The sequence below is a fragment of the Falco biarmicus genome, chromosome 13 (genome assembly GCF_023638135.1).
Source record: "Falco biarmicus isolate bFalBia1 chromosome 13, bFalBia1.pri, whole genome shotgun sequence".
In the NCBI taxonomy this organism is placed as follows: Eukaryota; Metazoa; Chordata; class Aves; order Falconiformes; family Falconidae; genus Falco; species Falco biarmicus.
Genome location: NC_079300.1, coordinates 11388327 through 11944829, shown reverse-complemented (window position 1 = coordinate 11944829; position 556503 = coordinate 11388327). Strand labels below are relative to the sequence as shown.

The 556503-nt window shown below is 49.9% G+C and overlaps 17 protein-coding genes and 3 non-coding genes across 38 annotated transcripts; 11 read left to right on the top strand and 9 right to left on the bottom strand.

The window, feature by feature from the left end:
* The first annotated feature begins 8943 nt into the window (after window positions 1–8943).
* Window positions 8944–76529, top strand: ARMC9 (armadillo repeat containing 9). Of its 8 annotated transcripts, none has more exons than XM_056358705.1 (26): window positions 8944–9028; window positions 9448–9535; window positions 11953–12078; window positions 12647–12817; window positions 13784–13939; window positions 16184–16276; window positions 17406–17430; window positions 23853–24010; window positions 25961–26059; window positions 33748–33783; window positions 39704–39738; window positions 40931–41042; window positions 41932–42024; window positions 43288–43378; window positions 44269–44392; window positions 46291–46430; window positions 47233–47309; window positions 49302–49376; window positions 50340–50430; window positions 51683–51741; window positions 58458–58559; window positions 59314–59429; window positions 63552–63676; window positions 67138–67267; window positions 71882–72054; window positions 75483–76529. In XM_056358705.1, exons 2-26 carry the CDS (start codon window positions 9485–9487, stop codon window positions 75503–75505), a joined length of 2481 nt encoding a protein of 826 aa, XP_056214680.1. In that variant the 5' UTR covers window positions 8944–9028; window positions 9448–9484; the 3' UTR covers window positions 75506–76529. The 8 variants fall into 8 exon arrangements, with proteins under 8 accessions (XP_056214680.1, XP_056214678.1, XP_056214681.1 ...); XM_056358703.1 differs by having other exon boundaries at window positions 67135–67267; XM_056358704.1 differs by lacking the exon at window positions 8944–9028 and adding an exon at window positions 9037–9268 and having other exon boundaries at window positions 67135–67267.
* Window positions 76530–92022: 15493 nt separating this feature from the next.
* B3GNT7 (UDP-GlcNAc:betaGal beta-1,3-N-acetylglucosaminyltransferase 7) lies at window positions 92023–104400 on the top strand. 2 transcript variants are annotated; one of them, XM_056359076.1, is made up of 3 exons: window positions 92023–92236; window positions 94809–94971; window positions 102986–104400. In XM_056359076.1, exon 3 carries the CDS (start codon window positions 103059–103061, stop codon window positions 104184–104186), a length of 1128 nt encoding a protein of 375 aa, XP_056215051.1. In that variant the 5' UTR covers window positions 92023–92236; window positions 94809–94971; window positions 102986–103058; the 3' UTR covers window positions 104187–104400. The 2 variants fall into 2 exon arrangements, with proteins under 2 accessions (XP_056215051.1, XP_056215050.1); XM_056359075.1 differs by lacking the exons at window positions 92023–92236; window positions 94809–94971 and adding an exon at window positions 98073–98179.
* A 4388-nt stretch (window positions 104401–108788) lies between these two features.
* On the bottom strand, window positions 108789–116436 carry NCL (nucleolin). The gene is made up of 15 exons (XM_056358816.1): window positions 116219–116436; window positions 115536–115643; window positions 114711–114996; window positions 114209–114361; window positions 113703–113888; window positions 113404–113487; window positions 112995–113130; window positions 112477–112613; window positions 111895–112021; window positions 111543–111676; window positions 111061–111196; window positions 110822–110973; window positions 110154–110280; window positions 109480–109709; window positions 108789–109272 (listed from the first exon to the last, which is right to left on the bottom strand). The coding sequence occupies exons 1-15, from the start codon at window positions 116234–116236 to the stop codon at window positions 109193–109195; spliced, it is 2094 nt and encodes a 697-aa protein (XP_056214791.1). The 5' UTR covers window positions 116237–116436; the 3' UTR covers window positions 108789–109192.
* LOC130158515 (small nucleolar RNA SNORA75) lies at window positions 109836–109974 on the bottom strand. The gene has a single exon (XR_008825354.1). It is a non-coding gene; the product is annotated as a small nucleolar RNA SNORA75 (small nucleolar RNA).
* LOC130158519 (small nucleolar RNA SNORD20) lies at window positions 110593–110669 on the bottom strand. Its single transcript, XR_008825358.1, has one exon. It is a non-coding gene; the product is annotated as a small nucleolar RNA SNORD20 (small nucleolar RNA).
* Window positions 113221–113290, bottom strand: LOC130158518 (small nucleolar RNA SNORD82). Its single transcript, XR_008825357.1, has one exon. It is a non-coding gene; the product is annotated as a small nucleolar RNA SNORD82 (small nucleolar RNA).
* A 16773-nt stretch (window positions 116437–133209) lies between the features above and the next one.
* On the bottom strand, window positions 133210–137405 carry NMUR1 (neuromedin U receptor 1). 2 transcript variants are annotated; one of them, XM_056358723.1, is made up of 3 exons: window positions 137103–137405; window positions 135579–136475; window positions 133210–134288 (listed from the first exon to the last, which is right to left on the bottom strand). In XM_056358723.1, the coding sequence occupies exons 2-3, from the start codon at window positions 136471–136473 to the stop codon at window positions 133885–133887; spliced, it is 1299 nt and encodes a 432-aa protein (XP_056214698.1). In that variant the 5' UTR covers window positions 136474–136475; window positions 137103–137405; the 3' UTR covers window positions 133210–133884. The 2 variants fall into 2 exon arrangements, with proteins under 2 accessions (XP_056214698.1, XP_056214699.1); XM_056358724.1 differs by lacking the exon at window positions 137103–137405 and adding an exon at window positions 136842–136953.
* Window positions 137406–206381: 68976 nt separating this feature from the next.
* PTMA (prothymosin alpha) lies at window positions 206382–215734 on the top strand. Of its 4 annotated transcripts, none has more exons than XM_056358768.1 (5): window positions 206382–206538; window positions 210926–210997; window positions 211682–211769; window positions 214336–214409; window positions 214847–215734. In XM_056358768.1, the coding sequence occupies exons 1-5, from the start codon at window positions 206494–206496 to the stop codon at window positions 214892–214894; spliced, it is 327 nt and encodes a 108-aa protein (XP_056214743.1). In that variant the 5' UTR covers window positions 206382–206493; the 3' UTR covers window positions 214895–215734. The 4 variants fall into 4 exon arrangements, with proteins under 4 accessions (XP_056214743.1, XP_056214741.1, XP_056214742.1 ...); XM_056358766.1 differs by having other exon boundaries at window positions 211682–211775; XM_056358767.1 differs by having other exon boundaries at window positions 211679–211769.
* A 9223-nt stretch (window positions 215735–224957) lies between these two features.
* Window positions 224958–263096, bottom strand: PDE6D (phosphodiesterase 6D). Of its 2 annotated transcripts, none has more exons than XM_056359159.1 (5): window positions 262929–263096; window positions 234310–234398; window positions 228956–229081; window positions 227996–228101; window positions 224958–225587 (listed from the first exon to the last, which is right to left on the bottom strand). In XM_056359159.1, the coding sequence occupies exons 1-5, from the start codon at window positions 262976–262978 to the stop codon at window positions 225506–225508; spliced, it is 453 nt and encodes a 150-aa protein (XP_056215134.1). In that variant the 5' UTR covers window positions 262979–263096; the 3' UTR covers window positions 224958–225505. The 2 variants fall into 2 exon arrangements, with proteins under 2 accessions (XP_056215134.1, XP_056215135.1); XM_056359160.1 differs by lacking the exon at window positions 262929–263096 and adding an exon at window positions 262252–262617.
* LOC130158263 (basic proline-rich protein-like) lies at window positions 262793–265752 on the top strand. The gene is made up of 2 exons (XM_056358860.1): window positions 262793–263393; window positions 264966–265752. Exons 1-2 carry the CDS (start codon window positions 262793–262795, stop codon window positions 265364–265366), a joined length of 1002 nt encoding a protein of 333 aa, XP_056214835.1. The 3' UTR covers window positions 265367–265752.
* Window positions 265753–267927: 2175 nt separating this feature from the next.
* Window positions 267928–286916, top strand: COPS7B (COP9 signalosome subunit 7B). 2 transcript variants are annotated; one of them, XM_056359158.1, is made up of 7 exons: window positions 267928–268125; window positions 270213–270388; window positions 271604–271679; window positions 273233–273321; window positions 273887–274089; window positions 275302–275407; window positions 282503–286916. In XM_056359158.1, the coding sequence occupies exons 2-7, from the start codon at window positions 270227–270229 to the stop codon at window positions 282545–282547; spliced, it is 681 nt and encodes a 226-aa protein (XP_056215133.1). In that variant the 5' UTR covers window positions 267928–268125; window positions 270213–270226; the 3' UTR covers window positions 282548–286916. The 2 variants fall into 2 exon arrangements, with proteins under 2 accessions (XP_056215133.1, XP_056215132.1); XM_056359157.1 differs by lacking the exon at window positions 282503–286916 and adding an exon at window positions 276839–278203 and having other exon boundaries at window positions 267949–268125.
* Window positions 286917–287000: 84 nt separating this feature from the next.
* On the bottom strand, window positions 287001–290769 carry NPPC (natriuretic peptide C). Its single transcript, XM_056359163.1, has 3 exons — window positions 290369–290769; window positions 288503–288812; window positions 287001–287359 (listed from the first exon to the last, which is right to left on the bottom strand). Exons 1-2 carry the CDS (start codon window positions 290459–290461, stop codon window positions 288516–288518), a joined length of 390 nt encoding a protein of 129 aa, XP_056215138.1. The 5' UTR covers window positions 290462–290769; the 3' UTR covers window positions 287001–287359; window positions 288503–288515.
* Window positions 290770–301589: 10820 nt separating this feature from the next.
* DIS3L2 (DIS3 like 3'-5' exoribonuclease 2) lies at window positions 301590–497579 on the top strand. 2 transcript variants are annotated; one of them, XM_056358435.1, is made up of 22 exons: window positions 301590–302035; window positions 304605–305324; window positions 320752–320910; window positions 321213–321355; window positions 327086–327139; window positions 331295–331396; window positions 360751–360985; window positions 375226–375332; window positions 376508–376755; window positions 383104–383277; window positions 399042–399121; window positions 416881–416993; window positions 423630–423737; window positions 427631–427864; window positions 453969–454048; window positions 486594–486777; window positions 487981–488067; window positions 492618–492765; window positions 493026–493156; window positions 493393–493497; window positions 494172–494273; window positions 497043–497579. In XM_056358435.1, the coding sequence occupies exons 2-22, from the start codon at window positions 304625–304627 to the stop codon at window positions 497136–497138; spliced, it is 3390 nt and encodes a 1129-aa protein (XP_056214410.1). In that variant the 5' UTR covers window positions 301590–302035; window positions 304605–304624; the 3' UTR covers window positions 497139–497579. The 2 variants fall into 2 exon arrangements, with proteins under 2 accessions (XP_056214410.1, XP_056214411.1); XM_056358436.1 differs by lacking the exon at window positions 304605–305324 and having other exon boundaries at window positions 301965–302035.
* Window positions 497580–499043: 1464 nt separating this feature from the next.
* On the top strand, window positions 499044–502110 carry LOC130158367 (intestinal-type alkaline phosphatase-like). The gene is made up of 10 exons (XM_056359061.1): window positions 499044–499626; window positions 499809–499924; window positions 499997–500171; window positions 500271–500443; window positions 500517–500651; window positions 500731–500800; window positions 500916–501054; window positions 501148–501356; window positions 501499–501615; window positions 501821–502110. Exons 1-10 carry the CDS (start codon window positions 499482–499484, stop codon window positions 502105–502107), a joined length of 1566 nt encoding a protein of 521 aa, XP_056215036.1. The 5' UTR covers window positions 499044–499481; the 3' UTR covers window positions 502108–502110.
* A 732-nt stretch (window positions 502111–502842) lies between these two features.
* On the top strand, window positions 502843–506389 carry LOC130158366 (intestinal-type alkaline phosphatase-like). Its single transcript, XM_056359060.1, has 11 exons — window positions 502843–502973; window positions 503533–503649; window positions 503757–503872; window positions 504119–504293; window positions 504447–504619; window positions 504708–504842; window positions 504932–505004; window positions 505090–505233; window positions 505343–505534; window positions 505673–505783; window positions 505872–506389. Exons 1-11 carry the CDS (start codon window positions 502901–502903, stop codon window positions 506132–506134), a joined length of 1572 nt encoding a protein of 523 aa, XP_056215035.1. The 5' UTR covers window positions 502843–502900; the 3' UTR covers window positions 506135–506389.
* Window positions 506390–506506: 117 nt separating this feature from the next.
* On the bottom strand, window positions 506507–515087 carry ECEL1 (endothelin converting enzyme like 1). Of its 2 annotated transcripts, none has more exons than XM_056359058.1 (17): window positions 514225–515087; window positions 512430–512498; window positions 512160–512270; window positions 511591–511683; window positions 511217–511341; window positions 510599–510821; window positions 510350–510448; window positions 510179–510253; window positions 509587–509690; window positions 509305–509363; window positions 509094–509145; window positions 508838–508905; window positions 508625–508749; window positions 508289–508354; window positions 507964–508059; window positions 507350–507426; window positions 506507–507136 (listed from the first exon to the last, which is right to left on the bottom strand). In XM_056359058.1, the coding sequence occupies exons 1-17, from the start codon at window positions 514966–514968 to the stop codon at window positions 507037–507039; spliced, it is 2286 nt and encodes a 761-aa protein (XP_056215033.1). In that variant the 5' UTR covers window positions 514969–515087; the 3' UTR covers window positions 506507–507036. The 2 variants fall into 2 exon arrangements, with proteins under 2 accessions (XP_056215033.1, XP_056215034.1); XM_056359059.1 differs by having other exon boundaries at window positions 509593–509690.
* Window positions 515088–521425: 6338 nt separating this feature from the next.
* On the bottom strand, window positions 521426–532003 carry SLC12A9 (solute carrier family 12 member 9). The gene is made up of 13 exons (XM_056358890.1): window positions 531761–532003; window positions 529430–529564; window positions 529134–529271; window positions 528625–528924; window positions 528294–528401; window positions 528101–528212; window positions 527864–528021; window positions 527517–527599; window positions 527039–527163; window positions 525493–525685; window positions 525147–525321; window positions 524153–524299; window positions 521426–523705 (listed from the first exon to the last, which is right to left on the bottom strand). The coding sequence occupies exons 1-13, from the start codon at window positions 531939–531941 to the stop codon at window positions 522861–522863; spliced, it is 2700 nt and encodes an 899-aa protein (XP_056214865.1). The 5' UTR covers window positions 531942–532003; the 3' UTR covers window positions 521426–522860.
* A 2410-nt stretch (window positions 532004–534413) lies between these two features.
* On the top strand, window positions 534414–541706 carry PRSS56 (serine protease 56). 3 transcript variants are annotated; one of them, XM_056359132.1, is made up of 17 exons: window positions 534414–534678; window positions 535501–535662; window positions 536293–536490; window positions 537034–537087; window positions 537439–537628; window positions 537732–537840; window positions 537920–538079; window positions 538238–538380; window positions 538527–538686; window positions 538803–538991; window positions 539100–539261; window positions 539402–539465; window positions 539733–539895; window positions 540299–540443; window positions 540574–540669; window positions 540955–541061; window positions 541189–541706. In XM_056359132.1, exons 1-17 carry the CDS (start codon window positions 534537–534539, stop codon window positions 541360–541362), a joined length of 2418 nt encoding a protein of 805 aa, XP_056215107.1. In that variant the 5' UTR covers window positions 534414–534536; the 3' UTR covers window positions 541363–541706. The 3 variants fall into 3 exon arrangements, with proteins under 3 accessions (XP_056215107.1, XP_056215106.1, XP_056215109.1); XM_056359131.1 differs by having other exon boundaries at window positions 540296–540443; window positions 541189–541705; XM_056359134.1 differs by lacking the exons at window positions 535501–535662; window positions 536293–536490 and having other exon boundaries at window positions 540296–540443; window positions 541189–541704.
* A 171-nt stretch (window positions 541707–541877) lies between these two features.
* CHRND (cholinergic receptor nicotinic delta subunit) lies at window positions 541878–546723 on the top strand. Its single transcript, XM_056359135.1, has 12 exons — window positions 541878–542491; window positions 543166–543311; window positions 543503–543547; window positions 543654–543763; window positions 543869–544024; window positions 544261–544376; window positions 544603–544803; window positions 545151–545262; window positions 545385–545499; window positions 545717–545918; window positions 546021–546139; window positions 546222–546723. The coding sequence occupies exons 1-12, from the start codon at window positions 542440–542442 to the stop codon at window positions 546402–546404; spliced, it is 1557 nt and encodes a 518-aa protein (XP_056215110.1). The 5' UTR covers window positions 541878–542439; the 3' UTR covers window positions 546405–546723.
* On the top strand, window positions 546551–552759 carry CHRNG (cholinergic receptor nicotinic gamma subunit). Its single transcript, XM_056358859.1, is given in 14 exon segments — window positions 546551–546554; window positions 547226–547455; window positions 547457–547514; window positions 547939–548078; window positions 548191–548235; window positions 548444–548553; window positions 548648–548803; window positions 549086–549183; window positions 549977–550180; window positions 550474–550588; window positions 550857–550971; window positions 551316–551520; window positions 551623–551756; window positions 551840–552759. Coding segments are annotated over 14 exon segments (1782 nt in total). The 3' UTR covers window positions 552008–552759.
* The last annotated feature ends 3744 nt before the right edge of the window (window positions 552760–556503 follow it).

Below are 556503 nucleotides of genomic sequence, written 5' to 3'. Positions count from 1 at the left end.
GGGGAAGACATGCCGCCTCTCCAGGCAGAGCAACCATGAGCGTTTTCTAGCAAGTGCAAATCGAACTTTTGCTGGAGGGCTGGTGACAGAGAAGTGGCTCCTCTCTTGGCTGGTGTACACGTGGCGAGTAGCTTCCAGGGGGTTCAGCCTGTTCGCAGCTCTCGCCAGAGAGAAGGCTGTGCATGCAGTGAGTGCCTTGTTGGTTGTTCATGCATTTGGTGTTGGTAGGTGGGATTTCCCTTTTGGGGACTTTCCCAGCTGAGCTCTGCAATCGGAGCCTGCTCTGCTGTGGAGTGCCCAGGTCCTTCTCAGCTTCGTGTGCTCAGGCCCTGTAACTTCATGCAGGATGAAACCTCTTCCACCCACACCACAGCTTGGGAGGCTGCTGGTCCTGTGCCTCTGCGAGACACGCATCTAGCTCAGGCTGGTTTTGCTCAAGGGACACTGCTTGAAAGACTCCAGAGAACACAAGGACAAGAGGTCCTTCTGTGGGGTGTTTTTGAGAGTTCGTGGTACAAATCAATGTGTCCTGACTATAGAATGATCCCATACACGTGACGGGTTTTTTCCTCCTAATCTCTACATATTTCTTCAGTTCACTAATCGGGCTTCTGAGGATGCTGCTCTGTGACCACCTGAGGTGGTGCACAGCACTTGGTTGAGGTGCTGAGCTCTGCTCAATTGCCAAGGTGCCACTTAGGAAATTTGGAAATGGCCAGCCTGTGACTGTAAAAAAAAAAAAAAAAAAAAAAAAAAAAAAAGAAAAAAAAAAAGAAAAAATGCAAAGAGGCTGTAACAGCCCCAGGAGAGTCCAAGTAAACCTCTAGGAAGAATCTAGAAATGTTCTGGAGATACAGAAGAAAACCTCTACAAAAACTAGAAAAAATGCCAAGGAATGGCCAGGAAACCTCCAGAAATCTGGAAAGGTGATGTAGAAAACCTTCCAAGACTCTGGAAAGGCTTCTGGGCTGGATCCTGCCCCCATGCCAAGGCGTTGAACCAGTTTCCCTGGGGACAGATGGGGCTGGTAACTGTGGGACTGTCTCAGTGCTCAGCGGGGCACAAGAGGCCACCGCTGACTTTCTGATCTCCGGTTTGGAGAAGGGAGGGAGCCTGGAAAGCTTCACTGCTGCTTTAAATAATGTTATTTAGCCGCAGTGACTCATTAACACTGATTTCTTAGGAAGTGCTGCTCTTCTGGCCCTGTCTGGGATGCTGTGGAGGGACCCACCCCTGGGTTGTTTGCCAGGGGCTAATTGGACCTAATGGTCCTGGGTTTGCCCGAGGGAGAAGCCGGGGTGGCAGGAAGCATGCTTCTGTCCCTCCTGACTCTCCCTTAACCCTGGTGAGAAATAAATCACTTCCAAACCATGCTGCTTCTGACAGATCCCAGAGTCCCTGCTGGAGGCCTTGGACATGTCCTCAGTCTCCCCTTCCCACACATTAACTCAGGTGCAAGCCCCCTACTTGGCATCGCAATGGGGATTGAAGCAGGGATGAAGATGTTGGAGGTAAAGCTCCCACAGTGAGGAGTCTTCAAGGAGGGGGCCGACAGCCCCCCGGCACTGCTCCTCTGCCCTGGCAGGCACTCAGTAGGTCTGGTCCTCCCACCTCACCCCATCACAGCAGTGCCGCCCTCCCTATCTCTCCCTTTCCTTCCAGGTCCAGGCAAAGTTCTTCCTCTTCACCATTCAAGTTAAGGTTGGGCACTGCTGATAATGATGATGGTGCTGGCTGTTTATCTCCCTGCATCCTGGAGGCTGGAGAGACCCCACCCTCACCCCTGCCAGACCCCAGCCTGCCCCAAGCTCTTTCCTTGCCTGCTGCTCTCGGCGCTGGTGATGGGTTGGGTTTTCAGCCCAGATCTGGGCCCACCTTAACCCGGCAGCGGTGGCAGGATGGAGAAGGTGGGGAGCACAGACACTGCAAGACAATGCAAGGCTTGTAGTGTTTGCTTGCAACTTCTAATAAGACCAGTGGGCCCTGAAGGCCTTCACCCAAGGGTGCTGATCTTTCCCCAGGGTGGCTTCACGTGGGAGCAAGGGTCTTTGCTCCCTCAGTGAAGACAACAGATTTTGGCAGACCTGGTTCAATGTGTTTCTCCAGCACTGGTGGGATTGGGCTGGCCCATGCTCAGTGCCTTAGGGAGGAGAAGCTGCTCCAGCCCCTGCTGCTGGGGTCCAGCTCGGGACTGGCTTGACTTGGCCTCTGAAATCCTGCTCTGTGTGGGCAAATGGTCCAGCTGGCAGCAGCCCAGCTCTGGAGCTTTGTTTTGAGGTCGGTAGTCCAGTTCCTGGCATTGGCTGCAGAACTAAAATTCTGCTTTTTTGCTCAGAAGTACTGTGAAGGTACTCGGGTGAGAGCCATCGGTGTCTCTCCCAGCACATGGGGGAATCAGCGTTACCCACATGTTGCAGAGAGGTGACTCGAGGCAAATCCTGTTTCTGCCCAAGTCCTATGGAGATCAGCTAATCGGAGGTCCTGGAGACCATAACCCCAGACGTCCTGACCTGCTGCCTGACATCAGTGTACATGTGTGTTTAAGCAACAGGTATGTCTGTAGGGGTTTTTTGTGTTTGTAAAGCACGTGCAGAAGATGGGCAGTGGAGGGTCTACACTGCAAAGGTCCAGGAGAAGCAGGTCCTGGCAAGCAGGGCAGGGTGCATGGGGGAACACCCTGGGACTTGCTGCCTGCTGCCTTGGGGAAGGGCTGGCCAAGGGGAAGGGCAGTCGTTCGGTGGCAACGGCATCCCTGGCCAAGGGTATAAATAGCTGCTCCGGTGACCCAGGGAAGAATTGCTGCACAGACAAGGTTAATTGTCAGCACAAATTATGGGGACATTGTTCCTCCAGAGATAACCTGCAAGGGATGAAGCATGGAGCAACTTTTTCCCCTTCAGTGTGAAGGAAAAAGACCTGAAATATTGGTGCAGTGCCTTTGTTCTCAGATTTAGGCTGGCTCTCCCATTTAATTGTTTTTCTCTATTCCATGTCAATGAGAACCAAGATAGATTAACTTTTTGTTTCTCCACCATGTCCTCCCAGAGGAGAAGCTGAGAGATAGCTCTTGTAGGGCTGGGCAAATTCTGTTTACTTCAGACAGAGATCTTTTCTGGTTTTAGCTTAAGCATGAAATCTGGGGTTCAGGCATGAACAAGAAACAGATGAAAATAATTTGCTGGACACACATGCATGGGATAGCAGAGTTCATGGGCTCATTCATAGATGAAACCTGCTGCTTGCTCCTCTTGCAGGTCTGGAGGTTTTGCAATTTGTCCCCAAGTGATTGAGCAGGTAACCATCAGTGTGTGTTAGTCACACAGGACAGAGCCACCATCGATCTGTGTTGGTGGCAGCATCGAAGCTGCGCCCATGTGATGAGGCTCCCTGAGGCTCTCGCTGGAACTGGAGATGTTTCTCCTGATGATGAAGCGGACTGTCCTGCTGTTTCCGTGCACCCTGTTCCAAGACTACTTTTTCCATGTTATTTTTTTTTAACAGGGTATCTCTTGCTCTTTGTTCTTCCCAGCCCCCTGCCGTTTTTGGCCGGAAAGCCTTGCTGTTGCTGCAAGTCAGGCCCCCTCACACACTGGTGTTCACCATGGTTGGGGGCCCAATGACACATGTCTTAGATGAGCACATGCCAGAAAGCTCAGCTGGGGCCCCTTTGGGCCTGGGGCACTGAGCTGCCACCATCCCCTGAGGCACCCCCAGCCCCACACAGGCAGGCAGTTTCCCCTGGTTGTCATTTTGTCCCTGCAGGGATCCCTGGAGAGTGATCTCTGCCACAGCTGGAAAGGTACCAACTGCTAATCTGTTAGGATAGTGGAGCAGAGAAAGTGCTGGAAGGTTCCCTTCTTTCTCCAGCCTGGGCTGGGCTTTGGCCAGCCTGTACCAGAGTGATGGCAGCAGCAAGAAGGTTTTGCAGATGTTGGAGAAAGCAGTGTCTGCCCTCCAGGTGGGCATTTGAGGGACATGGGGGACTGACATTGCAAGGCAATAGGTCGAGCCTTGGATGCTTCTGTCCTCATCTGCAAAGTCCTGCTGGAAGAAGAAAGCTCTGCCTCCTTTGAAGCTGGGCTGCAAGGTGCCTGGGACCCTCCTTTGCCATTTTGCAATGGAGCTGAAAGGAGCTTTTTGGGGACCCACCAGCGAGTCTCCCCTCCCTGCGTAGCCTGATGCTGGGGAGAGCAGAGAAGTATCGCAGTTCCATTGCCTTGGTTTTCCTCGCTGAGGGCCCTGGGGAAGCATTGCTGTGTAATTCGGTATGTGAGCAGCACCTGAACTGCTGGGCAAGTGCCCTGCCCAAGTGCAGTATGTTGGTCCAAGCAAACCCTTGTGCCCCCAAGTCTGTCCCAGTAGGGGCCAGTCCATGCTTCAACCCAACCAACAATAATCTGTCACCAACTAAAAACTCAAATGAGTTTTTATTTATGTATCGCCTAAATGGTCCTTCAACATATTCCTTGAAAATCCAAACCAAAATCTTTTTTGGCAACTCAAAGCTGAAGTCTGACTTGGAAAATAACAGGATAATTTAAGCTTTGAAAAATGTTCCTCTCTTGCCTGCTTGCTTTTATTTTTAATGGAACCACTTGGAAAGGCTACTCCAAGAAGACATTTCCTGCAAAATTTTCCACTCGGGCACAGAGAATAGCCCTCTTTTTTTTTTTTTTTTTTTTTTTTTTTTTTTTTTTTTTAGTCAAGGAACATGTTGATCCAGTCTGGGACCTGCAGCTGGCAGTCAATGGCCCAGCCACAGAAATGCTCAACCCCCCAGGAGAGGTGGTGGTGACACCTGCCCCAAGGAAAACCTAAACCATGGAGCTGGGTTCATGCCCCAAGCAATGATGAATGTCCTTCCTTAGACACACAGGGCAGTGGAGTCCTGCATTTCAGGTTTGAGGCACAAGCTTTGCGTCTTCCTGACCTTACCCCAGGTGCTGGCCAGCAGGTTGGTGTTCACCCCTGGGCAGCACCTCCCTGCAAAGGTGTCTCTGCCCGAGTGCCCTAGGAGCAACACCTGTGCAAGGCAGTGTGTGCACAGCAGCCTTGCCTGCCTGCTGGAAGGGGACTTCTGCAGGGGTAGGAGGAGAAAAAGAAAAAGTATGATTGAGCAAAGCCCAGATGCCACACAGCCCTTCTCACCATCCTGGCCAGGGCATGATGTCAGTCTTGTTTGGCACTCAGAGGAGAAGGCCAGCTGGATGCTGGCTTTTTTCCCATCATCCTGAAGATGGGAAAAGGAGAAAATCAGCATAAATCCCTCTTTCCCCATGGACAGTGCTTGATCATCACCAAGGCAAAGTAGCAGAGAGGGAACACAGAGGACAGTGCAGCTGCCTTTACAGAGAAGGAGGGCAGCTGCAGCTGGTCTGCTTCAAACCCATGGGACCACTATCTAAGAGAGTCTTAAAAAAATTAGAGGGACAGGTGACAAACAGGAGGAGTTCACAGCCCCATCTCCTTCCTTCAGCTGGAGCAAGAAGAAGGCCAGAAGGCTGCCCACACAGCAGCAGCAAAGAGGCTACCAACGGCCGAGGAACTCAATCCTTCCCCCACCAGGGATGGACTACATGCCTGATAAGCTCTGGCATGGTAAAACTTGACACTAAGATCTGAGGTTTGCTACTGTGAGATCTCTGTAGAAGTGTATGCAACAGAAAGAGGAAACATATGTAGACATACTCTACAAATACTAGGTATACACTGCAGATAGATATCTAGGTATCTATATATAGATCAAGTGAAGAAGTTTCATGTACATAAATGTTATGCCTGTTTATATACATAAAACTTTGGTATTTAGTACACAATTGTCAAATCCAGAATTCCAATTGCCAGCTCAATCATGTACCTACCTGACCACTTAACAGCACATGCAGTAACTACAGAGTTAATTTGAATGCGAATTGTCACACTCATGGTGAGCAATAAAAGCAGAACTGAATGCTTAAAATGGGAATTTCCTGTCACTTCCTAGGAATTCCCGGGTGCTCTCTAAAAATGTTTATTGGCTTTCTAGAAATCTCAGTGTACTTTCTGTGGGTTTTCAATGTGCTTTCTAGGAATCTTCCACAACTTTCTAGGAATTCAGACTGGGCTCTAGGAATTTTGCCTTACTTTCTGGGAATTTCTTCGTGCTTTCCAGGAATATCTTTGTTCTTCCTAGGAACTGCAGAGAACTTTGTAGGGATTATGGGCTGGAATTCCAGCGTGCTTTCTGAAAGGAGTTTGATGTGCTTCCTAGCAATTCCAGCTGGCTTTCACATGCTTTTCTTCCAGTGCTTGCTAGGCCTTTCCTGCTGTTTTCTAGGAATCTTCAGGTCCTCTCTAGAAATGATAAAGCCATTTTTATAAATAGCCAAGTGTTTTCCAGGGACTGCACAGCACTTCCTGAAAATTTCCCAATACTTTCTAGCAATTTTCCATTGCTTTCCAGAAATTGAAGGCTGCTTTCCAGGCACTGCTGAGTGCTTTCTAAGACTTATAGTGTGTTTCCTAGGAATATCTTTGAACCAAACTCCAGGCTGTCAACAGCCTCCAAGAAGCCACAAGGCTACAGAAATTCGTCTGCAGCACACAGCATCTATTTTTTAAAATAAATAAAGGAGGCACACCTATTTTTATCTTTGAACAGTGATGCAGTGGCAAACCCTGGAAGCATAGCGGTCCTTTGAGCTGCTGTGGTTTTGCCACGGTTCAGATGTTTTTGCACCATCTGGAATTCTCAGCACAAATAAATCCAGCGATATAGCAAAGCAGGGAGTATCTAGAGCATTTGATCAAGAAAGGATGCCCCTGTGCATGAGGCCGAGGTTTGATAGCAATGCATCTGCTCAAGGGAAGGTGGCAAAGGCAAGCATTGCACAAAGTGTTGGGTGGTCAGCTTCTCTTCCAGAACAAATGCTGCCCATGGTCCTGACCAATTCCTTCATCACAAAACCTCAAGCCTGAATTTAATACTCTTTGTTCATCCAGCATGTTCCCTTTCTGCTTGCAACAACCCTGGACAAGCAGCCAACCTCCTCTACGTAGGTCCTTCTGGTTTGCAGCAGGACACACTGACAGGTGTGACAGGACAACTCTGTCCTGGGCTTGTGTGGTCTTCAAACAACACATGGCAGGGCACCATGATGCAAACCACAGTGCCCTTGCAATGCGCAGAGAGTGGCAGGATCATCACTGGGGTTTCAGGAATGTTTTTCTGTCCTTTTGCCCTCACCTGTTGTGATGTTCTTACTGGCAGTGCTGGGGAAGGAGGGAGCCTGAACAAAACTGGTGAGGTTTCTTCTGATTTCATGGAGAAACTCCTTCCCTAGCAGGATTTCTTTAACTGAGAATGTCTCCCAAGCACATTGAGCTTGGAATGAGATGTTTTCAAGGGCACAGACAGAGGTGATGGATTAAGTGACCTGTTCCTGGTACCTTTTCACCCATGACATGAAATGCAGGTAAGTAAAAACCAGGTGGTTTGGCACAACACTGGCTCAAACCATTGCTCTGTCCCTTACTGTGAACAACCATAATTTGAAGAAACAAGACATGGGAGGGGGCATGGGTTTGTCAGGGCTGCTTCTGCCCTTCATAAGATATTTAACATCTTCCTTTCCTTTCCCCAAGAGCAGAAGTCTGCTGCTATTTTATTCACATTTACCAACTGAGCACTGGCTGGCCACGGAGCAGTGGTGAAATAACTCCCATGGGTTATGGACAGAGCGTGCCTGCTCACTACTGCTGTAACTCTGCTTCCCGTCACCCCACTCTTTCCAAACATTTAACCTATCAAGCTGATAGTGTTAGATCTGGCAAAAATATTCAAGGGTGATGTTTTTTTCCCTATTGCTTAATTATTTTTTCTTTTTATTTCATAAGGAGTATACCCTTAGGTCACAAGCCAAGGGAAGGTTGTACCTCGAACTGTATTCACCTGTGCTGGTGTTGGAAGGTTAATGTTTGGCTGGGAAATGGTCTCAGTGAAAAGCAGTGCCTCAGAGCTGGCTGGTGAGATGAGCTTCTGGGTTTTGTGAGGTTCTTAAAGGTAGAATGGGGGGGGGGGGGGGGGGCTGATGCAAATCTCTGCATTCATTTCCAGCTGCCTGCTTCAGCAGCCTTTCAAAGGAAGAAAGATGGTGCTTTGTGCCTGCTTGTGGGACATGCAGAGAACACGGGTCATCTTAGGTGTCCGTGGTGGAACACAAGGCTGCATGGGGTGAGCCTGAAACCCCAGGCAGGACACCACTGGTGACACAGTGTTGTTTTGCTGTGTCTAGCCAATGCTTGCTAGAAACTTGGTGTTAATGGCAAGAGGTTTATTAACACCACCGTTAATTAAAATGGGACAAAGTCTCAATAAGGGGCTTGGCCCATCTTCCTGTGTTTTGGTCATGCTCCACCAGCCATGTGCGCACAACCTGGCGTCGCTCCCCTCAGCTGTGCCGGGGCTGGACTGGGGCCTGCCTGGGCGAGGGGCGCCTGTGTCAAACACCCCCTCCAGGCTGGGAGGTAACGGAGCAGGCAGCCTCGGCCACGGCCTGTTTTAATCGGGGCAGGCATCACTCCCAGCGTTTCCATCCCCTCAGAGAGCGCAGCACTTGGTGGCGGGGCAGATACTGCCGGGCAGTAAAGGCTGTGATGAAGAAATAGTGTAATTGTGCAGCTGGAAGCAATGGGCCTACGGACAGGCACGCAGCATGGCGTGCTTTGGGAAGACTTTTGGCTTGCCCCGGATGGCAAGGGGGTTCAAAACAATGTGGTAAGACAGTAGATAAGTTTGTAAAAAATGAACTCTTCAAGTTAAGAGTGGGAACGGGCACAACGCGACGCCTCAGCACCACCAGCGGGCAGCTGCAGCGGCCAAGCCCGCCCTCCAGGGGGCGCTGCCCCCGGTACGGTTCGGCACCCCCGTCACGTGACGCGCGTCCCGGTCTGGGATTGGCTGAGGCAGATCACGTGCGGCGGGACGCGGGGCGGCGTGCGGGACGAGAGCCGCGGTTGCTGTGGCGACAGGGCTGGTGCCGCGGGGCAGGTAGGCCGCGGCGCGGCGGTACCGCGGTGCTCGGGGTGCGCTCGCTGCCCACCGACCGGCTCTGGCGCTGGCGGGGCTGCTCCGTCGCGGCCCTAAGCGGGGCTGGCGGCAGCACCCCGATCCGGGCTGGGGGCGGTGTGCCGCCCCCGCGGGCTGCTGTGAGGACCCGGTGGGACCGCTCCGCGGCCTGGCGAGCGCAGCCGTGCGGGTCTGCAGGGACCGGCTCCGGGGCCTTTGGAGGTACCGCACGGGGGGTGGGGTGTGTGTGTGTGTGTGTGTGGCGTGTTTCTGGCTTCTGCGGCTTGTGTGGCGCTGGGGTGGCCGGTGGGCTGCTGTGGGGCTGCGCGAACCGCTGTGCTGCCTGCCGACACCCCCTGCGCCCACCCCCTGCCAACACCCCCTGCTTTACAACTTTCTAGGTTTGCCAGCGATCCGCCGCAGCGGTAGCGCAGGGCGATGGGTGACGTGCTGGCTTACGAAGCTGAGTTACTTGGACTAGTGAGAGAGGTTGGTTTTCTCCTTTTCCTTTTTTTGGTTGAAATGAGAAAGGCAAAATTTCATGCTTGTATTCAGAGCCGGGCGTTGTAACTGCGGTCTGAATTCTGGAGTTACTTACCTGGCCAAGTGTTAGCTGCTCCCCGAAATCGCACTGACTCCTGCCGTGTTGTCTCACAAGCAGAGTGCATCACCCCAGTGCACATCCCCGGTTTGCACACCAAGCCGACGTATTTGTTTATCACATGTCTGTGTAGAAGTGGGTGGTAGATGGCAAATCCACAATGCTAGCTGCATTTTTTAATGCAATGAAACACTTTATACACTTTGAACGATTGTTTACAATTACATTTAGTCACACTTCATTCTCATTGGTTCTTAGAATATTTTTTTTCACTGCACATGTTCTGTGGGGAGGGGACTTTCTTTTAGTATGGTAACCAAGGGTAGTTCACACATAGTTCAAGTAATTTTCTGTTTGGTCTTATTAACCACCTGGTTCTTTTGAGCTTATCTTGTTATGCCCCGACTTGACATTATTTATGGTGTCTATCCCTTCTCCCAGAGCCATGTTCTGCCAGCTGTGTGTAGCATCCCATTTTTCACTCTCTTCTGTTTGTCACTATAGGTATTCACATATTTTGTTTAAATTTCAAGTTAAATATTTGACTGGCCGCCTCTTAATTACGTATCTGCAAGCTGGTCAACTATAGTCATGCTCTGTAAATTCAAAGGGCTCAACGTTCATTAAATGCCGGCAAATGTCAAATCAGTCTAGAATTAACTATCGTTCATTGCAAATGAGGCTTTCATTAAGGGAACAGTTGGGTTGATTAAATCTGTAGACAGCTTTGGAGCTCAGGTCTAGTGTGTGATAATCGTGAGATCTTTAAAACACTGCTTAGCTGTCACCTCATTCCGTATGTGTATAAAATAAGAAACGTATAAAAACCCTAGAGCTGACAACGCCCAGGCTGAAGTCCTGAGGCTACTATCTCTCCATGGTTTAACACCTAAGCAGGATTTTCTAGGTAGGCCATTTACCCATATTGCCCATAAAAGGAAATCAGGTTATATTCTAAAGTGTGAAACGGTCCTGTGAAGAAGGCAGCAAGAGACAGACTTTCAAGGGCAGATGCCTCTATGGTAGTCTGCGCTGCAGCCTTCTGGATAAATTGGCTAAAATGGGATATTTATGATTTGGAACAAGAGCACAAACTGTGATCTCTGCTGCTTGTTAACTGCCTCATTCCTTTGATCATGACTGTGTTGGTAGCTTGGTTTAGGGCTCTAAGTGAACGCTGAACCAACAACTGAATCCCCCTGCCTTGTGTGCTTGTGTGACCCAACCTACTGCAGAGTTCCGCTGGTGCTGGTGCTGTGGAGGGGTGATCAGGAGCAGCAGTCACCTGTCACTATGCCCAGCTTTCACCAGGTGGGCTGTTGACAGTCTGTTACTGCTTGCCTAAAGAGTCTACCAAATGGCAAAATCATACACAACGTAAATCTTTTTGTGAATCTCAGAAGACAAATCTAAAAAGGTGTTTAAGTACTTAAGCATTGCTACACCACTGTTTATGTTAATAGTGAAGGAGCTAAGCAATTTTTGTTCTCTGTGGCAGTGTTGGGAATCTAGATCAAGTTTGCAAAATGAAATGTGATGTCTTGCCCCAGTAACCAATAACTAGGAGTCCTGACATGGGGAGAGGAGGGGAAAGTTGTGTGTAATATGCTGGCTGTACATTGTGGGATGAAGAGGCAGGGCTGTTTGTTTCTCTCAGAAGAACAGCGCTTGACTAGTTGGTCATTAATTTGGTTTGCACAGCTTCAGATGAGTGACCTGGCTTAGAATTCAAGCTGTCTGACTGCTGCTGCAGAGATGAGAATCACACTTAAGAATTCTGCCCTCTGAAAACATTATTTGCAAGGAAGTTTTTTACTTGTTTCTTTCAACGAAGGTATAGCATTAATGGATTTTAGTTCTTTTCCTTCTTTGGTTGAGTGAAGTTACTGACTAAATCAAGTGGCATCATTCTTTCAGAGCGGTCCAGGGAACTGGTTGAGTCACCATCCCTGGAAGCGTTCAAAAGATGGTGTGGATGTGGCATTGAGGGACATGGTTTAGTGGTGGACTTGGCAGTGCTAGGTTAACAATTGGACTCAATGATCTTAAAGGTCTTTTTCAACCTAAATGATGTTTTGATTCTATAATGTGCTCGGTTGTCAGTACTATTCTCTAGGATGCGGGGGGAAATTTATTTGAGAAACAGTATTTTCCTACCATGAGGTACCAGCTCTTGGTTTGTACTGTCTTTGGCATTTATGGACCTTGCAACAGGGGAAAGAATTTTGTCAATTCATGGGTCACACATTGAAGCATTAATAATAATAATAATAAAATATTGTTCTTATGCGCTTTTGTCTTGTAGTATTTGGATTTTGCTGAATTTGAAGAAACAGTGAAAGTATTTACAAAGGAATGTAAAATAAAAGGGAAGCCACTACCTAAACCAGGAAGTGTTTCCTCACGAGATTCAAATGCTTTGCCTGTTCAGGTAATGCATCATTTTTAGTCTTACTCGAAGTAAGTGTAAACAATTAAAGGCCACTAACCACAGTGTGAACTACTACAGCATTGTGATTATCTGAACTATCTGAACAGATTCTTGATTATTTGAAGAAGTCTGCTAGCAGTCTTCTTCCAGTCCAGGAACCTTCAAGTTTGGTCTTTTATTTTTCTCAGAACTCCAGTCCTTTTGAGCCTGAGACAGTAGTTTTGGTTCACGCTATTTTAGGTTCTGAGCTTGCCATGCTTTGGCAAGACTGATTTTCACACACTGTAGGCATTTATTTTTCCCTTATGGTAAAGGTGGGTCCACAGACTGACATGCTTGAGAATTTGGGCCTCACTTCTTTTATTGATGGTTGATTCAGGCTCTCAGAGATATTGGACAGGTGGAGAAGGAATATTTAGACGGTGAATGAATTATGAGAGATTTTAGATAAAACTTTGAATTCAAAGTGTTAAGATGACTCTTGAATTCTTCATTCGCTAACCTACTGTCGGAAAAAATGTAGCTCTTCTGTGTTTCGTTTTTCACTGAATGCTTTTCCCCTTTGCAGAAAGATCTGCTTACAGCATTTGAAAATGGTGAGCAGGAAGTTTTCTTCCAGCTCTGGGAGGACCATATTTCATCTTCAGTCCGAGACAATGAACCAGTTGCTCAGAAGCTGGAGTTCTATCTTCACGTATACTTTGCCGTCTATCTCTTCAAACACACTACGGGAAAACCTGTAAGTTTAATTCACAATTCACTCTTCAAATTATTTTTGTTTTACTTCATTTATTTTCTTTAATGTGGGTGAGAATGGGATATTTAGTAAGAAGAATTTGCAGAATGTGTATCCAGTTGTTGGGCCACAGTCTGCATTTTAGTTGAACCCAGACCCTTTGCATTGTGAAGAACAGAGATGGAAGTTGGTGTCCTTATCTTGGAGCTCCTGGGAAAATACCAGCATGCTGATACTTTGACACCTGTAATTGTAGTCCATAGGAGATTCTTAAAACACTTATTTTGCTTCCAGTTTGGACTCAAGCTGTGTGTTGAAATGCAAACGTTTCTGATAAAATGGGAAAACTGAATCTTTAATTATATTGAAAACTATAATTCCAAGCTGTCATAAAATAAAATCTCTGTTACATGGGACTCTTATGATGGAGAGACATTTAAGTAGCCTGGAGTCAGCCAGATCAGCCAGGGCTTACTAGCTCTTGCCTTACACTTGTCAGCTGCTACAGGAGTATTTGGAGTGTGTTTTTAAGCCCCTAAGGAGCTTTTGTTCTGTTATGTGTGCCAGCTCCCCTTCCTGGTGCTGTGTGAATGGATTTTATGGTTCTGCACTTAGCACTGAAATAAGGCATGTCTAAAGTAGGTGTTTTCTCTCTGGCCTGAGTGTGGAAATGGCACTTTGCTTTAGAAGTCCAGCCTGAAGTGCGCAGCAATAATTTACATTCAAAAAGTAATTGTTCCTCTCTTTGTTGGACCTGATGACAGAAACAACATTGGTTTAAATAATCTTTTTTTTTTGAGTGTTGAAAACAAGATATAATGCACTCTAGTTAAATAAATGTTGCTTGTTAAATAAAAAATATTCTGGGATTTAAAATTTTATATTGATGTATTTAGGTCTCTGCTTGTATTTGCCAGCTTTACAGTGCATTCAGAGTTTTCTAAATTAATACACGGCTTTATTTCCTAGAACAAAGCTGAACTTGAGGAAAGGTTTTCTCCTTTCAAGACTTACCTGGAAACAAAAGCAGCTGCACTGAGCCAGAACACAGAGTTTCTGCCCTTCTATGCTTTGCCTTTTGTTATGAACCCCATGGTACATCCTTCATTTAAAGAACTTTTCCAGGTAAGTATCTGTTTTGCAGAGATGGTATTTATGATGATTTTCTTCATGAGTAATAGATATTGAATGATGTTTAATTTGGTAATTGCTTTTATTGTTTTCTTTGAGACATTACTATCATAAAAGAACATATATTTGATGGAGGAACTGTTGTGAGAATGCTGTCAATAACAGAGTACCATCTTAAATATATGTTTTTTATTTGCTTGAGGCCTAAATGGTATGCCAGTTTTCTGTCCATAAATAAGAATTGCTGCCTGTCCTTCCTTTCCACACAGCCCTGCATGCTTCTGGGAATTGCTATAGAGTAGTTCAAGTCTTTCCCAACCTCTCTATCTGTGTATGTATAGTTGGATTTAAAACATGATAGCTAGGCATAAGGAGACTGAAGCAGTTTTGTTTAATGTGGAAAAGAGAAAGAGTTTATAAGTAATCCGTGTGTAACAGAAAATGACTCAAGGTTGTCTGTGTTCTGAGACTCTTCCCCTACACCACCCCACCACCCCCCCCCAAAAAAGTGGAAACAGCTGGTTGTGTGGTTGCACTTGAACTGGATCAAGCAACTCATCTGCTTTGTTTCCCATGAATGTGTGTGTACACACGTTCCCATGTACACACACACGTGTACACAATTGGTTTGTAAAACACGTATGATATTTTGCAGGGTTATATGCTTGAAGTGCTTCACCATCCTACCACAGGGACAGTTGTCCTGGCTTATCTAAGCAGCTACAGGCAGTTGTTGTAGTGGGAGGAGATATCTTCAGCCTGCGTTGCTGCCACACGCTTTTTGATATCAAACCAAAGCTTAAGTTATACTTGTCCTAGGGCTGACTTGAGATGTACCAGCTGATGAGGAGCTCCAGTTGAACACCAAAAAAAGGCATAAACTGCCATTTTCCTTTGGGACTAGCTATAAATAATGAGATGTACTGGTTGACCTCGGAGGTGGGTTATGACTGCTCTTTGAAAAGTATTCTTAGCAGCTTTTTTTTTTTTTTTTGCCTTATCTAAGACGAGATCTTTGAGTTTATTCATAGTAACTCAGTGTCCAAGCTCTTAGTCCACAGTCACTCATATTTTCTTGTGGGAATTGTACGGCTCATTCCATGTTAGTTTTGAAACACAGATTGTTTTACGTTTGAGAAAGAACAGCAGTGAGTCACTAGTCTACTAAGCAGTGTTCTTAAGGCATATATTTTTTTCCTCAGGCGTCTGGTGTTTTATATAGCTGGAGTTCCTGTCTGTTTGTGTAATACATCTTGAAAAATAATACACGCTCCTCTCTGTAGGAGACATGTTTCCTTTGGTAATCTACAGCATACTGTGGTGCAGCGCTGTCTGGGTACAGAATTGGTAAATGCAGCAAGTAAATTCTGCATGCTCTCCAGCATGGTAAAATAAGGGCAAATCCTGAGCTGTGAGAACGGGTTGCAGCATATACAGCAGTAAATTTAGGAAGCTCCTGCTACTTCTTGGAAGATTCTGCTTTTTAATTTGCTGGCTAGCTTTTTATCAAGCAGAAACTAGCTTAACTGAAGGTTTGAAAAAGAAGAAATAAGCATTCAGTGAATTTTTAGATAGAGTTTGGCTTTTTTCCTTGACTATTATTTTCTTGTGCTAATGAGACCTTATGTCAGGCAGAAGACAGCATTCCAGTTAGAGGCTGATACGTTTGTCTATTTTTTGTGTGCGAGTTGTTTTCCTCCAAATCCTTATTTTAGAAATTTAGTACCCTGATCGGTGATGTCATGTCATAGTTATTGACAAAATTTACAGTTCCCATATCTTGTTAGGAGTGAAAGATGACTACAGTGATTACTTTCTGAAAACCGAGCAATGGAAAATTACTTATTTTGTACTCTATTTAATAAATTTAAAATTAATATTAATATTTTTATCTTTTTCTCAAGTTGCTTATATATTAAAGGTACTTCTAAATTAAGAGGCAGTCGTTGCATGTGCGTACAAGGCACCAACACTGTATGATAGTTTTGTACTTGAAATAAAGCTACATTGTGTTTTTAGAACTCTTGTCTAGGAATAATGCTGAACTATTCTAGCTTCTGTACACTTTTATGGGTAGCTAGCAAACACATTCGCTTCAGTTAACAGTGAAGGGAAGATCTTTCAATACAGTGCTGGCTACCTTGTTTACTAGTGGCAGATTGCTGGGATCCGAACGGTACTTTCAGGACAGTGTACATATTTGGTGATCAACTGTCATAATTTGTTTTTCTTTTCGAGGATTCTTGGACATTGGATTTAAGGACAAGATTGGAAAAGTTCCTGTGTCTGACTCTCAAAGCCAGACAGACGCCTCGGCTTCTCACTCTATTTGTATCCTTTTGAGAAAACACTTTGAAGATGATTAGAAGTACTGTGAAGAGGCCGTATAATTTATTGGAAGAGCGCACTGCTAGGATTTATTGCAGAATTGCAGTAATATTGCCGTTAGTGTTTTTATGATAGGAAACACTGTTTATATTCCACATTCAAAAAAGCCTTTTAAAAAAGTTATGTAAAGACAATGTATAGATGTATATGAACCTGCATATTTATTATATGACCATTCTTAGCTTCCATGTATAAAGTACAGGATACCTGTTGGCACTGACCTGACCTGACTTCTTTCTTGGCTTTTGTAAAGCTGTTGGTCTTTTCAATTAGCCATTTCAAGGACTAGCTGAAAGTTTTCCAGGGCTTTTAAGGGTTCCAGAAATTATTCTTTTACTAAATGGCTTGTTTCAGACTGTTATTTTTTTTCTAATAATATTGTTTAAGCTATGTTGTCAGGCCTGATTTGCAAACTGTCTAGCTATATGACAAATTTTCTTCTCCATTTGTGGTTAGTACAGTTGAAGGCAAGGTAGAGAGCACTGAACTGGAGTCTTAGTTTCTGTCTTTTTTTTTTTTTTTTCCTTCTTTTTTTTTGTTTTTAAACAGAAATTGAAAGTCCTTTTCCTGCTGTATCTATCTCTTCTCTCTGCTTATTCCTCATTAGGGAGTAGTGGACTGGATCCTAACTGAGCCTTGAATATTTCTTAGGTATAAAGAAGTCACTTCAGGTATAAAGTGTGTCACTTGTCTTAAAATACTTGCATATTTGTATGTTGTTTCTATGTAAAATTAGCGGTTTGACTTCTGGAGTTAGTAACTCCACTCTAAACATATTGTATCTTACACTTCAGGGCTGGATCTAGTATTTTTAAAGGTTAGCAAAAAGTTTGATGTTTCCATGCAACATTGTACATGGTGCACTTAGGAAATTTTTATGTATTTTCTATTGATTAATTTATCCTTGCTCTCCTGTGAAGCATCAGGCATTGGCTGTTGCCTGGGACAGTAGGAATATTTGGCTTGGCTGGGTTTGTCAGTTGGTTGAATTTCTCATTCTGTGTCTCTGGAGCAAACACGTACTGAAAGGATGCACGTTTTTCCTAAACTACTGCTACTTTTACAACAACAGAAGGAGAATGGACAGTGCAACAAAGGTAAATGCTGAGATGTGGTAAGGATATTCCGTAAGCTTATACTGGGCTGTAATAGTAGTGGAAAGTTTGCCATGCATCACTAGTTTCCCCATCATTGCATGTGTAGTCCTTTGAAATCCAGACTCCTGTTTTAGTGATAGCTGTTGCTAGGCTGCTTGAGGTCAGTAGGGTTGAGCATAGGCATGTACTAGAAATGGGAGAGGGCCTAATAGTAGAATGTGTATTTCAGGACAGAATAGGCTTAAAATGTGGTGAAAACAAGTGGAGAACTCTGTACAAAGCGCATACCAGTTTTCCGTTTTTAGTTATGATGAAACTTGTTTCCTCAGATTCCTTTCCCATACCTGCTTCTGCCTATCTGCATCTTCCGGATTTGAAATCTCACTTAATTATTCTGATGACTGTTTGATGATCTTAGACAAAGTTGATTTTTGTTTCTATTCACTCATCCTGTTTAAAGTCCTAAAATATTACATATTGCTGTCTCCTGAATAAGAATGTTTTAAGCATGACTCTCTGAAGTGTTACATTTCTACGTAAGCTGTCCATACACACTTAAGTGTGCAAATTACTTGGGACTCTTCAAAAAAGTAATAATTTCAGCACTGAATACCATTAGATTTCAAGCGCTGATGGCACTTGAAATATGTTCCTTTTAAAAATCAGTTCGATAAATAGAACTTGGGTTCCCAGCTACCTTGCATTCATTTTTTTCACTTCACTTTGTGTTCACTTTATTGGTAGGGATTTTTATGAGCCCAGCTGGGTTCCTAAAATGACTTTTCATCTTGAATTACTTAAATCTGTAGTTCTACACTGAAGATTTTTTATTTGTAGATTAAATTAAGGAGAAAGTTAGGCTCATCTCCCGTTGTGAGTTCCAGGTATTTTCTTTGTTATTTTGTGCTTTATGTTGTGTTAGACTTTCACTGAATAATAGAAAGATTTTCCGGAAGTTAATCTCTTTTTTTTTTTTCTTTTTTTTCCATTTGGTAGACTTTCCTGAAGGCAATAATTCCATACTCTGAGGAAAAAGAAATAGTTACATGGTTGGTCCTAGGTTATTTTGGGCCTAATTATTTTTTATTTAGGTAGCTTCTGTGCTTTGCCCAAGTATGAGGACTGTCATGGTATTGAATCTTTGCAGGTCAGCCTTAATTTGTAGATCTGTTCTGTGCCTTGGAGGTTTGGATTTTTTATAAAGGTTACTTCAGGCCTGTTTTGTATGAAAGTTTTGGATCAGAGATGTTATTTTTGCAGCATGCTGCTCAGATCACATGGGATCCATGGTACATACTGCTGGAGAATGTTTACTTTATCAGTGAAGGAGAAACGCAAAGAGAATTAACAGGCAATGCATGAATGAAGAGCAGTATGGCAAAGGGTCCTGAAAACAGCCTTTTGTAAATAGTTGTCAGCCGTTAGTCTGACATACTGAAGCACTTCAGGTTTGGGTGGGGTGGTGTACATGCTCTTCAGGGTGTCCTGGAGAGTTTAGTGTGTTTACCTTACCTGTTACAGTCTGCCTTTTTACCCATTTGCCAAAAAACTTCAATACCTGTATGATTTTCAAAGCTGTCTGTGTGGCAGCTGAGCTTAATTTGCAACTCTCCCGTATGTTCTCAGTTTGGCTGGAAAGAGAATTGCAGAATGGTTGGCATCTTGCAGAGAGCTTCAGACCTTCTGTGTGTCCTCTGTGCTAACAGGAACAAAGGGAATTAAGTATTTAGAAGTGTGTTCAGCTACTGTCCCTTTCACTGCCTCATTACAAATCAGTGGATGAGTTCACAGCCACTCTTCCACTACTTTGGGGAAGGGGAGAGTGGGGGAAGTGTGTCACATTGCCACATGAGAAGGTGAAGTGTGACCTACCTGTCTGTCAAGATTTGCTGTGGTCTGAATGACTATTAATGTGGAAAGATGGCAGTTTAGAATATGGATAATAACTTTTATGGAAACAAGATAAGCAAGGAGACAAGGCAACTACTGCCTCTTCTAAGAGCAAGGTTTTAGTGCCTTCTAAGGAGCCCTGGTGTTTTGACAGCAGCTCTTGGGACTTGCAGGTCCTCTGCTGAGAGCTCTGGTACATTGTATGCAGGAACTCAGCCTGGCCAGAGTCAGTGCTTCTAGCCAACTGTGTGAGGGTGGGCTGAGATTAGGGAGACAGAGAAAGCAAGCACAAGGTCAGGAAGCACGTTTGAGGTAAGTTGTTGTAAAGGATTAACAACCAATCTCTCACTTAGAGAGAAAAGCTTATTGTGGAATTACCTCTGTGTGTGTGTAACTCCTTGGATGCTTATAGGAACTGAAGTCAACACACTAAAAAAGCTTGACAGTTACATACACAAGAGAGCAGGCATGAAGACTGGTAGAAACATGCAGTAGTTCAGATGATGCCTAATGCCAGTGTCTTCAGTTGGCAGAGTCACAAGCTTTACTGTATGCTGTATCTTCCTAAACCAGGAGGTTAGTCTTCTGTCCTTTATTTTCTCCTCTTTTCCTCTATGTATGAATAATGATTCTGGTAGGTATTAGGTCCAGAGCTCTCCCCCCACACCCTGTATAAGCTTATCATATGTAGAAAGCATAGATCCGTGTTGGAGGTTGTGTCTGGGAGAGGGAAAGGGAGAAGCTAAGTGTTTTGTGTCACACTGATTCCTGTTATGGGTGCAGTTTGATCCCTGCTGCAAGGTGACATAAATGTGAACTGCCTCTGAAAGGCACTCTTTCTTTTTGCCCAATCCTGACTGAAACGGCAATGATTTAACATGTTAAGCAACAAAATATTAATTTTTATGTGGAGTGGTAGCTCCCTGGTCTGTCGGCGTGAATGTTGTTATTGGTTATGGGGATGTGGCAGGAATGCAAGGGGGTAATGGGGCAGCACAGGACCAGCTCTTCCAACAGCCGTCTGTACTTGGGTCAGCCACACGTCAGTGATGAAAGCTTCCTGCTGCTCTTTCAGTAAGAGAATTTTTCATGAAATACTTTTACTTTTTTAATAAAATTACTTATGTGTGAGAAGATAGTGATATAAAAAATGCATGATATGACAAGACTTTGAGGTTCCCCTCTTTGACTCCCTCTTCTTGGTAAAGACCAGTGTTTATAATCCCTGAATGTAACAGGCAAGGGGTAAATTCGACCCTGTTTCTTAATTGCCAATACTAGCATTCATCAGCTGCATTGAGTTTTGGTTATGTAGTTTTTCCTGCTGACTGTAGCTGGAAGATGGATTTTCATCACTGGGAATTTTCCTCCCTGAGCTATGAAAAGCAAAGCAAATTGAATGCTTCTTGACTCGGTGCTTCCAACTTTCCTCTGAGTGAAAGTCGTGCTCTAAATACGTCCACTGGAAATTTCTGAATCCAATGTGTTGTCACAGTTAAATAGAAATGTATTCCAATTTGTTCATCTAGGCAAAGAAATAAAGTGCTGAAGAGTGGCTAGTTTTGTGCAATGGTTGCTCTCAGAATCTTTATTGGTTTAGAAAAATAATCTTGTTTTGGAGATGTATCATATTAAAGCTATGGTAGCAGTTTAGCAGTGATGGCCGTGGAAAAAAAATAAAATAAAAAATGAATTATTATTATTAAAGAAGAATAATTTGTGATGTCTTTGGAAGATATCTTAACTCTTCTGATTTTTAAGTCGATGAATATTGATTGCAGTTGAGATGGTTTTAACAGCTTAAAGAATTGTAAAAAAGTTTGACACTCAGCAAGATTAATGTTACTGGGAGCTCTTCTAATCTTTTGGGTTTTAAGTGCATTTTGCTGGATTTGAACAGGATTTGTGGCTTGTCACAGCTTCTATTGTTACTTCACACCGTCTTTGGCTCCCTCCTTAGAAACTAAGAAAAATATCATTAGGTTAGCTTGATTTCAGTTTGATACCAGGTATCAGTCACAAATCCTGCAGGTGCAGAATGTTGCCGTTCATTAATGGCTCTCAGAAAGCAGCCATTCTTAGAGGGGAGGAGGCTGTAAGAGTAAAATAACTTCTTTATTTTTTTAAACTATTATTATTATCAACACGTAGATTTTGAGAAAATACAGATTAGAAGAAAAGGTACCTTCTTTGTATTCCATGCTTGCTTTTAGGATTGTCAATTATTTATAGCTAAAGTCTATTAATGCACATTTTCTCTAAAAGATCCCATTAAAAAGATAATTTTGCTAAATCTTCTGAAAGTAAAAATAAACTTCTGTCATCTACTGCTCTTAATATAAACGGGATAAAAGCAGCCTGTTTCAGAAACCCTGAAATCCATAAGATGTGACAAGTTTTAAAAGCGATTTCCAACTTCTGAATTCATAGAACTAACGACTTTGATAATTTGTAATGAAAGATTTACAAACAGTTTTATTTGAATAGTATTTTTTCTGGCAGTTTTGCGTCTCATGTCCATATGTTTATAGCTTTTTGAAGCTGTTTGTTGGATACTTGTGCATGATTAGTACATCTCTACCTGCAATATAACTAGATTGCCATTGTAGAAGATGATTTGTGAAGGCTCTACCAGGTAAGCCGTAGTGCTAACGCAGGACTTCCACTCCATATTTTTCCCTGTCCTGAAGATTACTCCACTATGCCAACTTCCATGGGTCAGCAGACGTTTGTGCCTGAGTTCAGAGAGCAAATGGCAAGGGACAGTGTTTGTATAACTACACCTAAATTCTCCAGAGCTTGCTTATCATAGCTGCAAGGTATTATATGCTGAGGATTTTTTTTAAACAGAGCATAACTGTGTGGTGAAACTTTGTACTGCTTAAGATTCTCCAAATTAAGATCCCGAAGATATCTTATATCCGTGATGTTTCCCAGTGCTTCTATGTTACAGGAACATATGATCTACATCTTCATGAAAAGACGTAATGAATCATGAAAAAAGATAATAGTTTCCTCAGAGATCATGGGCAAAGTCTGTTCAAAGGCAGGAATAGGAACTAGTTTTTCTAGTTTCCAATTTTGCATCTTAGGTACTTTCTTTGTTTTTCTTCCCTTTGGGTCTCAGCTGAGTCATATTGGGCTCTTTGGAATGCTCTACTCTAACCCCAGAAAATTTTGAATCTCTGAAAATGAGTCCTGCTTCTGCCTGAAACTCTGCAGTCAGGCTGATTCCTGCCCATTTAACAGAAAGTCTTATGGTAAATACCCAGTCTCTGCAGATGGCGTGATGCCATTTTCACAACACTAGAGCAATACTAGCTTCCCAGCAAACTAATTCAAAACATAATGTTCTAGCAAATTACGTAAACATCAGCAGTAACAATAGGATTATTGTACCTCCCCTTCACAGTTTTTTCTAGTCATGAAGATGTGCGCTGCAGTACACAGCCTCAGATTCCATGTAGAACACTAATTTGGCTTGGTCTGGGACTGGAGTGGAGGATGCAGATTGGTGCTTAGTTTGCTGCTTTTGTCTCTTAAAGTAATTGAACCTGAAGGAAAAAAAAATGGATCAGGAATGTAACTCTTTTAAAATTCAGACAGAAATAAAAGAAAAATTTGAGTTATTTTCAGAAACTGAAAGTACTAAAAGTAACTAATACAGCTTGCTATCAAGCAGTAAACAATAGAAACACCTGGAAATTTTTGTGTGGAAGTAGAGAATGAAGTAGAGAATTCCCAGTAACTTCAAAGAATCCAGTAAGTGTTTCAATAGCAGATGAAGAACTGGATAACTTGAATGTTGTTTGGTTGTGGGTTTTTTGAGAGTTCTACCATTTCCCTTAAAAGACAGAAGACTTTGTATTTACTTTAAAATAAGCAAAGCACTACATAAGCTAAATATCAGTGGTCTATCTCTGTAAATTAACTGGAGAAAACACCCAGCCTTGCAGTGTAATCTAACAAACACTGGCATGAATCCCTGGGTGCTGTCATTCTCCCCTTTTTGTTATCTTTGAAGTGGCTGCTTGACCTTCCCAGTTGCTCCATGTGATGTTTTTTGCCTACTTTGGTGAACGTAGAAGATACTGTGTCAATCTCATCTGCAGATAGCAAGTTCCATTAACCAAGTCTCAGCTGCATTTTGTCATATATTCTTCTGATTTGATGCCCACAGTCTCATTTTGTCTCTAACATGGAACATCTTGTATCAACAGATCTTTAAAACAGTATCTTCTTCACAAATATAGTCAGTGATGTTTATTGTTGTTGTATTGCTGCTGTAACTGTGAAACAATTGTTTCTTTGGGCAATTAAGGCAAAACAAATACTTGTAGCTGTTGTGATGAAATGAAATCATATTAGTAGTGTGGAATTAACTCTTGCAGTGAAATTCTACCTCTTAGATAAAAGTAATTCCACAACAGCAGTTGAAGCTGTCCCTTCAGAGCAGTAAAAATACTTGTGGATTTTTTTGTGATTTAGGTTGAAAAGGTGATGTTACTTCTTTTTCATTATTCTCACGACAGAAATGTTGCAACATCTTCATCAACAGTTAGTGGAATCTGAGCACAGGACCATGACCTACCTGAAACGATTTAACAAAATGCAGGCGGACTACCGTAATCTCATTGGAGTCACTGCAGAGCTGGTGGATTCCTTGGAGGCCACAGTCAATGGCAAGATGGTAAGAGATGACTCAGATGTGTACTTGCTTCTCCCCCACAAGAAAATATATAGAGAGAGTGGATGCTAGAATGTGAATTAAGCTTTGTAGTTATGATCATTTCTGTAAGTACCATCTCTACTAATGAAACACAGCACTTTGAAAGAGGTGAGGGATTGTTCCATTGTCCCTGAGTACTAGCATAAAGGTAGTGCAGAAGATGGGTTGAATTGTGCTGGCTCAAATCTTGAAGAAACTATCACCATCTCACAAGACATCTTGGATCTCTTGTGAGAGCTCCCTTTTGAGCTTTGGCATCAGCAGTGATTAGCGGGCATTTCTGAGATTACTGACTGCAATCAAGCCTATCACAGGTGGTTGTATATTTAAAACTGCTGCCAGGTCTGGTTTAAGTTACACTGTGGTGGAAGCAATCTCTTCATCCAAAATTTTGGTGAGGGAAAAGCTTTACTCCCTGTTCTGGTAAGCTGAATTTACTGATTTAATTAGTAAAGGAAACTGGGGTAGGACTGCATGAATTGTTCGCTGTGAGAAACGGGCTACACGTATGTGACCGAAGAAGGTACAATGTTCTTAGGGATATTTTTTATACAAAGATGATGTAATGTTTCGTCTTTTGTGCCGTCTTCTCTGGAAGCATGCCTCTGTACTATAACTTCTGTATAACCAGAAAATTATTCTTATGGCAGATGTTAGTGGCCTCTAGATGCTTTTAAAGGAGCTGTGAATTGTTCTCAGGGAGAATGACCTAGGAGTTCCTGTGCTGCCTGCTGAAAAGTCAGCATGTACCTTCCTGCCGTCATCAGCGTGAACATCTTGTAGTTTGTTACTCTGCACCTGGGATCACTGTCTGCTCACATCATTACTGCAGGGGAAAGTTTGCCTGTGGGTGTGTGTTTTGCTTTACAGAAGATTAGGAAAGGTACCTGCTCACATGAGCTTCGGTAACAACAAGAAGCACATAGTAATTCATTTGCTGCCTCTCATTTCACACTTCGGTGCTCTCCAAGGTGATATCCTCTTACCTGCTGAGGTGGAGGAACCAGGCACTGGTTATCTTTTGTTGCGGATGCTTGTTTAATTTCCTTTGTAAGCCTTGTGCTGAGCAGTCTTGTGATCCTTCCCAAGCGTGTCCAGTTGAGGGTGCTCTTTCGTTATGAATCTTGTTTGTGTCGTTTCTGAATCCAAAGTGGAGTTGGGTATTGAGTGCAATCATGTTGAAGTTAACAACGTTCTGAATTTGAAGGGGTTTGTTGTATTGCTATAGGTCAGAATATCAGAAGTGTCCCTGTTTGTGTTTCTGTAACCTCGGTTCTCTCACGTCTGTTCTGGGGAAGCTGAGAATTGTTTTGAAATTAAGCAGTTTTATTGTGGTGTAGATTTCCTCAAATAGAAAAAACTAAACCTGCTGAGATATTTTGCATTGAAACACAAAATGCTGTACTGTGTAATTCATATTTGTTCTCTCTGCTTTACAAGACAGTTGCATAAGTTCTGCCCTTTAGCTAGACAGCACATCATCGTATCATTGTCTTAAGTCTAAAGCACAAAACTGTTTCATACTTACTATTGGACAAGTTACCTCTTGATTGAGGAAAATCCGTTTGCAAACGTAGGTGGGACAAACTCTCGTTTTCTTCTAGACTCCCTGAAAGTGTTTAGCGTTAGTCTTGTGAATAGTGTAACTATTCCCAGATGAAGAGAGTCTACAGTTTTCTTAATTTCTGAACAGAACTGTAGCTGCAATATATACCTTGTTCTTGCATCTATGAGTGTCAGGTGTGTGATTTCTTGCCCTTTTAAAAAAAGAAAAAAACCCACCAACAACAAAAAACCAAACCCAAACAAAACAAAAAAAACCAAACCAACCTTTAGTATAGAAACATATGTCTGGCAGAAAGTGTAAGTTTTATATAATCTTGTTGTCTATTTATGTTTCTTAATTTTTAGATCACACCAGAGTACCTTCAAAGTGTTTGTGTTCGCTTGTTTAGCAATCAGATGAGGCAAAGTGTAGCACATAGTATTGACTTCACAAGGCCCGGAACTGTAAGTATTAACGTTTGGGATTTTTACAGTAAATGTCTCAGAAGACAGTACCATTTAAGCTGTATATTGAACAATGAATGTGAAATAGTAAAGCAAAAACATTGTGTCTAAGCTTATGTCTAAGAAAATATGGCAATGCATAAGGTTCTATTGATCTCAAGTGCTGGTGAATGATACAGTTACACAGTCATAGCTACATAAGTATGATTAATTCTGTGTTATGGTAACACGCAGCTGTGTACCTGTAAAATGCTAACTGAATGTTTAAAAAACCAAAAAACAACCCCAAACCCCCTAAAACTAATGTGCTGAGTACAGTTTGGTGGCACATCTTGGCCAATTTAATTTAGCTTAAAAAAAAAAGGGGGTGGGAGGGGTGTTGCTCAGCTCTGGGTACATGCTCTGTTGCATTTCTGCTGTCAATGATGCTCCTATAACCCTGGAGTGAATTGGCTTAGCCAGCTAAAGCAGAAGCATCAGTCAGGATCATGAGAATAAATGGGGGGAAAAGAGGAGGAAGAGAGGACCTCCCTTTTTTTGTAAGAGCTAGTTGTTAGATGGGCGGTTAGATGATACACCTAAACCACCTTGTTAATATATATGATGGGCTTTCACCCCCTATCTAAGGGTTTTTGATCTTATTGATAAGCAGCTCAGGATCCCTAGGGTTATTTTCTTCCCTCTTCACCAGTTGCTTTTTCCTCTTCAGATGGCTGCAGTGTACTGAGCTGCTTGTGCCCATTAATGTTCTGCTCAGTCTGCTCTGCCTAAATGGAGAGGGAGGTGTTTTTCCAGCAGCAGAACCAGCTTAGGATAGTTTCTAGTGTCTGTGAAACTGTGCCCCTGGGGGTGTGAAATTTAAATGATAGTGTAAGAGCTGTTCAGTGGTACAACCTTTTTAATACCTATCTTGTTCAAGATTTTCAAATAAACATTGACATTAAAACTGCTTTAAAACATTTTAGTACAAAATGTTGTGTGCTGCTGCTTTACAAAGACAAGCCAAAGTCACAAACTGTGCTTATTGTTTTTGCCATGCCAGACATTCGTGTATACTTAACTTTTTAGTAGGAGAGCTTTGTAAAGTGTCAAAGGAAAAGCAGAAGAAAGTAAGATTCTTGCTCCTTATTTTAGCCAAGGTTTGTAATAACAATGACGCTATGAGGAACGTTTTGTTCCTCTTGAAAATATGTTACAGAAAGATGAGAAGATAATAAAAATGTTCCCTTTTCTATGTGCTAATATTTTCAGAGATAAATATTATTCGTCATTGCTCTTCAAGCCAGTTTAAATGCCCTCGCTTCCATGTTAATGGTCAGAACTCCGTTCTCTGACTTGCATGTCATGGCTGCCATGCAGCTTTTGCAGGCTGCGTATCCCAGGGTTTCAGGAAGGAACCAGGATCTCTGTTTGTCAGCTACTTCAGCATTAGGGGCTGTCTGTCACTTCTTTCTCCTCCGGTTTACACCATGTCCGTGGTGCATGGTTATGTCATCTCCCACCCCATAATGTGCACCCCCCTCATCTTTCTTCTAACCAGCAATTTTCAGGGGTCTTCCCTCTTTCCCTGCTGATGGCTTTCCAAGATAATCCTTTATGTATCCCAGTAGTCTTCGGCATTTTTGCCTTCTGATGTTGGGGTTGTATGTATCTCCCAGCTCCCCTTCCATGTACTGAAATTATCCATTCTGTACAGCCGTGTACCATTTTCTGTCTGTTCCTGCTGTCTGCTTGCATCAAGGCTTCTCTTTTTCTGCTCTTCTTTCAAGGTGCTCCATTTGTCCGGGGTTTCACTCTTATTATTTCTTTTCTTTCTGTCATAAGTTGATCCTCTGATCTCTTGAACTCTTTTGGGAAGTCGGTAGAGAGAAGAGTGTCATCTTTACGCAAGGTGCTGATTTGTTTCTTTGTCTACTCTGCAGAGAGTGCAGAAGTGGCTGAAGCTGTGTCTTCACTGATAAAAGCTGGGTGGATTACTGCTAGACTGCATAGGTCTTTCCGTACCCCATCACATGCTGTGTTAGCATAAACATCTGTCCTCGTACAGTTTAGCCTGTAGGTATAGGCATCTGTTTCCTTCTCTGTGGAGAAAAAAGACTTCTAAAATTTTTAAGAACAATAACTGGTCATTGAAGAAGTGGGTAAGCAGCAGTGCATAAGCACAGTATTTCAGCCAGAATGTCTGTCACTGGAGGTTTTTGAGATCAAGGTAGACAAACAGTTACCATTTACAAGGAATGGTTGATGCTTGGCTGATCCTTCAGGACAGATTAGGTGATCATTCAAAATCTTTTGCAACTGTATTTCCTCTGTTTCCTACTAAAAGATGTTCAACTGTGAAATGACTCTTTATCTTATGCATCATATTTATTTATTCCTGCTTCTCTAAATGTGTCTCCAAAAGCATTTCTGCTCCAGAAGCACCTTTGCCACTATACTTAACCCACTGTGGCCCCTTCAGCACAGTCCCCAGCTATGCAGATAGGTCAGAGAAAGAGGATTTGGTGGTGGTGGATTTTTTTCCTTCCTGGAAGTAAATTTTTGCCTCCCTTCTGTCCCAAATTAGGCAGGTTAAGTTGAGTAAAGCTGTGTTCTTCTGGCACGGTTTATCTATTTTTATACTAGGCTTTACTAGTGTAACTATTTCTGTGTGACTTCATGGCTTCTTTACCCACACTATTTGAGGTAGTTGCTGTGCCAGCAAAGTCTCTAGTGAAGGACCAGGACAGCTATAGCACTGAGACTGTTTAAATTAAGGGTTTCTCGACTGGTTTAGGTCACTCCTTGACAATGAGGTTGTAGTAGCTACTGTGGTTGAAATCTAATGTTTCTATAAAGAGACCCACACACTCAGGCTGTCTGAGGCATTAGCCAAGTTTTGGAGGGCTAATCACAGTCTTTGCTTGTAGACCTTAACTGCATAATAACCAGGTTTCCTCATCATATCCTCTTGTCCACACTTGATAGATCATATTTTCTTGTTTATTTCCAATGTGGAGTTCTGGTTTTATATATGAATAGCAAACATGCAGAAACATAAATAAGTGTAAGAAGAAAAAATAAATATAGCCCATCTTCTGAGATGAAAAATGAGACTTCTTCCTCATCATCCTAAAATACTTCTAACCACTCCCTGACTCTGTGGATCCAGGAAGCCAGATGAGATGGACTAAAAACCAAGTTCTGACTGTTTGCCACTAGGCCACTATAGCATCCCGTTACTTTTTCTTCAAGGATTCCAAATACCTCATTGTTATACACTTAAATGTTATTTAAAAGTTCTATCCTTAAGTGGTTTCAGGTTTTTGTGTAAGTTTTGGAATAAAGCTGGAGGCATTGTGACCTAGGCTAAGCAGTAGCATGAGTTTGCAGCATCTGTGCTGGATTTGTGTTGGAAAGTCCCTTCCCTTTTTGCTCGTGGCTAGTCAGAGACACTAGAGTGTGGTCTTTCCAGCTACTCCATTTCACAAAACTCCTGCTCTAAGGGGCAGTCACCTGTATAATTGCAGATGGAAGAGACTAGCAGAAGGGCAGCTCCTTTGCTCATCCATACCATTTAGGTGACTGTGTAGGCAAGATAAGTGAGAGGTTTTAAAAAAAGAGAGATGTCAGTGTCTAAAGAGTTTTGGCAGGCATTAAATATGGTGGTTTGGGTGGGTTTTTCCCATTTTGCCTTGAGTATTCAGGGTTTGTCCCTATCTCACTGACATCACTGATATTGGGACCAAACCCTGAAATAAATTGGTTTTGGCAGTTAATTATCTCTAAACAGGGGAGCAGAAAAGAAAATCATTAGCAAGGAAATTACTTTTTTGTTGTACTACTGCATGCTTAAATTTCTACCACTTTTACTTATGGGATGAGTGGATATGCATCCCATAGTTTGGAAAAAGGAAGTACTTGGTTTCAGTCAAGATATACTGGTGCAACTCAGGGGACAATTCAGGTTTGGGAGCAGGTTCTGAGAGCAGAAAATGCTAAAGCTGCATCATTCTCTGAGATGTGTACTTGAGCTGTACAGTATATTCTGTTACATCAGCTGCAGTACACTGGTAGTTTTAAGTTATACTGGGAAGGAAGATCGTACCACTGCTGTAAGCAAAATGAGGTATTGCCCAAGGAAATTAAAGAGTATACCTTGGATTACATCCTTGGTAGCATTACTTGTATGCAAACTTGATTTTGTTCCCAGTGCTTTGTATGCTGTGTTCAATTTTTAACATCAGGAAAGTAGTGTTGTATAATATAGAGCCCTGAGCTCTCAGGCTTTGAAATTATAATAAAGGTAGCGTGTATCACTTGGTAATGTGTGCTGTTATTGTGCAAACATCAGCTTCCTGGTTTGGCCCCCCTCCCCACCATGGCTGAAGGCCTGTCCTTTCATACTGGAAGAAACATTTATCGGGAAGACAAATCCCAGAACAAGTCTTTCTCACCAAACTGGCTTTAAGACCTGAGGCAATGACATCTCTTAATGAAAAGACTTTCCCAGTGTAATCGTACCCACAAAATCTTATTTAGCAAGAGCTTCTGGTGTTGACTGTTGCTTTGTGCTCTCTGGTAAACTGGCTTGGATGTCATTCTTTCGCAGAGCAACTTCATGCCTCTTGCCAGCTCTGTGACCTCCTGGGTCAGCTGTGAGCCTGCTCTACAATCCATTAACAGGATGCATCTGCTGCAGGTAGTGAGAGAGAGGCCACACTACTGTATTACAGTCAGGAGATGTTTCCAAGGCTTCTCTAAAGCCCTGTTTTGCCATAAGGCTTTTTTCCTACCTGCTGTTGAATGTTATTCTCATCTTCCGTCATGTCATTTGACATGTGTGGTCCTGTATTGGAAGATAAGAAACCTGGGAGAACTGTCAGAGCAAAAGGTCTGGCTCTAAGAATAGGAGGTCAGAGTACCAGGTCTGACAAGCTGAGGAAACATTCATTTGAATATTTAATCAGATTCCTGACATTCTAATATCTGTTTGGATAGAGAACTGATGTGGGTAATGGTAAATTTGAAAATAATAGTTTTAAATACAGTGATGTATCATAGTCCCTTATATCTTTAATACTCCTGAGATAAGTTTTACTTTTTTACTTTTTTTTTTCTTTCTAACAATAATTTGCCTGATGAGGAAGAAGCATGGGTTGTAGTTTTCTGATACCTACAATTTTCTATTTAATACACATCATGAAGCCAAGAGGCATCTGGCTTTTTCTCACTGAAGCACCATACATTGGTTCCCCATCAAAACTAGGATAGGTTCAGTCTTAACCCACAAGCAGTTTTTCTGATTCAAGTAGCATGTATGTGTTCCTGGAATTTCTTGGGTTAGAGATAATGGAATAAGATTCTCTAAACTTCAGATTAAAGGGAAAACAGGAACTGCTGCTTCAGATGTGCAGTTTCTGTCAGTAGTCAAAATGTGAGTTAATTGCTGGAGCATTTTTCTGTGACTAGAAAGCTGTATAGTTGTTTGCATATATTGCTTCTGTGTCGTGGAATAGAATGAATGCCCATTACGTTTTTACTGCTATTAATTCTAAGTATATTTACCTATCCCTACAATTAGGTGAATGAAATAATGTCCCTTGAAAGTTTTAGGTCTCTTTTGGCACAACTCTTAAAGCTGTGGAAAACTTTTTATTTTATTTTTTTAATAGGTTTTTAGAGAAAAGCACTAGCTCTTCTGTAAAGTTAAGGTGTCATTTACAGACTGTAATCAAGGAGGAATTTTTTAAATTTTCTGGAGTAGCTGTAAAAGCTGGCATGGGCTCCTTTTTTTCCTGTGCTCTGTGCTGGTTTTTTCCTCAATACTTTTTACTGCAAATGTGAACATGCCATCAAGCTGTAATCGTTGGTGGCAGGTATTCTGTTTCTTAATTGTGAAAGAATTTTCTTCACCAGCAGACCACATGAAACCTAGGAGACAGGGTAACAGAAGTTCGGGGGTTTTTTTTATTACTCTGAACCATTTAGAGTGGATTCACCAAGCACCATGTGGATGTAAGCTCTTTCATTTAAAAATAACGCGCACACTACAGCAAACAGCATCTACCTTAAGCAAGCTTTTCTTAGGGTGAAATATACCAGCCTTCTCCATGCCTCTCCATGGTCTGATTCTTATATGTTACTCTTATATACGGTAAAGAAGAAACAAACGTACCTCTTTATGTAAGCAAAGAGAAGGTCCTGTTTTCTGCTGATAGAGTATATGATGCCTTTTTCACAACTTGCTGCAGGTGATACAACTACCTGTAGCAACCTGGGCAGGTTTTTTTGTTTGCATAAACTCCTAATCACTAAAGGTAAGGTGTTACCATCAGTAAGGGTTTCCATAAACTTTTCCTGTTGTTGTCCTCAAATCACGGAATAGCCCAGGTTGGAAAGGACCTTGAAAAGTCATCTGATCCAACCTTTTGTGGTTTCCTTTAATGTTGAAACTTTCCTTTAATGTCATCTTTGTCTTGATGCCTACGTACATTTTCACTGGCTGAGGTCATGCGTGTGTTGAAATGTCCTCTCATCATGACATACGTTATTTTCTGGTTTCTTTTTCCTGCATATTAGTCTCTATTGTTGTCCTTTGTCTTAAATTTAATTTTTAATTTCTTCACTCAGAACTGTCTGTATGTGTGTGTAACACCATAAAAGTTAAAATACTCATTCACATCAGGGAATTCTGAGTGTGATGGTAATACGAAGAATAATGTCAGATTTTAAAAATCAGTTAAAGAATAGAAGGAACTTTATTTTCTGCTCACAGTGAAGAGTGGCAAGCTTCTTATACTGTCTGTGTAAGGCTGTATATGTCTGTTAAAGAGGAACCTGCTAATAAATACAGTGTTGATGTGCTTATTTATCTGCACAAATATATCCTCTAAAGTAAATATTGGCCAGTTCATACAGGACTAGAAGCAGAATGCTTAATGTTGGTCTTATTTCATTGTGTTGAACTGTGTACTTTTGTTTTGAATTAAGACTGTTATTTTGAGATATAAAACTGTTCTAAGTTAAATATTTTAGTCTAATTAAAGAGGGAATGGCATATTTTGTGCTAAACTACTGAAACCATGAATTATCACCACTTTTATTTTAGTAACTAAATCTTAGGTTTCCTTCCAGAGACTTTTTCTTAATTTATCCTTGGAGCCTTTTGGGTTGAGGAATTAATTGATAATGCTGCTGAAACCTTAAATTGTGTCTCTCGGCTTTCATTATGTGCTGCTTAGAAACTCTAGTCAAAGCAAGTATGGAGAATACCTGCTGCTGCTTTCTCAGAAGCTGAGGTCTTCTGATTGACGTCATGTTCGTTGGTATCTCTCTCCTAGTTGCTTCAGTGTAGTGAACAACAGAAGTCGTATGTTCACATAGATGTGTCAGTGCTTGCTATGTAGTTATTCTAACTGACAGTTATAATGGAATATTGTGCAGACAGGAATATGCTTGCCAGGTGTTGAAAGGAGAACTTGTAAATACATCACAAGAGAGACACACTAATACAGTCCTAAAACACACAAGTATGTGGATTGGGAGAAGGTGCTTATACTTTTATTTTCAAAGCTAGTAGTCTGTTAATTTTTAGCTAATTTTTATTTGTTGGTTTCTTAGAACTGTGCATTTCTCTGTGATTTATTTCTGTTAACTTAGTTTTTTTAATCTTCTTCATTTTAATGTGTGCCTGTTTGCCCATAAAGGGATATTACTCTATGAGCCCTTGTGATGACGGATATGTAAGTGTCTATATCTTTATATCCTTTAACGTTGCCTGCTCAATCTGCCACACTCTGTATTTCTCTTCATTTCACAATGTGTAACAATTTTCTGTGCATTTTAACTTGTCATGGCATTAACTGTATGGTTTATGAAGAGCCAAAAAATGTGCAAGGCTTGGAATTTCTGCATGGAGAATGGAACAGAAGATCTGAGTAACCTTATGGCTTTGTAATACATGTAACACAGCATGTCAACATAAGAGCAGCTTTGTCCACAACTCTGTTACATGAATGAGTTCCTTATAGCATGCAGAAAGCAATTTTCTTCCACATGAACATCAGTGTATATAGTGTACAATGTCTGAAGTGTGCCAACACCAACTGATCTCACAACACCTTTGACAAAGCAAGTAACTATTATTAAGACAATACAGCAAATTGAGTTGTACTCTTAAGAGGTGCATCATATTTTACGTATTTTTATTTTTAATTTCTAAAGTGAAGCGCACTTTCTCTGGTAAAGATTATAAAATTCTTTCATGCAATTAAAATGGAACCTCTTTCACTGAAAACTGAAAAAGCAAAACAGTGTTCTGCGAACTGCCTGTGACTTCTGTAACCCAGATGGAAGTTTGTATTCTGGCAGTATTACAAGTACACCATAAGTATCTAATTTTGCCCATAGTCAGTGCATTCTTTGCAAAGAGAGGAAATGAGTTTACTTCTAACTAACTTGGTATGTAATCAATTTATAGAAGTGATTGACACCAATTCTGAAAAATGTCAGTCAGTATTCTGCTTTAAAATAATCCATATTTTTGTTTTGATCACTTTGGGTAAAACAAGATTTCACCCTTTGAGAAAACCTACTTTTTTTCCAAATGTATTCATCACCTGGAATTACAGTAACCCCTGTGGGCACTCAACTTCCTGCTTAACATTTTGTTTTGAGAAATAGTCATGGCATTATTGAATGCAGCGGACTATTCCTTATGTTCTGTGCTTCTTTTTACCTTGATAAAGAGAATACAATCCACATTAACCTGTGTTAAAAGATCACCAGTGTCAATCGATCTGTTCCTGTTGATGATGTGAATGATCATAAGGGATACCTCTTGCTTGATGTTTAACATTTTCTTCCCTCATAATGGTCTATTTTGAGATTGAGAAAAGTTGATTACAAATGAGCAATTATGAATTAAATGTCCTTTGCTAATGAAAAGTTTTGCCCTTATACAAGTAACTTCATACAATTGTAGATTGTAGTAACTTTAAATGCAGAGTTCTTCATAAAATTTTTTAAAGCTATCTGATGCTAATTCTGAGATATTTCTTGAATACACAGATAGCTTCCAGCTTCCCCTCACTGTTTATATAATTTTATACTTTTTTTCTGACATTATGTCTTGTCGTTACATTATCACATAGTATTATAGTGTGACTTTTATGTATGCTTGAGATGTCTTAGAACCTGTTTTGTATGGTAAGTGGGAAGTTTTCATAACAGCATATCTCTAGTATAAGTAAGACAAAAAATAATTAAAAACATTCACAGATCATCTTACGAAATGAATTTGCATAGCCCCAGTAGACCTGCCAGGTTACACAAGCTCAGAATCTAATCCATCATAGGCTGCATGTAGCAGTGTTGTTGTAATTAGCATGTAACAAATAAGCTCAACATAAATTTGTGAGTGCTAATGATATATACGAATTTGCTCAGACTTTTGTTTTACTCCTCACAGTATTCATTACGTAACTTTGGTTATTCTGAACCTGCACTGATTTTACACTGAATTCTTATAGTACTTTTTCAGAGTACATTTTCTTATAGTACAGAGTGGTAACTGATGACAGAATCTGGCTTTCAGCTTTAGCCTTTAGCGTATTATGAATATATACATCAAATAGCAAAGTCGCATTGGTTTGAATACGGGGCTACAGTATTTGATAAAATCAATTGTGGTTTTGGCTTGCACTTGAAATACATCTGTTTTCTTTTATAATTTTTTCCCCCTTTGAACTTCTTTGTTTCATTCCATGCTGTTTGCATTCATGCCTCACTTCGTTCAAAAATGAAGGGCTGCCATCTGTGGCTAATCTGCATTGTGACAGAATTACTTGACTTAATATGGCACCTGGTTTGGCTTTGGCAAGAACCAACACAAATATAAGTCATACCCCATGATCCTACCAGAATGATCTATGCTTGGGCTGTTGTTTCCTTGTGTTTGTTTCTTTTCATTTCCTTAGGACACCTAGTTTTTGCATGTGTTTCAACTATGACAAATTATTCTGTCTCAAGATAGGTTTTGCACGAAAAGTATTTTGTTCAAGATTAAGTCTGTGAATGCTGAGAGTCATGTATTGCAAATGAGTCATGTACGCCCCATGTTCTTCATACTCTTTCACTCACTGGCAATTTAAGGAATACTGGTACTCAAAAGTTGAATTAATGTTTAACCTGTTCCAGGAAAGGTAAGATTGGGAAAGGGGCTTGGGAGAAAATACTGAGGAATTAAGTGCTTTTTAATCTAAGAAAACTGATTATGAAGAGGAACTCTGTAACCTTGGCTGATTGAGGCGTCATCTGGTGGTTGACAGGATGAGTGTGTAATGAGGTTATCTGTCAGCAGTGCCTTTCACTCTGTCTGCCTTTCAGTCTGTGGCCTTGGATTCATCACCTGGAGATGAAGATGTTTCTGCTAACCTGCTGATGTTTCTACTACTAACCTTACAAGAATATTAAGAATTTACTTTCCATAGAGTGCTTTGAGGGCTTTGAGTGCGCAGTGCTGATGGGTTTACTTTCCAATTATTTAAAAGCAGCTGTTACAAATAAGTCCCAACTTTCCAGCATCCACATGCACACTCTATCAAAACCACAGTACAGTTGGAGTTTTTTTCATTATTGCCACAGAAATGACAAGATATCAGACTTCAGTGTTTACATTTGAGAACGAATACCAGGAAACTGAAGAGCAGATCTGTGAGGATCAAAAAAACAAAAGGCTGTTATGGGCTCTGTCCTACCTACTTCCAGACTTCAGTACTAACCTTTCCCTCAGTTAAATGTATTCCTTTGTTCCTAAAAATAATTTTTAAAGGCTTCATATTTTTAGACATATCTACAACATAGAAGTCCATTTTTAAAAGCATATGTAAAAGTTCTGCAAAGACATTTTTGCAAAGAGTTTTGTTATTCATTCGGTGGTAGGGCAGGTTTTTGTTCCTGAGACCCTCTCGCTTTTGCTTCACACAGTAGCGATGTGTTGGGAGGGGTGAAGGCTGATTCAGCTGGCACCCCCACCAGAAGTAATGCATGTGGAAGCTTGGCTTTGGATCTGTTGTGTACAAGATCATGGTGAAGATGATGACTTTGTTCCACTGGCTAGATTATATATCTTAAATGAGGCAAGCATGCTGATGTAAGTCAGCCCAAGAGCCGATCTGTTGGGCTGTATTTGAGGTGTGGTTTTCCTTTTGTTAAAGCTAACGTGCAAATCAAGAACTAGAGCTTAATACAGCTTTTTGGGATTAGGTTGCGTAAAGATATTTAACTTGGTAAATATCCTGAGATTGGGACATTTCAGATCCCTAGCAAAGAGGAGAAATGTAAACAAACAAATACTACCTAGTGATATGCAAAAGGAAGTGCTGAGGCCCAAGTGTATTTGCTTTGGTGGGCGAAGAGAAATTATTTTTTTTTGGTGGACAAGAGAAATCTCTTCCTGTAACGTGGTTGTATGATTTCTGTTTATCAGTGGTGCTGACCATAGTCCAGTTCTGACATAAAGTGCATAAAGGACAAACTAGCCCTGGAAAACTTTTCCTGTTTCTCTTTTGCCTCATTGAACCTGATGTAATATGAACTGTATCCTTTTTACTTTTCCAGAAACACCAAAAGCCTCAGAGAGCTTTCTTCTTCCTGTGCAGGTTCTAGACTGATAAACTTTGGTCTGATCAGAAAAGTGAGTGCTGGACAGGAAAGTTCTCCATCCCAGTGGCGCTGCCCTCAGACCTCCAGTGCAGGGCCTGCCTCACTGCCTGGTGCCTTTTTGGCATGGGCAGACTGCAGAGCCGAAGCGTACTAAATGCTTTGCTGTGCTCCATCTACTGGCTCAAAAAGTAATTTGGGAATTCATAGGACTTTGTGCTGCTTGATCTAATTGATTTTTAAAAACCTGAATGTCTTTCCAGTTGGAAGTTTCTGTAATTTGAAGCTTATAAAAGCTTGCAAAATCTTACACTTGCCAAAAAATGTTATAGGTGTGGAAGGAGGGTGCACGTGTCTTTACCAGTTATATATTCTTTGGTTAGGTTTTGGTTGGAGCACATGTTTTTGTTTCTAAGGCAGCAAAACAGTGCTGGGTAAAAAACTTTGCTGAGAAGCAGAAAGCTTTTATATCAGTCTCTTTACTTTTAGTGGCCTGCTGTATTTCTTTTCTCAATACTGTTCTTTGTCTCATCTTCTCATCTTCAAGGGCTCTGTCATTTATTTTGCTTTAATGTACTATTTTTCCCCATTTCCTTTAATGGAGAAGAGTGCTGAGGAAGGCAACAAAAACTGTTTGTGATTTCATTGCACACTGAAGTACAAGATGATAGGTTTTGACTGGGAAAACAGTTTTGTTTAAACAGAAGTTAACTACTTATATTTATAAAAAAATGCTAAGGAAAATACAAGTAAATGAAAATAAAACAGTTTAGGTAATCTGATACTTTGGAATACTTTTGTATTGTGTAAAATAAAGTATGATTTGAGAACTCCTTTCAAGACAGGTTAATTTTGAAGTGTATGACCTGTTAATTGTCTATTGTGTACAAGTCATTCATTGACTTAAAAATAATATAAAATGCTTTCCAATGCGTGTATAAGCTTATTTTCCATGTAAGAGAGCAGTTCCTTGTATTACGAAGGATACCCATGAGGTAGCATGTTCAAGAATATGTCAGCTAGTGTAATTCAATATTCTCTATGGTATTTCATGCTTTTTGTCTCCTAAATACCGCAGTTTTAAATCTGACAATAGACATCGATTATATAGCTCCCAATGAAAGAGGCTAGGTTAGAAGAAAAGACCGGTTTTAAAGTCATAAGTGGTAATGAGAGATTTTTTAGAAAGTGAGTAGGGAGATCAACACAAAGAGATGACACTGAATATTCTGTGAATATGGCATGTAGTTGACATCAGAATGGATGATATGAAGCAGTCCTATGCCAGAATCGCTGCTTCTTGGCTCACCTACAATTAGCTCTAGCAAAAAATGTTTGCTGAAGCAGACAGCTTTTATGTGGAACTTTTATATAGCGGTGATGTTTTTAAGTTTTAACTTGTTCAGCAATGGTGCCTGCATATGCTTTGTGTCACACTGCATCAAAGGAAATATCCAGGCTTAAACTGAATTTATTCTAGGCAGAACCACTGAGAAATGGCATACTATAATAAATGGTCTTTTCTTTACATATTAATAGTTATATATAGGGGTATATATTAGTAGCAACAGGCACTCTGATAACATTAGTGTTCTATGTTAGCAGCAAAATTTTTGAAGTCAATAAATGCGTTTAGCAAGTTCTTCATCTTCTTCAGTGGGCTTCAGATGGTAGTTTCTACTCACTTTTTTTCCTTTTACTTGTCTTCTTTTTTAAATGCTTCAAGTGTAGGTCATTTTTGGAATATGATGGTAAAGATAACATAGCCAGATCATAACAGAAGAGGTTTTTACCTGTGGAACACTTTTAAGGGAAGAGAAAGATAAACACTGAAGTCCTCTTTCTTTAGCTGTGTTTCTATTTTGCAACATAGGTTTTATAGGAAAAGAACTGCAGAACCCCAGTGAAAGAATTCACTGTGGACTTCATTGGTAACACTGTTGGTGTGAAGTTTGGACTAATCTGTTGTGATTTCTATTTTTCTTTTTTTTTCTGATCCAGGCTTCCACAATGTTAAGAGCGTCTTTAGCCTCTGTGTAAGTATTTATTGCTGAGCTTCATTTATATCTGTAGAGAAGAGGAGGAGATGTTTGTAAACTGATGCGTACTGTCAGTTGTCTGCAAATGGGAATCATCCTTTGTGTGCTTCCTCTGATCTCAGTGAACATTGTATGCAAATATGGTGTGATCTCTATTCTTCTGTTGAGCAGGTTCAGTAACATCCTAATTTCTGGAGGATGTTGCTAATTGGGTAAATCTGCCACTCCACACCTGTGAGTTGGTTGCTGTATTTTCTTCACTGTTTCCGCACAGTACAGTCCTGTTATTGTAACTGGTTTGCTTCTCACAAATCCAGGAAAAGGGGGAATCAGTAACGTAGATTTTTAGGTGCTTCAAGTTTAATTTTTTTGTGACTGACTTAATAAATTTTGGCTTATAAGATTGAATAGAGATGGTGTATCTGAGGTGAAAGTTTTATTTAATTTTTAAGACACTGATTTGATCCTTCTCTTGTTTACAAGATACTAAATGGAGCAATTATATGTATAACGTAAAATTTGTTTTGAAAAGTAGGATAGGAAGATAAGAGTAAAAAACATTTAATGGAATATATTTAAATATTAAAGCATTGACTGGAAATAATTTTGTTGAGGGAACCTTCTATTGCGTTATTAAAACTCAAAATAGCAAGATAGTACTGGTTCACGGAAAGTGGTCCTATATTAAGCCTTATGTTAAGCCAGGATAGTCCAGCCTGTAAAAATTCATTCAGCCTACCACCTTTACCTTGGAGAAGTCATTTCTGTGTGGATGAGGGTTTAGAGGTGAAGTTGGAGCTGCAGCTTGTTACTGTGTCTGTTTATAACTGTGTGCTAAAAGCCACAAGCTGCTGCTCTTGTTTGCCCTTGTCCACACAAGGCAAAAAAGGGGATTGCTGGACTGTTTGTGCCACTAAAAAGCTGAGATCATCACCTGGCTAGCTGTCAGTTTAGTGTCTGCAAGTTGTGATGGTCAACGAGCTGCATGAATGGCGAACAAATAAGCGCAAGTTTACAAAGTCTGTTGTTCTGACATGGTAATGGTAATAAAAGTAACAAAGGTGTAAAAATGTGGAAGCTCTTTTCCTGAAGCAGGCTTCCTGTTTTGGCTCTTCTCGCCTCAGTAACATCAGCTGCACTGAATAAGGAGGGAGATTTTTGATGAATGTCTTTCCCGTTTGCATTGTAGGAAGTTGCAGGATGTGCCATTGTTGCCCTCTTTGGATTATGAGAAGCTGAAGAAGGATTTGATTGCAGGGAATGATCGTCTCAAGGCCTTCTTACTGCAGGCTCTGCGCTGGGTAAGAGAGAGTGCCTCAGCAGAAATAAATACGTCCTTTCTGGAGAGATCCAGAACTAAAATCTGTTTTGCGAGCATTATAGACAAGTTCTCTCTTTGTCAGTGAAGCTTGCTAAGGCTCTTGAGATGATGAAGAAAGCCCAGGCAGTAGATACCTATTTGTAGCAATGTCCCCCTCATCTGAGGGAAGCCAGATAGGAATTCCTGGGATCTTCACTGGAAGTAACTTCTGGTATGTTTTCAAAGAAATTGCTGTTGTTGTTCTAGGCAGTACCTTTTTCCATGTATTGCCCTGTTTTAGATTATATAAATATTGCTGTATCCAGGAAATACCTGGCTCTAATCACCAGTTTTCCTTTATAATCAAGGTATTCTACGAGACCCTACCTTTTGGTTGACTCAGATCATGTAATATTTCAGGAGAATTAAAGGTGACAACAGGAAGTTACATTTTCCTGCTGAAAAGGAAGCTGGTGTGTTCACAGTGACAGACGTGAAAGATGATAATAGTGGAATTCTGATCAAGCTTCAATGTCCATTTTCACATTAAAAAAACATCCGCTGGGGCTGACCAGTGGTTCTTCTAACGCAGTACTCTGTCTCGGATGTAGTAAAGCACCACATCTGTAGCTACTAGAGGGGCTTTTAAACTTTATGGGAAGTAATGCTGTATCCTTCCTGTATGGAAGTGGTAAGTGATGACAGCTCCCAAGCAGCAGTTTTGTAATGGATCGCTGAGCTGAGGTCAGGCCAGTTCATCTCTTTCCCTTAGATCACTGAGGTTGAATTCCTTCTCCCTGTGAGAAGAGATTTCTCATCTATTTAAAATCTTTAGTGGTCATCAATTCACATTTATTTGACTGGTTTATTTATATCGTTATTTATTTTAGCGCTTGACAACATCATATCCTGGAGAACAGAGAGACACTGTGCTGCAAGCCTACATCAGTAATGACCTCCTAGACTGCCACAGCAACTGTCAGGTCAGCTGGAAAGGTTTTTCTTCCAACATCGATGTGATATCGCTCATTTGATTCTATAAAGTTCTGATCAGAAAATTTTATCGCTCTTTGGAAGCGGGGGGAAAGTAGTAGTGCCAAAACCATGTAATACGTTTAACTTCTGCATCCCAGTCTTTACATGTTGATGGGTAAAGCTTTGCATTACAAGGGCTCTCACTGTAAATACAGTTCTTGTAGACAAGTGGAAGTTTGTCACCTCTCCTGGTGCTTAATGCCTGTGAGTTGAGCAGAAGCTGAGTCCCTTGCTTAGGAGTTCGCTCTTGCTTACCAGATGCTATGTCTCTTTTTGAGTGATAATGTACTCCTAGATAATACTCAATCCATTTCACTGATCTAGGATAAGAACTAAATTAGGACTTCAGTCTCAGTATCTCTATGGAATATCTGATTTCCATGAATTTGGAAAGGATTGTTACCTTTCTTTGGAAAGGGGATTTGCTGGTGCGTTGATTTTGAAAGGTTAAGTCACTGATAATCCAATGCTATTGCTAACAAAAGTGCAACCTTTTTAGTTTGTAATAGCGAATTTTGTGCATAGTTGAGTTCCCCCGTTGTTTGAAGCAGTGGACTGACTTGTTATGTTATGGCTCCCATTGTCATTGCAACAGTAACTTGTATCACTAGGAAAGTTAAAGGATTATTAAATCAATGGTCTGGTTTTCTCCCTGTAAATTTCTGTAAGAGGGAAGTAATGCCTGAATAAAATTTATAAGTAATGTATAAGTAATGCCTGAAGTAAAACACATTAGAAATAGTTTGCAATGCGGTGTTCTTGGTAAGTTACTGAGCTGCTTTCTCACAGTCTTAGTTGTCAAACAGAAGCATTCCTATTCAGGTAACATTACTGCATTTAAGTTCATCAACAAAACTAAGACTTTTTTTATCGCTGACTAAATATTAATTTTAGATACCAGTTTTAACTGATAACTGTATTAGTTCGTTGTAATTCACACCCTACATTGTGGAGCTTAATGGTGTTTTAACAAATTGAACCAAGGAGCTGTAATGTGCTTATTTGTTAATTTTTCCATTTCTCCCTCATACCCCTGCCAATAAAAATGAAACTGGAGATTTAAAATCATATTGACATTATTTAAGATATCAATATGCATTCAAATTTTGTTTGCTGTGGAAAATTTAATGAAGCTTTTAAAACATTATAGAAGACTAACTTTGTTTTTTCCTCCTCTGGTGAGTGTTATTAATGTTTGCTTTCTTTTGCAGAAAACTGTCCTCATATTACTACATTCTAAGAGTGAGGTAGTCAGACAGTATATGGCAAGGCTCATCAATGCTTTTGCTTCAATGGCAGAAGGTAAACGATTCATGGATAAAAAAGATAACATTTTCATATAATGCTGGCTTATAGGCACTTCACAATTGCATGTCACTGCATATGGAAATTTAGAGCTTTATTTGCACCCTTTTTCTATAGGGACTCACTGTCTTCTGCTACATGCATTCGAAATAGGTTCTCGGTGTCTGGAAAGTCTTCATTTTGACACTGCATATTCAACATTTTTGACTTTTGATGATCTGTAGTTTATGTGGGAGCTTACCAAGATGCAGCCTTTAATACTCTTCAGTCTCTTCATGACAGCTAAAAAAAAAAAAAGGGAAGAAAAGTCCCTGTTAATTAATGGTCCTGTAGGCAGACCGGCTACTGGGCTGTGCAACGGTAGTGAGTACAGCTGCTTTTGTATCTTCCTGGTCCTCACCTGAATAAACCTTTGTGCATCACTGCTAACTGGTTGCATATATGTGCAGCTTTGTATCTGTGCCTGTCCCAAATTACCCCTTGGTTTGGTGCTACTAGAGGAGCTAATTATTGCTAGGAATTGAAAACCCATTTAAGGTTAATAGCAGTGGGGCACCTAACTTTCCCAAGCTCTTTGCACATGTCTCTCCTTTTCTTAGAGTGTACAAAACTGTGATAGATCAGAAAGCATGTACTGAAAGAAGAACAGTGGATTCTGTGTGGTACTGACTTGGCAAGTGTGGGCCTCTAATGCCCCAAGTGGCTGGATTGAATGCAACTGTTCTGCTAGACAACTCATTTGTACAGGTTCATTTGGGTCTTGGCACAAGATTGTGGCTTGTCAAGAAGAAATTGAGGTCAATCCTCCTTACTTTTCCAAGGAGAGGGAGCTTTTCTGTCATAAGCTGATATCTCATCATCTGTTCTTTCATCACTTTTTGCACCAGGTCGTGTCTACCTTTCTCAGAACCCAACGTTGCTGCAAATGCTGGAGGAGAGACTGAAAGCTGAAGACAAGGATTCCCTTACATGGGAGAATGTTCTGGGGGCTTTGCAGAAATTCAGCCTCAGGTGATGAAAGTGCAGCACACAGTGGTGACAGCAGGACAGGAAGTACAGGCTAGTTAGGCTCTGTTCAGGGAGGAAAGAAGAGTGCTTGATTTTCCCCTAACAATCATCAGAACCTCTGATGACTGATGAAAGCAGTGTCATTTATTATGGAGGAGAACTCAGTTTTACTGACTGAATTAACCTGACTACCTACCAACTGTCAAGGCTCAAGTAAATGTACATCTCCTGCCATAGCCTTGTATGTTTTATACGTATTCCTTAACTGAACAAAGTAAAAACCTTAATGTAGAAAGTTCTGAAGATCCTACATAGAAAATAGTTGCATTACATTCCAAAGCGTAAGGTTTTCATTACCCTTTCTGCAAACATTTTTCAGGGATTTCATCCTTATCCTGTTGATCCTCTTTCCTGGAGCTGTCTATGCATGGGCTGTCTTGTTTCTTATATTAGCAATCTGATTCAAATACCCACCACAAAAGAAATATCATGCAAAAGCAGTAAAGGGTGTGATGTTGCTGTCATTTATCAAACAAATATGATCTAGGAACTCTGTTTTCACAGTACTCAGGAGGAATATTCAGCCCTGAATAATTAACTGAATGGAAGGAGGTAGATGGATGTATTTACTCTTGTTATTTTCATTCATGTTTCTTCTAAATTAAGACCGCAAGTGTTGGGGGTTGTGGTTTTTGTTTGTGAGGGCTTGTTGAAGAGTGAGGGCTGCTTTTGGATTTGCCTCATTTAGAACTTGTCTGGATGAAGCACATGTAAATGTGCTTTGGGTAAAATTCTGTACTGCTTCCTGACATGATACCTTATACATATTTGAGATGAAAGAGAATAAATCTTCATAGCCTACTGCTTGAAATCCTAAACTAGTCTTAGAGGAAAGGATTTTTCTATTATAGCAGTTATAAGTAGTACAAATTAGTTTGAATTTTGGGGCATAGGCACTAAACTACTGAAAATTTGAAAGTGTTTTACTTTCTAAAATATAACAGTTTATCTTATAGAAAGTTAATTGCAGATACTTGACATGAGGGACTTCTTTTAAAAAACGTGTGATTGGATGCTCCCCTGTTTTGCTCAGTCCAAGCCACAGACCTGCTGCAAGATCCAGGACTGAGAAAGCATCCGAGCTTTCAGGAGTAATCCAAATCCCAAGTACTAAGACCAGGAAAATAGCTGCTTTGATCTTTTTAATTTAGACTTAACTGCCTATTGAAAATAATGTGATTAAAAATTATGTTCTGCAGTAAAGACTTTTCTACCACTATATACTACTTTTTTGTATTGTAAAGCAAGGAATTTCTGTTGTAGGAGATCATGGTTGACCACCTGGCACTTTATTTAGTATACTTTTCAAGGGCAACTACAGGTTGAATTAAAAGAATACGTGATTGAAGAATCTCTAGAGAAAAGAGCAATTAGATTTAGGCAAAAAATCCCATCTGTCAAATCAACAGTACAAAAGTGCTATGGCTACCTATGGCAGAAGTAGTAACGAATTTGTTTTATGGGTCTGTTGTGTGTAGCTGGGTTTTCTTACCAATTTTAAGACAATTGAAAATGCATTTTAAGGTGGAGTTAAGAGCCTTAAAAAACAGTGAAGAAACTTACAAACAAAACCCAAAACAAAACAACAAAACACAACCCACCCAGAAAAACTACTCCTCTAACCCTATAGGAATATGCATCTTCCATTTCTTCAGGCTTTGTTAATTCCTTAGTTTAATTGATTGTGCCAAAATGGGTGGTTTGGGGTTTTTTATTGGCAGGCTAGTGTGTAGCAGGTAGATGAAGTATGGTTTTAATGTGCTTATATTGGCTATAAATGTATTTGAAAGCTCTTTATGTTGTGGTCTGATTTTTGTGGGCTTTTTGTTTTTCAATCTTAGGCGTGCACTGCAGTCGACAATGATCAAAGATGGGCTCATTTACTGGCTGGTTGATATTCTAACAGATACAGATTGCCTGTCTGATTACACACTGGAGTATTCTGTTGCCTTGCTCATGAATCTCTGTCTGCGGCGTGCAGGTGTCTTGCATTTTGAATTACAACCTTATTCCAAGAAATGGATAGGGAAGACTGTGAATCTTTTTTTTCTGATATACCTGAATTCTTTCAAGTGACTATAATTAGCAGGGACTCATATGACCAGAGACATTTGAGTGTTACAATCAGTGCTTTTGAGCAGATCTCTTTCCCAAGAATCCCAAACTATGAAGAGTTAGCTTCACCAAAATCTAAAGAATTAAGAAAGCAGTTAATCAACTGAACCCTCTAAGATTTTATTCTTTTTTTCATATCCATATGTGAGGACTGGCATTCTTGCATTCCAGGCCACTTTTCAAAGGACCCTTTATACCTGAGCAAGAGATTTGTTCGTATAAAAGAAAGTCAGAACTGAGTTGAGTAATGGCAAGGAGCTTAATCTTCACCTCGTGGAGTGAAACGCTTGCATGCTTCACTTCTACTATGTAGAGAGTCTGCCCAAGAAAATAAGGTCCTGTCTATGACCAAGAGACTTAAAAGGGGCTTAAAGTATGTTTCCCTTTAAAAAGGAAAGTAAGGTAAGGGTGAAAAATCAACTGCTTGCCATAAGCAAAATAATGCCTTCTTAAAATCCCTTTGTGTTACGTCCTGTCCCAGATTACAGCTGTATAAATCCAGAGTAACTCCACTGATTTCAGCTCAGTTACGCTGAGCAGTATTTGGCAGGAACAAGGAGTAATAGTGCTGTATTGTAAATTATATTTAGTACTGGTTTTAAGGACTAAGAATCTTGCTCTGTTCTGATGTATTTTTTCAAGCATATTTAGGTTTTCTACTTTTGCAGGGAAGAAAATGTGTGCGAGGATCGCAAACCATGTGCTCAAAGTTCTCTCTGATCTCCTCGGCCACGAGAATCATGAGGTATTTGTACAGCAAACTTTGGGTTAATGAAAAGGTAGAAAGAAAAATTAAAGATTAAAAAAAGCAACAAAGTAAGAATTTCAAAAAAGTAAATTGGCTTTGTTTCCGTATTAGACCCTCATTTAATTAAGCAGCGTGACATTTTCCTAAAATTCACAATTATGTAAATTTTACTCAATTGGGCACTGGTCTTTCTAGACATAGTTATGTCTTTAACATATGTTGACAGCTAAGAATGAAACTCTTTTAGTTGCATAGTTATAATGCAATCCATGTGCTGCCTAATTGCAGTTTCTGATGCTGTTGAGATGTCATCTCACACCAAATCATCTCAAACTTAACTAGTTCATGAGATGAACAGTGTGTGGTGCAAACACATTATGCAAAACCTCAGGTGCAAAGAAGAAAATTTGCTTGTAGTTTTAAGGAATATTATAAGAAAGCAGTACAGTTGTGACAATCAAGCCCCAGTATCTTTTTATCTGCCACTTCATTTAACCTGCCACTTAACCATTTTGTGGTTCGTTTCTTGTCTGTCTCCAGACAAACTTGCATCTTAGATGCTAAATTAAACTACATCAGAGGAAAATGTAAAAACTATTAGTTATTTCTACCTAATACTTTTCAGCACATCACTGGTTTCCACTGTGTGCTGTACAAAGTGTTGCTTCAGCTGTCTCTGCAGAGGATGACTTCTTTAAACTTGCAGTGAAATTCAAGGCGGAAGAAAATACAGGCAAATCGGGGAGAGGCAGAATTTTTACTAGGGTAGGGTGATTCGTGATGATTGCACAAGGTGTTAGGTGACTTCTAGTAAAAATGAAATATAAACTCTGGTTTCTTACGTTTACATACAATGATTGTATCATCAAGGGGGGGTGTTTATAATTTAAACTGAAAATAGAGAAGAAATTTCAATGAAGTGTTTAGTCCACATTTTATGAATTCATTAGAAGATGTAGATCGGTTCTTTACTAGCACTATTTTGGTTAAGATGAAACTTGGTATACTTTATTGGACTCTTTCACTAGCTTTGTTTTTATGAATGATGAAAGTTTAATACAATAAATAGTAATACAAAATAACATCCTGGTCCCTAGACTGGAGTACTTAGAAAATGCTATCATATTGTTGAAGTCTGTGCTCTAGAATGACCTTGAAATTTCCCTGAGGATGCATTCTTACAACCTAGTTTGCACCAGTGCAGCTGACAGAAGTTTTGTTATCAAAGTTGAAGGTAGAAGGCCGTGCTGTTGGGTGCCAGAAGAGCTTTCTGAGAAGCTGTGGAATCCTTGTGCAAATCCCAGTCCCTTATCTTTCCTTGCTTCCCTGGCTCCCAGCCTAGCTCATTGTTCATTTTTCCAAGGGTATAGACATATAACTTGCCAATACAAAGGGTCACGTAAGTGCTGATAAAACCTGTTGGGCAGAGGTTGCTTTCAGTAGTCATAATACAGAGCCTTAATGCTTGGCTGGTTTTTTGCCTCTGCTGAGGAGAGTAACAGGCAGCAGAGTGAGAGGATGTTTGAAGCTGCTACAGCTTTTATCATCCTGCCTAAAGCTAAAACGCTTAAAGCCTGTCTTGAGTTTATGCTGACGCAGTCTTGTCCCTGTTCTTTGTCCTCGTTTTTGTACTGCCAGTAGTGTTTGTCAGAAACTAACCTTTTTCTGCTTCTCTCTTTCTTCTTCTTCTTCTTCTTCTTCTTTTTTTTTTTTTTTTTAGGGCTCAGTCACTTTGCAAGTATGCATCTTCAAAAGGGGTGAGGGGGAAGTTGGCAAGCAGCAGTACTGATTTAGATCAACCATATCACAGTATATTTGCATCCTAAAACTTCACTGCTTCCCGAGTGGGAATTTTTGCAAGTGCAGGCTAGCCTGATTAAACTCTCTGAAAATAGTTGTTCTGCACCTTCACCCTTAAATTTGGGTTATAGTCAGCTGGAGTGAATGTAAGAGTGTTTCTTATGTGGTATGATTATTTCTTCCTCTTAGATACAACCATACGTGAACGGAGCACTGTACAGCATTCTTGACATCCCTTCTATCCGAGAAGAAGCTAGAGCAATGGTAATAAAGTACTGCTTTGCATAGCACAAAGGTTAATGCATATGCCAAAGATGGCATGCACACAGGTTGAGGGGTTGTGAGGTAGGAGCCATGGCGTTCTGAGAAGGGAATCCACAAGACGCCCCCCACCTTTTGATATTCAGGCAGGTGTGAATGCATGTCTCAACCACTTTTGCCATATTTGGCCTTTTCCCAGAAGTGGAGCCCCAGCAGTGTGAAGGATTCTGTCTAAATTGTAGATTAAATGTGTTATTTTAGAACAGTTGTCAATCTAGCATTTTGTAAACTGGATGTGGCCCGTGAGATGCTTTAATCTGACCTGCTACTTCTTCCCCTTATTTAACTCATTCTGCACAGTTAATAGCCCCTAAGAGGATGAGTTCCTCTTGCTGCCTTTGTTTCTGCCTGGTACAGACATAGTTAGCTGGGGAAGGCAGCAAGAGGTAGGTTTTAGCAGAACTAGGAATTGATATCCTGTGAAAGGAGACATAATTGTTATCAGATGTTTTACCGCACAGAGAGTTGGAAGTCATCTTAAATGGTTAAAGACACAACATCAAGCCCATAAGGGGCCACAAAGAGAGAAACTGGGTTTAGGAGAAGGTCAGAGTTGGTCCTGCTTTTTGCTTTCCTTCTGTGAACCTTGCACCGTTGTCTCTGTGAATGCAAATTTGCCTTTTCTGTGTCCTACTGTGGGCTGAGTTCATCAGGCAGAAGCAGCAGATCTATGGTAAAAATTTGCCGTTCATTTTGAATACTTCTGTATTTAAACCTAGAAGCCTCTAGACAGCATATATCCATCTTTATCATATGGATAAAATAGAGTGCTTAGAGCTGGGCACGGTGGTTTGTTTCACACCGCCTCTGTTTTTCCTTACCAAAAAAATAACATTTTAGCTAACAAAACTCTGTCACTTTGGTCACATGAAATACTGATATAGCAATGTTTTCCACTACATCCAGGGAATGGAAGAAATTCTGCGCTGCTTTATCAAGGAAAGAAACGCAGAGATGATCCGGCAGATTGAATTTATTATCAAGCAGCTCAATTCAGGTCAGAAGAACAGATGCAGCTATCTGAGCTGTAAATCTTTCACAAAAGCCGTAAGAAAGCTCATGTTTTAACTTGGCATTGAGCCTCTCAACAAATAACAATAGTGTGATGGTCTGAGAGGGGGTGAATAGTGAATGTCAGGATTTGAATGTCAGATTTATTTTAAAATTTCATTTGGTGTTACCATTATAAAGAAGAAATAAAAGGCTGAGTAGGTCTCAGTTCCAAAGTTTTGGGATTGTAAATAGAATGACCTTGACTGGTTTCCTTCATGCCAGTAGCCTCATAGTAATGAGAGACTGCTGTCAACTGCAAAAATAAACAGATGATACAATTTGTGAAGTAGGATTTAGGGACTAGGTCTGTCTCTGCTCCTCTCTTGCTCTGTTGAGGAGTGTAGCTTTGTTATCTGAAATGGCTTATCTTGAATAGGGGGCAGAGACCATCCTTTCTGGAGAGTATGTTGACGGGTCCCAGGAGTTGTAGATGCTGTGTTAATACCGACAAGTATGAGGAGGTGGAATACTTACTGTGGCTGAAGGGAGGGCTGGAGAAAGAGAAAGCAAATAATGAAAAGGAGGTGAATTCTGATTATTTTTTTCTGTACAGTAAAAATACAAGTTTGACTGCTTGCTTTGGCTTTTGGAAAGAGCAGAAGACAGCATTTTCTTATGGTTCTGGCTTGTAAAAAGAACAAATAAAGTATTTAAGTCCTATTGCCACTATGCAGTAGCTGTTAACCAAGGTTATAGAATTGCTCCTCTTCTACCTGTGGATGGTATTTTCTAAATGTTTTGCCTGATCGGTGGGTAAAAGTTGACCATACAGACTTCCAGCATAAGCCTGACTGCTTTTTTTCTAAGGAAATTAGTTACAATAAACATTCTATGTATAAAAGAGTATAATCTTGAAGTGTTTATAGGGAGAAGTAGAGTCTTTTATTAAAAATTAGTTGAAAAATAGACAAACTTGCAAGTGAACAAACTTAGTTCAAGTCTTGTCAGTGAATACAGAGAGACATCATAGTGGAATTTATGAGAAAAGAACTATTCCAGAGTGTTTCTGTTTCTGCCATTTTCCCAAATATGAATTGATTTCAGTGACTTCTAGAATGCTTTATGGGAACAAATAATTCCAATAGGTGTCTTGAACAATGGGATGTCTGTGTGACAAGCAAGCTAAATCTTACTTTTCAAAAGAGGGGCAATAACTAGATATTCTGTTAACTTGTACAATACTCCATTCTTTCTAGAAGAGCCATTAAATGATAGTATTATATCTGACGATGAAGAGGAAGAGGAGGATGTGGACGTAAGTATAAAGGCCTTCTGGCACCTTTTGGAAAAATCCTTAACCTTCTAGACAGAAAGTACTTGTGTCAATAAACCAGACTTTGTTTTTTGGCAGGTTTTGGTTTTGGTTTTTACTTTTATTTAATTATTCTTGCATTAACAAGAAAATTGGATCTGTTTCAATTACCTTTTCTTCATTTGAAGTCCTACTCTTTTATTCTGGCAAGTCACCACCTCTGTGATAACTAAGGGATTATGGCTTGAAATAAGTAAAGAGATTAGGAGATTCTGCAACAGTAGAAATCTTGCTTTCAAGCAGACCCATTTCAGCAATTAAAAATAAAGGAAGCAAATTAACGCATATATTACTAGAATAGTTTATAAACAGGTTGTCACTTTTTCTTAAGGTATTTTCTGTTCAGGGTGTGACTTCTTTTGCTGTTTAGAAACTTTGAAACATATTTAATACATTGTATGTAATGAAGGAAAACAGTAATTACAAATTAAAAAGAAAGAAAAGAGAGAAAGTAAGCATGAGAAACTATATCATAGTAAATATAAACTTGTTAGCTGTGTATTTACAGCTCTGCTAATAAATGCATTTTATACCAATACTTCAGCATCTTTTAAGAAGCTGTCTTCATAGAGTAATGGGATCCCAGGTGTAGACAGCACAGTATATTCGGTCACCTAAATTAACAAGCAAAGCAAGGTGTAAATTACGTGAGGGAAATGTTCAACCCAGTCTACACTGGTCATGTTGTCATTGCTACGCCACCATAAGTGCATGCAAAGGGTTTGAAAATACACTTTGTAGGGAATAACATGGGAGTTTTATCTGAAAAATCTACCACATAGCGTTTTTCTTTTATTGAGAAGTCTTTTGTGAGAAATTTAAAAGAACAGCTACAGTAGATGTCTTTGGAACAGTGTTTGAACATACTTAAGTGGATGTGTATGTACACCTACATTTATGTAATGTATTTTTCCTGAAGAAGTCAGTGACTTGGAGAGCTAATGATCTCTGCAAAATGTTCAACGTTCTTGTATTAGAAATATTACTGGAGAACATATTTACCAAAACCCAAGATTTTAGACAAAACATAAGTTTTGGTCCTGAACCAACAAAGAATAAGACACAAAACTTACCAAGTCAGTTGCATCCATGATCTACTAGGTTGTTGCACATTAATGCTAGTGAACAGTGATAACCAAGCTACAGTCTAAAACTTGCCTTGTTACTGCAGGGTGACTTAATGCATTTTCAAGTGCTCATTGAGCCTTTTATGTTTTGAAAGCAGAGAAAAATGTAAATATCCCAGTTGTAACAGGTGTAGTGCTCGCTCAGCTGCTGTCGGGTGCAGCATTTGCAGGATCCACCCTTTGCCTGGCAGCATCCAGGGTAGTTTTGCACCAGTTGCATTATTTAGCTTGTTTCTGTGTTGTGGCACAATAGGTGGTGAACATGTGAACTAATTACCCTTGTGACTGCCTAAATTTAGGGCTATGTGGAAACTAAGTTTAGAGCTACAAGGAAGTTTAATTTAACAATTGGCTCTCCCCCTTTTGTTGCAAGGGAGTAAACTGTTTTTTTTCTAATAGGATTAAGATTATTGTAATTGTTTCACCTCCTGCAGCCCTGAAGTGAGTTTTCAGTAATCTTTCCACTGCTCCCATCTGAAATCAACGCTTTGGTGTGCAAGATATGCTTTCTGCGTTATATTATAATATCATTATAATAATCATTATAACTTCCCTTTATTATGCTGCTTAACACCCTTAAACTGGTGTTCCAAGGGTTTGGGTGTCCTAGGTGTATCGTGAGAATCCAAGGTGGTGATACTTTCGCTTGAACTCTAGAATACTTTTTTGAAGGATACTGTGTTCTGTTGGGAAAGCACAGAGATAAGGAGCTCCTTCGTGAAAGGTGTGGCATTGAATTGCATGATAGTGTTGAGCACTTCTGTTACTTTACCTGCTCTTGGGAATGAAAGGAAGGTGAATTCTCCTATTCAGTCATACCCCCTAGACAAGTTGTTGCTGCTCACAATCCCAGCCAAGGCTTTAGGTCAAATAATTTTGAAAGGCATTTTTACCACTGAACCATCATGTGGTTAAAACAGACTTCTGTCGCTTCTTCCGTGAATCAAAAATAACTAGTGTTTTGAAACGGAGAAGTGTCCAATTTGTTTTTCGTTAGCTTTGCCGTTGCATTAAAAAGACAAAGTCTCATTAAGCCAATTGTAAAACTCTTTCTAGTGTAACATTAATTGTGGCATGTTCTAAATCTTTATTGCTGGTGGCAACTATAATTCTGTCCTGCTTCAAGGATGCCTGGTTTCTTAGTCTCTTGGTTTAGAATAGTTTGCAAACAGCATGGCAGCAAAATGCTACACGAAATGCATGATGTTATGTTGTTAAATAAGCAAAGATCTGTTGACTCACTGCCTCAGTGCTTGGAGCCCTCTTGTATTTTGGAAATGCAGTGAGTTATTGTTCTTTGGGGTTCTGTGATAACATCTGATGTTGTGATCTGGCAACAAAGTTTTGGAAAACTTTATCAGAATCTTGCCTTTATGTAACTTTTAAACTACTACGAACTGAATGTATTTCAGAATATGTTCATATATTGCCAATTTAGTGGCATGCATTCAGGCTGCTTACTGATATTATAGTGTTGCTGATCCACTCAATACCAGTATTTATACCTGCACAACTTAAGAAACAACAAAATTACTCTTATACAGACTTAGTTTGCAGGTTTTGCCTCAGCTTTTACTGTTTCGAAAAGTTTGTGTGCAAAGGTTCCCATGCTGTTACTATTACCTTTCATGTTTTTTTGCTTTTATCTGCATTTAATTTAGAGTTGTTGAATTCTCTCTTGGCTTTGAGCAGATCTTATGGTAATGACTTTCTCCTAAACACCACTGCCAAGATGTAGTTGAGCCTGCTGGAGGGTAGTTCTGAGACTTCTAAGGGCATCATACACTCAGAAGTTTTGTAATGTGTGACAGTGGAGCATATAAACTGAATAAAAATGTCTGTGTGCATACTGTTGTTCAGAAATAAATGGACTTTCAGGTGTACCTGAGCTTTTAATTGACTAGTGTAGAGTTCAGGATGCCCTGGCTTCTGCAGTACTTATCCACCTTTATGTTAGCCATCTGGGGTGTGTTGACAGCCACAGTTACAGTGCATATTTTCTGGTGCTTAATATTCTCTTGACTGTTCTGTTAAATACTAACTTAATTTATCTTCAGTATTTGATCTTTACATCTGCTTTTTATTTGACTTGGACCATCTTTAAAAGCTGCTTATAAAAGTAAATACATGATATCGTCACTCTAATTCAAAAGTTTAGTTACAAATTGGAGCTATGTTAGATAACTGTATGGTGACGATTTATCAGACGCCCTCTGATGCCCTGCCACTCAGCACCTGGAATAAAATCAGTAAACTGCAGTGTGAAAATACACTTCAGCTAGAGAGTACATCAAAACAAAGACAGCTTAATCACAGACCTAATTGCAGGACTTCAAGCCATTACATTAAAGGACTTAGCTGCCAATGTCTGCTGCAGCCTTAGAGTAACAGGTGAACAGGGCACCAGTTGTGTTATTTCAGTGATGGAGTGACAGTACATCTGTCAAAGCTCTTTTTCTGTACAAGGAGGCAGAGGAGGAACTCGTTCAGGCTCAGTTACCTGGTATGTTAAATAATGTCGGAGAGCGAGGTTGGCAGGGAGAGGTACTTCCCAGAAACGATAAGCTGGCATCCTCTGTCCAGCAAAACGTGTCAGCCAGAATAATGGAAGAGGTGGAACCTGGGGAAAGCAAGGCGATCTGTGAGAAGTTAAATACATCATGCATGCAGAGGGCTGGATGAAAGATCAGGGTGATGTTCTGACTGTAACATGTAAGAGAGACAGAGCAGGCAGTCTTCTGTAAAGCATCCTTGAAGAAAACTGTTAGCTCTTGATGCTGCATTAATGTACCATATTAAAAAATATATATCCACCAGACTATTTATAAAGCATATCTGCAAATATTTTTTTTTTTCAAAGTACAGTATATTGTGGCATTTGGAGTGTGGGGTTTTTGCTTTGATATAGGTGATTGTTGCTTAGCCTACTAGTGTTTATCTGTGTGTTTTCCATTATCTGGGTTATTTTTCACACCTACCCAGCTTCCCAGGTAGTTAGGAGTTGATTGTAACTTACCTTGCTTTGGAGAGAAAGGCAAATTGAATATCGTCCTGAGATCCTACACAGCCTTATCTCCTATGGCTAGGCATCTAGAGAATGCATCTTTAGGAGGAGGAAGAGGATTAACAATTTGGTATCTTCAAAGCACTTACAGAAAAACTAGGGCTTTTATTAAATCCCCATATGTGAACAAATACATTATGGAAAAGTTTTCCTCTAAACCTTAGAACACTGTGGCTTATTGGTAGTATTGCTGTAGCTGCTTCAGTTAGATTTCACACAGAAGCATCTAATGTCTCTTAAGTTTAACTACAGCATCAGAAGCACTGGCACAAGGCTGTCAGATGTGACTTGGGACCTGTGGGAGGCTTGCACCCTTTCAGAGCCACAGTGGAACACCAGGCGGGATATTTCAAAGTAGCATTGGATGGTACTGTGGGCTACTGAACTGAGCCCTTTGTGTCCGTACTTTTTATCTCTGCTTGACACCTGTGAATGAGGAGGTGATGAGCAATGAGAATAACTACATCAAAACAAAAAATTGGGGTTTTTTAAAGCTATTTGGTACAGGGTCGTTGAACTTGAAAAAAGGCAAGCCTGTAGAGCTCTGGGGAAGCCAACACCTACTTGGTCTGAGCGATGGTAGCCTTGTTATTTGCACAAGACAAAGACTGGAATCAGTCAACCATTTCCATTGTAGGAAATACCTTCCCTGTACACACTTCCATTGTTGTTTTTTTTTCCTCATGCTGTTTTTGTAGAGTACTGTCCAAGCGTCCATATTATCAGCTAATCTTTGTGGTAGAAAGTATTTCTTACTTTGGATATTTAAAACTATTTGAGTCTAAATCTCACTAAAGTGGAAATGGTTTTTATTTTCTTTGTGCTCCAGGGCTCATCAAAGTTTCGTGGCTGTTGTTTTTAATTGAGTTTATGCCAGGCTGTCCGCATTGCTGTTACAATATACCTTACTGGAATGATTCATTTATGTCACAACCTGTTTCAAAAGCAAAGCATATTTTCTTCATCTGGGGTGGGTCATATTTAGGGTATCTTATGCAGCACAGAAGAGACAAACAAAAATACAATCTTGTTTTTGAATTACTACTTTTGGTTTGCTGGAGGCGTCCCTCAAATTTTAAAATTTCCTGGCTTGTACATCTGTAGAAGCTGTAGAACTTCTATGAAAGATGAATCACTCATACAAGAAACAGGCACAGGAGAGTGATTTCTTGGTACTTTTCACTTGAGAAGTTGATTACATTTGGTTTTTGTGGAATAAAGTCAACAGAGGATTGTTGCCGTCTTGTAAGATATTTGTATCCTAAAGTACTGGTTCCAAGAATTTTGTACCAGCCCCATATTGTCAGCTTTAAAGCTTCCTTGCAAACCCGAGTAGCTGCTGCTACCACTTCACACTGCTCTAAAACCAGCTACTGTCAGACACCCATGGTCTCACCGTTCAGGAACCACTGCCTGAGGAGGGCTTTTGAATGCCCAGCAATAAGGATTTTTGTCTTGAGTGATTAAAAATCATGCCTCTGTTTCTTGGAAATGAATAATAAAATGTTAGGAGGAGGTCCCTGCTGGGGAATAAACAGCAATAAATCACTTCAGTGTTTTTGTCAAGATAGAGGGACATACCCCGAAGTGCTGAATATGCGTATGGGCATTTTCGGTCTCATGGAATGCTACCATTATGTTCAGGAAAGACTATGAACTGTATTAAGATGTGCTTACTTTATTTTTACCGCTGGTTGTTATAATCTAACTTAAATTTATGCTTTTATTAGTGTCAGATGATACTGAAACGTAATAAGATCCAGGCAGGTTTTGTAACAAGTTTCTTACCATCATCTTTGCTTGAATGTTAACTTTCTTGTGCCCTTTTTTTTTTTTTTTTTTTTTTTTTTAAGAATTTACTTACCATAAGTTTTAATTGGTTTTTTTTCTTTAAGGCAGGGGTAGCCTTTTTTCTCAACCTCCAGTGAGGCTGAGAAATGCCATCAGGTTGGTCTTTTTCAGTCTGTACTGTATGACTAGATTGACTTGGACAGATCTGCAAAAATTAAAACTCCAAACTTCATACCAGCTGCTTGTTAAGGATGGAGCATTGCATCTCTCCAGACTAGCGTGCCATGTTCTACAGAGATACTAATGACTGAGATTTTTCCTGAACTTTTATTAGGTCAAACAAGAAATACTTATTTGGGATTGGAAATTTAAAGAACAACTTTTGAAATGCATGCTGTATTTTTTTGGTGTAGCATTTGTGGAAAAAAGGGGTGGGTTGTTGGGTTTTTTCCTCAGGATTCTTTAGTTTCTGGTTATATCAAAAGGTTAGTTGAATTTGTCTTCAGATGTCTGCATTTTTGGAGGAAAATGCTTGTACATTACCATTTATGTGTGCAGTACTGACAGTCACTTATATGGACAGTGTGTGTCATCCAAGTGACTGCTGAAAAGAACTAAATTTGAAATTAAAACTTTTTGGAGCCTGGGCTCAAATAACTTGCATGTTGCTGTTGCAGGACCATGACATCATGGAGGCTGATCTGAATAGAGGTGAGGTTTTGCAGCCTCAACTGGGAGAGCTTGCAGGAGAGAAGCTGCTAACAACTGAATACTTGGGAGTGAGTACCACTCATTAGGATCTTGAAATAAATTGATTTGCTGGATTAAGTGTCTAACTTCAGTAGCTAATTACTTTCTAAAATCTTTTCTTCAGTTTGTTGCTTGAAGAGCTGGGTTCTACCCACAAAATGCTGTGACTCTTTCACAGTCTATTTTATTAGCTGCTGTTCAGAGGAAATAAAATAAGCTTGAGAAAGGTAGCTACCCTGTCCTAGATGGTGGTCAGGCTGTGGCTTAATAATAAGCTAAAGGTAGCCTTAGGGTTCTAGTGCTATGTTAGTGCCTGTGGGCACACAAAGCAAAGTGCTGAGCAAGTTAATACTGGAACACTCTGCTGGTCTGAACTTATTGGGGGGGGGGGGGGGGGGGGGGAAGTTGAAAAGTTAACTGCTCCTGCAGGTGTTATGCCAGATCAAGTACTGTATATCTTACCTCTAGCAACAAAACCCCATCAGGTAAAAAAGCGTAAAATTTGCATGAATGCCGTTTAGTGTGCTGTGACTAATTCAAGATAAATGCCTTCTGGATCCTGGAGTCCATAGGTCTACCGGTGCTGATGCTGGAAGCATGACCTGACATAAGATGTCATGGAACAGCCTACAGTGACTCCAGGGAATTTTATCTAGTTACACCAGAACGCACTTTAGTTTCTGATGCAATATTCTATAGAATTTTCTCTGTGGCTCCAGTTACCTGTCTTTCCACTGCATTCTTTCTTCCCCTCCCCGCCCCCATTTATTTCTTGTGTATCAGATAATGACTCATACTCCAAAAACCAAGAAGAAGCTGTTTTGTGGTGTCCATCAGAGTATAGATGAGCCTCTCCAGAGACCTGTGACGCCAGGTTATCACAGAACTGTGTACCTGATGTAAGTCCAAACAAATGAGACTATATTTTATTTTTTTAAGCTCCTTTAAAAAAGCAACAAAAAACCACCAACAGTGACTCATAAATAAACCTTCCCTACCCTAAGAGCACATTGCCATTGTAATTCCTTAAAGATCATCTCTAAAGAAAGGAGAATATTGTAGGTGGGGAAAGGTCTATTGGCTGACATCACATACCTGGAATTGCCGAGTAAACATTTACTGATCGGTTTGATTTAGATTTGCGTTATATCCTGCGTGTTTGTAGTCCTTTCATCTCCTCATAATATGTTCTATTGCTGAGTTGCATGGAGTGTCTAAAATGCTGGGGATCTTCCACTTTATAAGCAAAAAAGTATATTGCTCTGGGGAGATTTGCTGCCCACCCATAAGAGGACAGATTAAAAAGAAAATGGGAAAGACAACAATTTGTTATGTTGGATTTCCTGCTTTGGAAGAAAGATATTTTCTAGCAGGAGGGTCTGTGACACCTTGCTTTTGGCATGGTTGGGATCAGAGGTAGAAGGCTGCATTGTAAATGGAATAAAGAAATCTTACGCTACAGAGCTCCTTGAATATGCTCTGCCTCCTGTTAGAACAAGTGTATCTTAATATTTTAATATCTGAAACGGGACTTCTTTTCACTGTCATGACTGAGGAAGCAAAATCCCAATGAGATCTCAGATTTAAATGATTTTTTACTTGCAGTTGCATACAGTTTTGGATTTGACCAAATCCAGGTAGCTACAATACAGGCAGCAGTTTATCATGAGGATTTAATGTTTTCATTTCTGCAGATACTTAAGCTGAGAGTCTACAAGTCACTTTAACAAAGTATAGATAGTAGTACTCAAAAGTCACAGAATTGGTATAGCCAAGTACATTAAAATGTGTGGGTAACTTCAAGTACAACAGTGTAATGAAAGTAGGACGTAGAGGTGGTTCTTAGAAGAACGTGTAAGTCTTGAAGACTGTCCTGTGTTATCCTCCCTGCCACTCTTTACTTTCATGTTCATAATTTCTATTTCTTCAAATACTTTTCTTCCTTATTTTAGTGTGGAAGATCCATACAGAAAACAGTGAGGACTGATTTAGGCTGTAGTTACACAGGTGTAGTTGAATCTAATCAAAGCCTACAGTTTAGGATAGGGAGTGGTCACAGCTTTATCTTGCCCATGTTTGCTTATTCCCCCCCCCTCCTTCCCTGTCTTCTGCTGGCATTAGCATGCATACAAGCAGGTGATCTGACTGGGAACCCTCCTGAGTCATCCAAATACATCTTTTTGGCAGCTGTGCCATTCATAGGGGATTAAATTGATTATGTTACCAGGGCCTTAGAATGGACAAGTGTAACATACCAGATCTGGGCATGGAAAAAACCCAGGAAGGCATTTCTTTTTTAAAAAAGCAAGATGAATGAAGTGCACAGTTCCAAAGCAGAAAAAGAACCTTTGGCTATCCCAGGGCAGAATTTGGCTTGAATAGTCTTGATTCTTCTTCTGAGGACTAGCCTGGAAACAATGTCGTGTGTTTGAGCATGACACCTACTTCTACCTGGTATAGCCTGAATGCAGATTTGGAGTTTTTACTTTGTGTCCTTTCTCACAGTGGTCAGCTCATGCAGCAGCATCATGGCCATAGCTTTTGCAAGCCCTCTCCCTGTACGTTAAATGTGTACGTGTGTGTTTGTGTATAAGAAGAAAACAGGAAATAATACAAACTCCTATTATTAGCATAGTGACTATCTAATCATTTTCCTGCAGTCCTGCAAAAGAACTGCAGGCCTTAAAAATCTAAACTGGCTAATACACAGCTAATATACACAGTAAAGTGCCACTTTACTGTGGGGTCAGTGTTACTGAGTTCAGGGTCCCACTTCCCCTGCAATGTCTTGCCCATGGTGAGCTAGGAGACCTGGACTGATTCTGTGGAATCAGTTAGGGTAATTTACAAAGGGTTTTTTCAGGAGTAAATTTTAGTTACCATTAGGAGTGTCTAAGCATTACATTCCTACTTTGTGTGAAAAACAAGCTTGTGAAAACAAAGTGACTTTCCTAGGAAAGTCAGAAGAACGTTGGCAAACCTTGGGGAGTGTCTTTTATTTCCTGGTGCCATGTAGAGCACTGCAGTTTAAGCATCAGAAATAATCTCTAGGAGTGATTGTGTGTGTCTCTACCACCATCTACCCAGGCAGTACTTTTACTTAACAGTATCTTGGGATACCAGAGTGACGCTAGTTATGTATTTTGTCAAAACTGAATCTCCTTATCAACAGCTGTGTAGCTCTTACTCCTTCAAGACAGCTTCAGGTCACTGCTGGGTGCATATTAAGATCCCTTTTCTACTGTACTGGTTCTGGTAGCTTTGGGTGTGAGAAGTGTTAGTTTAATGGTGTAAAGCAGTCTTTACAGGTTGCCTCATTGTGCATACTAGGGAGGAAAAATGTAAACAGCAGAAATCTAACATGGTGAAAATGTGAAATGAATTTCCCTCCTGCTCTGGCCATATGGTAGAAATATGAGTGTTTGGTGCTCCCATGTTTTAGCAGGGAGCATGAGATACCACCCTGAATTAGAATTTTGTGCTTTACATCTAACCAATTTGTGTGCAAGAAAACTACTAGATTTTACAACAGGAAAGGACAAGCTTTTGATAGCTTTTGAGTTGTTCCAATTTTAGTACAAATTAATTTACTAAAATGAGAAAATACTCCTTTAGGAAGCCTTGCAAAAGCAAGGCAATAAACGTGACCAAATCTTAACTGCCTTAGTTTGAAAACAATATCTAACTGTATTTCATATTTAAAATAATTTAAGTGTATCAGATCAAATGGCGTGAAAAATGTCAATTTTTTGCTTGTATGCAGCTTATCTACCCAGGGACAACCAGGATAGTTGATCTGAATTATCTGAAGTTTTGGATTCAGCAGGGAGTTAAACTACATTAAAAAATTGTGTAAATACTTGCATTCAGAATTGAAGTGAATATAACTTGTTTGAAGCTCTTCATGTGAGACTCGATGTAACGCAGTCCGTTTAAAAAACATTGTGAAAGCGGAAGCGGTTGATGGAGATACTACAACGTATCTCTTTGAGTTGTTGGTTGATACCTCCAAAAAGGGAGGAGGGGGGATTTCTAGTGCTGAATAGAAGTATTCACACAGAAAATTAATGCAGAATAGCCACTGCACATGTAGCAGCTATTCCATGCTAATTTTTCTATGACTTCCCAGTGCAGACAAGGCTCTAGTTACTTCAGATGAATTGTCATGGGATCCCTGTATGGACAAGCTCTTGCTGTATGGAGCTGAGGGAGCCAGGAAATACTGGAAAGCTGCCTTTTTTTCCCTTCCTCTTTAAATAGTCACTGGCTGAGATCACTCAAGGGGAACTGAACTACTTAATATTCTGCTAGCTGTTTCCTTAGAAACTGATTTAGTTGTAAAATCATAAACTGCCTCCTTGGACTTGCATCCTTTCTAACTAGAAATGTAGTCTGGTTACTTCAACTTGATATTGGGCAGGGAAATTTTCTGTGTCTGCCAACTTCTTTTCGCAAGCTTTTCACACTTCTCTTGCTTCTGCTGTGTTTTATTGCTTATTACTAAGCCATCTTGTCCCTGTTCTGCCCTTCAGCTACTCCAGTTTCTCATTGATCCACCTCACTTGGGAAACCAACAGGTTCTACTGATCTACTTTGCTTTAAGTCTGCATGCATATTGCTCTGTCAAGTGAAATTCTTGTAATATTCAGGAGCAAATCTTAAATCCTTGAAAAAGCTAAGTATTGAAGACCTCTCAGGCCCAATGCTATGGTCTTTTTCTTTAAGTGTCCCGCTGGTATTTTGGGTTTTCAGACTGCAAGGAGTTACGGTTTCCTTTCCTTGGCTCCTTTATTGCAGTAGGAAAAAGTGTTAATTTCAAATATGTCTAACATCAGCTGGTTTGGGGGAGCTACAGTCATGCATTTAAATTATGTCATTAGCACTAGTTTGCAATATGAAATATAAAATAATTTCAATTTCTTCTGTATCATTTCAGGTAATTAGAAGAAATTAGAATTTACTGTCATACAACTTTTTATACTGCAAAGATTCATCACCCTGCATTCTCCTTTCTTCTCCAGGCCAGAAAACGATACCAGTTCTTGTCATGATAGGGATGAGAAGCTGCAGTCTCTGCTGGATGATCATCCTTCCGTTTGTGGTGGGAGCAGGTCCAGCATCTCTGACGTCTGCATTTCCCCTTCATGTAAGATGCTTTGTGAATGCTGTTGATAACTTTTGCTGTCTTTCTTGACTGGGGCAGGCGTCTGGGGCCTGGCTTGTGCGTTGTAGATAGGTTTTCTTTTTTAAATGTAGCCTTGGAACTGGCTCTCCATTTATAGACCTTGAGACACGCAGTCGGATTTTGGCTTGAGCTGAATGAATGGCTACAGAAGGTAATGTGTGGTCAGCTGAGACCAACGGGTCTTACTTGCCTCGCTCCATCTTGCTTCCTGTGGAAGCACCAAGGATCATACCCAAGGCTTCCGATGTGCAAAGTATACTGTATTTCACTCCACGATGTCCTCTGCCTAGGGAAGGAGCTGCAGCCCAGAGACAAGTGCACTCCCCGACAGGCAAAGCCCCTTATTTAATCAAATATACCCTTGTTTGGATCTAAATGAATCACTGTCTGCTGGCACCTGCAGGCTCTGTTGGCTAGACCTCTGTATTAAAGTTGAAGGCAGCTGCAGTTATCTGCTTAGATTTGCAACTACATTCAAACCATAAAAGGTTGTGGAGGATGGGAAGCCCTGTGCTGTATAGCTACATTGTGGATGCTGCTGCTAAACATTCTGTCCTTATAACTTAAACTGAAATGAATGCGAACTCAGCTGGACCTGAGAGCTCAGAAACATGTGATGGAATTTAAAAGGTTATAGGCTTCTGACATACTCTATATCTGAACTTTTGATATCCAGAGGATCATGGAACTTTGGATGTGGGAGTTTCAGCCTTCTTGCAAGGATTCATTAACATTTCCAATTAGGGATTTAAGGCAAAATGTTCTGCAGTCTTAGATAAAGGATCTTGCAGCATATCCGGTACAGAATTACTAATAAGTTCAGACAAAGAATGCCTTTACTTTCCTGAAAAATATGCTTTGAAGCAGTAAAGGAATAGCATACTTTTTACTCTCTCTTCTATTTTTTTAAATTTCCTAGAGGAAATGAAAAGGATTCTGAGAAAAGTAACCAAGGTCTTGCAGACAGGAATTTGCTTGTGTAATGCCTAGAGCTGGTAAATACAACATGCTGAATGAAAGCTGTATGATAGAAGCAGGTGAAGCTCCTGTTCAAGATGGGCACTTGGGTTCTCACTGTTGTATAGGCGTGACAGGGGCTGTCCTCAAGCCTCGCTTTGCACAGTAGCACCTTGAGTACAGCTGAGCCCGTTCCACAGGGAGGTTAGCTGCCCAGGGGCAGCAGCTCAGAACAGCAGAGATTGTAAACGGATCACAAGCATACTGACTTGACAGGTTTCCTATAAAGAAGAAAAAGATGGAGTTTTACGTACTCATGCTTCATAAAGGCAATTAAGCCAAGCAGGTATCAAATGTGTTCCTATTTGCTGTTTTATAGTGTAATTGGATGCAATTTCTAAGGCCTTATGCAGCTGCCAAGAGCCCAGCATACCTTCTAAACCACATTTTGATAATATCTTGCCAGTGTAATTCATTAACTCAACCTCTGTCACTTTTTCTGTGCTGCTGATGCTGTCTGGCAGTTTGTAGAGATTTGTGGGGAGGTTTAAACAGGGAGCTTGAATGAGTCAACAAAGTAAATGTTCATTTTTGATGGAGAGTATTTGATACGAAGCCTTCACGCTGAAGAAACTCCTGCCAGCTTTAATGTTTCATATTGTCAGAACTTTGCTAGTATCCTCTGTCTAAAACAGTTTGTTAGCTGTTTGCAGTCAAGATTACGTGGAGGTAGGTACTAATGAGACTGCTAGATTAAACTCTTTTCTTGTATTCGGAATCTTGGAGGTCAGACTATACAGCATATTGCAAGTTTATATGCATTATACATGTAATAAGACAAATAATTTTTGCGTGTGGCAGAGACAATTCTGCCTAGCACTAATCCAGGCTATAAACCAACACTGAGCTACTTGAAGGATTGCCAGAGGTTTGTTTCAGGTTTTTGCAAGTAGCCAGTAAAATACATGCTTGTCTTTCTTACCTTTTGGGATTTAGAAAGGAGGAGTAGGAGAGAAGAAAAGAAAGACTGCACTGCTGGATCCCCGGGTTGTTCATGTCAGTAACAGAACTTCCATTCTGTGTAATGATAATTGGTCTGGGTCTTTGGACATCCTCAGTTTTCCAAAAGGTAGTGGGTTTTGTAATTTTTAAATTGGACAATCTTTAATTTAAGACAGTGGAAAATAAGCCCTTTCTCTTTGAGTACCTTCTAAGATAAGGCAGGGAACAGTATGTAACAGAAAGGTGTAAAAATAATTGTACTGCTTCCAGAGACTCTTATCATGCCCTGCCAAACATCTTTGCTGTGAAGGAAATACACAGTTTATTGACTTCTGATCTTGGTCTGATGGTCATTATGCAGTACCAGAAACCTACTCACTTCAGAATATGTGTTTTTCAGCATCACGTGAATACTTTGGGATTCAGAATTTCATGCAGTCAAGTCATGAAATGAATAGCAAGAGACCAAAAGCGAAAAAATTATTAGAATAAAAGCTTTATGTGAACAGTTAGCATCATCGAGATCATGTCTCAAGGGAACTTAAGTTTAGCCTCAAGAAACCTTGATCCTGTCTTGTTTTCTAAAAATGAAACCAGTTCTTAATATTCTCCATGCCTGGATATATTCAGCTGTTCTTGAGTCAGTCTGATTTTTGCCTGGGTCCATTCTCCCTTTTTATCACTTTGGTGAAGAATCAATATTTCTGGCTCTCTTTTCCTGTTTGTCTCCTGTGAGCAGAAAACTTGTGGACTAAAGGTGAACCCTGATCATCTTACTACACTTACGCTGAATGTCAGACAGAACATAGGCTGGGCAGCCAAACGCTTGTCTGAAAATGACCTGACCTGCATCCATATCAGCATGTGAGAGCAAATCAGAATGGCAACCTGTCCTGAGCACGGGAGGAATGGAGCTAGGAATTTTTGCTAAACTCTTACTGAACTTGCACATCTTGGTAGCCTTGCGTCTCAGCAAACTGACTGCCCATCCCTTCTCCATTAGTGCAAGGCATAAAGTGAGGTATATTCAACAAATGCAATAGGCCTGAAGTCTGACAGAAATGTAGAACACTTTTTTTTACAGCAGTTGTTGCCTGTTATTATGGATACGTACAGATAACTGCAAGTGTTTGTATTCCTGTGGCTTTTAATGAGATAATGGTCAATAGTTCATATATGTTGACTGATGGTCTGCATGCTCCTAGCCCATTGCAAATGCAGAGTGTAGCTGCTTTGAAAATAATCCAACCATGTTTTACTTTCCGCCTGCAAAGGGCTGGAAGTATGCATACTTGCCGTTGGCTTGGCTCAGCTGATAAACCATAATGCACTCTGCCACGATCTGTAGCCTGCTATTATCTCAAGGTTTCCTTCATACAGGAGGAACTGGTGACTTCACTGTGTTTCTAGTAGAACTGTAGAGACAACTCCTCACTGAAATGTGCTTCTTTTTTAAATAGCAGTTGAAATGAAGTCATCTGAAGTATTCTCATCAGGCCATAGAAGGGACCGAAGCATCCCAGCTGGTGACAGTATCTTGTCTTCCCGATCTACTGACTTCACCCAGGACAAAGTAAATGGGCAATCACATAGGTATGATTTATCCAGAAGAGTATCTAAAAGTGCAAGAGGAGTCTGAGAGGACTTACCAGCTAATTCCATGCTGCTGTAAAGACAATCTGTGAAGTCATTTGATGTATGATGTAGTCTGGTCTGAGACAGCTGTGGTGGTACTTGCCAAACAAAATACCCTTAGCTGTGCCAGAGGCAGCTGTTCAGTTTTCTAAGCATCTGGTCCAGAATGGGAGAAATCTCAAGCAAGACATTATTAATGAACTTCACATGTATACACAACAGTCTTCTGCAAATAAAACTTCCTGATTGCTTCCTTAGATCACTCTAGCCCATGAAAAATCGTTTACTAGTAAAGAAATAGGTAGGACTGTGGGAACAGGGCAGGAATTAACTTGCAGAAGGAAAAAAAAAATTAAGCATTTAAGTGGATTCAGAGTGTTTAAACATGCTGAGTTGCTAGCACTGCTGACCAGAGTCCCTGACTTATTGGCTAGACAGGTATAACAAGGGAGGCAATATGATGAGTTCTCCCAGCAATGTTTTTCAACTCTTCCTTGAAACAGTTTCTGTCAAAAGAAAGAATTTTGCGCTCCTTCTCCTGTTCATACCTTGAGCTTTCTGTGAAGCCTTTGTCATGTGTAGGACTGTGATGTTATATCTTGGATGAGAACTAGGAATTCATTAGCAATTGGACCATGGTTTACCAAAGTTTTTCAGGGCCCGCATGTGTCCTTCAGACATTAACAGCTTTTTCCTATAGCTAATTTGATTGGGCCAAGTTTTAAACAGTGAGGGTAGAGAAATTCTAAAAGCAAGTACATTCCAGAAGTAAAACACAGAATGGGTGGAGGTGTGTTAAAGGAGGGGTTTTACCAACTTCTTATGGATCTGATTTTTCAGAAGTGCTTAGTTATTTGTCAGTTAAAGCTCTAGTGCTTCTGAAAACTGGGCTGTCTGCTTAAGGGTGGCCTACAGATGCCTCTGTGTGTTTCGGAGGTTTGGTGTGGTTTTGAGTCCTTGAGTTGGAGGTTTTTTTCCCCAGTTGTGCTGTTTCCATGGTGACATCTCAGAAATTTTATAGTGTCAACAAGTTATCACTGGTTAGCAGCTGAAGTGCTTGGTAGTCATACCCCTATCCCAGCATTACTGCTTTTATTTCTGTTGCCTGTCCTAACAGTAGCTAAACCCATCCTACAAATACAAGTAGACTATGAGAATTTTGTGGCCAAATACTGCTTGTTTTGTGACAGAGACAGATTATTTTTCAGGCTCTGGCTTGCAAAAAGCAAGCCATATTGGAAGCATCTTGCCCCCCACCTTGGTGAGAGGCTTTGCTTCTCTGCAGTCATAAGCTATTATTAAAAAGACATGTCCCAAGTAATCTTTACTTTTTCTTCATAAATGTATGTCTAAATCTCAGTAGTAGATGGATCTCTAACTGAAGGCACAGGTGCAGTATCCTGCAGAAGAAGATACTGTCTTTTCATTGCGTGCTTCCTTAGCATACATACAGTAATTTTTATTTTCAAATGCAGCCTCGAGTTACGGATGTGGGAATATAGCTGTTCACAATCCAAATGAACACAGGGTATCCTGTTAATATTTGTTAATATGTTGGTGTTGCAATAGCTAGACCTGCCTTTTCATTCTTTCATTCTTGGAAGCATACTTTAATTAGTTTGCAAAACAAACAGAGTGAATAAATCGATGCTTCAGTGATAGTTTTGACCACTGCAAGAGATGTAGCCTTCCTACTAGGCAAATATCAAGACCTTCATAGAAGAGGTACGTATGAGAAAAGGAGGGCTGAGTTGTGGTGATGAAGCAGTCACTGCTATTTCCCCTCTTCCTTAGCAGTATAAATTGGGAATTGAACCACACAGGGATAAGAAAGCTTAAACAGTTTGAGAGAAGAATGAGACCCTAGTAGTGACATGTCTATTGCAGTTGTTTATTTCTGCAGGAGTAAGTGATTGTTCTAGCTGATGTATGTCAGACTGCTGCTCCTGCTTGCTATTCCTTACTGCATTTTGATCATGTAAGGATATAGATCTGTTGTGCTTTTTAGCTAATGAAGGATAAATTTGTAATAGACTTAAGCTTACAATTGTGGCTGGCTGAAAAAAGCCCTTTTATTGTGACTATGTCCAGAATCATCATAATAAAGATCTTAAACTTTGCAGGGTTGTCTTAGGTTTCTAATGGTCTTTTTTTTTCTGGTAAGCTGTTAAAAATGGCCAAAAGTCCCGAGTGTATTTCTCTTGCAGAAAATGATCTAACTCATCTTTGTGTGTTTAACTCCTGTCGTGTCTCTTGGTTGATTATTCTGATCCCAGTGTCAGTCTGTTGTGCACTTTTTTTATAACCAATTCTTTCCATTGTTTCCAAATAAACAGTTTTCTTCTTTTTCAGTGCAAATGTAGGCTTCTGTGTAAGTTTGTTATGGGTTTGTTTGCTTGTGGGTTGTGGTGGGTTTTTTTGTTCCAGCACTTGCTCTCAAATTACCACACCTTGTCATAAATGACTCCTTTACCAAATACTACAGAACATTTTCCCACAGCAGATTTTTCTGCTTCTTTCTTCATCTCACCAAGTTCTAAAGGATGCCAAATAGCAGTTTTCTGTGTTATTCTGAGGCTTAATTGTTTTCTGTTGATCTTGGCCTGTTTATTGATGTTGTAAAAGATGAGGTGGTTCTGTGACACCCGGGCACGAAGAGACCAAGATCTGCTCTGCATCCTGTAAGAAAAACAGCAGGGGTTTTTTTCAGTGTTTGCTACCAGTTTATGTCATATAATCCTTCCCTGAAGAGTTTGCAAAGGTGTGAGCCATCCTGTGTGAACATTGTGTGTATCTTTTTTTTTTTGGTAAAATATAGTTACTCTGGTTGCAGTACTTTGCTTTGTCTCCAAAGTGCTTACAGCCTTACCTAGCTGCCCACGTTACTGCGGTGGAACTCTTGTAAAAATTGTTGATGGCTGTAAAAACGCTTCTCAGTATATGGGAATACAGGTCCAGGTTTTTGTTATCGATTGCTGAGTAAGGGGGAAAAAAGCTCATTTATAGCTTATAAACTGCTGTGAGGCTGTTGGATCTCCCTTTTTTATCCACATTAACATACCGTAGTACACATGAGGTTACCGTGGAGAGCACTAGAGAATTGAAAACCCGGCTCACCCAGCTTTGGTTCAAGACCAAAATGAATGAAATGACAAAAAAGCAGTAACAATGAGACTGTACTATGGAGAGAGATATTTAAACATGTCAGTGGTCCGTGCCTTGGGGTTTTATATAGCCAATCTTACTTTCTTGGATCTGTTTTGCTGGTGTGTTTCTGCTGCCATCTGCCACCTCCTCCTTTGAAATGAGACAAGTGTAACACTTCTAATAGAGATAGGTAGAGGGCTGCAGAGATGGCTCTTAGCAGGCCAGTTAGCAATGCCTCTGTCCTTAATGGTTAGCATATACATATGCAAAATATAGACAATTAATGCTATTTAAAATACAAAAGAAACACTAGCTCACATCTCCCTGTAAGGTGAAGCACGGGTATGGATGGGCTAATCAGCACTGACTCAGCAGCATTCCCAGGGGAGGAGGGGAGATTACATGTCTCGAAAATCCTCCTAATCACCCTTTCTGATGGTCACAAAGGGTTCTTTTCATGGAGCTAATAACACCGGGACTTTCCATTTTAATCACCTGTCTTTGGATAGTGACTTTTTCGCTCTCCTGCCTTTCGTTCTGCTTTTATGTCCTTTTTTAATATGATGAGCTTTTTCATGTAGCTGCTCCTTCAGTTTAACTTTTTCTCCTTTTAAGATAAAATTGACTTACTAAAGCAAACATGACTATAGATTAGAACTATTTTAGAGACTTGGTGTTTCCTGGTAGCCTCCATTTTTGTACCTGGGAAAGAATATGTTGGTGCTCGGGGGAGGGAAGGGCAGTGTATCCTCACGCAGTCATGGACTAAATTTTAAAGAACAGTATTCTTGCAACACAAGCAGACTGCAAGATAGCAGCAGCTGGTTTATGTTCTTAGTGTGAACAAGAAACCTGTGTGCTTAGGGAATTTATTTCATAGATGCCATCACAGCTCTTTGCTCTTTTGACCAAGCCTTCAGGGAGTGCTACAAATGTGGTCACAGCCAGGAGCCAGGGAGGCTGCCTCTGTCTGCCAAGACTGTGACCTATACCTGGGAGAAATAATAGTGTCTGTGCCCTAAAACCATGTATTCCTGTGCTGTAGCGCATATATATATATATTATATATATATATGGTTTTTGCACCTCAGATTAAGTCTGTGTGATAAATACAACAGAAAACAAGCTAAAGATCTATTACTTGTTTGGAGGGGACCTAACTAAACCTGTTCAATCCTGTTGTCCAAAAAACCAGGTTTGAGTGGGATAGACAGGTCCATAGAGCCAGATTTAGAGGCTGTGTGGTGAGTACATGCCCCAGAACAGTACCTGTGGTGTCATGTTCCTTTCCATGTGCAGTTTCCCTGAATTTTGAGCAGTCAGTCATGCTGTCACAGCACGTACTGCAGGTTTCACTTGGTTGCAGACGTACTATGCATACATACTTCTCCATGCATTGCTAACCCTTTCCATCTCCTCCTACAGTGAGTTTCCCTCAGCCTTCACCAGCAAACCTAAGATTCCTCGCACTCCTGAAGTGCAGAGTGCCAGCCCTAGAAAGGGAAAGGTCCCAGGCATTGCCCCACAGTTCTCTCAGTCTGGACCCCAACAAACCAGCCGTCCCAGCTCCTCAGGATCATCCACAAGGAGCCAACAGAGTAAGTGGGGAAGAGTCATCTGTTTGTCAGTCCTTGGGGTGGGAAAGGAGGGAGCACTGTAGTAGCTCTCCAGGAATGAAGTCGTATGCTACAAATGTGCCAGGAGTATATGACATTGTACTTGTCGTCTGCAGGTTGTACAACCACGTAATTATATCCTGCCAAACACTGCTCCTATTTCCAGGCTGTCATGTGAACGGTTAGGAGACATGCTTTTTCCTGTCTCTGGGTGGAGAAAAGTGGCCCAAATTCTCAGAAGTCTGGGGGGGAAGCTTCTAGGCTCAGACTTTGTCTAATGTCATTAGACTTTTTCCTTTTCTTTAGACACTTGTTCACTCCACTGTGTAAACTGTTTAATGTTCTTGAATTTGGATCCCTGGGTGTGTCTGCACTGTCTACAGTGTGTCTACTGAATGTAGACCAGATGTCAGGCAGTTCAGAAGATAGGCTCAGGGCAGCCTCGTAAGCAGGCAGCCACACATGTTGGGCTGCTTGTGGCAGTCACCATTCTGCTGGAGACTTGTATTTAAGAGCCATATGGATGTGTCGTTGCCTGAAGAAGTTTAAGCAGTACTAGTTTGTGGTGGGCTTGGAAGAGAGGTGGCTGTGACTTAAGGTTGGAGGGAAAGTATGGAGGACGCTTGCTTTAAGCAGCCAACGCAAGCCCATTAAGTGGAAACGTTGATCTCAGATGCTCACCCAACAGTAAAACAGGTGTATAGTGTGTAAGTTGTGGGGAGTTAGGTTTTTGGGTTTTTTTTTGTGGGGGGAGGGGCAGGGGGGCAGGGAAGAAAGATTCATTCTTCAGTAATGCTTTTTCCCTGCAGCGTGGATAGAACTAGCTAAATTCAAATACACCTAATACACCTCTGGGCCCATCATCAATGAAAATGGTAGGAGCCATGTGCTGTGTATTTAAATTTCAAATGTGGTGTAAGTTTAGTGATGACTATTTGATCACAGTGTAACATTAGCTCTGTTCTTCAGCTGTAACTGTTATCTTTAAATATTTCACGAAAACATGGTAACTCGTAGTACCCTGCAAACCTTCCCAAGAAATCTGAAGTGTGTGTATTTTGTTAGTTCCTCATTACAGGTAGGGAAAACGGAGCACAGAGAATTGAAATAACCTAGTAAATCAGCAACATAACTGGAAAGAGCTTCCTAAGTCTTCTGTGTTGCTCACTCACTGTCATTCCACACAGTTGCGTGTGCAGGGAGGTGGCATGGTTTCATTCAGGGAGTACAGATGACGCAGTGGAAGGGAATGTCCTTGGTGGTTAAGGGAGGTTTTGACCTAAAGAGGACTTGTTTGAACGGTCCTGTGCTTAGGTAATACTGCCAGCTCTTTCAGCTTTACTTTTGCTGCATATGTCCTGTGTTTTACCTCTGACATCAGTGCTTTCTGTTTCCTGTGACAGGAGCACTGTTCTGCCCTGACTGAATGTGCTGTTAACACCTGGGAGTCTGTCCCTGGTTCCTGTCTCAGTTCATTTACAAAAGCGCTGGCTCATTGAAAAGGAGCTCTGCTGAAGAAGGGAAAAGCATAGTGTGTATGTGTGCACACAAAACTCCTCTGCACGTTCTAGTTTCTCCAGGGTGTCTTTACACTCCGGGTGCATGTCCTATGAAAAATGCAACATACTTAGGTTGCTCTTGTAGGGCTCTGGAGTAAGTTCCTTTTCCAGTGTCACAGTGTATAATTATTTTATTTTGAAATTGCATTAAAGCAGAGCGTAATCAGAGTTCTACATCGCTTGGGTTTCCTTGTTGATTCAGTATAAGTAATTTTAAAGACCAGACTCTTGGATTCTTCTAATTTTTATTGGATAGGATTTGTCTTACAATATAGCTCCTATCTTTGCTGTGTCTGCGCATCCTAAAGCTGAATTTGTAGCAGGCATCACATCTTAGCTATGTGTCCATTTTCCTTTTCTCCCAAGTTTTTGTTTTCTATCTGTCCACCTGTGTCATGAGACAGAGTTGGTGTCAGCAACTGAATATTAAACTCTTATCTTTCCGCTAAAATAGCGAAGAAATTATTTTGCAAACAAGTAGTTTTCCATTCACTCTGCTTATATGTATCCTGCATTGTTGTCTGCTGTCACAGGGCACCTATTAGTTATTGTTCATCTTGCAGGGGCTTTCACACAGGTGTTTATAATTGGGAAAAGTGAGAGGAAGGTGATAAGGACCAGATTTTTAAAGGACTAAAAAGGGCTTTAAGCACCTATGTCCAAAGTTAAGGCTCTCAAAGGTAATTCCCAACCATTACTTAAAGGTGCAGGGAAGGCATCTGAAGCCAGTAAGCCCCTAATGTTTCCCTAGTAAAGCTCTGTGCTACTGTTTGTTTAATTTTCTAGCTGAATCATCTGTAAGTCAAAAATTATATCAGATGCACAGATATCAGCAATCAGTAGATTTCAGCAGTTGTTGTCTCCCTTTGGCTGACTACGTAGGCATGTCAGCTTGTAAGAGGCTCTGTCTCAGTGGCAGACTGTCTTTAGTTTGTGGGTTTCTTGGTATTTCTGGAGAAATACACGGGTTTGTAGCTGACAGGCATGATGAGAAAAACATGAGTTTCTGATTGTACTTACTCTATGTGCTCACTTATTTTAGAGACACGTTTTTAGCTTGCTTTTAAATATTTATTAGAGGTCTATTTTCTGGAAATAAGTTGCTTTTACATGAGCCTAGCTGGACTAGCTGAACTGCTCCTCTTGGAGCATGGAGTGTGTGGAATGCCTGAGGAATGCAGAGGAAGCACAGGTACTTAGTGCAGCTGCAGGCCTGGGACCAGATTCCTGCCTGAGATGTAGCCCACTGCTGTTAGCTGAGCTCTAAAGCTGTACCTTTAAGCAAAACCAAGCTCCTCCAGATAAAACCAGCTATTCTGGGATTTTCTGTGGATTCCACTTCCTAGCTGGTACAGGGGTAAGTAACACTGGCAGCATGGCTAGAACAGGGGGTAGACCTCCAAGTTTAGACTTTCAGCTGTGCTTATGCACTCATGTGGACATGGCTGAATGTTTAAGCTACTCTGTTACGCTGCATCTGCTCCAAGCAACTCTGCTTGGGCATGCTCAAGCTGTTTGCAGTGTAGAGAGTCCTGTCTAGGGCACAGCGGAGCTAGGGTAGTACAGAAATCTTTACCAGAAGAAAAGAAATTATTACTGTCGGGAATGCAACTGGGCCCTGGTGACTCCCTGCTCCTCCACAAGTTCTTTCAGTGTCCCCTGACAAGTGGCTGCCATCAGTACATTCTGCATTTTTAAGCTGAAACATCAGTGGTTAAGGTGCCTTTGTGCGTGTTCTTTGTGGTGTTTGTGTCACTGTACAGGTTGAACAAGTGTTGCCCTCAGGCAGCTCCTGTCTTGTAATAAATACTGCTTTCAGCTGACAGACCCTTTCTTGCCATTTTTCTGCAGGCAGCCAGTCCTACAGGAAGTGAGAACAGCTCCTTTCCTCGAGACTCGCCTGTCACATTGTTGAAGGACAGAGCCAGCTTCCTGTAATGAGCTTTACTGGCAACCTGCAGAGAAGAGGGTGAGGTTGCTCACTGGCATTGCACAGTGATTCAGGCATTATCTGATGGAATGCACCTGTTGTCTCTAAAACTAGCCAAGACAAGAGCCTTGTTACTACAATTCAAGGTCGCAGCAGCAGCCCAGGACTGATACGGGAGATGAATATAGTCCCAGTGTCTCCAATAGTTTACTCTATATTGACGTTGCCACCTTGAGAAGAAACTTTTGCTCTATGCCTTCTGTGTCCCAGGGTAAAGGGCCTTTGGAGACAGTATGTAGGGCTCAGCACATGAGTCTGACCAATTAACTGTCTTTTTTACATATTGCTTGCTGAACTAGCCTGCCACTTGCTTTTTTTAAATTACACCTTTGTAATGAGTTGGAAGGTATCTGTTCAAAGGTTCTGCACTAGGAGGGAAAATGTGCACCATATGTGCAGAGCCTCACTGCCTGGAGCTGTCTTGTGTGGAGCGAGATCTGTGTTTGGCCACCAGAGACTGGAGAGAAAGTATTTCATTAACTTGTGATGGACCTGTGGCAGTTGAAAAACACCGTGCCAGTGCCCAAGGCAGCATCCATGCTCACCTCTTGATCTGATCAGCAGCTTTATCTGCAGCAATTACTCCTATTCCTTCTTCCTACGTTTTTTTCTTAATTCTAGTTTAACATTTGTGGAATGAATAATCCATTTTTTCTGCTGGAAGGACGGACTTCATTCATAGAAGAAACCATAAGAACATGAACAGATCAGAAGTAACTTTCTCTTTACATGTGGCTGTGGACAATCTTTGGTCTTTGTTGCTTTTTTATATGTATCGGTTCTGAGCAATGGTCTGGTTATGTCTTACGGATTTTGTGCTGGTCTTCAGTGAATCTGAAGTGCTGGCTGGGCAAGAGAGGTCAGGAAGCCCTCCAACTAAATAAAAACCCCAGCAGTTAGTTCTGCCAGTGAGTTACAAAGGTAGTGCTCTTTGTTGTTGTTTCTCTCAAAAGTAACAGGGACCGGGAAACACTAAAGTCTTCACTGAGGGTTGGCTTTACAGTAACACCCCCTCATGTGACAGAGCTGTTAGAGCAACAGCAACTAATGCAGTTTATCTTTGAATTTGGCTGCTGCCTCAGCAGCAGTGCACAAAAAGCAGGCAGCATATTTGCCACAGGTGGACTTCAAAAGCAAATGCTTTAACAGGTACAAAAAGGGAAAAGGTAAGGCTTTTGTTCTGGCATTTCCATTTGGAGTTTGAGAAACAAACAAGTGGAACACAGTGTGAAAGGTAAAAAGCTCTGATAGTGACACTGCCTTCCCCTAGAGCAGAGAGTTGTAAAGCCACCAGTCATTTCCTTAGAACCAGAAGAAAGCTTTACACCTCTGCGGAGGCCTTGAGTTGTGCCAGCAACTGAGGAGTCAAGGCCATTTCCTGGTGTGATGCAGTTCCCATGGAACCTGCCAATATCAGTGATGCTGTGTCAGGTGTTTGCAGGAAGAGCTCCCACACACAACTTCAGGTAACCCCTTTGGATAATAGATTTTAAATTGGAATCGGGTTGTTTTATAGGAGGAGGCACCCCTGGTTTATTATCTAGCATATTTGTGCGGAAGTTATAGTTTACTGCTCGGTAACTTCAGGGTATCTAAAGGTCTAACATAAAGCGGGCAAAGTATGGGTGTTGCTTTAATTCCCAAACTAAATAGAACATAAAGTGATTATAAACACTTGATAGCCTGTGTGGCATAGATCTCCGTGCTAGACAAAGAAATCACAACAGATCTCTGACTTGTGCTTAGATTCATCCAACTCCTCTCAGAGTTAATAAACACAATTAGTGGAAAAATGTCCTCTGGTTCACAAAGGGCTAATGGAAAACAGCCGTAAAAACTCACCTAGTGGTTTTCCAGGGTAGGCGGCTTTTCTTCTTCCTTTGAAATGCTGTTTTTTCCAGCATGTAAAACCAATGGCCAAGTTGTTAACACTGAAGTGCTAAGCGCATGCATTTGCATACGTGGATAACACAGAAGGGTAACACAATGCTCCAGCAGTTGAGTTTTATTTATTTTATAGCAGTGCTGAGTTTCGTATTGGAACAGATCTGATTCTCAGATGCAGAGCAGCTTTTGAACAGTGTTGAGTGTAGACTATTTTGGGGCAGGGGGAGCAACCACCCCAAAAACCTCACTGGCTTTACCATTAGGAGGTCAAAACTGTATCACTCCTTACAGGTCAGCTGAAGGTGGTTGGTAGGTACAGCTACAACTGCTCCACGATACCAAGATTCGTGAAAAATGAAATGCATCTTGCGGAACGGTACTGCAGTCAACAAGCTGAAGCGTATGTACTTGAGCGTTCATTTCTTATTCTGGCCTGTTGCAATGCAGAACTCTATAGGCATGTTTTTCCATGTTCAATTCTTAGATGTTTTGAAGTGTGAGTGTAGAGTTTGAAAAGTGAGACCAGTTTTTATGTTAGTGCCTGAGAAACTTCATTTTCCAAATACTTCAGAGAAACTATGGATATGCTTAGAAATTAATTATCTGCTGAGCAGTAAGTTGAGGGGCCAATGCAGTAAAGTGTCCTCCTTTCCTGTGTTGTTCACAAAAAGCCCCAAAAAGCCCCTGTGATGCCATTCGGAAGGTTTTGAAGCTAATGAAAGAAAAATGTTGATTCTGCCTTTGTTGGTAGTGCTCCACCATTCAGGGTTGAAAGGTCCCTGGGTAGAGGTCAATAACACATACATAGCAAATTCTGCACCTCCCTCTTAAAAGTTGTTAGGTATTTTTTCTATATGCCATGTAGAGGCTTTTGCTAGATATACCGCCACCCTGGTAAGTTCATAATGGGAGCAGTGGAAATGGCCTGCCTGAATAAGAGGGGTGTGTTTGTACTTGAAGTGGCTGCAATTTTGTTTACAATAAGCAAATACAGCTATTGCATAAGACACACAGATCTGCAAGGGAACTTCTTCTGGGACCAAAGTGCTGTGTGGTGCTAGCATGTCTTTTAGATGTAATTTCTCTATATTCAGCATGATTTTGTTTATGGACAGTGTTGTATGTGAGATGTAAACTGGTAAGTCTATTTAAATTTGCATGGAGGGCTTGTTCTGTACAAGTGCTTTAAAATTATCTGGCAGTGACTGGGTAAAAATGCTTCTAAAGGGTTTCTTTTTCTTTGTCTTTTTGATAGGTTTGTTTGGGGTTTGATGAACTTTTAGGGTGTGCATTTGTTTACGTTTCACTCTCTTTTATTACCAACAAAGTCTGTCCCCAACAGTTTTGTCTCCACATGAGTTGAAAGCACAGGTTCTATTCAGCCTGGCCTGCCTCTGCAGAGATAGCGTTGTTTGCTCAGAAGTGTTGCAAAGCAGGCACAAGCCATTCATTGTTCATGGTCTCTCATGGAGAGAGCCTTGGCATGTGGGATGCCACCAGTGACATTGGTTTGGTGTCAGAAGGGTTGTTCGTTGGAGAGTTTAAGTGTGTAGGAGAAGGCAACCAAGGAAGTTACCTGGAGGAGAAATACTGCTGTGATGGGGAGTGACAGTGGTTGCTTGGTTTGACTTTGTTTCCTTTAAACAAAATTCCACTAGTCTTTATAAATGGCGGTGGTGGAGGTTACAGTGAGAGATAAAAAGCAGTGTGTTGCATTCATGCATGTCTTTGAGTGGTGGCAGCAGAAAAGCAAGCAAGCTACCTTCCCCCCAGCTATTGAAGCACATCCAGACTTACCTTGTAGCTTGGGGCTTGAATTCATCCTTGAGCCAGACCTTCCTGCCAGTTTGGACCATCCTCACACTTGCCCGCAGTCTGGCTCAGTGTGGGAGGAAGCCCTTGCCCGGGAGAGGCAAGGCTGGGAGGCGCACCTTGCTCGGTGTTGTGAGCTAACGGAGTCTGTGAGGCCCCTCGGACACACCTGGCTGCGCCGTGTGGCCCAGGGAGCTTGAGATGTGTGGGCATGGCTAGCAAGGAGGGTATCGATGTAGCCATGCAAACCTCCACTGACCCTGGTGGGAGCTACGTGTCAGAATACCTCTGTGACTAAGCCGTGTGGGCTTCTCCAGGCAATGCTGCGCTTTCCTAACCACTGCTATTTGTATAAACTGTAAAAGGAGTGGGACTCTTGAGAATTTATTGATGGGTGAGAAGCAGCAAGATGTTTCAAGACAAACAAAACAGACTTTAAAACCAGACTGTTCTGGCCAAGCTGTATGGGAATCTGCTGCTAACAGATTTTAAAAAGAAGCCAACTTCTGGTTACAGAACATACAACATTGTCCTACTGCGTTATCAGACCAGTAAGTCTTCTAGCCTGGCGTCTTGTCAGTGGTTGGGATCTGATATTTCAAAGCAAGTTTCTTCCCAGCTCCAGACTGCTTTCTACCCTGCAGTGGAAGGGCATTGTATTCCGTTAAAGGATTGTGATCCAACTTTCTGCTCTTTAAGGATCTGATGCTCTCCAAACAACAGGCTGAGTCGCACACCCTAGGACATCTAATAAGTTTCTGGAACGTGTCCTCCTTTTATTACAAGTTCTCTCAGCAGTCCTTGGCGTATGGTCCAAGTTTCCAAGAAACTAGGGCAGTAATTTATTGCAGTGAAAGTGAAAATGCTTCACACAAACAGTAAGAAATCCAGGTGCCAGCTTTAAATGTTTGGTTTCTTCTTCTTCAAATATGGGGAATGCTGTTCTGACGTGATTTTAAGTCCACAGATTTGGGGAGCATCAGTTACTTTGTTCGCTCTGAGTGTGAGTGACCTAGCACTGTATTTAATTTAAAAAATGGTTTCCAGTATGCCTTGCTGGTTTTCATCTTAAAAGTCTAATTTAAAGTATTCATTTTGTTTGTTTTTCTTTTAATGATGCTGAGAGCTAATTCTGCTAATTAAAAGAATAAAAAGGGCAAGTAAAAATGAGTGGATACCTGAAACAGTAAGGTTTATCCTGCAGGTGTTTAAAGTGTTTTATATATTAAGCTGTAGCTGACAGCTATGAATGCTGAGGCTATCTGAAAACCAGACCACCTACTAAGGGATTTTATGAGGCGAGGACACCTCCACCTACTGATCTCAAGGAAAAATTCTGGCCTTTGTGGGTCCAGACTTCATTAGATGCACAGTCCTCTTCCTCTGAAGAGTGAAAAAGTTGAGCTAACATGAGGATGGGATGTAAGTGCTGGAAATAGCAGCTCCGTGCCAAGTGATACAGTTCCTCATTTGGTCTGCCATGTGCCGGTCTGACTGCCCTAGCCGTTGTCTGGATCCGGTTGACTGTTGGCAGAGGTTGAATGCTTCCTGAGAACAAATCACTTTATTGTTCATGTCTGCTCATGCACTGCCTTTTGGGAGTGTGGTTCATGTTGGTAGCAAGAAGCAGGGCCATTAGCACCAAATGAATTCTTTGTCAAGCAGCATGTCTCACTGAAATTTTTACCCTTTTCTCTAACTGCTTTTCCCCTGGATCGAATTTGCAGTATCCTAATGGACTGGCTCCTATTAAGCAGATGACTTGCCGTTTTTTTCCCTCTTTTTTTTTCTTTTTTTTGTTTTTATGTTAACTCAGCAGATCATGGCCTACCATGATTTTCCACAAAACTGGCTCCTGTCTTCTTCCTTCTTTTCCAAGTGAGCAGCGTGGCAGCTCTGGGACTTGAGGAAAACAGTTCTGTTTCACTTAAGCCCCCTCCATCCTCAGGCCCTGTGGAAACGGGGCTGTTTGAAACAGCCAGCATTTCCATCCTAACTGCACCAAAAGCTCAATGCCATGGAGCTCCTAGTCATGAACCACCACCTCAGGGAGTGATCCACTGGCAAAGTACAGTAGCAGTTCTTGAGGATCCCATCACTCCATGCCCCAGCAATACTGGTAACAGCTGCCATTGCTATTCTGTTTCAGCCCAGACCCAGGGATTGGGACTGTCTGGAGCGGCTGAGCCAGTGTAGCCACACTGCAACTGGGGCAAGTCATGGCTTATGAACCAGCACAACTGGTCCCATGGTTCATTGACAACCTTAGTGCTTACACGATATGAGGACACAAGCAGCTTAGCCAGTAACTAAGGCTTTTAGGCCCTGCCACAATACACAGTAACAGCAAGAAAAATTTGGTGTGCTTCTCCCAAAACTTAAAAATTGGCTTGGTTGAGTTTTTCAGTCTTATGTATGTGGAGCTAGTTTGAACTTAGTGTCATCTCATTCAAATTCAGGACCTGACCATCGCAGAGAATGGTTCCCCATTCGTGCAGAATGGGAGAGAAATAATTTACTTTTGATTCAGTTTCCACATAGATGAAAATCTTGAGTAGCTAAATGGCTGTGTCCTGTACTGTAGCTTAAAACCTCAATGTGCTTTGGGGAGGGGCAAGGAGAGAGCATCATAAGTCTCTGTTTCTCTCTAACCCTTGTTATCTTTATGCCTCTGAGGATGCAGGTGATGAGGATGCAGGTTTCACAAAGTCGTGCTGGGCGTTGCAGGAAGGTGAGTCTAAGCAACTGTGAACTTCCACAAGTCTTGCTGGGGCTTCCCAGTTTCTCTGACCACATGTTTACAGCAACTGAAGCAGAAGCCAGTGTCAGCAATTGTATGTGACCTCCCAAGTCGCCCAGAAATGGCAGCAATGAGAACCAGTTTCATCTTGAGTCCTAGCAGGGTGTCTTGGCTTCTGGGTCATGTTTATCTGCAGGGCAGAGACCAAGAATTTTTAACCAAAACCAAACTAAGTGATCTTACACCTTTCTGATGACAATAATGCATTTGTGTCTGTAGAGTCCAATCTGAAAAAGAGGTATCCTTGCTTTACATCTCATTATTTTCATTACTTGACAGTATTTTCATTACTTGTCACTGGTGAGACAGAAATATGTCCTGTATTTCAACCTAGTCCAGCTTCCCCCAGGCAGCTGTGAGGACGAAGGTAGTTTTCTACAAGCACTTTTTCCTCGCTGGCAGCAGGGGATGGTTTGAGCCTTCGTGGAAAGCTGATAGTTTTGTTCAGGTGCCTGAAATGAGTTTCAGAAGGAACCTCAGTATGTGCGTAAAAGTCTGATCCTTTATCCTGCAGCAGTGGCCTCTCTAAGAGTGTCCTTGTAGTTTCCTGGCTCTGCTTCCTTCCCCCCCTCTTTGTTTTGTTTAGGGGGTGGGGGGTGCCTTATTTTTTCCTGCAATAGGAGTTATTCCATAGGGCTGAATGGTGTTTGTGCATTGCAGTGGCAAAGGAGGTTTTGAAAGGTGCTTGGCTCAGGCTGGAGCTCTCAAAAAACTGGCTGGATGTCTGTCTTGTGAGTGCTGGCTGTAGCCTTTTCACCTGTACCACAGCCTCTTCCTGCAGAGCAGAGCTGATCCCAAAAGAGAGCTTTTCAGTCTCTGGTATTATGCAGGAATCTCCTTCCTTTTGTGCTGGGGCTGATTAAAATCTCTCATTAGGTTTGTCTACTGACTTCTGACGCCAGTACGTCATGCAAAACCATCTCGTAAATGATAACAGTTTTGGGCAAGTCAGCCACTGAAGTGTTCTCACCTTGCCAACAGTGAGACCTCTGAGCTTCGTTAGATGCCTCTTAAACCATTCCTGGGGAATGGGACAGGACAGTGCATTGCTGGCGAAATATCTTGCTTCTTTCTACCAGCACCAGCTGTTGTGCTGGGCAAAGCACCTGCACTCGCCTGGGCAAAGTTGCAGGCAGCCTTACCTTCTGTGAAGCTGACTGGTCCTGCTGCTTGGCATGGTTACTGGCGTTGCCCACGTGTTTCTTTGAATGACCTTCCTCTGGGCTGTGAGTATGGTTTGTACTGGGAATACCCTGTCCTTGCTAGAAAATCAGCTCCTGGGGAAATATGTCCTTGGTTAGGCACGCTGGAGATTATGGGGGAGGTGTTACTGCCACGACCTTAGGGATATATTGTGGGTTAACCCAGGTGGGCAGCTCAGCCCCGCACAGCTGCTGGCTCACTCACCCCCCAGTGGGATGGGGAGAGAAGCAGAAGGATGAAAGTGAGAAAACTTGTGGACTGAGATAAAGACGGTTTGATAGGTAAAGCAAAAACTGTGTACACCAGCAAAGCAAAATAAGGAATTCAATCACTGCTTCCCACGGCAGGCAGGTGTTTAGCCATTTCCAGGAAGCAGGAACAGTTACTTCATCATACGTAATTTACGTGGGAAGACAGACACCATAATAAGTCCTTCGTTCTCCCAGTTTTTATTGCTGAGCATGATGGCACGTGGTCTGGGATATCCCTTTGGTCACTTGGGGTCAGCTGTCCCCGCTCTGTCCCCTCCCAATTTCTTGTGCACCCCCAGCCCGCTCGCTGGTGGGATGGTGTGAGAAACAGAGATGTCCTTCAAAGCCGTGTGAGCAATAGCTGAAACATCCCTGCCTTATCAGCACTATTTTGGTCCCAAATCCAAAACATAGCACCATACCAGCTACTGTGGAGGAAACTAACTCTGTCCCAGCCGCAGCCAGGGCAGGGTGTGTGTCTGTGTTGTGCTTTGCCTGGAATTGGCCATAACATGCTACGAGTAGAAGCACAGTAAGACTCAGGAGAGGCAGCAGTTCGTCTGAGCCCAGCTCTGCACCAGAGGAACTGGGTGAATGGCAGCAGGGGCTCTTGTAGGGCTGACACCCAGTTACTGGACACAGACCAGTTATAGAGAGAGTAGAAATGGGGATTTCCTGAACACTTGTGGGGGAATCTGAGAGAATGTGGCATACAGCCCTGAAAGGAGTGAGGGCTGGTGGTTGTCTCTATCTCCAGGGAGTTCCCAGCAGGCACCTTCAAACCCCCAGTTTGGAGAGGAGGCAAGGCAACCCAAAAGCCCTGTAGAACTGGGTACTGAAAATGGGGGGTGCATGGGTGGTGTCTTTGTGCTTCCAGCTGTGAGGAACTCTGGGGAAGGCTTTTCCCTCCACATCTCTGCCCTGTCGGTGGTTCCCTTGTGCACTGGGGCTGGATCAAAGAGAGCAAAACTGCTCTGGGAGGTGATGCTCCCTTTTTCATCCATTCGGCAAAGGTCCCTGCTACTGCAGCAGCTCTTCCAGGTCAGACTGTCACTGCCTGACTGTGCCTGAGCTGTTGCAGGCTGCTTTTCAGCCCTAAGGAGCAGGAGATCAGTTTTTTAATCACTAAGAGCTTTTCTTCTGCATCTTGTCACACACTGATGTGGTATAGAGCTGCAACTGCCCCAAATGTGCTGCTGCTATGCCTGGCTTTCTGTGCAGACTTGTGCTCTGAAACAAAATGAAGGAGAAAGCCAAGAAGCTAAAAGTTCTGGTTTGTTAATTTAACACCAGATGTACAAGAAAGGCGCGTTTCAGCCTGGTTTATTACCCAGTGCCATTTGTACCCACAAATTGTTTTACAGCAGCTCAAATCTGGAGTTTGCACACCTTTACGCTATATGCACCAATTAGTTTCTCTTAGGCTCTTAACCGTGCAGAAAGGTCGTATGATAGTCTAGGTGCCATAATCGATATGGAATTGAGGTTGTTCCGGACAACGTAAGAATCAGGAATAGAAACTTTGCCACCACACCCACTTTCAGACCTCCTTGAACATCAGAAGTTGAGAAATACCTTTGTGGCTCCAGTGCTGGTGGTTGTCTCAAATGCAAATATAGTAGCTTAAAAGTGTCTCCTTATTTTAACTCTTCCCAGCCTGAGAGAGCTTTGCACCTGCCTCAGGGTAGATAGGGTGATTTCAAGAGACAGAACAGGGGAGATGTGGGGCAGCCTCTGAACCTCGCTGCAAAAATGTATAGAGTTTTAGGAATAGTCCTGCTTTACTCCTCATTATTTGATCTGAGGTTCCCGTTTGTTGTTGGTAGGAGTGACTCTTGTGATCCCTTAGTGTTGTCATGTGTTCTTGCAGCAGGGCAAAATGGTTTGTGCAGGGTGAAAACGCAAATGTTGCTTTGCACATAGGGATGGTGCAGCTGGGGCAGCCAGAGCTGCTGTGCTGGGAGACCTGCAGTGTTGTGCTTAAGGGGCTGCAGCTGGAGATTGCCTGGAAACTTGAATGTTAACATGACCGGTACTAGCTTATGCTTATTTTCTTTATCAGGCATAGTTTGTGACTGTAGTATTTGTGACCCTGAGGGCTAGAAATGGATTTTGTTTGTCAGGACAGCTGCTTGTCTCCCCCACTCACGTGGTTCAGGGGGAAGCAGGGGGGTTAGCTCCTACATCCTATTAGTTTCACAGTGAAACTGCAAAACTCTTGATCCTGCATCTTCATGAGCTTGGCCCATGCTGTACCTGTATCAGCTAAGAGCTGTTACAGGGGATCTGACTTATTCTCCACGTCTACTGAACATGCAACGCGTGCCAAAGATAGAGGCTGCATAAACCCAGCCCAAGTTTTCCTTTATTATACCCCCCACAGATAACAGGGTGTGAAGTAATAGTGAGTGTAACACAGCTGCTTCTTGCTTGGACTAATGTACCTCCCTTTTACTCGCAGCCTGAATTTTACCTTTTCCTGCCACGTTGTTTTATGCGGGTAGCATCTGGTCAGGTTTCTGTTGCTTCAGTGTGTTTGCTGGGTATTACGCAGACAAATTATTCCAGCACAAAGGAGGGAGTGGGTTAGAGCAGGTTAGAGCTGTCTGGCCTGGCTGTGCAGGAACCAGTGACAAATAAAAGCTCCATAAATACAGTGTACATTCTTCTGCCTCTCCCCTTCCTCCACACGTATATCAGTTACTTTTCCAGATTATTGAGAAAAGTATCTCTGTATTTCCTGGGTGTGAAATTAATTGGCTCTCCCTTTGCAAGCAGTTAAGATAATTTTGCCAGCAGCACTGCAGTTTGACTTGAGGCTCTGCTGCTGGATGGCTGATCCCAAAGCCAACAGGAACAGCAGAGATACTGGCCTCAACCCTGTGAGGGATGGTGGGTGCCTCTGGATTGCTCCAGCCGACTAGGAGCCACCTGGGATGCAGGACCAGCCCAGGATGGAGCTGTCTGTGGGGACAGGGCTCCCCTGTTCCCTGCACACCCCAGCATCCAGTGCCCTGCAGGACTGGGGCATGGGAAATGTACACCAGCCCCTTCCCCACTTCTGCAGCACTGAACCTGGGAACTGGGGTCACCCTGGGCTCTAGGACTCCCAGGGGTCTGTATAGTTAAGCCTTAACCATCAGCTGTTTCCCTGTGGCTGTCAGCACCCCTGTTTGACGCTGTAACATCTGGCACAGCTGCCATTGCCCCCAGTGGTGGGTCTCATCCTCCCTCTGCCCTCCCTGGGCTGTGTTAAGGGGCTGATAGGATCCATCCACCTGCTCCTTAACGAAGCCAGGCATTTGTGGAAGGACAACGGGGAGGGAGAGAGTGGAAAAAAGTTTTGCCAGGCATCGTTTCCACAGCAGTCCAGTGCAGCAGTGCTTGCCCTCTGCTCTGAAGCAGCTTGGCAACATGCAGGGAGCTGGTGGCGAGCCGTGTCCTTCCCCTGCACTAGGGCTGTGGGACCATTGCCACCAGTCACAGGGTGCTCTGGCTGCTGCTGTTGGCAGTGGTGTCCCCACACCGGTGGCTTGATCTCACGGCCAGGAGCGTGGCAAATGCGGCTTCTGGGTGGCCTTTTCTAGGTTAAGCACAGCTTGCAAAACCCTCACACCTCTCTCTCTGGGCTTATAAAACTCAACTTCTTTGGTTGTGGCCTTTCACTGGAGAAAGGGAGCTGAAGGTGGACTTCACCCCTACTGAAACCTGGCAAAAACCCTGAGGGCAGGGTGCTGCAATGCACATCTCAGCCCTTCAGATACCGCATTCCTCCCACCAAGATTTTGAGATTTCACCTCTCTGGCCCTACTTCTGGAAGAGAACAAACAAGCCTGACCCCAGGGCAGCATCCTTCTGCTGTCCCCTCTAAGGAGAAATGCCTGGGTGAGAGCAGAGGCTTGTCAGAGATTCAGTAGCAAACCCCAGCCGGGGATTCCCCTCCAGTCTGGCCGCCTGCCTCTTGCGGTTTTTCACAGTCAGGGTTGTAGGTTTTTTCCCCTTTTTCTTAATCCTGTTCCCTAGCCCAGAGCTGGGCTTGCTGCAGGCCCACACGCTGCTCCGCAGGTGTAAATCGGTGCAGCTTCAGCAACATGGGTGACACTGCCCAGGGTGTAGGGGTCACCCCCTTCCTCTGGTCTATGCTGAGCTGTGGTAATGATGACACCCCCCCCTTCCCCGGACGGATGGATGGAGACACACGCACACACATTTCTGCTTCTGCTGTAGGGGATTTTGTGACTGTTTTTTCAGGTAGTTTGGGTATTTTGGCAAACTGAACAGAAAATCACAGGCAAAAAAGGCAGCAAGAGACAGGAAGGAAACGGAGGCAGGAGGTGCTTGCGCAGCCCTCGGCGCAGAGGTTTCCCCTGGGTTTGTGTGTATTTCTGCTGTGTCGCCCGCAGTCACAAGAGTTCACTTTTCTCTTTGTGTCCCTTGGGGTGTGCACACCTCGCTGGAGAGGCTGTGACAGCCAAAAAGCCCTGGTGTTAGGCTGTGGCAGGTGGGTAAGGCTTGTTTTGGGGTACACCCAAACCCTCCCCTCCCCTGCAACACCACGCACAGACTTTCCCAGGCTCCAGCACTTCACCCCAGGCCATAAGACACAAACCCTTGCGGAGGGTGGCAACCCCCCTTGTACAAGCTGGACCTGATGCAGCGTGGGGGATGGTGCTGTCCCACAGGCAGCGTACTTCCAGCCGGCTCTCTAGGCAGCTCTGGCCCCCAGAAACTCTCGGAAACAGATTTTTCTAGTGGCTCCTGTGACGGGGGATTTTGCAACGTTCCCAGGTGAAGGGGTGGTTTGTATGGCAGCGCCCACCCCCTGCCAGCCAGGGGCTGGGGAACAGAAGAGCCTCTTCTCTGCCCCCCCATCCCCAGGCAGCAGACAGAGCCCTGCTGTTGGGCTGAGGAAGTTTGGTAAAGGCAGAAGGGAGGAAAAGGCTCCTGGCAGGTTTCATCTGTCAGAGCCAAGAACAGTCCTGTTAGGAGCTTGTGATCTTTTTTTTTTTTTTTTTTTTTTTTTCTTCTCTTTTCAAATACATCTATTTATTTCTTTTTGAACTGTTGGCCATTGCTCAAAGGGACCCGGGCTGCAAGTCCATCCCAGCCGGTCGACCGCTTGCTTGCACCTCATCCTGGCCCAGATGATGGTCTTCAGCTTCTCGCCGGTGAAAGCCGCTCTCTTAGCAAGGGTGTGGATGTCTCCCCTTTGCCAGGAGCCTGTGCCGGCAGCAGTGCTGCGGGGGGGCTCGGCACGCTGGCACTGGGAAGACTGGGGCAGTGTTCGGGCTGAGGGCTGCTGAAAGGGCTCAGTGTGTGCGAGCGTGAGTCACCGGGGCTGGAGGGCAGCTGGGAGCCGCGGAGAGCAGCCGAGAGCTGCTACAGGGGGGCCAGCGCCCCAGGAGAAGGTGGTGAAATGAATATCATTAGTGTGGAGTGGAGGCAGAAGAGCCTGAGGAATAGACGGAGGCTGGGAGGTAGGAGGCTGGGAGGTAGCGTTTCCAGGTGCAGAGGGATTTGAGGGACAGTTGTGGCACACTTGAGTGTGTGCATGGGGTCTGGGATGGGAAGCGGGGGGGGGGCGCCAGGGGAGGCTGGGTCTGTCTGCACCCCGGGTACATCACTTAACCTTTACATGGCTTGGTGTCAAACAAACGAAGCCTGGGGAAGGGCTGGGAGAGTCCTGGCAAGCTTTGTGGGGCCCTCAAGACAGGGAGCTGCCTTGTGTCACCCTTCGGTGCCCCGAGCGCTGGCTCACGGAGCTGCTGCTCCATCCCGGCTGGTGCAAAACAGCCCTGAGGCCGCTGGTTTTCTTTGGCTGTAGCCCTGGCTCAGTTTGGCTGCACGCTTCCCGCTCTGGCTGGTACACGTCCAGGTGGCTGCCAGGCTGTGCCAGCCCCTTACGCATCCTGAGCATCATCTCTTGTCCCCAGAGGCATCACCTGCCGTGACAGACCTGGAAGGGCTTGTTCCCTCTTGGAGCAGGGGACATTGCTGGTGGCTCAGTGCCAGCCCCTGAAGAGAGCATGGGTTCTTGGTGACTTCCCAGCTAGGACCTCTGTGTCTGGCTGCATGTGAGATGAGAAGCAGGGAGGGGTTTTTCTGGTTTAGATTAAACACGAGCATGCGCAGGAGGGTCTGGGTCCATCTCGAAATCAAACAGCCTTGTGTGTGGGGGTGCCAGCACCTAGAGGTCCCCCATGATGTGTCTGAGGGTTAGCCGTGTCCTCCTGTCTTCCAGAGGCATCATGTGCTCATGCAAGACACCAGCATGCGTGCAAGAGAAGAGTAGAGGCCCCTTGGGGTTCAGCTTGCCCTCATCCTTGAGCCCACAGCTACTAGGGACAGCAGAAAACCACTCCAGAGGCTGTGAATAATCTTGGCTTACTGGCTGCCAGCCCAGGGCCAGTGCCTTCACCACACTCTGGTCTGTTGGTCTGTGGTGCCCCATAGAGAAACTCCACAGCCATGTGCCTGGTGTTGGCACCACGAGCTGCTGGTGCCAGAGAGTGACCCTGTCACCTCACTCCAAGGACCAATGGACTTTCCATCCTGCTCTTTCCATGCTGTCCAGCTTTCCATCCTTCCCCACCTCTCCCTGACGTTGGGCAGATCTTCAAGGCTTTGGCCCTACAGGAGTGAGCTCTTAGGGTGGGGCTTTGCCCTGTTGTCACCAGTGGCAGCAGTAGGGTGAAGGGAAAGTAGAACATTATGGGGAGCACTGTGATGACACAAATGGGCTGGAAGGACCCATGAGAGCCATCAGTTTGTCCCTCCACCCTGTGGCAGGAGCTGATTTCCCACAATGAGGCAGGGATCAACCCAGCAGCCGTGTCTGGAGCCTCCCCAGACCAAGATTCTAGAAATGCTGGAGCTGCAGCAGCACGGCAGAACCGTCAGCCTGACAGATGGCACAGGGCTGTAGCTGTGCTTGCTGTGAATCAGGGAAGGAGCTGGATCCATGCATTAACTCACTGGCCATCTCAGCCCACAGCATGACTTCACTGTCGGGTGAACATCCCACCATGGAAACCAAACCTCAGGAATGTAGCTGGGTGTGCCGGCTCTCTTCTCCTCTCCTGAGGGCTCTCAAATGGCTAAAATCCTCCCAGGCTAGCAAATTGCTGTTGCCGCTTCTCCCACCAGCTCCCCGGGCTGGGCTGGGCAGCGATGCCCATGCAAGGGTCATCCCCTGCGCCGGGTGGGTGCCTGCCTGGGTGGCCCCATGGGTGCTGGGTGCTGCCCTCCTTGTACGTGCAGAAGTGGGGGGGCTTTGCCATGGCTGTAGTTGTGTAGCCCCAGCCAAAGAGGGGAAAATCTGTACTCCGCATGCCCTCTTTCTCCCACTCTCCATCTCTTACTGGAGACAGACCCACCAGTGGCTGCAGCAGAGCCCAGGTTTTGGCAGAGGCAATGAGCAGCAGCGGAGCAATGATTAATGATGAGCAGAGCTGCAGGGCCAGGGATGTCTGAGTCGCCTCTACCTCACTCCTCAACCGATTTGGCCAAAAAAGGCTAATGTGAGCATTTCTGCGTCTGCTGGCCCAGGAGGGGGCCCGGCCAGCGCTCGGGGTCTCGGCAGGCATGCGCTGCACCGGGGCTGTATGTTTTTCCACTTGGGCTGGAGAGGGGCCGCGGGCAGGCAGCCGCCGGGCTCAGGTGATTCCTAAGCCACCCTTTCCATCTGACTCATGAGCGACGTCGCGAGCGCTCTCCTGCCCAGCGGAAAACACGTCGCCTTGCAGCTCGTGGCTCCCGAATCCGTGCCAGCCCCCCCGGCAGCAGGGCTTCCCGGGGCTGTGTGCGCAGCGTGCCAGCACCCTGAGCTCAGCCCAGCCCTGCCCGGGCTGCAGCTGGGACAGCCGTTTCTGTGATGCCCAGCCAGGGCTTCACCTTCAGCCTGCACCCGCAGCCAGCTCTGCAGGACGGTCAGGGCAGCAAGGCTGAGCAGGACAGGCCTGTGGTCCCTGCGACAGGCAGGAGCATCTCTGCAGGCAGGGCTGCCAGGTTCAGCACTGGCATAACGTTGCTTTCCCAGTCCTCCAACCTTAGAACTTCTCTCTCCTGGTTCCCTGTCCTCTACCTTTGCTCTTTGGGAGGGTCTGGGATGTGAGTGATGCCCTTCAGCAGCAGGACAGGTCCTCCCTTTCCCTTTCCCTTTCCCTTTCCCTTTCCCTTTCCCTTTCCCTTTCCCTTTCCCTTTCCCTTTCCCTTTCCCTTTCCCTTTCCCTTTCCCTTTCCCTTTCCCTTTCCCTTTCCCTTTCCCTTTCCCTTTCCCTTTCCCTTTCCCTTTCCCTTTCCCTTCCCCTTTCCCTCTTTCCCTCTTTCCCTCTTTCCCTCTTTCCCTCTTTCCCTCTTTCCCTCTTTCCCTCTTTCCCTCTTTCCCTCTTTCCCTCTTTCCCTTTCCCTCCCAAGGCCGAGCACACCAACATCCTCCTCCTCCCTCCTTTGTGGGCCTGGGCAGCACAAACATGTCTCCCTTCTCAACCTCATGTTCCCATCCATCTAGGCTTTCTCCATCCCATATGCTCATGGGCTTGTTTTCTTCAGTGCCGGGATGCCATCTTGCCACAGGCTCGCAGGACGAAGAACCCAGACCTTGGGGCTTTCTGCGTGAGGTTGAATTGAGAAAGCAGAGAGGGGGAAACTGAGGCACACTGGGGTAAGTACTTCTCGCAGGGGGACGCTGGGCTGCGAGAGACAACCAGGGCTTCTGGCTCACTGTGTCCAACCACAGGGCTGTTCACATCATGCTGCAGAGGCACCACAAGCTGTCTGCTCGCCCCGTGCCTGCTGCCGGAGCCACAGCATCAGGCTCCCCCTTCTCCTTTGGGAAGGGAAATGTTTTCCCTTTCCCCTCCCTTCCCTGCTCGCCAGCGTGAGTCCGGTTTCCCCTGTGCGCTGCCGCCAACTGCCTCTGGAACCACTGGAAAATGCATAAAAGGCCTGGGCAAGGCTGCGGTGAGGGTTACTCGCAGTTACAGCTGGATCCAGCTGCTGATTTAAAGCAACAACAGCACAGTCACACAGTCTCCCCAGGAGACCCAGGCATCCCAGGGGCACAAATCCCCCAGGGAGAGGAGGTAGCAGCCCTGCTGGGCAGCAGCCCCAAACCTAGAGGGGAGCTTTTTCCCTGGGGAAACTGAGGAAGGGGCATCCCAAGGAGGCAAATCCTTGGATGGATCCAGCCCCGGGGGTTTGCTCACCCAGGTTTGCTGACTGCTTCCCCCTGTGCTGCTCCTGCAGCTCCTGGCACAGAGGCCAGGGCACTGCTTCCCTGGCAGCCCCGGCTCGTGTCCCGCCTGGGGATGGGGCTGCAACAGCCTTGTCTCCTCCAGCACTGTGCCACCATCCTGTCCCCTGCCTTTCCCTGAACCTGTGGCACTGGAGTGTCACCCCATCCTCCTATTCCCCCACACTGCGGCTGTGGGGTTCGTGTCCCCCCTGAGCACCATGCTCTCATGGGGTGGCCCAGAGGCAGGTTGGGGCTGCAGAGGGCAACAGTGGCTTGGGGACCCCCCAGCAGGGCAGGGCTGGCCCAGCCATCACCCTGCAAAGCAACTTCTCCTCCTCCCCCATTTTTGGAAGAAATTGTGCAGTTTCCCCCGGGGTTTGATTCCAAGCAGGGCAGCGGGCATTGCTTTTGGCTGTGGCTCAAGGTGTTTCAGGGTGAGCTGCCAAGGCCAGTGGATCAGGAGGGAGACCCTGGCTTTGGGAAGGTAGAAACGCTTCTCCCACCTCCGCCTGGGAGCCCATGTGGTCCAGCTCTGGCAGAGGCACTGGGATGGAAACGGCCGCGGGGCCCTGGGGTTAATGTGTAAATAACCAGTGCCGTGCTCGGGATCTGGATTATGGTCCTGTTAATGATGGGCAAGCGGAGGGAGCTTTCTGTGGGGGTGGCCGGCTTCCCTGCCATCCCACGTCACACCTGGACGGTACATGACGTCTGCCCCAGCTTCCAAGCTGGAGGTGTTCATTCAGCAATAAACCAGGGTAATAATTAATCCTAACTGCCTGTGGGGTTTTCTCTGAGCGAGGGCTGGGACAGAGGCAGTGCCAGTCCCTGGTCATAGCCCCTGGGATCCCACGTGGGAGCAGAGGTGATGGTGGAGCCTCCCAGGATTACTCTCTACCTGCCCACGCAGCACAAACAGCATCACGAAAGGTGCTTAGAAAACAAATGTGCAAGCACAAAGGGACATTCCCTGTCCTATTGCAGCCAGGATGTTTGTCCAGGAGTGCGTGCAAAGTCCTTACGTGGTGTGAGTCTGGCTCAGCTAAACAAATAGTAGCCTCGGCCTCCTTCCCCACCCTGGGGTATGGCGCAGGTGAATGGTTTAAGGAACACCTAAAATGTGTGACCACCCCATGCTGCTGGTGTCAGGTCAGGCTGAGCCCTTGGTCCAGCTCCAGGCACTCAGAGGTTTGGGGAGGAGAAGGCTGATTTGGGTGTCCCTGCAGGTCACAGGGCGACAGGACCTTGGCTGGTGTGGGAAATCCAGCCTGGGGACCACAGCACTGGCACAAGTGGCCAGGAGGTGTGAGAGTCACTGGGAGAAGAGATGAGACTTTTTTCTGTGTACATATAATTTGCTGGAATGGAAAGAAATCAGAAAACACCACCAAAAAAAAAACCATAGCAAAAAAAACAGGGCAGCTTTTCCCAGTGAAACAAACCCAAACCATCAGTGGGAAAAACATCAGCTGGGTCAACCTGCCACTAGCCAGCCCCCTGGGATCACATAAACTTCATTAAAAAAAGCCTCTTCCTTTGTACTTACTTTTTTTATAACACATTTTAGTTCAGGCCCGCTTTGAAATGAAAAGAGGCTTCTTGAAACAAAAAAAGCATTGCGGTTTGCTTTGAGAACATCCAAATGAGCCACTTTGGCATCGCCCCAGTCCTCACCCAAATGATTTTTGTTCACCATCCTTTACCCAAATGATGCCCTGTAGCCCTGTTAGGTGCCAGCTCCAAAGCCTCATGTCCCCACAGGTCGTTTGCCCCCATCTCCAGTGGTGACACCGGGTGGGATGCTTAGGTGGGAGGTAAGTGTGTGGCACTGGTACTGGCTGTCTCCAAATGGGTCCCAGGAGCCGGCAGCTGCAGAGGTGGCTGCTGTTGGCAGGAGCTGATGTCACCCCAGCTGTGACTTGGGTGTCACTTAGGAGGGTCTGTGCATTACCTTCCCTTCTGCATCCCCATCCAATGCAATGAGTGTTATTTCTTGCAGGTCCCGTGCCAGCTCTCACAGGACCACAGTGGCTCACCGCACCCCAGAATGTCTCCAGCATTGCGTTAGGCAAACGAGCTGAGCTTCTCCATGCCTGAGCAAGAGCCTGCCATCCAAGAGCCTTTCTCCAGACACCTGCAGCTCCGCCAACAGTGCCAAAAAGGTACCTGGTGCCTCTGAATTTCAGCCTCGTGACTTAGACCTAAGAAATAAGGGTGCTGGGTGCTGCAGCAAAGGAGGGACAATGGATTCATCCACTTTGCTGAAGACAGGGACAGGCAGGAATGGCAGGGATCTGCTGGTGCCTGTGTCTGCTCATAATAAAGTGATGCTGCCCCTGGCTTCAGTTTTGGGTGAACAAAAAAATTCAGGTGTCTCTTTCTAGACTTTGCTCTCAGCAGAGGGGTTGTGGCTGCTCGGGTAAAACTTGTTCTTGCCAGACACTAGAAAGAGGCAAGGAGAAGGTGTGTGGAGGAGGATTATATTTTTTTTAAGAAAATGGTTTCATTTGGTTTTAACCTTCCTGCTGCCTTTCTGCTTTCCCAGGGTGAATATGGAGAGCCTGAAAACTTGGGTTTGTCCTAAACTTTCCTATGTAATGATGAAACATATGTAAAAAATGCTGCTTCATCTTAAGACTCAGCCTTGAAACAGGAGCTGGTGATGCCAGAGTTGCCTTGGACAGCGCTTATCTCTGTCGTTAGTAGCCCCAGACCTGACACTATTTAAGTCTTTAACGAATAGAGAAGTAAAGCTTTGCACAGCCATCACGCCCCAGGTCTGCAGCGCTCTCACGCAGCAGGACATGCATCTGTCCTGCACAGGAGGAGGCAGGCGCAGGGTCTGCCTGCACAGGGGGGGATTATTGGAGCTGAAACTGCGTAGCAGCACAGAAGCATCCGGGAAGTCCCTGTGCTCGTGGCCCTGCTGCTTTCCTGCACGGAAGCAGGCAGCAGAGAGGCGGCAGGCAGGGAGCATAGCTGGCAGAGCTCCCTGCCGAGGCTGCCAGGAGCCCTCCTCGCCCCGCAGCAGTGCCGCTTCCATGCCCGAGCAGCTCAGCCCTCGGGCACGCTGCATCCAGCTGGCCCTGGGCTTGCCGGCTGGCCATGCTGTGCTGGGGGATCCGGAGAGCCCTGGGAGCCTGTCGCACACCCACAGCACCTGGGCATCTCCTGCAGGCTACAGCAGCTGCCCCAGGGGTGTGTTTTGGGGTTTATTCCAGCTCCCCACGGCCAGGATGCTGCCACCCCTGTCCCCTTGTGGTCCCAGGGCATGTTGCAAGGAGGAGATGGTGGCTGTGCTGGTGGGGCTTTGCTGTTCACACCCCTTTGTGCCTGTTTGTGAAGGGGGAGTTCTCCAACGGGGTCACCCTCCACTGTGAGCCCCTCTTTGCAGAGTGGAGTGAGCTCCCAGCCATGGGCCCTACCATCTACAGGTGCTACAGGGATGAGATGAGTCCTCCTCACATCCCACTCCGGGGTGATACTCAGTGTAGCTCTTCATCATACCCAGTACTCTTTCTCTGTGCACTTCCCAGCCATGATTTTCTTGGGGCTATGAATTCAGCAGATACAGACTTTCCTATCGGCAGTGGGAACAGACCAAAAAGGAATCAGGGAAGGTGTGTAGGTACTTTCGGTGGTGATAAGGTTGTGGGGTGCTGCAGAGCTGGTGCAGCCAGTTTGGGCAACGCTTCCTGGGGAGCTTTCACAGTCCCCAGGACATGGAGCTGCAGGGCATCTGGGAAAGCAATAAACTGAGATGAGGAAAGAGAATGAGGCTGGGAGAAAGCAATGCAACTTTCTTTCCCGAACTGAGCTGGACTTGGGGTTTTCTTGGAGCAGGGCCAAGTGTTGCTTGAGTAACAGAGGTTGTGTGGGTCCCACCACATGTCCAGCCTTGGCACAGAAGAGCCTTTCCCATGACAAGCACAGTGTGTCTGGGGGGGGGGGGGGGGTATGACAGCTGTGGGAGACCCCGACCCTCAGCACTCATGCAAAATGCAGAGAGGCTGTGGGGAAAGGGACTGGGATATCTCTGCTGGGCAGGAAAGGAAATATCCCAAAGGATTTCCTGCAGGCTTCATGGTTGACATGAGCAGCTGGTGGGGATGGAAGCATGACAAAAAGGGAGACATCAGAAATGATGGGGACTGATTTTCATGGCTGAAAAAGACCCTCAACTGAAATGCTACATTTAAGAGGAAAAGAAGGTCTTTAAATCTGCATCTCAATGGGCAATGGGATGTCCCCTGCTGGTATGGCTGCAGCAGGGACTCTGGTGGAACATTACTCTGAACCAGGGCTGAAGGAAGAGTTTGGAAGGACACCTCACCTGCCCCCGGTGCTGGTGGAAATCTGATCCATGAGGCAGGTCCTGGCATGCTGTAGGCACCCTTCTGCTGCAGCAACCCTTCCTCTGGACTCCCTGCACCCCACGTGAGGTGTGGGTCCCAGGAGATGTGTGGGTCCTGGACAGTGTGTGTGTCTGGTGAGGTGGGAGCCCTGGGCAGTGTTGGTCTCCAACAAGGTGTGGATCCTGAGTGAGATGTGGTCCTGGGTAAAGTGTGGGTCCCAGGAAAGCTGTGGCTCCGTTGCTTCAGGGATCCCAAACTATGCTGTGCACAGAGGCAAAGCTGGGATCTCAGTGTTGCCGTGAGAAACCGGAGCTGGGCCCCAGCTTCCTTTTGGGATTCATCCCAACCTGACCTGACTGTGTTGAGGGGCGAGGGCAGAAAAGACCCACATTCCTTTTCCAAAGATCAAATCCCAGCTGCCAAAAGCACCTCTCCTGGTGAGCTCTGGGATCCCCTTCCCACAGCTGGGACCCTTTGCAATTACCAGCGATGGGGCAGGGCTGATGCACCCAGAGGGCACTGTGAGGGCTGCAGAAGACCCTACGGGGTGCCAGGGTGGGGGATGTTTGGGTGGGTGGGGCCGGGGGGGGTGGGGCAGGACAGGACACACCCGCCCCCACCCCTCCGCGAGCTCCCAGCTCCCGGTGAGTTTCCCATCAGCAGCGCGGAGGGTCCCCGGGGGAAGCGCGGTGTGTCACCCGTAACCCCGTCCCCGGCATCGCTGGGGAGCTCCGTGCCGGCGGGGGGGCGGGGTGTGTGTGTGGGGGGGGGGGGGGCTGAGGGGCAGGGCAAGAGTTAACCTACCTGCTTTGCCATCCCTCTTGGCTCCACCTCGGAGAGCGAGGGGAGGGAAAAGGGAAAAAGTAAGGGGGGGGGGGGGGGGGGAGGTTTGGGGTTGGGAAAAAGAAGAGGAGGAGGAGGAAGAGGAAGAGGGCAGAAAGCAGCGCCCGGACCGCGGGCAGCCCCGGCCAGCAGCGGAGCGGCCGCCCCGTCCCACTCCCAGCATGTTCCAGTGGTGAGTGAGCGCAGGGAGCGGGGGCCGCGCCTGCTCCTGCCCCGTTACCCCCCGCTGCCCCCCGTTACCTCCGCTCCCGCCGCCGCGTCCTGCCCGCAGCCTGGGGGGCTCCCCGGTCCCCATCCCGCCGGGTCCCTCCCGAGGGGCTCCCCGGTCCCCATCCCGCCGGTCCCTCCCGAGGGGCTCCCCGGTCCCCATCCCGCCGGGTCCCTCCCGAGGGGCTCCCCGGTCCCCATCCCGCCGGTCCCTCCCGAGGGGCTCCCCGGTCCCCATCCCGCCGGGTCCCTCCCGAGGGGCTCCCCGGTCCCCATCCCGCCGGGTCCCTCCCGAGGGGCTCCCCGGTCCCCATCCCACCGGGTCCCTCCCGAGGGGCTCCCCGGGAGCGGATAGCTGGGCACGGGCAACTTTGGTGAGGAGAGTGCGCATGGGGAAGGGACAAAAGACGGCGTCTGTCCCCTGTCTGTCTGTCCCCATCCCAGGAGTGACGTTCCTTTCGGCCGCGGGTCCCCCTCCCCCCGCAACCCCCGGGCCGGGGTACCCCGGGCCAGGCTCTCCGGGGTGTCGGCTCCCAGCGCAAACCTCGCCCCATCTCGGGACGGGGCCACCGGGCAGGGCTGGCGGTCGGTTCCCCCCCCGCCTTTCCCTGGGGATGCCTTCCCCAGCCCTTCCCTGCAAAGGGCCGGTTTGGGAAGGGGAGGGGGGCGGCGTGGCCGGGAGAGCGGCGCCTGGGGGCAGCCAGACCTGCTCCTGGGGTCCCTGTCCCACGGCAGCGCCAGCCTGGGGGACGGTGCCCATGGAGAGGGGGGGGGGACATCCAGGGCTCCTGCTCTTGCCTCTCCCCCAGCCCTGTGTTTTTACCACCTTGTATTTAAGCCAGAGGTCTTTTATAAGAAGTGGACGTGTGTCCCCAGACACCCTGGGAGGACACCCACCGTGAGCTGGGGCCCTGCTGGGCGCTTGCACACAGGCTGCTTTTGGAGACATTTGGGTGCCCAGCATCTGCTCCTAGATAAGATCCCCTCTCCCAAGCCCTTGGCACCGCCAACAGAAAGGGCTCTATGCTGGCAGTGCCTCCACCGGCTCCGTGACTGGATCTAATTGAGGGGCCAGAAAAATCCAAATAAATAGATAGCCCTGACTGATCAAAGAGGTTTTCATGTGGATCAAAAGTGGCTGTGTGCCTCCGGGGACCAGGGACGGAGAGCCCCAGTCCCCCAGGGCCTTGCCTGCCCTACAGCATCACCACCTGAAAGGGGAACGGCCGCCTCTAATTTGGGGATTTATATTTAACCATCCGGGCACAGCCGGTGGTGGCGTGGCCATCTCACAGGGAGGCTTTTGAGCTTTTCCTGGTGGAGAAAAGGGAAGAGGAGGGGAGTGGGTTGGGACCCTTTCAAAGCTGTCTCAGTGGCACTGACACTGGTGGTTGGGCCAGCCAGCCCCAGCTGGCGCCGGTGAGAGCCCAGCCGGCATGGACACGGGTTGCTGCTGTCCTTGGGCCCTTCGGTGCCGGCTCTTGGGGACACTGCCAGGGTCTGGCTGGGGGTTGTGCCCCAGAACAGGGCACTGGGACTCAGCAGGGTGATTTCTCTGTGATGGTAGCAAAGCCAACACAGCTCCCTCGCCTCCTGCAAAGCAGTGGTTCTTGGAGTCTCCAGGGAGCAGGACCCGGTTCCTCCCCCCTGAAGTACTTCCCAGCTGAGGAGACCACAGAGCAGAAAGACTCAAGATCAGAGAAGATACACGCGATTGCCACTCTTCTGACCCCCAGAATCTTTGGTTTGATGTGGGAATTGCCTGTGGCTATGGCTCAGGTTCCCCCAGTCCCTGTTGCTTTTCTGCCAGTGCAGGGACAGGATTTCTGTGGGGCAGGAGGTGGCCGTGGGGCTGCTGGCTCCTGCTGAAGCCGGTGGTGCCCCTGCGGGTTGCCGAGTCCGACTTATAGGAAAAATCCCAAATAATTTTTTGTAACAAATCAAAAATCGCTCGTTGCACTGGTGGGAGCTGGGGGAGCAGTGTCTGGTGGAGGAAGGAGGGAGGAATAAGTTTCTGTGCTGTTGTGCAATACCTCACTGATACACCTACATGTACCCAGGCTATCCAACCTCCTCCACCTCTTACTAAAAGCAGGAGCTCCATCTCCCCTCAGCCCCAGGGCAGTCTTCTGCCTGGGCTGAAATAAAAAGCAGTGATCCAAGGAGGGTAATGGGGGTGAGCGACTCCACAGAGCTCCTGTCTCTTGTCAGGCAGAGCCTGCCAAAGGTGGAACCCACTCGTGCCAGTTAGTGACAGCCCCACCAATGCAAATTTTTTTTTTTTTTTAATATTAAATCAGTAATTCCTTGCCCATGGCTTCTGGGGAACCCTTGGCCATCTTTCAGGCTGGGTATTTTATCATGTGTTGTCCTTGGGGTGTGGGGAGTGCAAGGATGGGATGGGATGGGGTGGGAGCAAGGCTGAGTGTCCGGATGGGATCGGTGCAATTGGGGTTACTATACAAGGGTGACTAGGGTTATTTCTGCTGCAGTGCCAGGTATTGATGAGAGGTTTTAAAAATTGCTTGGCTGTGCAGGGGTTAAAGTTTTATCGGACCACAGGGGTTCTAAGGATAAGCTTAGAGCTGTGTGGCCAGGGCTGGAGAGGGTTAAGGGAATGGTGAGATCTAATCAGAACTGCTCCCTCATCAGTCTCAGATGAGTGGCCACATATAAAACCAGATGAGGAATATCTATCAATTTACCAGTAATTACTTATTTCCACGCTGGCTCTCACAGTCCACACTAGCGATCACAGTTTTCCCACGTAAATGTGGGGCTGAAAAGTTCTTTGTGCTTGAGGGCAAAGCTGGAGACAGGAGTTCCTGAAAGCTCCTGGTTCCCCTGCTTCCCTTCGGGGCTGCTGCATTTCAGTGTGGCTGGAGTCCCCAAGAGCAATGCAGTCCCCTGCCCTGGGGAGCCCAAGGGAATATGGGGTGTCCCACCAAGCAGGTGCTTTGGTGCAGCCTGTGCCCCAAAACCCCAGCAGCTTCCTGGCAGTGCTGATCATAATCCAGCCTTCAGGGCCAGGAGAGTTTCAAGGTTCCTTTTTTTTTTTTTTTTGGCGGGGGGGGGGGGGGAGCTATCTGGAAAACACTTGGGTTGTATGTTTCAGATTTCAGCCCCAAGCTCCTTCTCTGGACTACTCCAAAGTGAAGGTGCCATCTGCCTGGGTAGAGACTATCTTGGTTCTGGCTCTGACGGGGAGTGGGAGGCTGAGGGCTGTCCCTGGTGGGTGGCACCCAGGCTGGAACGTGCTTCTGTCACCAAGAGGGCAGGTGCAGGGGATCTATGAGACTGGTGCCACGTCTGTCTCCTTTGGCTCCCCAGCCGAGGTCCCTTTCACTCCCCGGCAGGGAAAAGGGGCTCCAGGGACTGCTGAGCACCTCGCGTGTCCCCTCCATGTGTCCCCTCCATGTGGAGATGGTGCTGCCCTTGGGAAGCTGTCAGGACCCCCGGTGGGCACGTGGATCCCAGCTGCCACCCCCCAATGCCCGGTGTGCTTTTGCACAGGGAGATGGGCCAAGGCAGCTGGAGCAAGCAGGACTGCAACATCAGGAAAGTGGAGCAGATGTGCCAGCTGTGGAGCAGAGCCAGGTACTTGGGGACAACATAGTGTAGATGGGCAGGGCCAGCAGTTCCTCTCCTCTGTGGCAGCAGGGCAAGAAAGCCCCCTTTAACTGTGTGGAAAAGCAGGTTGGGGTGGTATTCGGGGTGGCATTCGGTGCATCAGTTGTCTCTGAGTGCAGCCCTCCTGCTGTCCCAAGGACGGCACGAGGATCCTGCTCAAGCCCCTGGTGAGCACCAGGGTTTGTACCATGAGCCAGCAACTTCCCCTGGTGATGGGTCTGCAGCAGGGGAGGGCAGCGTTTGATCTACCACCCCCAGCCCTCCACACACCCTGGATGTGCAGGTATCTGGTTTGCTGCAGGCTGGGAACATCTGCCCCCAAATCTGCAGTGCATCTACTGCTCCTTATCACCACAAAGTGAAGCAACAGGTCCTGAGAACTGGCCAAACACCCAGCAGTGCCCCCAGAAATGCTGATTCCCAAGGTGGCTGCAGGGCTAAGGACATCTCTTCCCCACTGAACCCTGAAGTTCGCCTTAAGTGGTGATTTTTTTTGGTCCTGATCTGCCATTTTGAAATGAAACAGCAATGACTGTTTCATTTTGACTCCTGTGGTCTTCCCAGCTCTGGTTTCTCAGTGTTGCGTGACCTGTGATGCCAGTCTAGGGCCATAGGATGCCAGTCTACAGCCATAGGCAGTATGCCTGTATTTTGGAATTAACATTTCCATGGAAAAGATAATTCCCTTCTGCTCTTGTCCTAAACTGCAATTTTCAGATGTCTGAAACAGAGCTTTCTTCAGGACTTCTCTCCAAAACAGCTCTTCACGGGAGCTCTCATCCTGACTTCATATCTCTCTCTCCCCTTGCGTCCCTCCCCCCTGCCTTATCTTCTTCCCGGTGAACCCTTCCCAGCTCTTTGCACAGATATGGGGTTGCCAGATGATACCGCAGCCACTTGCTATATGCCTTGTGCCTGTCCCTGTGGTTAAGCGTGGCCCCCGAGCTGCCCTGCAAGCAAGCAGGATGCAGGTGGGAAGAGCGTGTGTGGTGTCCCACAGCTCTTCCCACAAGGCTGCTGCCCATCAGGTGATGGGACACAGATTATGAGCATTCCATGACCTCTCCAGGAGGTGCTTTTGCAGGCAAGCTTCTTGCAGCCTGCAGTTTCCTCTCCTTAACTCCCTGTCTTATCCCTTTAGGAAGAAGACCATCTACAAAACTGTTTGCCTCTCCTTCTTGCTGGTGATCACAGTGACGGTGCTGCAACGGGGAATGGCCCCCAGTCAGTTCATGCAGGGCCAGCAGCAGAAAGACCTGCCCACCCCAGAGGCCCTGAAAATGCAGAAGAGGGACAACTCCTTCTCCTTCACCAGCACTTTCTGGAAGAGCAAGAAGGAAAAAGCTCCTGTGAAAGAGGAGAGTGTGATGGCAAAGCAAGTGAAATCCTGGGATGTCACCACTACCAACTGCTCAGCCAACCAGAACTTCAGCAAGGTGGACTGGTTCAAAGGGCTGGAGCCCAACTTCCAGCAGTTCCTCCTCTATCGGCACTGCCGCTACTTTCCCATGCTGATCAACCACCCTGAGAAATGCAGCGGAGACATCTACCTGCTCATCGTGGTCAAGTCTATCATTACGCAGCACGACCGCCGTGAGGCCATCCGGAGGACCTGGGGCCAGGAGAAGGATGTGGACGGCAAGAGGATCAGGACGTTGTTCTTGCTGGGCACGGCTTCCAAGGAGGAGGAGAGAGCCAACTACCAGAAACTGCTGGATTACGAGAACCATATCTATGGGGACATCTTGCAGTGGGATTTCCTGGACAGCTTCTTCAACCTCACCCTCAAAGAAGTCCATTTCCTGAAGTGGCTGAACATCTACTGTGACAATGTCCGCTTCATCTTCAAAGGTGATGACGATGTGTTTGTGAGTCCCAGCAACATCCTGGAGTTCCTGGAGGACAAGAAGGAGGGAGAGGACCTCTTTGTTGGGGATGTCCTCTACAAGGCCAGGCCAATCCGGAAGAAGGAGAACAAGTACTACATCCCCAGCGCCCTCTACAACAAAAGTAACTACCCACCCTATGCAGGGGGTGGGGGCTTCATCATGGATGGACCCCTAGCCAAGAGGCTGCACAAGACCTCGGAGACACTGGAGCTGTACCCCATTGACGATGTCTTCCTAGGGATGTGCTTGGAGATCCTAAAAGTGTCACCCATTGGGCACGAGGGCTTCAAAACTTTTGGCATTGTGAAGAACAAGAACAGCAAGATGAACAAGGAGCCATGTTTCTTCCGGAGTATGTTGGTGGTTCATAAACTGCTGCCTCCAGAGTTGCTCCAAATGTGGGACTTGGTCCATAGTAACTTGACATGCTCGAGAAAACTCAATGTCCTTTAGCTCAGTCTCTCTGGAGAGCTGGGACTGGAGGGGCTGGGACAACCGATCCCTGCTCCAGGATGGGGTGAGTCTCTGCTGGTGGCACACGAGTCCTCTGCGGGGCATGTTCCTCCGGGGCAGAGACTGCGCTCATGGGCAGGGTTTGTGATGGTGTTTGTTCCTGTACTGTAATGTGGTTCACTTATCTCCAGCTGGGTTGGGGGTTGATGAAAAAGGAGAGGGGAAAAAAAACACAACACAACAAATCTAGCACAAAATGAAGAGAGAGAGGGAGGGAGGGCAGAGCTCTGCTTTAGGTACCACCTCCACCAGAGTATGATGAAATACGGGGTGGGGGGGGAGGCAGAGAGGGAATGTGACACAGGCATTTTTTGGAGATGTTCAGGGTCTGGCTATCCAGGGAAAGTGCTTCAAGGGAGCTGAGCAGTTTACAAGTGTGTGAGCCCCCGACAGCTCAAAAGTCAAGGGGATTTTGTTTGTTATTTCAAGTTTCTCCTCCATGTGAGGTTTTAGTGACATCGACTCTGTGTGCATTGGGTTTGCCCCTGCCAAAGTCCTCACTGTGCAGCTGGGGAAGGGGCTCTCCTCCGAGGCTGGATCCTGAGCCCCCCTTGGGGTTTCAGCCAGGCAGTTGGGGAACTGGGGTCTTTGTCCCTGATAGAGGGTCCCAGACAGTGGTGGCTCCCAGCACCAGCATGGGCTGCGCTCAGCCACACAGCCCCTCTGCCAGCCTTGCTGTGCGTGCACTCAGAGGAATGTACCCAGCTGGAATTCCTCAGGGATTTGTTCCTCCTGGCAGGAAAGGGAAGGGACGAGGCAGGCTGCCCTTGCCCACAGCCAAGAAAGAGGCAGAGAAACTTGATCAGCCCCAGCTGGAGTGGCCCCAAAGCACCTGGGACCCCAGCTTGGGTGCAGGCACCCTGGGGGCTCGCTGCAGGGAGACCCTCTCCTTGCAGCTGGGCTGCCCTGATGGGGTTGCCTCAGAAGGGGACAACAGACCCCAAAGACCCCATGCATGGCTGCTTCAGGCTCAGCCCTGGTTTTGCAGCAAGCACGATGTTCCAGGGCAGGTTGGAGAGTATCGGTCCTGGCCTGGTACACAGAGCAGGGTCCAACGGGACAAGGTGAAGGAGAGCTGGTGTTTCACACCGTATCTGCCCCTCTCAGGGCTGTTGCAGTGTTCTACAGGATGAGGCTCAGAAGCATGACAAGGAGTGGTACCACAAGACATGGCCCTCTTTCTTTGGGCTGAAAGGACCACTGGAGCTGTCAGGGGGAGCCCCAAGCCAGCTGTTGTGATGGACACCCCCCCCAACACAGAGAGACATGTGGCCACAGATGCTCTCCAGCCACCAACCGCAGGTGTCAGCAAAGCCACAGGCATGTGCAAAGCCACACGCATGCACAGGCCCTGGCATGCCAGCTCCCAGGCACATGCTCTGCGCACACAGATGTCCATGTCATGTACGAACATGTACAACCCCATCCGTGGCCCTGACCACGCACAGTGAAACGTGGCATGCGTGCATTCCCTCTCTCTCCCTCTCTGGTGCCAGACATTGAAGGGAAAAAATATTGACTACCTCAAAGGTCCCCCTGTGCAGTGCCTTTTTTTTTTTTTCTTTCCTTTTTTGAATGTGTTTTGGAAATGGGCCTGTTTCATTTACTCCAAGTCTGTATGTTCCCCAGGTTAGAAAACAAGGAAGAAAAAAAAAAAAAAAAAAAAAAAAAAGGGCCTATAAACCAGCCAGAAAAGGCACCCTCCTGCCAAGCCCCACAACCTCTTGGCCAGTGTCCCTCATCTGCCCAGTCGCAGATTTGGAAAGGAGGAAGAGAAAGAGCCCACTGCTGCCCAGGGCTCGGCCCTTGGTACTGGGGCTAGTGGCAATACTGTGAAATTTGATTTAGGATGCACCCAGCAGCACCGCATCCCTGGGGCAAGTGCCAGCAGTGCAGGGCAGAGACTTGCCCCAGGGGCATTTTCGGTGCCTGCTGGGTTCTGGCAGCACACAACACTCTGCTTTCCCGTCCCCTCCCTCCTTCCAACAGGAGTGAGTTCAGAAATCCAAATTGACACCTCCATAATTTATGTCAGGTACAGTACGTTAGCTGTGTATTTATCCTATACGCAGGGACAGCTCTCGCCCTCCGTAGCGGTGCATACGGTGAGCCAGGGCTGCGCGCAGAAATCTCTCGCTGCTGTTCTTCACCTGGTGGGACCTGTACAGAGAAACCTTGTAGATTTGGTGAACATTCTAGTTTCTAAATAAAGGTTGAAAGAAGAAGGAAAAAAACCCACAAGCCCTCACCTCATGTCACTGCTAGCAGGTTTCTGCTGGCCCAGTCAGCCTGGCTGGTTGGGAATGAAACCTGGCAATGGGATCCAGTGGCAAAACCGCTGCCTGGTGTGGCATTTCAGGGCTGTGGCTGCCCTGCTCCAGCTTGGCACAGCTTCCTTGCAGAGCCTGGCATGGCGTTTAACAAGAGCCGGTGGATGTTTTCTCTCTTCCGTGCATTCCTCCAGCTGCATTTGAAATCTCCAGCTGAACTTCAGATTGTGCTGGTGCCCTGGAGTGAGGAGCACCTCACCTCACCCTCCCTGGGAAGAGCTGCTACATACAGCAGGTTTGGAAACTCACCTGTTTTGTTTGAACACCCTCTCTCCTTATGCTGAAGGAGATCGCCACCTTGCTGCCTCTGTCACGCTCTCCATGGCAGGACCTGGCTCATTGCCTTTTCCCACCACCACCACCACCACCGCCTGACATCCCCTCTCCATAGCGCAGTAGGATACACAGGCCATGGGGCAGCAGTGACCCCAGAGCAGAGCAAGCCACATCCACAGGGACAAACCCGCATCAGGTATGGACCTGGGGGGTGAAGAGGAAAGCCATGGATGAGCCCACGGGTCTCACCTCAGTGTTTGGGCACTGGGGGCTCGGTTTCAGGGCTGGCTCCTCAACAGGGTGATGGGGAGCAGAGAGGCCAGCAAGGGGGACCAGGACACGCTGGATATGGCAGGCTGGACCACCTGCCACCAGGGCCAGCTTGCCCATGGCACCAAACACTTCACAGGTGGGACACAAGGCAAACGCTGAGCAGATACACTTGTGGATGCTTTTGCCCTTCTCCTCTGCAGTGTGACCTGCCCCAGGGCTGCCTCCTCCAGCTGTGGCAGGGTACCAAGGTGCAAGCAAATGCTCCAGCCAGGGATCCAGAGCCCCAGAGTGGGAACAGGGCCCCAGTGTTACAGTGCAGCTGGGCTCCATGGGGCACAGCTGGGGACAAGGATGCAAGTGACAGCACGGATAGGAAGGATGCTGCAGCCCCCAACTCAGCTTCCCTCACACGGGGGAGGCCTCCGAGCCATGCAGGATCCGGGGCACTGCGCACGACATCCACTGCCATCCACACACACCCCCAGGCGGGTGCGGAGCCCCTGGGGCCCGGCCCCTCACCGACCCCTCGGCCCGGCCCGGCTGCGCGGGCTGGTGCTGCCCCCTGGCGGCACCCGGCTGCGCGGGCGAGTGCTGCCCCCTGGCGGCCGGTCCCGCCGCCGCCGCCCTCCGACCATTTGCCGCCGGGGCTCGGGCGCCGCTCTAAGATGGCTGATGCCCAGGGCTGGAGGAGCCCCCGCGCCCTCCGCGACGGGGGGGACCGACGCACAAACCCCTCCTCAGGGGTCCGGCGAGAAGCGAAGCCAAAGGCAACCCTACCCCCGCAGTATATAAACCTTTTTACCTGCACAGAACCCTTTTTCCCCCTGCAGGGGCTGCGCATTAGGAATCCATACCCAGCAGTGTTCGAGGGGCTGTGACAGGTCCCCGTGGTGCCAAAATACACCAGGAGGGGTGAGCTGGCTGCACCCACAGCCAGAACTGAGGGTCAAGGTCAGTGCCTGCTCCCTGGGAAGCAGAATCCCACAGCCCGGCCGAGGGTTTCTGCACCCACAGCTTGCAGGCACTCAAGAGCACTGCTGTCCCCCAACCGCCACTGCAGGACACCAGCCAAGTGACTAGCTGGAAGAGGCCAGTGACTACTGCAGACAGGACCTACCACCTTCATCCCCACTCCAGTGGAAGCAGTCACCCTCACCAAGCCTGATGAACACCCAAAGGCATACGTGTGGGTCAAGGCAACAAGCGGCTCCTTTCCCCAAGCCCCTGTTTCAATGCATCTGCAATCACACTTAGGGAGGACAAGACAAGAGAAGACAATTTGGAACGAAGCACAAAACACAGTGTCTGTAGGAAAGGGTGACTGAGCTGCAGGGCCTTGGTACAAGATCCAATTTACTCATTTGTAAAAAAGAGAGTAAAAAAACCCAAGTGGCTAGCATGCAACATCACATACATCTTCAGTAAAAAAAAAACCAAAAACAAACCACCATGGTTGTGGTCACAGGGCTTACCTTACCAATCATATTCTCCTCCCCTATTCTTGCAAGCACGTTAAACATAGCACACGTATGTTATTTGGGTGCTGACATAGGTTACAGCAAAGCAGGACACTAGCTGCTGCCTGGGACATTAAGGGAGAAAAGGTTCAAGACAGACATTTCTCACAGCCCTGCTTCATTTAGTGGCACAGAAGTAACACGAACCAGTTTAGGTCCTTTTAATCTGTCCAAGACAGGGTGCTGAAGCACAAATGATAAAACATTCTGCATTTTTACAGCAAAAATGCTACAGAAGTTTATAGGAAAAAAAAAATATTTTTGTACATGGGTAAAACATTATAAATTCAAGACAACTCACAGACAAGAGGGAAAATTCCCACATCTATCGCTCATTTTTTTAAAAAGTTCCGTTTGAATGGGCAAGCAGTCAAAATGGCTTGCTCTCTCTTCCTTGAAATGAAAATTGTATCTTCCAAGTGGCTCACAGTACTGCTTCGCATCTTGGAATGTCCTCCGAAGGCTCCGCCAAGATCAAAGGAGAATAAAAACCCCCGGAGTCCTTTCAGATAGTCTCAGAGAGCAGGAGAAGGGAAAGGAAAGGGGAAGTTTATTCAAACTTTATCTTCTTCCCTTGTGGCTTGTGATCTCCACCTCCTCCTCTGCCTCCTCGGAAGCCACCTCCTCTACCTAGAAAGAAAATTATTACAAGAAGCAGAGTTACAGGCACCCCTGCACAGACACCACCGCCCTTCCAAACCCATCCCGGCACACACATGAAAACAAATTCACATCAAGCACTCTGTGGTGGCACCACACCATAAACCCAAGAATGGCTTTGGGTTGTTTTTGAGCACACCCCCTCCCCTTAGAACAGCAGCACTTGCTTCTTCTTACCTCCAAATCCTCTGCCACCACCTCTGCCACCAAATCCACCTCTTCCTCCTCGGCCTCCTCCTCTGCCACCACGACCACCAAATCCACCACCAAAACCACCGCCACGTTGAAATTCACCCTTTGGCTTGGCAAAGTCAAGGATCACTTTATTTCCATCTATCTCTCCATCCTCCATGGCTTCTTTAGCTGCTTTGGCATCTTCTGGGGAGCTGAAGTCCACAAATCCAAACCTAGGAAAAGGGTTCAGAGAGAGACAGTCAAAACTCCACCAGCCGTAGCACCACCTACGGGTGCTTTATCCTGTCAGAAACAAACACCCACGCTTCTGCAGCCACACAGGGACCAGGGCCACGTTAACTTGTCAAACAGCAGTGGCTAATCACAATCGATGGAAGCCCATTGCGAGTTTGCCAGTACTGCACAGTTAATATTCTTCTCGTGCGAATCCATAGGCTGCCACGGATTTGTTGGCAGGAAGGAGCTCATTGAGAAGTGAGCACGCGCTGCCCGCCACGACCAGAGCCGAAGCTGTAAGCCTGTCCCCTGGTTCCATGCGATTTACTAGCTTCAAAGAATCACCCGCATGAACACGAGAAACACCCCAAGATGTACAAACCTGCTGAAGTGATGCTCTTTGTAGCAACTAAAATCATGCCAGGTGGCATTAAACATACCCTTTAGATGATCCAGTGTCTCTATCTGTGACTATTCTAGCACTTATAGAGCCTTCAAATGATTCTTTTAGTGTCTCCTCTGTGGTGTCCTCAGAAAGGCCTCTGACAAACAACGTTTTGCTTTGTTCTGAGGTAAGAGAAAAATTCAGAGATCAGTAAGCTTGAGGAAGGCAACCATCAGTTTCTTAACATCACATCCAGCTTGCATTACTGGCCCCTGGAACAGCTCACAGGTCTAAGGGGTTTGTTTTGAAGGAACAGCTCAGGTACTTAAAGAAGTCCTTGAAAACTTTTTCAGGACTGCAGTTAGAACCTGACATCGAAGTATCTCCCACCAACCAGCCTGGTACTGTCAAAATAATTCTCCCCCGCTCCCCCTTTCTTTTTTTAAATAGATGCCTGCATCTTATCAATAGGGATACTAACAGGACAGACACTGCTGGATCAGCACTTGACTATCTAGAGGACTTAGGCAATTTTTTCATCAGCATTTCAGATAATCAGTCATCATATCCAGCCCATTCACTCAAGATGCCAGTCTTTCACTCCACAGGCATGCCTTGTGGTTTGTTTTTTTTTTTTTTTTAAAGCAGCCCTATGTTTCCATGAACGGTACACTCCTGCCCACAGGTATCTCAAGATCAAATGATCAAACATGGAACACTTACGATTAAACCCTCCTCTTGCATTCATGTTCCCTTTCTGCCATGCTGGTGAACTAAATTCCAGTCTGATTGCTCTGCCTTCAATCTCTGTGTTGTTATAGGAATTCAATGCCTCTTTAGCATCCTCAGTTGTGGGAAATTCTACAAATGCATACCTATTTGGAGGAGAAGATTTCAGTCAGCCTGAGAGGACAAGAGGCAAGTCATTCACAGTGCCAACTCAGGAGTCAGGCACAACGTACCCTTTAGGCCTGCCCTGGTTGTTCTGTGGCATCTTGATGGAAGAAGCTTTCTTAAACAGTTCCTGGAGAGTCTCTTCTGAAGCAGCGTAGGAGAGGTTGTTGACAATTAGGGTCTTTGACTCCCTCTCTCCACCTCCTACGGAGAAAACTCAGTGCTGTAAGTGCCAGTTTGGAAGAAGAGCTCTCTTCCTCTAGTCACAAGACACTCTTCTAGGGTAAGAGTAGTTGTTGCCCCCTCCTCACCTCAAGGTGAGGCACAAGGCCAACCGCAACGCTGTTTTGGTCACCTACACTAGCTGCCCCCCCTTGTCTCGAATCATGCAGTAGACATGAAATGCACAGGATGCAGAGTACAAGTCAGGCAAAAGGTCCCTTCCCGATACCATTTTCCTGCAGTACTTCAAGCTAATCTACTTCTGAACCAAGTAGAATTAAATCTTGTGTATGTCATTTGTATGCATGCTATTGGTCTAGAAAAGTACCTTTCTGATGTTCTTGATGACTCTTCTCACCAGTGAAGTCAATGACCATGGCACGACCATCAATCTCGGTGCCCTGCTTCTCCTCCAGAGCTTTGTTTGCCTCAGCTTCTGATTTAAATTCAACATAGGCCATCCTACAGCACAGAGAAGAACATAAGCAAATGCTTCCTTCCAGGAATGACTAAGTTCATGAACAAGGAGGGGGAAGGATGTCAAGAAAAAGGCTTCAAAGTATTTTCAGTACACCTACTGCAGGAGGTTCCTTAAGGAAGCTAAAGAACACACAAGCTTACTGGAATATGCCAAGAGTTTAAGGAACAGCAAACATCCAACAGTCCTCTCAGCTACGTACCCTTTGCTGTTCCCCTCCTTGTTCATTACTATTCTGATTTCTTGTGCGTTTTCAAACACCTCTCTTATTTCATCTTCAGTTAAGCGGTAGGGCAGATTCTTCACAAACAGTGTCCTAGCATCTCTCTCTGCAAAGAGAGAAAAAGTTACTATCACATTACCAGCGAAAACCCCTGTCTCATCTATGCTGCCAGATCAGTGAGAATCAGTGAGTTGATCCAGCAGAAAATAAAGCAGTTTCAGAAGCTGAAAAAGCAACTATTACAGAAGTTTATTAGGCTACCATTCTACTCCTCTTAAGTGCATCAAGTTCAGAAAACAGGTCCTAAAACTTCAGGAAGAACCAGATCTCCTCCTCAGTGCCCCCAATGCACACTGTTTTTCAGAATCACATTTCCAGACATTTCAGTCTGAACTTGTCCACCGGTATGTAAGCATTTGAGAAACTGTTTATGATACAGAGCTCCAACCAGGATGATCTGCCTTAAAGGCATAGAAGAGCAGCCACCAGTAACACTGCTCCAGCCTGATGATGACAGCTTTTCATTGATGTGCACAGGCAGTTACGAGTTATGGGCCATACCTTTCTTATTTTCTTTTATTGTTTCCTTGCTCTTTGCTTTTTCCAGTTTGACTTCGGAACCCATTAACTTCTTTCCATTCATTTGGAGAGCTTTATCCAGATCTTCAGCAGATGAAAAGTCTACATAGCCGAATCGCCTGAAAGAAGGGTAACCTTACTATTTAAGGTGATCCATCTGTAGTAGCAGGGGACACAAACAAACCCAAAACCAGAGAGGTCCCCGCTGGTCAAGTTAGACTGTTAATAAATGCTAACCAGCCCACATAACCAAAACAACGGCAGAGAACAGCTATGTAACTGAAGTGGCAGCTCTTCCTTTATGGAGATACTGTCTGAAAAAGCTGCAAACCAAGCAAGTATTATACACTTATCAGTACCGTGCCTCTCTTCCAGCTTCCATTCATTACCTAGCAACCATCCCAGCATCCTAAGGGAACTAGCATCAGCAGTTACACCCCTCCAAACAAATTCCTGCCAATCAAAAGAAATAGGCAGCTAAGTTCTACTGATGAACTCACTTGGAGGCACCGATTCTGACATCTAAAACTTCAATATTCTTCTTCCCAAAGAAGTCTTTGATGCCAGTCTTCAGTTCTTCATACTCCTTGGTGGGGACCAAATTTCCCACGAAGAGGGAGAAAGCTGAAGTCGGCCCTTTAAATGAGAAGATAATCAGAATCTGGGGTTTTAAGGCAGGTTGTGGTTATTTTTTTTTTTTAAGAAGCCGGACTCCGGAAAGCTTTAGCACATCAGTTTCTGCTCTAAAGTGACATCACACTTCAGTATTAAGTCCCTTATAATCATCATTTGTGCTGGAAAAAACCTGTCCCTTCAGTTATGTACCAGCATCCTGTTCCTTCACAGCTATGCACTGTCCCAGTAACAGTCCATGAAACAAGCACTGCTTGATGATCCCACATCACCTACCGTCTGTTTTCTTTTTCTTGGCCTCTGGTGCACTTTTATTGGCCATTTCTTTCTTCCTCTTTCCAGGTGCTTCCTTGACAGGTTCTGTGGTAAAAGAACACACACCATGAAAAATACAGAACAACTTCTCCTATACTGGATCAATACAGGAGCAATAATTTTCACACCAGTCATACACGGGACCTTCTCTCATCACTACAACAACTATTTCTCAGCCCAAAAGACCATGACAGACAAAGATTTTTCTCATGAATCTTTCCTCTTAAGACAGTTATGATCTCAAAAACATTTAAACTCACTTTCATCCTCACTTTCCTCCTCGGCATCCTCTTCATCCTCATCCTCATCCTCCTCATCTTCATCCTCATCTTCTTCATCTTCCTCATCTTCAGAGTCTGCCTTGGCTTTCACTGGTGCAGCCTTTGCTGGAGTAAGTTTTTTCACTTGAACGGGGGTTGTGTCCATGGCCTCATCATCTTCAGACTCTGAAACAAATTGAGCACAAGATTTCAGACACGTTCAAGATCAAGCCCCTTTTGAGACCAAGAAAAGAAAATCTTGTGAAATACAATAGTGGTTTTCATGCTTCCTTAAGTTTGTATGTTCTCATGAAACAGGTTTAATATATTTATAGTGTTTATAAAAGCTGGCTCTCCCTCTTTGTTGCATTAAAAAACAGTACCTGTTCCCCAAGAGTTTAACCAGCAACCAAGCTAAATAAACACCCACTCAGCCACATTTAATGGACACCAGCATTCATCTAAAATCAGCTGAGCACTGCAAAGTTTTCCTCAATCTCACTTACCATCATCTTCCTCATCATCGTCATCCTCATCTTCATCCTCGTCCTCTTCTTCAGATTCTTGTTTTACTGGCACAACTGCAGGCTTTTTGGCTGGTACTGCTGCAGGTTTTTTGGCTGCAGGCTTCACAGGCATTGGTGGTTCCTCTTCCTCATCTGCACCAACAATACAGCAAGCATTTACCCACACCACTCAGCCTTCAAACTACTAGTAAAATTACTTTTCTTTCAGGAGATTTTGGCTAAGTTCAGGAAAGGACTGTCAGAAAACTAGAAGATGCTTCACATGCCGCAACATAACACAGCTGCAGCCCAAGTTCTTCTCCAAACGTCACCGATTACCCCCCTTTCCTTCCTCACCACCTTTTAATCAATGAAGCCCCTTCTCACAACTATTAAATCATACTAAACTTTCAATCCCAAAGGTATTCAAATTCAGCAACCTGACTGGACCAGCTTCAGTCCACTTACGCAAGAATGGATACATATTTCAAAATTAACTTACCAGAATCTTCTTCATCTTCTTCCTCCTCCTCATCATCATCTTCCTCATCATCTTCATCTTCCTCCTCACTCTCCTCCTTCTTGGCATTCTTTCCATTTTTCGCTCCTTTGGTTAGGATGGCAGCCTTTTTAGCTGGAGTAGCCACAGCCTTTTTAGCCGGAGTAGCCACAGCCTTCTTGGCAGGTGTAACTGCCTTTTTCGCAGGAGTAGCGACCTTCTTTGCAGGGGTAGCAGCCTTCTTGGCTGGTGTAACTGCTGCTTTTTGTTGTTTCTTCTGAGGGATCACCTGAAATACACCCTAGTGTAAGACATGCTGGCCCTCTAAACGACGAGGCTAATATATGGGAACTGCAACCTAAAGCCTATCCTTCTGACAGACTTTGTTTCCGCTCAATGACCTTAGTTGCCTATTCTGTTAAACTTCCTAAGGCTCAAAACCAGCTTTTTCAAGTTTTTCACAACTTATGGAACATTAAAGCATCTCCAAACTCCCTGGTCCCGAAGCAAGACCAGTGATCTCCCTAGGGGCATTTGGTAGCTTGAAATTGTCAGTCTGGCTTATTACTTGTGTGTGGCAAGTCACTTACTGCCGATCGTCGTCACCCCAGGGCAGCTCTAAGAGCCCCGCAGCCCTCCCAAAGCCTGGAAGCCCAGACCTACCTCCCGCGCGAGTTTTCCCCACGTCCCTTTTCTCTTGTGACATCAGGTTTATGCTGCAGCCGCAGGTAACCGACAGGCACCGGCTGGCTGTTAACATCGACCCCCTGTCAAACCCAGTGCACCCCCAGCCCTTGTGACACCTGCGGCACGTGCCCGGCCCCTTACCTCCTCCCCGCTGCTTTCCTCCAGCTCCGAGGACTCCTCTTCCTCGCTCTCCTCCACCTTTTTGGGGGGAGGAGCCATTTTTTTCTGTTTGATCTGATTCTTGGGAGTCTGAAAAAGAGCGCGGGCTGTTAGGCGGCATTCGCCCCCTCGCCACCCCCACCTCCCCCGCCGAGGAGCGAGCGGCACAGCCACGATCCCGCCGCCCCCGGCCCGGGGCAATGGGGCCCTCCCGGGGCGGGCGGGGGGCGCCGCGCGCTCCCACGTGCTCGCTCTCCCCGGCGCACCACGTGGCCGCGCAGTACGGTGTAGCCCCGCCCCCCCCCCCCCCCCCCCGGGCTGCGCGCGCCGAGGTGCCCCCCTCCCCCTCCTCCGGCCCCGATCGCGGCCCCCTCCCCCCGCCCGCGGCCGGGCCTCCGCGCGCGCCACCGCGGCGGGGAACGGGCCGGGCCGATGCCCAAAGCCGCCCCCCCGAACGCGCGGCCGCGGCCCCGCCCCCCGCCGCCATCTTCACGGTGCGGGAGGGGAGGCCTGCAAACGGCCGCGCGGCCCGTGGAACCGGCGGCGGGCGGGCGGCCCGGCGCCCCCGGCTCCCAACCCATCACCATCCGCCCGCCGCCCGCCACGGCGGCGGCCGCTCCGCTTCCCGCCCGGCGGCTGCGCGCCGCCCCGCCCGGCGCCCTCACCTTGGCGATCTTCACCATGATGGCGGCGGTGCCTGGCGGCGCAGGGGCGGCGGCCGAGCTAGTTCAGGAGGGCGCTGGGCACGGCCGGCGGGGCGGCAGCAAGGAACGGAGCGGGCCCCGGGCGGGCGGCGGGAGCGGCGGCGAGGCGCTGGCGACCCGGACCGGGGACTGAAACGAAAGAGGGAGCGCAGGCCCCTTCCGCTCGCTTGCCTAGCCCTCCGCCACGCCACGCCCCCTCCGCCCCCGCTTCAGCCAATCGCCGCGCGTGGCGCGCCGCCCGGCCAATCGCCGCCTCCGCCCTTCGAGCCTCTCTGCCAATCTCTGGCGGTTTGCGATCAGCCAACGGGAAAGCGCCTTACAGCCGCCGGCGAGAGCGAGGCAGTGAGGTGGGGGGCGAGAGCGCGGAGACGCGCTGCCCGCCCGAGAGTAATCGGCGTTAGCCAATGAGAGGGCGGTAGCTCGGCGCTTGCGCCCTGATTGGGCGGCGGAGCTTAGCTGAGGGTGGGCGTGGCCGGGGCCGCGGGAGAGCACGTGGCGAGCGGCGGGACACGTGGGGGAACTGGGACGGGGTCGGGGGTCCCCTGGGCCGGGGGTCCTGGGCTTGGGGATCCCGGGAGCGCGGCAGGGGGGGGGGCGGGGGGCCCGGCAGCGGGGGGGCGGGGGGCCCGGCAGCGGAGCAGGGGGGACTGGGGACCGGGGGTCCTGGGGCTGGGATCGGGCCTGCCAGCCCCTTTGCACGCCGTCGGGACAGGCTTCGCAGGCCGGCTCTGCGGCAGTTGGGCTCCGGGGATGCAGCTCAGCCCGAGCACACTTTCTCCTTTTGGCCTTGGCAAAGGGAGGGGGCTGGGGCCTCCCCAGCACTGCCTCTGCCCCCCCCCGCCCCCCGCACTCCCCCCCGGCACCTCCTTCCCAGCCCTGGGGGGCACGAAGCCCCCTCGGCCAGCCTGAAGGAGCACCCCCAGGAGCTGGTCGGTGTGCAGCTGCTGCAGCTGCGGCTGGCACAGGAGCACCCTGCAGCTGCCACCTTCCAGTGGCTCCCGGCAGGGACAAAGGACCCAACGCTGCAGAAAAAATAAACCTGTGCTCGCCTGATGAGTGCTTCCGAGTTCAGTCACTGAAAGAAGACACCAGCTTTCTCCCTGTGGAGTTTTACCCCAGTGGCTATAAATTTGGGGTAGGATGACCCCAGGAATGCAGCACCCCTGTTTAACTTGCCAGTCTGCTGGCAGGCCTGAGTGGTGGTCCCCCAAGGACATGAGTGGCCTCTATTGCTGGGGCTTCCCCGCTGCCTTACACCCTCTCCCACTTTCAAAGTGGGCATCCAGCCAGCTCCTGGGGGCTCCTGACTCACGTGTCTGTGGCTATAGCCGTTTGCCCTTCTCAGGCATGCTTGAGAGAAACCCTAACTTGGAGAATGCAAGATGCTAGGGAGCCCTAAAGGAAAAAAGCCCCACCAAACTCTCAATAAATGCAGCTGCCGTTGAGGAGACACCCCTGGGTTGCTCAGTGATACCTGAAAGCAATGGAGACATTGTGGGTGAGGCAACATACCTGGCTCCTGGGCTGTCGTAGTACCTCTTTTTCCTTTGCTGGGTGAGGAGAGGCAGTTCCAGGTGGGCAGTCGTAGCTGAGGGCACTCACTGAGGGGTAATGATGGGATCAGTCAACCTCTCCAGGAGAAAGCCAGCCTGTGGAGAGCCTGCCACCATCAGTCAGTATGGGGAGGGATGGAGCTGGAACAGAGGGGGACACTGCCCACGTTCCATCCCTGGTCACATACCCAGGCAGGTGGGGATCCTGCCTGGGGAAACCCCTTGTATAGGGCAGCTGGACTCTGCATGTGAAATAGTAACATCAGGCTCATGAACCACTGACTGCATCCTGCAGGAGCTGTTACCGAGTGCCCGGGGGAAGCAGCAGCACAGACTCGGGGTGGCCCATGGGGATGCAGGGTGATGGAGATGGAGGAAGTAGAGACCTGGCAGAAATCTTTATCTGAACCAAGAGCTAATTGTTCCCTCCTTATTCTGCCTGCGTGTGACGATGCAACAAAATCCCATATTATCATTGCTCGTACAGATCTGCTGCTAGTGCTGGGGTTGGCCTTGCTTCGTGCCCAGCAGGGGGCTGGTTTGCCATGGGAAAGGGACAACTGTTGCTTCAGCCAGGGGCAGTTTTGGCAGTCAGGACACTGCATGTGTCTAATAACATAATGTCAGTGGTGGGATCAGCAAAGGGCTGGGCTGGCAACTGGCCAGTCTCGGTTCCTAGTCCTGACAGGGGACATCTTGGTATGGCCTGTACTCCATCTTCTCTCCCAGCAGTGTGCTCAGCTCTGGCAGGTTGTTCCTGGTGCTGGCACCTCTGAGGATGCAGCAGGACCCGGTGTTTGGGGGAAGGAGCACAGCACCTGTGTGCAGACAAGTGAGAACCAACACTGCCTGCTGCACTGCGTTAATCCATGCACCATTGAGCAGGTCTGGATACGGCCCGACCCTGCCAGCTGCTGTTGTGGCCATAAAGGGCCAGGGATGTTGCAGGGAGGAGGGTAGCCAGGGGACTGTAGATGCCAGCATTTAGGCTGGGCTGTTCCCTTATATCCCACCTGTGGTCAGGACCTCTGGGCAGCCCTGGCAGTGGGCAGGAGGATGCCAGAGTGACAGCAAGGCCAGCCTTTTCCTGGGGATACACCACGTTGTAAGGCTGTCCCAGCAGCACAGCACAGCCCTGATCTTCTGCAGGTACCGTCAGAAATTTCAGGGCCAAGGGAGGTCTGCAGAGCAGCATCAATGAGTAATTCGGCCAAAAGAGCAGGTTCAACAGCTCTGTTGGTGGAGTAAATGTATTTTTGGTGCTTTTATGGCTGTCGCTTGTTGCAGCATGTCTGCAGCTTGGGAACATTGATCTAATTCCACAGTTAAAATGAATTTAGATGGTTTAGTAGAGACCCCAGGAGGGATTTGCCAAGGATTCACAGTTTCTGGCACAGCAGAAACTCGTCCCCTGTGCTTCTCCCCAGCCTGGCAGCGCTGGGGACACCTCGCCCGGCTGCCGCTGCCTCGGGCTGGGAGGGAGCTGGGCTGCCAGGCAGATGCGGCTCCCCAAAAGCCAGGCAGGATGGGTGACCCGCCCCGGGGAGACCCCCCCCAGAGACCCTAGGTGAGGAGAGAGTGTCCCAGGCGTGCCGTGCAGCCTGGGCCCGGTCGCTGCTGCGTGTTTCCACTAGGTGGCGACAAAGGGCCGCGGGGGGTGGGCGTGGCCCTGGCTGCCCCCGGCGCCGGGCGGGACATGCCGGGGACATCCCGGGGACATCCCGCCTGCTGGCTGCGCCATTCCCACGGAGGGGGTCTCAGGGGAGCCCCACCTTCGGTACCTGCCAGACACAAGCTGCAGCCAAGCGCATTTCGCAGAGGAAAAGTTTTACCCGTGGCAACAGGCGCGGCTGCTGCCCAAAACCGCCAGGGACCTCCAGCCACACATCCGCGGGGGCTCAGAGGGACGAAGCAAGCTAGAAATGCCATCAAATGTGTCCCCAAGCTCCCCAGCCTTGCTCCCCTGGCATCATGGCTCACCTGCTACATGGTCCAAGCAGTGGCCTGGCCTGGCAAAGGTAACAGAAAAAAAAAATAAATTACATTTATCCATCTCAGATCTACGTTAAAACCTCTTGAGCATCCCCATGTCCCACCAGCAAAGCCCCTTCCCCTGCCAACAGTGCCCACCTCACCCTGTTATGCTGCTCCCCGGCCATTTGCCTGCTGCCAGCCAGAGCCATCCCCGTGGGTACCGTGGAGCAGCTGATGGATGGTAACGCAGTGGTGTCAGCACACAGTGCTGGTTGTTTCTCTTCCCGGCTGCACAGCTCACTTCAAATAGCAGGTGGAGAAAACTCTCCCCAGGCCCTGATTAATGCAGGGCATCAAATGAGACAGGCCTGTGTGGTACCCTAATTAAGTCTTTTCTTCATTACCCACCTGGCCTTGGCCATACAGAGAGGTCAGCCCCCAAGGATGATGGCACAAAGTGGGCACAGGGCTTGCTGTGACACATGGCATTTGATTTGAGCAGCTGCACTCCAGGCCACGTCCTGCACCTTGAAACGGGCAACTCGGGACACAGTGGGCTGCAGGGATGAAAGTCAGCAGTGCCTGGCAGAGTACGGGTTCTCTTCTCTCGGGAACATCCTTTTTGAAGGTGGGATGCTGCAGGGATTGGCATGGGTCCCTGAAGCCAGACACACCCTTTGCCGCTCCCACTGATGATGGGTGATAACCCAGCACATCCCTCCTGCATGAGGCTGTGCCTTTTCCTGGGGTTCATGACGAGGAAAAGTCTTGGTGTCTCATACAGGGAGTTTCGTATGTGCAGTGTTTAGTCTTCTCATGACCTCCAAGTATTCCTTGCATTGATTGTTCCTGGTATGCTGGAGAGAAAAAAGGGCTTTTCTATTTCCAGGAGAAGCCAATTCCCCTGAGATGTCCCTTCTGGCAACCAGTTCCTCTCCCTAACACGCCTTGCCTGGAGCCGGCAGCAGGACCTTGCCGCCTGCCTGTGAGCCCCCAGCAAGCCCAGCAGCTGCACAGAGCCCCCGGGACAGGCGAGACTCCCCTCTGGCTCTGCTCAGTTGGAAGAACAAGTGCAGCCCTGGAAAAAATGGTGTGAGGGAAAAAAGTGGGACTGAAACAAAGAGGACTTGTATTAGGTGTGAGATAAAGAAGAGAAACCAGGCTAGGGAAATGTGGAGCAATTTGGGTAGTGAGGGGGGAGCAAACCCAAACCAGGGGATTGGTTTTTTCTTTCCTTTTTCGTTCTCAATCGAAAAAAAAAAAAAAAAATCTTTGTTGAGTCCAAACTGGGAAACCAGGAATCCCCCTCCGGTTCCTCTGTTCTTGTGTATCCACGTGAGGGGGGTGAGCTCAGCCCTGCCTTGGGAGCTACAGGCACCCACCACTCGGTGAAGGCAGTGAGCAGCGTGGCACAGTGAACCTGGGGCTTCCCCATGTCCTTACCTTTAAAAGCAGAACAGAGCCAAATGCCACCAGAGAGAGCAGAGCCACAGTGCACCAGGGACCCCGTGCAGCCCACAGGCACACACAGACAGATGTGTGCCCAGTATAACGTGTCCCAGCCTCTGCCAGGGGAGCTGGCAGGTCTCAGCCAGCAGAGCCAAGTCAAAACCGTGCTTGGCACAGGCATCGGTGCCGGTGGAAGGCACACTGGGTGGCTTTAGCTTAGTGGGAAGTGGGCTGTCATTTCCCCAGGGGGCTGCTGTGCTGCTGTGTTGTCCCAGCTGAACCTGCCCCCTGAGCCCCATCCACAAGGTTTGCAAAGCTTCTGCCCCAACTTACCCACGTGAGGGAACAGCCACCCCAAGGGTTTTCGTGCTTGCATCTGCAGGTCCAGCCACAAGCCGAGCTTTTTGGAGAGGGTCACTTTACACTTGACTGTACCTGCAGAGCTCAAGTGACCCAGGCTAGTGTTGAGCTGTACAGACCACCCAAGTGCCTGGGGAAGGTCAGAGCTCGGGAGTCACCAGCACGGTGCCAGGGATGCTAAGCCCACCCAGCTTTCACCCTCTGTCTGCCCCAGCCTCCCCTCCGCAGCAAGCTCCATCGAAAGGAGGTTAAAAGTGGGGGCTGAAAGTACGTCCCCAGCCCGGACCCCTCTCGGGCTGTTTGTGCCTTGTCCCCGCAGCACACTGGGCTCTTTCACTTACCAGCTCTCACTGCAGAAATCCCCACTGGCAGAGCGCAAGTTAGTCACTGCTTTCAAACTTTCTATGACTGCCGTTAAAAATAAGACTTGGAGGAATAATTTTCCCACCGTCAGCACTGTCGAAGGCAAAACCTGGTCCTGAATGACCAATGGTGTCTCATTAAGCTGGGCAAGTGTGTGATCGTGACACCTGCGTCCTGGGAGGGAGATGAGAACATGGTTTCTTGGGAAAAGTCTTCTCCTTCCCATCCCTTACAAGCCATCAGCACATCCCCGTGCACATGAAACATCAGAGAAGCTTAAAGCAGACAATTACCCTGCATCTCTCCTGCTCAGTTTTAATTGTAGAGCAAAGAAAGAAGCCCATCGATTCATCCCGCTGGGTAATTAAATGCTTAATGCCATTGACTGTAACGACATTATGGCTCAGCAGCCCAACACTAATGCAATAATAATCGCTTATATCATGGCAAGGAAGGGGCACGAGCTGCTCCCAAGGAAAGTGATAGTTATGTGGGATGGGAGCCTGCACTGGAAATCCTTAGGGCCTGAATTAGTGCCCTGCAGTTCACAATTAGTGATGCCCTGCAGAAGTGAGAGCTTCTGCCGAGGAGCAGGGGAACAGGGAAGGGCTAGAAGGACAGGCAGCCCCTATCCCAGGGAAGCCCCCCGGCCATGCAGTGGATGGGCAGTGGGGGTGGGGGTCTGGGTCTGGGCTCTGAGCATCAGTGCTGTCCCCAGCACAGATCTGAGATGTAAGCCGTGGGATCACGAAGATAAATCTGAGCAGAGCAACCCTTTCATAACAAGCCATGGTGCAGGCATGAGCAGGGTCTGCCCACCTCCTCCCAGGGACTATATTTCCAATAATGAGCTGGCTGCTTTAGCGTATTTATTATGCAGATGTTGTGGAGCACAGGGCAGAGGCTGCACATTGCCTGAGGTTAACAGCATCAAAACGTGGCTGAGTGAGCACAGCCAGAGAGGGTGATTTGCTCACTGGGAAAGGCGGCATTGACCCTCAAAGCGTGGCGTGCCAGCGGGTACCACGCACTCCCTGAGGAGTCTCACCTGCTGAAGGATGTACCTTGCTATGGTGGCTGCACAGCGTCCCGCCTGCAGGGACTTCAGAGCCTGGCATGTGGCAGGAGTCCCATGGTCAGGCAGGCTGGAGAAGGCCGGTTCACAGGAGGTGGAGGGAGGGAGGAAGGACCTGCAACAGCACGCAGAGAGGGGACCCTTCACAAGACCATCCTCTGCTGAGTTTTTTCCCACCTCCCCATGAGCAAGGCATTGCCCCTCCAGCCATGGCACACTGGGTTAACCCAGCAGCTCACCTGTAGCCACTTCGAGGGACAGAGCAGACACAGCCTAAAAAGCCACCAGAGGCATAATTTCCATCTCAGGTCTCAAATCCACATTGGCAAGCCCCTGCCTAAGGATAAGGAGAAACTCTGCAGCCCTTTCTGGCCTCCAGCATGAAAACCAAAAGTACTTGCAATTTTCTCTGAGCAAACAAATGCAGATCATGCTGTCAAACCCTCATTTGATTTGTTTCTCTGGTGGCTCTGCACCATTTGCCTTCATTACTTTCTCTGCCCCATGCCATAGTCCAGTAAGGTAGCATTTGACCAATAAAAGGTCCATTCATATAATTTACAAGTAGTTGGCACTTTCTGCCTCGCCTGCAAGAACGGGCTCCCTGGGTAGCCTGTTGCTTGGGAAAAAAGGGGCTTTTACAGTAATTCTGAGTAGGATAAGTAACCTCCAAGCACTGTTTATAGCATGATTTAGCCTCGTGAAGTTGCAACTCTCCCAAAGATTTGATTCATGGCTTGAAATTGAACCCTTTAAGTATATTTCTTTACACAGTCTTTAAAACAAAAAAAAAGGCTGGAAAGAAGGAAAGGTCCTTTCCTACAGCCCCCAGGGACAAGGAAGAAGGTGCCTCCAGCTCTTTGGAAGCAGTCATAGGGGGACAGTGAGTCAGGGGAGGAGGAATGCCTGGTGCTCCCAGTCTCCCGCCTCACCAGGTGAGGCAGCCCTGACTGGGCAAGCTGCTGCATTTCCTCTAGAAAAGCCTTTCTGAGACCAAGTTTAGCCTAAATACATACCTATGTTAGTACGTATGTATGTGTAACAGCCTCGCTAAGGGTATGTTGAGGTGTTAGGAGTGAAACACATTTCCTGAGGATGCTGTGAGGGTAAGGGAAGCACATTGCTGTTGCTGGGTCTTGGTGCCCCTTTGCTCTGAGTCTTCAGGACATGCCCATGCAGTGATGGGCAGAGACTGTGGTCTGTGCCACGGAGCAGTGCTCGCTCTGCACCCATCTTTTGGGAGCAGAATGAATCATCACCGCTATGGGTGCCAAACCCAGCACCCTCCAGGCTGTGAGCCTCGTAGTCTTGTGCCTAAACTTGCTGAAATTGGTTGAGGCTCTTGTAAGGCAAGTGGTGTTGACCTGCGCTTTTTGGTTGAGGAGCACCTGAACCGGTCCTGCTGCTTCACTGGGGCTCACCCTGTGCCCGTATCCTCACCCTGGCTCAGGGCATCCCTCCCAGGGAAACTGAGCTCCTCCGCACAAGGTGTCTCCCACCACAGCACCAGCATTGCCCAGACCTTGAAGGTGATAAAACACCCCAGGCGGATGAGCCACAGCCTGGGAGGGAGCAAATCTGTCTATGTAAGGAGATCGCACTGGGAGAAAGGTCCAGAAGAGAAAGGGGAAATTTCAAGGAAAGCCCAAATGTCTCTAGCCACAGTCATGCCAGGTTTCTTTATTTAAATGGGGTTTCCTTAGCCTTCTGTTTTCAAGCGGCTCCGTCACATTGCAGGTGAAGGCTGCCAGTGTACAGAGAGGAGACAGGCAGTTTCTGTACGAGCCTGGCCCGAGTGCTCCCGCACACCAGGACAGCGGCAGCACAGGGGTTAACACTGAGCCTGGTCTCACCATCCACCTTCTGCCAAAGCCTTGACCAAAAACCTTATTGGGGCTAATGAAGTGATCCTGCAGCTCGGCCAAGAGCTGCTTCCACCCCTGGCAAAGGCAGGGGAGACCAGCGCATCCCAAGTCCCTGACCCCAACACCAGCTTTGCTGGAAAACCAGCTAAAGGCAAACCATAATGGATCTAGAAGAGCACCAAGGTGTACTTGCACTGCCATTAGTGCAGGATTTGTGCAGTGCTGCATAGCCTAAACCTTCAACTTCTAGGTATTAAAAGGTGCACTTAGCACTGAAAGGACTGGAGGGTGTAAAAATACACCAAGCACGGAGAGTCCTGCTTTGCTCACTCATAGTCAGTCCTCTTTCTTTCCCCCAGTGCCTTGGACCCAAGTGGGTATTTGCACAAAATCAGGATTGTTCTGCTAGCTCTGCTTCTGCCCTTGCTCTCACCTGCAGAAAGGAGATCATCCTTCTGTCACCACTGAGGCTGGACTGGAGGCAGTGAACTGAGGGGGGACAGCGTTCAGAGGGGACGTCAGCATCAATGTGGTGGCTCATGGGAAAATGCCTGGACGTTTTCTGCAAAAAAAACATTAAATCTATCTCTTGGGGGATGAGCCTATTTTTGTGGGGCTGGCACCACGCACAAAGCAGCCTCTTGGATGAGGGGAAAATCAGACCAGAAGGTCCTGAAGATGCTGACAAGTGCCCATTGGCCACATCACACCTGCAAGCATCCCAGCTGCCAAAAACAGTTACCCTGTGAATTCTCCCTCCCTGGTGCCGTGGCACAGGAGAGGACCCATCCTCACCGGCAAGGAGGGGATGTGGCTGAAGCAAGTCTCTTGGCAGGGCAGGGCTGTGGTGGGACCATATTGCCCTGCCGCTCACGCTTGGGGATGCTCTGGCTCCCTCTGGGTGCCGAATGGAAAGGATACCAGGTTGCTTGGCCCGGTCTTTTCTATTGTTTTAAATTGTTCTCCCAATTTTTGGCTCAAGCACAGTCAGGCTTTGTGACCAAAATTATCACTGGCATGGAAAAGCCAGATGAAGGGGGCTGGAGACCCCCAAACCTGTTTCAAGTAGGTTTTGGGAGAAAGTCATCAACGATGCACAGGTTTTCTCACTGCTGACCCCAGCCCCCCCCCATGCACAGAATGAAATTGCACAAGTGTCAGCCAAAGGCTCTGCTCAGCTCTGGAGCTGTTGTGCCAGGGGGATGGTAAACTTTAGGGGTGAGGAAGCAGGTCAAGAGCTGGGAGGAACAGCGAGCAGGTGCAGGGACCTCTCAAAGGCTGGTGTTCCCAGCAAGGAGGGAGGTGCTCTCAAATATGACTCGTCAGACCACCTCAGCTCCAGGGATGGGTGGTCTCCTACTGCAGCCCCTGGCTTTTGGAATAGGGTTAAACTCCATTACATCTCCCAGTTATATCTGCACAGGGACAATCAGCAGAGAGGCAAATTCTCTTTCCAGGAGGAAAAACCTTTAAATTCTTCAGTTGCCACACTCACTGGATGCAAACATGTTCTTTTCAGTCCCATTTTCACCATTTACTGTGTTTTCTTTCCTTTAGCTTTTTGTTGCTGTATATTTAATTCAGCCATCCACCACAGTCAATAGAAATCACTTCCACCTGTCTCCCTTCTTCCATGGCAGGGGATCAAGAAGTCCTTACCCAGCCCTCCTCTTGCAGGGCTCCCAGCTCACACAGATGATGCTCTCACATGGCACTCGCTGCTGTTGTGTTTCAGGCTCCTGCCAGATGGACTCACCGCCTGCGAGCTGGGGATTGCCACAGAAAAATAGACATGAAACCCAGCTCAAACCATTTGCTTTTCCATCTGTGCAAGGCGGTTTTTTAAATCAGCCCCAGCAGAGAGGCTTGGAGCTGGAGCCAGGATGAGTTCGGACAACTGAAGAGCAGGAGAGAGATGCAGATCTTCCTTTAACCAGAGCAGAAATCACTCGAAAACACCAGGAGGAGCAAAAAGCTCATAAACAGAGAGGCACAGACCAGGATGTGAATAAAAGGCAGTACCTGGAAAAAGGGAGCTTGAGCCTGGGGTCGCCAGCGGGCTCCTGGGATAGCTAGGAGCTCTAGGTGGGGGAAGAGATGAGCAGGGCAGGCAACAGCAATACCTTCCCCTGTTCCTCATTAATACAGCAGTAAGGCTTGATGGGTCTCCTCAATTATAATGGCTTTCTTGTCATTAACTTGATTTCTTTCTGGTGACAGCAGCCACAAATTGGCCCCAGCTGTTCTGAGCATGAGATGAGAAATTAAAAGGAATTAATCCAAGCAAGTGCTGGAGGGGTTGGTGTGAAGGGGAGAGGATGCTCTGGGCCAGTGATAACCTGAGGGCTGCAGTAATGGGAGTAGTGGGAGATGTCAGGAAGGGAGGAAGTGGCATCAGGGCTTATGTTTCTCCCTACAAGCAGGATGCTGAAAAGCAGGTGCCTGCCACAGCAGGATCTGACCAGGGAGGGGTTACCCATATGTGTGCTGAGGCCACTGCCATGGGAGTTGTGGGTTGTGGGATCTGGCCCAGTCAAGACAGACAGACAGACAGACAACCTATAGGGATGCTTTTGGGGGTGAAAGTTACCTGAAAGCAACTTGGACCAACAAGCCAAAAGCCTGCCCTGGGGAAAGCAGGACCTTGTCCACCACTTGCCATAAGCCTGCAGCCCCCTGGGAAGGTCCCCTGGCTGCGGGATGAAGGAGGGCAGTGCTGCTGAGCTTCTTGATGAGCCTGCACAGGCAAGTGTCAGGCAGCAAAGGGTTTTTATCAGCTGTCCCTGCAGAGGTCAGGCACAGGAGCTGAGGAAATCCAGATCTATTTATTTATGTGTCTTTATTTTCTGCTGCCTGTTGGCAGCTCCTGTGCCTGCAGGTGCCTGCTGGCCGAGGCATGGAGAGGGGCTTGCGTGGGGAAGCCGCTCTGTCCTGTCCCTGCCAAATACCCACTGGGGACCTGTGTCCTCCCCTCCTGGCAGCCCCAGGCTGATTCCTGTGTGAAATACAGCTTTTGGTCAGATGCAAACTCTGGGTGTGGGAAGGGATGTCTCACACTTGGTCTCAGCATCATTAATGTGAGATGGTCGTTAATGTGAGACAGTCACTCTACCTGCTGAGGAAAGATAACAAGAAAGATGTGTTTGTCTTCCAGATGCCTCTCAGACAGTTTTCTCCAATGTGCCACATTAAATAGTCCCAAACCAAGAAGACAAACTCACCCTGGCTGCTGTGATAAGCACAAAGAATGATAAAACCCTGTAATTAAAGTCTGCTGCTATAGTAATGTGGCAGCTGGGGTCTAGCCCTGAGTACGGGTCTGCATCGGGTTTTTACTTGTTTTCATTGCAAACTCATTTCGGAGTGGGTCAGCCCGGGTACTGCCAGGTGCTCTGCGTGCCAGGAGGGAGGGGAGGTGTCTGGGCATGGTGGGGGAGCAAGGGCTGTTGTTCCTTTCCTGACTTTGTAATGCAGACCACATCCTTAGCAAAAGCAAATACCTTCAAAACCACATTTGAAGAAGAGCTGACCTTATAGAAAAAGCACTGACCTGTGAGGAGGCATTTCCCCTCAAGGGATTCCACCACTGCCCCTGGGAACTTGTGCTCATATTTCACTGGTCCTAAATATATAAAAGCCAGATAAGTTAGGTTTTCCCAGCCTGAGCATCCCAGCCTTCCTCTTCATGCTGGAATTTGTTCCACCCCAATGAGGACCGGAGAGGTGGTGCCCCCTCATCCTCCACATCCCACACAGGGGACCAGGGCAGATCCCTGGGATGTGTGCGCTGAGGACCTGAAACACAGCTTGTGTGGGCTGTGGGGAAGCCCTTTGCAGACTGTTGTCCTCCAGCTCAGTCTCCAAGTCCTGCACTGGCTCTCCCCAAGCCCTGGGGACCTGCTCAGGGTCAGTGGGTGGGCCTTGGGCTGCCTGATACCCCCATCCCCAACCAGTTGTTAGCAATCCCTCCTTGCCCCAGAGGTCTGCCATCCAGCCAGCTTTAATCCACTTACTGCCACGCTAATTACGCATCACTTTCATTTCTTAACCAAAGTGTCCCCATGAGCCAGTTTAAGCATCACACAGGCTCTGCTGACAACAATTCTGTCATCTTTAGCAACAACACATCGTGATGGGAGAAGGTGGGAGACAGACTGTCTCTTCTAACCTGTTGCGGTGTGGTTTGGATCCTGCCCCAGGTGAAGCTTGTGAAGGTGTCCAGTGGCTTCAACGGGCCGCTTTGCCCCTGAAAATGTCCCTGCACATTGCTGCTAGGCTGTGGGCAAGGGCACCGTGTGTTGCACCTCTGTCCTTCCCATCACCCTGCTGTGAGAACATGAGGACGGTGGTATTTCAGGCAGGGAGGTCCTTAGATAACACACAGACCTTCACTTCTTGGAGATGCCCTTTGCCCTTCTAGCCCCAGTGTGTCCAGTCCCTGCATGCCCTAAGGCAGGCAGAGGTGGGATGCGGGGAGCCCATCCCTTCCCTGCATCTGGCCCAGCCCCTCCAGGGCTGTTGGGCTGCTGTGACATGGAGAAGAAGGTCCCCAGTGCAGGTGACAGTCACATTGCACCTTGGCTGAGTCAGCCTGAGCATCCAGAGCCGTGGCTGCGCTCCTCCACCCAGGCCCTTGCGGTGGGCTCTGCTCCCCCCCGCCACCTCTTCCCAGCCTCCCTGCAATGCGCAGCTCCTGGGAAGCTGGTTCCTGGGTGGGTCCTGGCTCTTTGGGAAGCCACCAAGGAGCTGGGGAGGAAGGTGGGCTGCCTTCGGTGTGGGGCTAATAGCTGTGCCTACAGGTGTCCCCAAGGAGCAGAATCAAATCCTACATATATTTCTCTCACCCTATTTGTCCTCCCGCCTACCTCTATGCTGCCCATCACCAGCCTGTAGACACTAGGTGTTAGCTTTCCACTGCCACCACTGGCCTGGAGTAAGAGGGATAATTGAAATATTGTTCAAAAAAAATATTTTTTTTTAACACCTAAATCTGTACCACGCTCAAACCCAGCACATACAGTGGTTTCCTGACATTTACGTTTTTCTGCTTTCCCGCTCTCTTTACAAAGTCTGGATTCTTGGTGGGAAAGGCTGCCGTGCCACATCCATGGCCAGGCAGCCTGAATCTGCCCCACCGCCTGACCCCAGCCAGGGACTGCTCGCCCCCAGGCACGCAATGGCTTTGCCAAATTCATGCTGTATGAGTTTTCCCCATACCACTGCTGTGCAAAGGAAGAAAAACCCAACTCTTCCCTTGCTTACTGAAGAGGGGCGGCAAGAAATCCACTGGTGCTCGCCGGAGCCATCCATCAGGCCTCCAAATATATGAGGCAATTGCTGTAAAACTTGAATTTGGCTCTGTAAAACAAAAACAAAAACAAAAAAAACAAAAACCCAACCAAACCAAAACACCCCATGCCTGCTGCAAACAACCACAGTACAAAAAAAAAAGCCTTACAAGGCTGGGGCAGCCTCATAGATAGATTGCTTTTTAATCCTCAAAGCTACGGTGATAAATCTTTTTATTGGAAGCTCCGGAGATACTGTGTCACTCAGGGCATGCAGCAGTGCGGGGGAGGGGGAAAGAGCTCCACAAGCTGCTGGGAGAGAGGGAGTCTCTTGGGAGCAGGGCCAGACGTGATGGAGGGATGGGTGCTTGCTGTAGGGGTGCTGAGTGGGCACAGGTTGGGGGGGACAGGAGGGTTCCCTCGGGGCTGGGAGTGGGTGGTTAAGCAGGAACCGGCTGTTGGACAGACATGCTGTAAATCTGGGAGGACAGATGGACAACTTTTGGGGAACAGCCCAAACAACAAAGGAAACAAAGTGTCTGGAGAGGAGATGGTGGCATGGAGCCCGACCTGGCCACGTGCTCCGTGTTGCAGGGACAGAGTTGCTTCCCCCAGCTCTGAGAGATGACCCGGAGCAACAGCTTCCACACGCTCCCCCCAGCTCCCGGCCCCCCAACACCACTCTGCTCCGTGCCCTCTGGGCTCCCTTGGGTTCTGGAAGGATCATTTAGCTGCTGAGAACTCCCGGGCAGCGTTTTGGGACCCCCCTTCCCCTACACCCATCCTGTGGCGGTTGATCCCCCCCGGCCAGTTACACATGTATGAGGAGTGGGAGCAATTCGCCCCATCCCTGGCTTCTGCTGCCCCTCAACCCCCACCCCCACCCCCCCCCCCCGGCAAGGCTCTGGCTTCTGTACCACCTCCCCAGCAGAAATAATCCCTCCAATTTATACCGGGAAGGTGGCAGGGAACCAGGCTGACCCCAAGGGCGCAGGTGAGCAGGGAGCATCCTCCTTGGAGCAAACAGGCACCGTAATTCCCTTCCTGGGGGCTGCAACAAGGCCAAGCCAGGCAGGAGCCAGCAGCCGCTGCCCTCCTGCTGATGGAGATGTGTAAAACCCTCCCTGTGAAACCACTCTCAGAGACGCGTTCCTTTTCTATTAGGTTTCAGGCCCTGACTGCAGCTTTTACTAAAATTAATTATGGGATTAAAGGACTAGCCTGGGAGCCTTCAGTTGCAACATCTCTCATGAGCCCAGCTGGCACACGGTACCTGGGGACTTGGGGTTTTCTCCACACGCTGTCACAAAACCGTGGTCAGGGGAGCAAAGTTTGCCCATGCATCTCCACCCAGGAGGTGCCACCAGCCACACTGCAGCTGCAGCTTTGGCAAGCCTTTGGGATGCTTTCCAGGGCGATCCCTGGCCGAGCTGGGGGGGTCAGGGGGCAGGCAGTGGGGCAGCCCGCAGCATGGCCACCTGACACACCAGGGCCTCAGCAGCACATTCCCCTCCTGCATCTCAGAGAGGGGAATTTGGAGTAGCCAAGGGGGACAGGCAGTCCCAGATGAGGAGACAGCAGGGCAGCTGGGGACACAAGGCTGGATGAAGGCAAAGCCAGTGCCTCACCTTTCCGGCTGCTCTGAACTCCACTCCAGCTGTGCTGAGTCCCAGGACACCCCCAAAAAACCCCGGGGGGAGACACACTGTCCTCTGGCACTGACCAAGCAGCTTGAGCTGCAGTGGCCACAGCCGTATCCTTGAGCTGCCTGGTTGCTCACAAGCACGGGGATGCGCCCTCCCAGCTCACAGCAGAGGGACCCTGAATCTCCACACGGGCAGCTGTTGCTGCATGATTAAACGCTGTTGACCACCCACTGAAAAGCCATTCCCTGGAGATCTGTGGCTGGGTGAAGTGACATGGGGCAATAACTGCCATCAAGGAGACAACAGTCATGTCCACCTGCACAGCAGTTACGAGGGGCCCTGCATGGCTACCAGGGTGCTGTCCCCTGCCAGGACCATCAGTGATGAGAGCCGGAAAGGGAAGGAAATAGATGGATCTTGATGCTCTTGGCCATGCTGACATCATCTGGAGAGAGGCTGTGAGCAGCCAGCAGGACCCTGAAGCTCAAAGTTACCACAGCCCCATGCCCACCCTCACCCCGCAGCACACAGCAGGACCCCACAAACACTTTGCCCATGGCAGATCCTGCTGTGGGTATGGGGAGCTGGCCCCACTGCCCCTGAACCAGAGACCAGGTCAATGGGGGCAGGAGGGAGTTTGCAAGCCCCAAATCCCACCCATTCTTTGTTACTGGCCTGGCTGTGGCTCCATATGATGTGCTTAGGAGGGGCTGGAAGGAGAGCAGCAGCTGCCAGCTCTCTGTCTGGAGCTCAATCCTCTGGTATTTGCGCTCAGGTCCCCAGGTGAGCCCCACAGGTACATCCATGCTGCCCAGAGGCACAGCCATGGGATGCCAAGCCAGGGGAGCAACCAGGGCTGGGGAAGATGTGTAAGCCAAGAGCTCAAGCTGCTTGGCCAGCCCCTCAGGTGGCATTCTGGACCCTCAATATTTCATCCTGTGGGAAGACCTGGCATACACCAGGAAGTCAGCAGCATTGATCACAGACAGTAAATCGATGGGTCCTTCCAGCCCGTGGGAGCGTGACCAGCCAGCCCGCATCCCGTGGCATTTTCATGACATTTTGCGAGCTGCATGTCTGGGGACAAATTGATCGCCACCGCTCTGGAGGCAGCTTCCCCTCTGCAATGGCCCCAACCTCAGCTCAACCCGAGCATCCCTGACACCAAGAAGGGTGCTGCTCATGCCTTCCCTGCCGTGCTGTTCCCTGAGCCTGGCCAGGCCCACAGGCAGCAGAGCTCACAGGCAGAGCTGGTGGGACACCCCTGGTGCCCATCACCCTGGCACATGGCCTGCCTGTCACTGCCCAGGAGGATGGCCCAGGTTCAGTCCTGTGCTGGGAGCAGAGCTGGGTCCAGGGGGATGCAACCAGGGCACAAAGCAGGTCAACGGCATTTTTAATTCTCAATGAGGATTAGCCCATGCAGGGCGGGGAGGGAGGGCTCCACACACTCCCCAGGGTTGCAGGGGCCCATGGTGAGCTGAGGAAGAGGAGGGTGGCACCCACCAGATGTGAGTCAGAGAGGGGAGAGCAGGGCATATTCATGGGGTACATGGACAGGTACAGCGCTGTGCCTTGGTGCTGCAGGCAGCCTGGGACTCCCATTGTCCCATATTTTCCCCCACAGACTCCAGCTCTTGAGGGAGCAGCTGTACTTCTTCCCTTGCCCTCATGGGCTCGGGATGCAGGGCAGGCGGAAGGCTGGGAGCAGAGAGCCACACCAGCACCCTGCAGCCAGACACTGGCTGGCACCACTGAAGAGATGTGCAAGAAAATAAGGGGCACGTCGATGCCAGAGGGCCCTGGGGAGGTCTCCAGAGATAAGGCACCCACAAACTTTTTCATCCAGGGCACAACAGCATCGCCACTGCCACCATGTCCCTGGAGCAGCACTGTCAAAAGAACCAGTCTTTGCATCCCAGTGGGATGGCACAGAGAGGCAGGGATGCCTCCATCTCTCCTGCCCCGATCCCCACCATGGGATGGGTGCCATAGTCAGGGGGATGCTGGTGGTGGGGAAAGCTGACCCCAGTCCCCCTGTGTCCTCCCACTCTTCAGCAGAGGGATGTTGCATGGGTGGTGGCCTGGCCACCCTCCACCTCCTCGAGCTCGAACTCGTCAGCATCAGAGAGGGGCAGCCCGTTGGTGCCGGGCATGGGCTCGCACTCAGTGCTGCGGGTGGTGGTGCGGGTGACACTGGGTGAGTATTTCCGTGACCGCAGTGGACCGTGGCCAACATGGCACATCACCTCCTTGAACATCTCCCGGAAGCGGGTGGACATCAGGTTGTAGAGGATGGGGTTGGCGGCTGAGCTCAGGTAGAAGAAGACGCCCGAGATGATGTGGACATACTGGAACATGTGGAGCATGTGGCTGGTCCAGGTGGAGACGAAGCTCCAGACAAGGCGGTCTGTGTGGAAGGGGGCCCAGCAGATCCCGAACACCACCACCAGCACAACTGTGGGAGCCGAGGAGCTGCTGTTACTGAGGGGATGGGACTCACCCCCCCAAGGGTCCTCCAGTCCCTGGCCAAGCGCTGCCCAGTTTTGGCTTTGGCCATAGCAAAGAACACCCAAAAAAGCACGGGAGAGGGAAAGGATGAGGGGAAGGGGGAGAGGGGAAGGACCCCCCCAGTGCCTTTTTGACTTGCTGTGGAGAGGCTGGAGGTCTGGACAGGATCTCCTCCCTCCAACTCCTGCCAGGCTGCTCCAGGCACTGCTGCACCATGTGTCTCTGCTCCCCATCAGCAGGCAGCTGGCCCTGCCACAGCCCCAGGGCCATGCAGCATGGCTGGGGGATGCCCCTGTGGGCATCCAGCCTCCGGGAACCCTGCCACCCTCACCAGCAAAGTCCAAGGAGCAAGAGCTATTTGTGCCCTTTCCTTCTGCTCTGGTTTTGGAGGGTTTTTTATAACCCCGCTCTGCTGATGGAAAGGAAAGGGGGTGATGTATAGGTGGTCCTGGGGTCCCCTGCCCTGCCCATGCCACGCTGCATCTGCATTGCACGCAAGGGACAGGTCCCCCTTTGTCCCCGTCCCAGCCCTGGTGCTGGGGGAAGCGGGGTTACCACTTGTCTGGGACATGGCGGAGAAGCAGCCCTGGCCCTGCGGATGGACTGTGCTGGGCAACCTGCCATCACTGTACCATCACGGGGCTGGGAGCACGCGGAGGTCAGCGTGCCGGGGAGAGAAAGCTAGCCAAGGGCAGCCGGCTGCCACTGCCAAGAAGGGGGCCAGGGGCTGCAGGGACAGAACTGGGGAGGGAAGCAGGAACACAGAGCGGTGGGATGGAGGGATGCTCCAGTCCGGCCTTGGGTCAGTGCATCATTGCCCCAGGACAGTTGCAGAGGCTGTGGGACTGGGTAGGAATGATCCCCCTCTGGGAAATACCACCACCACCACCACCAGACCAGCATGCGAGGTCTGGCTGGGGGACAGGGAGCAGGTTCCCCCATCCCAACCCACCTCCTTTCCCTTTCTCACCCAGCACTTTCATTGAGGAGGAGAGGTCTCATGGCTAGGAAGGAGCTGGCATAAGCAACCCTCGCTGGTGGACTGGAGCCACCAGATCTGTCTTTGCCCTGATATCCCACAAGCAAGCCCCGCAGCCTTCCTCTGGGACAGCCCTGCTTCAGTGCTCTGGACCACCTGTGCCTCAGTTTCCCCCACAGCACCCTTCCAACAGAGCCTTGGGAGATACTCCCTGGCTCTGCCCATCCCCAGCATCACACTCCCCAGCATCAGACTCACACAGCATCTTTGTGACCTGCCTCCTCTTGACTTTCTTCTGCCCCCGGGTGTTGTGGCACTTGCCGCTGCCGCTGGACTTCGCTCCCAAGGTCTCCAACATCTTTTCCTTCTTGAGCTGCAGGCCAATGAGCAGGTAGAGGACACTGATGGTTCCCATGGGCAGGAAGAAGAAGACGATGGTGGTAATCTGGATGATGAGGTTGTAGGTCAAGCGTGGCTTCACCAGGGTGCAGATCTCCGAATCAGGCACCCGCCCGCGGCCAGGCACGTAGAGAGGCTGCAGCCCATGGAGGCTGGTGTTGGGGATGGAGCAGATGACCGACAAGACCCAAATAGTGATGATGACCCTCTTGGCGTGGTTCCTGGTCACCACATACTTGGCCTTGAGTGGGTGCACCACAGCGATGTAGCGCTCCACGCTCAGGGCTGTGACATTGAGGATGGAAGCGAAGCAGACGGCCTCGAAGAGCAACGTCTTGAAATAGCAGCCGCTGGCGCCCAGCAGGAAGGGGTAGTTGCTCCACATGTCATACAGCTCCAGCGGCATCCCCAGCAGCAGCACCAGCAGGTCGGACACGGCCAGGCTGAACAGGTAGTAGTTGGTGGGGGTCCTCATGAACCGGTGCCGGAGGATGACAATGCAGGTGAGTGTGTTGCCCACAGCCCCCACCACAAAGATCATCAGGTAGATGACACAGACTGGGACAAAGAAGCTAGACCGTCGGGGTCCCAGGTACTTATCCCGCAGCTGTTCCTCTGTCAGGTTGGCATCCTTGGGGTCGAACAAGGTCGCTCGGTGAGTCCTGTTGCAGAGATCAGGGCTGATGGGCTCCACAGGAAAGTCTTGCTGAGGCAGGGGGAACTCAGGGCTGGAGCAGCTGACGTACGGATTCATGGCTGCGGAGAGACGGGGAGGTTTGTGGCATGCTTTCCCAACCCCTCTGCTGCCCCTGCTCCCTCTGCCCCTCTCCCCACTGGTGTTAGGTTCCCAGTATGACGCTGATCGCCACAGCTCTGCACCCTTGCAGCCATCCTACCCCAGCCACAGCCTTTCTTGGGAAACCATCCAAAATCTACCCCCCACCCTCCCTCCAGGGTTCCCAAGCACTCCTTGTCCTATTTCCCACTCACAAACAACTCCTCAGCCCTTTGCCCCCTTGACGGGGGATGTTAGCAAAGCTCTCCCTTTTCCCTGCTCCCCAAAGCAGAGCAGGGTACAGCCCCAAAGCCAACCCCAAAAATCGATCCCAGCTCCAACTCTACCGGCTGTGCAGAGGAGCTGACAGGGTGACCGTAAAACAGCCAGAAGGAAAATTGATTTTCCAGCCCAAGAAGGACGTATGGCTTGCTGAGAAGCTCCAGATGAAGGCTGAGGTCCCACCACTCCTGCGCCACACAGGGTCGGGCTGGGGAGGGAGCATGGGAGGGGATGGATACTCACTGCCTTAAGAGGCAGGCTAATGAAATCCTGCCGCCGCTCTCTCCCCCGAGCTCAGCTCCGAGAAGCTGCCTGTCCTTACCCACCTTCTCCCTCTCGTCCTCCATCAGAGAGAGGCTGGCGAGTGAGCCGGGGGCTTCCTCTCCCACCGCTGGGGCAGCAAAACCCGGCACCGAGACCCTACCCCTGCTGGGGGCTGGCTCCTGGTTCACAAAGCAGCGCTGCTGAAAAGATGCTCTTCAGAGAGAGGAAATAACGTTAAAGTAATAAACTCCACTGACTCTAAGACAGTCCCGGGGGAGGGAGGTGCAGCCGCCTCCAGCCCCACCAGCAGCCTTCGCAACGCAGGGATTTGCCATTTGCGTGGCCTGCGTGGTGCGGCATCCATCAGCCCCGCTGCCATCCTGACACTGCCAGGCATGGGGGCCTGCACAGCACCCACCGCTCGTCCGGGCTCGTCTGGGGAGATGCAGAGGGCCCCAGCCGCTTCCTGGGGTCTCCCCGCTTCCAGATGTCCAACCCCTGGGTTACCCGAGTCACTCCCCCTTGGACCAGCTGGCTCCAGCTGGCTCCCCTCACACTTCAGAGGGAGGAAGTTGCTGCACTCGCAGTGTCACCCCTTGCTCCTCACCGGGGTCTGCTCCCTCCCTGTACCCAGTGTCTGTCTGTCTGTGCTCCCACCTGCCCTCTGTGCTGGCACCCAGTCCTGGGGACACCCCCAGCCGCAGGGCAGCGTTCCTGCTCGGCAGCTGTGTAGCTGCATGCAGACCCATTGCACACACACACTTGTACATAAACGTGTGCAGACATGCAAACAAATACATACATACACACACAAACATACCTACACACACGTATACATGCACACACATACATGCCTACACACATACATGCCCATGCACGTGTGTGCACACATACATGTGTGCATACATACATGCCTGCACACACAGATGCATGCACACACCCAGATGCATGCACACACATACATGCCTACACACACACTACACACGTTTGCACACACATACATGCCTGCACACACACTACACACATAAATGCTTGCACACACACATGCACACACAGTACACACGTATGTTTGCGCACACATACATGCCTGCACACACACTACACACATAAATGCTTGCACACACACATGCACACACAGTACACACGTATGTTTGCGCACACATACATGCCTGCACACACACTACACACATAAATGCTTGCACACACGCATGCACACACAGTACACACGTATGTTTGCGCACACATACATGCCTGCACACACACTACACACATAAATGCTTGCACACACGCATGCACACACAGTACACACGTATGTTTGCGCACACATACATGCCTGCACACACACTACACACATAAATGCTTGCACACACACATGCACACACGTATGTTTGCACACACATACATGCCTGCACACACACTACACACATAAATGCTTGCACACACACATGCACACACAGTACACACGTATGTTTGCACACATACATGCCCACACACACAAGCATGCAGACGCGCACACCCCGACACTGACTCACGCGTTCCCGTGCCCCCGGCCGTGCGGCAGGGCTGCGGGTCCCCACTCCTCTCTTCCCCCACCACGTCCCTCCCCGGGCGGCAGCCCACCGGAGCCCCCCGCCCCTCCTCACCGCCCCGGCCCCGCTCCGCCCGCGGAGAAGCGCTGACGGCTGCGGAGCGGGGCGGGGGCTTTCCAGCCCGCCCCGGCCCCCCGGAGGTGGGGAAGGGGCGGTGGATGGGAGGTCGGGGCAAGGGGGTGACACCGGGGAGGCTGTGCCTGGTGGGGAAGGGGTCCGAGCGAGGGGGGAAGCTGCTGCGCATCGCTCCGCCGCCCCGTGCGACGGCAGAGGGCACTGCCAGCCCGCGGGACGGGCGGGCACCCTGGGCACAGGTGCGCGCACCGGTCCCTGCGGCCCCTCCGAGGGTGGCAGAGCCCAGGGGGACCCGGCCCCCCGACCCCGGGATGACACCTTGAAGGGCTCGGGCACCCCGGGGACCCTCCTCCATCCAGCCCGTCCCAGCGCCATCTGCGCGCGGAGTGCCTGGCTGAGCGGGCAGGATGGAGCTGGAAGAGGCTTTGGCGGGGCTGGATTCGAGCAGGCAGGACGGGGATCTTGGAGAAGGAGCCGGGAGAGACCTGCCGCCTCCTCCCCAGCTCCCACCCGAGCTGAGCCCCAGCACAGCTCGCTGTGCCACTGAGCCCCGTGCCTGCTGCCAGGATCCAGCAGCCTCCAGCATCGGGACAGTGCTCCTGGAGTCCTGCACCCCCAAAATCACCCTCCTGATGCCAGAGCACACAGCAGCAGCACCGCTCACCCCCTTCCCTCCCATGGCCCAAGGGGAAACTGAGGCACCAAGCTCCCACTGGTGCCCTTCTTCCCAGGAGGCTCGGTGCCCACAGGAGTGCTCCAGCTTGCTGCTGTTGCACAGGGAAGCAAATAGAGCCTGGGTGCAACCAGAGATGGTTGGCAGGACACGACTGGGCACAAATGTCCCCAGGGCCACCAGGCACAGCCTGGCACTGGAGCAGAGCACTCGGCACCACCCCTGCTCAGGAGCCACCCACATGGACCACACACCTTGGCACACTACTCCAGAGCACCCTGGGGGTACAGGGTGCCAGCTGAGGGGGGGGACACAGCACCCCATTTCCCTGCTGGCTGGTGAAATAAAGCCAAAGGAGAGCAGCAGAGTGCAGCACCCAGGGGGAAGGATGTGGCAGGTGGGGACAGTGTGCTTGGACCAACCCAAGGGAGTGATGTACACGGTGGGAACTGATCCCACAAAACCCTGGAGACATTTTTCCTCCCAGTTTTAATAAGGCACAAAGATCCTTGAGAAAGCCTTGAGAGTGCCCAGCCCGGCCTCTGCCCAGGCTGGCAGCAGAGGGAAAATCAGCCTATCACCTCCCTGTCCTGCAGGCCACTGTGCTGGTGTGAGTGATCTCTGCCAGCTCTGTCCCCAAAAAGTGATAATAATGGGCAGGAGGAACGCCACAGGGGTCCAAGGCTACCCTGAGACATGACTTTCCTCGGGAAATCATCTCACAGCAGAGGAGAGGAACTACTGAAGCCAAAGGGCTGGAGGGTAAAGGAGCGTAAACAAGACATTACGCAAGGGAAGATCGCAACAAGCTGGAAATAGCGCCTGGAACTAGGAGGGAGAAGAGGTGCTGCCCCTCTATGGGAGAGATTAAGGCAACGAAACCTTGTCCCCTCTGGGCTTGGAAACACACTAAAACACTGGGGTTTATGGCACAGTGCTGGTGACAGCAGGAACAGGACTCAGGAACAGCAGCTGGGCAATGCTGGCAGGGGTTCAGCAGGGCTGGCTACGCAGATGCCAGGGTGGGCGACAATGTTAGGGAGCTGGCACGCTGCAGACCACAGCCCCTGGGTGGCAGAGCCAGAAACAGTAGCTGATGGGCACAGATTTCTCTCCCTGCCTCCAGACTATGCACAGGCTGCCTTTTTCCCTGGGGGATGTCCAAGGCAGGGGACGGATCCATGCTGGTGCTGAGGCAGGTTGTGCTGTACCACTGAGGCACCAGAAACCTAGGCAAAAGCCCACTTGAGGGAATGCATCAGGGAACGAAGCATTGCTGAAAATCTATCTCATTTTCCATCCTTTCTCTCTCCCTTCCATCCTCATCTGCCTCCCCCTGTTTCCTGGCCACCCTGCTGAGCACGCACACAGGCGGCCGGCTCCCAGCACAATCCCAGCTGCTCCCTGGGCTCTGTGCACTGTGGCACAGCCATCTCTCCCATCCCTGGGGCAAAGGCTCCTCCCTGCATGCAGCCATGATGTCTCCCACCGCTGTCCTGTTCATCACCCCTGCCCAGCCCCCTGAGCTCTGCACCTGTGTCCTTGTCCCTGCAGGGACTCCCACAGCTCATCTGTCCTCCACCCCTATGGGGATGAGGGGATGTCTGCTGGGACTGGGGGGCTCAGAGGTTGCTTGGGTTGGAGCAAAGCAATGGAGATGCTGCTGAGCTCTTACCAAACTTCAGCATCTGTTTCTCTGCAGTCTTCATTCCTAGCTGAAGGCAATGGGCACATGGTAAGGATGGTTTGGATGGTTTGCAACAAGCAAGGACCAGACAGAGCTTAGTTCACTCAGAGCTGAACCATGGGTCCATCTGTCCCCCTCTAAGTTGCCAGATCCTGGCTTCCAGGTAGCAACAGACCTCCCTGTCCTACTCACTTATGGTCCAGCTCTCCTAGACCTGGCTTTGCTGGGACACCAGAACCACTGTACTGAGGATCCTTCTTCCTCTGCCTCCCCTTTTCCGCCACCATTCATATCAGCCTGCTGGAGCTTTCCCCATAACTGGGGCCTCAACAGCTGCTCCCACCCTACCTGCTGTTTTATCTCTTTGAGAAGAGTTGGTAGCTCTCTGGGACTGCACATCACTTCTTCCCCTTGGCATCTGTTTCTTGCTACCCCTCCCCACCAAGTCAAGCCTGACAGTACTTCAGTGATCCTTTCTGTTTTTCGATTTTCTGATAAACCAAATAACCAGGAGGTGGTAACCCCTCTTCCATCAGTGCGCCCCTGCTGCTTAAAAGAGGGCGACCTGTACATGGGAGCATGGCCCTTAAGCCTATTCCCCTTATCACATATTTTATAGTAACCCTGCCCAGGGAGGCAGCAGTGGGCATAGCCAGAAGCACATCAAACCCACTCCTTGCCATGATTTGTTGGCCACAGTCCAGCCATCTCTGTGGCCAGAGCATCTCTGAGCTGGACTGGAAATTTCAGCAGCAAGTAAGCAAGCTAGGAGCACCCACAAGGCTCCCTACATAACCCCAGCTCAAAGGATCTCTCCAGTCTTCCTCCCCTCAGCCTTTCTCCCGCTCCGTGCATGCACCCATCCCTCCCAGCAAGCCAGCCAGTACGGAGGCTGTCCCTCCACATGTGGGTTAAGGCTGGCACACGGAGGTTGAGCAAGGCCAGCTCTGCAGCATTGCCAGGAGAATTAAGAGGCCAAAAGAGAAGACAAACAGCAGCTTTGAAGCCTGAAAGCTGCAGCCCTAATAACCAACTGCATCCACTCCTGGCAATCGCAGGGCAGGCCAGCACAGCCTTTTACAGAGCTGTTTTTGCTCTGTCCCCCCATTTCTTCCCATTTTGCAGTTTTAATTAATAGCCTCTGGTCCTGAGCATAAAAACCCACCCCGGCACAGAGTGACACTGCATCTGAGGGGAACTGGGGCACATACAGTCACTTGTCCCCTCCCTGTGCCACCACCCTGCAGCAGGCAAGAGCCTTCGGGGTGCATCCCTCGCTGCCACTGAAGCAAGTGGATAAGCAGCCCCTTCACAGGTTATTGCTGCAGCAAACCTTCCCAGGTAGAGATGGACAGCATGGACAGAACAGGGTTGTGAAGCTTTAGGGACAAGAATAAACCCTCTTCCCTTGGAAAACAAACAAATCTCTTCACCACAAGGATGTAAGAGGGTCTTGTCTCCCTGCTAGGAGCTGCCTTCTACCCCTCTTTGGTCACCCGGAGGTGATGCATCCAGAGGATGCATCTCACAGAGGAGGAGGATGCTCCTTTCAGTCCCCAGGGCCAGGAAGGGCCACTCAGACCCATAGGGCACCAGACCTGCATCTGGGTGATTTTGCAGCGACATAGCTGGAGGTGAATGCAAGTCAGTGGTGTGATCTTTCCAAAGCAGTGCTGCTGTCATTTACCCAGCAGAGCCCACCCACACAACCTTGCCTGGTGTGGGACACCCTCCTCTAGAAATTTCTTGCCCATTGCTACCCTTTGTGTTTCCAGTCACTAACTCTCTAAAGGCCTTTTTTCCACTGTGTAAAAATCTCATCTCAACATTGTTACCCTCCTCACCCCCTCTCACACAGCCTGAACAGGTGACTTGTTAATCTCTCCCAAGAGTGGCAGCTCCTTCTAGATCTCCAAGTCCCCTTTTCTGAGCTGGTCATAACCTGCCCACACACTTTCCAAGGTGCGGGCTCCCAGCAAAGGAACTAGCAAGGAGCCTCTGGGACAGCTAACTGCATCCCTGTGGGATGCAGGGCTGGTACCCTGCTCACACCCTGGGGTTTTTCCCTTGCACCTGAAGCCCCGCAGCTCATTTGAGACATTGATGGGAAGGGGCATTTCTCCTCCACTCCAAACTGTGCTGAGACAGAAGCAAAGGGGCAGGTGGGAAGGACCATTTCAATGTTCACTGGGAAAAAAGCAATATGCTTTCTAAGGAACAGCAAAAATGGCGAGTGGTCCTCAGGTCTGCTGGGGGGACAGGGGAAGGCAGGCACTCTCTGAGCAGGTATTTGGGCTCCATGGCAACCATAATTTTACTAATCAGGTCCAGCACAGACTTGAAATGCTTTTTCACCTGGCAGGAGCACTGGCCTTTTCCAGATCCTCATCAGGCTGAGCTACCCAGGGGTGCTGTCTTGGCCATGCCCATCGCATAGTGATGGAGCGGGATGAGGGCTGGCTGCAGCCAGGGCATCCTGACAAAAGCCTCAGTGCTGTGCCCCCATCCAGCACAAAGCTGGAGACCATGTTTTTCTGAGGCCAGGATGAATCACCCAAGATGAAAAAAGCATCAGGTTACTTCTCAAGGTACAGATGTGTCTGTCAGCCAGGGCTTTGCTAATAACACACCATTTTCCTGCCTCCCCCTCACCACCTCCCTCTGCTCCTGTCTGACACTGCTCGGTGGCTTCATGCAGGGTCAGCAGAGCAGATGCTGGCATTGCAACCAGTGATGGAGATGGCATTTTGTACCTGGAGAGTAGAGATGCAGTTGCAGGAAGGGTCATCCCCTTACCCCACACTCAGGGCACTGCTACCACCATGTTTTCCTTAACCTGGAAAACCCCAGCTTGGAGAGGATGAGTTGCAGCCCACAGCAAGTCCCAGGGCTGCAGCAGAATGCTCTGTGGGCCCAAGGGGCAGCAAACAAGCCATGATGGAAATCCCTTCTTCTGACTGAAACCTGCTCTGTGGCTGCGACACCGGATGGGCAGGAAGGACGCGGTGCCTGGCCAAGCCAGGGTACACCAAAGGAGCATTTTGCCAGCTGAACACATCCCAGCCAACCCGTAACGAGCTTGGAATCCCCTCAGCTACCTTCTCTGAAGCACTTTTAAATGGAGCATGGATCCAGGGCATCTTCCCAAGCATCAAAAAGTCATTTTATGGGCTCTATTTATACCTTTCCAAACCTCCTCCTTTATGAGTTACCAAAAATAGATAACTACATGGCACAGCACAGGGACAGCCTCCCTCCCCTCCATTCACAGCCGCTTCACATCTGCAAGTTGATTTAAGGTTCCCCTGGGTCTCTGAGGACTGATTGCTGGGACTTTTACTACCTCTCCCACTCGGCTCATGGCAGATACTCATTCCCTGCCTATGCATGGCTCTCAGCACCTGATTCATAAGCCTTTAAATGGGACTGGAAGAGGCTTTCAGCTGGAAGGAAAAATGGCTGCTCCAGTTCTGCAAAAAAAAAAAACAAACACCAGATGAGGAAATAACATCTATTATGGGACCCCATTTACCACGTAGTAACAAACTGCATCAAGATCAAATCCTCCAGCCATAAAAAAACCCAACAAACTACAACATCATCCCACTGAAACACAAACATGGCAGCAAATAGAGATGTAGGCTAGAAGGAGAGAAACGCATGACAGGGTCTGCGCACTTGCCCCTGAAGTCATTTGTAAATGAGCATCTCCCTGGTCCAGCATAGGGCAGCGCAGAGGAACAGGGCCATGATGGTAGCAGGGACAGGGTCTACTGCAAGTGTCTTGTTCTTCATACTGTCACGCCAGACACTGATTTTAATCACAACATTAATGGCACTGCAATTTTCCTTATTGCTTCTTGTCTTTGCAGCATGACGGCTGGTGACTGGGGATGGTGGTAATATCTTGCACTAGTTGCTGGCACTTTTACTGGTTCACTGGGAATAAAAAGGGCTGGCAGTAAGAGGTTGGCTGCTTCAGGGAGAAGAACAGGGACCCCTCCTCACATCTGCAGCATCCTCTCTCAGGGAAAGTTGCATGGGTCAGGTGGGAGAGGCGAGAAGGCTTTGGAGAGGGTCACCGCAAGCCAATTGCCACGCTGTCACCTGAAACATCACAGCAGTCTCTGACACAGCATTTCAACCAAGTATGGACCCTGGTGCTGACGGTAAATTGGAGGGATCTCCTGGCAGAGCTGTGCTCAGCGTCCCCAGTGAAGCCCCAGCACCTCCCTACCCAGCTGGCAGCCAAGAGTGCTGTCAACCCTTCATACAGACCTACCTGTCCCACATGCCACATTCAAAGCCCTTTCAACACAGCCCAAGAGCAAGACTGCCAGGCATAGGACAATATACTCTCTCTGCATCTTTATGCAAGTACCACCATGCTCTGCACCAGGTCCTGGGACAGGTTTTTACTCTAAGCCTCACTTTCCAGGCACTGATAAACTTCAGGGCTGGACTTTTCCAGGCTTGCTCTGCATTCAAAAGATAAATTCAACTACAAAAAATAAAGTAGGACACACACGTGCACTTTCATTTTTTTCTAGTAGAAAGTTTGTGCTTCAGCTAAAGAGAATCAAAACTCAAAGCACACCACCAGCTCCCAGGGATGCCAACATGGCAGCTTTTGTATGAATGAAAGTGGCCTGTATGAATGAAAGTGGCCTGAGCCCCAGGAAGGAAAAAAAGCCACAAATGTAAGCAAACAGCCTAAGATACTCCTGCCTGCTGAGGAAAAAGATCTAGCAAATTGGTGGAGCTGGCAGGGTTCATCTCTGAGCACAGGCAGCAAACACCACCTCAATTTGCAAGACAGCTACCGGCGGTGCTACCGTGCTAGAGAGCAGGGGGTGCTTGGACTCCAACAGAAGAGGACAGCAAATCCAGCCCCTTCAGAAACTTGCGGTGTTTTGATGCCAGCAAATTGGAGCTGAATACAAGGAGAGCTCCAGGGCGAGTTCACAGCTCCTTGTATAACCTACCTGTTCTGTTGGTCCAGGAAGGGGTCACCACAGAGCAAGGGAGACTGAAGCATCCAGGAAATCCAGTTTCTGCTGGGATGGATCAGATATATCACGCCAGGATGGGCAAAAAGCAGAAGTGGGAGAAATGCTAAGGTCTGGGCTTTGCAGAGAGCTCACCTGTGCTTCCCAGGGTTGTTGGCATCACCTCAGCAGCAAGCAGAGGTCACCAAGGCAGGCAAGAGTTGCCTCTGTTGATGGACTCAAGGGTGACAGTTCACAACATCTCAGGCCAGCTGATCATTTCTCTCTGATGAAACTGCCTTCGGCCAACACTGCTTTCCATGGCTTGCCCACCCCACCAAACCCATCAGCATTGCAACACACCTCCCTCAGCCCAAAGCCACGACCCCACCAAGCACATCTTCCTCCTACCTCTGCAAACCTCACCAGCCCATCTCTCACTGCATTAATACAGGATGGGACACAGGGCAAAGATCCAACCTGTGTCTACCATCACCATAAAACACATAGTACCCATACCCAGGGATGCTGGCAAGCCCACCCACTCAGTATAGCACAGGATGGGCTGAATGAGAAGCCAAGTCACATGAGCTGAATTATGGCATGACACATACAGTGATGGAGTGAAGCCAGAGGGGGTGACACATGCAGGGTGGCAGATCCAGATAACACCTACCCCAGGGGACTACCATAAGACACAAAAGTCACTGTCATTATTTGAGACCCTGGGGACACTCAAGGGACAGAAGAAGATTAAGGATGATAATTCTAAGTGGAGGGATAGAGATGAGAGGCTCTCAGCCTGATTTCCACACTCAGAAAGAAACAGGAATGAATAATTAAACATCCCACCTGCAAGCACTGAGATACTCACACCTCACAAGCACAGCAGATGCAGCCAGTTCAGCTCCCCTCTCCAGCAGGACAGTAGTCAGTAAGTGAAAGCCATCACAGCCCCACCACAGGAAAACTCCCAGTGCTGTCCACTACAACATGCCCCCAAAACAGGGAATAAGCTCCGGGGTGACCGTATACACCCTCACTGCTGGCCAGACCCCAGCACAGCCCTGCTGCCACCCTCTTTCCAAACCCAGAGGGGTGACAGCAACCCTCTCCTACCCTATTAGCCCTTCCTACAGCCTCCCACCAGCTCACCCTCAGCCTCTTTTATAGGTCTGGGAAGTGCCCCCAGCTGGGCCAGGCTGGGCAGCACCTGTGTGAAGAGAAGGGTTGGGTTAACCCTTTACTCATCAGCCTCTAGCCTAATGCTGCCCCCACCAGCAGCTGTAGAGGAGAGGGTTGATGACAGTTGCGCATCCACGTGTTTCAGCTGCCCTGTCCCACCCCATCCCACCAGTCCTCTCTCCCGTGCCTCAGTGTCTCTCTGTTGTCCCCACCTGCTGCTGAGGTTCTAAGGGAATTCCTGGTTTCTCCTCTTTTCCCTCTTTTAGGTGCTTCCCAGACAGGCAGGCATCCTTACCCACGCCAGCCAGCCCACCACGAGGCTTGGGGCATGCACACCCCTGCTTCCAGCATCTTTGGGACTGGTGGGAAGGGTATAGGACACGAACTCAGCCCATGAAATTGTTTCCCTCCCACCAGCCCTGCAGCTCTCAAATGGGGCTTCCCAGCCAGGCTTGGTGGCCTCGCAGAAGTGTCCTGGCCTCTGGTGGCTTCTCATGCCCCCAAAGTCCCCAGAAGCTGGGCATTCCCAGCCACTCCACCAGGGAGACAGGATTAAATGCTGGAGCTGGCTGGGATTTCCTCTCCCTGGCTGTGCCAGTCTGCTCTGGCAGCAGTGCTGAGTGGTAACCTGGCACTGCCTGCCTGGATTTGGCCCAGATCCCATTGATTCCATGATTTTCCCTGACCCATGGCCTCTCTTCTTCTTGCTGACACCGTGGCAGCCCCCTGCTCTCAGCCCCAGCCTCTGATGTGCCCAAAGTCTCCCTCATGCTGGTGGGGGGCTGGGACCCCCAGACCTCCTGGCCACCGCAGAAAGCAGCAGTTTTCAGTGGAAAGCAGAAATTTGGAGGGGACTTTGGTGGATTAGACACATGGCCAAAACGTGGCACCCGATTAACTCAGGACTGGTGTGAATCCCGTCCCACATGGCTGCCGCTAATGATAGGCTTTAAATAAACAAGCAAATGCTGGGCAAATGGGAGAGATTTTCCTCTGGCATCACATTGCCTGCGATATTTCTGCTCTGACTCTCCCTCCACTCACCTCCTGTCCCCATCTGGCAGGTTATTTCCATCCTGCTCCCTTTTCCCACCAACAATGTGTCTGACACTGTCCAAACCTGGGGAGCAGCGAGGTGTGAACAGGAAAGAGCTTCAGGTGTGATGCCACGAGCTGCTGTTCCAAGAACACCATTTCAAACCCTCCCTTTCTGGTGCTTCACATCTGCATTAATTTAGATTCGTTACGTCTCCTATAAAGTGATTAGAGCAGTTTCTTCATCTTCGGTCTGGGTTTGGACATGGTGCTGAGTGATGATTTGAACGGGGAGACACCCACTCACCCGAGTGACGATGCGGGGCTGCCCCACGGTGCGGGGACCCTCTTTGCTGCTGCAGTTGCTCTTCCCAGACAGGAGCAGGCTCAGTCACTGCACAGGCAGCCGGGCTGCAGGAGGGCACCGGCAGCGGGGTACAGCCCCCCGGCACAGGGGCTGCGAGCCCCCCGGCTGTCCCACAGAGGGACAGATGTGGGGTTTCGCCCTGCGGTGTGTGGCAGTTGGAAGGGGGGTTCCTGGCAGGTCGGCTTTGCAAGCCACACGGAAGGGTGACAGTCCCCGTTTCGCCTCCCAGGGCTGCGGCGTGGCTCGGCGCCCCGAGGCCGCAATGATGGGCGGTGGTGGCCACGATTCGTGGCGGTTTGGCTCCCTCTGGTGGAAACACGTGGGAGCTCCGGGGTGTTCCACAGCCACGGGCCACCACCGGCCACCAGCTGGCCCCGCTGGGGGGTGGGAGACTCCCGGGCAGGGCAGGCATTTGCCGGCATCCCCGCTGCACCGCCGAGGTGGGCTTGGGGAGGGGGGTGTCGCACTGTGTCCCCCCCTCCTTGCAGCCCCCAGGGACCGGGGCAGCAATGCCCACGGGGCTGCGCACGGCGGCAGCCGGTGATGGGGACACCCTGGGGACATGCTGGAACGGTGGCCCCTGGGGAAAGGGGGGCCAGGAGCAGGTCTGGGCTTGCCCAGGCGGAGATGTGTCATGTTTGCTGGAAAACGGGGAAGAAGGAACATGAAATGGGGGCATAAGGGGGGTAAAATGGGGGGAGAAATTTTGTATGTGGGGGAGAGCCTCTCTGGGGGCTGGTGAAGATGGAGTAGATCCCCCCAGCCCCATCACTTCCTTCCATGTCTAGCTACTTGTGTCATTTATTGTCCCCCCTTTCCCTTGCCCAGGGCACTTGTGGGGGTTCCCCACCAGATCAGCCAGCGCTTGATTCCTTAATGCAGTCACAGCTTGGGGGTGGCCAGAGCAGGGGGGCACGGCGGTGGGGGTGATGGGGTGGGGAGGGAGGACACAGCCCCTGTGCCTAAGGGGGAAAAGCAGGCAGTGGGCAAGGTTTTGGGGGACATGGGGTGGTGGGAGGGCGACATAACCCCTCTTGGTGTTCAGGACAGCCTGGGAAAGCAGCGCTGCCAAGCCAGGTCCATGCCGAACCCCCCCATCCCCGTCCCTGCGCTCCGCAGCCTTGCCTGGCTGGGGGGGTTGTGGAAGTGTCATGTGTCCACACGATGGCACCAGACCCGGAGCGGTGTCCCCAGCCGCGGTGGCGTGCCAGGACCCTGTCCCCAGGCCTCAGGGCTGTGTGACTCACGTCTGGGAGAGGTGATGGCTTTTTTGGCAGTGCCCACTCGTAAAGGGTTGTGCAACAGCCAGCAACTCCTCTCAGCATCCCTCCAGCTTCGGATGCTCCTGCTTTTGCTCCGGGTGTGAAACCGGAGGAAGGTGTCTAAAACCTGGTCCTTGTTTATCTGCTCCATCCCCTGGTCTCATCTTCTGTCAACTCTCTACACAAGCCTCACCTGGCTCAGGTGTGCACAGAGCCACCCTGCCTGGCACACACTTCCCTGCGGCAGAGCCAGAGCCTCCCACCTCCTCACCCCACCAGACAAACCAGAACCCCATCCCCTGAGAAGGAGGGGAGCACCACGGGCAGTGGCTGGATGCCAGGGAGCAGGGGCCAGAAGGACAGATCCTGCTTTGTCCTTGAGGAGCTGGCAGGGCATGGTGGGGACCAGGATTCAGGGGTCTGGCAGATGAGGGCTTTGACCACCCTATTCCATCCCGCCATACTCTGGGTGAGAAGTAGCCAGGCTGGAGGCCACCACAGAGGGGGCTTGGGAACATAACAACTGCGATGATGGCACTCCTACAAATCACCTGGGTTAAATCACATGCAGTGCAAGGGTCCCAGCTGATCCTGCGCAGGCTCGGCACCAGCAGGATTAGGCCCCAAACCTCTCAGTGGGCAGCCAGGCTCTCCTTCATCTGTAGTGCAGCCCTGTGCCCTGGGGCTGGTAGCTGCAGGTCAGGCCCCCCCTACTCCTCCAGCTAACAAACTCTTCCCAAGGGATACAGGGTCCTTCCTCTGCCCCCACTGCATTCAGATTTTCCCCTGAGCCTGTCCTTAAGAGGCAACATGAATTAGTAGGGGATGAGGCCTCCAGAGGGGACTTTGGGGAGCCCAGGGCAGGCTTGGGGACCCTCTGATGGAGCTCCCCCTTAGCCCATGTGCTCTGGCAGGATGGAGGCTTTCTGCTGCTCAGTTTTGCCTGCTGCAAAGTTTGCATAGGCTCAGCAGGGAGTTTTCCTTGTTGGGCTCGGCAATAGCCCAGGGGGTCCAAGAGAGCAGCGATGCACACAGCACTCCCCGTGCCATTGGCAGGACAGGCACGAGTCCCGGATGGGGCTGTGAGCCCCCTCCACCCCCTGTCCATCCCCCAGCCGCAGCTCCATCCAGACCCCTCACCTCCACGATTTTAGCAGACGAGCCCTTCCCTGCCCTCTCCCTAGCTGCCTCCCACGCTCAGGACTCAGCTGAGCTCCCCATCCCCATCTCCTTCCCCACCGGGGCCCTGCAGCCCCGCCACCCCAGTAAGCTCAGCAGCTGTCTAACCAGCAGTGAGCCAAGATCCCGTCACCGCGCAGCAAACAGCGTCTCGGTGCGGCCTCACTCTCCTCGCCTGCCTGCCTCCATCTGCCGGCTCTTGTCCTGCAGTTCGACCGGCAGCGCCCTGTGAGTGGGCTCTGCCCTTTCCCCGTCCCTTCGTCTCGCCTGAGCAGGACGGGGATTTGGCTTAAAAGTCTCTACAAGGCTTTGGAAATAACACAGAAGCTGGAGGCTTGCTGGAGCAAAGAAAGACACTGCAGGGCACCCGGTCTGGCTGAACCCAGGGTTTCACCCAGAGATACTGAGCTATTAACCCCAGGCAACCCCTTTCCTACTCGGCATCCTTAGGTGGCCTCAGGCCACATATCCCAGCTTTCTCTGTCTCCCTCTATCCAACCAAGCTGGCCACTGCCCGCCCTGCGTGGCTCTAAGTAGCTTTGGCTAAATCCCTGGCCAGAGGAAGCTGCTAATCCCTGCGGCTTCGTGGCCAGCAGGATGGCTGGCATGCCGGAGTGGGCAGCAGGCTCAGTGGTGGCAGGGCAGAGGGGCAGGGCAGGTCCCCAGGGAAAAGGGACAAAGAGCAGGCATGGCCATGGGTCCACCGCTGCCAGCCCGGCGGAGCAAAGCCACCCAGCTGCCACGGTGCCTGGCCCAGCCGGGGTCCCAGAGCCGGTGGCAGAAGGGGACGAGGGATTGTGGCTCGGAAGGAGCAGCCGCCTCGCTTTCCACAAAGCGGTTTAGGAATAAATCGCTGCCAGCAGGGATACAAGCTGGGGGAAATGTCAAACCCTCAGCCTCCCAGCAGCTATGGGGACTGGGACCAGAGCGGAAAGTGGGCTGCAGCGTTAGCACTGGTACCTGCCCCCCAGCACCTGCCCCAGCCCCCCGTGCCCCGCTCCCCACACAGCCCAGCCCCCCGCTGCCTGTTTCCACGGGGAAGTGCGTTTCCCGTGGAAAGAAAGGACGTTCCCGACGCGGGCAGCTTTTCCGCCAGGATTTCTAAAAATAACAACTCAGGCCGAGCCAAACAAAGCTTTATTTTCCTTTTTTCCACTGTTTTAACGCGAAGCTTTTGCTGTTCCCCCGGGAAGACACCCACCCGCTCGCGGGGGGGGGGGGGGGGCGTCGCCGTTCGGGGAGGGGGGGTCTGGTCCCGGGGACCCGCCCCTCCGCCGCAGACCGCCCCGGCCGCCCCCCGGCCCCGCGGGAGGCCCCGCATCTCCCCCCCGCCCCTCCCGCTGCACCGGCCCGTCGCCATGGCGACAGTGACCTCACGCGGGGACGGGCGAGCGGACCGGTCGCGTAGCAACCGTCCCGGTGACATCAGAAGCCCGGTCCGGTTCCCACGGCAACCCGCGGCGCCGGGAGGGAAGCGGGGGCCGTTCGCGGGGGGACCCCAGGCCGGGGGGAATCGGGGCAGCGGCGGGGTCCCCCCGCCCCAAAGCCTCCCCGGGACCCCCCCCGAGTCCTGCGAGGAAAGGGTTAACGCGCATCAATTTGCATATCTTAGTGACGTCAGCCGCGGGGCCCCGCCGCAGCCAACCGCAAGGGAGGGCAATGAGCCCCGGCCGGCCCTCTCGGGGTTTGAGGGGGCTAAAAAAGGACAGCGCATCCCCCGCCAGACCCCCAGCATCACCCAGGCACACCCCAGCGCTGCACCCCCCCGCCAGACCCCCAGCATCACCCAGGTGCATCCCAGCGCTGCCCGGGCAGGGGACACTACCCCAGCATGGCTCCCTCTGCCCTGCTGGGCAGGGGGACAGGGGCTGGTGGCCCGCGGGAGACACGGCAGGACAGCGGGCACCCTTGAGGGAGAAGCATGAAAAGGTTTAGGCCGGGGGATCCTCGGGGTGCAGCCGGGTGGGAGCGTGTCCTGGGCCATGCACGATGCTTCCTGCTCCCCCAGCAAGCACGTGCGCCCCCTTCACCCACCCCTAAGGTGTGTCCTTCCCCCCCCCAAGATGGGCACCCCTCACCCTGGCAAACACTCTCCCACGCTCTGCCAGCCCTCTCCCGTGGCTCCGAGCCCTGGATGTCCCTCCAGCCTCGAGCGAGGCCAGGGAAAAAAGCAGCTTTTTCTGGATAAAAACTCTTACCACCTTAGGCTACCAGTCCCCAAACTGGGATGGTAAGGCTACGCCCACAGAGGTGACCTGTGTCACCAGAGGCCTTTGCAGAAGTTAATCGCCAGCCTCACTGGTGTTCCCGGTGGGATTAGCCACTAGATAGCAGTCTTGCTTTACACACAGCGAGGGAGCTGGCAGGTATTTGGCAGCAGGGAGAAGGGATGCTGAAGGCAGCCTGTTCACCCAGGCACCACGCACGACGTAATCCCAAACGGGGTGCGCTGCAGCGGCTGGGAGACAGCCAGCTCCTCCGGCCCCGCCGCCAGCCAAAAATAGCCGTGGCGGGGTGACTTTCAGCAGGGAAGCGATCTGCAGGCTCTCTGGGCAGGGTGCTGCGCGCTGAAATGCAGCTGCTTTTGAGGCAGCAAGTACTCATCCCTTGGGGTGATAAGCGGAAAGGATCAGGGGATGCTTTTGGTGGGGGAAGATGCCTGGATCTCCGTTTTGCAGCTCACCTGGACACAGTCCTGTCAGCAGGATAACCATCCCTTCCCGGGACAGCTGGTTCCACAGGACAGCACCTACGTGCCAGCTGCTTACCATCACTGGGAGAGGCTGAATTCATCCCCATGACCCAATGCACGCTGCAAATTCCCCTCGTGCATTTATTTCCCTCTTGGTCACTGTGACTCACGCTCTCCATCTGCCTGTTTACAGGCTGTTTTCCCAAGGCCCCTGCAGAGGCAATGACCAGTTGGGAGGAACTGGGCTGCTTGCCCACGTCCTCAAGGGAAAGCCCCCAGAGGTCTGGGAGTGAGAGGCAAGGGACAGGAGTCACAACGCCTGCACACTGGGATGTCTCCAAAGGAATGGAGGCCACTTCGTATCCCACAGACCGGCTACACCCACAGACCGGCTACATCCACAGACTGGCTACACCCAGGAGCCCGGGGCAATACCAGGGCTGGCACTGCCAGCCTGGCTGGCATCAGTCTGGCAGCCAAGCGCCTGCGGGGCAGAAGTGGGTACTACCCACATAGCTCCTTCTCCAAAAGGTCAAGCGTCACCAGCCTGGAAATGGTGCCCACGCTGCCAACCTCCATCTCCCTTTAGTGGGCGTCCGGCATGCCAAGCCCCCCTGGGCCAGGGATGGGGGGGAAGGACCTCAACAAGGTTGAAAAGGGATGGAGGGCTGATGGCAGGGGAAGGGCAGGAGGGTGGAGGGTGCCCCAAGGGCTGGTGGGTTGCCCTTGAAACAGCCCCAGAGGGAGGTTCTTGATGCATGCATCCCATCCATGCATCCAGACCCTGCCTCCCTGGGGATGCTGAGGCACTGGGGAGGGGGAGCAGTAGTGGGGGGAGGCTGCGCTTTGTGGTTTCACGGTGCATCTGTGCCCTTTGAATCCCCACGTGAATGTGGAGGTGGTAAAATGTCACCAGCTGGGCTGCGGGGAAGGGGGCCGGGCGCGTAAAACCTCAACAAAGGGTGGCCATTGTCTAGGGAGAGACGGCGGGGGGCCAGAGGAGCAGCCTGCTGCGTGCCCCTCGGCCCCCCTGGCCCCTGCAGCCCCACAGCTCAGGTGCCTGATGAAAAGGCAGCTTTATCATTCCCCCTGAGCCCCACATGGGAGGTGATGCAGATCCCCAGCGTCTCAGAGCATGGCCCAAACGTGCCCCCCGGGGAAGCAGGGGGACACAGAGGGGAGCACAGTGTGCCCCAGCTCCCTTACTCCACTCTGGGCTGCCAGAGCCGCTCTCCCCCATCCAACCTCCCATTCCCACATCCTGGCAAGCCTGGCCTGTGTGGGCAGATGGGACAATCCTGCTCAGGCTCGAAAAGCAGCCCTGCTCCCCACCCGGTTCCTTCATTTCAGGGCCTTTTATGGCCATCAGCTCGAGCAGGGTGGCAGCCAGAGTGGCTTCCCAGCCTGCGGGGTCCCTTCCAGGCAGGGGGAAGGGACACTGGTGGGATCACCCAGGGATGCTCTGAAGGCAGCTCACCCTCTGCAATCCCACGCATTGGGGTCCTGCTGTGGAACAGCAGCATTTCAGGGGCACCGCATCCAATACGCTGCCAAGTTTACTTTGTGCCTGCTGCTGTGCACTGAGATACATATTGAGGGACACTCCCAAATACTTGGCAAGGGTGAACTCTACAGGGTCCCAAGTGGAGGAATTGTGGCTCAAAAAGCGTTCTTTCCCACCATCTCCCTCCATGGAGCAAGGCTGAATGCTGCAGCCTGGCTTTGGAGTGAGGTGCCAGGGAGCTGGTGGGCACCAGGGACAGGGTGAGTGGAGGACGGTGAGAGCCATCCCAAGCCCTCACCTCCATCCCTGGGCTGATGAGCTCCCAGGCTCCATGCTGGAGCTGGCTGCACACACAGGCAGAGGCAAAGCAGTCCCTCAGCCCTAGGATGAAAGGTGTTGCTGCAAACACCACCCGTCATTTCCTCCTCCATGGCTGGAGCTATGGAACAGGTTCTTCAGCAACCCCTTGGCACAGTGACAGGACGGGGAGAGGCTGGGAAAGGTGCCAGCTGAAACTTAGCACTGCCGGCCAGAGCCGCCCTGCACGCCACCAGGGGAGGGGGACCCCAGACCCCAGCCGTGCTGGTGGGAAGCTGAGCCGGATGCGTGCCGAAGGGTGCTGTGTGGGCCGCTAACCTCAGCTAAAAAACCCTGGGAGATAGCTGTAGGGGAAAATGTGGATTTAGTGCATTGACAAGGTTGGGACCCAAATCTGCCCACCGGCTCCAGCAAAGGTGCAGGGATAGAGATGTCCACAGCAGCTAAGCAAGGTGTGGCCAAGGCTGTAAGGCTGCACCTTGCCCTGCTGGGGCTGGTGGCAAGATGCCCCCTCCCAGCTGCAAACCAGGGTCCCAAACGGGGTCCCCGTTCCCAGGCCAGGGACTGCTGGAGGCAGGGGGCAGACGTGCCAGCAGCTCCACAGCACATGTATCCCAGTGTGAGCCCAAGTGTAGGAGTTTATGGGGCTTTGACGCAGGAGACGTGTGATGGGAGAATTGTTGCCAGGCTTGGGGAAGGATCCAATCGCACTGGGGTGCTCTCAGCAGATTAAGCATTGGAAAGCTCTGGTAATTACTTTGCAGTATAAAAATAGGCCCGGCTTTATCCCTCGCCCTGATCTCCCGCTCCTGCCTTGCCCTGCCCCACTCCTCCCCCCCCACCCAAGGGTGAGCAGATGCCACCCACCCAGCCAGCACAGCAGGAGGGCAGAAAACCACTTCCAGCCCAGTGCCAGCGTCTCTAGGGTGGAAGGGGGTAAAAAAGGGGGGGGGGGGGGGGGTGTCTGGGATAGGGTGGCAACAGCAGCACAGCGATGGCATCTGGCTGGCACATGCAAACTATGCGGGTTGAGGGGCTGACAGAGGAGCTGGGGCATGCGCAGAGGCGTTCCCGCATACTGTGAGGCATTGTGCCGGGGAGGAAACAGCCAGGAGACATCAGCAGACCAGATGCCTGGTCAGGAGAGGACCATGACTGCAGGGTCCTCTCACACAAAGAGGGAGCATGGCTCCAGCTCTGACCAACCCCGCACGCAGGAGGACCCAAGAGAAGGCTGCTCCAGACACGGAGCGTGGAGTGGCACAAATTGACTCATGGCAGTTCCCAGACCTCTCATTTCCCTTTGCTGGGGCCTGGGGACACGTGGTGGTTGGAGCCACAGGAACAAAGCATAGGGCAAATGCTCCCAGACATGTAGTCCAGCCTGTCTTCTCACCTTCTCCCACAGGTCGCAATAGCTCTGGCGGACCTGTATCTCACAGCAAAGCCAAAACATGGCATCTCGCCTTGTTCCCCTCCTTGCATGGTGCCGTCCTCCTTTGCCAGAGCCTGCCTGGCCCAGGCCAAAGGAAAAGCTGCTCTCTGCACCCTCCCTGCGAGGCCTCTGCAGCACCCAGAGCAGGCAGCAGAGCAGGCAGCAGAGCACGCCGGGACCTGTAGTCTGGCAGCAAGCCCCAGCCTGTTCCATGTAACCCGCAGGCTCCCACCCACCCCAGCCCTGCTGGGAAAACGGCTCAGCTGCATCCAGAGGCTTCTGGATTGGGGAAGGGGGGGGAGCAGCTGCCAGCCCTGTTCCAGGCCATGCAAACCTCAGGCTAGTGGAGCAGCACTATAAATATCTCCTTTTGCGAGACTCGGTCACGCAGCTGAGATCACGTAAGGGGCAGCGCTGCCCTTGTGAGGTCCTCTGCGGTGCCTGCGCAGCACAGCCCACTCTCCCCAAGTCCCCCATCACCAGGTTCACGGCCAGGGCACTGGGGTGCAGAGCTGAGAGGTGACTAGCAGAGCGGTGGGTGGATTGTGTGGGCAAGCGTAGGTGGCATCTCTGCCACCAGCACAGAGAGGGGGCAATGCCAGCCCCACAAATCCCTCATCTGCTCCCCTTTTTCCCCATTGCCACCCCCCCCCCTTCCTTTACAAGCGCAACACCCCATAACCCTCCTTGTACTGAGCCGCAAAGCCCCCGCACGGCACTGCCGCGCCCGCACACATTCTCCCTGCCACACTCCGGGCACTCTGCACCCCCTAACTCATGTGCAAATCCTGCAGCCCCTCTGTACCCCGAAACCTGCGGTAGGATGGCTGGGGGGGCAGAGCCCCCGCCCCGCTCCCGTCAGGATGCCTGCAGCCCTTGTCCCCTGCAAAGCCCCCAGCTCCGAGCAGCCCCCCAGCCCGGGGGGATAGTGCGGGCAGCGTGCCTTGGCACCCCCCAGCCCTCGCACGGCACACCGTCGCCCCCAGCCCGGTTTGCAGCCGAACAACCCTCCCCTCCCGCCGGTATTTTTCCATACATCCCACACACACACACACACGCTTGGTCCTTTGTTCTTCGCAAATCCCGGATCCGGCCCCTTCCCGGCAAGAGGCTGCACGCACCCCCTGCCCCCCCGGGGGTTCGCCCCCCGGCCGATACCCCCGGGGTGCCCCGTTGCCCTCGGCGGGGGCGCGGGAGGGGGTACTGGGGGAGGGGTGGGGGGAGCTGAGCCCCGGCCCGGCCACCCCCGCCCGCTTGCCTGGCTGCGGCCGCTGCCTCCTTCGCCTCTGCGCGGAGCCGCCGGGGCACCGGAGCCGCCATGGGGTACCGGGGGTGCCGAGCTGCCCGGGCGCGGAGCCACTAAGCAGTACCGGAGCCGCCGCGGTGCCGGAGCAGCCGAGTTCGCCGGGTACCGGCCCACTGCGGTGCCGGTGCCGCCGGAGCCGCTCTCGGCGCCGCCGCTCTCCGCTCCTCCCGCCCTGCGCCGCTGCCTCCCGTTCCCCCGGGCCGCCACCGCGGGGCCCGGCCGGGGGGGCCGCGTGCTCCCCGCCCCGCTGCCGGGGACGGGGACCAGGACTGCGGCCGGGGAAGGACCCCGATCCCTTCCCGCCCCCCAGTCCCTGCTGCGGCGGGGGATCCGGGCTCATCCCGCCCGTCCCCCCCCCCCGGCTGCAGTCCTCCCCCCCGCGCCTCAAATCTCTGCTCCTGCAAGGTCTGCGCCCCCTCCACCTCCCCGACTTTTCTCCCCTGGGTACTGCTGTCTCCTGTATGCCTGGTCTCTGCTCCCTGCCCCCCCCAGCACCTACGTGCACAGCTCTGATCTTTGCCAGACCACTTTTCTTCCGCCCGCCCTTCAGTCTTCCCTTTCAGGGGTGCTGCTAGCAGGGTGCCCCCCAAGCTCTCCTCTCTCCGGAGTGTAGGTGACACCCCCCCCACACACCACCATAGATGCCCCATCAGCATCGTTCAGTCTCACCGCAGAGACACAGCCCCACCCCACACCCCCCGCCGGGGAAAGGGGACTCCCTGCACTACCACCCCCCCGAAGAAGCAGGTTTCAGCTCCCTTTCCCCTTGCAATAGGGACCCCCCCCGACCATCTGTGCTGTGGGGAGCGATTGCTCTGCCCGGGGCTCTGCAGCTGGAGCAAGCAGGACCCCAAGCTGAGAGCGGGGCAGGATGCCAAGGGAGCACAGGGCAGGGGAGAGGGGCGCAGAGCCACCCACTGCCAACCACCGTGCAAACCACAAGGGTCTCCCGGTGTGCAGTAAGTGACATACGGGGACTGTCCCGAGGACAGGGGGGAGCAGCAGGTACTTGAGGAGCAAAAGGAAGGGGTGACCAATCCCTCCTGCTTGGCCTTGGGTGAGCAATGAGTTGCCCTGTGCCGTTGTGAGAGCGATCCCTGGTCCCGAGTTTCCCGCATGGGTGATGGGGGGCGGGGGGGGTGCAGCCGGCTGCTTGGGGAGGGAGCGCAGTGGGGCCGCAGCAGCCCCAGCTAAGGGCTGGGCTGGGCTGTGAAATCCAGGCACAACCAGACGGGCTCATTGCTTGCCTTGGCTGTGCCCCCTGCCTGGCAAAGCGCCCGTGGGCTGCCGCAGCCCACCCGTGGATCCAACCTGTCTGCAGCCACCCACCTCCAGAGCCCAGCTCTGGGTCATCGCCGTCACCCCATCCCTGCCCTAGGACGAGCCACTGCGGTGATCTCCCTCTGCGGCAGAGGAATCGCCAGAAGGACGGAAAGCTGAGCTGCTCTGACAGGGAAAAGGCAAGTTAAACCTCCCTCCCTCCCTGTTTGGTGGGGAAATTTGTACAAATCCAGTGTTATCCTGGCGCTCCGGGGGCTGGGGCTGTGCCCAGCGGCTGGCAGAGCCCGCACAGCCCGCCCTCCCCCCCCCCCCCCCCCCCCGGCCCCCCGCCCCCGCTGCCTCCCTGGCCGCCCGGCCGCTGCGCTGAGACCGCACCGACTCGTTTCACTCAGGGCGAGCAATGCCAGCTCCCTGCCGAGCGGGGCTGGACGGGGCGGTCGAGCAGCCCTCGTTGGCTTTGCCTGCTGGAATGAGCAGAGGAGGAGGGCTGGTGCCCCGGCAGGGAGGAGGGACCATGACCGGTCTCCTGATGACACTCGGCCAACTCATTGCATCCGGTCTCTGCCCTCCCCTTCCAGCTGCCTGGGCTGGACCGGAGCTGCCCGGACAGAGACGGCTGCCCTGCAAGTCACGCGTCCCCAGGCACTCATTAGGGGTAGGGGACACCGTGGACATGCAGGGGATGAGTGTGGCAGCTCTGGGCCGTTTGTGGGGTGGAGGGAGATGGATGACAGTGGCGGGATGGGGGATGGCACCATAGCACAGTGCACAGGGAGGGGAGTGAGGCATGGTGGCCGCAGGGGCTGTGCCCCGGGGCAGGTGGGAGGCTGTGCCCGGCTCTCCGGAGGGCAGTGCCCGGGTGGAGTGGGCACAGCACTTCCCGGGAGGGCGGCAGAGCCGATGGCAGGGAAGATAACGCTAAAAATACGCCAGCTGCTTTGTTGCCTGCGACAATAGCCTGCAGTATTTTTAGCTGTTTTGTGGCGTTAGTGACAGAGCGGCTTCTCCGGTCCCGTTGCTGCCCCATCGTGGCCTCGGTGCTGCCAGGCAGCCCCCCGACCCCTCGGGGCTGCTTCCCGGTGCTGTGGAAACCGTAACGTTAGAAACTAAACACAAACACCTCGCCCGCTGCCACCCCCGGCTGAGTCACGGCTGCCTGCTCCCCTCGCCCCTGCCTCCGCTTCCCTGCCTCCCAAAAGTGGAGCTGGTGTCCCCCGTGCCAGCCCCGCTCCCACTTACGGGGGATTGCTGCTCTCAAGGGCCAGCCAGGCTCGGGGTTGGCTTCGCTTTCCCCCATCCCGGGACTCCAGTATCTGGGGATTTATGGAGCAGGGTGGCATTGCTGTTCCCATACCCATGACACCAGGACGTCCCCTTGCTTCCCCACTGCAGAGTGCCAGACCCCGAGCAGTACCCAGCTTGCCAGCACGGTCCCAGCCCTCAGACCCAGACCCGCCGGCGGCTGCAGCTCCTGCACAGTCCCTGCCTGCTGCCAGGGATAAAAATAGCTGGGCAGGAGCAGGCAGAGGCAGAAAGAGCTGCTTCACACCCCATGGTGAGGGCCAAGCTGGGGTGGTGTGCCTGGCCCCCTCATCCCACTGAAGGGGAACAGAGTGTATGAACAGAGGAGGTTTTTTTTGGGGGGGTTGGGGCAAGAGCAGTGGTAGGACACGGGGAAACGAGGCAGCTCTTCTCTGCCCTTGAGGGAGGTGTCAGCCCCCCCCGCCCCTCGCCTGCCAGACTCAGCACATGGGTGCCCTCATCCAACCTCGTGGGGGGACAAGAGATGAGTGTGACCCCATCCCACCTCCCGGGGTGAAAGGATGTCCCACCGCAGCACTGCCGCTCTGCTGCCCCAGCCCCCACAGGGGTTTTGGTACGGTTTTCAGGGAGCTGGCAGGCTGCTGTAGGGCAAGCAGGGCTGTAGCCCCATAGCCGACCAGCATGGTTGCCCTCCCTCCACCATCCATGTCCCAAAGCCCCCGGCACCAACCAGTGTCCAAGGGCAAGGAGAGCGGCTGCACCGTCTCCTCCCTAAAATAAGGCAGTGACCAGCAGGCAGGCGGCCGCAGCCGTGACTATGTTAGGATGTTCTAGGGCTGAGGGCAGATCACGTCGTGGGTACAAATTAATTAACACTAAGCAGTTTTGGACGGCGTCCCAGGCTTTTTTTTTTCTATTTTCATTTTAGCCAACTCCAAGCCTGCTGGCGTCTGCCCAGTCCTGGGTCTGGCGGGGAGGGGGGCAGAAGCACCCATGTAGCTGACCCAGCGCCTGTGGGTGCTGGGGTGGCATTGTGGGCACCCCACCAGTGTGATGCATCCCTGCTCCCTAAAATGTGGTTGCCCCTGCTAACTCCAGGTCTTCCTGGCTTTGAGGGCCAGTGCGGCCAAAGGTGGTTTTCAGGGCCCGATGTAGCCCCCGCTTTCCAGCTGTGGGTTTTTTTCAACTCCCCACCCTGCCTGCAAGAGGCCCACACATGCACTTCGTGCCTGGCTCACAGCCCTGAAAATTATCTTGGAAAGGTTTTTTTAAATAAAAGTCATAAGCACCCTCAAATAGTACTTTTATTACCCCAAAACACTGTGGGGGGTGAAGGACTGGGGATTTGGGGTACACAGAGAGGCGTGTGCACACACAGCACCTGCGATGAGAGGGGGGCTGACCTCGGGGGGGGGTTGTGTGTGTGTTTGTGTCCAGCTGTATGCATGTGTCCAGCTGTGCATGTGCGAGTGCGGCTAGGTGAGTGCAGTAGGGCTGCTAGATGGTGAAGGTGTCTGGGTACTTGCTGTGAACATGTCAGGGCTGCACAGGGGACATCCCCGCTGGGGTGTGCAGCACCACTCGAGCTCGGCCCCCAGCATCGTTTCCTGCTGATGAAACAGGTGCTTGTCCCTGCCAGGCCTGTAACTCCCCAGTGAAAAAATGGGTGCGGTGGCTGGGAACATGCCCGTGCCCCACATCTCCCGCACAGGCGGCCAGAGAGAAGCTCTGAGCCAGCCAGCCTCCCCCGCCCAACCCCCCCCCCCCCCCCCCCTTAAATTTATTTCTTCTTCCATCTCCAGTTGTGTGAGCCAGGCTGGCAGCCAAAACCTCCGCAGCTGTATGCACCTCTTGGAGAGTGGCCGCCTGCCCTGGGAGGCTTCAGGGTTCTGGGACCCTGTCCTTTGCCCCTATGGCTGCCCCTCCAAGCACCATAATGCCTCACACCTGCGGCAACCCCAGTCCCAGCCCCTGCCCCGGGCAAGCAGGAGAGGATGGAAAGTGTTAAGTGACATGCCCAAGGTTCCCCCCAGGGAAGCTGTGGCAGAGCTGAAAAGGCTCAAGGCTCCCAGGCTCGAGGAGGGAACTCCCTGCTGGCCACAAGAAATAAAAGCCCAGTCCAGCTCGGCCGCCCTGGAGGAGCAAGGAATTCGGCAGGCATGCCGTGCACGTGTGCTCACCCCATCCGCGCTGCCCACCTGGCCAACAAACGGAGAGAGCGGCACCATTTCCCTGTGCGCACGCACCATTTCCTTGCGTGTTTGTGCACGCTCACGTACATGGCCTACGTGGGTCCAGGCGTTCCATCGAGCCTTGTGTTCACCCCGTGCCTGTGTGTGCAATTTTGGGCTCCCCTGTGCACCCACGCGTAGGTGAATGCATGTGCACCATGGGAGTGTGCGACAGTGTGCAAACATGGAGGTGTGCACATGTGGGGTTGTGCGCGCTCAGTCAGGTGTGTGCACATGCACACAAGCATTTGGGTAGTGGGGTGCGTACATGTGCATATGCACAAGCGTGTGGGGGCCCCACTGTGTGAGTGGGCGTGGGTGCGTGTGGGCTGGCAGCACGCGTGTGAGCTGGCAGCACGCGTGTGGGCTGGCATGTGCCCTGCCCAGGCACCACCAGATGGTGCACTGCATCCATGTTGTCTTTTGGTGACCCAAACCTGCACCCTGCGGAGGGACACGAGGGGTGCATTGCCCTCTGTGGGCTGATGACATTGCCTGGTGCTGGGCCTTGAGTACTTGGCCTCTCCAGCCAGGCAAGAGCCCCCCACCACAGCCAGGGGAAGGTGACCGCCATGTTGACACCTGACGATGCAAACAGTGCCTACAGAGATGATCAGGCTGGTGGATCAGCCACTGGAGGGGGCTTTGCTGCAGGGAGTACCCTCGTGGCAGGGAAGCAAGCAGGGCTTGGGGAAGCTGTAGGGTCTGTACATGATTTGGGTGGGTGGGCAGCTCCCCTCTCCCCTACTGTATCCAGCCCTGCCAGTGGTGTAGCCATGCATAAACATACATAGCATTTTTGGGTGTCAACAGCCCCCCGCCTGCAGTGACTCCAGACCTGCCCAGAGCAGGAGATGCTCAACTCACACCCTCATGTGTGCTGGGGGCTGCAACATGGCCCCCAACCCCATTTCCATCAGGCTGAGACCTGAACAAACTCATTGTATGTGGGCAGAGCAGAGATGAAGGGGATGACTAAGGGGGGTGCGCGAGTTGCAATTTCTGCTCCATCCCCCTCCCAGCTCTATGTGCTTCAGTCCCCACAGCCCCTGCTGGTCTGCCCCATGTGTGTGGGTCACTCTCAGCCACGCAGCCCGCTCCCAGCTGTGGGTGCCGTGGGCCCCGGGAGCTGCCACAGGCCGGGTGGGAGGCTCAGGGCTGCCCAGGAGCCACCCCGGCCCCGCAGCACCTCCGAACCGGCCCGACCTGCCGGGGAGGCCAGACCTGCTGGGGGACCCGGCTGCCTGGCTCGGCGGGTCCCCTCCCTCGCCACCGCCAGCCTCCCCCGTAGGGAAGGGCCCCATCCCCAAAAGCAAAGGAATGAGCCTTTGCAGCAACGCAGGCCCCCTTGCCCAGGGCTGGGAGGGGGCACGCTGCCCGGGGGTGCCAGCCCTGGGGTACATTGTGGCCACCCAGGGAAGAGCCATCGCTGCCCTTCAGACAAAGAGCCCAGCACAAAGCCGCTTTGTGCCCGGACTTGCCGAGTTTTCCCTGCCTGCCGGAGCGCGGCTTTGTCCCGGGAGAGGCCAGGGCACGTACGGGCACGACCGTGTCCCAGTTGCCCGGCGGCGCCCGCTCGACGGCCGCGCCGCCACGATGCGCCGGCCTGGGCTCACAGCCCCCCTGCCCGCGGGCACCGGGACGCAGCGCTGGGCACGGCAGCGACAGCCCGCTCCCGCTCCCGGCGGTGCCCCCGCACCGGGGCATCCCCCCTCGGGGGCCAAGGGATGAGCCCAGGCAGGGGCTGTGGGGGCACTTTGCCAGCAACAGACGCCCCCTCATCCCTGCCCCACCAGCCCCCTTGCCCCAGCCCCTAGTCACACGCACACCCCCCAATCCGCTGCCCCATCCCGCACCCGGGGCTGTCCCGAGTGGGGGCTCACTCCCACGGGCGGGCGTGCCGCGGGGGGGGGGGGGGAGGGGGGCCGCGGCTCCGGGTGAGGGATGGGGGGAGAGCGCAGCCCCGCACCGGGGGCGCCGGGGAGGCCGCTCCGCACGGCGCCCCGCTGCCCTCCGTGTTTTCCCTGCAGCCTTTTGTGTGCGCGGCGGCGTGCGCGGGGAGGGCGCCCGGCCTTCCCCTCCGCCTCCTCCTCCTCCTCCCCCCCCGGTCCCCGCCCCCCCGACCGCCATTTCGCAGCGCCGGCCTCGCCCGCGCCCTCTCCACATCATGGAGGACCAGCGGCGGGAGGAACAAAGAGCCCCCACCCGCCCCGTGCCCCGCGGCTGGGGACACGCGTGTCCCCCCGGCCCCTCGCGCGACACGGCCACCCCCCCCCCCCGCCGTGTCCGAGTTGTATTTGAGGAGGTGGGTGATTTCAGGGCTGGCTCACCCACGTGTGATGAGTTTGTACCAGCCTCAGCCTGGTGGGAGCAACACGGGGGCCGCGCTGTCGGGGCGCATCCCGCCCCCTTACCCCTCCCCGGGCCGCATCCTGCCCCAGCACCGCAGCCCGGCGCGGGGCACAGCCCTGGGGCCACGGCGGTCCCCGAGGGATGCGGCATGTGTGCAAGGGAGGCACAGCGACTACTGCGTGTGCACTGGAGAGGTGCCCGGGGGATGTGTGCATGCGTGACCGTGTGTGCACATGGCTTGGGGCGGTGTGTGACAGTTCGGGCACATGTGGTCGGGCACATGGGACAGCATGCACACATGGGAGTTGGGTGTACGGCTACGTGATGACATGACAGTCGGCACACGGTGCTCATGTGTGGCAGGGCACACGTGCCTGTGCACACATGACACTATACACATTCCACATACATGTGTTTGCACACACATGACCTGTGTACACATTCTAAACATGGGACGCTGCTGAATGTGTGACAGTCTGCACATGGGTGCATGCACACATGGCACTGCATGTGCTCACATGTGACAGTGCATGTGTGTCTGCACACGTGGCATTGTGTGTGCTCACATGGCTGTGTGCACATGTGTGTGCCAGGCTGTGAGGGTGTGACAGCAAGAGCATGTGTGTGTGCATACAAGCATCAGGGGGTGTACGTGGCAGTCTGTGTGGCTCGGTGCGGGGGGTGTGTGTGTGTGCATGTGGGGGCACACACGTTTGGCACCCATGCTGTGGCTGTGCCCCCCGTTTCCTCCCCAGTGTGCCAGCAAGGGCTTGGTATGAGGGCCGAGGTCAGTGTGCATGCACATGTGCATGTGTGTGTGCGTGTGTGCATGTGTGTGTGCACACCCCCAAGGGGAGGCGGATGATGGAAGGACACCCCAGGCACGGTTTGGGGTGCTCCAGAGGCTGCTGCAACACGCCCCCCCCCCCAGCCTCCCCGGGGCAGCAGCTCTGAGCCCGTTGCCCCCCACAGTGCTGTGCCGGGGCAGCCAGTGGGGGGCGCTGTTTTGGGGGGGCAGCCAGCAGGAGGCACTGTGCCCCTCACCCGGCGGGGAAGGTGCACGGGGTGGGGGGCACAGCCCACGGGTTCCCTCCTGGGCGGCAGGAGGGCCAGCCCGATCCCAGCAGTGCCCCCCTGTTGCTGATCCCACTGAAACCAGCATCAGGAACGAGGCGGGGCGAGGGGGGGGGGGAGCCTGGGGTCTCCACTGCCCCGTCCTGCTCACCGGTGCCTGCGGGGGATGGCGGGCAGCGGGAACGGGCTGGAAGCAGCTGCCAGCCATTGCCGGGAGGAGGAAGAAGAGGGAGCGGGTGGCGCTGGAGGGCGTGCGAAGCTGGGGAGTGAGGGGAGGCCAGTGGGATGCTGCTCCCAGCCCCTGGCCAGCCCTCCCTGCCACGGCCGGGGACCTGCCTGCAAGGGCCTCATCCTACCCCCTGAAACCCTGCGGCAGCCACCGTTCCCGGCTCCTTCGCTTGTCTTCCACCCACTTTTTATACCGTTCCCCCTTTCAGGTTTGTCTTGTCCCAGCAACGACAGCCCTGTCTCTTCTGCCTCCCACTGTGCACGAGCCTTTCTCAGCTCTTCCTGACTTTCCACACCACCCAACCTTTAAGCTGGATGTGACCAAAGTCTTCCCCCCTACGATGCAATCCATATGCAATCCCCTATGCAATACATAGGACTTGTACTGCACACCCCCGCCCCACCTCCCACTGTAGCCCTCCAAGGAGAAATGAAGCCAAGCTGTGGTGCAGGGCACAGCTCACCTGCAAGCAGGCTGGGGCCAAAGCCCAGTGCCATCTGCAGCCCCACAGCCCCTGCTTTTGCATGCACAAGCCCCCAACCCCTGTTGTGCCCCCCTCCCCACCCCACGGCGTTCCTGCTGGGTGCCAGGCAGGGCTGGTGACCCATGCCTTCATCAGCAAAGGGGCCAAAAAGCCAGGGCAGAGGATGCGGCACGTGCGCTGGTGCCACCCGGCCCTGGGTGGCTGCTTGCTGCCCTGCGTGAGCTACCTGCAGTGAGCAGCACTCCCATCACAGCTCCCGTCCCCTCCCCGCTGCCTTCCAGCCACCAGTGTCAAGGCACTTTGCTGGCATTAAATATTCAGTTCCCTTCTCCATTCCCTCCCTGTGAAGGAGTTCAGCACCGCAATGAACCTGCTGGCCTGCCTGTGCCCTGCGCTGGTGGGATGCGCCTGGGTGGATGCTGTGTGCCAGCCTCCTGCAGAAGTGGCTGGGAGCAGAGGAGAGGAGAGCCACATCCTGCAGCACGCAGCCAAGTGATGGCCCTGGGGACCAGGGTCACCTTCCCCTCCACTGGCTGGTCTCCTGTACATCCACCCACTGCGACACAGGGTTCAGCTCTCCCTGCATCCCACCCCCAGGTCTGGATATGGCCAGAGGCTGCTGCCTCTTCCCCACCCTTGTTCCCCTCCACCCGTCAAGTACCAGCTGGCCTGTTCACCGACAGGAGTCATCTGTTGAGCTCGGATTAATGATCACTGGGCCCCAAACAAGGTCACACGGGCAGGGGGGGGGGCTCCCTGCATGCTGCAGCAGGAGGATGGGTGGTTGGGTGGCTGTCCCCCTGCTGAGATCCTGTGCCACCATGGCCGGCAGGCATGGGGAGCAGAGCTAAGGGGGTGTCTGCTAGGAGAGAAATATTGGGGGGGGGGGGCGGCAGCCCTGAGTGCTAGACAAGCGCTGGGGCTTCAGGTCCCTTCTCTGGGGCAGAGCAGCAGCAAACCCTGACCCAGTGCCAAGGCTGGAGAGAGAAAGGGCAAGTGGGTGCCTGTGGAGGGAGATGGAGTGCGAGCACCCCTGGCCTTGGGAGCCCAAGCTAGCACCCCCGGCTGCGAGGGAGGGAAGCTGGCCAAAAGCCACAATGCCAGTATCCACCAGTGCAACTGGGAGCCCAAGGTATCGGTGCTGAGCATGGACAGAGGGCAGGTGGTGGGAAGAAGCAGCTGTTAACAGTGGGGCAGGGACCATGTCCTGCTGCCTGGGTGCTGGAAAGTGCTACGCCAGGTCCCACCACCCCAACTGTCTTCAGACCCCTGGGAGAAAGCACCAGCCCAAGGGGCTCCTTTTCTTTTTGCCTCCAGGTCCATTTTCAAGCTTCCCTCTGTGACCACAAAGACCAGGAATGTGCCACATGCGGTCAAAATGAGAGCCCGCATCCTGCTCACAGGCCCAAAACACGTGGGGACCAGGACACCAGGTCATGGGAACACCCCCACAGGGGACACCCCACACACCAGCTCACTGCACAAGGCAGAAGCTCGCCATTTGCAGCTGGGAAGGGAAACTTCCAGGGCAGCACCGGCCTGGGGGGGCTCACAGCTGGGAAGATCTGGGACCCACCACGAGGGCTGGGAAGACCTGACACGGGGCATGGCCGGATGAGCCTGTCCCAGGCTGGCGGCTCCCGGGAGCTCTAGGAGCAGAGGCGAGCCACCCCTGCCATTCCTGCAGCATGGCATCATCGCTGCGCACGATGCTGATGCTGCTGGAATAATTGCTGCTGGGCTGGGTGCCAGCGCAGCACCCACCTTCAGCCCCCCCCCCCCCGGCAGAGGAGATCACTCAGTCTGCCCCCTCCTACCTTCACGCAATGGGGGGGTCACCAAGCTCCCTCTGCTCAGCCCAGGGGACCCCTTAGGCTGGGGTTAGGGGGCAGGGAGATGATGGGGGGTGCTGGGGCAGCCACACAGTGCTCAGAGGCCACTTCTTTGCATCCCCCTACCCTAATTTCAGGCAGCTGTTTTGCAAAGCCCAAGGGCTTCCCTCTGCAAAGGCCATCGGAGCATTTTAAGAGCATGCTTCTGCCCAGCTTCCTTCCTGGGAATAAACCACGTCCTGATGATACCGAGCATAAAACCCCCAGCATTAATGGTCAGTGCCCAAAGCTGGGAGCTGGCAGAGCCACAGCCTCCCCTCCCACCCCAGCTCAGCCCTCCTGCCCAGGCTGGGGGGATGTGACCTGCCAGTGCCCTGTGTTGGGCCCGTCCCCACCACCATCGCCAAACAGGATGCAATAAAACCGCACTTGGAGCCCGTGTGGCGGTGGGGAAGGGCGGAGGGATGGCTGGCTTGTGCCGGGCGGCTGCTGCTGGGTGGTGGGCGCCTGCGTGCCAAGCTGTGTGCAGCACACGTGGCAGCCATGCCACAGAGGGAGGCACAGGGCAATGTGGCAGCTGCCTGTGGTGTAGAGTGGCGTGTGTGGGGTGGCCAGTGCCTGGCACACGGTTGCCCCATCTCCCCATGCCTGGCAGCCTTTGCTTGCCCAGGAGCAGTGGGCACAGTGCCAGGGGAGCCACATCCTGAGGACACATGCGGGGCCCCTGTCAAGTGCCTCTCCCCGAGCACTGGCTGCAGCCTGCAGACAGAAAGGGACACTTGTCCCATGCCATGCCCAGGAGTCACACCTCCACCGAGCAGCGAGGGTGCTTTGATCCTCCAGACTCCATTGCCATAGAGCTCAGGAGGGTTTTGTCCATGCCTGCTCAACCTAAAGCTCTTCCCAGAGAGCGTTTTAATAATTAAACTACTTTGGATGGAGCCATGGAAGCATGGCCCATCGGGCATCACAGGTTACCTGCTCGCTGTCCCCAGCCTGCAGGCAGCTCGGCGCTGCCCCAAGCTCTGCTGAGCACGGTGCAGGCTGGAACCACCATCCCCGTTGCTGAGACAGCACAGAAGCACTGCAGTAACACCAACGCTAGGGGGAAGTTTCTGGAAAACTACAGCACATAACCCACTGCAACCCCTGTGCTCTCAACCTGAATACTGACAGGTGGCTTTTGCAGCGGGTTTTGGGCAGATGGGGCTTTTTTTGGAGGGAAGATGGAGTGGGGAGCTGCAGGATGAGCGTTTGGTGGTAGCTTGCTGCCTTTGGGTTGGTGGAGCTCAGCTTCCCCCAGCAGCATCTCTCAGACACACGGGGTGCAGGCTGGGGTGGCCAGGGGGTTCAGGAGCCAGGCTGCGGCATCAGCACCCAAGCTCTGAGCCAGAGCCAGTGCCCCATCACCCCATTCCCAGCCGTATGGGTATTTCTGTATCAGGCTGGGCAGGGGCATGGCCCCCCAGCACTCCTGCCCTGCCAGCACTTAAAACACATCCAAGGAGATATGGGGAGCAGACAGGCTCTTCGTGCAGGCAGGGAGGTCTCAGGCAGTGGCCAGGGACACAATTCCAATCTTCACAAAAGAAAACCAGCATTTTTAGATACCAGCAGATGCCGCTCAGAGAAGAAAAAAAAAAAAAAAAGGCATTTTTTTTTAATACCTACATCCAGCACCTCAGTTCCTCCCCAGCTGTGGAATGCATTTGTCAGGGCTCAGCCCAGGTGAGTGGGCTGGCAGTCATGCCTTCAGTCCCCAGGGAGCTCCCACAGCAGCACAGCTCAGGTGTGAGCCCAGATCGAAGCCCTTCCCACAGGTGGGGTGTGCTGGGTGCCCCACATGTGGCTTTTCCACTGTCTAACAAGGGGCTGAGTTACAGAGCAGCCTGTCTCTGTGCTAAAGGAAAGGAAAGCCTCCTTCCCTCCCCCAGCTGCTCTTTTTTGCCAGCCCCACTGACCTAAGCATGTTTACAGATTGCTGCCCCTCTGTCCACGGGGAATGAAATGTGGTCAAAGTTTATTAGAAGGGAGCCAGCCACACATACATGTGTGTATATATAGGCAAAGTGTGACGGCATGACCTTTGTTTTCTTAGGAAGCCACGCTGAAAAGCAAGGCCAGGAGGGGAGGAAGCAAACAGGCAGGAAGGGGGGGACCCAGTGGGTGTATTTTCAGTTGTGCTCTGCCTCTCTGCAATGCAGGAAGGCAGCTGGGAAGGAGGGCACAGGGGCAAATGGCTGCAGCAGGAGCCAGAGACCAACATGAGGGCTCATCCTGCACACACCACCTTGGAGCAGCAAGAACAGTCACTATGTCCCACTGGAGCAACAGTGTCAGCCTGCAGGCAGTGTCACAGGGCTACGTGGTGCCTGGCCTCCATCACCTAAAAGTGCTTTCAGGATCATACGGGGCATTTCTCCTGCTGAGAGCAACCATGGGGCTGTGCATGCCCCATCCTGCTGGGATGCCCTTCTCCCCCAGCACAAGGACATTTACCCACTGGTGTTTTGATTGCACCAGAGGAAATCTGCCTGCCAGAGCACTTCCAGCAGGCAGTGGGGCATAGCATGTGGCAATGGGGACCTTCAGCTGCCATGACTAATTTTCTTCCCCAGGCCAGGCCAGGCTCCAGGCAAGCTTGTCCCCTTCCAGCATACCAGGGGCTGTTCTGAGGTCTGGGCTCTGCTCCTCTGTTCAGCAGGTGACATCTCACATGCTCACCTGTGGCTGGGTCTGCAGGGAGGCAGAGGGATGCTACTGAGCTGGCCACACCAGGGTGGCATGCTTGGTGGTGGCTGTCACTCCCAGCCAGGCTACCGTGTCCCTCCTGTGGTGCAAGGAAGTGGCAGAAGCCTGGTGTGCTCTGCCAAGGGTGCTGGCTGCTCTTGTTCACACATGCACATACACACACTCATCCTTTGTGGCAGGCAAGGCAACACCTTTGGTACCTGGCAGAAGGCAGCTGCCTCCAGCCTGGCCACCATTTACATGTGAAATCACAGGGTCCCCAGCATCTGATTCTCAGGGGACATCCACTGCCTGTGCCCATCGCTTGGGCCACCACGGTGCAAACAGCAGGTCAGAGCCTGGGAGTGCTGCTGTGATGGTACCTGGGGATGTGTAGGGCCACAGGGTTTCTCTGGCAAGCCTGGGCAGGCAAGGACAATCTCCTGCTGTTGCCCCAAGAGGGCTGTGACAAAGGATGCTGTGCAAGAGGAGTGTCTTGGAACACAGCAGAGGGGAACCAGCCCCTGCCGTCCCAGGGGATGGCAGCATCCCCACACCCACTGCTAGCCCCCCATACATCCTACAAGGAAGGAACCAGGGTGACTTTCAGGAAACTGTACCAGGGCCAAATCCTTGGACATCTCATGCTTGCAGCCACTAGTGTCCCTTTTCCAGACTCTGTTCTCAGAAAACTTATCTGCCCATCTGCACCCCATGGCAGAGATGCCACAGAGGGGTCCCCTTCATCAGGGCCCTGCAGAAGTCCCACTGTCCCCAGAGGCTGTTATGGAGGCATGCATGGAAGGACCCCAAGAACCGAGACTGAGCTGAGAACAGCCAGAATTGGTCCTTTCCCAAAACTGTCCCCACTCTGTTCCACCACCAGCCCCCCCAGCCAGTCACCACCCCACATTGCTCCCAGCCCCTTCCCAAAACAGCTGTAGGTTCTGGCCATGGTTACAGCAGCCACGTGGAGACCACGGGGCTGTGCCATACATGGGGACTGAGTGTGGGAGCAGGGGGATCTCAGTGCCCAGCCCTACCCAGCCATAGGGACAAGGACCAGCTGGTGCGCAGGTGCAAGAGCGATGCTGTGCTGGAAGAAGCCCAGCCAAGGCTCTCAGCAGGCACTGCCACACCATCTTGGAGCCAGGGAAGTCAGCCCTGATGATTCAGGGGCAAAAAGGGAAATCCAGACTCACTCCTCTGCCCTCCACAGCCTTTTGAGCTGTTTCCTGGCTCCTCTCTATTTGCGTAACAGTCACCAAGCTGCTCCCTGGGGCCAATGGGCCCCCTGCAGCAACTGACCACCCACCGCTGCTGCAGGCCTCTGCGGTCAGCCCCAGCTCTTGCTTGTGCAAACAGCCTTGCCAACGGCTGCCTGCACAGGAGGGTTTGCAGGCACCTGCCCCTGATAACCAGCCAGTGCTCATCACCATCCCAAGCGCTAAGGGGAAGACTGCAAGCCCCAGTAGGGTGCATTGCACTGTGTGGGTGCTCAGCCACGCTCCAGCCAGCAATCAGAGCTGTCACATCCCTGTTAACAACAGGGGTGAGGAGAAGTGGATCCTTGGGGTGGCTGCAACAGACATCTCCATCTTCTGCTAATGCAAGGCTGGTGGCTTTGGCCCAGAAAAGCTGCCCTGACATCTGAGTTCACTGGCAGTTTACTGGGTGACTTCCTGTGGTACAAAGGTTGAGGCCCATTGTGCTTCCCAGCCGAGCCTGCTGCTTCCCCACTACTCCTGGGTGTCCATCAGGAGCAAAGGACAAACCCAGGTGGGATGGGTAACCACCACGTGCCCAACTCCTCTGCCTCCCAGCTCCAGCCTGGGCCACGAGCATGTCCCCTCCAGCCTGGCAATAGGGGTCAGAGACACGGAGAAGTGACAGCCCAGATCCAGTGCCCGTGGTGCTGTTAACCAGCTCCAGCTGTCACTGCTCAGCCCAGCAGGGAGCTTCTCTGCTTTCAAGGCCCTGGCACAGCTCTGGGACCACAGCAGGGCTTTGGCCAAAATGAAAAGGAGGGGACAGGGCTGAGCTGGGGGGATGCAGACAGATCCCCAGTGCAGTGGGGCTGGCTGGGCACAGAGCAGGGCTGTGGCCACTACCCAGGGCCACCACTTGTGGCACTACTTCATGACAAGGCAGCTGTGGGGATGTCCCAGGCCAGGTTAGAGCTCCCCCACAACTGGTATCTGGAAAGAGGCTGAGCTCAAAGGGTTTTTTGGGGGCTTTGCCCACGGGCACTGGGAGGAGAGCCTGGAGCTGCACATACAGCACCCGGCCTGGGGCAACAGCAATAGGCCGTGCTGATCCCCCTCCCTCGAGGGACCCTACAATAAGCCAGGCCCCAGGGACCCCCTCCAACCCTCACCCCATCCCCACAAGCAGCCAGTGATACAAGGTGTCCCCATCACCCCAGCCTGCTCTGCCCTCCATGCCACCAGCACAACACACTCAGCCCCACCCAGCAGACCCTACAATAATAAGCCAGCAGGTGCAAAGGAGGAAGGAAACAAGACGGTTAAAGAAAAAAACAAACCAAAACTAAACCAAAAAAAACCCAACCACCCCAGCCCCAGCAAAACGGCGAGCGGGGCAAGCCAGGCAGCCACACGTTTATTGGGGGGCAGGGGATGAAATACCTGCCGAGGGGGGAGCTGGGGTGCGGAGGCCGCCGGCGCGGCGTGGTACAGGGCTCCTCCCGGCGGCGGCGCATCCCGATCCCGCATCCCGGCCCCGCATCCCGGCCCCGCATCCCGGCCCCAGCGGGCGGCGTGCACAAAGGCTCCGCTTTTAAAGCCCACGGCCCAGGTCCCCCAGCCCCAGCGGGCCCTGATTGGTCGGGCTGGGGCAGCGCTGCCGGCTGGGCCCCCCCACGCCGGGGGAGGTTGGGGGGGGGGGAATTAAAAAAAAATTTGAAAAGAAAAAAAAAAAATCAAACACCGAAGGGGAAAGTGCAAACCGGGCCCAAGCAGCGCAAAAACCACCCGCGGGGATTCTCCAGGCAGGGCACGCCGGGTACCCCCCGTCCGGCTTGGGGGGCTGGCGGGGGCTCCACCGGGTGCTGAGCGGAGCGGCCGGGCGGGAGAGGCTGGAAACCGCAAATCTGCTGCGGAAAAAAACTTGCTTATGGCGGGTGGGCGGGTGGTCACGCGTGTTGTCGGCGCCACCCGGCTCCAGCCCTTGGCCCCCCTCCGGCGCTGGCCCTCGCCCCGGGGCCGCCCCGACCCCCCTCCCCGTTCTATCCCCCGGTTTTAGGAGGGGGTGGGGTGGGGTGGGGGGGTGTCCGGGGAGCTGTGTTTTTCCAGCTCGTCGGCAGGGGGTATGCTTGTACCGAATAATCCAGCCTTTTTGTGAAGGATCCCGGCCCCCGGCCCCTTCCCTGGCTGTTGCGTGCATCCATGCATCACCGAACATCCTTGCCTGTTCCTGGTGCACCCCGCGGGGCGGTGGGTGAGCAGAGCAATCCCCTTCACCCCATCCCACCCGTGGGAAGGTGCCGCCGACCCCACCAGAGCTGTTACAAAAGGGCACTAAGCAGCAGAGGGGTGTTTTGGGGTTTGGATGGAGCACGTCTAGTGTGCGTGGTGGCAGGGCATGGTCCTGGACTGCACCAGGAGCAGGCAAGGATGCTCGTACAGGTGTGTTACACCATGCGTTTGGCCAAGGGTTGTGTTGATTTCACAGGCTCTCGGCACACGATTGACCCAGCTACAGAAAGGGAAACTGAGGCACAGGAAAAAAAGATCCCAGGGCAGCCCCAGGCCCTTGTTGCCATCCTTGTCCCCAGTCCGGAGTGCCTCAGAGCAGAGCCACATTCCTTGCAGACTTCCTGTACTGCATTCCCTGCTTTAACCAGCCTCTTACTGCTAAAGCTCTGGGGCCAGTGCACATCCAACCCCCAGCAGTGCTGGCCGTCAGTCTTGGCTCTCCAGGGATGCAGAAAGAGTTTGGGGTGTTCATCCCAGCAGCAGGGTTGGGGCCATTTTCACCCCTCTTGTGCCCTGGGCCTCGATCTCTGACCATGCAGAGAAGAACAGAAGAGGTAGAAAACCAAATGGATCTTTCCCGGTGTCCAAAACCTTGTAAAATCCCACTCTGATGGGAAAAGTTTCCAGCCCCATTGTGCTTCAGCCATGGTGCTTTAAAGAGTGTCCCAGACTTGAGTCTGAAGTGTTCATGACTTGTTTTCTTATAATAATTTCTGGGGTTTGCATGTGAAGCATCACCCCTTGGAGATGGGCACCTTCTGGCAGGAGAAAAGCTACGGGGGAAGTACCGAGCGGTGTCTATGTGTAGCTGGGAAGTGCGTGTACACGTGTGTGTCTGTGTGTGTGTTTGCATGCACACATGTGCAGGTACACGCAGCACAGAGCAACTCCAGGGCCCTGCGGAGGCAGGGTGGGTGCTCTGGGGATGGCTGCAGGGAGGGGAGGGCTCACCAGGGAAGCAAGGGGTCCTAGCGCAGACAGGAGGGCAGGTACCACCGGAACACCAATCCCAAGCCCCTCTTTTGCTTTGAATTTCTGCAACAGTGCGCTTGCACCGGGCTTTGTTTACGGGGCAGGGGGTGAATACCTCTCCAGGGCCCCTGTCGCATCCTCTTTGCTCAGCTGCCAAGCTCTGCTCACCTCCCTGGGCCCTGGGCAGTGATGCGCTGGGACGAAGAACCATAATCCACTCAGTAATGACTCCCCTTGTTGTTAATTTGGCAGCCAAATTAGCTCAGTGACTCTTCTCTCGATACCATGCTGTGTGGCCATCATCTCATGGCCTCATGAAGAATTCCCCCTGGCAATGCCTATGGAGATGGAGTTGGATGCTGTGGCTTCTTCCCCTCTCTGTGCATCTTCTGTTGGACTTGTGCTCTGCCTGAGCAGCTGGTATCTTCCTGGGGGGAAACTGAGGCACAGAAGCCAGGCTGGCACCAGCCAACCTTGTGTCGAGCCTCCTCACCTACCAAAAAAAAGCAGATTTTAATTCAAAGCAGTGACCCAGGAGCCCTCACCCTGCTTTTCCACTCCAGCCCCTGTGCCAGTTCCCAAAGCAGGGGTCACCCCCACGCTGCAAAGGACCCCCACAGGGTAAGCTGGCTCCTGTGGCTGCTGATAGATGGGCAGACCCATCTGTGGCAAGTCCACCTTGAAGATCAGCAGGTATACAGAAAAAACGAGAAAACCACAGCATACACAAGCTGCACCCAGGCTCTGTTTCTTTGATTTCTTTTTTTTCTTTTCCTATAGGAAACCTGACCCAGCTCTGGATGTCTGCTGCTGCTTTGCAGGTAGGAAAAAACATAGAGGGATTTTGATCAGGCTGGCTTCTCGGGGACAGGAATTAACCCTGGAGCTGAACTGTCTGCATTACCAGTGCTTGGGGCTCCCCAACAGACAGCACTAATGATGACACAGCATCGCCCTCAAGACTCGTTAAAACCCATACTTTAACGAGATTGTCGTGTATATAAACCCACACAGCCCTGTTGCAGCACCCATGTGTGAAACCAGACCTGCTCAGAAGCACATCTGAAAACCTCCTTGGTGGCTACAGCAGGTCTCCAGGCTGCTGGCCCTGGCACAAGCAGGACAAGGCATGGGGGGGTACCAGTGTTTTGAAGGGTCCTGGACTCTGCTTGGGTGGAGACGCAGGTGGGAAAGAGCAGCCCGGTGCTTCGGGATGTTCTGCCCATCCCTGGGCTCACTTCACTGCTTAAACCCTCCCGAAGTGGATGGAAGTTGCTGCCCAGCTCAGGCCACGTACATTAAGTTCACCCTCATCCATGCATGGGCCAAAATGGGTTGGATCCTGAAGGAGAGGGATACCGGCAAATCCAGCTGCCTTTTCTCTCCTGAAGATAAATCTCCCACAATAGCCCAGGCAACGAGGAGAAAACAAACACAAATACCGAGCAGGGAAAGTTTGGCTGGAGCTGGCTAGTGCATCCTGGCAAAGCAAACGCTCTTGCTAGTGTTGTTCCAGCTTTCGTGCGAAGCCCCCTTTTTTATTAAATGGGGTCCTGGAGACTTTGCTTCGCCGCCCATCAGAGCAGCCCTGTGGGGCCAGGCTGGCTGTGGGAGGGAGATGCAGAGCCAGAAAGGCCTGACCCCACCCAGAACCTTATTGTTTTTTTTCAGCAAGAAGTGTAACAGCATCACGACCCTTGGTGACATTGAGAGACTATTTGTCACTGGGAAAAATGCATGTGATGTCACTGGCAGGAGGCAGGAGGCAAGCCAAAGGCTGCAGAAAAGCATGAGGCAGCCAGTCCTGCGCTCGCCGGTGAGCAGGCAGGCGTGTGTGCAGGCAGGGCTCCAGCATTCCGGCACCGTGTGCTGCCTGTGCTTGGGCTCCTGCCTGCACTGCTCTCGTGTGCTGCTTGTCGTGTGCTTCGGGTGAGGCTCTGCCTGCACACAGTGCCAGGCATGCACGTGCACCGCCTCCGTTGGGACACCGTGCGTGAATTTGGCAGTCTGGCTGCTTACCTTCATCCAGCTGAGAGCGGGAACTAAACCAGAGCTGGTTTGGTCATGGTGACCCAGTGAGGAGCTGGGGCTGGCATCATGTTTGGGACAGACTGTGATATCAGCTTGGCTCTTCCCCTGCCTGCAGCGATGTCTTCCCAAGGACTGTAGCTTTGCAGTTATTGCACTGATGGAGAGGGATTTCTCCCCTTCAATACGCCGCAGCTGGGTGGCTGGGATGGGCAGCCCTGGCTTGCAGCAAATTTAAGTCAAGCATTCAAGGCTGAAATGGGTCTTTTGAAATCCTCTCAAAGCAGCGGGGAAAGGAGTCAGGTCTGCTCAGGGTTTTTCAGCTAGACCCTGGGCCAGCGCCCAACTCCACCCACGTTTCTGAGGGATTACAAGGCTGAGGCAGCCACAAAATCAGTTTGGAGATGGTTTTTCATGTCCCAAGCACTCCTGGGACTGGGTTCAAGCCAGACATGATGAAAATTCAATAGAAAAGGATTGGCTTGAAGTTTGAGGTGGCAGACAAGCAAGGTGATGCTCTGGCCAGGAGCTGGGAGCCTGGGAGGGAGCCTGATCACCTGCCCTGGACATGCTCATCCCTACTTCATTGCCTCTGGGATGAGCTCTCTTCTCTGCTCTTGTTAACCTAAGCTGTCTTGCAGATCACTTAGGGGCAAGCATGTGTGAAGCACACATCACATCGTATGTGTGCATCCAGGCCTAGACACTAGGTCCGGTCTCTGCTCCTGGTTCTTCCCTGGCATTGTTTGCCTCTTGTTTTTGAAGCAGCCTGTTTGGATGAGGCCCCTCACCAGCCTCTCTGTAACATATGCACGTGTTCTTGTGCCTTCAGCAGCTTCTCCTGGGCTTTCTTCTTGCTCTATTTAATTAGGCGCCGAGGGAGAGGGACAGTAACCAACAATTAGGTGAGCTGGAGAAGTGCCCTGGTTTTCTGGCCTCACTGCTCTGAGCACCTTGGGAACCACTTTCTCCCGAGACAGGAGAAGGAGAGGGAGGGAGCCAAGGCTCTCGGAAAGATGGAGTGAATAAGTGTCAGCTGGGAAAAGCAGGCAGTGGGTGAAATTTTGCAGGCATGGCATGGTGGGATGAGGCAGGTTAACTCCCTGGGAAGGGGTGAGCCCGTGGGGTTTTCTTTTGGCTCTGAATCGGTGGGGCTGTGAGGCCATCATGGGACAGCATCGCCTGGATCGTCCCTGCACATTATTGATATCCCAGGAAGCGCTCAGTGAAGTGGGTGTGATGTCTGGAGGCTGCTGGGCTCTCGTCCTTGGAGGTTGTGAGGCTTTTCCATTCATAACTTCTTTGTGATTGTCAGCGATCGCCTTCCCCATAGTTGCAGGGTCAGTGGCATCCCTGGGGAGGGATTAACTCCACCACTGACTGCGTGCCTGGCCCAGTTAGAAATGGCCCCAAGCAGCCTCTGCCTTTTTCTGTTGCCAACTCAAGGCCTTGGAGCCAATCTCCAGTGTCACTAAGAGATCAGGTCTTGGCCCTGCTGGTAATGGTGTGATCCCAAAACATTTTGGAAACAGAGAACTTGAGATGCTGAGCCAGACACTGAGCTCCTGGAGAAGACAGTGGGGGGCGGGGGTCTGACTACATCCAGGTGAGGCTGGAGGCTGTGATTCAGGTGGTGAAGGTGGTGACTGGATAGATGATAGAGGTGACATGGAAATGCAACAGGAACCAACAGAAGTGCAGCAATCCAAGGCCTGAGAGCATCCCTCTGCTCTCCTCACTGGCTGGGAGCTACCCATGAGGTGCTGTGGGAGCCCCACGAATGGGCTGCTGCAGAGGAGGATGCTTGAGCAGTTAACAGGGATGACTAGAGCCCTGGTACCTGCATCCCACTGGAAGTCTAAGGCAATTGGAGACTTTTTTGGTCCTGGCGTCTCTGAAAGGTTCAGTGTTGGCTTTGCCAAGGCAAGAGCTGTCTCTGTGTCTCGCCAAGAAATTCCTGCCAAGACGTTATTTGGCCAAAGTCCTGGAGGCAGGATAAATCAGTCTGAATTTGCAAACCCTGGGCAAGTGGCTGTGCGTGTGCTCAGACACACACACCCAGGAGAGGCCGTTTCTTATCTGCATCCGCTCTGCTCAAGGCTGTCTCAGCCCTTGCTTCTGCTCCTGGTTCGGCTCCCTTAACTTCAAATCCCATTAGGCTCCAGCGGCATCTTCCCAGGGGGCTTTTCAGAAGGGCTGTGCCCCATTCCCCCTCACCTGGGGAGCTCTGCCTGGAGATACAGCGTCCAAGGGGGGCATGCAATTAAAATCACCCATTTGTCCCCATAGCAAATGGCCTGGTGGTGGCAGGAGGCTGTTCTCCCATCCATGAAACACACGCAGCTCCTCAGGGGCTGATCCTGCCTTCTCTGGCTCCTGATGGAGTTGATCCTGCATCCCCAGTTCCATGTTCTCCTCTGGCTGAGGCCACTGGATATGCATCTCCTGTCTCTGCTGCTGTGGAGGGGAGAGTTACCTATTGCTGCTGCTGAGCTCTGCCACACAGGGAAACCTCTGATGGGTGGAAGATCCTGGATCTGCCATATTTCCCACTGGAAAGAGGATATGAAATGATCTATGGAGCCAGTCCCCTGCTTGGCCATGGCTGCTGGCACCTCTGTCTCCACTTATCCTCTGGGTGTGAGTCCCAACTGTCCTTGCTTGATGCCATCAGTAAACAAGAGACAAGTGGCAGTGGGTCCAGCTGTGCTGAATGAGAGAGGTGTTGGGGGAAGGCTGGTGGAGAAGAGGCGAGTCTGTCTGGGTGAGGTGCATTGATCAGAGGCATCTGATACATTATTCATGATCAACCTGGGCTGCAGCTCAGGAGAAAGTGGTGAGCGTGCGCTTCTCCTTGGGAGATATGTCTATAACAGCTGAAGAGCCCCCGTCTGAGGCTGGTGGCATTTTGAGGGAGAAGCTAAGATGCTGAATGTCTCACCCTTCTGCAACATCTCCTCAAGCCAGCTGCCCACAGCAAGCTGGGGGTGGAGTGTGGTGGCCAGGTCTGTCCATGACGAGGAAGGGAAGACAGCCTCAGTGCTGCAAAGCATCGCAGCTGAATGGGCTCCAGCTCATCAAACACCCTGGTAGTCATTCAAGACACCCCAGCTTCCTTTTGGCTTTTCATACCCAAATCCACTGATGCTTGTGGCACTTGGACTGGCCAGTGAGTCCCAGCACCCAATGGCACCTTGCGCTAGAGAGTTTCTATCCAGCGTTGCTCTCTCTAAGGGCAGAGCAGCTTCTCCTTGCTGTGACACCCCAGTCCTTGTCACAAGAACATGTGGCTCCTTTGAAAGTGATGCTCCATCTTGACCAGCAAGTTAAGGATGGTCTGCTTCCCAGTCTGGACGTGAGCACAATGCTCAGCAGCAAGGGATGTGGGCCATGTTGGGCTTTCCCAAGAGGAGGGAAGGGTGACAGAGAGGAAGGCAGGGGCACACAATGAGGACATCTGCATGGCTTCACATCAGGCCCGATTCAGTGCAGAAGTCACAGCCTGAGATGGATGCAGTGCCCAGAGCTGATCACATCTGGAAGACTTTGGGGAGAATACTAAGAAAGGGACTTTCAAAAATGTCTGAGCAACTAAAGCACCTGGAGAGCCCATCCCTGGGCAGCTGGGGTTTCTCCAATAGCCAGATCCCTTTCCAGTGTCGGACGTCATCCCAGCTGTCCAGGGGACCAATGATCAGGACAGTGAGGGGCAGTGGTATGACAGCAGCATCACCCATGGGATCTGCTCCCCACCACTGCAGGCATCCCTTGGGACAAGTAGCAGCTGCATGACGCATGGGTCATCCGCTTGATGTGGCACTTGGCATGATGCCACCACACTCTGGAGGGACTGGGGCTGAGAAGAGATACTGGGCTGAGGTGTGTTGGGTTGGAAGTGCTCTGGCATTAGGGCTGAGGGGGGTCCTAATGGGGGCAAAATAGGCTGAAAGAGACATCAACCACAATCTGTATTTCAACAGGGGGCCTTAGAGATGCCTGCGTCTGGGTTTTATATCCCTCTGCCCATGGCAGCAGCCCCATGGGGCTGGGGAAGGGGCTCACACCTGCCCCTCCGACCCCGTGAGCATCCTCTGTGATGCTGCTTCTCTTCCTGAATCCATTTCCTCCCCTTCCCCACACCTGGGGATGCGCTGCATCTCTGGAGGATGCAAAGAAACCTGCCAGGCCTGGGACACCAGCTTCCTCCCTGGAAACATCACTGCTGTAATTCCCAGCAGAGCTGAGGTCGGCTCCATATGGCCGCAGACTCCCCTCTGCCTCGCTCGCAGTCTGCCTGGCCCAGCTTCCTCGCAGCTCCTCCCTGGTGCAATATGGTACCTCGCTGTCCAGCACCAGCACTGGGGGATTAGCTCTTTTTTGTTGTTGTTGTTGTTGCTTTATTAGCTAAACCTAAGGAGGCAGCATTTGTGTCGGCCCTTGAGGGCAGGTGGCCAGGATTTATGACTGCAGCACTGCCAGGTGACCCCGGAGTAGAGACAGGCTTTTAGTGCAGGGGAAAAGAAACCAGCACCCACATCCCTGGGGATGCCGGGAGGACCGGACAGCTGTGATGCCCAGTGACCTTTGGCGATGGCATGTTTGCACCGAGTGAGAGCGGGCTCCCGCGATCTGGGTTATTCACTGGCATCACTCACGCCAGAGCTGGCAAGGAGGCTGTGCCATGCTGAGAGAGCACCCGCATTGCGAGAGTCACAGCTGGCACGGGCACGGCACTGCTCTGAAGGGGCATTTCACTGCTCAGATGGTTGCTGCGCATGAAAAGGGCATTGTAGGGGAGCGTGTGTGGCTGAGGAGCAGCTGGCGTTGGCAAAGCATTGCCGTGTCTTAAAGGCACACAAAGACTACCACCTCCTTCCCCAAAGGGCAGTTTTGGAGCCAGAGGCAGCAGGGGGCGAAAGGGCAGGACGTTGCTGGGGTGGCAGTGGACATCACTGAGGATGTGAGCATGAAGGGGACAGTCACGCAGGTCCTGGCTGCAATTCGGAGCCAGCTGGATCCCTGCCCAGGCACCCAGTGCATGGCATGAGCAGGGTAGGTGCTGCCCTGTGCCCTGTGCCACTTCCCTCTGGGTGCCGCGGGATGCTGCGCCCCCGGAGCGGTGACACCCAGATCTGCCTAGAGGGAGGGGACTAGGAGACTTAGTGAAAGTCCCTTCACTCCCTTTCTTCTAAGCCAGCTATAGGGAGCCCCTGCCCGTGGTCCCTTGCAGAATCAGGGCATCAGCCCCACAGCTGCCTGCACCCCTGCTGCACCCCTACTGTGAGCACCCCTCCCATGCCCTGCCCGGGGGGTGCAGCGTGCCCCCATACCTATCTGCGTAGGCCTGGTTCACACCGAGGGATCACAGAAATTTCCTCCTGAAACTGGTTTTTGAACGGGCTTGGCTCACCCAGCGTGAAGAGCAGGACGGGCAACGCTTTATTTCAGGCGGCGGCATAAATCAGCCTGTGGCTGGTGTCGGCTTTGCCAGACGTTCCCCTGGGGAAGCAGAGGCAGCCGCAGGGGATGTTTCTCCAAGCCCGAGTTTGCAGCTTGGGGCCTGAGTACAAATCCACTGCCATGTTCAGGTTCAAAAAAGTGACCGGGGAGATGCAAGGAACACACAGGGCCCTCCGGCAGCAGAGAAGGGGAGCCAGCTGGACGCTGTGATGTCTCAGCTCACTCCTGCCAGCTCTGATGGAGCTGCTTTGCCAATCCAGGGTGCAGAAAGCGGGGAAGGGGACGCTTGGAAGGATGCATGGCTCCCACTGAGGAAGGACCTGAGCGAGATGGGGTGCGTGGGGTGGGGCGGGAGGTAGTGGGACACGAGGGAAGGAGCCACACCAGACAAAAAGCACTTGGCAAAGTCCTCAGCAGCCAAACTCACTAGCCCAGACACGCTGCAAAGCACCTCTCACTGGGAGCCGCCGCTTGAGAGGAGCCTTTGAGGAAAAGCCGGGGAGCACAAACACGTTTCTCCTCCTTCCCCTGGGGGGGAAAGCTCCCGTTCCACGGCAGGGTGCTGCACCCCACGTGGAGGAGGACACTCGTGGGGGGCTTGTCGCAGCATCTTAGCTTGGGAACGGGGACTGGGGCCGAGCCTCAGGAGGGGGCTAATTGGGGATACAGACTTTCCAAGCTGTTGCTGCGGTGGAGGGAAGGGGGGGCTCTGCCTCCCTGCCCACCCTTCCGTCGTAATGGGGCTGCCGGGAGAGGGGCGAGAGGTTTTGGGGCGGCGGGGTTGGGGGCTGGACGGACCCCCCGCCGCCTCAACCCCCCCCGCCCCGCTCCCGGCAGCGCCGCTCTCTCACGGCAGAGGGCGCCCTGCTCCACGCTTGCGAGTCGCGGCGTGGCGGGGGGGCGGGGGGGGCTGGCGGGTTCCTAAAGCCCCGAGCAAACCCCCTGCCTCCCGAAACAGGGACCCCAGCCGGGCCTCAGCCCCTGCCCCGCATCCCTGCATCCCTGTATCCCTGCATCCTTGCGTCCCTGCATCCCTGCCCCACAGAGGGGAAGGTGGTTTGCAGCCTGCATCCCTGCATCCCTGCATCCCTGCATCCCTGCCCTACAGAGGGCAAGATAATTTGCATCCGTGCATCTCTGCATCCATGTCCTGTGGAGGGTGAGGTAGTCTGCAGCCTGCATCCCTGCCCTTGCTGCTCTGGTCCTCCCATTTCCTAAGGATTCCCTAGAGCTGGATGAGGCTCAGAGTCCTGCTTCAAGGATGTCCTGCACAGGGAACAGCTGCAGCACTCACATGGATGAAAAGACACCAAGGGGAGATGATAGAAGGTTAAAATATCCCAGGTGTCAAGGAAATGGTGTGGAGGGGTGACTGTTCCTGCCACCTCTAACAGAAGAGTGATTGGGGCAGCAAATGAAGACTGAAGGTGGAGCTGCAAAATGGGTGGTGTATGTCACGCAAGTTCTCCCTGCAGGACTCCCTGCTGCAGGGGGCCCTGGGTGCTCAGGGGTTTGCACATGGCTGATAAACAAGTGGACAAAGTCATGTAAGAAAAATCCATGGAAGTCTGTTAGATACAAAAGCTCCGACATCCCTGAGCTGCTGGTGGCTAGAGGCTAGAGGACCACTTGGTCAACCCGACCCTACATACAGTTCCTGCTCCTGCACTGCTCCCTGTGCACCTGGGAGACATCCAAGCTGGCTACCATGAGGCAGTGGTGGAGACAGACCTCTGGGCTGCCCCAGTCTACCTCTCTTCCCTTCTCACACAGCCTGGATTTCATGCTGCCCTATGTCCTACCAAGTCTCCCTCCACATTAAAAGCTAATGTGATTTTTTCTGGGCTTTTTTCTGCCCCTAAAAGAGGCCAGTTGCTCCTACCCGGGAATACCTGTCCCATCTGGCTTCTGGGTTGGTTGTTTTCATTGCATGAGCAAAGGACCAAGAAATAGACCATAAAAATAACTGCCTGCAGCTGAAGCTCTCTGGGAAGCTGGGATACACAAAGGAGGTAGCATTAGGGGAAGCCAGTGTCATAGGATCTAGACTATAAACCACCTCCTTCTGTTGCAGGGACAGAGGCCCATGTTTGTGCAGGAGGAGGATCGGTGCTGTAATTCAGATGCTCTTGCGATTGCAGTGTGTGTGTGTTAGTGCTGGGAAATCCCCGAAGCTCATCGCCAGATTAAGAATTAGCTCCAGATTGTAGCGAGATGGATCGGCATCCTGGCATGGTACCCTGAGGCGGCCTGTCATAGCTGCTGCTGGTGCTACGTGATGCAATCGGTCACCATTGCCTAAGGGAAGCAAAAGCTGGAGAAGAAACCAAAACCAGCGGACAAGGATCCGGCACCTTGCCCTCGGACTCTGGCCTGATCCCGATGGCCTGAGCCCTGAGCTGATTATCAGCAGCTTGATCTTTCCTCTAATGCCACAGCCCGGTGCCCACACCAGGCTGCCCCAGAGGGATCCGGTGCACCTGGCTGCCTGCTTTTATGGATGCAGTTGTGTCCAGCATGGCTTTGTGGGCTGTGCATAGTGTTTCTCACCTTCCCCAGCGATGAAGTGCACAGGGCACGGAGAGAGAAAGCTTCATTTTAAGCCACTCTCCCTTGCCAGCCTGTGCTGCCCAGGCACTCTGGCAAGCCTTTGGCTGGCAGCCTGAAGGCCAGGAGTTACCAGCATTACTCAGGAGTGAGAAAGGTCCCCTGAGGACAGGACTGGGGTGACAGAGGACAACACGGGAAAAGCCACTTTGCAGAAGGCAGTGCTTGGGAGGACAACGGCTGGTGTCACGGTGGGAGAACGGGCAGACTCAAACATGGGCTGTGTGACCCCTCCAAGCAAGAGCCCTCTCTGCTCTGAGATCCCCTTAATCCTCCTGTCCCACTCCTGGGGCTGGGACACAGAAAAGATTTGTTGCAGTTTTCCTTGCAGGACTGTTGGCAGAAAACTTTGCCAAAGCCCTTGTGGACACACCAGGAGGGACAGGGAGGGATGAGGGATGTCCCTCCTGGGGGCTGTTTGGCCCTGAAGGGGAAGGAGTCCACAGAAGGCCAAGCAGACCCGCCAGCATATAGGCTTTGGTGTTCGAGGCTACTGTCTTTGCTTGCAGAAGAGCCCACAGTCCCAGCGTTGCCAGCCTCTCCCAGCAAGCCAAGCCTGATCAGGCTGTGAGCTGAATCACAACGGCTTCCCAGCTGCCTGCGCACATGGGGAGAGTGGGGGATGCTGTTCTGCTTCTCTCTGTGCTCCCCTGGTCTCTCCAAGTTGCCAGGAGATGCTCCAGCCTCTTCATCTCCCTTGTGCTTTCCTCCCCACCTGACTGCCTGCAATTTGAGGTGAGAGCCCATCACCTTGGCCTCTTGGCTGCAGAGTGACGAGGTTCCCATGCGCCCTTTGATAGCCTGGGGCTGAGCAATTTGTTCTGGAAATGACGCCCCCCTGCCTTTTTCTTGCCCCATGGTCTGGCCAGGTGGCTGTTAAATAGCACACACACCCTGCACTTGCTATGCCATGAGGTGCCCATGGTGTCCGGTCCAGTGCTGGGACACCCTGGGAAGCCCATGAATTTAAGGATCCCCCAAACAGCCCAGGGAAAGGGGGAGAAGCTCCAGAGCAGGAGGTACCTGTGCCTCAGTGCTGCCCCAGCCCAGCAGATACAGCTTCAGAGATGGGCTGGAGCCACCATGGAGACTCTCTGAGCACCCAGACAAGTTGTACCACAGGCATTTTCAGAAGGATTATACGCTGGAGAAGGAGAATTAAAGTCTGGGACTGAGAGACAAAAAGTAAACGCAGATGTTTAAATAGCCCAGGAGCTATAGGGCATGCTGTGCTTTCTCCTGGAAGAAAGGATGGGGAGATGTAGCAGTGAGGTTGGGTGGGATTTTGAATTTATCGGACAAGTCAGTGTTGGGGTGAACATGCACCAGTATGGTGAGCATCCTATGGAAGGTCTAAGGGGGATTTGTAGAGACTCTTCCAATCCCAAAAGGCAAGGAAGACAGTGCCAGACATGACTGGCTGTGTTGGTTTCATCAGATGAAGCCCTGGGCTGTGCAGGAGGCAGAGTTACACATAAACTGGGGCTCTGCTGGTGGCTGCTGTGGCTTTGAGACAAGCTGGTGACAGTCTGGGGAAGCAACTGGGCTGACAGTGCAAGGCAAAGATGCTGAGGAGATAAAAGCAGTTCAAACACAATGTGTTATCGACAGAATGAGCTCATGTGGCAGAGGACATGGCTGGAAGAGATCTTGGTCACATATATGCCGGGGTTAGATGCATGCTTACTGAGCCAAAGGAATGGGAAGCCTTCCCTGATGAGGGAAAACTTGGTGACATTGGTTGGGGTGGAAGACACTGGTGTGGTTCACGTGAGGGGAACTGTTCAAGAAGGACAGTCTGTGTGAGAGCTGCGTGGGAGGGAGTGCTTTATGAAGGGGCTGTTTCCTTCGTTTAGAATTATTGATAACTGTGAAGTGTGAGATCTGGACTGCACATGGAGTGACATGCTAACGCCAGCGCCCGAGAGCGGTCCTGCCTGCCAGGCTCTGCACCAGGCAGCTGAACCAGTGAGCAGAAGCAGTTCACTACTCCTTGGCCTGCCCTTGGGGGAACGGGGATTTCACTGGGTTGTTCGGAGAAATCACACCTGGGTGAAGACTATCCTGAAGGTCTGACACATCCACTAGTTAAAAAAACAAAGAAGGAAGGTTGCTGAAACTGTCAGAAATAAACTGACGTGAAAGGAACCACACAGGACACAAAATAATGTGACTCCGGACCTTGTTACGACAGATACAGATGAATTAATCACTGGGCTGGAAGGTAGTGGTTACCTGGGGACTAGTCAGCCTGACCTGATTCTACTTGTTCTGGGTGAAAAAGTTCTGGCTCATTTGTGTGTGATGCTCCACAGGGTTAATTTTTCCTAAGCTGAGAGAAAGTAGGAGAGATGCTGGTTGGGAGGAATAATTTAGAAAAAATGTATGAAAATATTGTGAGCTCTTTAGAAAGAGTTTTTGATAGTTGGCAGGTCACAGTGCAAACAGAGAGGAAACAGGTTTGGCTACAAGCCCATTCTGATTCAGTGGCAAATTGGAAACCAAAGAGCTACACATCACAACTGGCGGGGAGGGAGGACACTAAGAATCAGTCAATAAAATGAAAACTTGTGGTATTGATTAGGAAAGCTAAAAAAGAACAAGGAAAAAATCCGTGTTGGGCAGGGGTGAGGACGACAGGAGAGACTTGCAGGTAGATGGAGAGCAAAAGTGACAGCATGGATACAGTCTCCACTTAATACCATGGAGATGATAAAATTAACAGTGATATGTAAAAGTTGTGCTCAGTAAGTAGTTCCATTTGGAGAGCAGAAGGGGGATATACTCGTATCAGATGAGATATCATACAGACCACTGGAATCTTGGAAAGATATTAGAGCACATACAAGAGTAAACTCACAAGCCCAGAAGAGTCCTTAGAGAGCTGGCAGAGGTGTTCTACCTTACCAAACTTTATTTGCAAGAAGATCAGAGAAATGCTAATGTTTTGCCAGAATTTCTAAAAAAGGCAAATGAGATCACTGGATAAATCAGACCTGTTAACCTGGCATCATGCAAAAGAGTGGAAGAGAATCTGAGCTTTAACCAACACAGAACTAACAGGCAAGAATACAAATAATGAATTGCCCTGGTTTTGTGACGACAATCCTGGCTTTGGTAAGTGAAGCTCACTGCGTGACAACATTGTTCTTGTGAACATATTGACTGAGAACTCTGCGATACATGATAAAATATTTCTAGAGGAGCCAGCTACAGGTGGGCCTCAGAAATAGTTGACCTCTGCTGACATACAATCTTCCTCACAGGCTTCCCCTGGAAGGTGGATGCTCTTGAATCCTTCTCGCCACTGATAACGCTGGCACATGGCAGAAGGATGATAATGAGATAAGGGCATCACAGTCCTGCTCAGTGGTTTGCTTCTTCGGTGAACTCAACCTGTTCAAATCAAAGATCTTAGCAAGTCAAATGCATGGAGCAAGGAGCAGATTGTGGACTTCATGTACTGAGTGACAGGATGGAAAGGTGCAGAGCAACCAACTCAGCCAGAGCTCCTACTGTGATATGGGGCTAAAAGGAATAACACAATTTTTTATGTTTAAATAGAGAGCAATGACATGGCTGACGCAGAAGACCTGCCTATGCTTTTCAGTTTTGTTTTGTTTTGGTTTGGTTTGTTTTGGTTTATTTTGTCCTGTTTTGTTTTTAATGGGGATGAAACATGGGAGAAGATGTAGAAAAGAATCACTGCAAGGAAGCCCAAGCATGGGAAAGAACGAGAACACACATGCCTGGTCTGGTTATCCAAATGAAACAGAGATTAAGAGGTGTATGAGTGTTTTCCTAAGGCCACAGGAAAGCTGATTTCAGTTGTAGGTAACACGGAACATTTACAGAGGAGAAACCAACAAGACACAAACTCTACAGCCTGTTGCCGACATGAAGGATGCGTTCTAACAAAATAAAACCTCCAGCCATTTCTCATCGTGTTCCCAATCTAGACTCTGGCTTGGCAGAAGGAAGATGCACCGCAGGTGTCGGAGACCTCTCCCTGGGAAACAAAACCCTCAGACACGCCCTTTGATCCCCTACAGCAATCCCAACATACATATTCATCTCAACGTACCCCAAGCTGGTATCCCACAGCACATACCTGGGATACCTACCGCTGCTGGCTAACACCACATTCGTATCAGTTCTGCGCTAGTTGCAGCATTAGGGCCACTTAATGTATCGTTAGTGGTGCTTGATCTCACAAGTGTCTTAAAGAAGGTGGTGTTCATACAGCCTGACTTTCTTAATGTCTTACGAGGATCGCCAATGGTAAAATATCCTTATTGCTCCTTCTACACCCATTTTAATCTAGCACATTTACACATTGAGAGATTTATTGTTTTATTGCTCCATTAACAAACCCATCCACTGTAGTCTTCATCCAAGGTCCCATGACTCTTCTTTATACTAACTGACAAAACCTTTATCTAGGAGCTAAAGTTTTTTAAGTTAGAACACTCTCAGGAGCCTAATTACCTCCATTTCAAGGCTAAATGCTTTAATATAGGCAACAAACCAATGGCTAAATTCCAAAGCCAGGGTAAACCCACATTAGAAATGATCAGGCTTCCTCAACAAGAAGCATGACTAATCGTCAGAACCAACCAGCTAATGAGAGACTGATCTCCAGATCAAGACCTGGTTCCCTTCTGGAAGAGAGCTGTTTGATTTGGCATCCCTTGCAGCAGTAAGTGGGCAAAATACAATGGCCTGTGGTGTAAAAGAAGCCATATGGGAGGGGTGGCCATTCTTTCTGGTCTGATCCTCCCAAATGCACTGTACCTCTGTCTGCTTCATCAAGACCTGGAGGTGAGCAAATGGGCTCCTTGAAATCAAGGTTAGAGAGACAGCTCACCCAGCCTGCCCCTCCTCTCTACCTTCAAGGGATCCCTTAATATGCAGTGTAAAACAGTCAAGGGCAGATAGTCAAGGCATGGCTAACCCCAGCCCCGAGTCAGCAAAGGCCTGGGAGCCTCTCTGTTACACAAATCTTTGGCACGTGTCTGGAACTGCCACCAACCTGAAAGACGAAACATAGCCTTCCTTGGAAATCTCAACTTGGGGAACTTGTTCCTTTACAAAATCCTAGTCCCCAGCCCGAGGCTGAGCCCACAGACCATGGCGCTCAAGGGAAGTCCTGTTAGATCAGAGCTGCTCACATAGCTTATGGCAGCTATGCCAGGATTGTCTTCTTACAAGTGACCCAAAATGTTGTCTTGTGATGGCTTATTAATTGAGACATACCCCTGGACACAGACTACCTCCTTTTCCTCGCTACTTACTGGAAGGCTGCTAACACAATGGGATGGGTGAAAGATGGGAGGATGAATGGTGCACTGGAGGCAGTTCTCTGTCCTGCTTGATGATAGTGGGCATCCCAGTATTAGATGATTATATTAGGAGTGGTACAGTCTCACCTTCAGCTATTGCCTTGAAGCATCCCTCAGTAAAGGTTTGCTCCAGCTGGCAGACTTCATCTTGTCCCTCTTGGATGTGGCCACATCTCTGCCATCTCCTCCCTTTCTCACCACCATTTCTGACTGCCCCCCAGCAGCACAGTACCCTGGGCATGAGGGTTTTTGCCCTGAGGAGATGGCAGTGAGCACACAGCATTGCCATATTTATCTCCAGCAACTCATGTAAAGTATGTCAAGCCTGTCCTATGGTTTCCAAACCAGCATCTCAGGTTGGAGACCACAAGGTCTGATGAGGGTGAATGCTTTGCCCTCGAGGCTGTTACAGAGATGATCATTGCATCTCTGAAATGGAAGCAAGCCCTTGGTTTCCAAAAGGATGGACTTCCGACATCTTTACCGAGGCGAGTTCAATCTCTCCTTGTCTTTACACACACTCCGTGGTGTAAGGCTGTGGCAGAGCCCGAAAGCCATGGTTAGGGCCATTATCTATTCCTTTGATGCAAAACGTTTGAGGGCAACCATAATGCTCTTAGGACCTCCTCAGGAGACAGCCCAGAATGGTGGAGCTTACTTCTCCAAGAGGGACAGGCTGCTTCCAATCTCCCTGCAACCCCCTCTGTGTTTCTTGGGCCATTCATTCCTTGCTGCATGAGCACAGAGCAAGGAGCATTGCTGTGAGGCGTGTGCAGGCGCTGACTACCAAGACATGACTCTCTTCCACAGACTTGCCACTCTTGGGGAGCACGTGGGAGAGCAACCAAAGCCATGGCACTTTGAGGAGGGTCTCCCAGACCCTGCTTAGCTGCTGGGAAGGGGAACCTGGACATAAGTGGGCGTGTGGGGTGGCTGTGGGTGCATCTATGGGTGCTGGGAGCAAAGCTGCTCCACGCACTTGGAGCTGCAGTCTCACACACTTAATCGGCACCAAATGTGCAGGTATATAAAGTGAACAGAGGGAAAGCCTTTGTCAGGCTATGGTAACTGCCAGTGCAGGAACAGTGAGAGAACCCTTTTCCCTTAAAGTTTACTACTTTTACTACTGGCCTAGCCTGGAAGCCTTTATTGGTCCCAGCAAGGCCGGGATCTTGCTCTAAAGCCAACCAACGAGAAAGAAGGATCAGAAAACCTGCACCTATATATATATATAAGTGTGCATGCACCTTTGTGTATGCATTCCTCTGTGTGTGGGTGCCTGTGTGTGTGTGAGCGTGCCAAGGGGTGTGAGCGTGGGTTTGGGTGGAGCGGGAGTGCACCTCTCCCCACGGATGCTGGCATGGGGAGCCAGGTGGGGGGCTGCCGGCAGTGGCAGCAGGCTCCCTCCTGCTGCCGGAGGCTTGGGGCGGGCGGGAGGAGTTCGGCACTTCTGCAAACAGAGGCCTCTCTCAGAAATGCCAGCAGCCACTTCAGGGGCAGGTTTGCAAAGGAGCTCAGTGCCCTGTTGCAGAGCTGGAAGGAAGAAGGCAGCTTCTGCAGGGAGACTGTTACCTTGAGCCCCCCTTCCAGGGTCTTTGGAGAGTCTGCCCTGGCAAACCCCGGCAGAAACCCTGCTCATGGTCTTTAGATGAGCCCCAGCCAGGATGGGGGAGACCCAACAACAGGGAGGTGTGAAAGGTGCAGAGGCTGTCTGGAAGGGATTGTATCTTTGCTGATGCAGGTGGCAAAGCTCCCCCAGGTTCAGGGGAGCTGCCAGCAGCCCATAGTAGCCAAATCATCTTGACCATCCTCCCCTCTGCTCCGGCTGTCAGACCTCTGCCAGCGGTGGGACAGGTGCCTGGTGGCTCTTGGCAGAAGGGTCACTCCTGCAGCTTGAGACCTCAGCCCTGCCCTGCATCCCAGGTGCTCAGTGGGAAACCCAAAGCTGGAGCATCCTGTGGGTCGACTGTGCCTGATGGGCACTTCCGAATTGCCTGACTCCCATCCTCGGGCTGCTTTCCCCAGGACCGACACCCAACCCTCTCATGCCCACAGCAGGCACTCACCCACATTTCATCTGCTGGTCCAGGCTGGCAAAAGAAGGCTGAAACCTGGCTTCCTCTGCCGCCTGCAGCCCTCCCATGGCCCACAGCATCTGGAAGCCGTGGCAGGCATGTCTGCTGCACCACACGGCATTTCTGCAGGCGAGGAGGCCTTTGAGAGGCCAGGATAATGGCTAATAGTGCTGTTTCCCTCTGCTCTGCTTTCCTTCAAGTGAATTACCAGGGTCTTGCTGGGAATTATCCTGCCATTACCCAGCGCTCTGGGGAGCTGCCAGTGATTTACTTAACAGCAAATAACACAAAGAGCCGGACACGGCGGGAGCTACGCAACCAAACAAGCTGGGGAACGTGCAAGTGGAAGAAAAATGCTATAACAGCAGCCAAGGTGCAGGGATCTGGCCAGGGCTGCGGGCCAAAGATGGGCACAAGGATGTTGCCAGGAGCAGCCCTCCATTTGCACATGGACTAACGGAGCTGTTCTCCCCTGAGGGCAGGTTTGGTCTGCGGCATAGATGAGTGCTATGGACATGTCAAAGGGTGGTGGCCCCGCAGTGCTGTGCCCAGCTGGCTGGGGGTAGTTCAGGGCTTCAGCACGAGAGGAAAATCCAGCCCTCCCTGCTCCTGGAGAGCCATAGGACTCAGGGATGGTCAGGAGGCTGCAAGCAGGTTGGCTGACCCCCTGCTCTCCCACGGAGACTCACCCAGTGTCTGTATGGAGGGTGCAGCAGGGACAAGAGTCCTGACACCCCCTTATTGCCTCTTTGCACCTTACAGACTTTGCCCTTGTCACCCTTTATTGTCCCATGGGTAAGCACAGCCCTCAGACACCCGTGACCTGCCTTGTACCAGCCACACTGCCTGTGACAGCCTCCGCCCTGGGGGACCACCACGGTATGAGTTTGCTCAGGGCTCCTCCTTCCTCCTTCTGGGAGCTGCCCTCTGCACGCAAAAGGGTGTGGACCCCCCACAGACATGTGCCACCCATGTGTGTCCCCACCACCTGCACTGCACCCTCCTCACAGGCTCTCATGCTTGCCATGTCTCCCTCTCCTTGTACAGGCTGCCCCTGCACAGCAGCCACACACCCCCTCCCCAGCGCTGTGCACCCCCAAACCCCCCAGCACCCACACAGACCCCCTTGTCCTCCTGCCCGGTGCCTGCTCCCACACAGCTCTGCACACACACGCTCTCCTCTTGACACTTCACAGGCGCCGGGCGAAGGAGGGGCTCCGTCGAGTGCTAGAAAGTTGTTCCTACTCCGCGCTGGGAGCAACCACATTACTCACGAGTCCTTTTTTAGTGCGGGTATGTTTCCCCCCTTCCATCTCCAGTCCATTAGCTGCTATGGAAACAACGTGTCATTGCCCAGAGGTGGAGTTCAGCCACAGCCAAAACAGCCGCGGATAAATTCCAGCACCCAAATTCACATCCTGGGGCAAAGCCCATGCAGCTCAGCCAGGGAGCAGGAGCAGAGTCCCGGCCGTGCTCAGGAGGCAGATGTCAGCCCAGGCTTGCCGGCTGTAGGATATGTGGGGTGCGGGAAGCACTGGTGGGGACCCCCTTGTCCCAGCTGGGGTGGAAATGGCATGGCTGGGGAAGGCCGGGGTAATTTATTCTTCCGGAGCCCAACCGAGGGTGTGCAAGTGGTGCGGAGATAAACAGCGGAGCCGCAGGGCCTCGGCTGCCTTGTTTCCGCCGTGTCCTGCAGCTCCCGCTGCCCGGCCTGGGGCTGCTCTGCCAGGGTGGCCGCCGAGGGGAGGTGGCAGCTCCGCAGCACCACTGGCTGAGTGGTCTCATCCCCCCGCTACACCATGTGGTCCTGCTCGCTCCTGGCTGCTACCGTGTCCTTTCGCAGCAGACACCCATTGCAGCCCTCAGCTGGGGATGTTGGCTGTCATGACATGTCCAGCCTGAGCAATTTGTGCATCTCACCCAGGGCCCTGTTGCAGAGGGGCACGAAGGGGCTGGTCCCTGTTGCACCAGGGTAGCTGAGGTCCTGCTTGAGCTAAGCTCAAGCTTAGCTTGAGTCTTAACACTGCAGGTAAGCAGTGGAGAGGGGAGCACTGCGGGGTGACCCCCTCAAACTGTGTCCCCATACCCTGAGTCACCTGGGTGTCCCATCAGTGTCCCAACACCTGCCTGGCTCCCTGTGTGGGGAGCCATACTCATGGCAAGGCAGGAGCTGTAGGGACCCAGGGAAGTTGCAGTTTGTGTGGCTGCTCCTTGCCGTATCTCCCAGGGACCCTGGAGAGAAGGAGGGCAGGCAGGGATGGTGGCACATCCTGCCTAGAGGCTTTCATATCAAGGGTGAGTCCTGGCTCCAGTCTCTCCTGGCAGATGGAAAATGCTGGAGATAGGAAGCAAAGCCCTTGGACGGAGGAACTTTCCTTGGTGGCAGCCAACAGTCCGTGACGGGGCTGTCCCACCCAGCACCAGTGCTGCCCAGCTGCCTGCTGCTGCCTGTGGGCACTCTTCCAGCTCAGACTGCCCAGGAGGTGCTATGTGCCACCCTGGTGGCTTTGCCACCCTGCAATGCCAATGCTTGGGGACAGCAGGGTCACACACGGTAGGGAAGAGCTACACCAGTGCTTCCAACAGCTCATCCAGAGACAGGCGCTGGAGCCACCTCTGGCCCTAGCTTGGACCCTCCCTCCCTTCCCCAGCTTCTCCAGGAGACGGAGCAGGAAAACCTGTTAGTCCCCGGGGCAGCCTGGGAGCTATCCACCAGCTTCCGAGTTGGAGCAGTGACCTGCGTAAGTGCCTGCCTGGATCCGGGCCAGCGGGAGCAAACTCTGGCCATGAGGCTCCCTTGGAGGAGGGAGGGAGAGGCTGGAGGCGAGCGGGGATGCCTTTCCAAAGCAGGCAGAGAAATTGCCCATCAGCAAGGATTCTCCGCACAGAGGCGAGCGCTGTCTCTGGAAAACAACTGAACAAACATTGGGAGGAGTGAAAAAATAATGCAGGTTTCTACAGCTGGGATTTTCAACCTGTTCTGCTTTGCTGATCTCCAAAAACATCCCACCAGAGATGTGAATTCCTTTGTAGCAAACCCACACCACCTGGCAAGACACTTGCTGGCCTCAGTTACCCTTCCTTAAAAGCAGTCCACGGAGCCACGGGGATCCCCCAGCCCTGGAAACTGCAGCTCTGGAGAGCACTGGAAACATATAACAAACCAGGCTGGTTTACCCACATGGGAGCCCCGTGGAGCAGATTGCAGCCTCAAAAACCCAGGCCTGCCAGGGCATGGCTTTTGCAAGAGCGATGCTTGTCTGACACCCATAAGGAAGGGGTAGGAGGGCACCCAGTGTAGCTGAGAGAAGCTGAGCTGCACCCTTAAGGATGAGCAGTACTGGGTAAATTGCAGCTTTGAACCCATGCCTCAGCCATGGTGCTCGGTGTGGATTCTCTGATGACTAATAAAAGGCCTGAGTCTGCAGTAGCCAGTATCTTGGAGGGGTGCTAGTGAGCATTCCTCCTCTGTTCAGCCACTTGTTTCCAGGACACCTGCAAGAAGACCTAGGATCTCCCCCTCGCCTCCCCAACAAATTAGTTTAAAATTTGTCCCACGGGTTTGCAACAATCAGAAAGGAACAGGAAACAAAAATGTGAGGAAGGCTCCCTTTCTTGGAAATCAATGTGGAAAGCAGCTGGAAAAAATGCTGGGGGATGTGGGAGGGTGGATAGAAGAATTAGGAAGGGAGCGTTCCTGCTCCTAAAAGAGAAGGTTGAAATATCCTTCCTCTCTGAAATCCTGAGTATTACAGGTGTTTCCACTGAAGCAGGATGCCTGAGCATCCTGACCTAGCAGGGGACAGTCCTGAGATGTAGATCGGTCCTGATGTCCCCAGTCACATCCTTGTCCTGGATCTGAGAAATGGCACCCAAGAAAATCCCTTCCAGGCAGGAATCTTCCTTGTGTTCCCACCCTAGTGTTAGGGGTGTGAACACAGCCCCCATCAGCTCTGCAGCTGAGCTGTGTGACACAGGGGACACCACCCATCTGTGACCCCACAGGCACGGCATTTTCCTCCATATCCCCTTTGCCTCTGCCTTTAGTCACTCTGATATGAGAAACATCCTTATAACACCTCTCAGACGGACAAGCCTCCTCTGAAGTCTGCACAGCCATGAGATGAGTTGGCCAAATGATTTGGTTGAGAATCAGCCTCCCTCTGGAAAAAAACACAACAAACGGCAGGATTTGTTTTCAGCCTGATCCGTTCCCTCATCAGACTCTCGTTGCACAAGGAGGGAGTGAGGCCGCTCACTGGGCAGGGCTGGATGGCTCCTTTTGGCAGCGGCACAGATTTCGATCAGCTTGAAGCAATCGGTGAAACTGCAGCCTGAACTTCCAGTGACTCACCCAGAGAAGGGAAACTTCCTGGCTTGTGTGTTTGAGCATTTCTGGAAAAACTGCTATATTTGGCATGGAAAATAGGAAGGATTCCTCTGGCCACTTGAAATGGGAGCAGCAGAAATGACTCAATGGGCAGTTTAAGAGAGCTGAACAAGGGTGCTCTCTAAATTATTCATTGCGATTCTCCACATTGTGTGTTTTGCCCACAACAACCTCAACAGTGTCTGCACACAGGATGGTCCAGGCTCCGCCAAGAAGTTGTACGATTTATTGCTCTGACAGCAACCCCACCAATGCACACTGGCTGTATATTATTGACTACGGACATTACAGGCTGCTTCCCATCTGTTTACCAACAAATACTGCTCCTAAAAAGGTATGGCATTGTGCTTATCGCTACACGTTGACCCAGCGTGAAAAATCTGCCAATTTATATTTTCATGACATCAGTAGCTAGAAATGCATTTCTTGCCAGCTTCAAACACTGTCAACTGTTTCATCTAGTATGCTGGGGAAAAAAATAATGAAGAAACTGCTCTTCTGCAAAATACTGAAGTTGGTGGAGGGGGGGCGGTATTTCTGAGGATTTTAAATGGATTCTTCCTCTCTTCCTTTTTTTTTTTTTTTTTACATACTTGTCCAAATGGTTATTCAAATAGCTTGTTCATTAAACTCCTGAGCTGGTAAATGAAAGTCGTCATTTTCAGATCATAACATTATCGCCTAAAAGAAAAAAAGATGTGAATAAATCCCAAGAAAAAAATAATCAACAACTTTTTATGAAAATCCGTTAGAAAGAGAGAGAGGGCACCAAACATATTCCATTGGGTTGAAATGCCAACTGGCTCCTGGTTAGCGTATATTAAATTAAATATTCAATTTGGTCATGCACCACTTTTATTGGTGGATTAAATATCGACAGATACGTCTAGCGCAGGGAGATGCTTCACGCTGCAGCCTGACAACTCCTGTGAGAGCTCTGGATCAGTGCTTTGGGTGGGAAAAACTCTTCCTCCCACCACTAAGACCCTGGGAGGCTGATGCCTGGGATCCACATGGCCACAGCCATTGCATGGGGGCTACCCCTCCCACCCTGTGACCCCCCAATGCCCAGCATGGCTGTGCCAGCGGTGAGTGACCGGCACCTCTGCTGTGATGCTCAGGGCAGGGAGCAGGGAGAGGGCTGCTGGGCAGCGACCCTTTCCCAGCTGCCAAGGCTTTGGAGCCAAGGGACCTCCAGAACAGGGAGTGGGCCTGTTGGATTTAACTCCTTCCCATTTCTCTCCTGAATTTATCCAGTTGGTTTTTTGCCTGTAAATTTTTAAACCATTCTCCATGCTCCCACAGCAAGGAGGCCGTAGCTTGGCTATGGCAGAAGAGCTATCACTTTTGTTGGCACGGAGCTTGCTGCTTTCTGGTGGCCCCACGCTCTTGTACAGGGAAGAGCTGGACACCCGCCTTGATTTTGATTTTGCAGGCTTTTTTTCCCTCCTCCCCACTCAGCCTGCTCTTTCCAAGGGTGCTGCTCAGTGGGAACCATCCCGTGCAGGAGGGTTTCAGCCTGGAAGCTGCAGCCTCCTTCCCCCTGACTCCTCCCTGCCTGGCTGGAAGGCAGCCAGTCCCTCCAGTGCTCCAGCAGCGTGGGGGGCGAGCTGGGAGGTGAGGTGAGCGGAGGAGCACTCCCATCCCTGGCACCCCATGTCTTCAGCTCACCAGAAGCCCCAGAAAAGAGTGAGACACATTGGCATCGTATCAGACAGAAGGGGCTTGTCCAGGGCTCTGCTTTGCCTCTCAAATGTTGCCCCTGGAGATTCGGTAGCTGCTTGAGACTTCTGGCCCATCAATTATTTAATTCCCTCCAGCCATGTGGTCTCCAGCCCGGAGTGCTTGTCTCCTCTGAACACACAAGCCTGCGTGTGGGGGAAGTGGGGCTGGGCAGGGGGATGTGGAGCTGGGGCTGGGCAGACGACTCCTGCTGGGAAGCAAAGGAGAGGCACAGGGGACAAGTCCTGCCAGCCAAAATGTTGAGCTGAGCGCTTCAGCTGGCATCTTCTTGCCCAGCCACACACCTGCTGGAGGGGTGGGTTTGTCTTATCTCCCGGGATGACCCTCGGCAACTTATCTCCCCACACTGTGCCTCACTTTCGCCACCTATAAAATGGGGGCAATATTTCACAACCAGTATAAGTTTTGGTGGCATCCACCACCTGCCATACCAGCACACAGAAGTGTGTGCGAGATGGTGGTTTGCAATAAAAAAAATAATCAGAGTGGCTCTCGCCCCTGCTTGCAGGGGCCACACCAGCATGGATGTGTCTCTAGCAGATCGCTTAAGGTTGCTGGTCCCTGTTTGCTGCTGCTGTCCATGCCATCTTGAGCTAAAAGCAGCAAGGCATGGCACAGCATGGCATGGCACGGCATGGCGGGCGCTGCTGGGTAGGCAGGACAAGCCGCGACACGCGGTCAGGCAGGCGGCTGGAGCCGGGTAGGTGTGTCGCTGTTACCCAATAAATAACTCAAGCCCTAAAGCAGCCCATTGTAATTACAGGGGCCCCGCGCAGATTGAAAACGAAGAAGAAGGAGGAAAAAAAGGAAATCAAGGTTCAGTCTTCCCCAGGAAGTAGCGCTCCACGGGGGAAGCAATAGAGGGGAGCGGTGATTTATATCTCTCCAGAGGAATTCTCCTTTCCAGGGCTGCCCCAGGCGCCGAACTGCCGCCAGGTTCAGCCGAGTTTCTCATCTGAATATGCATGAGCCAGTAATTAATTCTCTCTGATACTGATCCAGATTTGGGGTTGGTTTTGTGAGTGTGTGCGTGCGCATTGTGTGCCTGTCTTCTCCCAGGTGTGCCGATGCGGCAAGGAGTGACGAGGCGAAGGAGTGGTGGCTCTCCACACAGTTGTCCCTGCAGGATGATGGCCATCGGCACCCCATGGCTGGCTTGGGGCAGGAGGGGGGCTCTGGTCAGGTGGGGACCCCTATGAGGTGGCTCTGGGGGGTGTCCTGCTGGGGAGAGTGGGAGCAAGGGTGATTGAGAACAGGGCACAATCGGGACCATGTGCCTGGGGCTGGCCACACCATGCAGCAATCCCTGCCCCAACACACATTCAGCCTTGGGCATGTGCGGGGGGGTTCCCCTCCTCCTGAGGACATGGCAAAGACGTCGTGTTTGCAAAGCGCTGGGAGAGGCAGGGAGGGAAGAGAATCTGGCCTCGCCTCCTCCCTCCCACCTTCCTGACTCTCTCTCCTTTTAAATCTCTTCTGCGCATCACTTCTAGCAGTGGGACAGGAGCCCTGAGGACTGAAACCATGTCTCTGGCCCAAGGCCCAGGCCCAGGGCAGGGTGTGGGTGTGTAATCTCCATATGATAGGCCCTTGCCCGAGTCTGATCCACGGCATTGATCACTCGGGCTTGTAGTCACAACCAGCCTTCAAACTCGGGAAAACCCCAGAAAACTCATTAAAAGAGAGAAACAACCATTTTCCAAATTCACCAAGTCCATGCCCTGGGGCACAGGTCTCTTCCCCCTGCCTCTGGGGCAGGTTGCCCTGATGTCCTCCTCACCCTTCACTTGATAGAAAGGCAATAATCAGCTTTGCTGCCTTTCAACCCAGCTGTGGGGCCCTGGCAGCCCACCAGGGTCAAGCCAGAGTCATCCTGGCACGCAGGCAGGGAAGGACAGGGATTCAGGGATTTGAGTGCTGGTTTCCTGAACCACGGCATCACTGGCGCTGGCCCTCAGCAGCCAGGGAGGTGATGCTGTGTCCTCTTCTGCTGTTGTGGGCTCCCTGGAAAAGCTAGCATCCCAAACTGGAGGCTTCCCTTGTCTCCCCGTCGCATCCCCACCCTGCCTGCAGGCAGGATCAGGATTAGCAGCAGCGCTGGAGTGTATTGCTGCCCTCGATCCTGCCAGCACTCAGCTGAAGGAGGCAGCAAAGGGCACTCCCTTGCCACCGCCTCCTGTCTGGCCAGTGTGGTGGCTTCCCAGACCTGTGGAGAAGCCAGTGAGCATCTTGGACATCCAGGAACTGTGGTGTCTTTGCCTGCTGGAGTCAGGGGACATAAAGAGATCACACTCCCTTTCCCATATCCTCCAGTCATGGGGGATAACCCCCCCTAGAAAGCTGTCCTCACCCTGGGGCTCCACGCAGAGGCCCAAGGGGGACGCTGGCGGGATGGTGCCACGTCCTGCCCAGCACGTCCTGCTCTGGGTGCCAGCACTGGGATGCAGAGCAGCCAGACTCCCTACATCCTTCTGAGGGATCCCTGCAAATGTCTCCAGGCTTGGTGAGCAGTGGGCTGGGAAAGGCCGGTGAGTCAGAGCCCTATTTTGTAACACAGGGGGCAGAGCGCGTGTCAGAGCAGGGATGGCCGTGAGCTGAAGTGTGGGGCCCGCCTGGGCCTTTTGCAATCCTCTGGGGAAAGGCGAAGTCGGTGTCTCCATGCCTTAATTAAAGTGTGCCACAGGGCCCCGCTCCCTCCTGTTTACGTGGTTTGTGGGGATGGATGGAGGAGCAGCAGCCTGGAACGTAGGGAGGAGGGCGGCCTCATCAGCCCTTCCCTGCATCGGGGTGGCTAATGGTCTCCAAGCGCAGTCTCTGCCTCCTGTGGCAAGGTCTCAGCCTTGGTCCCACAGTCTCACAAAGATGCTTTTTGGACCCATGAGCTGGTCCCAGTGCTCTACACACCTCCATTCCCTCCTGGGAGTACACATGAAGCTCCTTCCCACCTCCAGCCCCCTCCAAAGCGTTCATCGAGGCCCTGCAGAGGAACGTCCATATGCAACCCTTGCCCATCGAGGAACAGAAGGTGACACTGTCAGGATGTCATCTCTGCTGGCTTCATGTCCCGCATCACCAGCCTGACCTAGAAACACTACCACGTCTCGTGCGCTGGAGCCTGGGGATGCTGCAGGCTCATCCCTCTGTTTTTTCCAGAGCAGCTGAGTGACAGTCGCCCCTCCCCTGCCTCTCCGAGGAGCGTAATGAGAATTTCCTCCGAGGAGCAGCTTGCCGCGATGAAATAATCGCCCTAGCAGCAGGATCTTCGCCGGGGATTAGAGAGGCTGCTACTTGCTGAGCTAGGGAAACGGCCAACAAGGAGGGAAAACTCCTACCACCTCCTCCAGCACCTCACCTCCTTTGCCAAAACGATCGCCTGCTGCAGACGGAGAGAGGTCCTGGGCAGAGCTCAGCCCTGGAAACTTCTGTCCCCGATGCTTGGGCACTTTTGCAAAGTCCCCTTCCACCCTCCTCCTCGTCTCGCTGCTCCCTGCCGAGCTGCTCCCCAGCCCCAGCCGGCGGGAGGGGTGGAGAAGAGGTAAAGCAGCAGCTGCTTTTCACAGGCAACAGTTTTGTTGTTGTTGTTGTTGTTTCTTTTTGGATTGCTGAGGCTTAACACGCCAAGCTGAGCCTGCCTCTCTCTGCCTTATGCGCAGGAGCACTCACCAGCTGGGTTATCCCGCTGCACAGGGGGACGGCAGCAAGGGCTATACATGGATTTCCGTCGCGGAGTGGTTTAAGGCAGTTTTGCTTCCACTCCAGGCTTGGTTGTTTTTTAGTTCACAACCAACCCCCCCCACCTCCCCCGTCTTCTGTTGGATCCTGGCGTGACCATCCCTTGAGGATTCCTAATTTTCTTCCCCAAATATCCTAACAACTCTTTTTCTTTTTTTCAGCCGTTCGTGAAACGTGGGAACCCCAAGCCCAAAGGTTTGAGGAGAAGGCACACGCTAAACCCAAGTTATAGCAGAAGTGCTTTATTTTAGGGCTGGGCTTGAGTGGTTTTTTGTCTTTTCTTTCCTCTTTCGGACGCATTTAGAGACCCACCGTCCGCCAGTTCCTGGCTGGGCTGTGGCAGAGGGCGCTCCTGCTGCCAGCCCTGTTAGCAACCTGCCCCAAACCCACAGCTGGCGGTGAGTGCCGTCTATGTCTATGGGAATAGACAGCAGCTGCCCTTGTCTTGAACACACCAACCGAGAGGCGTAGCCAGCAGCGACCAGAAATCCCGGTTTCCACAGCCCTGTCCTTCCCCCGAGCCCGCGGAGAGGCTCTCACCCAGCTCCCACCCAGCCCTGCCACTGGGTCAGAGCGGGACATCCAAGATGAGAATTTGTTGTCCCCAAAAGGCCCCTCCTGACTAAACACAGGCTTGCCGGTGGCACCTGAAAGCCACGAGTGTGGCACCGTTGTGCCAAGAGTGGCTCTGCTGCAACGTGAGAGCTTCCTGGGGCAGCACTTGCCTGTTGGCTCACAGCTGGCGAGGTGGCCCCTGGGGCTAGTTGGGGCAGGGGATGGCCAGCCCCAGTGCAAGGTCGGTCAGAGCATCAGCAGCCAACGGTCTCAGCCACCGCGGTGCCTCCCATTCCCACCACAGCCTGAAGGCCCTGACCTGCCCCCCATCATCATCACCTCAGGGCTAGTCCCTGAGGGCAGGATGCTGGGGCTGAGGAGAAAAGTGCTCCTTGGTGCAACCAGGCATGGACCAGCCTGGTTGTGGTGCTGGTATGTTTTCTGAGAGGAACGTTTTTGTCCTGGAAATGGGGCCCTGTGGCCTCAGTGTCCAGCCGCTGTAAGTGTACAGGGACAGGGCAAGGGAGGCTGGCACCACGATGCCTCATGCTGCAATGCCTGGTGCCAGGTGGTGCAGGGGGTACCATGGCTTCTCCGCAGCTCTCTTGTAGCTGGGATGGTGCAGGGGAGAAGCCCAGGGGCAGCTCAGCTCCCAGCAGCCAGGAGAAGCGCACCCTTCGCCCGCGGCAGCCCGCCCCGGGTGTCGCGCCCCTGCAGGGTGCCCCGAACCCCCGGTCTGGTGGCCTCAGTTCCGCTCCCGCACACCGCCCCGCGCCCGCTCCGGGTTTTCAAAACCACTCGGCTTTAGACAGACAGGCGCTTCAGCCAATAAGAAGCCGCAAAGCGTCAACACAGCGTTCGCTCAGCGCTTCAGGCCAATCCGCATCGCTCGATCCTTATATCCCGCCCTCCGAGGATAGGCTCTGCCGCCAATCGCCTCGGCCCGGCGGCCATGTTGAGTGTGGCAGAAGCGCTGCTCCGTTTGGGGGTGCTTTTCCTTACCCTCTCACGCCTTTCTTCGCGCTTTTTGTATCGGGGGGTGCTTACCGCACCTCTGTCTTGCCGGCAGGACTGTTGCGGGCTACGGAGCGGCTGCCGGCAGAGGGCAAAACCGTGTGGTTGCCCCACGAAGCGTTCTCGGCGCCATCTTGAGTGTGGCAGAGTCCCCTCGCTCGCAGAGTCGGTCCCCAATTACCCCGCGGCGGCGGGCGGGCGAGGGGGACACAGAGGTGGCTCCGGTGCTCGCGGGTGTGTGTGTGGGCCCGCGGCTCGGTGTAACAACAGGCTGTGGAGGGGGGAGTGCGGTAAAGCTCTCAGTGCGTGCCGAGCCTGGTGCTCGCGAAAGGTGTGTGTGTGTGCGCCGAGGGGCGGTGAGGTGGCCTGGGTGCGTGTGTGTGTGGTGGTTGGTTTTTTTGGTTTTTTTGGTTTTTTTTTTTTTTTTTTTTATTGTAAAATAAGCGCATGAGTGGGAATCCCGCATTTCTGCGCGGCGGCAGCCGGCACCCCCGCCGAGCTCGGCTGGCCGCCCCTCCCCCGCTTTCCCCGGGGGCGACAGTTGTTGTTGTGGCCAAAGTTTCTGAGGCGCTGAAAACACGGCGCAGGTTGCGCGGGTGAGAGGGCGGCATTGGGTTACCCCAGCGGAGACCTAGGGACCGGGACTCCCAGGTACCTCCGGGCGCGCTCCCTTTTGCGGACGTTGGGAGGCCCCGGCGGAGTGTGTGTGTGTGGGGCGGGGACGCAGCGCCGGTTTTCCCGTATTACTATTATTATTTTTTTAAACTTAATATTTTTCCTCCCCTCCGCGGGCGGGCGCGCACGCCTCCCGCCCCTCCGCAGGCCTGCGGGCTGGCTGCGGCGAGGGGAACGGTGGAGGAGCTGCCTCCCGCCCGCCGCCTCACGGGGCGGGGCGGGGGCGGCGGGGGCGGAGGCAGCGCGAGGGAGGGGAAGGAAAGGGGGCGGGGCTCTGCCGCCCACCGCCTCGCGCCTCGCCCACGCTGAGACCGGGCCCGAACTCATCGCCGCAGTGGCGGCGGCGCCGACGCCTGCCGCTTTAAGCGGCCGTGCCCATTGTTTGCGCCGCGGCCAATGGGCGCCGGCGGTCGGGGCGCGCGCGGCCAATGGGCGCGGCGCGGGGCAGCGCGCGCACCGCCCCCGGCTCTATAAGAGGGCCCGTGGCGCCGCGTGAGTCCCCACTGGCTCGCGCAAAGCCATCTTGGCATTGTTCTGCCCGCGCCGCCGCCCGCGCCGCCACAGCCCCGCCACAGCCCCGCACGCCCCCGCCATGTCCGACGCGGCCGTGGACACCAGCGCCGAGATCTCCGCCAAGGTGAGCCGTCGCCCCGCGCCTCGCCCCCCGGTTTTTTTCTGCCGTGTTTTTTTTTTTCCCCGAGATTTTTTTTTCGGTTTTTTTATCTTTGTCCTTTTTTTAAATTATTTTTTTACATCCCTTTCATCCTTCCCCGTCTTCATGCTGGTCCGTCCGCCCCTCGGTTGAAGTTCGCGGTGGGGCTCGGTGCGGGGCCGCCGCTACGCGCTCGTCTTGCGGAGCTGCCTGCGCCGTTTCTTTGTCTACAGCGTGCGGGAAACGTGCTCGCCGCCCTCGCCGGTGCTGCGAGCCGCGCCGGGCTCCGCGGCCCGCTCCCTCCCGCCTTCCCGGGGACAGCAGCAGCAGCGCCGGCTACGGGGCCGTCCCGCCGCGTAGGGGCTCGGGGACTTGGGCGGGGGGGGCGGCGGGTGGGGGGGGCGGGGGAGCGGGAAGCATGATTGCTCCTCGGCATCCGTCTGTGGCGGGGGGATGGCGGCGGCGGGCAGCGCTCGCCTCATTCAATCCGCTGCGGGAGCTTGACAGCCCCGTCAAACTTGGGTCCCGCTCAGCCCTGTCCTTGCGGGGAAGGGGGGGGAAGCCGGGGGGCGGGGGGAGCGCTCCGGAACATGCACCGGAGGGTTGGGGGGGGCAGTGACTGTTGTGGAGTTACTCCCGAAAAAGGAGGGGGGTGGCGGTTGCTATTTTGGAGTTGCACCCGGTTGATGCGGGGCGGGGGGGGCAATTGCTGTGTCGGTGTTAGCCCCCCCGGGGGGGGGGGGAGGCAGTTGCTATTTCGGAGTTGCCCCCCCCCTCCCCCCGGAAGGGGGGGCTCAGTTGCTATGTCGGGGCTGCCCCGGATGGGGGGGTTGGGGTTGCTATTTCGGAGTCGCCCCCGGAGGCGGGGGGTGCAGAGGGCTGCACCGGAGCTGCCTCGGGGCGGGGGGGGGGGGCAGTTGCTATTTTCGGAGTTGCCCCGGTGTGGGCAGCCGCCCCGGGTGCGCTGGGGCGGCGCGGCTGGGGGCTCCGGCCCCAGGCCGAGCTCCTCGCATCGGGGTAACTTTGCGAGTCGGTGTCGAGGGGTGATGGGGAGCGCCGGTACCGGCCAGGAGAGGCTCTCCCGGGAGTCCCCGCTGCGGCTCCCGGCGCCTGCCTTTGTCTGCGAGCCGCGGCGGAGCGTCCCCCGGGGGCGCCGGGCACCCGGGCGGGCTGCGCGCCGCCCCGGGCCGAGGGTGGCGATGCGCCCCGTTGAGCCCGGGGCCGCGAAAGTTGCGGGGGGACTCGAGTCGGGCCGGGTGCGTGGGAAGGTGGCGGCGGATAGATGGGGCGGCCGTGCCCGGGGGCCGCCTCACTCAGCGCCCCGGCCGGTACCGGGTCGTGCCGCTCCCGGGGGAAGCGGGGCTGGAGGAAAAAAATACCCGACAGGGAGGAGGGTTTACAAAAAAACAGCTAACAAACACCGTTTCTGGCAGATTTCGATTTCACTTCTGTTTCCCGCTCCCGCAGCCTCCCCCCCCCCCCCCCCCCCGCCCGCTCATCTCTGCCTGCCCTGCCTCCGCTCCGGGGCCGCGGCTCGGTCCCCGCTGCCTCCGGCTCTCCTGGAGCCGGGAAAGCGGCTCGATCCCCGTCCCTCCCCGGGGGAACGGGGCCAAGTTTGCCGTTAACCTTCCCCTGCCCTTTACGGCGTGGGGGAAGGGGACCTCGTCCCTGGCTCGCCCTCCCGGAGGGAACGGGGGGGGGGGGTGGGGGGGTGTCCGTGCTGCGGGGCGGGTGTAGGCACGCACGGCGGCAAGGTGACCCTCCCACCTCCCCCAGACCCGGTGGCGGCGGGGCCTGTGCGTGAAGCGCAGAGCCACCGGGACCGTTCGCCCTCGTCCCGCCTTGCCGTCCGGAGCGCTCCCGGGAGGCGGGGAGGGGGGGTCCCGCCCCGCCCGGGCGGCTGCTGCGCGCCGAGCGCCGCCCCCGGCCGCCGCCGTGCCGCGGGGCGCCCACCACGTGCGGCCCTTCCCGCGCCGCCCCCTGGGAGCCGGAGTCCGCCGCGCCGCCCCCGCCGGCACTACACTTCCCGGCAGGCAGCGGGGCGCCGGCCCGGCGCGCTGGCGGGCGGCCAATGAGCGGGGCGCGCAGAGTGGCGCGCGGTTTGAACGGCGGCGGGGCGCGTGGCGGCGCGGGGGGGCCCCCTGCCGGCCGGAGGCGCGGGCTGCGGCGGCGGCTCCTCCGCCCGCCCGGTGGGTAGGCAGCGGGGCAGGGGGCTCCCGGCCCTTTTCGCCGGGATCCTGCCCTCTGCCGCGGCTGCAGGGGCAGTTGCCGGTGCTCACGCCCCGCGAGTAGAGCAGGGCCGAAGGTAGAGCTTCCCGGGCAGCTGGTGTATGACTGAATGCCTTTGCTATTTTATGGAGAAACAGCCTCGCCACACCTGTAATTACAGGCTCTGTCAAGCTTCGGAGCTCAGGCAGTCCTGCTGCACAGACTCCTGGATTGGAGGCTGCTGTGCACAGCTGTCTGTTTGTATTGGACTGGCCCTGGGGAAAGGGAGAAGCTGTGGTCCTCTACGCAACTCTTGCTAGCACAAACTGGCATCCTGTTGGTTGTTAAACTGAGAGTGTCTTCAGTGGTGTGGGAAAGGTCAGGGCTGGAGATTTGTCCAGCTAAAATCCCCAAGAAGGGGTTGTTCCTTCACCAGGAGAATTGCTTATGTTTTGTGCACAGTGCTTCCATCCCCCCCCCCCCCCCAAAAAAAAACCATCGGGAATAGTGAGATGTGGAAACTATTGACTGCTTGATTTGTTTTGTATTTAGCTTGGGAAATGCTTTGTCCTCTTCACACCTGTGTGCCTGATGTGAGGCAGTGGCTGCAGAACATAGCAGTGCAGTGATGTGCGAGAGGTTAAATGGTTGTGATCAGCCCCTGGGGAACAGGGGGACTGTAATCACTGATAGTCTAAAACAAAACCGGTGGACTTGGGTAGCATGGAGGAGATGGCCTGGGATTCAAATGTAAGCAGCAGGAGGAGGCAGGAGTTTGAGTTTCTGTTTTACTACAGACTCCTAGGATGCTGATTTGATCAGGTGGGGTTTGACCAACAGGTGTAGTTGCCCCTGAGCTTGCTTCCAAAGAAGTCTTTCCTCTGGCTGCCTCCAGTAACAGCATTTGTGTGTCTCCATCTGGGTCTGAGTGATTTAAATAACCTGGTGGTCTAAAACCAGTGTGCTGTCCCTCCTAAGCAGCCTACAGGGTAGTACAAACCCTGCCAAAATGGAGCAGCAGTCATGCAAGCAGAGCCAGGGCTGTGCTCTTACCTGTCGATGTTCCATAAGGAAGGGATGGTGGCTCAGGGGGGAGTGAAGGTGCCCGTGGGCTGCAAGGCAGCTGCAAAGGGCGAGGCAGGAGAGGGGCAAAGCCGCTTGCTGCTGCAGCAAAGTAGGGAGCTGCCAGGCAACTTTCAAACACCTCGTGGTCGCTGCTGAAGTTGCCTGTGTGGCTGTACTGCTGGCCCTGGGGAAGGGCCTCTCTGCTTTCCTTGGCTGGGGTAACGCTTCTTGTGCTGAAGGATCTCGCTCCAGCTGATGGAGGAACAGAAGGGGAGGAGGATGCAAGCAGAGATGCCAGTGTTAAATCCAAGTGTTCTTTATGCGGGAACATAAAGTTGGATCCTCTCAGCCTGTTTGCTGAGCAACTTGGCATGACATTTTGACAGTGATCAACAGCAAAAACACAAAAGCTCCCGCTCTCCTTTCACTCTGCTTGCAGTGGAGACTTGAACCAAACTAGCCAGGCACTGCTCTTGGAGCAGTGTAAAAATAGACTTCTTCCCCACCCCATCCTGTTACACTTGAAGCTGTGAGCTGGATACTGGCGTCTCCTCTCTGCTGCTGCGAGAAAGACCAGGCGTATAATACTTGCCCTATGATTTTCCCCAGGCAGGGCAGAGACTGCAGTCTCTACTAGTGAGTCCCTGGGATTTGTTCCTGCTGCAAAGGTACGGAGCAGCCGTGGCAATCTGCAGCACTGGGGCGGTGGAGCCCGTACGTTGGACAGGGCTGCCGGCTCTCCATGGTGTTGCAGGAGCTTGCGTGGACTGTGCTAAGATGGGCAATCAGCCAGCTCTGCTGCTGTTGAGCATATGCAGGCGGCCAGCTCTGTGTGTTTGGGAGCTCAGAGGTGAAACAGAGCAGTCTCTTTTAGATAGCTGCTCTCTGGCAAGGCTAACTTGGATTGAGATTCACCCCCACGCTCTCCTGTTCCCAAGGAGGAGCCAGAACGTGGCGACCAAATTGCAGAGCAAATGGGTGTGAAGAGAAACCAGCTCCCGCGCTCTCTCAGCCTTGTGTTTTTCACACCTGATCTGCAGCTTCTCTGAACCAGGCACCTGGAATCGGGGTGACTTCTCTGCTTTTCTGCTCCTTCCAGGATCTAAAAGAGAAGAAGGAAGTTGTTGAAGAAACAGAAAATGGCAGAGATGCACCGGCCAACGGCAATGCTGTGAGTATGGCTACAATCTGCAGGGAGAAGCAGCCCTTACACCAATGCCTTTTTGTTTTCATTCTTGCTTTTGATGCAAGCTTGCCCCCAGCTCTGCTGAGAGGGAACCCCTCCAAATGGCAGCGCTGTGCTGTGTAGAGCCCTGAAGCCTTTGGAACTTCAGGGTCGACAGATACTCCCGAGCCTGTGGGCAGTTCATGTGTGTGCAGAAAGGAGGGGCTGAGTTCGGATCCCCTCCCCCAAAAATGTGTGAGGTTGTGTCCAGTGCCACCTCTTCCCTAGGCACACTAGAAAGGGAGAGAAAAAACCCCCAGTACACAACCCTAGCTTTATAGTGTTAGTCAGTTAAGCGGGGAAACACATTGTGTACGGGTAGACCAGTTGGTTTCTTATTTTTAACATGCTGGGGGAAATTCACTCTACTACGTTTCAGTGTGTCACAAGAGCATTTTGCAGTCTTTGTCTTGGCCTCCAAGCTGCAGCCCCAGGTTACTTTAGACTTGATGCTTCGTGCCTGGGCTGTCTGCATCGTGTGGAGGCAGGCAGGAAGCGGGACGCGCGCCTGGTGGGCTGGTGCTTTGCTTTAGGCAGAAAAGGTGGGGATGCGCACTTCTGCTGAACATTCTTCCCCCTTCTCCCTTCCCCAGTGCATTTTTTTAAGTGATGTTTTGTCTTGCCAAGGAGAACGAGGAAAATGGAGAGCAGGAGGCTGACAACGAAGTAGACGAAGAGGAAGAGGAAGGTGGTGAGGAAGAGGACGAGGAGGAAGAGGGTGATGGTAACTTTCTTTGTTCCCCCCACCCCGTGGCTGTGTCCTGCCCTGGACAGCAGACCCCCGGCAAGCAGAGGAGAGCAGCGAGCAGCATCTCCCCCTCGTGGCTGCGTCCAGGCAGCCTTTGCCAGCCAGGCTCAGTCTTTCCTTGTTCACCCGGGCCACCAGTGCTGAGAGTGAAGTCAGCCTTGAATCCCTTCCAGCAGGTTGAGGGCAGATTCCTTCCTTCCCTCCGGCCAGACGGCACTGTACCGCGGCGCTGAATAAGCGCATTAGCCCTTCCGTGCGAGTAGTAAAACCTGCCCTTGACTCTGTGATTACAACGGGTGCTGCAGACATGAGTGCCGGCCAGTGGGCCAGGGACAGCCCTGTATGGCTGTGCTTTGGCCCGGGCACAGAGCATGGGTCACCATCCTCATTCATGCAGCAGCATGCTGAGAGGCTGATGGTGGTCCCCTCTCCCAGCCCTTTCCTGGCTTGGATGCTGTGTGGAGGTCAGGCAGAAGAACCTGTGGCCCTTCCCCACCCCTCCAATGGGAACAGACAGTCTTGCTTTGAACCTTCCCAGTCTACGGTGTCCTGTGCCTCCCTGCCCTCCCCTGTTTTCTGGCCTGACCCAGCCTGGAAGTGGGTTTTGGCAGCAGCGACCAGAAATCCAGCAGTGACTTGCCGAATCGCTTCTCACCCTTGCTGCTATGATTTTTTTTTTTCCCCAAGATCTGCTTGGATGAATAACATTGTTTATTTTTATTGCTCGTTAAGGTTTGGAGAAAACCATTCTTGTTATGCTGAAATGAACTCAGGGCCCTTGATTAGCTGTTACTAGGTTAATCCCCTGTGAATTGTCGGTTTACGTGCTGACCTACTAACCTGTTGGTTAGTTTTGGGAGATGGGGACAGGGCAGGAAATTTTAATGACCATTAGGCTGGTGTGCAGTGGTAAGCAGGGAAGGCTGCCTCTGCGGGGTAGCACTGCTGTCAGCAGCCTGCTGTCTGCAGCACCCTAGTGAACTGGTTCGCTAGAAAATACCGGGAATTGTGGCCCTCTTCATACTTGAGATTTTAAACCCCTGGGGACAGAGCACAGTGCTGTCCTGGGTCCATCTACCTCCAGCCCTGCTTTGGGGTGGAAGAGGGGGAGAACACTTGCCTCTCCCTGCTCCTGTTGGGCCAGAGGGGAAGGTATGTGCCGCAGGCCTATGTGTGTGGGGTAGAAGTGTTGCTTGGATACTGCTGTGAAAAGCCGAGGGAGATTTCTTCGGTCCCCCAGTGCCCAGCCCCGCTCTTCCCAGCTCACCGAGTGCAGGCACGATACGGCACACGGTGCTTGGAGGTGTGAACGCCTCACTGGGATCCTGCACAGGCTTTGTCTGTCTGTGCCTGCTGCCCTCGGGTGATCCTTGCCTGAGAACTGCACCTGAGCAGCTGAAAGCTGCAGGAGAGAGATTTAAAGGCAGCGGGTGCAGCTTGCATCAGCTTTTTTTCCCCCAACACTTGCAGCCAAACTCCATCCTGGAATATGACAGCAAAGGGGAGCTTGAGGGTGTAGTTTTCTTGCCCTTCTCCCCATCCCATCTCATTATTTGCTTTGCTTAAAGCAGCTCAAAGAACTAAAAATGCTCCCAATCAGCTTGGCACTGTCACCTGACTGGCCGGCCGGCCCGATGCATGTGATAGCTGCTGGGGTGTTGATCTACCGCTGGGAGCTAATCTTGGCCCTTCTTGCTGCATGGGCCATGCTGCAGCTGGGCACACGCTGGGTAGGGGAGGATGGGCTGACCTTAATCCCCCCCGGCTGTCCATGCATGTGGCTCATGGCAGTGGTTTAAAGCCAGCTTACTGGCCTTAACGCTCTTGAGTTTCAGTAGGGTCTTGTGTAACAGGAGGCTTGTCACCACAGCCAAGAGGTGGTTCTGCCTCTGGTCTTACCCCCAACCTACCAAAAGTGGCCGAAGGTGATAGACTCGGTTGTTCTGATCCACTGGCCTATTTGAACTCAAAGTGGGTCAGAGCCCAGAGCTCTCTGCTCATCCTCCTCTGGCTGTAAGATAAGTTGGTAGCATTTGTTTGCCGTTCTGGTAATTAGAAAGTGTTCTGACTCAGAACTAATGCGTTCTGGCTCTCTTAACTCATTAAAGATGGACTAATAGCAGCGAAGGGAAGCAGAAGTAATCTGGAGCAGTTAGGCGGAGCAACTGCTAGAAAGAGTTTTTTCCTTTTGGTTGTTCTCCCATGCCGCGCCCCCCCCCCCCCCTTTGGCAATGATTTTGGTGCTCATGGTAGGTGCTGGTTTTGCTGTCCCATTGCCTGCACTACAGATGTGTGAGCCAGACTTAGTGCTGCCAATTCTTAATTTCCCCCTTTGGTGGGTCAGGTCAGTTGGGGGATGCTGCACATGCCCCCATGTCCTTGGGCAGCTGCTGCCCTCAGCAGGGGCTGTGCTAGCTGGGGAGATGGGACACTGGACATCGCAGTGTGGCTCTGAGCCAGAATTAAACCCAGAGGGGGAGGTACATGGTGCTGTAATGCTCTGAGAGGGTCTCACTTCCTCCCCTTCTCCATGCAGGTGAGGAAGAGGATGGTGATGAAGATGATGAAGCTGAGGGAGCCACAGGCAAACGGGCAGCTGAGGATGATGAGGTAGGGAGAGCAACCAGCCCCTCAGAGCTACCCGTGTTGCCAGCGAGCTTGGGGAGGGGAGTGTCAGTGGGGCCAGAGAGGCTGGGCTGGGCTCGGGCTGGAGCGCCCTGCCTGCGTGCTCCCCGTGCTGCTCTGGGGACATGGCCCAGTTCTGTTTATACGCTGGCCTGGTTAACGGGGTGTCTGCTCTGGCAGTGCAAAGCCACTGGCCCCAGGTTGGGGAGCCCCAGGGTGCTCATGGCAGGCCAGGCCAGGGATGCTCGGGGGCTCCTGGAGCTGGCTGCAAGAGAGAACTTTGTGGGAGGGAAACACTTGTGTTGCTCTGCTCTTGTACCAGTGGGGGAGGGGGACCCAGAACCCTCTCCTGCCTCACTTGGTGTGGCTGTCAGCAGTCCTGCTGCCTGTCTCTGCTCCTGACAGCTTTGCTTTCCCCCCAGGATGACGACGTCGATCCTAAGAAGCAGAAAACCGATGAAGATGACTAGGCAGCAAATTATTATTATTTTTTTTTTTTTAAAATAAGGAGGAAAACAAACCAACAAAAAAGGCCAGCGCGTCCTCTTCACCCTTGGGACCCCCCCCCCTTCCCTCCCGTTGAAACGCCCTCCCCACACACAGACACACACCCTTCCTCCCCCTCCGCCGTGGTCATCCTCACCAAGTAGAGTGAATCCCATCCCCGGCCCCCCAGCGCGGCGCTGCCACTCAACGAACATACAAAACTATTCGCCCGTTAGCGGGGAGAGAAACCCCCCACCCTTGCCCACACAGACCCCCTCCCCCCCAAGCACCAAAACTTCAAGGCCCTGCTTTCTTTCTTAAAAGTACTTTAAAGGAGAATTTGTTTGTATTTTTTATTTACATTTTATATTTTTGTACATATTGTTAGGAGGTCCGCCATTTTTAAGTGATCTCGGATTGACCAAAAGGGGGGCTTTGAAGTGTATATCTCTCTTGTTACCTATCTCTGACTTTACTTGTGGTGTGACCAGGCCCAAACCATTATCTCAAAGGAGAATAAAACAAAACCTTGTAAAAAAAATTAAAAAAAAAAGACAAAAATGCAAAAAAAAATATTTACAATCTTATTCTGAGCATTCCAGTAACTTTTTTTGTGTATGTACTTTAGCTGTACCATAGATCGTGGTTTGTATGAGGTGGCAAGGCCAAAGATAAAAAGGTTTTCTTTTTTTTTTTTTTTTTTTTCTGTCTATGAAGTTGCTGTTTATTTTTATTTTTTCTTTTTTTGGCCTGTTTGATGTATGTGTGAAACAATGTTGTCCAACAATAAACCGGAATTTTATTTTGCTGAGTTGTCCTAACAAGGCTGCCTCCCAACTGCTGCTTTTTGTTTTAGTTTTAATTTTTTTTTTGTTTTTTTGTTTTTTTTCTTTCTTTCCTTCGTTTCTTTCTTTGCTTTGGATTTGGGCTGGGAAGAGAGTTGGAGAGAGGGTAGAGGGGTGCAGGGTACTGATGGGGAGGGTCTGGGGCTGTGGTCCCAGCTGGCATGGGCAGGATGGTGCTGTGCCCCTGGCATGGCCTCTGCATGGTCCCGCATGGTCTGGCTGCTCTTGGGAATGGGCAGGGGCAGCTTGGACTGGGAAACCCTTGGAGATAGAGAATAAATGAAAGTGAGCCCCAGGGTGTGTGGTATGGGGTGCTCAGCCACCTGGCAGTCCCTCTACAATCGGACTCTGGTGTTGCGTTTGGCTGGTCCAGTGGGGGTGAGAAACCCATGCCCCAGAATTCCTCCTTGGAAAGTGCTGTGGGTGGGTGCCGAGGCCGTGTGAATCCTCGCCCACCCTTTGAGCTGAGGGCAGCACAGGGCTTGTTTACAGCATCGCTGGCTGTGGGGTAGGGTGTGTGTGCTGGAGGGGATGGTGTTCAGCAGGGACTGAATTCAGCCAGAGCAGGTCCCTGAGGGATGCTCCAGCCTGCGCCAGCTGCCTAGCAGTTGGTTTCTGGGGTGCCAAGTTAGCAGAGGTTTGGTGGTGGGACCCCAGGAGGTAGGTTGGGATTTATCTGCTTTAACCAAACCAAAAATGCTGTTAACTTAGCTTAGACCTCTGGTGCTTTGCTTCTGACCTTCCTCCGACTCATTTTTCCTCCCTCCTCCAGGGTATTGGAGCTCAGAAAAGCTTAGCCTGCTCTGCCAGGTGCGTGGAGACCCATTTGCAGGAGCCTGCCTTGTGTCCGTGCTTCCCAAACCCTCACCCAGGCTCCAGCGAGTCCCCTTTCCCTATTGACCCAGGCTGTGCCGAAGCCTTACCAGATGGTCTCATTTCCTCCTCTGATGCTGAATCCCAGCAGTTAAGCATTAAGATGCTGGGGATTATTATTATTGTACCCCTTTTTTTTAAAAAAAAAGAAATTGTGCGGTTAATGTGCTGGCTATGAGGGTCACAGCTCCTGATCCCCAGGAGCAGTCAGGTCACTTACTCTGTTTACACTGGTGGCAAATAAGCTCAAAATCTGGCTCCTTGTCCTTAATTATCCAACTAATCATGGTGCTAGCTGATAGCTTATCAGATTTACTGCCTCGATGCCAGGGGTCCTGTCCAACCTGCATGGGTGATGGGGTGCTCGCGGAAGGGGTGGAGGCCAGTGCTAGATTTGATGAGCAGGTGCCCTGATGTCCCTGATGGGATATGGCAGCATGTGGCAAACGGTGTTGCCGAATGTCACCGTGCTGCTGGGCAGTGCTTCATCATGCAGCACCAGGAGCCGTCCCTGTGCCCTCGCTGTGGCTGCCCTGCGCGCAACTTATGTACTGCAATGGGCTCGGACCACGTGCAGTTCGAGCTGGCATTTGTGGATTTGCGAGGCCAATTATTAAATAAGTTTCTGCAGCTAAGGAGCAGGCGAGAGCGGGCTCTGCGTGTCACCAAAACATGGGGACACTGCATGCACAGCTGGCACGAGGCTCCTTGGGGAGAGATTTTTGGGGGAGCAGTGGCCTTGTTGCCCCCCCCCACTGCAGAGTCCTATGTCCTGCAGCCCCCCCAGACCTGGGGGTCTTCGGTAGTAGGGTCCTCTGGTCTGGGATGCAGGGTGTGGGGTAGAACTGGAGGTGTCCCCAGCCCCACGGCTCCTGGTCCTTACCCGGTTGCCATGAGCCCTGTGAGTGCTGCGATGGAGAGGGCAAGGCCCGCTCCCCTGCCACCAGCAGCCCCAGTGTTCCTGCGCCCTGCCTTCTGCGCCTGGCCCCTCCCCCGTCCCGGTGGGTCTGGCAGCCCCCGCCGCCCCCGTGCCCCTGTTCTGCCCCGGCCCTGGGGGCTGAGGCTGGGCACAGCTCAGTGCACCGACCACCCCAGGGAGCCCCGGCCCAGCCCCACTGCCCTGCCGCCCAGCCCCAGCCAATCCCCACACACCGGCACAGCCTGTCAGCCAATCGCACACTGCCACCGGTCCGTCCCGCCCTCGTGCTGCCTCCACCAACCACAATCAAGCAACATCCAGGCCTGACCAATCCTGGTCTGCCACCTGGCTCTTCTCCCCCAGCCAACCGCGTGCTGCCACCTGGGGGCTGCAGCCTCACCCCTGTGGCAGCAGCTCACCAATCACAGGGTGAGGGAGGTTGCTCTGAGCCAATCCGGAGCTGCCACCTGTCTGCTGGTCTGGCCAATCAGGGGCAACCACACCTCCCCGAGGGGTATAAAGGCCCTCGGTGCGGTGTGGTATCCGTGGTGAGTCTCCTGTCTGTAAGGGCTTGGCAGGGAGGGGGTTCTTCATCTGACTTGGTGCTCAGTGCCACACAGGATCTTCTGGGTGGATTCAAAATGTTACAGGGATTGCTCACCTGGATGATGCCTTGGGATGGGGACCAGGAGCAGCAGCTCTTCCTTGGCATGAGAGGGCTTGCAGGACTTGTGCTGACTGAAGGCACCTTTGAGGATCTTGGACATGGCCTCCCTGGTGGGCCAGCCAGGTGCCAGGGGCTGCCCACTGGGACCTGGGGAGTCTCCCTTGCCTCTGGTGTGCGGAGGAGGATCTTCAGTGCTGCCCAGTGGCCAGAGCCAGGTGCCGTAGGGGACTGACATGCAGGACTGGAGGTGAAGAGCACGTGGCTGTTGTGTGTCTTCAGGCATGGTGCTGGGTCCCTCGACTAGAGCACAGGTCACATGCTCAGCTGTAACCTGCAGAGCTGAGGTACTGCTCATGCTGCCCCTTGCCTGCAGATGTGACCCATGGTCATGGGTGGTTTGAATCCTGGCTGGAATGCTGATCATGCTGGTCCTGGGGATGATGGAGGCAAATGGCTGAAACTGTTCTGGGGTGTGCTAGCTGGCTGCAGACTGCTGAAGACACTGCAAGGTAGCTCCAGGTGTAGATAAATGTCAGGAGAGCTGCAGGATGCTCTGTATGAGCCTGGAAGGACTTGGGCGTGCTGGTGTGTACAGGTTGCCACTTGGACCAAGTGCAGCCCTTCCCAAAGGACTCTGCTGTGGCTGGACCTTGGCTGGAGCAACGGTGTCCTGCGTGTGGCTGAACAACCTGGTGAATCGAGAGCAGCTTCTACGTGGTTGGTCTGACATGCAACACACCAGTGGAGCTGTGCTACCAAAGTTCACAGCCAAAAGAACCGGTGGGACTGAGCCCATGCCCTGTGGGCAACTAGACTGGATCTGGACCAGCAGCCCTATCTCCTGCCCATAGTAGGTTAGGACCTGTTTCATCGGCTCAAGCTTGTCCTGCACCAGCTGTAGCTTTCACTGTCTTATCCAAAACTCTCGTTGCATCTTGACAACCTTAATGAAATTTGGAGCACCTTGAGGGCTTGATGGAGAACCTGCCTGTGGGGAGCACAGGACTTGGACTCCAAACTAGACACGGGCTTGGGGTTACTGGTGCAGTTTGTGTCTGGGCAAATAATTGGCCTCTACTTAAGAGTCTGATGAGTGAAACTGCCTTCCAGGCACAACTCCTCAAGATCACAAACAGAAGCGCTTTTGGGGTGTTGCTGTTGGAAAAGACACAAAGAGCTGTTCCTCTGGCAAGGCAATTGCCATCCAGCTCAAGGGGAGCTGACCCCTTGGGAACGGGCTGGGGAAGTCTTGGCTCATCCCATGTAGCAAAGGTGAACCTCCTAAATGTCGCAGGGAGGTTCGTGTACTTGCCCTGAAGACAATCTGGTGCCAGCCCATGGTGAAGAACAGATGTGGGAGATCTAGTTCCTGCCCTGTCCCTGGCTGCTGCGTGTCCCCCTCGGTGAGCTGGGGCAGCTCTGGGCCTGGACCCTGACTTGGCAGTTGGCAAATCCCCCGTATCCCTGCTTACCCCCCAAGGCGAGGGTGTTCTGCTTCCCTGGGGATGCCCCCAGCACGAAGGCCTGTCCCTGGGTCTGACTGGGATCAAGGCTGCAGCTCCGGGGCGACGTCCTGGGGGATCAACAGTGGGCAGGAGCGGGGCTGTGGGGCTCTGCTGTGGGAAGGGGCAAACGCAAGGCACTTAGGACTCCTGTTCCCTGCTCTCCATGCTGCACCTTGGGGTGGCTTTGGGGCACCCCACAGAGTAGGCTGGTCCCCAGCGAGGGCTGGGGTTGCGTTTGGCTGTGGGGAGCCCCGCCAGGCTGCTAGCCGGGGCGCTGGGGCTTCTTGTGCATCCCCTGGCTTGGCAGCGGTGGGGCTGGACAGGATGAAGGTAGGCACGAGGCACAGAGGTGTCGACGCCTGCGGGAGATGCTGGGACACCTCACCCCGCAGCAGGAGCAGCCCTAGTCCTAGCATGTGTCCCTCGGTGTCCCCATCGGCTCTGGGCTGGCAGGGGTCTTGGCACGTGCAACCCAGTGCAAGGGCTACTCCTTTCCTGGGGTAGAGCTGGTGGCACGTCCCATCCCGAGTGACCTCCCAGCCCACGTGGCACGGGGTGACCGGCCCAAGCTGGCCCTCGGGGGCTCTCCTGGGGTGCCTGGCCAGCGCAGGGGACCCAAGCCAGCCTCCTCCCCGCTCGGCCGTGTGGCTGTGCGGATGCTGTGCGGTCCGCGCAGTCTTGCTGTATTGCAGCACCATCTAGTGCTGTGGGACGGGGAAGCCCAGCACCTCGACGTTCCCCCGGAGAGCGGGGACAGGCTGTGGGGACAGGCTGTGGCTTGGCTGGTGTCTGTGGGTCACGCTGTCAAAGCCAACCTGCCAGGAAACCCGAACAGGCTGTTGGTGATGGTGACAAACGGGCAGCACAGCGGGGCAGCCAGGGCTCTCCCTCCCGTGCCTCTGCTCTGTGCCAGGGAATTTCCTGCAAGGGTTCCGGGAAACTTCAAGGGGCACAGGCGTTCCCAGTTCCTGAGCCAAATGTATGGCTCAGACCTCAGCTGCTGGTTTTGCCGCCACCTCCCATGAAAATGGGGCCTCTGCCCTCTCCTCCAACCCCTTTGGCTTCTTTATTAGCCAGGTGACCTCAGCTCTGTAAGTCCCTCTCTGTCAGGGTCTCCACATCACTCTTGTGGCTTCCTCCTGCATCCCTGGCAGTGTCTTGGTGCCCAGCTTCCATAGCTGATGTGAGTGTGATCTCTACCCACAACTTGCCACTGTTCCCCTTTTGCACACCTGGGGTAATGCCAGCCCTTTCCAGCCTGGCTTTTGGGACACCAGGAAAGCTTTCTGCAGCACTGTCCCATTGCCCCCTCCTCCCTTTGCTCTGCGTCCCCAGCTGGTCCCCTCAGCTTGTCATCCCTCCTGGGTGCCTGCTGCACTCCCTACCCTGCATGACCCCAGGGTGCTGGGCGAGCAAGCAGGATTTTGGCACAGGGAAGGTGATGCAGGCAGGATTTTGGCACGGAGCTGGATGCCATCCATGAGAATGGGATGCTCTGCAAGAGGGGCTGTGGTGGTGGCTGGGCCCGCAGTGCAGTGGGGGGTGCCCATGGAGAGCGCTGCCGTGGGTGCCAGGCATGCAGTGGGGTGAGGTGGGTGCTGAGCCCTGAGGGGCTGGTGGCTGGAGGCTCCCCAGGGCAGGAGGAGTTGGGCACCTTGGACTGAAAAGAGGCACTTTGGCTCCTGCCTCTGCCCTGGCTGCCCTCCTGTCTTTGGGGACGGGCAAGTCACCTGGCAGCCCCGAGGTCCCTGTGCCTGAGCAGTCTGACGCCTGGCTGGGGCTCTGCCTGCACTGGCCTGGTGACCCAGGAGCAGGATCTGTGCCCCCCAAAACCTTCCCAGGCCTCCTGTCCCCTCCCAGTGCTGCTGGGGGAGTTGGGAAGAGACAGCACTGACCCGGCAGGCTGCCTGCCCGCCCCTGCTGCCCGCCCCTGCTGCCGCTGCCACGTGCTGCTCGCTGCCTGCCCGTGCGGGAAGGTAAGAGTAGCAAAGCAGGCACCGAACATAACGTGGCCCTGGGCTGTTTGTACACCTTTTGTTCACCAGTAACTTTCATGCATCAGTTAACTAACCGCGTTAGGATGGCTCTGCTTCCCACCGGAGCGTCCCTGGGCAGGGCAGATCTGGGGCAGTGTGCCAGCAGGAGCCCCAGCCGGCTTCGCCAGGCGGTCAGGCAGCTGAGAGCCCCCGCGGTGGCCGGGGAAGGTGTCTGGGCAGTAGCCGGGGCAGGTAACGCCCCAGGGGGTGCTGGTGATGGGCAGTGAGGGTGTGAGAGCCTGATGCTTGCTGTGTGGCGGGGAGGAGCCGGCCATGTCTCTCCATCACCCTCATCGCAGCGAGCAGGCAAAAGCCCAAACTGCCTGGAGTCAGGGTCCCGCTTCACAGCCAGCCCTGCACCCCTTGATGGGTGGTTTTCAGTGGCGTAAGCCATGCCCGCGCTTTCAGCGAGCCTCTGCGGCGTGGTGCATCCCAAACCCATGCAGACGGCTCCCCTAAAGCCAAAAGCACGTTGTGCATCACTCTCCTCCTGCGCTGCCTTTCTGACTTCATCCAGTGGTGATGTGACACCCCAGCTTGGAGGGGCTCCCAGGCAGAGACGTGGCTGGAGGGCAGTGAAGATGGAACTTGCTTTTTACAAACTTCACCCCAAATCTCTCCGTGCCACCCCCCCAGGCTGTGCACAATCCTGACTCTCGCGTGCTTCTCCCTCCCTCCACTTCCCCATATGCCTCTGTGGCCTCTGACTGGGAGTCCGAGCTCCGCAGGGCCGCCCTGCCCTCGCTGCCAGGTGTGGGGCAGGCTGCCACAGCCCTCCCGGTGTGGGGGGCGGCTGGTGGGGGGCAGCCTCGCCAGCACCTTCCCTGCCCCCAGGCTCCTGCAGAAACGAACGCCCTCTGCGTGCGGGCGGCTGGGAGCCACCAGTGCCCACCATGGCAGCTGCCAGCAGTGAGCTGGGGGAGGCCGTGGCGGTGGCAGCTGAATCCGGCCAGTTCCCTTTCCCCAGTGCCGCTTCCCAGTCCCAGTGTGGTGAGTGCCAGGAGGTGGCTGCTCCAGGTGAGCCAAGGTTTCTGCGAGCGGCCGGGCTCTGGGAAGGGCCCTGCGTGGCGAGAGGCTCCTCACCTGCCCCAGCCGGGTCCTGCCACCATGGAGCCCCCCTCGCCACCATGGAGCCCCCCGGTGCAGCGCGCGGCGGGTGGATGGGGCTGGGGGAGTCTCCCAGCCCCAGAGGTGCCGGCCAAGGCTGGGAGTATCCAAGCGGGAACTTTTTTGTTAAATAAAAGGGGGAATCGCTGTGGTGTTCCTCGCACCCGCTTCCCCCCTCCAGCTGGCTTTGCGCAGACGGTGGCACGGGGCTGCCTGGGCACGTGGAGGGGTGGTGGCAGTGGTGACACATGGAACCCCTGCCCCACTTGTCCCTGTGGTGGCACCTCCGCTGCCCCAGTGCCGGCGGCCCGGCTGAGGGCTCCCCCCCTCCCCCCGGGCTCCCCCCTCCCCGTAGGCCCACGGGGGGGCCGGGCTGCGCACCGACCCCTGCTCCAGGCACCCGGGGGCCCCTCACCAGGACTGTGGGTGCTGTCAGCTCAGCCCCCGCTGTCCCGCCCCACCGGGGCTCCTCGGCCGGCGGGGCCCGGCCCCCGGCCTTTGCTCGCTGGGTCCCGGCGGGAGGCCGAGTCCCGCTCCGGGGGTGCGGGGGCCCGGGCGGGGCGGCCCGGGGCAGGAGCGGGGCAGCTGCAGCTGTTCCCCGCGGAGCCGCTTGAGGGCAGCAGCGACCCGCCGCAGCGCCGCCGGCTCCAGCTGGGCAAACTGGGTGAACTGGGACAGCCCGGGCGAGGCGGGCGGGGAGCAAAGGGGCTCCGGGAGCCTCGGGCCGTGTCAGGCCATCACGCGTGTCGGTGGCCGCCCGAGCCCCCGCAGAGACCCCAAGCGTGGGCGCCCGGCAGGGAGGGCATCCCCGCGGGCACCGTCCCCGCCGGCGAGGTTTGGGGCTCTGTGGGTGTGAAAATTCAGGGCTTGGCCGTGGTTTAGCGGCGGACGCGGCAGTCCTGGGCAGACGGTTGGACTCCACGATCTTAAAGGTCTTTTCCAACCTAAACGGCTCGATGAGTGTATGGGTAGAAGGAAAGGCACGCAGCCGGGTTAGAGCCAGCCCTGCCGGGAGCAACCTTGGATACGGTGGCAGAGGCTCCCTGGCACTCGGTTGTAGCTCAGCTTGGCAAAAGGAGATGCCTTCTCCTTGTCTCTGCTGGACACCTCCTGTGTGTGCCTAGCAGAGTGTCTATCCCAGAACATACCAGTACCTGCTCTCAAGACCCTCGACCTTTCATTTTTTTTCTTTTTGGATACTCTTTGACGGGCATACTACCATCGCGGGGTGTTGATCTCTTTGTATAAAGGCTGACCCACAACGGGTCGTGCTGCCCCACAGACCCAGCAGGCTGAAATCCATCCGTGAGGTCTCATGGGAAAGCTGCTACAATGGCTAATGCTCTTCTCATGGGGATTAAGTCCAACTTCAGGTTGTCTACAAAAAATTTATGCTGTACCCCTCTCACGTACCCTCAGTGGCTGAATTCAGGATCCAAAATGATGCATTCCATTTCCCTGTGACCCTCCCAAGAATCTCAAGCCCACCCACAGGACAGGCTGACCAAAGTGTGGAGTGATCATAAAGCTGCCCATGACGTTTAAGAGCAGAAGCTGGAGATGCTCACTTCCCAAGATTTACACGTGCTAGATCTAATTATAAACGACAAAGCAAAAGAGTAGTGGTAGCGCTCGAGAAACCTGTCACAGCAAAAGTGCCATCGTGTGTCATCAAAGCCGTGCACGCGTGGGGATTGTTGGCACCAGCACCTCCAGCCACAGCCGTGCCTCAGGGAGCTCAGCCCAGCACAGGACTGGTGCTGGCGGGCTCAGGGGAACACAGGTTTTCCAGAGGGGTTTGAGCATCCCCAGGAACCCAGAAAAGCAGAAGAGCGTGCAGTGCTGCTCAAGAACCTGGTGACTGGGCAAGCAGGACAAACTGCCCCGCGGGACTGATGGACAGAAATGAGGCCAAGGACAAGCCTCGGTGAGAGCAGTCGGGAAACCTTTCCTACGTGGTCAGCGGGAAGAAGCGAAATGTAACAAGAATACGGGGGCTGTGGAAAGGCCTGTTCTGCTGCTGGCTCGAGTGGCAGGAGTTTGTACCTGGTGCGAGACATTTTTATAACAGAAAGGAAAACGCACAGAACGAACATTTCTTCCCTTCTTTGGACAGTAGGAATGTTTTAATTGAGAAATTTGTTTTAATTACATTAGGTGATATCACAGTCTATTTTACAAGTTCGGGGTAAGAGGATATGTGGACCAGTTACACAGAAATCCAGTAAAAGGATAAAAACCTACAACGTGAGAAAAATGAAAAGGTTAACGTAATCCGTCAAAGATGAAACGCATTGAGAGTTTGGTGTGAGTGGAATGGGAGATTATACCAAGATCCAGAGAAGTACAAAGGATGAGACTAACGTAATTTACAGTATTGGTTCTGCATGACCATCGTTTGCCTGTGTTCAGAGACAGCCTCTATTCCCCAGTGCATCGCTGAGCAGATGGTCCTGTCTCTGAGGATTTGGTCTGGTCTTGTCAGAGGAGAAAGCAAAATAACTGATGGGCAAAGGTCACAACCCACGTTGAGCTGGTCCCCAGGGTCACCGCCTACAGGAGTGTCTTCCACTGGATAGTCGGGGGGGTTCTGCACCAAGAACTGTGTGGAGGAAAACTAAAACAGCTCCAAAAAGCCCCATCTCAAACGTAGAAAAGTCTCACTCTGGAAGTGCTTACGAGAAGATCGTCGTCATAGAATTTGGTTTCTATAATAACGTTACCACTGTGGAAGGAAAAGAGGAGAAAGAAGAGGTGTTAGAAGAATGCATGAACAGTAGGCAATGACTGCTCCTCTCAGTGCTCTCACAAGCCGGGGCTGACACCTTACCCCTGTAGCACGAGCTCTGGTTTGGAGCTGCATGCGAGGAGCACTGCGTCCTGACCCGGGGGTGCTCAGGGCTGAAGGATCTCCCCACCGCATTCCTACATGGAGCAGTTCCCCCAGTCCCCCCCTTCTCGCCCCCTTTCTGGGCACAGTACCACGCAGGCTGCAGAGTGCTCACAAACTGCTCACATCTACTGCTAAAAATAAACTAGCAGTCCCAGCACCTTCAGGCCCCTCTCTCTTGCAGTGAATTGTGAAAACTGATGGGAGTTCTTTTTTTATTTCCCATCTCTGTCCTCTAGTGCTGAGCAAGCTACTTCAACCAACTTGTCATTTCCCTCAAGAAGCGCTTAAATGCAAACACACAAGCATATTTTATGCAAACTGCGATGGAAATGTAGTTTTGGGTGTGACAAAAGCTCTGATGATTTAACTTGCTGACTTTGAGATTTTGGTAGACAAAAGTAAGAGCTTTGGGGCCATTGCAACACCTGGACACCTGAGCAGCGTGATCTGACCATGTCTAAATAACCTGGCTCTTGAAAATCAAAGCAGCTGTTCCATCTCCACTGTGGCTCTCGGTGTCTGTAACACTGGCAAAGCTGAACCTGGCAAGAGTGCAAGGTTTTTGCTGTGGTGTGGACAATGCTTGAACTCAAATGTCAGGGAATGTTCTAAGTCTGGTATTCAGTCATCCTGGGAATCCTTTGCGCAGAGTGCCTTGGTTAGCACCAAACGTCACGTCTCCATTTTGTCCTGCTATGGAAACACCGAGACGAACATGAGGTTTTTGGGAACACCAAAAAGTGAGGGGCTCTCTCCAAGTCTTGGCAGCTGAAAAAACCTCATTTCTTTTGGGCCACAACCCCCCCTCTGGATTTCTTTGGACTAGTGATTCTACTGAGAAGCCTCAAGAATGACTTTAGGACACCTCCATGAATAGAAGAGAGATCTGTGCAGCCCACTAGAAGCGGACAGACTCCAGGGAAAGTATGGGGCATTGGAAAATCCTCAAGGTTACTTGAGAATTGGACTGCCAAGACTCCCAGTCCTAAAAACGCCTTGATTTCTTCCGATGGTCAAACCCAATGCATCAGATGTCGGTTTCTTTACCCCCACTCCCAAATCTGGCTCCCCTGGTACTGACTGAAAGCCACGAGTTCTGGGACCCCAGGACGTGTGTAGCACCTACAACGTTCTGAGCAGACTGTGGCAGGGAGCATTACTCGAACGCTGATGCTTTCTTCTGAGTCCACTCTCTCTTTGAAACGTGCTGTGAATAGAAATCGGTGAGGGTAGTTCCCATCCCAGTGCCTTCTCTATGCGACTGGCTTGCCTCCAGACAGGGAACGAGAGGGAAAACGCTGGAGAGGGAGGTCTTCCAGAGGACAGAGTGACCTTGCGGTGAGACTAGCTGCTCCCTGTCTGCCTCTTGTTGGCAGCAGGATTCCCATACCCTTCTGTCTCTGCTGGCAAACGTGCTGCTCATGTGCTTGCCAGCACCCATCTAGCACTGCAGGGAGGATGGCTTTTTGTCAGTGATTACAACCTCCTGGGGGGCCTCCCTCAAAGAGCCTTTTCTGTCATCCCACGAAAGCTTGTGCCTTGCTGTCCACACTCAGAGCGATGCCCAGCGCGCGTTATTCTGGTGCAAGTTCTAGAGATTGCTGACTCAGAAGTCAATGTGCAAAGAGAAGCCAGGACTAGATGTTTCTGAGGAAGGTGTATGAGTCCCATTACAGGTGACTATAAAATAACCGTTTCCTACCTGTTAAGGGTATTTTATCCCCACAAACAACTCTGTGTGACTAAATGCATAGTTTATAAGCCAATGTGAAAGACACAAAGCTTGGCAAAACAGTACAGTGATGAAACAAATGCTAAAGCAGCTCCTGTGGGTGATACACTGCATGAGAGACAACCACCTTGGACAAGAGTTAGTGATCAATAGCTCGATTTGAAAATGGCCCAAACATCTTTCTTTTTCCTGGGTGTAAGGGGTACTAAGCTGCAAAGCGTTTTTAAACTCTTTCACGGTTCACCTTTCAAAAAAATTAAGCAACTCTAATAAAGGATCAGTTCCACTTTCTCCAAGCTTTTATTGCTGTATTAATGCAAATTGGACCTATGGGAAGGAAGGTAATGAGGTCGGCTTAGCCCCTTTTACTTCTCAATAGGTAACAGTAGTGAGGGTGATTCAGAGTTGGTAGCAGCTCCCTCTCTTCATGCCCACTGTGGCCCCCAAGGAAACGCCACACTGCTTTTTCTTTGCCTGCTCTCAGATTCTGTAAGCCCAAGGCACTCACGTTAAAACGTTAGCTGGCATCATCTGTGATTCAGGTGCTGCCTCTATCAAGGACTGCCAAGTGTTTGTGGAGTTAGGAATCACAAAACCGAATTCAAAGAACCATTCTGCAAAGTAAAAAGAAGATCCAGAGGCATTTGAAAGAAGATAAAATCCACAAATGGTCCTTTTGCTTTTCACCTGACAGGCTGGGGAATTCCCTAAACTGTCCTGCTGTGCTGCCAACATTTTACATTTAAATTACTTTGTACAGCTTAAACTGCACTGAATCCTGCCCTCCTCTTGAAGCAGATACTCCCTTTCTAAAATAGCTGATGGTAATGATAAAGTCACACCACTTCCTTAGCGTTCAGTGGAAGTTTCACCACACCTAATTGGGAACAGGGAAACCACACTCCCCCTCTTGCAGACATCCCCCAGATCCCGTTGCGATTAAGTGTACAACTGGTTGCCCAAAAGACAAGGAGCTCCATGTTTTATCTCCCCCTTCTCCACCCCAGATTAAGAGTAATTCTGCAGTGAGGGAAGTCAGAGGTGCAGCTCTGGAGGCACGCAGCCAACGCTCAGTGGCACTGCTGTAACCAAAGTAAACCAGAGGCTCCTTTAGCCCAGCCTCCAGTCTGGCAGTGGCCAGCACTAGGTGCTGCAGAGGAAGACACATGAATCCCTGTGGTAGGTGACTCTAAAATAACCTGTTTCCTTGCCTCAGGCAGCCTGCGGTGGATTTATGCCCTGAAGCATGATTACCCAGATTTTTTTGTTACATAACAAAGTGTTAATACACTTATGAAATGCTATCCCTAATACTGTGGCCCATTAGTCCTGACAAGATGAGTGCTTCTGTGCTACTCTAAAAAATTAAAATCACCACGTTCAACCCATTTTAGTTTCTCTAATCCCCAGCACGCTGGGGGTCATTCCCTGCACTGCAGCAGGACTGCACCACAGGGCAGATGCATACCTTCTAGACACTGCCCTTTGAAATAAACTTTCTGTTCCAGTCGGAATTTCTCCATTTGTTCTGCTGAGGAAAAGTTTAACTCCCGAGACACTGCTTTGCATTTCAGGATTTTTTTGGGAACTCGAGCTGTGAAACAGATAAAGAAGGATTATTTGGACACGATAAAACAAACCCACCTGCTTCAGGTGCTCTTATAATGTACTTTGAAATAACATTAGTGCTAGTACAAGATCATAGTAGCAGGAGAAATGCAAACACAAAGGATTTTGGTTTTACATTTGCAGGAGTGAAATCCAAGATGCAAATAGGTTAAGTATCTTGCCCAGAGCCAGGAATGAAACTTGTGACAGAACCAGGGATACAACACTGATCTTTCAGACTCCTGTTCTTAGCTGTTCAGTACTAAAGCCCGCAATTCCTCAAGTTGAAATATGAGATCCAACTTCAAGTTTGATTTTAGGAAGTGTGCTGAAGATCACAAGTAGCCACAGGCCTGCATAGCGCACCAAGCGTGTTAGTCCTTCTCACTTCTCCTTCCCTTTCAGACTGGGCATCCCCAGCAAACCACAAACGGCTATTTCGCAGCCCAGCAGCATTGTTCCAGCCATCTCACATAGCTCTGGGAGGTCGTGCTGTGAAAGTGTACAAAATGTCTGTTCCCTAAACATTGAGACCCACACAGGCAGTAAAGTCAGTACCAGAGAGTTTAAGAGAGAGCAGTTTGGCAGTCCGGGGTTTCTGGGCTCTTGCAATGGGCGAGACACCAACAGCAAGTCGCAAACGGTACCTGGTAGGTATTTGATAAGGCTTTTTCTACAGGTGGAGGAGTAAGAGCAGGGACAGTTTGGGAGCACTGATTAAAATGCTGAAAGGCCCCGATCAGGAGAATATAGGGGGGAGTCAATGTACTAAAAATCTCCCAAGCCTGTCATACTTCAGTGGCGTGACTGTACATAATCCTTCCTGCATATTAGAAAATGTTTCATGTAAATTTATTAGAAATAAAGAGGGGAGGGAATACAGCTGGCGTGTGCTTTATGAGCCAAACTGTTCCTAAATGGAAAGCGTATCAAAACATCCATGAGTAGACAGCAGGCTGCTGTTTAATAAAAGGAAGAGTTTACCAAACCCCAGGCAAATCCATCTATGTAGAACAGTTTAATGGAGTAGGACCTTGATAAGAAACCAATCTAGAGAGCTGAGGGGTTAGGGAATATAAGCTACCATCCTATCCCATGGAGAAGTACACAGCCCACGGATTGTTTAAAAAAAAAAAAAAAGAAAAGGTAAAAAAGAAAATTAAAAGTCTAATGGAAGAATTTAAAATGTAAAAGCTCTCTAATAATTTTTAGTCTTTTTTTTTCAGCAAGAAATCTGCATGGCACCATCCTTTACTGCCCTCACAAGTACAGACTACAGTCTGTTGTGAATAAACAGCTCTTTGCAGTTAAGTGTAAAATGACTTGTTAAAACTATTCTGTAATTTAGTAATTACATTTCTTTCATCCCCAAGACAGACTGCTGAGAATGTTTGCTTTAATATTGTAAAACTACAAAATAAAAGGTTATTTTAATAAAACAAGGACTGTGTAGACTTTAAACATCTGATTTAAGATATTTAAATTTATATTTATACCATCAAGTAGAAAATTTTAATTGGAATTATTTTAAATTAAATTTATTTTTATACCTTTTTTTCCATTACAAAGACAGAAGAGAAATCAGTTTGATTCACATCAGCTAGGTCCATTTTAAAACATGCTGAAATGCAGGTAAGCATGTTTTAAAATGGACCTAATACCTGCCCATTTATTTAAGCACTTATACAGCTAACTTATATTTAGTCAGATACTTAATTCTGATCAGATTTGAAAGTCATGAATGACACATTTCTTATTTACTAAGCAAGTCATTTTGGGTCCAACTGCATTTAGTTAGAAACTGAAATTCAATTGAAATATCCATATAATTATGTTTTCATATAGTAGTTTAATAAAACTACCGTAAATATTTGGGACATGTAAGAAAGCAAGCTATCTTACTCAAGCTTATTTTATATTTCAAACTACATATTTTCTTAGATAATGAAAGGATTATTTGTATTTCCTAAATGAAAGCTGGTTGTGGTGACTGGGAACAACACTGGGGATTCTACAAGTGCTACACCTCAGCAGCTTACTCCAAGATTTGCTTGTATGTTGGAAGAAACCAAACTTTATGGATTTGTATCTCCCAGATTGCCTCCCAATTTTGAATGCACTGTCACTGAACTGAGCTGACTGCATACACAGAAAAGGTCCTGCTGTCAAAAGCTGGTTGGTTAATTCCAGTTTAAGGTGCTCAGGCAGTGATTTTCACTACTTTCAGCAGTTTAATGTTAAGATTGCGGCAGCTATCCAATACCACATTAATATTCTTTTTAATTAATCTACGTGGTAATAGTAAGTTTAGGTAGTAATACAGTATCATGACTTAAACTAGATACTACACGATACAGTATCATGATTTTGAAATAAAAGAGTTCATTTTTAAAAGAAACCTGTGCTTAAATCAAATAGAAGTCCTGTTTAAAGGAAAGGATTTTATTCACTCTGCTATATATTTGATTCTTTGCTTGCTGTGTCTACACTGTGATTTGCTCTGAACGGCCACAGAACACACACACACAAGTACTATATAATGACTTTGAAACACACATGGCCTTCATTTTAGAACAGTTTGTTGTAGTTTAACCCCAGCCAGAAGAGAAGTACTGTGCAGCAGCTTGCTCACTCCCTTTCCCACTCCCTCTGCTCCCGCTGAGGGAAGGGGAGAGGAATAATATCCAAAGGGAAGGGACAAATCCAAGTGATGCACAGTACACCACCACCCACTGAGTGATGCCCAGCCAGGCGCTGAGCAGTGATCAACAGGCACCGGCCACCCCCCTGCCCAGTCCATACGCTGAGCATGACGTTCTGTGGTATGGAGTATCCCTTTGGCCAGTTCGAATCAGCTGCCCTGGCTGCGCTCCCTCCCCATTTCCTCTGCCCCTCCAGCCCTCTCCCAGGCAGGGCCTGAGAAACTGAAAAGTCCTTGATTTAGTATAAATACTAGCAAGCAACAACTAAAAACACCAATGTGCTATCAATGTTGTTCTCGCACCAAATCCAAAACACAGCACTGCACCAGCTACTAAGAAGATAATTAACTCCATCCCAGCTGAAACCAGGACACATTTGTTCTGACTGTTTGCCCTTGCCTTTCTGTTGCAGGACTATCAGAATCACATTTCCCCACACCTTTTAATTCATAGTCAAATTATCCTCCTTTGTGGGAATCTCCCCCCCTTCTTAGCCTATTTATTGAGAATAATCTATCCATCTCAGCCTTCTTTTCTTACTAAGCCATATGAGAATGGCTTTTTTCCTCTCTTCTCCTAAGGAAGACCATCCTCCCATGCGCAATCTTTTCAGCGGCTTCTCCTAGTAGCTCTCTGCACCTGTTCCAGTTTGCAGTCATCTGTCTTCTAGATGGATGACTGAACTGCACACTGGATAAGGTCTTAACAATTTCTTGTACAATGGGCATTAATCTCATGCCAGAGTATGTTTTAATTAATTCCCCAAGCTCCTCTGATGGAGGGGAGGGTTTCTGTTTCATATGTGGGAAAAATCTGAGACCCTGTGAGGTGATATGATTTGCCAAAATGAGAAAGACGGCAGTGGGGAAATGGGGCACCACAACAAACCCTCCTGAGACACAGCTCCAGCTGTCACCTCTGCCCCAGATCACACCTTTCTGCTGTTTGTATCGAACCACGGCAGTGCAACGGCCTGTTGAGACAGTGAAGAGGATTCAAAGACTATCCATGCATCCAAGGGGAAGCTTTTACAGCGCAAAATCTGGGAAGACTGGGAATATTTTGAGTTAATCTTCTTTGCTTTCTAAAGCCTGATTCCTCATTTCTCCTAGGTCTCCTGTTACACAGTTATTTTAAGAAGACAAAGCATCACCAACCCACAGTTTAAGACATATAGTACCACATTTCTTTTAAGTTGTATTTCAATTGCTTTCCTACAGTTTTATACGAAGATGCTGGAATGCTTTGCTTTAATACAGGTAGCTTGTATGACAGACATGAGTAAGTATCTGTTAAGGCCCATCAGCAAAACTGTTTGCTCTTGGCACTGCTACAAGAATGGGAGTACAGGTTAGCAAGGCTGAAGGAGACAAAGCTTGGAAAATGCTCTTAGTAATCGCTGAATCACAGCTTTGCTTTCCTCTAGCTCTGATCGGCATCCTCTGTTCCAAGCATCAGGCTCTTAAGCTGAGACAACCTACCACTGGTCCTGTTAATGAATTCTTGTCATAAAGCAGATGAATGTTAACTGGGGACCAAATGAGGAGAAGGCAAGTTATTTCTCTTGTGCCTTAATCTGGCTTTGAAACCAGGTGTATTGCTGGGAGACTACCGGACTCACAGTGTTTTGCCAGAGATCTTCTGTATGCTCTCTGGGCAGAGGAGGATTATACTGGTTGCTTCCTTCAGACGTAACAGATTTTCCAGTTTATGGGAGAAATGAGTCCTAGCAGTGCCAGTCAGAACTCAGTCCTTGATGTTTAACCAAAAATACCAGCAAATGTCACCAGCATAATTAAGCGATCAACTTCACTCCACTTACTGGAGATCAGCTATGGTACTCACATAATAGAAAAACCTTCAAAACTAGTTCAGTGAGGCCAGACTTCACAGAGCCAATGCCAAGCTCTTGGCAAGGGATGTCACCTATCACAGTGCTTTGTCACAAAGGGGGAAGAGTAAGGGACAGTGAAGTCCTCTGCTACTCAGTGAGGACAGAAGTGAAAGGGCAACAGTCCTTCCTAGCAATGCTAGACGGACAGGAGAGCAGAGCAAACGTGCCATGTACACCACTTCAAAGCAGAGGTCAAATTTAGCACAGGACAGTATTAGGACAGTTGTGGCCAGGCAAGATAATAACCGTATACGCTTCTTTCCCACTGGTTGTCCATTTGACCTCTACCTTGACTAAACGTTGTTGTTACACTGAGAAAAGTCAATATATTTTTATACTTTTCATTTTGGAACAAACACTCAACCTAGCAAAGGTTGGCCACTCATTCCTTACCCTGCTGAGCTCCCTGCTTAGCAGTTTAATTTGTCCCTTTTGCCAGCCACTGATCCACTCCCACCCTTCTCCACATGTCCCCAGGTTATTGTGGTGGAAGTCTCTGAAGATGTGAAGTAACAACCAGGACATCTGTCTCTCAAAGCAGGTGCACGCTCACAACCCTGGTGACTTAGACATGTAGCACCACCCAGCCCCAAAATGTACAATAAGACCACACAGTACCTTCATGCTCCACTCCAGGTACAGAGAGATCTTCTGTTCCTTGCCAGAGGATTTTCCCTGTTTCAGCATCCCGAAGGTTCATCCAATTTCTGATTGGGAAACAGTTAAGGAAAACAAGCTATCTGCATCCCTAAATGCTGTGTCTAGTATTCTTTCTTAAGCCTTGAAATAGGCTACTCAAGCTGTTTTAATCATGTTTTCTGATTCTCAGGAGGCCAAGGAAGAGAGATGCTTTTCCCCAGAAAATAAATGAACAAACCAATCCTTGACCAGAATGAATGCAACGAGAGTTGTATAGTCACAGATTTAGTTTTCACTTTAGCTTGTTAACCTCATTTATCATTTTCCATTTGTTCTAAAGGATACAGGCAATGTCACTGTGCTGTGGAGAAGCAAGAACATTGCTAACAATAACAGATAATTCTACACAAGCAATGGCTGTTCTTCAGCATTTGAAAAATGCTAGAAAAAGAAGTGCTTCCTTTATAACATTAGAAAAAGAGTAACACCTGATAGAGCTTGTTTTCCTAACTTGTAAATTATTAATATCAAGGGTTGTTCTATTGCTGTTGACCCTGTAACTGCCACTCATGGGAATTCTTCAGCTGCTGAGTGCTAAGCAAAGAGAGATCCTCTCTTTTCACTCTCAGCAAGTGAGGCTGTGCCAGCTTTCAGAAAGCCCAGATCAGTGATTTAGTCATTAAAGTTACAGGCATGTACGGCATACTCATATTTTCAAAAGGACAATTAATAACAATCTTAAGCACACCTTTAAAACATCTCCCCCATAACATAGCTCAGACATCGACACATCAGGACAAGGCGCCTGCACAGCTGCCCAACGCCGCTCTGAACAGGGATACAGCCATCAGTGAGCCCGAGGCCCTGCAGCAGTCTCCTGCTCCACAGCTCATCAGGGTGGCTCCGAGGAGTCACCAGCACAAACACAAACAGCCTGAACAGAGCAGGATCTGTGAGATAAGCAATGCCTTTCCAGGTGTTTTCTTTTGCTGGTTTACGGCAGTGTAGCCTTTGTACTCAGTAATTCCTAGACAAGAGACTGGAAACTATCTGGGAGAAGGGGAGAGACCAACTGCTCAAGGAACTGACTGAGGAGGTAGAGAAACAGAAGAGGGACAATATGGACCTTGATGTTGGTATAAATAGGAGCTGTCAGAGATACGCATATTGAACTCATCCTCTAACATACAGTTTCCAGGCAGACTCACACAAACTCGTCACACTGATCAAATTTTTCCAGAGCTCCAGGGAAGAAACAGATGCTTTAGCAAATTTTGCATTACAGGGTAACATTTGTTTTAAAATTATGTGTGTGGAGGAGGGAAAGGAAGATGGCTGCTTCAGCAGGGCTGTGAGGAGCCTTTCCCCTTCTGAAGTATGGCCAGACTTTCCATGTCCCACTAAAAGGGCAAGAGGGAGGAGGAAAGTAGGAATATGTGCACAGGGTCCTTTTACACAGGCATGGTCTTACAGCTTCCAAAACTTAGCAACAACTTGGAGCATGGGAAGAGGGAGTGTAGGGCAGCTTGCTCATGTTCTTCCAAACATGTTCTAAAATACATAATATCTACCACTTGTTCTGTGATTAAGGCAAAAGTGAAAGGGAGAGAAGGTGGAAACCATCATAATCTGAGTGCCCCATATGCCACCTCCATATCCTGACAGAAAGCTGGAAAGCGGAGATCTCTCCCCAGCTAGCAAACCAGGGGAGATGGGGGCTGTTGGCAGGCAGGTCAGAGAGAGAAAATGAGCAGCAGCAGCATGGCAAGAAGGACCTGCAGCAGGACAGGGCTCTCATGTGGAGCTGACTGGAAAACTCAAAAGTCCCCAGCCAATGCCACCCATAGGATGGAACCGCCCCAACTGTAATTTACAATGTCCAAAAAAAAATCCACCATTTTTTGATTTATCTTCCCCCAGACAAACACGCAAACTAGCCAGGGTGAAGCTATTTGCATAGAAAGCAGTGTGCAATTTATCAAATGCCATGCACGAGGGAAAAATAACAAATGAGACGATCTGAGCATCTCACTGACAAATTCATTTATCTTCACAACACCCTACGATGCAAACACTCTTGACTATTAGCTGTACAGTAATTCAGTAAAGTGGGCACTTGATTATCAAAACCCTGTATTACCTTTAAAAAATGGTCCCCTTCAGAAGTATTTACTTCCTATTTTTTCACTATCAGTGGGAGTTATGAGCTCACAGGTCTGGCCATAGGCTGTGCAGTGTCAAGCTGAGCAGTAGACAAGTTCCTCTGAACTGGAAATGAAACACTAACAAAAAGCAAACCCACCGCTGCACAGGAACTGATCCAGCCTCCCAGGTGCTATACCAGCACTTTTAACTAACAGACTACCTTCCTTTCTCTTTGCCATGCCTTGCCTTGCCTTGCTTTGCCTTCCTGTCCCTCTTCCCTTACCAATTTTTGGAGTGCTCTGACAAAAGTATTAAATTAGAACTGCCCTTCAAAGAGTGTATGTAGACTCTCAGCTTAATTATTATCCTTACTTGAAATACATAGTTATAGAGTGATAGTGACCTACTATTTCTGGTGAGAGAAAACACTGCTGTAGACTATTGACCTCTGTTGCTTCTCTCTATAAGGTTTTATCTCTCAGTCCAGCCCAAGAGAGATGATAACAAGTTACGTTGTCATGCTGAACAATGCCAGATATGTTAACATTTGGCGTGTTAAGACTTCTATAAAGTGCTGCTATTCTGTATTGATGTTCCACTGTAAGAGTAAATGATGCAGGACAGCCTGCCCCATGCTTTTATATTCTGACTATCAAATGAAAGATGAAGAATAAACAAAAACCTCAGGACTGTATCCCTACTGATGACAGCATGCAGGTCAGTAACGCAAGCCACAGTTTCTAGAATATTTCTTGTATTTAAACAGTCTGGACATTGCTAATCCATGTAAATTCCACATTAAATGAAAAAACGTTTACTGTCAGTGTAGCCAAAGGCTTTCTGGCCTAGACAGATGCATGAGCAGGTTCAGGACATGCTTATCCAACTTCTACAAATAAAACAAATGAAATCAACCTGCTATTCAGAGTGTATATACAGAGGTAAAGTATGTGGATCCTGACATACTTTAAGGGATAAGAATACTCTAGCCAGTTCACAATTTTTTCCCCAGTAACTAAGCATTATTAAAAGGGAAGAACAAATCATCATATCTTAAAAGTGTACACACAGAGTCCTCTCCTATTGGAAAAAAACCTTCACACTCAAGATAGTAATTCTTTTTTAAAAACATATGTTTAAAAAGAAACAGGCATCTGAAAAAAATTCCTAAGTCAAAATTGAGATAATTTATAAAACTTAACTGTAACAGAATTTAAAAAAAAAAGGCAAAACCCATCAGAAGTGATTTTTTTGGCAAGGGAATACCTGACAAAGCAGCAGTTGCATTGCTTACTTACTTAGCAGCTTATCACTACTTCTGTCATCTTGGATAGAAAGGCTGGTACTAGGACATACCCCAGAGTGAAGAAAATGGAGATCTTGAACCAAACCCACACACACTGTTATCTTCTAATGTGTTTAATTGGTTTAAGATTCTTCCATCCCAGCATGAGAGATATTGTTACTAAAAATAAGAAGTGCTCCATCTTCCGAGCAGCAGTGGAGACCTGCAGGCAGGATGAAGAGGGCATTTTAAGTATTATTGAAAAGGAGAAAGTAAATTAATATAGGTTTAACACAATTACTCTTTTTGCAGAGGCTCATGTCAAGCCACCTGGCAGGGGTAGCTACGAAGAGCAATCAGAGAGCCAGAGAGTTACAGCTTTGTAAAGTTAATATATATGAAAAAAAAGGAAGAACAATAGTATATTCCTAATTCAGCTTCTCATTCCAAAATCACAAGAACACTCTTACACCGTTAAACTTTCATTCTCGTGGATTTTGCTTTTTTTTGGTAGGAAACAGTGTCTGATTTAAGACTCAATAGATCAAATACTCTTCAATCCTGAAGGCAAGGAAAGGATTAGGTAGAACAGCACAAGGAAGGGTGCACTGTTGATCTATTTATATTCCACCACCTATTGGGTCAGCAAAGTCTTACATAAAAGCTTTGTAGTACCTGGAATTTGACTTGCTTTATATACATGACATGAATTAGCTTCTTCACAGACCTGCTCTGTTTAGCCTGATGAAGGGAAATGGTTTGTGCATTTCTAAATCCAAGTTTTGTTGTCTTGAATACCTCTGATCTCAGAACAGAAATTCTTTCTTTTTGGTATCTGTCATAGAGATCTCCTAGTTCAAACATATCAAAATATACATACTTATCTTTAAGTGCTTTAGCATTGCAAAAGATCCCCATGTATTACCACACTGGTAATTAAGAATAACCTTGAAGGAAGAGAACGAGCACAAACAAAATTAATCATTAAAGGAGTATGGAGTTAAAGAAGTTCTGCCCCAATCTTCCTGACTATTATTTTTATCTTGTAATGTTTAGCAGTTCTTAAATATCTCAAAGCCTGCAGCAAACAGTAGGTGCAATTTCTTCCATTAAAATGGTCCATTTTTCATTTTATTCCTTGCTGTCTACACCATTCTAAAACCTTAGGAACTGCTGCACTCTTATCTTTCATAATAAAATCAAGCCTAATGTCCATAATCACTCCTGGAGGGTAAGGTCTTTCATCACCTTTGCCAGCTTTTTTTTTTTTTGTGTGTGTGTACATGAAACCCAACATTAAGAACAGTTTACTACATGCCAGGTGCAAACAGGTTCTCAACAATTATGTGTTAATAAGAATTGTCCTGTGGGACAAATGACGGAGAGAAGGTGGAGCTGAAAGCCCCGAACAATTCAGACTTGCATCTCTCCTGCAGACCCAGAAAAGCTTCTGATCTGGTGTGCCCAAATTTCACTTCTGAGTTTATGTAGTCTGTCAAGAAAAGCAGATACAACCAGGCACTCATGACATGGGCCAGCACGTTAATTTAAAGACTGTTACATGTAAGTAAAGATCAACCTTTAGAGATTATATTTTTATCAGACATATTTTCCCAGAATATTTGCATCTCAGTTGTTTCAATCCAGTCTGAGGAGTAAGGACCAAAATAAATTATGCAAAACAACTACCAAACTACAAGATTACAAAGTAGACCACCCAAATGGTCTTATGCTTCTACTCCACTCATGCCATTCATCCCCTAATCTTTCCAATCTCTAATCTCACTTTTTATTACAACTCCCAAATCCCTTTTCCACAGAACTCTTAATTGTGTGCTTACACTTAAGCATATGCACAGATATTCTGCTGAATCAGGTCCTTGAGTTCACTCTGTTCACATTCAAGAGAAATGCTGCTGCCTTTTGTGTTTAATAAACCACAGGCGTACATTTTGGCAGTGTGGTAAGAGAAAAGGAGTCTTTCCTCCTAGGCTAAGGCTGAAATTCAGTGCGAAATCATATCTGAAGGAACTGAATGAGCGTCCATCCATTCTGTCTAGTAACAGAAAGACCAAAACAAACACACAGACTGGAAGCTATTCCTCAGCATTACTGGAGCCTTTGGGTATAGCACTGTCAACTTCTCCTGCTTTCAGGCAGCAGCACACTCTCTTGGGTTCCAGATTAGTCAGAGAGCATGCTATGACAGCTCTTACAGGAGCAGGTATTAAAAATCCGCTATTATAAACCAACTTTCCTGGAGTGACGCACAAGATACAGGTTACTGTGCTTCTCCAAATGATGGGAGGTGCTGGGGACTGGAGAGGTGCTCTATTAAATCCTCAAATGGAAGGAAGCCAATTATCCCTTCAAAGCACTCCTGACACTCCTGTACTGACTGTAACAAAGCCTGCTTTTAGTCTCCTGCACAGCATTGCTGTGCAACAGAAGCCACAGAGATCCAGATTAATGGGCACCACATGACAAAATGAAGCAAATATCCTCAGCAACCAACAAAGTCATTTCACACCAAATTATGTAATCAGGGGGGATATATTTAACAGCTATAGCATCACAGCAAAAAAATCAACACAGTATCATATACTTGTACACTTTGCACTTCCCCTTTTACTTTCTGCCCTACATCTTTGCGTGCAGATACCCTCTGTATGGGCCTTATATCACCACAGTGTATTTCCATCTAACATCCATCAGACAGTCCTGGATTAAGGTGGTTTTGGACCATACTTGGAAAGACAGTCACACATGTTACTGAATACCATGTCAACCTTACCTTAATTGTAATACAGAGTTATGCTAATAGAGCAGAAGTTAATACTGCCACCTTATATCATATTAAGTAGACCTCAGATCATTTCTGCTGCACAGTAATGTTGGTCCTGTTGTTAAACTCATTGCTGTGTGTCACGTTCTCCCTGAACCTTGGGTAACCATTTAGAAGATGAGTTATGTTCCTACCATGAAACTATTTCCTGCTTGAACCTCTGAATATATATTATCTTAGCAGGGCTCACGTTGAGGCACACTGCAAAAGTCTACAACAAAAATGCAGCACAGGTCAATTCACAGTCAGATCAGCTGCAAAGAGTTGCTAATCCAACTAGAGAAACACAGAAGCCATTTAACTCCGCATACTTTGGAAATACAGTAAAACCACGTCCAACATTCGCTAATAAAAATCTATGCAAACTATCCAGTTTAACATCTGTGCCTTTCAAACAGTTTAGGTTGAATAATACAATTATTATTCACTATTTTCATCAAAAGGAACAAAACACAGATCTCCACAGCACCCTAGTGACGTTACATAGCAGAACAAGGTACAGAGTTTGCTTTTAGTTTACATTTAATTTTCACTTTTGTCAATTTACTGTCTGAAAATATTCACAGTAAAATCTCTCCAAATCTTAAACATTTAAATCAGAATTGGTGACACCTGTAGTAGGCTTAACCAAAGCAGGTACTTGTGCAAAAATAATGAAGACGGATCACTCCCAGACTCTGGGAAGAGGTGTCCAGCATGGGCAGGCAGGGTGGGAAAATGGGTTTTGTTTCTTCAGTAATACACAGCAATACTGAAAAGTAAGCCAAACTTCCATTTCAGTGACTCTTCCTCTCTTCCCCAAACCAAAACAGCAAGAAAAAATGGATGCACATTTTGAAGGAAAGAGCTACAGACCTACTGACATGACGCTATGGGTCATCAGGAGGGAAAAAAGTAAAAAAGAATAAATTACAGTGGTTTGCAAACAGCTGAACTAGGGATGCAGACGCTATTGTTTCAAGGTTTGTATCTCTGTCCAGATGAGTCTAGTCTTGGAGAAGCTTAACTCTCTTAGAAATTTCAGCATTTTTTTTCACTGCTGAGCAACAGGAACCAATTTAGGCATTTTGGCAATCAAACAACCTTTGATTTCTTCAGACAAAAGCAACAATACGTGACTTCCCCAGCAGCTCCTGCCTGCAGCAGATGAGAAGACTGCCCTGTTACCCTGATGTACCAGCAAAGGCCATGCAGACACGCTTCTGGAGTGTGTGCTAGGCACTTCTCTAGGAACTAAGCTCAACCTAAAAAGACTAATCTCTTCTAAGCTCTGAAAAAAACCAAACCCTAAGGTCTGAGATCCCTAAGAATGAAAGTTAAAACAAAAACCAAAATGCACTTGTGGTACATAGAATACAATGTTGTTTAAAGTGGGAATAAGGTCCATATCAAATCTACACACAAATCACCAGCTTATGGGGCAGGTTCTCCTGTCAGAGGGATCAAGCCACCTGTGGAAATGCTTTGTTTGTTACTATAAATGTGTTTTGTTTCCTCTAGAAACAGAGGTTAAAATGGTTCCTAGAACAAGATAACAATGCCAAAATAAAAGCAAGCGGAAACAATGTAGTGGTTTTACGCTGCTTTCTGCTACCTATGTTTTTTAGGCTTTTCTTTGGCTTCTCTGCAGAGGATTGACAGAATTCCTTTATACCAGTGCCTCAGCAGGAAAAACAACATATGATCACAACTGGAGATTGCTTTACATCCTAGGTAGTAAAACAATCAATAACTCTGAAAAACTTATCATTGCTTGCAGGACCATCTCAGAAGCATGAATTGCACAAAGAAAATCATCTTCTCTTTTCCAGTACGGTAACACTAACTCCTCCCCATCTTCTCTGCATTTTAAATGGATCTGAAAAATTAGCATGTTAGAAAAGCTTGAGCTCATGCTAAGAACCCTTTGAATATTAACATAATTAATGTCATCAGTAATACTCTGAGTTTGCAGAAACAGCAGGTGAATCAATGGGAATGATGTATTCATCCAAGAAAAGAATATGACCTTTCAAATCCATAGGGCTTTATCAGAACATAATTGTAAAGTGGGTTGCTTGTAGCTCAGTGGAAAGAACTAAACTGAATGTATAAGGAGAAAGCTAACAGAGACACCACATACACAAGGGAAACTAAAAATACAATTGAAACATAAAACACTGGGACCTCCTTACAGAAGATGCCTAACCTATATCAAAAGGTGAGGCAGCTTCCAGGACAACTTGAGAAGCCACTCCAAGAAATGCTGTGATGAAGGAGAGGCAATTAAAAGAACATTCCTGCAATTCAAATCTGGCTGGAAGAGATTTTTTTATCCAGAATGCTTAAAATTAAGTTAAATGCTTTAAACCCCAAAACAATTTGGAATAAGTTTGCCCATTTTTTAATTTTAGCACATCAAACGATTTTCCTTTCTGCAAGTGAACACTGGAAATGATTCAGCAATTGAAACAACTTCATTTTGTCTTAACTACTTCAGAACATTCAATCATTTCAACACAGCTGAACTATTATGATAATATTTCAAGGTTCTCAGCAATAAGTGAACTAGAGGGAGTTTCATGGAAATAATCTATCAAAGGGTTCTGGTGAATAACTTCATTTTCACAGATGAGGTTGTAACCAGAAACCCTCAGAGGAATTTACCTCCCTGTAAATCACTATGGCCTATTGTTCTTTACAGAGTTGAAACACAGGATGTCATGACAGTCATGCAACAAAATTAGCCTTAATGGAATGAGGTATTTTGAACCTTGATATGCCTCTTTATTTTATACCATTATTCAATTGTTTTAAAATACGCATTATATTGGCCTGCTTAGAAAGCTTGGCTTGATTTCATGTCATTTTTGCAACACTGTAGGGGTGGATTTTTTTTAACATGTCTAAAAGGATCTTCACACTTCCCCATACTGGCAGGCCACAGACCTGAGCAGAGGAACAAAGACTGCTTTGACCAAAATTTGAAATGGGATAAACATGGCTGCTTAGCTGACATTTTCATACAGTTTCACTTGAATGACCTGTAGCCTTGTGTGAAAAGTGGGGAAAAAAAAATGTAAAAGGCTTTAAAAAGGCAGTTTTATACAGCACTGTTTGTGGCCAGTTGATGCCTTTGTTCCTTGAAGGCCTCTCCAATAATTTCTCTATTGAGCAAAGTGATGTTTATTGAAAATGGCATAGCTGAGCATCAGCAGGTTCCCCTGCTGTTTGGTTTATCTGTCCTCTGAACTCCACAGAACATCTCGGTCTGAAAGTGTTCCCCTGGTAAAATAAGCAACTGACAACACAAAAAGCCTAGATGACTTCCAACTGCCAGTGCTTATGTTGTGACTATGTGCTTTTTCCCCCCATTAATATTTAATTTCTTTTTTTCTCCTTCACTTCATGTCTCTTCTTAGAAAGCTCTCTAGCACACCAGCCTACTGAGCTACAAAGACTACTCCTGATAATCCACAGGTTTATAACATTCATGTATTTTAGAAGAATATATCATTTACTAGAGGTACTAATATATGTACCTCTAAGAACAGATCCGCAGATTGGAAATTGAAGGGAATCAGGGCTTTGGCATGAATTCATTCACTGTGCTACCGGTTCACAGCTTCATGCTGTCACGATTATCTACCTTGGGCTACGCCAGACAGGAGGCAAATGCTACAATTTAACCAGAAAGACAGGATGTCCCACTGAATATACAATACACTACAGCTCAGTGACTAATAACTTCAATAATTCCTAGTACTACGCTGTGCTTCAAAAACTTCAAGTAACGTCCTCAAAGTAGCTTTTTGATAACTGCATATTGTAGAGACTGGGAAATAGGCACGAAGAGTTGCCCACAGCCACATAATTTAATCAGTAAGAAAAAAGGGAAGACATCTCAGGAGGTGTTTGGCTTCAAGTCCTATGCTTAAATACACAACGCTGCCTCTCTCTTTAGACAGCCAGCAACTGTGCTCTCTGGCTGAAGGAAACTCTTCCTTTCACTTGGAGTGACTGCGCAGTAGCACAGATTGCTGCAATCATGCTACAGAGCGGGTGCCAGTGGTTCACTTCACTCCGTGTTTTTCTCGCTTTTGGTGGTTTCTCATTCACCCTAACTAGAAAGCAGGGTGGTTCTGAATCACTGCCAAGCATTACTAATTGAAGTGGGGGGCAGGAAGGATATAAAGATGACGGCCTGCAGGATTAGAAGTACTTTCACTGTCTAAAATCGCGTATTAAAGCAGACAAAAAAATAGATGTATTAGCACTGACAATGGAAGCAAAACGCTTCTAACTATAAAAATGAGTAAACCTCTGAAACTTACCAATAATATTCTTATTCGTTAAAACAACATAAAAATAAAATAGGCAAGTAATGGGGGAAAATACTGCATTTGTTCCTTTCTTGGTTCATATTAATTCAAACAGAGTTCCTGAGAAAATGCTTAATTTCCTTTCCTTTTTCTTTTTTAACTCTGGACACTGAACTATATTTTGAGCTCAAAGTGCTTCAATGAAGTCCATATATGGTTCATGTTTAATATCACAGGTTGTTTCTTTATTCATTTAAGGCAAGTAGTCAGCTAAGTTAAAAAATCTCCTCTAAAAATTAGAGGTGCCTCTGATACACAGTTTAAAACATCCTTCAATATACAAGGTTTCCTTCCACAAAATTTCATTTGGTGTAAAAAGGAGCCCAGTGCATGAGTGGAAACACAGCACTTTTTCATGCATTCAAACTGTCATCTAAATTACTAGCTCTGGGAACTATAACAATAATTTTGCAAAATGTAGTCAGCAGTTACTTTGAAAGGACAAAGTCTTAGGACAAATGCTATGGCTGTTCACTGCTGGCAAGGACAGGCAGAGACCATTTTGTACAAAGTGACCATCCATTTTGTACAGAATGACACTCAGAGATTACTGTCTAAAGGACCCCTAATAGCTGAACCAACAAACATATTTTGCTTAATTAAGCCCAAACAGCCTGATACCATCTTTACTCGCTCAGCACCCTCAGATTCAGACTCCTTGAACATGGGCAGTCAGTGGTGGAGCCGTTAGTCTAAAGTTCAGAGAAAATGTCAAGTCTTGAAGTTGTTTGGTTAAAATACTAAAAATAAACTCTTCATGCTAGGCAGAGTTGTGCTTCCAAAATGAACGCCACCCAACCAGCTCTATTACAAGGATCCATGAATAGATCTGTAACACTGAGATATTCCCTTACACTGTACTGTGACGGAATTTGGGATTAGTTGTTTCCCTATCCATTGAAGCTTCCCAGGTTTGGATCGCAAGCAGGCAGCCACTGACGGGAAGCATCCACCCTGTTGCATCTTGCCTTGTTTCCTCTTTTCATTACATTCTTTCAGAATCTGTTGGGACCAGAGCAGAACAAAGTCTGAGCACAGTTCTGGAATAAAAAAACAACTGGAAAAAAGCAGTAAGTTCCAGCAGCAAGCTTTTCCTAACTTAACTTTACTTGAAAAAGTTTCCAGTAGTTCCAGCCTCACCAGATCCAGCCAAGAATGGGCAAGGACTTATTTTTCTCTCATTCTTGTATTGTTTTTATGCAATCTATTAACACACATATAGTTTAACATTTTAGTGGGAAATCTTTCAAATCTTACATATTTACCTGTAGCTGAACTCCTAAACACTGGGCTGCCATTTTTCTTTTCACAAAATGCCATACGGAAACATGTATATTTATTTTGATGGATCTCCTCTGTTTGTGAAGGATGTCTGAACATCTGACAGCCCTATCCCATCAGATTGATCCACACAGGCCAATTATAAGGAGAAACAGCAGACCTGTTAGCAAAGATGCACACTGTGACCATACAGCTGGCACTCAGAAAGAGAGACTCAGCCTGGACAGGCCTGGCAGCTGCTATCCAGGACAACTGGTGTTTTTAGCACTGCACACCTCAGCACCATAGGCCAGGAATACAGATAACGATAATGAGACAGGCCTGCACACAGCCAGCCCAGACACAGCAGAACTTTAACTTCTCACGCTCCCTACTGAACCCCACCTGTGAAATCTGGAGCCTCTTTGCACTTGGGGAGACCTTACCCTTGTCTGCTCTCTCTACCTTCTCGTAAGTAACTTCTTGTAAAAAATACTGGCTACTTAGTTGCACAAATAGGTAAAACAACATTTCAGAAAAGGATGCAAATGTACTTAGAAGAGCCTCAAATAAGCTGGCAAAATGGTAAGTGAATCTTGGTTAGAAGAAACAAAGCTATGGGGAAGCCAGTTTGCGTGAAGTGCATTTTAGTTCAACCAAGATGAGCTGCTTGGCTTCCTAACACTTGTTCTATTTATTCCTCTACTACAATCTTCTCAGTGTGACGTCTTTAACAAGGAGATCACAACATCCTCTATACTGGCCAGGAAGATTAAACAACACACACCCCCACCCCCCGAGAAAGCAAGATTCTTTGAGATTGAACTCAAAATCTATGCTGATTTGCCATAAAGATTTGACATTTAAATGACTGAATAATGTTAATCTTCCACTAATCTTAGATTGCTGTTATGAGTAAGTATTACAGGACAAAACCAAATAATTTCCTTTTGAAAATGTATTTCTTTATCACTATATAAAAGATGTCTGCTGATTTTCCCTAGGGTATCTTCTGTTCCTGGGAGATATGAATTTAATGGTGACCTTGCCCATGCCTAGCTGGCACTTAGACCACAAGCTAGGGAGAAAAGGCTTTGTTTTTCATTTTCATAAAGCTCAAAAAATACACTATTCACTACTAGAATGTTAACTGATGTTTATTCAGAGCAAAGTCCATCTATTTTTTAAATGACCAGTACTAGATTTTGTAGTATTTCTTTACAAGATTCACTGGTATAACAAGGATCCCAAGAATATAATAGAAGTAATTAACCTCTCATTTCTATGTTCACATTCATAAGAGACTGCTTTAGGGTGAGAAGTGGGAAGACAGAAAAGAAGATCACAGTCGAAAGAAAAAGAGAAAATTTATCTCTTGTCAGTAGTCTGGCCACACTACAAAGCAAGTACACATAGCAGCAATAAATCAGGGTTTTTTTAATAGAAAAACTAACTAACAATGTTAGCTAGAAGTGCATAGCTGAATGCTCAGATTTGTGGCATCTGAACAGCTTTTCATTTAAGTAAGTCTGCTTTAATTGCTTATTTTCTATCTTTTTCCATTGTAAGACAAAGCAAGATGTCATTGAGGATGCATCTCCACTGATAAGGCAATCAGAACATGAGCCTGCAATTACAGTAATATTTTGCATAAAGGCTTCCCTTATTAATCCAAAAGTGGTGTAATTTCAAACCCCACTATTTTACCATGCTGCCATCCTCAACAGTGCAAAAATTCTTCTGGATTCTTTGTGCCTGTACTCCAAGCAACTCAGCTGGGCTTCCCCTCTTTAAAGAACCTCTATTTATTCCATTTCAAGGATAAAAGAGGCACAGTATGGTAGCATCACTGAATGTCTAGCAGTTCAACATCTGGTTCTTTATACTACCATTCATTTGGACTGCTGCCCATGTCAAAGATCAGCATCACGTAGTTCACACGTACACAATGCACATACCACCTAGGCATCTATGTTTATAAAGCCTCACATTAATCATTCCTGTACTACTATGAATGAACATTAAATAGATGATTTGAGTGTTCACAAAGGAAACAGCCCTGCTAACTTGGTTACTACTCTCAGATGGATACTGTTTACTCAAGAATTTTATTGTAATCTCTGTTGTCAAAACAATATTCCACGCAGAACAAATATATATGCCATCTTTCAGCGGAATCCTTTTTCTCATTAAAAAACAGTAATTTACAAAAACCCCACAAACAAATAAACAAACGCCCAAACCTTATGTATATGACATGACAATTCAACACGTAGAGCCATATTAGCAAGGACTGTGACACAGGTCCCTGAACATCAAATCTAGCAACTGGGAAGGAATGACGTTTTAAAAAGTCTTCTACAGCAGCAAGACTGGCCAGGGCAGAGCCTAGGCATACTGATTTTGTACATTTGAAAGTCTCCTTACTTCTGGCTAACTGCCCAAAGACTGGAAGGGGCTACAAGCACACTGCAGTATTACTGGGGAGAGATCCTTTTCTGAGATGGCTCTTAAAACACTCCTTGATGCACAGGGGGACAGGTATCCTTAACTCTGGACATCCAAGCCACAGCAGCTACCACAAAAGTCTTCAAGAGCCATAAGTTTAAATAACTCTCAAGGGTAGTTTGTTGCTCTCCAGCAATCTTATATAATTGGTGAATGGCTGGTACACGAAAGCACGTATCTCTCACATCAAAGCTGTTCACCCTCGCCTTTCAAATGAGGGACAGATAGAGGGAAAGTCCTGCCCTTGACTTTTTATATTTCTGATAAAGTTGATGTTGCTTATCCTCTTGCTCTTCCAGGGAATCAGAAAAGAGTGAAAATAAAATTGCTTCAAGAAATATAATCTTCAAGAGCATATTTGAACTTGTGCTGCTGAGAACAGAAACTAGGCCAGGGAGATTTCAGAGTCACTGTCAAGTGAGGTGTCCACCTATACAGAACAAAGCAAAAAATCACTATTGAAAAAGAGTGTAAAAACTTTTAGGGAAAACCTGTAGCTCAGTCTTCACAGAGACATGTCTTGATTTCAGAGAGATCTGTAAAAGAGGAAGAATTCATTTGTGCAAAGGACTCCAGGGATTCAGGGAATTTTTATTTGGCCATGGAAACTTTAGGCTGTCTGTTAGCACTCCAAATCCCCATCAGATCAATAAAGCTTGCAGTCATTATGTCTGATAGCTCCTACCTTCCAGGAAATGAGCTTGTGATTTTTATTCTAATTGTGAATAGGAAGGTGTTCACACCACCAAAATCAACGGTAATGGGAACACTTAGACATTCTTGTTGGCAGTCTCAGAGGAGGTAGAAATAAAAGGTCAAGCACTGAATTTCTTTCGCATTCACACACTGATTCTGTCTAAATTCCCCTTCCTCTATGGAAAGAGAATTTGCTCCTCAATACTTCAGCAACACAATGTTAATTTTTAAACAGTACCTTTCAACAGTGATTTAATTAATTAGGCATCTGTCAATGCATAGAAGCCAATCCAGATTAAGGCATAGATAGAATTTAGAGTTGAGCTAACTATCCCTTATTTAACCCTTGCCTGGCTGTTCTTATTCTGCATCAAGAGAGTCCAAATCCAAAGCTTTTAGGTGTCTTCTGTGATTTGGAACTGGACATACTCATCTTGGGATAAAAGTATGCACAGTGGGGAAATCATGCAGAAATAGTTAAGCTGGAGTAAATTTTAAGCATATAAACCATATGGGTTTATCTAGCTCACAGCTTTTTTGCAGCAGTATAGCTACCTCTTCTTTGACACTGGGGAAGAAAAGTATAGACACTGCTTTATTTCAGTGCAGTACATTTACATAGTGTAGCTACATCCATTCAAAAACTGGCACCGACAAGCTCCATATTGCCCAAGCCAGTTGGCATAGAGATGGTGTGTATTCCCTCAGGGTGGGATTACAGCTCTGTTGCTATTCTAAAAAATAGGCCAGACAATTGAACTTGCTTTTCCAGGTGTGCTCATACGCCCTCTCCCACAGGTAATGCTAAAAACTGACAAAAATTAATGAAATCCTGAAAAGATACTCTTTACATAGCTTTGAAAGCAAATGCCAATTGCAGCCTTCAGGGAAAAGGTGAAACAAGTGCTGCTGCTGCAGTACATCTGTTAATTAGTCTATAAGGACTTGTGTTTATGACAGCAGTGAAAACTAGCTATTGCAGCAGAAGCAATGCCAGCTGAACACAGTTCTACTGTTTTGTTCAATCTCATAGCGATACTTAGCATATCTGCACCAGCATTAATGTGACACTGGAGCTGGCAGAGCAGAAGTCACTCAGTTCTACTTAAGGTGGTTCACTCAAAGCACTTCAGGCTTTTTTGAACCTCTGCATCTTTAGCTGCCCCACAATCTCTCACATACAGCGTATCCCTCGCTGTTTCAGTCCTGTGCTGTTCTGTAACCAGGGATACATCTACAGATCGCTACAGTTCTCTGAGAAAGCAACTCAGTATCCTTGAAATGTAATCAGAGAATCACAAGGGGATTTAATCTTCCTGACATGTTATAGTAAAAGAGTGTTTAGCCCTGGCATCTTCACCTAATAAACAAAATAAAAATTCAAGTCAACCAAACAGCTATGACAAGCACTTTTCATAAGTCCACAACAACAAATGCCAATCTCCTATTTGCTGACATGGCACAGCAAGAGAACAAGCCACCCTTTCCCTGGCATTAGCTGAAACGGTTCCTTAGATCTACAATCCATGTGGCCCATACTGGCCTGAATTTCATTGGAGCTACAAATACTTCAGTTGAGTTTTTTTGTTGTTGGTGGTTTTGTTCATTATTTTTTTTAAGTTGGGCTACATGTGCATGAGAAATGGGCATGCTTTACCCTTGCAGACAGTGCAACCCTTAAAGCCAAGGCCTCCACGACTCAACAGGAAGAGCATCTTCACTGTCAGCTACCCTATTTTTCCAAGGATGAACTGGCAAAAAATTATTACCAACACCCTCAACACCAAGCCGAGGGAGTAAGTAAAGATGTGAATACTTAGGTGGATGTCAGTGGCACTCTAGACTCACACGAGAAGACCACAGTGAGAATTAGATGTAGCTCTCAAAGGGACAAGAGAAAAATAGGTCATGGATCTGAACCACCCAAGTGGTTACATCTCTGGAGAGCTATTGCAGGCAGGACCACATGCTGTAATATAGACCAAACAATTTTTGATTTTCCACTTAAAACTGACAGGACTAAGATTATTCAAGGAAAACAAGTTCATTATCTTGTCTCTTCTGAGGAAAGGAAGAAAACTTAAGAGCACACAAAACAAGTGGAGAATCAAAACAAAATTGAAAATACAGTCAGGAGGGAATGATTGGCAGTTGCATGAGGAAACTAATCTTGTAAATGGACCAGAGGCTGCTGAAAGTGGAGGCAAGAGAGGAGGAATAAAAGGGGATTTACAGTGATTGATGCAGAACTCTCATAAAACAAGGACTCCACAACAGAATTACTGTGCTTTTTTAGGAACCTACTAGAGTATGAGAAGTGCTTAAATTTGCAGTGTGGATTACTGAGTTGACAATTTAACCACCGCCACATTTTACTCAGTGTTAGGCAGTATGGCAGTATGAAAAGAGAGCAAGTTGTTTGGAAAAGCACTATAGCAAAACATGGAATTACAAGTTAAAAATTCCATTCCAAACCAGTTTAGAATAGGTAAAATACCAATATTTGGTTCTGAATGCTGCACTTGAATCAGCCTCTATAGATACACTAATGTGAACTATACTGATGTGAACCTCTGAGCATGTCACTAGGAGATGTCTTGAAGGTGGAGTGTCTGTGCCCAAACCAGCATCTCTCTGCTCCAGCATGCATCGGAATTCAGATGAAAAACATTACTGTGGAGATACAATAATGAAATGTCCACTGAAATGATGAAAAAGCAATGACCTCTATTACTTCCACATAGCTCCTATACGTTTCGTTGTCAATAAAATCTACAGTTATATTTATACTAAGTTTTTAATTTTATTATTTTAACAAGCTTGTAGCTGTGTGTTCAATTTTCAAAGTATTTTAAATCTGATTTTTATAATTTTAATCAAAATATATTCATATTTTTTCAGCTGAAACAATATCTTATTTCTGCTGTGAAAAAGAACAGCATGTATAAATAATACAATCAGCTGTAGTTCACAACTGGACTCTTTCAATTTAGTTATTAATAACAAAATAAAAATGCGGTTCTTGAAAAGCTAGACTTACATGAAATTGATACAAATATGTTTTTAAAATATTATTTTGGTGTTTCAAAGTGTAAACTTTATAAGCATTTATGTTAAGGTGAATGCTAATGTTGTGAAGTTGTATACAAAAAAAGCTCAAAAATGAAATAATCAGCATTATCTGCACCCTTTACAGGTATGCCTACATTAAAATATTTATTTTATTTGAATACTTTATTTGAATTTGCACTTTTTAAAACATTCCTCTGCTTCAATCAGTACATTTACTGTCTCAGAACTGGCAAAACTACAACTTCTACAAACAAAAAGCAGAAAAACAAGGAACTACTGTTTTACCAGTGAAACAAATGCGAGAAACCATCATGAACAGTGAAACATTTTCACCTGGCCATTGTCAGGGCTGTATTTAAATGAGAAACAGGGCCTTAATAAGGGTAGCACAGCTAGAGGTTTTGGGGGAGTAGAGGATTGTTCTGTAACTGCCTGGTTAATGCCTCACCTCTACTTTGTATAGGCAGGGAGAAGGAGGTCATGCTGGGATGTGCCAGTGGCAAGAAGGGAGCTTTGATCCTTTTCTTTGAGGAACAGAGCTTGAAAAGATAAGCTTACAACTTTCCTTGGGGAATTTTTGGTTTTATTTTGCAAGTAGTACTTCAGGCTACTTAAAAAAATATATATAGGTTTGTGGAGTTTTTTTGTTCAGAACTCTAAGGAACTTATTTTAATAGCAGAATGAAGATGCTAGGAGAGCCAGGGAACCATTTTTTTTTTCTTTCTATGAAGCTAAATGTTTCTGTGCAGAAGCTGAGCTTAAGGTCAGTGTTACACTAATATAACACAGTTCCCTTTAAAGGAATTACAGGGTGAAGAACAGAAAACAATTCCTTCCTAGAGCTGCTTAAATACTGTGGTTTTTATGGCAACAGTGTAACTGTAATGACTCCTTGTGGATTAATAAGGGTGCCATAAATGAACAGTTCAAACTGGATTGAGAATTCTGCTGGTTTCTCTCCCTCTTTCTGGAAAGAGTATTTTAAAAGCAACGTGTGTCTGTCTCCAAGGCTGCATGGGATTTTCAGCCAATGATTTCCTATGTCTGTCTCATCACAAGCTACAGGAGAACAGTCTCTTAATGGCACTTGCTACATGGTCTCAGACCCTGTCTATGACTTTGGTGACTGGTCAGTAACTTGTTGCACAGTAATGCTGACTTCTTACACCGCAAAGGGGGAAGAGAAGATTACTATGATACCAAAGTAATCTCAAATGCATTTTTCTTACCTAAAAAGTTATGTGACCACAGACTTAGTGATGTGAAGTTAACATGCTCAATAATGCTAAACTAGGATTTTAGAATTGGTGCTGCAAGGATAATTAAGCATGGTAATGTGAGAAGCCTCCTCAGGTGAGCTGGTGTTGCATGTTAGAGAAGACAGCACGAGGCTGCACTGATAACAACTTCATCTCCTCTAAGACTGAGGATGTGGGCATGACACCTGACAGCAGCAGTGGTTGGAGAAGATTGCTCTATACAGCCCTCCCCAGCTGCTTATTACTTTCTCCCTCAAATCTAGCAGGCTGAGCTGTTTGTAAATCTGCTAACCTGATCTACTTGACCAGCACAGGTTTCTGCTCCTTAACCTATTGCTTAAGTTGTTTAAGCTAGCATGCCGCATTCTGACTGAAACAGGAGGCTGCAGTGCTCACCTGAGCAGCTCGACTAGTAAAGCTGGGGATGGTAATCTGTGCTCTGCACAGCTGTTGTGGCAGAAGCACACATCAAGAAGAATGTAAGGACAGATACATTTTCTCAGAAGCAACAAACCCATACCACTTCCCAGACTGAGCTTTTTTTAAAATGTCACTTAAAGGCTAATAAGGTTCAAGTGAAATAAACAGGACTTTTTTTTTTTTTTTTCCCTCCTTCTCTCAGCTTGTGGGAAAGGAAGTAACTTTACTAGAGAAACAATGAAGTCTGAACTTGGGCTGTGACTGACAGGCAAGTATCCTTTTATTATCTATTAATGTGCTGAAGAGTCTATCCTGAAGACTTAAACTGTAGGTCAAAGGTCTGGAGTATCTTCAGAAGATCCCTCTGTATTAAAGTCAGTAGGGTGTCCAGTTTCCAGATGGGTTGGTTTATTTCACCACGTGGTGGTACATAATGGGGACAACAGTTGTTATTCTACCCTCTCTCTCTGTAAACCTCTTCCTTCGAGAGGAGTTAGGGGTGTTGCAGAACTCCCTTTAAGCACAGAACTAGCAACAGTCTGTGCCAACTCATGAACAGAAAATGGGTTCCCCCTTTGTGAGAGTCTCTAAAAGTTTTCCCAAACACAGGAAGAATTCTTAAAGTAATGCAAATAGCCAGTTTTTCACCGTCTCCTAAAATGGAATTTCCTTGGACTTTCCAAACTGAAATGACTTGACATTAACACTCTGCTTTCCCAGCAGGCTGTTCCGGATTAGAAGTTTCTGACACACTTAATAAAACATCAGATGAATTTCTTGGTTCTAAGCATGTGTAACCTTCCTCTTGGAAAGCTTTAAATCATCTGAAGTGAGGAGCAAAGAGGCAGGCAACCTGCTTAGGTGGGGTATATGCTTTAATAACAAATTAATGTAATCAATTTAATCACCATTTAATGTCCCCCCCATTTTCTTGATACAATAAATGGGAAAAGATGGATATAAACAGCTGTCCCAAAGACCAAATGACCTTCTGACTTGCTACAGAGTAGATGAAATTTATGTACACTGTAGCATACAGACTGACCCATCTAAATACTCCTCTACAGAATTACTAAGAAGTAAAATTGCCTGCACTCTTATTCTCTCTAATGGAAGACAATATTACTCCTAGTTAGTTAAGCAATCCTTTCAATGCAGGATTGGATAAACTTAATAACATGATGCTTTTCTGCACTTTTATCCCAAAGGCTGACTGAAAATAAATTATTTTTCTTGCTCTTGCTTTTACCTAAGCCTGACATTCTTCCAGACCAGTGTTGCCTCATATTCTAGTCATGAACATAACGAACTCAAAGGTTCACTCATGGCTGAATTAATCTGATACTATTTCCCTTAAGTCTCTTCTATACTTAAGTATAGAAGTTCATATCACACATATGATTAAGTTCATAATCACAACTGAAAATCCTGGCTGTCAATTAGGATTTAGTAATATGCAGCTGAGATGTGGTTCCAACTACTGTTCATGAGAACCTCTGTTACTGTTAGGGGTCTTCTGGACAGAGCCTCCAAACACTCCTGCTGTGTCTACTTGGACATTCTTATAATAGAGAATACTAAAGTCAAACGGCTTTAGAAATTTCACAGTAATGCCCAATGAGTATATGGGGGTGTTCTCTCAAACTGCCATCTATTCTTTAACACTGCTCTGAGACTGATGCTACACAGATGCCAAACCTCTTGTTTTTGTGGGTGCTCCTGATATAGTCTCAGGATAAAAAGGCAGCCCCTGAGACTGTTTTTTTAGTATTCAGTGCTCACTACTATAGTTTCTTGCACATAAGATGGGTGAGCAAGAGACAGGTGAAAGTTGCCTTTTATGTGCTTACAAGCTAACTGTGATAAATTTTGCTATGCTAATATGCAGGGAAAGACACAATTTGATATTGTCAGGTTGCCCTTAATAGATCATGATGTTTTCTGTGTGTTACCTGTATCTGGGAACCCAGTGTACCTCATACTTCTGTACAAACTTTGACTATCTAGATGTAAACAAAACACTGGTTTATATTAAATGGAGGATCTGAGCTCAGAATTGAAGCTGCCTTAATTTCCCAGCTTAGATAGGGAAATAGAAGAGGCTTGTATTACATAAATTGTGGAAGTCAAAAGCAGAAGTTGGAGTACAGCGGCTTGTGATCTTATGAACTTCATGTAAAATTTTGACTCAAAGTGTTTTCTGGATCAACTTAAATTCAGAGATATACATGGTAAGAGCAAGTCAAATCAACTTCCATGCTAGAATTGGTTTAGCTACCAGAAAACTTGTTTTTTCAGTAACACAGGAGACACATCAGCTGTCTGTATAAAAAAAATACGCTACTCTGAACAGTATCTGTTCTATTTGCGGATTTTTAGATGCCTCCCTGCTTGTCTACATCTGTGTAAGCTTGGCTTTTTTCCTATGTGTTGGCTGTGAAGATGCATGGTGGGGAAAAAGCTCTATCAATTCTCCCTTGATGAATTAAATGACTATCTTCTGCTGTGTGGAAATTCAAATACTGTAACAACAGCTGAAGCATAAGGCACCAATGACTTCCAAGGATTCAAAGACTAAATGACATTATTTTGATATGAGATAAAGGAAATAAGGGGAAATAATTTTGCCAATGACAACTGCATTATTTTAGGTACCTTATCAGGTCAACACTAGGCAAAGCAATTAAAAATACTGAAACCATAAGTCCAGTCAGATGCTGGATGGGTAAGCTTCGGAGTGATGAAAGGATCTTAGAAACCCAATTCTAACCATAAGGTGCTGAAGTAATATTGCTGACTAAACAGAACCCCCCAAACTTCAATGTCAACTTACACTTTTAAATCAGTGTTGTATTCTCTGTAGCACCTGGTAACGGATTTGTTTCCTGTGATGGCAAATTCTTAATGCCCCTTCCACTGTCAAGGGCACAAAGCACCACTTCCAACACTACAAGTGCATTGCATTAAATCTGAAATGCAGAAAACTGACTGTAGCTCATTCAGATATAAAGTTAATGCAAATCACTGTTTAATTAAATATGTATACCTTTTTCAATGAAAGTTATCAAGGGGAGGACACGGGAGTTTTTGGTGTTCACTGGGGAACCAGGCAGGTAAAACCAAACCCAGTAAAATTGTTCCTGCTTTACTTTTGCAGGTATGACTCATGACTTATGCATAAGGAACACGATGAGTCTGTGTTTAGCATGCCAGAACTATAGATCACTGCATACTGCAGAACTTCTGTCAGTGCTGCAAACAATCATGATACGTTAAAGGTACTTGTATAACTACCAAGTACAAACTGGCTAAAGCTTCTACATGAAATGTTGGCCTCTTTGAGGCAGTTCTCTTGTTCCACAGAGAAGTGGAACGGGTTGCCCAGAGAAGCTGTGGGTGCCCCATCCCTGGAAGTGTTCGAGGCCAGGCTGGATGGGGCTTTGAGCAACCTGCGCTAGTGGAAGCTGTCTCTGTCTATGGCAGGGGGGTTGGAACTAAGTGATTTTTAATGTTCCGTCCAACCCAAACCATTTTATATTTTGCCAGGGTGGGTGCCATGCCAGGGTGGGAACTTGTTCTGCAGTCAAGAGTAACTGGGAATGTGGACAACTCTTGCTTGTACTCTAAGGTGTGTAGACAGGAAAGTTTAATGGATGTTCAAGAACAACTGAAGACCAACTATTACGTGATATAAATAATGAACTATATGTATTAGATGGAAGAACATTCTAGTTTTTAGAAACCAGCAATGTGGATGGGGAGCACAAACTGATGTTTTCCAGAGTGTTTTAAAACTGCACTGGTGCAAGCTACAAGCAAATCCTGCTTTGGCTCTCTACAGAGTACATTGCTCAGCTTCTGGACAGCCCTATTCCCTCTTTCAGCTGGCCAGCGGCTCCTTTTAATCCATAAATTTGGCGATTCATCTTTCTATTACATTCAAGAATTCTAAACAAATTGAGATCTGAGGAAGTGCACAGAAGAAACCTCAAAGCAGAGGGGAATTTTTAAGCCAGTTAAAGCTGCTACCTTGTTAGTTGTGTAAACACTGCAACAGGTAAGCATTTTAAGTGAATAAGCAGCTAAAGATCTACTGGCCTAACACATAAATTTGAAACTCAATTTGATGGAGCTTCCATTTGGATTTCTCAACTTTTGAATGCTGCATCAAACTAGTCCAAAACTTCAGTGACTATTCTAGGAACTGATAGGCAACATTGTCATTGACTACAGCTTCTGTGTGTACAGCAGAAACCAGGTAGAAGTTGGAAGTAGAAGTGTCTCTGTCTGTGCAGTAATATGAAGTTCATAGAAGCTCTTAATGGTTTCTGCTATAACTATATTTTCATTACAGCTCCATCTTTCTAAGAGGTTAATGCTCTGCTAGAATGATTTCCTAGACATAATGGCGAGCAGAGGATTGGAAGAAGCTCTGGGAGCTAAGCGAATGTTGCACAGGGAACACTGAGGATTCCAGAAAGTAGGACAGCCTTTGACATATAAAGTTTTGCTTACAAATGTCAGAGTGCCTGAGCTACAGGTATATGTTTATTCTGACCACAAATACTAGTTTTGTAACTCCATAATTATTCTGACCTACAGTTAATATTGTGTCTTCATGCTTATGTTCACCATATTAATTTGTTTCAGAAGATTTCTGAAGTACAGTAAGATATACTGCATAGCCTTAAATAGAAGTTCATGGAGAAACTTATCCTAACCTAATAAATATCTATAGGGCAATAAACACTATGGAGATCCAATTCTGATGAGACTCCTCTGTACAGAAGCAAATAAAATAGGTGATATCTTGTTTGACCTGGAGGATTTAAAATAGAAAATGGATGTTGAGAGGCTAGACTCAGCACCTGAACCATGCTATGCGACCCAACTGACTTGTTTGGGTTTTCTCTTCTGTGCTGTTCCAGCTGAAACACTACAGGAAGAAGTGCATAAAAAAGTTGAACTGTGGTTCTTCAAGAGCTGAATGTGAATCTGTTGTTACAAACCATGACTGGATATTTCTAATCTACAGCATGGATGCTATGTAAGAAAGCAAAGCATGTATGCTTTCCAAATGCCAGCAAACCAAATTAAATAGGATAACTGTCTACAGTCTCCTCATTCTACTGAACATAGTGCATAAAAAAAAAAAGTAAATCTGTACTGGCTCATGTCAGGACAACCCACAGACAACCCACAAATTATCAAGGGGGCTGGTGAGAAGGAAGCTATGAAAAAAACCCCTGAGTTTTGACTGCTAGGGAAATACATTATTGGTGTTACCTTTTTATGAAAAAGGTTGCTAAATACATACATTTAAGAGTACATATTAACTCTAAAGATAAAATGACAGGACAAAACCTGAAGTATGTGTTGAAAGGGTAAATGAGGGTCAAGTAAACTGCTGTTCTGAAGCTTCACAAGAGTAACTATCCCATCTTCTGGAGAAAAAAGGCATAATCAGATCTCGTGCATTTGAGATTACAGGACCAGCTGTGCTAAATACTTTCAGAAATAAGGCTTGGCCAGTATTACAGAGGAATGAATCTTCAGTCACCAACTGAACTGATATTGCTTATAGCCAATCAATGAGACTGCATTCTCATAGTACAGGACTATCTGTAGATACTACGTTAAGTCTAACAACTGCTGTTCGGGTGAGTGCCTTCAAAACGGACTTGATGCCAAGCTCTAACAAATACTGTCTCTGAAGTAGTGATGAGCTACAAAAGTTTTTGCTGGCCACTTTCAATCTTTTACTGCACCATACTTACTGGACTGTCAGTGTTCGATTTCTAACTGGTGCCCTAAAAATTCTTAGGACAAATGTAATAATGTATAATGAATAACCCCATTTCGCTGCAAGCATTAAACATTTCTCCTTTGGTTTTATTCTTTTCAAAACAGTAACATCCAAGAGGAGAGTAAATGTTCCTGGCTTGAATTTCAGGACACTAGCCACAACATGTTTCTGCAGTAGTGTCATAGAGGAAGGAAAGCATACCTCAACATTAAAGTCAGAGGGTGGGTTTGGGCTAAAATTTAACTTCCACAGCAGCATCTCCCAATCAGCTGGAAAGCTTTTAATTAACCTCTTCTCAGGAACCACAAGTAAACATAATTTGCTTGAGGAAACTTTGATTACTCAATGTGAACTGGATTTCCAGCTAAAGTGCCCTTCCTGTGTTAAAGTAAGCAAGTATTTTGGAAGTCTGCTTCCTCAGTGATGCTTTCTGCCCTATCAGCTGATCTTACCACACAAGGAATCGAATACATACAGACCCCAGGTGTAATACTGTGCTAGTTTCTTGTGCTAAAAGCAAGTTCAGTTTGAAACGCCAAGTTTGCAGGATGTGCTTAAGCTGGTGGAGTTGAACTCCCCCTCTCCTGGGAGCAGAGGAAAAAGTTTTCAAGTATTCAAAGTAGAAATTTAACAGTTTTTCCGAATATGTTTCTCTCTTCCTTTCTATTAAGTAAATTAGCACACCCAGTAGTAAAGTGGGTGGAAGATAAAGCATCTCTTAAAAACGTAATGCTCTCTGGAATACACACTTGCTCTCAGAAAAGGATGTGGCAGCCTGAGCTGATGGCAGCCTTGCAGAGAGCATGGTCACATCTGGGCATGAGTAGTTTCCTGTGTGGATGGCGCAGTGTCTCAAGGCTTCCTCTCATAAATGAGGAATGTCTGCTCAGCCACTCTTCTGGTTTACTAAAGGCATACATAGGCATTTTTCAGCTATTTTAACTTGCTAAAAGTTCCAATTATAAAATGTTTCTTAAAACATTCATGTTTCTCAGACTTTATACTACCTGGCCTCTATGGCAAGTATCAAAGTATTCCAGCATGTTTTTGGAGAAGCACAATCAAAGATTTGCCTAAAACTGTCCTGTCAGAAGTAAAACTGGTATGTTTTTTTGCAAGGACAAGCAAAGGAAGACTAAGCTTGAGGTACTTCAATGTGGAACTGCAGAGTGTTTCTACTAAAGCTTCCCGTTCATGCTATGGCTGTTTGAGATAATAGAAGTTTACCTCAGGTTTGTCTAACATGCTCTCAAAGAGCAAAAACTATTTTCTGCTTAACCCATTTTATCATTTGTTGGGTTATTTCATCCAAAGTTGGACAAAGGCCTTCATGTGAATTCTGCTATCCAGCAAAGATTATATACAAACACATGCAAGAAGCACTTCAAACTTTGTTCCCTAGGCTTAACTTTCTAGGCACTCCCTGCTTCTACCAACAGCTTAGTCTGGTTTTGTCAGAAGCTTATTCTTCTTCTAATTGCCAGCACAAAGGGTTTTTAAATCATGTTTTGACAGCTAAAATACCACATCTTCATAAATAAAAAGAACTGTCAATAGTGACAGTGCAGAAGGAAGAAACCAGATGCCGTACTAACAGCTGGAAGAGAGGACAATGATTCAAAAGTTAAGAAAAGCATCTGCTTGTAGTGTGATAGCAGCTATCTGTCTAAATCCAACCTACAAAATTAGATCCTGCTACAGCTGGCGTAGAGATTATGAACATCTCACTGGACAAAACCCCCCTGTTTAGAAATAACGGTATTAGATCAAGAGGGTATTCTGCACCCTTCTGTCCTTTTCATTGTAAAAAAGAAAAAACAAACCAACGAACCCACAACAATTTTCTGGTGTCTAAAGGTCAAGCTAGCAAGCTTGCATTTGTCTTCCAAGCTTAGAAGAATCTACTATGTGAAAATACAGTAGCTTTTTTCCACGTGGCATATTTCTCCCACCCTTAGTTTGCACGTGGGCCTTTAGGTTGAGCCTTTTTCTACCTCACTGAAATCCTGGGATGGAAGGGTACACACAGGACTTCCCTTCCAAGCACAGATCTATCTCATTTCATCAACATTAAATTCATAGTCGGATAACACGGATGTGCAATGAGACCACTTTTTGAAAGGCACAATGTGAAAAGTTTTAAAACAACCTGCACAGAAAGGCATTAACACCTAGAGTACATCAGCATTAGCAGTAAAAGAGACCGTACGACCAACCATGACCAACACAGCATGTGCCAGTACCTCACGGTATGAAAAGGAACAAGATGCTGCTTCTGGACCTGAAGACCAGGTGTGTCCTTCGCAAGCAGAGATGCCTGGGCACAGGCCGCAGAAGGGACGGGATCACCAGATCCTCCCGGGACCGAGGGCGCCGGGCTGCTTCACCTGCCCGCTGTAAGCGGTCCCGGCTGCCCGGGCGGGGGCTCCTGCCTCCCCGGGGCCGCCGCCTTCCCGCCCAGCCCCTCTCCTCCGCCCGCCCGTCAGCAGCCGCCGGCGGACAGCTCCGGTGCAGCGAGAAGCCGGGGTAGGGGCCGAGACCGCCACCGTGGTGGGACTTTGGCCACCTGCCACCGCCCCGGTGGGGACCCGCCACCCCGCGCCTCACGGCAGCCCCCCGCGGGGCGGGGACGGCAGCCAGGCCCCGGCGCTACGGGGGCTCCTTCCCCGCGTCCCCGTCCCCAGCCGGCTCCGGGCCGGTCCCGGCCCCGCGGCGGGTTCAGCCGCTCGCAGCGGGAGGGACACCCCCCCGCCACCGGACAGGGAGGACGCCATTGGGGACAGCCCAGCCGGGGAGGCGTTTCCATGACAACCCGCTTCCCGCCCCGGGGGACCGGCACCCGCCCTCGCCGCTGGGGGGCGACGATCCCCGTACCGCCCCCCCCCCCTCCTTCCGACCGGGGCCCGCCCGCCCGCCTCACGGCCCCCGTCGGGAGGATACAGCTTGAAGCCCCGGAGGATCTCCTTGGCCCGCTCGTCCGTGGCCGACATGGTCCTGCCGCGCCGCGGGCGGACGGGGCTGGGCCGGGCTGGCCTGGCTGCGCGGGCCTGGGCGGGAAGGCGGCGGTGACAGCAGCGCCTCAGGACCCCCCACCCCTCCCCCCTCACTCCCTCGCACCCGCCACTGCCCGGCGCAACCAACCCGAGCGGCCTCCCGCCGCACCGCCCCCCGGCCCGCCGCACCGCCCAATCATTCTCTGCCGTCGCCTCGCCGGCCCGCCTCCTGGCGCAGGAAGGACGGCGCGGCTGTCCAATCACATGGCGCGCCCTCGCGCCCGCCCCCCTCCCTCATTCAAGGGCGGCTGCGCAGCGGTCGTTAAGGCGTACGCCCCGGCCGAGCCTGACGTCGCCGGCGGACGGGAGTTGCCGCAGGACAAACCTCTCCCGGCCGCGCCGCGCCGCCGTTGTGAGGCCGGGCCGCGGGGGGGCGCGGGCCGGGAGCGGGAGCCCCTGCAGGCGGCCCGCGCGAGGGGGGCCTCGGGGACGTTAGTCGAGGGGGCGGGAGGCCCTCGGCCGACGGCGGCGGGGGCCCCCACGGCTCCGGGGTCGCTTGGCGCTGCCCTCGCTCGGCGGGGCCGGTCTGGCAGCGAGTTTCTCCCTCGGGCCGCACGACGGCGGCGCGGCCGGGCTGTGGCCGTGAGTTTGGGCAGCAGCGGGCACTGGGGGCTCGCAGCGTGCAGGCCCAGAGCAGCTCCCGCGAGTGCCGATGCCGGAGCCCTCAGGACCGGCATTATGGGGAAAGTTTAAAACAACTAGCATGCTTTCCCTGGAACAAAAGTGGCTTTTGTCCTGCAGAACTTGGGCCTTTGTGTAGCGAAGTAGAATGTTGGGGGAAATCTGTGGTTAGTTAGCGCATCCCAGAAGTCAGGCTGTTCTTAAATATGAGCACAACAAATTAACTCCGCCGCTAGCAGTATGAGCACAGCTAATACAAAGCCTTAATAAGTAATGACAAAACCAGAGGCAGCAGGTGTAACCCAGGTTTAGAACAGGGCCAGCAAACAATCAGGGTGCCATCAATACATTCATGGCTCTGCCTCCAAATTGGCCACTGTGCAAATGAGAAGAACATGAACATTAATAAAGGTTGCATTTAATGCATAAGGACAAGGCCGCTGCCAGTATAACCAATAAGAGATCTTAATAATAAAAATAGGTTGCATTTATTTCCCTGATGTATGTGATCCAAGCTCGGTTCCACACCATCAGTTTAAAAGTGTACGAACAGATCATTTCAAATCTGGGCAGAGTGCCAGGGGCACGCTATGCTAATATATATCTGTCTTTTATTAAGAGTCCTTCCGTAATTGCATGCTGTCTAAGGAAGAGGGACTAAAGATCACTGCGGAGAAAAGACTGACTGGGAGAAAAGGTGAGGAAGAAAAAAAGCAGACCTGAGGAAGGCAGAAACAAATGGTCTTGTGTGTGGGAAGAGCCTGCCAGGTGGAAGTATGACAGGCTGGTTTACACAAGACGTAAGGAACTCAATCCTGCCTCCGTTCAGGCTCCTCAGAGACGAAAGAGCTGGAGACCAAATGGATCTGGCAGCGAGGAATCGTGCAGTGTTGAAGGGCTTCTCTAGCACAGGGGTAGGAGTGTTTTCAGAATTTATAGTTGGGGCATTTCTGTTTTCTGGCCAAATCTCAGAATTTCCAAATTCACCTTGCTGTGCAGAGAAGACAGGCCTCTTGTTTTTGAACTTCTGAAAATCACAAAAGAGCTTGTGGCTGAAGTGTAAAGTTCTTGTGACTGCTGTAGACACGAGTAGCAGTGGAACACATGACACCATAACTCAGGGAGTGACAGAAACCTTGGGATCTCTTGCCTCCCTCAAAATCCTTTGGCTGCATTAACACAAATGACATCCTTGAGCACATTATCTTTCTGATTGACTTGCAAGAAAGTTGCTGCAAGCCTCTCGATCCCTCTGCGCCACTTTGTACTGAAAATGTCATCTTTGCTTTCACATCTCTGGCAGGTGTGTCAGTTTCTGAGCTGCCATTGCAGGTGAGAAGACACCTCCAGCCTGCTTCCTGCTTTCCCAGAAGCTGTTCTCTCAAGGTGCGGATAAATGAGCTGGTGTTTCTGTGGATCAGCATAATTGGGAGATGGTTTCATGAGCTGGGGCATCATGCCACCCCACACTTGATGGAAGGGGTTGTACAGCTGCGTATCTGCAACCACCCAGACATGCACATGACTCCTCACCTGGCCAAGGTGCAAGATGAGATTCCAGCAAGAAGCTCAGTCTGTGGATCCTGGGAAGTGCGGAGAGTTCGACAGCTTCTTCAGCAGGGCCTGGGGGCTCCCATCACCCTGTGCTCTGGAGACATGTTCTGGCAGCTGCAGGTGTCAGAAGCCTGGAAGGAGACAGGATAAGTGGATGAACCACGATGAAAGCACACACAGGAACTGCATCCAGGACTGTGTTAGCATGTACACAGCCTACCTTACCCCTAGAGCTACTGGCCATTTGGTCATGTGCAGATGCACCTGCTCCTGCTTTAACATGGCCATGGTGCCAACAGTTAATTTTGTTTTGCTTTCAGTTGTTGGGAAGTAATATTATTACAGACACTTTAGGAACCAGATCCTAATCCTGGTGGCTAAATCTAGCCTAATGTATGATTTCTGAATATAATGTGTGTTATGTGGGTTATTGGTAAGGTCCTATGTTGTCCTAATGTCCCTCTTTTCACAAAAGTTTTAGATTTAAACCACCTTATTTATGAAAGATAAGGAAAAAGGTAAGAAATACAAAAGTACCTGCTTTTAATGTCAGCCCTCTCCTTGGTGAGGCCAGGTGGTAATTTTCTTGCCAATGACACATCAGAATTGGGACTTTGGGAGTGGAAGAACCAGCTCCAGAATTGTGTCCCAGGGCACTGGGAGGTGCATACCTAGAAGGGGTGAAGCTGGTGCTGCTGGCCTGGCATGCAGGAGGCAGGCACAGGGAGGGTGCAAATGCAGGCATGATGAGCAGCTGGGGGCACAGGGCACTCAAGAGCCTGAAGAACCAGACACTGAATTCAGTGTGATGGAAGCTGCAGGACAGAGGGGTGCCACTTTGTGCTGTTCATCACACCCTTCCTGATCTCTGTCCTTTACAGGTGACTTTGCAGCCTCCTGTCTTGGCTTCTGACTGAGAGAAACCAGAGTCTTTCTCTCTGGGGCTCCATCACCCCACTGCTTGGGGAAATTAGTCTGGATTTATGGTTTCTGTTCACAGGCAATGCAGGGAAATAAGGTGAATTATCTGCTGCCTAAAAGGGACCTGGACTGCAGAATCACAAGGGGAAGAGATGGGGGTGAGTCAAGAGATAATGCCAACATTAAAAGATAAAATGGATTAACATCTCCCTGAGCACAGAAGGCTGCGTGGGTGGAGCAAGAGGTTGCAATAGCTATTTAAAAGGGGATGAGACAGCTGGGCATTCACATATTTTTCTCTTAAAAAAAGGAAATCCATCCCAAAAGCTGAGCTTAGCTGATGCTGTCCTCCAAAGTTCACGTCAACCAGCCAGGCTGTCGGCTGTCGGGAGGTGTCAGGACAGCCTGATGAAAAGACCCTCCTGGCTGACCTACACTGGGCTAACAGCTGATTTTTACCCACAGGCTCCAGCAGACGGTTGCAAAAAAGATCCGTGGAAAATAGCTCACAATCATATATTTCCATTTCCATTTAGGCATGGGATTTCAGCTTTAATGAGTCTTGAGACAAATGAGGCCACGCACTACTTGCCCAAGGCAACTGTTCCAGCGTCTGTGGGGCAACATGAACCATGGTGGAGGGCCTGTTTAGGATGTGATTAAAGAGGTAATTCTCCCTCCCTGTACAGATGAGATCTAAGTGTGGCTTAAGTAAATTACTGAATGGCTTGTTATAGCCCTGGCTGAGTTCCCTTGCTGTGCAGGGCCTGGTTTTTTACATCCAATTTGCTTTGAAGCTCAGAGTGTCAGCATCACATCTCTGTGCTTGTCTGACACCCTTTCTCTGGAAGATGGGACTCCTGGGACCCACTGCGGGTGTATCTGAGGTATAGGCTAAGCCCCATCAGTTTTCCTAATAGTTTCTGATGTTCATTCCCTGAAAGCTTCTCCCTCCTGACTAGGCTGGTCCACGGTTTGATCTTCAGGGACTCACTGACTGAAAGCCAGAAGCACTTCACTCTCAGCTAGAGGATTTTTAGCAGAAGCACACTTTATTCATAGCATGACATAGATCAGCATACAGACCTTGAGAAGGGCAGCAACTCCGAAAGCTCTCATTTCCACCCCTGCTCTTCTACCCCCTCAAGAGTCCTTTGGCTCCTGATTTGTGTCCTGGAAAGGACTGCAACCCCTCCAGCTCCCTCCCTGCTCCCCCACATCACAGACGTTGCTCTGCCCTTGGGTTTGGGCCATTTTTCTATGGAGTTTAAAATCACTTCTTGCACCTTGTGGTCTTTTCACCCCATCTCTTGGCGGCATTTTCCCATTCACACTGTGGGAGGACCGGCCCAAGGGGCTTGGCTGGTAGCCTCCACTGTCCTGCCCTGCACAACCGTTCAGTCTACCAGTGGCCCCGCTGCAGCTCTTCGGCCATGGCCCGGTTCTTGCCGTAAAATGACAGATTTAATCCTCCCTGAAGGCTGCGGTGTGGGCAAGCACTCGAAAGAGGAATGGGCCTGTGCATGGGGAAGGGACCTTCAGAACAAAGAACAAGCTAAAGTGCGTGGCCTTTCGGTGGTGGCCCTTGGCACAGGCCATTTCGGGGTGCCAGCCCCCCGCCGCGCTGCCACCGCACCGCACCTCCCCGAGCGGGAGGCGGCAGCTCGGCTGGCTGTAACCGAGCAGCCGCCCGGGGAGCGCCGTTTGCTGCGGAGGCTGCCGCCAGCACGCCCAGCGTGCCGGGACCGGCCCCGGGGGGCCCGGCCAGCCTCCCCTACGCCGCGGGCGGGCGGACGGCGGCCCGGTTGCCGCGGGATGCCGGGCGCGGTGCCCGAGCCTTGCGGCCACCCGGGGCCGGAACGTTCCGTGCGCGGCCGCGCGTTCCGGGGGAAGGATCTGCGCGAGGGACACCGGCGCCGCCATCATGGCGGCCTGAGGCGCGGCGGGCACGGCGCCGGGAGCGGCAGGACCGGAGGCCAGGCGGAGAGGTAACGCCGGGGGAGGGAGCAGCCTCCCGCCCGCCCCTCCGCGTACCGACTCTCTCCCTTCCCCGCTCCGCGGCCGCGTCCCGGCGCTGCCGGGCGTGCTGCTCCCCGAGCCCTGAGAAACGAGCGGGGACCGGGACTGGCGGGTGAGGGGCGAGGGGGCCCGGCGGTGGGATCCCGGGTAAATCGGCCCCTGCGGCGGGGCTCGGCCCCCTGGCTGGGACACGGCTGCCGGCCCGGCGGGGCCCGCGGGTCCAGCCGGGGGTCTGTGGGGCCGGGGCGCCTGGCCGCATCCGCAGCGCGCCCCCCCCCCCGCGGGGCCTGCCTGCCTCCCCTCGCGTACCTTAGAGGGGCCGCAGCAAGGCGTGACCGGGGGGAGAGGCCCAGCTTATCCCCGTGTGTGGGTTTTGGTAGCCTTTGGGCAAGCTCCGTTCAAGTGTCCCCCATTTGTATTTCAGTCACCTCTCACCAAGGCCAGGCGGTTGTGTTGAGGGGTGGCCAGGCAGTCCCGGTGACACGGCTGTGCAGGCAGGTTGCAATAGCAACGTGCTTGTCTGAACCTTAAAAAGGGACAAAGAATTGGTGTTTTTTTTCCTAGCAGGGCATGGAGAAAGCCAGCCAGTCTTCTGTACTCATACACCAGGTGTACTTTGATTACCTGTGAGGGAGGACAACAACTCGGGAACCATGAAATCTGGATCTCATTCCCAACGCAGTAGTTCACTTGCTCTCCTGAGAATATTGCCTGTCCTCTGTGTCTGTTCCTTATCTGTGAGCGAGGAGAGCAGTACTGATGCACCCTCAGATGTATTAAGAAGCCACACTGAGCATTATTGTATTGCAGGGATTTCTCAGTCGAAACTGAGGTGCTATTCAGTCCGGCTGTGTGTGTACCTCTGATAAAAAGAATCCCAAAGAGGCTACACCGAGAGCTGGGAAATCTTTGCGTGGAGAGTGCAAAAGATTGCCTCCTCGGGTCGAGACCGTTTGCACCTGCAGGTGTAATGGAATGGAGTAATGTGTATTTTTAGAATCTGACTAATAAGGAAAGCTGGCTGCATTGCCTTCACGAGTCTTAATTTGATTAAAACAGTGCAAACACCTGTGTAACTGTACTTCCCCTGCAAGGGCAGATGTCCCAGTGGTCACACAGAATGAGTTCTCTGGTGCTTGGTTTTCTTCACCAAAGGTTACATGCTGTATTTGATAATTGTCCAATACAAACGCAATGCAAAAAAACCTTATCTGCTAAGTTATTTGTTTAGTGTCTTGAATAATAGGCCTCAGAAGTTTTTTCTTAGTTGTTTGTAAACAAGCAACTTATTTTGTTGGACTTGTCAATAAATAGCGGTTTACATTTCAAAAGCAACATGTTGGTGCTGGGAGACAACATGCACACCAGAAATGTCAGGCAGCAGCTGAAGACAAAGACCTCTCTTTACAGAGACTTAAATAGAGCCCTTTGTAGAAAGAGTATTTTTATCACTTAAGCTTTCCAGTTAACCCAAAACAGTTTAACTATACAAAGTAGGCTGGTAAGCTGCTTACAGGCCACAGTTCTTTTTGCCTTTTAGGCTCAGAAAGCAATAGGAAATAGGTACGCAGGCTTTACCTACAGTCAGCATCAAAGCGAAAAGTATCATGGGCCTACAAGGTGGATCAGTTCTTCACAGAACATTAAGTTATTTGCTGTTTTGAAGCTATGTAATGAGGAAGGAGGAAGTCTTAGCTGGCCTCTAACAGACGTAATAATAAACATATTTGCAGTTAGCATTATTTGGCAGCTTCAGTAGAAGTCTGAAAACAGTGTGGAATCTAAACTTTCCTACTAGCAAGAGTAGCTAGATACTTTTAGGGAACTGACCAGACAGTCTGCAGAAGTTTTGCTCAGATATTGTGTGAATTGTTTTTGCTCCCCGGATAAATCAACAGTTGAACCTGCTGGGTTCCTGGCCCGCTCTCTGCTGAAGAAAGACCTGGCTCTGCTGACACTGAAATGTTACTATGCTGAGCATACCTTCTGATCCACTGCCAGACAGAATTCAGCAGAGGAGAAAGGATGTATTAAAATTGTGTTCTTCTATTGACAGATTGAAAACCTAGAATGGCAGGAGAACAGAAACCATCCTGCAATCTTCTAGAGCAGTTTATTTTACTAGCCAAAGGTACAAGTGGCTCTGCTCTGACTGCCCTTATAAATCAAGTGCTGGAGGCTCCTGGGGTTTATGTCTTTGGAGAGCTCTTGGAGTTAACAAATGTACAAGAGGTAAGAGATGAGTTTCTGTCCTAATGCCCCTTTTGCACTCCCAGTATAAGGGATACCCAGAAGTTTCCACAGACAGCCCATGTGGGAAATTTCTGTGCCAGGAATAAGCCTGGCATGACTTATCTTGGTTCTGAGATGTTTGTGCATGAGAGATTGACATTGCTTTTGCCTGTATATATTAGATGTTAAGAAATGCCTATATAAAGCTTTGCTACCTTAATGCAATTGCTAATACAGCAAAAACCTGGCAGCAGCACAGTAACAATTTTAAGAAGGCACCTAGCCAGCCAGCAGTGAAAAAATCCCTTTCTACTTCTTCATTGTCCTGGAAAGCATAACTTCAGTGCTCTCCAAAAGTCTTTGTGAACAGATGTCTAGTGTATCAGGCCTGGGTAGTAACCAAATCCAAACCATTTCAAACTAAGGTTGAAAGTAAGTTCCAGAGCTCTTACTGAGAATGCCTCGCCAGCACCTGCATCTACTACAATGAGGGAATCTAGGTTGAGTATCTCTGCAGCTGGGGTAATGTGGCGTACAGCAAGTTTGGCTTTCCAAACAGGCTCTTAGACATGCTGAAAAATGCCTCTATGGTTATTCAGCATCAAATCACAAGTAAGTTTTTTTCCTGGATCTGTGTGCAGCAAATGGTATTAAGAAAACCCCCACTCAATAAAAGTCACTGCTTGGTGCTGCAGTTGTTCCAGTGAAGTGTTTGCATGTGAGAGAAGCGCTATTGCTTTCAAATGCACTCAACTTAAAATGTTCTAGCTTGCTTTGCTTTGAAGTTTTTGTGGCTCTTCAGGTAAGCTGTCTTAGCTTTCCCACTAACAGCAAGGGTGCTTAACTGACCAACACCATTGCCTGCTTGCTTGTCACATGGTGAGAAGAGCTGGCCCTGTAGGTTGTCAGCTGAAATTGAGTTGCCTTTTTCTTTTACCTCCTAAGGTGCTGTTCAAAGCAGTTGACAGTCCAAACTGTAACTAAGTTCTGGTGCATAGAAATGGCTGGATCATCTTGACTCTAAAACTGCTGAAATATGCTGCTACTCGTAAGGCCTTAGAAAGGGTCCTGCTCTTTAACATGGGGGCATAATTGCTTCTCTGGGTACTGCTTGTCCTGTGTAGACTTCAAACGTTCTCTGGAGAAGTTGCCTACCAGGGTCGTGTTGGCTGTTACTGTGTTACGTGGAATTTCTTTTGTTTTCTTCCCATCCAGCTTGCTGAAGGGTCTAATGCTGCTTATTTCCAGTTGCTGAACCTGTTTGCATACGGAACGTACCCAGACTATGTAGGTAAGGGACTGCCGCCTGTCTGCAGAGTACGAGACTGGCTTGCCCGTTAGAATTGCAAGAGGCAGTTCTTTGCTTTCTGTGGTACCTGGTGTAGTGTGGCTGGGTGAAAGTGTCCAAGAACAGAATTTGCTTGGGAGGAGAATTGTTCACAGGGTGTCTGTGGGTCATACGTGCTTTTTAATTGCTAAGACATGAAGGAGGGGCTAGAGACTGTGGTGTTTTACTGGTTTGGATTGGACTGCAGCACTGCATTGAATTGGTCTGTAGCAGTATTCATTGATGTTCGCAGGCTGCTTACCTCTGCAGAATGCAATTTCAGACACCTGTTTTGAAATTTAGATGATACCGGTTATGGAAGCTGCAGAAAACCTAGACAAAATTGTTCTGCATTATTTATAACAATCTATAAGGTTTATGGGATAACCTTTTATTCTGTGACGGCATTGCTGAAACAAAATGAAGAATTTCTTAGCTAGAATACAAATCGAAATAATGACTTTTATACAGCTTAAGAAGGACTAGGTGTGAATCATCTTAGTATCTGTCGAGATGTGCTTTTATCTCTGGTGCTTATACTTCCATTCTGCTACAATTTAATGCTTCATTTGTGGGTAGCAGCCTAACCCAGACCATTGCAGAGTGTGACAAATAATTCTGTCATAGTACTGGCTGTCACTGTGGTGGATGAGCTATCCAGTTCCTGTAAGGAGAAGTGACATCCTAAGTGTGAGGACTGGAAATTCCAGTGGCTGGGGAGCAACACGAGCCTTGTGAATTCTGTGACTGATGAGAGGATGTGTTTGCTGTGCATGGATCTTGTGTCCTAGCATGTGACAGTGCAATTCATTCTTCCTTTTCTAGTAAAGAAAAAAAAAAGGTGTGAGAAGTAATCAAAATGTAGAGCACTGAATGAGGTGGGATGGATGGGAGAACTTGAGTGGCCCTGAAACGCTAATTTCCATTAAAGCAGATCTTGTAAAGAGTTTCTTTGCTTTGGAAAGCCGCCAGTTTCCTTTCTGTTTTTAAATATTCATGAGGCACATGGATATAATACAATGACAGTGATGCCATCTAGATTAGTAATTTCTCCTCTCTTCCTCAGCCTGGTACTTTACACTTTCAGGGCAAAATACTGCAGTTCTTCAGAGAAATAAAACCAGCTTTATTTACAACCAGATCAGCGAAGGGGGAAGATTTTATTCTCTCAGCTTGTTAATGAAATAAAAATGACTTGGTGGTAGAAATAAAGCATTGACCAACTATTTTGGCAGGACACCACGTGTGCAGATGTGAATTCCGTTCTAATTCCAAAACCAGAATTACTGAAGAAGCAGAGAAGAGTGAATTGCCAGCTTGTTTTTTAACTTTTCCCCTCTCCCCCTGGGTGTGCTGATTTGTCAGCGGCAGCCGCTTTCTGCTCACCAGCACCCACAGTAGCTGGACAAGTTCAGCCTTGCAGGGTTTAGTGTAGTTTAACTAGGCTGAAGTTCTGCAGCCTGGATTATATAATTCTTGAAGAAAAGTCCTAAATCTTGTCTTTTTAACATTAACAGCAAACAAAGATAACCTGCCTGAATTAACAGTGACTCAAAAAAACAAGCTGAAACACTTGACGATTGTAAGCCTGGCTTCCAGAATGAAGGTAAAGTACACTGTGTGTGATAGCAGTTGGTTTTTTGTTTGTTTTTGTTTCTGAAAATGGCATCAACTCCTCTGAAGTTGTATTGGACTGCATCAGTACTCACAAAAAATCCTGCAATTAGTAAAGTAATATAGTGTTCTCTTGTGTTGCATTTGGGACATTCATGAGATCTGGGGGTGTCTGAACTGCCATACAAATTGGTCAGGAAGTGCTGGGAAACTTTGTGTGATGAGTTTCACTGCTGGAGTTGAAGAATCATTCTTAAAAATGCTGACTTTTTGTTCTAGAGAAAACTAAGCAACACTCTTAATTTCTTCTGCAATCCCATTACCTTTTTTCCTCCAGAATGAGTTGTGCCAAAGCTTTAGGAATTAACAGAGTTGTGTCAGAGTATTACGTAGCTCAGTAGCAGACGTTTGTTCTGCCTTCTGCCGTGATCAGTCACGGCTGTACTTTGAGGTTCAAGTGTAATCTACAGTAAACATTTGGGTCTTGACCTTCTGAGACTTAGCTGTTCATTTTGGCCCTAGGACTGTTAACTTATTCTTGGACTTGCTGTTTTTAGTGCATTCCCTATTCTGTGTTGCTGAAGGACCTGGATATGAGGAATTTGAGGGAGCTGGAAGACTTAATTATTGAAGCAGTTTATACAGATATTATCCAAGGGAAGCTGGATCAACGAAACCAGGTGCTAGAGGTGGATTTTTGTATCGGCAGAGACATTCAGAAGAAGGACATCAGCAATATTGTCAAAACACTCCAGGAATGGTGAGGCAGTCTCTCCACCTTGCTTGTTCCTTGTACATAGCTAGTCCTGTGTTTTTCTTATTCCTCAAAGTTTCAAGTGCTGGTTCAATTTCACCATGTTCAATTTATCAGGAGGAGGAGTCTATTGGGCAAGTTTTGCAAGATCCCATCTACAATTCCATTTGTGTTATGTATCAAGCCAAACTATACTAAGTCTTGAGATTCTGCTCTCACTATAGCTTTTACATGACAGAACTCCAGTGAAGGGTCAAGGCCTTTTTAAACAGATGTGCCAAACTGGACTCGTGGTCCTTCTGCTGTTACACTTGATAAAGAACCACAGAACTATCCATTACTTTTCAGCCTTTCTCACTGTGATGAGAGCTGCATGGGCAAATTCTAGAGAATCACAGTTCTTTGGAGGGGCTGCCACTTCACGGTTGAAGTTTCAGATGCCTTTGTTTGCCTTCTTTTTGTTCCTATAAATGCGGTCTATATGCAGCCATATTGGGAGTGTGGTACTATCTTTTTGTACTTTTGCCAGGAAGCTGCTTCTCATCTTTGTAGGATTCCCTTCCCACCCAGAGAAATTCCCTGGAGCCTGTGGCAGGTTCTGAGCTGACTGGGAATTGCTTCCTAGTTGCTATGGTAATGAGTGCATGAAAAGTAATTAAACTGCTGGGCAAATATGTTGATCTGAGGTGGGGGCAGGTTTTTTGCTTCTTTACTCCAGCTTTCTCAATCCTGTCATGGTGGCATGGCTCTGGCAGCTTCCAGGACCTTTCAGCATTGTTTGCAAGGTAACAATGAACCCACTGCCAATTCCCTTTCCATCCCCTCCAGTTACAAGTTCTGTGTTGAGTGCTCTTGTCTTTTGAACACTTAACAGGCAGGAGGATTATCTCGATATGACTTCTTTCTTCAATTTTAAAATGTTACTCCTGAAGAATGTGTTGTATCCCTGTTTAAGCAGTAATTCTAACTGAAAAGGAAGTCTAAAGCGCATTGAACCTGCACTTTTTGATGGTAAAAGTCACATGGACTCTGTAAAGAATGCTGTGAAATACATCAAGTAAGCAGCAAAGCTTTTTCTTGCCAGCTTTTTGGAACTCTAAGTAGGAGGTATAATTTAATAATCTAAACTTTTAGTTGAGCGTGACTTTTCAGATTGCCTGATTGAGCTGCTCCAGAGAGAACTCATAAACACTGTTGGACGTTGTTTGTGTCTTGCAGGTGTGACGGTTGTGAAGCAGTTCTTTTAGGAATTGAGCAGCAAGTACTTAGAGCCAACCAATACAAAGAGAATCATCACCGAACTCAGCAGCAGGTAGAGATGGAGGTGGGTACAGAGTCACTTCAGACAGCGCTATGCTTTTTGATAAATGTTTGTTTATTGAAGAAAATAACTTGGTAACATCTGGTTAATGGTCATGGCTTCTCTGAAGTAGGCTAGCAATCATGCATATCAGATGTGCTGGTTTGAGGTAGGAAGAAGACCTGTCTGCTTCCCTGTGTTAGTAACACCACAAATATTAAATTTGCCTGCTCTGAGCAGGCTGGAACTTTTCTTTATAAATTTTTATAAATATAGGCTAGGTGACTGCACTAGCTATGGTTTCCTGAATTGATTTGTTAGGAAAAGTGTGCTTTTAACAGAGAGCTTTGAGGCAGTTCTGTTATTTTTGTACAAGGCAGGAAGGAAGGGAAAAATGGTTCTCTTGGTTCTAAACCTGAAAGTGTAATTAACAAAAACCTCACGAGTCTCACTGCTTTTGCAAAAAGTGCCCTCAGCAGCTAGCTGCCTTTTGCAGGGTCACACGCTCGGCCCCGTGGCCTGGGAGCGCTCCTGCCCCTGTCCCGTGCGCAGCTGGGCGGTAGGGGGCAGCACAGGCACGCGATTTGAGCTCCGCGGAGGTGTGTGTAGTTGTGAGACCGGCTCTTGGCTGGTGCAGCTGTAAAGGTGAAAATGGGCCTCCCGAGACACTCGCTCAGGGTTTATTTCTTGCAGAGTGCTGCATCCCTGCAGGTTTACGTTTGCCTTCTGAAGCAGCATATGCTTGGCGGCTTGATTGGTATCCATAGCACATTTGGTTTGCCAGATGCCTTTGGCCTGGAGTTGGCACACCTGACTCTCCAACTTGTTTTGGCCTGTGGAGTGTTTTAAAGTTTGCGCATTGTATTTCTGGTGAGCCCTACAGGGTTCCAGGGGACAGTGTGTGATGCCTGGTGCTATATCTCTCCTTTTCAGCCAGAGTAGCAGAAGCACTACTGCTGCCTCCCACAAAACAAACTTCTGTTCGTACTTCTAGGAAGTATCCGTGGCTCAGACAGGCAGCTAGGCCTAATGGAATTTTCCCTTTTCAAGTGCTGTCCTAAGTGTTAGGTCTGTTTCTTTCACGGTCTCCTTTGTCCTTCATGCTTCTAGCCAACAGCGTGGTAGGATGGCTGCCTTCTGCACCAAGGCAGTAGTAGGTCCCTCCAGCCAGCGAGAAAGATGGTATAATATTGTGCCGTTCTCTCTTAGACAATAAAAAGTAATCTCTTGTTATTCTATATTGGACTCAGACTGGAAATGTTAACAACTCTAGCTGTAAGTGAGAATGAAACATTACCTTTAATAAACTCAAGTGCAGAGCATGTTTCTGGTGGGAGAGTTTATTTTATAATCTCCACTCTACACTTCAGAGGTTTTTCAATATGTTTATGAACAGAGTTTCTGCTGCGAGGGGAGGAAGAAGCAGATGCTGATTCACTGTCTCTTCTTGGCCAGGTCACAAACATAAAGAAAACATTAAAAGCTACAGCCTCGTCGTCGGCACAGGAGATGGAACAGCAGCTGGTAGAGCGAGAGTGCCCTCCACACACAGAACAAAGGCAGCCCACAAAGAAGATGTCCAAAGTCAAAGGGCTGGTCTCCAGCCGTCACTAGAACATACCATCTAAATGTCATTCAGCTAGGAATGACAACAGGAGGAGCAAAAAAGGGCCTGCGTCTCCTTTTTCAGTGGGTTCTGGGCCAGTCCCTTCCAGGCTGGCAAATAAAAGCCCCGTTTGAATACAGCTCCCAGTTAGCAGCACCTGGCTAAGTTACACTGTGCAGCCCTATTAATTTCCAGGGTGTCCCTGTTCTGGTCCTGTAAAGAGGAACTTCTAAAGAGAGGGACTAACCAAAAGGGACAGGGAAAAAAATAATCTGTGGACAGTTTTTCTCCCTCCCAGCCAGTCTCATTGCTGCTTAACCTTGAGGAAGCTGCTGTAGTAAGTCAGATCTTGGGAGAACTTCTGTAGCCAGTGTCTGAATCCCAGGGTTGAAGTGTGGCTACCAAAGCCAGGCTGGGAGTGAGAAAGCCATCAACACAGATATTTTCATTCCCAAAGGGAGTGCAGAAAGGTTTCTAGGCCAGGAGCTGCTTTACATGGAAGTCTTCAGCCTTTCCACTACCCCTGTCTATTTTAAACTGGGGTGAAGTTCACACTACCTCGCTCTGTGAAGATGAGATCCAGTGCTGGGCTGTTTACTTAACTGTCTGTTTACTGCCCTTACTAAGCCCTTTAATCTCTCACAGATTTAAAGCACTGCTCTGCATCTCTGAGGCATCAGTACAATAAGGAGGAAGCAGGCTGCTCTTTCAAGCCTTCCTTCTTGCAGGTGGTTAGGGGTATACCAGAAACTGTTTCTTCTGAATGTCATGTGACCTCCCAGAGCTGCCTGTGAGTTGTTTCCCCCACCGATACCTTCAAAGGGGAACACATTCACTCTTCCTTGGATGCTAGCGACAGTGGTCTGCATGGGAGAAGAGCCCATTTAACATCGTGGCAGGCTGGTGGCCCAGGACCCACTGGCAAGGGTCGCAGCAGCATCCCCTTGCTGAAGCAATGGACTTGACTAGTCTTTCTGAATTTTGAACACTTTCAGGTTGTATTTTCCTCCCTTTTTTTGTACATTGTTGTGATTCTGAAGCATTTCAGCCTTTGTTTTGTGTTTTTTATTTTGTTACAGATTAACTTCAGGTCATTTGCACCCAGTTTGGCAAGATGTGGGGTTTTTTTAAGGGGGAGGATGGGGTTGGCATTGAAACAACAATTCACAAAAAAGCACATTTTAGAAAAAATTAAAAATGCTGATTTAATGACAGTCTGGAGTCTTGGCTTTGAGGCTGGTTTAGGCTTGTAGTCCAACAGCACTTGTTCACTTGAGCATTTACTTGATTCTTGACGTTACTAATGTAATGTCAAGAATCAACGGCAGGCCTGACTAATCTCCCTGATGCCTCTGGGAGGCAGGGAAGTGCTCTTCGCATTTTGTCAGTAGTTTGTCTTTGTCCAAATTTGTGCAGAAGGATCTGTGGCAAAGCCAGTAGCTAAGCCCAGTGCCCTGGGCCTAAACACCTTTGATGCCCGATTGTGGAAGGTTCGTAGTTGTGCTCTGTCTTAGGCCAGACAGTGCCTTCCTCTGGGTCTAGCAGAGAGCTGCTTTGTAGTTTGGCCCCTGCATTTCACTGCCCTCTGGGCTGTAAAGAGAAGGGCTTTCTGTGAGTGGGCAGGGGAGCTGTTTAAGCAGAGTACTGTGACAATGCTCCAGTCCTGAGCCAGCTGTTGCCGGCACTTACTTGTGCAACGCACGTGCCTTCCTCTTACTGCTACCACAATTCATTGCCGTCTGCGTGTTTTCAGTCCTCAGTCACAGGTCTTGTTGTACATTTGTGAAAGTAAATTCCTCTCCTCCTGCAGTGCAGGCACACCAGCTTTTAATCTTGAGGGGTGGATCTAAATACCCCCCATCCAGCGTCCTCTGGGTCAAGCCTATTGATTCCTGATTCTTTGCCAGCTCTCTCCCCTAGAAATGCTAGCCAAAAAATTCCCGAACACGAAGCCTTCCCCTATACCTCAAGGGAACTGTTTCCCAAGCAGTGGCAGTACTAGCTTCAGTACTTGCTTCTCCCAGTGTTTAGCTGACAGCTTCTCGGGAGGTGTACGTGGACTTTGTGTACCCACGTCTAATAGATCTGTGTGACAGAAGCAGACTGAGTGTTTCTGGCTTTCTGTGTGGATAGCTGCAGTGTACTGGTCATCCAGTTCCTCGCTAGATTTGACTAGTGAGGAGAGATTCTGTGGTTCTCACTAGCTGTTTTCTTCCCTTCCCATTTTTAATATCAGTCTTGCAAAGAGGCAGGAGGATACAAATGCCTTTGGAAACTGTTTTAGCTGCTCGGCAAGCCACGGTCTGCTGGGGAAATAGATGTGAATTTGGCATCCTTGGTGTTTATTCCCTGCCAGTTACAGGAGTCACATTAGTTTGCTGAAGCTTCTTTAGTGTGTTGGAAGTTTTCGGGTTTGTTCTTAGGTTTTTGCTGTTCTCAGAGCTTGGCTGGGGGTGAAGATCTTATTCATGCTTCGGTACACATTGCCTTTGATCAGCAAAGAAGCACGGGAGGAAATAGCACTTTGAATAAAGAGCTGTCCCATGTTTGATGGCGGTAGAGGACAGGGAAGGGAATGGGGTATTGGAGGGAACTGAGCTGTTTGTATTTGGCTTTCCTGGTGTGCCAGCGACGTGCTTGGTGCCGCAAAAGGAGGGGGGCGTCTTTGCAATGAGCCCAGGCTGAGATGAGTCATTAACAAATGACATGCACAGAGTACCTGGGGGAGGCAAACAGCTCTGCAGCAGCTGGTTAATGAATCTGGCTTGAAGGAAAGAGTTAGAAGCTATTCCAGGAATGAAGCAGAAGGCATAGTTGTTAACAGGGAAGGATGCAGGAGGTGATACGCCTTTCGAGAAGGACAACAGATAAAGACTGCATTGGCTTCCTGTGACTACAGGGAGGGCAGCAGCTCGGAGCAGAGTTGTGCGAATTAGGGGCTGATGGGAGCTGAATTGCAGGTGGTTTTGAGTGGGGAGTGCCTGGGGATCTTAATTGTGCTATGGGGACGAGAGGGAGGCAAAAGCAGAGGTAGATTTAATGCAGACTCCCATGTATTGCATGTGCCTGCTGGAGGCAGCTAACACAGCTTGTGTGAGCGCTGCTGGACACTGCTCCCTGATGTGGGGAGCGCATCCTGTCCTACTTTGTTTTATGGCAGCAATGGGCTGCTCCAGCTGCAGCTCACTTCAAGATTGCAGCAGGACAGAGTTTGAGCTATTGAACTTCTGTTTGCTTCCTCCACCCGGAGGGAGACAAAGTAGATGGAGCTGCCTTCCCCCTGCTCTTCAGGGCTTTATTGTCTAGCTTCGTGTTCTGCAGCTCCACTTGTACTAGTGCTTGTTTAATATGGAATTGAGCACTGAGCTGGAAAATGGAAGAGGATCTCAGCTGATTGCAGTGCTGGTAGACTGCCCTAGCCCTAAAGCTGTGCCTCATACTAACAAATGTCCCTGGCATTCCTGCTGTGACTCAGTTGATACCAGCTAACATCAGGCAATTCTGGAACATGATAAAGCAATGTTGATGTCAGTCTTACAGAAAAAAAAGTTTTGGCTTGAAATCTATTGTTCTTTTGCTTCCTTCCTCACCACCTTAATTAAGTTGAGCGCTAGCTTAGTCTTCTGTTGAAAGCAGGAGGGAAAGTCAGTGATGCTGACAGACCTTTCTGTGTTCAGATTAGAGACCTGTCCTGCAGTCAGTCTTGTGCAGCCTTCTGAAGTCCCACGGGTGCTTGTGGAGCTGCACGCAGGCTTGCAGGTCTCTCTCTGTGAATCATGTACAGGAGTAGGACCAGCAGAGCTGGGGAAAGTGAAGCTTTTGTTCCCATAGAAGAGAGCGGTGGTAAGAGATGGCCATTTTTCCACCAGCCCTGCAAAGTGCATTTTGCTGAACAGCTTTCTGTTCCTGGAAGAATGGAAAATGATACAGAACCCTGTGGGTGTTTTTGGTTTTGCTTTTAGTGTTCTGATTATCCTGTGAGGGGAAAATGCCTTGGTCCACGTGGGCAAAAAGGAAGTTGGACTTGTTGCAGGGGAGGCAGAAGGGAGAGTGCCATCAATTTTGATAGCGGTATTAGAACGTAACAAATCGTATGGGTAAATCAGACTTTTCCTAAACTTTCAGTTCTGTACAGGTTTACATGAGTGCATCTAAGCTGTTCAGAGAGGCCTCTGATTTTGAAAATGACATAAAGCCTACCTCCTGCTGGGGTCAAATAAACAAAAAAGCTTATGCATTTGTAGGCCTATTGCAAACTTTGCAATGGAGAGCAACAACCTGCTCTTTATTATTCTGAGTAATGGGGAAATGGAGAAATTAAAGAACCTGCCCCACAACTGTATAGACCCAGCTAGCCAGATATCTGGCATCTAGTACCATACAAAGTTTTCTGTTGGTTCCCCCCCAACCAAGTCCTCTATAGCAGCTGACCTAACGCCAGGGAACCAAAACCTTAAACTGTCTAGCTTATTTTTGTGTAATCTGAGAGAGCGTAACCCAGGGGCATCAAGAAAGGTACATTAAAATTTAAAGTGATCTCAGTTCCAACTTGTAACCTCAACCTTATATTTTTATTATGGAATTTTAACCGGACAGACTGATTGAATTTCTCGGCAGAGTTTTTAGAAATATGTCGTTGTTTCACTCTGCTCCATGGCAAAGGTCGGTGTCTCTCAGGGAGTGTTGACATTTTGCTGATATTTCATCAAGTTTGGCCCTACCACAGAGCTACCAGAGGTAAGAGAGGTGTGCTGTAAAAAGAGTGCATACTTACCCCCTTGCCTAGACTGCACTTCTCAGTGGCACTGTGATGCCTCCATCTCTGGTTAGTGAACCAGGCAAAGGATTAGGCAGAGCAGCACTTTGCTCCCTGTCTCCAAATACACAGGCACACACGTTTCTTTTTTCCCATAGTGTGTAGACCTCGTGAGATGCCCTGCAGGTTGCGTGAGTATGATAGCTGTGACCATGGCTTTTTCTTATCAAGAAAAGATGTCCCTGCTCTAGCAAATGAACATATACGCTGGAAATTCTTACAGGTAATGGGATTGCCATAAGGTCCTTAAATGGTCCTGAAATGCGTGTGTCCACATAGCGCGCAAAAGAATTTGTGCCAGTAATCCTTGCTTGGTGTAATTTTAGTAGAAGATAGGGTGTCCCTGCACAGCTTCAGGTCTCCTATAGAGGCTTGTGAGTTTGTGTATCATTAGGGCATTTTTGAAGAGCTCATGCACACGTGATACCTCTGTGTTTCCAGAAGAGTGAGGCCTTGCTCCATCAGAGATCAGCCTTTTTGTGAGTATTTTGAGCTTGTCTGACCGTAGGGCTGTATCTTCACGGGTATGAGGTTTGGAAGTAGTGTTGTATAGCCCTCCAGACTTTCTGAAGATGCTGTTTACCTCACCAGCCCTGATGTTTCCGTTGCTGTCTCATGATCAGCACAGTCCTAAGGCTGGTTTGTGCTGACGCAATGCAATCAGTAATGTCTTGGTGTTTCATTGTCACCTTCACAGCTGTTAGAGAGCACCAGTTCCTGCAGGATCACCTGCCAGCTGTGATGCTATACCTTTTACATCATGACTGTGAGATGACACCTCTCCTTGCTGGCAGACAAACCAGGTGGGTAGGCATTGCTCCTCAGAGCTGTTCTGCATCTAGGGAGGCACAGGCTGTTGCCTGGTTTAGCGTAATGGAAATCAAGGACAATGTTGTAAATAAGGGGCGAAGCACGGAGCTGTGTCCTATTGCAGCTTCTGCTGTTGCAGAAAGCAACTTTGGGCAAATCAGCTCCTCTGCAGCTGCATTTCCCAAGACAGCCTCTCTCTTCCATGCTGACTTTGCGACAGGTTTGTAAAGTGCTTTGGTCTCCTGGCTGGGCAGAGGTTCCTTGATGATGGAATTGAAGATGCGTATGTATGGGAGGAGGGGAATCTTAAAGCTTTCAAGTTTTTCTAGAAGTCATCTTTCTCCTGTGTACCATATACTCTTCTTTTCCCTGATGCAGATGAGGTGGTCCACTGTGGGAATATCAGCCTGGAGTATTATGGGTAATATGCCAGGTTAATTATGGAGGGGGCAGGAAAAATAGCCTGTGCCGTTTTCAACAATATCAAAGGGATGCTACCTAATGATTTTCCTATTAGTTCTTTTCCCAGCCTGCCAGAGTCACTGCAGAGGTGTCATTTACAAAAGCAGTTTGCAACTCATTACCCTGGATTTTCACTGTAGTTCTGCTCCAGAGAGCGTAGGCTTTTGCTGTGTGCCCCAACCTAATGAATTGCCTGATTCAGTTAGTGCTGCCATCCCTTCTGACAAGGTTAGTTGCTGACTGACAGGAAGGGGACTGAATTCAATTCCCTTCTTGTTTTTGACTAACACTTGTGTCAAGTGCAGGCTCCCTCTGGAAGCTGCCCTGTGATCCTTTCCCTTTGTTTTCCTGTGTTCTGAGGAAAGCAGCCCATGCTTGGAGAAGTCCTAGAGCAAGTGGCAGGGGCATGTGTGTTGCTGCCCACGGCAGTCCCTGCTCAGTGCCTCAAGTCCTTTTCCAGCTGGAAAATTCCAATGCTTTCCTGCTCTGGGGCTATAGGCTTTTCTTTTTCTTCATTGGTTTGGGATTTGCTGTCACCTGAGCTGGGCTTTGTAACCCTTCAGCAATAAATACCTTGGAAAAGTTGCATTAATGGTACCAGGGAAAAACATGCAATGTGGGCTGGGGGTACAGAACTGATTTCCCACATGTCAGAGGACAATTGTGTCCCTGTTGTGGGAGCTCCCAAGGTCTGCTCCGGCCTGTTTGGGCTTTACAAGGCACTTGTACAAGACCACAGGAGAAAGCTCTTACCCTTTTTCGCTAGGGAGCAGCATGCTTTTTCAGGCCGGAGGCCTGTGGCTCATGTCATGCTAGGAATAGCTCCTGGAGAAGAGAAATTGAGGCTGTTCCTCTGTCATGTCGCAAGTGCTCCCACTTGGAAGCTGAATGTGGCTACTGCTGGTTCAGCTGGTAGCACAGTAAATGTGTAGGTCCCGTGGGTGCTAGTTTGACCTTGGTGTGGGCAGAGGAGCTTAAGACTCCTGCCACCCTCACTTCCAGGTGTATGCACACACCTCTGCTCAATGCCGTTCTCTGAGCCTGCTGCTGAGACACCAGGTGCCACCCCCCTGAGGCTGCAGCTTGCATCCAGGACAGCTCTCGCTGTTCAGTTATGCTGTCTGGCTGGGACGTGGCAAGGGAGTTTTCCAGTGCTGGCCCTCGATCCTTTTGCTGGATGTCTTGAGGATTTGACCTAGCTGACCCACAAAGGAAGCAGTGATGTGAGATCGATTTGTTTCTGCTGCACTTGATGCCTCCTCCCCTCTTAATTAGATTCCTGTGGCCCCTCTCTTTCCTGCTGGCTTTGTTTCCTGCTGAGCCACTGTCAGGGAGACCCAATTGTGGCCTTTCCAGGTGCTTGCTGTGCTCTAATGAGCCGTTTCCATTTCCTATTCTGGCCTGCCCACAGAACCGAGGAAGGTGCTTGTCAGCGCTCTGAAAACTGACCTCTACTCACAGTGCCACTCTCTGCCCATCAGACCCGCTGGTCTGGCTGTGCCATGTGGGTGCTAAGGTTGAGTGGATCTGGAAGTTTTCCCAAGTGCTCTTTCACCTGAGTTCTGCCTTCTCTCTTGCATATTGGCTCACCCCCTCCACATGGGCACGATGTTCCCATCCTGCTGGTGGGAAACCAGCATGCTGAGGGACAGGGTGACTTATCCCTGGTCAGAGCGAAAGCAGCAAAGCGAGGAGCCAAGCTGTTATCCCCTCTTTCTGCACAGGGAGCTCTCACTCTGATCGCTTTCCTTCTGCCAAACTAGTGTCCTTTTGCAGTGCAGCTTTGTCCTTTTCCTTGGGCTTGCTCTTTTCCAGGAAGCCTGGTGGATGGAAGGAATCCATGCTGCGGGGCTGTGCTTCTCCCCTTGGAGTATGCTGCAGAGGAGAAATGGGAATCGAGACAGTATGCAACCCCAGGCTGTGATCTCTGGGATTTCCCCCAACCTGACCTCAGGTTCTGCCCCACTTAGGTGGTCGAATTTTGTGGATTGAGTCCCTGAGACCGAGTTCCCTCTGCTCTGTTGAGGAGAGCCCCTCTGTCACTATGCAGATGGTTTCGTTCCAGCTCTGGCTTTGCAGCAAAAAGCCAAAACTGGAAGGGGAATTGGCCCCACCTTGGTCCCCACCTGGTACTCTGTTGTGGTCAGTGCTCTGGCTTCATGCTTGAGGACCCTGAGGCGGACCTGCACTACCACCTTCTTATACCACTGTTCAGACCTGGTGCGCGAGGTCTGAACAGCAAGTGATTCCTTATTGTCCCGTAGGTTTGCTGGGTGGCAGTGGACAGTCCCCTCTGATGAGCATCTCTTTAGGAGCTCCTGTTACAGTCTCTCCTTTGCGCTAAGGATGTATGGAGCTGGTAGGGTGGCCTTCAGAAGTGTTGTACTTGCCTTGCTGAGCCCTGACACTGGGTTGTCACTACCTACAGGCATCTCTGGAGGGCTGTAGCTGACCCTCAGGCAGGGCACCAGGCTGCCAGCCACCTGTTCTGCCTCCCTTCCTCCCAGGGTCTTGAGTTGGTTCCCCACAGGCAACATCTTGTGTGGTCTGTCAGCTGCTGCTCCCCATCCAGCTGGACCCTGGACATTGTGAGGTGGGTACCTGCCTCTGATTGAGGCTTTGCACGTATGAGGCTAGAAATGTCATGTGCACGCTCCTAACCAGATGATTGAGCTGTCGGGTGTCTGGATAAATCCCCTCGTTCTGTAAACCTAATGTTCTCTAATAGCTGGGGAGAGTCTGGCTGGAGGTTTCTATGGTTTCCTGGTGGTTGCTACGGAAAAGGATCTCTTTGCTTCTAGGTCTTGGTGACTTTGTTTTTGCCCTGTCCTAGGCACTGGAGCCCTGCAGAACATAATGGTTGTTGTTCCCCAGCCCACTACAATGGTCAGGGCATAATTTGTGACTCCTGTCACGGCTGGGCTGGGCGCCTGCCACTCTGTTTTTCTCTAAGGCCTCTTTGAAGATTGAGACCAAAGAGCCTTCATCCAGGAGTCTGCGTGTTTGCTGTGCTCCCCACCCCCTCGCTTGCTGTTTCCTTTAGAGCTCCAAGTCATTTTAACAATTTATTTCATGCACTTTACATAGCAAGAAGCTGTAGCAACAGCTGTGTCCGTGAATCCTTACCAGGCAGCCCTCAGTATATTTTGGTCTGTCTATGTATTGTCCCAGGCACAGTTAAATAAATCACTGCTGGAGGAAGGGACTTTACAGCTTAGCAGCAAAGGTTTGGCAAATGGGAGTATCAACAAGATACTCAGGGAGCTGCTGGATCCTAGAATAACAGCACTTCTGGCATAAAGCTCTGTTCCCACCAGCACAGCCGGGGGCCAGATCCAGCACAGTCTCTTTGTTGCTGTCAGCAGGGACTGCAGCTCCGTACAGCGCCCAGTGGTAAAGCTATAGTTACAGGATGAAATTTGGACCCAAACCTGCAGGCTGGAAGCAGTTAAAATGCGTCTAGGCCAAATGCTGCTCTTGTCTCGCTGCTATCAATCCATGTCTAGGCTGTTGAACATGATGGGCTTATTTCCATGGGTACCATTCAGGATCTGGGCACAGATGAGCTGCCCGAGGCCATGTGCTCGCAGGGAGTTCAGTTGGGTTCTGCAGCTGCACGCCGCGCTGGGCAGGATCTGGTCCATCAGAGCATCATGGAATTGGGCACAAGTTTACTTTTGCATATGGGATTAAAGCTTAAAATATCAGCTGGCCTTTTTCTTGCTCCTTACTTTTCTAAAACATCTGAACAACTTCTTCTTGAACTCTGTTAAAATCAGTCAATCTGACATTAAAATTGTATGTGAATTTGATAAATAAAGACAGGTTACAAAATGCCACATGGAATGATTTTTTTTTAAAGTTTTTCAACTACTTAGGACAAAAAATGTTACAATGCTTGACTTTTCATTTAGTTACATAAATAATTTTTTTATAAATATCTCTTTATAAACAATATATAAATAGCTTTACAACATAAATACATTTATGCATGACATGAATTTACAAACAGCAACGTTATACAGCTGGCTTCATCAGTCTTTTGGAAAAGCACTGTCCCTTGTCTTGGTGAGTGTTTGTATATATAATATATATAAGATAGAGAGCACTTTTTAAAAAAATAACAAAACCAAAACAGCTGGTGCCATGACTCCTCGTACCAAAAAGAAAAACACAGCCACATCTTTTGTCCATTCCGGGGGGTCTCTGCTCTTCTAGGCGTTGCCTGGGGGATGGCCGTGCCTGGCCACGATAGGAGAAAATGGACTATGGATTCAAAGCCCTGCAAGGAACAAGAACAGAGTGCCTGTTAGTACTTGTCATACAACACCGCTTACCCGTCCCAAGTGAGAATAATCCTGGTTGTGGGGCCGCAGGATGCTGAAGGCAACGGAAGCCCTCACCTTTTGCTTTCTGGCTATTTAGTGTTTAGGGGAGAGGCCAAGGGAAGTGTGCTGCTCCTCCTGGCTTTAAGTCTAGCAGAAATCTTTTTTTTTTTTTTTTTTTTTCCCCCCCTGATGAGAATTTAATGAGAGAGGATGGGTGCAAGCTGGCTGCACAGCGTGCGTGTGCTTCTTAGAGCCCGGAGCTGGGTGATTCCTTGGCAATACTGGGGAGCCACTACATGAGGGAGCAGAGGGGTAGCACCCATCCTTCAGGGCAGGGCCATGGAGGTGTGAGTTCATCTGCGTCTGACCTGCTGGCGGGGACCTGGCCAGAGTGGTGCCTCAGCCCCCCCTGGCACCCTCGGGGATAGCTGGCCAGGCCAGGAGCTGCTGTGTTTCTCCCAAACCGGTCACTGTGGGGATGTGATGCTTCTCTCGCCTTCAAGCACAGCAGCCATGGAGCATGGTGGGAAGAACTTCTCCCAGCTTCGCGTAACTCACTCGGATGCAAAGCTGGAGTTGGGAAAGTGCTACCCTTGGCTTTCACCACAACTGGGAGACACCTGGGGAACTTGTGTACTGTTTTTCCTTAAATGAGAACTGGGGTGTGTCTGAGACAGGCTCCTCGCTCATGCTCCCATCACAGAAGTACCCTGCCCTCTTCATGCACATCCATAGGTCACCTGCGTCTGTCAAGCACAGGGAGCGACTGGGAACGTATGGCTGCACCGGAGCCCCTGCTGCACCCTCCCCGAGCCCAGGGCTGTAGCTCGCTGCGGGGGCGATGGACCGGGGGTCCCCGGGCCTGCTACAGAGGCGCAGGCAGGGGAGGCAGCCGAGCGGCGGGAGGGCTGCTGGGGGGTGCGAGTGCAGTTAAGGCCGCCTCTGGGGTCCCGCCCTGTGCCCGCCAGCACCGCCGCGGCTGGCAGCGGGCTCAGCGAGCTCAGCGCCCGCAGCAGCGCCCACCGGCACCTCGCGCGCGGCGGGGGCCCGCCCCGCCCCGCCCCGCCCCGCCCCGCCCCGCCCCGCCGCGCGCTCACCGCCAGGGGTCCCTCAGCAGCCGAGGCCGCTCATGGCGCCGATGCGGTCCAGCTTGAGGCCGAAGCAGCCCTTGCCCAGGCCCTTCTTGTGCAGCCCCTTGTGGCGGCGGCCCGGCGGGTCCTGCAGCAGCCGCGCCCAGCCCGCCCGCGGCCGCGTCTCGGCCCGCGCCTCCCGCGCCTCCCGCGGGCCCGGCCCGCCGCCGCCGCCGCCGCTGCTGCCGCTGCCGCTGCGCTCCTTGTCCCGCTCCTTCTCCCGCTCCGCCGCCTCGGGCGGACCCGCCGCCGCCGCCGCTGCCGAGCCGCGGGAGGCCTGGGGGGGAGAGGGTCAGAGCGCCGCCGCCGCTTGGGGGCCCCCCCGCCCCCGCCCCGCGGCTGGGGACATCCCCGCTAGGGACTCGCAGCGGGGTGGATGCACCCCTCTGCGCTGCGCACCCAGGGCAGCGGTCTGTCCGCACCGCCCCCCCCCCCCCCCCCCCCCCCCCCCCCCCAGCAGTGTAGACCATCACTCCGCGGCTGTGCCCAGGGCATCCTCCCCCCTCCTCAAATCCATGGTCCCTGCCCTGGGGTCAGAGCATCCCCCCACCCCACCCCACCGCGGTGCCTTTCCAAGTTCCCTGGTCCCCAGCACTGCCCTGGTCACTGTGTGTCCGCCCCCCCCCCCCCCCCCCCCCCCGGCTGGGATCACTGCATCCCCCTCAAAAATGGCTAGTGGTGGTGCACCCCCTCCCCCCATGCTGCTGTCACTACACGCCCCCCCCGCCCTGTAATCTGAAGGGGCCTGAAGGCTGACAGGGGACACGGTGACCCTGCCAGCTTTCAGGCCCCTTTGGTCACTGTGTCCCCTGCCAGCTTTCTGGCCCCTTCAGATTACGCGGGGTGCATGTGTGTGTGTGTGTGTTCCTGCCCCCCAGCCCAGCTCCGGAGGGGTGTCACTACTCTGAGCAGCTCTTCCTGTGCCCCTGCCTTGCAGAATGTCCCCAGCAGCAGTGGGGAGACCAGGGCTCCCCTTCCCCGCTGTCCCTTCCCCTAGTTAATGTTCTCTGGGTCCCCCCACTCCTCCTGTTCTGATCCACAATTATGGGGGGCACAACCCCTTCCTTACTGCCCCCCATCTCCCAGGCTCCCTGTCTCCCTGCTGGAGGCTGCTGCCCACCAAGCTCTGGGATTGCTCACCCCCATTCACCTCCCCTCCCCCCCCCCCCCCCCACCCCCCCCGTATCACCCCTTTCTCTTCAGCCTGCACACTGGTTCCTTACAGGGACACCCACAGTTATGTTCCACCACTGTCCTGGAGCACCCCTCAGCCGCTGTCCCCATCTCTGTGCCCAGCCCACGGGGCAGTGCCACCCAGTGTCGGTGGCCTCTGGTACATCCCTCCTCCTCAGCATCGAGGGACACCAAGCTCCCTGGGGCACCCCCATGTGGGGACACCCCGTGTGCCCCTGCCTGACCTGTTTGGGCAGGGCTGCCCGGAGGGCTCTGGCCTCACACCCTGCCTGCCATGCACCTGCTGCCCACCCCACTGCAGGTCTGCTCCCCTGCCCCAGTGCCCGCCACAGAGGGGGCCCCCACAGTGACACCGGGGAGCCCACTGATGCCCTCCTCAGCCCCGATCCCGCAGGGTACAGGGCACACAGCATCCCCCTCCAGCCCCTGATTCGGGGCTGATGTCCCCAGGGCACGCACACTTGGGACAGCCTGGAGAAGCAGGGGGTTCTCCTAGCCCCTAGCAAAAAGCCCATGGGGAAGGAGGACTTCGCACGGACTCTGCTGCCCCAAAGTCACCCCACGTCTCCCCCCTGTGCCGTTAGGACCCTCAGCGGGATGGGGAGAGAAGCAAGAGCCAGGGGGCAGCTCCAGCCGTACCTTCTGTGGGAGCTGAGACGCCGGCTTCGCCTCCAGCCTGACGGAGAGCAGAGCAAGTAAAAGTCCACCAGCCAGCAAGGGTGAGATCTGCATCCTGCGAGGCCGAGCGAGAGGGGGGCCGGGTGGCAGCGGGGAGCCGGGGGGAGCCCTGGGGAGAGGCCGGGACCGATGGGAGTCAAAGTTCAGAGCGGAGCCCCGAGGTCCCTCCTGCCGCCTGCGAAGTGCCGAGCTAGTGAACTTGGGCTTTCTGCTTCATTCATTTTATAACCCAACCTGCTCGGTGATGTCATCTAAACAACCAGGTCCAACCCGGCCTCCCACTCCACAATAACAGGAATTTAAAGGGGGGGTGGTGGTGTCCCCTCTCCCCTGGCAGGAACAAATGACACATCAGCCCAAGGCAACCAGTTCAGGGAGTCGGAGAGCAGAAAGGGAAAGCGGGGGGCATTTGGCTTCACACCCCACTGCCCAGCCACCCCTGGACCCCCCTGCAAGCCGTCTGCCCTCCCCTTGCCTTGCTGCCCCGCGGCCCCTCTGCTCCCTCCTCTTCCCTGGTGACCCCCCGCAGAAGAACACGGGCCAGCATGGGGTGGCTGTCGCAGGCTGGGGGGGGTGGGGGTGGGTGGGGGGGCGCCGGGGGGGGAGGTTAGAGCCCAAAACACAGGAATGGGCACAAAAAGCACTTTTTTTCCATATCCAGGGTTAAATCAGAAGCTGTCTGTCCCTCAGCTTCTCTCCCAGGTCCCTGCTTGGCAGGAGGGGTGTCACTGCCCTCCCTGGCAGGGATGTTGGGGCACAGGAGGATGCAGGGGGCAGTGGTGCTGCTTGAGGGCACCTAGGTGGGTCCCTCAGCTTGGAGGGGGTGACCTGCTCTCTCTGTTCTTGCGGGGGGGGATGAATGGTGTCCCTGGCCCTGGGGATGGGACTTTTCACATACCCTGAGGTTGTCCTCTGCAGGACTGAGGGCACAGTCAGTGTCACAGGGTCCCTACTGGGGACAGGACCCCAAGGGCTGACCCACCCACCACAGGGCTGTGCAGCCTGGCCTCCTCTGACCTGCTCCCAGAGCTGGAAGGTGCGGGAGAAGGATGTGACCCTGGAATTAACTCCAGCAGCTCGCAGAGACTCTGGGGGGACACAGTGGGGGCTTCCCCCTGCCCTCCTCCTTCCCCTTCAGCATGCAGGAGGGCAGGATTTGTGCCGTTGCTGCTGGCGTGACTGGCATCGGGCAGCTCTAGGGCTCTGATTGCTTTTTGCTGATGGAGCTGGGCACCCCCCCAGCACCACGGCTAGGGGTGATGCTCTTATTGGGATCAGGCCAGAGGAGAGACACCCCATTTTGCAGAAGCATGCAGGGCTGGATTGCACTAGCCTGGATTTGCACCCCAAATCCCTTCCCTGGGACCTGGGACGTGCTCTCTGCTCTTCTCCCTCTCTCCAGGGTCAGGTCCAGGCTGGTCCCTTTCTCCTGCTGCTTTTCTTGGTCTTTCTGGGCTCTGCTGCTCCCCAAATCCCTGGGGAGCTGCCCTTGCCAGGGGGGCATGGCAATTTGGGGGTCTGTGGTTTCCCTGCTGGGCAGCAGGGAGATGTTTCCTCCTCCACAGTCTGGGCTACTGGGCACGGGACACTTCAAAGGAGACTGGCTTTTCAGCTCCACGTGAACAGGAGCTGGAAGTAGAAGGTCTCAGTGGTTTTTCCATCATGCCTGCCAGGTGGAGACAACTTGGACTTTTTGGAGTGTAAAGTTGTGCTTGGGCATTTGTCTGCGTGCAGGCAGAGCAAGGCGATGGAGCTGGGATTAGAGCAGACCCTGGGTGCCAGGGGAGTCATGGGTGCAGGCGAGGAGCAGGGAGAGGCCCCTTCTCTTGGGGTTCAGCTCTCATCCCACCCAAAGCGTAGCTGAGATGTAACATCCAGCCCCCCCCCGGGGTGCAAGGAGGGGGCTTTTGCAGCACTATCCCCTTCAGCAGGGCTCGTTCAGGGGAGCAGCAGGCAGCTGCACCCTGAGTCTCCGCAGCCTGGGGCTGTCGGGGTGCCCCAGGTCCCCAGTGTCCTGCCATCCCTGCCCTGGTTGTGCCGGCTCCTGCCCCGGTGCTGCGGGCAGCGACGCCCTGCGCCTTCCCCCGGGGGTCCCGGCACACATCTGGGGGGCAATGTCCCAGAGGGGGGGACGAGCTGCCTCTCTTGCCATTCCCCTCCCCCCCCCCCCCCCCCCCCCCCCGCACACTGCAGGGTGTGGGGTCGGCAGCTGTATCGGAGCGTCTCCCCCAGCCCCTCCCCCCGCAGTACCGCAGCGCTGCCACCACACATGCCACAAGGCGGTCAGGTCTCAGCCAGCGCCTGCCCGCAGGAGGCTCGTCCGTGCCCTCGGCTTCCACCAGCGTGGTTTGCATTAGCGTGTTTTCTTTGTCACGCTGTGCAGAGCCTCGGGTTTGGAGGGGGGTGCCTTATAAATCCAATTAGTCTTGTTATTCAAATTACTCAGCCTTTTCTGCTGAAAGTCGCTGGAGTCAGAGCCCGGCCCCTTAACTCAAACCAGATTGGATCCACCAGAGTGGCAAAAGATCCCAGTGGGGAGAAGAGATGGGCGGGAAGGGGTTAAGAGCATGAAACCCTTTTGCTTTGTGGGATGGGGGCCTGAAAGCTTTTAACCCTTGAAGGGGTGTGCCTTGGGCCCTGCGGGTGCTTGCCCGGGCTGAGAACTGGCAGACTCGGGGCACAGGTGGAAGCTGAGAGCAGGGGAATGCACTGGCTGAGAGCAAAGGGGATTCTGCACGGCGGGGCAGGAAGGGATGGAGACCGGCGGGGTGGGCTGGAGGGGGTGACACCCCTCCCCATCACTCACCCAGGGGCACAAAGAGAGCTGGCGGGAGAGAGGGGCTCCAGGGGCTGCTCTGCCCCTGAGGAATACCAGCGTTGAACCAGGGGTTATGGCGACACAGGCTGCCATGTGTTTGGTGAGGGGGTGGTTCAGGGTGACCTAAAAAAGGTGTGGAAATCTGTATTTGACTGCTCTCGATGTCACCTAATGTCCCCAGCACCCTTTCCCTTGTGACAGCAGACTAAGGCCTGGTCAGAGGTGTCCATATGGTGGCAGCGGTGCTGGCTCCATCCAGCCTGGATTTGAGCTTCTCGCCCCTTTGGGTCCTGGAGGCATCACCCAAACGTATCCTGTCCTCCAGAAAGCCCCACTACTGGGGTGAGGGGGGAACGGGCATGTGCTGGAAACTGCCCCAAAGCAGAGAACATCACTGCTAAAAATGGGGAGGTACTGCCAAGTCTTACCAACGTGGGGGTGACCCCTGAGAAGGGGGACTTGAGGGGCCTGTCGGTGTGCAGGGAGCAGAGAAGGGAGTGGAGTGGGTGCACGTGCAAGAGGGCACACAGTGTGACTGGTGGCAGCATGATTTGGAGGGTGGGAGGAGATGGGTCATGGGGGTATGTGTGACAGCAGCACAGGGTGTTTCGGCCCCATCACAAGGAAGGGGTGAGTGATGCCTGTGGGTGAGGCTGGATCCTGCCAGCCAGCCCTGGGGCCCTGGGTCTCTTGGCTAAAGTCAGGAGCCAGGTTCCGGGCACCTTCCAGATGATGACCCCAAGAAGATTTACAGGACAGAAACGTGGACTCTGGCCTGAAGTAAGCTGTGCCACTGCAGCAGTGAACAATCAGCTATCTATCCCCTTTTTCTTCCACTCACTCTTCATTAGGGAGCACATTTCTGTATTGATTTGGGGAAAGCACTGCCCAGATTTGTGTCTTTGTGTCTCTTCTGCTGCCATGGGCCAGGGAGCATTTCCCAATGGAGCAATGGATAACTATAGCGTGAGGATTTCTCGCTGATGCCACGTAAGAACATCAAAAGGCTGTGTGCATGGGATGGAGATGCCGGAGTGGCCCACTACCAGTGGCCAACCCAAGGAGCTGTTGATGAAGCACCATCCCAAAGTCCATCAGTGGCTTTGGAGAAAATATTGTTGCTCTCTGCTTGTCCTGCCCATGTTGCTTGGTGCCACCTGGGACAGGGCCAGGGGAGCAGAGCAGGTACAAGAATGGAGCTGGTACAAGGACACAGCAGGTGCAAAGACGGAGGAAGTACAAGGATGGAGGAGCTACTTCCTCTCCAGTGCAGCTACCAACTACCACTAGGAACAAGACACGTGCTGGTGTTTACCAGGAGAATGTCACTGGGGGTTTGATGTACCACAACAGGAGTTTTTTACAGTTTATGGTTTTTTTACAGGTTTTAGAGTACCTCTCTAGGGGTCTGGTGGCAGCAGGCTCAGCAAGAAGCAGTTTGTTGGGGGATTTCGATTTTGGCTGCAGGGGTGGATGAGCACTCCCTAGTGCATGCGGTGGCAGGGGACCATGTGGTCCCACTGCTGTGGCAGGATGCAGCAGGTGATATGCCCCCTGAGGATGCTCTGAAGCAAGCTTTTCTGGAAAACAACTCTACAGTTCCTGAGGCAGAAGCACCAGCTCAGATGTGGCCACCAATAGCCCCTGAGCCGAGGCAGTCACAAGGGCCATTACGGGGAGAGGACAGGCTGGCTCTGCACCCTGGGGTGTGTTGCTTCTGGGGCACTGTGGCAGCACCAGTGCCTGCTTTGCCTCCAGATCTTGAATCTTGAAATGCTGATGGAGATTTCGGCCTGTTTGAACATCCCTGGTGTTTATTTTGGATGTTGCTGCTGCATGAGGCATTACAGGAAACACTACACAATTTTACATTTTCCCTTGTCTCCTTTGGGTCCGGAAAAGGGCTCTGGCCCAGGACACACACATGGCCAACATCCCTGCTTCCCAAACCAGGACCGCGATGGGGAGAGACCTTGCAGAGCTGCCCTGACAGGGCAGATGGGGACGGGGCTGCAGACACAGCAAGGGCACGGAGGCTGAGAGGACATCTCAGTCCCCTCCTGAGCTTCCCAGCATGGTGAGGGCAAGGAGACAAGGAAAAGCCCCAGGGTCCTGGGTCTTTGCTAGTGAAGTGCTGGTATCCTGGCAGGCACAGTTTCCCCCCAGGGGCTTGCTTGGGGCTTTGCCATTTTCTCTGGGCTCTCCAGGATGCTTCAGTCTCCTCCTGACTGTCTGGGTGTTTTCCCCAGAGCTGCACTTGGATGGCTGTGCTTTGGGGCTGGGCTGCCTCACTGGGCTGGTGGGAGCAGGAACACGACGTCTCGGACTTTTGTTGAACATCGAGAAAATGAAGCAATTCTAATGCATGGGTGAGTCCATGCCGTGAGCCTCCCTGTGTGTCAGTCCTTGGAGGATACGAACTGCATTGCTGCCAGCTGCCAGCAGCCTCGGCTCCCCAGCTAATGTAGGGGCAGGTTGTTGGGATTTTCCAAGCTAAATGCCACAGTCGTCTTTGTCCTCCCTTTCTCAGATGCCTCCCCACCAGACACGGGGGTTTGGCAGTGTTTCACCCACAGCCTGGAGGTCCCAACATTAGCCCAGGCTTGTCAGTTATTGCACTGAGCATCCATTTGGCAAGAGGCGCAGCCCAAAGATTTGATGGCCCAGAATGGCCAGAGGCTGAGTTTCCATCCCCACATTTGTCCCCACAGGGAGCTGTGCCTTGTGCAGGTCCTGGGCAGGGATCCAGCAGGTCAGCGGGGGTGGATGCCCAGCCTGTACCCAGGGGGGACCCCATGGCGGTGCTGGAGCTGGATGTCACCACCACACCACGTTACTCTGCTGCAGCCCCGGGGGGAGTCTGTGCCCTAACATGCTACCTGTGCATCCGGGCCAGCTGAGCAGGTCCTCACTAGCCTGTGGCTCCGGTGATGGCGCACACCCCAGCTTGGCAGGACCCTCTTCCACCTGGCTTGGCTGGGTGAAACCCTGTCACTGTCGCAGATGCCATCAGCAGCCCCCTGCCCCCCTGCCATCCCCGAATGCCCTCCATTCCCTCTGAGCTGGCTTCTTGGGAGCCCAGCGCCAGGCAGTGGGAAGTTCCTTTTGGCATTGGTCCTTCAGGGCAAAACCTTTGGCCTTCCAAGGCCTTTCCCTGGAGCACCCCAGCTGTGGGAAACCCCAGGGGAACACTGGGATACAGGGAGCTGAATCCATGTTGGTCTCAGAGATGCTGGTGGTAAAGTCCTTGACCTCCTGCCAGGGCTGCAATCCTGCTGAAGCCAAATTTGGGCTTTCTGCCCCTTTTTTTCCTTCCTGGGAGGGAATCTGGCTGTCTCCCATGGAAGGGTTTGTGCAGGTGCCAGGCTGAGCAGCACAGGGTGCCCCTGGCCAGGGCACGGGGCTGGTGAGAGAAAGGGCAGATTTTGGCACCATGGATGCCAGGGCAACCTTGTGGAGCAGACAGTGGTCCAGCTGGGCCTCAGTGGTGCCTGGGAACAGCTGGGGCCATCGCTCCTGCGGGCAGGGAGCGCTGCTGGCTGTGGGGCGTCACGGCAGCCCCGCTGCCACCCCACAGACAGGCGGTGTGGACGTGCTGGGCTCCACAGCCCTAACCTCTTGCAACCAGACAGAATAACAATGCCGGCCCACTGGGGTATAATGGCTGGTGTTTGCTTGAGATACAAAGGCACAGGGCTTTCACATGAGGTAATACTGATAAGTTACGCTCTCATTCAACACTCTGCCTGCCAGCCGGCAGTGGAGCCGGCAGCAGCCCCTGCTTGCCTTCACCAAGCTGCTGGATGTTTCCACTGGCCCCCCGGCCCTGTGGTCTCTGCTGGAGCATCACCCATCACTCACCCTTGGTGTGCTGTCCCCACTTGGCCCGCAGCCCCAAAGCCGCCCCCACAGGGGCTGTTCAGATCCCACCCTGCATGTGTGGTGTAGAGTGGCAGCAATGGGCGGTTGTGGGGTGAATGCCTAACCCTGGGACTGCAGAGCAGTGTGGTTCATCAGCCCTTGCTTGCCTCGAAGGCACCTTTTCTGCCTCCCTGGGAGCATCAGATCGGGCTTGAACTCATTGCATATCCCCTGGCCCCGCTGCCCACAAGCCCAGTAGCTCACTGCAGGGCAGCTCCCTGCCTGAGTTCCCTGATGAGACCCATGGAGCTTTGGCATCATCCAAACCCACTTCAAGCACCTTTGGGAGGCTCAGTCCTGCAACTGGCAGGGCAGGAGCATGCAGGGAAACTGAGGGCTGGGTTTTAAAAGAGATTTCGCCAGGTAGGATTACTGTGGAAGAGACTTAAAGGTATCCAGGAGACCCCAGCCAAAACAGGAGAAGGGCACTAACCCTCTGCTTCAGTGCCCTACCCTGGCACCCCACCTCTCTCCTCTGCTGCCCCCCTCACCTCTTTCTTGGCTGCTGGTCCCTCTTCGCTGGGATCTAATTCTTCCTTTCCTTTGCTGGACAAACACAGGCAAAGCAGATCTTCTCCCCTGCCTGCGGCAAGGTGCAGGCATTCCTCCAGGCACTGCTGTGTCTGAGGGAGATGGGAACCCACCAGTCCTGATCTTGGGTGGCTGTTTCCCAACCAGAGGTATGGAGGTCTCAGAAGAAGACTGGAGAAGCTGAAGGACAGGTGGGGCAAGACCACATGTGTTGTGACATGGTTAGCAGATGTGTATCTACGGTGGAGAGAGATGTTTTTTAGCTTATTTATGGTAATAAATCTGTCTCACTCCCCTCTATCCCCCTAAGCATGGCTTACGTCCTCAGGTCAAGTGCCCAGATGCCTGAGCGATGTCAAAGCGAGTGAGACTGGCCTAAATCTGGATGCTGCTGCTGCAATTGAGACATTTCCAAGGGTGCTCAGAGGCTCCAGAGCAAACCTGCAGCCCCGCTCTGCCTTTGAGAATATCCTCGTGCCATGTGGGTCTATCCTCTGGACAACAGCAGGGCAGGGAGGTGGAGGCAGAGGCAGAGCACCCCGCTAACCTCCATCCTTCTGCCATGGCCTGTAGCCTGAAATATTCAGTATCAATGAGAGGTGACATTTGGGTTGGCAGGGGCAAAATTTCCATGTGCAGTGTCAGTTCACGCTATGTGGGCTGTGGGAAGCAGACAGAGGCGTCAGAGGAACCTCTCTGCTCCCATCCAGGGTTCCCCTCATTGAGTCATCTCAAGGAGGCTCCAGCCCTTTGGCCAGTCACTCCTGAATAACACTGATGTAAACGAGTGCCGGGTGGGCCCTTACTCCTTGCTGAAACTGCAAGCAGAGGAGCCAAAGCCTTCGTAAGCGGAGCGCTCCCAGCCAAGGAGCCATGCGGTGCTATCGCTTCGGCTGAGGTGCCGCAACACGTTCCAGTTTCAAACGTCTCGGGGGAGCAGCTACCAGTTACTGCCTGGGGGAAGATGGTGAGATAATCCTGCACTGTGGGAAAGCAAGCTGAGGCGCTGGGCTGGGCTTGCTGCTACAGGACCCCAGGAAATGAGAATGCAGGGGAAAAATATGCCCATGGACTTGCTCCCTTTCAGAAAGCCCATGACTGGCCATGGAGGGTCGTGGAAGCATCAGTGAGGCAACAGCTGCTTTCTGCTCAGCAGTCACAAAGATGGTGTGGATGGAAGATGGAGCCAAAAGCAAGACTGAAGTGGTCCAGCCCTTCCATGCGAGGGATTGCATTTGATGGCATCCTGCATGAGGCACCAGCTTGCTGCCACATTTGCATGAGGCCTCTTTCAAAGGGTGCGAAGGATGGGCATGCAGCTGGCCCCAGCCATACAGCGATCTGCTGCATGCCTGCAGGCCACCAGGAGGGTGACATGTATTTACTGTATCTCATTTGTCTGGGACAGTGATGGGGCAAAGCAAAAGGGAGCACAAACGCAGGCTCTGCCCCATGGACCAGACCAGATTTCCAGACTCCTGGCTGCTACCCGGAGAGGAGGACCGAGAAATGCCCTGCCAGTCTGCGGGGGCTCATGGCACCTTGTGCAGCAGGGGCCCAGCTGGAGGCAGGAGGCGAGGATGACGGAAGCGTCCAGCTGTAGAGCCGTATCCCTCTCACCACGCATGATAACACTGCGAAACTGCAGGCCCCAACACCAGCAGCAGTGCTAACAAGCACTGAATCCTCCTCGCCTCCTCCCATCATCTATCATCTTCTGTGGAAGGAATAGGGCACGTTAAAGCCACTGCAGCTGGTGGCACCACCTGGTGCAGGAGGGAGCCTAGCCAAGCTCTGGGCTCGGCTTCATCCCCACAGGGATGAAGAGCAGAGACATGGCGTGACTCAGTGGCAAAGAGAGGAGCTGCTGCTCCCACCTGGCTGGCACAGGGAGGGGGGCAGCGGGGCTGGGACATCCTGAGTCCCTCATCCCATCTCCTGCTCTTCCAAATGCATGAGCTCCCCACTTCTGCATGCAGCAAGAGCAGCCCGGAGGGATGGCATGCACCAACCCTGCACAGCTGGGGATGTGTCACTGCTGTGCCTTAGCAGGACCTGTGCCAACCGCCTCGCTTTAGCAGCAGCCGGGGGAATGGAGGAAGCAGGGGAACACGGACCCTTCCACTGAAGGGGTGATCCCATGTGGCTCTGCTCTGCCTGGGCCAGCTCCAGTTGAAATGGTCTCCACCCTCTGTCTTTGGGGCCGGAGGGACCTGCTGCTGTGGCTGGACCACCAGACTGGTGGCTCTGCCCGCATGGAGGAGGGCTGCTTGCTTCCTTGCCGTCTGGGCTGTGCAGCAGCTGTGTGGCTGGTGTGGGGCAGCTTGCTGCCTCCCAGCTGTGCCAGGGCAGAGCTGAGTCCTCACTTCCCTCCTTGAGGGGCCAGAGCTGCCAGGATGGGGGCAGCTGATGAGCACCAGCAGATCACAGGCAGAGCCTGCTGGCTCTGTGTGGTTCATATGAAGATGCTGCCTTTGCTGGTGGCATCCTGGTGCTCAGGGAGATGCAACTGTCCTTGTGCAGGCAGGTCTTGCTGTCCTTGGTCCTACAGCAAAAGCCTGGTGCTTTCTCAGGGCAGCTCCCTTGGCCAACCTGAAGGCTGGACCTGGAGAGGCCTATGGCTGCCATGGAGCGCTTCACCTTCAGCAGCTCCACCTCAGAGGGCTCACCATGGCTTTGTGGAGGCTCAGTGGCTGCGGGGCCAGTTTGTGTCTAGGAGAGGCCAGCAGCCACAGGTGTGCTACTGACTGAGTGGATGTGGCCTCATGGTCTTTAGAGGTGACTGATGCCAGGCGCTGTGGGCACTGACATGCAGGATGTGGAACAAGCACCATGGGGCAGGTGTTTTCCCCATCCTAAGTGAAGGGGAAGCCACAGACAGCCTGCTCAGACCCATGTTCCTTCCAAACTGAGGACCAAACAGAGCCTTTCCCCTTCAGAGCCCTACTTGGAGATGACAGCTCAGGTCCCTTTGGACCCTTCTTCCACCCTCCAAGGAGCTGCTGCAGGCAGCTCAGATGGGGTTGACTGGGGGTGCCATGAGGCCAGTTTATTGCTCTCCAGTTTTTCTTTTGGCGGAAGTTTTTTGGCAAACCCAGCCAGAGTTTGCAGCTAACAGCAAAGTGACCAAACCTAGTCAGCTAGACCCTGGATCTGACTCTGCTATGAAGCCCCGTGGGAGGACTTGCAGCCACAGAAAGAACAGGGAGTAAAGCCCCAGCTCCTGACTCTGGTCTCATGCTTCACCATCTGACACAAAGGCTCTGACTTACCCTGCTGGAAATCAGGCCAGTGTTGCCCAGTACCATGAGTTGGTCACTACTCGGGTGCTGTGGTATGGGTGGGCTGTAGGGCTGGCAGGTTGCCTGGCACCCAACCCCCAGAGCTAGGGGAGCATGAAGAGCTTAGGACACAGGAGCCTGCTCTCCTCTGCAGCGCAGCCAAGGCCATGCAGGTCTCGAAGGAGGCTTCCCCGTGCGGCTTCTGGAGGTACAGCTGCCTGCAAACCTTTGGGAGTTTCCACCGGGACAGTAGCAGTTTTGGCTCTTTACAGTATTAAATCAGCTGAACTATGTGTTTTTTACCTATCTGGCTAGAAACTTTGGATGAAGCAGGAGTGCTGGCGGTGAACTGGACACCACAGAGCACCCAGCTGGCCCTGGCTGGAAGCAGGAGGGTGTCTGCACACTCCAGGGATCATGGTGTCTGCAGACCTTCAGGCTGGGGATGGTCTGGGTTGGGCTTCTGCTGTAGTGCCAGCACCTCCTGTCCCCCACCTCCCCGCAGCACCCTGGCCCTGCAGGGACTCTGTTAGATGCCCCAGCTCAGCCCCCCAGAGCAGAAGCCCCAGCCTGGGTGGCCTACCACCCTCACCAGCTGTGACTGACCAAGCGGGGGCCCAGGCCCAGCCTCAGCCCTGTGCGGAGGCTCCCCTTTCCTGGCAGGCCGTGGAGACCCGCAGGCCCTGCCAGCAGGGAGCACCCTCCTCTGCAGGGAGCGGGGCTGGGGCACCCTGTCCCCTCCTGGGCCACCCTGTCCCCCGCCGGGCCAACCTGCCCGCCCTCTCCACGGGGCCTGCCTCACGGGACCCTTCCCGAGCTCCGTCCTTTGGCCCAGGCGGGGCCCACGGGCTGGCGGCCCGCCCCGTGTCACTAGAGGCCGCTCGGGGGTCCGGGTCCTGCGCCGGCCCCGGGGGTGCGGGGCGCGGTCAGGGAGGGACGGGGAGGGAGCGCTTCACGCGTTCGGCCTTCTGGGCCCTGCCGCGGCCCGTAGGCCTCCCCTGACCCGGAAGTGGACGGTGGGGGCGCTGGGACATTTAAACGGCGCGGAGCGGCGCTGCGGGGGGAGCGGTTCGGCCGGTGAGTGGTGGGGCCGGGCTGGGCGCGGTGCCCCCTCCCCGGGCTCGCCGCCAGGGTCCCGAGAGGAGGGAGCGGCGCCCCGGCCGGTCCCGGCGGCGCTCAGGCCCTGTCACCCTCGTGGCAGCGCCGCCGCGGCGGGGGCCGGGCCTGGCGGTTTGCTGGCTCGTCCGGCGGGCGCCACCTGCTTCGGTCCTCGCAGAAGGGTGGCGGCGGCCCGGGTTGCGTTCCTGAGGGGGTCGGGGGCGCTCCGGGCGAGAGCGCTGGTGCCTGGTAGGGGAGGGGGCGGCCGAGGGCCTGCCCCGGGCTGCCCCCGCTCCCGGTCGTGCCGCTGGGGCGGGTGCGCCTACCTTTGCCGTCGTGCGCTGCCTGGGGGGCCGGGGCACCCCCCGGGCGCCGTCCCCTGCGAGGTGAAGGGCGGGGGAGTGGAGGCCGGTACGGCTTTTGGAAAAGCAGTCGGGTGGGAACGGCGGGGGCAGTTTCCCCACTGGGCCCGGCTGAGGGGGCATCTCCCTTCGTGCCTCCGTCCTGGCATCCCGCTCATCCTCATGGCTGTCCCGCCGTGGGGCCCAGCCTGGGTGGGCAACGCCTCGGGCCCACCTCTGCCTCCCTCTGCGCCCCGGCCGCTGGCAGCCTGGCGGGTCCTGGCTGTCCGTGGAAGACTAGGAATGACATTGTAACGTGTGGGGGCTTGTAAGTCCCCGTCTTTTGTCTGTGCACCAGTTGCTAACTGCTACTGTGATGAAAGTTGCAGAAATTATAGTGGAGGTGAGGTGCAAATGTTTAGTCTTTGCTTATAAATAAAGACAGCAAACTCCTGTATCCTGGAACCAGTGTTTGAAGAGTTAGCCTCGCTGGCTTTTATAAATGTTATCTACTTCTATTGAACTGGCAATGGGAAAAGGTGACGTTAAAAGAAAGCTTGCTGTAGACCTACCCATGTGAGTGTTTTGTAATAGCTCTGTAGCAGGTCACTCTATTAGAAAAGTTTAGCTATTGGCCAGCACCAATGGAAAAATCTTAGGAACAAGAATCACAAACCACACAAAGAATTTTTCCTATTTGTTCAGGGATTTTTAATTTTTGCTTTGTATTGTGAAGCCTGCTCACATCCGTGCTCAATTACTTAAGTAAATCTTGCTGCAACACACATTATTTCTCTGAAAGGGCCAGAGCAGGCACTCTGAGGAGGAGCTGGCTCTGCTGTCCTTGGTCCCTGCTGGATGATGCCCCGTTCCTAGGCAGTATGTGCATGGAGGAGACTGTCTGGATGCTTATCCTCTGTGCAACTGCAGCAAAAGGGAGAAGAGGGCTGGGTAAGGGCAAAAGAAAATTCCAAGCATGCTGGAAGTAGGGAAGGGAATAAAAATTTCTTTTCTGCTGAGCTCAGTATTCTGTTCTGCCAACATCCCTGTACTTAGAGAGGTGACGAGAGAGAGGTTTAATGGATGGTATCCTTTATTTTAGATTAGAGTCCAATGCCCCTCAGTTCTGGTATAAAACATGATAGTAAGCCCTGAAGTTCTCAATGTACCAGCTGGGGTGAAGTTCAGCTGTTCAGCTTTAAACATGTCTTGAAAGATAAGAGGCCCTTTTATGAAAACCTGCAGAAGACAGCAGTTGCATTGGGCTCCTTTATCAATATTTTTATATTGCTTTTTGATGTTGCATACAGCAAAAATCATTGCAATGTCCTGTCTATACCTATAATTTACCTTAATAGTAGCTGAGGATAATTTACTAGATTGTTTTGCTCTGAACACTTAAAAGCTAGAGCAGCTGAAAAAGGATTGGAAGATGCTTGATCTACTTAAGTTCCATGTTTGTGCAGCAAAGGTGGAGGTGTAATACCATCTGCAGAAACTGGTGCTGGATGGAGCAGCAGCCAGTGTGTCTCAGTTGCTAAGAATTACGAGTTCTTGCAAGACAGTTAGTTGTGCTAGGGAATGTGTTTTATTTCCATCATACTGGGAAGTGAGTTTATGGCTAGAAAGACAAGCTGAAATGGTTAGTCTTCGTATCTGAAGCAAATGTCCTGTATAATCCAGATGCGTCAGCCATTGTGGCAGGGAGTTAACAGGCAATGTGTGCTTTTACAGCAACATTGAAGCACTTCAATAAGGATGAAGACTATTTTTGAAGACTCTAGGTTGGACATGACAAGATTTTACTTCTGATAAATACTAAACTGATAAATCTGATAAAGTTTGTCAGTCACTGCTTTAATTTACCTGGCTTTTTCAAAGGCAGGGAAGAGCAGATTGAAGGAATCCTTTATATTTGGGGTATATACCTCAGGACACAATTCCCTGTTTTGTGTGGCATATGGGCAGGTATGACTTACAGGCTGTGGTCACTCCTAGGTACTGACAGGGATTTGGTGCAGGGCAGATGTTGAGAATGTCGTGAAACCCCTTCCCCCTCAGTGGAGTGACTTACCAACCCAGAATTTTTGTAAAGGTCAATACGTTCTCATTTAGTACATTTTTGTGTCTTTTAGTGTCATCAATTATTTGATGCTTTGTTTCAAGAAAATAACCCTTTTTCCCCCTGTGTCTATTTATAACTGAAGTTTGGGGCTTTTACTGCACTATGGATCAGCTGGGGTATGTGAGAAGTACTGCTTCTGCCCAAGGTGCCAAAGAGGGATTGGGCAAGCCTGCTGCTCCCCAGAAGAACGCTTATGCGAGGCTTGTGCAAAAGCACCACAGCGTCCGATTCCAGTCCTATTTGAATCACGTTGCACAGAAGATGCAGCTAGAAGAGAGCATCTCCAGTGACCCCAGCTCGGATCTGGACCCACCCCTGAGGAGAGGCCTGGTGAAGGATAATCCAGCCAGGAATGGATTGAATCTGCGCAGCTATTCACCGGTCAGAACATCTCATCTGGAACAGCTTATGCCTGGAGGATTTGGGAACAATAAACCCCAAACTGCTGTGAACAGAAGTCCTCATAAAACAAATACCATTGTTAGTCCAGAGAGAGACTTGGAGTTGGAGGAAGACTATTATGTACATCAGCACGGAGCTGCAGCTGACTTGTTAAATATGAGTGATGCCCTGGGTGGGAGAGTATCGAACAGCCTAAGACACCGTGCAGCTCTGCGGAAGTCCTCTGGTTCTGATGAAAAGGATGAGGATGACATGTGGAGGAGGAAACATAAGAAACGAGGCAGATGTGCTGCCAACACAGATACAGCAGCTGGACACTTGTTGACTGAGCAGTTTAGTGAGGATGTGCTGGCAATAAATGCCAGGAAAAACAGTCACTCCTCTCCAGGTCGAGTCCAAGGTGAGTTCACAGTGATGAACTGTTTAGTCCATTTGCTACAATTACTGTGGAATTGAATGTTAGGTTTTAGTCACGAGTGAGTTAACATGAGCCAGTTCTACTCTGTCCAAGTTAGTCAGCCCTTAGTTACCTGTGGGTGGCTTTGTCCTGGTTTACAAGTAAGCCATCCGGCATGTATAAATGGCTTCATGTGGAGCCAGCTTGGTGCTGGCAGAACCTAATGCCCTGGCCTAAGCTCTGTGAATGTGGCTGTGCTGCTTCCAGGCTCAAGACTAGGAGAGCCCAATTTCTCTGGTGTAGAGTCCAAATTAGTAAGACTGCTGGATCTGAGCTGACTCAGGGCAGAGTCACGCTTTTCTCTGCATTGCCTCTTTGGATCCGGAGCATTTGCTTGCCTTTGCGGAGGGTCCAAGTCCATCTAATACTCAGGGGCTAAGATGCCTGTGTAATTCCTGATACAGAGTGTTGACTCCAGTAAATTTTGCTGTTAGTAGCAGAGACCACATCTTGCAGTAGTAAAGTGAATGTCTCTCTGAAATGTGGTACTTGAGGCAAAAAGCTCTCTTACGGAGATACATACAATTTTTTCTTAAAAAAAAATAATCCCCAAAACAAAGCATCAACAAGCAACCAAAGCCAAAGTTCAAATTTGATCTCTCAGTGTAATGGGTTAAAACTTCCTCTGAATGTTGTTTATGGTGAAATACTTGGATAGCCTGATCTTATGAGCTACTGCTGGAGGAACTCATAAATGTCACCGTATTAAATTCTCTGTAACAAGTAGAAAAGAGATTGATTTCTCAGTTGAGTAAGACGGGCCCGAGGCCTATCACAACCCTGGGATTGGAAATGAAGTAAATGTTTAACTAAATCAGTCTTACAAAACTATGCTCTGTCACTCAAGAGTGACAAGTAATATGCTTTTCTTAGTGATAGTGATATTTTTGAGGCTGTGACAGTAGATCATGTGCTAAAGTTGGTAAACTTTCATGAGTTCTTGCAAGACAGATCATAGAGATATAACAGAGGCAGATTATGTTAAAATTTGTTGATGAGCTTGGTTTCTGGGAGGTTTTTTTGTTTATTTTTTGCATGCTTCATTGTAACATTACTTATTATGCTAGCCTGTTGTAATAGACTTTGCTACCTTTTACCCTTTAACTTTTGGGGAGCAAAGAAGTGCAGCTAACAGAGATCCTAGAAGGCTTACAGTTTGTAGCCATAAAAATGATAGGTGCCTACATGGATTTTAATCTAATATAAAAATACCCTGGCTTTCAAAAGCAAGCACCTGCGGTTCCCTCCTGGTCTAGTTGGGAGTGAGGTTGCACAAACCCTTTGAAAACTAGTTGTTTGCTTAGTGTAAAGACCTAGAGCATAAAATGGTGGCCCTCATGTTTGACCTCCCAGGTGGAAAACTCACGCTGTGGGGAAGATTATTGGAAAATTATTTGCTTAAACAGTGACACCCTTCCTGTTCTTCCCCCTGCATGCCTCCCCAGCCACCCTCCTGTGTAGCTGAGATCGGTTACACTCCAGAATGCTTGCAGGGACACGAAAAGAGTTTATTGAGGAGGAAAGAAATGGGGGGGGGGCAGGGAAGTAATTTGGTTCAGAGAAACATCTTTTCTGTTGTTCAGTTTGAGTATGTTTTAGAACTCTTGCTTAAGTGAAATGAAGATTTTACAGTATGCAAGCACTTAGGTATGAGAACTCACACATCACAGTACCAGATTAATTTTTTCTCACTTCAAAGCTTGTCTTTCTCTCTTGATGCTGATATAAGTCTTATTACTTTGCATAGGCAGGTGCCTGGTTTGATCAGTTTAAATCAAGGCTTGTGAAACTGTGATGGCAAGAATTGCTTCTGTCATGGCAGTGAGGCATATCATCTTTTCAGTAGTGACATTTCCTCATAAATTAATTCTGTTCAGGCTGTTGTAGGCTTTCCAAAAGGCTCTTTGAGCTAATCTCAAAGCCAGGTATCTCTTTTTATATCGCTTCGTTTCATTGTCCTCATCTTAACAGCTCTTCAGCTCAGGCTTTGGTTGTTCCGTGGTCAGGTTTGCAATGTCCCTAAAACTGACAGTACTAAAATTGAAGGCAAACATGGAGGTCTGATAAAACCCTTTGAGTGCCCTGGGGCAGGCTGTGGGCACAGAGGGACTGGGCTGTATTAATGTCCTTCTGGTGGTGCAGTAGTTCCAGTGGCTTTGGGGGAAAGCGGAGTGGTTTGTGGAGCCCCAGGCAAGCATCACTGAGCCCTGGAGCTCATTGCTGGTACGTATTGCTGTCTGTGAGAAGCACTTGAGGATTGCCTTTGTCATTCTGTACTGTAAGGCTCCAAGATGAGGACTGGGGGGCAGAAATAATTTCATAGCAGATAATTAGGAAACTGGCCATGGCAGTCTCTTCTGGCATTCTGTACAGTAGCTACTTTTCCCAAGTATTGAAACTTTGAAGCTGAGAGAGCCATGTGGACAAAACTCCATTGTCCCTTGTCTGAAGTGTGACATAATCATGAAACTGCAGGTTGGATTCACTCTACGTTATCAGCACTCTTGGGTTTGGGTAAACAAAGCTGCATGTAGAAGCTGTTCCACAGATTGTTGCTCATTTTGGCACAGCTATAACCTCTGTGAGGAGAATTACCATAAAACCTCCTGTTCTGAAGTTTCTTCTCAAACAAACCCCTGTAAGCTATATAATAATCCTAAAATGCCACTTTAAATTGTGATGCTTTTAATTTTTAATCTAATAGCATTTTCCTGCTGGTGTTTTCCCCTAAATCTCCAATTCTCTAGGTTCTTTGGGTACTAACATTTGGTTGAACTTCCTTAACAGAAAGTATATTATGAAGTCCCTTGAGTTGTTTTCTGATTTTGATCAAAGGCTCTAATGGTTTTCTCACTTCAATCTGGAGATAGTCATCAAAATCACTTTTCAGACTGACTGATGTTTCTGTCATAAAAGGGTTTAAAACCATCTCTTCCTTGAGGACAGAAGTACTGACTCTTTCTGCAGCATCTGTCTGTCCCACGCTAGTCATTGAAATTTGCATGGCTGCTAAGTGGAACTTCATCTTAAATATCTGTGATGCATTGCTTTATCAGTGAGTGTGGACCAAGCTGCATGTTTTATTGGGGACAGCCAGGTTTCAGTTGCTTTTTGAGTATGTGCACTTCACAGCCTGTTTTTGAGGGAATGTTACTGTTTGATAGAACATTCCTGAGTCTGCTGGAAAGCCTAAAAAACTAGACATCTGCAGAAGAGAGCTGTCCTCCAAATGTGGAGTGCAGCATGGTCTTTGGGAACACCATCTCCCAGCCATTCTTGATTGTAGAGGATCTTGGGAGCTTGAGTACCTGGGAGCAAATGGCTTTATTGATGCTGAAAGCTTGGGTGGAGCAAGATGCTTGTAAAGGTTGTTTGGTACGAAATTGGTTCGGACTTGATGGGCGGAATATACAGTCTCAGTTTGTATCTGCAGATATCCTCCTTGGGAAGAACACCACCACCAGCTTTGCTAGGTAGCCTCCTGAGGCTCCTCTCGCTACAAGCTTCACGGGTTTGTGATGTGATGGAGGTATCTTATCCATCTGTCAGGGTCAGCATGCCCCCTGAGTAGAAACAGACAATTCCTGGGTAACAACATGCCTCTTCTGAAATGGCGTAAGATTTCCACAGTGCTTTCTGATTTATCATCTGTCTGACGCTTGGCATTTATTCGCCCAGCCTGTGGTACTTAACCAACTTGGGCAGCTTCCACGGAGGAGTGTTGCTGGCAAGCAGGCTGGTGTTTAGTATCATAGCTTTAAAAACAATTGTTGCTGTTGGATGGTGGTGTTATGTTTGTGGCTGCAACCCTGACATTTAAGGGTTTCAGTACAGGTAAAGGAAATACCCTGGAATGGCTTCCCTGCATGTTTGATGGGCACAGCTGGTCAAGAGATACCAGCCTTAACACAATGGCAAAATCTTACGGGTTTTGTCTTTCCACAGTATACTGCAGTGAATTCTGTATTTGCTTTTGTTTCTCTGGGAGCAGTTGGAGGAAGAACCACAGCTTCTGCTTTTCCCTTCTTGTAAGGCAAATTTGAGATAATGCTACTTTAGTGGTGAGTCTTCCAGTTCTTGCGTGGTGAAATTCAGTACTTAAGAATGCTGTTATCTCCCTGTCTGGCACAAGTAAATATAAGCCAGTGATCTAGTAAAGGCCACAGAATCAGCTCAATAAATGGAGAATGTTGGTTGCTGTGGAAATCTTTAAAATGTAGCTAATCTTGCCAGGTGCAATGTAATGTTCCTTAGGTGACATTAATCATAGTAATAAGATATGAGAGAGGAGGGAAAACTGGATTTATTGTATGGCCCCATCTGAGAAACACATGAAAAATAGAATGCTCCTTTCTTTAATGATTTAGCAACGTCATCACAAACATAAATTTCTCTCTTGCTTTTGATAGAAAAAAAATCCTGCATTCCTGAATCTTGTGCAACTAATGTTTTTGGCTAACATCAGCTATAGTATGTGAGTTAATATCTGATGTATCCTCTCCTGGGGAGATGAGATCCTGCCCTTGCAGGGACTGTGGTTTTTGTGTGTGATCTCATAACTGTCTTCCATGCCCTTTACCAGAGTCCTGAGCGCACTGTGCTGCAGTGGGACCGAGTTCTGCAGCAGGAGCCCTTCCATTTGGCAGCAAACCTTTCATCTCCGTGAAGGAGCTTCTTTCACCTACTAGTGCTTGTGTGAAAATGTTCATCAGTGGAAACACTTGTTGCTGTTAACCTGGCTTTCTTTTTTTTAACTGTTTTTTCTTCTCTTTAGCCCCCATTATGTAGCTCAGGTAACTATGTCTGTCAGTGTGGTGTTGGTCCTGGAAAAATAATAAGCTAACACAAGAACTGAATTGATTTTTTAATCAGTTTTACATCTTTTCTTTAGTGTGACTTGTCAGTTTATGCAATAGAGGTCCTGTTGAACTTCATCAGTGTCAGTTTCTCATGAGGTTAGAAGTTTGATGATAAAGGTATGAATGTGGTTGCTAGTGTGTTAGCATAATAAAATCACAGCACGTATGTAATGGTTTAAAAGCTGTTTAGGTGAACTAATTAAATGCAGCAATAACTTGAGAATGGTTACCAACAGGTGTGTCTGGTTCCTGCAGTGTCATGTTCTGACCCTGTGCTGTTTAGTACTTCAGTCAATCATCAGGAAGAAAACATACAAGTAGGGTTGAAAGGCTTTTTGGATGACTTGGAGATGACAAGGAGTATTGAATTATGGGGGCAGTTACTGGCAGCCATCTGGATCACTTGGTGGACTGGGAGTAGGCAAAACAAGATCTATTTATTGGGCCAGTGTAGAACCATGCTAGCAGTGCGAGGAACCTAGTGTGGGAAGCAACAGCTTGGAAAAAAGTTCTGAGCTTTTGATGGATTAATCAGCTGAACATCCCCCTCCTGTGAAATGTGGCCAAAAGGGTAATGTATGAGCATGGGAATTGGAAGATGGAGTATGGACTGCGTGTGTCTTTGGCACGGCAGCAGCTTCTGGAGTATTGTATCCTGTGGTGATGCCCTCTGTTCAGGGCGGATGGTGATGAATTGATGAATACTCAGAGGACGGCCACAAGAAGATTAAAATGCTGGGATCATGAGTGAGTGATTTGAGGAACCCTGCTTTACTTATCAAAGAGATGCTTGGGGGAAGGGAGCTTTCAGTAAATTGCCTACATCGGGAACAGATGTTCAATAATAGGCTACTCAGTTGAGCAGATTATGATATAACACATTTGAGGCTAAACAAATCTGGGCTTGAAATACGGTGCAATTTAGCAGTGAGGGTAAATGACCATTGGAACAGTTTTACTAAGGCTTGTGGTATGTGGGCTGTCACTGGCATGTTTAAAAGCCCTGATAACAAGTTTTACCCCTCAAATACGCTGGCGTTCAAACAGGAATTAATTTGGAAAAGCCCTCTGTCCTTTTTTATCCATGAGGTCAGCCAGCCCACACACCCCAGTCCGGTCTGGTCCGTTGTTCAGATAATCTCTGAAGTATCTCCTTCGCTGGGGGTACCCAGGTAGGTAGGACAGATGCTTTGCAGCTGGCTTCAGTGGCTAATTGTGATTCCTTCCCAGTCTGTGGCTGCTGCAAGGATTTCACCACTGTCTTGCTCTCCAGCCTCTGCTTCTGCCTCTCCTGACCTATGTGCTGGTGTCTACGTTTTGCCCTCCCACCTCAAGCCCCCCTGCAAACGAGCTTCATGAAATGCTTTGGGCTGCATGTCCCTAACTCCCTCTTGTGGGGAAACCTGAGCTACAGAGAGTTGAAACTTGGCTGGGGCAGGATGGAAAACAAAATGTTGAGATCTATTGCATAAAATAATGTCTTCTGTGGCAAAAATAAAAATTTCCAGGGTGCTGAAGGAAGGTGTCAACACTAGTAGCTGCAGCCCACAGATGTATGGGGCAGGTCATGCTTGGGAGAATATTTCAGGCTCTCTACAGATACAAGCCTGCAGCGATACTGTGTTTTTGTTCAGTTTGTATGTTTTTAGGACTTTTCCCCCCATGTTACTAAGGGTTGTGAATTATGTACCTACTACATTGAATGGGCAGTATGGGGAATGGTTCTTCAGCAAATCGTCTTATTCTGCAGCTTATTTGGTATCCTTGGGCTAGGTATGAATCTGAAAGCAGTTCTTTCATTTCTTCAACTGTTAATGTCTTCCAGTACATTAGCACCTCCCATCAGGTATTTTGCCTTTCAAAGCCTCATGACTTCCTCTGATCTTTGAGCAACTTGCTTCCCTTAAACTACTGAAGCTCAGAAATCAAAGAGAGAACTTCTGCAATATTAAGTTTTTAAAGTATTTTTCTTCAAGTCTTGAAGAAGCCTTTTCACAGCATAGTTGCTGGATAAAACAAAGAGCACAAGGTAATGGAAGCGGAAGATGCTTTGGGAGGATGGAAGGATGAGGGGACAGTGGAAGCAGCCCTGACCCACATCCCGAGGCAGGAGTGGAAGCCTGGAGGAGTGCAGTCACCAGGCGGAGTAGGTAGTTAGGAGGTCATGAGCAGGGTGGAGCTGGTTCACAGAGAGTCCTGAAAACTAGAGGAGCTGTATCCCCTCCCTGACAACGCCACTGTGCTGCTGCACACAGCTGGAGCACAGTAACTATTTTGATAAACTTTTAGTCTATTGCTACTAAATGAGTTTCGTCACCAGCCCTTAGTTCACAGCCTGGAATGGTATCTTTGGCTCTTGCACTCATGTAGTATTCCTACAACACAAACCCTGCTGAGGAATTGAATAAAACTGCAATTACTGTCTGAGTTACTGAAGTCAAAATCCTGCAGCATGAGGATGCTTGGAAGTGTTTTGGAAGAGGAAGCATGGTGTCGTGGGCACATGATCTTGGCGGTCAGGAGCAGTTTCCACAGCATTGTTTTCTGCAGCAGAAAGAATCCATTGTGCATTTTTCTTCATTTCAGTTTTTCAAAGTGTAGGCCCTTTCAGAAAGCCAAAGTCAGCAAGGACGTTTTCATTTTCCCTTGTGCTGCATGCCCCTAGATTTCAGTACGGAACAAGTTTTAAATAAGTACGTGCAGCTTAAAGCAAAAGAGCAGTGGCAACGTGTGCTTCCTACCTCATTTTTATGGATCTGGGAATGAGCATCTGTCTCTGCTCCTGACGTTCCTGAGTATCCATGGCCATGGCACTTCACTTTTGTGCTACTGCCATCCCTAAATAGGAATGTTTCTTTCTCCGTGGCTCATTGCGAGAATGCCTAATGTCTGAATCTTTTACAACCAGCCGCAGTGTAGTGGTCACCTCCAAAAGCAGCTCATGGCCCTATAAACTCAAACCATGGCAGCCTGTATTTCCCCATCCAGGAGTCACGGGCTGGGGGCAGGCTGTCTTTCTGCAGCCAGCTTGTTCCCCATGTGGCAAGGATTCCCTTGGTGCTTGGGTTTTTTTGATGTTTGATGCTTCTGTGCAGATTGTGGCTGACTTTCTGCCCGAAATGTTTAGAGAATCACCTTTTCCAAAGAGGCAGGGCAAGAGGGCTCTCCAGATCTGTTCCTGGGTACACCAATGACTTACAGCCAGACAGTGACTGGCACAGGCGCAGCTGTATGACATTGTACAGGGTTGCTGGTAGCCAGTTGGGCTGTTGCTAGAGGGACTGATTGCTCTGAATCACTCCTGCAATCACATTTATGAGCGGTGTGGACAGGCCTTCACTTAAGCATTGTCTTCTCATTTTAGTTTGGTTTGTCTTGAGGATGGAAGGTTACAGCTCAGATTTACACCGTGGATGGGCCCTGGTGGCCCATTGTAATGGGTCAATTAGTGGAGACTGGTGGGCATGGGAGCTAGTTCTGGCAGCTGGATTTCAATACATCATCCACTCAGTTCAGGACATTTGCATAGAATTTACATTTTGGCTGAGCTCGTGCATGTAAATGTAGGTCTGCATTGTTTTTCTTCTTTGAATGACTGTTTAATTAACTTTAAACTTAATTATGCAATCTGCCATCTGCTGAAGTCCCTACAGTGCTGTCCTATCACCGTCCTTCTCCACTTCCGTCAAGAATATTCCCTTTCCCGGAAGTCTGCCGTACTTTTCAATCATTAAGATAACTTCAAATCATTCACATACTTGTATGGTTATTTTTGAGGGACTCACAGCAGCATTGTAGGATCTCCCTTTAGCTCTGTGGTCGGGCTTGGACGGAGCACAGGAGTGTGCTGCAGAACTTCCAGTTTAGGATTCTTTGAGTTTACATTTCATCAGAGAAGAAGGATCTTGTTTTATTTGCTCATGATAAGGAGAATGTGCTCTCAGACTTTCTCTTAGATCCCAGACTGAGCATCTGAAATACCGCCTACCAGCTTTATCTCCTGAAAGTCTCTTTGCTGCAATGAAACCTTACTGAACTGATAACGTATCTCAAGTCTTGCCTTTCCACTCCTACATCTCTAATGAATTCTTTCCCTTTACATCCTCATTTCTCTCTATTGCTTTGTCTTTAGTCTTGAGCCATCTACTTTATTTAACCTGTATCCTTCAAGATACTGTAAAATGCATGGAGGTGGTTCTGTTCCAAGGCTGTCAGAGAATGCTGAACTTGTAATTCATGTTGAGAGCAGTGTTGAAGCACAGCTGTTCCTAGCACAGGCTGGAGTGGAGCTGAGCTCATGGGGAGTGTGGTAGATGGGTTTTGATCCTGTTTGTGTTATTAGGGCTCGAGCACAGGGTTTTGCTTGTGATATCTTCCAAGGAGTGTCTTTTTTTTTTTTTTTTTTTCTTCCTGGTACAGAACTCTTTCCTTGAGCAGCTATACCAACAGCTGTCTTTGTGTTTTTCCTTTTAAAGCAAAATAGAGAAAAAAAGTCCTTGGCTGCTACCATTAGTGGGTTATTTAATCTCTTAAATCTGCAAAATATTTTGCAAAACATAAATAGCTAGTTACTTCTGGCCTGTCTGTGACCAGTGTTTTTGTTGACATAACTTGCATTTGAGATCACTTCAGTGGTGTTTGTTGGTTTTGCCTGTTGTTTTTGCCTGTGTGTGGTAATTTGATCCCAAATATTGTAGTAGTCATTTAAGCGCTTGGAGTTTTTGAGTTAGTCACTTATATAATATGGCATATACTGGGTATCGCTGGTGCACGAGGAATGTCAAACAATCTAACTTATTTTGGCTTTTAAAATTTGAGAGGGAAGTATTTTCAAGGCTTCTCTGAGCAGCAAAAAATATCAAGTAGCTTTTAAATTGCCTGTTTAAGCATAGGAAAGGGGAAGACATAGGGTTCCTAGCAAAACCACCCTGATGTTAATGTAGTTTGTGCTGGCAAAGCATGCTTTTGCTAGTACAGTTTATTTGACTTTGGAGAATGAAATGAATAGTTGCCTGGTACAACAGTGTCAACACTAGGTCTGTGCCTATCCAGAGCTGCCAGTCGGGAACTGCATCCCCCCAGCTCATCAAAGCTTCACAAAGGGATTCACAAAAGCACCTGGGGTGGGTTGTTCAGTGGCTATGTAGGATTTGAGATTTTTTTTTGTGTCCCAGATGTTTTTCCAAAACAAGGCAGAGTTTCCTTTGGCTGAACTCTTGTATTGAGACTATTAATACACCCTGTTATATATCAGCATCCATAGTGGCTAATAAAGTTGTGGACAGGACTTCCTGGCAGATCATGGAGAGTATTCATTTGCTGAAAGACCAAATTTGATGGTTTCTAAGATTTGCTTTGCCAACTCTGCCAGGAGCCAAGGGCCAACTTGAACTTGTTGATCTGTGAGGTGATGCCTTGGGCTGCCACATGGTTGGACTCTAATTCATTAACTTTCTAGTAAGGATGGGCAGGAACATGCTTTATTTAGCTTTCTTGCCACGCTTAACCTAGTCTGATTTAAATGGGAGCGTAGGACTAAGCAGGGGCTGACATCAGAGTTGTTCTCATTGCCTTTAGTTGGTTAATTCCTGCTTTTGGAGGTATGGTAGTGTTGGGTGACCCTTCATTTGGTAGCTGCCATGACTTCTAGCCCATAAGCATGTCCTTACAGAGTTTTACTAAGTGCATAGCTGGGTTGTCTTGAAGAATTAAATGTCAGGGAACTTCTTGGAAGGTTTGAAGCAAATTGGTTCAAGTCATTGAAATGTGTCAGCAATGAAATGAAACATTGTAGCAATACAGACAAATATTTAGTAACCATGTGTTGAGAGTGTCTCATTAACTGATAACAAATTGTTCTATTGCGTGTTATCAGTTCTGGGGATATGCTTCTGTTTCTTCTCATGCTTATGCTAACTGTAAAGTGGGGGTATTTGAAAGATTCCTTTGCATATCTATATCATGATCTAATGCTGGGAAACAAGGAAAATCCTCTTAGCAATAGCAGAGTTAGTGAAGGTGTTGATGCCCAGTCATGGACTGATAAAGTAGCAGATGGACGTATTTTTTGTTGGAAAAGTTTGTAACAATATTGTGCCATCCAACACTTTCAACATTAATTCCTTTTTTTTTTTAAAGAAAAAAACATAAAAGGAACCGTTACATGTTGAGATAGCTGCCAGTGGGGTGGGAGTCCTAAACCTGCAGAGGGTTATCTGCACAATGGTTGTGGTACTCAGTCCTGCCCACCCCAGGGAGCTGGGTTAAATATAAATAGTGTAGATGGTAATAAAGCTGGACGCTTAGTTAGAGGTAAAAATGCCTAGCGACAAGGTAGGTTCCCTTTGACAAGAAAGGGGAAAGCTATACTAAGATGTCCATATCTTGGAATTCACTTAGATTGCTTAAATAAAACTAGTTCTTGCTGGATCCTGGATGGGAGGTCATGGATGTGCTGATGAAAATTCAATGAGGAATATTTTCCTTCTGTGCTGGTAGCAATGAAATAGCTTGTCAGGTGTTAGAGGGCAGTTGGAAATGTTTTATTTTTGGTAAATAAAATTGAGGGTCTTGTTTTTTTCTCGTGTAAAGCAATATGCAAATTTTAATACAAAATTAAAGACTGGCCTTGCTAACCTCATGTCTAGTTGAATATTTTAGTTGATTTAGTTGACCATCTAGTTGATCAACTGACTAATAGATTTAAATTTAATTAAATGCAGTACTTCTCAAAACGTAAACTATAGAGTGATTTTGTATAAATTATGTCAAAATAAGCTGATTTAAAACATCTACCCTACTCTCTTACTGTAAGCTAGATCAATTATTCTGGGAAGCTGCCTGTCTGCATTCTTTTTTTTCCAAAATAAGAGAAGATTAATAGGTACTTAAGTTTAAAGACCAAAATGTGCCATTGCATGATGTCATTGTTGTTGCGACGGAGATGAGATGTGATGGTTTGGATTCTAGAACAAGCTCCAGTGTTGTCCTTCCAGCGGAGCTCAACCAGCCACTGCTGCCTGCACACCAAATGCTGGACTGGACTCCTGCTGTGGAGCCAGCCTCCAGTTCCATCCTTTCGACTCCTTTTCCTGGTGCCCATGTTGAGAATAAAAGTGAGTCACTGATTGTGGACTGTTCTGAAAGCCCACAGATGCCATCCACTTTTCCTGCCTCTACCCGTGGAGGTGGGAATTGTGTGTTTCTACTTCCCCCAAGTGCTTCCCCTTGGCTAGTTTGAAGAGGTTCTCTGCTCTGTGTATGGAATTGCTGGTCCTCTTCAGGTGTCCCTCTGTCACCTTTGTAGGGAGCCTTCTTGGCCGATACAGGTGTTGGGTGTTTCAGCCCAAGTCTCCCTTCAGAGGACTTCAAGTAATGAACAGTCAACCACCTTTCCTCAAATTGTTACTCCTGTATCATTTCCCATTGGGAATGGCAGAACATCTAGAACTCCCAGGCAAGTGGTGGCTGCATCCATGGAGAGCAGCTCTACATCATCTGTGCAGCCAGATAAACATACCCAAATATGTTACATTTGCTGTGTGTTGCGAATACTCGTGTATCTTGCGTTAGAATTGCTCTGTGTTCAAGCTTGAGTGGTTCTGCATGTGCAGATGTGTTTGGTGCATTGTGGTTGCTTCAAACCTCATGATAGGGTGTATCAACCAACTTCATTTCAGTCACTGCACTTAGTCTCCCTTCTGCTGAGGTTATTTTTCATTTTATTATATGTATTTACTACTTAGTTTATTTAGTCATGGATTATTTTAATGCCTAGAATATGTTACTACTTTGTGTGACATCTTACCCTAAGAGATTTTGTTATCTTACAATTCACGTGACTTAACACCATGGAAAAAGTAAGACTTCTGACACACCTGGTGCTGGAATAGTTTAACTAAGTTCGTGATAGTTATTTCAGAAAGGATAGTCTCAGTATATCCTATGTTATCTATAGAGTAGTCAAGTTACAGTTTGCTGTGTGGAATGATGTCTGTTTATCCATCAGAATATTAATGCTGGGCAGCAAGAAAGCCCATCATAAGGACTATTTCCAACTTCCAGTTTTAAGGGGCAGGTGCATTACAGAAGCATATATTGAATCTAGTTGAAACAGATGGCAACCTGTAGTTAGCTCTTTCTTTTTAAAGGAGAAATACAAGAAATTAGTGTCATGCAGAATTTGATGTGTTCCAGTTGAATGCTAATTGTGACAGTTGTCTGTGGCTTTGTAACAGGTGGTTTTGTTTAGCCATCAATGTCACAGCCAACAGGGTTGAATATCTAAAGGGGCTGTGTGTAAACTGACTTGCAAGCCAGCTATGTCGAAGCAGAGTAAATTCGTTCTTTGAGTTTGTGTTTGAGTCTGAGTGGATGAAAAATCCCACCAGAGTACAAGCCAAAGTCTTTAAGTATTGGACAAGTGCAAGTGAGTCTCTGCATGTCTGCTGTTTCAGGATGGAAGCATGCTTCTGCACCCTTTGTTGCTGTGCATTTTTTTTTTTTGGCGGTAGCGGCCCCATACTTTTGGAACTGATGGCCGTGGCAAGTGCTGGGGCAACTTTGCTCTGCAGTGCCTAATTCTGGCTCAGCTCACTTCCCAACTCACTAGGTGTTTTTTTCTTTTTCCTCCTGCATTTTAGTTTTCTGCTCTCTTAATTATATGTTAAGATTTAGCCTCTTTTTATCCCAAGTTCTTTAATTCACAGTATTTTCTGTGACTTGCTGTCATAGAAACAAGGACTTTAGAGGACCTTATGAGCTCGTGTAATCCATTTCACTACCTCAAGGAAAAAACTACTCTTTTTAGACCAACTCTGGCAGATGTGTGTCTCACCTAGTTTTAAGAACCTCCAATGAAGCAGATTGCGTGACCTTTCTGGGTAATCAGCCTAGTGCCTTGCTTTTTTAACAGAGTTCCTAAGATCCTGCCTGTTGCGGTTTAAGTCTGATTCCTTCACCAAGATGTCTCTGAAAGCTCTGTCTGGAGCAGACCTTGTTGCCAATTCAAAAGCTGTTCTGCTCAGATCGTTCTAGTCCATGATTTTATTTTCAGTATCTGTTTTTGAACTTGATTTCTTGACCCTTAGGGCATTTGCAAATCAGTTAATTTTAGTTCTGTCTTATCGTGTGGTCCATACAGGTAGTATCGCCTCGTTCTTGTCAGTTGAAACCTAAATATGTGGCTGCGCTCTTGCTGTGTTACAGCTGCAGCCTCCCTTGGACAGTCTCCTTCCTGAAAGCATATGCACAGTACTAAAAGCTTGCTTGTGTAGAAAGAGGCCAAACTACATTGCCCTTATCGCTGAACTCAGAGGCCCCTTCTTCATTTCAGTGTCCTGTTTGGAGGCACTGCTGTGATGTTTAATCTTTTCCTGGACTGGTCTGAGCCAGAACCTTGAGTTGTCCCGCTGCCTGTCTTGGTGTCTTATCTCCTGAATTAGGATCATCCCTCCCTCCTCCAGCTGATTTGCCTGTTACTGTATATGGAAGTTGCTTTTTGTCTGTGACTGGGTAAAATAGCAGTTTTCTCTCATTGTACCATATTTTTAAAGATCTCTGCTTAAGTACAGCTTTTTTAAACTTTTTTCTCGCTGCTTCAGTTCAATTCTATGAAGCAATCTGTGATTTCGTTTGTGAAGGATACCATATGTAAAAAATTTGCCTTGTAACTTGGATAGCCCCATAGCAAATAAGTTGGCATTGCACATTTTCTGACTTGCAGGTACAAGCTTGGACCCAGGGAGGGTAGCCAGGAGGGGCTGGAAGGCGAAGCTGTGATGACATGTTCAGTATCCAGGTGGAGGGCCAAGAGGGCAGCTGCACAGTGCTGGGTTGCATTCCAATGTGCTGATCCGTGGAACAGCGTTGGCATATGCTTTGGAAGCTGCTGCTTGCTCTCCTGGCTTTAGGGAAGGGGCTGAGGTGATGGCAGGGAAGGAAGGGGTGAGTCTTTGCAGAATATTTTCATACGATCATGACCTATTCTGAGCAGGCTGGACATTTGGAGCCTTGGCATTTCTTTGTGGTGGTGTTGTGTACCATGCTGCCTCTGGTAGCTCAAAAGTTAATTACTCCAGAGTGGGTTATTGAGATTCCACCCCACCCCCCGCCTTGATTCCTGAACTACTTAATTAAGTTGTAGGGAAGTTATATTTTCTCACTACTTGGGGGCTTAATGGGGTGGAGGCTTTGGAAACAGTTTAACAATTTCACATTTTATATGCCCTAATGAATTTCCCAGGATTTTGGAAGGGTTGTATCCAACTTTAATATCGTAATTTCCAGAGTTTTATTTATGCTAAAATAAGTTCGTGGTGGATTAAGAGGCACAAAGAGCCAACAGATTACAAATGAACTAATGAAGACATTGTTTCTTTTGGATAAAAAGCGTGACTCACAGTTGTGATTTCTACTGAAGTACTGCAGACCATGAGCTTCACCAGGACCGCAAGCTGGTAGTGGGGTTCCTCTTCCCTCCCCTGTTATTTCAAACCTGTATTTGATTTCAGGTGCAGAAAAGAGAGGGTTTGCAAGGACCAGAAACAACTCTGAATCTGCAAGAACTCCTCAGAACTTCGATAGGAAGAGGCAACTCTCTGAATCGCAGACAGAAACAATGGACAATTCAGACAACAGAATAAATCCTAGACAACTGGGAACTCCCAGAGGTATTAAAGCAGAGCGCGTACATGCTTCAGGAATAAGCGGCCTTGAAGCATGTGCTCAGCACTATTAAAGGATGGGCTGGGATGAATGCTTTTAACTCTAAAATGAGCTGTAAAAGACTGTCAATTATTTGTAAAATATGATTATTCCAGGCTTTTTGGTGCTCTGAAGTCGGGTGCCAGGATTTCTAAGCAAACTGTCTCAGAAGTTCAGCATTGAATTCAAAGCCTCTGTACAGCTGCTGTTAAGGTACACAGACATGTTTGGTGGGCAAGATAACACTTATAAATTTTTTTTTTTTCAGGAGGATCCTGTGCTGCTTTCCCAACATCAGGTGATAGAAAGAATCTAAATAAACCCACTCGAGGGAGGAAGAAGAGTATATTTGAAGCCTACATGTCAAAAGAAGATGTTTCAGCAGGACTGAAAAGGGGAGAGCTAATTCAGGTGCCTGGACCATACAACATCCATGCTCTTGTGATAAGTCTGTTGGCAGTTGTTGGAAATCAGTATCAGTTGGTTGCATGACAGGAAACTGATGTGCCACTTGTAGATGCTAGATGAAAATTTTTTCCTTTTCTCAGAAGGTTCTAGAAGTGGAATGCAATCTTTTACATTCAGCTGAAGTATGGTTTTTGATTTGATTGCATGTTCTGTAAAATTCCTGATCCACACTCATGATGAATTGCAGAGTTCTGGTTGGATGGTCTGCTAGCCATGATAGTCATTATTGTGGGGACACTTACTTTTACAAATGATGCTTAAAACACAGCAGGTGCTTGGCAGCCTCTGTCTTTGTCGGTGTAAGTAAAAATGAATGTCCTTAGCAAGATACTTCTTGCTGAAATTCCTCACAGAAATGCTCATTAGTCCTCAGCAATGAGGTGCAGATGCCTCCACTTCCTGACCTACTCTTCTTTTTGCAATCTATCAACTCTTCCCAGAGGTCTCCCTCCCACAAAAATAAGGGACAGTGATGGTACAGGTGGTGCTGTGGTCCCTGGAGTCTCACTGCCCTACCGAGGCATTGCAATAACTTGTTATAAAATACAATGCAGCTGGTTAAATTAATATCAAATGGGCAGGCAGTGGTACTGCACCCTTGATTTGCTTGCGTCATTGTCTTCGCACTCCCCTGAGGTTATAGGGCTGAACCAGCCACGGATGACAGTGTATGGTTTACTGAAGTAAGGCACAGGTAGCAGATGGAGCTGAAGAGCCCATTGAGATACAGAAAATAATTTGCATGTGTATGTGTGGTTGTTTGCCTTGAATAGCTAGCAATAAGCATGTTCTCGTTTTACAGATTCTAAAGATCAAAGACTGGACTTCCATTTGGAGCAGCAAAACTGCAGCCATAGTTAGGTAGCAGTTCTCTGAGTATCTAGAAAAATGTGGGGGTGGACCTGCTAATTGTGTGGGTAGCTGGATCTCAGAAGGAGTTTTGCATAAGGGCAGGCAGGGCTGAGGTTCACTGAGGAGCAGGAGGAGAGAATAGCATCCTAGAACCACTGTTGTAGTACAGTCCTCAACATGGTGTAATGTTCTTCAGGACACACCTGGTTGTCCCAGTGAGATCAGACTGGCTGGGGGAAAAAGGCAGGTGGGAGTCAGTGGGGGCATGACAAATGATGCTGAGGCATCGTTTACCCAAACACGCACTGTTGCATTGCCATTTAATTAGTGTTGTTATGCTGGTGAGGTTGTGATACTTACTTTCATCAATACATTGAACTTGCAAATGGCAGCCTCACTTTTTGTATGATTTCTTGTTACAATTGTGTAGTAATTCTTATGTGATAATATAATCCCATAAATTCTGGAGGTGTTATGAGGATTCCACACACAAGATTGCCTGATTTCATCCTGAAGACCAATCTGATAAGCTCTTTCAGAAAAATGACTATGTGGGGGGCATATCCCCGCTGATGATCAGAGCGGTCTCCTGGGCTACCCAGACTTTAGGCCAGTGTCTTTTTGAAGACTGTCACAGACATCCACGATGGGAAGGAAATGGTGAGGGAAGAAATGGGAGCCTCAAGCTGTGACTTTCCCCGGGGCTGTAGTGGCATATGACAGTAACTAAAGCTTCTGCCTTACCTTCAGGAGTGGTTTTGGTCACACAGCCTGATAGTGTTAAGTGCAGCACGTGTGTATGAGGTCGAGCGCAGCTGCAGATGAGGCACATCAGCCTATGACTACTACCTGAGAATCCCATTGAAATGCCGAGTCCCAGAGGACCTGTGATTACATGCTTACTGGCAAAGGAATCCTTAGTTCTTGTAAATGTGTAATGTCTACTCCAGGTCATGTGCTGCGTAACTGGAGGAGTCATATGTGCTTTTGTAGGCTGTATCTGTTTACCTTTCATCCAGTTCCACATCTCGGGAAAACAGTTGAGGCTGTGGAAGGTGGATTTAGTCACTGAGGGCTGAGTGCCTTATCATGGGCATCCCAGCTCAATATCTCTTATCTTCAGCTCACTCGTCATTATGATCTCATCAAGACCGTTCATCGTTGCAGTCTTAACCAGGATTGGTGAGATCCTGAAAGCAACTTTAGTGAATGGACAAATCCTCGGCGCTGTTCTGTACACTGGCAAGAGACACAGTGAACAAATACCTGTTGTGTTAATCCCCAAAAGCAGGGCATTGGTCTGGCATGGTAACCTGCAAAAATGCTCCACAAGAGCCTGTGGAAGAGGCGAAGCAAACCTATTGTTCTGAATCTGATGGTTGTGAGCAAACTTTGAGTGCTAGCCAGACAGAAGCATGACTCTCTGAGCACAGGCCATCCCCTGGAGTGTCTTGGAAGGGCTGGATCTGCATAGATTTGTGTGAGAACTTGAGAGAGAGTTGCTAAAGAGAAAAGACCCTGCTGTGAACTCTGAGGATGTTGCTGGACCCTGGCAATGCAGCTACGCAACTAAATGCGCCTGAAAACCCAGCCCACGGAAACTACTGGAAACTACTGGCAGACGTGGAGTTCACTCAGATAAAACACAAGTGCCATGAAGATTAAGCAGTCCTAGATCAGGAAGAACAAAGTGTTATCTTTATGGGTGCTGATGTCTGTCAATATTAGTCTTAATGGCTTCTGGTACTTTATCTGACATAACTCAGTTTTTGATAAGTAGCATGGAGAAGTGTGCCCTGTGGGATTTCTGGATTCATTTAATCATGTGACGTGTGCAGAAGCATCCTTCCAAAAGAAAGGGGATCTGAGCTCAGGCATTTAAGAGTGCATAGACTTCCCAATTCTGTGCCTGTAAAACTGTCTGCAATGAGCAAACACCAAGTGAATCAGGTTGGTTGGGATCATATAGTCTGGTCTGAAGGCAAACAAGATTGAATAACTTCTGTGTAGTTATGTAAGCGGATGGTGTTGGCTATACACACAGATGAAGTCAGGTTATGTATTAAGGAACATTGACCCAAAGGACCATAATCATCCTGTGAAGCACCAGCCAGAAACTCGTGTCTCCTCCACGCCTCCAGCGTCTCCCAGACCCTCCCTGCAGGGCTTCTGGGGTCAGGTGGAGTGAGAGTGTGCAGGGCACAGAGGTGCAGAGCCTGCTTTGCAGTTAAGAGGGTGCTTTTCCTTGGAAAGCTGTTCTTTTGTGGGTGTGAAGGCTGGGGTTTCCCTGATTGGCATGGGTGGTTTTTTCAAAGGTGGCCTTGGTAGCAAGCAGGTACTTGAACCCTGGCCTTTTTTTGTGTTTTGTACATGCAAATGAATCTAGGCATATGTGTTACGGTAACTGCTATGAACTGCTTGACTTGAGGTGCTTGAAGTTTATTCTGAGTACTGCCTGCACTGGTTCTAGCAGAACAACTTGAGCAATTATGACCCTTTTGGACCTTGCTGGGGGAGCTCAGTGAGGTTAGGAACTTTTTTGGCAAATGTATGTGAAACTGGCTTGAATCATCAGAAAGTGTTTTAGAAACTTTCCTGCAAACCTTTCTCTTACCTTTCAAAACAAAGGCCCTACTGACATAAAAACACTGATAAATATAGCAGCTATTACTTGCAGGCTGTTGTAAAACAATACAACATTAGTGTGACATCATGAGACTCTGCAGCCAGATCCTCACCCCCTAATGCACATATGAGAACAGTTGTTCGTTGCAGATGGAGAGAGTGACTGGTTCCAGATATGATATCACAGCGTGAAATGTACAACATCGTAAATAGGATTTTCATAGGCACAGATAATAGGGCCCATCTGCTTTCTAAGATAAATTTTGGGAGTTCCTTGCTTAAAGGAAAGAGCTGAAATATTTTAATGCTACTTGATGTAAGAATTCTAATGCTGATCATAATTCGGTAGTGCATATAAAATGGAGAGAAACCTGTTGCACGGTAAGCGTGGTAACACTTTGCTCCTCTGTGTGTTTGCTGGAGCTGGGCATCCATGTGCACATAGCTGCTCTGACGCCTTCTGGGCCATGGACACAAAACCTGATGTTTGCACCTGGCTGATTGACAGCTGTCCCAAACTATTCAAGGGGATTCTGCAGAGTAACACAGGATATCCCATCACCTGCTTTGAGCTGGTGGGTAGATGCTGGTATGGGAATTGTTTGACGACTTGTCAAGCAGAGCAACCATCCCTTTTCATTTTTTTCCTTTCTCTTTGTAACAGCTTCCTTTACTAACAGTGTATTGTTTTTGATGGCTGACTCTGGGAAATAAGAGGAGAAAAAAGACCATTGAGAGTTTTCCATCAGTGGGTACCAGTGCTAATAAAGGCTGATGACAACGATTTAGCTCTTACTTTGCCTAAGCATACAGTATCCCCAGGGTTGCTCCCAGTGGGTTGTCTTTGTTTTCATGCCCTTGTCCTGGGTCGTGCTTGCCATGTGGTTGGTGTGCTCGTTAATACTAGTTACATAAGGCACAAAATAAGACATTGCAGCAAAGTATTCCAATAATGCCTGAAGAATATAGAATATATGGTGCTGGTACTTCCAAACCTAAGCAAATAAAAACAATGGAAAACCTTCATAAATCTGCAAATTCTTCTTCAAGGCAGCAAAACTTTCACATGTAATCAGCTTTATTTTCCTATCCTCTGAGTGTTTCCCAGAATACATAAAAAAATTATATGCCGCAGTAAATTTTTAAGGAAGCAATTCCTGTGAGAGGTTCCTATGATTGCTTAACACAGAAGTGCAAACAGATGGAAACTGTTCATATAACAAATTGGCCAACTTTTATTTCAAATACACAAGTGGAGAAAGTTTTAAAGTTTCAGCCCAAAGCAGAAGCCTGTCTGATGGCAGATACCTGTTTGTATGTCCATAACAATCTAATGCTGTCAGTTGTAACTGCAGTCACTTGCATCACAATTCCCAGGACCTTCCTGGGCTGGGAACGGCACTGTTGCATAGCCTGCAAGTCCTTCGTTGGCTCTCCCTTTCTCTTGTATGGACTTGAGTGCAAGCAGCAAACTGGTTTACTTTGGAGGGGTGATGGGGTATTGTTGCAGGTGACCTGAGCTTTGAGTTGGCAGATAACAAAGCAGAAACAGATAGACCGTAAGAGTTTCAAATGTTTTTAAGGTAATGTGACTTTAAACACATTTAAACAGATTTGATCCTGTAGACTTTAAATGTTTGTTTTTGGAAAATCCTTTTGATTCTTCTTTGGAAATATTCTTTATCACAGAGTTACTGCTACTGCCTGTTTGCAGGAACAGCCTAAGCAGCCAGAACCTTGTAAGGCTGATACCTGCTGCCATGCAAGCTCAGCACGCCAGCTTTTCCTCTTTCCTCCCCTCCTCCAAAATAAGCAAACCCAATATTCTACTTTTCCAAAACAGAGCAAAGCAAATTGTTTCTATTGTCTGTTTGTTAATGAGGGTGGTGGATGCTCAGCAGAAAATGTGTGGAGGGAACAGGAGGGCTTGGATCCTCGGTTCACCCAGTAGCAGCAACAATTAATGATTCAACATCTCTTTGATGACAGACTGCAGTAGATCAGCTTAAGCCTATCATGAAACTGCCTTTTGCCTTGAAATTGCTCGGATGCTAAGTTGTCAAGACTTGAAATGTATAATGGAAATTTAGATGTATCTCTCATGTTTCACAGTAGATATATTACCCACAGCTCTCTAATTTAACTGATGTAAGATTCAGGCATAATCTTTCTCCTTTTTTTTTTTTTTTTTTTAAGGGACCCTTGAGAATAAATCCTAAGAAGTACCATGAAGCCTTCATTCCATCTCCAGTAAGTGTAATTTTATAATGCTTTAAAGTTCATAAGTAAAGGTGCATTAAGATAGGAGTTATGCTGTGCGTGAAAGGTCACTCAGAGGTGAATGAGTTGGAATAAATGAACATGATCTAGATTTTCTTTTAAATTAAATATTCCCAAATAAATCCTGTTTTTTCATCCCTCAAAGAACTTCTTTCTTGTGCTGAAATTGGGGATACTGTTGGGTCCCACAGAAGCCAGCTGAAGTCAGGTTTGAGGACCACCAGAGAGCGTAACTGGAAACCCTTGGTTTATGGCTGCAGAGGTTTTATAGATTTTCCACTGATTTAAGTTAATCTTCCCTAAACAAATATGCTCTCCATTTTCGATCTGCTGCATGAGCTAATTTGAAAAGTAATTCCAGAAATAATATGCGTGATTCCTTTTCATGTGCCCGCTTTTGTGCGAACTGTATCTTGGTTGGGATGTGCTTCTGTCAGATGGGACTGGCTTGTGCCTCTTCTCTCTTCGTTCCTTATTTTGACAGAAAAGAAGGGCTCTTGCAAATTCAGGGACTTCCAGTAGGGAAGGTGACCTCACAGCTGGCACAGCCAAGGCTTTTTATCTGGAACTGACTTGGTCAAAATGTTACCATCAATGAGAGGGATTTTTGTATTGAAATGTTTTCTTGGTGTGGGGGAGAGAAGGCAGAGCCTGCCCTGAGACAGTGAAACACTGACTTTGTTGTCCCTACTACTGGCAGTGCTATTGTTTTGGAGCTTGGACTGAAAGCCTTGAAATTCAAGTTGTTGTTGGTTCATGTTGTCGATTTGGGATGATGTTTTGGAGCCCACTTTGACAGAGAAGGCTGGTGTTACAGGGGTGGAGGAAGGTCGGCATTGCACAAAGTAGATTAAGGTTAGCTAGAGGAAAATGTACATACAGAGCAGCTCTCCAGTACATCAGTAGAGCAGCACTGTGAAAGTGTGTAAGTGAAAGGAACCGTGATCCTTCCTTTACAGGTGTCCTTGTAGGTGTGGTAAGTGTAAGCTGTTAAACATTGTCTCTGAAATTACAAAGAGCAAGGTTAAATGAGAAATCTGGCGACTCACATGAGTTTAATTGGATGTGAAGTTTTAGCCCTAGCCACCCCCAGTATCCAGCTGCCTTGTGCCGTTGATTGCTCGCTGTTCTGAGTTCAGGAATACATACATTAAGGAGGGTTAGCTGAGGTGGTTATTTCAGCTATCTCTACTTTTCTGCCCCTTGTGGAGCTGAATACCACAACCAGCCTTGTCCCCTGATAACAAGCAGAATCAACACCTGCATGAAGATGACTCTGGCTGGTGTGGACAGTCCTCACTGTAAGACAAATGCTTTAGAAAGCTTATTCTTCATACAACATTAATTGCCATAATGTAGGGTTTGCAGCCCTCGTGTTCTGCAGGGCTTCTCATCATTGCCAGATGCTGCAAAAGCTGCAGCTGTGAAAAATCACCCCTTCTCTCCTGCTGGTGACTAGGGCACTGTACCCCTTTCCCTTCAGCTCTGACTTGGCTATGGCTTCATGGAGTTCAAATGCAACAGCTGTTCACTTTCTAACACCAGAAGTCCCAGGCTGTTTCTTGCTGCAGACATGCTCTGTCTGCTTGTCTCATTGCATCAACAGTTGAGAGGAGGGCTCAGGGCCTTTCTTTTGAAGGCTACCCAGAGAATGAGCATTTAAATCTCTGCCTTGCATCTTGTGTCTTCCCTGCATGCAGTAGTGTGGTTTGAAATGACAGCATTGTCCATGTGAAGAATGATACTGCTGAGTGTGAGTGATGGAGGGACTGTGGCTGTGCTGTGCTTTGTGGAAGACACTTCCAGAGCAGATGAAATCACTGCAGATATCCCTCTTGTCAGAGTGGGATAGAGAGCACTGCCAGTGATAACTGGTAGGTCACGGAGCACTAAAAGCCCCAGCTGTGCTCCCTGATATGGGGGCTGCAGAATTCTTGAAGTCACTGTGGCCAATACAGTACCCTGGGGGCAGATGAGACTTTGCAAGTGATTGTGTTCTGTTGTGATTTGATGTCGTTTTAATTGCATTAGTATTCTGGAGTGCGGGTTGTGCAGAGTAAGGGATGCTGAAGGAAAAAGTGGGATATGCAGGTGTCCTTGGAAGTGTGTAAGTTTGCCCAACAATCATGAGTGTGGAGCTTGAGATACAGAAACGTTTGTTTTTGGAGGCAAACCCCAAAACTAATGGCAATTTCTTAATTACAGCTTTATTGCAGGCTTTGAAATTAGCTGCTGTAAAATAGGTGTGCATACACATATATAAATGTGTGTATATATATGGGTATGTTGTCTGGGATGAGAATGACTGGCTGTAATTCAAGAAAAGGCTTGCAGAGTATGGAGATGCAGCTTTAACTAGGCGTGTGTGACACATAGGGCACCTTTACAGGGGCTGGGGGAGAGGGTCTGCCTTGCATTTTCTCGGGCACAGGAGAAGAGGAAAAGAAGTATAGGACAAATTATTGTGAAAGCCAGCCTGTGTCTTGCAGAGCAGAGCAGCTACGCAATACAGACAAAAAAAAAAAATAAAAGAAACAAACAGGCATTTTCCTTAAAAAGTGACTTTGAACTTTTCTTTTTATGTATGTGGTGGATTTAGGTAAAGAGTTGGGGCAGAAGGGAGAGGGTGGAGAGAAATGAGGAATAAGACCATGTGTAAAAAATCTGGCTTTTTGAAAAGAACAGTTTCCAATTTGAATTATGTAGGTCCAAAAGGCTTTGCAATTTTTCTGCATCTTGTCATGGGAGGCAGCTTTCACACAGCTGTTGAGCTGCTGCTGCTTTTCTTTCTAAGAGTAATTTGGTTTCTTGGAGGACGGCCTTAGTTTCACATCATGACGGGGTTCTGCCGTTCTATTGTTTTGGTATCTAAGCAGAGTAAGATATTTATGTGATATTACGGCTTCGTGTTTTCAGGTTATAAAAGACTTTTTCTTGGAGACTGAACACACTGGTAGTTCTGATTGGATTTACTCAAGCATATGAGACTCGGGTGTGTATCTGAGAAGTGACTGAAGTTGTGATTTAAGATTTTAATTCTTGTGAGGCTGGGTTTTTTCATGGAAAGACAATGGGGTACTAATCTAAAGAAACTTGTCTTCTTTTTGTACCTCAAAACTGTGCAAAGATAGCTCTCCAGGAAAAATATATAGACTGCTCATATTGATACTAAACGCTCACATTTTTTGACACGTTCATGGTACTGTAAACAGACACATGGAATTTTTCATATACTGAATTATGGGGAAACAAATGAAAGCAGCAAGAGCACTGTTAATAATTAGCTAAAAAAAGACAAAACTGGCAATTCTTTAAAAACTAAAACCTTTGTGTTGGCATCTTCAGGGAACTTCATCTTTGTTCACCAAATGCAGAAGATCTTCCAAACTAAATCTAGATTAGCCAAATGCCAGACATGTCTGGGGTTGGTAATCATAGTGTGTGCAATTAGTAGAGGCTCTTGTGCAAGGATGTTAACCTAGAGTATTGAGAGAAGATGTTGTGACATGTCTGTTAGTAAAAGATCCTCTGGTGTGCAATTGTAGTCTGTAGTTCTTTTTTGGAATCTCTTCTAAAACTAGTTCTGCCAAATGCAGAATATATGGTGTCAACTCTAAATTTAAAAAACAAAGAGACTACATCTCCAGTCACTCTCCAGGCCACCTTCACAGACTGACGTGCTGATAGTGGAGCTCCATGTCCCTTCTTACCCATCTCACCAGGAGAGCAGCAGGCAGCTCTGCACGGGGCACTTTGCGCAGACTGTAATGCGTCTTGAACAATTGGTTTGAGTGCTTGAGTTTGGGAACTTGATGTGTGAAGAACTGTGACTGCAGAAGACTCTACCCATTCCCAAGACTAACTGCAGAGGAGCTGAGTAGAGCTTGTAGACAATACATCTTGAGGGCTTGGCTCTGAAATAAATAGTGTGGAACTACTGTGCTAGCACATACTGCAAAGGAGCTTATTTGCTGAAAGATACTGCGTGTTGAAGGACATCTGGTGAATCCATTTGATTTCTGTGCCCAGCTGCAGGGTGTTTGTCTCACCAGGGTGTGTGTCTTTTTTGACGATTGTTTTAAACCTCTTAACAACTGTGATTTATTTTTCTTTCTCTTTGACTAGGATGGGACCCGCGATATCTTTATTGATGGAGTGGTTGCTCGCAACAGAGCCCTGAATGGAGACATTGTAGTAGTGAAACTGCTTCCCAAAGAGCAATGGAAGGTCAGTTCAGTATGTTTTTCTGTGATTTGATAGAAAGAGCTTATTACTGTTTTAGCTTGTTACTATTTTCTTCACTAAACATAGGGCCTGAGACAGAGAATAGAGAATTTCCTACAAATCAGATTAACCAAGTTGTAGTTAATGCTGCTGTAGATTAAACCACTTTATCCATTACAACGTTTGGAAGAAGTGATACCTAAAGTGTTGAAACCTCACTTTTTACATGAAATGGCCTTCATCACTGTATGGAGAAGTCAGATGACAAGGCTGGTTCAAAGCATGGTTGTCAGAGGTGACTTTTGATATCTGTTATTTAGCTGTCTTCATGCTGTGGCATTCGATAGCTCTGTGTAGGTGTTTACAGTTGCTTGTGTATTTGACAAGTGCTGTTCACAAAGCTTTAGTAATGATTAACTCTCTCTGATTTGTGAGTTCTCAGTCCATGGAAAGCTTATCTTGTCACAGCTCCAGATTTTGTGGTAATACCCTTCTTTACATGAGTGAAGAATGTGTGAAATGATTGGAGCAATGCAAGTGTGGGACAATCCATTTTTCAATTTAAAGTCTGAGAATTTCACTAAGATCATGCTCTCTGGGTTTTTTCTTTCACTGATCAAACTCAAAGTCCTTTCAAACATCTGGATAATTTTATCTTGTTTGCGGGTTTATCTTTTAACACTGCTGTGCAAGGAAAGTTCTTACTACTTTTCTCTAGTTGCTGGGATATTTAAGCTACAGTTAGCAATTTTAACATGGCTTACACATGTAAGCATGACAGAACTGCTGCAAATTGTTTTCCAAACGTGGTTTTTGAAGTCTTCTTGAGAATGTAAAGACTATTGTATTATCTTTTGGACAGAAGTAATAGTGAGGGTGATTCCAGCAGGGTGGGGAGTGGTCTAAACTACTTTGGCTTGGTGCTTTTTACTCATTCTAGCTACCTTCTCTGCTTGTCTTTGTTTGGAGTTACATGTTTTCAGGCTTGCAAATGCAAGGTCTTCAGGCTGGTCATTTGTTGAACCTTCTACCTTCTCTGTTTAAATCTAATAGCAATGGAAATGATGGTTTGAAACATATTAGAACTTGTCTTATCCTTTTAAGTATGCACAAAATGAGTAAATGATGTAAGTATTGACACATGTAAATACAAAACTACCTTATGCAAAAGGGAATTGTAAATGGGGTCTAAGATACTACCAGTTTATCCATACACAAATATAGGAAAGAGGTCTGCTGCTATCTATGTAACCTCTGAAAAATCAATCTTGAGGGTCAAAGTAAAATTTGTGATAGCTATTAAACAGTTCAAATCAAAGGTCACTAAAGCTGTGATGATTACTGTATGTTTGGATCATTGAATCCATGTACATAAACTATCTTTTCTATCAGACCATTTCATATAGTTGGAAAAATCTAATAGTTTGGGTGCTTAAATCCTTTGCCAGGACCTGCCAGCACAAAGGCTTCTTTGTAGGCTTGATAGAGGTTGCCTAAGCTAGAAGCTTTGTCTGCAGTTTTCAGTTTACATCTGGCTCTAAACAAAGATAAAATGCCCCCCCCCCCTCCCCCCCTTATATTTATTTTCAACAGCAATGTTCTTTTATGAAATCAGGAGGAAGGGTTCAGAATATTCTCCCTGTCTGGGGTAAATGCTGGAATAAATAGAACTGGTGAAGTGGTGTCTGACTGCAAGGAGGCAATTCAGAAGACTTCAGTGTTTTGTAGTATGATTATGATTCTTCCGTGGTGAGTTTAACCTTGCCAAATTAAATAGCTGGAACATGCCAGTCATGTTTTTCAGCCACACAGGTGCTGCCCTGTGTAGTCCTATTTTTTGTTTCTTGCGATCAGCAACTCAGTCAGCGATGACATCCCTTTTCCCCTGCTCCCTGAATCTCTTAGCATGCACTTGTGTTTGTATTAGTTCTGTGGGAAAGGTGCCACTAAGCTGCACTGAAAGATGGTACCTTCTGCCAAGTAATTCATACTGATTAATGATAAACTGTTGCAATCTATTTTAGGTTTTTCCATTTGTTTAGTCTCATGCTGCTGCAAAGCTGCCACATAGGTGTCTTGAGGGTTTTCTCCTTCCCGTTGGGCCTTTTGGAACAAGCTGAACAACTTCAATTATTTCCTTGAAAAACGTAAATCAGGTGTGTGGTATAACTGATGCTCTCAGAGGAGACTTTACAGGCTCCGTACATATTAGGATTGAGAAGTGCATGCTGATCCTTTTTATGGTTCACTGTTACCAACCCATTAGTCTGTGCTCCACTGAGAACTGAGCGGAGTTTTTTGCTGGTAAACCATTGCCTTGCACAAGATAAGGTGGGTCAGGTGCCTGTGGGAGAAAAACACTGGCTGGAGAGCAGTTTCTCCAGGGATATACTGTCTTCTGCTGAACCTGTAATGGCGATAACCTTACATACAGGTATAAATGCCATCGTGAACTGTAAGGGGATGGTGAAATACTCTAGATGTGTGGTTATACTTTATGTAATACCTTCTTGAGAAGGACAGCAATTTTTTTTTTTCTTTCAGCCCTCTACTTCCTGGCTTAGTGGTGGGAAATTTATCAGGCTTGAATTTCTCACCATCATGTCCTTCCCAGCGCGCGTATCAAATGCTTGGATGAGCTACTGTGGTTCTTCCCTGTGCTTATTCTGTCTGGTCTGAAAGCTCTGTTTGTATATCCTCTGGGAGAGCTGCTTGCTGTTCAGCAATGATTGATTTGTCAGTTCATGTTTCTGTGCTTACTATTAGTTCTGATCAAGAGCCAGTAACTTCAGTGTGGCACCACTGGCTTGAGGGAAAGACATTGTGTCCCTGAAATTTGTTATCTTGCGCTCCTCAGGAAGGTGGCTTTCAGCTTCCAGTTAGGGTCGAGCAGCCTGCGTTGTGGTGACCGCATTTGGAGGCTGTATTTCAGAAGTTCCTCTCCTGTCCTCTTGTATTACATCTTGGGAATATTGAGGTGCTATGGTAACTTTCAAATATTTAGCTTTTGTGAAGTAAGGTATTTGACTTAGACTGTTTTTCCAGGTACTTAACCTACTCTTAGTAAATGAGGTCAGAGTATCGTTGCAGTTAGCTAAATTGTCCCCTTCTTACTTCAAGCTGTAGGGCTTCCCTGAATCTGTGCCTTTATCTGCTGGAAGAATGTCATGATAAAAGAGCCAGCGACAGAGAATTTACCTCAGTCCTTGTCAATTATTCTGATAAAGCACCATTTTTCTTTTTTATTTCTTGACTGATTTTTACTACTTTAACTTCCACCCATGAGTTCTTATTCTATTTTATGGAGTTGTGCTTACATCAATTTCAGGAGCTTCATTTATACAGTCGCATAATTACTGGAAGGCAAAAAAATGTTGATACAGTGATTACAGCAATATTTCTCAGGCTCATCAAGGAGTGAAGCAGCGTATCAGTATAAAGGATAAACCTAACCGATCTTTCCTCACAGCCTCTTTTTGCTCTTTTACCATCTGCTTAATTGCTAGACAGAATTTGTTTGATTTCAGATATCTGTTTTGGTTTTTCTTGCAAGATGTAATTTCTTTGGTGGAAAGAAATAGCATAATAAGTTATTTGATATCACTTGGGGCTTGGATTCCTGGCCCAATCTCTGGTGCTTTTAGAGTAGAGTAGTACTTTATAACATGGAATGTTTTTCATGACAACTGTCTCATGCATTGCATGCTATGGCTGAAATTTTAGAGTCTTATTCTGAAAATAGTACCCAGATGAGGACTTTTTGCTGCTCAAAACTGCCTGAAAGGAATTTTGGGGTCCAACCCCCTATTGTTTGCTACAGTATATAGGAGAGATCTCCAGTTCTGCATCTACTTGCAGCAGTGGAATATGAAAGCAATAATAATAACATATACTGTACATGTACATAAAATAATGACTGATTAACCTGCCAGTTTCTTGTGATATCTTTTGTTGTTGTTGTTTCATGAATCATTTCCTCCTCAGTTTAAAGTGCTCCTATGCACTATTTTCAGTTATTTTGATCTTATCAGAAAGTCTCCAAGGCCAAGGATGTAGACCTGTTCAGTTACGTACAGTGTGTTTTGCTGGATAATCGGGTGATGGGTCCAGCATTTTAGTCATGAAGTGTCTGAAAGTGATAGCAACAGTAATTCTTTATAGCTCGTGAAAGCACGTGTTCTGTTCAACACTGAGGTGTCAGGTACAATGCAGTGCAGCAGGAGATCTTAGAGCTGCCTCTTCCAGAGCCATACATCAGTGATAAATATTTAAATGCTTTCTGTACAGAAGACATAAACTACAGTTCACTTTTCCCAGCTGTGACTGGTGTTGGCATAATTATGAACATATGCAAAAAAAGGAACATTTGATTCAAGCAGATATCACAAATATCACCATGTATAGTTTGAACACAGTTATGTATGCTGGCAAGTCACTGCCTCCAACTGTTGGTGAAAACCTATGAACCATTAGTTGTCCGGAGGCGATGCTAGCTTTGGATTTGCCCTCATGAGTAGTGATTCATTTCAACCAAATTCTTCTGAGAGTCAGTTTCTTCTCAAAATCTCCCAGCTAACGTAAGGATAACAGTAACTCAGGAGGAGATGGGGTTCTTAGAGGGTTATCACAGCAATACTGTTGGAGTCTAACAATCAAGAATGTTGTTTGGAAACATTACATTCATAATAAAAAAAGTTCTGGAGAAGTCATTATTGAAATAAGTGTTCTGGCTTGCTAAAAACGTTGAAGTGTAATTCATGATATTCAGGAGTAGACTAGGAAGCCTGAGAAGCCAGCTAGAAAGATGTCCAGAAAAGCAGAGCCATAGCAAATCTGAAAGGTTGATGGATGTTGTAGGGAAGAGGGGTAGGTGTTTTTTTTTAATTCATTTTGTTGTAGGCTTTACAGTGAGGGCTGTAAGTTGATGGTCGCATATGTGTGCATGCGTACTCCTCCCCATCTTGGCAAATCCCCAAACTATAAATTGATGGAATCTGGAGAAGCTTCATTACTTCCTTACTCTCCGATTATGCTGTTCTCTGGATGGCCACATGCTGTTCCACACTGCTGGACCTGATGAACCTTTGCTGTGAGCTGGCATGACTCTTTCCAGACTTTGTTTAGCTCCAGACCGACTGGGTGTGGGATAGCAGTGCAGTACATTGATAGCAAAAAAGCTGAGAAGATAGGAAGTGTTGCTCACCAAGACATGTGTGGCATTACATTTGCTCTTCTTGCAGACGTTGCTTTCACATTTTGTTAATCAAGTATCACTTGAAGTGACTCAACTGACCTCTTAATACAGTGACTTTTAATAGCAAGACCTGGCATGCTTTTTATGGTATATAACAATAAAATTACTATAATGATCTGGGTTGTGTGAGATTGCTGTGACCCAGAGCTGCGTTCAGCCCTTGCCTCCCCCAGATGTGTAAAATAAGGAGGCAGAAATACCAGCTCTTTTGGATGTTGCAAACAACCTTACCATCCTGAGAAGGACCTTTCCTGTCAGTACCTGCCTCTGTCTCTCTGATGGGAAAGCTAAAACCAGGATCCTGAATAATAAAATCTCAAGAAAAGTACAGGCTTTTTGAACAATCTGATGTCCTCTTTATTGTTCCTCCTTCTGTGCTTGGTAAGAGTGATATTAAAAGGCAAATTGTTTAGTTACGTAGGAAGGCAAACTTCTTTTTATTGACTGCTTGCATCATGTCCTACCAGGACAGAATTAAATTGCAGATGTGGTTTGGCTGCATAGATGCAGAGTAAGATAAAAATGTTACCCTTATGTGAACAGTCAAGCATTAAATAATCATTCATCTCACACACGGTCAGCTGTTATATCCACAGTGGAATAATGGCAGATAAGCCCCTTGTGATGGGGGTGACTTCAGGCTGTGTGAGATACCACTAAATTTCAGTGTGTGTTGCTAGAAGAGCTTCGTCTTGAATGGAAGGAAGCGCTCGCGGGGGCATCTGATCTTACTTTAGAATAGGAGTCAAGCCAACATTTAATACCTGATCTCTGTTCCTGCGCATTTTTTTTCCCTTGGTCACATGAACATAGTCTAGTACAGCAAATTGTTTCCTTTAACAACTAACTTTTCTTCAAGTGATTATTTTATTCTTCCACGTCTTCTGTAAATATGCAGACATCACAGTAGATTATTCTTAATCCAATCTCTTATATAACCACTATCATTTTGGATTTTTCTTAGTTCTTCGTTCCCGTGGAATTAGTATTTCTTAGAACTGTTTGGTTTTTGCCAGTTTGGAGACTTATTTGGTGATATCACATGAGTATTTGGAGCCCACACCTTAAAAGAGAGAGTCAGGATACCTGTTGTTGTGATGGGATTGGTTTTTGGAATGTCACGCACATTAAACTCACTTAACTTTTTACAAACGCTTTCTTGAAAGACTGTCCAGTTTTTCAATAGTCTGGGTTTATTTCAGATCCACATAATCAGGAATAAGTTTAAATGAAGTGTGCTGATGATAAAAGTTCCATCTGGCCTAAAAATTGTGCAGTGAACGTTAAGCTCTGTTTGTTTAAGGAGATTGTAGCCCTAATTTAGCCTGATAACTGGAGAAAGGAAGAGCTTCTATGACACTGAAAAGCTGTTAATCTTTAAAGTCCCTAGGTGAGGTGGATTTGGATTGTATCCTAAGTTCTGAAGAAAAATGCTACATGTCTATTTGCATGTTTGTTCTTGTCATAAGCTGGCTGAGAAAAAACAATTGGCTGCAGTATTTACATGTGGTCAAAGCTACTAAGGCTGGCTCATTAACTCTTGTATTTCCTTAACTCATGTTTATTTTTCTTAAAGCCATAAATCAGAGGGAAAAGGAGTCTAAAATAGAGGTGATTTATGTAAATGAAGAATTGCAGCAGCTGGAGGAGTGACAGGGTTTTTTCTACAACAGGTTCTTTGGAGCAGGAGGTGGGACCCCATTTATAACCAGGTGGTTCTTGGAGATAAGGAAGATATTTGTCATCAGGGATGAGATGCCTTGAATTTGTTGTTGGCACAAGATAATTTGTAACTAGCTAAGATAAAGGCACCTGAAGTCTAATAGTTTGGTTTTGAATCAGCATGCCGCTAGCTTCAAAGGGCCAGGATGGTTGCACCTTCTCCTAAACACTGTTCTTGTGTTTTCTTCCAGATAAGGCAAAGTGTTGAGGAGATTTCCTGTCCTCCCACTCCCACCTGTCATTGTAACATTATTTGCTATCAGGGGATTTCCTTCTCAAACTTCTGAAGCCAACATCCCAACTGCTAGGCACATCACAAGAGCTAGGAGTGTCTGGAATCTGTTCTTGGTGCAGTCGCGCAGTGGAGGGTGGCCAGTGACTTATATGCATCAATAGCAGTTTTCTTAGCACTGCTGACATAGGGAGTCTTGCTTGCTACTTGATATTATCCTTCACCCGATGATCACACAAAATCAATGCCCTGGAACCTGTAACTGTGGCAGCATCTCTTTCTGCAACATCTTGAAGAATTGCAAGTGATGGTTTTTCAGTCAGGTTTCTTATTTAAGAGGTGCCACTCAGAACACTGAAAGATAAATTAAAATTCCTCCTGATTATCTTTTCCCACAAATACTTCATTGCTTCAGTAGTTGTGTACTTGACATTATTTCTCAGCATGTGCTTACTGATAAGGCAACTGGTGTGGGTTTTTGAAGGTCCCAGATTCTGTCTGCACTTTCCAGTTTTTGTCCCTGCTTTAACTACCTGGAGGCTTTTTAAAAAGGATTGGTAACTGTTCTAGGAGAATACTGCAGGACAGAGGGCTGATCCATCAACTCTGCCAAAAGGGTATTTCCTTGCTTTCTCACTGTTTCTATTGGTTTATTTTTGTTTTCTGTGTTCTGTCATGTCAGGCAATAACTGTTCCATGAAAGTAGGTCTGTCTGTGTCTCTTACAAGTTTTTTTAGGTTTCCAGTATGCTAACGATTCATCCATCTTCAGCTATATCACCTCCTGGGGTTGAAGCATTTCTTTGTTTTTAGCTTTGTCTAAATTACTTTAAAACAGAGAGCAGTGCCAAAACACATACTTTTCATTGAGCAGTTTTGGAAGTGTGAAAATGAAGACTTGGCATGATTTAATTAGCACTTGTGTATTTTGGTTGCAAAAAGCGACTGGCAAAGAATTCCCCAGACATTGTTCTCTATTCTGTCTGAAAAAGATCCTGCATAAAGGTGTATAACCTGCTTAGTTCTTGTTGGTGCTTGGAAGTCCTCACTGTAATGCTTCTGCTAATTAGTTAGCTTCCAGGACATCCTTCTGTTCTTGTTCTCCGTGCTTTTCGCTTGTTTGCTGGAATTAACATTGGCTAGTTTTGTCTAAGCTCTACAGAAATTGGCATGTCTTTTCCTGTGGTCTCTTTAAATCCCTCTTGGCATCGTGTTTGCCGGGTTGGTGCTGTCAGGGGGAAGTCAGAGGAGCTGTGTGAAGTGGGAAGGTCATCTCAGCAGCTTCTCTTTCTTCGCCTGATGACTGTTGGGCATGGGGAGGCAGCTGGGTCCTGGTGCAGTACTTAAGTGCAGTAGCCAGGTAACTCATCTCTATGCCCTACTTGATTTCTGCCCCCCTGTCCCCCCCAGTAAAGTGAATTTCATCCAGGGTTTTATCACCCCTTTGTGTGTCAGATTGCCTGAATGTTTGTTATTTTCTGTGCAGATCAGGTCTGCAGCTGTAGCCCCTTGTAGTCAGTACAGCTGCTGTGATGGTCTGGCTTAGGTTTGGACTTGCAGCTCTTCTCCTTTCAGCGCAAGGATGAGAGCTTGTGCAGCGATAAGCATCCTCTCCAAGGGATCCCATCCACAACCAATCTTGGCAGAGCCCAGCTGTGTCTGATGCTGCTGCAGGACCCATACCCTGCACAGCCCGATTGCCTTGGGAACAGCTCGCTGCCCAGCACAGTCTCTTTCTAACCCAAATCCTGTCCCATGACCTTTAGGCTCATGCTCTTGGCAAAGCTTGGAGCTTTGTGAATGCCTTTCCATTCAGCCATTCTCCCGCAGTTGTCCTTTAAGTGTATAGTTGGCTTGCTGGTGTTAGAGCGGCAGCGTATGGCCTCCCTGCTAATTTCTTTCAGTATCTCCGTATTAGAGGGAACACACCAGTGGCCCTTTCTGGTGACTGCACCTGGCCAGGAGCACTGTTGCTGCCTTCTGTGCTGAAGAGCTGCACAGTGTCATCACCACTGCCACCCCAGGGGAGAATAAATGGCTCATCTGGCTATTTATCTAGCTGAGCAGGGGTCTAATGCCATGGGAGAGTGCTGTGTCGGCAAGCCATCGGGTACTTGAGCTCAATTGTTTGGTCTGTACTGTACCATGTAGACATATCCAAGGTTAATGTGTGACCATTAGTTTAATCTGATTTAGTTTGGTAGCTATGCTTTATGCATAGACCGAGCAGTGTTTTGACAGCATGGCATTACTTTATCTGCTCTTCCTGTTTTCCCCCTCATATTCCTGAAGCTTTCTCTAACTGTTCATTCTTTTTTCTTCTCTGCACAGTTGTTGAACTGTGGATGTAATATGTTTATCAGCTCAGATTCGCGTCTTGGAAACTTAATTTACCTTTTTATGTAACGCTTTATCACTAATGCATGGTAACGTTTCCTGGCAGGATATGCATTGTTAAAATTCGTTTGCAGGGGGAAAAAAAAGAAAGGCATAAAAAAAAAAAAAAGCATAAAGCGGATGGCTCCCCTCCTGTAAGGTTCAAAAGTTTGTAAAGCAAAAAAGGAAAATATTCTTCATGGTACCTGACATCATTTTAGTCCCACCATCCTACTTTCCCATGGGGTGACTCCTATCAGTGGCTAAGATATAACGGAGCCCAAGGACTAGGTGTGGTGGCAGCTGTCACTGTCAAGTAAAGGAAAGACTGGGAGGGGAAGTTCTGCCCTTGTCAGGGCAGTGTCTCCATCTATACAGTAATTTCCTATGAGCTGACCGAAACCTTGGGCAGACATTTTGCTAACAAAACCACTACTACATGTCAAAATTATTATTATTTTTTTTTGGCCATTGTCTTTTTGTCACTGAAGGAGTCAGCATTATTCAGTGGTCAGTTACTCAGCTGTCCACCCTCTTGCGCCAGCAAAGCCACTTAAGCCAGTTAACAGCCCTGGTTTCTGGGGGATGAGTGGCACATCATTGCAGCAAACTTCGGTGACATGGGGGTGGTCCTGGGGCTTGAGGCTTGTCTTTGAGCAATTAGTTGCTATGATCGTAAATAAACTGTTAGACTGTGCTTCAGAGCTTCCGTTCCCAAGCACTGATCTCTAAGTGCTTTGTGAAAGAAAGAAAAAAATAAAAAAAATAATCTGCAGTTAAACTAATCTCCTCTAACAATGTATAATGCGTTCTGAGGACCAGTGCCTGAGGGAAGGGTGTTGTACAAAATGATAGACAACAAAATATACATAACTCTTTGTGCAGGGATTTTAGTGGTATTAGGCAACAGAGCTCCCAACACCGGCATATCACCCTCTCTGATTAAACACTGTGGTTTCACCAGCTAAGGATCGATTACTTTAGAAAGCGTTAAGTATTTGTCAAATACTCTTTCTTGGGATATTTCACATCCGGATCCTTTTGTCTTCACAGATTTGCCTCAACACCTCTGCTGCTCAGCAGGCTGGGTGTGCTCCCTCCTACCCCTCCTCGTGGCCCAAATGCCATGCCTTGGACCTTGCCTTGGCCTTAGCTTCTCAGATAAAAGTAGCTGGTTGCATAGGCTGATCCATGACACTTGGGCGAGGTGAGGGACCAGGGTGAGAGCAAATACTTGCCTCTTGGAAGTAGCTCTATGCCCTTGTGTCTATTAAAGAAAATGGTTTGCCCTTTGCAGATGTAAGGAGGTGTATAGCATGGTTTCTGTGCCCTGGCTAGCAAGAAAACCAAGGAAATGCTCTTTGTTTAAATTGCATTGACCATTTTTAGCGTAAAGTGTTTTTCCAGCTGAGTCTGTGGCTGGAGGTACTGTACATTATAGGATTATAACATAAAAAAAGTGATGAAACATCAACATTGAATTTTAAATTTGCCACAGGTGCTGTTTTATTAGTTGATGCTACCTGTTATAATTTTTCAAGTCTTTATTTTTCAGAGTTAGGGAGAACAGCATTGGAATAAATACCTTCCTGACTGTGTTGCATCCTCTTGGCTCTGAAATGAAAAATAACGTGGGCTCAACAAAACCTGTGTTCTTTCCCAAGATATACCAAGGAAAGCTTGCTTTATTTCTTTACCAGATATACACAACCTTTTCTTCACAGTAAAAATATTGTTTCCCCTCATCTTTGATACATGGTTGTGAAAAAAATTCTACCCCGAACCAGTCAGATGTTTCCAACATAGTCTTCCTGATATTGTCACAGCGCAGAAGTAAACACAGAATAAATGAGCTGAGAACAGAGAATCCCAGTTCATGTGTCTTTGATAAATGAAAGTGATGACAGATGATTTTTTTAAGAATTTTCACTGTAGAAGGTTTAAATCATGCCTTTAATACATTACATGTTAGAGGATATTTATGCTTGTGTAAATGTATTTAAAGTCGAGGTTAGTCAACCTTCCAGTGTTACAAGCTTAGAGCATTGAGCACAGGTCTACGATAAAACTTGTTATGGGCAGAAAACTCACTTTAGCGGTTTCTTTTGAAGTTGATGTTTTATGAACAAAATTTGGGAAGTCTTTTCAGTGGTTCTTCTCAAATTAAAGTAAAATGCTGTGTGTTGAAATGGTTTCATTTCATGGTACAACAGCATGTGGAAGGACTTACCTGAAGAATTTTCTCTTAGGCTGAAGCTTTGCAGCTGATGACTCCAGGATGAAAACTAGACACGTTTGCTTCCACTTAGCTACAAAGGGAGGGAAAAAACCCAGGAAACACCCAGAGTCTTCAGGATGTGTTTAAACATTTGGGTGTTGCTTTGGAAAAGCTAATATTCATTAGAAGTGAATATCTTTAGAATCTTGTAAATCGTATAAGTGCATGTGACGGTTTTGATATGACAGATGAGTGTGTTAGGCCAGCAATGGAGAAACTTCACCTCAAGCTGCTGCTGGCACGTTAGACAGGAATGAGCCACTCCCTGTGGAGGTCAAGAGTACATTGGTATTTGTGTGACAATTTTTGACTGTTTGAAAGGAACAAGAGCAATTTAAGTTCCCAAGTAATGTGTAGTTACTTGAACTGTAGCTTTGCAAGGTTTTGAGCTCATACACTGGAGTAACATACTACTAGAATTTCTGTGTTTTATCATTAAACAAAAATAAGACAGACGACTACTTGTATTTGGGGGCTATAGCATGCTTGTTTCACTGTGCCTCAGTTGCAATATCCATATATTTTGTATGACTTGCTGTGAAATATTCATATGAGTGAGTATAGCTTGTATAGTGAGACAAATTTGTGTATTAATTTACCTTGACCCCTAATTGCAGAGCACCATAGCAACTTTCTGTTATTCTTTTAGATCAGATCTCAGTACTTTTTAGAGCTTGCTGATTCTGGCTCATTGTTTTATATTGTTAGCAGTTTTGCAGCTGTTAAAGGTTTAAGTTGCATCTTTCAATTACCTATTCATAGTTTTCTTCAGTGTCATTTGAAGTGGAATTTGGTGGGAGCAGCTTATAAAGTCACAATGAGAGGATAAAATAAGAGGCATGCAGTTTAATGGTGTGAGAAGCAAAACTCGTTTTCATCCAGCTTTTTAAGTACTGGTTTTGTTTTTAACTAGCCTAGACTAAGGTTTTGATAAACCAGGGGTGTATGGACTGTGCTGGGGAAAGAAAGCAATATTCTGTTAAGAAATCATGAAAACCATTCATGTTGTAGAGCTTGGCTAGTAATTGTACTTGTAGGACTGTGCATAATGCAGTGAAACAACTTCTGGGAGGTTTTAAAACAACTTTACAACGTGGTCAAATTAGAAAGAAAATTGTTAATTAAGAATTTAATAACTTGCTTGGTTTTATTATGGTGGAGCCCCATTAAGATTTTACAAGGAAAGCAGGTCTGATCATGTACTTGGTTTGAAGTCAAGTTTGCATTGCAGATAGCCGTTGTTCTTCAGAAGCCTTTCTCAGTTGGTTTGAGTATGCTCCTTGGAGGAAGGATGCCTTTGGTGGCGGTGAGTGGCCGTGTCTGCTCATGGCTGGCAGCACAGGTGTGTTGTTACAGAGTGGGAACCGGTCCCTCCCTAGTGCTGGAAGACATGATGTGAACTGGTAGGTTATCGATAACCTTTTGTATGTTTAACGAGACAAATCCTTCCGTTTAATTGTTTCACTCAGAACAAATGCTTATCACCGGATGTTTTTGGACTTGTATCCCTTTTAATTTGTTTTGGATCAGGGACTGTAAAAGCCATTTAATCATCTGCAACATGCAGCAAAAGCTTTAACTTCAGAAAAGGGCAGTGAAGGGGGGCCAGGGTTTCTGAGGGGTGCTGCCCCAGCAGAGTGCCCCTGGAGCTGCTGATGCCACTGAGCAGTGCCTGTGTGCAGGGGGGTGTCGCAGGGTTTGGAGCAAGTATTCCCCAGCTTATTATAACTGCTTAAGCAAGAACTGCAATTATTCCTGGTGCCTCCTGTGCAACCTCCTGGTATCATTCGACTTCCCCCAGTGCTGCATATATAACTGGGGTCTAGGGTTATAAAGTACTTTATTCAGTAGTTTGTGGGCAAGAACAGGTAGGCTGAGGTGTGGGGGAGTGTGTGCGTGCTTCAGCACTTCACATAGCTGACCTCTACCCTTCATGTTATCTCCTTCGTTTACTTCCTCTCTGTGTCCTCCATCCCCTGGTGCCAGCGCCCAGCATAGTCAAACTATGGAGGTGGAAGAGGTGACTTTATGGTCCCAAATGAAGAAGTGGGATTTGAATTTGGATCCTCAGCAGCACAAGAACAAACTGTGGGGTGAAGTGCTTGCTGCTTCTGATAATGGTGTTATGGCATAGTTGTAGCATGGTACATGGTAAAACAGCAGCTTTAAGGGTGAACAGACATTTCAAAGCAAGGCAGAGAATTTAGAGAGGTATTAAGCAAAAAGGAAAAGAAAACAAAAATGTTTTACTTGAGAGGGAGTTAACTTGGTTTTCACATGTCCTCAGTAGCTCTTGGGACAATGTAGATGTTTTGTGTACTAATAGTTTTTGATGTGGTAGCTGTCATCAACAGGTGGATGTCAAGGCCAACAAATACACTGTTTTTTCTGGTGAGAAAGCAAATGGAAAGGGTTTCCTAAAGCTGTGGGCTGCCTGGGTAGGGTCTGAGAACTTGCCTGTCTTCTGTTTTATCAGCTTAGGATGAATGGTGAGTCATTGTTAACTGCATGGTGTGTTTCATTATTGGAGACCTGTCAGAAGAGTTGATTAATAATCCAGAGCATTTGGATTAAGTGTGATAAAACTATCATAACAAAGTACTTCAGTGCCTAACTTGATGCTGTGAAGAAAACCCTGTTATCTTAAAAGTGTGTGTATGTGAAAGGGGCTAACTTTTTCGTTTTTTTTACAAGACAAACATAAACTCAGTTGGTGAGTTGCAGAGTGGTGGTGCTGTTTCCAGAGGCTGCTTTCCAAACTTTCCTGTCATGAAGTGGAGCTGAGATTGTCCTGTCTCTTGTGGAGTTTCAAGAATATACTTCTCAAGACCTCTTCAGTTACATGACAGAAAGTTGTTATGGAAACAGCTTGATGAAAAGATACATAAATAATTGTAATGAACACAAATTTACTTTCTTCTCAATTTTCTGGAATAGCCTGCCTTTTTACTGTGTGCAAATTTGCCTCTTTTCTTCTGTCAACTTGCTTAAACAATTTATCATTAACACATTTACTGTATTACAATTTACCTTTGTAGTTATTCTTGAAATAACTTCTTCCAAGTAGGGAAAATTGTTAAATGTCATCCCATACTTGCTTTTACCCAGAGGGGAAGATTGAACAAGTGAAGATTGCTTTGAGTTCAGCAGATCTGTATGAAGCAGCTTTAAATTTATTGGGCTTGTTTAATGAGTGTATTGAAAGCTCAGTGAAGCTGCCTGTCTCAGAGTCCAATAATTGTATACAATGTACTGCAAGGGAGAGATACTCCCTTCCTTTCTGGTAAAAAGGAGTAGCAGTCTGTAATTTTTAGTAATGAATGTTTGGAGGTAGCACAGTCCAGACTCGGTGTCTGAGCTGGCCACCTTGTAAAGGTTTGATGTGATTTCCTTGTTCTGTAATTTCTAGTGTTGAAGCGAGAGTTCTTGTAGGATGACTAACACATTTCAGCACCTGTTAAGGCACTTTCGGAGACCCAGTGTTCTTCAGAGATGAAATATCTTATTAATGACATAAGCAGGTGTCAAGGCTAGTTCAGTCACATGTTTTTGAGCTGTGCTTCTGAATTTTGCTGTTCTCAGATTCAGTTTGCAAGAGTGTTGAATGGAGTTAATGCTTGACGATGTGATGCTTCCCCGCGGGGCTCATTAGCACCATGGCTTTGTAACTCTTTAACACAACCAAACACATAATTTTTCTTGTATTTCTACTTTGCATTATGGTGTTTACTGCATATTTAAGAGAATTGGAAGCGTGTTTGGAATATTAAGAATATATTGCTACAGGCAGACACTGATTCTTTCTGTTTGAGGTATAACTCTTCCAGCAGTGTTGCAGGTAGCTCATCACTGCTTTTGCGTAGCCTGAGTGATTCAGTTTGTTACAGTGTGCAGCCATCCATTTCATACTGGAACAGAAAGTTTATCCGGAGGCAGAGGCAAGAACTCATGGGAAGTTGTAGGGCAGAGCTTTAGTCTCTCAGCAGGGAATAGCTGGCTTTCATGTAACTGAGCTGCACATATATAGTGGTGGGCTTTATCAGACTGAACCAAGATAAAAGTGACAAAACTGAATATAAATAAGTATATTAATAATTTCTGGGAATGGCTAAGCTATTAGAATTTGGAAGCACGAATCAAAGATTTGCCAGGTTAGCCTGTGGTGACCACTAGGAGAAGAGTTTGCCCAGGAGAAATGAGTTATAAAGTAATGCAAGACTTTCTAAAGAAAAATGTTGCACAATCAGAGTTTAATGACCAAAGGTGATGGCTTTATGCTGCCATCATCAGTGTTTAAATCCCCAGTATTTTTGGTTTGCACCTGTTTTTACTGATCTCATAGCTGGCCATTGTTACAGAATGAATGTGGAATTGGGTTGAGACACCAACTTTTATTTTATTTTTGGATGGGATGAACTACTTATCACAGTAATGTTTCTGTACTTGTGATTATGGGCTCTGTCAGTATTTCCATTATAAATTTCTGGATTTTTTTACAGGAGCTTAAAACTCTATTGTAAAAATTTGTTCTTGGCAGAAAAATTGTATACAAAATCTCAGCTCAAATAAGGCTTTTTAATGAATTTTGAGGGAGGGAATGAAAACCTGAACTGCTTTGTAAGCTGAGGTTACAGACAAGTATACACTGTAATCTCTTGTTAGTGTTACTCATCTTGTAAAGAAGTAGCAGAAGAGAAACCCCTCAGTATTAGTCCCTTGCCCTGCATTACATTTTAAATTGAGTTTTAACGATTGAGTTTAACTTTTGATTCATTCTTTGGAAAAGCTTTTGGTAGAACAGCATTCATTGCCAGGCAGGAAAAACAGACCAGAGGGTATCTGGCATCAATAAGCAGCCAAGTTTGCAGTGGCCAGTCTTTCCCAGTGGTCACTGCAGAGAGAGGCTCTTCAAATTGCTGGTTGCGAAGATGGGATACACCTTAATTATGGTAATGGTAAAACAAGTATGCCATTCCTATTCACTGCGTCTTTCAGTGCTGCAGGGGATGATCTGAGATCATGTTTAATGAATGTATATTTTCATTGGGTTAAATAAACCTGAATATTGACGTCATGAAAATAAGCTGAGAAGCCTGGTGGAGGATGCTGATGCATTTTACTCTTTTAATAAACAGTTCTTCAAAGTTTAATGAAGCATACTGTGTTGCTAAAGGTAAATACAAGCAAACTGAGCTATAGACATTTCGCTTGAGGTGCTTGCTTTGTAATAAGATTTGTCACTAAGTAATGTGAGCAGATCCATATGACGCAAATGCCAGCAGTTCTTTCCCTGCACCGTCTCAAGAGGAAACCTTTTGATACTAATTGTTTTCATGAGAAAGAGAAAACACTGCAGCAGTATAAGTCCTCAGCAAAATGCTGAGCATCACTCACCCGTTTCAAGAAGCATCCTTAGTACAGCTTGGGCCCCTAGTGTGGTTTAACTTCCGTTAAGCTGGGCTCCTTTCAAAGGCAATATGTGTATAACCTTGTTCTCATCTCTTCCCTTCTGTTAATGTGTTTTCTCTTCAGTAAAAACTTCCTAAGAGTTCTGTTGAGCATTAACAATGTGCAGCACCCAGTATGATGTGTCCCTGGTTCTGACTGGGGCAGCTGAGCACAACTAGAAAATAAGTAACACTGGGAAGGATGCATTTTGTCAGAGATGGCTGTGTGTAGAACCTGTACATTCAATGGGCATTTCCTTGCCTTCCAGCACAGAAGGAGATTAGTTCTTTAGTGCTGCTGCTGCTGTATGTGTATAAATGAAGCTATGTAACAGCAAAAAGTCATAGCGGAAAGGTAGTTACGGAGAACACTTTTGTGAACAGAGGTGAGTTCAGTGAAGAAGTTTTAGTAAAAACTTCAGGTTTATGTTACTGTAATAGACAATTACCTGAACATTTCAGAATCAGATAATTTGGTTCTAAATGAAATTTTGGTTTTAAATCTTTTGCCCAATGTATGAAATAATTTTGGATAGGCATGGATAACAAAATTGTCAAAAATTCTTATTAATAAGTGCCTGAAACTTATGAAGAGGTAGCTATGCTGTGGTTGTAATTGTGGAGTCATTCATGAGTTTGTTTCTGTTTTGCTGTTCTAATGACTTTCCCAGGTGTGATACAACTGAATGATGTCTCAGGTGATCTTTAAATAGGAATCCAATAATTGCTGTGATCAGTGATAAGCCTGTTAGCTTTGTGTAGAAGTAAGAATCCCCCAATGACCAAAAAAAAAAAAAAGGTGCTTAGTTTTTGAAACAGTGGGACATTTGTTTCTCTCTTGTCCTAATTTCAACGAGCAGCTGTAAATAAACTGATGCTGCCCTTCTGTTATGCAAGTACCTGCTGTGAAAGTCATACCTGTGGCTGTGAAACCCTGAACATGGTCTGTGTGGTTAAGTGTTAGTTCCTGGGTGGGAAGAAGAGAGAAGGCCTCCCTCTGTTCATAGAGGGCTAACTGGTGTGTTTGTGTTTCTGATAAGCCTCAAAGTAATGCTTTGAATGTAGGTCAAATATTTGGAAGCATTAGTCCTCACATCTGAGTCTAAACAACCAAACAGCATCCCCATTTTCTGAGCAAAGACATATCTCCCTCACTTTCTCCTGGGACACCTGCCTCCCCAGCTGTTCTTCTTTGGCATGCCCTTGCTTTGATACCCATGAAGCAGAGTAATTAGAGATACTTAATTTATGAAAACTGTTCAGGTATTTGTTTGCGGTTCTACTGCATATCCATGCAGCTGCTTTGCTATTTTCAGCCTTGTTTTCACACTTGGACTCTGCCTTTCTAGCCGTGTAAAATTCAGCTGTAATATCTTCAGGACAGAATATGCAAATCTGCCTAGCACAGCGTCGTAGTGCAAACTAGTTGAGATGGTTTGAATGATTTACCAAAAGTCTTGGGCGCTTGAGAGCAGGATTATTTTCCTTGAACAGGATCACTTCCCTTATGCACTTCATAAAGAACCTGCTGAGAGTATGAGATTGATATGGAAGTCTGGGATTTCCTGGCTGCAACAGTGGTTTAATATGAAGGCACCTGCACTTTCTAACTAGGCATTCAAGGACTTCTCTGTGCATTTGAGTCTCTAAGTCAGGAAGCCCAAATAAATGGATATGTAACAGGTTTAGGTCACAGGTTGGGAATGTTCCCAGTTTGATAACCCAGCCAGAACCTTTTTTATTTGCAGGAACCTTTGAGCAAAATGTGCTGCTGTCATCTCCCTCTTCTCCTCCACAGGCACTTTGTGCTGTATGTTGTAGTGAGATTTTGTCCAGGGTCAGAATTTGCTGATAACTAGTCTGATGGAGTAAGTTTGGCTCACAGTTTGTCTTCTCTTCAGAAATGCCTTTAAGGGACACAGAAAGCTGTCAACAGTAGAGGAAGCTGTTATCTTTTATTCCCAGTGAATCATCTGATTTTCTTTTCCCCCACTACCATGCTTGCAGGGATTATCTCCTCAAATTCCTTTCGTCTGTGGGTGGTCCTCTTTAGCTGTGGCTGTCGCTATTCTGCCACAGCTTCCCTGGAGCACAGAGGCTTTTCAGGGCCTGTCCCAGGGCGATGGGCAAGGTACTGAATTCACAGTGGTCTTGGTGTGTAGGACTGGAACTGGCAGCAGCGCAGCATGCCAAAATACAGTTAACCTGATGGTCAGTTGATGTCTCAACCCATTTCCTAGAGGATGGAGCTGCTCGTAGGGAGATGCTGCTCTGGCAGATGGTACCTGCTGGCTCCTGTATGGAAAATGTAGTGTTAGTGGACTTCCAGTCTTCTGTTGCTTAAAGTCTCCAAATTTCCTGGGATGCACCTCCAGCACCTGTTATGAAATCCCTTTATCTTCACACTAAAACATGGCTGTCTGCAAAGGAAGCACTGGCTATTTTTGGGTGGTTTACTTTAATAGTATCGTGCTGGCATTGGGGGAGGCTGTTTTCTTGGTTGGAGCCATATTTTGATATAATTGAAATCTGATTTAGGAATTAATGTCCATGCCAGTTTCCCTGGTGTGACAGAGTAAAGACTGTAGGAGCAGGATCTGATTTTGTTGAGCTCCTTTGATGGGATTGAGGCAGACGTAGTGGGATGCACTCAGCCCAGAGCAGCTGCATTTTTCTTTCCGTGTCCTCAGAGGAACAGTTGATCACAATGTAAGTGCAAGAATGTTCCTGCAGAAAATAAAATGACATAAAGATAGGGCAGCCCATCTGTTGACTGAATGCAGCCATGAAGATGGATGACTGGTAAGACTTAGGGAGCTAAGAACCATCTGAAGCACTCCTAGAGTGGGAGTCAGTGGTGCTTCAGCAATGACTTGTTGAGGTTCCTGATGCTCTTCTCACACTGTGTGAATAAATAAGCAGACCTGGGCTGATGGAACACACCAGTCAAAGGAAGTTCCCACTGGGGCATATATACTCTGAAAACTTCCATAAATTGTTCTGTAATATGACAGTTTCCAATTATGGGTTTTCATAATAAGAGGCTTACTGGCAACCAGTAATGCAAGTTAACTGTGGAAATTTCTATTGCTTTTCTTGGCCCTGTGCACTTCCTGAACAGTGTGTGCTTTGTCCCAGGTGTACCATTCTGGGCTTTGAAAGTATGTCAAAACATGCACAGGGCTGAGACCCCTGGGAGATGGCACTTGGAGCCTGATCAAAAGGAACAAAAAAGGAAGTGAGGGGCTTAAGGTGTGAGCCCCAGTGTGTTAACTCTCAGTTGATTTGTTTGTTTCCTGCCTTAAATTTAGAGTTACAAGTGCTGATCACCAGTAAGAGATTTTCTTAGACATATGGGAAATACTTTTCACACAGTTCTGAACAAGGCTTCAAACCTATATAGCCTTGGGAGGTATAGGTATGCAAATATCTTGGATAGCCCTTCCAGTACATTTTGATTAGTTTGCATTGTCAACCTGCTTTCCTCTTACGGGCACGTGCGGGTGCAGGCTTGTTTGGTTTATGAAATGTTGAATAAGTCTCCAAAGAGTATCATTGTTTCCAGGAAATATGTTTTTCATACATACTTGTATTGTTTAAGAAAAAAAAAAAGAAGCAGTAATGGATAATACTTTGGGTTTGTGCAAGCCAGCAGTGTGGATATGCTTGGCATTGCAGCTTTCAAATGATACACACTCAGCACAAGTAGATTCTTTTCTGATTACATGCAAGCACTGTGTAATAATTACATCTTTAAAAATATATATTGATTTCATGGTATTGTCTTGAAGTTGCAAATCATCCAAAAGCCTATCTGCTGCTTTACATCAGATACAAACCGGTTATCCTTCTGCAGTAGTTTGCTGAAAATGCACAATGATTTCAGAGAATCATACCTTTTGAAGATGTAGCCTTATGTTGCTCTCATCCTCTAATCCACCCCTCTTGAGTGATTTATTCTAGGGACTGTGCATCGTAGGTTTTGTCCTGGCACCCATTCCTGTAGTGTTACAGTGCCTGTCCACATTACCAGAAGAAGATGGCTGGGAGACAGTTTTTTTTTTTGTTTTTTTTTTTTTTAAAGTTAAACCAAAAAGAAAAGAACACACACACAAAGAAAAGAAACCCAGTTCCAGTTAGTAGAGAGGGTTTTGTTGCCAGTGTGCATGTGGCATAATTTGATTTAAATGACTTTTGAAAAACAGTTCTTAAAATTGTTCCATGCATTTTCTTCCTGGCTACTGTTGAAAATATGGAGCCGAATATTTTCTGTGATGTTTCAAACCAATATGTTCTGGCAACCTCATAGCTGGGCCCTGTGCATTACACTCTTGTTTCCAGTTTGCTGTGGCCTGGAGTGCAACGCACAGCTCATGAGATGCACCAAAGTGGGAGGTCTTGTGAGGAGCAGGCAATACAAAGACCCAAGGTACAAGGAACATTTCACTGGGGTCCAGCAGGGAGGCTGCCAGTTTTAGGGGCCTCTTTTATGAAAAGAGTTTGCTTGTAGGAGATGGAGGAAATGTGTGTGCCTCATCGGATTTGGTGAGTGTGTAGGAGAAAGTTGATTCCTGGGTGCTGTTAAATACTGGAAGCCGAACTAGATATTTTGCACCTCCCTGGGGTCAGACTTCTCTCACTAGAGAGATTTGCCGTCAGATGATGGGCTATGGCTAGGCATTCGTCACTGCTTTAAGTGCGATAACATATAGCTGCATAAAAGAATAGCATGCGGTTGGGAAGCCATGGCCGGGACACGTTTGCTGTATTGCTTCTGCTCCAGGAACTCCTGTGTTCTGGGGAATGTGTGTGGGAAGGTCAGTGCAACAGCAGTAGGTATTCTGAAAACAGAGGCTGTTTTTTTAGCACCAAATCAGGTTCTGGGGGATGGCAGCAGAAGTGGAAAGTGTGGAACAAGTTTGTTGATCGGGCTATAATAATACACAGCTCTTTGTAATGCTGGTGGGAGTCCTTACCAGGTTGGCCCGTCTACAGGGGAGATAGTACTGTGTTCCCTGCAAGTGGGTTCAGGGACACTGTCCTTCCCCATGTCTCCTTGACACAGTTACCCTCACCATGTCTAAATATCACAGAACAGCTCTGATGTGTGAATCCCCCCAAGCCCAGAGCGATACCTGTCAGAGGTATTCCCAAGTAATCCTTGGGAAAGGTTGTACAGGCCTGCCAGGGCCTATTATGAGCCTTTACCAGCTCTGTTTCCAAAGCAGCTTGGGGCAAGGGGTCCACTGTGAGCTCAGATGTTTCCTCTGCAGGCTGCGGAGTGGCTCCTCTTTAGAGTTTTGGAGTGGCGTGATCCATGCCACCGGTGCCATGGCTTTGCTGAGCAGGGAGCAGCTGCTTCTGACAGCTTTTTGTTTTCCTGCTTCTCAGCAGTTCGTAAGAAGGTACAAAAAAAGGCAGGAGCATACAGATGGAGCTGTTTAATTTATCCTGTTAGGAGAGCTGGATGCAATGAACCTGAGGGAACATGGTCCTGCTCCTAGGACCGTGCATCCTACAGGCGGCGGTGCAAGAGCCAGACTTGGGAGAGATGGGTCTGAGGAGACCACAGAGAGGTAGCAGGACGGGGGTGAAGGCAGGACTAGAGGAGAGAAGGGGGCAGAGGCAACCAAGTGTCGTGCTTGGTTGTAATGAAGTGCTGAAAAACATGTTTGGAAGCAGACTGTAGGTGTGGGATGCGTGCCAGGGCAACGTGAGCTTTTAGAGGCAAATGATAGGTCAGAGACCAGATAGGGAGTGTGGAGATACATGGCGAGGTAGCAGTTCTTGTTTTGGCTTTAGGATTCAAAAAGGTCAGTCTTGAGAATTTTCCTTGTTACTGCTTTTCCACTTGTTGTTCTGGTTATTTGTGCAAAGTGGTAGGAGAAGGGCTTGAGCTGGTCTTGGAGGGGACACGCTGTAACCTGTGATGTTTAGGTACAGCCTGAAGCACAGAGAGAAGATGAGTGAACGGTTCAGGAATAAGGTTTATTGGTGGAAGCAGGATGAAGTAGCGAGAAAAGGTGGCTGTTTGGAGATACGGATTTTTTTCCTACAATTAATTCTGTTACTTGTGCAGCTGCCTGACAAGCCTGGATGTAGGGCGCTCTGCTGTGTCTTCTCAGACTGGACTAAACCTGGATGTTCAGTCAGATTACTTGAATTAACTCTGCAGTAAAAGCTCACTTTGCAGGTTAGTCTGAGCAGGCAGGATGCAGGATGCTGGTGAGGGCAGGGTAGGTGGCTTTGGGGACTCAGTGGGTTTGATGGGCATATTGCAGATCTGTCTCTATATTTTGTTTTCAAATACATGCATTAGATATCATTTGTTTCTCTCACACCTCTCACCTACTGCAGTGGGAGTAAGTCAGAGCTCTGAAAAATTGCTCTTTCCAAGGAACCTTTGTGTACTTGGATAGTTTTCCCCTTTGAATCTGCAAGCAAGGTGGCTTTGTATTGACTGCTTTGACAAAACTGTGTGTGACATCTGGGAACAGCAGAGCCCACTGGGGAGGAGCAAGTAGTCTTTTCCTAATCAAGAGGGAGAGATTCTAGTTTGAACGTTTGTATGATTATTGCATCCAATGTGATGCCCGGAACGTAAACTGTAATGTGCTGTTTGATATAAATTAGCTATCCTGTGGGCTGTTAGCAAGTGTTTCAGAGATTTAGAACTAAAAGATTATTACCATTAAAAAAAAAATCCAACTCCAAACCACAACAAAAATACCCTATCTAACCTTATTGTTATTTTAAAAGTAATGCCATAACTGCTCCTGCTGAGACTGGTCACCCTTGTTGTCTTTGCCAGAGCTGAGTTGTTGTCTTTGCCAGAGCTGTTTGGTGTAGGTGGGATTATAAAGAGAAGGAAGGGTGACTGGACAGGTGTTTTTTCTCTTATTGGAAGTGCCACCCTTTTCTTATCCAAGAAGGGGCTAGAGTGAGCCAGCCTTTGTTTGGTTGCTCTTTTCAGAAAAGCAAAGCTCTTCCTTGCAATATTTATGGTAGCTTGGCTCTAGCATGTATGTATGAGCTGTGACAGCATCCTCATGTTAGCCAGGCTCCATTCCTATTCCCTCATGAGTGAACATTAGAGAATCGGCTTTTAAGTGAAGCCTGTTTAATATGGCAAAAGCTGGGAGACTAATAGATGCAGGTGTTCACAGTATTGGTATGAAATGTGGTGTTTGTATTAGTGTTGTGGTAGCAACGGTCTTTTTAACAGTGAGATGGTAATTTGGTCCAAAGCCCCTGTTTTCAGCTGTCTGTCTTTTGACATAACCGCTTTCAACCTGTTTCTGTTTCTCAAGCTTGTTGCTTAACTAAGGCTCAGCTGCAGAGAGGACCAACAACTGACCTAAACTTTGTCTCCCTACCTAATATTGAGCGTAATAACTTGAATATAGCTGAAGTAGAACTTGTGTTTGACCAAAGTGTTTTGGAAGAAAGGCATTTTACCTTGGTTTGCAAACCTCAGAAGGTAGGCTTGGGCTGAAGACATTATTACCCTTGTAGCTGTTCCCATGTTTAGTCCTCCCTGTTTAACGTGAGCTGCCTGCCTGCTGTCAATCTGTCTTCAGCTTCCACTTGCTGGTGAATCTGCTGCACCTTTCTGTAGCAGCATGAGGAGCCTCTGTGCATCATCTGTCTGCCCCAGTGAAAAGTTTTACCACTAGTGGCTTGTCATTTCTAAAATCTTTTGGATGTTACACATTTTGGGTTTGATTACTCATTATGAGGCATTTTGCTGGGTTTTGACTGACTCAACAGAGAAGTGGCGGTGTGCTCTATCATCTCCAGTCTTTCCCAGTATCCTTATGAAAATACTCTTTTTATTACCAACAATTTGAGTGAGATGAAGAATTTCATTTTTATTTAACCTGTGTCCAGAACTGCTGTAGTGAAGATGATCCATGCTTTCAGCGGAGGTATCTTTGCAGAAGCGTTTGTTGAAAACAGTGACCCTATGTGGGAAGCTTTTAGCCGTGCAAGATGCATCTGTCCAAGTGTGTCTAGTCCAGCAGTCATCCATGTCTCATCTTCAGACCTATGAGGGTTCATGGATTGCTTGTAAGGATCAGAGATGAATAAGGAAGAAAAGCAAAACTCTTTAGTTTCAGGCTTAAACATTTTCAGGGTTTGGTGCATTTATTAGAAAAAGCCTGGGTGTTAATAGCTGAAAGATGATGGAAAATCACTGGTCTGGTTCAATAGTTTGAGATTATAGGCTAATATATGAGTTGTTAGCTGTTGCCATTGAGGAGGCAGCAACAAAGACCCCATACCTGATCTGAGAAAATAGGCTTGGGCTTTGTCCGTGGGTGGATGTGAGGCTTAGGTTGAAGGTCTGTGAAAAGCTGGGACCTAACAGGGCAGATATAAGATTGATTCTGGCAGAGAAGGCATTTTCTCCTGCAGCTCAGGAGGTAACCCTTGTACTTGCGGATGCACAGATTCCCAGTTAAGTTTTCTGTTGGAACAAATTCCTCCCGAGTAAGGACAATCATTCGTTTGATGGCTACTTCAAGACTGGGCTGGATGCAGCGACGTAGTCACTCTGCTGTCCAGATTGTATGTATCCATGCCAGGATGTTCTTGCCCACTAGCTGTTTTTTATTATATTTATGGTTGAAATGGGATTTTCATTCAAAGATCTTGTGTTCAGTCATCTGTGACTTTACAAACCAATCACTATGGGGCAGAAACTTGATGCTTGTTCAGTAATAGATGTTTGTTTAAAGTTGGAAGAAAACTTGTTCAGCCACTATCTTAAGGATCAGACATTCAAAAAGCAATTGACTTTAATCAAAATGCTTATTAACACTTTTTTATTATTATTAAAGAACATATGAAAATAATACAACCATAAGGTTGACATTTGACTTCCCAGGTCAGGAAGTTAAGGTCCTTTAAAGGGGCTTTAACCGTGCATCCTGGGATGTTTGCATGGTAGTAGGGCCATACATTTCTTGCATACATAGCAAGCGGGAATCCCCTCCTCCTTGGTCCATGCAGTGTCAGCTGCATTGGCAGAGAATGATGCTCTCTACTGCACATATGACTATATGATAGACTTAGCCAATTGTGCATTTAATTTATTCTGCGTCTCTGATACCAATATGTTCTAGCTGTATGCGGTATGTCATGTACGAGCTTCAATAGCATAATAAGAAATAGGAGAGTGCAATATCATCAGTTTCTGGTTTCTGACATGCTGCATGTAAGAAATGCTTATTCTGTCATGGTCAGATTTGCTGCTGCAAATATACAGAAGGATCCTGCTCTTTGGAATCTCTGTGATGAGCTCATGTTGGCCAGCAACTCTGATCATCTTAAATGGAGTAATTGTATCCACTGAGCTCCCAATTTTGTAAAGTCTTATGCAGCTTTCCAGTCCTGTGATGTACAGCTTCCCTAAATTTTTGGTGTGATGTAAGAAATCTTGGGTGAAATTCCCTGCTGTGTTATGTATGAGGTCAGCCTAAACGATCTGTCTTGGCCTTAAAAAGAAAACAAATCCTGTTGCCCATGCTTGCCAGCATCTGGACGTTTTGCTGCTCTATGCTGCATGGAGGTCATGATTTTGTGGACTCTGGAAAACTTTACTTAAAAATCCGTTTGCAAATCCATAAGGAAATGTGTGACTGGGGTTTTAGGTAGTCACAGCTGGAGCATCATGCTAGCTAGCGTCAGCAGTGTGTATCCTTGTAGTTTGAGGGAAGCATGGTAATTTTAGCATATAGCATTTAAAAAGAAATCCATATATGCTACCTTCTTTAATACAACATAAACTCTTCAAGCATAAGATTTTCAGTGCTGCATCTTTAGAGAAGCACTTCCTATCATTCAGGTATAGTTGAAGTTGTTTGCTGTGTTACATATAGAAAGCTTTGTAATTTAGTACCTGAAACATATCTCTCACTCTGCAAAGGATGACTTGGAGAGAAAGGAACTCAGACAAAGCCTGAAGGGGTTGAAGAAAATGAATTCCTGCTGCAGTTGCACACTTGCACACATCTGGTGCAATTGAAATTTAAGAGCTGAACACATCCACATCTGACCATGGCAGGGTCCAAACATTACTGTTGACACTGGTTTTCTTTTTGGATAGGCACACTGGCAGAGTCACTAGTGTGTGGAGCCTTGTCAGCTCTCTAATCTAATAGACTGTTCTTGCCCAGACCATTGTGTGTCAGTATTTTATGTACCAAATGTAGCCAGGTTTAATAATCAGCCATTTTCCCACCTTCTGCCAAACTTTTTCCCTTTTTGTCACAATTTAATGTTTGAGTCAAAATCTGCTATGGTAACAAATGATATACATATTAAAAAACAAAAATAAAGATGGAAAGCAGAGTCACAAAAGGTAACAAGAGTTCAAAGTCATGTCATCTGAGGGTTTTTTTTCTTTTAAAGACTTGAATTCAACCCTGTTTTAAAATTGATTGTATTTCTGTTACGTATTATGAAAAGACTACAAAGAAATGGGTACTGCTTGAATGCATGACTGTAGCTCTGTGTATGTAAACTTTTGAGTCTTCCCTGTACAGGTCTGATTTGATCTGTTTGCTTTTCACTTACTAAATGATAATTTGTGGACCTTTTTGGATTGCGTTTTTCATACTTGGAATGGTTATGTTCAGCTAGGTCCTGCTGAGGCTATTTATGCTTATTTCTAGGGACTATATCTGTCACATGAAGTATGTTACCAGAAAGCTGGTGTTTTTTTAATGGCATTTTTTAAAGGGCCCTTCACTGGCCTCGCTAGTGGCATGAGTTGCTGCTGTCATGTACTGGGTTAGTGATGTTGAGGACTGGGGACCTTGGAGGAGCATCCCCAGAGAGTTACCTGCCTGGTGAACACCAGCACCAGCTGGAGAGGAGCTCAGTTGCTGGGAGGATGTTGGAGTGGGGTCACCCAGTTTCTTTGTGATTTTAATGTTTAGTAGGTTATTTCTTACTCCATGCTTGTATGAATCTCCTACTGAAGTACCACAGCTTAAGCAAAGCTGAAACACTTTTGAAACTAAAACCTAGTTCTAGGTTCCAGGGCCAGGTAGGTGCTTGCAACTTGCTGTTCGTCCCACAGAGTATGCTAGTAAAAGCATGTGTATCCATGGTATCAGCAGTTTTGATCATTATATACCGAGGTGGAGTTATTTCTGCTTCTGTCACATGCAGTGAGGGATGCCATCCAGGTCTGGTGTCTACTTTACTGGGACATGGGTTCTCCATGATTTTGTCTGATCACAGATACGGTTTCTCCCCACCCTGTGCCACTGCTATATTGAAGTGAGGACAAAGCTGTAGCTACAGCTGGTCAGAGTTACTTATCTGAATTGTCAGTTAGTTAATGGTTAGGTAATTTGTACTTTAATTGAGTTCATTCCTCTCAATAATTGAATTAGGAGATTTGTGTAGGTAACAGCAATAATTGAGTGCCTTTAACAAAAAGACCAGAGCCTAAAAAAATGTAAAGCTTGGTGCCTTACTGAGCTGCTACAGTCCAGTTCCTCTGCAGGTCGCAGGGCACAGTGTTCTCAGGTCTGTACTTTCTCAGTCTGTTCCTAATTGTGTGTTGGGGAGCTCTCCCAGAGATGTGCTTTGACACGATCCCAGCATTCACTGGAACTGCTTGAGTTTTGGGACTTCCCAGGATGATTAGCGTATCTTGGTGAACAATGGTCTAAGCAACTCATTAAATTGTAGCGTATCCTCCTCCCTCTCTGTGCTTACTCCCAACTTCTGGAGAGCCTATTAGAGGTTTGGCAGGAACTGTATGGTTATGCTCTAGATACGCTTTGGATATATTATTGTCACAGTTGAGGTATTGCAAAAGCCATGCCGTTCCTGTCTTTATCCTAGTGAGGTACCTCTTTTGATTGTGCAATATCTGTGGCTAATTACACAGCAATTGCAGTGTGCCACCAGCCACCCACAATTCATTGTCAGCTCCTTGGGGATGTAGATGAAGAAGGAAAGATAATGTTTTCTTTCTCCAGTCCAGTGATTTGGCTTGCCTCTTTTTTTAAATCCCCTGCTCCTTCAGGTAATAAAGCCAGATGGTAGTGACAAAGAAACAGAAGCCACACATGAATCAGATGTCCCTGAGGATATGTCGGGGACTTGCATTCCTCAAGAGACATCGAAAGGCGATGCTAAAAGTCCGGATGTCATTATAGAAGCTCAGTTTGATGATAATGATGCAGAGCATGGACAAGACCACTTGCAGGATATGTTGACTGATGACATTAAGAAACTTTCCCTGGATACCAGTGAAAAGGGTGAGTAGATCAGATTGCTGATTTAAACCTTTATTTGAGCAAACTGTTGAAGTATTACTTTGTTGCCTTGCTTTGCTGCAAGATATAAAATACAGGCATAAAAGCTTAATGCCTTAAACTTCTATCCCTTTCTGCTAAACTGCCTTCATAGTTTTGAATGGATATTAAGGACTGGGTTTTATGTAGTTTTGATTGATGCAAAGTAAATCTGTGAAACAGGAGTCACACCTTTAGATTTGCAATTCTCAGGGCTGTCTGGGGACTGCTGGTTGGTGTTTAATTCAAGATGCTGCTGTAGCAGTTTCCTTCATTGCTGCTTGGCTGGCCCAATCTACGTGTCTCAGTTTGGGGATAAGGATATATTTCCTTGGGGGCATGTAGGTTGGTTGCTGTTTTCAAACAGTTGACTTACGAGCAACTTAAAGATTTGGTCCATTTAAAAAGAAAATTACACTAAAACCTAAAGCCAATTATGCGATCTGTTTTGAAGGCAAACCTATTTTATTCTGAATCTGAATTCCATCCAAACCATCAAGTGTTGCTTAGGGCAAAATAAAATAGGCTCCCCTGTCCCAAACTATGCTTACGCTGCTCTTCGCATATCTTTTCTAGTACTAAATCCTTTCCTGAAATGCTGTGTATTGAAAGGATTGTGGCAATTGGCACATTTAACATATGCCTTCAGCTGCTGCTGAAAAATTTGCCAAGAGAGATATTCTGGTGCATTCCTGCTGCATGCCCCAGTTGTCCAGAAAAGATGTCAATAACTTAGGATGTATCCACTATCTGGATGAGTGCACCCTCAGTAAGTTTGCAGATCACACCAAGTTGGGTGGAGTGTCAATCTGCTGGAGGGCAGGAAGGCTCTGCAGAGGGGTCTGGACAGGCTGGATCGATGGGCCAAGGCCACCTGTGTGAGGTGTCAGGTCCTGCGCTTGGGTCACACCAACCCCACGCAGCGCTGCGGGCTGGGGGCAGAGTGGCTGGGAAGCTGCCTGGTGGGAAAGGACCTGGGGGTGCTGGTCAACAGCCGGCTGAACGTGAGCCAGCAGTGTGCCCAGGTGGCCAAGGAGGCCAACAGCGTCCCGGCTTGTATCAGAAACAGTGTGGCCAGCAGGACCAGGGCAGTGACCGTCCCCCTGTACCGGGCACTGGTGGGGCTGCACCTTGAACCCTGTGTTCAGTTTTGGGCCCCTCACGACAAGAAGGACACTGAGGTGCTGGAGTGTGTCCAAAGGGATGGGCAACAGAGCTGGTGAAGGATCTAGAGAACCAGTCTTGGAGTGGCTGAGGCAATTGGGATTGTTTAGCCTGGGGAAAAGGAGGCTCAGGGGAGACCTTATCGCTCTCTACAACTACTTGAAAGGAGGTTGTAGTGAGGTGGTTGTTGATCTCTTCTCCCAAGTAGCAAGCGATAGGACAAGAGGAAGTGGCCTCAAGTTGCACTAGGGGAGGTTTAGATTGTATATTTGGGAAAATTCTTCACTGAAAGGGTGGTCAAGCATTGGCCCAGGCTGCCCAGGGAGGAGGTGGAATCACCATCCCTGGAGGTGTTTAAAAAACGCCTCGATGTGGTGCTTTGAGACATGGTTTAGTGATGGACTTTGGTAGTCCTGGGTTAATGGTTGGGCTTGATGATCTCAAAGGTCTTTTCCAGCTTAAAGGTTTCTATTATTCTATGAAGATGCACAGACCTCTGCCTATACTGTTGGTAGACTTCAGTTTTTCACACCTGTCTATTAATAAAACTGGAAACTACATGAGTGGAAGTGTTGCAGTTTTTATAAACAAAACATTGGTTTCAGCTTATGAATGGAGCTGCCACCTCACCAGTTTGTGATGCTATTTCCTTCTGGGTACCTCCACTGTCTCTGAGTTACTGTCAAGGTGTGTGAACCAACTTCCATCTTGTTCTGTTACTTTCCAGCGTAGGGCTTGAACTGGGAGTTACTTGTCTTTTTTTGTTTTACACAGCCAGTTATTAACCTCGTCTTTTTTTGCAGTCTTGGACACTGTGTTATAGCTACATACTGTTGAGCTGCCACTTTTGATTTGACAATTTCAAATCTCCTAAAATGCTCCTGAGTCATGTGTTGTGTTTGATGCATCTTTGTTTCTTCTGATAGCAATGCCAAATTAAAATTCAGAGAAATACATTCTAGTTTGATACCAGCATCTAAAAATAAATACAGACTTGACCCAATATTTTACTTTACCTGTATGATTGTACTTCAGTGTAAAGGCTTGATGAAAGTTACTTTTCTTGGTGCATCATAGTTCCTTGAAATGCTCTGGAGTGATCTGTATTGGAGGTTATCAAGACATCTCTTAAAATCTGTGCCAAGTGGTTTTTGCCATTTAATTCTATCTTGAGGGAATATTTGTAGGGCAAATGTTACATCAGCTTATTGTCTACACAGTTGAAATCCAACTTACTTTTCCATTGCAGTTGCCTAAGCCAACTGTTTTCAAGGCCTTTCCATGTTCATCCTTAACAAGCCTTGTGGCTGGTGTGAGTGTGCCAGTTAGATTTCTGCTGAGTTTGTATTTTGCTATCGCCTCTTTTAATAGTTGCTTCAGCTTCTCTGGCTATATAACCCATATGGATTTTTCTCGAGTTTCTTCTTGCTCTGCTTTTTAATGCCTGCCTTTTTTTTTTTTTTTTTCATACATATAAAGTTTACGATGCTGCTTTTTCTGAAGGTGTTTTTGAGCAGTTGATGATTGCTTTGGCTTGTTTCCTGTCTTTCATGCAATTTCTCATATCATCACTTACCCATATTTTAAGTCTTGCCTGGAAAACAGCTATAGTTATTCTAGCATCAGTGATAACTGTCATTAAAAAAGAAAAGATCCTGCCAAATTCAGCCTTCACAGGTGTGGCTCAAAATGCTTTTTTAAAAGGACCAAACATACACTTCTTCAAGCCAGAACTTAGCCTTAGAGTATAATACCCTCTTGACTTCTAAGGCCATCCACTGAAATGTGGTACTGGCATCAGGAGGCAGAGCGCTTTGCAGGGTTGAACTGTAGTGATGGAAGTGATGGACCCTCTGTAACGTGGGTCTGCCCTGGGAGGGCTGCTTGCCTGATGCTGCCCATTGAACTTTTCTTTAAAGTAAACTGCATATGAGCCTTTTCTTTTGTGTTATATCCCTTTTGCCTGAAATGACTACTGCAGCAAAACAGAGAGAGGTGGATGGGAGATGAGATCCCATGGGGAGATTTCCTGCTGACCCACCAAAACCAGTGCTTTCCTTACTTTCCCTGAGAGCATTGCTTTGTAGGATTTATGACACAGACTCATTGCATGGCCTTATGCACAGAAAGGAGCAGGAGAAATAATTTTTGGCCAGTGCAACTCATAAGTGAACACTTGTACTGGGCTTTCTTCTTTATTTCCCTAGCATAGGGAAGTCTGAAGGTTTCGGGCTGAACAAAGATGCTATCATATTTAATAAAATAAAATCAAGAAACAGTCTATCGTATTCTCATGTGCACTTTAAGTATGTATATGCATACATGTGTGTGTATGTATAAACAGATCCATATATATGACCTAAACAAAATCCAAACTAAGCAAAAACCCCACCAGATTTCTGAGGGTGAAAAATATCCATAGCTACTTTAATAGAATCAAAAGTAAATTTTACTCATTTTGGGGCAAAAACCCCCAGTCACGTTGATATGGTGCTCAAATCTTTGTGCATATACACAAGCTCTGCAGATTGCTGCCTCTCAGTTGCTAGATGGCTTTTGTCCTTTGTGACAGAGGAATAGCATTACACTGTCTCTGTTGCTGGCTCATTTGTTCTGCTGCTGATGGTCAGAATGAAAACCACGAAGAATAAAAGTAGACATGTCATTTGAATTAAGAGCACTCTGGGTCAACACTGGGAGTGCAGGCTTTTTTGATATCTTTTTGACCCTGGCCTTGTGTCCCATCCCTTGTTGTGGCACTGTTACTCTTCAGAGCACAGTCACCCCCTCCATCTCTAGTTACACGCTGGGGCAAAGAATTTGGGATTGGCTCTTGCCATCAGAAGCTCTGAAGCATTGAAGCATTGTGTACACTGATTACGGCCCAGATTTGAGTGGATTGAATTTCCCTGAAGTCATTGTATGATGGGCTTCCTGTGCCTCTGTGGGGCTTAAAGCAAACTGGTAGAAACTGTTTGCGTGGGGCTGCAGGCTGAGACTCAGATGTTGGATGTGTCATCACCAAGTGCTGCAGTTATCAGAGCTGTACTTCCTGCCCTTCTCTGCATAAGACCCCAGAAGGGATGGGGTAAGCAAGAGAGAGGTTTACAGAAGTGAAGACACCATCACATTCAGCCCAATTCTCAGCCCATGTACTTTCTGAAAGTTCTTGTGCTCACAAAAATGCATCATTCTTGCTTTGTTCAGGGATATTTAAGTGAAAGTTCGTAATTGATGTTTCTCTGTGTTGTGGTTTAACCCCAGTCAGCAACTAAGTACCACTTGCTCACTCCCCACCCACCTGAGGGATGGGGAGGAGATTGAGGGGGGAAAAAAGGTAAAACTTGTGGGTTGAGATAAGAACAATTTAATAATTAAAATATAATAATAATGATTGTAATTAAAAGGAGAGAGGGGGAGAGAGGAATACAATACAAAAGGGAAAAGAAACCAAACCAAGTGATGCACAATACAACTGCTTACCACCAGCTGACTGATGCCCAGCCTGTCCCCAAGCAGTGATCGGTCCCTCCTGGCCAGCTCCCCCCAGTTGATACGCTGAGCATGATGTTCTGTGGTATGGAGTATCCATTTGGCTGGTTTGGGTCAGCTGTCCTGGCTGTGCTCTCTCCCAATTTCTTGTGCCCCTCCAGCCCTCTCCCAGGCAGGGCCTGAAAAATTGAAAAGTCCTTGACTTAGTATAAAAATTAGCAAGAAACCACTAAAACCATCAGTGTGCTATTAATGTTGTTCTCACACCAAATCCAAAACACAGCACTGCACCAGCTACTGAAAAGAAAATAAACTCCATTGCAGCCAAAGCCAGGACACACTTGTGAGCAGCTGTCCTGGTCAAGTGAACTCTTCTTGCAAAGTAGTTGGGTTACAGATTATCTTCAGAAAAGTGTCTGATGTAGGAAGTGATGAGCTAGCATCACTTTTCCTCTTCAGCATGCTGTTCTACACAAAAAGCAATATTGCCTTGTTCCAAAGTTAAGTTGTCTTATTGTTAAGTTTTGGTCATTGGAGGCAGGTCTTCTTTAGCAAGGTTGGAAATCTCTTTCCTCTTGCTTTTTCAGCTCCATTTCCAAGGTGTAAATATCTCCACATGGAGAATAAACATTCTGTTCTTTTTCTTTACAAAGACAGTAACAATAAGGACCCTGAAGAAAGTTTCTCAGCTCCCTTACTAGTGTCCTTCAAACCCTCTCTGGGGTATCTACGCCCTATTGAAATGCAGGCAGAGGACAAGGAAATAGCATCCTGGTGCTAGTCTGAACAATATTGTGTACACAGAAAAGATTAATTCTCTGTAGTGTGTGGTAAATGTCATGCAAGTCCTCTGTTTTACCCTGAGACCTCAGCTTACTCTGTGTCACTGCTGTCCTTAGAAGTCATCTGCCTGTTGACATGACCTTTGCCAGATGTGTAATTCTTTTCCTTAATCCTCATTCACATTGACTACCGCAACAGAAGTAATGTAACTTTTATCTTGCCACTTAGTGCTGAGCTGGAATACATTACTTCTGTGACTTGTTGCTACAGTAGAAGGATTTTCCTTATACTACATTTCAATATGTAATAAAAAATAGAAACTTCTCTGTGTCCTCTCAACCCAGGAAAAGTGCAGAATGTTCTGTACACAATACTTCACAATGCTGTATCCCTATACAGACTGGCGTGTCACATGAGTTTCATACAAATGTGAGCTGTCTCTTGTTAAATATTGGAATCAAAATTCTCTGATAAGGAAACATCAGCAATTGAACAGTAGCAGTTGCACTCTTGAGAATGGCAACTGTGCTCATAAAAGTGCCTCAGACTTTTTTAGCAAAAGGATATTAATATAAAAATTTGTAAAACTGTGTCACTATGCCAAAAGCTATCCTTGTCAAACTAGTTTGCTCAGCTTTTTGCAGCTCTTCTCATGAGAGGTCTTACTTTACCAGATACACAAAATATCCTGCTTCCCACGGCGTGGCTCACAGAAATCATCAAGCTGGTGGACCAGCTGCCCTGGCAGTGATCAGATAGTTGTGTTTGTTCAGGATTTCCACTTAGACCTACACTTCTGCTAATCAGAGTTTGAATATGTGAATGTCTGAGGCTTACTCACTGCTTTGATGTAATGAAGTTTGAATAAAAATAGCTTGTTTACATGCGGAGTAAACTGACAGCTAACTCAGCCGATTGTGTGATGGAAAACTGAATCAAATAGCTGATGGCTAACAGGTAGAATCAACAGAATTTGGGTTGGAGATGCTGCAGAACTTGCTCCTGTCTCCCTGTCAGTTCAGCATTGGCTGTGTGGACACTGGTCAATCTCTTTTCAAGTCAAGTGAGACTGTCAGTCTCTAGTAGCCCTGGTAAGGTCAGAAATTATAACCTAAAATTGCTTGGTGTCCATTCTGGTCCTGGCTGGAGGCTGTTACTGAGTATTTTGGGATTGCTTGGCTTGACAGAAATGGTGGCATTTGGTAACTTCACTATATGGTTGTGTGATAGTGCATTAAGCCATTCTTTTCCCAAGGTGACGCTGTAGAAAGGTTTTTGCATCCTTCTAGCAAAGAAGAAAACTGTATTGATAATCTGGAGTTCAGTCCCTTTTTGCAGTTCTGCGCCTCCTCATGCACTTCCATGCCCCCTCTTTGCTTTTGTGATCTCTCTCTCTTCTTTTAAGCTTGACAAGGTGCCTTTTGTGTCTTCATCTGGCACCTGGAGTCCTTCTGCAGTTTGCAGTGTCATATTGGCATAAGGCAGAGTTCAGAGAGATACTGCTATTCCTCTCCTTGGCCAAGGCTGGTAGGGAAAGGATGATGGTGACGAGAATCTGGACACCGTATTGTCCCTGTGCTCTGCTCAGGTTACCCCTTCATTCAGTTTAGCTGCCATGAAATATCTGACAAATTTGGAGCCCACCAGTGTCACTGACTGCTGGAAGGAATAACTGTTCTTTTCCCCCTTCTTCAGAGGCTCCCATTCACTGAGTGCTTTTAAGGAGTCTTCACGCTTCTTTCCTAGCCTGCAGCTTTCTGGAGATGGCTCGTCTCTACTGCATAGCTCTTAACATTTCTAGGCCACAGCAGAGTGAACGCTCACCAGGAAATCTTCTCAGTTACACGGCTTTTAATAGAAATCCTTGAGGTGGAACTGTCAAAAATCAGATCGGTTTCACTCTGCTGAAGCCTGGAAAACCAGCAGAGAAGCTGGAGCTTTTTCAGCTGCCCGAGACAGCTCTGTATTAGTTTATCCTAAGTTCATGTTTGTGGGTCTTTGGATCTAGCTCTTTTGGTTGTTGCTGTAACTTTTCTTAAATGAGAGCATAGATTTCTCGAAGAATAAACAGTATAGCAACTTAAGAAAAGTGTTCTACTGTTATTGAACAAATTGGGTTTTACGGTTGCATTGATTAAATGCTGTGGGCTGAATAAGCTCCAGTTATTCTTCTGTTGCACAGCTGAAGCTTGCAATGGAAGTTAATGTTGGGAAAGCTTCTTATGCTGTTTTTCCCTAGTAAGTTATCTTGACCCCCAAAGACTTCTTAAGTAAGGCCAAATAAAAAAAAACAAACCCCAACCCCACAAAAACAACCCAATTGCTTACACAATTAGGTAACAGGAATTTGATTAAGTTCAGCATACTACCACATGTTCCTGAATTCACCTGTGTTTCTCCTTTGAGTTACAAGTTTAGGTCAAGTAAGTGAGAGGGCATGATACTGAGAATGAATGGTGGGTGTGAAGATAAACATATTAGAGTACGGTCATTGTTAGCAGCAAGGTTTCCGGGATGAATCAGATTAGGATTCATTCAGCTAACATATTTTCCATGCAGTAGTGAAATTGGACACACACACTTTGGGAACAAATGCACATGCAGGAAGGAAGAACGTTAAGTAGATAGGCAAAATACTCAATGGAAATGTTTCTGTAGCATTATATTTTTACTTGCTATTAATGTAACAAAACCGTATTTATGTAGACTGCAACACTACCTGATTTTTTTTGGAGGGTTAAGTCTGTCGCAATAAAGCTTCCAACCCTGCTGTTGACTGGCAACTTCGGAAGGACATGAGAGGGCCAGGAGCCCCGAGTACCTGTGTGGTGGTTGTAGTAATGTTACGTGGCTACTGAGGCAGCTGATTTGATCTGTTGGGCTGGACGGTAGCTTCCCAAAATGATGCTGAATCTTTGTTGTGGATGAGGCTTTGAGGGTTCCAAGGAAAAGTGACGCTCCTATCTCATCATTCTGCCATCTCCTCCATCCTTCCTTGTGGAGGGAGGTGGCTAAATATAAGTAAATAATTATATGCTTGGCTGCTTTGTGTGTTTAAGGAAGCCAGCTATACTCACCTCTTCACATTGCCTTTGCTCTGTGTTGAGATGATTGTCTCTCTGCTGTACGCATCCATTATTATGCCTTTCCTTCACTTCTCTGAGGGTCTGCTCCTGCCTGTGCATCTTCAAAAGTCTCCTTGTGGACCATCTGATCTCCTGGCCCTCATCTTCACTGTGCCATTGGGCATGCAGGTGTGTGAGTTCAGGTGTTTAGACATGAACAGCTGTGGCAGGGTGAGTCTGATTAAATGAAAATTCAAAATAAACATCTCTAAGGAAGTCAATCTTGTTCATTAGATGCACAGGTCTGTGACGAGACACTCAGGAGTGCTGCTCCTGAGACAGCTTTGGAGCAGCTTTGCTTCTTACCTGCAGAGCCCTCTTGCATTGCACACAGGAGCTGTTAGGCTGATGTTGAACAGGCTGCATGTATTTAATTCCAAAGCTGTTGGCTTAACAGTCTCATCACAGTGAAGTGCCTGTTCTTCCCTCCATCACAGGGGGAGAGCTCTGTGTGTGGAGATACAAATACTCACAAAGTACTGCTTCTTGCGTGATATTTTCTTAAGTGAGCCTTCTTATAAAGCCTGTTTAAAATAAATTCCAGTTTTGAATAGTACCTGGTACCTGGCAAAAGGGCACTTTGTGTAGGGAGGAGGGGCTCTTTGGTCTGCAAGATGAGACTTCAGAGAGGGTTCACTTGGACCTCTGTACTGTGGACTCCATGGGGGAGAAATCTGCGAAGATGAGGAGAAGCTCAGAGTTCCTACCTCTTTAGGTACCAACATAACTTTGTAGGAACTGAAATCATCCAGGGAGGAACAAGTGTTTCTAAGAAACCAGATCCCTTTGCTTTGATCCTCAAAACCTTATGTTTTGGTTTATTTAGTGAAGGAAGGACTGAGTGTGATGCGAACCGCTGGTTCATACCATTAAGTTTTGTGTTCCGGAGGAAAAACCTGTTATGTGCCAATAAACATCAGCAGCAGAATGTGAAGAGCCCTTGTACAGTCTTCTAAACAGCAACATGTTTCCTTCTTATTGTTCCTAAAGATGAAGATTGTAGCAGAACAGTGTAACCCAGGGCAAATCTGTGCATGCATTTGAACGTATCTCTTTTTGGTTGAAGGGAGTTTTCATTTCCATGTCCCTTGCATTGATATAGACAGAACTTCCAAAACCACATCCTTTTTGAATGTGACACACAATCCTTGATATATTTGTAATGAATTGGTTTGTTTTATGCTTCCCTTATATATTTGGTACTAAAACATAATATGCTGAAAACTGCTTACTGAAGCAGACATCAGAGAACCTAAGTGTTGTTAGTAAGTGTCAGTAAGCTGAAGAGCAGTATTTTCTTTTTTTAAAGCTTCCTATCACTACTGCCTTCTGATGGGATTCTTAGATATGCCCATGTAGAGTAAGCCAACTAACTTCTCAAGCATATTTTTGGGTTTTTTTGTCTAGCTAAAGTAGCAAACATTAAACTTTTTTTTTTAAAAAAAAACTTGTTTCTTTCCATCCAGGGAGGGAGATTTTTTTTTCCCAGTGAGTTGTTTTTGAGATCTGAAACTGCGATGTATTTTCATTTGCAACTGGATATTGCATCTTTAATTGTATTCTTTTTGGACAGAATTGCAAATTTCCAGTGACCAATGCAAACCCAGTGAAAATAATTTTGGATCTGTCACAAGTAATCAGAATTCTAGTCTGATGACTTTTGGTCTGCTTTGGCCACCTTTTAATCTCACAGTAATTTAATTGTAAAAGAAAATCTGGGGGGCTTTGAAAAAAAAAAAAGTTTGACCTAGGAATGCCTGTCAGGCAAATCTAAGTGTGTATTGAAGTTGCCTAAACTGATCGCTTACAGAGAGAGGCAAATTCCATGTGTCCTGGATCTGTTTTGTTGGTAATAACATAACTAATTTGAGTTGCTTTTTGTATCTAGTGCCTAATTTTTTTTAAGTAAGACTATTACAGTTTTGGTTTGTCAGATAATCGCTGAAAGGAAAACACTGAGATTATAATGCAGTTTCACTGGATCCTAGTTGCTGAAGTGTGTTTTCACTGTAAGATAAGCTTATGAAGTATTGCCCAAGCTAACATAGTAAATCTTTCTCAGAAAACATGTCTTTGCCCAGGGTGGAAATATTGAATGGTCATTGGATAACCACTGCAGTAAAGGGGTCAGAATAATTCATTTTAAGTTTGGCATAATGCAAGGACTTTCTTCCTACCTCCCCTGCTCAAAATCCTGCTCCTCTCAGAAGTTAGCTCTCCTTTGGGATTGCCTCCGTGGCTCTGCCCTGTTGTGGGAGATGTTTGTGTCTCCCAGCTCAGATTTTCTAGACCACCAGTCTCCAGTGGGGCCCTGATACCTCCCCTCTGCCCACCCACCGAATTCCATTTTCACTGGAGGGAAGGGGGCTGTGCGGTGAAGGAGAGGGACTGTCAGAAGCGTATTTAGGGGACTTGGGTATCAGACTCTTGTGGCTGATTATTGCTGTTGAGACTGAGATTTCTGTGCAGTAATTTGAGAATTGAGTCAGGTGGGCACTGGATCTGGGTAGCTGTCCTTTCTGAGCAGCGGGTTTGTCACAGGGAGCTCTCATTGCTGGTGCTTTGCTGTGGTAGGCTCCCGAGTGTTAGATGTAGCCCTGGTACTGACAGAATTTTGACTTCAAAAGCAGCAACTGCAAGCTATAGAGAAGTCCACTTCTCTTGGCCCCAGGAGTAGAGTTCCTTGTGTGTCGTCTTCCCTGGGCCTTGTTTCAGGAGCATTCCCCATTAGCAAATGTATGCGATGACCTTTTAGATACTGAAGTTGATTAGGAAAGATGGGTAGGAATTAAGTAGATGTCTGGGATTTGCTGCTTTCTTTCTTTCTATTGCTGGTATAGTTGTAGATCCCAGGCTCTGTCTGCTTGGGTCTCTAATAATCCCAGGCTCTGTCTGCTTGGGTCTCTAATAATCCTAGGATTTTTTGGTAGGGATGCTGGAACTGGAGACACCCCTGAAGAAGATGATGATTCTCCAGCCAGCCAAAGGCCACCTGCTTAATGTTGGCTGTGAAGGGAAAAGGGAAGTTCTACCACGTGCCACAGTGAGAATTTAGAAGCTTTCTGGTATCTGTACTGGGTTCACGTGGGGCTCAGCTTCAGCAGGACAGGGGGCAGTGCCCTAGCCCTGCATGTTCTTCATCCCAGGCAAAGGGAGCTCTGGTCACCAATTTGCCATGCTCCCTTTGACAGCTTCGTCCTGGTACTTCTGTGCTTTTGCATGTGTGTGTGATATCTCTCAAGATGTCACTGCTGGCTCCTTTTTTTTTCAGGGAAAGCTGTTTCAGTGAAAAAATCCAAGCAACTGCTTGGAGAACTGGGAGTTGGAAGGATAAGTGGAAAGAAGGCAGCGCTAACAAGGGCATGTTCCTCACATGGCTCCTGGTGCTGTTCTCATTCTTGCCTGCTGGACCTCGAGTTGCTGCTGCTGTTCTGCTATGCTGGGAAAGCAGCAAATGCAGCTCGCTCTTTTTTCCCCAAACATGTTTAGATCTAGTTTCTCTTCCAACTAGTATGTGCTGTTCTGTGGGGAGAAGTTTACTCCAGTAAAGCCCTGGGCTAGTGGCAGGTGTGCCTGAAGGCATGGCCTTTGGAAGGCCACCAACCTCCCTTGCCCTCTGGCTTTGCTAGGGTTTCTTTGTTCCAGATCATCCTGTTCTTTGTCCTAGCTGTCTTTATGGTTGGCACACGGTAAACTTATGACTATTAACTGATGGCTTGAAAATTTATGAGAAAACAAAATGGCCTCTTGCTTTTATTCTTTACTAACCGGTTGCCTGGTATGACCTTCAGGTAGCAAAGATCTTGGAGGAGGTAAGCAAATGAGGTAAATTGGATATCCCCACTTTTTAAACTGTTTATAATTATCTGAGCAGTTTTTTCCCCCAACTTGTTTGTCACCATGAAACTCTGGGTGGTTTTATCCCTTAGTAACCTTGGCTGTGGCAAATCTGACTCCATTTCAGTAGGAGAAGTAAAAGAGAAATGGGTTTGCTGCTGCTACTACTGCTGCTTTTTTTAGGAAAGTAGAGTTTTATGTAAACCCCTGAATATCTGTCCATCCTCCTCTTGGCCTCGCTAGCAAGTCGGTAAAGATAAAATAAAAGTCACTTAGATTCTTCTGAAAAAGATGGTCTCTGGGGAGAGGCGAAGTCTGAAGAGCTTTGTATCAGAAGGCAAAGCTGGGGATAATTAGTGGCATATGAGAACCAGCGTTTGTCATTAGAGCGGTAGCTGTCATTGTCAAACGACTGCTGGGATGACGTTGCCCGAAGGCAACCCAGGCCGTCTGCAGCAGCAGGACCATCTGTGAACGTGCCCTTGTGATGGTGGTGCACAGCCGTTCCCCTCGGGGCAAGCTGCTGCCCCCCCGCTGCCCCCCCGGCTCCCCCCGAGTGTCAGTCCCCAGTGCCCTGGCACTGCTTGGCACTGCCGGCAGCTGCAGCCGCCCCTCCCGCAGCCCAGCCCCCTTCATCTGTCATGTCACCAGCAGCCTCCATCAAGGGTCCCTGCGGGGCAGATGGGTGTCATCTGGGGGCCAGGGTCTGTGCATCACCGCTGCCCTCCTTGCGTCTTTCTTGCATTCGCGAGCGCTGCGGCCCTGCTCTAGCATGGTCTTCAGCGAAATGCTGCTTTATCTCATGTCTTCTAAGGGAAACAGTGACAGCCACGTCCCTTGAAACTTGGTTGGTGTCACGGTCTCTCTTTAAGAAAGCAAAACTTCTTTTGAACACTCAAGGCCTGATTTTAGCACCTGTGCTTGAGATGGATGCGATTGCCATACAAGTAGAAAAAGGCAGCCATCTTCCACGAGCCCTCCAGACGAGTATGTGGATGTTCCCATCCAAAAAATGCTGTCAGACCAGTAACCACTGGCCCGCAGCAGGGAAGCGGCTCAAGAAGAGACTGGTCCCAGCCTTCTCCATGGCAAAAATTGCTTTGGAAGTTTGTAAATGCTGAATGCATTCGGTGTGCCAGCCACCTGTAGCAGATACTTCCAAACTCAGACATTTGAATATTTGAAAACTGCAAACTAGAAATTAGTTGATTTAAAGATTATTGGCATCTGGTCAAGAGATTCCAGGGGGAGGGAGCTATTTGTCATATATACCGATTACTTTCATGAAACCTTTTCATAATCCTGATCCACAGTGAAAGAGTGTCAGCTTAGTAGATACGGTTTCAGTTTCAAAGATAAACATGCATTTTATAACCCTGCATAGTATTTTTAAAGGAAATTAAATATTAAATGTATGTACTTGAAGGACTACTTCAGTTAATGAAGTTAATGACTTCAACTAACAAATACCAGGAAATTCATGTAGTTCTTAGTATTTAATAAACAGAATGTGTTTTCCACCATTTAGTTTATTATGGCTGGTATGGTTCTACTTGTAAAGTTGGGATTTATTTTGATTTTTGTTGGTTTTCAGCAGATCTATATGGTAAGTGGACATATATCTTTTCTCTGTGGTAGTCTGGAGAAGTAATTGCCTCATGCTTGGCTATTCTAACACTTGAGAGATCTTTTTCCTTTTAAATAAGTCTACTACATGCACCTTGTATTGTAGTGCACAGCAAAGGCCCCACACGAATTTGTCATGGGAATTGCTACAGTAACTGTTGTGTTTTTTTGATGCAGCAAAGGCTGTTGGGATCCCTGGTGTGCACAAAACAAAGCAAGATGATGGACCTAAGGTGAATGATCTCAGACTCCTCCCAGATAAGTTTCTTCAAAGGACAGCCAAGGTAACTCCATGGAGGGACAAGTGAGCATGTGTGCACTCCCGCAGGCTGAAGGAGACCAGCCCTGGCCGCCCTGTAGTCTTTGTCTGTTGATCTTTGAATCTCATTCCCCGTTTCAAAAAGAGTAATTGTCCAATCTGATAAAAATCAAGTGTCTTGTTATTTTTACCAATTATCCTAGTTTAAATTCCCTTTGTTTGTTGTGCAGAATTACTTAGAAAGATCCAGGAAAAGGATTGGATACTAATATGAGTGTCAGGATATCCAAAGTTGTCAGAATTAATTTTTAGAGACTTTGGAAAGGCTGCTAGTGCTGTTGGTTCAAGATTTGAGTCAGGCTCTGAATGCTAAGAGACAAGAAGAGGACTGCTGGATCAGGTCACTTTCATGCCTTGTGCTTTCCCTTGCAGCCTCTGATTCTGGTCCCCGTGGTGGGCTGGGCTGCCCTCTGGTCTCATCCAGCATGACAGTTCTAGTGCTCAGAATTGCACAGAGGTGCAGCTCCTGAAACCTTCTGGAAGGACTCTTCTGTATAAGCTTAGGAAGTCAGCTATAATATTTCTGTTACCCGGTGATTTATTATGGGCTACAAAAATATAGCCTGGATGAACACCCCTCTGGAACAATTATTTAGTGATACTGTAATTTATTACTCTTTTCAAAGCTGTCTTGTATAAAGGTAAAATACCCCCTAACTTCAGAAGGCACAGAGAGGAGGAGGCAACTGCCAAATTCCCCACAGCACATCCTTTCCTGTGGTTAGCATTGGATCTGCCAGCGGCACTGTTTTTGGACTGGCTTGTTCTGTGCTAAATGCCGAAATCACAGGCCGAGGATACAAATGAAAGATATTACAGGAGTTGCTTGTATGTTGTGGCTAATTCCCTGCATTTGGAAGCATCTGCTTCTTGTCTGGTTTTGTTCTGTAATCAAGAAAATTGCTGTAGAGAGCTAGCACTTGGAAGGCACTTTCCTCTTCTATAGCCATGAGCAAGATGGCAAGGAAAATACATTGTAAATAGGTACTCAGTTAAAAAATGCACACACACACACACAGGGAAAACATGATACAGGCCTTGTGATTTTTCCAGATAATTCTGCTAAGCCTCTGTGTATCCCTGTTAAAGAATATAGGTTTCTCTGAAGGCATTAACTGTGCAAACCTTTGCCTCTTCCAGGTGGTCTATATTTTGGAAAAGAAGCATTCCCGAGCAGCTACAGGCTTCATCAAGCTTCTGGCAGACAAGAACAGTGAACTCTACAAGAGGTGTGCCATGTTCTCACCTGTGGACCACAGAGTGCCCAGGGTTTATGTGTCCTTGGCTGATTGCCCTCCAGACTTTGTGACGAGGCCTGAGGACTATTCAAACATGCTCTTCATCTGTCGCATAGTGGACTGGAAAGAAGACAGCAACTTTGCAACAGGGTATGTGGCTACCATTGGAAGTGGAGATGGCTGAGATTTCTAGTTGGAATTCTTCATTTCACTTAATTTGATACATGCAGTAGAGACAGGAATCTGTTAACAAGATGCTTGTCTTGTATCCCTCTGGTATTTGGTGGATAAACTGTGATGAGGTTAAGGACAGCTTGTCACCAGTTAATCTCATGGCTACATAATGTTAGTTTCTTCTGGTGCTTGCTTCAGTGTGCTGGCACATCACAGTATTAATGAGCGTATGGTCTTTGCTCAGAAGAGCTTGCAGTCTGGAGGGAACACACACAGGTACTTAGCCTGACCAGCACAAGCACTGTGGGTGCTGGCAGCCTTTCAATCTTTCCTTCCTTTGTGTAGGAGTAGTACCCAATGTGTAGGCATTTCACCTCTGCCAGAGGAAGATCAGTAGCTGTGAGGCTCATCTTTGGTTTTTAAGCATTTACAGATAAGAAGTAGAAAGAAGTCACAGATTTTTGTGGGTTTAATTTGCATTGCTTCGAGGAAGGCTACTAGAATCAAGAGAAGATTCATTGATTTCTGAAGTAGATGAGAAGGGTGTTGCACTCTGTGTTTCTGGAGTTCGAATTGCAGGCGCTGCCGTGAAGGAGGAGATTTTAAGCCAGGGCTACACAAATGACCTGTACTGGGCTGGATCCAGACTACAAGTTCCTTCACAAGGAAGACCCTGTAGTTTTCAGCATTTTCAGTCTTTTCTTGGGAACAGCTGCAGTGTGCCAAGCTCCCACCTGGAGTGACCATGCTGTTTCCTGTTGAATGGGTCTCAGTAAGAAATGGTGGACATTGATAAATCCTTTCAGTTATCTTGGGAAAAACTGAGTAGTCCTGGTTTAGTTGGTGACCCAGAGTAGGTAACTCTGACCTGTGGTAATGTTGTGGTCAAATTTTACAGGTGATGGGGATCTGGATGTAATCTGGAGCATGTTTGGTAATAGGAGTTGGGCATAAAGCCCAATTTTTCTTTTCCCCTTGCAAGGCTGTTCTGATGGGGTAGCAGAGCTCACATACTGTGTCAGCATGCACTGTGGTTTTTGGAGTCCTCAGCTCAAACTCCTGGTAAAGCCTAAAACTTACATAAAACTTTTTTTAAATGTTGTTGAGAGTAGGTATGTTGGCACAGATCTATCAGCCCTAGAGCTAAAAGAAACTAAACTGAGGTCCCCGTTTCCCTGAGTTTAGCTTTGTTATCAGTTGTAGCTGCTTTGTGTGCCCAGTAGTAGCAAGTTTCACATGTACTCCTCGAGAGCCACATGAGCTGTTAAGTCACTCTATCTCCTAGCTAAACTGCAGGGCATGAACTGAAGTGGCCTCCCTCTGAGCCCCACTTAACTAGGGGCTGGCTGTGCTGTGAACTTCACTGTGACTAACTTTCTTATTGGCAGAGATTTTCTTTGTAGTCTTTGATTCCAACAGAGAAAAGACCGGAGGGTGATTGTACTGCTTGGCTTGTTGTCATGAACAACCCCATTTTCAGCAGAAATGGAGAAATTAGGAAGATGGGCTAATGTCTTTTTTTTTTTTCATTGGCTAATATCTGTGTCTTTAATCTGTGCTTCTGACAGCATTGTATATTCTCTCATCTGGCTGTTTTGGTAGTTTCCAAGATGTAAAGGGTGTTGTCAGGAAAGAAAACATCCATGATTGTCTCCATACATAGCCATTTCCTCTGGGACTCTGTTGTGCTTCAGTTAGTGCCTTGTGGAGATGGGACCATAAAACCCCAGTGACCCATTTTGTTTTTTACTATAAATACATGCTTGTTTAAACACTGAAAGACAAGGAAACCTCTTAAAGGCCCCCAAAACTCCCGTTTGCTTTTAGGCTGGTTTATAAGCTGTATTGCCAGTCATGGCCCACCACCTGAAGGAGAGAAGGGCAGGTGGTCTGCAGCTCATTCATTGCATGCTTGGTTTTTTGAACTGTCTTGTGCACCCATTACTTCTGCCCACAGACTTCATGATACCCCTTTGGCAGCACCACCATGATTTTGAAGGTGTCTGGACTAAAGAGCCTGTAGGTCATCACTCTGCACCATCTAAGTCTGCTGGAAGAACGACAAGGGAAACTTGCTCCATAGTGGGCAGTCATTTCCCCTGGATGCCTTGGGTGTTTCCAGGTACACAGCATCCTGCACCTGAACTCCCCCAGGCTGGCCATGCACCTTCCTTAGCTTTCCTTTTCCCTTGGGAAGTTCAGTGCTGGGTTTCCAAGCACAGTTAATGGTACAGTCTGGTCTTCACAGCGACCACGTGTGCCTGGAGCAGTGGGATGCCCTGGCCATGAGTTTGCCGCTTGCACTGGCCACCCAGGGTGGTCACCTGCACAGGAGCTACCTGACAGTTCCTGGAGGTCCCCTTGGGGAGGGGGGGTGCGTTTCTGTGTCGTGATTGCCACCTGGTGGTGACCAGTGAGACACTGTCCCCTCTGAAGGCCACCCTGTCACCCAGCTTGTGCTGGGAAGGAGCAGGAACTAATGGCTCCATGTCCTGCTGGTGATGCCCTGAGTGTGTGTTGCTGTGCTCCCTCCTGCATGTGAGGTGATGTTACCCTGGCAGTGAAATGCCATTTAACTGCACCTACTTCAGGTAGCAGGCACAACAAAATAGCTCTAAAATAGTCTCCTTTTCCAGATAAATATTACAAGTACTGCCATGTACAGTTATTTTCTGGGGACCTTTGCTCAGTGTTGGAGTCCAGGGCTGTTCAGAGTATTAGTCCAGACATCTCTGCGCTTTTGGAGACGTTTAAGGTGGAATCTTTTTGCCCCCACATATGATGATGGATGAGACTATTAAAAAGAAAAAAAGTAATAGTAAAATGTTAAATCACTGATCCGTCTGTGTCACATGGGGCTTGTGGCTATTCTAGCTCAGGGCCTTAGATATTGGTCTGTCAGGGTGAAAAGATTTGTCATGGCATTTGCAATAAAATGAAATGTTGCAGGATGTTCTTTCGCTTGATGCTCTTTCCAAAGCCATCCAAATGGCTTAAATTCCTTTCTTTTCTGGCATTTTATTCTAAGTTTCGAATTCATCTTGCCATCTCCACTGGGACCTTTGGGCTTTATCAAACCTGTGCAGCTCTGCCTGTGAGCTCCAGCCCCAGTGCAGTGGGAGCAGCCTGACAGCCTTTCCTGCTGTGCCCTCTCCTGCTCTTGTACAAGTTTCCTCTAGGAATGGTGGCTTATTGATGTGTAGGATGTTCTGTTGCTGAAAGAAACCCTCCATGTAGGATGGCTGTGGACAAGTCTGCTCCAGGAGAGACTGAGTAAGGTTGTTAAGTCCCCATGGAATTTATTCACTCCCATTTGGGAGCCTGCCTGGCTTTCCAAAGGAAGCAAGCCTTATGTAATTATGCTTTGTCTTTTTGGAGAGCTCTTATCGTGTAACCTTTGAACATGCTGGCCTGTTTAAGCTGAGTCTGGGGAGTGGAGAGAGCTTAGATGTTTATAGAACTGGGTGGCCGAATAGATGCAATCAGGGTCACCATGAAGGAGAAGATGGCAGCAGGAGTGTGGCTCTTCCCTGGGTGCACACTCATGGGAGCAAAAGCTCTGGTGAGTGGGCACTCGGAGCAGTTTGGTGTGCTTGCAGCTATGGCTGATTTGGAGGAATACCCTGAGCTGTGTCCTGCCCGGTGCCCCTACCACGGCATGTTCCTCTCAGTGCACGCTGCCACCGTGCCTGACAACAGGCTAAGGGTATTCAAAGAATTCAAGGTAATTCTCCCCCATCAGCGTCACAGAAAAGAAGTGTTTACGTCTGTAAGCATTATAATTATTTTTTTTACTTTTAACATTTTAAAAAAACCCCTGAGATACATGCAAGCCTGGGATGTCGCGGATACTGTGACTCCCTGGGAGTGAACGTATGACTGCCGCTGGGCCCTGTGCCTGTAGTTGTTTATAAGCCTCTTGAACTATTCTTGCTACCCTCAGTGGCTGCGGAGCCCTGTGAGTGCTTTTACAGCCTGGCTGTTACTCCGGGGCCATTGGTGATCCTATATGCGTTACCTTTGATCACATGCTGTCCTGTCAGATTTTGCTCTGATGCAAGTCATCGCGTCTGCGTGACTGTAACATGGCCCCAATTAAAGTCAGTTGTACACTTTTTATTTCAAGGTACTTGGGAAATGTTCCCTGGAACACTGTAAATCAAATGTTAATTACTATTAAAAAAATATTAGTCCTATATCAAACCTCTGGGTAAACCCCTTATGGCTCATAATCTAATTTCAGTAAACGGATCAAGAGAACATGGGTTTCAAGACTGAGCTGGAAAGCACTCTGGCATTCAGAGGTGCTTTCCATGACTTGTCGTGCAGATGTCCAGCCGCCCTCCTGGTGCACTTCCCAACCCTGCCCTTCCAAGAGAAGGGGCACCTAAGACTCAAGCCCTTGCCATTTCTGTTTGGTAGGGTGACATGTCCTCTCTTTTCCTCTTTTTTTTTTTTTTTTCCTTGTCTTCTCTCCAATCCATCCTTGGTGGTGCTGGTGGGCCTGCGGACCTGTGGGCTCATTCTTGCTTAATCTCCCAGCTCCGCACTAGACGTTGGAAATGAAGTGGTGATTTCTCTGCTTTACTGTTACTGCTGAGAGAGAGGGAGATAAAACCGATGCCTCATTTATTTACATTAAAATAAGGATCAGACTGGGACCCAGCTGCAGGAACAGAGAGCTCAGCCTCGATGCCAAACGCACACGTATTTCTGCCATACAGTTTGTACATAAAATTGAAACAATGGAGGGAAATATCTTTTATCCTTGTTTTCATTTTTATTTTAAAGCTAGGCAATGTGAACTCTACAATTTACCACGCCACGAAGCGCACAATCCTTTCCAGCATATTACACAATGTGACAGGTTTATTACACAGCCCTTCCCGTTGTGAAGAGAGATAGCTTTGCTTCCATAAAGAAGATGGGCTTGCTTGTGCTGCATGGTTGGGGTTTGTTTTGTGGGTTTATGACACATTTGAAGCTCTGAGAGCATCTTGCTGGTCCAAATGACAACTGCACTGTTTTGGCCCCAATTTAGGAAAGTAATTAGTGCCCGTTCTCACTCACTGGAATTAAAGCAGAAGGATCAATATAATGATTGTGTATTTTATGCAGTGGAAAAACACTTATTAGAGTGCCTGTTTTTGCACTGTGTTATTACCCCTCTCTTTTGTGTCATATTTTGATGGATTTGCCTTAATTTCAGTTGTAATTTTCTTGGGCCAGGAGCATTATCTCTATTGGCTGTAATGTGCCATTCGCCCTAATGGCAGTATATTAAAAAATAAAAAATAATTTACCTCTGTGTACTGTAGAGCAATCTGGGGGTGAGAAGGGGGACAAAGGGGAGCCACCATGGGACATAGGTTCTCATGCGGTATTTGTAACCAGCTGGGGAGGGAATAAATATCCCACTTCTTTGGAGTCCCGATTTGCACACCATGTCCAGAGCTGAATGCTTTTCAGACACCAGAGCTCAGACAAACGTGTACTGGGGTTTGCACTGGAGCAGATGGAAACTTTCTCTAAGCATAATAGAGCAGCAGCCTTATCCGCACATGTGCAGAATACTTCATCGAAGACTGTTAGCATGCGGGGACAGTTCTGCCTGTCTGTGGCTTGCCTCTAGATCGTTGGCTCCTCTCCAGTTAGCTCCTGGTTCAGAGGCTTCTGCTTAGCTAGGAGAGGAGGAACAAACTACTGGGAATGTTTGTGTCCTAGAAAGAACCTGGAAATTGGTTGGAAAGATGATCTGTGGGCCTGTCTGTGTCTGTGACTCCTGCAAGGAAGGCAGAAAGGGTTCTTCACACCTCTGTTCTTACAAGTTTGCCCAGGCAGAGATGCATATCCTTGGGGATGGAGAGCAGTGTGCTGAGCTCCCTGGGAGCTGTCTGGAATCTGGTGGGAATCTGCCCTCCATTTCAGATAGTAGGGGTGAGTCACTTTTTTCAGTGGTGCGGAGAGGAAGGAGGATCTCAAGGGAACCAGCTATATGTAAAGCTAGAGCTGCCTGTGTGGAGGGCACTGCTTTTCTTATCCCTGTTGAATATATTTTTTTCTAAAATTTGACACTTTCTTACCTCTGCAAAAACCTAATAATATAAAACGTCTCCTTAAACTGAGATGCATGAAACAGCCTAGGGTACTGTCTGGCTAGTGTTTCGCATCTCCAGTAGACATAAGCCACAGTGTGGTCTGAAGTCCTCTGCCAAAACTCAGGGAGAAGTCAATGGGTGAAAGAATCCTCTCTGTGGGGACAGTAACAATATGATAGTACTAGTTACACACTTTAAAAAAGCACGCCGTTCTTTCTTTCTACAGGCAATTGGCCAAAAGTCTTGGGCAGGCCGGGGAGATTGAGCCAGAAACAGAAGGGATCCTGACGGAGTATGGTGTGGATTTCTCTGACTTTCCCCCTGAAGCCCTGGAATGTCTTCCCCAGAACCTGCCTTGGGCTATTTCACCGGGAGAGCTGGCCAAAAGAAGAGATTTGAGGTAATGACAAAGAGCGTGGTCTGACACTCCTTAAGTTGATGCAGGCTTGTGCTATTTTGTTTTGCTTTCATCACACTTTAAAAAGGCACTGACTTCATTACATGTACTGTATTACCTGTGCTAGCGTGGAAAGAAACTGCTTTTGAAAGTACCTGCAAACCCAGAAGATCAGTTATTTTGAGAGTGAGTGAGGCAAAGAGGCTTTTTCTCAAAAGAACTATTGAAAACTGAAAACTTGGTGTTTGGCACCTAATCTGAAAGCTTTATGTTTTCGTCTGGAATGTATTACGTATTTTAGTGGTCGTTTTATAGCAGAGATTTTCTGAATGCCTGGCAGATCAAACGGTCTTGGACATTGTTACTTTGAAACTTAAGTGCAGGTAGAGACTGTCCTGTGTTTTCCTGTCTAGTCTCAACATTTTTCTGTTTTGAAGTGCTGGTGTCAAGTGGAGTTTGGCTTCTCTTGATCAGGTTAGCAGCTGGCAAATGCAGTCCCTCCCTGCAGCCTGGCAACTCTGTGATGTCCACCTATCTCACATTAGCCATCCCTGCAACTTAGTGATGCTTCTGCCAGCTTTCAGGAACTCCACAGTCTGTTGGGTGGTGCTCTGACATTGCTGGGCTACCCAAAACTGGTGGATTTACTAAGCTTCAAAGTATCAGATTTCAGAGATGTCTTTACTAGGAAAGATTGAAAGGCAAGAGAAGAGTAATTTGTTTAGGACCTCACTTTACAATAAAGAAAGCTGCAAGAAAGCAAAACAATAAATGCATTATTAAAATCATACGGTGTGTTCTACTCCCAGCCTTGCTTAATGCTAAAGCATCCTGTCTCAGTTGGCAGATTTGTTGCTTTCTTGCATATTGCTGAGGTGAAACAGCCCCATGAGCCTGAACCCTCAAGACACTGCACTGGTACAAGCACCTGCATATATGTAGCAAGCTCCTCTCTGTCTTAGTTTATCTGTGTTATTGGCATGGACATTAGTAATTTTAGTGGTTAAGCTGATAAACTGCAGCCATTTGTATCTGTACCCAGGCTCCAGAAGTTACTTTGGACCTAATCCTGCACTGTAGCCTGCAGCCCCCTTACTGCTTCAGCTTTACTGGATTTCCTTTGCCATACAGTGGAATAATTTAGGGGAGAATCACTCTTGATTGACTAGTGGTAACACTCCGATACCAGATCCAGACTGGGCTTCAAGTAGCTTCAAAGAAACATACTGAATGCTGCAGTTCAAGTCACTGGAAAGTGCTTATTTTTATATTCTTAACTACATTTCAGTAGCATTCTCTGTTTCTTCTGACCAAGTTCTTTCAAGCAAATAAAGAGCTTGATTTGTCTCCAGTCAGACAATCAGTTTTGGAAACAAATTCCAAGTGCATTTCTTGCTTTTATTGTTGAATTATTACACTGGGGCTTATCAAGGTGATAACAGTTTTGCAGTTAAGCTATTTAAATCCCTCTCTGCCCCTTCCTGACCATAGTGCACACTACAAAGTAGATTTCCTTTTGATCCTCTCAAATATAAACATTTAACAGTCAAAGTTTTTAAGACAATTATTTGAGCTTAATTTACTAATCCTTTTAATGTCAACTGCCACACTGCTGACTAGCTAGTCTATGGTCAAACACATATGGAGATAACCTGGGACTTCCAGTTATGGAAAGTAAAATACAGATGAGTTTTCTCTTTTGTTTCCTCACAGTGAGAGGTTTGTCTACCCAGAGAAAGATGAGTCTTTATTAGTAAATGTATTGTGAGTCATAGCTGAGTAGAGTCCTGTAGTTGGAGACCTGGCCACCATCTCTTCTGGTCTCACCCATGAGACCTTGAGAGACTGTTCTTGGCAAGTCCCAGGTTAGCTCAGCTTTAACTTGATATTAAATACTAGCTTTCATATTGTCAGCAGGAAGTGTGTTGTGGTCAGCAGCAGTTGTACAGATAGCCGTAGCCCCTGGCCCAGGGCGGCATCCCGAGGAAGACGCCTGAACCTGGATATCTGGTCTGGGTGCACACAGGAGTTGTGCCTTGTTTTCCAGGGGAGCTCACGGTGTTCAACAGCACCTGCCTCTGTGAGTGCCCATCTTTGCTGCATGTGGATCTGTCAGGCTCCCCAGATTACTGTACAGTAGTCTTAAGAGTACAATATAAGATAAATTACAGGGAAATAGACTCATCTTTTCTCCTGAAACAGCCATGTTAACACTTCTAAATACCTCACTTTAATTCAGTTTATACATTGCTCACCTGAGTGAACACATATCAGAGGCTGGCTTAAAATACTTTCATCTCTAGTAAATCTTCTCCAGTTCTAACACAGTGCTGTATATTTTCTAGTATCATGCATTAAGCTTTTGGGATTTGGATCCAAGACCTGAGCAAAGTCTAGAGTTTTTAGGTGTTTCCTCTTCCTGAGATACCTTTTCCTTGTTTCCTTTCATCATGGAAAATGACCCTTTCCTCCTCAAAAGGTAACTTCTGTGTTCTGCCAACCAGTGTCCTGAGTGTGGTCGGGTCTGTTCGTGAGTCAGCGTATAGAGCACGGAGGTAGAGGTTCTGCACCGGAGGCATTTGTGAGTGTGGTTTTAGATGAAAGTGAGACAATGTGTTTCACCAAGCTGCTGAGGCTGGGCAAGAGGAGGGAAGGATATTTTGTCCATGCCATCTTGTAAATATGCTCCTTGATCTTCCTGCAAGTCTTTCAGTTTTACAGGAAGCCTGTTCTTGCCATGCATAGTCTGTTTGGATAGCAACTGTGATCTCACCTACATAGCCTGTGCAGAATTGCTTCCAAGAGATCTTTTTTTTCTCTCATTTCTCCAGTAATGGCTCACAAAGAAAGGTTTACATAATATGTTAATATTACTTAAGGCAGAATTGATCCAAACCTTGTGGACAGCTTTAAAACCTTTTAGCTGATGTAACTCTTTGCTCTGCCACTAGTGTACAGTTTTGCCATGGACATCTGCTTTTTACCTGCATGGGCTTATCTGTAAAATTAGGCAAGTATTTCACAGGCATTCCCTGCTTACTGGTTTGCAAGGAGCACCAAAAACTTCTAATGAAAAGCACTAGGCAAGTGTTAGGTGTTGGCATTGTGTACTGCAGTTGTATTTTATAGAGAGCATGAAGTATCAGAATAGCATGGTTGAGGAAATTTCCCTTCCAGAGACTTTAAATGTGATAATACAGATAGGACCTGAGTTCGCATTTTATTGTTCAGGTTGACTGGAATTGGTATTTTTTCATTGGAAGTTTGAGAAGTGTTTGGTTTCTGCTTTTAGAGAAACATTGGAGGCTTAGTGTCATAGAGACAAATTTTGATGGGTGCAAAGTTTCAATCGTTTTCCGGTCTTTTGCAGTGTTTCAACATGTAATTTTCATTTCCCTGTTTGCTTTGCTTTTCACTTAGTGTTTCAATGGTGTGGGGCAAAATATAGCCCCTGAACAGAAGAGGGGTCAGGGCAGAGGAGGAAATGCAAATTTCAGAGGTGGGTGCAGGAGACGGGGGCTGGAGGAGGCAGCCATTTGAGGAGGTATAGCCAGGAATCTTAAGAAACCAAAACCTATTTCTAAGACTCATTCCAAATGTTTCTAATTTCATTCATATCTTTTTGTTTCCTTTACTGCTTAACTGGGACAGAAACTAAAGCCAGGAAAGTCCGATCATAGTGGGAAACAAAAACCTAAATATTGGAGAGAGAAAAAAGGCTGTTCTTTGCAAAGCAGTTCTGCCTTTTGCTTGTCTCCCATTGTTGGTGTTACTGTGGAAAATTATAACATCACTCTTTTGGAAAGCACTAGAACCTGTTCAAGTAGAGATGGTTTATATAGTCTAACATGGAAGAACTTGAGGATATCTATTTCTTTACCATTTGTCTAATAATAAGTGAGCCTGTTGACCTCCGCTGGACTATTACAAATGTGAAACTTGGCACTCAAAATTGCTTGCTCTAAATTTTCCAGTTGCTTTCTCTTTTTCCATTTGATGTCATCCTGCCAACTAGTGATTTTATTATTATAAACAGGACATTGTATTCACTTTTAAGAAGAAATATGAAGCTGAAGGTAAAATTACAAACTGCAGTTTCTCAGCTGGCAAAATACAAAACAATGAGCTAAAAATACTGAGCAGAGAAAGGGTGCTGTGGCAATAAACTCTGAAATATCTACAAGATGGATGTGGTCTGAGGAGCAGAAACTGACTGACTTCAACTGAGCAGCTCTGAACTCCTGAGAATCACCAAATGGTTGAGGTTGGAAGGCACGTCTGGAGATACCTGCTGCAGCCAGCCCCCCTGCTCAAAGCAGGGTCAGCTGCAGCAGGCTGCTCAGGGCTGTGTTCATTTGGGGTTTGGGTATCTCCAGAGGCAGAGATTCCACAATCCCTCTGAGGAACGTGTTTTGGGGTTCAAACGCCCTTACAGTAAAAATGTGGGCTTTTTTTGTCTTTAAATGGCATCTCATCTGTTTTGTGCCCATGGCCTGTTGTCCTGTTGCTCAATACCACTGAGAAGAGTCTGTCTCTGTCGTCTTTACTCCCTACCATCAGGTATATTTTCACATTGCTAAGATCTCTCTGTCTGAGCCTTCTCTTCTCAAAGCTGAAAAGTCCCAGCTCTCTCAGCCTCTCCTCGTAGGCTGGATACACCAATTCCCTAATCCTCATTGAGGCCCTTCGGCAAGCTTGCATCAGTATGTTGTGTTCCCTGGTACTGGGGAGCCCAGAACTGGATGCAGCACTCCAGCCATGGTCTCACCAGTGTCAAGTGGAGGGGAAGGATCGAAGGACTGCATCTCTTGACCTGCTGACAGTGCTCTTCCCAGTGCAGCCCAGGAGGCTGTTGGCTGCCTTTGCTGCAATGGCATGTTACTGGTTCACGTTCAACTTGTCTATCAGGACCCCAGGTCCTTTTCTACCAAGCTGCTTTCCAGCCTGTACCGGCGCATGGGGTTATTCCTCCCCATGTGCAGGACTTGGCTTTTCCCTTTGAGCTTCGTGAGATTTCCATCAGCCCATTTCTCTGCTGAGATCCCTCTGAACGGCAGTGTAACTGTCCATTCCACAAGGCTAAAAGGCTTGGAGGGCACCAGACCAGGGGACAGCAAGGATCCACTGCATTGGCACTAGCAGTTAACACTCACTTGTTTCCCTTGCAGGGCAGAGTCAGTGAACTTTGGTTTTGCAGGCAAAAAGCTCTAATGCAATGAAGCTTTCAGTTAAAATTTGCATCTTGGTGTTTCAACATGTGACCTCAATTGCAACTGACCTAAACCTATCCAAGTTATTGATGGCTAAACTGTGATTTTGGCTGCCTATTCAGAAGTGTAGCGTCTTTCCTGTGGTTCATAAGGAAGAAAGAGTGGAGGGGCTCTGCTGTGCCTGTGTCCACCACTGTGGAATAAGGCTCTGTTGCACTGTTTGTAGCTGGAAAGCCCTGGCAGCAGGACAGCACCTGCACTGAGGTTCTGCCCACTATTTCTTTCTTGAGGAGTGTTACAGCTGGTAACAGGGATTAGCAGTGCTTATAGTAAAGGTTTGACAGCATGCTCTTTACTGTTGTTGCCCGAGGAGATTATTGGCTGGTAAAATTAGAGGTGATGGTAAAAATGGCAGCCCTGAGCGCTGTGCAAGGGGTGTTGGAGGAAAGCAGTCAGCCTCTGAAACAGATGTCTTTTCAAGGCAGGTGGACAACTTTACTTAGAAATGAGTGCAAGTCAGATAAAACATTATTAAACAGCTTGTTTCTTGGAGATTTTCCACTACAAAAAAGCTAGTGTTAAGTAGAGCAAGACTTACTCAGCTATAATAGGATATGTAAAAATGCTCTGGTTTCTGATGGAAACTGAGAAATGACTTGTTTAGCAAATGTATAAGCAACATTGCTACAGACCTGACTGTTATCTTGGCATGGAGTGGAGACACAAACAGGGCCAGATTATGATCTCTGCCCTCTCACTGAGCTGTTCTGTGACTAATCTAATGTTCTCCATAGGGATATACAAGGCATACAAAGGATTACTCAGTGCTGTCTAAGGATATCAGATCTAGTCCCTCTCTAACAGGACTGATTCCAGAAGTTGGTGATGATGGCTGTACCTGCTCTGGGTATTTCTTCTGTCCAGGCAGTCTGGGGAATGGTATCCTTCTTGGATCGGTGAGGAGAGTTCACGTTAGCTCTATCCTCACCCATTGGTTGAGTAAATAAAACTTACTTAAAAAAAGTGCTTCTGTCAGAGTGATGTGATTCAGCTCCTTGCTGCTGGTTGGCTTCTTCTGTTCCTCCTCTCTATTTTCATAACATTTTCTACTACACTATAGCTACAGCAGTTGTGGTAACACTGTTCTGTACAAAATCGCATGGTCTTTGCTCTCAGGTGCTGTTGTCGCCAGCAGCTGGTGTACATAGACACACTGGCAACTTCACTGGTGTTTTTCCTTACAGGAAGGTGCATGTGGTCATTGGAAGTGCAGCTTCAAGCAGAATTGGTGGTGTGTAGTTGGACAAGATTATTGCATTCTTGTAGGCCATCAAAACTAAACTTGCTTAGTTAAGAATCCATTTAGTTGTGGAAAACCTTAATAACTTTTGTGACTAGTTTGTTATACATACAGTCTTGTTCCTGTCTGGCTGCCTATTTTATGAAGAGAAGTGGAGAGAGTAGCAGAGGGAGAGGAGGATTAAATCTTAAATCAATTTGGGAGTGATCACAAGGTGGGGTTTTGATGAGCAGAAGAAAGTGCCCTATCCTCTCATGTTTATGTATGTGAAGTGGCCCAGTTCAGGTGTGCCAAATACTGCCACTTCCCTTGACATCATGGTGCTTTGCAGCTGTCCTTCTCTCATGACAGGTCAAATAGAAGATGAAGGGTCCAAGTCATGGTGTCAACCCAGGTAATCTCTCTGATGCTGTAGATGAAGAAACCCAGAACTTATTCAGCAGGTGAGGCAGTATATCCCTGCTGTGGTATTTCAAGGCTGATCACTGATCACTAGGACAGGCTGGTCGTTACAAGGAACGACATTTATCTCTTGGTTCTGTTCCGATGAAGTGTTGTCTGAAGCATGCTTTGATCTGTCCATCTGCCCTGGATCCTGGTTCCCAGGTTATTCTCAGATCCTCCCCCTCTAAAAAGGAAAAAAACCCATAAATATAGATGGCACACAGGCAAGGTGTGTGAGGCAGAGTTGTACTGGAGGTATCACAGCATGGATTAGAAGTGGGGCACTCCAGAGAAGACTACCAAAAATATTCTGGGAGATGAGGGATTGATTTACAAGGAAGGATTAACTGTTCAATGTGTATTTGCCAACACTGAAACTAGAAGTTTGTGAAAGATACAGTAGTTGATAGTTAAGATATGTGGACCAAAATGAAAAAATGAGAATCACTTAAGGTGGTGGAAGGATAGAAAGGGATGTTATGAGGACATGTAAGGTAAAATAAAGAGGAAAACTTTCCTGTCCAACCTAAAATAGACTGTAGCTTAGACTGCTAAAGAAAGTATTGGAAACTCCATCACTAAAGGTGGTAATACTATATTGGAGAAAGTCCTTGCAAAAATGTATTGTCATGAGCAGTCCGGCTCTGACCTATGGGGGCTGGATGACCTAATGTCTCTTCCAATTCTAGCTCTGTGCATCTATGATTGAAGTAGTTTATATAATGCAAGTACACTTTCAATTACACTCCACCTTCTTGCGTGGGTTAGTGGTGGTGCAGAGACCTCATTATATTTGTGGTACAATTACAGCATAACCTGTAGGAAATACTGCTCGTACTTGCTCTCTTAGAGACTCTGATCTCGTTTATGTATACGTTGGCTTTTCAAGCCATTTAGGTCTGTTACAGGACTGCAGTGCTCTTTTTTTCCACCTTCCCCCATACTTGGAGGCTATGAATATGTGGAAGGAATAATTGATTCTGGTTCGGCAATCCAGTGAGCAGTCCTTGGTGAAAATGTAAATGTTTATTATTGCAAGTGTGTAATACATCAGGAGTCATTGTCAGCCGCTCTCTTGGACCAAGGTCTGTTTTCTGAACCAGAACAGTACGTTAGCTAGAATATAAACACAGAAAAATTAAAAAGGTCAGTACTTGCTTGATATAGGAAGTTGGGCTTTCAACGCATTTTATGCTGTGCTGGATTTTTGTAGAGCTTATAACAATTCGTGTTTGGAGGGGGCAGGTTTTGCTTCCAGTTATTTTACAATTTTGGTTCGTTTTGAAATTTATGCACCATGCAAAAAGAGTTTTGTGATGTGTCAGGTATCTCTGTCATTGTGTTACAGGGCATTCAGAATTCCATCAGGAATTTGTCAGGGTACTTCTGTTGCAGGTATATTTTTAAAATATATTCCTTTTAAGAATCTGTCTTGGAAGCAGCCACTCTGGGGTTTTAAATAAAATCTGCCAATGTCAAGTGTGACAAATGTGGTAGACGCTACATGTAATAGATGTCTTTAGGAGTGGGATGTTGAAGTTTCTGAAATGTTCGGGAACTGATTGTTCTCTGAAATTTCTCTCGGAGAACGAGCACTTCATCCCCATTTGAGTGATGCACATCAGTGGGAGTGGTCCCATGCTTATTGGCACTTCATAACAAACCTGCGCAGACACCATGGTTGTTCTGGGTTTACTTGTGATTGAAGAAGAAGATTGATTTTTGTGGTTGCCATAACAATTGGACTGTTGTGTGAAAAAATGTTAGTAGTGTTCACTGGAGTGAGTTGACAGCTCTAGGATGCCTGCTCCCAAATTAAACTGACTGTTTCCAGCTCTGAGAAATGATGTCTGTTTAATTTTTGCAAGATGGAGCTCAGCAGGGTCTTAGAAATGACCTGAAGAGCTGAAATGTGCTTAGTTTTAAAGTGCCAGATTTGAGCTGGAGTTAATAAGGGTAAACCAGGAGGCTGAGCTTTTACTCCTACCAGGCTGTTGTATGTACTCACAAAGTGGAGAGAACAGGACAATTGAAGGAGTCCCTAGAAGAATGTAAATGCATTGCAAGTGTCTAGACATGCAGTCACTTGTACTGTAAATGTCTTAGCACTGACATACTCAAGTTTAAAGAAGGCTTGCACTGCCTAAACTTTAATAAACAAACTGTTGGTCGTTACTGTCTCACCTCCAGCTGCAGTAGTCTAGTCTTTGGGAATAGGCTAATGCTTCTGCAGAAGATTTAGCTGGGTGCTTCAGGAGGGACTGTGAGCACTGAGCCTGGGGCAGGGCAAGATGGTCAGCATGTGGGTAGCCACTCAGCTGCTTGAGTCATCAGCTGTGCAGTGTTTGTGTGCTGGGAATTCACAGGCAGCACGTTTTGGCTACCTTTACCAGGCTAGTGGGTGCTGTGGTTTCTGGTGTGTTCATTGTTCTCTTTTGTAGTTGTTTTGGATGTGTTGGTTTTTGTGAATGACCAGTAAACATTGCAGGAGACTGCCTCAGTCTGGAAGTTGCCCTTGGGAGAGAGTCAGGATGGGGAGGTGAATGAGGTAGTCAAGTTCAGGCACCATAATTCTGTCAGCTTCCTGAGAAGGGAAAGTGGAGAGGGAGGTGCTGATCCCTTCTCCCTGGTATCCACTGATAGGATGCATGGGAATGGTTCAAAACTGCACCAGGGGAAGTTTGGACTGGACATTAGGAAGCATTTCTTTGCCGAGAGGGTGGTCAAACACTGGAACAGGCTTTCTAGAGAGGTGGTCGATGTCCCAAGCCTGTAAGTGTTTAAGAGGTATTTGGACAATGCCCTTAACAGCGTGCTTTAACTTGGTCAGCCCTGAGTTGGTCTGGCAGTGGGACTAGATCGTTGTTGGTCCCTTCCAACTGAAAATGGTCAATGCTCGGTTCTATGTTTGGTTCTATTCTTACTTGATTTAAGCCCCTGTGTCTGGGTTTCCTGTTGTGAGACCTTTGGTGGTTCCCTCCTCAGCCCTTTCCTTAGGTGCTCTGGTTTGCTTGCAGAGGTGCCCAGCTCTCTCTCTGTCTCTCTCATGAGATCTGGCAGTCTAAATTCTGCCCATGACCTCAGCCCTGAGCAGTCCAAGTTCAGGCAAATAGCAAAGCTGGGGTTTCAGTGAGTAACTTGAGTTGGTGGTGGCTGCAGCCAGGGCCAGGGGGATGGTGATCTGTGGCATGTGGGAGCATGGACACAGGCTGCCTAGCTGACTTGTGCTTGTGTACCTAGGATGTCCTTCCTTCATCCTCTGCCTTCCCTGGTTCCTGAATAGCTGGTTCATGCTTCTTTAGGACTCTGCCTCCCATGAACGGTCACTTCAGCGGATAAGGACATCTTGCTTTGTCGACGGTTTTCTGATGCTCTAGTGGGTACATACAGTTCTCTCAACTGTTCTTTCACGGTTGTTGGCATTTGTTAGAGTGATGAAAATCTGAGCTCCATGTCTCCACTGGCAAATTGACTCATCTGCATGCTGCTGGCTGAGAAGGTCATCCAGCTGTGTTAGCAGGATCTGCATGGCTGCAGAGTGCTGCTCTGTCTCCTGTGTACAAAGTGGTGCTTTTCTCCATTAGCAGCAGCAAGCTGCTTTTACAGAAAATCACACTGGTAACACCCAAACTTTGCCCAACAACTGGCCATGCCAGAAACCCTGCCTCTAATACAGCCTGAGCCTGTGGCTTACAAACACAATGCTTCATCTTGATCCAAGTAGCCTTCCACTTGAGTGAAGATGGAGCCCTGACCACTGGGACTTGTAATCTCCTTGTGTCGTATGTGTTTACGTTTTATGGCTAAGCTAACTGATATGTTGAATTCTGAACAGTTTAGCTAGCAAAAATGGGTATATTGTACCCAACCTCGCAGCACCAACTGTGCAGTATGTTCTCTGCTGAGTCTTGCAAATACCTTTACGTAGATGTACGTATTTGCACAAAGAAAAACAAACTGCTCTTGCTGTCTTGTGATCTGTGAATGTTTTAATTACCGTGACGGTAATTCCAGCTCACCAACAGACTTATCTTACCTCTAGCACTGCACTAGATATTTATTTTAGGTCCTGTTAAGGTAAAAAGACTAACTGCTCTGCAGATACGCTTGTCCTCTTTAATTAGTCTTTTTTTAAGCTGTGCAAAGAGAAACTACACTTAATTAGCTTTCCTTAAATTAGGATTAATATACCATCCTGTATATGTTGATGCTGTAGTTACTGTCTAATAAACAAAGTGCTCTGTTCTGCAATTTTTTTTTCCCCAGGTGGTTGATTTATAAGATGGCAGAGGGAGCCAGGGTGCAAGCTGCGCTCTTGTCACAGCCTCGAAGCTAGAAGTGGCTGGGTCAGTGCTTTCAGGCACTGCCTGGGACTGCCAGGGTCTGGGCAGTCTGTGGCACGTGCTTTCCTGATGCTTGCAAGTCCACCATGCTCAGTGCGAGCTGTTCCCCTGATCCTCCAAAACACTTGCAAAGCATTGCCTTGCAGTGGTGCATGAAACCTCTGGCCATGAGGAAAAGGGAGAAGATATTTTATTCTTCCATTGACAGAAACCCCATGCCAGAGCAAGTCCACCTCTGCAAACCTGCATTAAACATGTTTTGGAGAAAGAGGCTCCTGTAAAAAGTGGAAGTTTCCACACTGAAATGTTGGTTTTTGATCATTGCTGGGGGGTTCTTAAAGGCACATGATTATCTGTAGTCCTTTCTAGCATGAAGACGAGAAAATCTCTTAACTCTGTGTGTCTATCTCCTAAACTGTTTTCTTTTAACCAACCAAGTTGTGTGTATGTTGGAATGAGTGGACTTGGAACATCTTGTTACTTTTACAAAGTATGTTTTGACAGTTTGATATGAGTAAACCAGGTTTTTATTAGGTGTAATGACAATGAGAGATGGCTTCTTTTGGACTTTTAAAGAAGGGGGAGAGGGGGATGATCAAGCTCCTTAACCCACAGAGTCACCTTGGCGGCCCTCCAGAAGCTGCAGACAGCTGCCAATTTTTATTTACCTGTGGTCAATGCAGATGTGCATGCATGTGGCTGGGCTATTTGCTTATGCTTAACCAACGTCTTTGTTAGCAGGTGCATAAAAAAGTACTGTCGCCTTGAGATTTAGTCATACAACCCGCTGCAGGTTGATTTTGTTATTGGTTATGGTCAGAAATGTGGTCTGATCTGTCTGGGATCCTTTGTGCCACAGCCTTTGGGGTATTGTACAGTCGGGCAGTATGGTCAGGGGAGGAATTTGAACAGCTCCTTCCTCATCGCAGGCTGGACTTGCTACATAGCTGGGAGCAATGTTATTTCTTCACTCGTATGGTTTTTGGGAGCAATGTTATTTCTTCACTTGTATGGTTTTGGTTAGCTGCCTTTGGGGTCCTCTCTGGGGTTTGTACAGGAGTGGCTGGTGTAGGTGCCAAGGGAGGGGACGGCCTGCAGAGCAGCGGGCGGGCTGTGCTGGCGATAAAAGGTGGTACCGGTAGGGCTGGAGGAAAACCAGGAGATAGCTGAGAACATGCCTTCCTCAGAGACCTTGCCCTGGAGGGCACGTGTGTGGGGTGCTGCCCTCGGGCTCGGCGCTTCAGTCCCATCGCACGGTGGATTGTTTTCTTTCCCACATGCCAGCCTCGGCTCCTATAGCAGTCTGAAACTTCTCCAGTAATAGAAACTGAAAACCAGAAATATAATTCATCACACCTAATAACGTAGTTACTGGTGAGCGGAATTCGCTTAGAAAACTTCAGTGAGGTGTACTCCTATGTGCCAGGATTATCTCACTGCTATGAACGTTGAGCTCTCCCTGCAAATCAGCTTCTCTTGTCCCGTTGACTACCTGGCTGTTGGCTCTGCAACACTTCTGCAGAGTCCTTATGCCAGGGAATGTCATTCCTTGTGTTACTTGCTCAGTGACTGTCTTACCTCACCTTGCGTTCTGTGCCCAGAATAAACTGCCTGTGACAAGCTACAAGTCCAAGTCACTGAAGTAGTTTTAGAGGAGAAGCGGATCTGAGCCTGGTGGTAAAACACATCCCAGCTGTGCTACACATAGGAATGCTGGTGAGAAATGTTAAATTAGTATTTGTCTGGACCTCTCTTCAGCTTTGCATCTGTGAGTTTAAGTATCTCAGACGGTGAGCTGTGTCTGTGCCTGCAGTTTGCATGCTAAGAGGCTGCTCAGAGGCCAGCCACACGTCGCAAAGGGCAGCAGCGGTGCACAAAGCACTGCCCAGGGAGGCTGGGGCTGCCCCACTGGCCCCACAGGTTTGGGCTTTCTGAACTGGGGCCACCGCTGACCTCTGTAGTAGATCTGACTGACCAAATACATCTCAGCAAAGCAGCACGTTAGTTGCTACCTTTGTATAAATGTGTTCAGAATTTGGCGCCTATGGTTTTATGCTCACTTCTTTCCAGGGCAGGCTGCAAATACGCATTTCATTGAAACCAATCTGCTAATTTTTAAACTGCCTGGAGCAACAATTCACGATGGGTGGCAGATGCTTGTGGTTGCAGGCCCTGGACATCTGGGATAAGCTATCTATTCCCCTGACACAGAAACCCACGTTCTCTTTGAAGCAGCTCTTTAAACCTTTTTCTTCCTCACTTGTCTATAGATGAAGCAAGCCCTTGGTGTCCATTCAATGCTGTTTGCTCTTTTAAATTAAGTAACTTAAAGGAAGATTTACTAGAAGTGGCTGGGGGGGACTCACAGTGCCAGGAGGCGTTGCCTTTGTACCCTGTGCATTAGTGGGACCTGGTATACCAATACATGCAGGCTGACACACATGCATGCCCCCATACTGCTTGTAGTAGGTTTCTGTGTATCAGCATTCACACAGCTCTCCAAAGAAAGTTGCGTAGTACCTTGGAGTGGAGATACCCCGAAATTCCATCCTTAAGTGGAATTTTAAGGAATATATATTTATGGTCGTAAGGTTGTTTGCAAGCCTTTAAAAATTCATTGATACTCGGTGCTGGATAGCTAAGCAGCAACAGATCAAAGTCCCGGTGTAGTTGAAAAGACTTCTTATCTTCCAGTGTCACAGTCTCTAATTTGTTTAGATGCATGTGAAGGATCAGAAACTAATGTGCATTTTGGGATTAAGGCAGCTTTGCTATCCAATCTGAAAGCTAGCACATTCTAAAAGATTTTCAAAGTCTCGGAAGGCAGTGAAGTGCTTTGGTGATTTTTATGTCTTTGAAATTTAGTGTGCCTGCTGGAATTATACAAATACATGCTGCCAGCTGCCTGAACACCAGCAGATACCACCTAGAGCATTTAAGTACTGCAGTGGGTAGGCCTGCGAAGATAGAGACATGGCTCTCGCTGTGCAAGCACCCATGCAAAAAAAATAAGACTTGCTAATTCCATGTGACACTTGCTCCTTTAAAAGTTCACTGTAATTTTTCCCCTCCTACCTCTCCTACCCTTGGAGTATACTGGTGGCTATGCTGTAAGAAAAATAATATGTGTTTTCATTATACATCTCTAGAAGGGAGTTGCCATCACGATAAGGGGTTTTCAGCAGCAAAGAGAAAAGAAGAAAAGAAGCGGTCTGATCTCTTCCTTGGCAGCCTCAGCCTATACCATTGTGCTTGGGGATCATTTAACTAAGGAGGGGCCCCACTTATTCTAAAGGTTAAGATAAAAGCAAAATAGACCAGGAAAACTATTCCTTCAGTGTCTTCACCGCTCTTCAGCTCCAGTCCTGCATTCCACACAATGCTTGGGTGAGCCCTGCTGTAGTGCAGGAGTCTGGGGAAGAAGTTGCTGTAGGGCAGCCCAGGGTGAGGGGGAGGCCCTGAAGCAGGGGTTTAGGAGGTTTTATTTGTTGAGTGCTTCAGGTTTTGGATCGTGCTGGTGCCAGGCTCTGCTCTTAAACATTATGATTCTCAAGTCTGATGCTCAATTTTGTCTCATCTGCATGGTCTTAGACCATATCAGTGGTCCACTTTGGTATGTTCCTGGTGTTCCTGCCATCCACCGCTACAGGACATACATATGTAAGCCTTCCAGGGCAGGGCTGCGTTTCCAGGTGCCGCCTAGTACCTCGTATGTGAAAGGGCGTTCAGCTTTTCCTAAGCACCAAGTTGATTTGCTAGACCTAATTAGCTGATTTGGAGCTCTTTCCTTCTATAACTTTCATACTGTTTCCTATTGAACCTGCTTTTCTCTCTGGTGGGTAATAGGCAATGTAGATGTTACGAAGTACTGCACCTCTTGGGCGTCTTTACTGAGACCAAAACTCTCACTCAATTTTGTTATCTTTCAGCTTGGCTTGTAAATGTTTCACTGCCTCTATGTGCTAGCTGTGCTCGTGGAGTTTCAGATGCTGTAATATCTGCTCTTATGCATGGGGATGGGGGTTAATTATGTTCTGTTTAGCTTTGCAATTAGGAACAATCTATTTTTATTCTAGCTGCAAGGCCTCAGGACTTTTGCCTGCTTGTTTCTTTGGAGTGAACTTGATGGGCTAAATTACTTCGGTTGCATGGAGGAAAATCAGTAATGAGATGAAAGCTGTTAAGAGCAACCAGTTAAACCAAAAAGTAAAATGAAAAAAAAACCCCACAAAACAAAACCAACCCAGGAGATTCACTTGTCTAAAACCTTTTTTTTTTTTTTTTTTTTTTTTTTCCTCCTAGATTAGGTTTAGACATTCAGATTAGATTGGAAGATGTTTCAACAGACAGTCTTCTGAAAACACGATTGTTGTTGTCTGGGTGTCTGTGATGGTCTCTGTGTTTTGGTACCTTCTTCATGACTAGAAGATAAATTTTCCTTCTCTTTTTTTTTTTTTTTTCCTTGAATAGGAAAGAATGCATTTTCACCATCGACCCATCAACTGCCAAAGATCTTGATGATGCTTTGTCCTGTAAACAACTCCCTGATGGTATGAGATATATTTTACAAAATGCTTCTCTGTTTATATCCAGCTGTTGACACGTTCATATATATAATTTGTCATGAAGTATTCTTTACCAAATATGAGTAGAGTAATAAACTAGTTTTTCTCTTCTTGTTTTAATTGCTTGTTTTCAGAAATCTTAGAGCAGGTATCTGCAAGCTGCACTCTGAAGTAGTTTTGGTGTCAGGAAATACAGAACCATAGTGTTTTGCATAATCAGGAGCTGTAATTTGATTTAAGCAGATCTCAGCTGTCTTCTGTCATTATGGGAGTTCCAGCTGAATAGCTAATATGCCACTGTTTCAGACTGAAGTCTAGTGAAAATTTGACCTTGAATCCGCAGTCCCTGGACAAAGGAGTCCAGTTTTTTGAAGGTCACTGGCTGAATTGCTTTTTGGTGTTTATGGGATGCTGGTAATTGTCAGATGGGCAGAGTGTGCCTTATAAGTTGTGTTATTCTTCTCATTGCCTTTTAAGCTTTCTGTTCTGCCTTATTTGTACTTCTGCTGTGCCGTAAGCCAACAGAACAGAAAGTAAAGCTCCAGAAGCCAAATCTTGATGAGTCTGACTTAAGGAACTTCCTTCTTTAAAGCTTACTTTGCCATCCAAGTTCTGCTCATTTAGTTTGATGAGATCCAGTAACAGGCTTGGTTAGAAATATTGCATGATTTGATTAGCTTATCCACCACTAATAAAGAAGATAAAGGTGGTTTTTTTGTATATGTGTTTAGTTTTTCTTGCTTTTATTAATCATCACAGCCAAATCTTGATGAGTCTGACTTAAGGAACTTCCTTCTTTAAAGCTTACTTTGCCATCCAAGTTCTGCTCATTTAGTTTGATGAGATCCAGTAACAGGCTTGGTTAGAAATATTGCATGATTTGATTAGCTTATCCACCACTAATAAAGAAGATAAAGGTGGTTTTTTTGTATATGTGTTTAGTTTTTCTTGCTTTTATTAATCATCACAATATGATGATATCAAAGATGCCGTTCCCTTTTTTTGGGTTGATTTCATTCTGTGCAGTGTGGCCAATGAATTGTCATGTCATTTAGACCCAGGTACAGAATAGTATTACAGGGCTATAAAACTGATTAAAAAAATCAGAGATGAAAGAAAATTTGAGGCCAATAAAATTAATTATACTGTATGATAGCAGTTTTGAGGCAAGATTAAGGAAAAACTGCTGTTCTGTTTCATAGAAAATTTAAACAGTCTTCTTGAGAGATCCTAAGCTGAACTCTGTTCCCTCTGTTTCCACTTTGTCATCTGAATTACTGCAGATTTATGACAGTGTTGTGATCCCACAGCCCCTCAGATCTAGGGTGTTGAAACTCTGGCTTCTGAGCCTTTACCGCTCACATATGCATGGGTTTTAGATACTGCAGGAAACCATTCGCTGAGCTGGTTTGTGGTGCATACATCTGCATTTTTCTCTTATCCGTAAGCCATTTGGAGAAAATGTTCAAGGAAAATATCTGTTTGAACAAGAATTCTTCTTTCCCAGAAAGTCTGCAAAGCCATTGCAGGGGTTGTCACTCGTCCTTGGGACTTGTTGGTGTATCTGCTGATCAGGGATGTGGCTGCTCTTTAAAGTCTGCATTGTTTCTCTGACCCCAACTGCAGAAAATGCTGCATGAGGCCTCTTCCTCCAAGCTATAAGGAGGGAGATGTACCAGTGCAGAGGGGATCCTCTACTTGTAAGGTCCAGCCAAGAGGGTTCTAGGCGTTACTGGGATGTTACTTGATTGCAGTAGTTGTGTAGCATGGCTGTTAAAAATCCCCTTGTGATGCAGAGGTGGATGGCTGCAGTGCTGCCCCATGCCCTGCTCAAGCCTCTTTGGAAGAAGTCTTTTTCATGCAATCCAAGTGAGGGAAAAAAAACCCAAACAATTTTTTTTTTTTAAAGTTGCCCTTTGAGTTGACTTCATTCACGTGCTTTGCCTGTCTTCCCTGCTTTGTTGCTTTTTTGCTTTTCTCTGTAGAGGCTTGGATCAGACTACAGGGTCACTCTGCATAGAAAAGGTTTGCAAAGCTCAGTTTTTCAATTAAAACAAAAGCGGAAGATGCAGAAACCTTTCTCCTCTTTGAGTTCTCCAAAATAAACTTTGCCAGTGTGTTTTAGAAGAGACGTGAAGAAACCAGGAGAGAGTATGGGACAGGGCATGGCTGTCTTCCTGAAAGCAAAACTAAAGATTTGCTTGTCTTGTATCCAAAATCTGTAGGATGGGAAATCCAGTGAGGATTTAGTGCTTTTGAAAGTTTCACGTCCTTCTCAAGATTGTTGTGCATGCTCCCCTTTTTTTCCAGATGAGCCTCAGAGGAGAAAATCCAAGAGGCACATGAGCGCATGCACTTGTTAGTGGCTGACCCAGCCTGAAACCCCTTGTTCACACCCGTGCCTCATTTTTCTTAAACTGTGAAGTGGGAGCCTGCTCGCAGCAGCCCTTTGTGTCCCAGATCGCCTTTTGGCTGGAGCTGTGCATCCTCCAACAGGTTTGTTCCACCCTGGACTCCTCTCAATGAGAAGATGCTCTGAGCTGGAGCCTTCCTTAAGAGTGATCTTGCCTGTGCCTGTCCTGGGTATTGTGTGCTCTGTCTCTCCTTTCAGCCTCTGATCTGCGGTGAGAGTGGTGCCCACGCTCCATCACAGCACTGCCTCAGCCTTAGGCCAAGGAGAGCCACCCCCTGGAAAAGCCAGTTTTGATGCTGGTGAATATCCCAGGGACTGGGTTTTAAATCGGTGTGAAAAGAACAACCATGGAAATACCCTTTCTTTTATTTTGAAATCTGAGTGTTTATTTTGAGGAGACCTTGTGGCTCAGAAGGAAGTACAGATGGAAACCAGCTCCTGATGGTCTTTGACAATCAGTTAGGGAGGGAGTTGAGGGGCTGAGTGGGAACAAGTGGCATAAAAAGACTGCAGGAAGCCCCTCTGCACCCTTGGAGCAGGTATGGTGGCTAGCCAGCCAGCTCAGCGTGGGTCCCCAGGTGAGCAGAGGAAGGATATTTCAGCATTGTCTCTGTGCCGCAGTATTTTATTTAAGACATGCAGTATCTCTGAAGCAGAGATGTCCGGTCTGGTAGCTGGAATCATCTCCATTTTTAAGGCTCCTGATGTCTGCAAGGAGATGCTTGCAGAATCTTTCAAGTGAAGATGAGTAATAAAAGCAACTAAGAACCTATACTGATGGACTCTTGTCCATTATCCTCCCAATATGCTGCTGAAGCACAAACTTGATCCAGTATTTCATGAACCTTTTCCTCTGCCAGCTGTGGTTCACTATTGTAATGCTAAATTCCAAAGGTTAAATGTTTCAAATACTTCCTGATCCGAAGAACACAATCCAAACATTATTTTGTAAGCCTCCTGTGAGGGATATCTGTTTCACATGCAGCTGACAATATAAGATATATCCTGTGCCCTTTTCTAAGGCGTCACCTCAGAGATACAGCTACAGAGCTTGTTGCCCAAGAGACAAGGTGCTAGATCCTCAACCAGGGTATGAGCATCTCATCGTCTCTGTTCCTAGCAGGAGAAAGCAACAGAAATGTGTGTATTTATATACCTGACATACGTACTTCATTGCAGTGGTTATTTTGCATCCTGATGGGGAATGCTCTGATGGAGATAGTTCTGTCAACCTGTTCCTGGACAGGACTGAGCTCTGGCTGGCTGGGGAGACTCTTCAGCTTCCAGCACTGGGGACTTCAGCCTTCAGACCTGTCTTCTGCAGTTGGCAGAGACATCCAGACCACCTTGTATCACAAGGTCTTGGGACGTTTTCTTGCATGCAGATTGAATCTCTGTGGATTCATTACTTTGTTGGCCCACTGTGAGCTGATAGCCTTACTCAGTGATTTTTCAGCCTGTGCTCTGCTGACTACCATAGCACTATGTAGAATACTGTTACAGGCCCATGAAATGTGGCTGGCAAAAGCAGGGGTATAAATCCGTCAGCATATGTGATTTTTTTTCAGATACCTGTGCTTTGACTAATTTTTTTCAGGAACGTGTGGATTTAGAAAGGTCCAAAACCAGTGCTGGGAGTCCTTTGGGTTCACTTATTTGTGTTGACTTGCTTTCAAAGCTACAGCCATTCCCAATGCTTCAGTGTTAAGGAGAGCCCCTACGAGACCTCAGTCTTGTGCTTAATAGAGCCTCTTGATACGTTTTGGAGGTACCCTCAGGATTTTTGGCTTTAAAAGTTGCTATGCTAGCTGCAGTTATTATGACAAAGAGTTGTTTTAGAGGTTAAGAGCTTATCCAGGGCTGGCAAGGCTGCATCACTCATGAGGGCAAAGTTGTGTTTAAAGAGTTAACATAGCTTTTATTCCAAATGTAAATGTGGTTAGAAGAAATTATTATTTTTTCCATCTTTTTTTGCCCATATGTAAAACACTTTAAAAACCAAAACACCACCACCAAAAAAGCCAACATGAGCAAACCACATATCTGGCATCCTCATGATGTCAGGAGATCTCCAAAAAATCAATAGAATGCAGAACCCAATTCAGAAAATGTCTCTCTGTTGGTATATAGCACCCGTAATAACTACAAGAAAAACGAAACCACGTGTTGCCTGCACTACTTCTATCAGGCAACTAAATCAGTGCATTTCAGAAGATTTTGAAGAATGAAATTGTCTTTGTCCTCAAGCATTCATTGCTAATTTATTCAAGACTCTGACAGTTTCTTTGCCTTGAAGGATCTTAGGCAACAAGCAGAGAGATAAGGGACTGTTTTTGCACCTTTGCTTAGTTTTAAAACTTCTCAGTACAACCCTTATCAGTTCTAGTCACTGGGTGGAGGACTCTCCCATGCTACATCCTCAGTAAAAGATGGAGAGGAATTTTTTGCAGTAGTAGTCCACAAATCTATCATGAAGAATTAGCTGGTAGCAGAGTATCACTAGCAAAGGAAGCATGGGATAGTTGTAGGAATAGCTGTATTTTTAATGGAGCTTGCAGTAGCATATTGCAGGAGTTGGAAACTTTCAGGGATATAAGTCTTAAGTGGGCCAGTCTGGTTTTGAGAGGTTTTTATATTGGAGTCTGCTTTTGATTAGCGATCGTGCTCCTCGTTATTGTTTAATGATAGCAGTAGGGAGGTAAGCTTGCTGTTCACATTTGTGAGTGTATATTTTAAAAGAGATCAGCTCAAATAAAGAAGGAAAATAGGGTTATTTATGTAACGGCTTCAGAAATATGAACAAACTGTACTCCATTTAGATGACTCAGCGTAATCTCGGAGTAAAAGATGGGTCTGGACTGCACCTAGTTTCTACAGCCTTTGTAGAGCTGTTTTGGGGTAGGTTGAGGTTTTAAGCAAGTTCATTTCAGTCAATGTTCTTTTGTGATCCTTTCTGCACGTCTTCTAGCAAATTTTGCAGCCAGGAGCCTACAACAGAGCTGTTTGTACGGATGTTGCAGACTTTCGCAGAAAATAACCGTACCTGAATGTTTTCACCCAGGGTGCACATGTTTAAAGATTTATTCTGATCTCATCATGTAAGAGCATGCCAGGCGACCTGCATGTCCCAGTGGCACCAGGCAAGTTTCCCACACTTGTCAAACCTCTTCTGGGAATTATCTGCAAGTGGTGTTTTTATTTCTGGTAAGGTACACAATTGGTGCAGTTGTGTTTGAAGGCTGCTTACTGGTAGGAACAGAAATTAAATTTGACAGATTTAAAGGCGGACAATTGCATCTAGTGAAATGTCAGGCTGTGATGGGAAGGGATGCAGCAGAAATGATTGGGGTGGGTGCATTTCTGAGGGGTTCTCTTACTCATGTGCAGGTCCTTTGATGCTGATTTCAAAGCAGTACTTTGGGCCATACTGACAGAGCTTCTGTACATCTCCTTGTGTGTATATTGATAACTAACATTGTTTTCACCGTTGTTCTTCCATTTCTGTATCCCTAAAATCTTTCACAAAGTAACTCAAGTTTAAGTAATTTAAATCTTACTCTAGGAGGAATTGTTGTACTGCAGAATAGAAATACATTCTAACAGGATGTTTGCCCTGGTTTTTATGTCCTTAGTGACATCGGTTGCATTTTGGAGTGAGATTGTATATAAATACATTCATTGAATCTTGCCAGTGTTCACCTGATGACCTAAGCAAATGAGACCTCTGCAGTGTGCTGTTCCCAGTTTTCTCCCTTCCCTTTAAATCTGTTCAACCTGTTGATGAATTTAAATCAAATATACCTAAAGGGAATGGGATAAAAATCTCAAACACATTGTGTTTCTGTATGTGTCATGAAAATGGGGTATAAGCAAAGAGAGCTTCTTTTATTGACCCAGATCTGGGAAAAGTGCAGCATGACCTTTCTCCTTAGCAGACACCAGCCAGTCCACCGTGGGCTGAAATTTTCAGAAACAGAACTGCAGAGTGAGGACTGTGTCTCTGTTCAAGGAGCTCATTTTACACATTTTGGTAAAGCCAACCAAGATTTTGCCAAATATTGGTAAAATTAACTCTTGTGTACTGTCGGCCTATTGACACTGGGGCTTCTTTTCTTAGACTTTGTGGACATCTTAGTAGACATTCCCTAGTGCATGAGCTCCAGAACCTGTGCTTGAAAAACACCTGTAGAGCCCTGGTAGCCCCCAGATGTTCTCTGCCATCTCAGGTAACTGTCTGGTCTTCCTCTCCTTCTGTCCTTGTTCTTTCCTGATGTAGGTTGTAAACACTTGGGTGGGTTTAATTTTGCAAAGTTGTATGCACTTATGTTTTGCTTTTTAAGACAAAAATATTCCTTCTTCTATTCACCTTTGTCCCTCTGGCTGCTTAAGGACTGTAGGGTGAAATTTGCTGCAGCAACACAAGGTACAGGACCTTTCAGCTAATCTGATTCCCGCAGCACGGAGTATGGTAAGAGTGTGTAACTGGAGCCATGCTGGGCTGACTTGCTTAAGATAAACACTGAAGAATGGACTAGTGTTGAATCAAAAGTTACATTATGAAATTACTATGTTTCCTTCGTTGTAAGATGTTTGAGATGAACAGAGGCCAGAGTCAGAGAGAAAATGACAGAAACTCCACACTGATATATAAGTCAAAGGTAAAATGACCATAAACTGCAATTTACTTAAATTTATTGCAGGCGTCAAATATGAGAAAAATGAAGTAGTCCTACAAGGAGTGGGATTGTGCATAACATTTGATCAGTTTTTCCTTTGGTATTGGACATAATTAGCTCACCTCTCCTGTTACCTGCTGATTAGTTTGGTGGGTTTTTGTTGTGTCACTAGGAAAGTGAAAAAGGCATATTACAGTGATTAGAAACAGGTACATATCCTTTCTATCAAGGGCTTGTGGTTGCAAGTTCTTTGCAAATCTTTGAAATACACAAAATACACTCAGGTCTGTGCCAAATCCAGATCCCTGCTGTGTCCCACAGTGTGCTCCTGTGTAACGCTGGGGAACTGCAGCACGTACAGTATATTTTACCTTTTCCTTTAGAGTAACATGGGGTTGTGTGCGGAAACACACATCACTTCCAATTTCCAAGTGCAAGGTTGAATGGAATCAGAGGGCCAGATTGCATCACCTTTCCTCCACTGAACACTTCTCTTGAGACCAGTGAGACAGCTTGACAAAATAGGGCTCCCCTCAGCTTGAGTGGAAATAGGGAGCTTGCTCTGAACTGGTGGTGGTTGAAAGGGAAATAGACTGAGCCCAATCCCCAGACAAGTGCATTAAACTGCATGATAAGGTATTGGGGTGGAGATTAAGGAAGTTTGGATTTAGTTGGAGCATTGATTGCTGGAACATATTTTGTTAAAACATTCTTTGCATGTATTTGAAAGCTACTTGTGAGAAGATGGGTTAAAAGCTTGGTTAAGCAAAAATGGGCAGGATTTGTTATTGGTAATTCATATTTATTGCACCAGACTTTTGTATCAAGTATAGACATTTTATAAAGGTTCCAACCTTATCCCAAAAGCTTTTTTTATTTATTTTATTTATAGTACAAAAAGAAATCTGTAGGGGAAAAAGACACAGGATTAAAACAAAATGAAAGGTGGCTTGTCTATGAAGGACTAATCTAACGAAGACCGTGGCTGCAGAACATGCAAAAAAATGTGCAAATACCAGTAGAATTCCTCATAAAAGTGAGTTTACATTCCTGCAGCGAGGAGAGATGCTCTGGGTGAAGTTGCCTTTGAGTCGTTTCAGTACATAAATTCAGGACCTGGGACAATTCCCCAAAGACAGACATGGGATTTCACATCCCAATGGATCTCACTGATGTTCCAGGATACAGGCTTAAAAACAATAGTGTCTGATTGTATATTGAAGAAAAAACCCAAATGCCTTTAAGGAGCTGGATTATGGGAAGAGGATCCAGAAATTCCTGTACAAACAAATCTAAAAGCATTTCACTTAAGATTTCTGTTCTCTAAACAGGACCTCAGGGGCCAGGAGAGTCTTTAGACAAGTACCGCAAATGATAGGTGATGACCAGATAGAGCTAGAGAAAACCAGATTTTTCAGTAAATTTAGCAGATAAGAATCAGAAGATGTGTGAGGAAGATAAACTGTAAAAGGGTACGAATAGCTGGGAATACATTCCCACATGGTTAACTTCAGTCTTACGTTCTGTTGCATGCAGGTAGCAAAGAACTTACTGCTGTATTTATTCTTTATTATCAACTTCCTTAAATGGCAGGATCCTTCAGCATTAGTGGGCTATTGTTTTAACTTTTAATTTATTGCAATGCAGGGGTTTCAGAACCCAGCTGAATGGGAAAAACATCTTAACAGTGCAGTTCACTAGAGTATTTCTTGATTGTTGACTATTATGCTAGTTACACACAAAGAGTAAAACCAGGTGCAGATGGAAATATTTTGGAAATCTTTCAAAAAATAAACAAAAAAGTTGGATGGCTAAAAGTGAAATCTCAGCAGCTGCTTTCTGTTCTCAAAGTTGAAATGCCAAGGCTGTTCATTGGAAGTACCTTGAGTGTGTTTGGCCTACCACTAAATCCCAAGGTGTCTTTCGGTGCCTGGGAATGCTGACTCAGCTGGGATTGCTGTGTACAGTAGAGATATCACAAAAGGGACTGACCTAGCAGCAGAGAGAGGCTGATCCCTCCCCACTCTTAAACCTTCATTTCAGGAACAGGATGACATCCTGCACCCAAAATGATTGTAATTCATCTTGAAAGCTGCTGGGTGGCACTTCCCATCTCTTTGCATTCAGAGACTGCTGGTTTCCTGATAGTTAGCCTCTTGAATGGGTCTTGGAATAGTGATAAAAAACAATTCATGATGTGAATACCAGAATTTGGCCTTTTACATCCATCATGTTGACTGGAAACCTTGCTAGTAAGAGACTGCTTGAGAGAGCTAAGGGCAGTCTGCCTTGGTAATGTCTCCCTACCAGCAAAGAGCGCTTTCTGAGCCGGGGGTCTGAGTTCACACCAGTACAGTTATTGCCTCGGTGTCCAGCTTGACATCTTGTCTTGGTGAAGGGTTGAAGATCCATCTGGCAAGTGCTTGGGATAGACTCTGAGTAGCAAAGATTCATGTTGGGTCTAAGTCATAAGTAGTCATCTAGAGGTTCTCCCAGAGGTGATCATATAGCAAGTACCGGCATTTGGTGGATAAATCTGATGTATTTGAAGTTTGTAACTCCTCTTCACTTTGCTCATTACACTTGAATGTTGCAAAGAAATCAATACAATTTACAAAACCTCTAAGTGGAACTTGCTATTTTGGCATCTCACAAAGTCTGCTAGGATCTTTTGTGGGCACAGAGGAGACCAGTTTACCTGTGACCCTCTGCACTGTAAACAGGTACCAGCATAGGAATGGGGAGAAAACCTGTGTGGGCAGAAGGTGGGATGGGGGCATCACTGCATAAGGAACTACTACTGTGTGTGGTCTCAGTCTGCCAGTGCTGGACACGTTTGATATAACAAAGAAATGGCACATTATTTTCATTTTCCATCATTATACTGTCTGTCCCCATTTTTCCTGTGCTCTGGGCCTGACTTTACTATTAAAATACTTCTGCCCTGCTTTCATCTGTGTTTTCCTGCTTGTATCTTGCTCAGCAGTGTGAACAAATCTTTATGCAGTGTGCTTATTCTGTTGGATATCATTCCCCATGTCCTTCAGTCTGCAATTAAATGTTTTATCTTGTACATGCTGTGTAAATTCTGTCCTTCTGACTATTTAGTGGTTTTCCCTGAGGAGAATACCTTCTTTGTGTAAGTATCCAACTTAATGGTGCAGTGGTACCACTTGCACAAAAGAGCTTTTTCATTCCTCTCTGGAGTTATTACATCAGGTTTGAAGGTGGTTTTCAGGAACAGTGTAGGCAGTAGGTGCGTTCTGGATAACAGCATCTCCTGTCACGAGGTGATGAAGAGCTGCCGTGGGTTCACTGGCAACCCACAGGACAGGACACTTGTTGTGTTTCTCTGCCTTAGTAATGTGGTATGATCTGTGAGGACTGAAGACCTGATTTCTGATTATGACCTTAGATGTTTCCAGCTCATGGCAGCTGGAAGTTGGAGGAACACCACCAGCATGAAGATCTACCCTGTGTTCCTGTGGGAGGATCGACCCTTCTGCTTTCCTTTGGCCTGGGAATGCCTCTTGCTGACCAAGAACGATCTCTGAGCATACCCTCCAGAGCTGGGCAGTGTGCGGGAGTGCCTTCCTTGCCAGGGGCTTTAAATGCTAACCTTAGCCAAAGCCTTTGAAACAGTGCTTTACTGATTTGGCTTCTGCTGGTTTGCGTATAAAACTCGGGGCCCTTTAATGCATGGTGTGTGAAGTGCCACATTATGGAGGTGTCCTGGCTTTGTTTTGGGGTATAAAAGGTAGATTTTAAATTCTTAAGTGGTTTTAAGACATTGCTGAATTTATTAGCTGCTACAGACAAAGCTTTATGCAGTTCACATGGAAGACTTGCTCCCAGCATTTAATTTAGTAATAGATAAAGTCTTCTCATAATTCTGAAACTATTTAAAGAATTTCTGGTGGCTCATGGAAAACTCTGGAAAATATTCTGCTTAGGAGGAGTTCCCTTCCTGGTATGTTTTTCTGCTTTTCATCTTCACTTGTCCTTCCTTGCACTTCATGAACACGAGTTTTGTTTTGTACCTTACCTGGAGCCAATTCCAAATTAGATTGCAAAATTGTAGTTGTCTCCCTAACATTCAGTTGATGCCAGAGACAGAAAGGTCGGGGTACTTGAGACCTGAGTAAAATAGTGCTTTAAAAGTCGCTACAAAACAGGTAGGAGTTGTTCTGGATTTTAGACTCATTGATGTCCCACATTGACCTTTTCACTTAAAGAAGGAATAAAGAAAATAACAAAAAAACTGTCATGCTTTATTTTTATGAAATGCTCTGAATATTTCCTGTTTCTCTCTGGACTGCTGAAAGCATCGCTTTGCAACATCACCGTTCCTCTCAGTGGTTTCTCAGATACTTTCAGAAATCCAGGAAGTGCCAAGACTTCACTATGGGAAGAGTTACACTTGAAGATGGTTTTATTTTTTTCCCCTTCCCCTGTGATCTCCCTCTGTTTCTCACTTTGGGATAACTGGGGCCAATCTGAGTTCTTCTAACGTTGAGGATTCAGTCCATCTTGCAGCCCCTGAGTTTGTGCAGTTAAATGAAAAATGTCACAGTTTTTCTTGTCTTTACATCAGTCCAGCTCCTGGAGAAAAGGATGTAAATGTGATCTGTAAAGGCTAAAGAGTTAAAAGGTTGAAAGGAAACAATGCTTTTAATTGTGATTTTAGAAGCAAAGCAAAAGCCCAGCCCCACCCAGCCCTTCTGCTGTTGGCAGTCTGGTGCAGGCGCTTGGAGGGCTGTGCAGTCGTGCTGGCTCCTCTCGCTTTGCCCTGTGCAAGTGGGGGCCTGACCTTGGCCCCCTCTGCAGGTGCTATAAACCCAGAAAAAAGTGACTAAGCATAGTTCAAAGAAGAGTTCAAGTATCTTGGAACCTTGGCCAGTTCCTGATGGTTTCAAAGTCTCTCTGTGGCTGGTGGGTGAAGGGGGCTGTTTCTGTGGGACATTTTTCTTTCAAACCAGTGGCAGAGTGGCTTGGATGGGAACATCTCCTGGAGGCAATGCCTGGTAGTATTTAGTATTTTGTGGATCGTTACCTGTTGGCAGTGCTTCTAGTTTTCTTGGACAGAGAGGTTTTCCTCTTGAAGTTGTTGCAACATTTACTCAAGTCATATTTATGCTTGGATGGAAACGTTGCTGCTCTGCTCCCTGGGGACTTGTCCCCCTCTCTTGAGATACAGGATTCTGATTCCTTTTGCCACAGTCTTTTTGGGAGCTTATTTCAAGGAAGAGACCTTTAGAGAAGAAAAAGGCTATTACTTGCTTAAAAAAAGGTGTAATTATTTGCATTTTGGTTGGTTAAAGGACCTTCATGTGATAATTTAAAAAATTTGGTTTCCTGGTAAACAAGTAAATGGATTTATGCTCAGTTGCACTGTACTTTCAAAAGGCAAAATGGCCCTAGGACACACAAGTAAAATTTAAGTACTTAATTTAAAATAACAAGGAAAGTAAAACACACGGTCTGATTTTCTGAACAATAATTTGGCTTCCTGTGGTGGAAAAGTAACCTCAGCTGAGAATTAAAGCCACCCACCTTTGTCTTCAGGCTCCACAGCAGAAATATAACTTGCTCTTTCCATGGTTCCACTTCTATTTTTGTATTAAACTCTTCTCCTCCTCTTCTCCATCTTGCTCATTTTTTTGCTTTCCTGCTTGCTCTTTTCTCCTACTCAGTCATTCTCTTTTTTCCCCCTCTGTCTATCCTAAGAGGGACCCTTCTGTAACTCTTGAGCTATAGTAGATGTACATACACATACCAAAGAGAAACAGAAATATTTGGGCTTGGATCAGGTCTTTCATTTAAAGGCATATGTTAAAGATGGCCTCTAGCTACTTCCAGCAGCTTCCCCAAGTCTCAATGCAATTTATATTTGTTTTGCATCCACCCCTATTACTATCTGCAGCCCCTCTGGCTGTCCCTTCTGTAACTGAGACCCTCCGTTGTAGACCCTGTCCTTGCCTGTTTGCCCATGATCACATGTGAGAACTTCAGCCTTGATGAATGCCCGTGCTCTACTGTAGCGCTGCTAATAGCAACAAAACATGCATGTAGATTAGAGGTCTCATTTGTCTCTATGCAAGTTTTTCTTCCTTTTGTAAGGTGCTAAATATTGCTTTGAGATAAGAGCAGCAGCATGGTACCTGCAGGGCAGGGGAATGGCAAAGAGCTGTAATTATTTGCTGCAAGAGTTTGGTCCAGCCAGGGAACAGCCAACTACCCCAAACTGCTGGCAGCAGGTAGGTAGTTGGCTGTTTTCTGGTTAGAGAAAACACTTTGCAGTCTGCTTTGAACTCTTCTGTGTCTCCCTGAGGGCTGAAGGCAGTGTGAGAAATGGTGCTTAATACAAAAAACTTGCTATTAGATTTTAAGTTGACTTAATGCTCTTGCTAGTGCTTGTCTTCTCTCCTGAGAATGATGATGCTTGAAGGTGAGATGGGAATGAAGGGGAGTGTGTGTGCAAGCTAGAGAATTACCTTCTGCTGTTTCATCCTTGAAGAGCTGCATTTTTAAGTTGCATGGTCCTAAAATTCGCATACGCTAAGGTGTGAAGTGAAGTTGACTGGTCTGTGTCTCTGCATTTGTGCTAGGACTGATTAGGGTTGCTGAAGACAGAGAAGAGGGATTTGCTGCCAGTCTGGTCCCTTGCATACTGTTCAAATACATTCAGTTCACCTTTTTAATTCCTGGGGCAAATGCTTGATATGGCTCGCTAGGTTGTCAGTTTTTATGGAGCTGAAAGGGCCTTTTCCTTCTCTTCCAGCTCTTTCTTGCTAATGCTTTCTTGTTTATAATTTTCCACAATAAAGAAGGGAAAAAAAAGTTCTTTGAACTGTTTTGTAGTAGAGAATGAGATCATCAGTGAAAAAAATTTAAAAAGGAACAGCTTGTTCTTTGCTCTTCTCTGCAGTGCCACCATTCTCCTTGGATTTTAGCATCATATCAGTGTTCCACACACAGGATTTTGGAGTGGGTTCAAACAAACTAGATTCTCAGATCAAGGAGCCAAACCTTCTCCAAAACTGCTGTGTGCGTAGTGCAGTGTCATGCTAGGGGAGACCTGCCTTTTGTAGCTCTATCGCTTGGTAAGCTTCAAGAGGGAATCCACGCTTCCAGAAAGCTGGAGAAACACAGGTGCGTTATATTGTGCCATTCTGGCAACCTATGTGATGGTAAACAAAAAGGGAAATTGTCTTCTCTGTGTGCAGTGCTGCAAGAGCATCAGAACTGTGTTGCTTGCAGTAAGGTGGCAACAGATCCCGTCCCTCTTGCACACATCATTGGACCAAGAGGAGCTTTGATGGCTGCGTGCCCAGCCCTTTCCCTGCTTCTATGTGCAGAGCTTGGAGGAGAGCTGCTCGTTGCAAAGGGTCTCATTATCGGGTTTTGCAATGCCGTAGTGTAATTTCAAATAATATTCCTGTCTCCCCTCCATCTCTGTTGCTGTGTCTCTGTAGTTGCAGAGAGGAGTTAATAGAGTACAGGTGGTTAATAAAACATGTGTTGCTTGATTCTAAACTGCATTCCCTGTTGCTAAACATCTCCCAGGTAGCAGCTTTGTAGTGGTAGAGTTCAAAGGGGGTGACGGTTTTGCACCCACTTTCAGATGAAATGATTTTAAATGAAAAAATCCCAGAGAACCTGAGTGAAAGAAGCCATCCAAGCATCTTCAACATTTTTCATTGCAATAGATGCTCCCTTCAGCTCTTGCTTTAATGTCAGCGTATGAAGTGTCTGGCTTAATCTCCTTTACATTCTTATGTAAATTCTTTTTTTAAAAAAACAAAAAAATCCTTAAACTGATATTGTATACCTAGCTTTAGGGGTTGTTGTGCAGATTTAGCTTCACTGTAGGAGAATTTTATATTTGGGGCGAAGCAAGTCTGTGGTTTGTAAAGTACTTGTTTCTGTAAGAAATTTAGGGCATAAAGTCTATCGTGACGGAGAGCTACATGCCAAGATTTGAAGCCTCTATTTGCTGTAAAAGTAGATTCCTTCGTCAAAATGAATGTAGAGTAAACCATGTGTAGCAGCCTGTGGTGTGTGGTCCATGTGGTGTCTACCCTCTCCCCCCTTTTCACTGCTCTCTCTGACAAGACTCTTTCAATAAATGAGTGCAAGTTTAACTCTCTTTCCCTTTCATTCAGGCCACATTTTCTTTTTCTCCTTGGGAAATAACACAAGACTTGCAATGTGAAATGTTCCTTTTGTGACTTTGTCATAAAAATTTATGAGACTAGAAGAACTGTTTGTGGATCTGGAAGAGAATCCTAGTGAACAGTATTTCTCTATCCATAAAGCTCTTTCATTTTACTTAGCAAATAAACCAGGAGAGAGCGGTGGGCAGGTATTTCTGTGCAGGCTTAGGTTGGTATTTTGTCTAACACATTCAAAAGCAGTGATTTGAGGGAAATCAGCCTGGTTGATCAGTGTGCTGTATCTTCAAGTTCTCTTGGTCTGAATTATTTTGGGGTGAGGGAGATAGGGTGATTCATACTTGAGCAAGACAAACCAAAGAGCTGCCAGTTTGCATTATGTCAATGTATGTAAGAAAATATTTAGATAGAATTTCCATTAGAAGTTCAAAAGCAGGGGGCTTATGCTGACCCTAGCTTTTAGAAGCTCTGGTGGGAAACCTGAATGAAATTTAAGTCCACTCAATGTGTTTTTGTTGGCTGACTCCATGTTTTATTATCTCATGCAATGAGATCTTTCTTGGTTTGTCAATTTTCTACAGAGGACAAAAAGTTCATGTATGTAACAGTGCACATATTGAATTAAAGTGCGATTAAAGGCATGATGTAATGACCCCCTCTCCTTTTCCTTTAGTCAATATTTGCCTGCAGGGTCAATACATTACAATATTGACTTCAAAGTATTCAATATTTTTTTGCCTTTTGAGTGTGTTGGCTTCAAGTGCATGTAATATTAAACCTGTTGGTTGAACTGTTGGTCTAAAACTTACTGCCTAAGTAGTTTCAGGCTTGGATGCCTAATCCATGTAGGGCAGCTTTCAAGGCATGTGATAATATCACAACACAGCTGTAGGCAGCTTTCTGAGGTGAACTATTTAATCTGCAGTCTTTTCTCCCAGCTTTCTAATGAGTGGTGGAATTTGTCCCTTGGTGTGCGATGGGATTATTGCCCCCTCTCCCTGCTCCCATCATATTTGCTCTCTGCAGGACCTTCTGGTGACTGTAGGTTATGTGGACAAATCTCAGCCCCAGCACTCCCATCTCCCATGTGCATTTCTGCTGCCTTTACATCTGTGCTCTGTTGAGTGTGCAAAAGCAGCTCAAAAAGCGAGATACTACTTCATGTACTCAAAGTGCAAACATGGCTTAATAAAATTAAATTAAAAAAATTCACATAATCGCGCAGGACAAGTTGGTGCTCACTTACCTGGACTGCCAGCTGGGGGCACGGTGGGCTCGGTGGCTCTCCTGAGACCTTGAACCTTCTCACGCTTCCTCTTTGCCTGTATGTTTCCATTCCCACTCTGCTGAAATCTAGCACTGGTACCCATCAGAAGGGCACATGGGCAGATGCATATTGACGGCAGCTGTGAACCATTATCTTTCAAAAATGTGACACTCCAGAGGAGGGCTTTGATAATATTCTTTGCAAGGCATACAGAGAAACTGGATTGTCAGCAGCATGGTATCTTATTACGTTGCCTTTTTTAAAAAATTAAGACAAGAAAAAATATTTATGGATACCAAGAAGTTAGTGAGTTCCTCTGAAGAACCAAATGTTATAATTAGGAATCCACTGCACTTAGAACTATTCTACAAATAAGCACCTCAAATCTAGCCTAGCCCTTCCAGAGAAAACAAAGGTCAGCAGGCTGCTTTGAGGATTAGCAAACCAGAATTTCTTGGACCAAGATACTAATTACTTCCGAAGCTGAGGATGATTGCTACTTCCAAATCCAAATTGTTGCCAAAACCTCATGATAAACCTCAGTAGTGCTCCTCTCTAGCCTAACTTTTGAATTAAGATACTTCTAGAGGGGACTCTTAATTAAAGGATAAAAAGCCTAATATAAAGGGAAGGCAGGATAATTGTGGGAATATTCTGCTTGTGGAAAGCTACACTTCTGCATAGCCTGATCCAAAGTCATTGAATACTTCCCAGGTCACCAGCAGCAATTTGGGCTCAACAGGAGTGAAGCTGGAAACAAGTGCAGCTCTGAGAACCCAAAAGCATGTGTGACCTGGGAAATGGTGTCCTGCATTGCCTGTGTGCTTGTGAGGTGGGGTCCCATATTTCTTGCTTACTGTTGCCTGACAGCAAAAGGATGAGGACTAGGCTCACTATTACAGATTCCTAGTTGGAAAGATTTATCCACATGTTTTTTAAGGGTTTTCACATATCTACTGCTGTACTTGAGCATTCACTTGTGTACGTATTCGCTCGTATGTTGTAGCCCCAGTGGCTGTGAATTTGGTAGTGTCCTGAGAGACTGTGGTTTTCATCTCAATGGAAGAGATGGAAAGAAGCATCGTTTTTGTGAGATCTAGGTTTAAAGCAAAAAGGTTACAGTAGCACTGGGAGAGTGGGGAGAGGGGTTAGAGTTAAATATGTCGCCAGTTAGCTTCTACCTGCAGCCTACTGACTTCCTTGTTCAATTTCAGGGAACTTTGAAGTGGGTGTTCACATCGCAGACGTAAGCTACTTCGTACTGGAAGAAACGGCACTGGATGAAGTAGCGAGTGAAAGAGCAACTAGTGTCTATCTAGTGCAAAAGGTGAGGACAACTTTTCCTTTTTTCATCTGACAGCTGTGTCTTCCGTTTACCATAAAGTCATTTTAAAGGTTCGTTTTCAGACTCCCACACAGCCAAACCTAGCTATTATTGCAGCAAACCTACAAAAATGAATAAATTGAGGCAAGCACAAGAGATAACATAGCTGCTGACTACCTCGGAGCTTACAGAGAGAGCAAGGGGTGAAGCAGCAGTTTGTGACCCTGTGTCTGTGGGCAGAGACCCAGGTGTGCCAGGGCTTGCCAGCTCAAGAGCAGCTCCGTGTGACTGGGACTCTGCTGACCTGGGGCTGGTTCAGGACCCAGAGCTGCATGGCTACATTTGTACTGTGCTGAGCCTAACAGACCCGTGCTGGCTCACCTGCTTTGCTGTTGGGAGCTTGATATTTGCAGATGTGGTGGTGGTGGAGAGTTTTGTCTTTCTCTTCAGTGCAATAGTACTAGCTAATCCCTCCCAGAAGTGGAGGCATGGCAGAGCAGGGTATAAAACACCCTGTGCAATCTCACATCTTGAGGTACAACAGAATGTTCGCACTCTTATTGGGGTATCCCAAATACTGGAGAAATTATCTTTCATGATGCAGTGAAAAGATACTTGAAATAGTGCATGTCTTAGTGTAACAGAATCAAATGTTAAACTGACATTTAAAGTTGACTTCTACACTTTAGAAATTAACGGGTTCAAGTTTAACATTATCAGAAAGGAAACATCCAGGTTTTGTCTGTGGCTGTCTCATTTTCAGTTGAATGTGCAGAAACACTTCCTAGCTCATCAGATACCACTGGCGCTGTGCATGTAGGGAAGCTGGGCAGCTCTGCTGGTAGTGTCCTGTGTCGGCTTGAGGCATCAGCTGCATGCAGACGAGTATTGAGGCAGGCTATAGGAGCAGATTAATCTGCCTCTCCCCACACTCCCATTCAGTCAGGCTGAAGTCCTTGTCTCTGCAGCCCTTTCCAGGATGACAGGGCATCTTTTGTGTAATAAATAAAGACATCCTACTTGCTACTTAGGATTAGGAGTGATTCTTCCCCTTCCTTCCTGGATGTTCCCAGGGTTGTTGTAGTCCACGGAAGTGTTGTGGCAGTATTTCCAAGTCAAAATACTGTGATTTGAAGGCATGTGATTTATTTTTTTTAAAGGGAGAAGGAAGATTTTTATATAGAAAGGAGACATTTTTAATGAAAATCTAGTTGAATGCAAAAGCTAATTGAATTTTCTTTCAAACTGCGTTTTCCCCCCAGCACTACCAGTCAGTCATGTGCGATGCCAACATACGTTATCTGTTGCCTGTTATCTTCAATTGCTCTTCCAACTACCATGGCCCAGCAGTCAGGATTAGTGTTTTACCCACACTTCTGCCCTGCAGAAAATATATTTTATGAGTGCAAACTAGGTTAGAGGATGAAATGGTCGATATTTTAATTGCAAGAGATGAAAAGGAGAGAGGGGATGGGCAAAGGAAAGCAGCCAGGCTGTCTGAAACAAGATGGTAGCATGGCTGTTGTAGAAAATATGCTTTCCTTTGATGGAACTGTTTCCTAAGACAGCTGTGATTCTGCTAGAGGTTAGCACCATGCTAATCCTCCCAGAGAAGTTAAATAAAGCCACATGTTTAATTTTCCTGAACCATATATCCAGAAGGGGAGTTATTGTGTAATTGCTAGTGGTCTGTTTAATAAAAGTCAAAAGTTTTTGAAAGAAGAGTGTATCAGGTTTTAAGAAGCAAGAAAACCTAAACAGTTTCCTCTTTTTTGGCACATCTTATAGTGTTATTTTAGGTGTGAAGCAGCTCGAGTGAGAGGTCAGCCATAAATCCCTATAATATTTTATTGGTCCTATTTTATACTGGAGATCAAAGATCGGAACTGTAAGCCTGTCTTCACATTGAGTCCAAGGACTTTGAGACACTCACTTTTGACACCAGCAGGTTGTCAGGGTGTTGATATTTTGATAATCTCAGGCCGAGTAATAAAGAGTGGCTCAAAATCTGAATTCATGGAAGTGTTGATACAACTCTTAGCAGAAATCTTGGCTCATAAACAAATTGCTTATTTCCTTTGAGTCTCTTTTAGTGTATAAGCAAGCAGCTTGCTGAGCCCACCCCATTGTTGGACCTCAGTGTCCTCCTCCCAGCTCTGGGGAGAGCAGCTGATGGAAACTCTCTGTTAATACAATCCCTCCCCATCGGGCTGGTGGTGGGAGAAGGCGTCACCTCGGGGGTTAGTGGTGGTTGTAACCAGCCCGAACCAAGTGTGAATGGGCAGCCGGAGCAAGATGCCAGCAGAATGGGGTTGTTTAAAACTGCCCACGTGACTTTGTGAAAATAAGGGGTCATTCTTAACCAGAGTTTGTTCCCTTTTCCCTTTGACTGACTGATCTTCCCCTTCCATTCCTTGAAAAGCTGCTACAGCAAATCCATTGATGCGAGCCACTGGCTAACCCACTCTGAACCTGGTCAGTAAGTAGGTCCTGGCTGCAGCAGAAGTTTCTGATTTTTGAAGGGAAACATGAGTTTTATCATCCCAGCATGCATTTGCTACCTCCCACTGCCCAGCTCCCTAGGAATGAGTCTGAGGCTGGAAACTCACATATGATTTCTGGAAGCACTTTATTAGCCGAAGAGACAAAACAAAACCAAGGGCTCTCACAAGCAGGAGGTTGGATCTTCCTGTGTCCAAACCAAATCCGCTTGCAGAGGAGCCAGCTGCTAAGCAGTGTGGCTGGCCTTGGTCACAGGTCCATGTGTTTTGTAACACTGAGATGATGATGCATAGGAAACCCCCCAGCCCTGGTGGTGCCTTCTCTTACTTTGGCTTTCCCTTGCTGCCCACTGCTTTGGTGTGCTGGGATGTGGGGCTGCCTGCGGGGAGAGCTGACGGCACAGAGGGGGGCTGTGGGCAATGCCAGAGCACTGAGTCTCAAGCGGTGTACGGCAGTGCTGGAGATTTCACATGTAGGACTTGGAAATAGGGAGAGAGAAATCCTCTGCCTGTGATTTGATTTGAAATGCAGACCCACGGCTGTGAGCATTGTGGATATCAGAGCCTTTCACTCAAGGAACTGCCCTTTCCAGTACCTCTTGCGCCCTGCTAGGCTTGTGGGGAGAGATTATGTCTTTTATTAGTCTGACTGATAGAGGGGGATGAAAACCAAACAAGCTCTCATCACCCAAGCCTTTCTTCAGCCCTGGTTTCTATGATACATTCATTAGAAAGGATTTCCTGGGGGCTGTAGGTCCTTTTTTTCATTATGAAAGTTTTTTCCTCTAGCCCTGCTGGGTCCTTCCAACTGCATTTCTAGATTCAGCTACATTTATGCACCCCCCTGTTCCAGCTTTATGATCCCTGTATAAGCCCAGGTGACTTTTATTTCTACCTGCAGTAAAATAAAGCTGAGTGATGTGATCCCCAACATAGGCACTTCCTTAGCAATTAGCTAAGGAAACCACTCCACGCTGGAGGTGATAAGCCTCGGCAGTGTGTCAGCTAGCTGGATTTCTGCACGCTGTGGCACTCCACATGGCAGCTGGCAGACGCTGGTTTCTCTTGGCAGACAGTCACGGGAAGGGCAAAGCATTTAAAAGATGCTGGGCAACCTTGGGATTATTTGAGGTGATGCTATGCAACCCTGATATTTTGCAAATCTGGGTTAAAGACTTACTTAGGGAAATCTCCTCTCATCCTGTGTCTCCTTCAAAAAGAGATGGAGATAATCCTGTTGCAAAAGTATCTTCTGGGCAGCCCCTGGGATAACTCCTGAAACATCTCACTCTCCAAGCGTGACGCAGTTGTGACATCTTTGTATGTTAAATGCTGGGCTTGCAACTACTAAGAATCCTTTCAGCCTGTGACCATATCATGTTAAGGAGAAAGGAAGTGTGTATTTATAACTTAAACTTCTGTGCTTTGTGACAGTTGATTTATTCTCAGTGTAGAGTGTGAAAAGGAATCGATGTCAAAGCAGAGGGAGGCAGTTAACCAAGACTGCCATGATGCTGAACACAGGTGTTTTCTTTTAATTCAGTCAGGTAGGCAAGATTGAAATATCCTCAGTGCAAAGTCACAATGTCTTATATATGTATTTGTTGAGCTCAGGAAAAGGTTGACTGAATTCTTGCTCTCCTGCAAGACTTCCCCCAAGGCTTGGGTTAAGTTACTTTGCCTAAAGTTTCTCTCCTGTAAAACAAGGGTAGCACGGGTTGATGCTTCCCTATTTCACAGTAGGTTTGTTATAGCTAATTGCTTGGTGAGTGCTTAGTGCTGTAATCATGATCTGAGTTAAAGCTTTGCTTGTGTTTCACATCACCGAAAGCCCTTCCATAGAATTATAGCCTCTTGAATCGGATATTAATCCTGCTCAAGTACACTTAAAACAAGCATCCTGTTGTTTTGTTTGGGCTATTCTTTGTGGATGGGCTTTCGTGTTTCATGTAGGCATTTTTCTAGCAGACTGTTACTGCTGCAGGAGGTGTGAAGGGAAAGAGGATGTGTTAAAGCACAGAAATATTCAATAAGTACAGTGCATCGCCAGATAATCAATCACAGAGCAGGGGAGAGACAGAAAACCTAGTAACTGCAGCTTTTAATTTGGGTGGAAAAGGGCATGGGAGCTTTTATTAAATTACTAGCACTTTGTTCACTGTGACATGAACTTCAGGGTCTCACGGTGGTCATGGGTGATCTTAGGCAGGCAGGGATTTCCGATAGTCTATAAAGCTATTTTGTCTCGCTTTCTGGTATGGGTTGGCACCGCTTTTGCTAAATTTATAACCTTGTGGTGTGGGTCCTTCCTGGCAGCATGGCAGAGCTCACGTACTGATTCTGTGAGTTATGAATGTACCAGTATTGTTAACATACTGTTCACAACTGGAATAACAGAGTTGACGGCCTTTGTGTTGCGGGAAACGGCTTATCATAATCTGTGCCCTTGTGACCTTCCAGCTGAACCAGTGCTGCTGATTCATGTTGTAAGTGACTCCTTGACAATCACAGACCGTACAGTTAACCTTTTGGCATTAATATGCGCTGCAATTAGAATGGATTTATAGCCATTGTCTGGTGCCAAGCCACAAATGTGATTAAATATTTTAAGAGTCTTTCCTTCAAAGTGAAAGGTAAATATGAAGTGTATGCACTTGAGGAGAAAATGGATACCTGAGACTTCTTTTCTTACCGTTGTAAGTAACAGTTGTTCCCCTGGAGTCTGGGTAGATAAAGTTATCTCTGAAATCACCAAATAGGTGTCACGGAGTTTGGAAGAGCTGGGAGTTGCATGCCAGTTGGCTTCCTGCTGTGCTATATTTACAGGGTGGTAGACAGAGCAATCAAAATGAAAACTAAATTAGATAGCTAAAATATTTTATGGCAACCAAGTAGAGCATTTCTCTATGTTCTTCTGGGAAGCACCAGCCCACATTGCTACTCAAAATAAACAACATGGTTCTTCTAAGACGGCCTCTTCACAAATGTAAATAAGGAGAAGGGAAATAAGTATGTGAAACTCTAATAATTAGGTTTGCTTCATGAAACAGCTGCTAAATATTGGCTTTACTGCAGCCTTCCCCTGAGTAATAGCTCAGGGATGGTAGAAACACTTGGAGCTGCTCAGGTTTGCTCTACTGTGAATATGCTCCAAAGCTTTTGCTTTGTTGCTGTAGTCAAGTGAGTAATTTGTGGTTTGTTAATTCAATGTTCAGCAGCAGAAATATTGATTAGTTGTAGGGAATTAGGACACAGTTAAAAAAATCCCTGCCAGAAATCTCTGTTGGCTGACATTTTGTCCAAACAGAGTTAAGTATAGTAAAATATTGTCCCTCTGTTTGCAAACACCATGTTCAATAGTCATAAAACAGGTGCTTTTGTTTATCTCACCAACGTCTACATGTTCCTGTCTGTGCTGCAAAGCATGGCTCAATCGTAATTAAAGCCATGCACCACTCCTGTGATGCACGGGAGAGTTTCATTTGTGCTTTGCAGGGAGCAGACTTGCATTACTTACCTAGTTACACAGTGTTCAGTATCAAAGCAAGAAACAGTTCCCAAATCCAAGCTCTTCAGCTCCTGGCTGCCAGGACCATGTTTCTTCAAGTTTCCTGATGTCCTGAGTCTTCCTCATTCTTCCCAGTGCTGAAATGACAGGGGAAAGAAGTGGAAAACAGAGCAAACTTTGTGACCTTAAAAGCTGCAGGGTGAAGTGTTTGCATAGCTGAGGATGCAGGATGCACCAGGATGCTTACTGCCTTCCTTGGAAGGGAGCACTGGGAATGATTCTCAGGTTGGAGACTGGCAGCTCCCTCTGGTCTCGCTGAGGGATGGGGTTGATGTGAGTATTGGTGGCCTTAGCTGTGTCTGACTTCTCATTTCAGAGGATTTGGTTTACTTTTTCAGTCCGTGCCAGCACACTGTTTGCTGTGTGATGTAGCTCTGGCGTGGGTGATGCATCTCAGAGCTATGATGTAGCCACTGCTGCCAAAGAGAATGTGATCCGGAAGGTTTAATACATTTTCTCCTTTTATGTAGTTAAGCCTGTCTTTTACCAACTGGTTAAGGAAGCTTGGTCACAGACAGGTATCTACTAAAAGCCCATATCTCATCAAGGCTCTCTTCTGTTCTCTTCCAGGTGATTCCAATGCTTCCCAAGCTGCTCTGTGAGGAATTATGCAGTCTCAATCCCATGCAAGATAGACTGACGTTCTCTGTGATGTGGAAGGTGACTCCAGAAGGCAAGGTACCTCAAGCAGCAGGCAGTCATCCTGCTAACCAGTCCTCCCTTGGTTAGCCGGCCCTTTCTCTTGCTAACAGAGTGATAAAAATGCCATCCCTATAACACTCGGGTGGATAGCAAAGGACTTGTCGGTGAACAGTACTGGAGGATGTAGAACTGTCCCTGTATCTTCTCTTACTGATGAGATACCGTGGAACTTCCAAATGGAATAATCTCACAACATGGTGGGGAACGGAGAATATTTGTGTGAATCTCAGGAACAGAGAATTTCTTGCTCCTTACCAGGTCACCCATCCATTTAATGTCTTATCTCCAGCAGCAACCCAAAGCTAATGCTTTGGGTGGGAAAAGGAGTTCCCCCTGACTCCAACCCTGCCTTGTGCTCATAGGCAGTTGTGCAATGCAGTGGATGTGGGCAGTATCCCTCAGTGGCCTCTCTGGTCTCTCTGGTAAACAATTTCATTCTTCTTCAGAGCTGCAAATCACATGGATCCAAATAAAGTGTGATAGCTCTTCAGCAAAGGCACAGCTCCATCCTCTGCATTTGTTATTTCCAGGGAGCAGTTCTGGAGGCTATCAGTGCAGCAAGCTGCCTTCAGCTGCCTGCTAGCTCTCCCCAGGTCTTCATTCCTCTCCCACACTCTTTTGTAACCCTGACAATCTCCTCTGGTAATCACAGGGTCACCTTGCTAATCAAGGAGGGCTAAAGACTGCCGCTGTCAGAGGACTCTCCAATATATGTGAAGTACACTATTTCTACTCCGAATTGTTTTTTTAACCAGTGTCGTACTCATGCGCAACTCTGTGGAGGGTATTTCTTGTGCCAATTAGGTAACTTTTCACAAAGATTAACTTTACTTCCTTATTATTGTCCATGCTGCTCTAAAGATTACTGCATCTTGTTTTGTGCTTTAGCAAAATATATTTGCAGTCCTATACCTGTATTTCTCCAGCAAGTCCCTGCCCTAGCACTGAGGTGGGTTTTATTTGTTTATTTGAAAAGCGTTCCACTTCCTATAGCGACAGCATGACTACTCATGAGGCTTTCTAATAGTAGCTACTTGGCGAGACTTTTATTGACTCTGAGTGGTCTTTGAATGGCTAATAGTCAAGTCTTAATTAAAATAAGCCTTTAATTAAATCTTATCTCTTGTCCCCTGCAATATATACATTATTTGCTTTTCAGTGTTCAGGCCAGCCCTGTCTGACCAGTGAGAAAATAGAGGAGCTGCAGCATCTGCCTTCTGCCTGCTTGGGAAGCTGCTCTGTGGAGGAGCAGTGGTGTGCCCCTTGGAAAGCAGGCTGCCTGGGGCCAGCTCAGCAAACTGGTTTCTCCCAGGAGGCTTTTCAGGACTGCAGTCTTAATTGAGGTCACTTGATTTGAATATCAAGTGAAAGCCAGAGAAGAATTTACTCCTTCCAAGAGGAAAAGTGGTTGTAGGGCTCTTGCCCAGCAGGGCATTCTTCTAAGAGCTTATGTCTTGAATTGGGACAGAATGTGTCTCCTGTATTTCTAGGTGTTACTATGGCCTAATCTCAGTGTAAGCAGGATCACATGCTCTCCCAGGCTCTGCTGGGTGAAAGGGAGGCGAGTCAAAGGCCCCAGCACAGCCTTTGAACCTCAGCTGGTGGTGGACCGCCTTGAGAACACCAACATCGAGGACAGGACATTCCTTGGTGAGGCACACGTGAGGCCAAAGGGCACTCGATTGCACCCCGCGTGCCTGGCAGTATTGTAACCTCGAGCTTGCAAAGCAGAGCGCAAGAGCCCTACTAGAGGTGAGAGATGCTCTGTGCTCCCATTGTTACTGTTCCAAAGCAAATAGGTATAGAGCTAATGCATCTACCAAGGAAAAGCCATGCAGATTCCTCACTGGATTATGAATATTGATAAACTGTTGGGATTTTAAATTCTTGTTTCTTTTAGAAAAATGACGCCAATCATCTTTCTCGGGGACAGGCGCTTTCTTGGTTTTACTGCTTTTGGGTTCTGGAGTTTTTTTCTTCTAGTTTTCATAGAGTGTAACAAAATGTTGCCTAAGCAGCTCCACATAGCTTGGTGGACTCCAGTGGGATAGTGTGACATGATGTATCTAAAATGACTTTCCAGAGGCAGAGGCGTTAACCATATTGTTGCATCTGTGCTGTTCTTCAGAAGCAGAGCTGGGCGTTTGTAGGAACAGCGTAGCACGTTCTTGTTCAGATGCAGTCAACAGAAAGATATTTGAAAACAAACGATGCAACTCTCTTTTTAAGTTGCCTGCTGACGTCTTAAGCACAGCTCTGCTGGTTCCTTCTACCAGTGAGGAAGAAAAACTGCTTCAGTCTCAAACAACCTATACAAACAATGTGTCTTTCAAGGCTCAAAACTCTGTTGTCATGAGCCAGAACGTCATACGGACACTGCCTTGCAGGGAGAAAGTCCTCAGCCTCCTGCACAGCTATGTCACACCCTGACAAGAGACCCGTACCACCAGGGACTGTGCTAATGGGAGGGTTTCAGCTGAGCCACACTGGCTGCCATCACATGGTGTGCTGGGGACTACAGCTTTTTCTTAAAAGCAGCCAAAGCTGGGGGAAGCCTTAACATAACCCTAGAAACGTCTCAGATGCTGGTAGTCTGTCTGGAGTCTGGGTGCGCCAGGTTTGCTGTGGTGGGGGAGACCTTGCAGACCCGTCTTGTGGGCTGCTTGTTGTAATCTTCAAGTCCCAGCTCACAACCCCCAAATGGAGCTTCTCCACACTGCTTTGCCCATCTGTCAGCCACTGGTATGTGGGCCGGCCAGCCTTGTGCGGCTTTGCCTGCAGAAGAAGAGCTAGCCTGTTCCTCTGGTGGGGTTTCCAAACGAGGGACACAAGGCTATGGTTACCCAAAGTCTGCTTGGATGGCTGCTGGAGGCAGAGACAGAGGGCATTTCCAGGAAATACTTGGATGGTGGGTAGAGTGAAGTTAGCCTGCTGCAGCAAGGCTGGATCTGGTAGTTCTGCTCACTACACAGAGGGATTACTGGACTGCATGGGTCAGGATGCACTCAAACTCCATTCCTTACCTATGTGACATGTCTTCAGTGCATCCAGGCAATCTTGGTGAGAAGGTGTTTATTGAGTACATTAATAACAGATCTCTCGGGGTCATTACTGTCCAGTTTACACAAGTTAGAGCTGTTGCAGGAGTGGAAAGTGGATGCTTTGCATCTGGGGGTGGCTTCTGGTTTAAAATAAAATAGTTTTATAGGTGATTTATAGATTATTTTCCTCTAGATTCCAAAATATTTTGGAAGCTCAGAAATGTTCCTGGCTTGAGTTTGGGCCTAGGACCATAGGCATGATCAGAGAAACAAGGGGTCAGTGAGGGGCCATCTCTTCTCCAGACCCACCAAAGTCCTACTCAGACACATCACGAGTGCTAGTGAGACACTGGGGTTCCTGCAGTAGTCCTGAAAGCAGTATTTTAAAGCCAACCCCTCATGGCCTGCTAGCCACACTTTAATTAAAGAGATGGAATACAATCTGCTGTGGTTTGGATAGGAGATCCTTTCTTTCGTGTGTGTTGCCTGTTGCCACTCCTGCACCTAGTAACCTTTGAGTCAACTGCCTGATTTCAACTCCGAGCAGGCTGTAGTTCTTTGAGCTCTATGAAAGAGGGAAACCAGGTAGAACAGGGAAATCCAAGCAGTTCCCTATGTATATGCACAATACAATGTGCATATACATGTTACCAGACACTAAAGAATGTATATGGGCAAAAGGCCTGGCAGTCTCGGTATGAGGAGATCTTCACTTGAAGATCAGAGTCAGTGATGAGGTCTGGTGGTGTTCCTTCCAGTGTTTGTACAACTTCCCAAACTTCTGTACAGTGGAAGAGTAAGTCCTCAGATGACTTTCCAATTTTGCAGATCCTTGATGAGTGGTTTGGGCGGACAGTCATCTGCTCCTGTGTGAAGCTAAGCTACGACCATGCGCAGCGTATGATTGAAAGCCCTGGGAAGGTGTTCTCACCTGAAGAACTACCCCCTGTCTCCCCTCAACACTCGATAGCCGAGATCCAGCAAGCTGTACTGAACCTTCATCAAATTGCCCAGCACCTCCGCAAACAGCGCTTCATTGATGGTGCTCTGCGCTTAGACCAGGTGAGTGTAGTCCAGCCCCTGAAAGGGGCTTCTGCTCCACTGAAGCAATTTCACATTGTACTCCCTAAGAATTTCCTGATCAGTCTAAAAACACTTCAGGGAAAAGTCACAGCTGGAATAGAAAGGCAGGTTTGTGTGCCAGCATCTCAAGAGCAGCATCAACTTAAGTACCAAAAGCACTAAGTAAAGTAGGATCGAAAGAAAAAGTCCCCGATTTTCAAGGAGTGGTTCATCTTTCAGCATTTTTCAAAATCCTAAAGCCTGATGGACTGGGTAACTCATACAGTGAAACAAATCATGACGGTGTCATTCGTTGTCAGGCAGTTCAGATACCCTTAGTGCACGTTGCACTGTGAAAGGCTCATCCTCATATTTGTTTCTCTGCTTGCAATACTCATGTTTTCCACAGCTTTCGTAGCAATTCTTTGTGCAGGGAAGATGACTAAATGTTATCTAAGCTAGTACTTAGAAGTATTGGGTGTGTTTCAGAGAAAGAAATACTAGCAAGGGGGTTTTCTGTCTGGGGTGATTTAAATAATCTTATATCAGCTGTGGTGTGTGTCACTTCTATTTTACAAGTAGATCCAGATATTTTAGATTATCACAGCAAAAATACTTTTGCATCTGAGGTTCAGCTGCTCTGAGATGGCTTCGGACAGTTTTTTTGGGTAGGAGGTTCCAGTAATTTGTAGAACCCAGTGGCTTTCCTGAGCAGGAGACAAAATGGTTTCCTAACATAAGGAAGCTCTATTGTTCCGTTGTGCAAAATGGGCATGAGTCAGCGTAAGGGTATTGCTGAGAAAAAAGCTAGCGTACTGAAATATGTAAACAGGGCTATTGTATGCAAGAGGTATGTTGTAACCCTTACATTTTACTCAGCATTGTAGCGTGGTCTCCAGTTGCAGGAAAGTCTAGTTTTAGAGAAATCATTACAGAGCAACGAGATCAAGGAGTGTCTGTAATCAGTGACCTTCCCCAGTAGAGCACGTGGCTTAGTCTGGCGAAGCTGCTGTGAAGAGGAGGGCAATGTGCTTTTACCCATGTCTAAGACGGACAAGATGACACATTTGTATCTTGAATTCCAGTAGAGGAGATCGGGGTTATACTTTAGGGTAAACTTACTGTTGTAGGCATGGTGGTGCCCGAGGCCATCTTGCCTACATCTGTTGTAGGAGGACTTGGAGGACTGGCTAGACACATATAAGTGACCCTGGAGCAAGGGCATTTGCTCAAGGTCCCTCCTTGCTCAAAGGAAATAATTCTTAGAATTATATTCAAATAATTTTTGGAAATCAGACTCCCACTTTGAAGTCATGCAGAGTTTTGTTGAACCTCTTTCAGAACAGAGGCTTCCTTCTGAGGTTTATCACACAATGGCTAATAAGCTGGGCTTTTGTTCCCAAGCACGCTCTGAATGCTAGAGAAACATAAAAAATCCAGCCTTTGCACTTGATGAGCTAACTGGGAAGCCTTGGAGAGGTTTGGGCTGGAACAGCAGTCCACAGTGCCTGGGAGCTGTGGTCCAGAAAGGTCACCAGCTGCGTTCCACAAGTCACTACAGTGTAGTGCTGAGCAGTCACCATGTGTGCCCGAGTACCTGTTATCAAACTAACCTCAGGGAAAATATGTTTTAAAACAGCTGTGACATTTTCAATGGGAAGATTTGGCTAGGGAAGCATCCTGTTCTGGTGATACCCCATAAAAGATTAGCGGTGTTTTGTTCTGCTCTGTTGCTGTTACAGAGGAGCTGTTAAAGAGAACATATTGGAGCATCATTTGTGAGACCCAGGTTAAAAGCCACTGCTAAGGGCATCAGAGAGGGCTGATGCCTGCTCAGCCTAGTTCCTAATCAACGTGATAAAGTGAGTTATATCTCACAAGTGGCACTTTGTCCTGTGCAGAATCTTTCTCGCTGGCAAGAGTGTCAGCGAGAAGTAATGGTCTTCAAGAAGGAAGTGTATTTTAGTGCAGGGGACACTTTAACCGTACTTACTCTGTTCAAGTACTGCCTTGATAGTTGTATTTTCATAAACTACACCCTCCCAGCACATGATGAAAGCAGTTACGGTAAGGCCTGAGTACAAACAGTATGTGAGGGACAGGTGTGTGGAGGTGGCCAGCGGTGTATGGCTGGACAAAGCAATCTGCAGCTTTTAATAGAAGGAGATGAGTCCCTTTGCCTTTGCTCCCCTGCTTCCCTGAGTTCCCACGGATGCACTTGTGCGCTGGGTCCGACTTCCAGCCCCAAGTGAGCGAGCAAGGGTGGGTCCGAATGGAAAACACACCTTTCTAATCACTGGACCTCTCACTGATTTCCTGTGAGTAATGTAAATCCTGAACAATGGAAGACAAACTCCAGCAGGAAGCTAAGGGCAATGAATTATCAGATTACAAATAAGTATGTGACTGAAGGAAATGATCATCCCACAGTCTTAAGGGAGGGGGTGGCTGGCCATGGATGACTTCTGTGCTTCTTTTTTTCCAGGGGATGTGAGCCCTCTTCCTATATATCGCATTATGCTTGAGAGCTTCTGCCTTGGGGTCACTCCTGATTGAACAGTGACGGATTTTTTTCTTACTTCCACCCTGCCATTTTTCAGTGTAATATGCTCTTGTGCTTCCTGTTGTTATTAAGAAAACCAAGGGGGCAAGAATCTCCCATCCTGCTTTGCCACTGGCTATGCTGGCCTTGGGGTGGTGCTCCCTGTCTGCTGCAGTTCCCTCTTTGGAATGATATGGATCTAGCCCATAGTATCCATATAATTTAGGATTTATTCCCCAAAACTAAGAACATCTCTCAGATGAAGCCATTCATGAGCATGTATTTATAACAGCAGAAATACTGGCTGACCGGGGAACTCCTTGCAGCTGGCATCGGATGGCTCCAGTAAGATGCAGCAGTGTCAGGCTGGCTGTGCCATGGTGAGCGGAATGTTTTCTGTTTGAATGTTGCTGCTGAATTTGTATGACCTAGTGTGAGAGCAGCATCTGCTCACCCATGGTTTCATCTTTTAGCAGTAATTTTAGTAGCAGGAATCTCCGTAGCTCAACAAATAAATAATACATTTTATTTTTTTTAATGACTTGGGAATTACATATCAGGGTCACGCAGAAGACCTTGAGACAAATTACAGAGGTAGCACATGGTCTTGAAAGCTTAGGATTTGTGGATTCAGTGGCAGTATATGTGTCTCTTTGGGGCTGAATTTTGAATTCCTGCCTCAGTTCAGTCCAGGCCGTGGCAACCTACATACCTGTCGCTCTTTCCCCACCCCGGTTCCTTTCATGCCTCTGCAGAGGTCTGTAGGGGAATCCTGCTGCATTGGACCTTGGGTCTGTGGACCTTCTTTGCAACCAGAGCTGCATATCTGTCACTCCATGGGATCTTGCTGTCCGCATAGGCCCCTTCTGGGGCTTTTTCCATAGAATATGGTTTCCTGTGCTGCCTGCCAGCCTCCTAGCTCCAGAAGGCAGCTGATCACTGAGTTTTAGAGGTTTAAAGTCTTTGCACCTTCAGCAGCTAAGGAGCTTATGAAACTTTGTCCACACAGACAGAGATTAATGTATTTCTTTTCCTTCTCATTTAGAGCTGCAGTTTTTAGTTGTAAAGGCAAGAGGTGCCTGGTACTGTGACTTTGAGAAAATATGTTCAGATATTTACATTGTCTTACCCCCGCCACACTCCTTCCTGCCCAGGACCATGAAATGCCACCCCTGTGCTGTCCTCTCACAGCTCGTGGTGCACCCACACTATAAACTGGAGCCGGGATCTGACCTGGTTTAAAAACCAAAGTGAGCACAACCCACAACTTTCCTTTTTTTTCCTGGCCAGGTTACTTTGAAGCTGGATCACTTCCCCAAACCACAGCTTTTAGAAACACTAGCCAGAGAATCAGATAGAAACTTGCTTTCAACAAAAACCATCGTTTGCAGAAAAGCTCCTTAGCTCCAGCTTGCCTAGAGGAGACCTGCTGATAAATGGTTCTCTTTTTGGCTTCAGCAGTTTATAAATGAATCACGAGGACAGATGCCTACAAGAAGACAGGTTTAAAAGGATTTCTGTGCATATTTAAAATGAGAATACCCCGGGATGCTGATCTGTCTCTATGACAACTGTCTGTGAGCTGAGCAGTGGCTTTTGTGCCGGTGATTCTGCCTTTGCCAGCGCACTTACACCTGGGTGCTCAAAACATTGGCATTGACCAAAGTTCAGTGTGAGAACAACCCGAAGTGCATTTGTGTTAAACCAGTTAATAGCATTGAATTGTTTGCTAAAATAGCTTCTCTCCTTGTTTTCTGCGCAACAGGCATTCAGCTTTGCAGGTGTGTGTGTGAAAAGGGAAGAATAAAAGGATAAAAATTGCAAAGATGAGAATGTTACGCAAATTTAAGGGTTGAATTGCTAGTGAAATGGTCTCACTTCTGCTTGCTCGCAGCCTGTATGCCGTATCACTGCCTCATTGCCTGAGCAAGGGTTGCTTTTCCCTGTGGGTCTCTATTATTTTGAGTAACTTAAAGGTAGTAAAAATTGTGTTGTGATATCTCTGTACCACGCTGGAGACCTTACCTACAGTCCTGTCCCGTGGCTGCAGGGGATAAGGAAGTAAGTGATCTTTGAGAATAGCTTTGTTTAATTAAAAGATTGGTGGGACTCCTGAAGTATTAGAGTATTTCTGCTGCAGGAAACATAGGGAAACAATCACAAAGACCCCAAACACCAGAATGCGTTCAGAATGCCAGCTCCAAAACACTGAGGTATGTGGCATGCTGGATGTATTAACCGTTTCTGAAGAGTCTTTGAAGCTCTCAGAATTGCCTCTGCCTACTTGATGCAAATAGCTTTGAGAAGTTGACTCAAGCCATTCACACACGGAAAACGAGGAGGAGGAAGGACACTGTACACGCAGGGTGTGATACTATGTTGGGAAATTTCATATTTAGTTGTGGCTAGTGTGATAGGACAGAAACGTGTATTTTTAGACAGTTGCTCCTGCTAATGCCATTTAATTGGAAATCTCAAGAGCCACAGATTAATTACTACCACCATTAAAATGTTCCAATATGAATGACTGCTGGAAATAATTATGGGAAATTGTTTTGTCGTATTTCCTGCCTCATATCTGTATAGTAAGCATTCAGGTCTTTTCTTGTGGAAGTAGTACATATTTCTACCATGGTTAAACAGCCATTGTGCACAAGATGCAATATATTCATATATGAATTGAAGGCACTTTGGGTTGGAAGAACTCTTTGGATGGGAGAGCAAAGGGCTACAATGTTGTATAGACATCATTTAACTGAATGTGCCTACATTTTCCCTATTAGTATGGTCTGAATTTATGTCTTAAAATGCTGTTGGGGCAGGAAGGCCATCCTGGCTTGAGGACTCCGTGGTGCGATCCTCAGGTGTTCTGGCCATGGCTGCTGTATGTGCTGCCCCTGCACACTCTCAATGCATGCACCTTTCTGCGGAGCTGTAAATGGCTTTGCTCCAAACTGACTCTTGGCTGCATCTCTTGGGGAGTATCACTTTGTTGTTTTTTTGGCCAGTTTCAGAGAGAAAGTTCTGGTGCTCATCACCTAGGATTTGACATTGGTACCAAATCCATCTCAGATTTGGTTTCCTCAGGGTAGGTTGAGGTGTGTACCTGCTTTGGCATTTGTTTTGGCCCAAGAGAAAATCCAATAGGCTCATTTATAAGATCCTGAAAACTGCCATGATACCTCCCTAAAGAGGCTGTTACAGCAACAGTACATGAATGTGACAGCAGAGGCAGGGTGGTCTGTACGTTCGGTGCTGTAAGATAAATGGAAATGCAGACTAAGGAGCTTTCACTATTCACTTCCTATCACAATTCCACCATTGTCTGCTCCTTCTCTTTGATGTCTGGTTAAAGAGACATCACTGATATCCAGAATGGGGACAGCAGGTGCTATACGATCGTAATGGAGAGTTGCTTATACTGCATGATACATAAGGCAGCTGGGGAGATGTTGGATATATTTGGAGATTAATTTCCTTTGGGGATTTTATGTCTTTTGCATCGTCTCAGTTAATACATCAAAATGAGCATGTAAGGCCAATCCTTTCTACCGGGGGATACTGCGCTTCCCCATAGGAGTAATCGAAATGCATTTGCAAAGGTGTGTTAATGAAGTAGGAATGATTTTTGGAAATGTCTTGCCTACAATATCGCAGGGGGATATGGTACTTCGCAGGCAAACATGAAATGTCACCGTTGTCACCAGGAACAGCTAATGGCTCAGGTCAGGCAGTTTGCTCATGCACTGGGGACGTGCACAGGAAGGAGGAGTTGTGGGATCGTGTTATGGATGGGGTCTGTGTTGGCTGAGCATCTTTCTTCTTGCGTTGCCAGTAGGTTTTAAAATATTTTGATTAAATCAGGATTTTGAGTAGAAAGCCCTCCAAATATAATGTCTTGCCCTGGGATTTTAATGAAGTCCTCCCAGGGGTGTGAGTAGGATTGATGTCCTCGCACATGTCCTGCCGTTCCCCAATCATTCTTTTAGAGCTGAGCAGCTGTGTCCCAGCAGGAGCAGGTGGTGAAGTGGTCGAGCTGGCTCTGGCAGGAGGGGGGAGTCGGACGCTGGAGCACCGGGCTCGGCTGTAGAGCATCGTGCTGGGAGCCACCGCAGCCAGATGTCTGGGCAAACATGGCTGGGAAGGAGCTCCCCACACAGTGGTGCTCTGGCATTAATTTACCATCAGTAATGCAAGAGTTGGTTATGACTTTATTCTTCCTGGAGTAAATATTCCAGCCACTAGCTCAGATACTCAAATTCACCAGTCATGTATGAGTGTTTTTCTTCTGAACAGCTTAACCCTTGAGTTTTATTAAATCTTCCACAGACCTGCAAGCTCAGAAACTTCCCAAGAAAGAAGGGATCTTATGCTTTAATTTTGAGATGCTTTGTGACACAGCAGCAGCTTCTTTCGTCTGCCGGCCTCAAGAGCAAGTATCAGAGAGGAGGTTGGCTCCATCCTTCCAGGTGATGGGAATGGCACGAAGAGGTGAAGCAGTTGCCTGAGCTCATGCAGTGAGTCTATGGCAGAACTGGCAGGACAGCCTTTTCTAATTCCCAGGCCAAATCCCACACCTTAGGCCAACGCTGACCGTTCTCTTCCTCTCACATTTATTACTGACAGCTATTGAATAAGAATTGGTGCTTTTTTGTTTCTGCTGTTTATTGCTGGCCTAGTTCAGGTCAGGTTTTTCTATCCCAGTTCCTAGCGGGTACTTCTCATGTGCAGAGCAGAGAAAAAAGCCACAGCAGCGTGAAGGGCTGAGCTGTGGCCAGCATGTCTCTGCAACACAGAAGGAATCATCCTGTTTCACAAGTGGTCCCTCTCCCCAGTCCTTTCAGCTCTCAGGCTTTGCCTGCACGTGCCAGGGCCGAGCCAGTGTGCCGCTGTCCCATGGGAGTCTCTCTTGCTTGCATAGGACGGAGTTGCAGTGGGCAGGACTTAGTCATACCTTCCGAATTGCATGGCTTTTCCTATCGATTGAATCCAGTTGGTGGTCAGCTATTGTGGGGGCAGGGGTGAGCTGGCAGTTATCATGTCTTGACGTGCAGGTAGGGTTGAAAGTGTTTGCAGGTACTCCAAATTCACACGTGAAGTAGACATCTCTTAGTTTTCTGGGATAGCGGGACACTGATGGGTCTTGCCCATGCTTGTGTGGTAGGCAGCCTGGGGTCACTTGCTTACAGGGACCTCAGACGGTGCCAAATAGCATCTCTAGGGGGAAAAGAGGGCATCCGTGGCAGGTGGTGTCTTAGTGTGATGGAATGTGTCCCAAACGTGAAGCTGATAGCTAAGATCAGAGAATTCAGAGCTTGATCCAGCTGAGCAAGCCACTCACTGGTGTTTGTGCGGTTGGTAGGCAGAGAAGTAGTGGCTTCTGCTGGTTATATTGAAAGAGGTTGAGGGTGGAAAAACTGGTTCTCAATGAGGCAGAAACAAACTGGTTCTTCCATGTCTCTGATAGCAAGACAGATAAAACCCAGGGAAATGTTTGCGTAGAGGTGCAATGGGGTAAGCGCTGGGAGGAAATTCTTATTTTACGTTTTCTACTGAGGAAACAATCCTTGCTCTGAGAGTCTTGCCCTCCAGTTGATGGTGTTTTTCTTCCCTGGTGATGAACAGGCGTCATCAGAAAGTCTCTTGTTGTTTCAGATTCCGTTTATCACGTATTTGAAAAGAGACTTGACAAGGGTTTTTTTCAGGTATTAATTATAGCTGACTGCATGGCTAATCCATCATTCTCTTTAGATGGAGTCACTGGGTGTTGAGTGATGTAACTTCAAATGTGTTCCATCTGCCATAGGTGAAGATGTAGCAGCTCTTTGTCAGAGCGAGTTCTGTTTCACCTAACAGTAAGTGGAAGAAGGGCTAATTGTATGATGATAAAAGGCAATATTTGGAAGGAGATGAAAGATTCAGACATTGCAGTCCTGTGACTTCTCATTTCCAAAGTGAGAGGGGGAAAAAATTCTTACTTTCCATGACCACAGCTCTTTTTATCAGGTGTCTATGTCATGATCACTCCTTCTGAGTCCTGGGATGTTTTATCTTTTCTCATCCATAGCATATGGATGCTGAAGTACAAAGAAGCTCAGAAAGCACCTGTGGTTTCCACGGCCCTCTGAAATGAGGCTACAAGAGTCTTAGCCAAAATCTCAGCAGCTGAGCAGAGGACAGAGCTGTTCTTGCCCCATCTGAGGAAGCCAGCACTTGCTGAAGTCCACTTTCAGGTTTTATCTTTAAACATTCCAAGTCTAAGCCCACATCTCCTGAAATTATATGCCCTGCTAAAAGTTTGCAGTGATTCATTGGGAGTACAGTTTGTTGAGCAACCTCTTGGTTTTGTTTTGAAAGCAAGTGGCTTTGAATCTGTCTTGAGTAGTCTAGATTGCTTATCTTGCCCTTCTCTACATCATATGGTAATAAGGAAGTTGTTCAAGCTTACGAGCATAATCCAGGGTGTAGATTTTCCCTGAATACGTAATTGTGTAAAGTGGGAGTGTGAAGCACGTTTCAGGTAAGGTTGTTGGTCCACGTTGCACTTGTTTCTGAGATTTGTCCATGTTTGAGATTTGAGAAAGACCTCCTTCCTGAACGTGCTCCTTCTTTGTGCAGTGCTGCGTTCAGTTGTGGGAGACCCTGTGGTTCGCTGTTGCTTCCTGCTTCCATCTTGAGGCACAAACACCCATCTCTCCCTAAAGATACGTATTCACAAGTTGTTGTATTGTCAATGCCTTAAAACCTGACAGGACTATTAAACTTCGCCCTCTGAAGGAAATACATTCTTCAGTTTGGATCTAGGCTGGTAGCAGATATATTGCATTTGTGCTAATTAGTTACCATCCAAACTGGTGACAGTCTGTTGCCCATCTGTGATGGGCAACCATTAAATTGATGTCACTTGAAAACTAAGCAAGAGGCAGTGAGAAAGTAGCCTGATGAGTTTGTTGGACTGGAGTGGTTTGGGAGACTTCAGACATCTGGAAGAAACAAGCCATGCAGAATAACCATGAAGGGGGTTTTGTGGGTAATTCCGTTAACTGGACTTGAAAAACTTGTTTCTGTCACATAAATCCAAACTAACCAAACAGTCACTCTTGTTGTTTTTTTACAAAAAACCCACAATCTAGCCTGAATACAACAAAATTTAATTTGCGCCTTCTTTGACAATTGAAGTAAACTGGCCATGTCATGGGTTTGATCCCTCTGATCCTGCTGACCTTGGGGGACTGCAGAGCTGTAGCTTATTGGGTGTCTCACAGCAATGGTGAAATCAGCCTCTGACTGAGAAATTCTTAGTCCCATGAATCAACAGGAGGTTTTGCATTAGCTTTAAGGCTGCAGTTTCACCTCAATTTCAAGCTCTCTGTTTTAATCTCAAGGCTCTCCTTGTTTTTCTGAGAAGAAACCCCATTGATCCAGCTAGCACTTTGCTTCTGATTAGCATGTTAGAGCCTGACCAGCAATACTAGGAAATAAAATGCTTAAATAGTTAAAACAGGATTTTAAAAAATGCGATTTCTTAAATGTTTTCTCTGTCAGTGATGTGTTTAACAGGTATAGAAGACAGAATGAACTAAAACAGGCTTTGGCATTTTGGAAAGTGAGTCACTTTTTCTGTTGCATCATGTATAAACTTTTCCCTTCTCATGTATGTATGGTTGAAATTACTTTGAGGTTTTGAATTTTTACTTCAGCTCTGTTTTTTATTATTTTCAAACATTACTGAAAGTGATGGTTGATAGTCTTTAATACTGTGCTCACATTGCCTTGCTCTTCAGTTATTTTTTAAAAAAATAAGCCAGTGGGCAACATGCAGGTCGTTAAATGAGCTGGGGAGTTAATGGTTTCTCATGTTTAGTTAGGAGTAAGAGGTAGGTGTATTGATGGATCCGTAACGCAGTACCAAGGGATGCTGCTATCAAACAGCCTTTGTGCAGGGGACCAACCTTGAAATCCTTTTTCAGTGTGGTCAGCTGTTTTCAAATTCTCAATCCTTTGTACAGATTCCTTGAAATCAGTTTAAAGACCATGAATATGGTGCCATTGCAACCAGCTGAGATAGCAGACAGGTGTGTCTTTTCATAAAAAGAGCGCAAAACAGTATTAAACCCTCTGAGGTTCTCCATGCTGGAAGAATGCTATTGCTTAGTGTCCCACAAGTTTTAGGATAAAGTCTGGAGCAGAGAATGAACACTGAGAGAGGCTGGGTAGAAATACAGTACCTAAATGGAGTTTCCACGGGTCAGGCCCAGCACAGAAGCCAGTTGGTCTCCACATGCCAGGATCAACAAGGTGTTGTACATGCTTCTTGGGATGAAGAAATCCAGGAGATGGAGGTGTCTTAAACCTGCCCTTGTGTGCCTACTTCGTAGGGAGAAATGGCTACTTCTCAGGGTGAACCTGATGACCTTGGGCTTTTTGAGTTCACAGCTACTGCCTGCAGCTGAGCACTGCAGGGAAGAGAGGGCTTGCCCTAAGCCCCAAGCAGTCGGTCAAAGTAACATCATCTGGGCTTCATTCCTTCAAGAAAATTGTTGAAAGGCAGGCAGCTTCTACAGCTGGTTGCACAGCTTCGGTGTGGTATGCTGCCAGGCCTGGTTCATCCTTGCTCCTGCTGTTTGGTAGATCTGTAGCTGTTCAGACCCACCACTGAGGATCAGTGTTTTTGAAGTGAAGTAGCTTCAAAGGAGGAAGACTTGCTGGAAAGAGCTTAAACAGCCAAGAAATGGGTGCCACCACAGGCATTTCTCCCAACCTTCATTAGTTTTTATTTTGAAAGAGTTATGTTTGGAGAAGGGGGTTTTTGTGTGTCTAAAAGAAAAAAAAAATCTTATCCTCCTTCATGGAGCTGCTGCCCCAAGTGTTTTTAGAGCTAGTGTGCAGCTGCCCAGACTACCTCGTCTCGTTAGAAACTGGCTTGATCTTCAGTCTTGGCAGATCCCATGAGAGTCGATGAGATCTGTTAGAAGGGTCCAAGGTGACTCCTTGGTATGAGAGCGTAGGCATTTCACAGCTTGCTGAAGGTCAGTGCCGTGACAGTGCCATGGCTGGGATGTGCTCTGTCAAAGCTTGAGCTGCAGTTGCTCAAGAGCTTGAGCTACATCCTGGAAATGTAAAGCTGGAAAGGGCTTTAGGAGGTGATCCTTTCCTTTTCCTGGCAATAGCAGGAGCAGAGCTGGTAGCCGTCCTGCACTGTGTTTGTTGTTGCTTTGTCACTGAGCCTTTGTAGCTGGTGGGACCCGTAGCCAGAGCAAGTTCCTCCTAGGGCTGTCTCCATGACTTTCACCCATCCAGCTGTGCAGATATAAAGTGTGTGGAAGAAATTTGCCATTGGGTTTGTCCCTCACGTGTCCCCAGTTAGTCATTGCTTGGAATCTGAAATACTAAAGGTCTGCAGAAACCTTGCAAGGAGCTTGGCTGAGCGTGCCAAGGTCCTCTGGGGTAGAGTTCAGCAGTCTGAAGGGCTCACCCGATTACAGCAAGGCACTCATGCAGTGACGCACACAAGATTTATCTTTAATGTCATCGAATGTTTCTTCTCATTACAGTTGACAAGACAACCTGCTGGCTGCTGTTGTAACGGGGTTGTACTTGACATGGCTGCGGTGTTGTGTGGTGCAGGGAAATGCCGGAGTGTGGGATGTCTTCTAGGACAGTCTGGGCAGCATAGCTCAGCGCTCCCGTGGCTGGTGGCGTTGCCGCCGCGCCGAGGGCCAGTGGCACAGCTGGGCGATGACCAGAGTGGGCAAAGCCTAGCAGGGACCTTTGCTCTTCAGCTTTAAGTGGGGATTTCAGCCTTAGGTTGGATTTATGGAAAGCAGAGTGAGGTTTGGTTTAGGGAAGAAATAAAAAATAGTCCTTTCAAAAAGCAATTTGTTTCTGCTTTCTGTGAGCAGGGCTTCCAAATGGACTCGATCAGTTCTGTAGTACAATCAACAGGACTGGAAAAAAACACCAAGTGAAGTAACACAGTGGCTGTGGTAAACATGAACTGAGGCGTTGGAAGCAGCTAATGGCATACCACAAAAGAGTCTCCTTTCACCCACCACCAGCCGTGCCAGCAGCAAGTGTTGCCAGCACTGGCGTCTAGCAGAGGAAAGCATCATTTGGCTCCCTTGTGGGTTTCATTACTCCTCTTGCACTCCCTCCTGCTCACAGCAAAAGCCTTTCCAGTTGTAAAGAAGTGAATTAACTGCCTTCGTGTCAGTGATGGATGAGGTGCTTTCTCCCCCTTCAAAGAGGCGAGCCGTGCCGGTGAATGCAGGCCAGTGGAGTTGAAAAGTCCAAGCGGAATGGGAGAGCCCATGGGGTGACCCAGCTGTCAGGCAGGACACCCTGGGGACAGCTCCTGCTGGTGCCCCGCGAGCAGGGAACAAAAGCTGCTCTCGGCTCTATCACCCGGCCTTGAGGCTCAGGGGTTTTTTTGTCCTGCTTTCAATGGACTTGGGCACATCCCTTAACACACAGCAGCCGTTTGTGTGGGGTTCACAGAGTCTCAAAGGCTTTCAGAGGGTGCTTCTCTGCCCTGCACAAAGGAGACTTAGCATGCCAGAACTTGGGAGATCTCCTTTCAGACGTCCATGCCTAATCATATTAAAGGTGACCTCGTGGGCAGCGCTTTCCATTGTTGCCATATGTTTTGTCCAGTGCTTGAGTGATGTTGCGCATTGGAATGTATTCATGCGTCGCCTAATTTAATCACCAGGCTTAATCCCCTCTCCTGTTCTACATCCTCAGAATTTACTGGCTCCTTTCTAGCCTCCCGTGCATTGTCTGGGTCTCCTTCACAAGCGAATACTGATGCGTGGAGATACTTTCATTTATTTATTTACTTTCAGAGTATGTTTAAAAAACATAATCTCAGCAACAAACCCAGCAACCTCTCCAAAGGGTGAACGAAGGCAGTGGATGCTCTAGAAGGCTGATACTTTGTCCTTGTGATCTTTTTCTTCCAGCTTTTCCATAGAGAAATGAAGGATTAGGCTCATGGGTTTAAAAAAAAAAAAAAAAAAAAAACAAACCAAAAACAAAACAAAATACTACAAATGGAAAAATGACTGAGAAAATGGTGTGTCTCCTTCTAATGTTGTTGGAATAACTAACTGATTTTAAGAACTTGACTGTCTCTGTAAAATATGGTGTTGGTTTCTGCCTTTAAAACTTACCGCTTTGGTATGGACAGCTCCAGTTCCAGGACTGACCCGACAAAATTAACCCAACAAAGTCCCAAGTCTATTGAGGTGGGAAACTGAAAAGTCTGATTTACACAAAACTACTGCAAAAAACTGAGAGTTTTGCAGAAGCTGCCATGCTCTGCAGAAGCCAGACATTTCTAGGGAGTGGTGCTTTACAGACTGTCTTTTAAGGCCAGTTTCTAAAGATTTTTTTTTTTTAGGACTTCCCTGCCCCAGCTGACTGTGCTGTGTGGAGGGGTACGTTCAAAATGGCAATCAGAGGTTCAGTTGTGTTGTGACTTGCTTTAGGAGTGGGCGGGGTCAGTCCTGGCAAGGGAAGGTAGTGATGAGATTTTCGGATGATACACAATCAGGTTGCTAGAATGCTGAACTCTCAGGGGCAGGAAACTTTTAAATTTCTTTACATTTGCTGAGGCAGATTCTTAAATAAATACCTCATGCTTTGATTCAGCACTTAGATTCTCCTTCTGCACATACGGCGTACTGGTACCCACAACTCTAAACAGTGGACTACATCCCGGATGCCTTTGAAACCTTAAACATAGCTTGTACCAATTTAACTGAATTGCAGTTTTGAGTTTCCCTCTGTGTGTGTGTGTGCACACACACGAGTTTCTTGCCGCTGAGTTCTTGCATGTGAACTCGCTGATGATCTTCTGTGACTGTGTGTTATGGTTTGGGTTTGATAGAAGGAAGGAGGAATGACGTAAAAGGTTGCAGATTAGTGACTAGTTTTAAAAATAGTTTTAAAATATTATGTATCTTCATTTTGAGGAAATGCAGTACTGCTTGGAAACCACAACTACTGAACATCAACCATGTCGAGCCCCTTACATATGTTAAATAGCAATGAGGAATAGAGGGTTATAAACAGCCTGCTGTGCATTAATGCTGGAAGAAGATCACTGATCTTACCCCCTGCACTCCAGACTGGGAATTGACTGCACCATCGCGGGCTCTGACATCAACTTGGCCTTACAAAAATACTTCACATTTTACACCGCACCTTTTCAGAGTGAACCCTGCCAGAGCCCTTTCTGAAGTGTCTATGTGCAGAAATTGCTTCCCTGCTGAAGTGCGGCTGTGTTGGAGCCAGAAGAAGATGGCTGGCCGTGGGTTAGCTGGAGGGCAGGGTGCCTGTCCTGCTGCCAGCGGGCTCTGGGCACGCTGGGACAAGTCGTCTGGCCCCCGTCTGCTCCTGCTTCCTTCTTTCCCTGTGACAGAAGAGCCTAGCGGTCCCTAGGAAAGTGTGAGCGGGGGGCAGGTCACTGCCAGAGGAATTCAACTGAGCCACAGCCAGCCCCTTCCCAAGGGAGCCTGGTGGTTGTGCTAACAGCAGCAGCTCTAGCTATTCATGGGAATGGGCAGGGATGTCCTTGGAAAGCTTTGAATCTCCTGCTGCTCATGCACCAAGCAACCATGCTTAGACATGCCGTGAGATGTGGTTAAGTAATGGGAGAGCAGGAGGTCACGGCACGCAGCCCACCTATGCCCAGGGAGGAGGGAGCTGGCACTGCCGTGGTGGGATGCTGGGTGATGTTCTATGGCACGCGGTGTGCGGAAAAGATGCTCTGCCGAAGGCAGTGGCCTGAGTGTCTGTGGCAGGAGATGCCTTCCCATCCTGTGCTGCTAACAGTGTCTTGGGAGAAGGTTTGGCCAAGGACACAGCACAGCTGCCTGCTGCCTGCAGGGTCATCCCCAGAGAATGAGCAAAGCTTGAGTCAGCAGTGCTAGGGCTGGGCTGGACTTTGGGACTGCCACGTATTTCACAGCAGCACCCCAAAAGGCGGGGGAGAATGGCATGGCTATCAAACTGAGTGTGGTGTGATCAGGGTATTCTGATCGAGTGTAATGGCTTACAGATATAACTAAACCTAGAAATACTGTTGTGGTCTCTCTTGTTACCTGGCAGAGCTCTTATCATGTCTGCACAGGGGCTGTTCATATTTTAATGGGTTTATCTCTTGTATGGAGGGTATTACGAGCTTTCATCTGTCTTCTAGTGCAACTCTACGGAAATCCCTCCAGGCATGAGGCAGTACCTGGGCTCCGAATTAATCTGTGCTCCTGGATTCTCACAGCTCCATTAGTGGCTTAGCAGGGGAAGCAGTTAGCATTAACAAACTTAAGAAAATAGGATTTGCTGTGTTTGATCTGCCCTTGGCTCCTCGTATTCTCCCAACAGCAGTGACAGAGACTGGGCACGTTACGGGAAGACACAAAATAGTCATAGGGAAGACGCAAAATAGGCTGATCTGTAAAATGCCTTCGAGGCTCTTGGGGTGTGGGGTGGGAAGTTGTGCTGTGGGCAATTGTGGTAAAAGACACTGAAATTGTTCCTCCTGCCACATGCACAGACATGTCTGTACCCACAGCTCTTACCTTGCCTTTCCCTGTGACTTGAGCCATTTGAAGACTGCGTGGTGTCCCATCCTCCTTCAGGTAACCACTGCCTTGTGCTTTGTCAGCGGCGTGAGGCTGGGGCAGCTCTCAGAAACCATCCAGTGCTTTGTGAAGGGCTGTTTGTCCTCTTGCTTTTCATCAAACGAAGATTTTCTATTGCTGGTCTTCTTGTCCTGTCTTCCATTAAAGAAACCGCCTGCAAGGCGTGCGCCGTGTTTGCCCGGTGGTGCCGTGTTCCTTAGCAGAGCTGTGCATCCATCAGCGGCTGGGTTTCTCTTTGGGAGTCGCCGACTTCTGCAACACTGTTTTCTACTGACCGCAGGCTCTCACAAAATAGCAGGGCCAAGCGTGAAGCTAAACTTCAGGCTGCTTAAACCTAGGGTCAGTAAGTTGAGACCTGCTTTCAGACATGACTGTCAGCTGTCTGAAATAACAGCACTTGGGGATAATGACCTGTTGGGGATAAGTTACCTGTAGTACCCTCTAATAATGACATAACAAGCAGCAAGTTTAGAGAGGGTTTCCACTTGGTTGTGTCATTTTTCACCTAAAGCAAATATGGAACACGCTAACTGCTTTTCTTAAGTCTTTCAGGCTCTCACAAACCGTTTTGGAACAGAAATGCTTTAGGGATCTCTTTCTGATGAGGCTTTGCTTTTCTTCATCAGATCAAGGTGGTGTATACTTGGACTTCCATACCACCCAGTCTGTGACAAAGCCAGTGTTGGTGTTGCAGACTCCCTGGGGTCCTGGGTACGACTGACCGGCAGGCTGCAGGTGCCGTGGCTGTGCAGAAATGCCCGTCTGTTTGGCTGCTGACACTTGTCAGCTTAGGGGAAATTTTACGTCAGCTGTCCGCTTGAAGTTTCTCTCCTTGTTAATAGTGAGAAATATTTCCTTTCTTTCATGGTTACTTTAACTCGCTTGGTTTGTCTATTTGCTCCAGGATTTTCAGAGCAGTGGATATAATATTTGCTTCTCTGCCAGCCCCTGTTGAAAGCCCCTGGCTTTCCAACAAGCCAGGGATTGTGAGGCCCAGGATCTCTCTTGGTGTCGGTGGCAGGTGCTGCTGGTATCTTGCTCCCCTTCCCCAGGCTCTGCACTGGCTGCTGGTGCCTGTGGGCTTTGGCAGCGCAGTGTTAGCGACTGCATTTCCCATCTCTCTTCCCATGCAGCATACCCTGGTCTTGCCTGTTCCTATTCATACCAGTTACAGGTCCCTGTGCTGCTCCCTTGGCCTCTGGCTGTTGGTCTCTGGTCTCTCCTGGAGAATTTTAACTCTCTGATAAGTGATGTCCAGGTACTGCCCTCCAGCCATCAACTTCTTTCATGGACAGGGAAACTTGCCAGCAACTCTTAATTGCTTTGAGAGGGGTCAGTCCTGCCTCCCTAGGTGTCTCTGGGGTTGGTTCAAATTCCTGATAGCAATCTAGCCTCTTACTAGAGCCTTGATCGTCCCAAATTCCTGCTTTCCCAAGTGAATTTCCATATGCCCCAGGTGAAGAAGGGGCCATTGGGACTGGGCAGGACCTCACTGTTCCCCTGCATCCTGTAAAGGCTGTAGTCCTCATCAGTCTTCAAAACGCAAGAATTTTCTGCAGCCCAAAACCTCTCATCTCTATTGAGGTTGGTCAAGCCCAGCTTGTGAAGGCTCTGTTATTGCATAAGATGAAATCAGTGAATTTTTCTTTTGTCAGAGCACCGATGGGGCTGGGAGAAGTGCAGGACCTGGGAGTGCTTTAAAAAGAGGCGGGGAGACAGGCCCAGAGTAACAGAAAACAACCAGGCATTGAGATTTGGCATGTATCTTGTTGGTGTCACAGTTTTTTATGTGGCATTTCCTAGTGATGTTTTGCTTGTATTTTAAAATTGATGTATGTGTAGAAAATACTTTTAGCTTCATTGACAGTTCTCGAGTGGTCTAGAGCATGCAGTGCAGTGTCACAGTTTGTTAGCTTCTGAAGAAGGTATTTTTAATCAACCAATGTAAACCCTTTGCAATTTTATCATCTGTATTTTAGTCCTGTGGTTTCCTAATCATGCATCTAGAGAATGAACTCATCCAGCTTATAAATTACAAAGTGAATGGAAGTATTCACTTCTTTCTAAATAAATCTGGATCCATTTCTTTGTGGATTGTGTTTGAAACCTCCAATGCAGGCAAGTGTGAATGCTTAAAAATAAACTCATTTGCAGTTTATATTTTTGCCAAGTGGTGAAAGTTGTCTCCTGCCCTGTCTTTCCAGAAAGGCTCTTCAGCTTTGACTTGCAGATGTGAAATTAAAGCCAAGATTATGATGCCAGCTTGCCATTTTGATGACAGCATCTGCATGTCTTTGCAAAGGATCCAAGCAGGCTTCTTTCTGTTTTTGCTGTACTGCCCGACCACCTGTAGCAGAGAAAGTTTTGGAGGCCACTAGGCAGCAGCAGAGCAGCCCTTGTGTGTGCTGGAGAACATGCGTTGGTGACTTCACTCCTGTGATGGGAAGACCCCAGGGTCCTTGCTGCGTCCCAGAGATGTTTGGAGAGCAAGACCTGCTGCAGCCAGTGGGATAATTTAGTAATAGCTTATTGTGGCTTTGGGTCTCAGGCTGGGAACCTCTGTCCTGGGAGATTAGTTTAAGAAGGGGGAAAAGCAGTCTGCTATCTTGCATCTTCCCATGTCAGGCGTTCACTGGCTTTGCATGTATTTTATGCAATTGTATAATGCAGATAGCAGCAGAGGAGAGGAATAACATCTGACTAAACTATGAGATTGTAAAATGGAAATGAGCAGAGGGAGGCAGGCTGGAGTAATACCTCAGATGAGTTTCAGCTCCTTTTCCTAGTCTGAACTAGGGTTTGGGTTGACATTGTCCTTTAACCACATGTATAGATCTTGTAGTCTGTTAACAGAGGTAGTTTGCTGGCTAATGTCCTGAGAAGGAAGAGAGATTAGAGAGTTGTGTGCGTTCTGGGTAGCGCAGAATGAGTAAAACTCAAGGTGATGTGTTGTATTGTTGCAAGTAAGAGAGAACCCTTCTGCACAGGAGACCTCAAAACTGGAAAGTAAAGTAGGAATGGAGAGGAGGGCTCACCCCCAAAAATAAGTCACCCTTTGTTCTGTTGCCCATTTACACACAGTTGTTCTTCTGTCCTGTGAAAGGGGGTAAGGTTGGCAAGGAGTTTCTGTCAAACACAACACCATCTTCTCACACCCAGGAGCTCCAGACGTGCAGGTTGGCTGGCTGTGGAATGTGCCCAGCATGTTCCTTGCTGATTCCTTCCTGTACCTGCTCTGCATTTCAGTTTGGGGGTCAAGATGTCTCAGGAGTGGTGACAGTGCAGCAGGAAGAGGGGAGAGGAGCAGCTGCCAGTGGTGTCCCCTTGTGAGCACCCTTTCCCCAAGGAACAGGCTTATAAAGGGCAGCTGATTTTACCTCTCTGCTTTTGTCCGTCTGCTGGGGATCGGTCGTGCTGAGGACACAGGGCAGCAGGGATGGCTACAGGAGCCTCCTAGAGAATTTAAACCTTCACCTGGAAAATGTGCATTTAGGGATGGGGAGAAGGGGTCTCACTGAGGAGGCAGTGGGTGAGATGGGACTAGTTTAGGACGAGTTCAGGACTTCCAACCAGTAGCAACAGCAGTCCCATAACCAGCTGCTGAGATTGACCAAACATTCACTGTCTGCAAAGCCAAAAGGGAAGGGCCACCCCAACCCCATGTGAGAGGTAACTAGGTGAGCTGGCGGTAAGTTTCTTTGCGTTCCTCTTCCATTGTAGGACTTTTGGTCTCTCCTTTATTACCCCCATCTTGTCCTTACCACATGTTCTTCAGCCTTTACCCAGGGTCTTTCTCGAGCAATTTTGAACTGCAGCACAAATAGCAAAGCTTGTGGAAGAAGTGCTTTGGTCTCAGGAGCAGCTTCTTTAAGTGAAAACACAGCTGTGAGGTTTGCAGCCTGCGCTTCTGTACGGGCTATCCAGCCGGCACAGCCAGCACCGCTGCAGTCCTTCCAGCACGCAGGAATTGGGAAATCCATTGTGAACAAGATTGAGTTTGATGGCCTGCGTGGAGGCAGATGGATGTATTTTTAAGGGATGAGGTGCCAGAAAACTCTGTGATTACGTTACTGGAGCATGGCTCGTTTTTTGTGGTTTTAAAAGTGAGTGTCAGGACTTCAGGGCTATTTTTTTTCAGGTCAAAACCAAAGTTTGGGCAGGGCATAAAAACCTGCTTGATGACTAAGTTTATTCTTAAAAAGCTTTCTAGAGCTTGCTGGAGAGAGGGGAGCCTTTACTGCAAGAGGGAGCTGATACCAGCTTTTTTGGACTTGCATGCAGGTAGGGTTAAAATGGAATGAGTGCCAAAGGTAGAAAAGAACCCCTGCCTTTCAGGAAGCTGTTCTCAGTGTAATCTTTAGGTCTACTCCCCTGTTTTTTTGCCTTGGAGGCTCATGTTCTGCCTCTCCTCCTTGCCCTGGGTGAACTCTTTCTGCTTGAATACCCCACCACACTGGTTGAATTACCTTGAACAGTTACAACCAAGGCTGGCCGAGGCATGCCCTTACATTGCCCCAGAATTGGGACATCTGAAATCTTTGACCTGGTTATTCAGCCAAACCGATAATACCTCTCTGATACAGTGCATGCGTAGGGAAAATGTTTTATCTAGTGACAGAGGCTTACTGCTTGGAGCCAAGGCTGGGAACGGGGGGATCCAAGCTCAAGGGGCATGCAGATTTTTCCTAGTCAAGGCAATGTAGGTACTGGCAGTGTTTCAGCAGCCAGAAGATTGCTCCTCATGCTCTCTCCTTGTTGGAGCTACCAGGCTTTATTGCATGACCTAATTGATGCAGGTTTAAAACTTTCTTTAAATGAGGATGGCTGCTGGCTGCACTGAAGTCCAGGCAAGCCTGGAGGCCCATGACAGCATTAAGCACTGCTCCTGCTTTCTGGAAATCCTCTTTCTGGCCTTGGTGGACAAAGCCCCAAGATGCAGGCAGCTTCCCCAACAACGTCCCTGTAGGAGTCAGGCAGCACAGAGCTGTCAGTGCGCTGGAGGGCAGCTGCCCTGAGCCCTTTTGCTTTTCCTGGTGTTTTGTGTCTGTCCATGTCTGTGTGCTGGGTTGGTGTCAGCTCACCACTGCCAGGGATGTGTGTGGGAACCCTTGGGTTTAGAAGCAGCATGTTGGTGTCTGATGGATGGAGGAAGAAGCAGCAATCCCACTGTCGGCCAACTGCAGCCTCTGCTGGATTCAAGGATTTAGGAATAGAGAGCAGGAGGATGTTACTAATCCAAAGAGTGGAGCCATTGCACAAACAGGCGTTATGCACACGCAGCTCTCCGTGCCCAGTGATGATTGTGGGCAGGAGATGACTTTCACCCGGATGACTTTCCTCAGGGACGTGGCATTACCTTCACCTCGAGCCTGCAGTATGTGCCAACAAACATTACCAAGGATCAGCCACGTGCTGTGAGTACATTCTCTTGCTCTATTGACCAGTCATGGGATAGTGTGCCCACACCCGTTTGGTACTTTAGGTGGATACTCCCCTCCACGGAGGCAGCAACATCCTGCCCATCAAACAGCCTGCCCCAGCCCCTTTGAATTTCAGCACTCTGCTCCTCTTCTGTTTGGGTGTATTGCAATTGTGTCTGGTGGTGAGCGAGCCTATCCATCACTGTATCCACACAGATCCCAATTACTCCTTTTGACAGCTCTTATTCACACACCTCCCTGTGCCTCTGACATCTCAATTATTGATGGGGCTCGCCTGGTAGGCAGCACTCTGTTCTCAGCATGGCTGCATTCCAGCTCCCTTTCCCATCGAGTTCACACACACACCATGCCGAACATTTCTTTATGTGCAAAGCTATTGAAGTGGAAAGGGATCTTTATTAGCGTGTGAGCTCCAGGGCTAAGCAACCGAAGGGGGCAGTGCAAGCCAAATCACACTGCAGTAAGGTGCTGGGAAATTTCCTTTCCCCCTCCTCTCCCAGTGAAGCCCAGCAGTGTCTTGTAAAATGAAATGATCTCATATATTTAATGGTGAAGATCCCTTGATGTGATGAGCCTTCCTTGTGATGGAGTCACCCTGCACTTGCATTTCTCTAAGAAACCTCAGTCCCCCATTGCCCCTCCAGGTATAAAACCTGGTATTTTGAGTAGTGCCCTTTCCTTTGTCTTGGTATTAGTTTGTTTGCTGGGTTTACAGCAAACCTTTGTGTCCTGACAAGAAGCACTGACACACAGAAAGGAGCTTCAAAGCGGCACGCGGTGTTGGAGCAATGCTGTCAAATTGGTTAAGAGTTAAAGCTGTGCCAGAGGGAGGATTGCAAAAGCCTGCTTGTTTTGTAGGGCTTCGTCTACCTGGGAGGCTCTGGATGTCTCGTGACATTGCTGTAGCAGAAGTCAGATAGGACAGTTGATAAATAGTCGATCAGCTCCTGATATCTCTCCTTCCCCCAGCCTTGCCCTGCAACCTCCTTTAATTCAGAAGTAGCCAGAGGTTTTGTGCTTAGTGAATGAAGGCAAAAGGAAAGGGCGGCTGCTGGAGAAGGTGGGACCAGAGAGAAGCAGCAGTGTAGGGTGTGCGGAAAGCTGGGAAAGGACACTTGAGTTTTATTCTTGGAGATCTGTGGCAGAAGATTAGCTTTAGCATGAGAGGAGAAATCTGTGGAGCAGACCTCCCAAAGCACTGACACACTGGGGAGTGTAAGTGCCTTTGCAGCTGAGCATGGCCATGCAGAAGTGAGCATGTGTCTGGAGGTGGTCAGTGGAGCACTCCTGTGGCTCCAACAGCAGAGAGGACCCAACTACATGATACTGAGTGGGTGTGGACAATCTTTTCAAGCTTGGTAGGAAGCTTACAGTCTCTGCATCCCAGCATACCTCCTGACAGCGCTCGGTTAGTCCTCCTCTACCTGCCTTACCCACTTTCTTTCCACCTTGTGATGGGTTTTGCATGGGGGCTTCATGCTCCCTGCAGAGACTAAATGCTACCAAATGAGCAAAGGTTGCCAGAGCGTTGCTGGTGGCCACACAGCCAGAGCTTGGCTGTTCACTCGAGGTCTGTAAGGACTCGTGGCCTAGGTGGGTGTCGATCACAGGTCCTCTCTTCCCCATCCTGGCTGGCCATGACTGTGCATCGGCAGGACAGATCTGCAGAAGAGCAGGGTTTTGCGCATCAGTGACAGCATGGCTGCCTTGAGCTATGTTTGCTGGGACAGACCTTTAGGTACACGTGTCTCCATGTGATGGCAGCCTGACCCTGACATTTCTCCGAGTGGGGTCCTCTTGTCACTGTGGGTGACAGCAGCATCCTCTGGCCTGACAGTATTGCCCCAGATGGTCAAACTGTGTACAGTCCCTGTTATGCAGGCCTTGCTGGCACTGGTGGGTAGCAGAGGCAGCTAAGCCAGCCACGCAGGGTGTGTTTTATTTGTCTGGAATACAGTGAGCAGAGAAAGAAGGGTTGAAATAACAGAAAGTTGAAAACCGTTATCTTTGGGAACTGCGATCTTTCCTTTTTGGGTAGGCAGATTCCGTGGGACCCCATCCCCCCAGATAGTCAAAGGTCACCCTCCCATACCTGATTACCCCACAGCTTTCCCCAGCAGTCTGTCCAAACAAGGCTGTTTTCCTTCCCAGCCCTTTTCCTTCCTTCCTTTCCTGTGGCCTTGTCTCCTCGCACAGAGCTGGCTCCAGCCCGAGTGGTGCTGGGAGCTCAGAGCCCAGGTGAGGTGTAACCAGAGATGCTCTGTTACTGCAAGCCCAAAGCCCACTTAGCTGAGAGCTGCCAACAAGAGGCTTAGGCAGTCCTAGTTTGTCCTGATCAGAATTATTGCTGAAAGTGGCCAAAGCCACACTTTTGCCCAATTTGCACTTTCTATTGTTTCTTCTCTAGCAATTCTGCAGTGCAGTGCCTGTTCCTCAAAGCACAGGACCAGGTGGAGCTGTGCCTGAGATAATTTCTATCCATTTCACCTCAGAGATGCTTCCTGATATTCCAGCAGGAAAGCTTTGGAAAACCTGGCCCAGAAAAATGACTTTGGGCAGTTCCTAGTTCCTTCTTCATTTCCCCAAACCAGGGCAGCTCACTTGGGAGTACTCTGGTTATGGGCTACATATGACCAGCAGGGTGATTGCTTGTCTTCCCTGGGGATGTCACTTCTTCCTTGCTGACCCTCCTGCTCGCATGGGGTAGCTGCCACGTGCCATTTTAGTAGCATCTGGAGAAGTTTCATGCTCGGCTTCATGGATCTCAGTCAGAAGAAGCATCCCCAGCTGGCCCTGCTAGTCCTGCCTTGGACACCAGTCTCCAAAACAGACCTGAGTGATCTGCTAAGCTGTAGTAAGATCAGAACTTGCAGGAAGGGAGAGTTGTGGAGAACGTAAGAAGTTGCCATCTGGACAGCGGTATGAATTGTGATACGTGTACTATGGAGACATGCAAAGCATGGATACATGTGTTACACGCTGCTGCAGGAGCCTGTGTTTCAGAATGGCTTAACACAGTTAGGGACATAAAAGTCATGGGAGATCAGATGGATTTGGCCTCAGTCTGGTACTCAGTTCTTAACTTGGTATCCAAGATGGTGAATTTTTTGATGATTTCATGGTATGCGGTTTTATTTGGGTCAGTGAGAGCACAGCATATGACTTTGCTGCTCTTTAGGGAAGGGAAAATGAGTGCACCATCTAATGATTCAGCACATGGGGTTTCTTAACAGCCTACGGGAGAAAGATGTTTTAATTCTGTGTTCATTCCTGAATAAGCTGTTAATTTGAGTTAGCAATTTCCTTGGAGCCCAGAGGAGAGGAGTCTGTGATCAAATGGAGTGGCTCAACACCACTCTCTCCTCCTTTCCCTTTTTAAAAAGGTAGGGCTTATCATAAAAAAACCTCCTTCAACTTTTAGCCCTGTGATGGTGTTCCCAGACTGTTTGAAGAGTTTTGCATGATCCATCAGTGGTGGCAGCCCTGCTGTTAGTAATCTCCGTGACCCCAAAAAAGCCAAATCGCTCAGAGCCTGAAGGCCAGAGCTGCTTCCTCCAAAGGATGCTGCCCCTCTCACCCAGCCTCCTGGCTCCTGGTCAGGGTCTGCAGCCCTTTTGCAGAGCCCCGGGGCTGCACCTCATGGCTGCAGGAGCTGGTGGGACACTGGTCTGGGGGCCAGCTTTCCTCTGGGGAATGAGGGGCTGCTCACACATGCAGGCTCAGCCCCGTGCTGTTTTCTAGGCAGTTCAGCTTATAAAATCACTGGAGACATTTTCAACAAAAAAGTCTCCCGTGGAACCATTCTGTTGCTTGTTGAAAGAGGATTAATTTTTCCCCCTTAAATAAAATGAGCCGTGTTTGAAATCTGAAAACCCTTGCCGAATGCCTTCTTGGAGCTGCAAAGAAAGCAGCTTCCAGGTCACATCATAGCCTCCTGCCGGACACGGATCCAAACTGCAAACCCTTCTAACAGCTCTTTAATAACTCTGCACAGAAGGAAAAATCTGTCACCTTTCCCTCTGTGGTTTCTTCTCTGTTCTAATGCACTGGAGGAACGAGATGGAGCTGGGAAAGTTTTCAGAGAAAGACTCGTGGGAACTACAGCTACCGATGGAGAAGACTCATTTCTTTAGTGTCTGAGGGGAACCGCAATTGCTTTGGTGAAGGATGGTGTGTGTGGGTGGGTTTGGAGGGGTGAACTGTTATGACCCATGCATTTCAGAAGAACCACGAACACTTTATAGTAACAGAGGGTGGAAAAAGCAAGAGGTTTCTGCAACGCATGTGACTTTTCCCTGAGGTTTGGAACCCCGCGGTATGTTCCAGGCCACGGTGTTTGCGTGTCAGTCTCGGTGAGTTAAGCTTTCTCCCACAAGCCTCACTTGAAGTTGCTGTGATGACTGAGAGCCTAAAATGTTGCTTTTATTTTTTCTGTTTCTTTTTTCATTCTCCCCTACCCCCTCTCCTCTCTGCAGCTGAAGCTCTCGTTTACCTTGGACCAGGAGAGTGGGATGCCTCAAGGCTGTTATATCTATCAGTACCGGGACAGCAACAAGTAAGTCCTTCAGAAGATTGCATGCAGCAGATAGGGGAAGGTGCATTGAAAGGAGACTGCCTTGCCTTCTGGCAGAGAGATTCCAACTGCTTGTACCACTTAAAAGTAGATTAAAGCAGGCTTCAGGCTTGACCTGAAACTGGGAACAGCTCCTGAAAAGTCTAGATCCTTTGAAATGCACGAGGCCCTGCAGCACCCTTTTCTCTGCAGCATTTAAAAGCTGTTTTTATTTGGCTAAAAGGCCAGCTCTTGGGTACTGTGGGCTCTGGCAGTACTCACCCAGGCTTTGCCCTGGGGTGTTTGCAACTCAGACCACGCACTGTTTTGTGCTGAGGTGACATGGGCTGGGGGCAAGCATCCAAAGGCTGCAGAGCACTGAAGAGGGCAGCCCTCACCTCTGCTCAGCTAGAGACACACAGCACCCCATTCTCTCTGCTAAAGCTCATGCATGGGTTCACTGAGTGGCCTTTCAGCTGTGGTACTGTAGCCCCAGTGCAGCCACACGCTCTGTTTTTATGAAGTACCATATGATATTCAAGCTTTGGATGTATTTGGAGCACAGAGTCCTCAGTTTCTAGGTATTCTGCCTATTTTTACTAGCTGCTGTAGTGAATTGGCACCCAAGATGTTTTTATTTCAATTCACTTTCTCATTATCAAATTGACAGCAGCAGCACAGTTTAGGATATTTCTGTGTTCGTGCTGGGTTACTTTGCCTGAATACCAGCATGTCATAAATCCATAGCCTGTTACCTCCACCCATATAGTTCTGCTTCTTGCCAGTTATTGAAGGTTAACCTAAAAAAGGAGAGTATATGAAACTGTCAATGGATGGAACAGCCGGTAATTAGATCTGCTCTGAAACACTGACAAGAACAGGCCCGATGAGGAAGAGGGACATCTGCAAACAGCACCTACCCCTTTCTAAGTTGAGAAATCTCAGTGTTTAAACAAGAAGGGAGATAATTTCTTGGAGAATCCTTTCCACCTGTGGATGGGCAGTTAGCACATGGTACATGGTCCCATCCCAACTATCGCAGCCCCAGAGGCATGGATGAGCAGAGTTGGTACCTCCAGCACCACCAAGCTAATAGGGAAGCGTGCAGTTCAGTGCCAAAGCATAAAATCAACAAGGGAAGAGTGTTTGTTTTTGAGGTTTTTAAAGGCGGCAGCACACAATGGACAGCAAAGAAAAGAAAAAAGTAACCCCCCAGACCTGTTGGGATTTGTTAAGGATGTTTATAGATGCAGTGTTTCTAATTGTGTGGTGTATATCTCAAAAATCAGCAGCCACTTTTTTTCTACCACAGACCCTCCTCTCCCCAGGCTCCAGCGGGTGTTTTGTGCCATTGTTCGAGGGAACTCTGGGGACGGGAGTGGAGATATTTTGTTTAAGCACTAAGGCCAATAGCAATTCCGCTTGGAAACCTTGCTTTTAGCTGTGAGTGGTCCAGCATGTGACAAAGTAGCTGCAGCATGTTGGCGGCTTTTGATTTAGGGATGTATGGCTGTGACCTGTGTTTCTGGCAAGCGTGGGAGCGGAGCCATGCCAGCCAGGATCATGGGCTGGAAAAATATGGTGCGGGCAGAATGAGTGGGATTGCAAGTAAACCCAGACTTTGTGCGCGTCTGACAGATCCAAACTGCATTTATACCTCCCTGCGGGGCCCCATGCTTTGTATTTTGTAGCTTGCTTGATCAACCTGGGGGGAGCAAGATCCCATTTCCCAGGGCGTATTCTTGCAGGTAAAGTGCCCTTGAGCCAAATGTGTGCTCAGTTCTGGTTGTACTCTTGGTGATTTTGGAGGAGCTTGTGTGCACTGCAGCTTTATTGGCAACAGGACATTGCTTTGAATAGCATAGTGAAGCACCAGATGTGGCTCCTGCTCAGTGAGGCAGAGACCATACTTCTCAAGCACTGGGCCTTTCATAGGGTAAATTTTTTATCCATACAATAGCATGGCAGTTGTCATAACTTTTCGTCAGCAATTTCCCAGGATAAATTGTAGGCCTTGTGTTCTCCCAAGCCTAGTCAGGCTTTGACAGTACTCATCAGGACCCAAAGGGATAACAACTCTTCTGCATCCTTCTAAAGACATATCTAGGAGTTAAAGCAATGTATGTTTGTGTCTGCACTATGTTTTGGAGCCATTTACATCCCAGAGAAGAAATGCTGGTGACACACTGCAAGCTCACACATGGGAAGGACTGGAAATGTGCACCCTGGAGCCCGGCATCCTCAGCTGGGACCTGTGCCAGGGACAGACCTGCAACAGGAGCACAGATGTGTGAAGCTCTCGAGTAGCAGCTTTAGTAGAAGGAAGCTAAGGTGATCCCGGTTGACAGGAACCCATTCCGGCCTGGGGAGTGTGCCCAGTGCGCCGGAGATCTGTGTGACTGGACTGGGGCTGTGCATAGCAAGGCTCAGTGTCACCGTGGTCACTGGATGAGTGTCCCTTCCCCTCCTAGTGGCAAATGCTGTTCCAAGCTGCAGCCAGACGGGGCCACCGGAGAACAGCAGATACTGGCCTCCCACTTGCAGAACAAAGGACCACAGCATTGCTGAAAGTGTAATTACCAGAGCAATTAAAATTTCTATTGCTTAGGCTAGAAGTGCAAGTACCATGCAGGCTCTTACAGGGGCAATCAATTGGAGTTTGCTCCCTTTAAAATGATAAAACCCTGCCAAGGAATTTTTGCCCACTCCTGGCAGCTTCCCATTGCCTGCCTGCCTACAGCAGCATTTGCAGGCACAATGCTCTCCAGGTGCCTGCTCCACTGTCACACCCTGGGTGCTGAGCATTTTGGGGAGACGGGACTCAGCACAGCTTTGGGAGCCTTGGATTGAGACCAGAAGAGGTGCTGAGCAGCCAGCTGCTCGCCCCTCCAACCCTGCTATAATATATTGGTATCTGATGGCACTTGATAGTCCCAGTAGCAATCCCAGTGCTGTACTTGGAGCTGTATGGAGGAAAGAAACTGTCACTGCCCCTGCAGTCACAGGGGTGAGACCAGGGGACATCACTTCTCCCCTTTTTCCTTGCTCAGACCCAGACACTCTCATCTCCTTGGCTGCCAGTCCTTCCCAGCCCTTCAATCTTTCCTGGCCCCAGAGGAAATTACTTGACCTCACGCAGAAGCAAGCAGTCTGCTTTCTCGTTTTTAAGCCATGTTACTTAAATTCTCCTTAACGGAGATCAGTCAGTATAATCAACAGAGCACCGGGCTGCTGCACCAGGCTGCTGTGGGATGGCTGTCCTGCGACAGGAGCACTGTGCTGTGACATGGGGATGGCTGGTGATGTGTGCTGGGTGACGTTCGGAACAGGAGCATATTGTCAGCCTTCATGTGGCCCCAGAATAGTCACATTGAGGAGAGGACAGCCCTGCCAGCCGTCCCATGGTGTGACTGCAGCACAAGTCAGGTGTTGAGGGTGGGACTGGCTTTCTGCCGCTGCCTCTGCACAGGCTGGGTTTCTCTGGCCCTGCACAGGATCCGATTGCAAAACCCAGCCAGGCAGTAAAAGACCATCAAGGCCATTCACAGCCACCATGGCTCATGAATCCCATCTTACAACATGCACTTGCCAGTCCCTGATCTAGGAATATGGTACCGGCTGTGCTGGGGAAGTGCTGGCTACCCGCTCTGAAGTGTGCCCAGCATGACTGGACCTACTCTCCTGGGCTGCCAGGCAGCAGGAAGGATGAGATCAATAAGGGTTACAGATGATCGTGAAAGAGTTATTCCAGCGCGTGTGCAGGAAGAGCCAAAGCCAACCTGAGATCCCCCTGGAAGAAGTTAATTGCAAGAAGTTTAGTATCTTCTGGCTGTATGCCAGAAATGAAAGGTTTAGGCCATTTTCTGCATTCGCTGTCACTGTACAGACACTTCTCTGCAGACCTCCTAGGCTCTGCTCACCTACCCACAGCAAGCCTGATCCTTCAAATGCCTTTGTCTTCCCTCCCAAGACTCTCTGATTACTGTCACTTTTCTCAGATGATGGAGTGCTCGGGGTCCCTGCCATCCCAGACCCACCAAGGAGCTATAAATCCCTGTCAAGATTCATCCTGTTATGTGGGCCATATCTGCAGATGCTTTCTTGTCCCCAGCTGGTTCTCCTCTACAACATGGTTTTCCTGCTCCCTAAGCCACCAGGTACTGGTCTCTTTTTGAGGTCCCTTCCCCACATCACAGGCACCATCTTTGCCAATAGACCAGCTTGCAGCTCGCCAATGTGTTTCATTTTAATTCCTTGCTGCAGCTGGGATTTGTGTCAGGAGTATGAATTTGCAGTGGGGGCTTTCATGTTCTCTTCAGAGTAATTTCTAAACCCAGAGGAGCAGCATCTCGCATGGAAGCACTTAGAGACCTCTTACAAAAGCAGCGTTGGAGTATTGATCATTTTTTCTCTCCGGGGACCCAGAGCGCTACAGATAGAGCTGCTGTGCAGTGTAGCCACTTGCGGGCAGCACCACACAACTCTTCAGGATGAGAAGTGAAAAATAGCTCCAGTTGAAAGGAAAAGTGGTGCCCCCTTTTATATAGAGATCAATGATGCCTGGTACATTGGATTATCACTTAAAACACCGGGACTTCAAATGCCAGGGTGCATGCACTCCTGATGCTGACAAGCTCGTGATATATAATGCTGTTTGGGTTACCAACTGAGCTCCTCTGTGTAATCTTTTCATAAGGTGAATGTAATATCTGCAGTGATGTACCTAACATTACATCAGGAGAGCCAGCCTATAATTATGCTTGAATTGTTTGAACAGGTTATTTGTCACTAACACATTAGCTCACTCCATTTATTGCTGCCATTCAGGGCTGCAGCGGGTTTGGTGTAAACAGAGCTTGGGTGGAGGTTTGCGGGGGGGGGGGGGGGAGGGGGGAGCTTATTTTTCTGAATAGAGCAAACCAGAATTGTTTGGAGTTTATTCTTCTTTTCTAGAACTGTTAACTGGGAGTGCTAGGAATAAAATATGTAAAGAGACTGACACAACATGACTTGATTTGTTTTCAGATGTACTTCCCAAGTGTACAGCTCATGTACTGGACTTTAGCATGGACCTGGTTGCTTTGCAATGAGCTAGCAGGTTTATGGTAGTATGTTTTGTTCCTTATAAGAAACTGAGGCTTGCAGAGTCGGTTGTTTGTACAAGGAGCTGCTGCACAGCTCACACAGTCACTGAGTGCTTGACCTGCCTTATTACATGGTTGTTTCATGGCATGCATCCCAGCCAAGCATCACTGCTTGTATTGTTGTAAAGGATGTGGTCGTCTCCCCTTATGGCATCTGATTTTCTGGTGAGTGATCAGCAAATACATGCTCTGGCCTGCATGGCCAGGGAAGTCTCCGAAGGTGACATCTTCTTTTGTTTGTCTTGTCTGGCAGACTGGGATTTCATGGGGGAAATCCATATACATATAATCCCCTGACATCACAGACTTGGATGGATGCTGTCTTAGTAGCAGTTATTCACCTGAAGCTTACGAAGTGCCTTGTTTAGATTTCAGATCAAAATAAAATTAATTCCATTTCTAGAAATGGATCTGCCAGCCAATGTCAAATTCTCCAGGGTGGGATTTTCACTTTAGGGTGCCTCGCTGGACAAGGTAGCTTAGCTGGGACAAGGCACACCCCGCTGCACTGCAGTTCTTGTGGGACCATCTCTGCACATCGCTAGCTTTCTGCAAGCATTGCCCAAGTCCTTGTTGGGTTGCAAGTAGCTGAGCTGCCCCATGGCTCTTTACCGGTGAGCTGTGGCAGGGTTTAGCTGTCTTTGGAGGCCACAGAAAAGCATAAGAGGCAGTTGGGGTAAGTAAGCCTGCATTTTCATTGCTGAGAAGGAATACCACCACTTTGATTGTAAGCCACCTCCTGGGTTTAAGACTAAGCCAGCCCCTGCTGGGCTTAAAACACTACTGAGCTCTGGTGGTAGTGGTGTCTGTGTAGATGAGAATAGGATTGGAAGCAAAATGCAAGCCATGGCATGAGTTAGCACTGCCCAGAAGATGTAGTCTACAAAAGAGAAGACTAAGGTGGCTGGAGTTTTTCCTTTGATTCCACGTCTCGGTTTTTGACTTGTACTAAACTTTGCCCAAGTCAGTAGGTGATGCATATCATTCACCTGCCAAAGGGTAAGCCCTGGAGTTGGCCTTGTGAGGCTGGTGAATTATTCTGCCATTGTATGTGGAGAAAAAACAGTCCTCCTGGTTTTGGCACTGGTTTCAGTTAGAGTTAATTGTCCAGGAGAATATATCTGGAGATTGACCTTTAAAACTTCAAAAGATACGTAATCCTTCTTGCCTAAGGTATGAGCTCAGTTTTCTGTGTGCCACAACCAAAGGCTGCTGGGACATATGCTGCAAAATAGCCTTTGTCACTTGAGACTTTGAGGAGCAGAGTTGTTCTTTCCTTGCAGAAGGGAACTTATGGCTGTTTCTAGGTGAGGAAGAAGGACTCTTGCAAAAAGCTCTGCCCAGGTACTACTTGGCCGCTTTTCTTGACACAGACCTGCCTCCTCCTGCCACCCTGCTGCTTAATAACAGGTTTCCAAACCACCAGCGCTGTAGAAATAGTGACTGCCACCTCCTTGGAGTGTCAGTACGTTATGGGGGCTGCAAATGGAAAAGGTAATCAAGGAGGACCCGCCTTTCCCCTGTGCAAGCAGATGGGATTTGAAGATTAGCTGACCCCTTCCAAATGAACTTTTGAAGCCTTCTTTGGTGGCCTACACAATACCCCGCACTGACCAGTAGCATGCTGTCTAAATCCTTGAACAACAGGGTATGAGGGCAGTCAATGTGTGTTCCCACCCTCAAGGAGGAGGAAGGACTGGGTTCTTAAACCTGGGTGAATGCAGGACCTCCTTGCTCTCCCTAGGTTGAATCGGGGGAGTTTGTTGTCTTACCTGTTTCAGAGTGCTTGCTTGGAGAGGAGCTGTAAAACCTCTTTGTGTCAGTGTTAAATGTCTGGGTATTTGGTGCCAGTCAAATACGATTGCAGCTGATTTGCTCACCTAATTGAGTCTGAGATGCTGTCTCCATGTGTCATCCCTGGAGATCTGTTTACATATCCATTTGCTTAACAATATGTTTGGAAGCCCTCAGCAGCGTTTCAGCACCATTTCCCTGGCCTATATATGTCTGACTAATGCCCAAGGCAGTGAGCTATATCTGGACTAGAACTGCTAACCTATGGATCTGGGTTTTGTTAGCAGCCCTAAATCAGACAAGTCTCTGATTAGCCCTTAGGTACATGGGAGAGGACAGATCTGGCGTGGGAAAGAGTGAGTAGTTGTCCTTCACAAGAAGCACCTCTCGGTTTCATCTTGAACCCAAGCCACTGGATTGATTTTATGTTGAGGAAGACCCTCTCCTGAGCTGAGATCTGGCTAGAAAATCAACAGAACCCCTAGCCGTCCCTCTCCCAGCAGGAGTCGTAGGCATAATTTTTTGTAACAAATATGGAAAAGGAGTCCTTCTTATGGCTCGCTGTGTCCTTGAATGTATAGTCATAGTGCAAAGCGACTTTTCTGCCAGGTGTATGTTTTGCTGTCCACCCTGTGATGTTACAAGCAGGGAGCACTGGAACCAGTGGGCAAGTCCATGTGCCGCTGCCTTTTGCGCTGTTAGGATGTGCTTTGGGTACAAACTAATGCTGGAAAGTTGCGTGCAGTGGCAGACTGGAGTAAGACCAAAGATGATGAAGGGGATGCTGAGTACTCAGAGCATGTGTTGTGCTGGAGGTGGTGAAGGATGCTCAGCCTGGAGATAGACCTTCCAGTCCTGCTCGCCAGCCTGCTGTTTGATCTGTGCTTTCTGCCTGGAGAGAACGAGGGCTTTCAGTTTGCCGTGGGCAGGACCTCTACGGTCTGTTCAGCACTAAGTACCTTTGTTCCCCAGGGGATCAGCAATGTAAGCTGGAGTAACCGGGTGGATTGTCAGCCAGCTGGGATTGCTCTCTCATAAAGAACTACTGGCTGAAAGCTGAAGCATTCAGACTAGAAATAAAACATGCATTTGAAAGGCATGAGAGATTAACCAGTGGCAAAATGTCCAAAGAGAAGACCAGGAAATTCTCCATCTCTCAAGGACAAGTGCACTTTTGGAAGGTGTCTTAGAACCTACAAGTCAGTGGATTTAACAGAGCAGTAGCTACCTGAAGCCCTCCAGGCACAGGAGGTCAGCTGCTGGAATAATTCTCTTGGTCTAAAATTCCTGGCACACGAGACTGCATTAATGTAAAGGATCAGCTTTGCACTGACACCACTGGCTTCTTCGCAAAGCTGGGGTTTGCCAGCTGCTGGGCCTGGAAGAACAGGGCATTTGCTTTGAGTCCTGCCCTCTCTCTATGTACTCTGCTGAGCTGACTGTTCAATATACCTTATTGTTTGAAGTCATGTCGTCACAAACCAGAGGGTGAGAGTGGAAGCATCTCTCCTTACCCCCTCCTGAGCAGCAAGCGTGAGCAGTTCTACTTCTCTAGCTACTGCTGTGCTTTGCCCTGGGTCCTGCTGCTTTTTCTTTTTTTTTTTTTTTTTTTTTCCACAATTCAGAGCAGCTATATCAGTCTGGCAATGGATTCTGTTCCCTCCACACCTCCCTGCTTTTCCATCGAAAATAGGAGCTTCAAATCACAAGCATGTTTTGTGTGCTCAGCACCTCACCATGTCAAGGTCACCCTGAGCAGGGTTCCTGTTACAGCTTAGCACTTTCACCTCTGTCAATTTGCCATGCATTAGTCAATCTGGAGCCTAATGGATTTGTAACCTGACTTTGCCTGTATCGTCGGAGACGTTCCCAGCGATGTAAGAGGATTTGGGCACAACTTCCTTTCAAGTTAATGGAAAGATCTTGCTTGGAAAGAACCTGCTTGAGGAACTGAGTGTACTTTGCATTAATGTTTCCATTAATATTAATGGGAGATGGTTCTAAATTCCTCAGATCAGCTTTGAACATCTTAAATTCTGTGTCCTTCACCTGTCTCATCTAAAATGGGGCCGGTGAGCAGAAGCACTCTTAAATGAGCAGCATCATTATTGACCAAGATGTCCTGCAAGTTTTTCCACCTCTGTTGATCTCTCTGGAAATGTCCTGTTCTCTGGTGACCCCACTGGACCCCTTACCAGCTCACCACAAGCAGGGTAGGAGGTTCAGGGTCAGCTCCCAACTCAGACTGTCCCTTGCATGGTCACTGACAAGTCACATTGCCTGTCTCTACTCCACCGCCGCATGTAAAGCAGGAAAGAGCAAGAGTCCTCTGGGACTTTTTTATTAGCATTTATAAAGCACTTTGCAATCATCGAACAGGAGGGAATAGAGGGAAGTGAACTTTTATTGTTGCCACTCAAGTCTCAGTTACTGCAAAGCTCTGCTGCCTTGGGCATGATTACCTGCCACACTTCGTTTGGCTGGTGCAGGCAGGCCTGCCTGCCCGTGTGTGGTGCAGAGCCCTGCCTGAGTTGTAGCTTGAGTAAGGTCTTGTCTGGCTTTACTGCTTCTGTGGGGCCGTGCTAGTGTCAGCACTGGCCTCTTGAGCCAAGCAACTCTGTATCCCCGCTTCCCCTCCCTCCCTCCTTGCTCTCTACCCTCCTGCTCCTCCATTAACTTTAACACTTGGACACAGCAGTGATTAACTGTTACTGAGCATCCCTCTCTGATCGGATTGCTGCTTGCTCCTGCCTCATTCAGCAGAGCTCTTGCCTCCTTGTGGGCTGCTGGCAGATAGTTCTTTCCACCTCCGACTGAGCTGAGCAGAGACAGACATACTAACTGCTCGTCACATCCCCTACCCCCCTGGTGAAAGCCAGCCCCAGCAGAGAGCTTTTGCACATGTTGCATCTCCGGCATAATCTCATTTTGCTCAGACAGTCCAGGTTAAACAGCTTGATATAGTAAAAGAGGTGATACAAATCCTACTCATCTCAACATAATCAGGTTAGTGAGCAGCTACGTGTGCAGTTGTCCTGGCAGACAAGAAAGGCCATGCTGGCTTGGCCCCACTGGAAGTACCCTTGGGAAGGACTGTGTTTAAACAGGACCTAGAGAAGTGGGGAGGCAGCTCTGTTGCAGTAAAACAGGGCACCTGTTGGAGAAGTCATCTTATTAATGAGTTTTTCAGGCTTTATTTAACTCAGTGCTCATTTGCAGTCTTTGCTGCCAGACAGACATGGTCTGGTGCAGTGCCACTTACCTAGTGATGTGGGGCTGGGCACAAGGTTCCAGGGGAGCAGGCAGCATCCACCACACTCGGAGAGATTTGGTGTGACTTGTTTGCAGGAAAAAGCAGGAGAGGCCGGGAGTAGGCTGCCCATGTTTGCATGCTCTCTTCCAGCCATGCCAGCCCGGGGTCACTTCTCCAGCCCCCAACAATTAGCGAGGCAGATTGAATCTAGATTGATCTGTCTACTTTCACAGAGTGAGCCGATTCCAGCAAGAAATTCTCCTTTCCCTCTTTCTCCATGTTAAAAGAAGGAGACCTTGTCAGATTTCTGGATAAATGGTAAGTACAGGGCAAGGTAGAAATAAATGTGCTAATGCATAGGAAGAATCATTAGGAGAGAAAGACATCATTGATGCGGCCAGGCTGCAGCTGATCTGTATTGCTGTGCTGAAACTGCCTTGTGGTACAGCCACTGCAAAAGGTGGCATTCAACAGGGGCTCTGCTATTTACTGCACATTTGCAGCATGTTGTGGGGGAGTGCAGAGAGGCAGAATCTGCTTCAGAGCAAGAGTGTTCAGCACCAATAACAGCCTGGACCAGTACAGTGTTGTTTGCTGCAGGGATTTCATAGGAATTGCCTCCTGGTGCAGTTATTTGACAGATGCATTTGGGTCACTCAGATCTTCACAGTTCCTGTCCCCATTGAGAGAAAACTGAGGTTGTGGGAAAGCGGAGGAGAAGGGACATGTTGCTTCAGTGAATATAGAGAAACAGGGGTATGGTGCTGAGCTAATCGGGGGCATATGGATCTCTTTGGGGATGAGTTTTTTGAAAGGTGAATGGGATAGTGAGGAGCAGGGGATCAGTCCCTGGTAGAAGTCAGTAGAGGATGATCAAAGATCTGCTTCATGCTGTGCGTGGCACTAGCAATTCCCAGGCTCCACAGCCAAAATATGATGGCACTAACAGGGACATTTAACTGAACAAGTGCTGGCCTGCTTTCTCTCTCAGCCCCATCTTCATGCTGGACTGTGATCAACAAGGACAGCAAAGAAACCAGAAAATTGGGCAGGGTATTTTCAAGGAAGGTAGTTAACCCTGAAGGTTGCAGTGCTCTGGTTCATGGCATGGCTCCACAAGCTGTTCCATGCAGCCAAGAGGGGAACCTTTGCAATGGAGGGATCTCTCTGTTCCATCCAGAGCCTTCAATTTTTCAAGGACACCGTAGAAGGCAGCCTGAGGAGTAAGACACAGCACAACAGCCAAACCAGTTTGGCTGCGTACCACTGCAGAGTGCAGCATGCAGGCCTGGAGAAAACAACCTGCAAGCTGACTGACCACTCCGGAAAGCAGGGTGCTTGTCCTAAGATCCATGGTGGGTGCAGCTGTTCCCAAGCTCCCAAAAGTGTGAAGGGATGCTCTCTTAGCTGGCAGAGTGGTGTGGCTTTGTGCATGTTTATCCAGGGCTTTCGCCTGCACGGTGCCGGCGCGAGAGCTGCTGCTAGTAGTTGACAGCTCAGCTATTGTTGCAAAGTATGATTTAATAGCAAGACTTGATTACAACATGCAAATGTAGCTGCTGGGGGACTATCTCAGAGGTTTGTGGAGATTAGCTGTTAAATTGGCCAGTGCAAAAACATTATTAAGCAGAGAACGTAATTACTCATCTTGTGCTTCTGTGGTGTATAGAAAAGACAGATTTGTTTAAAAGCCAGCAAGTCCTATATAGAGAGAAGACGTGTAAATGCCACATCATGTACTACTGAATATTGCAGCATATTTTATTAGAGAAGCAATACTTAATAACAACATTTGGGAACTTGTGGAAGGAATCCATTATATTATTCTGCATCATAAAAGCAAACCTAATGCTAGTCTGTGTGAAGGCTGTGCAGATATTGAAACATCTCCTTTTGGTGGTGGTTGATTGCTTTTATAAAGATTGTATCATATGGATATAAACAAACAGGCACTTGATATGAAATCTGGGAGCAGGGTTTTAGACTCATGCATCTATCTTCTATCCATGCACATGCCCTCTGAAATGCATCAAGGTTCCCATTAACACTTTAAACATGGAAAGCAGGATTAAAGTGAGACTGTCAGCACATACAAAATGAACATCTAGGCGTGCACTTGCTGTTATGTTTTTCCCATTCAGTCCTAGGGTAGTCTATGGGGTTGCTAGAATAAAAAGCTTGTGTGTGTGTGTGATGATGCAGGGGGAAAGACTGAGGTGTGGGGAGCTTGTTAGGGCTGCAGACCTGTTTTTTTGAGCAGGTGGGGTTTTTTTCTTCCTCCTGCTGCATGGCTCTCAGCACAGGCTTGGCTTGCAGTGCAGCGGCAGCTAAAGGACTGAAGTCATATGTAAAAGTGCATTTGGCTAGTCAAAGCCCCAGACAATTTCAGGAAAATCTTTAACAGAGGAATCAGGAGGGCTGAATTAGAGGAACAGCTTGTTTGTAACCGAGCGTAGTTCCTGCAGTCACAAGTGCTGGCAGGGGTGCAGGGTGATGCTGACAGGGCAGAGCTGCTGTGCTGCGGTAGCTGCTGCTCACCCCTGATTCATGTCACTGGATGCTGCCTCTCCAGTATCTCATGCCCCCCAGCAGAAGCTCTGCTGAGGCATTGCTTGTCTAAGCAGGAGGAATTATCCTCCCAAGCTTAAGGAGGGGAGGTAAAGACTTAAAGGGTTTTTGATGGGAAGCTCCTTGCCATCCTTTTGTTGCAGCTCAAGAGCATTTGTACACCAGTAATTGCTCCCCAGGCTGGTTCCTGTGTGACTCAGAGCTGAATGTGGAGCTGCCCGATGGCTGCTGCTGTGTGAACCTCAGCGTCCTGGCACAGTATGTCCCAATCACTCTAAATCTGAATTTTCAGCCTCTTTCCTCCTTTACTACGTGCCTGTGCACACGCAGGCACACTGCCTTGCTCTGTACCTGCTGTATACTGGTCAGTTTGCTACGGTAGAGCCCATCAGCTGTTCCAGGCGGTGAAGGTGGGGAAAGGGCTGCCTTGCTTGTGGCTGGGCATGTTTTTGGCTGAGAGCCACGAAGCACCTGAATCCCAAGACAGCTGCTCACCAGCATCTCCTGGTGTGACTGTGGGGCAGCCGGGAAGAGCTCTGGCCATGTCCAGTGGCAGCATCTCCCTCCTTTCATTATTCAGTGCTAAAGAGTAATCCTAAAAATATCCACAAGTGTCAGAGGGTAGCTCTGCAAAGGTCTTGTGTCACCGGGAAAGGGGTAATGACACATCTTGTCATCACTGAGCCGGAAAGGATGGTACCTGCAGCCAGGTGCTGGGAGTGGGTGGGAGCAAGGGCTGGGTCTTGGCAGGGCAGACCAGCTGAGGGTGGATCAGCCCGGTTGGCAGAGGAGCAGGAAGGGACAGGGGGTAGCGTGGGCTGAAATGCTGAGCTAGGGCACGCTTGGTGCCTGCACAGGCACATCTCACAGCTATTTTTTTTATAATGATCTTTGATAGTTTGTAATGAAGCCAAGCAGAGAGAGAAACCACATAGCAATATTTCATAATAATTTTTCCCAATTATATGAGGGCTGTGTGTATTCAAGCTGTCTGTGTCTCCCTAAACACCACATGTACACTTTCAAGCTACATACCCTATGATCAGTACTGATAAACGCAATAAATTTGATGTGGTGGTAGAGTTACAGCAGGAGTCTCTGATAGCCAGAGAGGAGGCAGAAGTGATGTATTCCTTTGTTAAGCTCCTTTTTTTGTGTTTGTACGGCTCGGGTGTGCAACAGATCTGTCTGTTAAATAGCTCTTAACCTTTTTCAGAGTCTGGAGTGCAAGAATTTGTTTGTATGATCCTCTTCTCTGGTAGTGGTGGTGCTGCCTATGGGACATGCCCTTAGCTGCAAACAGGTACTATAGGAGAAGCTGGAGTGGTTCTTGCTCCCATGAACGGCAGAGTTTTACTGCACTAAGCTGAATAGCACAGTTTGAGGCAGAACCCACTCCTGACTCGTTCTAACAGCTCACCACTGCTGCTCTGAAGCCCTGGGCTGGAATAAGGCTGTGATAATTAATGGAAGTTAAAGTGCTCCTTCTGCCTGTGAGCTGGTTGGAAATGGAAAAGAAGAACCTGTCACAATTGTGACTGGCTCTAAACTGCTGTCAGGCTCTCCTTCCCTTCCCCTGCCCCAAGTGGAAAATTGTATTGGAAAGCAGCAGTTAGAGCACTTAAATCTTTCCACAGTTCATTTCAAGCTCCCTTTCTTCTTCCCAGCCATTCCCAGGCCAGTTTGGGGCGCGGATGGGAGACTGCGTCTCTGGCTGAAATTTGCAGGATGTTAAATAACAATGGGAGAGTGGCTTTCAAAGAGGGTATAATGTGCCTGGATTGCACGTACCATAAGCTGTATTTCCTTTGCTTTGACATTCAGCCCATCCATGCAACTCCTGAACTGTTTCCTTTCCATGTGGGATCTATCTTGGTGTGTTATGGAGCAAGCTCAGGCTGAAATGGAGTTGGTACCTCTCCTGTTAGAGCAGGACATGCTCCCACAAGCATTCACAGAAGTTGCTGGTGTCTGTCATGTCTGGACAGCAGTAAGTGAGCATGTGAAATGTGGGCAATAATAAAAGCTGTTGTATCGCCTGTCATGGGTTACCAGGTTCACGTAATCCCTGCCCTTTCCCGGGTACTTGGATTGTCTGTTTCAACTAGTGTGTGTCCCCCTTTTCTCTTAACACCTCTTGGCACAGTTGCATTGCTGCTGCAGGCAGTGGTTCTGAGTGGTTTTGTCTTCTGCTGAAACTGGTCAGTGAAGGGCATCTGATGGAGCTTCACTGTCCTTCTCCTCAGCTGTCTGGATTTAACAGGTTGATCAGCTGGAGGAAACTCCCAAAGCTTTTACTTTGATGTTATTCCCTTGTTAGAGAGCTGGGCAGCTATTTTGATGTCAGACTCCAGGAAAGACATGGCATTGCATTTGCCTTCCCCAAATGACCTCGGTTCATTCCCACCTGCATGACCAGAGCATCAGAGACCTACTGGGAGGTAACAGTCATTGTGGCTGCTTGTTCTTCTCCCATTTCAAAGTATCTCAGTCACTGAGGTGAGCGGCTCTGGTGCCAGCGGGGTCGGCAGCCGAGCGCTCCAGCATGGCACGTAGGGGCTTCCCAGGCTGGGGGAGCCTCAGGGGAGCGGAGCAAGCCACCAGGAGCTGGCAGCTCCTGTGACAGCAGCTGATGGGACCTGCTCGGGGCCAGCAGCAATGGTGGCCAAACCATAAGAGAAGCCCCGGGGAGTGTGAGCAACCAGGAGCCACCAACAGGGTGGGCAAACAGGGCCTGGCGTGGCCATTTGCGCACGGAGGGCGCTGGAGCCCTGCCAGCTCCACCAGGCAGCAATGGTGCCCACCAGGCAGCAATGGTGCCCACCAAGCGCTGTGCCCACCGTGCCAGAGGCGGCTGCCCAGGCAGAGCCCGGCGGGAACACGCAGCCGCCCCGGTGCTGGGCCGGCAGCGGGGAGCGGGCGGTGGGAGCGCCCGGGGAGAGGGGAGCACCTTGGCTTAGGGACCGAGCTCCGGTGGGAGCTGGGTAGGCTGAGGACAGCAGGGAGAGCAAGAGGTCGAGAGGCACCTGGGATGGCTCCCTACCTTCCCTGGGACAGGCCCCGCAGGCGGACAGGACGCAGACACGGGGGTTCCCTGCCCTCTCCCCGCCCGGCTGAACGCAGCGGCTGGCGGAGCGGGGGGCGATGGCGACGAGCCCCTGCCCGGCGCAGCAGGCGCGTCTCCTCTGGGACTGCCCCACCTGCCCCGGCGTCCGGGCACAGCGTGTGTGAGGCGCTGCCACTGGAACCAAAGTCCATCCAGCATGGAGGTGCCGCCCTGGCTAAGCCAGCCTGTGCCCGGCGTCACAAGGCCATCGCTGCAGGAGCTCCTCCCGGGGAGCAGAAGGCCCCACGTGCAGACTGGACCCACCTCTCAGCGGAGCCTGCGGCCTCCCTGGGGCCCGTCTTCAAGGTGAGAAGAGAAAGCTTCCTGCCCTGGTGCGGCCCTCAGGTTATATCCATTACCGGTTTTTCAGGCAGAAGCGATGAATTTGCAGCAAGAAGTCCAAGGGCAATCCAGAGAGACTCCAGGACCTTGGGACAACTGGTTAAGGGATCGGGAGCACAAGCAGTGTTCTCCTCTGCCCCTTCAGCTGCAGGGAGCGGTGGGGGGAAGACACAGGAGGAGCCGACAGATCGATACCTGGCCCCGAGCCTGGTGTCACCAGCAGAATTTTGCGTTTTATGATCGTGGATTGGTTCACCACAGGCCTGCTGGCAGCAGGCGGCGTACACCCGTCTCAAAGGGGGAAAAGGATCTTTGCACAGGAGTTAGCAGAGCTCATTGAAAGAGCTTTAAACTAGATTTGAAGGGGGAAAGGAATAAAACCAGGCTTGCTAGAGATGAGCCTGGGGGCAGCACGCCGGTGTTTGAGGGATGGTGTGCTAGCGAGGTCCTTTGGTCTGCTGTCTCAGGTGGAGATCCATACAGCAGTGGACACGGGGGTTACTGATGTGTTAGAAAGTGCCTGAGAATGGTCAGGTAGGAATTAAGGCTTCTCCCCACCAAAAAGGTGCCGGGATTAATAACCCAACCACACCAGTACGCACAGCACGGGCAGCAAACAGGAGGCGCTGGAAGCCGTCGTGCAGCAGGAAAACGGTGATGTAGCTGCCATCACAGAAGCATGGCGGGATGACTCACAGCACCGGAGTGCTGCAGTGGATGGCTGTAAACTCTTCAGAAGGGATAGGCAAGGAAGGAGAGGCGGTGGGGTAGCCCTGTACGTTAGGGAGTGTTCGATTGTCTAGAGCTTAATGATGGTGACGATAGGGTTGAGTGTTTATGGGTAAGAATCAGGGGGAAGGCCAACAGGGCAGATGACATGGTGTGAGTCTGTTATAGGCCACCCAACCAGGATGAAGAAGCAGACAAAAACTCTGTAAGCAGCTGGGATAAGTCTCACAATTACTTATCCTCGTTCTCATGGGGGACTTCAACTTACCACATATCTGCTGGAAACACAATACAGCAGGGAGGAAGCAGACAAGGTGTGTGTGGAAGAACTTCCTGACCCAGCCGGTGAGGGAGCCGGCTAGGGAAGGTGCCCACTGGCTCTGTTGTTTGTGAACAGAGAAGGACTTGGGGGTGATGTGGTGGTTGGAGGCCGTCTTGGACGTAGTGGTCACAAAATCGTACAGTTCCCAGTTCCTGGAGAAGGAAGGAGTGGGATCAGCACAACTGCTACCTTGGATGTCTGGAATGCAGACTTTGGCCAGCTTAGGAGGCTGTTTGACAGAGCCCCTTGGGAGACAGTCCTGGAGGGCAGAGGAGTCCTGGAAGGCTGGACATTCTTCAGGAAGGAAATCTTAAAGGCACAGGAGCAGGCCGTGCCCGTGTGCCGAAAGACAAGCCAGCAGGGGAGAAGATGGTCCTGGCTGAACAGAGAGCTTTGGCTGGAACTCAGGGGAAAATAGGAGAGTTTATGACCTCTGGAAGAAGGGCAGGCAACTCAGGAGGACTAGAAGGTGTCATGAGGTTGTGCAGGGAGAAAATTAGAAGAGGCCAAAGCCCAACTAGAACTTAATCTGGCTACTGCCATAAAAACAATAAAAAATGTTTCTATAAATACATTAGCAGCAAAAGGAGAGCTAAGGAGAATCTCCAGCCTTTATTGGATGCAAGGGGAAACACAATGACAAAAGAGGAGGAAAAGGCTGAGGTACTTAATGCCACCTTTGCCTCAGTCTTTAACAGTAAGACCAGTTGTTCCCCAGGTACCCAGGCCCCTGAGCTGGGAGACGAGTACAGGGAGCAGAATGAAGCCCCCATAATGCAAGGGGAAGTGGCCACTGACCTGCTACACCACTTAGATGCACGCCAGTCTATGGGGCTGGGTGGGATCCACCTAAGGGTGCTGGTGGAAGTGCCCACTGAGCCAGTCTCCATCATTTATCAGCAGTGCTGGCTCACTGGGGAGGTCCCAGTTGACTAGAAATTGGCAAATGTGGTGTCCATCTGCAAGAAGGGCTGGAAGGAGGATCTGGAGAGCTACAGGCCTGTCAGTCTGACCTCGGTGCTGGGGAAGGTTATGGAGCAGATCATCGTGAGTGCCGTCATGTGGCATGTACAGGACAGCCAGGTGGTCAGACCCAGTCACCACAGGTTTATGAAGGGCAGGTCCTGCTTGACTAACCTGATCTCCTTCTGCGGCAAGGTGACCTGCTTAGTGGATGAGGGGAGGGCTGTGGATGTTGTCTTCCTGGACTTCAGTAGAGCCTTTGACACCATTTCCCACAGCATTCTCCTGGAGGAACTGGCTGCTCGTGGCTCGGACGGGTGTACTTTCTGCTGGGTAAAAAACTGGCTGGATGGCCGAGCCCAGAGAGTGATGGTGAATGGTGTTACATCCAGTTGGTGGCTGGTCACAGGTGGAGTTCTCCAGGGCTCAGTACTGGGGCCAGTTCTGTTTAATATCTTTATCGGCGATCTGGGTGAGGGGATCGAGTGCACCCTCAGTAAGGTTGCAGACGACACCAGGCTGGGTGGGAGCGTTGATCTGCTGGAGGGCAGGAAGGCTCTGCAGAGGGGTCTGGACAGGCTGGATCGATGGGCCAAGGCCACCTGTGTGAGGTGTCAGGTCCTGCGCTTGGGTCACACCAACCCCACGCAGCGCTGCGGGCTGGGGGCAGAGTGGCTGGGAAGCTGCCTGGTGGGAAAGGACCTGGGGGTGCTGGTCAACAGCCGGCTGAACGTGAGCCAGCAGTGTGCCCAGGTGGCCAAGGAGGCCAACAGCGTCCCGGCTTGTATCAGAAACAGTGTGGCCAGCAGGACCAGGGCAGTGACCGTCCCCCTGTACCGGGCACTGGTGGGGCTGCACCTTGAACCCTGTGTTCAGTTTTGGGCCCCTCACGACAAGGACACTGAGGTGCTGGAGCGTGTCCAAAGGGCAACGGAGCTGGTGGAGGTCTAGAGCACAAGTGTTACAAGGAGCAGCTGAGGAACTGGGGTGGTTTAGCCTGGGGAAAAGGAGGCTCAGGGGAGACCTTATCGCTCTCTACAACTACTTGAAAGGAGGTTGTAGTGAGGTGGTTGTTGATCTCTTCTCCCAAGTAACAAGCAATAGGACAAGAGGAAGCGGTCTTAAGTTGTGCTGGGGAGGTTTAGATTGGATATTTGGAAAAATTTCTTCACCAAAAGAGTTGTCAAGCATTGGAGCAGGCTGCCCAGGGAGGAGGTGGAATCACCATCCCTGAAGGTCTTTAAAAGACTAGTAGATGTGGCACTGAGGGATATAGTTTAGTGATGGACTTGGCAGTGCTAGGTTAGCAGTTGCATCTTAAAGGTCTTTCTCAACCTAAACAATACTGTGATTCTACAATTTTCAGAGCTTTGGAAGGACAAGGGAGCAGGTCTCTGCTCAGTCTGAGCTTCGAGGTTGCAGTGCACCCCAGCCACATGGGCTGTTTCAGGCTGTCACTCTCAGATCTGCAAGCGGCTAACCCAGCATGTAGATCTAGTGGCCAGACAGATGTCTAGGACCCAAGTTGTTCACATTTGACTGCTGAGTATGGTGGCGTGCCATACTGGGTTGCCTGGAAGGAATATGGCTGGTTAGGGTGCAGCCGCCATAAGAGATCCATCCGCCAGGGCTGGAGCCCCTGTCGTGCTTCCAAGAGGAGAGTCCTTGCAGATGGTGACTTGCCCTGGTGATTCCCCATGTGGACAGATTCAGGCACTGGGAAAGTGGGTGGGCATTGCTGTCCAATCCAGGATGGTGATTTAGAAATAAAAGGCAGATTTAATGTTGTACTTCTTTCTAAATGTACAGAGCTACCCTGTTCATTCAAGGGTTAAGCAGTCTGAGAGGTGCAGCACCTAGAGCCAGGTATGTGTCAGGCCTGGACTGGAGGCTCACCAGAACATGAGGATATATGATGTTATTTCTGTTTTGTCATTCAGAGATTACTGCTCAGTGTCTGTAGGACAAGCAAGCTCCAGGGCATCTTAGGATATGCCCTGTGCTCCAAGCCGGTTTTGGCTTTGCAACACTCATATGCAAAGGCAAGAACTGACGCCTGAAATGCTCCTTTTCCAAGGATTAAAAGGCACTGCCAAGGCTCTGCAAGATGACAGTGTTGCAAATCTTATCACGATCCAGTGCTGAGATCCATTGGTTTCAGCAGCACAAATGTGTTGACAGATCTGTGTGTCTGCTTTTTGGTGATGGTAGATTTTTTTCAGGAGATTGGTCTGTGCTGCTGAACTCTGGTTGTAGCTCCCGGTTCAGAGCCTGGAAGGTAAGATTGCAAGAGCTCTTCATCACGCCTGGGTCTTAATTTTAACCAAACTTTCCTTGTTCTAGTAAAACCCTGGCCCAAAGGAGCAGTTTCAGGGTATCACAGTGGATTTAACCTTGATTCCTCTGCTCTTATATGCAGCTGAGGGACCCATAAAAGTAAGTGGAGGAACTAGCAGGAGTAACCAGGTTAGCCCGTTGGCTCTGACTGCTGCCTTCACCCAGCAGCCTGTGAGGTTTTGCAGACCTCAGTGTGAACAGAGTTTTTTCCTCTTTTATACGATCTCAGCAGGGGGACTGTGATGTGAAACAAAGTCCTTTCTTACTAATCCAGCTCTGGAGAGTCGTCATATCCATCTCTAGACTTCAGGATATGATTCTTCCTTGCTTACAGCAATAGGTCCCGTGCCACCCATCTTTACCTGTTATGGTCTCATTGAAACTACCTCATCTATCCTTATCTGCCATCTGTCTGTAAGTAGCTCTAGTTGGAGATAAACAGCCCTCTGTCACCACAACTGTGCACCCTCCTCTCCGACAGCAAGCGTGCCGTTCAACACCCTCTCCTATGCTGTTTGGCTTTCTCTGTTGTGTGCCGAACTCCAGTAGGATGTTTAGCCATTTCTTCTTCATCCCATTGCGTAAATGAGGCTAATTTCAGCCTGCCGTGATGTGTGGGCTCACTGGAACGTGACTATAAATCCAGACCTGAACATTTTCTTGTAATGGACAGGGTGGTAAAATTGCATTGCTGCCTTTAACCTCAGGCTGTCCTTAGACCAAGCCAGACTCTTCACAACCCCTATGCCAGTAAATCAAATAGCTTTTGAGTTGATGCACATAAAAGTCGAGAGAGAGAGAAGTTACAGATGGAAAAGACCTATTGTACCTTAAGTCTGTCCCACTGCAGAGGGGGTAAGGCGCTTTCAGGAATTTACGGCGTAGCTCCAAACCTGCCTGCTGAGGCCAGGCAGGGTGAGAGTCATGCCTGGGGGAGATGTGAGGTGGGGGGGAAGCTGCTTATATTTCCTGCTTTTTCATTCTGCTCATCTCGGCATTTCATTCCCTTGGCTTTATTTTTGGGAAAGAAAACTTGTTGATTGTATATTCAACAAATTCAATACATTCGTTCTCCTGTTCAGTGTTTTTCACTCAGGGTTATGCCTGACTTTTCTTGAGAAGCATGTTTTTCTCACCTAATATTTAGTTTTAAGATTGTAGGAGCTGGATATAAAACCTTCTGGGATGTTTTAATCTGCCAAGAGCCTGCTTGAAAACAGAAGTTATCCAGAGTATTTCAGTAGTCCCTATTCAGAAAACATCACCCTCAAATCCTGTGTTGCTGGTTTCCCTTTCATCTCTTTGCCAACTTCTATTGGTTTTTTTAACCCCAATCTTCTGTCAGTGTCCCCCATACCTTGCTCCCTTCCCCCTAGGGTTTCCATGTCTTTGAGAGTCCTGGTAACCAGAAGGTTCATGTGTTGTACTTTGCAATTGTTCCAGACCAAGAATAATACAGCTGGAGCCAGCTGGATCCCTCACTCCGTATTGATACAACTATTCCCCTTAACCTGCCCACACTCAGTGCTACAACTGCAAATCTGAGGTTGAGCTGGAGCAGTGATGGACAGTGCTGCTCCACAGCCCTGCCTGGAAAGTAGCACCCCAGCAGAGCATCCCGCAGCCAGGGAGCAGCTGCGTTAGGGTGTCATCTGCTGGGGACCTTGCTAAATTGAATGTGTTTGCCTGACATGGATCTTCTCAGAACCAGTGGTTCCAGTGGTCACTCTGATTCCCCTGATCTGCAGCTGGTTTATCCTGAGCAATCCTCTGGCAAGACCCTTGCTGAAGGCTGGCCAGTCCGGATGGTTGCTTCTGCTGGAGGTCTCTTCCCATGAGCCCAAACACTGGTTATGAACTGGAACAGGAACCGAGAGGGGATGTGGGATAGTTGACCCTGGGGACTGCTAGAACTCGACTGGAAAAGGCTAACCTTTGAAGCTGAGTTCTAGCAATCAATAACTTCAACTTTGAAGTTGTCCTACATTGAGCAGGAGGTTGGATCAGAGACCTACAGCAGAAGAGGGCATTACTTAGCAAGTTACTGCCTGGCTTTCACTTGATGAACAGCAGGGGCTACATGTTGAGTTGTGCTACCACTGCCTTTGGCTGCCAGATTATTTTGATTACTTTCCATGGTTTTGGTCTTTTAAAGTTTTTGGCTAGCTTTTGTTCTTCATCTCTTCATGAGCTTCTGCAGGCTCCTGCCTGTTTGTCCTTGGGTCATATCCTGGTTGGTAGATGGATGCTCTCCCCAGTCACTGGCCATCTCAGGGTGTGCTTCTAGTCTGGGTTGTTCATCCCTTCTTTATTTTCTTCTTGTCTATCAGTTTGACTCCTGCTTTGGAAGTAATCAACTCTTCAGTGCCAGGTAAGCTGGGAAAAAGCAAAGCCAAAGACTGAAGGGAGAAACACACACAGCGTGTGAATGTCTCTTCAGCTGGAACATCTGGGAGAGCATTAACTGGTGGGGAATGTGGTACAGGAAGGCTGGTTCTAGCAGTCTGACTCCCTATGGCACTATCAGTGCTCTGGGTGATTAACTGTTTGTTTCTCCCTTACTGAAAACTTGTCTCAGATTAAACCACCGTAACAGAAATCTCAGGTTCTGGAGCAGTTCCAGGTGTAGGTTAATATTTACAAGCTATCAGATTCAGGTTTTGTCTCCATCCCTTGCTATCACAGAGGTAAAATCCTTTTAAAAATCCCTTTTGATCTTTCTGGTTCATGTCATGGCTTTAGTAAGACACTTTCCATGTGAAACTGGCAAATGTCTTAATGGAATTGTAATTTTTTTTCTCATCCTTTCAGGGACTAGTAACAGATGAAGAGCCCTTTGTATATGAGGGGCCACGGCTTTATAATGGAGCACAAGTGATGGACAGTAACTCTGTAGGATGCTCATGCTAGGAAATGTCAGAATGTTATTTCTGCCTCAATGGCTTAAGATCATCTGTTTACCTAATGGACTTAAATTTGCATTTTGCAGGTGTCGTTTTAATATTAATGTGTTGTCTCAATTGTTAATATTCCTTCACTTCAATGTTACATTAATGAAGGCTGCAGGGAATGGAGAAAAGACCTGGCTAATTAATTAAATGGGCAAAAAGCATCTTTAACTTTCCATCGTGCTGCCCTTTGCTTCCACCTAATGGGTCTTGGCATTTCTGGTCAGCAGCCATGTAACACATGCTGCTGTATGGAGCACTCAGTGACAGACTTGCTAATTTTTCTGACCCATAAATCACTTGCATAAACTTTTAATGGTGAGGAAAAGTGCCTTTCATTCCTGCTTCCTCCTTTCAGTGGGAAATGCAGCCTGATAACAGTCGGTGCTGGCCTGATGTGTGGGGCCAGAGACTTCCCTGTCAGAAGAGGGGCTGTCTGCGTTCCTTCAGGAATTCTTTCCATTCCCCTCTTAGACGGACTCTGGATGACATTAATAATATGTGTCTTGTCATAAGCTCTGCTTTTGGAGCCAGTGGCGTATCTGGCTGCACGTCTCAGGAATGTGGACTGCGAGTCTGGCTTCGGGCGCTGGTTGTGAGGTATCTCCCCTCTCCTCTGCACTGTCCCAGACCCAGCTTGGCTCTGGGCTTGTTTGCCCACCAAGAATTCCCATGGCCTGGAGAAAACTGTCTTGGGTCTCTGCTCTGGCCCTGGGCAGCTAGGCAGCACCCCTGCTTAGCAGCATCCTGATGCATTCCCAAAAAGAAAGCTTGCGAGCCCTGTCGTGAGACCTTTTAGCTGAACATGGCATTGACTTGTGTGCATTACTGGTCACCGCCTGTCCCTCCCCTGCAGCTCTGCAGAGGGGCAGCAGGGCCCTAGCCATTGTAGCTCCTTCGGAGACATGAGATCTCAGTGAGCTGGTAGCTTCCTGGAAAGACAAACCGGATCTGACAATGGGAACCTCAGATTCCCAGCTGCGCAGCTCCGGGAGCTAAATGCAGGGATTGCAAACCCTTTGCAGTGCTGCCATCATCTTCCCCACAGAGAAACGCTCAGGCAGGAGGAAGCGGTTGTGTTTTAAAGGAGGGTTTTCAAACAGCACCATCACTTTGGTGCTGCCATCCGGCACAAGTGGGAAGGTCTGTACAGCAATGTCAGGCAGCCCCAGCCACTGGAGGCATTTCTAGAAGGGGGTATATGTGGGGCTGTGTGCCCGTGCTGGGTGAGTGGCACTCTGCGGGCTTCTTTGGGGCCCACAGAAAAAATGGTTTCTTGACCCAGGAAGGCCATTTCTGGAAGCAGATCTTCCTCTGTCTGCGATGCCGGGGAAGTCCTCTGCCTGGGGCTCAAAAATATGATAGTTCTGAGAAAACTGTGGAGAATGCTGGAGCTGGGACTGAGGGAGCCTACTGAAATTGTGCCTCTGTATCCTCTGTGGCCCAGCACGTGGGCACAGGTCTAAACTTTTATCCCTGGCCCACGGCAGCTGAAGATGCTGTTTTGGCACAGAGGGACACTTCAGCATCATGCCAGGAGTCTGAAGGTTGTTGCCAATTTGCATGAGAAGGAGCAGACTGCAGTCATATTAACATTTAATGAAGAGGTGCAGCCCGCGGCGACTGCGTCCTCTGCAACACTTGCTCTTCAGTTCGATGACTTTTCCTTTGGCACTTGGATCAAGACAGGATGGAGGGTGGTGGGATGGGCAGACATTGACTTCCATGCGAACTGCAGGTGAGGTTGAGGAGCTCCAGGCCAGGCAGGGAGCGTTCACCTTGCACATAGCTGAGCACCAAGAGGTGCTGGGTGCTCTGTGCCTGCTTGTGCCATCTTCAGCACTCCAATGTCTGGCCTGATGTCATGCTGCCAGATTAAGTCAGCTCTTTTCTGTAACAGGGCTGCAAAGTGGCATCGATAATTTCAAAGGAACTCAGGCAAATGGTTGAGGTTTTTCTAGCGGTCTAAACCCCCCTGTGCAAACTCAGTACATCAGGCTTTAAGCAATTAATTCCTAATCATGCCGAATGCCTTTGTAGCCCAGCTTTAGTACTGAGAGCTTAAAACAGTTTTCCACCATGCTGCTGTTAGTTTAGGTAAAGCAAAGAGACTGGTCTCATGACGTTTCTAGCCTCAAGGTGTGAGAGTGGGCAGTAAGTGACATTTGTATTCAGAAAACCCTCCCATGGATTTGTGTTGTCAGCATCCATTACTGGGAAGGCACCATAGCTAATAAAAAGGGCATTCTTTATACCCCAGAAAAGGAGTTCATTAGAGGGAGAAGACATTCGAGCTTAGTAAAAAATGAATCTAAAACTGCCTCAGAGCTGCTATTCTCATCAAGTTTCAATGTTAACAGTTTTAACCAAGAGCTAATTGAGCAATCTGAGAAAGTGGAGTAATTCCATTATTCAGCTATGCTTTGTTCAAGGCTACCACTAGCTGCAAAAGGAGCATAAATGACTTTCATCAAGCCAGGAACTGCCAGCATTCTTGCCTTTTACTATTTTTTCTCTCAAAAAAAAGTAGGGCTTTTGGTCTTTTGGCAGCTGTCATTGGCAAAGGGAGCTCCACACCAACACTACAAGGCTCATATATAGCGCTGCAATCCAATTTTTTGGATAATGGGGGATTTGGTTTTCATAACTTTTCAAGCAGCAGTGCTGTTCAGGAGTGGATGGCTGAAGATGCTACTGTTTGTTGGATAGGCAGTGTTACCAAGAAGACAGTACACCATTCTTGCAGGATTTTGCATGGAAAAGAGCCATCGCAAATGCTGGTCCAGCTACTCGCCCAACAGTATGATTCTGTCATTGGCTGCACTCTCAGGAGATGCAGGATTAGCTAATGTTGCTTTTAGAAGAGCTTTTATAGAAAACTCTCCAGTTCCTTTGCTTCATGGAAGAGCTGTAATCAAAAATAAACGTACATGATTTAAAGAAAAGGAGAAAAAATCGTACCACATCCAGTGTCTTTGGACTTAATGCTTTGGAGAGAGTTTTTTGGTTGAACTGTGGTGCTGTTTCTTTACTGTTTTCCTTCAGCTGATACTGCTGCTGCTGTTGGACATGGACAGGACTGTTTGCAGCCTTTTGTGGAAGGTGACTTTCTCTTGGTGAATGCAGCAGGATTTAGAGTCCCATTCCCAGGAGGTGGCTGTAGTTCTCTTGTTTGTTATGAGATTGCACTGCAGCAATAATCCCCTTCAAACCAGCAGACAGCAAGGGCTCTCAGCAATATACTGCCTTAGCAATGGAACGCATATCCATCAGTGTCCGTAGAGCCCTCTCAGACACACACAAACGGATCAGGGCTTCCCTTTCTCAGCGGTAGCTTCTCATGGCATTGTTTGGTTCAAACACAAACCAAGTGTGATGCTTTCAAAGCTGTACTGTCCTTACCCTATTTGGACCCAACGTGGAGCTGGACACCTGAGGCAGACACATAGCCACGAGTTGAGAAACCAGAGGCCTTGACTGCTGGTTGAAGCACAAACCCATGCTGAACTGGGATAGTAAACCCATCTGGAGATGGGAAGGTGTTTGAACAGCAGAAGCATTGTTCCCTGCGCAGGAGAAAGCAAGTGCTGTGAGTGGGAGACAAGACAGAGAGGAGCAGATGGCATTTTGTAATGCGATACGGGAAAGAAGTTTGGTAACATTTGCAGAAATTACTTGGTCACATTCGCCTCAAGTCTGAGATGCTGGAAAGATGCTGGGATTTACCTGAAGGCAGCTTACCCAGCCAGAGGGCCCACCATTGGAAGCAGGGCTCAGACTCCAGCTCAGGATGGTTCAGCTCTGTCCCTTTTCAAGCAGGTTTCCACAATGACCTACATGTGAAGAAAGGACCAACTTCTTCAGCCTGTCAAAAAAACCCCAACCCTGTCATTGGAGAGCTATGCAGCGTTTTGGGTTTATCTGGGTCAATGCCTCAGCTATGAGAACACCTCCAGCGCCTGGATATACCCAGTGGTTCTATCTTGCAGGAGGGGGTGGAGGTGAAGAAGGCAGTGTGGCAGGAGAGCTGTGCTCGTCTGTTCAGCCCTACCTCACTGCCGTTTGCTCTGAAGCCTATCGGTCTGTTACACTGATGGAACAGCAGATGTTTTACTGTCACTTCACTTTAACCAAGCTGCCTGCCTCCTTCCTGCATTACTGGACTGCAAACAAAGTACTCCTTGTCTCTCCCTTGCAGTGAACCTTGCTTAGCTAATGTCATTTGTCAAGTTAATCAGGGAGAGTGGGCACTTCGATGGCTTCTGTGTAGCTTGGCTGCGTTGCCATGGAGACAAGCAGCCAAACAGGCATTTTACTTGCCCTGCTTTGCTCTGCAGAGATTTGACATGAGAAACCCATATTTTATTTGCCATCAACCAACCAAGTTGCTGAGGATGCGAGTAGTTTTTCAAGGTTGCTATGAAGATTGGGAAGGGTCTAGCTAACCTTTCAGGGCGCAAATTGTAACACTGATATTAAAACAATTGCAGGGTCTGAATGTCCAGTTCGTCTTCCCACATCCTATGGATGTTTGGCTCTGGTAGGAGCTGTGTGAGAGGAGTTACAGCGCAGTAGCTTGGGTTCAGGGCTGGCATCAAGATGTCATCAGTCCTCTTCACCTGGATGGTTTCATAGGTGGCTGTTTGCCTGCAGGAGCCATGACCATCATTTAAGATCGTTTGAAAAGCACTATGTCCTATGTTTAAAAACATCTCAGGAGCTTGAAATCTCCCCAGCAGTTGGTGGGATTTAGAAGCCGGTATGCCTTGATCACGTTTGAAACTCAGAGGCAAGTGCTTTTGAAAACCGTACACTCCAGCTGACCTCTTGCATAAGGCAGGCTATAGAGTTTCACCCACAAACTCCCGCACCAAGCCCATAACTCATAAGCAAAATCTGGGTATTGAAAGAGCCGACAAAAGATGCTTACGCACATCACAGAGCTTGCAAGCAGTCCTGCCCCTCCCTCTCCTCCCTCTTGCATGTGCACATGTTAAATGATGCATTGAACAGGTTTGGAAATGCTCCCTCCTGCAGCCCTGGTGAGCAGGACAGCCGGGACCTGCAGGCACCTACGGGAGGGACAGCCACCTGCTAACCCCCAGCCCTCTCCGTGGGACAGCAGAGGAAACTTCACATCAGCACAGAAAGGGCAAAAGTTCAGATCGGATTGTTTATGGGATTTTATGGAGCCAGGAGCCAAGGATAGCTCAGCTAATCCAGAGGAAACTATAGCGATGGCGTTAGAATGCATTTCACATGGGATTCATTCAGTGCGCGTTCAGATGGACCAGTCTTTCTGTCTCCAATTTTTTAGCCATGAAATATTTTTCTTTGCACTCCCGTCTGCCAGCCGCACTGAGCCAAACTCCAAGCTAGTCTGTTTTAAGGAAAAAAAAAAAAAAACCAACAAAAAACAACCCTCTTGTCGATTGACCTGCCGACAAGTTAGTAGGGCTTCAGCGCAGCTCCCAGTGACACCAGCGCTAGGCACTGGTCTGGTCCCCAGCCACTGCCAGCCGGCCTTTGTTCCTGCCTGCTGCAGCATCCATTGCTTTTTTCCAAGCCACAACATAGCACTTGCAGAGTCAAAGCCCTGGTGAGGACGCTAGCTAGAAGTGCCACTAAAAGGCCACATAGCAGAGGCAGGAAGGCAGTAGCTTTGCTGTGCCCTCCCGCTCCTCAGCAGCTGAAGCCTTGCCAGCTTCATGGGCTGTCCCAGTCCTGGCTCATCCTCCTGACTCTCCAACATCCTATGCAGTCTCAGCATGAGCCCCTTTTTGGAATAAGGATTTCCTTTTAGGTGCAGCAAGACCACCACGTTAAGCTGTTTGTTGCAGATCTTGGCTCCCTCCTTATGCCCTGAGCCACAGACCCCATTGCTCTGCTGAAAGAGGTGACCTGGCTTAACTCCGGGCACAGGTGCCAACTCCTTCACTGTCCCCAACCTGTTCCTTCTGACCCTAGCAGGCTCTCACATGCTCCAGATTAGCCCAGCTGTGACCTGTCCCTTCTGGAAACTGCTTTCCTCTCCCTGGGGACTAAATTCTGATGTTTAAAACAGATTTGTCTAGGAGTTAGCATGGACCAGCCCCATGCTGTTCACCCCTTTCATGCTTGCAGGGCTGCTGCAGTGGAGTGTGAATGAGGAGCAGCTCTCTGACCCCCAGGTGATCCAGAGCTGGGAAGGACCCTCCGTCCCTGCATGGTGTTTTGGCATCAACCCACAGGGCATTGCAGTCTTCCCAGGGCACTGTGGTTCGTTAACCTGAGCTGACAGAAACCCACCCATCAGGTCCTGGGGCTTCTCTTCCCCCTGGATACAGGGCAGCATCCAACCTTATCCATGTTATCTGCTCCTTGAAAGCCCAAACCACAGCCATGTCTCCCAAAGCCTGTCCCTGCCTTTGGGTGAACGAGCAAGATGAGTAGCTTTTCAGTTCTGAATACGGTCACATCCTGCACACCCTGTCATGGGTGCAAAGCTCCTGGGTGCTTCCTGATAAGATTTTCCTGCCCATGTGGTCAATCCATACCCAACCACGTGTCGGGTAGCTCTTCTGGATGGGGGCTGTCTGATGCTATCTGGGGGCTGGTGCTCCACATGTGGTCATGTTGAAGGGAGAGAGGACGGGATTTTGCAGAGCAAAGCGCAAAGTATGTGCTGTTAGTTTTCCTTCGGGTGTAAAAGGAGCCCTGGCAGAAGCTGCTTAAGTATTAACTTCAATTCGGCGCTACCTACAACATCAGAACAAGGTTATCTCTAGAAAAACGCAAAAGCCCAAGCCCCCAAATGGTAAAACAAAATGCAGAACTTAATAATCACGTGGAACTTGCATCCAGCCCAAAGTGTCACTGGAGGCAAGAGGTAAAGGCTTCTCACTCTAGTGCTCCATGGGAGCAGGAGTGGCAGGGACTGCCTGAGCACTTGCTTAGAGTGTTCCTCTCTAGGACACGAGATAAGCACGTTGCACCTGTGACAGAGGAAATGCTGCTCATGGATGTGTATTGCTTTGTCTTTGCACCTCACTGGGCGGAGGCCCCATTCTGAGGGAGGCACAGGGACCTTTGCCCACACGTGCATCTGTGTAGCTGGGGCTAGCGCTGGAAATGTCTCCCTTTTTCTTTGTGCCAAAGCCCGGGGGAAGGACAGGCGCTGCCTTTCGCAGCCCACGGTTTGCTGTGCCTTACTACAAGCTGGCTGGGGCAGAAAGGGCTTCCCAGTACCAGCGTGGGCTGGCACAGCCTTGCGTGTGCCCCCAGGCCGCCATTCCCCATGCAGGTGGCAGCTGGGTGAGAGCTGGTGGGTCCACCCACACTCAGAAGGTGGGGATGGCTGTGCTATAACCCCCTGGGTGCTCTCGCTGCCCCGCCTCCCACCCCTGGTGCTGTACAGCTGGGGTGCCCAGCACCCTTGGGCCATGCTGCCCTGCGGACCCCAGTGCCGGTGGCCGTAGAGGGACCGATGTTGCCATCTGCTGGCTTAGCTGCACAGGAGCAGCGGGAGCTTGGCTCAGCCCTCTTGGAAGTCACCCCTCACCGGTGCGCTCTGACCCTGCTCCCGTGCCCACCCCCTGACCCAGCCCTTCGCCTGCTGGTAGCATCTCCCCGTTGGCCGCTGTGCTAGGGGACAGGATGGACAGCCCGTTCCCGCTTAGGCTGTGCTGCTGCCCACCCCTTCCCGCGCTGCCCATGTGCGAGGGTGCCCCTCCTGCCCTCCCTGCGGGGTCTGGAGTGTTGGCCTCTGGCACAACACACTGTGGGAGAACCCACAAGGCTGTTATTAAGGGAGCTCCTTCCCATTAAAGATGAACATTTCCACTGCTGATTATCGCCATCAGGTGCTTATTCCTCCCTGGGCTTGTCTTTATTTCCCTTCTCTTTTAAGTTCTTAGCAAGTACTCTGAGGCTGGGAATGTCTCACTGCTGTAGCAAGCGCTCCAGGAGCTCAGCACCCTGATCATCTCACCCAGGCAGTCACGTCAGCAACGGCCAGGGCCAGGAGCTGCAGGACCACTGGCTCTAGCCCTGGGTCCCCCAGCCAGCCCTGCAAAATCACTGCTTTGCCAGCAGGAGTGATGGGGATGAGCCGGCGTAATCAGTGACAGCTCACTTGGGCATTTCTTGGAGGATGAGGTTACTTCTGTAAATCTATTATCTTTTTCAGCAATTAGCACCAGTTAGGAGCCCTGGGAATATGTGCAGCAAATAGCAGGAAGCCCAGTTAAGCACATCACCGTGCTTATCTAAGCCCAGTTAAACAAGTCTCCTGTGGCACAGCCCTACAGCTGCTAGCACAACCCATAAATGCTCCAAAGATGATCTCTAGCACTGGGATTGCTTTTCTTTGCAGTGTGTAGCCCCAGAAATTTCCATTCAATGGGTGTACATTCACAGGTGGAAGCTGGGGGGCTCACCCCAGCCTGGGATACCCCCAGCCGTCAGCAGGTTGCATGGAGGAGCCCCCTGGATCCTTGCATCCCCTGGATGCCTGAGGCAGCCCCCCAGCAAGCTGCACTGGTGGCTTGCCCTGCCCCAGGGGCTGCACTGCATGTTGCTCTGGGTGGAAGCCCGGCATGAGGCAGGGCTCCGTGGCTGGGCTTGACCACACATGTTGAGCCTGGGATGGGAGAGCGAGCGAGACGCTGTTTTCTCTGGCCCGAGAAGACAGCGATCTGTGTTTGTCTTCCGTGCTATCTCTCACACAGTGTTTGTTTTGCTTGTCGAGCATTTCAGGAGATAAAATGACCTAAAGAGAGATTATTTTATCCTAATTTAAGCTGTCAATTTATCACTGACTTCTGCTTGTCTGTGCCAGCAAGACAGCTTGCTCTGAGTCCCTGGGGAAACCTGAGCTAGAAAGTGAAAATTTGGGGGGGGATTTGCTGCAGTCTCACATCTAATCTGTGCTTATAACAGCAACTACAAGCTGCTCCCCTGCCCCCTGTGTCCTATTAGTTCCCATCACTATGGACTGGCTTGGTTTCCCAGGGGACTTCCCTCTCTTAACTGGGGGCTGGGGTTGTTTTTCTCGTTCCACAGGCTGGTGGAAGAGTTCATGCTGCTCGCGAACATGGCCGTGGCCCATCAGATCTACCGCTCCTTCCCTGAGAAGGCCCTTCTCCGCCGCCACCCCCCACCCCAAACCAAGCTGCTGAAAGACCTCATGGATTTTTGCAACCAAGTCGGCCTCAACATCGACTTCAGCAGCGCAGGGTCCCTGCAAGTGAGTGCACTGGCCTGGCAGGGAGCAGGGCCGTGAGGGCAAGGGGTGGGCACCTACGTGATGGCACGTTTGCAGCAGTGTGTGATTTATTCCCTGTCCCCCTCTGCCCAGGGAGAGATGACAGCTGTCCCATGCCAAAACAAAACACCTCCCTCACTTGCTCTTGACCCTGCCAGCACTGGGCAAGGGTGGCCCAACCTGTCCCAGTCAGCCATGTTGTACACAGAGCTTAGGACAGGACAGGGAGGACCTTGCAAGTGACTCCAGCACTGCCCTCTCTGCAATGGGAAGAATATTTCAGTGCAGGAGCACTTGCTGGGACACCCAGATTTCCTTTCCCTGCCTTCTCTTGGCAGGTCCTGGGCAGGTCATTTGCTCTGTAACCACAGAAGAAGTAGCTCTGCAAGGGGGTGTTTCTGTCTGGTCTGCTGAAGGTCTCAGGGAGGGCAGAGTAAGGAGTGGGGTGACTGGGAAGGACTGGAGAGCAGTGCTGGGAAAGGTCAGATGCAGCCAGTACGGGAGGTATCTGGCTGATCCTCTGCTGAGCGTGTCCTGAGGCTGAACTCCAGCTGAACAGCACAGCACAGGTTCCAGGATTTTCTTTACTCACTGCAACTGGACTGTGGATAATCCTCTGTTAATCCCATCCCCGCTGGCCTCCCGCACACCCCTCCATCAGCTGGGACTGCTTTCCCCGCTTGCTGGCTGTGCTGAGGCTATGTCAGCAGACATGGGGCTGCGCACTCAGCTCCTCTCCCGCACTCTGAACCCTCCAGCCCTCCCTTGCCACTAGCCCCAGGCAGTGACCTCCTGTGTCCGTGTCTCCAGAGTCCCATTAGTCCATGTGCTGAACCTCTCAGTAGCTGGATGGGAGCCAGGCTCAGGTCAGGTGAGGGGTTACAGGCACTCTCACATGCTGCACGTCTGGGGACAGAGCCAGCGGCCCCTGTGCCCCACGTGTTCCCTGCTGTTCACCCAAGGAGGTGGGTCAGTGATCAGAAGGTTTGTGTGTGCGGTCCTGTTGGGGCTGTTGAGACCAGAGCAAAGCCCCATTTCACATGAATTTTTTTGTTTATGAGGGAATTTGCAGGGAAAGGAGGAATTTGGCTTTGATGGCTGCTGTTTGCCTCAGTAAGGTCTGCCTGGGTCCCCCTACCACCACAGCTTGCCGGTACTGAATGCTCTCTCTCTTTTCTTCTCCAGAAAAGCTTAAATGAAACATTTGGTGCTGACAAATATGCCGAAGCCAGGAAGGAAGTGCTGACCCACATGTTCTCCAGGCCCATGCAGGTGAGAGCAGCACTGTGCTGTTGGACGTGTCTGGCTGTAGCTGTCTGCTGTGGCTCCATCTTCAGCCCGTGCTCCTCCTGTGTTACCGTAGCTGGTTCTTACACAGAGGGAGAGTGAATGGACACTGAACATGGTGCTGTGGAGCTGCCAGCAGCTTCCCCCAGTGCCTCCAGCCCCACGCAGTTGGCAGTGGGGGTGTCCCCCAGGCATCAGAGCTTCACTGGATGGCAGGGCCAGGCTGAGTCTTTCCTCGCCTCCCATAGTGCCCCTGTTATTACTGGTTGGGATGTTTCACCCTTGAGGTTGCATGCAGGGAGTTAGCAGACTCACAAGGACGCAGTCTGCTCTGTGAAGAGCTGGTCGTGGTTCATGTTTGTGCCATTTCTTCACATCATGGTATGCCAGCTGGTTCAAAGAAGGAATCAAGAGTGAGGATGATGTAGGGGAGCAAGGCCTGGCTATAAGCACATTCTGGTACTCAGACGTATGCTTGAAGCAAGGAGGTTCTGGAAACCCTTTGGTCTCCCTCCAGACCGGTCTCTTCAATGGAGGCTTGTGATGCTCACGCTGGTTATCATGTTTGGTGCGTCTGCAGCTCAGAATGCTTAGTCAGGTGCTTATCACTATCAAAAAAAGTTTTTGTGAAGCATCTGCCTTTCTGTTTGCAGCTGGGCTTAGCACGGTCTCTTCTGAGGGAAGTCCTACCCCACAGGGAGAAGGGGCATGTTCCTGAAGTGGTCTCTCTGCTGTGGCCTGCTTATCGCTGCAGGAATGAATCATCTTCCCAACATCACTCATTTGACTGTCACTCTTCTAATTAGCTTATTTGCTCCATTTACTCATTAGCAGTTTCCTGAAGTCTTGCCATACTTCAGTGACTTAATGCTTGCTTGCAAGTGGGTTTGGGGACTGAAGCTGTTTAGTAAATCACCCCTTGTGTATGTGTCCAGCGCAGTAATGCTGCTTTGTAAAGTACAGGGAGCGTTCTCTGGAGCTGGCTGTGTTGTCCCAGATCCCATGTTCTGCTTTGGCTTGTCCTGATCCCTTCTGTCACATCTTCCTTCTGTGGTAGAAGGGGTTCTGGTGTCATGAATTTCTTGGGGTCCTTCTCTGATTCTGCTGACGGTGGCTCAAGCCTGCGCTTTGCCAGCAGCAGCATGTGGAGCAAGCCCAGCTGCTGGCCAGGATGGATGAGCAAGGAGAAGATAATTTGATTCTGCAGTGGCACTGAGGAATAGATGAGCTTTTTGGGACCCACTGACTTGCTGAGATTTTGCCTCTGTGGTCTGCTGAGGCTGTGTTGAGATACTTCCCAGTGGCTCTTGTTAAGATTTAGCCCTGTGGATATGTTAGATCCGTATGTGAAACAGGTTTCAGAAGTTTTGGGAATGAAGTTTTCTGCAGAGTAGATACCAGACAGAGTTTGGGGAAGAAGAAGGAGGAACTTTTGAAGGAAGTATTGCACAAGACATGATGTTGGCAGGAACTAGACTCGTTTCATTGTCAGAAGACCAAGATGCCTGTGCGTTCAGGTGTGCTGCGCAGTCCGCTCATGCCTGGCAAACCTCCTGTCTAGCACACTCCCGTAATGGGCAAACCCAGTTTACAGCTAAGCCCATCAGCCCTGCAGGGCAGCCTGTGTCTGGTTGGTGAGCAGCGTTCCCATCTGCTGGCATTCCTGTCCTCTGGCACTCCCCGGCAGGATGGTACTGCTGTGCATGATGGGGTGCTCTAATTATTGGAAGTGGTACGTGAGCCAGAAGCAGCAGAAACCTGTCTTGATCCTGGGATGAGCTTATGCAGTTGGCCGTTTGCTGAACTGTTGTTTAGTTTGTAAATTGAATTTCAGACTTGACCAAAGCCATCGATCAGGTGAGCAGACACTCCCCTCCCACCTTTAGGGCCACTTTTCAGTCTGACCCAGGATGTGCTCACAGCAGTGGATCTGTATGACCTTATGGAAGGACCAGGGCGCTACAGGGGTGAGAGACATCAGTGTTGCTCTTTGCAGTCTCTGGTCCCTGACCACACTCACTGTGAGCTCCCCCAAACTGTGAGCACTTCAGATTCCCACTGTTGTTCCTACTGCTAAATGCAGAGGATGAGTGGTTTAAAGCGGGGTCAGTACCTCTCAGAAGGGGCAGGCAGCTACCGGGTGGACGGAGCTTTCTCTGGGAGGAGGAGTTTTTGCTGTCTGCCACCAGTATTATTAGAGCAGATGGAAGAACTGGCCTCTTCCTGCCCATGTCCCTGGGTGTCACAGTCCCTCATGAGGGAGAGGACAGATCTGAGTGTTGGCAGCTGCAGAGCACAGCCACACAGGGGCTCACACTGGCGTTGAGGGCTGGGCCATCGCTCTGACAGATGGTGGGGCGAGACCATCTGGCCAGGGCACTGAATTGTCACCTGTATCCCTGCACACATCTCAGCTCCCAGTGATAAAGCTGGTGTTTCAGGGACAAGGCTGCAGTTAAATCAGCCAAAACATCAGGTTTAACTCATGGTCACACCAAGCCTGCATCTCCCATCTTCACTGCATGCTGGGGGTCAAGACATCAGCCTCTTGGAGGAGGAGGGAGATGGCAAGCAACTGGCAGTGCATGTGTCTGGGGGAGAACCTCGACTGCCATGCCAGGAGACTTGTAACAGATGAAGGAGCAGCGACATACCATTTTTCAGGGGCTCAGTCAGTCAGGGATTCAATCTGTCCATGAGAGCAAAGCCGCCCCTGGCTGGCTGGGGCTGATTTATTTCTAGGCTCCTCACAGTTCTCTGGGGATTGTGGCAAACCCTGGGGATTTGAGACCACTTGTGAGTCAAACCTGTTAAGGAGAAAACATCTACTTTATGCCAGGCTGATGTCACTGGGTAGTGCTGTCACAGTGGCAAGGACGGGTGTCAGATATGTGTCAGACTGGGCTCCTGCAGTGTGTCACCTTACTACAGCCCAGAGGAGTATTCTTTGCTACGATACCCAAGCTGATGCCAACATCAGTGAGGGCCATGAGCTGCCAAAAGGGTGTCGGAAGTGGTGCTGGACCCAGCAGCAGCTGGGTTTGGCCAGCGCATCCATCTGGAAGAAGAGCCCCAGACAACAGAAAGCAGCATGGGGCCTTCAGCATCTTTTCTAACTTGAAACAAGGCAGGGGTTGCCCTGCACTGCATAGGGAAGGGATGAGCCCTCTCAGCAGCTTTCCTGTAGCAGGGATTTTGACCTGTGCTCTGCTTTCTACCTACCTGACATTGCAGGCACCTTCCTGCCTTCCACCCAGGAGCCTGGCATAAGTGCCTATAGACTACCTGTAATTTCATGCTATCTGTCTGCACAAAGGCACTCATCTTCTCCCACGGCAGCCTCCAGTGCTCGGCGTGTCTCCCTGCCCAGCCACGCAGAGCCTTGTTCGGTTGGAGCCGAGCTAATTGAGTGGAGACTGTACTTTATGGAGTCCATCAGAAACAATTTAATTCTGGGTTGTGGAAATTGGCAGCCACCACAGCTCCTATCCCAGCTCTTGGGTCTCATAAGGCTGGGACTGATGCTGCTTTTTTTAACCTGCTCTATTTACTTGCCCGGATCAGTGCGTTGCTGCTCAGCAGGAGCTGGCTGTGCCGCTGGGCTGGAGAGTAGAGGATACAGCTGCCCAAACTGTGGATCCCAGGACGGCTCTGTAATCAGAGCTGGCTACTCCTGTTTTTTTTAAATCACTTGCTCTTATTTTTAAATGGGTTCATTCAATCGCCACTGTGCCGTGACCCCGCTGCAACCTCCCTGACCCACACAGCCTCCCCTCCCCGCCTGGGCTCAGCCCCCGTTGTTTTCCCAGCCCTGAGGGCTGGTGTTTCACAGATGTAAAAATAAAAGCTATAACATGTGGGATAGCAGGGGCAGCACAGCCAGGAGAGGTTCCTCCTGAAGAGGCTGCTGGGCAGCACGGTGTCACCACAGCCCCAGCGTTTGTTTAGATGGGCAATCCAAGCCCTCGGCTTCCCAGCTGTCATCGTGGGATGGAGCAGCAGGGATCACAGCAGGACTGTCTCCTCCTCTTTGGTGAACATAGGAACCAGTCATCCCAGCCCCCAGTGCTCTCCAAGCAGGTGCAATGGGTGTGCAGAGCCTGCAGCCAGACCCAGAACCAAAGAGCCTGGCACAGGAGCTGCTCTGTGAGACCCCTTGTTGGGAGAGCATCTGCAGTGGGCACGGGAGAGGCTGGGCTCTCCCCTGGAAGACAGGGGCATGGGGAATGAGCCCCAGGGCCTGAGCAGAAGCAGGAGACTGCTCTAAACCCGTGTGTGACATGAAAGTTGATGCAATCCTTGGGGCCAGGCAAGGTCAGCTGGCAGCCAGCAGCTCCCTGCAGTGGCTTTGCCTGCTTCGCTCGGTGTTCAGTTCCTGCAGTGCCCACCTTGTCCCTCGCAGCCCAAACTAAGCAGCAGATGAAGGACCATCGGCTGCTGGAGCTCTGCCTCACAGACACAGACCCCTCCAGCCTCATGCAGGGTCCTGCCACCATCCTTGCTCACACCCTTCCCTCGCTTCTCGCCCCTTTCAGATGGCACTCTACTTCTGTACCGGCATCCTGGAGGACGAGACCTTATTTCGCCACTATGCCCTGAACGTGCCCTTCTACACACACTTCACCTCGCCCATCCGCCGCTACGCGGACATCATCGTACACCGTCTCCTCTCTGCCTCACTCGGTGGGTGCCATCCAGCCACTTGTGGAGCAGCTCTGGGTGCTGCAAGGGGAAGGGATGGCCGTGCCGGGCACAGGCAGGAGTCCTGGGTTCCTGCCTTGCCTGCCACAGGTGCTTGAAGTCTGTGTCCCACAGGGCAGCTCCCTGGCAGGGGGACATGGGACACGGAAGCATGAGCTGGGCATCTGGGTCATGGGTGCCATGGCATGGCTTTGGAGTAGGAGGGAACATGGGCACATCGTTGTCACTGGTCCCCTTCCCAGGTGCCAGCTCCCCCATCAGGATGGAGAAAGAGGCCGTCCAGAGGCAAGCAGATCACTGCAACGACCGGAAGATGGCTTCCAAGAGGGTGCAGGAGCTCAGCGCTGACCTCTTCTTCGCCATCTTTGTCAGGGTAAGAGCCAAGACTATCTTCCCCTGAGGCACCTCTGGATTTCCCCGTGAAAGCTCAGCCTAGATGCCACCAGGCAGAGGGCTCTGTGGCTGCCCAGCTGGCCTTGGGGAAGGCAAACAGTGAGGGGATGCACTGAGCAACCACCAGCGCCGGACCTCCAGGACCTGGAGGCACTGGCTCCCCTTGGGGACGACTGCGTGGGGGATGCCGGTGCAGTGACAGCCCTGTTTTGGCAGGAGTGTGGTCCTCTGGAGTCAGAGGCCATGGTGATGGGTGTTCTGAATGAGGCCTTTGATGTCCTTGTGCTGAAGTTTGGAGTCCAGAAGCGCATCTACTGCAATGTGAGTACCTCACCAGTGTGAGACAGTGCCAGTATTGCCTCACCAGAGAGGGCTGCAGCAGCCTGGCATCATTGGAGGCAGGGGCTGTCCTGGTGCCCTTCTGTGCTGGCCCTGCAGCTGGCAGAGCTACACCTGAGCCAGGCTGGACAGTGGGGAGGGGGCCTGAATGGGGTTTCCCCTCCATCCCTCAGCCCCAGGCAGGCACGAGGGGCTGGGGGGTCCGGAGCAGCCCAGCTCTGAGGACCAGCCTCTCCCTGCTCTGTGCTGGGAGTGATCTAGTCTGGGTAAAAGGGAATAAAGAGATTCAGGGGAACAGAGATCAACACGGAGCTGAAGTGAGGAAAGGGAGTGAGGCTGGTTTTGATTTCGTTTAATCAGATGGTATATCTGGGGCTGTGACAGCACCTGGTTATATGTCTGGCAATGACACCTTTAAACAGGACATATAGCGTGATATATGGGCTGTTTGTGTATCACAGCAGTCCCTGATTTTTGTGCTGGGCTCAGGTTCACAGGCTGCTGCATCCCAGTTGTTAAAGAGCTGCAGAGACAAGGTGCTGGGCAAAAGCAGCGTTGTCCACAGGCAAAGTGGAGAGGGAGAGCTGGGGGGTGGGGGGGGGGAGGGGGATGTTGTCATGGCCACAGGCTGTTCCCAACTCTCTGCCTGCCTGCAGGCGCTGCCCTTGCTGGGCTTCCGCTTCCAGAAGGTGGGGAAGAAGCCAGAGCTGACACTCATGTGGGAGCCAGAGAAGCTGGAGCAGGAATCTGTTCACCAGGTAAGACTCTGCAGCACGGGATTGTCTCGCAACACTATTGGGTTGGCATAGAAGCTGTGTGCAACATGTGGATCCCATGATGTCTGCAGGGACGAGTCCAGGAGTCGGGACTGCCTTACAGGCTGTCAAGTCCTGCTGTCCCTCTGTGTCCCCTCCCCAGTGAGCCCGACCTCAGCCTCAACCTCCTCTGCCAGCCAGCCCCACTCCATCCCATCGCTGCCCCCGCATCTGACCCCTCCATAGCCTTCAGACTCTGCCCTGCCTGCTCTGCACCCTGCCTCCCAATTCAGTTTCCTCCAGGAATTAAATTAACATGCTGTTTACTTCCTTTTTCCAGATCATCAATTAAGATGTTAAGTAAGATCAGGCCTAAGACAGTGCTTGCCTAGACTCTTTCCCCCCATCCTGGCATTCCTTGCCTCCTCACAGGCACAGCCCTTCCTTCGGATTTCCATCCCTGTGATAGGGTTGAAACCCAATTAGGATTTTTTTAAGTCAGACTTCCTGAGATGCAGTGTCAAATGGTTTAACAGCATCTAGAAATATCTCTCTTGTGTCCCTGTCATCTATTAACTTGGTAACTTAATCAAAGGGAGCAGTTGCGTTTGTCTGGCTTGATTAAGTGGTGCTTCTTTGCCAACTTTTGTCTGGCGTTGCTATAAAATCACAGCTGTGTTGACTGCTGTGATCCCTGCCTGCTGCCTGGGCAGAGATGGGAGGGCTGAGAGCTGAATCCCAACCTCTCCCTGCACTCTTTGGGGGGCTCTGCACTTGAACCCCATTTCCAGCCAAGCCCAGCGCAACCTTCTCCACTTAGGGCTAGATGAAAAGGATTCCTGATACAGGGCCAGGCTGACCCTCCCAGCTGGTGTGATGCATGTCCCGGGGAACCCCTTCCTTCCCAGGGGAGATGTTTTGGTCAGAGCTGGCTGAGCTCCCTGGCTGCTGCAGGCAGCTGTGAAGCTGAGCTTTCCTTTCTCAGCTTGGCTCAGAGAAGCACCCCTGGATGTGGCCCGAAGTGTCCTCAGCTCCTCCTTTCCTACAGGAACGGGTATCACTTACACCCTAGCAGGGACCCGCATGAAAAATAACACCCCAGCATGAGCAGGGCCCATTTTGGTTAAGAAACACTCAGCAATAGAGAAAACTCCTCCACGAACCCTCCACATCTCCTAAGAAAACACCAGAGCCCTCCCCTGGGAGCAGGCTCTGAGCTGTCCTCCAAGCCAGCCGATCCCCAGGTTGATAAATCTTCAGCCCCTAGATGAGCTGGATCCCCAGGAGCTGTGCTGAACCACAGGAGATGTCACCCAGACACCCCGTAACACTGACCACCCCCAGCTCCCTGCCTGGCCCTGGTGCCTGGCCTCTGCTTCTCGTTTTGGCTCAGCCTGGCCAGGCAGCAGGAACGTCAGGGAAGGCTGTTTGTGGGAAGCTGTGCAAGGGTCTGAGCTGGCTGGCCCCACCAGGGAGAGGAGGTGTTGCCCCCATCTCTCCCTGGGCTCCAGGAGATGTCCAGGACCTCAGTGGGTATTACTCGGGGCTTGTGTGTGAGGTGGATCTAAGACCTGAGGGATTTGATGTGAAATAATGCAGTTCCCCGGCGGTTCAGCAAAGGGATGAGGCAGGGTTGCAAGGTAGAGCCCTGATAGTCCCCATAGACTCCCTGAGACGTGGGGGGCTGCCCCATGGCCACCGCCTCTCGCACTGCTGCCAGCTGGGGCGGGCAGGGGGCTGGGGCGAGGTAGCCAGCAGCTATCTGCGCAGCCATCTGTAAACGGATTTCCCTGCGGTTTGCTCTTCGCTGGCCACTTTGATACGTTTAAGTCTCAATGAGATTTTCCTGCTCTGAATGATTAATCTGGAGTGGCCAGCGCTGGATGAGCTGGGCAGGGTTTGACAAGGTTATGCCAGTGGCTCTGTGCCCGCTCCTGCTGCGGGCCAGCCCCGAGCAGATGGCCCCATCGAGCCCTGCTGCAGTGCAGGGCTGGGGGACAGGCTCCAGGAGGCAGAGTCCCCAGATGCCTGGCCATGGTCCCGGGGCAGCCCCTTGCTGGTGTCCCAGCCAGCCTGTTAGCCGTGCCTTGTGGATAGACCTGATTGATGCTTTTTGCTTCTAATCCGCACAATGGAGTCAGAGGACCGGGCAGGTGGCGCATTCCTGAACAGGAGGGATTGATTTTCTGGGGTCTTTATTCCCTTGTGTCTCTCTCATCCTCCATTGTGCTCCCTTCCTGGGTCTCCTTTTGCTGTGGGGGCATGGAGGGGTTGTTCCCTCCTCAAGGGATGCAGAGAAAATGCTGAGCATCATGTGGAAAACCCTTGTCACCGCAGCTCACCATTGGCGCTCGGCCAGGTTGCTTCATTAAGGGATGATGTACATTCTCTGGCTGGAGAAGGGAGATGCAGGCAGGCGGCTTATGGGGAGTTTGGGACCAAAAGCCAAGGCCCATGCTGCTTCCCAGACTGTGCAAAGAACAAGACTGGGGCCTGGTCGGGCTCGAATAAGTGAGGATGTTTTGGGATGCTCATTTAGGTCAGTTTGGGTTCCCTGGCTGGCTTCACAGCCCAGTGGTGTTGCCCTTGAAAATGCCGTATCCAGCCCCAGGAGCACCCTGGACCCCAGCAGAGCTATCTGAAGCCGTACTGCCCCATTCCCCGGCTTCCGATGGGTGCTGCAGTGCTGCTGGCAAAAGCCAGCGTGACTCTAAGCAAATCCTGGTATGGTGCCAAGCCACCTGAAAAACCCTTTTCTCTCCCTTGCTGAAGGTGATCACCATTTTCACACTGGTGGAGGTCGTGCTGACGTCAGATGGTGTCCCACTGAAGTACAGCGCCCTGCTCAAGAGACCAAGCCTCAGATAACTGAGCGTCGTAGGCTGTGCGTGCTCCCTGCTGCCCATGCTTTCTCACCTCCCAGGCCCTGCACCAGCATCTGCCGGGGACCGAGGAAACCCATGAGGAGTTTGGGGTTTTTGAGTTTTAAAACTGATACCATTTTATTTCTGGTTTGGATTTTAACTCCGGCTGGGAATGGGACTCAGGGCTTGAGCCTCCCCCAGAGAGAGCATTTCTACTCTCGGATATTTTTAGCTTGATGCTTTCTTTTTTTAAGGCAGCGGTGTCTGTCCCCAGCCACCTCGGGTGCCCATGGTGAGGGCTGAGTGGGGACACATATCCTCAGGAGTGGAGAGTGGCTGGCTCCACATCCCAGGTGGGATGTGGTGGGATGCAGCCATGGGGCTGTGCAGGAGGGTTTCTTGCAGGGTTGTGTGTCATGTAATAAAAGCCGGGTCAGCAGCTGCATGGGGGGCTTGCGCAGGTTTTATTTTGTCTTTTCCGTGTTCCCCCAGCCAGGAATCCCAGCAATAACTCGTCTCCCAGGCAGCCCTGTGCCTTTCTCTGCCTGCCACTTCCTAGGCATTGCGAAATCCAAACAGCCTCACAGCCTCCCCAAGCCCCAGGGTGTGCTGGGCTGGAGGGCATGGGGGATCAGGTGGACATGTGCTCCCGGCTCCTGCTCCGAGGGCTAATCCCTCAGTCTGAGCCTTCACCGGGAGCCACCAGCTGCCTGCTCCAGGCCCTCACACCCTGGCCTCCAGCCTAACCTCACTCGGGGACCCTGCAGCACCACGTCCTTGCTTCTCCCTGCTGCTCAAGAGGGCATCCAGCCCCTCTGCAGTCTCCAGGCGCCTCTGCCTGCTCCCTGTCCCCACGTCCCCTACCCGTGCCATGCAGGATGTCTCCAGGGGCATGGGCTGTTTCGACAGCCTCCAATTCATCACCCCCGTGGGGACAGGCAGCCACAAGCAGTGGCTGGTGGAGGGATTGACGTATGGCGAGGGATGGGGGATCGGGCTCTGGGATGGGTCAGGTCTGGGCGCAGCAGGCTCTCCAGGAGCTGGCGAGCCATGAAAGCCACCGGGGTCACCTGCATGGGCATCACCTTCGGACGTGGGAGTGGGTGGGAGCAGCCTGCCTGTTCCTGCCCAGGTCTCCTGCTCCTTGTCGGGTGCTGGTGACGTGGGGCTGTTCCCTGCCCACAGTAGGCACCTTGCTGGGCAGGTGTGCTGGCACGGGCTGCCCCAGTGTGATGGGCACCAGCTGTCCCAGGACCTGACGGGCAGTATATATATATATATATATGTCGCCCGGGAGAAGGGGACCTGCGGACACTGACACCAAAAGCAAGATGTCCTCCCCCTACCCCTCAGCCCAGTGTCCCCTTCCTTGGGTTTGTCTCAAGGGAAACAAGGCCAGTCCAGCCCTGCCCTGCTCAGTCCGTCTGCAAAAACAGCACTTTGCCCTGCGGCCTCCCTGCCGCTCCCTGGGGTCCTGCAGCAGCCACCCCCATGGGAGCCGGGCGCCACGAGGTGGCCCAGCCCCCAGGGACGGGCTGGAGGTCCTCCCTGGCTGGTGGGGGGCAGGGATGGCCCCAGGGGGGGCTGGGGGCACTGGGAGGGCCCTGGGCAGGGCTGGGAGATAGTCCCTGAATGTTATCAGCCCATCGTCTCACCCACAGCAGGGCTCAGCCCCCACCCCGGCGGGACAGGGAAGGGCGATAAAGGGCTGTCCCCCTGCCCCGGGCACAGGCAGCATTTGGGGAGGGAACCAGGGTGGGCAGCATGAGGCGGCCGCTCTCCCCTGGAACCTGCCTTCTCCTCTGCCTCCTTGCCTGGCTCACTGCTGCAGCCTCAGGTGATGGCGTGGGTGGGACAGGGAGGGTGAGAGCCCTGGGTGGGGGGTGCTGGGGCTGGTGCCACTTCCCTGGGGGTCTCCAGGGACCCTGTCACCTCCCCATGGGATACCAGCAAAGGCAAACCCTCCTGGCCACCTCAGGGTGGTTTGAGACCCCAGCCTTTGAATGGGTTTGTCTCAGCCCCCAGCAAAGCGGGCCCTGCCCCGGCCCCCCCCCGCCCCGCTGCCCCCTCGGTGGCTTTGGAGCAGGTGGCTCAGTAGCCGCACCAGCTGCAGTTGGCTGGACTTGCTGCGGGGGGCTGAGGCACGGGCACCTCGTCCCCTCTGCTGAGAGGCACGAGGAACTTCCCCGGCAAACCGTGCCTCAGTTTCCCCCTCTGCAGATGGGCTCTGGGCAAGGCCAAGGGCTGCCAGAGACTGGGCTGATCCCCAAAGGGCTCCTGGCCCCACCGAGGCCCCCATGGAGGGGCTCACAGCAGCTGAAATCACCTTGGGTGGAGATGCCCACCCATGCCCCCAGCTCTGCTTTCACCTCCAGATACTGAGAAGACCCCGGGCTACTGGAACGAAGGGGCCAGGAGGAGGCTGGAGTCAGCCCTGGCATTGCAGCCGGCAGCACGGCCGGCCAAAAACATCATCCTCTTCATGGGTGACGGTGAGTCCCCAGGGTCCCAGCCAGGCCCGGCAGCTCCACAGCAGCCAGGGGACGTGGCTGCTGGGAAGGTGGGGCTGGTGCAGGTCCCCTCCTCCCTGGCCAGCCCCGGGTAATTCCTGGGGAGCACAGGACCGTCCCTGGTCCCGGCCCCTTGCCACCCCGTGGCTCTGCCGTGCCCGCAGGCATGGGGCTGCCCACCATGTCGGCAGCTCGGATCTACAAGGGGCAGCTGGCCGGCGGCTCGGGCGAGGAGAGCATCTTGGCCATGGAGACCTTTCCCCACGTGGCGCTGGCCAAGGTGAGTGGGGCAGTGCCGGGGGCTGGCCCTGCTGGCCCTGCCCGAAACCCACTGGCCCCTGCTTGCCTCCAGACCTACACCATCGACCGGCAGGTGCCCGACAGCGCTGGCACGGGCACAGCCTACCTCTGCGGGGTGAAGACCAATGCCAAGACGCTGGGGCTGAGTGGGGCGGCTGTCTATGGCAAATGCCGCACCGCCTTTGGCAATGAGGTGGACTCCATCCTGCATCGGGCCAGGCTAGCGGGTACGGGGCAGCAGGCAACCCTGTCGGAGAGCCTGGCATGGCCATCCTGTGCCGTGCAGGGCTGGAGGGGGTCCCTGTAAACCCTTGCCCGCACCGCAGGCAAGTCGGTGGGCATCGTGACAACCACGCGGGTGCAGCACGCGTCCCCTGGGGCAGCCTATGCCCACTCGGCCAGCCGGAGCTGGTACGCCGACGCCGACATGCCCAAGGAGGCGTTGCGGGATGGCTGCAAGGACATCGCCTATCAGCTGGTGCACAACACGGATATCAACGTGAGCTGGGGAGCGGGCGTGGGAGGGAGGGGACGTGGGGAGCACTGGGAGGGTCTGCTGAGCTCCCCAGCAGGTGATCCTGGGTGGCGGGAGGATGTACATGACCCCCAAGCGGACCCCAGACCCTGAGTACCCGGAGGACCCGGCTCAGAATGGTACCAGGAAGGATGGCCTCAACTTGATTGCGGAATGGCTGAGCGCCAAGCAGGTACTGCGCTGGGGCGGAGGGGATGTGGCGCCAGGCAGGGCGCACGTACCCTTGGCACCGGCTTTGTTCTCGCTGGCAGGGTGCCCGCTACGTCTGGGACAAGAAGGGCCTGGATGCGGTCGAGGAGGACTCTGTGAGCCACCTGATGGGTAAGAGCATCATCGCCTACACAACCAGCGACGCGTCCTCCTCCTCCCTACTGTGGGGGCGCTGGCCAGGGCACGAAGCAGCACTGACATGGACCCCCCCACCCCACTCCCCAAGGCCTTTTTGAGCCCAAGGACATGAAGTATGAGCTGAACCGCAACACCTCCACAGACCCCTCCATCGTGGAGATGACAGAGAAGGCCATCCGCATCCTGCGCAGGAACCCCAATGGCTTCTTCCTTTTCGTGGAAGATGAGTAGCCCCAGCAGGGCAGCGTGGCTGGGGCTGGGGTGGGATGTGGGTCCTGGGAGCAGGCGGGCATCCCAGGAGACCAGGGAAAGGGTGACAGTCATGTTCCGCATGCAGGTGGCAGGATCGACCACGGCCACCACAGCGGCAGGGCCAAGCAGGCGCTGATGGAGGCCGTCATGCTGGACCGGGCAGTGGCACGGGCTGGTGAGCTTACCTCCCCCTCCGACACCTTGACCATCGTGACAGCCGATCACTCCCATGTCTTCACCTTTGGGGGCAACACGCTGCGTGGCACCTCCATCTTTGGTGGGTCTCAGGCAGGGGCAGTGAGCATCCCTGTTCCCACCTCCCCCTTTTGTTCCCACCGGAGGCTGAGCTGGCCCAGGTGGGGAGCTGGGGAGTGGTACCTGGCTGGGACAGGGGTTGACAATGTCTTTCCCTGTGCCAGGGCTGGCCCCCAAGAAAGCCAAGGACAAGAGAGCCTACACCAGCATCCTCTATGGCAACGGTCCTGGCTACAGCATCCGTGATGGGGGCCGCCCAGCCGCCAGCCTCCCCACTGCAGGTAGGAGTCAGCTGGGGATGGGATGGGGGCACGGGGTGGTGGGGGCAGCAGCCCACGGGCATGGCCACTGGGGCTGCACAGGGTCCTGGTACCACTGCATGGCTGGGCAGGAATCACCCTGACGCCAGGTGATGGGAGCTGCCCCCCATCCCTACAAGCAGGGCACCCTGCTGCCCCCCACCCCATTTCTCCTGCCCCCCTGCAGAGGACAAGGACTACAGGCAGCAGGCAGCCGTGCCTCTGGAGGTGGAGACCCACAGCGGGGAGGACGTGGTGGTGCTGGCCCAGGGCCCCATGGCCCACCTCTTCCACGGGGTGCAGGAGCAGCACTATATCGCCCATGCCATGGCGTACGCCGCCTGCCTCGAGCCCTATGCTGCTGAGCCCGGGTGCAGGGCAGCCCGCAGGGCCTCCCACGGCACCCAGTGCTCCCCACACCCCCTGCTCGCCCTCCTGGCCCTCTGCCTGGCTGCCCACATGGTGGGGGGCTGAGAGCCCCTGGACAAGCCCAACTTCAACCTGGGCTGCCCAGCCCCAACGAGTGACCCACAGACACCCCATCGAGGGTCTTGGCAGCCAGGTCCCTGCTGTGGCCAGGATCAAGGGATGCAATAAAACACAGGTTGTTCAACTCCATCTGCTGTGCGAGGGTTTGCAGCGACAGTTGCCTTCTAAAGTGCTGCCAGTGCCTCAGTTTCCCCAAGTGGTCAAGGCTTCTACTTCCCCACCCCCCCCACCCCCCAGGACCAGTGTTGGAGTAAAGGAGGTGATGAAATGAGGGTGAGGGGAGCCACCCCCTCCCCAGCTTTGCCAGGCTGGGGCACAGTACACCAGCATCGGTACCAGCAAGGGCTGAGAAAAGAGCAGAGTTTTAGTCCTATCTGCGGATTTATTGCTCGAGGAAGTGCTGGGCAGAGAGCAGGGCTGCTCGGTGACCCCAGGTGCTCCTGAACCCCCCATCCTCCCAGGTCGGATGCTCAGTGCTGCCTGTGTCACCCCCAGCACAGCCCTGCCTGGCACTGCAGCACTGTAGCTGGGGCAGGCAATGATGCTTGCCGGCCACTGGCCATCCTCTTGCCCCTGCATCGATTTGCACCCCAAGTCTGTCCCCCAGCAGCAATAAGGTGGTGTGCCAAGGAGGTGCCAGCAGCCAGTCCCATGGCCTTTGTGCCAGCTGACAAACCCCTCCACACACCCTGCAAGGGCTGATCTTGGTCCAAAGTCCCTTCCCAGATCTACTAGAGTTGCAGTCACTGCCAGCGGTGTTGGGCTACCAGATCTCACCATGAAACTCCTGGCACCCCTCGCCCTGTGCCTGGGCCTCTGGGCAGGGATCAGCACTACTGCCGCCATCCCAGGTGGGAACAAGGATAGGGATGGGTGTCCGGCTGGCTGCAGTGGGTGCCTGGGGAAGCGGGGCACCTGGCAGGGCACCAGCCCCACCAGCCTGGCTGGCCACAGGGCACGGCTGGGGAGGGGAGAAGGGGCTGCCCAGGATTAATGGTGGTTACCTTTGCTTTTCTGGGGTCTTTGAGCCAGTTTTCCCCTGTGAGGTCAGGTTCCTGCTTGTTTATGTGCTGGGAGTGTCTGGGAGAAGTGCCCACTCCACCCACCACCATGGCCCCATCCTACCTGCCAGATCACTCCCCAGTGTGTCTGGTTTTGCTGCCTCTCTCCTTCCCTGCCCCAGGGCCCTTGGGACGGGCAGTGGGTGCAAGCCCACATGGTCTCCTCCGGCCTCAAACAGCACCCTGACCCTCTCAGTCTGTGTTAGAGGAGGCCCCAGCGTGGGGATGCCCAGGGAGTAAATAACCCTGGGATGTGGGTACCCCAGGGATGTGGGTACCCCAGGGATATGGGTGCCCCAGCGGTGCAGGTGCTGGTGAGCTGGGACTGATGGGTGCTGCCCTGTCCCAGAGGAGGAGGAGAAGCCATCCTTTTGGAACAAGCAGGCAGCTGCAGCCATCGAAGCCTCCTTCAAGATCCAGCCCAGGATAAGCCAAGCCAAAAACCTCATCCTCTTCCTTGGGGATGGTGAGTCCTGCTGGCACTCCTGGTGGGCAAGCTGGGTGCCCTGTGGAGTGGGATGCAGGGAGGCCACCTGGTGCAGAGAGTGACCAGGACACTCCCTCCTCAACCAGGATTCGGGATCCCCACCATCACGGCCACCCGCATCCTAAAGGGGCAGGAGCAGGGGAACCTGGGCCCCGAGACCCCCCTCGCCCTGGATGCTTTCCCCTACGTGGCTCTCTCCAAGGTAAATACCCCACCACACTGTGCATGGGGGCAGGGTGACGCTGGGCATGGGGCCACAGTGATGCCCATGGGGCTGCTGGCACAAAAGCACCCCAGGGATGCACATATGGGATGCATAAGATCCCTGCCCATCCCGCTCTTGTCCTCAGGTGGGTGAACATGCATGGCAAGGGGTGCTGGGGAGGCATCCTGCTGGGTGCTTCTGCCAACTGCCCCCTGTTCTGAGCCTGGTGTGTGTCCTCAACAGACGTACAATGTGGACCGGCAGGTCCCCGACAGCGCGGGGACAGCCACAGCCTACCTCTGCGGGGTGAAGGGCAACTACAAGACGGTGGGACTGAGCGCAGCCGCCCGCCACTTGCAGTGCAACACCACTGCAGGCAACGAGGTGATCTCAGTGCTGGAGCGAGCTCGCAAAGCCGGTAACGGGGCGTGCAGGGCTAGGGGGGAACCCACGGGGACAAGGGGTGTCATGCCAGGGCTGCTCCTCTTCCCCCTCCCTGAGCATCCCAGGGCTTGGCGGTGGGGGACCCCGTGTTGCCCTTCATAGGGCCTGACTGGGGGGGTGGTGGCAGGGAAGGCAGTGGGCATTGTGACAACAACACGGGTGCAGCATGCGTCGCCCTCGGGGACCTATGCCCACGTGGTGGACCGCAACTGGTACGCGGATGCCAGCATGCCCATGGAAGCCCGCAAACAGGGCTGCGAGGACATCGCCTGGCAGTTGGTCCACAACGTTGACATCAATGTGAGCATCCACATGTGGGAGAGGGGGAGCAGGGCCAGCCCCCCTGCTCGCACTCCCACTAACACTGCACCCATTTCATCCCCTCCAGGTGATCCTGGGGGGCGGTCGGAAATACATGACCCCTGTGGGGACACCGGACCCTGAGTATCCCATCTACAGGAGCCAGAATGGGATACGTGAGGATGGGAATAACCTCATCAACATGTGGCTGGAGGCACGGCCGGTGGGTGACGTGGTGGGGACAGTCCTCTGCCCACCACCCCCAAGCACAGATCCAGGCATCCACTAACCCCCTGTGGGAATTGCGTACAGGGTGCCCGCTACGTCTGGAACAGGACAGGGCTGCTGGCTGCTGCTGCTGACCCCAGTGTGAACTATTTGATGGGTAACAAATGTTCCATGCACCAGGACCCAGCAGCCACTGGGATGCATGCAGACATTGAGACTGTCCCCAACGTGTCCCCTCCCAGGTCTCTTTGAACCCGCGGACATGAAGTACAGCCTGGTGCGTGACACCACCCTGGATCCATCGCTCACTGAGATGATGGAAGCAGCCATCACCATCCTGAGCAGGAACCCCAATGGCTTCTACCTCTTCGTGGAAGATAAGTCAGGCCCAGTGCCTCTGGGGCAGGCGAGGGGGGGGTCCCACATCCTGGGGTGTGGGTAAGAGGTGGGGGTGCTGCCATCGGTCCCCAGCCCACTGTGGGCACCTGTCTGCAGGCGGCAGGATTGACCACGGCCACCACGATGGTACAGCCCATAAGGCACTGACAGAGGCGGTGGAGTTTGACCGGGCCATTGAGCGGGCAAACGCCCTGACAGACGAGGCGCAGACACTCACCGTCGTCACCGCTGACCACTCACATGTCTTCTCCTTTGGTGGCTACACCCTGCGTGGCTCCTCCATCTTCGGTAGGGCTCTGCCCAGCCACCAAGACTGGGGCATGGTCTTGTGCTGGGCACTGCTGGCTCCAGGGCACCCTGGCTGCGGCCGGAGGGGTGATATGGGAGTTTCTTGGCTGATCCCCCCTTCGTCACCCCCTCCCCCAGGTCTGGCCCCAAGCAAAGCCAGTGACAAGAAGAACTACACATCCATCCTCTACGGGAATGGGCCAGGCTACCCAGGCACCAGCCGGACTGATGTGGATGAGGACACAGCTGGTGAGGGCACAGGGACCGTGGCCAGGTGGTGGGACAGGGTTCAGGACCACCGCGCTGCTGCCCTCACCCCTTTCTTCCCCCTCCCCAGCGCGGTACGACTACTTGCAGCAGGCAGCCGTGCTCCTCAGCTCAGAGACCCATGGTGGTGAAGACGTGGCCATCCTGGCCAAAGGCCCCATGGCCCACCTCTTCCACGGGGTGCAGGAGCAGACCTACGTGGCCCACGTCATGGCCTACGCCGCCTGCCTCGAGCCCTACACTGCCTGCCGCCAGCGGGGCTCTGCCCCCAGCACCCGTGCCACCCCCCTGGCCATGCTCCTGCCCACCCTCCTCCTGCCCCTCTTCCACTGATCCCGCGGCCCCAGGGCACCCCACAGCACTGCCGGACGCAGGGGATCCTGCTCCCCGTGGCTGCGGCACGCGCGGGCGGGTGGCAGCTTTTTGGAGCATCCCTGGTCTGGATGCGGCAGCCATAAGGCACCACATCCCAGGCACGGGGTGGGCCAGTGCCACTCACACAGGGCACTCGGTGATTAATAAAGGTGGGGTGTGACACTGGTGGGACAGGCGTGTCGTGCGACGGGTGGGTGCTGTCCACTGCTGCCCATCCCCCAGCCACAGCCCCTTGCACCCACCCAGCATATCCAGTGCTTTATTGACCAGAAACATCAGCGAAAAATACAGTGGGCGCCCGTGTCCCTGCGCTGCCCGGGCAGGCTGGCATCGCCCAGCCCCAAGCTCTGCCCACTGCGCCCCACGGCCGGCAGAGCTGCTGCGGGGACAGGATGGGGCTGGCATGGGGGATGCTGGGGAGGGCACCGGGCACGGGGAGTCTTTTGGTGTGGGGCAGCCCCACAGTCTCTGGTTCACTGTCCCTGCCCCAGCCGGTGCTGGGCTGGGGGAAGGATTTGAGGTGGGTGGATGGAAGACGGGGTGGACGAGCGCCTGGGTGTGCCCTGGTTCCTCCGTGGGGACTCAGGGCCCTCCAGTGCACTGGGCAGTGGATAGGAAGGAGATGGGCAGGAGGCTGATTGCCTCTGGGCATGAGCTCATGCCCACCCTGTGTCTCCCCACTGCCTCCACCCCTCTGGTGTTGCCAGTCTTTGGGGGGATGACCCCCTGTGTCACCTGGGGGTGCCCCTTTTACCTGGAGAGTAGGAAGGGGAGATGGGGGAGGTGGGGAGCAGGCACAGGGTGGGAGTCAGGCAGGGATGGGGATGGGGTGTGCCAGCCTGCTGCAGGGAGAAACGGCCTCACCACACCGAGCACTTGTGCACCGGGTTCATGGGCGAGTTCTTGGGGCAGTGGAAAACCCGTCCAAACTCCTCAAACTGTGAGACGCTGCCTAGGACCCTGCCAGGAAAGAGAAGGGGGCAACTCAGAGCTGGGCACCCCCTGTCCCCCCCACCTCTGTCATGCACACCACTTGGGGCACCTGCCTACCCCAGCAGCACCCCATCCCCTGCCCCAGGCATATCCACCCAAAACCTGCTGGTGCCAGCACCCCAAAGGGTGCCCACCCCACTTTGCATGGCACCACCAGCCGTGGGGAAGGTCAGGCGATACCTGTAGTGCTCTGGGGCGTGCTTGTCCGTCAGCACCTGCAGGTAGATGGACTGGGATCTCCGCTTGATGCACCAGTTCTGCAGGGGAGAAAGGTTCCCGTGGGTGAGCTGGATGGAGCACTGCAGCTGCCAGGGTCCATGGGGTCCTGGCACCCCCTGGGGCACAACGGCCATTCTGGCTGCTGGGGGATTAGGGCAGCGATGCTCTTATTGTAGGTCCCCTGCGAGCCTGTGTATGTGGTACAGATGGGTTGGGAGAGCATGGAGGCATATTTGTTGTTGTAGGGTCTCCTGGGGTTGTGAGCTGCTTGGCTGTAGGGTCTCCTAGAAGTTTGGAGTCATGTGCGTTTGTTACTGTGGGTTCTCTGGAGGTGATAGGGGGGACACGTTTGTTATTGTAGGGTCCCCAGGAGCAGCAGGGCAGCACAGAGTGCTCCTTGCAGGGCTGAGCCCTCTACCCTGAGCCCAGGACCTGCTGATCAGCTGAGCCCAGCTCCTGGCCATAGGCACCAGGTCCCCCAGGGCAATAACTCCTTCCCTTTGGGCCACCTGCCTCACACCGGGTAACCCCCCCCGCCCCAGCATGTGACACATGTGGGGAGGGCAGGGGCTTACCTGGGCAAAGGCAATGAAGAAGAGCTGGTCGTGTGTGTATTTCAGTTGGTGCAGGGGGTGCTCGGGGCCATGCTCTCGCACCCATTTCTGGTAGGCCTGGAGAACAAGGGGTGCCCTCAGCATGGCCTGGGAATCCCCCTAAACCTGCCCCAACCCTCCCCCCCAAACTCCTCAGAAACCAGCAAGCAGGATCATGCCCACTCCCTGCTGCAGGGAGCAAGATGGGGCTGGGGGAGTGTCTCCTGCCCACTCAGTGGGGATGGCATCAGCAGCCACCCTATGGTCCTGCCAGAGCGATGACATGCCAGGGTGGGTGGACACTTACGTAGTAGGCGAGTTTGAGCCCCCCCATGTCAGCAATGTTCTCCCCCAGCGTGTGTTTGCCATTCACCTGCCAAGAGAGGAGAGACCCCAAGATGGGGTGAGCAGAAATGTCCTCCCCAGCCAGGCACCCCCCCGTCCTCACCCTGGCACCGAGGCTCTGCCTCAGTTGCCCCCACCCATTTCCCAGCTGAGGTGTGATGAGTTGTTGGGTCTCAGTGCTGGGCAGGGCAGAGCCATGCTCTCCTGCAGGTACCCAGCCCCAGCGACGGAGCGGCGGGGACCCCCCCCATAGGGCAGCATGTGCCGGGGCATTGCCCGGTGGGCGAGGGGGTCTCACCCGCTGGTTGTAGACAGTGAAGTTGTCGTAGAGGTTGACGATACACTGTGCCTTCTTCAGGAACTTGCTGTATGACCGCTCTGTCCACCAGTGCACCAGGTTCCCGTGCCGGTCGTACTGTCCCCCTGCCGAGGCAACCACCACCACCAGTAGTCCCAAGGGACCCCAGCCCACCCACTTCCCACCCTGGTATGAGGTGGGGGGGTCACTCACCCCAGTCGTCGTAGCCATGGGTCAGCTCATGCCCGATAATGGTGCCGATCCCACCATAGTTCAGCGACCTGTTGGGCAGGGAGCAGAGGTGCGAGGGTGGAGATCTTGGTGCTGGCAGGGATGGTGGTGACCCCAGGACCTGACACCCCCATACTCTTCCCTGGCACCCCCCAGCCATACCCCTGTCCCCAGCCACATACCCCAGCCCCAGCCCCTGCCCTGGCTCCCCCCGGCCATGCCCCAGCCCCACACTCACTGCGGGAACTGGGGGTCGTAGAGGGTGGGCTGCAGGATGCCAGCAGGGAACACTGGGGACACAGGAGAGCATTGCTGTTGGGGGGGCACCCTGCCCTGTACCCACCCACAGCATTACCTGGTGCCAGGGGACCCTGCGCTGTGCCCCCCACCCCAGGCCCTCCTCACAGCCCCCACCCCAGGCCGAGCCGGGGGGCTGGGCAATGCCTCACCCATCTGGTTCTTGTTGGGCAGGTAGTAGGCGTTCAGCGCCTGGGGAGGCAGCAGCCACCTGCAGGGAGAGACAGCGGTGCCAGGCTGCGGGGGGCACTGGGGGGGGGCACGGAAATGTCACCCCCTTGAACAGCTAGGGGAGAGGGGGACATTCCTGGCTTTCCCGGTGCCCTCCCGCCTACACCCTGTGGGGTGCAACCAGGCATGGGGACAGCGGGCATTGGTGGGGCCATGCTCTGCCCTCCATGCCCCCTCTCCCCCTAGGGCATGGGGATACCCACGCAGACTTGTCCACCTCCTGCCGGATCTTCTTCACCGAGAGCCTGATGCTGAAGGCAATGCTGTTGAGGATGTTCTTGAAGTAGGTTTTCTCATCCACCTCAAACTGGGAGGGCACGGCCACATCAGAACGTATGCCAGCCCCAAAAGCCAGCCCTAAGAGCGCAGGGAGCAGGGCTGGGGTGCCCTCCCAGCCCCGTGAGCCGTGGGGACAGAGGCTGTGGGGTTGTGGCTGTGGGCTGGATGTGACAAAAGCGTGTAATGTCCCAAGCTGTGTGCCCACATTGTCAGCTGCATCTCCATCACCTCCGTGGGGTCTCTGGGCCATGTGGGCACCCCCAGCCCTTGCTGAGGATGGGGCTGAACTCTGGTGGGTGCAATGTAGGGAAGGAGATGTCATTCCCGACCCCGGGGATGGTACGGCACTGCCCAGATGGCTGTGACCATGCAAGTGCTGGGCACAAGCTACCAGGAGGTGGCTTGTTTTGTGGTGGCTTCCCCCCATTCTGGTCTCTGCAGACCCTGAAGCAAATGTGGGGACCATCTGCCCCTCCAGGTGCCCACGCCCCCACCTGGTCCTGGGCCACCCCTTGCCTCATACTCCTTGTCAATGGCCTCCGGCTTCAGCAGGAAATCAGGGTACCCAATCATCACCATCATGTATCGAAGCTGCAGGCAAAGTAAGCGGTGGGGTCAGGCCCCCATCCTGTGTGCCCTCAGGCCATGGCAGGGGCAAGGGCCAGCATCCACACTGGGGGCCGCTACCTTGGCCCTGGCCGCTCTCCGTGTCTCCTCATCCATCCAGTCCAGCTCATCCAGGCGCTGGTCCAGTATGTATTTGATGTCCTCCACCAGCTGCTGCACCTGTGGTGGGTCACCGTGGGTGCTGGCATGACATCCTCACCACCCGTCACCCCACCAGACAGCCCTCGGTGGGGTGCTTGGTGGCACTAGGCATCTGGGCAAGGTAGCGGGAGGAACAGTGGCTTCGTGCCCACAGGCAGCATCACCTACCTTGGCTTTGCTGGCGGAGGAGAAGTGCTCCTCGACAAAGAGGGCACCCAGGGCCATGCCGAAGTGCTTGTTGGCCTGGCTCAGGCAGATCTTGCCCAGCTCGAGCTGCTTCTCGTTGCCTTCCATCTCCTTGGAGAGCTCGTGGATGGCATCACGGAAGGGAGTGGAGAGGTGCTCACTCAGCACCACCACAATGCGCCACAGCATGTAGTTATGAAGGATCCTGGTGTCGGGGGGCAAGATCAGGTCCCCTCCCTGGGCATGTCCCCAGGCACACAGGGAGAGTGGGGAGCGTGCACTAGGGTGGGGACACCCCTGCTCAGGGACCAGGCACGGGGGCACGGGGACAGGCTGGCATTGTGTCCCTCCCTGCTGTGTGATGAGTCTGGTGACCTCTAGCTTGGGGGGTGGCCAGGCATGACCAGGGTGCTGTGGGGCTCGCATCTGTCCCTTCACCTAGGAAATTTCTGAGGTCCCTGTGCCCAGCCTGGCCTCCCCAGGATGGGTATGATGGGAAGGGGGAGACCAGCCACAGATGCCCTGTGCCCACCCCCATTACCAACCCCCTGCCAGGCTGGGGAAGGTGCTGGGGGCACAGGGGGTGCCATCCCCCCTCACCTGCCGGGCGTCACACGGATGAGGTCGGACACCTTGTACATATAGTCAGTGGCCAGCAGCACCACCTCCTCCTCCTCTGAGAAGTTGTCATGGAAGATGCGGTCCAGCAAGCGCTTCCACTTGAGCTGCCAGGGCAGGTACCATCAGGGGGGCACAGGGACCCCCTCTCCATGCCAACCTGGAAGGAAGCCCCTCCAAGCTTTCCAGCCTCCCACCACCCCTTCCCACCCAGGAAAGTGCAGAGTGGAGTCATCACCTTCAAGAGGACTTACCCAGTGGGGAAGCAAGGGCATGGAGCAGGGGGACAGGGACAAGCGTGGGGCACAGGGAGATGGGGGACATGGTGTGGCAGGCTGGGCATCAGGGGTACTCACCGTGGGGGTGATGCGCTGCAGCTCTCCCAGGGTCACTTTGTGGTACATGCTGCTGACATCCCTCCGCATATCATCGTACTCAGACACTGTGATCTACGCGGGGCGAGCACAGCTGTCACCATCCTGCTGCCCACCTTGGGGGTGGCAGAGGGATGGGGCACACCTCCAGGGCAAGAGGGACTACTGACCCCGACCCTACCCACTGGAGCCCTGAGGGGGGTCATAGGGTCCCGAAGAGCTTGACACGGAACCCTCAAGGGCCTGGGGTGGGCTCACAAGGACTGGACATGGCAATCCCCAAGGGCTGGAGTGGTTGTCCCGAAGGCTGTGACTGGGGGTTGTCAAGATGTTGGAGCTGGGATTTCTGAGGATCTACCACATGGTCCTCAAGGGGCTGGGATCCCCAAGGACCAGGCGTGAAGATCCCCGAGGGCTGGGAGGGGAAGTTCCCAAGGGGATTGGGATGAGGTCCCTTAGGACCAGGCATGAAGGTCCCCAAAGATCTGCCACTAAGGTGCCAAAGAGCTGGGCAAGGGCACCCCAAAGCCCAGGGTGGGCATCCCCCTCACATTGGCGAGGTGCTGCTCCAGCTGCAGGATCTCCTGGGCTTTCTGCTCCACGTGCTCAGCCCCCAGAAGGGTGAGCAGCCGCTCCATGAACACCCGGTAGGCAGCCAGGATCTGTGCCGAGGGAAAGGATGCTGAGTGCCGCTCCACACTGCCTTGCGGGCACCCCAGCCCCTGGCACTGCTGGCAGTGGGGTGGCATCTGTCTGCCACCCCACGCTGGGTGCTGGTCTCTCTCCTGGTATCCCCATAGCATCAGTGTGCCCCCCCTCACCTTCTCACTCTCTTCATCCTGCCCCAGGTAGAGGGTCCGTTCTGGCAGAGTCAGGCCATCCTGGTCAATCTAGGGGGGAGAGATGGGGGCAGTGGGTGATCAGAGGAAGGGGGGGCTGTGCTGAGCAAGGCACCCCTCACCTTCCCCCATATTGCGGGGAGCCCCTGGTGCCCCGGGAGCCATGCAGTGGCAGTGTGGTGGGTCAGCCCCGGGCACGGACAGGTCCTGTGCCTCAGTTTCCCTCCTGCTAGAGGATGTTGGAGCTGCAGCAGGCAGCTGCAGGGATGAGCCACTCTGCATGAGCACCCCCACCCTTCGCACACACTCTCCCTGCTGTCCTGCAGCTGCAGCCACAGCCTCTAACACATCACACACCTGAACATGCTTGCACATACGTGTATGCACACATACATCTGTAGCTCACCCCTCACGATGCACACCTAGGCATGCTCCCCCCACACACACCCTCTAGTTTACCCCCCAGCCCCCCATGCACACACGCACACACCCCCCCTTCCCTTGTCTCTCTGGCTCGCCCCCCGTGTCCCACCCCACCAGTCCCCCCTCCACGCGCACAGCTGCACCCTCACAGGCACCCCCAGCCCTTCTGCACCCCCTCCCCTATCACACACACACCCCTTGGTTTCCCACAAAAGCAAAGCCACTCGTACAGCCCACCCCCCGCCCCCTCCCCACCCCCCGGCCCGCCGCCCACCCTCACCCCTCCCAGCCCTCGCCCCCATCTCCCCCCGCCCCCCGCGGCCCGCCCCGCGCACACCTGCGCCCCCGCCCCGCGCCCGGCCCCGTGACACACGCTCCCTCTAGCGCACACACGGGCGGCCCGCAGCGCTGCCCCTCCGCCCCGGCCCCGCGCACCCCTCGGTCCCACCCCACACCCCCCGCCCCAGCCCCTACACCCCCCTCCCCACCCCCACCTCTCACAGGGATCGGGGCGGCTCATCCCCACGGCTGTCCCGCCCACGGTGCTTCTGCAGTCCCCAGCGTGCCACCCCCCATGCCCACGTCCCCCCCCCCGCCAGCCCCCCATGGCCCTGCTGTGCCCACCCCCATGTTCCCTCCGTGCTCACCACCGCGCTCCCCACCATGCCATCGCTGTGCCTCTGCTGCTGTGCCACCACCATGGCCCTCTATGCCCATCACCGTGCCCACCATGGCATCCCCGCTGTGCCATTGCTGTGCCCCCACCGTGCCCACCACCACACTCCTGCACCCACCAAGGGTGCTTGAGGCTTGGGCACTCAGACGAAGCCCACCCATGCCCTGGTAGCACCACAGGGTGAGGGACATGGGCTGGCAGGGGTGGGGAAGGCCAATAAAGCCACGGGCAAGCTGGCACCCTGGCCCAGAGCTGCGCAGCTGGCAGGCGTCATCCTGTCACCACCCAGGGTTTGCCCCCAGTGTACAGATGGCAGCCAGAATGCCAAGGTGAGGGGCTTGGCTGCCAGCACTCTGGAGACCCTAGTGCCCTGCTGGACTGTCCCCAGCTCCCAGGTGGGCAGCACTGCCTCACTCAGTATGTCCCCGTGTCCCCAGCCCTGTCCTGGAGATGCCACCCTCACCCAGGGCCGGCTGACAGAGGGGTCCAATGCTGGGGAGACAGAGGGGTCCCAGGGACGGGGGCTGTCCCCAGCCCTGCCGCCTGCTGCAGCCAAGCAAGTCACACACCAGGCAGGCACCTGGTGCCACCACAGTGAGGACAGTGGCACCAGGTGGGTGTCCCGAGTGCAGGCGGGTGGCTGGGGTGGGGGCAGCCCCAGGGGCAGGGTGCCCTCACCCGGATGATGTAGCGGGAGGTGTTCCTCTCATCCAGGCTGACGGTGAGGGAGAAGAGCACGGCAGCACTGTAGACCCCCTGCGTCTTGTAGAGCAGCTCGTTGATGTCCCTGCGGCCTTGGGGGGCATCCCAGCCACCACACTCCCTGATGACCTCCAGCATGGGCCGTGGGCCCAGTCGGTCAATCTCAGCTCGGTCCAGGCATGAGCGGAAAAACTCCTTGACCTTCCTCTCGGCCGAGGCGGGGGCTCGGCGCCGCACGGGGCGGCTCAGCAGCGCCCGCAGCTTGGCCTCGTTCTGCTCGGCAATGGCCCCGATGGTGCCGTACACCAGCTTGTCCTCGGGGATGCCGTGTCGCCGGAGCCAGCCACCACAGGCAAAGGAGTAGAAGTCCTGGCAGGGGTCGATGGTGGCATCCATGTTGGCGCTGAGGAAGCGGGATGCCCGCAGGAAGGCCTTCTTCTCCTGGCACCCCTCCAGGCAGTAGCTGTCCCCTTCAGCCGCCAGGTACTTGAGGACCAACATGCATGTCAAGATGACGCAGAGCCCCGCAGCAAACACCAGCCCTGAAAGCAGACAGACCTCCCGGCGGCTCCAGCGTGGCAGCCCCCCACGGCGTTTCTTGGCTCCGGTGCCCAGCTGGAGGGCGAAGCCGTTGGGCAGGGTGCCGCTCTGGTACTTGCTCACATACTTCACCTCCTGAAACTCGTCGTAGTGGGCTGTCAATGAGTAGGTCTTCTCCATGGCTGGGGCTCCCGGCAGGCAGCACGGGAGTTAGGGGCTCAAGGTAGGCGGGGGGCAGGCTCAGACACCCTACGATTCATACTGGAGCTGTGCCTGCTGCGGGGAGGTGGTGGAGAGTGCCCGGGTGAGTCAGGAAGCTCCTGGAAAAGGCAGAGGAGGTGGTTGAGGGGGGTTTTGGGAGGAGCAAGGAGTAGAGGGGGGGGGGTTGCTTATTGCTGTCATCACCACCTGCATCACCATCCCTGCCTGTGTGCCCCACTGGTGTCACTGGGACTGGCCCCTGTGCCACCAGTGACCTTGCTGACAGCTCTACCCCATGGCTGTCCCCTCTGCCAGCCCTTCTGGTGACAGGGCAGAGTCTTGCCTGCATGATGCCAGGTGGGTTTCAGCCCCTGGCACACCTCCATCCCTCACACCCACCCCACAGGCACCCAGTGCACCACTGAGAGCACCCACATTGGGTGGATGTCCGGGGTGGTCCAGCAAGCCCATTCTCACACCATTCCATGACGGCCCTTCCTGGTCTTGGGGGGGGGGGGGCGGGGCGGGGGGGGGGAGCACGGGGCTGCTAGTCCCTCTGGGTGGGGTATGGAGGGGGGTGAGTAGCTTGGGGAAGAGGGGCTTTGGGGAGATTTTATCGTGGGGGAAGGCATTGGGTTGGGGTGTTGTGGGTTGGATCGGGTTGTGGCCCTGCGTCAGGGTGCATCATGTTGCGCTGTGGCGTTGCATTGCATTGTGTTGGGTTGGGTCGTAGTGCGCCGTGTTGCATTGCGTTGTGTCAAATTGTGGTGCAGCATGTGATGTGTGCACAAAGTTAATTCCATTCGGGGGGGGGGGGGGGGGGGGAAGTCCTGGACCCCATGGACATCTCACAGCATTTCCCCACCACCACCACCATCCACCCAACCCCTTTCTGCTGTCTGGTGCCCGATGGGCAGGGGTGTCTTGCAGGGGTGTCTGGCAGGTGTGCCATGCCAAGGAGGAGGGGGTCTACCCATGGGGAAAGGAAGGTGGGGCAGAGATGGGGTGGGGGGCTTCAAAAGAGGACTCCAAGCCTTTCTTGGTGCAGAACAGCATCCAGATTTGCAGGTGGGGGAGGACAGTCTGGGGACAAAGAGCCATTTGGGAGGTGGTCGGTATCCCCGTGGCAGGGCCCCCCAAGCCCCGCAGCCCCCACTCCCTCCGCAACTTGGGCAAAGTTGTGCCCCGGTACGGCAGCCCGGCGGTGCCCGTGCCGGGGAGCTGCCGGTGCTGGAAAGTTTGCGGGGCTGGCAGTGGGCGCTGCACGGCTCGGGGAGGGGAGAGAGGGCATGGGGGGGCGGGGGGGGAGGGCGGGGGGCGGGGGGGCTGCCCAGGATGCTCGGTCGATGCTACTCGGGATGCAGCCCACGATGCTGGGGGGATGCTTGGGGGTGCCCGAGGACGCTGCTCAGGATTCACGGGGGATGCTACCCGGGATGCTCGGAGGATGCTGCCCAGGATGCTCGGGGAGGTGCTTGCCAGGATGCTCGGGAGGTGCTCGCCGGGATGATGCCTGTGGTGCTCGGGGGTTGCTCGAGGGTTGCTCGGGGGGATGCTCGAGGTTTGCTCGAGGGATGCTCGGGAAGTGCTCCGCGGGGTAATGCCCGGGATATTCGGGGGATGCTCGCGGGGTGCTCTCCGGCAGGCTCGGGGAGTGCTCCCCGGGCTGCTCGCGGGGTGCTCACCACCAGGTACTCGGGGGATTTTCCCCGGGTTGCTGCCCGGGATGCCCGCGAGTGCTCGGGGGGTGGCTCACCGCTTGCTCACCGGGACACTTGGGGGATGCTCCCGGGATGGTCGGGGGACGCTGCCCGGGATGGTCGGGGATGCTGCCCGGGATGCTCGGGGGGGTGCTCGGGGGTGCTCACCGGCTTGTTGGGGGATGTCAGCAGGCTGCCCGGGGCTGCTGGCGGGTCGGCCCGGCGCTGCCCGTCCGGCTGCGCGCCCCGCGCTCCGCTCCGCGCCCCGCGCCGCGGCTGGCGGAGCGGCGGGGCCGGAGGGAGGCAGCGGGGCGGGGAGGGGGTGGTGTCTCCAGCCCTGCTCTCCCGCAGGCCAGGCTCCATTAACGAGATTATTATGCAAATGGAGCAGCCCCGTGCCACCCGCCAGCCTTACCTCATCCCCGCCGGCGGGGAGGCAGGGCAGGGTGGTCCCCGGGCCCCCTACCCCGGGGGGCTGGCGCAGGGCTGGCAGTGCCACTCCGCCTGGCATCCCCCGTCCGGGGACCCTGCTGCCACCCCCCGGCAGGCCGGCACACAGGAGGGGAACGGGTGGGCACGGCTGGCGGCCCGTGGCAGGAGCATCCCGGCGGCTCGGTACCCCGCGCCGTGCCCGGGCACCCTGGGGGGCCCGTCCCGTCCTGCCAGGGTGGTTGCCAGGGGAAAGGGCTGTGGGTGGGCAGGAGATGGATCTCGGGAGGCTCCGGGTGAGAAGGTGGGCATGGGGGTGGCACGGGGTGGCATGGGGTGGGGGCCATGCACTCACGCACACACACACACACACACACACACACACGCGAAGGTCCGGGAATATTAAACTGCATTGCAGATAAATCCCCAACATAAATATCATGAGCGCTCTGCCACGGGGGGGCCCAGCAAGGAGATTTATATCCCAGCAATTCCCACCGCCCACAGTGGCCCCCTGCAGTGGCCACATACCCTGGCCCTGCACAGCCACCCTGCCTGCCATGTTCGGGGGTGCCCTACCACCCTCACCCCCCTCTGTTCTGCACAGCCCTGAGTGCTCGGGGGGGGGGGTCCTGCATCTTCCTGGGTGCTGGGGTGGAAGCCCCAGGCAGCCCATACTGGGTGCTGCGCCACACATGGCATGGGGACCCTGCTTGGCACAGGACAGGTGTCTCAGCTGGCGTGGGACCCACTGTCTTGTCCCATGGGCTGGCCCCAGGCACAGCTCTCATGGCCTGGGGCAGCTGAGGCTGTGCTGTCCTGTACTGGGGTGCTGGGCACAGCCCGGGCAAGGTGCCTACTGCAGCACCAAGACATACAACATCACACACACAGGCAGTGGCACACGATGTACCTCCCATGTACACCAACATGGACCAGTGCAGACACACATGCTGTGCCTCACACACACACACACACACACAAACATGCACTGCCGGCCAGCTCCCGTTACAGGCACATGTACCCTGGCACAGTCACGCATGCTCACACACCCACACACGTGTTGCAGCAGAGGTTTCCTGGGGCACATGCCAGGGCAGAGGGTCTCCATCAATCCCATCGGAGAGACGACCTCCACTTGGACACCCCAACCAGCCAGGTACTACCAACCTTAGCGGGGTGCAAGGGCACCTGGACACAGGCTGCTTCGTGGCTGGGCATGGAGTGCCCAGCTGTGCTGCTCACCCGAGGTGGGGGGGGATGGGGGGCTCGCTGGAGGGTGGGAGCACAGGGCTGGGTGCCACACACCGGCCTCCCCCTTGCCTGCACTTACCTGGTCCCATGACCCGCTTGGCACCTTGGTGGGATTATGATGGGTGCACATGGGAGGGGGGGGCTGGCATTATTAACAGCCCTGGGTATTGCTCCAACAGAGCTGTAAAAATTAAAGGCGTGTGGATATAAAATAATGGATAAATCTAAGCCGGCCGCAGAGCGCTGCAGCGTCCCACGGGAGTTGGCATCTTGAGAAGCTGGGGTACGGCAGGTGCAGGATGGGCACCTGCATGTAGATGTGGGGTGTCAGGCAGTGCCTGCACCTGCTTCCAAGTGCCAGCTCCCCCCTAAAAATCTCCACTGAGTGCCCCAAGACGACGTGTGGACAGTGCCAACCTGCGGAGCTGGCACTGCAAGGCAAGAAGCTGCTCCTGAAGCTGGGGTGGAAGGAAAAGAGGTTGTGCCTTTACAGACAGGGCAGGGGGCACAGGGCACTTACTCTGGGATGCCCAGGGGACACAGGGCACTTAGTCTGCCCAGCCCATGCACACCCAGCAGGCAGGATCTGTGCCAATACACACAGGGATCACCAGGTTGGTGTGACCCCAGGGTCCTGCCCATCCTGCAGCCCATGGCTGTGACCCCGAGCAGTGCCCAGGGCAGCTGCCCACCTCGCCAGCCCCACTCTGCCCTGCTCATCTCACGGGCCACCCCACCAGCATCCTCATTTTCCCCGAGATTAGCCACGGCGCAGGAGCCTCTGCACACCGCCAGCAGGTGACAAATAAGATTTTTCCACTCTCCCGAGCACCCGGCATGGGTCTGTCATTGAAAATGCAAAGCAGCACCATGTCAACCTCCGCCGCCTGCCTTCCCCTCTGTCAGTCCCTCAGTGCCAAGCATCCAGCCATCTGAACACCCTCATCATCACTACTGGACCCCCCCACACACACACGCTGCTCTCCCTTGCCGGTGCCAGGGTGCTGGTCATGGTGCCCTCAATACCCCGTGGAGCAGGTTCCCAGGGTGGGGGGTGGGGGGCAGTTCTTAGAAGGGTGCTAGTTTGGTGGTGTCATTCTGGGTGGGCAGCATTACCTTGCAGTGTCCTTTGGGTGCATCTGGCTGGCACCCGTAGGACAGCGGGGCAGTGGGGTGCACAGGGGCCCCCGCAATGCTGGGTATGTGCACCCCAACAGGGTCTGCCTGCCTCCAGGGCGGGTGCCAGGCTCTGGGGTGGGCACACGGCAGGCTCACCCCCCGTGGTAGGGGGTGAAGGATTGTCCCTCGTAGGAAACACTTGGCCCAAGATGTGCCTATTAGGGTGGGCATCACCCCACAAACCCCACCCCAAGGGACGCCATCCCTAGAACCCGAGGTTAGGGAAGAATGGGAATGCTCCACTCCACAGCTGAGCACATCCACCCAGTACCCACAACCCTCACCCATGGACCCAACCCTCCCAAACCCCTCAGTCCCCCCAAACCCCTCAGTCCTCCCCCCCAGCTCCAACACTGGCATCTCGTTATCCACCATGCCCCGAGCCTGGAGCCAGGCACCTCCCCAGCAGCCCCCGGCCCCACTCCCCCCGCCGCCGCTGCGTCTCCACTCCGCTATTGTCAGAGGGTTGCCTCTGCCTCTGTCTGCGAAATTAATTCGGAGGTGGAGAGGGAGAATTATGTAAAGTGTGGTTATTCTGGAGCGGCGGGGGAAGCGCGGCTGATGGCAAAGTGCCTTTTTGTGTGTTTAATATGCATTTTTTTTCCAGCGGTGCATTTTCAGGCGGGTAATTTGCTGTCTTTTCAGACCCCGATCAGTATCATTTCTCTGGCAATGACAGCTTTTATTTGCACTGAAATGAATGCTGCGAAATTTCCAAGAAATAGCCAAGGCCCCGTTGGCTGCCCACCCCCGCAGGGCCAGGCCACAGGCACCCACTGGCGCCTGCCCCATGCAGCCCCTCGGCCAGCCCCTGGCCCCTGCTGCCCCCCGGCCAGCCCCAGCCCATGGCCCCACTCAGCAGCAGCGCCCAGGGGTGCTGGGCACAGGCGTGTGCCAGTTTGCATACCCCGTGTTCATAGGTGTGTGCGCTCCCCCCACCCACTGAGCCCTGTGTGCACTTCAGTGCATCGCACCTAGGGGTGGGTATAGATAGACCCCAACGCACGCGCACATATAGACACCCCTTGTGCGCATACACACACACCCAGCACAGCACCCCCATTCTGTGCAAGCGTGCTCACACACACGCACACATTTCTAGTACCCCTCCCACTTGGTATCCCCCCAGACCGCAGCACAGCACCCCTGACTCAGGGCCCCCAGCCACCAGGAGGGTTCGGGGGTCCCTCATGCATCCCTCTCTCCCCAGCACAGCATAGCCCATGGGGAAACTGAGGCACAGAGAGGGCAGGCACAGGTGAGTGCTTTCCTGGCAGCCTGTCGCCTTCGCAGGCACCAGCAGCGAAGGGTGGGAGCCTGGAGAAGATGCAGCGTGTGTGTCTGTTTGTCTGCATGTCTGTATATTAGGAGAGAGGAAGAAATGCTGTTCGTGTAGGTGTGTGCCACGTGGGCGTTGTGCGCCACAGCTGGTGCGTCGGCATCCGATGCTGCCTTTGCAGCAGGCATGCATGCACATATGCATATCCACATCTGCACATCTGGGTGTGCACTGTGTCAGCCCCCCGCCCACATCCTAGCATGTGTGATGGCACATCTGCAGGACCAGCATGGGCACACACGTCCATGCGATGCCATGAGGGCACCTCTGACTGGGACAGCATCCCCATGTGTGCTCCCCCTGTGTGCCCAGGCACATGTGGCCCAGAGGTGATAAATGGGTGGGGGGTGCCCATGCATGGGCAATGCCGTATCCCCCCTACGATGTCAGGGCTGCATACTCCTGGCCTCAGGTCCCGTACAACCCCAGCCACGCGTCCCCAGCTGCGGTGGAGCTGGTGCCTGGCACAGCCAAGGTTAACTCTGCTGGAGCCCGTCGGCACAGTGCGGGGAAGCTTTAATTTAATGAAGTGTGAGGCTTTTTATGGGCTTTTAATTACGTGGTGATAATTAACATTATAGGCCGCTGGGTCCCACTGGTGCCCGGCTGCCCTGTGCCAGCTCCCGCCTGTTTGTAAATAAAGCCTGCGGGTCGCGCAGTGCCCACCCCAGGGCACCCACCTCTGGCAGCAGGGAGCAAAGCCAGCCCAGCCCCCTGCCCACGCACCAAGGTGAGGATTTGGGCACAAGCCACTGCAAAGTGTGGGGAGCAATGCCCCCCCGCCCTTTTTTCTCCCCAGCAGCACCCAGCCTCCTGGGTTTTTCCAGCCCTCCGGCTGAGCAGAGTAGCAACGGGCAGTGCCAGGCTTGTGGAGAAGGGGCACAGGCAGCAGTGCCATGCTTGTCCCTGCCACTGGCGTCCAGCCTGGCCCGGAGCAGCCCCCTCCACCGTGCCGGGGCTAATAGGAAGCAATCCATCAGGCAGGGTCTGGGCATGCTGCCCATCTGCCAGGTACCCGATGGATTTATCACCCAGCGCCCAGGCAATTTCCTGCCCTCCTCTATAATCAATAAGGGAAGGGCAAGGGGCAAAAGCCAGCTCCTCCGTGCAGGTCACGATGGGTGCAGGGAGATGGCAACGCCCCATGAAACAGGTCCCAGAGCAAGGCCAGAGGACCCAGGTGTTTGGGTGAGCCCCCCCAGACCCCGGATCATTTCCATCCCTCCCTGCCAGGACCAGAAGCTCAGACCCCATGGTGGGGGTGGGGGGAAGCTACAGATTAAAGCAGTACTGGGGCTGCTGAGTAAGATCCAGAGTGCCATACCCACAGCCATCATGGCCAGCACCTGACTGCTCCCCCCTGCCACCACCCCCAGCCTCACGCAGGGAACCCAGGCATCCGGGCTCCCCTCCCCCACTCCTTCCCATTTAATTTTTCCTAATGAAAGGCAGGGAGGATGGCGGGGAGCCGGGGCACCAAGGTCGAGGCTGCCTTTAATCAATCCCCGCTGCTGGCTGGGTGCCCGGAGGAGCTGGCGGAGGAGAGGCTGGGGGCTGTGGGAGGGGGAAGCAGGGGGAGGGAGGTGGTGCAGGGTGCAACCAAGGGGCTCCCAGCAGCCAACTGGGCCACCCCGTGCTTGGCATTCCCTGGGACCCCAATATCCCCCCCTCCCCACCCACCCCAAAGAAAAGGCACCGTGAATGCACCGCGCTGCGCAGCCGGTGCCAGGGCTGTGCCCGGATCCTGCCAGGGCCAGCTTTAATCCTCTGCAGGAGACACTCCCCCAAAAACCAATCCATCCCCCCAACACACACACACACACACCCCCCAACCTCCCAGCCTGGGGGCACAGACCCCTCCCTGCCCACCAGGGTGAGGACGCCAGGGCTGGGGGCAGCCCCAGGCTCGGGCTGCTAAAGGCACTGGGCGAAAGAGAGTGCAGGGAGCCGAGGGGGAACCCGGGGGTGACCTACAGCTGGGTGCTGGTGACGGCACTCACCCCGTGCACCAGCACGGTGGGGCCCAGCCCACGGGTGAGCAGCTCCAGCTGGTGCAGGTACAGCGGGTAGAGGCTGGTGTCGGCCGGCGGCCGCGGCAAATAGAGGAAGCGCACAGCTGGCGCAGGGCTCTGCTCCAGGACGAGTTTGTTGGCGGCGCAGACGTACTCATCCGACACTTGGGCAGCATTGACCGGGAAGTTCACGGACCCTTCCTCCTCCTCCTCCTCCTCCACCTCTCCGGCAGGCCCCCCAGGGGGTCCCCGGCAGGTTTGCCAGTGTAGGCGGGTGATGGTGTCCCAGGGCACCAGCTGGATCTGGGCCTGGATGCGCAAGTCCTTGAGGAGCTGGCGCAGCTTCTCCTCCTGGGCATGGGGCATGGCGCCTGCCTCCACGCAGAGGAAGAGGCGCAGGCGGGCCCGGCGCCAGGCCCGCGCCATGTTGAGGACGCAGGCCATCTGCAGCAGGAAAAGGCTGCAGGTGTCAGCATAGCGGGCGCTGTCAGGCCGCAGCAGGTTGACGGGCCAGACGTGGATGGTGGGTGGGGGGCTGGCAGCCCGCCGCAACTCCCAGGCCTTGTCCAGGCTCTCCAGCTGCCGGGCCAGCAGGACATTGCGAAGCATCTTCAGGGCATCAGCCACGATGCCCACGTACTCCCGGGCTGACAGCAGCTTGGGGGCGGTGGGCGCCCGCAGAGGGGGGAAGCCCAGGGGGACCTCCTCGCGGGCGCTGGTGAAGGCAGGGTGCTGGGCTAGACCATCCTGCGGTTCTGCGTCATCGTAGAAGCCCAGCACTAGTGTGTTGGGACGCATCCCACCTGCCGGAGAGACAGCGCCGGCCTGGCTGAGCAGAGGTGGAGGGCTCCAGCAGCCCCCCTGGCACTGCAGGTGCCAACAAGCCACAGCTTGGCTCTGGCATTGCTCACCCTGCTGATCTCAATATCATGCATCCAGATGCCTCCAAGACTCAACCTGGCTTTGGCATTGCCCACCCAACACCTTTCCATATTCTGACTTGGCTTTGGCACTGCCCATGCTGGGTGCTTTCAAGCCCTTTGGCATTGCCCGTCCAGGTGTCTTCAAGCCCTTCAAACATGGCCAACAGGGACTCTGTCTTGGCTTCAGCATTGTTCACCACTGATGCCTCCAAGCCCCAACTCAGCTTTGGCATTGCCCATCCAGGTGCCTCCAAACCCCTTGGCACTTCTCACCCCGCAGGGGCAGCATAGTGGACCCCCACCCATACCAGCCCCAGCACCACTCACCAAGGCCAGAGGTGAAGAGGAGCTGCCGGACACCATGTCGCACCGAGGGCGCAAGGGTGAGGCTGACAAAGGCCTTGACGTTCAGCTTGTCCACCAAGCTCAGCCACGAGTCCTGCTGGGGCTGGAGCGGGTCTGAGGGCAGCATGTCTAGGTGAGGAGCAAGAACAACACCAAGGGATCAGGCATCCCATGCCAGGGGAACACCCTGGTATCCCTGCAGCACCTCCCCCTGCAAAACCAATGCCAACTCCTATGCCCACCCCAGCAGCCATGAGACAGGGAGAGTGGAAGCAGGTGCTTCCAGCCAGAGATATGAAATTACACATAAATATACAGGAAAAAAACCCCAAGCAGCCCCATCCCCACTCCCCAATTTCAGGCCATTAGTCACCATGGCAACGGGGGGCGGGGGAGGGGGGCGTGGGGCAGTGATGGGGACAGTCACGGCATGTGCCAGGGAGCACATGTGCAAACCAACATGCACCAGGGTGCAAACACCACTGAAGCTCATAGACACACAGAAGCAAGCATGAGGTGAGAATGGACTGGCACACACACGGGCAAGGCTGTGCCAAGTCACGTGTGTTCTGGGTGTGCACAGGCACTGACCTGTGCAATGGGACCATGCTGCACAGGGGCCCAGAGGAGCCTAGGTGGCATGTGCCACATGCACACACCAGCACCAACACATGCAGAAGCCCTATGTGCACATGTAGGGGTGAATACTTGAGCACACACATGTGCAAGCTTGCAGCACACATGTGCACGCACGTGCGCACAGGAGGCATGGGACAGAAACAAGCCATCTACATCCCTCATACCAAACCAAGCCCAAGGTGCCATGCATGTGCCCAAAATGCTGACATTCCCTTGCTATGCCCACCCTGCCCAGCCAGCAGCTGGGCAGCCGTGTCACCCCAAGGACCCCAGGAGCCCCCCCGGCACCACAGCAAGAGCAGAAGCCATCAGCGCTGGGGACAATGCAGACCCTCACCCAAATCCTGCAGCTCGACATGGCCCAGGACATAGAGACCGCTCTTCTTGAGGTCATTGACAAAGTCGATGAGGCGGGCACTGCCCCGTGGGTTCTGCACCATCAGCAGCATCTGTGGGCGCCAGAACTTGACATGGTCCTTCCGCACATCCAGCATCAGCAGGTACTTCCGCACCTGGAGGGAGGAAGGGAGAGCAGCAGGTGAGGAACCCTCCTCCTTTCAACAACCCACCCCATGGAGATGCCAGCCTCAAGGACACACTGCCCAGAGCTGCCATGCGGACACCAGCCTGGGGACACCTGCTCTTCACCCCATGAGGGTACAGCGGAGGGGGACAGGGCTCACCTGGTGGAAGATGAGAGCCTGGCTGATGTAGCCCCAGGTGCTGCTGGGTGAGAGGTAGTGGAGAGCGAGGAGGAGGACGAGGAGGAAGCCCAGGCTCGCTGAGGCTGACACGGGGCTGATGAGGAACATCATGACGCAGCAGCCCGCAATGCCCAGCAGGCACGTGTGCCAGGTGAAGTACCGGAAGGTGGGCCTGGAGCAGGGACAAGGGGACACCCGCTACTGTGTTGTTCCCATGGCGGCTGCAGGGTGGGCATGGCAAGGGTGGCTGTGGCAAGGTGTCACACCAGCCACCACCAGTGAACTCCTGCTGTGCCAGCTCAGGGCATATCAGGCTCCCCAGATGCCTGTGGAAGAAGGCACAGGGGGAGATGGCACCTCCCAGGTCACCGGGCACCCCCTTGCTGCCAGCCCCTGGCAAACAGGGGTGACGAGAGTTATGGGGCTGGCACTGCCCTGGCACACCCAGGGGCCAGGTACCGTCAGGCAATGCGTGGCAGTGCCGGCAGCCGCAGTGCCCGCTCAGCCTGGCACAGGGAGGCAGAGGCAGGGAGGCGAGAAGTTGTTATTTTCTCTAATTGTTGTTTTTCCTGAAAGGTAATTAAAATCCTTTTCCACTGCGCTTGATGGAGACTTCAGTGTGGGGAGGAGGGGGGCACCACCAGATGTGGGGTGGGCAAGAGAGGACTGTCACCACCCACCCCAGCATCTTCACCCCCAGGCACCGACCCTGCCCCATCTGTGCCCAGCCAAGGGAGCAGCTGGGGCTGGGGGGGGGGGGCAAGCTCCAGCCTGGCACAGACACCAGATCTCCCTTGGAAATGGGGCACTCTGGGGGGCTCCTGGGCAGTGCCACCCAGCCCTGCTCAGGCATCACTTCTGTTGCACCTGGGGGACTCTCCCTGCTTTGGAGTCGCAGCATCCTGCGCCGAGGGCAGCAGGCATCACCCAAGAGGGAGATCAGGCTCTCCCCAGCCACCCTGCAATGCCCCCCTGCCACAGATTTGGGCAGCTCTGTACCAGGGTACCCCACGCCCCACGCCCAGGCTGGGGCTGCCTGCCACACACATTCCTCCCTTCCTGGAAGACCTCTTCTCCTCCCCTCACCCAGGATCCCCCTTCCCTTCCTCCCCCTTCTCTGTTAGTTTAATTAGTGCTAATGGAAAGTGGGCTCCATCACCTCTTGGCAAGCTGCCTGGGGGATGCCGGGCGGGCACAGGCTATAAATTATCTCCGGAAAGCCTAAGGGGAGGGGGCGGGTGGTACCCGGTGGTGCTGGATTTATCTGTACCTGCTCAGCAAAGTGGTGCCAGGGCATGAGGACTGTGCCAAGACAGCGTCACACTGGCACCTGTCCTCTCCTCCCTCCCCAGGGGTGGGGGTGTCTCTGGCCCCTCAAATGCCCAGGAGAGGGGTGGTCAGCATCTCTGCCCCGCAGAGGGGCAGTGGGCACATGGATAGCAGGGGAACCAGAGGCAGACGGATGGACAGACGGGTGCCTGCCCAGCATCTTGGTGCAGCCTCCCTCTCCTGTGCTAGCAGGTACCTGAAGTTGGGGGCTGATGCCCACTCCAGTGCCAGGCAGGCCAGGTTGACAGTGGCATAAACCAGGAGGAAGAAGGTGGTCACGACCCCTGCAATGGTGTTGAGCTTCCCAGAGAAGAGCACCAGCTGCAGAGAGCACAGGAGGGGCACAGTGTGAATGCACCCCCCAGGAGGGCAACCCCGGCACATTCCTGAGCCATCCCTGCCAAGCTTGGGGCATGCAACAGCGGTGTGCAGGGAAAGGGTACGGGCACTGCCACACAGGCAGGAATCCCCACCCTTTGCTACGATTCATCCTTCATTTATGGGCTCAGGGAAGGAAGGACACAGTCACAGCAGGATACCTGGGGCAGGGGAGCTGGGGTAGTGGGGGGGATCCCAGGGTTAGGGGGCCATGTCAGGCTCCACAATGCCCAGCCCAGGTGCCAACCCACCTTCACCTGGTGAGGCCAGGAAAGGAGCATTGCTGGCAAACTCACCTGAACCACCAGCCAGGAGAGGATCACCGCCATCACTGGGTTCCCACTGGAAGATGTCTTCTTAGCCAGCGCCAGCGCCCGGCCTGTGGGCAGAGTGGAGAGGCTGGGCTGGGGCACCCCAGCAGGCACCAACAGGCTCGGCCACCAGCCAAGAGTCCTGTTCCCACCATGGGTGCTGGGGCAGGGGCAAACACCGGGGCACACAGGTGACCCAAATGGGCACATGCCAATCCACAAAGCATGAACCCCACACCAGGAAGGGGGCTCCCCGGTGCCAGGGCTGGTCCCTAGCAGGGACAATCTGCCAGGTGGGCTCTGGCGGGTACCAGTGTGCTCCAGGCACTCACCAAAGAGATCATCCCGGGCCAGGGCATAGAGGATGCGGGATGCCCCGATGAGGTTGCTCATGGCTGCAGAGAGGGTGGCAGCATAGATGCCCACGGTGACCAAGGGTGGGAAGATACTGATGTCACGCAAGAAGCCGTAGTCTTTCTGCAGGAGGATCCTGGAGAGGGACACAGATACACTGGCACCTGCCTCGGCCCTGGCACCGATGGCCCTGGTGAAGGGACAGATGGCCGTACCTGTTGCAGGTGGCACACATGAGGAAAGCCAGCAGGTTGTAGACGAGGTAGGTAAAGAGCACAGCAGAGATAGTGCCCCGCGGGATGGAGTAGCTCGGGCGCTTCAGGTCTCCTGTGGGCAGGAGCGGGCAGCATTAGTGCCCATACACAGCACACCTCTGCTCTCCTCCAGCCCAGCGCCCCCTGCCCATACCTGACATGTTGGAGCCTGCCATGATGCCGGTGCAGCCATTGAACATCACCGCAAAGACGGAGCTGAAGCTCATCACCTGCCCGGTGGTGTAGTCCACCCCGTACCCACCTGCAAGAGACACAGGCACAGGCTGCAATGGTCTGTCCAGGGCAGCAGAGCCCCACCATATACCCTCGCAATGTCCTGATACACAAACCATGGGAGAAACCACCCCCACAGCACCTGCTTTGTGCCCACCAACTGCCCCCAGGCTCCAGCAAGCCCCTGCTGGTGTGGAGCTGCCAGTGCCACAATGGGTACTGCAGGCAGGGTGGAGGGAGCCTCTCCTCACCCCCCAGGTTTTCTCGCAGGGTGGCAAGGGAGAAGCCGGTGAAGGAGCCATTCTCAGTCTCGGAGACATTGAAGTGGGGCAGATGGATGGGCACCCCAAGGGGCTGTGTAGCAAAGAAGCTGATGAGGATGGTGCCTAGGACACCTGCGACGATGAGGAAGATAAGGAAGGTGGCTTTGGCGTAGATGGAGGCACCCACAAGGCACACGACGAGGCAGAGGGCCAGCAGCACGGTACCGTAGAGCAGCTCATACCAGTAGCTCTGGGGCAGGACGTGGACGCCTGTGCCCACTTTTTGCCCTGGGCAGAGATAAGCCAGCATCAGTGGGGCTCAGAGGCAGGGGCATCCCTGGGATCTGAGAGCCACCGGCATTGTGCCAGGCATGAGAGGCACCAACTCACGGGCCAGAGGACCGGGAGAGCCATACATGGTGCTTGGCATGCCTGGCAAGATGCTGGGACTGCTTGGGTAAGGGACACTCTGCCACCCATCACATGGGGGTACTCACCAGGTGGGATCCCAAAGCTGTCCACCACCGCCTCCACCAGCCCCAGCACGTAGAGGGCACTGCCACACACGTTGGCCAGGAAAAACATGATCCCGATGCTGCCCCCGAACTCCGGGCCCAGGGCACGGCTGATCATATCTTGCTCAAGTCAAAGAAGACACCACCATCGGGTGTCCCCACCCCTCCCTCTCAGGCCAAGAGGGTCCCAGCCTCAGCATGGCACCCCGAGGCCACTGGGTGGTCCCCAGATTTTGTCCCACGTGCTCTGCCCCAGCAGCACCCACGGCAAAGGATACAGTAGGCTCCTCCGGCATCCAGTGCCCCGTTGGTGGCGATGGCACACACGGAGAGCACCGTCATGCCGATGATGAAGTATGCCACTGCGAACATGGCCAGGGCTTGGTACAACCCAGCATGGCCCACCACGAACCCTGCCAAGGACAGGGCAGAGGTCAGCATGCTTGTTAGCTGGGCAGGGAACACTCCCAAGACAGGGTCCCCGGGCACAGCCACCACGCACAGCTCGTCCCACTGAAGCATGCTGGCTGCTCCCATCCCCGTGCCTACAGCTTCCTCCAGACATGCCACCCCCTTCCCTTCCAGGGTGAGGGGATATCCCAACCCTGGGGTGCTGCCACCTCCCACCCACAGCAGTGCCTGGGGCCAGCCCAGCCGGTGCCCCCCCCCACCTCAGGGCATCCCCACCCTCCTGCCGTGCCAGGATCAGGCCCAGGCGCACCCAAAAAGCAAACAAACAGGGCAGGGGCTCTGCTGCTGCTCGCCCAGCCCCGGGGCACGGCGGAGGGGTGCCAGGACCCACCCTCAGCGGGCAGGGGCTGCCTTGCACGCCAGCTCGGGCACCAGGAACTGATGTGCTCCCCGCGGGGTTCCGTTGCCGCTCTGCTGGCTCACTGCAAAGCGGGAAGCAAGAGCAGCCCTGGGGCGTCCCTGCCAGGTGGGCCCCTGCTGCCTGGTGTGCTTCCCCCCCGCCTGGGGACAGGGCACCCAGGGCGCCCCACGGGCCTGCCCAGGGTGACGGGGAGGGGAGCCTGGTGGCGCTGAGGGCAGGAAGGGGCTGCAGCGGCTGCCGGGAGATGCCCTATCTCAGCCGCAAGCCAGGCCACAGCCATGCCCGCGGGGAGGCGAGGGGGGTGCCGGGGCACGGCCACCACAAGCAGCTCCAAGGGAGACAGGCTGGGTTTGGGGGCACCCCCTCTGATCCCCAGAGGGCTGGAGGGTGCCCAAGTGGCAAATGTGAGGGTAGGGGAAATAAAGGGATGCCCTGAAAGCAGTGTCGGGCTAAGTAGGAAGGGCTGCTCAGCCTGGAGATCTGAGGGGTGTTTGAGGCATGGGGGAAGCAGGGGGCTGCCAGGGGGGGAGCCAAGGCCCCGCCACAGTGGGACAGTTCCTCTTCCCGGCAGCTCCCCTCCCCCTCCGCCCTGCACTTCCCTTCCAGCCTCAGGCTCCCTGGGGTTACGCACCCCGGGCTGGGGGCTGGGGCAGGCGGGGGGGCCCCCGGTGCCCGCCGTGGGAGAGTGGGAAGGTGGTGAGTGATAGCAGGGGAGAGCTATGCCCACAGCCTGGCAGGTTCCCCAGGCAGGGGAAGGGGCCCAAGGCCCCCCCCAGGGCCTACTGGCCCCCCTGGGCACGCAGCCAACTCCTGCCGTGGCCTTTCCGTGAGCTGGACAGAAAGTGAAAGAGGAAAAACATTCCCTGTTCCCGGACCAGGGCAGACGCTGTTTGTCCTGGGCCTCTCTGCCTGCCCTGGGCCAGGTTGGAGCATCTTTCCCCTGCCAGGGCCCCTGCAAAGGGCGAGCGTCTCCCCCAGTCCGTGGCCAGCCTGCTCCCCCTAGTTCTCCCAGGCTTCCCAGTAACAGACTGGGAGCAGACTGGGATCCAGCCTGTGCTGTTTGAACAGCACGGGGGGGGGCAGGGGGGGCAAGCTGGGTACCTGATGTGGGAACACCAGGGCCCTGCCCCTAGGACACCATACGGGGTCTGGGAGAAAACTGGGGCGCTGTACTGAGGTGCCAGAGCCCAGCACTGGGGGATGCCTGGGGACCAGTGGGTCCTCTGCACCAGTGGATGGGGGGATACAAGGGCACTGGAATTCTGTTTTAAGGAAGGCACAGGAGTCCTGCCCCAGGGACACTAGGGCTTTGGACTGAGGTCCCTTAGCGGGGACACCGAGGTCCCTAACCGGGTTCCCATCCTTCGGACAGAGCAGGAGCCCCTGAGCCCCAGGCCCCAGACTAGAGGGGTCTGGAGAGAACAGAGCACTGGGGGAGAACTGAGAGAACACTGGGACCCCAGACTGGGAGGGGGGTGTGCGTGTCAGGAGAGGGCACTGGGAGGACAGTGGGATCCAGACTGGGGGAGCTCAGGGGGTATACTGGGACGTCAGACTGGAAGGCTGGGGGGAAAGCACCGGGAGGGCAAAGGGAGGACACCAGGGCTCCAGACTGGGGGGCTCGGGGTGACCACAGGGGGTCCAGACGCAGGAGGCCTCGGGATGCCACGGGGACCGGACTGGGGGTACCAGGCAGGGCTGGTGGTCCCGGGGGACTCGGGATGCAGCCGGAGGGGGAGGGGGGGCGGGGGCGTCCCCGGGGGGCGGCGGCACTTACCGAGGCGCAGGAAGAGGACGACGCTGAACATGGAAAGCAGCGTGGGCACCACAACGCCCAAGAAGGTGGGCAGCTTGCGGGGGGCGGCGGCGGCCCGGCCGCGCTCCCGGCCCCGCTCCTCCTCGCCCGAGCCGCCGCACAGGCGGTACGTGAGCAGCGCGCTCCGCTCCGAGCTCGCCATGGCCCGGCCCGGCCCCGAAACGCGCCCGGCGCCGGTCCCGGTCCCGGTCCCGGCCCCGGCCCCGGCCCCGGCCCCGGCCCTGGCCCCCGCCGGCCCCGCCCGCCGACCCGGCCCCGACCCGCCGGGCCCCGCCCGCGGGCCCACCCCTCGAGATTGGCCCCGCCCACATCCCACCCTATAGACCCCGCCTCCGGCCCCGCCCCGCCCGATCGCCCCCGCCCCACTCCCTGGGTAGGCCCCGCCCCGGCTGCCGGATAGCCCCGCCCCTGTGCTGCCCCCGCCCACAGCCCCCCGGCCGTACCCCACCCTTATCACAGCCCCCGGCCCCAAATGTACCCCCACAGCGTTCGCCCCCGCCGCACCCCCAGCCCCAGAGCTGTCCCACCCAACACCCCCCCAGTGACCCCCAGCCCCAGCGTCACCCCACAACCCGAATCCCCCCAGTCCCCGTCCCCCTCCCGGGGTCTCCCCAATCCTGGGACCCGGCACTTCCTCCCCCCCCACCTCCGAACTCCCCCCACTCCTCCCGGCCCCCCAAAACGGACCCCCGCATCACCACACGCCCCCTGCCCCCGAGCCCCCAGCGGCCAGCACCCCGGTACCGACCCCCGCACCCCCAAGCTGCCCCCGGACACCGCAGGGGCTCCGGTGCTGCCCCGCCTCCCTCGGTGCCCGCTCCCCGCGCCCCCCCGCCGGTGCCGGCCGGGCTCGGCTGCCCGCGCCAATTACCGGACAAGCGGGGCCCCCGGGGGCGCCGTCCCTCGCCCCCTCCCTCCCTGCCTCGCTCCCCGCCGGGACTGGGATCTGCCCGGGCCCCGGGGTCCCACTGCCGCTGCTGCCCGGGGCGGCCGAGCGCCTCGCCAATTAGGTTAATGGGGTTGGCACCGGCACCGGGACACGGGGAGCGGGGGGGCAGGGCACGGGGGGGGGGCACGGGGGGGCCGGGGGCGAACCCCACGCCGGCCTCGCGTACCCGCGTGGGCGCCAGCTGCCGTCAGCCGAGCGCGTGACGCCCGCGGCGCGAGGCCGTGCCACCAGCGGGGGGATCCGTGCGGGGACACCGACGCGGGACGGCTCCGCGGGGTGCGGTGGCGCTGTGCGTTTGTGCCCCGTGGCCCCCGGCCCCGCCGTCCCCCGTGGGGCGGAGGCGCAGCGTGCCCCGCGGTGTCCCCGCGGCCGAGGTGGGAGCCCGGCGGGGCCGGGGCTTTCATCTGCGGCGGGCCTGTCGCCGTGCCAGCCGCGGGCAGCGCCGCGCCTTTGATGTGCCACTGAAGCGGCATTGTCCGCGCCCCGCTGGCACCATCGGGGCCGGGGGGGCCCGGGGGGAGCGCGGCACGGCCGGGGCTGAGGGCACGGAGGCGTCCCTGCCCCTAATAGGGACGGGGGTGGCGGCACGGGCACCCCCCGGCCCCTAAATGGGGATGGGGACACGGGCATCTGCACTGCACGGGGGACAGAAAGGTGGGCGTGGGCAGCCCCTGCCCCCCGGTGGATGTGGGGACACGGGCACCCCCTGCCCCTAACAAGGACAGAGGCCCGGACACGAGCACCCACCCCTGCCCCTAACAGGGACAGAGGTGGGGGCACGGACACCCGCCGCACCCCAAAGAGGTGATGGGGTTGCAGCCGCACCCTGCCCCACCGCAGGAGCTGAGGCCCCCCCACGGGCACCCCAGGATGCAGTGGGGGCAGGGGGGTGGCGCGGGCACCCCGAAAGTGTGGGGCCAACCGCAAGCTGAGCGGCAAGCACGGAGGGGACCGTCTCCAGCCGGGTGGGCAAGCGGAGCACCCCCATCCGTGGGGCCAAATTGTGCCCCCCAGCCCGGGCACGCTGCCCGCTCGCTACCTGCCACTGCCAAGCAAGAAAAGCAGCCGTTGCCCCGGCCCCACCTGCCGCCCCCTGGCATCCCCCCCCGGGGCGCACCCCTCTCCTGCACCCCAGGCCAGGAACGGCTTTAGAGTGGACACGGGGTGCTGGGGGGTCCCCGGGGACAGTTGGTGCGCAGCACGGGGATGCAGTGTCCTTTCACGGGGCGGCCCGTTCAGCCACGGCTGGGCTGGCACAGAAAGAGGGACCCCCCCGTCCCATGCTCCCCTCCCCAGACCCCCGCCAACCACCCCCCCTCCGGGCGATGTCCACCCCGTCCCGCTGCCCGCCTTTGAAGCCCCCGGCGGGTCTCCCACGCCCAGTCCGGGCCCCCCGCGCCCCGCAGCCGCCGGTGCGTTCCCACCCGCCCGCTGTCCCCCCCCCGCTCCCCCCGCCCGGGGCCCGCGGGAGGGACGGTGGCGCGGCCGGGGCTTGGCGTGAAAATGATCAAGGGCCGCGGGCAGCGCCGGAGCGCAGCGCCCGTCTGATGCTGCCCGCCCGGAGGCCCCGTCGAACAAAGGCGGCATTGAGGCCCCGGCTGCGCCCCCCCCCGCGCCCCCCGCCCCGAGCTGGCATCTTGGCGCGACATTAATGAACTCGCCTGTTTGTGCTCCCCCGGCCCCTCTCTCCTCCCACCGCCCAGGGGGCACCGTATATATCCATCCCTCCTCGCCCGCCTCGGGCATTTCGGGGGCTCCCCCCACCTGCCCCCCTTTGCCCACCCAAGGATGGAGAGAGGAGGGAAGAGGATGCAGGGAGCTCTTCTCGGGGCCCGCCTGGTCCCCCCCGTGCTGCTGCTGCTGCTGCAGCTGGTGGGGGGGGCCCCCCTGGGCCAGGGGCTGTACCCCATGCCAGCCAGCGTCCTGCAAGGTCAGTGGGGCACAGGGGTGGGGGCATCTTTGTGGGAGGGTTGGGCTGGGGCAGCTGTAGAAGCTGGGACTCTTGGGTTCACTCTCAGTAAGGGGGGGAAGCACAAGCAAGATGCCTGGGTCCCTGGCAAAGACCCCAGCCCACGGGACATGCCTGCAGTGCCTGGACTGGGTGCCAAGTGCTTCCCACAGCACTAGGGGACACAGGGGTTGCAGGGAGTGGTGTGGGTCATGGCCCATGGCCATCAGTTCTCCCTCCTGCCCAGGCACCTGTGCCAGACCCGAGGGACCCTCTGCCAGGGCACGGCCCACAGCAGGGTCGCTATGGGTGAGTGCAGGTGGCCACAGGTACAGGCACATGTGGGGATGCACATACAGGACACGCACAGGACTGCACACACATGAGCACATGCAGCGACATGTAGACACAGGCACAGAGATCCTGGCCCGCACAAGTGTGCACCCACGGTACGGGCACAGGTGTGCACAGAAGTAGATGCACACCGGCACACACGGGCACACCTGTCCGGGCTCATACCCTGCTGCAAGCACATGTTCTCACAGGGTCTCCACATACAACGGGCACACACAGACCTGGGCAGGCACCCTCCCCACATCATGTGCCCATGTACCAGCCCCAGCAGGGAGGTGAGCCTCGTGCCTGTCACCCTAGGCGATGCCAGCAGGTGACAGGCCCTGCCCAGCCTGACACCATGGAGATATGGGGGCGCGGGCACCGGCGGGGCTGGGGGCACTCTGTGGCCACTGTGGGGGGCAATGGTGGGGGCGCCGGGGGTCTGAGCACCCTGCATGTGCCTGGCAGCACTGTCCAGCCGGGGGACGCTGGTGCTGGAGGCGGCGCTGAGGAGCGCGCTGCTGGCACTGGAGCGGGCGCTGGCCGAGCAGCAGCAGCAGCGGGGCGCCTGTGGGCTCTGTGCCCCCTGCCTCTTCCCCCCCTGCACCAACCTCACCCGTCGCTGCCCATGTGAGTCATGGCCCCATGGCCCCCACTGCCCCATCCCCAGGAGACCCTGCCCAAACAGGCCCAGTCCCTACCCAAACACTGCCCAGCATCCCTATCTAAATGCTGCCAGGGGTCCCTGTCCAAATACCACCCCATGCCCAGGAGACCCTACCCTAACACAGACCCATGCCTGGAGATCCTACCCAAATATTTCTTTGGGTCCCTACCAAAGCACCACCTCATCCCCTACAAACCCTACCAAAATGACACCCCAACACCCTACCCAGACGGTACCCCCCTCCCTTATAGGCTTTGCCAAAACAGTGGCCAGATTCCCAAAACATATCCCTGACTGCTAGAGACTACAAAACCACCACCCAGAGACCCTACCCAAGCAGTTCCCCATCTTCTCTAGATCCTACCCAAACATCACCTGGAGCCTTACCCAAAGCAATGCCCAATCCCTTGTCTCCTTCCCAGATATCCACTCAAAAACGTCCCAGCACTCAGGAGACCCTACTAAAACATGCCAACAGAGCAGCCCCATCATGTCCCCTTCCCATCTGCCCCAAAGCAGAGCCTGGACTGGCCTGGGCAGAGGTGGGCAGGGAGGACACAGTGGGATGCCCACAGCCCTGCTTGTCCTTGCAGCACCAGCCGTGCCCCTCACTGTGCCCCCCAGCTGCCAGGTCCTGCTGGATGCCCAGGTGCTGCCTGAGCTGCCTCAGCGCAACTGGGCACTGAGCCAGGCTTGTGCCCCCTACCAGCGCCTGTGCCCACCCGAGGGGGCCCAGCATGCCTGCACCCAGCTCAGTGCCCAGCTCTGCCGCCACCGCCTCCAGGAGTGCCGTGAGTGGGCACCCGCATCACCCATGGATCCTCCCAGAGAGGAGAGACCCCACAATAACAAATGGGGCACCCCCAGGGATGCCTGGGATTGTGTGTGGGGATATGGGGCACTGGGGGTGACAGGAGGTGCTGTGGTGGGGTAGGGAGGCTGAGGAGGTGGAGGTATGGTAGGGTGATGGGAAATCTGGTGGGATGGGAGATTGGCAGGGAGGGAGGGATCTGGGGTGAGAGGTTGAGCGCTGGGGGATGGAGGCACTGGGAGCCATGAGTGGATTGGGGGGGACAGGGCACTGAGGGGTGATGGAGAATCTGGGGTGGGAGAGGGGAGTATGGTAGAACAGGACAAGGCGGGGTGGCAGAGAGTTTGGGGACACTGAGTCACTGGGGCTGACGAGCACTCCTAGGGCAGTACGAGGGTGCTTTTTTTGGGATGATGGGGGTCTGGGGGGCACTGAGAGCAACCAGGGGAATTGGGGACAGGAGGGACACTGTGGTGACATTGGGAGGGGTGTCCCCACATGCTGTGACAATCTGTCCCCGCAGGAGTGGCAGCCACAGCCTCGGGCCCTGTCGCAGCAGCAGAGGCGGCGATGCCAGGTGAGCCAGGGCAGCCCCACGGTGCCCACCACCCCCCTCCAACACACACACACCGGCGGGTGCCCCTGGCCCCCCGGCTGCCTGCTGGGCCAAGGGGCAGAGGTTAGCGTCGGCAGCTGCCGTGCCGCGGGGTGCCCCCGGCCCGCCGCCCCGCTCGCCTCCGTGAGCACAATGAGGCTTGACAGCGCGCCTGGCGTGGCATGACCCCCCCGGGGGCCACCCGCCAACCCCTCCGCCACCACGGCCATCCTGGCACCACCATGAGTGGTCACCCCGTGCCCACCCGGACGAGGGGGTGCCCCAGCAGCAGGTCTGCAGGACACCCCCCCTTACCCTGGCTTTGTCCCCCAGGGAGCTGCGGGCACCGTGTGGGCCCCCAAGCCAACGCTACGGCCCCCCGAGGACGGATCATGGGTGGCAGCGTGGCCCCACGGGGGGCCTGGCCCTGGCTGGTGTCAGTGCGGCTCCATGGGGAGCTGATGTGTGGAGGGGTGCTGGTGGGACACTCCTGGGTCCTCACCGCAGCCCACTGCTTTGCCGGGTATGGCGAGGGGCATGGCAACATAGGGATGATGTCCCTGCAGAGGGTGGCATGGGGTGGCACCCCTGTCACTCCTGTAACTATCTGTCCCACACTCTGCCAGGAACCAGAACGAGTTGGCGTGGACGGTGGTGGCAGGCAACTACGAGCTTGGCAAGCCAGGCGTGGGCGAGCGGGCAGTGCCCATCCGGCGCATCCTGCCTCACCCCAAGGTCAGTGGAGGTGGGCACCCCCCTGACCTCTCTGGGCATGCCCCAGGGCCCCCCACTGACTCCCCCCATCTCCTTCCAGTTTAACCCCAAGACATTTCACGGGGACCTGGCGCTGCTGGAGCTGGCAGTGCCACTGGTCCCATCGCCCACCATCAGCCCCGTGTGCCTTCCCAGCGGCCCTGCAGAACCCAGCCCTGGCACCGCCTGTTACATCGCGGGCTGGGGCTCCCTCTACGAAGGTAGGTGACACCCCAACACCTGCAGGGTCTGTGGGGCATCCCCTTTGGTGCCCTCTCCAGTGCCCAGTGCCAATCCACTAAGCCAGGGCAGGGAGGGTGCAAAAAAGAGGGGGGTGTCCGGGCATGGGGGACCCCATAATGGGTACCTTGCCTGGCAGAGGGGCCGGCGGCCGACGTGGTGATGGAGGCACGGGTGCCCCTGCTCAGCCAGGAGACGTGCCGGGGAGCCCTGGGCAGGGACCTGCTCACCAACGCCATGTTTTGTGCTGGGTACTTGTCTGGGGGCATTGACTCCTGCCAGGTAACACCCGGGGCTGGGGGCTGCCAGCCCCCCAGCTGATAAATCCCTTGCGGCACACAGTGTTGGGCACGCACCGCAGCCCAGCACAGCCTGGCAGTGCTGTTGGGGTCCTGGCCCAGACCAATGCGCAGGCATCCCCCCCTCAGGGTGACTCGGGGGGCCCGCTGGCGTGCCAGGACCCCTCCTCGCACCGCTTCGTTCTCTACGGTATCACCTCGTGGGGCGACGGCTGCGGTGAGCAAGGCAAACCGGGCGTCTACACCCGCGTCACTGCCTTCACAGACTGGCTCAGCCTCCAGATGGACCGTGAGTGCCACTGGCCATGCCGGGGGGACGGGACAGAGATGCCCAGGGTGCTGTGGGGATACATCGCCCTGGGGGGCAGGATTCAGCACCTCATGGCAGCCCCGGTGCCCTCACAGCCGCCCCTGGCAGCCGGGAACCGAGCTGCTTTGACCTGCTGGCCCTGGCCCAGCTGCCCCCCGAGCGGCAGCCCCCCGAGCGCGCCCGCCTCTGCACCTTCTACACCGGGTCCTGCCGGGCCCCCCAGGGCCGGGCTGCCTGTGCCCGCCTGGCTGAGGAGACCTGCCGTGCCAGGACGAAACGATGCGGTGAGCCAAGGGGCTGTGCTGGGGCCAGGGTGTGAGGAGGGACCCCCGCTTCTGGCAGCATGGGGCCAGCATGGTGTCAGGGCCATGGCTATCCCGCTGTGCCCACAGAGCTGCACTCCTACGCCCAGACCCTGGTGGATCTCCTGCGCCGGGCTGGGGACTTCATCCGCAACCAGTTTGACTTCTCCTTCCTCACCCGCACCCTGCCCCAGCTCCTGGGCAAGATCTACGGGCATCTCTTTCCCCACCGTGTCCGCAGGGAAGCCCCAGGTACCCTCCCGGGCTGGGCCACCCTGTGCCTGCCTGGGGTCCCATCAGTCCCCGCTCTACCAGTGGCCGGAGCTTCAGCAGCTTGCCCTGGCTTGGGACCCCTGCCCCTTGTCCCTCCTGTCCCCTTCTTGTCCCCACAGGTTCAGCGGTGGCAGGAGGCCAGCCCAGCCCCACAGCAGAGGGACCTCGAAGACCACCCACCAGGTGAGGCATGGTGGGCCACAGGACAAGAGGGGCTACAGGGTTTGGGGAAGCAGGCAAGATGCCTGTGGGCAGACATGGCTTTTTGGGGACAGCCTGTAGCATTGGGGTCCTACTCTTCCTGCAATCAGGGCACACCTGGAGGGAGGTGGGCATGACCCCTAGGGTGCCCAGGGCCACCCAGGCCCCGCTGGGGGTACATGGGGTGGCATTGCCCTGGGGATGGGTGCCACCGGGCGCCTGCCTGAGCTCGCCCCACTATGCTTGCAGGCGGGGGGCTGGGCGGCCACCCCCCTTTGCAGGGCTCTTCGGGGCTGTGGGGCCCCGGTTGCAGGACTGGGTGGAGGTGCTGAGGGCCATGGCGGGGGGCAGCCCCCTGGCACCCACTTTGGACGGGGGGCAGCTCCCCGAGGAGACGTGGCTCTTCCTGCAGGTATGTGGGGAGGGACAGGCTGGGGGGAGTCCCTAACCCTCTGGTGAAGGTGCCACCAGGGACCAAGGCCCCATCACTTGCCCTGTGTCCCCTCCTGACATCCCTTGGGTCCATCGTCCCCGGTGCAGCCACGAATGTGGTATCTCCCACTCTGCCACCACAGAGAGGCCATCTCATCCTTTCCAGCTGAAACCAGTGCTCCCAGTCCAACCATGGCAGAGCCAGCCATGGGTCTGACCCCACAGCTTAGAATCCAACCCAACACAGCCATAAAGCAGTCGCGTGTCCCCATCTGACACCAGCCCAGCCGTGCCCTGCATTCTGCCACTGTGCACCTGGCTGTGCCCACAGGTGCCCTGTGGGTGCCCCACCACCCACCCTGTCCCACCCTTCCCTTCAGCAGGGTGAGGAGTTGGTGGAGGAGCTGGTGGGACAGGGACGAGCCTTCCTTGCCCAGCTGCGGGCAGAGCTGGATCTCAGCACTCCTCTCGAAGCCACAGAGCCACGCTGGGCACCTGGAGAGCTGGCAGGGACCCTCGCGCAGAGCCGTGAGCCCTGGGAGCCTGTGGGGGGCTGGGGCTGACGGGACAGCGGGATATCCATCCACCAGGCTCTGTGCCCGGGCAGTGTCCGCTAGCCATGTCCCCACCGGGGTTTTCACACCTCTCTTGGTGACAGGGTCCGCGCCGAGGGAGAAACGTGAGCTGGTGCCCATGGAGTTGCCGGGGATGGAGGAGGAGGAGAAGGAGGAGGAGGAGGCAAGCATGGGCAGAGGTAAGTGCCCAGCAGCCCTGGCCACTGCAGGATGCCGCGCGCCACCATGGGTATGGTGGCAAACCATGCCTCAGCTTTGCACCCCAGTTCCAGGGCTGGTTGTCCCATGTTGGTGAGCCAGCCCTTGGCCATGCCCCCCTCCAAAGGCACCCTCTCTGCCCCTGTTCCCCTGACATCCCCAGAGCATGAGTGCTCCTCCCTGGGGTGGGCAGCAACACGGTGCCCCCTCAATTCCTCTCTGATGTCCCCCCTCCATCTCTCCCCTGCCCATCCCCGGGGTTGCAGCCTGCCCTGGCCTCAACGAGTCAGCGGTGCGGGTGGGTGAGGTGCGGGAGCTGTACGCCTGGGTGCTGCGGGTGCCTGAGCCGGACCTGGCCATGACCTTCCAGGAGGTGAGCACCCTGTCCAGCTACTCCGAGCTCCCACCCTGGCAGCCAGGCAGTGCCACCCCCCAGCCCATCACCATCCCGCTGTGCTTCTGGCTCCCCTAGGACTCACGGTGGTGTTGTCTCCCTGCAGATCCTGGTGGACTTGGGCTCCAAAAATGCCAAGGGACTTTACCGGGCGCAGGTGCGGGCCATGGTGGGGGGTCGCCCCACAGCCTTTGCTGGCCTTGTGGGGCTGGAGAGCGATTCGCTGGCCCGCAGCATGCCTGGACTCGTTGCTCTGGCACTCGAGGCACTGAAAACCTAATGGTGCTCCTGGGACACCGTGCCAGCACGGGGATGGGGTGCTGGGGCAGGGGTCTCTCGTGTCCTTCAAACACAACCCCCATCCCCAGTTCAGGCTCTTCCACCATTTTGTCCTCTATCAAGCCTCAGTTTCCCTCTTCCCACCAGCACTGCCTGACCTCCCAGGGGCAATGGGGCACCACGGGGCACCTGGAGCGTCTCAGCTAGGGAACATGGCCCCCCTCTCCCCTGGGACCCTCACTTTGGCAAGCCCACCCCAGCCCCATTTCCCCAGAGACACCTGGGCTGTTATTTATTTGTACAGAGAAAGGTTTATTTTTCAATAAAGGGCTCTATTTTCCAGTAGCCAGTGAGTGTGAAGTGAGTGCCCGTGCCACACAGTGCTGGTGAGGGGACTTCCCATGGAGGATGTGACATCGGATTACATCCCCCATCCTGTCCCTCCCCGTACCCTGAAGCAATGCCCTCAGCCTCTGCTCCTGGCCCTGGCACTGGTGCTGTGTCCAGCCCGGCACAGACTCCTCAGCCCCCTCCCCAGGGGCCAGACACCCATCCTGCCCCCACAGCACCCACAGCACAGCATCAGTGCCCACCCCTGCTGCTGCCCCATCAGGGACCCACATGAAACCTCCTGCTGGCGTAGGGGCTGAGCGTGCCCTGGGCCAGTGGCAAGTGCCAGGGTGGTGCCATCCATGCGCTCGAGCATCGGTGGGTACCAACCCCTCCTGCTTGTGGGGACCCTGCCCACCCTGAGCAGCATCGCTGAGGCTGCTGAGCAGTGGAAGGCACCGCTCCTCCCCACACCCAGCAATGCCCATGCTGGGGTGCCCAGGCGCAGGGTGATGGGCTGGCACCCATGGGGCCGGCAGGGCCAGCTGTGCCTGCCTGTCTCCCCTTCTCTGGGCGCTGGAGTGCCGGAAGAGCGGGGTGGGAGCGGGTATCCAGTGCCGGTACCCTTCCCCCTCGGCACCTGGCACCATCCATCTCCCGCTCCACCGGCAGCCGGACATCCGCTCGGCCAGGCCAGGCGGGGAGGCAGCCAGGGCCTGGCACGGCGTGAGGGCACCGCAGGCGCTGCATGGGGGACCTGCCAGCACGGCTGGCCCTGCTCGGGGCACTGGTGCTGTCGGGTGAGCAGGATCCTGGGGTCGGGGCTGCCCTGTTACTGGGAGGGAGGGGGTTGGGCTCCCTCGATGGGGTCTGTGGGGGGTGATGGCGGCAGGGTCCAAGCTGGGTGCAAGTGTCCCCAGGGCTGCGTTTTGGGTATTGCCTGGCAGACTCCCATCACTGAGCAGCCCCTGTGCTTCTGTCCTGACTGTGCCACCTGAAGCCATGTCCCTGCCCGGGCTGTGTGTCTGTCTGTCTGTCGGTGAACAGTATCACTGTGTCTGTGTGCAGAGTGACACTGCATCTATGACATATGTCCCTGCATATACTAGCTTCGTGTCCATCTGTCCATGTGTGCCTCTGCGTGTGCATCCACCTACGTGCACAGTGCCACTGTGTCTGTTCCCCAGTGTCTTGTGCTTGTGTGTCCCTGTGTGTGCTGGTTCTGTGTCTGTGTGTCCCTCTGTGTCCATGTCCTTGTCCCATGCCCATGTGTGCCCATGTGCCTGGGCACATCTGTCATTCCTGCATGTCCCGTGTCCACACCCCTGTGCAGCACAGACATGCAGTGTCCTGACCTGCTTCTGTCCCCTCCATCCTTGTACCACCCTGCCCTAGTCAAGCATCCCTGTGGGGTGTCGCTGGGCCTAGTAACCCCCCCCAACCCCCTATGGTTTGCCTGACCCCCCACCCCCAGGCGGGCTCTGTGTGAACCAGGAGGAGCGGCTCATCCACTACCTCTTCGAGGAGAATGGCTACAACAAGGAGGTGCGCCCCGTTGTCTCCACTGACCAGGTTGTGGACGTCTACCTGGCCCTCACCCTCTCCAACCTCATCTCTCTGGTGAGCCCCAGCAGGCAGTGCCCACCGTGAGGTGCCCCCCGGCCATGCCTCAGCCCCAGGGCTGGCTAGGTCAGGGCAGCCCTAAGGCTGCTGCCCCAAACCCTGGCTGGTGAGGGCTGGGGGGCCTGGGCTGGGGGGGCTAGCTGCTGGGCATAGCCCTGGCATCTCACTGCCCCACACTGTCCTTGCAGAAAGAAGTGGACGAGATGCTCACCACCAACTTATGGCTCGAGCACGTGAGTAGGGACAGGCATCATGGTGTCAGTTGTGCCCTGAGGCACAGGCAGCGGGGGGGGGGGGCTCAGTGTGATGGTGGGGTGACCTGGGAATCCCTCCTGCCAGGGCTGGACTGATTACCGCCTGCAGTGGAACAAGTCTGAGTTTGGGGACATCGAGGTGCTCCGCCTGCCAGCAGACATGTTGTGGCTGCCTGAGATAGTTCTAGAGAACAAGTGAGCCGTGCCTCAGTTTCCCCTCCTAAACACCCCACGCTGTGCCTGGTGCATGCCCAGGGCTCCCTCTGTCCCTGCCATCACCTCGGCTCTCTTCCGACACAGCAATGATGGGCTCTTCGAGATTGCCTACTACTGCAACGTCCTCATCTACGACACAGGCTACGTTTACTGGCTGCCACCTGCCATCTTCCGCAGCGCCTGTCCCATCAATGTTGACTTCTTCCCCTTTGACTGGCAGAACTGCACCCTCAAATTCAGGTGCCAGGGGGGTGGCTGGGGCAGGGCAGGGGTGGGCAGCAGGGTGGGCATCCTGGCCCCCCATGGTGCCCGCTGCTGCCAGCACCTTCCCTTGCTATTGGGGTGCAGCAAGGTGCCAGTTTGCAGGTGACTCAGTGGCCCAAGTCCATCATGCTCGAGGTGGGGGTGGGGTGGGGGGTGGGTACCAAGCAGCAGGTACAGCCCCTCACTGCCTGTGTCCCCTGGCCGTGGGGCAGCTCGCTGGCGTACAATGCCCTGGAGATCAGCATGCACTTGAAGACAGAAAATGACCCGAAGACGGGCAGGGATTACGCAGTGGAGTGGATCATCATCGATCCCGAAGGCTTCACAGGTAATGCTTGAGCTCTCTGCCATGTCCTGTGGCAGGGGGACATCTGGCATTGGTGCAGCCTGCCATGGAGACACCTGAGTGCCCAGGGCTTTGGCACCCTGGCACCCATCCCATCAGGCCTGGAGCCACCCAGATACAGGATGGGGAGACCAGTGTTGGTGGGGCTGGCAAGGATGGACATGGCAGGTATCCCTCACACCATGTGCTGTACCACATGCCCTGGCAGAGAATGGGGAATGGGAAATCATCCACCGCCCGGCCCGCAAGAACATCCACCCTGACAACCCTCCGGAGAGCAGCGAACACCAGGATATCACCTTCTACCTCATCATCAAGCGCAAGCCGCTTTTCTATGTCATCAACATCGTCACGCCCTGCATCCTCATTGCCTTCATGGCCATCCTCGTCTTCTACCTGCCTGCTGACAGTGAGTGAGCCCTGTGGCACCTGCACCAGGCACCGGGGTCACCCCATGGGGCACCTCCATGTCCCACACCAGCACCAGGTCCTGGGACATGGGGACACCCCAAAGCCCAGCATGGGGACATCCTAGTACTGGGACATCCCCATGTAGGACACCATCATCGCAGCCAGGCACCCTGGCAGGGGCATGCTTGGGCACAGGATACCCTGTGTGGGACCCCGGGATACCCTCATAATGGGAAACCCTATACGGAGCACTGCATGGTGGGACACTGGAAGGGCAATCCCAGCATTGGGGGCACTGGGGAGGGGCCTGGAGCAGGTCTTGCCCTGAGCTCCCCTGTTCACCAGGTGGTGAGAAGATGACCCTGGTGATCTCAGTGCTCCTGGCCCAGTCTGTCTTCCTCCTGCTCATCTCCCAGCGCCTGCCCGCCACCTCCCACGCCATCCCTCTCATCGGCAAGTGAGTCCTGGGCACCGCTGGTTGCAGTGGGCACATCACAGGGTCCCTGTGGTGCCAGAGTGCTGCTCTGCCTGTGCCCAGCCCCTGTGGCAACCCCAGCTCCAGCTCCGTGCCCCCCACAGGTATCTGCTTTTTATCATGCTTCTGGTGACAGCTGTGGTGGTGATCTGCGTTGTGGTCCTCAACTTCCATTTCCGCACCCCTAGCACCCACATCATGTCTGACTGGGTCAAAGAGGTGAGCAGGGTGCTGGGCTGGGTGAACTGGTAAGTACTGGGGTGGCACTGTGGCCCACAGAGGCCATGGGACATCACAGCCCCAGCATTGCATCGGGGTGTCCCATCTGCACCCCTCCAAGGGGTTGCACACCCAAGTCGGGGGCAGAAGGTGGGGACAAGGTGCCACTGCAACAGGGAGGTGGCCAAGGGACCTGACACCACCTCCTATGCCACAGGTCTTCCTGGAGACCCTGCCCCACCTGCTGGGCATGTCACAGCCGGCCGAGAGCCCAGCGGGCACCCCGTGCATCAGGCGTTGCAGCTCAGCCGGCTACATCGCCAAGGCAGAGGAGTACTTCAGCGTCAAGTCCCGCAGCGAGCTCATGTTTGAGAAGCAGTCGGAGCGGCATGGGCTGGTCAGCCGCATCACCCCTGCCCGTGAGCCACAGCCCCTCTACAGGGACACAGGGAAGGGGGGTGGAGCGGTGGTCTCCAGGGATGGCCTTTTGGAGCCCATCTCACTGCCCCCCTCACTCCCAGGTTTGGCACCACCAGGCACAGACGCAGGCGAGGAGCAGCTCTACGAGCACATAAAACCTGTCATTGACAATGCCAACTTCATCGTCAAGTACATGCGGGAGAAAAACAGCTATAATGAGGTAGGGGCCATGGGCATGGGGGGGCAGGGGGGCTCCCTGTGCGCACTGCTCCCCACTGCCTGGATCCTCACTCCCTCTCCAGGAGAAGGACAACTGGAACCATGTGGCCCGGACTCTGGACCGCCTCTGCCTCTTCCTTATCACCCCCATGCTGGTGGTGGGCACCCTCTGGATCTTCCTCATGGGCATCTACAACCACCCACCACCACTGCCCTTCGCTGGAGATCCCTATGACTACCGGGAGGAGAACAAGCGCTTCATCTAGTGCAGTGTGTGTGTGGGGGGGTCCCATATGCCAGACCCCTGCTCGCTTACCTTGGCTTGGGAAAATAAAGCTGGGTACTTCTTGCTGCAGGGTCCTGAGCTGGTGGCTGCTCTCAGTGTCCCCCATGAGCATGGTGCCCAACCCGAATGGGTGCTGTTGGGTGTCCCGAGCACAGCGGTTCTCAGGCGTAGCTGGAAGGTGTGTTTTCCAGAGGGGATGCGGTGGTGCTAGCCCTGCTGCTCCCACTGGGCTGGGCATTCAGGACAGCACGGGCTGCGGAAGGGGCCGGACCCCCCCCCCAGAATGGCACCATCCCCTGCAGGCCCACTGCAGTGGGCAGAGATGCCATTAGTACCCACATCTCCCCCCATCCCCGTGGCCCCCCTAGTCAGACCCACGAGTGTCCCCCCCAGCACACCCCCTCCCACAGTGCCGCGCCGGGGGCCGAGACGGGTGTCTCCTTGCCCAGCACAGCAGCAGGACGCCAGGGCTCCGGTTTCAGGGGGCGCAGCTGACATCCCCCCCGCAGCGGCGGCCCAGGACAGCTGTCATCCTCTCCGCTGAGCCAGGAATCTCACCCCCTCCACCACTGACCCCCCTGCACAGAGCCTGGCAGGACCTGGAGCCCCGAAGTGGGCATCACTCCCGGCTGGCGTGGTGGGACTTGGCTGCTCCTTCCCTGCCCTACGTGGAGGTCACAGGGCACTGCTGGGGCTGCTTGCCAGGGGACACCCCTTCCCCACGGGCTTCCAGCGCAGGGAGATGCATCCCTCTGGGGGGGGGATGGGGAAACAGAGGCACGGAGCTCATTTTATCCCCAGACCCAATCCCTACCCTGCGGGCACAAAATGCCAGAGGAGCTTCCCAGCAAAGTGGCACCATCCTGCCAGCGGGGGGGTGGGTGGGTGCGTGGGGGTGGTCACCCGTCCCTCCCCAGCCCCTGAGGCTGTTGGGAACAGCTGACGGTAGCAGGGGACAGCTGTTCCACCCCACCAGGCGCCAGGCCCAGGACACCACCGCACAGGCAGCCGAGTGGAGCCCCAGCCCCCGTGCCCCACGGCACCGCCATGCGCTGCCACAGCCTCCTCCTCACCCTCTGTGCCCTGGCAGGTAAGGGTTGCTGGCCCCGGGGGGAGGTCTGGGGGGGCGCCCAGGCACTCCCTGCTTTTGCCCTTGGGGGTTTGTCACCCATGGGTGTACGGTGCTGCGCACCGTCCCACCAGGGTGTCCCCATACTGGAAGCCCGCTGTCCCCATGCCCTGCCCTTAGGAGGTCCCTGGGGTAGGGGATGTGGGGGGAACACCCCCACCTCTGCTTGCATGCTGGGACACTGCTACACGCCATCAGGCATGCACAGCCGCATGTACATACTACAGTGTATATGACACATGTGTGGGTATCCCCTCCCCATGCACACCCCATGCCCCGCCCCGCCCCCCCCCATCCCCCCCTTCCCCCAATAGCGGGTCCCGGGCACATTGGTGGCCCCACCACCCCAACCCTGGGGTGCCCCCATGGCATGTGCCCTCCCCAGGTGTGGGCTGCAGGAACCAGGAGGAGAAGCTGCTCCAGGACCTCATGAACAACTACAACCGGCAACTGCGTCCAGCCCTGCATGGGGACCAGATCATTGATGTCACCCTAAAGCTCACCCTCACCAACCTCATCTCCCTGGTGAGAACCCCTCCAAGTCCCCAGGTGGGATGGGATTTGCCCCCACACGTGGGGCAGCAGGGAGAGGTGGGCAGGGCACTAAAGCAGTCTTCTTCCCTTCCTTCCTTGCTAGAACGAGCGGGAGGAGACCCTCACCACCAATGTCTGGATCGAGATGGTGAGACCCCTCACGTCCAGGCAGGATGGCCCCAGCCACGTTTGCATCTCAGGGTGGCACCCCATGGAGGGCTGGCACCGTAACCTGCACACCATTTTGTGGCTGCTCCCAACCGAGCCCATTTTGGGGGCAGCACGGGACAGGCAGCTGACAAGCTCCCCTCCCTCAGGGAGCACTGTAACCCCTCCCTCTTCCCCCCTTCCCCCAGCAATGGTCTGATTATCGCCTGCGGTGGGACCCCGAGAAATATGACAACATCCAGACGCTGCGCGTGCCCTCCACCATGGTCTGGCTGCCTGACATTGTCCTGGAGAACAAGTATGTGACAGGGCAACGGGGACATATCTCTGCACAGGGGGTGGCAGCTGCCCCTTGGGCATGGTTTGGAGCTAAGCCCACCCTTTCTCCCCAGCATCGACGGGACGTTCGAAATCACCCTCTACACCAATGTGCTGGTGTATCCCGATGGCAGCATCTACTGGCTGCCCCCTGCCATCTACCGCAGCGTGTGCTCCATCCACGTCACCTATTTTCCCTTCGACTGGCAGAACTGCACCATGGTTTTCCAGTGAGCACTGGCTGGGCATGCACAGGCACCATGGCATGTCCTCCTGGGACACAAAGGATTAGCATGGCATGTCTGCCTCTGCCCTGGGGCAACAAGCCCTTGGGCAGACAAGTGCCACATACCTGTCCCCTGGCACCCTGCTGGTGGCAGGAGGCACCTTGGCCAAGCCAAGCACCCCAAAGCAGAGCTGGAGGTGGCCAGCGTCACCCAGTGCCACACTGGCACTCTTTGCCTATCCAACCTGCTGCTGCCAGCCTGTGCCACCCCCTTGTCCCTCCCCAGGTCCCAGACATACAGCGCCAATGAAATCAACCTGCTGCTGACAGTGGAGGAAGGCCAGACCGTGGAGTGGATCTTCATCGACCCGGAGGCTTTCACAGGTAACACCATGGCTGCCCCCATGGCACAAGAGCATCCCACCACAGGGGACACCCAACAGGCCTGGCACTACACCAGTGGCTGCCAAAAGCAGAGCTGCAGGGGCTATTAGCAGCTCCCACCGTTACATGGGCACTTAAGTTATTAGTGGAAGCAGAAGTGTGAGAAAGATTTGTTTTTCTAACCCCCCCGGCTCAGGGCTCTCACTGCCTGGCAGCTGCTCCTGGAGAGCACCGTTCCTGGGAGCTTGATTGATGCTGGGAACGTAGCTGTCACGGCCAAACGATGACGTTTTCCATCACATTTTAATTGCATATTGAAGGAACAAAATGCTTTTCAGGCAGTGAGATTTATTTTTTCATTACCGGCCCGAGCTACGATCTTGACTAGGAAAAAAAAATCTATCGCTCCCGCAGATGGCAGGGGAAAACAGTGTGCTGTCACCCAGGATCATGCTCAGCTTCCCCCCATGGCACCCAGGGGGCAGGGAGATGGGGGGACCCCAGCTCCACGTGTAACACCTTGGGAGTTCCCAAGTGGCCTGAGGTGCCCCATATGTGCCTGGCTGCCCCCTCCAACAGTTTTTTGGGTTATTTTGCCAAGGCAACACTTCACAGTGCTCATCTCCCTCTCCAGTGGCTCTAGTGCCTTTCCCTGCACCATGCCCAGCCTGTGTGCCCTGTGGGGCCCGTGCTGATCACCAGCACTCCCCTTCCTCCTACCCCGGGCTGGGGGGCTGGCAGCCCAGTGCCCCTGGCAGCGCGGTGGGACTCACGTGGCACCGCTGTGTGGCAGAGAATGGCGAATGGGCTATCAAGCACCGCCCGGCTCGGAAGATCATCAATTCGGAGCAGTTCACCCCAGATGACATCCAGTACCAGCAGGTCATCTTCTACCTCATCATCCAGCGCAAGCCGCTTTTCTACATCATCAACATCATTGTGCCCTGTGTCCTCATCTCCGCCATGGCCGTGCTGGTCTACTTTCTGCCTGCCAAAGGTATGCACTGGTACCATACCCACTGGGGGCATGGCGATGTGCAAGGTGGGGGCAGTGACAGGCAAGGAAAGGCTCATTGTCCCCTCTGTACTTGGGAACCATCAGTGCCATCTCTCACCCACACCTGTGGTATTTAGCAGGGTGTGTGTGTGTGAATTTCCAGGTACTCCATGGTTAAAGCTTCATGGCAGAACTTGGCCAGTTCAGCTTTGGGGTGGGGGCTTTTCGCCAAAGGAGGGCAATGCCCACACCACTGCCCTGTGCCAACCTCTGCCTTCCCCCCTCCTTGGCAGCGGGTGGGCAGAAATGCACTGTCTCCATCAACGTCCTCCTGGCCCAGACCGTCTTCCTCTTCCTCATTGCCCAGAAGGTGCCCGAGACCTCCCAGGCTGTGCCTCTCATTGGGAAGTAAGTGATGCATGGGGACAGGGGTGCCTGCCCTGTTGTCACACTGTGCCAGCAGGACCTCCGGCACTCTGGTAGCAGCCAGTGCGCAGGGACAGGACCCTGGTACAGAAATAACCCCCAGCTCAGTGGAGCTGGTACAGGGCTACCACGTGCCTGTGTCCCACTGCTGGTCTTCAGTTTCCAGCCCAGGAGGGCACTGAGATGGACCTCACATGCCCATAGCTTGTGACCTACCAGCCCCACGTGAGGCTTTGTGCCCCCTCCCTAGGTACTTGACCTTCCTCATGGTGGTGACGGTAGCGATTGTGGTGAATGCTGTCATAGTCCTCAACATCTCACTGAGGACACCCAACACTCACTCCATGTCCCAGAGAGTGCGCCAGGTACCTGCCGTCATCCCCCTACCTCTTATACATAGGGAATGGGGTAGGTATTTGGGGACCAAGGTCACGTCCCTTGTGGGGTGGGGTGGTGGGCATGCCTTCATCTGAGGGCAAGTCCTCTGGCACAAAGAGGGACCCCAGACTTCCCCAAGAGACCACCAAACCCCGCCAAGTCACTCTGAACACTGGGGAGCACAGCAGATGCCAACACACCCAGTGTCCTGGTGGCACTAGGATACCCCACGTGGATGCTCCAGGCAGCGCAAGGGGACCCGGTCACACCCATCGGGTGCCCTGGGTGGTGGTGGTGTGGGTGAGGTCCCCACAGGTGACACTGTGCCCAGGTGTGCCTGCACCTCCTGCCCCGCTACCTGGGCATGCACATGCCAGAGGAGACAGCGGGGCCACCGCAAGCTGCCCGGAGACGCAGCTCCCTGGGGCTCATGGTGAAAGCTGATGAGTACATGCTCTGGAAAGCCCGGACCGAGCTGCTCTTTGAGAAGCAGAAAGAGAGAGATGGGCTGATGAAAACGGTGTTGGAGAAGATTGGTGAGTGCCCCTGGGGGTTTGGCACCACCCTGTGAGGCTGGGAGATGTGCCAGGCAGCCAGGCACTCACTGTGGCCTGCTGAGCCAGCTCTGCTGCCTGCAGAACGTGGCCTGGACAGCGGCAGTGCCCAGGACTTCTGCCAGAGCTTGGAGGAGACAGGCCCCGAGATCCGCGCCTGCGTGGACGCCTGCAACTACATTGCCAATGCCACACGGGAGCAGAATGATTTCAGCAGCGTGAGTCAGGGCTGGGGGGAAAGGGGGACCCAACTGGGGGGCAGGGGGGGCAGCCCTCACCCCCCTCCTCATGCAACTGGCAGGAGAGCGAAGAGTGGATCCTGGTGGGACGGGTGATCGATCGTGTCTGCTTCTTCATCATGGCCTCCCTCTTTGTGTGCGGCACCATTGGCATCTTCCTCATGGCTCACTTCAACCAGGCACCTGCCCTGCCCTTCCCCGGGGACCCCAAGCAGTACCTGCCGCAGTGATGTCCGCAGGTGCCCACCAGCCATCCTGCTGCCGGGACCACCGGAGCCAGGGGCTGGGCACCCTCAAACCAGCCTGCCTCATTGAGGTCCCTGCAGGCACAGCAGCTCCTGGTACCAAGCATAACACTGGAGGACTGGGGATGGTGGGGCTCTGCCAGCCCCCAGCCGTGGTGGTGATGGGGAAGGGGGGAACACGGGGTGGCCATGCTGTGCTGAATGTAGAAGTAAAGCCTGCGGCAGTCTCGCGAGCCTCTGTGGCATCATTGCTGCATGGCCACTAATGGCATTGCCCCTCTTGGACAGACCGCACGTGCCACCTGTGCAGGCTGCCCACAGACCTCTAAGCCACACAGTCCTGTGCCAGCACCACACAAGGGTGCTCAGAGACAAGACAAGGGGGAACCAGAGCAGAGTCAGGCATCTGCTGGTGCACCAGCACTGGCAGCAAGAGCCACGCAAATTCACGGCAATGGTGGCAATGGGGCAGGAATCACGGATACAGCCCCCCATCCTGGGGCAGCGATGGAGCCACAGAAAGGCTTAGGGGCAGGTAATTCCCTCCTCCCAGCCATGGCTCTTGGGGGCAGCCGAATTGCTGTCCCTGCTTCCTAGTAAGCAGCTTGGGGTGGGAAGACCATGGGCCACCAGGCACCCACACCCCCTCAGGGATGGGTGCCCCTTGGCACCCGCTCTACTACGAGCATCATTACGTGACTCCCTCCCCTGCTGGCCCTCCTTGCCATACAGGATCATGTCTGTCAAGCACAGCCCCTTCCCCCCACCCCGGTGCTGCCGCATCCCCCCCCCCCCATGCCCCTTACTGACCTCTGGGGCCCCCATGGCTTTGTCCCTGCTGGCAGGGGAGATGCGGGAGGTCAGCCTGGGAACAGTGGCAGGCAGCGTCTGCTCCTCTGTGGTCCAGCTCATGCCACCTGCGCCTGGCTCCAGGACGTGCTGTGTCTCTATCAGCGTCACTGTCCCAGCACTGGCTGCCTCTGCTGCTGCAGGGAGAAAACCAGCTGGTTACTGCCCGTGATCAGCTCCTGGCACTGCCTGCCAGAGGCGAGGGCACCGCAGGCACAGATGGTGGAAGGAGGCAAACACCCAGCAGCTGAGACATCACCTCTTGGACACCTGCAGCCTGGTCACGGCCTGGAGCCACCCTCCAGCTGTGCCAGCCTGCCCACGCTCACTGCAAGGTGGCTTTTCCTGCCCTGTCCCCAGGAGGTGCATGACACCTACAGCACCAAGACCAGATGGATCCAGCGCACCAGGCTGGCACCTCGAGGCAGGAAGGGATGGTGCCCACCAACACAGGCAGGAGTGCCCGGAGGAGCTCACTGAGCATGCAGGGCCCTGGCTGGGTCCTGCCTGCTGTCCCCCTGGCTGGGTCACCTCCCATGGGGGCAGCTCCCAGGGCTATGATCTCAGTGAGGTGACCAGGTCCTGGGGCACCGTACTCCGCCAAGCCATAGCCTTCTTGCCAGCGAGCGACAGCACTGCACAGCACTCCTGTCCCCCCACAGCAATATCCTCTCCCCAGCCCCACAGTGGGGGAGGACAGACGGTCCTGGCCAAGTGTCCCCAGCCCTGTGACAGCCAGGAGCTGCCGTAAGCTGCCCAAACCACAGCACCAGGCACGGTCTCAGTCCCTGAGCTCTCTCTCCCCAAGAAAGTGCAGAATTAATGAGCTCTGGTGTGTCTTTGCCAGGCCGTTTCCCATTGATTACTGGGTCCCTGTTGCCCTGCTGCCAGCCTCCAGGGCAAGGGAGCTCTGAGCAGGGCCAGGTGCTGTCACCCACTTCTCCCCACTCCACAGAGCTGCTGCTTCTTCCAGGTGAGCTCAGTTGCCAGCATATCCATACAGCACAACTGGGAAGAGACAAACTTCCAGCCTGCCAGGAGCACATGACTGAGATCACATTCTCCACCTTCCCCAAGCAGTGGTTTTACCTGCCCTCCATAACTCCCTGGGGTTTATCACCACACTAGAGACAAGGACTGAAACAAAAGCAGTAGCTGGATGCCACGGGTCTTGGGCAGCAGACGTGTCCTCCAGGAACTGGGCTGGGAGGGAACACTTTGCAGGTCACTCCATCCAGAGCTAGCAGGGTGCTGCAGGAAGTGCACTGACAGAGGAAAAGCCCCCCCAGCCCAGCATCAGCCCCACATGACCACACCCCACCAAGAAGCACCAAGACAGGGCAACATCATGCTCCAAGCATCCCCCCAGCTGCTCCTCTCCAAAACTGCCATATTTTCTGTGGGCTGGGAAGCAAATTTCCTCCTTAGCTCCGGCTTGGAGACATCCAGCACGCTCCCTAAACCGCTCCCTGAACCTCCCAGCCAAACATCAGCTCCTGCTTGACCAGCTGTAGCTAGAGACACCCAGGGCCCATAAGCCCACCACAGCCAAGCATCCCCTTGGGAAAGCCCTGCCAGTTTCCCCAAAGGCCACAATGTGGGGCTCTGAAGAAGTTTAAGGGTTGATAAAGCCTTGAGGAGAGCAGCAGGTCATGACTCACCGCAGATTTGGGGCTCCCACGGCTCCAGGCTTGCTTCCTGAATGAAGAGGATCTGAAACCTTTTTCTACAGCATGACAGAGGCTCCTATCCCTCCCAAACAACCCCATGGCTATCTTTACCACTCTTATTAGGAGGACACTGTAGAGCACAACCCCAAAAGCCCTGCTCAAAAAAAAGTCTGGCTCCATTCCTCTCCAAGCCATAGGAGGCACCAAATGTGGTGCTTGGCACTGATCAAACACTGATGTTCTTCTGATCTCAGGAAAAGTTGTAGCCTGTAAGAGCAAACTCCATCCCCAGCCAGCTTGCTCCCTTCAAGGCTGAACAAGAGGAACCAGTGCTGAGTTCCTCCAAATCTCAACCACAGTAGCACCGGGAGGAGAGGAACAGCCTCCTAGGGAAGGGCTCTTCCACAGCTCACTTGCAAAGCGTATTTAGGGGCAGCACAGCAGGACTGCAGCATTTTCAGATTTAATAGCGAGCCTGTACTCATCAGCATCAGCGGCGAGAAGTGGGCGAGTACATGAAATAGCAGAGGTGGACGTGACGCGCAGCTGGGCACAACAGGACTAAAGCCCTAAGTGATGTCATCTGCAAGAAGCTAAATGTGCTGTGAATAAAAGGAGCCTGCAGCTAGTATTTCAGCCTTGCCTTACAAGGCTATTTTTGCTTAGATTGCCAAAATGTAATTACAACTAAATCCCCCCTAACAAATACTGGAGAGCCGCAGGGGAGAGTTGTACTTAAAAGGAATTTTAAGTAGCAGCCATAGTAGTACCTGATCACAGCAGGGAAAACAAACTGCACCTCGAAAAGTCTTTTGTAGAGAGCTGGTGACAAACAAGTGGCAAGAGTAGGAATAGGACTGTGGGGTCTCAAGAAACACACAGAGGGATGCCACCACTGGCCCTGCTCCCTGCCCAGTGAGGTGCCAGCAGACGCAAACTGCCTGACCACAGGGAGCAGTCCATCATTGGTGTCAGCGAACTGAACATTTCCCGAGACAGCCTGAAAACAAACCCTTCAGAAAACTGAACATTTTAAACTGTTTTCTCTGGTAGTCCTGGCTGATTTGAGTCTAGAGTTCAATAACACAACAAATTTGCAATTGTAGTCACGAGTCTGAAGGTCTCCTGGTCCCAAAGGCCAGTAATTGTCCCAGACACGGGCTGTTAGTTCTGCAGTTGCAACCAAATCAGAGCAAGCAGACCCTTCTCTTGGGAGACTATGCAGGCATGTAGGGCAGGATGTGTGCCCCATAGTTGCAACCCAAGCAGCCTCTTCTCCTGGGAGACTGTGCAGGCATGTAGGGCAGGATGTGTGCCCCATAGTTGCAACCCAAGCAGCCTCTTCTCCTGGGAGACTGTGCAGAGCATATAGGGCAGATGTGCCCCATCCATCTCTGGCCACAGCCTCCCCTTCTGGGCCCAACGCAAAAACTCCATTAAAAATGAAAGGCAATTGTGTAATTCCCCAAGGAAAAGGGAAAAAGGCTGGAGCTGTTAATGAGTACAATTAGCATTGTAGTCAAGCAGAATCAGAAGAAATAATTAGCTCCTATTGTTTCTGTGGCATGTGAACTGCAGCCACGCTGGCTTTCCAGGCAAGAACCCATCAGTCTAGCCTCACCCCGGAGGACAGGAGACTGGGTCACTCGCAGCCTCTCTTCTGGTCACAGCTTTCAGGCAGCTGTAAGCAGCAGCCTGGGCCATCACCCTGTTCTGCTGCATCCACCAGGGGTCCAGTTTCCCAGATGGCCGGAGACTTGCAAACCTCAGTGCACCCCAGAAGCACGCACGGCCCTGCATTCAGCGTTTCCTTGGACCCAACACAGAGCAGCACCACTGCCTCTCCACTGAGACAGCTAGAGTCAAGGCAACAAAGTGCCACCAAACATCTCTCTGTCGTAGTTTAAGGGAAGTTTGCAACCCTCTTCCCAAGAAACAGGGCTGGGTGCAAGGCACTGCTAA

What these genes read in the sequence shown, in the direction of transcription:
- ARMC9 (XM_056358703.1), top strand. Translation starts at nt 9,485, where the DNA reads ATGGGTGACGTGCTGGCTTACGAAGCTGAGTTACTTGGACTAGTGAGA. An exon ending in AGAGCGTCTTTAGCCTCTGT is followed by an intron (nt 39,739 to 40,930) that starts GTAAGTATTTAT and finishes TTTGCATTGTAG; the next exon opens with GAAGTTGCAGGATGTGCCAT. An exon ending in CACAGAACTGTGTACCTGAT is followed by an intron (nt 59,430 to 63,551) that starts GTAAGTCCAAAC and finishes TTTCTTCTCCAG; the next exon opens with GCCAGAAAACGATACCAGTT.
- NCL (XM_056358816.1), bottom strand. An exon ending in TGCAAGAGGAGGGTTTAATC is followed by an intron (nt 110,281 to 110,821) that starts GTAAGTGTTCCA and finishes CTCTTACCTCAG; the next exon opens with AACAAAGCAAAACGTTGTTT. An exon ending in TGGTGGCAGAGGATTTGGAG is followed by an intron (nt 109,273 to 109,479) that starts GTAAGAAGAAGC and finishes TTTTCTTTCTAG; the next exon opens with GTAGAGGAGGTGGCTTCCGA.
- NMUR1 (XM_056358723.1), bottom strand. Translation starts at nt 136,473, where the DNA reads ATGAATCCGTACGTCAGCTGCTCCAGCCCTGAGTTCCCCCTGCCTCAG. An exon ending in GCAGGTCACAAAGATGCTGT is followed by an intron (nt 134,289 to 135,578) that starts GTGAGTCTGATG and finishes CGGCTCCCACAG; the next exon opens with TTGTGCTGGTGGTGGTGTTC.
- PTMA (XM_056358765.1), top strand. Translation starts at nt 206,494, where the DNA reads ATGTCCGACGCGGCCGTGGACACCAGCGCCGAGATCTCCGCCAAG. An exon ending in GCGCCGAGATCTCCGCCAAG is followed by an intron (nt 206,539 to 210,925) that starts GTGAGCCGTCGC and finishes TGCTCCTTCCAG; the next exon opens with GATCTAAAAGAGAAGAAGGA. An exon ending in CGAGGAGGAAGAGGGTGATG is followed by an intron (nt 211,776 to 214,335) that starts GTAACTTTCTTT and finishes TTCTCCATGCAG; the next exon opens with GTGAGGAAGAGGATGGTGAT.
- LOC130158263 (XM_056358860.1), top strand. Translation starts at nt 262,793, where the DNA reads ATGACAACCCGCTTCCCGCCCCGGGGGACCGGCACCCGCCCTCGCCGC. An exon ending in GGCCGCGCCGCGCCGCCGTT is followed by an intron (nt 263,394 to 264,965) that starts GTGAGGCCGGGC and finishes CATCTCTGGCAG; the next exon opens with GTGTGTCAGTTTCTGAGCTG.
- PDE6D (XM_056359159.1), bottom strand. Translation starts at nt 262,978, where the DNA reads ATGTCGGCCACGGACGAGCGGGCCAAGGAGATCCTCCGGGGCTTCAAG. An exon ending in ATCCTCCGGGGCTTCAAGCT is followed by an intron (nt 234,399 to 262,928) that starts GTATCCTCCCGA and finishes TTTCCCAATCAG; the next exon opens with AAATTGGATGAACCTTCGGG. An exon ending in CAAAGGGCAGTGTCTAGAAG is followed by an intron (nt 228,102 to 228,955) that starts GTATGCATCTGC and finishes TTTACTTTGCAG; the next exon opens with AATGGTTCTTTGAATTCGGT.
- COPS7B (XM_056359157.1), top strand. Translation starts at nt 270,227, where the DNA reads ATGGCAGGAGAACAGAAACCATCCTGCAATCTTCTAGAGCAGTTTATT. An exon ending in AACGTACCCAGACTATGTAG is followed by an intron (nt 271,680 to 273,232) that starts GTAAGGGACTGC and finishes TAACATTAACAG; the next exon opens with CAAACAAAGATAACCTGCCT. An exon ending in AGCAGCAGGTAGAGATGGAG is followed by an intron (nt 275,408 to 276,838) that starts GTGGGTACAGAG and finishes CTTCTTGGCCAG; the next exon opens with GTCACAAACATAAAGAAAAC.
- NPPC (XM_056359163.1), bottom strand. Translation starts at nt 290,461, where the DNA reads ATGCAGATCTCACCCTTGCTGGCTGGTGGACTTTTACTTGCTCTGCTC. An exon ending in CGTCTCAGCTCCCACAGAAG is followed by an intron (nt 288,813 to 290,368) that starts GTACGGCTGGAG and finishes TCTCCCCCCCAG; the next exon opens with GCCTCCCGCGGCTCGGCAGC.
- DIS3L2 (XM_056358435.1), top strand. Translation starts at nt 304,625, where the DNA reads ATGGATCAGCTGGGGTATGTGAGAAGTACTGCTTCTGCCCAAGGTGCC. An exon ending in CTGTAAACAACTCCCTGATG is followed by an intron (nt 399,122 to 416,880) that starts GTATGAGATATA and finishes GTTCAATTTCAG; the next exon opens with GGAACTTTGAAGTGGGTGTT. An exon ending in AGGTGACTCCAGAAGGCAAG is followed by an intron (nt 423,738 to 427,630) that starts GTACCTCAAGCA and finishes CCAATTTTGCAG; the next exon opens with ATCCTTGATGAGTGGTTTGG.
- LOC130158367 (XM_056359061.1), top strand. Translation starts at nt 499,482, where the DNA reads ATGCCCCCAGCTCTGCTTTCACCTCCAGATACTGAGAAGACCCCGGGC. An exon ending in CTCTGTGAGCCACCTGATGG is followed by an intron (nt 500,801 to 500,915) that starts GTAAGAGCATCA and finishes CCACTCCCCAAG; the next exon opens with GCCTTTTTGAGCCCAAGGAC. An exon ending in GCGTGGCACCTCCATCTTTG is followed by an intron (nt 501,357 to 501,498) that starts GTGGGTCTCAGG and finishes TCCCTGTGCCAG; the next exon opens with GGCTGGCCCCCAAGAAAGCC.
- LOC130158366 (XM_056359060.1), top strand. Translation starts at nt 502,901, where the DNA reads ATGAAACTCCTGGCACCCCTCGCCCTGTGCCTGGGCCTCTGGGCAGGG. An exon ending in TGTGGCTGGAGGCACGGCCG is followed by an intron (nt 504,843 to 504,931) that starts GTGGGTGACGTG and finishes AATTGCGTACAG; the next exon opens with GGTGCCCGCTACGTCTGGAA. An exon ending in CTTCGTGGAAGATAAGTCAG is followed by an intron (nt 505,234 to 505,342) that starts GCCCAGTGCCTC and finishes ACCTGTCTGCAG; the next exon opens with GCGGCAGGATTGACCACGGC.
- ECEL1 (XM_056359058.1), bottom strand. Translation starts at nt 514,968, where the DNA reads ATGGAGAAGACCTACTCATTGACAGCCCACTACGACGAGTTTCAGGAG. An exon ending in CCTCCGCCAGCAAAGCCAAG is followed by an intron (nt 510,449 to 510,598) that starts GTAGGTGATGCT and finishes GACCCACCACAG; the next exon opens with GTGCAGCAGCTGGTGGAGGA. An exon ending in CCATGGCTACGACGACTGGG is followed by an intron (nt 508,750 to 508,837) that starts GTGAGTGACCCC and finishes TTGCCTCGGCAG; the next exon opens with GGGGACAGTACGACCGGCAC.
- SLC12A9 (XM_056358890.1), bottom strand. Translation starts at nt 531,941, where the DNA reads ATGGCGAGCTCGGAGCGGAGCGCGCTGCTCACGTACCGCCTGTGCGGC. An exon ending in CCTGCGAGAAAACCTGGGGG is followed by an intron (nt 528,402 to 528,624) that starts GTGAGGAGAGGC and finishes TGTCTCTTGCAG; the next exon opens with GTGGGTACGGGGTGGACTAC. An exon ending in GGCCCGGGATGATCTCTTTG is followed by an intron (nt 527,600 to 527,863) that starts GTGAGTGCCTGG and finishes CTCTGCCCACAG; the next exon opens with GCCGGGCGCTGGCGCTGGCT.
- PRSS56 (XM_056359131.1), top strand. Translation starts at nt 534,537, where the DNA reads ATGGAGAGAGGAGGGAAGAGGATGCAGGGAGCTCTTCTCGGGGCCCGC. An exon ending in TGCCAGGACGAAACGATGCG is followed by an intron (nt 538,992 to 539,099) that starts GTGAGCCAAGGG and finishes CTGTGCCCACAG; the next exon opens with AGCTGCACTCCTACGCCCAG. An exon ending in TGGCCATGACCTTCCAGGAG is followed by an intron (nt 541,062 to 541,188) that starts GTGAGCACCCTG and finishes GTCTCCCTGCAG; the next exon opens with ATCCTGGTGGACTTGGGCTC.
- CHRND (XM_056359135.1), top strand. Translation starts at nt 542,440, where the DNA reads ATGGGGGACCTGCCAGCACGGCTGGCCCTGCTCGGGGCACTGGTGCTG. An exon ending in CTTCTACCTGCCTGCTGACA is followed by an intron (nt 544,804 to 545,150) that starts GTGAGTGAGCCC and finishes CCTGTTCACCAG; the next exon opens with GTGGTGAGAAGATGACCCTG. An exon ending in CAGCCGCATCACCCCTGCCC is followed by an intron (nt 545,919 to 546,020) that starts GTGAGCCACAGC and finishes CCTCACTCCCAG; the next exon opens with GTTTGGCACCACCAGGCACA.